Raw genomic sequence first — 536797 nt, 5'->3', positions numbered from 1 at the left:
GTCAGAAAATAAGTGTTGTTTGGAATTGAAACCTGATCGTGTTTGTTGTTTAATGGTGATCCATGTAATTCCTTTACCTGATATTTTTATCATTCATCTTAGCATTTCTCCTTTTTTTAACTGGTCAGTACAATCATCGGGTGTTCTTAAAATGGGTGCAGGATATTCCTCACTTCATATTGAAAGACTCTGGTTGACCGTAATAATTTTAGGGTGTTGGAAGTCTGAAGTTTGGGGTCATTTTCGATTATTTTGACCAGTGATCGGGGAATCGACTTTCCGACCTCGACGATTAAATTTGCTGGGTTAAAGGTTGGCCAAGCTAATTGTGCACATTGTGCTCTGCGACGTCATCTATCTTTTGGACAACTTTCATCTATGATTGATCCATAATTGTAGAGAAAAGTTCGTGTTACCTCTCCCGAAGTCACCCGCTCAACACTTTCCGGGAACGTCGAGATGCTCGAGCACCACAACCTCTACATCCGGGGTCTACTTAATCAGCATTCAAAATGGCATCAGGGCAAGTGACCATTTTAGGGCGCAATGACCCCTGGGTAAACGAGGTTGCTCGAGCACTGCAGTTTGATCTTTTTTAAACTAATGACGTCATGATGTCATAATAAGCAATCACTGGAGGGCACACACTAGTAATAAAATGCTAAAGCATTAACCAGTTAATTTGGCGACATCTAGCGGCTCATAACTTTTTCTCATAGCTCCGATGAAAGTAATACCCGGAGGTCTAATAGACCTATGCCAGTTCTTCAAACCATATATTTTTTGTGAGTTGCTATCAGAGATATTTTAACATGCCTTGTAGATTGTTTTGCCATGTGTTCGACCAATCGGTTCCTATGCTGGTACCAAAATTACTTTGTACGATAGATCACGGTTCGTTAGTACGAGGAGCTGTCTTAACCTGTCGACCGCCAAGGACGTCTATTTTCGACTTTGGCGGTATAAGAAAGGTCAAGATGGGACCTGAGTGCAGGATAATGTTGATCACTCGATCACAAACAAATTGTCGCAAGGCGGTGGAGGAAAGTTGCCATTTGCCTTTTTCAGAGGTAGAAAACAGCACCTCGTAGGGATCCAGCACAATTGCTAGGCCTGCAGTGTAAGGGGGGGGTGGACAATGGGCCCAGGCAATGTTTTAAACTAGGTTTATGTACACGAATTACATACAAAACAATTATTTCATTATCAACTGGTTGCTGAAATGTCAAAATGCTATTGCCTCCCAAAAGTGTTAAGAAGACTTGAGAACATATAAAATTTGAAGAAATCAGCCCTGCAGTTTTTTCGCCGTAGCCCAAAAAGACAGTAACATTCTCGTATAGCGCGAAATGTCATCCTTCTGTCGAGGAAGGGGAGCTCTTTAAGGGTTCTAGACTCGATTTATTTTCGACGGCATTTAAACACCACTCCAAAGGCACGTCTAAACCGCCGACCCGTTGCGTAATAGATAAAGAAATTGACAAAACTGTTTCAATTGATTAGAAAGTATCCAATAGCGAGAGCATTTCATATGCACAAAAGTCAATGGTGAGACCTGAGAATGATCGAAGAACTGCAGGTATTTGGCAAAGACCACCAGGGAGCTCTAGTATTATAAATACAACCACCACAATGACTACTCGAAGTGTAACCATATCCATGTGCTTGGCTCGCCGTGTGTCATTCCTGCCGAGATGAGAAGTGGTCGCCTGCTTGAGGCTAGACGCAAGGGCCCAACGCGCCGCGTAGCGGCAAAAAAGCGAAGCTGGCGAAACATTTATAACGGGTCACCGTCACTTATTATTGGACTTATAGCGCATTTACGGGGTTGCAACTATTTTGCTTTATAGTGTCACCAGGAAAGAAAAGCATGCGACCTAACGCCGATCTATTTGTATAAAGTGATAATTGGAAGGTATTTAGTAGGAAATATCAATAAAATAATCATTCCATGTCGTCTTTTGAGGGCATTTTTGATTGTAAAAAATATATGTGTACGTCACCGTAGTCTCTGCAATGATAATTTTATCAGAGCAGTCTCGCGCAAGTAGAAGTTCTTTACCTGCTAGTTCTTCACTTATTAGTCTCAACGTCTGGCGCAAAGCCAGACGTTTTCCATTACGATTTCACTACGATGTTTGACAATAAGGAGCAGTGCGCGAGATATGCTAATGAGCAGACTTCCCTCGCTTGAGTTTCTGAAGAATGTTCCATATCGCGCTAAGCTCATCACTGCTGATTATGACAGGCGTGCAGTGGTAGGTATCTGCTCCCCAACTTCCACCCTAATACGGTACAATAAGTTACCATTTGATGAGAATGGGACAATGCCCTCACTGTGTATGGAGTCATAGGGATAAGAAGACATTATTCATTAGTGTTGGTACAAGTGATTTTGCCCAAAAAGCATGCGCATTCAAAAAACAAAATATGCAAGGTATCACGTACATGACCATGACGACGTGCAGAAAGTGCACTGGCCAGTGCATACCCTATGGCTATGTACTAGTAAACATGGTAAACATGAACAACATCATTATTCATTGGCAGTTCATTTTACTCCGAGCTTTTCCTGAAACATATTGCCATGATGATTAGGCCTACCATGTACCATGACCAATAACGGCACTAGATCATAGATGTCAACAAGTTCACATGAACCGTATAATCCCGCATGGCGCATGTGGGGCATGCATCTAAACCAAAGCCCCAAAATCACTTGTTTTGGTCTATTTCACTTGTGTTTCCCCCGTCTCCCAGTCCATAATACATTTACAGTTTACAATCCCCGATCATGGCCCAACAAAAGGTCATCGGTTGACTAAAGCCAAGGAACACAACTGTTCAATGGATTTATAGTTGAATGCGATCAAACTACGTCTTTTCAATCGTGGATTGTAAATTTAACCCCATGGGCCTAGGGAAGGCCCTATAACAATACTTTCGACACAGTTATTATCTCCGCTGCCTCCACCATGTTACACACAGTGCTCACTGCTGATTCTAAAATGCGCCACCTAGTCAAAACAGGACATATGTTCTTCTAGGAATAGATCTCTTTCCAATATTTTGTCATTCCACTATCGTCATCACCTCATCATACTTTCATTGACATTACAGGCACACATCCACAGAGCACTCTTCAAATCATCTACACAGTGGTTATCAAACTAGGATTATAAAGGTAATTTCTTAGCCCCGCACAGTGGGTTTCAGTCTTGATAAAGGGGCACTATTGCTAGCAGCTAGGTAGGCAAGATAAAGTTAGCCGAAGTAGCCGATAGGGGTCTCTCACCCCTCAAAGTCCGTCACAACTATTCAAGCTTGTACAAGGAATACATGCAGCGCTGACTCTAACAAGACCCAATTGGAATGTCGCACAGTCATCTGTCAAAAACAAGACCTATGTTGTAGTATGATCTCTTGCCAATATTTAATAATTGCACTATCGTCATCACCTCATCATACTTCATTGACATTACAGGCACACATTGACATAGACCACTGTTGCAATCAACGACACAGTCGCTATCCAAGTAGCATTTATAGAGGTAATTATCATTATCATACCTCATTAGCATGTGAACCAATCGCGTCGCGTCCTTTGCGATCACGGCAAAGCCTCATGGAATAATGTCTTTCAACGTTGAATAATTTTTCATATTCCATGCCTACAACTTCAATTTCTTCATAATCCATGGCTAGAAGTTCAATACTAATATAATATCCAAGATAAAGTTACAAGAAGTAGTCAATAGGGGTCTCTCACCTCTCACTGTATATCCACACTATTCACGCTTGTACGAGGAATACATTCAATGCTGAATCTAACAACACCCTGTGCCCTTACTCTGTATATTAGTCACTGGAAGATGGCCCATTTCACTCCTTGCTTCTACTTCACCTATAGTCTCATTGCAAACGCCTCAGTTCTATGATATCACATTCACTTTCAGTTGTCATGCAACGCAACAACTGTGCTATCTGCCATCGCACATCAACGAAGAAGTGCAGCCGCCCACATTCCACCTCACGTCTGTCCGACCAGCTGCAATCCTCGAGGACGCCCCACTGTACCACGATTTCACTACGATGTTTGACAAGAAGGAGCAGTGCGCGAGATAGGCTAATGAGCAGACTTCCCTCGCTTGAGTTTCGGAAGAATGTTCCATATCGCGCTAAGCTGACCACTGCTGACCATGACAGGCGTGCATTGGACTGGTACAGGTTGGAACTGAACATTGAATATGCTGGTGGTGACGCTTTCTGATGAGAAGTTGGTCGTGACTGATGCAGTATCCTTGGACTTGTCCACAGCATCGTTCAATCAGTGCTCTCTGAGCTGCCTTGATTCTGCCTTGATTCTGTACCCAAATACTAAGACCAAATGCCTGTTGACTGTGCTTTAAGAGAGACTGGCGCCATGCCTAGAGATATGACTGACCCCTATTGGCAAATTTGTATGACTTTATCTTGCCTACCTAGCTGCTGCCTATAGTCTCCCTTTAACTGCGGAACACTTCAAAGTCGATAAAATGCCATGTTCCACCTTTTAATGTGTTCAGACTGCCATTTTCAAAATAATCAAGTCAGGACACTGCCTTCTACTCTCATAATAAATTTTGCTTTCCTCAGTATATAATAACATTTCTTCTTCTTCAATGCTTTCATCATTCCAAACTTCTCCTCCTCTGACTTTTACAGGGGTACAGTCATGGCAATCAAAACCCAAATACTGAGACCAAATGCCTGTTGACTGTGCTTTAAGAGAGACTGGCGCCATGCCTAGTCTCTCTTAAAGCACAGTCAACAGACACCAACCCCCTCAGACTCAGAAACCACAAACGCCCAACCCTTCCTGCTACCCTAATACTTCTGGATAATATTAAGTACGTGAGGATTGTCAGGCTAATTATTGGTATTACTGAATTGATAGAGATGTAGACGCTTGTAAGATAGATGATGTCAAAATAAAAGTTAAAGTACATATCCGAAAGATACCACCTGGGCAGGATCATTCGTGAGCAAGGGTCGTACCGGTATTTTACCTATTGCGTGAAAAACAGTGGGATTCGATACAAGAAAGCCCCAAAACAGATTGTGAATAATGAAATGTAAGCGTTTCTCTTTGTGCAAACAGTCGCAGCCCGCAGTGGCCTGCAGACAGCAATATATCGCTCCGTAGCTACACAAAGCGTGATGAAGATGGATGCTGTCTTTAAAAAGTACTGTGCTGTGTAAATGTAACGGTACGCATGCGTGATAAACAATATGTACTCGAACCATAAACCCGTGTAGTAGTACTGGACCTGCAGTGATGTTCCCAATACTTGCGAAATTAAGACTAGACTATCGGTCACTGCTAGACCTTGTAGCAAAACAGAAGTTGATGTGTAAGGTCGCTTATATCCTATACCAATAATCGCAAGTATATTTGCAGGCAACCCAATGACTGCTATGATAAAAGTTAATGGTACAGTAAAGATTACTTTGATCCAAGTGTAGTAACCAACCACCGGATACACTTGATGTAAGCAACGTCCTCGCTCTGTGAACATAATGAAAGTAGTATTATCGTCTGTTGCCGCCATCGTATAGCTGTTTAACCATCACAGTACGTCAAAGCTATTCACGCTTGTACAATAAATGTTTCAAGAGCTGAATCCAACATGACCCAGTGCCCTTTATTACTGTGCATATTAGTCACCCGAAGATGGCCAATCGAACCTGGCTGCTCCTGTTTTAGGGAAATTAGGGAAACTAGTTTTTTTTCTAAAAATTCTGAAAAGTATTAGGGGTATTTATCTTCAACAGATAGACGTGTTGTTTGCACCAACCACATGGTTTTTCAAGTTGTCGCGTTGTATCGTTGTCCACTGAAGCGTGCAATCATCCATCACAATTACTGCCACGACATGAGGAATGCGTGAACGATTCTGCAGAAAAGGATGAGTAAGATAGCCTGAATCTATCTTGATGTTTCGATTCTTTTGTGTAATCATAATCAATTGAAATTGAAATTTTACGAAGTTCTCTCTCGTCGAACAATTATCATGTCGCATCATATATATGTAGTTAACCATAGCTGGTTAACGGTTCTTGGACAATCCTCCCCCCCCCCCCGACAATCCCCCCCCCCCCCCCAGAAAATTGCCCCCAGTCAAATAACTCATTCATTTCAATTGATTGTTCTTTTGAGTTGCTATTGGTCTCGAGGCAAGTCAGACCCTTTTATTCGTGTGTGTGATTCACCACGTGGTCAACTAAACTCGAAAATTGCCCCCAGCCAAATTGCCCCCCCCCCCCGTGAAATTGCCCCCCCCCCCCGTAAATATTTCCCTCAGAAAAATATCATGAGATTGTCCTTTAATGAATTATACATTTCATGGTGGTGAAAGATGAGTTTCTTCCCAACGATTCAAGGAATCTTAGAGTTTCACCGAATCCATCATATAATGTTTCAAGATACCTTGTAGTCATAGCCATAGACAATTTTGAAACGACTGGTCGAAAGCATCTCTTAAATGGATTTTCAAAGGACTTGGCTGGAGGGAGTGAGTTTTAAAGGTGGCAGTACAAATCGAATGCAGTCTTATTGAAGAGATAGCTTAAACACGAAATAAAGAATAGTTTACGAGTCTACTGCTTGCTATCTTAAGTACAATTTATGCATGTCGAAGACCCATTGCCTAATATCAGACCAATTAAACGATTATATGCAAGCAACAGCATGGATCGAGCGTCTAGGTATCCTGAGGTCCAGCACATGAGGTTTATATGAACGACTGGGAACATGAGCAGCTTTTTAACCCGTGTCCTGAGTGCCTCTGCAGATACCTGAAATATTGACAGTTTTTGAGACAAACCAGGTCACCTTCATTGAATAAATCAAGGGCGAGCTATGGCTAACCTTGGCTAACACAGCACATTATTCTAGGCACAACAACTCTATATTCAGGGTTTATTTTCTCCAGTACATTCTGGACTAAAATGGTATATGCTTACTAATCCCTACCGTGGTATGTACAATTATAGGACCACTATTAGTGTGTGTTCTGTACCTGGAAGCGCGGATGTACACTTCGATAATAGGTCACCCGAATGCCCGGCAGCGAATTTTTTTATTCCCACGAGAGTTCCGGACACCAATCCTAGCTGATTTGCATACAGCCAATCAGCTGTCGCTGACATCGATTGCGCATTGTTCAAGATGGCGAGCAACCTCGTATTGTGCTCGCATTCACATAACAATAGTATCGATTCTGAGCAAAAACTTGGGCTGGCGGTAAGTTTAGCAATCGACAAAGCTGGTAACCATCTGCCAACCTAATAAGCAGTTACTGCTCTTCAGTCAGCGTGCTTTCCTGAAAGTGGACATTTCTCTAAAATATCCTAAAACTACCGAGATATACCACTTAAAGGGGTCAGAGCCAAAACAACCTATGTCAGTTTTCGTGGTTTTGAGAAAAAGGCAATAACCTTGTAAGTTTTGGCTCTCAACATTTTGAAACTTCCTTTTTACTCAAAATAATGACTTCATGCTCGTTTTCACTATCCTCTCGTAAAGAAGATCACTTACCCATTAATCGAATGTGCTTATCGATGGTATCATAAGGCCGGACTGAGCAAAATTCACCCCGGAAAGATTAATTTTTTGCACATAGGCTGTTTGGCTCTCAGCTGAAGATTTATCTTGGGTAAAAGCACCCTCTAAAACGATTCCAGCGACAAGTCAGTTCCACCTATTGACAGGCACGTATAAGTTCTCATGTTGGTGTATCAGTTCCAAAACAACCTAAGTGGCACATAAGTTCTGCTGGCTCCGATCTCTTCATTTATGAGACCCTTAAGGACACTCTTAGATATTATCCACGCGTAAGCCAAAGGTTGCAAACATTCACCGCATTGCCGAGGCCCCATTTTGAAACCCAATTCACCTTCTTTGTCGCGGCCTCAACGTCCATTATATTATAGATTCCTCATCCCTGCTCTGATTTCCATTGCATGTATAGAGCTTGGGTTGTATCATAAAACAATGTATGAATAATGGAATTATCAACACAAGAACGGGGAATGGTGAGAAAAACATTTGTAGACAGTCAACATCCGTTTCTATTCTTTTTGTTTTGACGGCAGGCTGGCGGGAATGTACAAACTTCTAAATTAGGGGTCAGCATAAACCTGGACCAATGCATGGCGTGATTCCAGATAACTGAGACCCTTAAATCAGCTGATGAAAACCTCGATTGATCTGAATTAATACTCGACAGAAATCCGGATGATGCCTTAGCATAACGTTTAATAATGTTTCGCCATAGAGTCGAATTTATCAGTGCCATTTTTGAACCAATCAGAACAGGACATTATTTTATTCATGGTAAGGCATAAATCGCACTTCCGTCGTCCATTACCGACGCATAACATGCTGTTCACTATAGATGGATATCTTTATTTACAAAATGACGTCATTCTGACGTCATTACCGTTGGCTGCGCGCGCATACTCGTATCTCAAAAGAGGGAATGGCGTGACGTAACAATTTCAACTTCCAGGATCGTTGTTGGTTTCACTGAGACAAGATGAGTTTTTCTCGCCTATCTCGTGAGTTGCATGATATTTTAGAATAAAACTTGGATACGATTTTGTCACAATAACAGCCGTACATCATCGGTTAAGCATCATTATGTTATCGAGAAAAATCTCAACAGGGCGATGGTTCGTAGCAATTTTTCTTCGTGAAAACCATTTTGAAGAGACACGCGCGCGCATGATGACTTCAAATTAGCCGTGTCGTCAGCAGATATCCATATGTAGGTTAGTTCCAAAAACACACTTTACGAACCTGAAGGTGATGAACTATTCTCTGGTGGAGATTCTTCAAACATGCTTAGTTTGTGTGAGGAACAATGCGAATAACACGGATGGGTTTTTCAGTGTCATACTCTTTATAAACATAATATCCTTTTGGGTCATGTACAAAGGACACCCAATGAGGAAAATATTGGATAACGGACGAGTTGATAAATACAGGTGCTACGACTCCATCGCAAGGTAACATCAAGGTCATCACAACGTAGTTTTTTCCACTGTCTTTTCCATGTACAAAGAGTTTGTGGGTGAGGCATTCCAAGGACATCACTTCGAGTGACTTAAATGTTTTCTGTATCGTCGCAGGCTGCCCGATTTTACGATAGGAGCCGTCTCTTAAGGATAATTGGTGTAGTTTTAGAGACTTTCGTCCGCGAAGTTCAAGAAAATAGATATCACGCTTAATAGTGCATGTATTGATGCAAGTGATGAAACGATATGCTGATTTAAATCGTCTGTCAGTTGGCAATTCAAAAATATCCTGTCGACGAGAGATAGTGAATCTTTGTTTCACAAAACCCGTATAACGTAATAAAATAACGACTACCACGCGTGTCCTTTCCCTTGATCTTTTCTTATCTTTGATAAACGCAACAATATGCCCACTATCTAAACCCGCCACATCCTCGTAAGCGCTCGCCAACACAGTTCGATCCGTCGGGCATGGCGGGTAAAGACAAAGAGCGTTGAGGTTCACCTTGTGGTTTCCCTTTGTACTGTACATCATCCAACCAATAGATTCGCCAATTAATAAATGTCCATGTAGCCTTATGTGGTGGATCATGGGTTTGATTACGAGTAGAAGCCGCACACGCCATATTTTTCCCAAGCCTCGTTGAATAAGCTTATAACCGAATAAGTAGTTCTTCCTATGAATATCAAGGCTCAGAACATACTCCTTCTCTATCTCGTTGAAATATATTTTATTCTCATGTTGGAGTCCTCCAGTAATGCTGCTAATATTTGGAGCTACTTCTTCTGGCAAAAAGGAGCCCGGTCGTTTACCTATAGTTAGGCATGAGCGACATTAGAAAATGAAGCCACCCACGAGGACCATTGGCATTATTAAGGGCAGTATCATCCAGCTGTCGGCTGCCCAGTCACCTCCTATTCTACATAAAATAGTTTCCATCAACGAATCGCCCCAAAATAGGATAAATTAAAAATCTGACTGAATTATCGCGCTTCTCCGATGTTGATTCCGATTTGACCCGAGTTAGCTCTCCATGCATCGACTCTTAGCGAGCAATATGGTTAGAGGGTATTTGTATACCGTCAATGAAAAAAACTTAGTCTGGAAACAGAAAACATCCACGCCATATCAAGTATTGATATTACCTTCGAATGCCTGCTCCAAGGTAAGTGCAACAAAAGAGAGTTGGTAAATTCGGCCGTTTTGGCGCTGACAATGTTTTCTCTCCATTTGTGTGTTGGTCATTGAAATCAAGGATGAATTCAACGCAGAGAGCAGAGTAATATTGCGCTTATTAAGCGAGGTGCTTCTTAAATGGCATTGTTTATTTCAGAATTCAAATTACATGTCTGTACATTGTATTCAATTCGTCGCGCGTTGGTTATTTTCTTCCTGGACTGTTCGAAAGGCATACCAGTTTCCTAATTTGAATCCTTGCCTTTGACTCTATATTGTTAAGAATATCTTTTGGTAGGCTGCTTTCAAAGTTACAATGTCAGGTTTTATCGAGAAGACGCCGCCAACAACTTGATTCAGGATTATACTTGCTAGGTAAAATAAACACAGTCTTACAGTTCTAGAAACACTGTGACTTATAACAGTCGAGATGCAAACCACGCTCATTCCCAACTCACCTTATTGACCATTATTTTGCTGCCGAATTCAAGCGGGGTCCGTGTCCCACAGCTCGATCGTACAAAAACGTGCATCAGACATTGGTCATGTTGGTTAGGAATTCTTTTGAATATGAAGGCAATGACACTTGTCATCGCACAAAGTAACGCACAGTCAATCTTTGATACACAGTGACCGGCGTGTCGTCGATAAAGGTTTTCGTCATAAGATCTCACATTCGACGACACATAGATTGGTTTCAATTGGCTGCTTCGTTGAATAAATTCACACGGAAGCGTACCAATGCCCAACACATTCGGGTGTTTACAAGAAGGGACCATTTTACATTTACTGAAATATCATTGGATTTGTTTAACCTCGAGTTATATTCGCCCCTGTCAAATGATCTGATTCGTTTAATGAATAGATATTGTATGCTTCGTCATATATAAATCCCTGAGAAGAACCAATAGAATCCAGTGCGAAGAGCGGCTGTTCCAACAACTTGACACACCCGTACGTGTGTTGTAAATTCGATGAGCAGCGGGGGACGTATAATTAACATAACGGCAATCGCCGATCGTAGAGTATTAAATCGCATACTCCTTTGAATATGCTTGAATATTATCGCTGCTTTGGAGAATGGTATAATCGTAGAACAGTCAGGATAACAACCAATGAAAAGCCGTGCTTCGATAACGAGGCTACAACATTTAATTGCTGCGCTCTGATTGGGCGCTTTTTCTACCACTCCAATCCGTCTGAAGGGCAGGATGTCAAAAACCGGGTATAGTGAGTTTTCATCGATTTGATTCATCATATTATGAACCAAGTTAAATCGACCCATGTGAAAAAGAATTAGTCAGCAATGAGGATGTGTCCCCCTTGTGGGATTTAATTGTATCAAAGTTTAAACAAATACACCAACACCTGTGTGAACATATCACATAGAACTTTGAACATATTGTCACCCTTCTAAGTAAGGAACAGAAACGACGATGGGTATGATGGTTTGAACTTCTCGTGACTACACTTTTAGAAAAAGTCGTGGCTCGGCCGAATTTGAAACCGAAAATTTCCCTGCATGTTGTCCATCATGCAACGTCAACAGTACATTTTCCAATCAGAATTCCAATCCTTCAGTCAAAGCGTATCATTGACAATATCATTACAAAAGTCAACGAAAAGGAATTCGAACGCGACAAGTGCTAAGCCAAAAATTTTTTTCCTGGCAAAGCCGGAAGACTTGGTCAAATCTGTCACAAGGGGAAATATACGTATGATTTCCGGTAGAATGTTGTTACCAATCGAAAACAAATTGAATTTATCACTCGAAGTATATGAAACAGAAACAGAGCTCTACGTTATCCGCTGAGTAGGCCTGCTTGTAGAATATGCCATGTTTACCTACATCATAACTGCATGTATTTATTTCCGAAAATGGTTATTGAAACACGGAATCAATAAAAAGACGTCATTGTATTTTCGCGAAATAATCGATTTCCAGTAGTATCGATTACTAAAAAAGGGCGACCAAAACAATGCAATGTTATAATCACCACTTTTAATGTACTCATTTAATATTATGTACAGTGCTTAGAAAATGTATGCACCATTATTTTAGCACTTTAAATCAAATAAATTATTATTATTATTATTATTATTATAATCCTTTTATGGATGGTTTCATTTACTTAATTTCTGTGATAATTTCTCGGTCATTATCGATAGCAGAACGTTTTATTGACCGGGCCTCACCTCACGTAAAGTATTTTTTTTTAAAAACCTCCCATGTTCCAAACTAATCCCAGGTTTAGCATTATCAACCCATCGCCAACATACACCACAACGTTAACACCTTGCGTACGTAAAAAAGTGACGATCGGCCTGGTTATTTTGTACGCGAAATAAGTGCTACAGTTCAAACCAAAGGAGATCACAGGCCACTGGAGGAACCGTCCCTTCAAATAAACACACAGGTACCTTCTCAAGTCCGCCCTGAATGGCACATGAAAAACACACGTTTCAATGTCAAATGTTACTAAATGGTCCCCAGGTTCAACCTGATTCAGCACAGTCATCATATCCTTATTTGTGAACGCCGACGGCCTACACCTCTGATTGACTACCCCCAGATCTGCAATCAACCGGAACTGATTTCTTTCCGTTTTGGCACCATATTAAATATTGGTTACACGTGTTTGGGTACAAAGTTACATACTTTCCATACACCATTGCGCAACAGTACCTGTATTTTTGTATCAATCCATTTGGTGACAGTAACTTTAAAATGTCTCTGCAAATCTGCCACATTTTGACATCAATTTCATCAGTAAACTATTTTTCTGGACGTGCTTGATGCTTCTCCAATTTTTTTCAGCTCTAAGGTAGTAGAAAAACGCGTTATTCGTTATTTTCGGCACGTGAGTGCACACGGAGACACCTCGCTATTAAGACGCAACAGCAATTCCATTTATCGTCGCAGTTGCGGGGTGATCAAGCGCCATCAGCATGACGTCAGAAAAATCGATATCAGCACCAAGACGTCAAGGGGTAGATCCTCGCTCTAAGAAACGCCTTACTGGTGCATCATTCCACGTGGAAAGAGTCGATGCGTGGAGAGCTAACTCGGGTCAAATCGGAGTCCACATCGGAAAAGCGCGATAATTCATGCAGTCCGATTTTAAATTTTCCCTTTTTTTGTGCAGTTTGTTGATGAAAACTACGTTACTGTAAAATAGGAGGTGACTGGGCAGCCGACACCTGGGTAATATATATCTTAATATTGCCAATGGTCCTTGAGTTCTGCCTTGTAATTAAGGATGCATCATTGCGAACAATAGTTGACGTTCTTTCACCAGTAGTGGCTGTAAGCTGAGCCAGATTTGTCTCATTTTATGCTCATTGGGGGCACAATCAAAGTGAATGTTTCCGTCTGAACTACATGTGTGACCCGCTCTACCAAAACTAGGCGCTTGTCGCATCTGAACTTGACAGGTTGATACGGACTTGTTGTTCATTTCCCTATTGTAGACCTTTTGTGAAATGTGACCAAATCAGTTTGTAATACGGACTTGTTGTTCATTTCCCTATTGTAGACCTTTTGTGAAATGTGACCAAATCAGTTTGTAATAGATTTCACAAAAGGTCTACAATAGGGAAATGAACAACAAGTCCGTATCAACCTGTCCAGTTCAGATGCGACAAGCGCCTAGTTTTGGTAGACCAAGTCACATGTACACATTACAGTATACACCTTTCCAGAAATGGGGCGCTGAGTGTCCGGAATAGTGATGTCATAAGGGGAAACTAGGCCTTATGGTGGAGGGACAAATGAGATAGTCATGGTTGACCAACACACTTGAATGCCTTTAATGACGGACAAGGGGGGAAAAGTTAGTTCCAATGCAAGCTACCTATTTCGGGAAGCATGTATACATTGCATTAGTTCATAGTGTCTCTTGTAGATGGCATCGCCTCTTGGTGTCTTCAAGACTTTTTTTTCCTTCAGGTTGTGACTTGGATGTGATTTGTCTTGGCGATATTTCACTGAATTGTAAGACTGTTTTGATCATTAAACTTTGCCGTTTCACCTGAGACAGGAGTTTTCACGTTATTAAATTTAAAAACACAAGGTAAACAAGTCTGAGTGTTATCGTCTTCTGTCAGACCCACAGAAGACAAGACGACTGTAGCAGATGTTACCGGGTAACATCCTTCTTTTGATCAACAATGCAATAGGTCACTTTCAGATCTTCTGGGTTTTTATATAAACCAGTGTTCGCCGCCGGGTTTAATGCTCCCTGAAATGAAGAGGGTTCCTTGTTCCTCTGGTTGATCTGGTTCCGTAGTCATCGGTATAGTGTTCCTCTAGTGTCTTACACAGTCTTTTAGCCAACAAAAAAACATTTTCCAACCAATGTTTTTGCACTTACCATTCGGCAACATTGGGTAACTAACAGAGTTCGGGAATGACCTCATACCAGGACAAATTGGCCCTTAATAGAATTCACTTATTCTGCATGGAAAAGGGGATGATTTCTTTTTTTCTTCTTTAAATCGTTTAAGAATTATGTATGTATTGGCTAATAATTTTGAAGCATTCAAACCGATGTTGCAACAACGGCTACATTGTTTGAGCAGTTACATTTTGAATGTATTCTTCGATTTATCCCACACCCGCCACTGTAACGGGCCAAACCTTCGAAAAAGAGATGCAACATTAGTTCAAAAAACCTGAACATTGGTCCTAGCTAGTCATTGTATGGCCTCACGACAATGATGAAGCTTTCAGTTTGAAGTACGATCCATACGAGGGCTTTGCTTAGAGATGCTCTTCAGTGGATGAATTTACTCGGAGAGGTGGGTGTCCATGTCTCGCAGAGTTTGGCGATGCTCGGAGAAATTGCAATTGATATTCCAGGGTGTTGGTCCGCCCTGGGTTGATTACTGGTGCAACTAAGGCTCTATCAAAGTATGCTTGATGTAGAGCTGAGCGGCAGTTACAGGGCTACACCGTAAATAAGGCTCTATCAAAGTATGCTTGATGTAGAGCTAAGCGGCAGTTGCAGGGCTACATCGTAAATAAGGCTGTATCAAAGTATGCTTGATGTAGAGCTAAGCGGCAGTTGCAGGGCTACATCGTAAATAAGGCTGTATCAAAGTATGCTTGATGTAGAGCTAAGCGGCAGTTGCAGGGCTACACCGTAAATAAGGCTCTATCAAAGTATGCTTGATGTAGAGCTAAGCGGCAGTTGCAGGGCTACACCGTAAATAAGGCTCTATCAAAGTATGCTTGATGTAGAGCTGAGCGGCAGTTGCAGGGCTACACCGTAAATAAGGCTCTATCAAAGTATGCTTGATGTAGAGCTGAGCGGCAGTTACAGGGCTACATCGTAAATAAGGCTGTATCAAAGTATGCTTGATGTAGAGCTAAGCGGCAGTTGCAGGGCTACACCGTAAATAAGGCTCTATCAAAGTATGCTTGATGTAGAGCTAAGCGGCAGTTGCAGGGCTACACCGTAAATAAGGCTCTATCAAAGTATGCTTGATGTAGAGCTGAGCGGCAGTTGCAGGGCTACACCGTAAATAAGGCTCTATCAAAGTATGCTTGATGTAGAGCTGAGCGGCAGTTACAGGGCTACATCGTAAATAAGGCTCTATCGAAGTATGCTTGATGTAGAGCTAAACGGCAGTTACAGGGCTACACCGTAAATAAGGCTCTATCAAAGTATGCTTGATGTAGAGCTAAGCGGCAGTTACAGGGCTACATCGTAAATAAGGCTCTATCAAAGTATGCTTGATGTAGAGCTAAGCGGCAGTTACAGGGCTACACCGTAAATAAGGCTCTTTCAAAGTATGCTTGATGTAGAGCTAAGCGGCAGTTACAGGGCTACACCTTAAATAAGGCTCTATCAAAGTATGCTTGATGTAGAGCTAAACGGCAGTTACAGGGCTACACCGTAAATAAGGCTCTATCAAAGTATGCTTGATGTAGAGCTAAGCGGCAGTTACAGGGCTACATCGTAAATAAGGCTCTATCAAAGTATGCTTGATGTAGAGCTAAGCGGCAGTTACAGGGCTCCACCGTAAATAAGGCTCTATCAAAGTATGCTTGATGTAGAGCTGAGCGGCAGTTGCAGGGCTACACCGTAAATAAGGCTCTATCAAAGTATGCTTAATGTACAGCTGAGCGGCAGTTGCAGGGCTACATCGTAAATACGGCTCTATCAAAGTATGCTTGATGTAGAGCTGAGCGGCAGTTGCAGGGCTACACCGTAAATAAGGCTCTATCAAAGTATGCTTGATGTAGAGCTGAGCGGCAGTTACAGGGCTACACCGTAAATAAGGCTCTATCAAAGTATGCTTGATGTAGAGCTGAGCGGCAGTTACAGGGCTACATCGTAAATAAGGCTCTATCGAAGTATGCTTGATGTAGAGCTAAGCGGCAGTTACAGGGCTACATCGTAAATAAGGCTCTATCAAAGTATGCTTGTTGTAGAGCTAAGCGGCAGTTGCAGGGCTACACCGTAAATAAGGCTCTATCAAAGTATGCTTGTTGTAGAGCTAAGCGGCAGTTGCAGGGCTACACCGTAAATAAGAAAATGCAAAGAAGTAGAAAACGATATCTTTTAAAAGCAGGCGGTGTTTTTTTTTTTCAAAGTAGTGATCATTAAACAAAACGTTTGAGAATAAATGATTGATAAAAATAAGTTATTCAAAAATAGAATTATCGAAAAACAGACCTATAACAATTTTAAGTAACACGGGCATACAATTTCTGTACAACATAACATCGGTAAAAATATCCCTTGCACTATCGCAAGGCATCTTTGACTGCATCATATCTGGTGATGTTGATCAAAAATCGACCATTATTACCACTTATGCCCAGGTTAATGTATGTCTGTTGGTACATTATTGTTACCTCATAGTATGCTGTTATCAAAGGTATTTTTTGTTAACGTAATACACAACCCAGTCCAGTATAACCATCTACAATAACTAAACTATCATGGCATTGCAAAATGTGACGTTCAAATGTAACGGTCAACCATGATTTAGCAAACTTAAAATCTACGGCAGGACTATACAGATACTTCTCACTACGATGTGAGATGGTACACAAAACACACTTTGTCGATGTAATTAGGTCAGGATGACCGGTGCCTACACATCAACAAGCCTATGTTCCATGTAACATACATATTGTATAACAGACCCGCTTCAACCGATAGATAATGCATTTTCTACTGAGTATAATTCTTTCACGGGCAATTATTAAAGAATATCCTATGTGACGAACGTACCATTATTTTACTGATTATTGATGCATTCATTCTGCTCGGAGATAACCTGTCTTCAAATTACGCAACGTACATGTACTCATAACTACTCACCAAGTTATACCCAGGCTAGTTTCAAATAATGAGCGAAGATAAAGATGGAGCGGCTGCATCAAAACGGTTGTCAAATCAGTTGAAGTAATGCATTCATTTATTAATTCTTGACGAAAGATTGGAACAGTTGTATTTTTCATCGTGACAATGCGTGTAGGCTCAACGTGAACCCATCTGTCCTAACATACTTCTACGAAAGCCCAGAAAGGCTCATTCCAAATCCGAAATTCCAAATTCGAAATTGGAATTAGGAACTTGGAATGAGTCTTCTGGGCTTTCGTAGACTTCAGTCCTAATGACGTCATATCATCAGTTAAAACAGAGTCGTAGCACATGATTACATCGTGAAGGTGAATCCACTATTTACGGAAGCTAGAGCCTTTGCACTCTATGAATTTAGCAGGCAGATTTGCTATAAATTATTTTGATATTTTGAAAATTGGTTGAAAAAGCCATTAAAATATAAACCGAAATACTGGTAGCCATTGCCCCTTCACCGAAACGATGATGCCTCCATCATTGTACCAAATGAATCATTATTTAAGAAAAACGCTCTTGGCCGTGATAGACGTGATATGGAGTTGATTAGATGTTTTGGATTAGAAACTCATCAAAACAAGCTTTAGATGTTCATGATCTGTAGGTGGGTTCACACAGTGAAATAGCACCATCTTATACAGCACGCTTTTGTGATAAAAACTAACCGTGGATATCGTTACAAGGCAGAAGTGGATGTTATTCGTCTCTATTCACTGACAAAATGAGTGACAATGAACGAAAATATCATCACGGCTAGTGACACAGCCTGCAGCCCTGAGACACTGTTACCACCCGCTGAAAGTAGAAGAATACAACGAGGTTAATCGGGGGTTCGAACTCCTGTAATCAAAGTATATGAAAACAGCGTCATAACAAAATACACCTTAAAAATGACGTCAAATATGTTTCACCGTAGCATTTGATTATTCATGATGTACTTTCCAGTGATTATGTGAATGTTACTCTTGGATACTGATCTTTTAAGCGCCATCGATGTTTTTTAACATTGAACACTGTGAAAGATAACTGGATTTAAAAAAAAATCATATCCATTGGCTGCTCTTGACCGTAGCCACTGATTGACATTGGAAAAGGAGAAAAGCAAAACTAAAGTATCTCCACCAAAACAGCTACTTACAAGTTTCAATCATGGCATAACTGGAGGCTGGTGTCTTTACGGTTGCACTGAAATGAACGCTGCACGTGACTTTTGTTTTTGCCATCATTGCCTTCACTTTCAGCTGTTTAAAGAGAAGAAAAAACGGTAAATCATAAGCGCCTTATTTCAGGTTCCCTAACTTCACAAGGAAAGGCAGTAGTACAAGTTTTAAGATTGTATGTCAAATAGGACGTAATATTTAAACATCACAACCAACACAACCCCCACCACCAACACACACCAATCGTCTGAAATAATGACTCTAATAATGTCATTTGACCAGAGATGAAATTCACAGAGGCATACCAACTACATGTGTGCCACGTTAGTTTTCTTCTAAGTCGATGATTTAGCGGCATCGCATCCATCTCTTAATTACAGTGGCCGGGAAAGGACATGGTGATTTTTTGAGATAAAAAATAAACGTCGTCATTGAAGAAGAAAAAAATCACCATGTCCTTTCCCAGCCACCGTACTTAACCCTACGAGCTAGGCGGACAAACATCATTGGCTGATGTGGCGCCATTGAAAAGTCCTCTAACGGTAGGGATAATGCTATGTGATTATCCACCTGTGAATGATGCATTGTATATTTCGAGCGAGAGGCACAAATATGCTACATACATATATACAGTGTCCCTAAAAAATATTTGACCACCTTGAAAAAGTGAATATTTCAAAAACTGCAGGGATGAATATTTATTGCTGCTGAATAAATATCATCTTGACCCGCAATGTTTTGAGATCGCTAAATCACTCACATAAACCCTTGATATTTTCCGCTTGTACGAGGAACATGCCAAATCTGATATGACCCAGGGCCCTTACATTGTATATTAGTCACCTGAAGATGGCTAAATTAGCTCTTCTGCTCCTGCCTATAGTCCCCATTTAACGAAAGGGGGCTCTATAGAAGAGTACCGCGAAAGAAGCCGCTGATCAGCAAAAACAACAAGATAAAACGTCTCAAATTGCAAGGAGCATGTTAATAAGCCTGCAAGCTTCTGGCAATCTATCTTATGGTCCGATGAGAGTAAATATAATGTTTGGTTCTGACGGACGTCAGTGGGTGTGGCGTACACCCAAGGAGGCCTTTTCACCCCAGTGCTTAAACCCTACCGTAAAGCATGGGGTGGCAATGGCAATGTCATGGTCTGGGGATGTATGACCGCCAAAGGAGTCGGACAGCTCTTTTTCATCGATGGAATCATGAATGCCGAGTTATACGAGGAGATACTTTCACAAAGGATGACCGCATCTTTTTTTGACAGGAAACATATCGAAGTTCTTGAATAAAGCTCCGATCTTAACCCAATTCAGCATCTTTGGGATGAAATCGAACGGAACCGCCCCTCACAGCTACCCAAGTATAAGGATGAGCTTAAGGCCATGAGGCAACACACTTGTGATAACTCAGCACCGGAAGTATGTGCTAATCTTATGCAAAGGAGGCTGCATGCAGTTATTCAGGCGAAAGAAGGCCCCACAAAGAACTAGAAATAACATTTGGAATGCAAAGACTAAAGTGGTCGAATAATTTTTGGGCCAGACAAATCCAGAGAATGGGTTTAAATATTGTTTTTGCAGTCATGCAGAGATGTCTGTAACAATGTCTTTTTTAACCAGATATCAAATATACTTTTTAAATATACACGTTTTTATATACTTTTTTCAAAGTGGTGAAATAATTTTTGGGGACATTATATCATATGCTGACAACACACAGACTATTTGTTATAATTGCCTCTTATGAGGTATATGATAGTGATCGACCGCTTAATTTTGTAGGTTACCATCCCGAAACAAGGCGTTAAGATAAATTTCATAATGATGAATTAAAAACAAGAATATTTACCCCATTCTTTAAGGTACCTTCAGTACCGTCCACACCCGGACGTGCATCCACCGAAAATGTGTACTTGGTCGGGGTATAGACCACGGTATTTTTGTTTGTGCAAGTACACATTGATTCTGCGTTCTTCGCCACTTTAGCAGGGGCGCATTTGATGTCAGGTTTCACTGGGTCTACAAAAAATAATAAACAATAAACATCAATCGAATCAAAACGTGTTAAACAGGGCTGCCAAAAAAGGTCCTCATTATTTCTACCACGCTGAGCTGAGAGGGAAGAGTCCCAACGAAATGTCGATATCCACAGCAAGATGTCACAGTGCACATTTATTGCTCTAGGAAGCGCCATTCAGTACACCGGTCCAGGTGGAGAGGATCGACCAATGGAGGGCTAACTCGGGTTAAAATCGGAATAGCATGCAAATTCAGATAATTGTTTTCCTTCTTTGTGCAATTTGTTGATGGAAACTATGCATGCAGAAAAGGTGACTGGACAGCCGACGGCTTGGTAACATCGCTCTAAATGATAGCATTGGTCTTTTAACTATTCCATTCTTCTCATTTATCTTAGCATCAAGTTTCCTGCAACTCATTTATAAGTTACCCTGCAGGTAACGAAGATTTTTTATCTTATTTTTAACCTCGTGTTTTCTGGCCCACAATATACATTGTGGATCATGAATGAACCTAAGTTGTTCATTGTCAAACACAATAATGGTCACGCGATGGAAATTGCGATATTTGGTTGTAAATTGTGATTTTTTCCAGTAAATATGCTCACCTTCGGCTTTTAAGATCACGGAAGCGGCGGCCGTATCTGGTGTAGATCCAACAGTAACGAGGCACGTAATCGTTTTGCCATTGTCACCCGCTACGATAACGTGCGTGTATACGGTACTGCCTGTCCCAGATGTCCCTGCTGTAACTGTAGCTCCGCCATATTGCCAAACTGTGGAAGCGGCTGTCCCAGAGGATGCCGCACAAGTACATACTACTTGCCTCCCCACCGGAAAGGTTGTAGATTCACTTGGAGTACAAGACATGGTTGATGCTGAAAAAGCAGATACAATCTATAGGAACACTTCCAAACAGATAAGGAGGTCGCAAGACCTTGACAGAGTGAAGAATTACCTCGTTAAATGTGCGCAGTTAGTATATACGACGATATATTAGATAAGATACATACATATTGCAGAAACAAGACACACAATACTGTGCAACACAGTTGATTAAAACGCCTGGGTCAAAAGTTTCACCATGCTCAACAGGAGGAGACCTCTGAGGGAGTCCACGATCCCGTCCGCCGCAGCAGGGACAACGAGCGAGTACAGCGAGCGGCTCCACGGAGAAAGAGCCAGTTTATTAGGCGAAAGGCCAACATAAATTATCGAGTCCAGCAGGTGCCCTGCACACAAACGCCACTATTGATCCATTTAGGTAAAAATAGCACAATTAAGAGACCTGGCGGGAGAATCCTGGACAAAAATTATGTTAAACAGTGAGCACCTTAAATACTTTTAACACAATGACAGTATTGGGAGTTATTTTCATGCGGTTGTAAATGTCTCATCATCAAACAGAAAAGGCAGGAAATGAGGTCACCGACCATTCCAAAATGCCTAAATAATTACGTGAGATTCGAAAGTGATTTTTTTTCTCAGCTGCTGGGTTTTGAAACAAAGTGGTTCGACCTGAAGAGAACTGATTTAATGAGAAATAGTGACAGTTGCGTTTAATCTCAACAAATTGGAAACCGTGTCGGGGAAGACAACTTACGTGCTGCGTCGGTCAGTGCAACAAGCAGCGACAAGGCTGCAACAAAGAATGTCAGCTTGTTCTCCATTTTGTCGAAGATCGAAAGATTGACGATGTTTCTTCGGGATGTTTTTCGAAAGTTAGAACTGATTATGCCTCACGAAGTGGTTTTATAATGTTATCGAACAATAACGCAATGACGTCTTAGTCATGTCGGCAGTCTATAGGCCAATATCTGGAAAAGGAGGTGTATTCATGAACCAGACAGCTGTCAATCAGCGCAGGTTCTGGCAACACCATCAGGAGCAACTTTGAAAAATCAAAGCATTTCCTATCAGGTTAAAAGCACATGCTGTACTTGATACATATGGACACAAGCATTTCCTCTCTTTCGAAGCCAAAACTCCGGATGCTAAAAAGCGTTTGCTTTGACCTGTAGCAAAAACCTAGATTTCCGAGCATCTTTTACGGTTTTATTCATACGAGTACTAGCAATTGCTTCAAAAACGAGATACAGCAAATGCTATTTATTATTCGTATGACAAAATTAAATACACTAGGAAATTAATACCAAACACACCATAGCCACTGATAGAAGTATTGGTGGTTAGGTCAGAAGTGATCAGTTCATTTCCAATGCCAACCACTGTCCATCAACGTACTGCAACCTGAAGACCAACAAGTGTGAGCCAACCTTGGCCTGTTCAATACACATCATAGGCCTACTATGGGCGGTCATTCTTCAAAGAAATGAACTAGTCTGATATCGATGAGTCTAGAGTAACAGTAGGCTTACTTGAGTTTGCTTTTAATTTAACATTCTGATAGGCCTTTCAAAAGTTTTACATATGACAATCCCGAGGGGGATCTATTTGAGAAACATGATTTGATGATTAAGTACTCCGATCAGTCACCTTTATGATTTTCTTTGTGGTTATTCTTCTTTGAATTCCCATCATACTGAACATGTTAAATCGCGATTGCCTTATAAAGCCGCACTGAGTAATGGTCAGGTGTCCTTGAAATATATCATGATTACAAAGGAATTTAACTATTATGCGCTGAGAGAACGGAACGACACCACCCAACATTCATATGCAGGACAAAGCTGCATTGAAAACCGGCCTTCCTTGAACTAAGACGTACAACAATGGCTTTTCGACAAACTAAACTCTCCGGCCTTAAATCGTTGATGCCTGACTATTTTCATGGGACGATTCTTAAGACGACCTCGGTCGTTGCGAATCATCAATTTTATGAATAAGCAAATACAAATTGTCAAAATAGCAGCAGTAACGATAATAACAGACGGGTTTTGTAAATCATTTCATGAGATATTTGGAATTTAGTTATATCTGTATTGACCTTTCTGCACTGACTAATAGTAAAAACGACGAGTAATCTGTACATGCTGTACCACTAGACGTACAAGCACATGTGATGATCTTTGATGAAGAATGCAGTCCGCTTGGTGGTGCAGATATTCAGTTTTCTGAAACACTGCGAGTAACGAGGTTTTTGCATTTTATGAGAACTGTCAAGTGATAAATATTTTCGTAGAAGTTTGCTTTAAATCATCTGACTCTATACTCATTAAAATACCGATTGTGAAGCGCATCTGACTAAACCTGCCAAAGATCGAGGAGTAATTGATTGCTGTTAGCAACAGTAGCAACAACGTGAAGGCCATATTGTATCGTCAGATCGAATGATTTTGTTTTCATATCTAAATTTCAATTAAGGCCATTCTTATGAAAACTCGTCCGAGATAAATGAATCATGCTAAACGCCGTGAGAATCAGCTCAAATGCAGCAAAGAAAACTAAATACATCAAGCGAGCGATTTTGAAAATGCGCCAACAAGATATACACAAAATAATACCCTTAAAACATGATTAGAACAAAAGGCAGTATCAAAACACGATAAAGTGACCTTTCATCAGGAAATTTCGTAAATTATATCATATTTTTAAAATTATGAGCGTATTTGATGAAGAGGCGAACGCCATCAAATATGGTTAATTATAACTGACTATATGGTCTATGATGACGGATTAAGGTAAAGTTCTATAAAGACCGAGTTGACAGTCTTCACCGCAGAGTTTTAAAAACACCAACATGATTTACAGAATCATTGTCCCGAGAAATCAATTTTCTCTAAAATTACAAACATCTTTTACACCCGTCTCGTATATAAAAATGATGACAACTTTGTTACGGCATTACGGCACGCAAGTCATACCGCTGGAACATAGTGGGTTAACGACTCGCGGTTTTCAACACAAAAAAGTGATAGCTCCTAAAACATTGTTTTCCTTGCAGTTCAGAGTCACTTAATGCGCCATTTTTCAGATAATTGACCACGGAGGCAGGACAACATTTTCGAAAATGAGCTGAAATATTCATCTATGCATATTGTGTTCCCTTAAAGGAATTGTCGGCTTTTTACTACATCATGTTTGTTCTTCTGGTTCATCAGTTAACTATTTTTCTGAACGTGTTTGCTGCTTTTCCAATTTTGTTTCAGCTCTTAAATAGACGGTAGAAAAACGCGATATTCGTCAGGTTATTTTCAGTACGCGCAAGTCCTTTCTCGCCAACGTCATTTCCATTTATCGCCGCAGTTGCGGGGTCATCAAGCGCCGTCAGTGTGACGTCGGAAAAATCGATATCCCAGGGGTTCTTCCTAGCATCAGGAAACGACTTACTAGTGCATCGTTCAACGTGGAAAGAATCAATGCGTGGAGAGCTCACTCAGGTCTAATCGGAGTAAACATCGGAAAAGCGTGATAATTCAGTCAGATTTTGACTTGTTTTGACAAATTTGTTGATGGAAACTAATTATGTAGAATATGAGGTGACTGGGCAGCCGACAGCTGGGTAATATTGTCCTTGATATTGCCAATTGATAATTTAATAGTTGGTATTTTGAAACGATAGTGTCGTAAATCTAAAGAGCTATAGAATTAGCTAAGGCAGACGTTACATAGAGCTTCACGCTTCACTCCTCACGCCTCATGCTTCACGGTTCACTCGTGAACCGAAGAATTTCCAAGGCATTTCAACTTTGGCCCTCATTTTTTCCTATGTAACAGGGCTCATTGAAATACCTTGTTAATTCTTCGGTTCACGAGTGAACCGTGAAGCATGAGGCGTGAGGAGTGAAGCGTGAAGCTCTTGTGGTAGATAATTTGTGAATATTCGGGTGCATATTTATAATTTGGTTATTCAAAACAAATTGTAAGGCTTGGTTGATAAATCGATTGTTATCAGGGTCACCAGTCATACCTATCTGAGATCAAGGTTGTCGTGTCATCAGTGTATCAACCGCACTGGGAAGATGAATGGAATGGATGCTCAGTCAGACATATTGCAGAGCTAGTATTGTCCTCCGACCCCGTAGTCCTCTATAGACAGTTGTCAGCGCGTGACGAGGATGACGGCCGAATGTGATATTGCGGGTTTATGAAAGCAGTCCGCACATGTTGATATGCATAGACGGTGGTCGTTTGATACAAAGCATTGCTTGAACATGATCATGATACAGCATATTATTATTATTACTAGCATTGTACTCGTGGCGCAGGCAGGTTCAAATGGGCTATACCTTGAATAGATTGAATTGCAATGAAAATCTAATGCAATATCAAATGAGCCATATCGAAGAGACAAATTAAACCAACCATTTGTCCACAGACTCGGACCTAGCTGTGGCGTGCTGTATGCGTGCATATAAAAGTATATCAGTTGATCATGATACAGCATATTATTATTATTACTAGCATTGTACTCGTGGCGCAGGCAGGTTCAAATGGGCTATACCTTGAATAGATTGAATTGCAATGAAAATCTAATGCAATATCAAATGAGCCATATCGAAGAGACAAATTAAACCAACCATTTGTCCACAGACTCGGACCTAGCTGTGGCGTGCTGTATGCGTGCATATAAAAGTATATCAGTTGGTCCGATAGAGATGATGAGGTAATGCCTCGTTTCTTAGTCAGCAATATGCGCCTTTTTATACGGAGAAGAAGGAGTACCCAGATAGGCCTTCACATGTCGGCCTCCAAATGGCTCGAACCAATTGCACTATCACTACTATAACTTTAAAATGCGTGCTCCTCCTACATGTAGCCAGGCAAGGCACTTACTCAACAGGCAAGCTAGACGTTCAGCACCGTGAGCAGCTCCTTGATAAGGCCATTTCAGGTTCAGCGCGCCTCTTCAGATCAAGTATTGAAAGCTGTGGTGAGCACATAAACAGACCATGGTAACCTTCATTTGAAAATCCCTTCATAATCAAGGGCTAGCTCTGGCTAACACAGCACCCATATACAATAGACTACCAATTTGACCATTTGACCCCAGCTCCTTACTGCGGGAAAACCCAAGTCCAGCAACCGAAAGTACCAAAAATACATTTTTGTTTACATTTGAACTGCACACATATGTTTGTTTACAATTTCTTTCCCCGCGAAATCTCGAACATCAGGTGACCTGCAATCGTGGATTGAAAATAACATTAACCTTAGTTCAGCAGGTCAACAGGTACAGGCTGTTCCAATCATCCCCCTACAGCCAGCTGTTCAACAGGTAATGTTAGCCACCCCACAGGGAGTGCAGGTAATTGATTAAGCCCCTGCATAGCTAAACAGCTATGACTTGGCATCTGTGAGTGGTAAGGAGAACTGACAGTGTCCGATTAAAAATCCCTCATTACTACTCCGCTGAAGTAAATTTCCGAAAATAAACATAACGTTGCATCAGGATAACATATCACCTGCAAACGTGCAAAATTTCGAGACGAAACACTACCCCCAAATGGTACTTTATCGAGCCGCCTTATAGTATTATGATATAGGTTATTCGCCTTCACCTCATACCGTCAATCCTGTTCGTCGGATGTACTCAGTCGTCCTCCGCAATTTCGCCCAGTCCTGAATGCCAGCATCATTTGGTCTGATTTCTTGTCTGTGGGCTGTGTGTAGAGGGCAGTCTGTAGCACTGCAGTCGCTGAGATCGGTCCCGTATTGAAGAGCATTGGTCGGTGTCTCCCATTCCGTATTATTGTGGAATAGGTGCAACCAAGAATATATAAATACAAGTCTTTATGAATTCTTCGTGATACCACATCCTGCTATGCCCGCTTCTAAGTCTGAAGATGGTGACTTGTTCTGTCCGTGTAATTATAGTATAGTACCTTAGATATTGAAAATGAAAAAGTGAACTATTGCCGAAAGATTACTTATTTTACCAACAGTATTGACCTGCTAATTAGAGTGTGTTGACATGAACCCTATGTTTTGCCGTACGAGAAAGCTCGACATAAGGTCATACTTGAAAAGAAAACATAATATGAAACATGATGACGACATGTTTTTTGAATGCAACACATGCATCTCGCGGAAAAAAACTTCCTGCTTCTAATACGACTGCGATTTTCGAAAATATTTTGGTTTTGGAATTAACGCTGTATGATATTCGTCCGCCCTGCCACCTGTTGGTATTCGGTGTGACTATTAATGCAAATAGATAGTGCTGTTTGTGCACTGGCGTTACGCTTTTAAAACGGACACAAGTACCCAAAACTAGCCATGCCACCTGTGCATATTTGATGTTACCTCGATATTCTAAGAGCGGTTTCGTCTGCCGCCACCTGCTGATCCGGACCATGATTAATAATGTGAACAAACTGATATTGAAACACAGTGGCAACCCCAACTGTAAGGCAAATGTTTGTCTACAAACAGATGTACTAAAATGCTGTACAAAAAGATGACTGGTGTATAAAAAGCTCACTTATTTGGTGTTAGGCAAACTCGACAGTATCGCGGAATCACTTAGGAGTTGAATAAATTAACACACAAATTAGAAGCATACCATGTTTTATTCACTCTCTACTTTACTATGCTATGGTATATGCTAACAGGAACATCAAACTAAACTAACGATTTTCTAAGGCGCGTTTCCCTAGGACTAAAACATTGGCATGTCTAGCCTTATCATATGACTGGCCATGAACCATTGTACAACTTAAGCTTCTATGCCGGAGAGGATGTTAAGACATCGTTTGACCTAAATTAACAGAGCAGCTGAAATGGTCAAACAGGGTGCCTAGACTTGATCGTTATTTGTTCCATCAAACTAAGTTTAGTGATGATCAAAATGCAGAGTTGTTCGGTCTTTTTAAATGCCCTGCAGTAAAGGTTTTCTTCCTCAGGAGTTATGCAGTGAATTCACACACGGAAAACGACAAATCAAATGTAATACTGTGGTGAGCACTGTCAGACAATTCCAGCTAGTGGGTTGAATTTAGTTTGAGATGATCTCGAAGCTTTTGTATAATAGTGTTGATGTGCTACATTATTTCGATTGGAAATTGTACGCATACAATATCCTTGTCGTTGTCGTCCTTCAGTTGCAATTGCATAACCAAACGAATCTGAAACGAGAAAGATCCAATCAATATCAATTCAGCGGCCTTTAGAAATATGTGGTTGTGGTGGTGGTGGTGGGGGGGGGGGGGGGGGGGTTGCGGGCAAGTCTGAGGGTCCCGGGGCGTTGAAAGGTGCATCATTCGACGCCAGCGACAAATGCCCTCCCGTGATATTGTGCTTGAAGATTTTTTTCCGCGCTTCGTGTAAGCGCTCAAAAATTCTGCGCTATCCGTCCGCGCTGTCCACGGGAGTGCATTCGTCGCGTAGCAGTGTACAAGCAGCCCGATGCCGCAACGAGCACAGATTAATGTGCACTCTTATTCGCGCTCCTTCTGAGGTTTTACGGGCTGCTGTCAAAAGCCGAGCGGAGCGAAGAGTGTGGATCAATTAGGGTCTCCACCATCGGGGAAGTCTGTTCGGGGCAAATAGCCTACTGAAGCATTCTGTTGCTATAACTGGGATGTTGTCAGTCTCTAGGCATTCCTTGTCATTGACTATGCATAGAAACTGCTCATCCTAGCTAATTGACGCGAATTGCCTCGACTTGTCGCCACATTTTAGGGGTCCCGTCTCCTCAATGTCCGTTTAGCTCCAAAGCAACGAGGTCTGTCTTCTTTGTCTCGCATGGTGGCCGGGTTCGTATAGCGCGGGAAGAGCAGGACAGGACAACTCTCCAATCCTAGTCTTTGATTGCTCATCCTAGCTAAAATTATGACGCGAATTGCCTCGACTCGTTGCCACATTTTAGGGGTCCCGTCTCCTCAATGTCCGTTTAGCTCCAAAGCAACGAGGTCTGTCCTCTTCGTCTCGCATGGTGACCGGGTTCGTATAGCGCGGGAAGAGGAGGACAGGACAACTCTCTTGCGCCACCCTTCTCCTGATGGAAGGGTGGATATTTTGACATGCACATGAAGAAAGAATAACTCATATACGACGTATTTGTGATATGAAAAAAACACTTTTATTTCTGTTGTCTTTTCACATCGTTTTGTTAGATTTTTCTTCATGCATAACATTTTTATATGCTTAAAGACCCAGGCGCGTCCGACCTCGTGACAAAAATGCAGTTTTAGACATGCTTATGCATTTTTATTCTGTTTCCCTGATTGGGTTTTTTGATGACGATAGCACATGTACATTGTATGTGTGACCGGGCTGACCGTTTGCTTGGCTCACTATATAGAGGAATACATCTTCTTCTTAATGCTCTTGGTCTACGTTCATGTTCACCGCTCGCGTTTACGCGTTTTATTACGCGTATTACGCGTTTTATTTTTATAAACGCCCTATAGAATGCTTAATATACTGTAGTTTCATGAAAATAACACCACTTCGGGATATCCATGGCCCGGCCTCTTCTCTCGAGTCTATTCACCAGAGGTAACCAATGAGTGACTTCGCTGGCCCTTGTGATGGCTCAGCCGAGCTGTCACGGTTACGCTAAACCACTTATTACCGCAGCCCTATTGATTCGAAGTGTTGTGGGCCTACTGGTCGATGAGTGCGCATGTGGAATGACGTAAATGGGAAGGCCACTCGCCGACCGTTTATACAGGTTTTCTCATAAAACTTAAGCACCTTTTAGATTGACCCAAACCCCCCAAAACAAAAAAAGTCCTTATTGAAACTCTGAAGAAAAATCTACAAATGCTTTATTAGTAAAGCAAAGTGATATTCAGGCAATGATAGTAGTCACGAAATTCCGAAGAAAAACGAGGAGCTCATCCTCTGTTTTTCTCCAACCCTCTTTTTTTATTTAGACTCCCTAGGCCTATGTGGGAGAAAACAGAATCGAAGTTTCTAGGATTTGTGGTTTTCTTGAGGAATTCTAGGGCCTCTTAGGCCTATAAATGAAGCCCCACTGAGGGTACCCACATTGCAGACAACCTGTGCGACAATGGATGCTGTAGAGCTGCTGAGAAAACGACGCCGGCGCTACACCGTGACATAAAAACTTGCCTACCTGAGAGACCAGAAGGAGGCACTAGTGAACGGTACGGTGCGCAGTATGAGAGAGTTCGCCGCCCACTATAACATCCCCTGGGAGACGTTTAGAAGGTGGAATCTCGAGGACCTCGAGCAGAAGCAAGAAGAAGGGCATGGCCGGAAGAAGACGGTGATGGAGCCCCGTGATCCGTTATGGCCACAGGTTGAGGACCAGCTTTACCAATGGCTGCAGCAGATGAGAGAGCATCGCCTCGCAGTCTCCGTTCTCGACATTCAAGATAAGGCGTTGGTAGTGTGGCAAAGCTAGTGGAATGAGTTAGCCCAAGATGTCAGAGAAGGGATTCAGCATTGTCGCCCTCAGCTATGGGATTTCAACGCATCCATAGGCTGGGTGGAGTGCTTGATGAAGAGACGCCACGTGTCCCTACGGAAGGTGACCAAGAATACAACGACCGTCCCCGCTGATGCTGCTGCAAGGATCCAGACCTTCCGAGATGCGGTTACTGGGAGCATCGATCGTCTTGATATACAGATGCGGTTCTTCTTTAACATGGACCAAACCTTTGTCCTGTTTCATATGAGAACCATGTACACGGCCAACACCACGGGGGAGAAGGCCATAGACGTCTGATCATCCAGGTCCAATACTAAGTTGGGATGCACCGTCACCCTCTGCATCGCAGCCTCTGGAGCAAAGTTGCCGGCGCACATCACCTTCCCCAGAAGAGGTTTCGTCCGGGTGTTTGCAACCCTCCAAGACAACCCACCAGCAGATGTAAAGATTACCCTGTCGGAAACTGGTTGGATGAGGGAGGAAACGGCGCACAAGTGGTTAGATGAAGTCCTATCACCCTACATCACCGACAACGAGACCGACCAGTTCCTGTTAATCGTCGATCATTATCAGGTCCACCGGACAGAGAACTTCCGGACGAGAGTCCGCGACATGAGAGGCAGCCTGGATTACGTACCTGCTGGTTGCACATCCCTCGTACAACCGTTAGACGTTGCAGTCATGAAGTCCTTCAAATGTCACGTACGGCGACAATGGAAATCGAGGAAGAAGGACCACACGGACGAAAGAGGAGACTGCCCTCACATCGGCCTGAGAGAGACGTGACCAACATCATCAGAGATGCCTGGGATGGTGTTGATGAGGACGTTATCGTCAACTGATTTGAAGCATCGTTTCAACCAAGGCCAATCGAAGCTGGACCACATGCTATCTTGGAGGAAGAAGAGGAGACTGCCGTGGATGGACCAGAGTTCGTGAATGTAGTCGAGGAGGACATTGTGATGGACTTGAATTGACTGTGGGTGTTGTGAATGATTGTGGGTACGATTCTGAAAGCTGGACAATCTAATAATGTGTATCTTTAGCTTTGAAAAAAAATTGAATCGGGATTTGCATCGTTCTTTTTTATTCCTTCACTGATCACTTCGGACAAGACTGTACATTTAGAGGGATGTTCGGTTTTGTCTCCAGATATGTGACGGACAACTTATAATTCTTACCAATTTCGCACTGCAAAGTATCTTTGAAAGCCCGAAGCTGGTAAGGGATGATAAGACCCGAAGACATGCTCCATTACCTCCCTGAGCAGTGCCTCACTTGAAAGGGCAGGTCAGTCCCTAAAACCAGCAGAAGCCAATATGTCAGTTGGACTTTTTTCATGGACACCCTGTACACTATCAGCCATTAGCACTGGGACACCCTTTACACTACCAATGACGATTACTTGAAAATGTTCTGGGACACTCAGTACAATGGCCGAAGACCCGATCCCATTATCCCATTCATAGGAGACCTACGAATCGGTTTCAACATCCCAAACAATAAGGATTGGACTCAAAACTGAAGCATATTGGATATGAGGCCTGGACAACCCTCTCTGGAATCCCAGCCAATGATCGGCCTTCTCTACAGCTCTGTTCGCCACCCTATGAGTTAGGGGCGGCGACACCATCTGTTAATGAAGTGGTGTTATTTTCATGAAACTACAGTATTCCGATTCTAAAATCAACACTCAATGGAAGATGCCTGCCGTACATGGCGCATTTTTTCTATGTTTTTCGGGAGAAGCTCACCCGCCATGAAAATAGTTGTCTCAAGTTGGCTATGCTTATAATATAAAGTTGGTCGGCATTTTCCATTGATCTTTGTTATACAAGAGTATACCTTTCTTATGAAGGTCTATAAGAGTATACAATGGCCTATATATATTTGCATTCAATATGTTTGTGTTTTAATAAGCACCATTATATTGAAACTGATGATGAAGCTACTGTTATTCTGAGTCTAGAATGCAGCAATGAAGGATGTCTGATGCGGCGTTGCTTTTTCCTAATACGCTCCGATGTTTTGCGGGAACAATCTCCCGATCTTTAGCGCGACAATTTTAGCGTCTGATCGACTGCATCCTTCACAACAGCAAAGGTAAGAAACATTTCATTTTCTTCATCGGTCTTACTCTTTTGACATTTACATAAGTTGCATAGTAAGCAATGAAACCTGTATCGGGGTTTCAGATGAGCTCTAAATAAACAGTTAAAAACTACGTGCGTGCAACTATCTAATTCGTTAATAATTTTTTTTAGGAACTTGCTAATGAGTTCGTGAGAAAAAAAAACTCAATTTAAAAATCTATACTTGCTCGCGTATGGTCTTCACATGCATTCAGCCAACAAGTTCTACAAATAATATTCATTTTACAAGAAGAGATACACATTATTAATGGATACATGGTGTGCTTGTTATATATGCTGTCAGTCTGCCCCATACAATATCTCTTTTAAGCTTTTTGCGATGTGGAAATGGAAAAAACTGGAATCGAACACTAGTTTATGATCAGCGGCAAATGTTTTTGTCACAAAATTGTTCACCATTTCATCGTTTTCGTTCAAACGATTCTTATCAAAACTGTCCACTTATCCCGCATAGTGTGGCTTCTACATTTTTGTAAAATATAGTAAATAACGTGTTGTCCACAAACTGTACTGAGTGGGTTTTGGATCATGCGTGTATTTCGCCTGTAATGTTTTCTTGTGCCTAGAAATCGTAGAATGTTGATACAGCTGGCAAAAAGCCGTACGGATCATAACATTCGGGTATTTGATTTGGAGAAATGTAAAAGCCAATCCAATGTTTGCCTGGACCGGAAGCGATGTCCGTATTCACAACGTATTGTTTTCTGTCTCTTGGCTCTAACGGCAGTGTATCAGCCGCGCAAACTTCAACGAAGGTTGTTCGTGTTTCCAAATGTCGTTTGAGAAGACGATCGATTTCCTTATTATTCATTGAAGGTGACTGTGCGATTGTTGTCAATTTCCACAATAGCGTCGAATTCCATATAAACTACAATAGTTATACTCTTATCGGCTGGTTCTTTCAAACGAATGTCAAGACTTATGTTTCCTTCACGTAGCAAGTTGAAATTGGAACCGTTTGAATCTGCTAACAGGTTGAAGACGTAGAGAGCGTATCCTTTCGGATAATCCTCGTTCGCGTTTATACTTATTCCCTGGTCAGTTCCCCAAACGTTAGTTCCGTGTAATACCGTGAAGTAACCGGGTAGGAACTGATCGTTGCCGTAATCGAGTTTAATCGTTTCAAACGGTACTGGCGTTCGGTTTTGTCGCAACGTAATACTCGACAAATTGAAGTGTTGAAAGTTGAACGGGTTCTTGTCCAGCGTTCCGTTGAAAGCGTCGGACTCCACCAATCCTACGACGATTCTTCCCGGTAAACGACCCTGTAACAAATTATTTTCTGACGAATCCGAACGGTTGGTGCCACGTGTATAAAACTTCATTTGAACCGATGTTACGGGATATTTGGCGGGTCCTTGCAAAAGACGTTCCTCCTGGCTAAGGCGAACATGTTCGGCAATAGTTTTGATATCGATTTTCAAAATCGCTTCCTCCAAACTAATCGTGTACTCCTGGGTGTTATCCTTGGCCATTAAGACAAAACTGGGGTCTTGTCTCACCAATCTTACCGTCAGTTTTACTTGACTCAGAATTAATTTTTTCTGCGCAAAGAATTCGTTGTGAATCTGCCCCAGGCATTCTACCGTTTTACTGCTGTCGACTCAGTATGATTTTGATTCGACAATGATAACCATCTCTCCTTTGGGAAATGAAATAACATGCGACCCCATATTTCTCTTCCAACGCCATGCAGATACCAACAGCTCTTGCTGCCCGCCCGATTAAAAGGTAGGCCTATTTGGTTACTCACAAGGACACACAAAAATACTGCCTCTACTAAACGAAAGGCTTTTATTTGTTTTTCAACTCATCATATCCTTTCTATTTAATTTTTCAGAATAACATCTCAACAAAATAGACAAGCGCTAATGCTGATTATTCATACAATGCGACAAGGATACGCTGTACTTAGCCTGTCTCATTACATCAATTCCTGATCATGTGAAGTAAAAAGCAAAGAGCACGTCGTTGGAACAAAAGCGTGTGATACATGATCGTAAGCGATATTCTCAGACAGCAAACTAACATCAACCCTCGTTTTTCTCTTCCCAGACAGCGCGACCTGATGTTTTCACAAAATCATTCAACAGATGAAGCATGAGTGTACAGGAATATTCAAAAGGGAATTACATGTAGGAGTATTTGTAAGTACATATATATTCATTCATAAAAAGTATAACAACAGCAACTGTATGCACGTGAACGCGGTACAATACTTAGTTCCTTAAAACAGGTTATATTTCACTATGACCTTATAGAGCCTTCATTTTTGAAAAATATTTCCAGACAGTAAAAGCGCTTATGTTACACGAGGTTTTACTGACATTTCCTACTGGGTTAGTAAAAAATTACACATTACTTTACATGATCGGAAGCGATATTCTCTGACAGCAAACTAACGTCAACCCTCGTTTTTCTCTTTCCAGACAGCTCGACCTGGTGTTTTCTCATACACACACAGTATAGCCTCAATATATCATTCAACGTTTGGAGCGTGACTGTGTACTACTACTGTTTCATTTACTAGTGTTTATGACTTCAGGAATTCTAAAGGGAATTACATGTAAGACTGAGTATTTGTAAGTACAGTATATAATCATTCATAAAAAGTATATGCAACAACAACTGTATGCCCGTGCACGCGCTAGAAAAAAACTTAAGTTTCTTCCATAACCCCCATAAAGCTGAATGAGTGATACAATAGTAAGTTCCATCAAACAGGTCATATTTCACTTTGACCTTATAGAGTCTTCATTTTTTGAAAAATGCAAGTTTGAAATCTATCACTTTTCCAAAAAATATTTCCAAACAGTTAAAGACGGTTATGTTACGCGACGTTTTACTGACATTTCCTACCGGGTTAGTAAGAAATCACACATTACTTTGCATCTGCGAAAAATATAGGCGCTTGGCTTGAAAGCGAAAATTTCAAGAAACTTTATGAACACATTTTGAAAGAAATACATTCGTGTTTGACACCACGGCCGCCAAGACGAAAGCTTAAATTCAAAGGGAGAATTATTATTATTCAAGGTAATTTTCCAAGCAGTGCGTCAACTTCTTGTTTGAGACAACGCGACGTACAGTCGCTACTATATTTTATCGATTCGTTTTTTGCACCCGAGGCAGACAGGGGTGAAAGACCGCTTGTTAAATTAGATTCGGAGGCAACGGAAAAGCCGTCCATGCGTGGTCTGAAATTCAGAGACGCAGGAGCTCATTTTCAGTTTTATACCTCTCGATGTACTTTTGTTTTTACTAAAATTGAGCTTTTGGCGGAGAAAACAAGAATTGTCTTCGAATTCTTGGAAGAAAATCTGGTTCATCATGAATTGAAATTGCCAACAGACGAGGTCTCTCGGATGATCACAGACAAATTCATTTGCTTTTGATGATGACAGAAACATCATGACAGAATTGATTGAGGATATCATTGCAAAAATAGTCGCGGCTATAGAGCCATCAGAAGAAAAGTTCATAAGATTTACAAAATGCATTCAAAAAACGCTCAAACAGTTTGACTCGTCAGAACGTCCTTCATGGATGAAGCTGATTAAGATCATCATCGATACTCTGGGCGATTTTACCATTCAAATATCATGTTATCATTTTGGAGGTTCGATTAGGGGAGGGGCTAGTCCTTTGAAAGCAGAGGCCAGTTTAAATATTTCTATTGCCCCAAATGATGTTGTGAAAGTCATGAAAACTAGTTTAGAATGCAGTAGTGATGAGTATGATAGCGAGGAAGAGAGTGTGATTGAAGCAATTGATGATGGCTTCAATAGAACTTCGAATCAGATTGAAAACATTCTTTCTGAGAACAAAAAACGAAAGGCAGATAGTTGTTTTATTGATGATACAGGCAATGCCATTGCGCACAAAAAAATATGTTCTATTGAAAATGAGAAAGAAGAACGCGGCGCTGTTAGCTTCGATGCCGATTTGAACTTGTCCAGTGACGGCGTGGAAACTGCTTCCGAAACCGAATCGGATGGAGTAGCAAGCCGGGGGGCCTCGGGTGCACATGCAGTCGAAAAATTATCCCTATCGAGTGGGTCTCTTTTTCCGAAAGCGTATAATGTAGAACAGGATGTTATCACTTTACGTAACCAGCTAAACAAACAACTTGCCTTCAATGATATAACCCCCCGACAAGCTGGAGCTTCCGCTCATGAATGTTGTTCAGGCGATGAAAAAGCCTTCGCACAAAAATATCTTCGTCCAATATTTGAGTCGAAAAAGAATAGATTAAAATATCATCACATTATTGAAGATTTTGTAAACATTTGTTCTGTCCACGAAAAACAAAAGGTCGCTTTGGAAAAGATAAAACCTTGGGCTGAAAAATGCGAAAAATACCACAAGGATTTAGTTTCACGAAAGGCCTCTGTAGACAAACTCATGGCGCGGGAAGAAAAAGCTGTCGAGACTTTTATTGCGGGCATGAAAAAAAATGAAGAAGCCATGACAAAATTTCACTGTTCCCTCGACCAAAAAACCACATCTTTGCAAAGTTGTAAGGGCTGTCTAATGCACTGTTTGCCTGTTTTGACAGAAGCTATCAAACCGTTTAGCGGAAAGCCATTTGGAAAAGGACGTGGGGGCAAGAAAAAAACAATGGCTTTTAACGAAAACAGGGAGGAGAAGGGCTCCTTTAAAAACATCTTGCAAGAAAAGCTCCATTCATGTCATCTACGATCCGCGTGAATACTGTATTCCTTTGAGCGCGAAAAAAAACCCCACAGCACATACCAGAAAGAATGACACTAGCACGGTATGAATTTTACCTTTACAAAAATATTTGGCATAGAAATACGCAAATAAGACAACCGCGCGCAGCTTAAAACAAACTAACTCTTCGATAAGAAAACAACATTTGCAACGAAACAGACTGTATCGCCCACTTAATTATCCTTCCGTGCGGTAACATGCATTGGACAGATATTCCTGCTTCCAATAATAGGCGATGCCGTAAATTTTAGAGGGTCACTGCCGGTGTGACAGCGGATATAGTCCCCCTGGAGTCATAGTCCGGTAGCATTGTATTTGACCAATTAAGCAGCATGATCTATTGTACCGCTAACCCTAACAAAAACATTTAGCAATGCGGGCTATTGTTACACGGACTATCAGCCCTAGGACTACTATCCCCGCCACACCGGGATCACTGTTGCTGTTGTTGTATATATTTTTTGTAAATGAATTATATAGCCTGTACTTTGAACATATGAATACTGGTATATGAGTGAAAAGCAATCGCTCCTGTTGTCTGTCTATTAGAAAGACACATGCTCTTGTTTGTATCATGTAGCAGAGAAAGGCAAGAGAGCAGTTGCCCAATGTCTTCGCTCATTAGAGATTGTTTTGTGAGCTGTCGAATCGTTTATTCTTTAAGATCTTTGACACAAAGATATCCCCAATCTTGACTTATGGGGCCATGAGGAGTTCACCTCAATTGAATGAGTACACTATTGTGCATGCAAGCGTTTTATGAATGTTTCAACAAAGGCCCATAATACTGCGGCTTTGGAGATTGCGGCCGCCGTAAGTATTTTCCTATTGCAAAGCCAAGATTCAGAAATACTGGTTACGATTGATACAAGATTTATATGTCTTGTATTTGCATTTGTACGACCAACCGTTCTATCATTATTTATCAATATCATGTCTACAAAACGTTATGAAATTTTACGAAATTTATCGGCCACGTATCTGCAAAAAGTAAAAGAGCAGAGGCGTTAGTGTATGTGTATTATTATGTACATAAGTATCATCGTGTCTTCCTATTGTATTATTCCGCTGTATGTGTCTATATTTTCATGCTGCAAAAAATGTGGCCTAAAAATCAGTTGAAATAAATTGAATTGAATTGTATTGATAGACAAACCACAAGGGTGCCGCTAAGTGAAGACACGTTTTGAAATTAAGAAAGTGTTCGCTGCTAAAATTCCCTTTTTCTCAGTTGTTTATAAGATCATGTTAGAGATTGCCACTGAGAGTTCCCACTCCAGAGAAGGAGCAACGAAATAAAAAGGGAAAACGAACATGCATGATGCGCTTCAATGTGTCATGTTCAATATTGCTCTGTCTCTATTTCTCTTCTAGATTTGAAAATGTGTACTTGGAAATTAGAAATAAAAGTGTTTTTCCATATCACAAATAACGTCGTATATGAGTTGTTCTTTCTTCATGTGCGTGTCAAAATATCCACCCTTCCATCAGGAAAAGGGTGGCGCAAGAGAGTTGTCCTGTCCTCCTCTTCCCGCGCTATACAAACCCGGCCACCATGCGAGACGAAGAGGACAGACCTTGTTGCTTTGGAGTTAAACGGACATTGAGGAAACGGGGCCCCTAAAATGTGGCGACGAGTCGAGGCAATTCGCGTCATAGTTTAAGCTCGGATGAGCAGTCTCTATGCATAGTCGATGACAAGGATTGCCTAGAGACTGGTAACATCCCAGTTATAGCAACATAATGCTTCAGTAAGCTATTTGCCCCGAACAGACTTCCCCGATGGTGGAGACCCTAATTGATCCACACTCTTCGCTCCGCTCGGCTTGTGACAGCAGCCCGTAAAACCTCAGGAGGAGCGCGAATAAGAGTGCACATTAATCTGTGCTCGTTGCGGCATCGGGCTGCTTGTACTCTGCTACGCGACGAATGCCCTCCCGTGGACAGCGCAGACGGTAGGCGCCGAAATTTTGAGTGCTCACACGAAGCGCGGAAAAAATTCTTCAAGCACAATATCACGGGAGGGCATTTGTCGCGGGCGTCGAAGGATGCACCTTTCAACGCCCCGGGACCCTCGGACTTCGGGCCTCGGATTTTGGGCGTTGTAAGGGACATTATACCTACTACTGATAAGTCTTAACATTAAAATGTTAGAAGACGATGAAGACTGACGACGGATACTGCGTTATCATAGAGACTCCCCTCCGACGAGCCAAAAAGAGACTAACATCTCGTTTACCTTTGATGAAAAAATCCACCCAGACTTATAAATCTAAATCTGCTTGATATCCATTGTACTTAAGCCCATTCAACGAGCTTCTGAACGTCCAATGGATGCCAAAGCACAAGAAGAAACACGTATCACCAAGTATGAATTAAAGAAGAATGGTTAACACTCTGTATCTATTGGCAGATAAACGAGCAACTAGTTCTAATTTTGAGAATAAATTCAACATCCGTTGAACTTATCGGATTGCTTCTGCCTAGTGAAGTATTTTATTGAAACCCCGTGCTAAGTATTCTTCGCAAACAAAATGTGTTAGTCAGGCTAAAAAAAAATAAATTGACGTGATCAATAAATAAGCATAGTTTAGCCCTTCACAAAAATCGAAGTTGCTCAGTTTTCTTAGCAAGTATATATGGCAAGCGGAGTGTCCAGTAATTAAAAAAACCTAAATTTATTCAAAAAACCTGGTTTTTTACCTAATAAACTAAGTTTATTTGGAAAAAATATAGGTTTTTTTAAACAACCTTGTTTATTAGCTAATAAACTGAGTTTCTTTAATAAAACCAAATTTTTACCTAATAAACCTTGTTTCTATCCACAAATGTCAAGTTTAACAAATAAACTTGATTTTATTCCCTAAAATGTAAGTTTTTCATCCAGTGGTAATAAACTTAGTTTTATAGGAAAGAATCTTGGTTTATTAACAATAACTGGACAAATGGCTAATAAAGCTACCTTTTTTACGTAAAAAACTTGGTTTTATACAAAACAATTTAGTTTGTTGCAATAAAACCTGGTTTTATTGTAAAAATGTAGGTTGTTTTGAATAACTGGACAAACGGCGTGCAAAAACCTACTTTCTATCGAGAAACTTGTATTTTCTACCTCGCCCCATGTACACAAATCCGCGATGTTATCGGGACGAGAATGGGCAACCTCGGCACCACGTGGTACTAATGCTGCACTGCACTGCACTCTGTAAGCTAGTTAGTGAGACCCTAACCTCATCCAGATAACTCAATGTAGGTAGGATCGAGGTTTTAAAATGTAAGTTTTCTAATAAACCTGGTTTTTAAAAAAAATTAGGTTTATCAGTAATAAACTTAGTTTTTTTGAATAAACTAGGTTGTTTTGGTAATAAACCTTGTTTTATTGAATAAATGGACATTTCTGTACAGAAACTTATATTTTATACGATTATGTGGTAAAAAAAACCAAGTTTTTTAGGTAATAAACAAGGTTTTTCAGCATAAATGTTAGTTTCTGTTAAAAAACCTACTTTATTAGGAAAGAAAGTAAAAAAACTTGGTTTTATTAAAGAAACTCGATTTATTAACTAACCAACAAGGTTGTTTTAAAAAAAACTATATTTTTTTCCAAATAAACTTAGTTTATTAGGCAAAAAACCTGTTTTTTTTAATAAATCTAGGTTTTTTTAATTACTGGACACTCCGCTTGCCATAAGTATAACGATGAGAGAGGTATCACTTTGTTCGTATAGGTCTTGCTAACACTTGTTAGATGTTTAATTTCAATCAATACTTGGTTTAATAGATGTTCTGCTTGGCACCTAATGCATATTGCAACTTGAATAGGATCAGTCATGTCCAGGCATCATGCGGAAGTGATCAACTACTATTGGTTTCACGCCGATGAAATGTTTGCGAGAGAAAAGCATTCCATTTGAACTGATTGCTAATATTGGATATGGGTTATTGCGAGCTGGGCACCGCACTTCGAAACCTGGAACTCTTGTCAAATGCATTAAATTGTTGTCCTCTCTAAATGACAACCTAAAAAGTGTAAAAGATCTATATTTCCCTTTATCCTTCCGTTCGAAAGATATTAATCCGCTGTTGACATGATCCCATGCCCCAAGATAGATTTTTCCCATATTAAACTTCGGCTTGTAAAGCAGTCTGTAGTAACCTTCTTTGTAGCGAAATACAATTACTGTTCTTTTCTTTATGAGATAAATCAAAATATTTGCATTCGACCACACTGCCCGATGAAGAGGGCGGAGCTGCCTTTTTTCACCTGGGAAGGACGTTATCAAATTTGGATGAGTAAATGCAATATCTTGTTCGGAGCGATGGTCAATTTTAAAAATAATCAGATCGTAATAAGGCTTGCCTTGTTTGGTTGTTCTGGTAAGATTTTGAGTCCAAACTATTACATGACTCATGTCATCTGACATCACTGGGCTGCATCTTAAACCACTTATGGTGCAGTTCACAGTAACATGAGATACAAACCTTCCGCTATAACTGTATAAATCTACATACAACTTACTGCGAGAGGAATGTAAACAGAACACAAGCAGATATGCTTTAAAATATGATACATCTGTGACCCGTTTTTGTAGGTTAAAAAGATGTTTTTGTGTAGGAATTGAGCCTGGGTAATATGCAATAAAAAAGGATGGAGGATTCATCATTCGAAAAATGCCACCACATGAATGTAAGAGAAAGAACTGTTGTTTAGGACAGTAAACAATACCCAGTATATGTCTCGGAGTAGTTTTCTTCAGTCGAAACCTTCGTTGTAGCCGAAACGTAGCATATCTATTCGGATCTGAGATGAGAAGAACGCGAAGTTTGGTAACTAGTGACCTTCAGCACTGTCAAAACGTACCAGTTATCCATATGGAAAATACGTACGTCGCATACGGATAAGTGGTACGTAAGTCGGTCATCAAATGAGCTTGAGCTTCGATAACTCAGCCGTACGCAATTTGTGAACAGCTCATCAGATAGGTAGCAATGAAAACGCCTCTGATTTCTCCAAAAAAACTTCACAAACGAAAGCATCTTCAACGAAAGCTACAATATTTCTCAACCGGATAGTAATATGATAGAAGACTAAATTTAGCTGCAAATGCGAGTCAAATCTTTCAATATCATGCGTATTGCATCACGTATTGAATACAGTTCTATACTTATGCGGTACCACGTGTCTTCCAAAGTACACAAACTGATGACGTCGTACGCAAAATCGATAGGGACACGTTATAAAGGCAGAGGACTCGACGGGCGGAAAGTCTCTTATATCGCGTATGGTTCCCCACTGGACTTTTGGGATGCTGCTCGCTTACACTTATATCCGTCAAAACCTGACTAATCGGTCATGACTTCAATGGTTATTTAGCCGTGTATTAATCTTTACGATTTCCAAACTGATAAATCGAATAGCATTGATATTGATAAGCTGTGTATGACGGGGGAGGTACAGAGAATAGAAGAGCAGTCGGTGGTAGTTTCCGTGGATTCCCTTTCCCGCCCACTCGTCCAAATTGCAACAAAAAACTAATAAGACACGTGTGTGTATTGCAGGAGACACGGACTGGACCCTCGTCAGTACGTAGAGGAAAACAGGTGTTGATAGTAATAACGTTAGTGTGATACCACAATCGGCGGCGCATAGTGTCAAGCAGGGGTATTTCCCTCCTGCTGGGTAAGTCCCACGTCCAAGTAAGTTAAGAGTATGTTCAAGGTAGGTTTATGGCCCTTGCACACTTGTGGCTCATGCGATGTAATTTTCCGATCCGAATGATGATATGATTTGACGCCGTGGATTCAAATACGAAAAGGTCTATTTGTCAGTAGGGTTTCCGAGGATATGATAACACTTTGATCATTACCTCTACCTACCCGCTCCATCCAGATGTCTGCTCCTTTTTTGTTTAATTTTGTACCTGTCGCATCCTCATGCTGTGATGAATGTATTGTGCAAGTGGTTTGCGCTTTGCACTCAACACTAAAACCTACCACATGTCTTCCCGATGGTAGAAAAATAGAGCACTGCAGTAGAGATCTCGTCAGAGATACCTCCTTCTCGGTGGGATAGCCTTCCCAATGCACTCGCTCAAAGATTCTCAAAGAAATGACCATATGGAATGACAATATAGAATACATAGCCATGTGTATGTATAATACACTGCTGAGCAGTGGAGAGACGTGATGAGCCATGGTCTAATGGAAGGGTTTTCATATGATTTCTCTGATTATTTCAAAATTGCTAAGGTTCAGAAAACCTCTAGATATTTCTTCACTTTTGACTCAGCAAAGTTACTTTAAAAAACTGACTTTGCGTTATTAAGTTGAGTATTGGACCAATATTAAAACATCTGATTTCGATTTTCTTTAATGAACACGGTGAATGTATTACTCCTTCAGTATTAAAGTATTACACGTTTTTCCTATTTTGTTTCGCATCGAACATCGTAAAAAACGCGTTGTCCGTTATTTTAGCCCTCTCAACTTGATCCTGGCCTAGGAAACTTTTCGCAGCCGAGGTTGGACTTAAAGGACCATTGGTATCATTAAGACCAATATTACCAAGCTGTGGGCTGCCCAGTCGCCTCTTATTCTACATAAAATTACATGTAGTTTCCATAAGAAATTGCACAAAACAATTAAGAAAAAAAAAATTAAAAATCTGACTAAATTATCACGCTATTCCGATGTTACTCCGATTTGACCCGAGTTAGCCTTCCGTGGGTCGATTCTCTACTAGCACTTGTAATGCGCTGCCTGTAGTCATTGATCTAAACAGTACTGTGACGTCTTGTTGTAGATATATATTTTCCTTGTTCTTAAGCAAATCGAGGGGAGCCCAATCAACATTGGTGGCGGATGACATTACTTGCTGTTTTTCGAACACTTGAATATACACTGTGCGCATTCGACTTCTTTTCCCAACGCGGCCTCGAAAAAAAGAGAAAAAAAGAGAAATGGGAAAGAATGAGTAATTTGCAAGGCTTAAGCCACCCAAATCTCGGTTAAAAACACTGCCTTCACTGGCATGAAAAAAGAGTCTAATGGTAACATACTTTATCATTAAGGGTAGACAAGTGCACATTTTAATGACAACATGGTGTAGACATAACAAAAACGTGCCCCACATAACAAAGAACTGACCAATGGACTCTTCTCCTGGCATTGTATACTGTCGTTTGTCCACATTGATCCATATCCCACATGCATTTCCACACTCTTGTAATAATCCTATTAAAAAGGCCAATCACACCTGACCGCAATATGTTTTTTTTTATTTTCCTGTTCTATGTGCTCAGCGAAGTAAGATAACATCATGCCTATAACCGAATAGACATTTAGCTGTAAAGTATCAAGCCCTGGTTTGTACTTTCTTCAGACGCTTGAAACTATTCATAGCATTGGTTTCTGCTATTTAAAATTAGTGCTGCAAAGTTCGATCGACATCCTGCCCACGGTGAGTGAGAAGTGTTGCATTTCCGTAGGTCTAGAGAGCAGCATATCATAGGCTTAAACATGTTAAAATAATTGAAAGAACCAATACCTGAATTGACCGATATCGATTGTACTGTACTCATAGTGAATTGCGATCAATACGATTATCACCGCCTATCTCTTTAAACACTGCACCGATCACGTTAATGAATGATGCTACTCGTATATACAGGGTGTTATCAATAATAGTTCAGGCAGCACGCATGTCCAGGCAGCATCCATGTCCAGGCAGCATCCATGTCCAGGCACCATGCTAGTCAAGGCGCATGTCTAGACAACATGCATGTCCAGGCACCACACATGTCCAGGCACCAATCATATCCAAGTACTATGCTTGAAAAGGCACCAAGCTTCTCAAGGCACCATGCAACTCCAGGTACCATGCATGTCCAGGCAGCACGCATGTCCAGGCAGCATCCATGTCCAGGCACCATGCTAGTCAAGGCGCATGTCTAGACAACATGCACGTCCAGGCACCACGCATGTCCAGGCACCAATCATGTCCAAGAACTATGCTTGATAAGGCACCAAACTTGTCAAGGCACCATGCAACTCCAGGTACCATGCATGTCCAGGCAGCACGCATGTCCAGGCAGCATCCATGTCCAGGCACCATGCTAGTCAAGGCGCATGTCTAGACAACATGCACGTCCAGGCACCACGCATGTCCAGGCACCAATCATGTCCAAGAACTATGCTTGATAAGGCACCAAACTTGTCAAGGCACCATGCAACTCCAGGAACCGTGCAGGTCCAGACAGCATGCATGTCCAGGGACCATGCATATTCAGGTGCAACGCATATGCAGGCATCAAGCATGTCCAAGCACCATGCTTGTCAAGGCACCAGTATGCCCAGGCACCATGCATGCCCAGAGGATATATTCTTGTCAAAGCAACACACATGTCCAGGCACCACGCATGTCAAGGCGCCATGCATGTCCAAGCAATATGTATGCCCTGGGACCATGCTTGTTCGGTCAGCAAGTGGAGTTGATAAATGATTGTTTGTTTACACCACATGAAGTATGAGCAAAGTATTCCAACTGCTTGTCTCTAACTGACACCCTCACATGTGAGAAGGATTTATGATTGCTTTACTTTTTGTTCCCAGCTGTAGTGGAAATGAATATCCAGTGTCGACACCGATTTGCATCATTGTTGACTCAGATTCCTAACTTCTGCGGACCAATTTTTAGTATATCTTGGTTTCCGTGGTATCTGATATTTCCTTTTATTGCATAGCCTTTCCGTGTCCAAGACATGCCAGAGACTGCTACGTTGCCAGGATACATCACATATCACACGGAGTTCTTAACTGGATGCGGAGGGGGGCAGGACTTTCATATGAAGGGTGGGAAATATTCATTTTCTTTCAAAACCTTTTCCCCGAAATGTTTACCTAAACCATGGGCGTTTCTTTGCCCTAGCATTCCTCATGACCAGGTTGGCTCCAAAATGCCCTTTTGTTACATCATAAATCATAAATACCTTATTCTCAGTTTTAAACGACAAGTTCAGCGTATAGTTTGTCCAGCCCCTTTTCAACAATGAGGCGGTCATAATAACGCTCATGCCAATCCGTAGCATAGGTCTGAGGTTTGCCGCTCATTCATGAAGGAATGGTGTCGATTACTAGTGATTGGTCAGAATACCAGAATGATAACCAGCCGGTTACGTCAAATCTGTCTATTCATTGCTGAACTAGCCAATCCAGACAGACATGCCTCCATTCATGAACGCGGCTATGCAGTATTGTAATCGTGGATTGGGGCATGGCCAACGGACTGGTAGTTTAAAACCAAGAATTAAGTATGCCTATTAAGATATCCTCCAAAGGTGTGATGAGAGACGAAAACTGAAACAAACCAGGTTCAACTCACCCCAGGAGAGCGAGGCCTACCGAGCAATCAACAAGGAGGTCAAAAAAGAAGTAGGCAAGGCCAAGGAGACCTGGATCCAACAGAAATGTGACAGCATCGAGTCTAGTCTGAGGGCAAACAACACTAAAGTAGCGTACGACACTGTAAAAGAGCTCACCCAGCAGAAGTCGAGCAGGATAAGTTGCATTGAAGACGCCAATGGGACCCTACTCTCCGAGAAGCCAGCCATTGCAAAGATATAGCACGAGTACTGCTCCGAGCTGTATAACTATCAGATATCGGCTGAGCAAGAAGTCCTCCAAGAGCTGAAGGACCAGACAGCGGACCAGGTTGAAGAGGACCCTGATATCCTGGAGAGCGAAGTGGAGGCTGCCCTTAAGAGTCTCAAACATGGCAAGTCCCCAGAAGAGAACAATATGGCAGAGTCGCGCGTCGAACTGGAGTCACCTTTGACGATATCGGGTCGAACGATCAGCGATCTGAGGTTCGCCGATGACATCGATCTCCTACACGGCTCAGCAAGTGACCAAATCCACCACTCACAGAAGGTTGACAAAACCAGTGGCAGATATGGCATGGAAATTAGCCTAGAGAAGACAAAGACAATGGCATCCAGCGGAGGTGAACCGATTGACGTGTGCCTCAGAGACTACCACCTGGAACAAGTGGCAGAGTTCATCTATCTTGGAGCCACACAAACAGAGGACGGTACGTTCGTCAAGGAGGTGAAGACACGCATAGCCAAAGCTGCAGCTGCCTTAGCCAGACTTAAGATAATTTGGCGCGACAGAAACATCGCAATGACGTCAAAACTCCACCTTCTAAGATCCTTGGTGATCTCAGTCTTCTTGTATGCGGCAGAATCCTGGACCATGAACAGCGAGATCGAGAAGCGGATCAACGCGTTTGAAATGAACTGTTACAGGAGACTGCTCGGCATACACTATACCACCCACACCACCAACATCCGAGTAAGAGAGCTGGTCATCCAGTACATCGGGCGCCATGATAGCATCCTAACCATTGCCAAGAAGAGAAAGCTGAGGTGGTTCGGCCACGTCACCAGAGCCAAGGGAACGCTAGCCAATACCATCCTGCAGGGCACAGTAGAGGGGAACCGTCGACGTGGCCGACCAAAGAGAATTTGGATGGACGATGTGAAGGACTGGACCGGAAGGAAGACCAGTGACCTGATCCGCCTCGCAGAAGACAGAACCATATGGTCCCGAATCGTCGATAAAACAGGGTCGCCCCAATGGCCGCATGGCTGCGGGATATGATGATGATGATGATGATCAAGATAGGAAAACAAATTATCTTTTGAGGGATGGGACATGTCCTCTTGAAGAAATCCTTGGATTTGTATTCTCCGACTTGGAAATGTAGGTTAAATCAGAAGTCTGTGCGATATGTGATGTATCCTTGCTATCCTTGTTCCTGACTCGTCTGAGGGCCCACATGAACCATAAACAGGTAGGGAAAACGACTCGCTTAAAAGCAACTTCAGGTTTTCCTTTTTGGCCACCCGTGGCGAGTTGTTCAGAATAACGTTAGCTTTAACGGGAGCGTTAAGTTTTGACGTTACATTTTAATGGGTTGAAATGACGTCATTAAGGATACTTACTAGGTAACTGTTTAGGAAAACGTGGTGGACAAGTCGGGATCAACTCAGATCGAAGTTCAGTGTCAAAGGTCACCCGACCTAGGGGGTCCTGAATACAAAGTTTCAAATTCATAGCCCTCTCGGGAAGTGCTACATTCGTCATCTTTTCCTAACCTGGCACCGAAAAATGGTGAAGTCGGAAAAAAATTGCGTAATTTGCAAGGCAGCAGCTTCCCAAGTCTCGGCAAAACAACACTGCCTTCACTGCCCTCAGTAACACTGTTGACATGCTATAAACTTTCCGAAGTATAGTGTGCGAATGAAATAGAAGACGAAAAAACCGATTGAACCAATTCCGAGAGTACGATGCTACGTCATTGCCAGTGTGTGTGTCTGGAATTGATGAATTACCTGTTGAGCTAGGAATTCCTGGGCTTCGCCTGACTGATCACCTGGCAATGCTTGAACGTGACAAAGGCATGGATTTTCCGGTTTGCAAATGTGCTCAGCGAAGTAAGATAAGCATCCTGCCTATAACCGAAAACAGTCTGAGCCGTGCGGTATAATGAGGCTCTGGTTTGTTCTTTTTTCAGACGCTTGGAGCCATTCATAGCATTGATTTTGCTATTCTAAATAAGTGCTGCGAAGCTGTATTTTTATATTCACAATCTGAATTGATCAATATCCATTGTACTATACTCATACATGAAGTGAATTTCGATCAATACGATTATCACTGCTTATTTCCTTTGAACTCTGAATCGATCGCGCTGATGAATGATGCTACTAGTATACAGAGTGTTAATAATAGTCCAGGCAGTATGCATGTCCAGCAACATGCATGTCCAGATACAATGCATGTCCTGGCACCATGCTGGCCAGGCACTATTCTTGCCAGGCACCTTTCAAGTTCAGGCACTATGCATGTCCGGGCACAATGCATGTCCAGGCACCATACTAGTCAAGGGCCCGAGCATGTCCAGGCACCACGCATGTCCAGGCACCAAGCATATCCACGCACCATGCTTGTCAAGGTACCATGCTTGTCAAGGCCCCATGCATGTACAAGCACCATGCATGTCCAAGCACCATGTTTGCTCAGGCACCATGCATGTCCAAGCAACATGCATGTCCAGGCTCCATGCATGTCCAGGCATCATGCATGTCCAAGCAACATGCATGTCCAGGCACATACTTGCCCGACACCACGCATGTCCAAGCACCATGCATATCCAGGCGCTCTGCTTGTCCAGGCACGAAGCATCGATCAAGGCACCAAGTGAAAGTGATAAATGATTGTTACGCCAAATGTAGTATGAGCGAGATAAAGTATTCCTGCTGTACTGAGTGTTAATATGTCTATAGAGTTGTTATTTCTCCGAAACTTGACCATTACGGCTATAAAATCTTGTCAACTTCATTGTTCTAACTGTCAGCCTCACATGTCTGAAGGATTTTTGAATTTATTTTTATTTGATCTCTGCTGTAGTAGAAATAGATAGCCAGTGTCAACAACGACTTGCATTATCGTTTATCGACTCAGGTTTCTTATTTCTGCCGACCTATTTGCAGTACGGTATTCTTGGTTTCCGTGGTATCCTTTAAGACCTGTTATTGCAGAGCTCTTCCTTGTACCCATGCATGCTGTAACTGCTAGCTAGCAAGGATACATCACATACCACACGGAGTTCTTAACTGGACACCTAGGGAGGCAGGACTTTCATCTTTTTCAAAAACATTTTTTCCGAAATTATTACCTATATCATGAGACATTTTCTGTACTCCTCGTTATCAAGTTGGTTGAAAAATGTCCCTTTGTTACACCACATTACATCAGTTTTGGAAACAAATTATCTTTTGAGGGGTGGGGCATGTCCTCTTGAAGAAAATCTGGGATTTGACTTCTCCGACTTGGAAAAGTAGGTCAGATCAGAATTCCGAGCGATATGTGATGTATCATTCCTGACGCGTCTGAGGACCCACATGAACCATAAAAACATATTGAGTCGCTTATAACCGACTTCAGGTTTTCACTGTTGGCCAGCTGGGTTGAGTTGCTCAGAATAACGTTAGCTTTAACGGGGGCGATAAGTCTTAACATTGAAATGTTAAAAGACGATGAAGACTGACGACGGACACTGCGGTATCACAGAGACTCCCCTCCGACGAGCCAAAAAGAGACTAACATCTCGTTTACCTTTGAGGAAAAAATCCACCCAGACTTATAAATCTATATCTGCTTGATATCCATTGTACTTAAGCCCATTCAACGAGCTTCTGAACGTCCAATGGATGCCAAAGCACAAGAAGAAACACGTATCACCAAGTATGAATTAAAGAAGAATGGTTAACACTCTGTATCTATTGGCAGATAAACGAGCAATTAGTTCTAATTTTGAGAATAAATTCAATATCCGTTGAACTTATCGGATTGCTTCTGCCTAGTGAAGTATTTTATTGAAACCCCGTGATAAGTATTCCCCGCAAACAAAATGTGTTAGTCAGGCTAATTAAAAATAAATTGACGTGATCAATTAAGAAAATAGAGAATAAAGTTAGCATAGTTTTGCCCTTCACAAAAATCGAAGTTGCTCAGTTTTCTTAGCAAGTATAACGATGAGAGAGGTATCACTTTGTTCGTATAGGTCTTGCCAACACTTGTTAGATGTTTAATTGCAATCAATACTTGGTTTAATGGATGTTCTGCTTGGCGCCTAATGCATATTGCAACTTGAATATGATCAGTCATGTCCAGGCATCATGCGGAAGTGATCAATGACTATTGGTTTCACGCCGATGAAATGTGTGCGAGAGAAAAGCATTCCATTTGAACTGATTGCTAATATTGGATATGGGTTATTGCGAGCTGGGCACCGCACTTCGAAACCTGGAACTCTTGTGAAATGCATTAAATTGTTGTCCTCTCTAAATGACAACCTAAAAAGTGTAAAAGATCTATATTTCCCTTTATTCTTCCGTTCGAAAAATTTTAATCCGCTGTTGACATGATCCCATGTCCCATGATAGATTTTTCCCATATATAACTTCGGCTTGTAAAGCAGTCTGTAGTAACCTTCTTTGTAGCGAAATACAACTACTGTCCTTTTCTTTATGAGATAAATCAAAATATTTGCATTCGACCACACTGCCCGATGAGGAGGGCGGACCTGCTTTTTTTCAGCTTGGACGGACGTTATCAAATTTGGATGAGTAAATGCAATATCTTGTTCGGAGCGATGGTCAATTTCAAAAAGAATTAGATCGTAATAAGGCTTGCGGCGTTTGGTTGTTTTGGTAAGATTTTGTGTCGAAACTATCACATGACTCATGTCATCTGACATCACTGGCCTGCATCTTAAACCAGTCATGGTGTAGTTCACAGTAACATGAGATACAAATCTTCCGCTATAACTGTATAAATCTACAGACAACTTACTGCGAGGGGAATGTAAACAGAACACAAGCAGGTATGCTTTAAAGCATAATACATCGGTGACCAGTTCTTGAAAGTCAAAAAGATGTTTTTGTGTAGGAACTGAGCTTGGGTAATATGCAATAAAAAAAGATGGAGGATTCATCCTTCGGGAAATGCCACCACATGAATGTAAGAGAAATAACTGTTGTTCCGGACAGTAAACAATACCCAGTATATGTCTCGGAGTAGTTTTCTTCAGTCGAAACGTTCGTTGTAGCCGAAACGTAGCGAATCTCTTCGGACCTAAGATGAGAAGAACGCGAAGTTTGGTAACTAGTGACCTTCAGCACTGTCAAAACGTACCAGTTATCCATATGGAAAATACGTACGTCGCATACGGGTAAGTGATACTTAAGTCAGACATAAAATGAGCTTGAGCTTCGATAACTCAGCCGTACGCAATTTGTGAACAGCCCATTAGATAGGTAGCAATGAAAACGCCTCTGATTTCTCCAAAAAAAACTTTACAAACGAAAGCATCTTAAACGAAAGCTCAAACCGGATAGTAATATGATAGAAGACTAAATTTAGCTGCAAATGCGAGTTAAATCGTTCAATATCATGCGTATTGCATCACGTATGGAATACAGTTCTTATACTTATGCGGTACCACGTGTCTTCCAAAGTACTCAAACTGATGACGTCGTACGCAAAATCGATAGGGACACGTTATACAGGCAGGAGATTCGACGGGCTGAAAGTCTCTTATATCGCATATGGTTCCCCACTGGACTTTTGGGATGCTGCTCGCTTACACTTATATCCGTCAAAACCTGACTAATCGGTCATGACTTCAATGGTTATTTAGCCGTGTATTAATCTTTACGATTTCCAAACTTATAAATCGAATAGCATTGATATTGATAAGCTTTGTTTGACGGGGGAGGTACAGAGAATAGAAGAGCAGTCGGTGGTAGTTTCCGTGGATTCCCTTTTCCGCCCACTCGTCCAAATTGCAACAACACCTATATGACACGTGTGTGTATTGCAGCAGACACGGACTGGGCCCTCCTCAGTACGTAGAGGAAAACAGGTGTTGATAGTAATAACGTTAGTGTGATACCACAATTGGCGGCGCATAGTGTCAAGCAGGGGTATTTCCCTCCTGCTGGGTAAGTCCCACGTCCAAGTAAGTTAAGAGTATGTTCAGGGTAGGTTTATGACCCTTGCACACTTGTGCCTCATGCGATGTAATTTTCCGATCCGAATGATGATATGATTTGACGCTGTGGATTCAAATACGAAAAGGTCTATTAGTCAGTAGGGTTTCCGAGGATATATGATAACACTTTGGTCATTACCTCTACCTACCCGCTCCATCCAGATGTCTGCTCCTTTTTTGTTTAATTTTGTACCTGTCCCATCTTCATGATGTGATGAATGTATTGTGCAAGTGGTTTGCGCTTTGCACTCAACACTAAAACCTACCACATGTCTTCCCGATGGTAGAAAAATAGAGCACTGCAGTAGAGATCTCGTCAGAGATACCTCCTTCTCGGTGGGATAGCCTTCCCAATGCACTCGCTCAAAGATTCTCAAAGAATTGACCATATGGAATGACAATATAGAATACATAGCCATGTGTATGTATAATACACTGCTGAGCAGTGGAGAGACATGATGAGCCATGGTCTAATGGAAGGGTTTTCATATGATTTATCGGATTATTTCAAAATTACTAAGGTTCAGAAAACCTCTAGATATTTCTTCACTTTTGACTCAGTAAAGTTACTTTAAAAAACTGACTTTGCGTTATTAAGTTGAGTATTGGACCAATATTAAAACATCTGATTTCGATTTCCTTTAATGAACACAGTGAATGTATTACTCCTTCAGTATTAAAGTATTGCACGTTTTTCCTATTTTGTTTCGCATCGAACATCGTAAAAAACGCGTTGTCCGTTATTTTAGCCCTCTCAACTTGATCCTGGCCTAGGAAACCTTTCGCAGCCGAGGTTGGACTTAAAGGACCATTGGTATCATTAAGACCAATATTACCAAGTTGTGGGCTGCCCAGTCACCTCTTATTCTACATAAAATTACATGTAGTTTCCATAAGAAATTGCACAAAACAATTAAGAAGAAAAAAATTAAAATCTGACTAAATTATAACGCTATTCCGATGTTACTCCGATCTGACCCGAGTTAGCCTTCCGTGGGTCGATTCTCTACTAGCACTTGTAATGCGCTGCCTGTAGTCATTGATCTAAACAGCACTGTGACGTCTTGTTGTGAATATATATTTTCCTTGTTGTTAAGCAAATCTAGGGGAGCCCAAATCAACATCGGTGGCGGATGACATTACTTCCTGCTTTTCGAACACTTGAATATACACTACGCACATTCGACTTCTTTTCCTAACGCGTCCTCGAAAAACAGAGAAACAAAGAGAAATGGGGAAGAATGAGTAATTTGCAAGGCTTTAGCCACCCAAATCTCGGTTAAAAACACTGCCTTCACTGCCCTCAGTGACCCTGCTGACGAGGTGAAATGTAAATTACGTCACAAAATTCCCCGGCATCTGGGAGCGGGAAAGAAATTCGGCCGCTAGAACAAGCGTAATTTGCAAGATACCACTAGAGATGGCCAACTCACACTCCCTCTCACAAATGTAAATGTAACCGACTAGAGGGGAGAACAACTTTTGTCTCTTTTTCACGAGTCACCCCTCACTTAAAAAAAGGATCCAGACAGCACCAAGGTAAGGAGACCATTACTTAAGGAATTGAACCCGAGGCGGAGGACCTTGGTTGAGTTACCAAGACACTCGAGGGTGGAGCTAAAATACAGTCCAAACCCGAGCCGACAGAATTTTTTTAGAATTGGTAATCACACTCTGTGATATTAAACTCAAGGTACATCAAATGATAAAAGACAAGTCCCGGTCTTCAAAAAGGCCGACTGGGATGAAGTCGGAGCAGAAATACGTGACCTACACCCCAGGAGGAGAGAAACGTGGATGAAAACTGGTCCGTCCTCAAAGCTGGAATACAAGGCGCGATCAATCGACACATCCCAATCAGATGATCAAGACCAATAACAGCTTTCCGTGGGTGAATGGTGAGACAAGAAGATCGATCAAGAAAAAGAACCGTCTTTTCAAGAAGTTGACGAAACACCCTACCGAAGTTAACAAGACGAAGTATAAGAATCAAAAGAAGAAAGCCAGGAAAGTCCTGTACCTAACTCATCGGAACTACTTGACAAAGTTTCTAAGTCTAAGCCTGGAGAACAACAACAGAAATGCCTTCCTTTGCTATGTCAAAACACAGAAATGTGATAGCACTGGTATCTCCCCCTAAACGAAAAGGCAAAATAGTGGTTTCAGCAGAAATCCTCAATGAACTATTCAAGTCATCACCCAAGAAGACAAGGCAGAGGATCTCCCCAAACCAGACGGCAACAGGAAACCGGACATATATCACAGCTCAACACCAGTGAAGAGGGCATTAAGAAACTGATCGAAAGCATCAACCCCGGCAAGGCCTGTGGCCCGGATGACATCCACAACCGGGTACTGAAGGAGGCGGCTGCAGAGATAGCGCCACCCCTAACGGCTATCTTCAGACAGTCACTGAACACTGGGCAGCTCTCCAATGACTTAGTTACACCAGTTTTCTAGAATGGCGACTGCTGTACGGAGCCATACATTCGATCGAGGACCAGCACACTCTGCAACAGCTCCTAAGAAACCTTGAGATTTGGGCAAAGAAATGGGGTATGCAGTTCAACGGACCAAAACCAAAAAGTGTGATATATCATTGAATTATTTTTGATAAAGTTAGTAAGGATGCATGAAATGTCTACTAAGTATCATACGGCGAGTATAATGGCCCCTGGCCGTTTCATTTTAAGTCAGAGAGAGCACAATACAACTGCATGTGTATTGTCAATACCTATGAATGTATATTGCTGTCATTACTGTATAACAATACTGTAATGTCATCTCTAAGTTATCCATCCTGCACCCAATAATGCAATAGTGCAATCTTAATGTCCATACGAACAATTCGGAGATTCCATCAAACGGTTGAGGCGATGGCAGACATGACGATACTTTTACCAGTTCTAATATTAATATATATATTTGATGATACATGTACTTTCTAAAGGCTACTCAAAATAATGTTCTTGTCAAAACACTAAATTTGCAAAGAAGACAATTACTTTGAGTCTGCCCGATCACGGAAGTATGTTAAATAATACTTCCATATCATATGATAAGAATTTAACTATAGTATGAATGAATGGGAGCAGGCGAAACTTTGGACAGTTCCTTTATAAACGTAGTTGTTAAATTAGAATTCAGTTACATTATAGAAACTCCATATTAACTACTACATTGAAGACATGCAAACAAAGTCTACCTGATTACAGTATCCTGTGCGCACCATACATGAATGCTTTCATTATCTCCTCAGCTCTAACACTAAAACTTATGAAATATGTTACTGTACTCTTAATAGGGCAACACTCTCTTGGAGGAAACATATACGTAGGCAAGGTAATTCCTTCAAGGCACACTGTTGTAATTAACGTTTTATAAAATATTGAATTTCACCTGAGATTGATAAATCCAGGTACATGCACTGTTGATTAAAAAAAAAAATCTTCTTTATCAGTCTTATTACTCAATACTTACCTTCAGTTATTTCAGATACTTGTAATTAATTGTCCATATGTTTCAGTCTGAAACTTGCAATCTGGATCAATAACCATTACCATAGCATCAGCTCTGGCATATTTCAAATACTGTGATCCACTTGTGGCAGATATAGACAAATATTACTGTAACAACATCACAATGGACCCCCCCCCCCCCCGCCCCAGCCCCCCCCCCCCCACCTCCCATGACGCCATTTCTACTGTACTATAGTATCGGTTGTAAGATGCCCCACCCATAACAAATGTGTCATGTCTAAACAGGGTTTACCACACCCTCCAATATCCATCACCCGTCAAAAATGACGGCAAACTACCTTCGTAATCCAAACTGTGGGCAATCATACAGTGCTATACCGCATGAAAAAAGAGTCTAATGGTAACATACTTTATCATTAAGGGTAGACAAGTGCACATTTTAATGACAACATGATCTAGACAATACAAAAACGTGCCCCACATAACAAAGAACTGACCAATGGACTCTTCTCCTGGCATTGTATACTGTCGTTTGTCCACATTGATCCATATCCCACATGCATTTCCACACTCTTGTAATAATCCTATTAAAAAGGCCAAACTAACATGACCGCAATATGTTTTTTTTTTATTTTCCTGTTCTATGTGCTCAGCGAAGTAAGATAACATCATGCCTATAACCGAATAGACATTTAGCTGTAAAGTATCAAGCCCTGATTTGTACTTACTTCAGACGCTTGAAACTATTCATAGCATTGGTTTCTGCTACTTAAAATTAGTGCTGCAAAGTTCGATCGACATCCTGCCCACGGTGAGTGAGAAGTATTGCATTCCCGTAGGTCTAGAGAGCAGCATATCATAGGCTTAAACATGTGAAAATAATTGAAAGAACCAATACCTGAATTGACCGATATCGATTGTACTGTACTCATAGTGAATTGCGAGCAATACGATTATCACCGCCTATCTCTTTAAACACTGAACCGATCACGTTAATGAATGATGCTATTCGTATATACAGGGTGTTAATAGTTCAGGCAGCACGCATGTCCAGGCAGCATCCATGTCCAGGCACCAAGCTAGTCAAGGCGCATGTCTAGACAACATGCACGTCCAGGCATCACACATGTCCAGGCACCAATCATGTCCTATTACCATGCTTGTCAAGGCACCGAGCTTGTCAAGGCACCATGCAACTCCAGGTACCATGCATGTCCAGGCAGCATGCATGTCCAGGGACCATGCATGTTCATGAGCCACGCATATGCAGGCATCAAGCATGTCCAAGCACCATGCTTGTCAAGGCACCATGTATGCCCAGGCACCATGCATGCCCAGGGTCATGCTTGTCAAAGCAACATACATGTCCAGGCACCACGCATGTCAAGACGCCATGCATGTCGAAGCAACATGTATGCTCTGGGACCATGCATGATCGGTCAGCAAGTGGAGGTGATAAATGATTGTTTGTTTACGCCACATGAAGTATGACCAAAGTATTCCATTTGCTTCGAGTGCATATAATATATTTCAATAATAATAATGATAATAATAATAATATTTAGATGATTTATAGTGCCAGAATCCACTCAGAGTGATCGGTGACACTTTACAAAAGAGAGACATATTAGGAGTGGTAGTGACCAACGAGATAGGATTTAAGATGCAATTTGAAGACTGAGATGCTGGCACATTCTCTCGCACTACGTGGAAGTTGATTACAGAGCCTTGGGGCTGCAGTGGAGAAGGCTCGGTCGCCAAACGTTATCAACCTACTCCTTGGTCGCACCAATGGAGTTGTTGTTTCTCACACTATGCCAAGAAAAATATTGTCAACTGCATGTCTCTAACTGACACCCTCACATGTGAGAAGGATTTATGATTGTTTTACTTTTTGTTCCCAGCTGTAGTGGAAATGAATATCCAGTGTCGACACCAATTTGCATCATCGTTGACTCAGATTCCTAACTTCTGCGGACCAATTTTTAGTATATCTTGGTTTCCGTGGTATCTGATATTTCCTTTTATTGCATGGCCTTTCCGTGTCCAAGACATGCCAGAGACTGCTAGGTTACCAGGATACATCACATATCACACGGAGTTCTTAACTGGATGCGGAGGGGGCAGGACTTTCATATGAAAGGTGGGAAATATTCATTTTCCTTCAAAAACTTTTCCCGAAATGTTTACCTAAACCATGGGTGTTTTTCTGCCCTAGCACTCCTCATGACCAGGTTGCCCTTTTGTTACATCATAAATCATAAATACCTTATTCTCGGGGTTCCCGAGTGACACTGTATAAGATACACGCGCATTTTCATTGTGCAGGCGTCTGCCATTTCCCGAGTTTCCGATCCCAAAATTGCGGCCGAGATACAGCGCTTGGTTCACGGAGACCGGCTCGAGATCGGGAAATCTATCACGAAAACTGAGGACGTCATACGCAGGAATGGGTTCTTTCTCGGTGGATTTCTCGACGCTACGGGAAGCGAAAACTCACTCAGAGGATTATCACGCAAACAACATTGGTCCAGTCTATTCGCTTAAATTCAAGAATTAGCTCTGCATGATTTCCCAGTCGAGGCTTATAATACGAGATGAATTCGGTACACAGATTAGGCACCCTTTTGGATTAACGAGAGATTACGATGCTGGACAGAATCCGATCGAAATACGAGAAAAAATACGAAAATACAATTACACCCCACACAACGGCTCATCGATATCAGATTATTTTTCTTGATCATTGAGACTGTCTCATCACGCTGCAAACAGGTGCTATATAATGCGTGCATGAGGTAGAACCAATAGGATCGATGGACGTGGCTTCTTCAAGAGGAAGTCTTCGGAAAACATCGGCAATAATCGGAAATGGTCGGGTCGTTTTTTAAAGACGGAATCCTAGCAAAGGGGGTTTCACGGTAACGTCACAGCATTTCTTCAAAATGGTGGCTCCCATGTAAACAAAAACACCTGTTGCATTCGACGTTTTTATCGATATAAAATCACATGATCAACTACCTAAATAAACAATCACGAACTAATACTTCAAAGTGTAATCCACTGGTAGATGATTGAATTCAATAAATGTTCACAACAGTAATGTTTAATTCAGAGTCTGTGATTAGTACTCCGACTTTTATCACGGTAGATGTTTGCAGCATATCCAAATGTTGACATGGAGTGACCTTCACATTATGCAGTTGTTCTTATTGATAGAAGCAGAAAAGGGAAATTCCCAATTATTTCCCCCAAAAATACGAACTACTGGGACAGAAACCACCATAGATCCCCTCGTTTTCTTAACTTTTGAGCCCTGTGAAGATGACCAATATTTTGCCTTCATAGGGATGGGTTGTGTACATGGTGTAGTGTAAGTTGCATTACGGTGATCAACTTGAACTTGGCGAGTGCCGCAACCTGAAGAACAAACCACTGGCGGAGATCAACTACGGCAAGGCATTTATCACAACCATGAGAGAAATGGACGGTGATAAACTAGGGCAAGGCAAGTGTCTCAACAAGAGGAAATGTACTTTATCCAAGGACCTAGATTAATATCTCTCAAGATTGTAGCCTATTTGCAGTATAGCCCGGTGGGTGGCACCGGACGGATCGGAGTACCTCTCAATTGCTCAGAATGCGTGTAGACTGGTAGAGAGAGGAGCATAGTCGACCTGGATCTGAGTGGCCCAGTGGAAACATCAGCGGCTGATGGGCCCTGGTTTCATTTTCGATTGGTCCCGGTATAGTAATGGGAGAGCGGGCTACTCTCATCGACACAGCGTAGCTTTGTATTGTTCATAATGTCCTAGTTTGTGAAGCTCAGCTCAAGTTAATATTTTTAGAAAGTGATATTAACACCGGTTGCAGGTTCAAAAAGTAGAGGCCACTGAATCGATGTCCGAAGCAGGCCGTGGGTTCATGGCAATGGGTGCCTTGCCCTAAGTGACACTACAAAATAAAGCACTCGATCTCCGACACCAGTGACAGCCGTGTGCTCCTCTCATCCTGGCACGTCGATTTCCTCCTTTGGTGAATCTTCTTCTTCTTCTTCTTCAGCGTTCGCTCTGCACTTGGAGGGGTCATTCTCCTAGGAGTAATCCTCCTCCAAGGCGGGATGAGCGTATCCTGCGTGCCACTACGGTAAGGCGCCAATTGGGTTTATTGGCCTAGTGGTCCGACTTTGGCGAGAGAGATAGAGTCCACGCAAGCTACTCATGTTTCTCACTTGGTGGGGTCTTAGCTTGCCCAGGCATAGACACCAGGTACAAGGAACCTCGGTTTTGAGTCTCATTCGAAGGACTGTGAATTTTAGTTCCTTGAAAGCCACGCCGGTTCATCCAGACATACGATCCTGGGTTCTCCCCGGGATCGAACCCGGGCCCTATTGCGTGGTGGCCAGCAGTGTAAACCACTAGGCCATGAGGCTCCTTTTTTGTGAATCAATACACTATACGATGTGTTCCCAGACCCTAATAATATATCCTATAGTTATCAATAAATTCCCCCTTTTTTCTGCCGTGTAGCGTTAGGGCGTCATGTTTTTTAGGGTACGCCTGGGGGGGGGGTACGTTCATTTGATAGAGGGCGACTCTCTTCGACAGCGCAGGTTTCCTCTAGGGTCACCAGCTTCCACCTGCATGTACTTACAGTACAATCATCCAATATCAGTCCTTGCTGACGCTCAGCTCTCAACTCAATATTTTAAATACATGTAGCCAAATCATCGAACTGCTCTCTGTGCATTTCTGGGTCTGTGATTGTTTATATCAATATTGTCATCTAGAAGTGGAAGGCTGATAGACGATTGAGACCTGGGCAACAACCTCTTAACCTCAATGTTACACTGGTATCAACTGGATTTAACCGGCTCGAGCGAGTTCAGGCGTGGGACATCAAAAATGATAAGAGTGTAATTTGTCTTATCATTTACAAATGCGCAAATCACTTAATTTTTTAAACATCACACCGGGACGGGCCCATTGCGGAGGAACCATGCCGAAAGTGAAAGGTTTGTGCTTTAAAACATTTGTAAAGTCAACTTTTGATCTGCGGAGATAACTTCAACCGATTTTCTCCACGTTGCCCTGGTTTGACCCAAACATTTTCCTCGTACAGAACATGTATTTACTGTTAGATGGTATGGAGCCACCTGTCAGCAACTTCATGAAACGTAATCTCACAGGCCTATCTTGCTCTTGTCGAAAGTCTCCCTTTAAATGTACATCGCCATGTAAAGTGTTTAAACTCTTATGAATGAAAGAATCCAACACTGTGACGTGTGGCAGATATTACAGCATGATCGTTTTTGGCACGACTTTCTGAGAAACGGACAATAGTTAGAGGTGGTGTTGGTGGTGGTGGTGGTGTTGGTGGTGGTGGTGGTGGTGTTGGTGGTGTTGGTGTTGGTGGTGGTGGTGTTGGTGGTGTTGGTGTTGGTGGTGGTGGTGGTGGTGGTGTTGGTGGTGGTGGTGGTGTTGGTGGTGGTGGTGGTGGTGTTGGTGGTGTTGGTGTTGGTAGTGGTGGTGTTGGTGGTGTTGGTGTTGGTGGTGGTGGTGGTGGTGGTGTTGGTGGTGGTGGTGGTGTTGTTGTTGGTGGTGGTGGTGGTGTTGGTGTTGGTGGTGGTGGTGGTGTTGTAATAATGTTGTGTAATAATGTTGTGTAATAATGTTGTGTAATCGTGTAGGCAAAAACTATTTCATGGACTATTGCAGGTCTATTGGAGCGTCTCAATGATGACGAATACGTCATTGTCGCGGAAGGCTACCTTTTCGAGTTTGAAAGAAGGGGCTATCTCACCGCCGGGCCTTACACGCCCGAGGTCGTGCTGGAACACCCCCATCTCGTCAAGAACATGCACGAGGAGTTTGTCCACGCCGGCAGCGATGTCGTTCTTGCTTTCACGGTAAGGAAGCTTTTCAAAAGACCTGGTGCTTCGAGCCTGAGTGCTTTCGTTTCCCTTGGTTTTAGGGCCTCCTATAAATATAACGTGCAGGTCAATACCCCAGCCTCTAGATTCCCAGACTCAGCCATCCTCGAAAACCCAATCGTATGCTCCTCCACTCGTACACATTACTGAGCTCAGTCGTTCGTGCCGAGAGTTGGCCTCAAGTTCAGGGTGTGGCTCATTCGACGTCAGATCAGTGATTTTCCGGACGTAAATTATTTTGAGAAACCGGGCTTTCTTCCATCTGATCGAATTGCCTGTCTTTACATTATTGTACCTGTAGAACCTTCATACCCATTTTTCAGTATTATGGAAACCGAGAGAAGATGCGTCTGATCGGTTGGCAAGATCGTGTAGAGGAGATGAACCGGGAAGCTTTACGCCTCGCCAAGGAGGTGGCTGACGAGACGGGTACTCTGATGGCTGGGAACATTTGTAACTCGACCTACTACAATCCGAATGATGAGTCGACATGGGAGGACATCCGCCAGGGAATGGAGGTGGGTGGAATGGAATAATGCTAAACTCTGCCACTGATTAATAAATAAGTCCCCAGTTAACAGGGTATTCCTGCCCTTTACTTCTGTATTTTTCTTTGACTTACATCTTATCAACTTCATACTTAAATAGCCATTATTTACAACACAGATCACTACCTTTAAACCCATGGTCCCCTTATTGCTATGCCCAATAATTCTCCCTTAAAGAGATATAACATCCGTCACATTCTTGCTTCCAGCAACAAGTTGAATGGGCTGTCGAAGCAGGTGCTGACTATATATTGGGGGAAACATTCTGTGAATACGGCGAAGCAAAGATGGCGCTGGAAGCTATCCTAAAGAATGGACAAGGTAATCATTTCTATTTCTTCTCCCCCTAATTTTGCTTCTTTCTCGCATTCACTCTAACGTTAGGTGTTAGGTGCTGGCCCTACCTGTCTGGTTTAATTAAACCATCAAATTCGCCCTAATGCCAAGACCTAAGGGTTCCTCAAACGCACGTTAACATCATTGATCGACTCCATTTCAGGGAAGCCAGCAGTTATGACCTGTGCACCGTCGGTTACCGATAACGTCCTGTCCCAGACCATGTCAATGGTCGAGGCTTGTCGCTTGTTGGAGGAGCAGGGGGCGGACGTGACCGGCCTCAACTGTGTTCGTGGACCCCAGTCAATTTTACCCATGATTAGAGAGGTCAGGAATGTCTGTAAGGTGGGTAATTGTTACTTGATTACTCCATATGATGGATGATGCATTGTGATTTATCTCAACAAGTGAGAGTCCTGAGCTCAAAAGATATACATTCTTCTGCTATGCTTTCTTAGCTGCAGTCCTATGAGACTTATAAACCTCAAGTCTATGGTTGATATACATGTACATGTACATTATGTTCAGTCTATCTAAAACTATAAAAGGACCGGGTCTACTGACCCCAAATATGTCATTTAAATTGATGAGTTAAACGAAGGGAACATGTATGGAGAAGGATGCGGACTAAACATGCCATGGACGTGCCAGGTACCTCTGAGTCGACATGATGAAGCTGATGGTGAGGCGTGACACGGAGAAAACTATCAAAGAACCGGGTCGAGGGTCCGAATGATGAGTAAGCGGAGGGGAGATGTAGGGAATTAACATTAGGTCGTTTTGATGCGACTTTACCAAGAACTAAATAACGTATAAGCTTTGAATTCTTACAGTGTTGTAGCAATGATCTTGTGTCTTCTTTCGCAGATTACTTGCATTATTTCTTTAAATGTTGACTGCAGGGCCACATTGCCTGTCTTCCAGTACCATACCGCTGTGATGCTGAGCACCCAACCATGCAGTCACTCAAAGGACATGACACAGGTAGTGCATTTTATTCAGTAAAGCTTATCGTTCCTGCAGGCGATAACTAGGGTAAGCACCCAAGGGCAATAGTTTGGGTAAGCATACAAGGGCAATAGCTTGGGTAAGCATACAAGGGCAATAGCTTGGGTAAGCATACAAGGGCAATAGCTTGGGTAAGCATACAAGGGCAATAGCTTGGGTAAGCATACAAGGGCAATAGCTTGGGTAAGCATACAAGGGCAATAGCTTGGGTAAGCATACAAGGGCAATAGTTTGGGTAAGCATACAAGGGCAATAGCTTGGGTAAGCATACAAGGGCAATAGCTTGGGTAAGCATACAAGGGCAATAGCTTGGGTAAGCATACGAGGGAAAGACAACAGCTCTCCAATAGAAGCGCAGTATCGTCAATCCGTAAAAGCATAAAGCGCCCCCCCCCCGCCCATTGCCAGAAATTAATGGTAGGCTCTTGTTTTGGAAATACGCTTGTCAGTACAGAGTGTCGACTCACCTATTCTTTGCTTTGATCTTAACTACGAGGTACGTTCTTTTTCAGGTACTCGGGCTTTTCCAATCGACCTTGACGAATGGTTTGTCGGGCGAACTGGGGTGGAGAACTTCACCAAGGAATGCATGGACATCGGTGTCAAGTACCTTGGTCTGTGCTGCGGGGGCTCCGCACACACTCTTCGGACCATGGCGGAGACAGTCGGGAAGAAACCAGCTGGAAGCAGGTACGCGCCCAAGATGGAACTGCATACTCACTTCGGTGATAAAAAGCGTGGAGTTGTCACGTACGATATGTCCATTAGGGATCAGATTGAAGGTGGCATGAACAAATAGTGAAAACGTCGGTGATCATAGACCAAGTCTTATCATATAGACGGTAGCTCAGATACTCCTGCACTAACATTTTTTTACAAATTGTGGTCCCAGAATTAGGTCAGATATACATGGACATTCAAGGGAAGAAAATTCTAATTTATTAACAACACGGACATATATAAATGCATGTGGAGGCCAATGGTTTCGGCAAATCTAGTCCGATCACACGACATTGTAAATGACAGAAGCCCGCTGTCAATAATCTACATTTGTTTGTCATCGTTCAGACGGCGACATGACAATTGTTCGTATGTAGAATGCACTTCTGTAAGCGATGTCCGTCACTTACTTCAATAGATGTAGTATATAATTCGCCATGCTCCTAAACAAATTGCCTGACTAAATTTTTGGAGAAAGTTAGATATCTGCCTATCTCAACTCCTAACCACGTGATACACCTTCTGTAAAAATGCCTATCTCATTGAAAAGTTCATACAAGTAGAGGTGACACTTAGTGGCATTAACAAGAACTAGATGTTCCTCGTAGTAAATGGAGGCGACGTCTAGCTGGGTTCCAGCTGAGAATTTGGTTGGACACAATATTATGATATCATCAGCATACCCAAAGGCACAGGCAAAAATTGTTCAAACAAAGCACTCCTGACCAGAGTCGACCAGAGCCGGAGTCTGACCAGAGCCGGAGATAGTATACCCCCTTGCTTCCTTTTATATATTTGCATAGGAGAGATCAAACAAACACATGTGTATAGTTCAAGCTTTATTTACGAACTGACTTGCACATAACATGGTAAACGTAAAATAGAACGAAACATACATGGGAAGGGATTAACCCTCTATTCACAATAATAGTCTTATTCATAACACACATCACCGCACATCATTGGAAGCAAACGAATGTGTTCTATATGGAATGTTAGCTTTCAAATGCATTTTCTGCATTTTCTGATATCTGACGGAGAAGTCAATTATAACTTAACCATTTAAACTCATAACATTGATACAATTATACGATTATCACTGCCTAATTTCTCTAAACTCTGCATCGACCACGTTGATGAATTGTACAGAAGAAGATGTTGACCCCAAGGTGTTTTTTTGGTCTGCAAAAACTTCTTTTTGTCACGAGTGACTGACATACGTATACCATCAGGATTTTAATATCCGATTGAACACAGCTCGGAGGGTTAAAAACACTTTCATTGTGTTATGTATAACCTGGACTGAATAAATACCGCCAGAGCTGTAGTTAACAGACACATGCAGAAAAAAACTTATCTTTGCTCACTACTCTAATTAAGGTGCCGTTTTTAAAGCAAAGCAAAATTATTTTTTGCACGAAATTTTATCAGTGTGATCTTCCGAACTCTAAACGTGGCGTCAGGAGAGCTGAACATCGTTTTAATAACTTCTGACGACATAAATTTAGCAGGAGTAAGTGTTCCTTGTCTCAATTTGCTTCCGGACAAGTGCTTTGAATAAATGCTGCTTCGTTTCCGGAATCATGAGACCTAAATATAATGACTTCTGGGAATGAACATTGAATCAACCTCCGTCTTTACGGTGTTATACTATTGCTATTACTAACGGTTTAGTAACCTTGGTGCTAACTTTAGACATGTGGATAAAGATTAGAGGTCTAGGATGGGACGTTGGGGTGGGGGTGGGGGGGGGGGGGGATTACAGTGATGTATGAACCGTTAAGCAATATACACAGAAGAGCTGCCTCGAACAATAATCGTTCGATTTCTCGCATTGTTCAGCATTCAACAAAACCGATATCACGTTCCGTATCACCGAAACAGAATACAACATCGATATTATAAAACAATTTCTCCAGGATATTTGTTTTCAAAGGTACGAATCTAGTGTGATTGAATTGAAACTTTTTGAATATGTTTGCAGAAATATATATGTTCTCTATTCACACTGTTGTCATTACGTGTCCCATTAACTGATAGGTTGACGAAGAGCGTTATGCTGCGTTTCTATCCATATTATGTGGTTCTCTGCAGTGGTAGTCCGATTGCTAAAAGGAGTTCGAGTTCACCATCATGGAGGTGTTTACGTCGATCAATATCATAAGATAAAGGAGGATATGGTCAAGTTGTTTCAGGTGATGCACAGACAGTCTCATTTTGACAGGATGTGAAAAATTTACAAAGAGTTTTGTTCGAACTGTCCAACAGGAATTGGAAATTGGCCAACTTAATGAAAAACGAATAGGCGGCTAAGAGAACTTCGTTAAGTGTTTATGTTGGTAGGAGGTTTAATATCTGGCAAATAATGATGCCTTGTTTTCGATGATAATCAATACATTGATGAAATCATTTCCTTGGGGTTTTCTTTTATTCAATCGCTCCAGTTTGTCAGCGATATATAAGCCTAAACACAAATGTTTACCGGACGCCGCATGAGAGTTGGGTATTTCATGCAACATTGAAAAACCAGTTTGAATAAGTCAGGTCTTTCTCATTCCATTCACCAAAAAAATCTGGATCATGACGTCACCTCGACAAGGCAGTGATACGCAGCATCGACCAGAAGATTAGTTTATCAATCTTGACTTGAACCGAGAGCTTCTTTATCCAGAGAGCTACCTGTCAAAATGCCTGATGGAAACAGCCAAAGCTAGTAGCAATTTTTCTATCAAAATGTGATGATTTGCTCTCTTTTCAGCACATCCATAAAGCGTGGACTATGTTTGTATTCGATACATCTCCTGATTTGTTTCTATAATTTGGTGTTATTCGCCGTTTATACACAACAGAGTGATACGCATGTCGCAGTAACGACCAGAATTGGTCTATCGTGTAACCAAGAGCTTCTTTATCCAGGGGTGCCAACTTAATATTTCATGCTCGTAGATTTGATGGATAAAACCAGCTGCGATGGCGGCAACTAACGAGGCCATTCCTTTCACCATATCCAGAGAGAATGGAATATGTTTTAATCAAATACTACCTTTGATTGGTTTCTATGATTGGGCGATTTTCACCGTTAATGTACCATTAACATTAATCATGGCAGTAATTGGCTTTCCAGCAAATATACTTGCGATTATTGGTATAGGACATGAGCGGCCATACACATCAACTTCTGTGCTGCTACAAGGTTTAGCGGTTACTGACAGCCTGGTCTTGGTTTCGGTATTATTTGGAAAATCACTGCAAAACTTGTACATCTACACTGGTTTTTGGTTCGAGTATATTTTGTTTCATGTGCAAGCATACAGTTATCTCCGCACACTGATATTCTTTTCAAAGACTGCATCCATCTGTGTCACTGTTTGTGTTGCCACAGAGCGATTCATTGCTGTCTGCAGACCTCTGTGGGCGGCAGCTATATGCACAAAAAGGAACGCCTACATTTCACTATTCGCGATCTGTTTCGGGGCGTTTTTGTATAGAATCCCCCTGTTCCTCTCATACGGAGTCGCATTCAGTTACGACCCTTGTTCGCGTATGATCTTGCCTTGGTGGCATTATACTGACTTGTACTTTGACTATTATTTCTTTACCATATACATAGTAAGCCTTCATATCATTATTAATTCATTGATACCAATAATTAGTCTCTCAATCCTCACCGGCTTGATATTATCTAGCCTCAAGCAGGCGACTATTTCTCATCTCACCAAGAATGACGTACAGCGAGACAAACAAATGAGGATGGTTACGTATCGGGTGGTGACCGTGGTGGTTATATTTATAATACTAGAGATGCCAGGCGGGCTTTCTCAAATAACTGGAGCAATTCAAGTATACTCAAGTCTCGATTTAGACTCTGATATCTATTCGGGTGTTCTCAATATTTCATACTTTCTGAGCAATTTAAACAGTTTTGTGAATTTCTTCATTTACTGTTCAACAGGCCAACGGTTCAGACAAGCCCTGCGGAAGGTATTTCAGTGTCGCCGAAGTTGATATTGCAATGATGACACGAATTCCCGATCTTCTTGTGAAATCTAGAGGGTGGCTCTTGTTTCTGCCTACAAAAAAGAAGCAAGAAGCGACTACATCGCCCTGTGGCAGTGGTTGAAACAAGATGATTTTGATCATGAGTCATATGAAACCCTTTGTTTTTATTAATGTCGAAAATAAAAGCATTCACCTCACTCTCCGGCCCCATCTTAAAGGAGTTGCCGGTTTTCTACTTCAATATGTTTGTTTTTCCCCTGTTTTATTAATATGTATTTTTTTGAAAGCGTTCGAAGTCTTTTTCTGATTGAGTTTCAACTCGTACAGTATAACTCATTATTCGTTATTCGTTATTAGTAGCGCGGGAAGCGTCTTCCAGCTGCCCAAGTGCCCCGAGGTGGACTTTCAGCTTCGTCCCCGTCATTGCATCTACGCATTTCATCATATAGGAATGCGATTTATTTTTACACACCTGACGACGCCGATTGGTTACCCATATTTTCGGCACTTATTCATAATTCATTCATGAGAATGACGTTATGGGAATTTCCTCCCTATGTAAACCATGTCTCTCATGTCTCAGTGTACGCAGGCCAAGATCCAACAGACGAACGAGGTTTACAATGATGATTAACACCAGGTACCTTGTTCACAGGAACTTTACCCACAGTTTGCACTGAATGACTTACCTCTTCTGGCTTGGTTCATTTGTTTTACGCGCGATTTGTCACGTTGTTAGTTTCTTGTTTTTCTGCTGGAGAAGACAATTACGGCACGTGCTAATTTATACCCAAACAATGGACCCAGTAAAGGTCTGGGACAAGGGTGTGGTCAAGGGCGTGGTTAAGCGTAGTCAGACACGTTAAGACACATCGAGTAAAGTTCTCAGTAGAAACCATGTTTTTTAGTTTGTGGACAGACTTGGTTTCGCCAGTATTTGTTGAATCGATGCCGGTCCTGTGCGACTACACGGGTTTTTGGTTCGAGTGTATTTGGTTTCATACGCACGCATACAGTTATCTCCGCACACTGATTTTCTTCTTAAAGTCTGCATCCATCTGTGTCACTGTTCGTGTTGCCACTGAGCGATTCATTGCTGTCTGCAGGCCTCTGTGGGCGGCAGCTTTTATGCACAAAAAGGAATTCCTGCATTTCTCCATTCGCGATCTGTTTTGGGGCGATTTTGTAAAGAATCCCCCTATACACACAAGAACTGCCTCCAACAGTAAACTTAAACATTAAATACCGGTATCATGATCCGTATCACCGAAACAGAATACAACATCGATATTATAAAACAATTTCTCAAGTTGCGAGGTGGATATTTCTTTTCAAAGGTACACATCTAGTGTGATTGAATAGAAACACGTTTAAGAGGTTTGCAGAAATATATGTTCTCTATTCACACTGTTCTCATTACGTGTCCCATTAACTGATAGGTTGACGAAGAGCGTTATGCTGCGTTTCTATCCATATTATGTGGTTCTCTGCAGTGGTAGTCCGATTGCTAAAAGGAGTTCGAGTTCACCATCATGGAGGTGTTTACGTCGATCAATATCATAAGATAAAGGAGGATATTGTCAAGTAATTTCAGATGATGCACAGACAGTCTCATTTGGACAGGATGTGAGAAATTTACAAAGATATCATAAGATAAAGTAATTTCAGATGATGCACAGACAGTCTAATTGGGTTCGGATGTGAGAAAGTTACAGAGAGAGTTCTGTTCGAACTGTCCAACAGGAATTGGAAATTGGCCAACTTAATGAAAAACGAATAGGCGGCTAAGAGAACTTCGTTAAGTGTTTATGTTGGTAGGAGGTTTAATATCTGGCAAATAATGATGCCTTGTTTTCGATGATAATCAATACATTGATGAAATCATTTCCTTGGGGTTTTCTTTTATTCAATCGCTCCAGTTTGTCAGCGATATATAAGCCTAAACACAAATGTTTACCGGACTCCGCATGAGAGTTGGGTATTTCATGCAACATTGAAAAACCAGTTTGAATAAGTCAGGTCTTTCTCATTCCATTCACCAAATAAATCTGGATCATGACGTCACCTCGACAAGGCAGTGATACGCAGCATCGACCAGAAGATTAGTTTATCAATCTTGACTTGAACCGAGAGCTTCTTTATCCAGAGAGCTACCTGTCAAAATGCCTGATGGAAACAGCCAAAGCTAGTAGCAATTTTTCTATAAAAATGTGATGATTTGCTCGTAGAATTTTAGGTAGAAACATCTACAATGGTGAGAACTGGCGAGGCCACTCTTTTCAGCACATCCATAAAGCGTGGACTATGTTTGTATCCGATACATCTCCTGATTTGTTTCTATAATTTGGTGTTATTCGCTGTTTATACACAACAGAGTGATACGCATGTCGCAGTAACGACCAGAATTGGTCTATCGTGTAACCAAGAGCTTCTTCATCCAGGGGTGCCAACTTAATATTTCATGCTCGTAGATTTGATGGTTAAAACCAGCTGCGATGGCGGCAACTAACGAGGCCATTCCTTTCACCATATCCAGAGAGAATGGAATATGTTTGTATCCGATTTATCCCTTGCTTGGTTTCTATGATTTTGCGGTTTTCACCGTTAATGTACCATTAACATTAATCATGGCAGTAATTGGCTTTCCAGCAAATATACTTGCGATTATTGGTATAGGACATGAGCGGCCATACACATCAACTTCTGTGCTGCTACAAGGTTTAGCGGTTACTGACAGCCTGGTCTTGGTTTCGGTATTATTTGGAAAATCACTGCAAAACTTGTACATCTACACTGGTTTTTGGTTCGAGTATATTTTGGTTCATGCGCAAGCATACAGTTATCTCCGCACACTGATATTCTTTTCAAAGACTGCATCCATCTGTGTCACTGTTTGTGTTGCCACAGAGCGATTCATTGCTGTCTGCAGACCTCTGTGGGCGGCAGCTATATGCACAAAAAAGAACGCCTACATTTCACTATTCGCGATCTGTTTCGGGGCGTTTTTGTATAGAATCCCCCTGTTCCTCTCATACGGAGTCGCATTCAGTTACGACCCTTGTTCGCGTATGATCTTGCCTTGGTGGCATTATACTGACTTGTACTTTGACTATTATTTCTTTACCATATACATAATAAGCCTTCATATCATTATTAATTCATTGATACCGATAATTAGTCTCACAATCCTCACCGGCTTGATATTATCTAGCCTAAAGCAGGCGGCTACTTCTCATCTCACCAAGAATGACGTACAGCGAGACAAACAAATGAGGATGGTTACGTATCGTGTGGTGACCGTGGTGGTTATATTTATAATACTAGAGATGCCAGGCGGGCTTTCTCAAATAATTGCAGCAATTCAACTATACTCAAGTTTCGATTTAGACTTTCATATCTTTTTTTGTGCTCTCGAAATTTCATACTTTCTGAGCAATTTAAACAGTTTTGTGAATTTCTTCATCTACTGTTCAACGGGCCAACGGTTCAGACAAGCCCTGCGGAGAGTATTTAAGTGTCACCGAAGTTAATTAATATTGCCAGATTACACGAGTTTCTGATCTTGTGCTGAAATCTAGGTGGTGACTTTCTTTCTGCCTGCAACAACGAAAATAGAAGCGACTACATCGCACAGTAGCAGTGATTGAAACAAGCTGATTTTGAGTCATATGAAACCTTTTGTTTTTATTGACGTCGAAAATAAATGCATTCCCTCGCTCTTGGAGCCCCATCTTAAAGGAGTTGGCGGTTTTCTACTTCAATATGTTTGTTTTTTTCCAAGTTTTATCAGTACCTAATTTTCTGAAAGCCTTCGAAGTTTTTTTATATTTAGTTTCAACTCATCCAGTATAACTCATTATTCGTTATTTGTAGCCCGGGAAGCGTCTTGCAGCTGCCCGAGTGCCCCGATGTCGACTTTCAGCTTCGTCCCCGTCATTGCATCTACGCATTTCATCATATAGGAAAAATACAACGTCATAACATCTCTGTGAAGCGACGCGGCTTTTAAAATATCTACATGTATTTCATGGTCACTGTGAAGTGCCATGGCCTCTCCCTGTAATAAAAAAATTATATTATTTTAGCGTCCCTATGTCGCAACGCGGCCCCTCTTTGAAATATGGCAGGATCACTGTGAAGCAACACGGCTCCTCTGTATCGTATCGGGTTGTCAAAGTGGTATTGATTTTACATCTCCCAGGCGAGACGTCACAAATACGTTGACTAATTCCATCATATTTAAGTCTCGATATAGACTATGCCAATTTTGGTATTCTTAATATTTCATTCTTTCTGAGCAATTTAAACAGCTTTGTCAATTTTTTCATCTACTGCGCAACGGGCCGGCGGTTTAGACAAGCATTGGAGAAGGTGTTTTAATGCAATCAAAAATAAAATGTGGCAGTGAAATGTCCGTAAATACCCCCTAGCTCACATCATTAGCCTATATAACTGCCGGAGTCAAAGTACGTTGATAAATCAGAGGAGAAAAATAAATTTCATAAAGTGGCATAACTCAAGTGTAAAATTGCTTGTTAGCTAGACTTGGTACATTTAGTGATAACATCATTAGGCGACTGCGAACGTTTAATGGGATATATGATCACAGCGATGAATGAACCGGTTAGCAATATTCACAAGAACTGCATCTCACAGTAAACTTAAACATTAAAGCGATTTCTTCCATTGTTCAGCATTCAACAAAATTCCGTTTTCACCAACATCGAACACAACACCGATATCATGAAGTAATTTCTCCAGTTGCAAGGTGGATATTTGTTTTCAAAGGTACGCATCTTGTGGGATTGAATCGAAACTTTTTGGGTAGGTTTACAGAAATATACTTTATATTCTCTGTTCACACTCTTCCATTACATGTTCCATTGGCTGATAGGTTTACGAAGAGCGTTATGCTGCGTTTCTATCCGTATTCGCTGGTTCTCTGCAGTGGTAGTCCGATTGCTAAAAGGAGTTCGAGTTCACCATCATGGAGGTGTTGACGTCGATCAATATCATAAGTTAAAGGAGGATATTGTCAAGTAATTTCAGATGATGCACAGACAGTCTCATTTGGACAGGATGTGAGAAATTTACAAAGAGTTTTGTTCGAACTGTCCAACAGGAATTGGAAATTGGCCAACTTAATGAAAAACGAATAGGCGGCTAAGAGAACTTCGTTAGGTGTTAGTGTTGGAACAAAGTTTGATATCTGGCAAATAATGATGCCTTGTTTTCGATGATAATCAATACATTGATGAAATCATTTCCTTCGGGTTTTATTTTATTTTATCGCTCCAGTTAGTCGGCGATATTCAAGCCAAAACACAAATGTTTACCGGACGCCGCATGAAAGTTGGGTATTTCATGCAACATTGAAAAACCAGTTTAAATAAGTCAGGTCTTTCTCATTCCATTCACCAAATAAATCTGGATCATGACGTCACCTCGACAAGGCAGTGATACGCAGCATCGACCAGAAGATTAGTTCATCAATTTTGACCTTAACCGAGAGCTTCTTTATCCAGAGAGCCACCTGTCAAAATGCCTGATGGAAACTACAGCCAAAGCTAGTAGCATTTTTTTTTGTAAAAATGTAATGATTTGCTCGTAGATTTTAAGGTAAAAAACATCTACGATGATGACAACTGGCGAGTCCACTTTTTTCAGCACATCCATAAAGTGTGGACTATGTTTGTATCCCACACTTTGCTTGATTTGTTTCTATAATTTGGTGTTATTCGCCGTTTACACGCAACGGGGTGATACACATGTCGCAGTAACGACCAGAAAATTGGTCTATCGTGTAACCAAGAGCATCTTTATCCAGGGGTGCCAACTGGTGAACTGTATGTTATAAAAAAAGTAATATTTTATGCTTGTAGATTTGAAGGTTAAAACCAGCTGCGATGGCGACAACCAACGAGACCATTCCTTTCACCATATCCAGAGAGAATGGAATATGTTTCTATCCGATTTATCCCTTGCTTGGTTTCTATGATGTTGCGGTTTTCACCGTTAATGTACCATTAACATTAATCATGGCAGTAACTGGCTTTCCAGCAAATATACTTGCTATTATTGGTATAGGATATGAGCGGCCATACACATCAACGTCAGTGCTGCTACAAGGTTTAGCAGTAACCGATAGTTTAGTCTTGATTTCGCAAGTATTTGGTGAATCAATGCCGGCCCTGTATAACTTTACGGGGTTTTGGTTCGAGTATATTTTGTTGCATGCGCACGCATACAGTTATCTCCGCACAATGATTTTCTTTTCAAAGACTTCATCCATCTATATCACTATTTGTGTTGCCACTGAGCGAATCATTGCAGTCTGCAGGCCACTGTTGGCGGCAGCTTTATGCACTAAGAGGAATGCCTACATTTCGCTATCAGCAATCTGTTTTGGCGCCTTCTTGTATCGAATACCCCTGTTCCTCTCGTACGAGGTGTCATTTCGTTACGACCCTTGCTCACGTATGATCCTACCCTGGTGGAAGGTAACAGCATTGTACTATAACTATTACTTTCACATCACCTACATTAGAGTCATTCATATCATTATTAATTCATTGATACCAATAACGAGCCTTATAATCTTCACTCGCTTGATATCATTGAGCCTAAATCAGGCGACTACTAGACATCTCACCAAGAAAGACGCAGAGCGAGCCAAACTGATTAAGATGGTTACGCATAGAGTGGTCACAGTGGTGGTGATATTTATAATTCTAGAACTCCCGGGCGGGCTTTCCCAAGTACTTGGATTAATTCAATCATATTCAGGTCTCGATATCGACTTTGATGCCTATTTGGGCGTTCTCGATATTTCCTATTTTTTGAGCAATTTGAACAGTTTTGTTAATTTCTTCATCTACTGTGCATTGGGACGACGGTTTAGACAAGCCTTGGGAAAGGTATTCAAATGTAACCAAAACTGATATTTGGTTTGGGAGTAGAATGTCAGAAAACAAATGCTTTTCTCTCACAATTTAGCCATAGCATGTGGTATCTGGACAAAAGAATATTATATACCATTATTAATTACAATTTCCCGCCATTAGAAAAATAAAACGTCATAACATATTCTCTGTGAAACGACACGGTTCCTCAATGATATATATGTACGTCATGGTCACTGTGAAGTGCCACGGCCTCTCCTTGTAATGTGTTAGCGTCTCTGTGTTGTGACGCGGCCCCTCATTGAAATATGGCAGGATCACTGTGAAGCAACACGGCTCCTCTGTATCGTATCAGGTTGTCACAGTGGTATTGATTTTACATCTCCCAGGCGAGACGTCACAAATATGGGGACTAATTCCATCATATTCAAGTCTCGATATAGACTATGCCAATTTTGGTATTCTCAATGTTTCATACTTTTGAGCAATTTAAACATCTTTGTAATTTTTTTCAACTACTCTGCAACTGGCCGTCAATTTAGACAGGCATTGGAGAAGGTGTTTTAATGCAATCAAAAATAAAATGTGGCAGTGAAATGTCCGTAAATACCCCCTAGCTCACATCATTAGACCTATATAACTGCCGGAGTCAAAGTACGTTGATAAATTAGAAGAGAATAACAGAGTTCAATAAGTGGCATAATTGAAGTGTAAAATTGCTTGTTAGCTAGACTTGATAGATTTGTTGAGAACATCATCAGGCGACTGCGAATGTATAATGGGGGATATGATTACAGTGATGTATGAAGCGTTTAGCAATATTCACAAGAACTGCATCTCACAGTAAACTTAAACATTAAACCGATTTCTTCCATTGTTCAGCATTCAACAAAATTCCGTTTTCACCAAAATCGAAAACAACACCGATATCATGAAGTAATTTCTCCAGTTGCAAGGTGGATATTTGTTTTCAAAGGTACGCATCTTGTGGGATTGAATCGAAACTTTTTGGGTAGGTTTACAGAAATATACTTTATATTCTCTATTCACACTCTTCCATTACATGTTCCATTGGCTGATTGGTTTACGAAGAGCGTTATGCTGCGTTTCTATCCATATTCGCTGGTTCTCTGCAGTGGTAGTCCGATTGCTAAAAGGAGTTCGAGTTCACCATCATGGAAGTGTTTACGTCGATCAATATCATAAGTTAAAGGAGGATATTGTCAAGTAATTTCAGATGATGCACAGACAGTCTCATTTGGACAGGATGTGAGAAATTTACAAAGATTTTTGTTCGAATTGTCCAACAGGAATTGGAAATTGGCCAACTTAATGAAAAACGAATAGGCGGCTAAGAGAACTTCGTTAGGTGTTAGTGTTGGAACAAAGTTTAATATCTGGCAAATAATGATGCCTTTTTTTCGATGATAATCAATACATTGATGAAATCATTTCCTTCGGGTTTTCTTTTATTTTATCGCTCCAGTTAGTCGGCGATATTCAAGCCAAAACACAAATGTTTACCGGACGCCGCATGAAAGTTGGGTATTTCATGCAACATTGAAAAACCAGTTTAAATAAGTCAGGTCTTTCTCATTCCATTCACCAAATAAATCTGGATCATGACGTCACCTCGACAAGGCAGTGATACGCAGCATCGACCAGAAGATTAGTTCATCAATTTTGACTTGTACCGAGAGCTTCTTTATCCAGACAGCCATCTGTCAAAATGCCTGATGGAAACTACAGCCAAAGCTAGTAGCAATTTTTCAATAAATTTGTGATGATTCGCTCGTAGATTTTAAGGTAAAAAACATCTACGATGATGACAACTGGCGAGGCCACTTTTTTCAGCACATCCATGAAGCGTGGACTATGTTTGTATCCCACACATCTCTTGATTTGGTTCTATAATTTGGTGTTATTCGCCGTTTACACACGTCGGGGTGATACGCATGTCGCAGTAACGACCAGAAAATTGGTCTATCGTGTAACCAAGAGCTTCTTTATCCAGGGGTGCCAACTGGTGAACTAGATGTTATAAAAATTAATATTTCATGCTCGTAGATTTGACGGTTAAAACCAGCTGCGATGGCGACAACTAACGAGGCCATTCCTTTCACCATATCCAGAGAGAATGGTACATGTTTGTATCCAATATATCCCTTGATTGGTTTCTATGGTTTGGCGGTTTTCACCGTTAATGTACCATTAACATTAATCATGGCAGTAATTGGCTTTCCAGCAAATATACTTGCAATTATTGGTGTAGGATATGAGCGGCCATACACATCAACGTCGCTGCTGCTACAAGGTTTAGCCGTTGCTGACAGTCTGGTCTTGGTTTCGGTAGTATTTGGCAAATCATTACAAGACTTGTACAACTACAGGGGTTTTTGGTTCGAGTATATTTTGTTTCATGCGCACGCATACAGTTATCTCCGCACACTGATTTTCTTTTCAAAGACTACATCCATTTATATCACCATTTGTGTTGCCACAGAGCGATTCATTGCTGTCTGCAGGCCTCTGTGGGCGGCAGCTATATGCACAAAAAGGAACGCCTACATTTCTCTATTCGCGATCTGTTTTGGGGCGTTCTTGTATAGAATCCCCCTGTTCCTCTCATATGGAGTCGAATTCCATTACGACCCTTGCTCGCCTATGATCTTGCCTTGGTGGCATAATACTGACTTGTACTTTGACTATTATTTATTTACCATATACATAGTAAGCCTTCATATCCTTATCAATTCATTGATACCGATAATTAGTCTCACAATCCTCACCGGCTTGATATTATCTACCCTCAAGCAGGCGACTACTTCTCATCTCACCAAGAATGACGTACAGCGAGACAAACAAATGAGGTTGGTTACGTATCGGGTGGTGACCGTGGTGGTTATATTTATAACACTGGAGATGCCAGGCGGGCTTTCAGCACTGCTTGGAGCAATTCAATCATACTCAAGTCTCGATTTAGACTTTGATATCTATTCGGGTGTTCGCAATATTTCATACTTTCTGAGCAATTTAAACAGTTTTGTTAATTTCTTCATTTACTGTTCAACAGGCCAACGGTTCAGACAAGCCCTGCGGAAGGTATTTCAGTGTCGCCGAAGTTGATATTGCAATGATGACACGAATTCCCGATCTTCTTGTGAAATCTAGAGGATGGCTCTTGTTTCTGCCTACAAAAAAGAATCAAGAAGCGACTACATCGCCCTGTGGCAGTGGTTGAAACAAGCTGATTTTGATCATGAGTCATATGAAACCCTTTGTTTTTATCAATGTCGAAAAAATAAAGCATTCACCTCACTCTCCGGGCCCCATCTTAAAGGAGTTGCCGGTTTTCTACTTCAATATGTTTGTTTTTCCCCTGTTTTATTAATATCTATTTTTTCTGAAAGTGTTCGAAGTTTTTTTCTGATTGAGTTTCAAATCGTACAGTATAACTCATTGTTCGTTATTCGTTATTAGTAGCGCGGGAAGCGTCTTCCAGCTGCCCGAGTGCCCCGAGGTCGACTTTCAGCTTCGTCCCCGTCATTGCATCTACGCATTTCATCATATAGGAATGCGATTTATTTTTACACACCTGACGACGCCGATTGGTTACCCATATTTTCGGCACTTATTCATAATTCATTCATGAGAATGACGTAATGGGAATTTCCTCCCTATGTAAACCATGTCTCTCATGTCTCAGTGTACGCAGGCCGAGATGCAACAGGCGAACGAGGTTTACAATGATGATAAACACCAGGTACCTTGTTCACAGGAACTTTACCCAGAGTTTCACTGAATGACTTACCTCTTCTGGCTTGGTTCATTTGTTTTACGCGCGATTTGTCACGTTGTTAGTTTCTTGTTTTTCTGCCGGTGAAGACAATTACGGCACGTGCTAATTTATACGCAAACAATGGACCCAGTCAAAGTCTGGGACAGGGGTGTGGTCAAGGGCGTGGTTAAGCGTAGTCAGACACGTTAAGACACATCGAGTGAAGTTCTGAGTAGAAACCATGTTTTTTAGTGTGTGGACAGACTTGGTTCCGCCAGTATTTGTTGAATCGATGCCGGTCCTGTGCGACTACACGGGTTTTTGGTTCGAGTATACTTGGTTTCATACGCACGCATACAGTTATCTCCGCACACTGATTTTCTTCTTAAAGTCTGCATCCATCTGTGTCACTGTTTGTGTTGCCACAGAGCGATTCATTGCTGTCTGCAGGTCACTGTGGGCGGAAGCTTTTATGCACAAAAAGGAACGCCTACATTTCACTATTCGCGATCTGTTTCGGGGCGTTTTTGTGAAGAATCCCCCTATACACACAAGAACTGCTTCCAACTGTAAATATTAAATACCGGTATCATGATCCGTATCACCGAAACAGAATACAACATCGATATTATAAAACAATTTCTCAAGTTGCGAGGTGGATATTTCTTTTCAAAGGTACGCATCTAGTGTGATTGACTAGAAACACGTTTAAGAGGTTTGCAGAAATATATAATCTCTATTCACACTGTTCTCATTACGTGTCCCATTGACTGATAGGTTGACGAAGAGGGTTATGCTGCGTTTCTATCCATATTCGGTGGTTCTCTGCAGTGGTAGTCCGATAGCTAAAAGGAGTTCGAGTTCACCATCATGGAGGTGTTTACGTCGATCATTGTCATAAGATAAAGGAGGATATGGTCAAGTTGTTTTAGGTGATGCAATGACCGTCTCATTGGGAAAGGATGTGTGAAATTTGTTTGAACTGCCACACAGAAATCGGAAATTGGCCAACCATGAAAGAAAAATGAATAGACGGCTGAGAGAACTTTTTTAAGTGTTAATGTTGGTAGGAGGTTTAATATTTGGCAAATAATGATGCCTTGTTTTCGATGATAATCAATACATTGATGAAATCATTTCCTTGGGGTTTTCTCTTTTTATCGCTCTAGTTTGTCCGCGATATATAAGCCAAAACACAAATGTTTACCGGACGCCGCATGAAAGTTGGGTATTTCAAGCAACATTGAAAAACCAGTTTGAATAAGTCAGGTCTTTCTCATTCCATTCACCAAATAAATCTGGATCATGACGTCACCTCGACAAGGCAGTGGATACGCAGCATCGACTAGAAGATTAGTTTACCAATCTTTACATGAACCGAGAGCTTCTTTATCCAGAGCGCCACCTGTCAAAATGCCTGATGGAAACAGCCAAAGCTAGTAGCAATTTTTCTATAAAAATGTGATGATTTGCTCGTAGATTTTAAGGTAAAAAACATCTACGATGATGACAACTGGCGAGGCCACTTTTTTCAGCACATCCATGAAGCGTGGACTATGTTTGTATCCCACACATCTCTTGATTTGTTTCTATAATTTGGTGTTATTCGCCGTTTACACACATCGGGGTAATACGCATGTCGCAGTAACGACTAGAAAATAGGTCTATCGTGTAACCAAGAGCTTCTTTATCCAGGGGTGCCAACTGGTGAACTAGATGTTATAAAAATTAATATTTCATGCTCGTAGATTTGACGGTTAAAACCAGCTGCGATGGCGACAACTAACGAGGCCATTCCTTTCACCATATCCAGAGAGAATGGTACATGTTTGTATCCAATATATCCCTTGATTGGTTTCTATGGTTTGGCGGTTTTCACCGTTAATGTACCATTAACATTAATCATGGCAGTAATTGGCTTTCCAGCAAATATACTTGCAATTATTGGTGTAGGATATGAGCGGCCATACACATCAACGTCGCTGCTGCTGCAAGGTTTAGCCGTTGCTGACAGTCTGGTCTTGGTTTCGGTAGTATTTGGCAAATCATTGCAAAATTTGTACATCTCCACAGGTTTTTGGTTCGAGTATATTTTGTTTCATGCGCAAGCATACAGTTATCTCCGCACACTGATATTCTTTTCAAAGACTGCATCCATCTGTGTCACTGTTTGTGTTGCCACAGAGCGATTCATTGCTGTCTGCAGACATCTGTGGGCGGCAGCTATATGCACAAAAAAGAACGCCTACATTTCACTATTCGCGATCTGTTTCGGGGCGTTTTTGTATAGAATCCCCATGTTCCTCTCATACGGAGTCGCATTCAGTTACGACCCTTGTTCGCGTATGATCTTGCCTTGGTGGCATTATACTGACTTGTACTTTGACTATTATTTCTTTACCATATACATAGTAAGCCTTCATATCATTATTAATTCATTGATACCGATAATTAGTCTCACAATCCTCACCGGCTTGATATTATCTAGCCTAAAGCAGGCGGCTACTTCTCATCTCACCAAGAATGACGTACAGCGAGACAAACAAATGAGGATGGTTACGTATCGTGTGGTGACCGTGGTGGTTATATTTATAATACTAGAGATACCAGGCGGGCTTTCTCAAATAATTGCAGCAATTCAACTATACTCAAGTTTCGATTTAGACTTTCATATCTTTTTTTGTGTTCTCGAAATTTCATACTTTCTGAGCAATTTAAACAGTTTTGTGAATTTCTTCATCTACTGTTCAACGGGCCAACGGTTCAGACAAGCCCTGCGGAGAGTGTTTAAGTGTCACCGAAGTTAATTAATATTGCCAGATTACACGAGTTTCTGATCTTGTGCTGAAATCTAGGTGGTGACTTTCTTTCTGCCTGCAACAACGAAAATAGAAGCGACTACATCGCACATTAGCAGTGATTGAAACAAGCTGATTTTGAGTCATATGAAACCTTTTGTTTTTATTGACGTCGAAAATAAATGCATTCACCTCGCTCTTGGAGCCCCATCTTAAAGGAGTTGGCGCTTTTCTACTTCAATATGTTAGTTTTTTTCCAAGTTTTATCAGTACCTAATTTTCTGAAAGCGTTCGAAGTTTTTTTTATATTTAGTTTCAACTCATCCAGTATAACTCATTATTCGTTATTTGTAGCCCGGAAAGCGTCTTCCAGCTGCCCGAGTGCCCCGAGGTCGACTTTCAGCTTCGTCCCCGTCATTGCATCTACGCATTTCATCATTAGGAAAAATACAACGTCATAACATCTCTGTGAAGCGACGCGGCTTTTAAATAATCTACATGTATTTCATGGTCACTGTGAAGTGCCACGGCCTCTCCCTGTAATAAAAAATATTATCACTTTAGCGTCCCTATGTTGCGACGCGGCCCCTCTTTGAAATATGGCAGGATCACTGTGAAGCAACACGGCTCCTCTGCATTGTATATGGTTGTCAAAGTGGTACTGATTTTACTTCTCCCAGGCGAGACGTCACAAATATCGGGACTAATTCCATCATATTCAAGTCTCGATATAGACTATGCCAATTTTGGTATTCTTAATATTTCATTCTTTTCGAGCAATTTAAAGAGCTTTGTCATGTTTTTCATCTACTGTGCATCGGGCCGGCGGTTTAGACAAGCATTGGAGAAGGTGTTTTAATGCAATCAAAAATAAAATGTGGCAGTGAAATGTCCGTAAATACCCCCTAGCTCACATCATTAGCCTATATAACTGCCGGAGTCAAAGTACGTTGATAAATCAGAGGAGAAAAATAAATTTCATAAAGTGGCATAACTCAAGTGTAAAATTGCTTGTTAGCTAGACTTGGTACATTTAGTGATAACATCATTAGGCGACTGCGAACGTTTAATGGGATATATGATCACAGCGATGTATGAAGCGTTTAGCAATATTCACAAGAGCTGCATCTCACAGTAAACTTAAACATTAAAGCGATTTCTTCCATTGTTCAGCATTCAACAAAATTCCGTTTTCACCAACATCGAACACAACACCGATATCATGAAGTAATTTCTCCAGTTGCAAGGTGGATATTTGTTTTCAAAGGTACACATCTTGTGGGATTGAATCGAAACTTTTTGGGTAGGTTTACAGAAATATACTTTATATTCTCTATTCACACTCTTCCATTACATGTTCCATTGGCTGATAGGTTTACGAAGAGCGTTATGCTGCGTTTCTATCCATATTCGCTGGTTCTCTGCAGTGGTAGTCCGATTGCTAAAAGGAGTTCGAGTTCACCATCATGGAGGTCTTTACGTCGATCAATATCATAAGTTAAAGAATGATATTGTCAAGTAATTTCAGATGATGCACAGACAGTCTCATTTGGACAGAATGTGAGAAATTTACAAAGAGTTTTGTTCGAACTGTCCAACAGGAATTGGAAATTGGCCAACTTAATGAAAAACGAATAGGCGGCTAAGAGAACTTCGTTAGGTGTTAGTGTTGGAACAAAGTTTAATATCTGGCAAATAATGATGCCTTGTTTTCGATGATAATCAATACCTTTATGAAACATTTCCTTTGGGTTTTGTTTTATTTAATCGCTCCAGTTAGTCGGCAATATATAAGCCAAAACACAAATGTTTACCGGACGCCGCATGAAAGTTGGGTATTTCATGCAACATTGAAAAACCAGTTTGAATAAGTCAGGTCTTTCTCATTCCATTCACCAAATAAATCTGGATCATGACGTCACCTTGACAAGGCAGTGATACGCAGCATCGACCAGAAGATTAGTTCATCAATTTTGACTTTAACCGATAGCTTCTTTATCCAGACAGCCACCTGTCAAAATGCCTGATGGAAACTACAGCCAAAGCTAGTAGCATTTTTTTTGTAAAAATGTGATGATTTGCTCGTAGATTTTAAGGTAAAAAACATCTACAATGATGACAACTGGCGAGTCCACTTTTTTCAGCACATCCATAAAGTGTGGACTATGTTTGTATCCCACACTTGATTTGTTTGATTTGTTTCTATAATTTGGTGTTATTCGCCGTTTACACGCAACGGGGTGATACGCATGTCGCAGTAACGACCAGAAAATTGGTCTATCGTGTAACCAAGAGCTTCTTTATCCAGGGGTGCCAACTTGTGAACTGTATGTTATAAAAAAAGTAATATTTTATGCTCGTAGATTTGAAGGTTAAAACCAGCTGCGATGGCGACAACCAACGAGACCATTCCTTTCACCATATCCAGAGAGAATGGAATATGTTTGTATCCGATTTATCCCTTGCTTGGTTTCTATGATTTTGCGGTTTTCACCGTTAATGTACCATTAACATTAATCATGGCAGTAATTGGCTTTCCAGCAAATATACTTGCTATTATTGGTATAGGATATGAGCGGCCATACACATCAACTTCAGTGCTGCTACAAGGTTTAGCAGTAACCGATAGTTTAGTCTTGATTTCGCAAGTATTTGGTGAATCAATGCAGGCCCTGTATAACTATACGGGGTTTTGGTTCGAGTATATTATGTTGCATGCGCACGCATACAGTTATCTCCGCACAATGATTTTCTTTTCAAAGACTTCATCCATCTATATCACTATTTGTGTTGCCACTGAGCGATTCATTGCAGTCTGCAGGCCACTGTTGGCGGCAGCTTTATGCACTAAGAGGAATGCCTACATTTCGCTATCCGCAATCTGTTTTGGCGCCTTCTTGTATCGAATACCCCTGTTCCTCTCGTACGAGGTGTCATTTCGTTACGACCCTTGCTCACGTATGATCCTACCCTGGTGGAAGTACACAGCTTTGTACTTTAACTATTACTTCCACATCACCTACATAAGTGTCATTCATATCATTATTAATTCATTGATACCAATAACGAGCCTTATAATCTTAACTCGCTTGATATCATTGAGCCTAAATCAGGCGACTACTAGACATCTCACCAAGAAAGACGCAGAGCGAGCCAAACTGATTAAGATGGTTACGCATAGAGTGGTCACAGTGGTGGTGATATTTATAATTCTAGAACTCCCGGGCGGGCTTTCCCAAGTACTTGGATTAATTCAATCCTATTCAGGTCTCGATATCGACAGTAATGCTTATTCTGGCGTTCTCGATATTTCCTACTTTTTGAGCAATTTGAACAGTGTTGTCAATTTCTTCATCTACTGTGCATTGGGACGACGGTTTAGACAAGCCTTGGGAAAGGTATTCAAATGTAACCAAAACTGATATTTGGTTTGGGAGTAGAATGTCAGAAAACAAATGGTTTTCTCTCACAATTTAGCCATAGCATGTGGTATCTGGGCAATACGAATATTATATACCATTATCAATTACAATTTCCCGGCATTAGAAAAATAAAACGTCATAACATATTCTCTGTGAAACGACACGGTTCCTCAATGATCGACATGTACGTCGTGACACGGCCTCTACTTGTAATATGTTAGCGTCCCTGTGTTGCGACGCGGCCCCTCATTGAAATACGGTAGGATCACTGTGAAGCAACACGGCTCCTCTGTATCGTATCCGGTTGTCAAAGTGGTATTGATTTTACATCTCCCAGGCGAGATGTCACAAATACGTTGACTAATTCCATCATATTCAGGTCTCGATATAGACTGGACCAATTTTGGTATTCTTAATATTTCATTCTTTCTGAGCAATTTAAACAGCTTTGTCATTTTTTTTATCTACTGTGCATCGGGCCGTCGATTAAGACAGGCATTGGAGAAGATGTTTTAATGCAATCAAAAATAAAATGTGGCAGTAAATACCCCCTAGCTCACATCATTAGCCTATATAACTGCCGGAGTCAAACTACGTTGATAAATTAGAAGAGAATGATAGAGTTCAATAAGTGGCATAATTGAAGTGTAAAATTGCTTGTTAGCTAGACTTGGTATATTCAGTGAGAACATCATTAGGCGACTGCGAATGTATAATGGGGGAGATATGATCACAGCGATGTATGAACCGTTTAGCAATATTCACAAGAACTGCATCTCACAGTAAACTTAAACATTAAACCGATTTCTTCCATTGTTCAGCATTCAACAGTATTCCGTTTTCACCAAAACCGAACACAACACCGTTCTTATAAAGTAATTTCTCCAGTTGCAAGGTTTGAACATTTGTTTTCAAAATTACGCATCTAGTGTGATTGAATCGAAACTTTTTGGAAATATACAGAAATATACTTTATATTCTCTATTCACACTGTTCTGTTTTTGTGCCCCATTGACTGATAGGTTGACAAAGAGCGTTATGCTGCGTTTCTATCCATATTCGGTGGTTCTCTGCAGTGGTAGTCCGATTGCTAAAAGGAGTTCGAGTTCACCATCATGGAGGTGTTTACGTTGATCAATATCACAAGATAAAGGAGGATATTGTGAAGTAATTGGATGTGATTCACGGCCAGTCTCATTTGGAAACCGATGTGAGAAAAAACAGAGAGTTTTGTTCGAATCACACCATAGGAATAGGAAATTGGCTGTATGAAAAATGAATTGACGGCTTAGAGAACTTCGTTATAAGTTAGTGGTGGTGGTTGAACGTCTGGCAATTTAACGCGTTGTTTCCGACGATAATCAACACATTGATGAAATCAGTCCATTGGGGTTTGTGTTCTTTAATCACTCCTGTTTGGCGGCAAGATACATGTGACTGATATGTTGTCAGCAAGCCAAAATACAAATGTTCGCCGCATGAAAGCCATTGGATCATCAAGTCAACATGGTCAAGTTTTTGTCACTCAACAAATAATTCAACAAAATCAACGAATAAAACTTGATCATGACGTCACCTCGACACGGGTTTTATATGCAACAATGACTTGCACATTAGTGCATCGATCTTGACTTGAGGTATAACCGAGAGCTTCTTTATCCAGAGAGCAAACTGATGGAAGCTACAATCAAAGCTAGTAGACATTGATTTGCTCGTTGATTTTGAGGTAACACACATCGACGATGGTGACAACTTGCAAGGCCGCTCTTTTTACCACATCTATATTGATGCGTGGACTATGTTTGTATCCGACACATCACTTGATTTGTTTCTATGATTTGGTGTTATTCGCCGTTTATTCACAACAGAGTGATACGCATGCACCAGAAAATTGGTCTTTCGTCACCAAGAGCTGCTGTATCCAGGGGTGCCAACTGGTGAACTAGATGTTACAAAAATATCAACTTTATGCTCGTAGATTTGAAACCAGCTGCGATGGCGACAACTAAAGAGACCATTCCTTTCACCATATCCAGAGAGAATGGAACATGTTTGTATTCAACACAGCCTTTGATTGGTTTCTATGATTTGGCGATTTTCACCGTTAATGTACCATTAACATTAATCATGGCAGTAATTGGCTTTCCAGCAAATATACTTGCGATTATTGGCATAGGATATGAGCGGCCATACACATCAACTTCTGTGCTGCTACAAGGTTTAGCCGTTGCTGACAGTCTGGTCTTGGTTTCGGTATTATTTGGAAAATCATTGCAAAACTTGTACATCTACAGGGGTTTTTGGTTCGAGTATATTTTGTTTCATACGCACGCATACAGTTATCTCCGCACTTTGATTTTCTTTTCAAAGACTGCATCCATCTGTGTCACTGTTTGTGTTGCCACAGAGGCATTCACTGCTGTCTGCAGGCCTCTGTGGGCGGCAGCTATAATGCACAAAAAGGAACGTCTACATTTCACTATTCGCGATCTGTTTCGGGGCGTTTTTGTATAGAACCCCCCTGTTCCTCTCATATGGAGTCGAATTCCATAACGACCCTTGCTCGCGTATGATCTTGCCATGGTGGCATAATACTGACTTGTACTTTGACTATTATTTTGATCTGATATACATAGTAAGCCTTCATATCATTATCAATTCATTGATACCAATAATTAGTCTCTCAATCCTCACCGGCTTGATATTATCTATCCTAAAGCAGGCGGCTACTTCTCGTCTCACCAAGAATGACGTACAGCGAGACAAACAAATGAGGATGGTTACGTATCGGGTGGTGACCGTGGTGGTTATATTTATAATACTAGAGATGCCAGGCGGGCTTTCTCAAATAATTGGAGCAAGTCAATCATACTCTAGTCTCGATTTAGACATTTATATCAGCTGGAGTGTTCTCGAAATTTCATACTTTCTGAGCAATTTAAACAGTTTTGTTAATTTCTTCATTTACTGTTCAACAGGCCAACGGTTCAGACAAGCCCTGCGGAAGGTATTTCAGTGTCGCCGAAGTTGATATTGCAATGATGTCACGAATTCCCGATCTTCTTGTGAAATCTAGAGGGTGGCTCTTGTTTCTGCCTACAAAAAAGAAGCAAGAAGCGACTACATCGCCCTGTGGCAGTGGTTGAAACCAGCTGATTTTGATCATGAGTCATATGAAACCCTTTGTTTTTATTAATGTCGAAAAACAAAGCATTCACCTCACTCTCCGGCCCCATCTTAAAGGAGTTGGCGGTTTTCTACTTCAATATGTTTGTTTTCCCCTGTTTTATTAATATCTTTCTTTTCTGAAAGTGTCCGAAGTCTTTTTCTGATTGTCTTTCAAATCGTACAGTATAACTCATTGTTCGTTATTCGTTATTAGTAGCGCGGGAAGCGTCTTCCAGCTGCCCGAATGCCCCGAGGTGGACTTTCAGCTTCGTCCCCGTCATTGCATCTACGCATTTCATCATATAGGAATGCGATTTATTTTTACACACCTGACGACGCCGATTGGTTTATACCCATATTTTCGGCACTTATTCAGAATTCATTCATGAGAATGACGTAATGGGAATTTCCTCCCTATGTACATCATGTCTCTCATGTCTCAGTGTACGCAGGCCAAGATGCAACAGGCGAACGAGGTTTACAATGATGATTAACACCAGGTACCTTGTTCACAGGAACTTTACCCACAGTTTGCACTGAATGACTTACCTCTTCTGGCTTGGTTCATTTGTTTTACGCGCGATTTGTCACGTTGTTAGTTTCTTGTTTTTCTGCTGGTGAAGACAATTACGACCCGTGCTAATTTATACGCAAACAATGGACCCAGTTAAGGTCTGGGACAAGGGTGTGGTCAAGGGCGTGGTTAAGCGTAGTCAGACACGTTAAGACACATCGAGTGAAGTTCTGAGTAGAAACCATGTTTTTTAGTTTGTGGACAGACTTGGTTTCGCCAGTATTTGTTGAATCGATGCCGGTCCTGTGCGACTACACGGGTTTTTGGTTCGAGTGTATTTGGTTTCATACGTACGCATACAGTTATCTCCGCACACTGATTTTCTTCTTAAAGTCTGCATCCATCTGTGTCACTGTTTGTGTTGCCACTGAGCGATTCATTGATGTCTGCAGGTCACTGTGGGCGGCAGCTTTTTATGCACAAAAAGGAATGCCTGCATTTCTCCATTCGCGATCTGTTTCGGGGCATTTTTGTAAAGAATCCCCCTACAAACCCAAGAACTGCCTCAAACAGTAAACTTAAACATTAGATACTGGTATCATGATCCGTATCACCGAAACAGAATACAACATCGATATTATAAAACAATTTCTCAAGTTGCGAGGTGGATGTTTCTTTTCAAAGGTACGCATCTAGTGTGATTGAATAGAAACACGTTTAATAGGTTTGCAGAAATATATGATCTCTATTCACACTGTTGTCATTACGTGTCCCTATGACTGATAGGTTGACGAAGAGGGTTATGCTGCGTTTCTATCCATATTCGGTGGTTCTCTGCAGTGGTAGTCCGATTGCTAAAAGGAGTTCGAGTTCACCATCATGGAGGTGTTTACGTCGATCATTATCATAAGATAAAGGAGGATATGGTCAAGTTGTTTCAGGTGATGCAATGACCGTCTCATTGGGAAAGGATGCGTGAAATTTGTTCGAACTGCCGCACAGGAATCGGAAATTGGCCAACCATGAATGAAAAATAAATAGACGGCTGAGAGAACTTTGTTAAGTGTTAATGTTGGTAGGAGGTTTAATATTTGGCAAATAATGATGCCTTGTTTTCGATGATAATCAATACATTGATGAAATCATTTCCTTGGGGTTTTTCATTTATTAAATCGCTCCAGTTTGTCGGCGATATATAAGCCAAAACACAAATGTTAACCGGACGCCGCAAGAAAGTTGGGTATTTCATGCAACATTGAAAAACCAGTTTAAATAAGTCAGGTCTTTCTCATTCCATTCACCAAATAAATCTGGATCATGACGTCACCTCGACAAGGCAGTGATACGCAGCATCGACCGGAAGATTAGTTCAGCAATTTTGACTTGAACCGAGAGCTTCTTTATCCAGACAGCCACCTGTCAAAGTGCCTGATGGAAACAGCCAAAGCTAGTAGCAATTTTTCTATAAAAATGTGATGATTCGCTCGTAGAATTTTAGATAGAAACATTTACAATGGTGAGAACTGGCGAGGCCACTCTTTTTAGCACATTGATAAAGCTTGGACTATGTTTGTATCCGATATAACGCTTGATTTGGTTCTATAACTTGGTGTTATTCGCCGTTTATACACAACAGAGTGATAAGCATGTCGCAGTAACGACCAGAAAATTGGTCTATCGTGTAACAAAGAGCTTCTTTATCCAGGGATGCCAACTGGTGAACTAGATGTTACAAAATTATCTATTTCATGCTCGTAGATTTGACGGTTAAACCAGCTGCGATGGCGACAACAAACGCGACCATTACTTTCACTAGATACAGAGAGAATGGAACATGTTTGTATCCAATACTGCCTTTGATTGGTTTCTATGATTTTGCGGTTTTCACCGTTAATGTACCATTGGCATTAATCATGGCAGTAATTGGCTTTCCAGCAAATATACTTGCAATTATTGGTATAGCACATGAGCGGCCATACACATCAACTTCAGTGCTGCTACAAGGTTTAGCAGTAACCGATAGTTCAGTCTTGATTTCGCAAGTATTTGGTGAATCAATGCAGGCCCTGTATAACTATACGGGGTTTTGGTTCGAGTATATTTTGTTGCATGCGCACGCATACAGTTATCTCCGCACACTGATATTCTTTTCAAAGACTGCATCCATCTATATCACTTTTTGTGTTGCCACTGAGCGATTCATTGCAGTCTGCAGGCCACTGTTGGCGGCAGCTTTATGCACAAAGAGGAGTGCCTACATTTCGCTATCCGCAATCTGTTTTGGCGCCTTCTTGTATCGAATACCCCTGTTCCTACGAGGTGACATTTCTTTACGACCCTTGCTCACGTATGATCCTACCCTGGTGGAAGTACACAGCTTTGTACTTTAACTATTACTTCGACATCACCTACATTGGAGTCATTCATATCATTATTAATTCATTGATACCAATAACGAGCCTTATAATCTTCACTCGCTTGATATCATTGAGCCTAAATCAGGCGACTACTAGACATCTCACCAAGAAAGACGCAGAGCGAGACAAACTGATTAAGATGGTTACGCATAGAGTGGTCACAGTGGTGGTGATATTTATAATTCTAGAACTCCCGGGCGGGCTTTCCCAAGTATTTGGATTAATTCAATCCTATTCAGGTCTCGATATTGACAGTAATGCTTATTTTGGCGTTCTCGATATTTGCTACTTTCTGAGCAATTTGAACAGTTTTCTCAATTTCTTCATCTACTGTGCATTGGGACGACGGTTTAGACAAGCCTTGCGAAAGGTATTCAAATGTAACCAAAACTAATATTTGGTTTGGGAGTAGAATGTCAGAAAACAAATGCTTTTCTCTCACAATTTAGCCATAGCATGTGGTATCTGGACAATAAGAATAAAATAGACCATCATCAATACAATTTCCCGGTATTAGAAAAATAAAACGTCATAACATCTCTGTGAAGCAACACGACTCCTCAGTGGTATACATGTAAGCAATCCGGCTGTCACAGTGGTATTGATTTTACATCTCCCAGGCGAGATGTCATAAATACGTTGCCTAATTCCATCGTCTTCAAGTCTCGATATCGACTAGACCAATTTTGATATTCTCAATATTTCATACTTTTTGAGCAATTTAAACAGCTTTGTCATGTTTTTCATCTACATGAACTGTGCAACGGGCCGTCGGTTTAGACAGGCATTGGAGAAGGTGTTTGAATGCAACAAAAAATAAATATAGCATTGAAATGTCACTAAATACCCCCTAGCTCACATCATTAGACCTACATGTATATAGCTGCCGGCGTCAAAGCACGTTGATAAATTAGAAGAGAATAATAGAGTTCATTAGGTGGCCTAATTGAAGTGTGAAATGGCTTGTCACCAAAACCGAACAAAAGACCGATATAGTAATTTCTCCAGTTGCAAGGTGGATATTTGCTTTTAAAGCTACGCATCTGGTGTGATTGAATCGAAACTTTTCGAATTGGTTTGCAGAAATAATGTTCTCTTTTCACACTGTTCTTATCTCGTGTTCCATTGACTAATAGGATGACGAAGAGGGTTATGCTGCGTTTCTATCCATATTCGGTGGTTCTCTGCAGTGGTAGTCCGATTGCGAAAAGGAGTTCGAGTTCACCATCATGGAGGTGTTGACGTCGATCATTATTGTATAAGGGGGAAAATTGTGACGTAATTTGGAGGTGTTTCACGGAGAGTCTCATTTGGAAACCGATGTGAGAAAATTACAGAGAGTTTTGTTTGGAATAGGAAATTGGCCGACTGGATGAAAAATGAATAGACGGCTGAGAGAACTTCGGTATAAGTAAGTGGTGGTGGTTTAACGCGCTGTTTCCAATGATAATCAACACGTTGATGAAGTCGGTTCCATTGGGGTTTGTGTTCTTTACTCACTTCTATTTGTCAGCAAGATATATGCGACTGATATGTTGTCAGCAAGACATAATACAAATGTTCGCCGCATGAAAGCCAGGTATTTCATCCCACATACTATTACAATTTGGATCATCAAGTTAACATCAAGTATTTCTCACTCGACAAATAAATTCAAGAAAATCAACGAATAAAACTTTGTGTGTGCGGAGGCTTGGAGGCTGTTGGCTCGGGGGGGGGGGGGGGGGCATATTACACAATTTCATTGTCCCACGTTAAACATGGATGCGCAGTAGTTCAACGTGCATAGCTGTTGAGCACATGCAAGCATACCGTAGTTTCCAAGTGAGAATTGTCGGTCGACAAGACTGTTCGGCTCATTTATTCACGGGGTTATCGTCCCTCGAATAGCACCATTTCACAGTCTAGTATAAGTGCATTGCGCCGATATTTGATTTCAATGAAGGGCTAAAATACTATGAAGTCATTCATTTGCGTTATATAATACTCTGTAATTTCACTGATTTTTAGCGTTTGACATTTTCAGTTTCCGCTTTATACTATTTATTATCCATTTCGCTGTGTGTAGTAATAATGATTCTAATAATTTAAGGTTATTTATTTTACCAACAGTATTGTCCTGCTAATTAGAGTGTGTTGACATGAACCCTATGTTTTGCCGTACGAGAAAGCTCGACATAAGGTCATACTTGAAAAGAAAACATAATATGAAACATGATGACAACATGTTTTTGAATGCAAGACATGCATCTCGCGGAAAAAATTGTTCTCCCTCTATTATACGACGGCGATTTTCGAAAATGTTTTGGCGCATCAGATATTCGTCCGCCCTGCCACCTGTTGGTATTCGGTGTGACTATTAATGCAAATAGATAGTGCTGTTTATGCACTGGCGTTACGCTTTTAAAACGGACACAAGTACCCAAAACTAGCCATGCCACCTGTGCATATTTGATGTTACCTCGATATTCTAAGAGCGGTTTCGTCTGCCGCCACCTGCTGATCCGGACCATGATTAATAATGTGAACAAACTGATATTGAAACACAGTGGCAACCCCAACTGTAAGGCAAATGTTTGCCTACAAACAGATGTATTAAAATGCTGTACAAAAAGATGACTGGTGTATAAAAGCTCACTTATTTGGTATTAGGCAAACTCGACAGTATCGCGGAATCACTTAGGAGTTGAATAAATTAACACACATATTAGAAGCATACCATGTTTTATTCACTCTCTACTTTACTATGCTATGGTATATGCTAACAGGAACATCAAACTAAACTAACGATTTTCTAAGGCGCCGTTTCCCTAGGACTAAAACATTGGCATGTCTAGCCTTATCATATGACTGGCCATGAACCATTGTACAATTTAAGCTTCTATGCCGGAGAGGATGTTAAGACATCGTTTGACCTAAATTAACAGAGCAGCTGAAATGTTCAAACAGGGTGCCTAAACTTGATTGTTATTTGTTCCATCAAACTCAGTTTAGTGATGATCAAAATGCAGAGTTTTTCGATCTATTTAAATGCCCTGCAGTAAAGGTTTTCTTCCTCAGGAGTTATGCAGTGAATTCACAAACGGAAAACGACAAATCAAATGTAATATTGTGGTGAGCACTGTCAGACAATTCCAGCTGGTGGGTTGAATTTAGTTTGAGATGATCTCGAAGCTTTTGTATAATAGTGTTGATGTGCTACATTATTTCGCTTGGAAATTGTACGCATACAATATCCTTGTCGTTGTCGTCCTTCAGTTGCAATTGCATAACCAAACGAATCTGAAACGAGAAAGATCCAATCAATATCAATTTAGCGGCCTTTAGAAATATGTGGTTGTGGTGGTGGTGGTGGGGGGGGGGGGGGGGGGGGGTTGCGGGCACTTTTCCAACACCTTAACAGTATATCAACTCATTGAAACTAAATCTTAATTAAGCAAAACCAAAAACTGTAGTAGCGTCAGTAGTAGGTATTATGTCCCTTTCAACGCCCGAAATCCAAGGCCCAAAGTCTGAGGGTCCCGGGGCGTTGAAAGGTGCATCATTCGACGCCAGCGACAAATGCCCTCCCGTGATATTGTGCTTGAAGATTTTTTTCCGCGCTTCGTGTAAGCGCTCAAAAATTCGGCGCTATCCGTCCGCGCTGTCCACGGGAGTGCATTCGTCGCGTAGCAGTGTACAAGCAGCCCGATGCCGCAACGAGCACAGATTAATGTGCACTCTTAATCGCGCTCCTTCTGAGGTTTTACGGGCTGCTGTCAAAAGCCGAGCGGAGCGAAGAGTGTGGATCAATTAGGGTATCCACCATCGGGGAAGTCTGTTCGGGGCAAATAGCCTACTGAAGCATTCTGTTGCTATAACTGGGATGTTGTCAGTCTCTAGGCATTCCTTGTCATTGACTATGCATAGAAACTGCTCATCCTAGCTAAATTATGACGCGAATTGCCTCGACTTGTCGCCACATTTTAGGGGTCCCGTCTCCTCAATGTCCGTTTAGCTCCAAAGCAACGAGGTCTGTCTTCTTTGTCTCGCATGGTGGCCGGGTTCGTATAGCGCGGGAAGAGCAGGACAGGACAACTATCCAATCCTAGTCTTTGATTGCTCATCTTAGCTAGAGTTATGACGCGAATTGCCTCGACTCGTTGCCACATTTTAGGGTCCCGTCTCCTCAATGTCTGTTTAGCTCCAAAGCAACGAAGTCTGTCCTCTTCGTTTCGCATGGTGACCGGGTTTGTATAGCGCGGGAAGAGGAGGACAGGACAACTCTCTTGCGCCACCCTTTTCCTGATGGAAGGGTGGATATTTTGACATGCACATGAAGAAAGAATAACTCATATACGACGTATTTGTGATATGAAAAAAACACTTTTATTTCTGTTGTCTTTTCACATCGTTTTGTTAGATTTTTCTTCATGCATAACATTTTTATATGCTTAAAGACCCAGGCGCGTCCGACCTCGTGACAAAAATGCAGTTTTAGACATGCTTATGCATTTTTATTCTGTTTCCCTGATTGGGTTTTTGATGAAGATAGCACATGTACATTGTATGTGTGCCCGGGCTGAGCGTTTGCTTGGCTCACTATATAGAGGAATACATCTTCTTCTAAATGCTCTTGGTCTACGTGCATGTTCACCGCTCGCGTTTACGCGTTTTATTACGCGTATTACGCGTTTTATTTTTATAAACGCCCTATAGAATGCTTAATATATTCCGATTCTAAAATCAACACTCAATGGAAGATGCCTGCCGTACATGGCGCATTTTCTATGTTTTTCGGGAGAAGCTCACCCGCCATGAAAATAGTTGTCTCAAGTTGGCTATGCTTATAATATAAAGTTGGTCGGCATTTTCCATTGATCTTTGTTATACAAGAGTATACCTTTCTTATGAAGGTCTATAAGAGTATACAATGGCCTATATATATTTGCATTCAATATTTTTGTGTTTTAATAAGCACCATTATATTGAAACTGATGATGAAGCTACTGTTATTCTGAGTCTAGAATGCAGCAATGACGGATGTCTGATGCGGCGTTGCTTTTTCCTAATACGCTCCGATGTTTTGCGGGAACAATCTCCCGATCTTTAGCGCGACAGTTTTAGCGTCTGATCGACTGCATCCTTCACAACAGAAAAGGTAAGAAACATTTCATTTTCTTCATTGGTCTTACTCTTTTGACATTTACATAAGTTGCAGAGTAAGCAATGAAACCTATATCGGGGTTTCAGATGAGCTCTAAATAAACAGTTAAAAACCACGTGCGTGCAACTATCTAATTCGTTAATAATTTTTTTAGGAAATTGCTAATGAGTTCGTCAGAAAAAAAAACTCAATTTAAAAATATATACTTGCTCGCGTATGGTCTTTACATGCATTCAGCCAACAAGTTCTACAAATAATATTCATTTTACAAGAAGAGATACACATTATTAATGGATACATAATGCACTTGTTATATATGCTGTCAGTCTGCCCCATACAATATCTCTTTTAAGCTTTTTGCGATATGGAAATGGAGAAAACTGGAATCGAACACTAGTTTATGATCAGCGGCAAATGTTTTTGTCACAAAATTGTTCACCATTTCATCGTTTTCGTTCAAACGATTCTTATCAAAACTGTTCACTTATCCCGCATGGTGTGGCTTCTACATTTTTGTAAAATATAGTAAATAACGTGTTGTCCACAAACTGTACTGAGTGGGTTTTGGATCATGCATGTATTTCGCCTGTAATGTTTTCTTGTGCCTAGAAATCGTAGAATGTTGATACAGCTGGCAAAAAGCCGTACGGATCATAATATTCGGGTAGTTGATTTGGAGAAAAGTAAAAACCAATCCAATGTTTGCCTGGACCGGAAGCGATGTCCGTATTCACAACGTATTGTTTTCTGTCTCTTGGCTCTAACGGCAGTGTATCAGCCGCGCAAACTTCAACGAAGGTTGTTCGTGTTTCCAAATGTCGTTTGAGAAGACGATCGATTTCCTTATTATTCATTGAAGGTGACTGTGCGAGTGTTGTCAATTTCCACAATAGCGTCGAATTCCATATAAACTACAATAGTTATACTCTTATCGGCTGGTTCTTTCAAACGAATGTCAAGACTTATGTTTCCTTCACGTACCAAGTTGAAATTGGAACCGTTTGAATCATCTGCTAACAGGTTGAAGACGTAGAGAGCGTATCCTTTCGGATAATCCTCGTTCGCGTTTATACCTATTCCCTGGTCAGTTCCCCAAACGTTAGTTCCGTGTAATACCGTGAAGTAACCGGGTAGGAACTGATCGTTGCCGTAATCGAATTTAATCGTTTCAAACGGTACTGGCGTTCGGTTTTGTAGCAACGTAATACTCGACACATTGAAGTGTTGAAAGTTGAACGGGTTCTTGTCCAGCGTTCCGTTGAAAGCGTCGGACTCGACCAATCCTACGACGATTCTTCCCGGTAAACGACCCTGTAACAAATTATTTTCTGACGAATCCGAACGGTTGGCGCCACGTGTATAAAACTTCATTTGAACCGATGTTACGGGATATTTGGCGGGTCCTTGCAAAAGACGTTCCTCATGGCTAAGGCGAACATGTTCGGCAATAGTTTTGATATCGATTTTCAAAATCGCTTCCTCCAAACTAATCGTGTACTCCTGGGTGTTATCCTTGGCCATTAAGACAAAACTGGGGTCTTGTCTCACCAATCTTACCGTCAGTTTTACTTGACTCAGAATTAATTTTTTCTGCGCAAAGAATTCGTTGTGAATCTGCCCCAGGCATTCTACCGTTTTACTGCTGTCGACTCAGTATGATTTTGATTCGACAATGATAACCATCTCTCCTTTGGGAAATGAAATAACATGCGACCCCATATTTCTCTTCCAACGCCATGCAGATACCAACAGCTCTTGCTGCCCGCCCGATTAAAAGGTAGGCCTATTTGGTTACTCACAAGGACACACAAAAATACTGCCTCTACTAAACGAAAGGCTTGTATTTGTTTTTCAACTCATCATATCCTTTCTATTTAATTTTCCAGAATAACATCTCAACAAAATAGACAAGCGCTAGGCTGATTATTTAAACAATGCGACAAGGACACGCTGTACTTAGTCTGTCTCATTACATCAATTCCTGATCATGTGAAGTAAAAAGCAAAGAGCACGTCGTTGGAACAAAAGCGTGTGATACATGATCGTAAGCGATATTCTCAGACAGCAAACTAACATCAACCCTCGTTTTTCTCTTCCCAGACAGCGCGACCTGATGTTTTCACAAAATCATTAAACAGATGAAGCATGAGTGTACAGGAATATTCAAAAGGGAATTACATGTAGGAGTATTTGTAAGTACATATATATTCATTCATAAAAAGTATAACAACAGCAACTGTATGCACGTGAACGCGGTACAATACTTAGTTCCTTAAAACAGGTTATATTTCACTTTGACCTTATAGAGCCTTAATTTTTGAAAAATATTTCCAGACAGTAAAAGCGCTTATGTTACACGAGGTTTTACTGACATTTCCTACTGGGTTAGTAAAAAATTACACATTACTTCACATGATCGTAAGCGATATTTTCTGACAGCAAACTAACGTCAACCCTCGTTTTCTCTTTCAAGACAGCTCGACCTGATATTTCTCATACACATACAGTATAGCCTCAATATATCATTCAACGTTTGGAGCGTGACTGTGTACTACAACTGTTTCATTCACTAGTGTTTATGACTTCAGGAATTCTAAAGGGAATTACATGTAAGACTGAGTATTTGTAAGTACAGTATATAATCATTCATAAAAAGTATATGCAACAACAACTGTATGCCCGTGCACGCGCTAGAAAAAAAAATTAAGTTTCTTCCATAACCCCCATAAAGCTGAATGAGTGATACAATAGTAAGTTCCATCAAACAGGTCATATTTCACTTTGACCTTATAGAGTCTTCATTTTTTGAAAAATGCAAGTTTGAAATCTATCACTTTTCCAAAAAATATTTCCAAACAGTTAAAGACGGTTATGTTACGCGACGTTTTACTGACATTTCCTACCGGGTTAGTAAGAAATTACACATTACTTTGCATCTGCGAAAAATATAGGCGCTTGGCTTGAAAGCGAAATTTTCAAGAAACTTTATGAACACATTTTGAAAGAAATACATTCTTGTTTGACACCACGGCCGCCAAGACGTAAGCTTAAATTCAAAGGGAGAATTATTATTATTCAAGGTAATTTTCCAAGCAGTGCGTTAACTTCTTGTTTTAGACAACGCGACGTACAGTCGCTACTATATTTTATCGATTCGTTTTTTGCACCCGAGGCAGACAGGGGTGAAAGACCGCTTGTTAAATTAGATTCGGAGGCAACGGAAAAGCCGTCCATGCGTGGTCTGAAATTCAGAGACGCAGGAGCTCATTTTCAGTTTTATACCTCTCGATGTACTTTTGTTTTTACTAAAATTGAGCATTTTGCGGAGAAAACAAGAATTGTCTTCGAATTCTTGGAAGAAAATCTGGTTCATCATGAATTGAAATTGCCAACAGACGGGGTCTCACTGATGATCACAGACAAATTCATTTGCTTTTGATGATGACAGAAACATCATGACAGAATTGATTGAGGATATCATTGCAAAAAAAGTCGCGGCTATAGAGCCATCAGAAGAAAAGTTCATAAGATTTACAAAATGCATTCGAAAAACGCTCAAACACTTTGACTCGTCAGATCGTCCTTCATGGATGAAACTGATTAAAATCATCATCGATACTCTGGGCGATTTTACCATTCAAATATCATGTTATCATTTTGAATGAATGAATGAATGAATATAAGAATTTCTATAGCGCCTGAATTAAAAGAAAAACTTAAATTCTCAGGCGCTTTACAAAGCAAAACACTCCCTGAAAAGGTGTTGCTTCAGGAGAGTTTTGAAAATGTCTATGGAACCAGCAAGCCTGATGTTGGAAGGTAGCTGGTTCCATAGAACCGGTGATGACTTGTAAAAAGAACGGTCACCAAAGGTTTTGCACTTAGTACGAGGGACCACCAAAGTTGGAGCAATAACAGAGCGGAGATGGTAGGTGGAATGGTGCTTCAGTCTGACCATATCACACAGGTACGCAGGTGCAACTCCATGTATTGCCTTATATGTAAATAAAAGCACTTTGAAAACAATCCTGTGTTTAACAGGAAGCCAATGGAGTCGCATGAGAACCGGTGTGATGCGATCAAACCGCGGCACCAGACACACAACGTGAGCTGCAGCATTAAGTGCACGCTGCAGTCTGGAGAGTTGATGTGTAGAAATGCCATATAGAAGGGAATTACAATAATCAATGTGAGAAGTGACAAAGGCATGAACAAGAGTGGTGGTTGACTCAGGACTGAGGAACCGTCGAATTTGGCGGATCTTATAAAGACCCAGGAAAGCCTTGGCGGTTCGATTAGGGGAGGGGCTAGTCCTTTGAAAGCAGAGGCCAGTTTAAGTATTTCTATTGCCCCAAATGATGTTGTGAAAGTCATGAAAACTAGTTTAGAATGCAGTAGTGATGAGTATGATAGCGAGGAAGAGAGTGTGATTGAAGCAATTGATGATGGCTTAAATAGAACTTCGAATCAGATTGAAAACATACTTTCTGAGAACAAAAAACGAAAGGCAGATAGTTGTTTTATTGATGATACAGGCAATGCCATTGCGCACAAAAAATATGTTCTATTGAAAATGAGAAAGAAGAACGCGACGCTGTTAGCTTGGATGCCGATTTGAACTTGTCCAGTGACGGCGTGGAAACTGCTTCCGAAACCGAATCGGATGGAGTAGCAAGCCGGGGGGCCGCGGGTGCACATGCAGTCGAAAAAATATCCCTGTCGAGTGGGTCTCTTTTTCCGAAAGCGTATAATGTAGAACAGGATGTTATCACTTTACGTAACCAGCTAAACGAACAACTTGCCTTCAATGATATAACCCCCCAACAAGCTGGAGCTTCCGCTCATGAATGTTGTTCAGGCGATGAAAAAGCCTTCGCACAAAAATATCTTCGTCCAATATTTGAGTCGAAAAAGAATAGATTAAAATATCATCACATTATTGAAGATTTTGTAAACATTTGTTCTGTCCACGAAAAACAAAAGGTCGCTTTGGAAAAGATAAAACCTTGGGCTGAAAAATGCGAAAAATACCACAATGATTTTGTTTCACGAAAGGCCTCTGTAGACAAACTCATGGCGCGGGAAGAAAAAGCTGTCGAGACTTTTATTGCGGGCATGAAAAAAAATGAAGAAGCCATGACAAAATTTCACTGTTCCCTCGACCAAAAAACCACAGCTTTGCAAAGTTGTAAGGGCTGTCTAATGCACTGTTTGCCTGTTTTGACAGAAGCTATCAAACCGTTTAGCGGAAAGCCATGTGGAAAAGGACGTGGGGGCAAGAAAAAAACAATGGCTTTTAACGAAAACAGGGAGGAGAAGGGCTCCTTTAAAAACATCTTGCAAGAAAAGCGCCATTCATGTCATCTACGATCCGCGTGAATACTGTATTCCTTTGAGCGCGAAAAAAAACCCCACAGCACATACCAGAAAGAATGACACTAGCACGGTATGAATTTTACCTTTACAAAAATATTTGGCATAGAAATACGCAAATAAGACAACCGCGCGCAGCTTAAAACAAACTAACTCTTCGATAAGAAAACAACATTTGTGACGAAACAGACTGTATCGCCCACTTAATTATCCTTCCGTGCGGTAACATGCATTGGACAGATATTCCTGCTTCCAATAATAGGCGATGCCGTAAATTTTAGAGGGTCACTGCCGGTGTGACAGCGGATATAGTCCCCCTGGAGTCATAGTCCGGTAGCATTGTATTTGACCAATTAAGCAGCATGATCTATTGTACCGCTAACCCTAACCAAAACATTTAGCAATGCGGGCTATTGTTACACGGACTATCAGCCCTAGGACTACTATCCCCGCCACACCGGGATCACTGTTGCTGTTGTTGTATATATTTTTTGTAAATGAATTATATAGCCTGTACTTTGAACATATGAATACTGGTATATGAGTGAAAAGCAATCGCTCCTGTTGTCTGTCTATTAGAAAGGTACATGCTCTTGTTTGTATCATGTAGCAGAGAAAGGCAAGATAGCAGTTGCCCAATGTCTTCGCTCATTAGAGATTGTTTTGTGAGCTGTCGAATCGTTTATTCTTTAAGATCTTTGACACAAAGATATCCCCAATCTTGACTTATGGGGCCATGAGGAGTTCACCTCAATTGAATGAGTACACTATTGTGCATGCAAGCGTTTTATGAATGTTTTAACAAAGGCCCATAATACTGCGGCTTTGGGAGATTGCGGCCGCCGTAAGTATTTTCCTATTGCAAAGCCAAGATTCAGAAATACTGGTTACGATTGATACAAGATTTATATGTCTTGTATTTGCATTTGTACGACCAACCGTTTATCATTATTTATCAATATCATGTCTACAAACGTTATGAAATTTTACGAAATTTATCGGCCACGTATCTGCAAAAAGTAAAAGAGCAGAGGCGTTAGTGTATGTGTATTATTATGTACATAAGTATCATCGTGTCTTCCTATTGTATTATTCCGCTGTATGTGTCTATATTTTCATGCTGCAAAAAATGTGGCCTAAAAATCAGTTGAAATAAATTGAATTGAATTGTATTGATAGACAAACCACAAGGGTGCCGCTAAGTGAAGACACGTTTTGAAATTAAGAAAGTGTTCGCTGCTAAAATTCCCTTTTTCTCAGTTGTTTATAAGATCACGTTAGAGATTGCCACTGAGAGTTCCCACTCCAGAGAAGGAGCAACGAAATAAAAAGGGAAAACGAACATGCATGATGCGCTTCAATGTGTCATGTTCAATATTGCTCTGTCTCTATTTCTCTTCTAGATTTGAAAATGTGTACTTGGAAATTAGAAATAAAAGTGTTTTTCCATATCACAAATAACGTCGTATATGAGTTGTTCTTTCTTCATGTGCGTGTCAAAATATCCACCCTTCCATCAGGAAAAGGGTGGCGCAAGAGAGTTGTCCTGTCCTCCTCTTCCCGCGCTATACAAACCCGGCCACCATGCGAGACGAAGAGGACAGACCTTGTTGCTTTGGAGTTAAACGGACATTGAGGAAACGGGGCCCCTAAAATGTGGCGACGAGTCGAGGCAATTCGCGTCATAGTTTAAGCTCGGATGAGCAGTCTCTATGCATAGTCGATGACAAGGATTGCCTAGAGACTGACAACATCCCAGTTATAGCAACATAATGCTTCAGTAAGCTATTTGCCCCGAACAGACTTCCCCGATGGTGGAGACCCTAATTGATCCACACTCTTCGCTCCGCTCGGCTTGTGACAGCAGCCCGTAAAACCTCAGGAGGAGCGCGAATAAGAGTGCACATTAATCTGTGCTCGTTGCGGCATCGGGCTGCTTGTACTCTGCTACGCGACGAATGCCCTCCCGTGGACAGCGCAGACGGTAGGCGCCGAAATTTTGAGTGCTCACACGAAGCGCGGAAAAAATTCTTCAATCACAATATCACGGGAGGGCATTTGTCGCGGGCGTCGAAGGATGCACCTTTCAACGCCCCGGGACCCTCGGACTTCGGGCCTCGGATTTTGGGCGTTGTAAGGGACATTATACCTACTACTGATAAGTCTTAACATTAAAATGTTAGAAGACGATGAAGACTGACGACGGATACTGCGTTATCATAGAGACTCCCCTCCGACGAGCCAAAAAGAGACTAACATCTCGTTTACCTTTGATGAAAAAATCCACCCAGACTTATAAATCTAAATCTGCTTGATATCCATTGTACTTAAGCCCATTCAACGAGCTTCTGAACGTCCAATGGATGCCAAAGCACAAGAAGAAACACGTATCACCAAGTATGAATTAAAGAAGAATGGTTAACACTCTGTATCTATTGGCAGATAAACGAGCAATTAGTTCTAATTTTGAGAATAAATTCAATATCCGTTGAACTTATCGGATTGCTTCTGCCTAGTGAAGTATTTTATTGAAACCCCGTGCTAAGTATTCCCCGCAAACAAAATGTGTTAGTCAGGCTAAAAAAAATAAATTGACGTGATCAATAAATAAGCATAGTTTAGCCCTTCACAAAAATCGAAGTTGCTCAGTTTTCTTAGCAAGTATATATGGCAAGCGGAGTGTCCAGTAATTAAAAAAACCTAAATTTATTCAAAAAACCTGGTTTTTTACCTAATAAACTAAGTTTATTTGGAAAAAATATAGGTTTTTTTAAACAACCTTGTTTATTAGCTAATAAACTGAGTTTCTTTAATAAAACCAAATTTTTACCTAATAAACCTTGTTTCTATCCACAAATGTCAAGTTTAACAAATAAACTTGATTTTATTCCCTAAAATGTAAGTTTTTCATCCAGTGGTAATAAACTTAGTTTTATAGGAAAGAATCTTGGTTTATTAACAATAACTGGACAAATGGCTAATAAAGCTACCTTTTTTACGTAAAAAACTTGGTTTTATACAAAACAATTTAGTTTTTTGCAATAAAACCTGGTTTTATTGTAAAAATGTAGGTTGTTTTGAATAACTGGACAAACGGCGTGCAAAAACCTACTTTCTATCGAGAAACTTGTATTTTCTACCTCGCCCCATGTACACAAATCCGCGATGTTATCGGGACGAGAATGGGCAACCTCGGCACCACGTGGTACTAATGCTGCACTGCACTGCACTCTGTAAGCTAGTTAGTGAGACCCTAACCTCATCCAGATAACTCAATGTAGGTAGGATCGAGGTTTTAAAATGTAAGTTTTCTAATAAACCAGGTTTTTAAAAAAAATTAGGTTTATCAGTAATAAACTTAGTTTTTTTGAATAAACTAGGTTGTTTTGGTAATAAACCTTGTTTTATTGAATAAATGGACATTTCTGTACAGAAACTTATATTTTATACGATTATGTGGTAAAAAAAAACAAGTTTTTTAGGTAATAAACAAGGTTTTTCAGCATAAATGTTAGTTTCTGTTAAAAAACCTACTTTATTAGGAAAGAAAGTAAAAAAACTTGGTTTTAATAAAGAAACTCGATTTATTAACTAACCAACAAGGTTGTTTTAAAAAAAACTATATTTTTTTCCAAATAAACTTAGTTTATTAGGCAAAAAACCTGTTTTTTTTTAATAAATCTAGGTTTTTTTAATTACTGGACACTCCGCTTGCCATAAGTATAACGATGAGAGAGGTATCACTTTGTTCGTATAGGTCTTGCTAACACTTGTTAGATGTTTAATTTCAATCAATACTTGGTTTAATAGATGTTCTGCTTGGCACCTAATGCATATTGCAACTTGAATAGGATCAGTCATGTCCAGGCATCATGCGGAAGTGATCAACTACTATTGGTTTCACGCCGATGAAATGTTTGCGAGAGAAAAGCATTCCATTTGAACTGATTGCTAATATTGGATATATGTGACAGCGAGCTGGGCACCGCACTTCGAAACCTGGAACTCTTGTCAAATGCATCGACTTGTTGTCTTCTCTAAATGACAACCTAAAAAGTGTATAGGATCTATATTTCCCTTTATCCTTCCGTTCGAAAGATATTAATCCGCTGTTGACATGATCCCATGTCCCATGATAGATTTTTCCCATATTAAACTTCGGCTTGTAAAGCAGTCTGTAGTAACCTTCTTTGTAGCGAAATACAATTACTGTTCTTTTCTTTATGAGATAAATCAAAATATTTGCATTCGACCACACTGCCCGATGAAGAGGGCGGACCTGCCTTTTTTCACCTGGGAAGGACGTTATCAAATTTGGATGAGTAAATGCAATATCTTGTTCGGAGCGATGGTCAATTTCAAAAATAATCAGATCGTAATAAGGCTTGCCTTGTTTGGTTGTTCTGGTAAGATTTTGAGTCGAAACTATCACATGACTCATGTCATCTGACAACATTGGGCTGCATCTTAAACCACTTATGGTGTAGTTCAGAGTAACATGAGATACAAACCTTCCGCTATAACTGTATAAATCTACATACAACTTACTGCGAGAGGAATGTAAACAGAACACAAGCAGATATGCTTTAAAATATAATACATCTGTGACCCGTTTTTGTAGGTTAAAGAGATGTTTTTGTGTAGGAATTGAGCCTGGGTAATATGCAATAAAAAAGGATGGAGGATTCATCATTTGAAAAATGCCACCACATGAATGTAAGAGAAAGAACTGTTGTTTAGGACAGTAAACAATACCCAGTATATGTCTCGGAGTAGTTTTCTTCAGTCGAAACCTTCGTTGTAGCCGAAACGTAGCGAATCTATTCGGATCTGAGATGAGAAGAACGCGAAGTTTGGTAACTAGTGACCTTCAGCACTGTCAAAACGTACCAGTTATCCATATGGAAAATACGTACGTCGCATACGGATAAGTGGTACGTAAGTCGGTCATAAAATGAGCTTGAGCTTCGATAACTCAGCCGTGCGCAATTTGTGAACAGCTCATAGCAGACTAAATTTAGCTGCAAATGCGAGTTAAATCGTTCAATATCATGCGTATTGCATCACGTATGGAATACAGTTCTTATACTTATGCGGTACCACGTGTCTTCCAAAGTACACAAACTGATGACGTCGTACGCAAAATCGATAGGGACACGTTATAAAGGCAGGCGACTCGACGGGCTGAAAGTCTCTTATATCGCATATGGTTCCCCACTGGACTTTTGGGATGCTGCTCGCTTACACTTATATCCGTCAAAACCTGACTAATCGGTCATGACTTCAATGGTTATTTAGCCGTGCATTAATCTTTACGATGTCCAAACTGATAAATCGAATAGCATTGATATTGATAAGCTGTGCATGACGGGGGAGGTACAGAGAATAAAAGAGCAGTCGGTGGTAGTTTCCGTGGATTCTCTTTCCCGCCCACTCGTCCAAATTGCAACAAAAAACTAATAAGGCACGTGTGTGTATTGCAGGAGACACGGACTGGACCCTCGTCAGTACGTAGAGGAAAACAGGTGTTGATAGTAATAACATTAGTGTGATACCACAATTGGCGGCGCATAGTGTCACGCAGGGGTATTTCCCTCCTGTTGGGTAAGTCCCACGTCCAAGTAGGTTAAGAGTATGTTCATGGTAGGTTTATGACCCTTGCACACTTGTGCCTCATGCGATGTAATTTTCCGATCCGAATGATGATATGATTAGACGCTGTGGATTCAAATACGAAAAGGTCTATTTGTCAGTAGGGTTTCCGAGGATATGATAACACTTTGGTCATTACCTCTACCTACCCGCTCCATCCAGATGTCTGCTCCTTTTTTGTTTAATTTTGTACCTGTCCCATCTTCATGCTGTGATGAATGTATTGTGCAAGTGGTTTGCGCTTTGCACTCAACACTAAAACCTACCACATGTCTTCCCGATGGTAGAAAAATAGAGCACTGCAGTAGAGATCTCGTCAGAGATACCTCCTTCTCGGTGGGATAGCCTTCCCAATGCACTCGCTCAAAGATTCTCAAAGAAATGACCATATGGAATGACAATATAGAATACATAGCCATGTGTATGTATAATACACTGCTGAGCAGTGGAGAGACATGATGAGCCATGGTCTAATGGAAGGGTTTTCATGTGATTTCTCTGATTATTTCAAAATTGCTAAGGTTCAGAAAACCTCTAGATATTTCTTCACTTTTGACTCAGTAAAGTTACTTTAAAAAACTGACTTTGCGTTATTAAGTTGAGTAATGGACCAATATTGAAACATCTGATTTCGATATCCTTTAATGAACACGGTGAATGCATTACTCCTTCAGTATTAAAGTATTAAACATTTTTCCTATTTTGTTTCGCATCGAACATCGTAAAAAATGCGTTGTCCGTTATTTCTAGCCCTTTTCACTTGATCCTGGCCTAGGAAACTTTTCGCAGCCGAGGTTGGACTTAAAGGACCATTGGTATCACTAAGACCAATATTACCCAGCTGTGGGCTGCCCAGGCACCTCTTATTCTACATTAAATTACATGTAGTTTCCATAAAAAAATTGCACAAAACAATTAAGAAGAAAAAAAATTAAAAATCTGACTAAATTATCACGCTATTCCGATGTTACTCCGATTTGACCCGAGTTAGCCTTCCGTGGGTCGATTCTCTACTAGCACTTGTAATGCGCTGCCTGTAGTCATTGATCTAAAAAGTACTGTGACGTCTTGCTGTAGATATGTATTTTCCTTGTTGTTAAGCAAATCGAGGGGAGCCCAAATCAACATCGGTGGCGGGTGATATTACTTGCTGTTTTTCGAACACTTGAATATACACTGCGCACATTCGACTTCTTTTCCTAACGTGGCCTCGAAAGAAAGAGAAATGGGAAAGAATGAGTAACTTGTAAGGCTTAAGCCACCCAAATCTCGGTTAAAAAACACTGCCTTCACTGCCCTTAGTGACCCTGCTGACGAGGAGAAATGTAAATTACGTCACGGAATTCCCCGGCATCTGGGAGCGGGAAAGAAATTCTGGCGCTAGAACAAGCGTAATTTGCAAGAGACCACTAGAGATGGCCAACTCACACTCCCTCTCACAAATGTAAATGGAACCGACTGGAGGAGAGAACAACTTTTGTCTCTTTTTCACGAGTCACCCCTCACTTAAAAAAATAATCCAGACAGCACCAAGGTAAGGAGACCATTACTTGGTAATCACACTCTGTGATATTAAACTCAAGGTACATCAAATAATAAAAGACAAGTCCCGGTCTTCAAAAAGGCCGACTGGGATGAAGTCAGAGCAGAAATACGTGACCTACACCCCAACTTCGTGAAACATCAAGAGGAGAGAAACGTGGATGAAAACTGGTCCGTGCTCAAAGCTGGAATACAAGGCGCGATCAATCGACACATCCCAATCAGATGATCAAGACCAATAACAGCTTTCCGTGGGTGAATGGTGAGACAAGAAGATCGATCAAGAAAAAGAACCGTCTTTTCAAGAAGTTGACGAAACACCCTACCGAAGCTAACAAGACGAAGTATAAGAATCAAAAGAAGAAAGCCAGGAAAGTCCTGTACCTAACTCATCGGAACTACTTGACAAAGTTTCTAAGTCTAAGCCTGGAGAACAACAACAGAAATGCCTTCCTTTGCTATGACAAAACACAGAAATATGATAGCACTGGTATCTCCCCCTAAACGAAAAGGCAAAATAGTAGTTGCAGCAGAAATCCTCAATGAACTATTCAAGTCATCACCCAAGAAGACAAGGCAGAGGATCTCCCCAAACCAGACGGCAACAGGAAACCGGACATATATCACAGCTCAACACCAGTGAAGAGGGCATTAAGAAACTGCTCGAAAGCGGCAAGGCCTGTGGCCCGGATGACATCCACAACCGGGTACTGAAGGAGGCGGCTGCAAAGATAGCGCCACCCCTAACGGCTATCTTTAGACAGTCACTGAACACTGGGCAGCTCTCCAAGGACTGGAAGAAGGCTTAGTCACACCAGTTTTCAAGAAGTGTGACTGCTGTACAGAGCCACACATTCGATCGAGGACCAGCACACTCTGCAACAGGACCTAAGAAACCTTGAGATTTGGGCAAAGAAATGGGGTATGCAGTTCAACGCAAGCAAATGTCATATACTTACCTGATTATAAGGGCGTTAATACTACCCATGAGGTCAATTTCTTATACTTGTACATACCAATGTTCAAAACTGACAACTGCCACTGCTGAGCAGCACATGTACTAATTTGCCATGTTTTTGCTTTAGCACTTACTTGCATTATATGACTTGTTGGCGTCATCCTGCGTCTTGTTGGTCCGTGTCGTCGTCCGTATCCTGTTGTAGAAACAGTGACACGTTTCTTAACCGCTAAAGTCATAAACTTGAAACTTGGTACAGGTGACACCATACATGACTTCTGTCACTAAATTTTGGTCCGGTCTGAGTTTTGACTTGGTCACCAGGGGGCCAAAACCAAAAAAGTGTGATATATTACTGAATTATTTTTGATAAAGTTAGTAAGGATGCATGAAATGTCTATTAAGTATCATACAGCGAGTATAATGGCCCCTGGGGCCGGTTGCACAAAAGTTATGGTGATAAAAGTATGTTAGTTTATCTTTTTATGTTAAAGTCCCTAACTAAGCGTTAGCTAACATAACGCTAAAATTGAGTTCACAAATCAATGTTAGGCCCAATGTTAACTAACGCTACTTTTAAGTAAATCAATGTTAGTTGCTAGGGACATTTCCCATAATGCATTTGGTCCTCCTATCGAAAGCAAGACATGCAAGATGGCTGCCCCCATTGAGAATCATTCATCTCAAAAGCAGAAAAGGGAGAGAAAACCAAATTTTTCACACTCAGAGACCCAAGTTTTAGTTGATGTTGTGATAAATGAACTTGGGATCTTGCGATCAAAGTTTTCGTCAGATGTGACAAACAAAATGAAAAAAACCCAAATGGGATGAAATTGCCCTAATGGTTAGTTCCTTGGGAGTCGCCACAAGGACCGGGAACAACTGCAGGGAAAATTGGAACCAGCAGCTTTCAAAGGCGAAAGAGATCCATTCCCTGCAGCAAAAACACCAGAGAGGGACTGGCGGAGGGGGAAAGATGCCACAGGCCGACCCTACACTGCAGAGAATAATAGAAACATTTGAAAACACTTGTGACGCAGAAGGCCACAACACGTACTCAAGAAGTACTTCAGAAAGATGCTGGCCTTCGAATAGAAAAGCTACAGCTGGAGATTGCTCTTCTGAAGGAAAATGAGTTCTTGGGTCTGTCTGGCATTGTAATGTAAATTTATGTGTAAATGGTATCTATGTATATAGGATTTGAATTTTTTAAATATTAAATATATTAAATAGTAAATATATAGTAAATATCAAGTTATTTAAAACACAAAGGGAATGTATCAAAATTAGAAGCTACAGTGTCAGTGACATGATGAAAATGTTATGGTCTATTTCTTACGCGAGTGTCGATTATGCAATACATATAGTTATACAATTACTTTGAGTCTGCCCGATCATGGAAGTATGTTAAATGATACATCCATGGCCTATGATAAGAATTCAGCTATAGTATGAATGAATGGGAGCAGGCGACACTGTGTACATTTCCTATAAACGTAGTTGTTAAATTAGAATTCAGTTACATTATAGAAACTCAATATTAACTACTACACTAAGACATACAAACAAAGTCTACCTGATTACAGGTATACGGTAAAAAAGGTACAGGAAAAAAGGTACAGGAAATTAAAGTACAGGAAATAAAAGTACTGGAAATAAAAGTACCGGAAAAAAGGTACCGGAAAAAAGGGTACACAAAATGGCATAAATAGGTAAAAAAGGTACACAATCTTTTTTCAGAATATTATTCTCTTCAACTGGTTCAGACTCGGCCTATGTCTTAATCTTTTCTTGCCCATTTTTCTTCTACTGTGACTAAGGTGGTGCCTTAAAATAGTTTAATACATTGCGGACAATTTTGTTACGGAATGAATTTGAGGAAAATTCATGGAAGAGGTTGCCCAACAGGGGAGCTGACGTTTTTTGGGGTAATAACGACATGTACATTCATGTTCTTTTAAATTTTTGAATAATTGAGTCGTATTCTTATTAGGAGCGGATCCAGGATCTTGGGAAAGGGGGTGGGGGCGCACCTGGCATCCTACCTAACAGTTCACATTAAGATTCTCGTCATTTTCCCGAAAAGCTTGTGTTTGGTCTGAAATCTAATAATTTGTCTGTTAAGACCTAATTGGCCAGGCACATTGTCAATTGGGTCCAGCTCTATGATGAATGTTTATTGATTAATTGCAATTTAACTTGAACATTGGTGCATTTATCGGTTAACCCTTTTGCAGTGGGAATTGTCTTAGAATCTCTACAATCATCATGATCTTGATAGCCGTGTTTTCACTCTGGAAAACCATAACGGTATACTGGAAATTTGATATACCTATTTCTAAGGCCTATGCAATGCCTACGCCACAAATAAAGTTAAAGTTATGAATAGAAAAAGAGAGAATTCAAATGATTTCTTTTTTAATTGTGTACCTTTTTTACCTATTTATGCCATTTTGTGTACCTATTTTTCCAGTACCTTTTTTTCCGGTACCTTTATTTCCGGTACTTTATTTCCTGTACCTTTATTTCCTGTACCTTTATTTCCGTACCTTTTTTCCTGTACCTTTTTTTCCTGTACCTTTATTACCTAGATTCCTTATTACAGTATCCTGTGCATACCATACATGTATATTTTCATTATCTCCCCAGCTCTAACATTAAAACTTATGAAATATGTTACTGTACTCTTAATATGGCAATTATACACTCTTTTGGAGGAAACTTATACGTGGACAAGGTAATTCCTTCAAGGCACACTGTTGTAATTAACGTTTTATAAAATATTGAATTTCACCTGAGATTGATAAATCCAGGTACATGCACTGTTGATTAAAAAAAATACATTTAATTCTTCTATATCAGTCTTATTACTCAATACTTACCTTCAGTTATTTCAGATACTTGTAATTAATTGTCCATATGTTTCAGTCTGAGACTTGCAATCTGTATCAATAACCAAAGCATCAGCTCTGGCATATTTCAAATACTGTGATCCACTTTTGGCAGATATAGACAAATATTACTGTAATAACATCACAATGGACCCCACCTCCCATGACACCATTTCTACTGTACTGTAGTATCGGTTGTGAGATGCCCCACCCATAGCAAATATGTCATGTCTAAACACGATTTACCACACCCTCGAATATCCATCACCCGTCAAAAATGCATGTCCAGGCACCACACATGTCCAGGCACCAATCATGTCCAAGTACTATGCTTGAAAAGGCACCAAGCTTCTCAAGGCACCATGCAACTCCAGGTACCATGCAGGTCCAGACAGCATGCATGTCCAGGGACCATGCATATTTAGGTGCAACGCATATGCAGGCATCAAGCATGTCCAAGCACCATGCTTGTCAAGGCACCAGTATGCCCAGGCACCATGCATGCCCAGAGGATATATTCTTGTCAAAGCAACATACATGTCCAGGCACCACGCATGTCAAGGCGCCATGCATGTCCAAGCAATATGTATGCCCTGGGACCATGCTTGTTCGGTCAGCAAGTGGAGCTGATAAATGATTGTTAGTTTACACCACATGAAGTATGAGCAAAGTATTCCAACTGCATGTCTGCATGTCTCTAACTGACACCCTCACATGTGAGAAGGATTTATGATTGTTTTACTTTCTGTTCCCAGCTGTAGTGGAAATGAATATCCAGTGTCGACACCGATTTGCATCATCGTTGACTCAGATTCCTAACTTCTGTGGACCAATTTTTAGTATATCTTGGTTTCCGTGGTATCTGATATTTCCCTTTATTGCATGGCCTTTCCGTGTCCAAGACATGCCAGAGACTGCTACATTACCAGGATACATCACATATCACACGGAGTTCTTAACTGGATGCGGAGGGGGGCAGGACTTTCATCTGAAGGGTGGGAAATATTCATTTTCTTTCAAAACCTTTTCCCCGAAATGTTTATCTAAACCATGGGCGTTTCTTTGCCCTAGCACTCCTCATGACCAGGTTGGCTCCAAAATGCCCTTTTGTTACATCATAAATCATAAATACCTTATTCTCAGTTTTAAACGACAAGTTCAGCGTATAGTTTGTCCAGCCCCTTTTCAACAATGAGGCGGTCATAATAACGCTCATGCCAATCCGTAGCATAGGTCTGAGGTTTGCCGCTCATTCATGAAGGAATGGTGTCGATTACTGGTGATTGGTCAGAATACCAGAATGATAACCAGCCGGTTACGTCAAATCTGTCTATTCATTGCTGAACTAGCCAATCCAGACAGACATGCCTCCATTCATGAACGTGGCTATGCAGTATTGTAATCGTGGATTGGGGCATGGCCAACGGACTGGTAGTTTAAAACCAAGAATTAAGTATGCCTGTTTTGAGGGATGGGACATGTCCTCTTGAAGAAACCCTTGGATTTGTATTCTCCGACTTGGAAATGTAGGTCAAATCAGAAGTCTGTGCGATATGTGATGTATCCTTGCTATCCTTGTTCCTGACTCGTCTGAGGACCCACATAAACCATAAAAAGGTAGGGAAAACGACTCGCTTAAAAGCAACTTCAGGTTTTCCTTTTTGGCCACCCGTGGCGAGTTGTTCAGAATAACGTTAGCTTTAACGGGAGCGTTAAGTTTTGACGTTACATTTTAATGGGTTGAAATGACGTCATTAAGGATACTTACTAGGTAACTGTTTAGGAAAACCTGGTGGACAAGTCGGGATCAACTCAGATCGAAGTTCAGTGTCAAAGGTCACCCGACCTAGGGGGTCCTGAATACAAAGTTTCAAATTCATAGCCCTCTCGGGAAGTGCTACATTCGTCATCTTTTCCTAACCTGGCACCGAAAAATGGTGAAGTCGGAAAAAAATTGCGTAATTTGCAAGGCAGCAGCTTCCCAAATCTCGGCAAAACAACACTGCCTTCACTGCCCTCAGTAACACTGTTGACATGCTATAAACTTTCCGAAGTATAGTGTGCGAATGAAATAGAAGACGAATAAACCGATTGAACCAATTCCGAGAGTACGATGCTACGTCATTGCCAGTGTGTGTGTCTGGAATTGATGAATTACCTGTTGAGCTAGGAATTCCTGGGCTTCGCCTGACTGATCACCTGGCAATGCTTGAACGTGACAAAGGCATGGATTTTCCGGTTTGCAAATGTGCTCAGCGAAGTTAGATAAGCATCCTGCCTATAACCGAAAACAGTCTGAGCCGTGCGGTATAATGAGGCTCTGGTTTGTTCTTTTTTCAGACGCTTGGAGCCATTCATAGCATTGATTTTGCTATTCTAAATAAGTGCTGCGAAGCTGTATTTTTTTATTCACAATCTGAATTGATCAATATCCATTGTACTATACTCATACATGAAGTGAATTTCGATCAATACGATTATCACTGCTTATTTCCTTTGAACTCTGAATCGATCGCGCTGATGAATGATGCTACTAGTATACAGAGTGTTAATAATAGTCCAGGCAGTATGCATGTCCAGCAACATGCATGTCCAGATACAATGCATGTCCTGGCACCATGCTGGCCAGGCACTATTCTTGCCAGGCACCTTTCAAGTTCAGGCACTATGCATGTCCGGGCACAATGCATGTCCAGGCACCATACTAGTCAAGGGCCCGAGCATGTCCAGGCACCACGCATGTCCAGGCACCAAGCATATCCACGCACCATGCTTGTCAAGGTACCATGCTTGTCAAGGCCCCATGCATGTACAAGCACCATGCATGTCCAAGCACCATGTTTGCTCAGGCACCATGCATGTCCAAGCAACATGCATGTCCAGGCTCCATGCATGTCCAAGCAACATGCATGTCCAGGCACATACTTGCCCGACACCACGCATGTCCAAGCACCATGCATATCCAGGCGCTCTGCTTGTCCAGGCACGAAGCATCGATCAAGGCACCAAGTGAAAGTGATAAATGATTGTTACGCCAAATGTAGTATGAGCGAGATAAAGTATTCCTGCTGTACTGAGTGTTAATATGTCTATAGAGTTGTTATTTCTCCGAAACTTGACCACTACGGCTATAAAATCTTGTCAACTTCATTGTTCTAACTGTCAGCCTCACATGTCTGAAGGATTTTTGAATTTATTTTTATTTGCTCTCTGCTGTAGTAGAAATAGATAGCCAGTGTCAACAACGACTTGCATTATCGTTTATCGACTCAGATTTCTTATTTCTGCCGACCTATTTGTAGTACGATATTCTTGGTTTCCGTGGTATCCTTTAAGACCTGTTATGGCAGAGCTCTTCCTTGTACCCAATCATGCTGAAACTGCTAGCTAGCAAGGATACATCACATATCACACGGAGTTCTTAACTGGACACATGGGGAGGCAGGACTTTCATCTTTGGGAGGAAAACATTTTCCATTTTTTCAAAAACATTTTTCCCGAAATTATTACCTATATCATGAGACATTTTCTGTACTCCTCGTTATCAAGTTGGTTGAAAAATGTCCCTTTGTTACACCACATTACATCAGTTTTGGAAACAAATTATCTTTCGAGGGGTGGGGCATGTCCTCTTGAAGAAAATCTGAGATTTGACTTCTCCAACTTGGAAAAGTAGGTCAAATCATAATTCCGAGCGATATGTGATGTATCATTCCTGACGCGTCTGAAGACCCACATGAACCATAAAAACATATCGAGTCACTTATAACCGACTTCAGGTTTTCACTGTTGGCCAGCTGGGTTGAGTTGCTCAGAATAACGTTAGCTTTAATGGGGGCGATAAGTCTTAACATTGAAATGTTAAAAGACGATGAAGACTGACGACGGACACTGCGGTATCATAGAGACTCCCCTCCGACGAGCCAAAAAGAGACTAACATCTCGTTTACCTTTGAGGAAAAAATCCACCCAGACTTATAAATCTAAATCTGCTTGATATCCATTGTACTTAAGCCCATTCAACGAGCTTCTGAACGTCCAATGGATGCCAAAGCACAAGAAGAAACACGTATCACCAAGTATGAATTAAAGAAGAATGGTTAACACTCTGTATCTATTGGCAGATAGACGAGCAATTAGTTCTAATTTTGAGAATAAATTCAATATCCGTTGAACTTATCGGATTGCTTCTGCCTAGTGAAGTATTTTATTGAAACCCCGTGCTAAGTATTCCCCGCAAACAAAATGTGTTAGTCAGGCTAATTAAAAATAAATTGACGTGATCAATTAAGAAAATAGAGAATAAAATTAGCATAGTTTTGCGCTTCACAAAAATAGAAGTTGCTCAGTTTTCTTAGCAAGTATAACGATGCAGAGCATGCTCCGCACAAAACAGTGAACTCTTCACTGTCTCCATTTTCCACTTACACAGTAGACAGTTCACAGTTGGCCAGATGCTTTCGCCGTCTATTATCCGCTTCTTGAATTAACAATGAGTGGGCCCATACGTGAGACAAAAAGTTACCAGATTGTGTCTCGTGGCTGTGAATGATAGGACCCCGACCCCTGATCACTGCCAAACTTTATATGTGAGACAAAAAAAATCCTGATTGTGACTTACGGCTTGGAATGATTGGACCCCGACCCATGACCACTGCCAAACTTTATATGTGAGACAAAAAGTTACCAGATTGTGACTCGTGGCTGTGAATGATAGGACCCCGACCCATGATCACTGCCAAACTTCATACGTGAGACAAAAAGTTACCAGATTGTGACTCGTGGCTGGGAATGATAGGACTCCGACCCCTGATCACTGCCAAACTTTATATGTGAAACAAAAAGTTACCTGATTGTGACTTACGGCTGGGAATGATGGGACCCCGACCCATGATCACTGCCAAACTTCATACGTGAGACAAAAAGTTACCAGATTGTGACTCGTGGCTGGGAATGATAGGAGCCCGACCCCTGATCACTGCCAAACTTCATACGTGAGACAAAAAGTTACCAGATTGTGACTCGCGGCTGTGAATGATAGGACCCCGACCCATGATCACTGCCAAACTTTATATGTGAGACAAAAAGTTCCCAGATTGTGTCTCGTGGCTGTGAATGATAGGACCCCGACCCATGATCACCCTGTCAAACTTCATACGTGAGACAAAAAGTTACCAGATTGTGACTCGTGGCTGGAATGATAGGACCTAACCACCCCAACCCCTCATACTCCTGGCACATAGGGGAAAAAGGTCTCTTATTGTGACATGTTGTTGGAAATGATACCGCCTGTAGCCGCCCATCCTCACTGCTAAAATGAAATAAAAGAGTCAAAATTTCAAATTCAAATTGATTTATTGATTTATCATCTATTCGGCTACAGTCAAAAACTATATATATAGTACAAATTAAAAACACGTGGTCATTTAACAATATTCCAGATTATCATACCTCATTAGTATGTGAGCCAATCACGTCGCGTCATTCACGACCACGTGCCATGCGATAATTTTGACTAGCTATTCCACGGCATTGTTCCACGGCTGACGTCATCGATGACGCGATATTGCAAATGGCGGCCATTAAGATTTCGACGAAATCGACGATAAAAAACCGCATATTTACGGCGTTTTAAGCCAGGAAGTTGCACAGAGATACTGTCAGGGTCTTGAATTACACCCACAAAGTAGGTAGGTTGCATTGGGTGGGACTGTTACATCCACGAACAGAAAGTACAAGGCATTCAAGTTGGGCCTGGACTCGCTTCAAACAAACATCGTCTGCTAATGTAAACACACACTGTCTACAGTACATAATGTACACGTCTTGGCTCCATACATGATTTGCGTATCCGCCGATTAAAAAACACTTTGACAGTGGTTTGGGTCGCTGTGCAAAACCTGCTGGGCCGATTTCTTCAAGGTTTGGTTTAAAGCCTCGTGAAATAATTTTTGACCTGACAAATAATTTCGACTATTGATTCTATGGCTTGACATGCAATATTTATATAATATTCAATGGTATTCTTCGTTGCGCAGAGAATGTGCGCAAAAGCAAACACACAGTAGAATGTTCACTGTTTATTGCGATATCGACAACAGTGAAATGCTCTACTGTGGTATAGTAGAGAGTACCAGTCAGTTGGCCGCGCCCCCGTTCGCAGCGCCAAAAGAGCGTTTCTCTCTGCGTTGCGCTGCTACTGTCACCTATCGGTAAAAATTTGATACTAATTCGCGCCATATTTGTGGCAGAGACTAAAACCTCTGTAGCATGCACGACTGTTCGGGGAGAGCGATTGATCAAAGATGGCGAAATTGTTAGTTATTGAAAGAAAAAATTGGTGTTTATTTCATCAAATTCCAAGCAAAATCAACCGAGTTTGATCAATTTTTCGAAATATGATATTTTCGCAATCTTCGCTGAACATACCTCACTCAAAGATATTTTCCAGCTTTGCGGCGATATTTGGTAAATTGATTTTTTGCGAAGTGGTTGACCAATCCTAAATGAATTCATATCTTTTAAAACATTTGAGCACCCGGTTTCCTAAATATTTCTTTTTTGGCACTTAATTTGGTGATTTTTCGAAGAAATCTCATTAATATTTATGACGTTTTGGATCACGTGATGTTAATCAAGCCGTTTTTCGCGGCAATTGCGTGCACGACGCGATATTGTAAAAATATTTTAATGCACAGCGTGTCTCAAAAAAATTGTGGTTAAAAGTGAGAATGGCATGATGGTAGCCTGTTTGAGTTCTGTTGATAAATATGCTTAGTCTGACTATAATTTCTACAACTTGTGGCCAAATGACCAGATGATTTTGAGCCTTTTGATAAAGCTACTGGTGGAATAGTCGTCAGAAATGTCAGAGCGACAGTGACTGAGTGAGTGTTATGTTATTGTTATGTTATGAGACTGGAGGTATGTCATGTGTTCCACCATATCGTCATTGATATTGACCAGGAATACTATCGATTTGTGTGGATGTGCTCAAACAGTAAAGCATGAGCCATGATTCTTCACTTCCGAAAAGATCCAGGTGACTGAGATGTCTACTACTACTGTTGGGCAATCCGGCTGATTCTTCAGAAATTTCTCTGTATATCCTCTGTGAAAATAAACTTTCTCATAATGATATATCTTTTGTTTGTTTGGTAATTTTAGTTGCCTATGTTTAGGCACTTTTTTGCCAGATTTGCCTGTAAAAGGCTGCCATAGTTCAGGAAAAGAAATCATATACTCATTACAATGTGGATCTTCACGGTCCAAAACACCAGGGCCTACTAGGTGACATGGCTCAATAATAGGCATTGTCTGGTAATTTTGGACGACCTTTGGATGGATAGTTTATTTTCCCTGACCCTGGCCTGGGTCTGAACGGGCTTCCAAGCCATCAATGATGCTTATAAAGCCGGGAATAGCCTCATCAGTACCCCCACAAGAGTTATTTTGTGCCAGACATCGCGCACAGAACTTGCCATCATCTCATTTTTAGAGTTGCTGTATCAGTAAAAGATAATACCAAAAAGCTGATAAAGTATGTAATTTGAGCAGCATGACCAATGCCAGTGTTAAAGGTGTAAACTTAACCTATTACAGGACATCTTCCTGCAAGATTGTGATTGGTTTAACTTGAAGTTTGTCATCAATTTGACTGTTGTAATTGTACATCCAGGCTGTTGTCATTCAGGAAAAATCTGCTTTATCTTTCAGCTAATACTTTCACTTCTCCAGTCAATCGGGTTTAATGAACATGTCAAGCTGTTGAATGGTGTAAACAATCATTAGCAAATAACGTCACGAATGAAAATAAGTTTGATTCCTTCCACTTGAAAAGTTCAGCAGCACCACTTGCAAGAATTTGAATTTGGCATTGTGTTTTACACCCTTCAACAATTGACTGTCTGTTTGTTATTGGTGTTCTTGTTTCAATGTTAGCGTTTCACTGTTAAAGAGTTTCAAGATGCAGAAGAGAGGATTAGTTATCTTTAATGTTAAGTTTCTTCTTTGCATCATTTTGTCATTAAATTTGGGCAATGGTGGTCTCATGAAAGGAGGGATGGGACGGCAGGATGGGCTATTGGACAAGTTTTCATAATCAGTATTCTAGAATACGTTTTGTAGCGATGGTGGCGATCCTAGTGTTCGGGCCTCTTCGGCTCAACTTCGGGTGTGGTCGGAACCTAAATCCGGCTGCAACATTTTCTGACAAAAATCAGAGGCAACTTAAACGTATTTTCTAGCCGTGCGGCAGAAATAATCATTTTTACTATCGTGTTATTCAGTCAAAGATACATATAACAATAAATATCAGTCATTACTTCTGAGCACGCGCGATGTTTTTGATGAGTTAGGTGCATTTATTCAACAAAATTACGTGAAAAAATTGCAAATTTTCGGGCGACGACCGCTGTTCAAAGTCACGTAAACAGCAAACCTCAGGACTTTTTACACTTTTTTCTTAATGAAACTACTAATTAATGTTTCATCTAGAATAATATGTTCCGTTTACATGTCATTCAGAAAGATTTTGGCAAGTTTAGGATCGATTTCCGACTTCATATTTTTCACGCCTAAATGTACGCGATAATGAGCTCGTAATGATATGCAGTGACGTCATAGCGCAGAGAGAATTACGCGGAAATGGGGCCGCGGCCAACTGACTGGTACGTTGAACGATGAGAGAGGTATCACTTTGTTCGTATAGGTCTTGCCAACACTTGTTAGATGTTTAATTGCAATCAATACTTGGTTTAAGGATGTTCTGCTTGGCGCCTAATGCATATTGCAACTTGAATATGATCAGTCATGTCCAGGCATCATGCGGAAGTGATCAATGACTATTGGTTTCACGCCGATGAAATGTGTGCGAGGGAAAAGCATTCCATTTGAACTGATTGCTAATATTGGATATGGGTTATTGCGAGCTGGGCACCGCACTTCGAAACCTGGAACTCTTGTCAAATGCATTAAATTGTTGTCCTCTCTAAATGACAACCTAAAAAGTGTAAAAGATCTATATTTCCCTTTATTCTTCCGTTCGAAAAATATTAATCCGCTGTTGACATGATCCCATGTCCCATGATAGATTTTTCCCATATATAACTTCGGCTTGTAAAGCAGTCTGTAGTAACCTTCTTTGTAGCGAAATACAACTACTGTCCTTTTCTTTATGAGATAAATCAAAATATTTGCATTCGACCACACTGCCCGATGAGGAGGGCGGACCTGCTTTTTTTCAGCTTGGACGGACGTTATCAAATTTGGATGAGTAAATGCAATATCTTGTTCAGAGCGATGGTCAATTTCAAAAAGAATTAGATCGTAATAGGGCTTGCAGCGTTTGGTTGTTTTGGTAAGATTTTGAGTCGAAACTATCACATGACTCATGTCATCTGACATCACTGGCCTGCATCTTAAACCAGTCATGCTGTAGTTCACAGTAACATGAGATACAAACCTTCCGCTATAACTGTATAAATCTACAGACAACCTACCGCGAGGGGAATGTAAACAGAACACAAGCAGGTATGCTTTAAAGCATAATACATCAGTGACCTGTTCCTGAAGGTCAAAAAGATGTTTTTGTGTAGGAATTGATCCTGGGTAATATGCAATAAAAAAGGATGGTGGATTCATCCATCGGAAATTGCCACCACATGAATGTAAGAGAAAGAACTGTTGTTTAGGACAGTAAACAATACACAGTATATGATTCGGAGTAGTTTTCTTCAGTCGAAAAGTTCTTTGTAGCCGAAACGTAGCGAATCTCTTCGGACCTATGGTGAGAAGAACGCGAAGTTTGGTAACTAGTGACCTTCCGCACTGTCAAAACGTACCAGTTATCCATATGGAAAATACGTACGTCGCATACGGGTAAGTGATACTTTAGTCAGACATAAAATGAGCTTGAGCTTCGATAACTCAGCCGTACGCAATTTGTGAACAGCTCATTAGATAGGTAGCAATGAAAACGCCTCTGATTTCTCCAAAAAAAACTTTACAAACGAAAGCATCTTCAACAAAAGCTACAATATTTCTCAAACCGGATAGTAATATGATAGAAGACTAAATTTAGCTGCAAATGCGAGTCAAATCGTTCAATATCATGCGTATTGCATCACGTATTGAATACAGTTCTTATACTTATGCGGTACCACGTGTCTTCCAAAGTACACAAACTGATGACGTCGTACGCAAAATCGACAGGGACACGTTATACAGGCAGGAGATTCGACGGGCTGAAAGTATCTTATATCGCATATGGTTGGTTCCCCACTGGACTTTTGGGATGCTGCTCGCTTACACTTATATCCGTCAACACCTGACTATTTGGTCATGATTTCAATGGTTATTTAGCCGTGTATTAATCTTTACGATTTCCAAACTTATAAATCGAATAGCATTGATATTGATAAGCTTTGTATGACGGGGGAGGTACAGAGAATAGAAGAGCAGTCGGTGGTAGTTTCCGTGGATTCCCTTTTCCGCCCACTCGTCCAAATTGCAACAGCACCTATATGACACGTACGTGTGTGTATTGCAGCAGACACGGACTGGGCCCTCCTCAGTACGTAGAGGAAAACAGGTGTTGATAGTAATAACGTTAGTGTGATACCACAATTGGCGGCGCATAGTGTCAAGCAGGGGTATTTCCCTCCTGCTGGGTAAGTCCCACGTCCAAGTAAGTTAAGAGTATGTTCAGGGTAGGTTTATGACCCTTGCACACTTGTGCCTCATGCGATGTAATTTTCCGATCCGAATGATGATATGATTTGACGCTGTGGATTCAAATACGAAAAGGTCTATTAGTCAGTAGGGTTTCCGAGGATATATGATAACACTTTGGTCATTACCTCTACCTACCCGCTCCATCCAGATGTCTGCTCCTTTTTTGTTTAATTTTGTACCTGTCCCATCCTCATGCTGTGATGAATGTATTGTGCAAGTGGTTTGCGCTTTGCACTCAACACTAAAACCTACCACATGTCTTCCCGATGGTAGAAAAATAGAGCACTGCAGTAGAGATCTCGTCAGAGATACCTCCTTCTCGGTGGTATAGCCTTCCCAATGCACTCGCTCAAAGATTCTCAAAGAATTGACCATATGGAATGACAATATAGAATACATAGCCATGTGTATGTATAATACACTGCTGAGCAGTGGAGAGACATGATGAGCCATGGTCTAATGGAAGGGTTTTCATATGATTTATCGGATTATTTCAAAATTACTAAGGTTCAGAAAACCTCTAGATATTTCTTCACTTTTGACTCAGTAAAGTTACTTTAAAAAACTGACTTTGCGTTATTAAGTTGAGTATTGGACCAATATTGAAACATCTGATTTCGATTTCCTTTAATGAACACGGTGAATGTATTACTCCTTCAGTATTAAAGTATTGCACGTTTTTCCTATTTTGTTTCGCATCGAACATCGTAAAAAACGCGTTGTCCGTTATTTTAGCCCTCTCAACTTGATCCTGGCCTAGGAAACCTTTCGCAGCCGAGGTTGGACTTAAAGGACCATTGGTATCATTAAGACCAATATTACCAAGCTGTGGGCTGCCCAGTCACCTCTTATTCTACATAAAATTACATGTAGTTTCCATAAGAAATTGCACAAAAGAATTAAGAAGAAAAAAATTAAAATCTGACTAAATTATCACGCTATTCCGATGTTACTCCGATCTGACCCGAGTTAGCCTTCCGTGGGTCGATTCTCTACTAGCACTTGTAATGCGCTGCCTGTAGTCATTGATCTAAACAGCACTGTGACGTCTTGTTGTAGATATATATTTTCCTTGTTGTTAAGCAAATCTGGGGGAGCCCAAATCAACATCGGTGGCGGATGACATTACTTGCTGTTTTTCGAACACTTGAATATACACTGCGCACATTCGACTTCTTTTCCTAACGCGTCCTCGAAAAACAGAGAAACAAAGAGAAATGGGGAAGAATGAGTAATTTGCAAGGCTTTAGCCACCCAAATCTCGGTTAAAAACACTGCCTTCACTGCCCTCAGTGACCCTGCTGACGAGGTGAAATGTAAATTACGTCACAAAATTCCCCGGCATCTGGGAGCGGGAAAGAAATTCGGCCGCTAGAACAAGCGTAATTTGCAAGATACCACTAGAGATGGCCAACTCACACTACCTCTCACAAATGTAAATGGAACCGACTAGAGGGGAGAACAACTTTTGTCTCTTTTTCACGAGTCACCCCTCACTTAAAAAAAGGATCCAGACAGCACCAAGGTAAGGAGACCATTACTTAAGGAACCCGAGGCGGAGGACCTTGGTTGAGTTACCAAGACACTCGAGGGTGGAGCTAAAATACAGTCCAAACCCGAGCCGACAGGCTATGTTTGGACGAAATTTTAGCTCCACCCGAGAGTGTCTTGGTAACTCAACCAAGGTCCGAAGCCGAGGGTTCAATTTCTATTCTAAAATACCTCAAACTTAAAAAGATAGGCCACGAAAATAACTTGAATATGTGCGAATTTGGCAAATTCCATCCATCGCCGGCCCGGCCGGAGCGCCGGTAGCGCCGTTGTTTACATTATGTTACGGCAACGTTACAGAAAATGAGACATGTACATTTTGTACAGCGCGCATAGGAAGTCCGCATCGGCTCGCTCAAGTGATGCTAAAATCCGCGCAAATGGGCTATTTGGAGCGTTTTTCTCGGCAAATATGTGTAGTGCTCATTAAAAAACTTAGGGTGATTGATGCTTCCTTGACTGATTTGTGTTTGAAGCAGTGTTTTGAGAGCCACAAACTTCTGAAGTGAGCTGAAATTCCATTGACTTGACGTGTGCATGGTTTCCACATTTTAGTGCAACCCGAGGGAACTTTGGTAGAGCATCTTGGTTGCGTGTCCAAAACACTCCGCTCTCAGAACGAGGCTTATGCATTTTCCATTTAAAAGTTGACTTTACGGTACCAAGGTATTTTAGAATTGGTAATCACACTCTGTGATATTAAACTCAAGGTACATCAAATGATAAAAGACAAGTCCCGGTCTTCAAAAAGGCCGACTGGGATGAAGTCGGAGCAGAAATACGTGACCTACACCCCAGGAGGAGAGAAACGTGGATGAAAACTGGTCCGTCCTCAAAGCTGGAATACAAGGCGCGATCAATCGACACCCTAAACGAAAAGGCAAAATAGTAGTTTCAGCAGAAATCCTCAATGAACTATTCAAGTCATCACCCAAGAAGACAAGGCAGAGGATCTCCCCAAACCAGACGGCAACAGGAAACCGGACATATATCACAGCTCAACACCAGTGAAGAGGGCATTAAGAAACTGATCGAAAGCATCAACCCCGGCAAGGCCTGTGGCCCGGATGACATCCACAACCGGGTACTGAAGGAGGCGGCTGCAGAGATAGCGCCACCCCTAACGGCTATCTTCAGACAGTCACTGAACACTGGGCAGCTCTCCAAGGACTTAGTCACACCAGTTTTCTAGAATAGCGACTGCTGTACGGAGCCATACATTCGATCGAGGACCAGCACACTTTGCAACAGCTCCTAAGAAACCTTGAGATTTGGGCAAAGAAATGGCGTATGCAGTTCAACGGACCAAAACCAAAAAGTGTGATATATCACTGAATTATTTTTGATAAAGTTAGTAAGGATGCATGAAATGTCTGCTAAGTATCATACGGCGAGTATAATGGCCCCTGGCCGTTTCATTTTAAGTCAAAGAGAGCACAATACAACTGCATGTGTATTGTCAATACCTATGAATGCATATTGCTGTCATTACTGTATAACAATACTGTAATGTCATCTCTAAATTATCCATCCTGCACCCAATAATAAGTGCAATCTTAATGTCCATACGAACAATTCGGAGATTCCATCAAACGGTTGAGGCGATGGCAGACATGACGATACTTTTACCAGTTCTAATATTAATATATATATTTGATGATACATGTACTTTCTAAAGGCTACTCAAAATAATGTTCTTGTCAAAACACTAAATTTGCAAAGAAGACAATTACTTTGAGTCTGCCCGATCACGGAAGTATGTTAAATAATACTTCCATAGCCTATGATAAGAATTAATTAGATCAAGCTGAGAAGCAAGAGGACGGAACGGAAATATACAAGTACTTCCGTGGCATATGCTAAGAATTCAGCTATAGTATGAATGAATGGGAGCAGGCGAAACTTTGGACAGTTCCTTTATAAACATAGTTGTTAAATTAGAATTCAGTTACATTATAGAAACTCCATATTAACTACTACATTGAAGACATGCAAACAAAGTCTACCTGATTACAGTATTCTGTGCACACCATACATGAATGCTTTCATTATCTCCTCAGCTCTAACACTAAAACTTATGAAATAGGTTACTGTACTCTTAATAGGGCAACACTCTCTTGGAGGAAACATATACGTAGACAAGGTAATTCCTTCAAGGCACACTGTTGTAATTAACGTTTTATAAAATATTGAATTTCACCTGAGATTGATAAATCCAGGTACATGCACTGTTGATTAAAAAAATGCATTTAATTCTTCTATATCAGTCTTATTACTCAGTACTTACCTTCAGTTATTTCAGATACTTGTAATCAATTGTCCATATGTTTCAGTCTGAAACTTGCAATCTGGATCAATAGCCATAGCATCAGCTCTGGCATATTTCAAATACTGTGATCCACTTGTGGCAGATATAGACAAATATTACTGTAATAACATCACAATGGACCCCCGCCCCCAGCCCCCCCCCCCCACCTCCCATGACGCCATTTCTACTGTACTATAGTATCGGTTGTAAGATGCCCTACCCATAACAAATGTGTCATGTCTAAACACGGTTTACCACACCCTCCAATATCAATCACCCGTCAAAAATGACGGCAAACTACCTTCCTAATCCAAACTGTGGGCAATCATACAGTGCTATACCGCATGAAAAAAGAGTCTAATGGTAACATACTTTACATTAAGGGTAGACAAGTGCACATTTTAATGACAACATGGTCTAGACAATACAAAAACGTGCCCCACATAACAAAGAACTGACCAATGGACTCTTCTCCTGGCATTGTATACTGTCGTTTGTCCACATTGATCCATATCCCACATGCATTTCCACACTCTTGTAATAATCCTATTAAAAAGGCCAAACTAACATGACCGCAATATGTTTTTTTTTTATTTTCCTGTTCTATGTGCTCAGCGAAGTAAGATAACATCATGCCTATAACCGAATAGACATTTAGCTGTAAAGTATCAAGCCCTGATTTGTACTTACTTCAGACGCTTGAAACTATTCATAGCATTGGTTTCTGCTACTTAAAATTAGTGCTGCAAAGTTCGATCGACATCCTGCCCACGGTGAGTGAGAAGTATTGCATTCCCGTAGGTCTAGAGAGCAGCATATCATAGGTTTAAACATGTGAAAATAATTGAAAGAACCAATACCTGAATTGACCGATATCGATTGTACTGTACTCATAGTGAATTGCGAGCAATACGATTATCACCGCCTATCTCTTTAAACACTGAACCGATCACGTTAATGAATGATGCTACTCGTATATACAGGGTGTTATCAATAATAGTTCAGGCAGCACGCATGTCCAGGCAGCATCCATGTCCAGGCACCATGCTAGTCAAGGCGCATGTCTAGACAACATGCACGTCCAGGCACCATGCATGTCCAGGTACCATGCATGTGCAGGCATCAAGCATGTCCAAGCACCATGCTTGTCAAGGCACCATGTATGCCCAGGCACCATGCATGCCCAGGGTCATGCTTGTCAAAGCAACATACATGTCCAGGCACCACGCATGTCAAGACGCCATGCATGTCGAAGCAACATGTATGCTCTGGGACCATGCATGATCGGTCAGCAAGTGGAGGTGATAAATGATTGTTTGTTTACGCCACATGAAGTATGACCAAAGTATTCCATCTGCTTCGAGTGCATATAATATATTTTAATAATAATAATAATAATGATAATAATATTTAGATGATTTATAGTGCCAGAATCCACTCAGAGTGATCGGTGACACTTTACAAAAGAGAGACATATTAGGAGTGGTAGCGACCAAAGAGATAGGATTTAAGATGCAATTTGAAGACTGAGATGCTGGCACATTCTCTCGCACTGCGTGGAAGTTGATTACAGAGCCTTGGGGCTGCAGTGGAGAAGGCTCGGTCGCCAAACGTTATCAACCTACTCCTTAGTCGCACCAATGGAGTTGTTGTTTCTCACACTATGCCAAGAAAAATATTGTCAACTGCATGTCTCTAACTGACACCCTCACATGTGAGAAGGATTTATGATTGTTTTACTTTTTGTTCCCAGCTGTAGTGGAAATGAATATCCAGTGTCGACACCAATTTGCATCATCGTTGACTCAGATTCCTAACTTCTGCGGACCAATTTTTAGTATATCTTGGTTTCCGTGGTATCTGATATTTCCTTTTATTGCATGGCCTTTCCGTGTCCAAGACATGCCAGAGACTGCTAGGTTACCAGGATACATCACATATCACACGGAGTTCTTAACTGGATGCGGAGGGGGCAGGACTTTCATATGAAAGGTGGGAAATATTCATTTTCCTTCAAAAACTTTTCCCGAAATGTTTACCTAAACCATGGGTGTTTTTCTGCCCTAGCACTCCTCATGACCAGGTTGCCCTTTTGTTACATCATAAATCATAAATACCTTATTCTCGGGGTTCCCGAGTGACACTGTATAAGATACACGCGCATTTTCATTGTGCAGGCGTCTGCCATTTCCCGAGTTTCCGATCCCAAAATTGCGGCCGAGATACAGCGCTTGGTTCACGGAGACCGGCTCGAGATCGGGAAATCTATCACGAAAACTGAGGACGTCATACGCAGGAATGGGTTCTTTCTCGGTGGATTTCTCGACGTTACGGGAAGCGAAAACTCACTCAGAGGATTATCACGCAAACAACATTGGTCCAGTCTATTCGCTTAAATTCAAGAATTAGCTCTGCATGATTTCCCAGTCGAGGCTTATAATACGAGATGAATTCGGTACACAGATTAGGCACCCTTTTGGATTAACGAGAGATTACGATGCTGGACAGAATCCGATCGAAATACGAGAAAAAATACGAAAATACAATTACACCCCACACAACGGCTCATCGATATCAGATTATTTTTCTTGATCATTGAGACTGTCTCATCACGCTGCAAACAGGTGCTATATAATGCGTGCATGAGGTAGAACCAATAGGATCGATGGACGTGGCTTCTTCAAGAGGAAGTCTTCGGAAAACATCGACAATAATCGGAAATGGTCGGGTCGTTTTTTAAAGACGGAATCCTAGCAAAGGGGGTTTCACGGTAACGTCACAGCATTTCTTCAAAATGGTGGCTCCCATGTAAACAAAAACACCTGTTGCATTCGACGTTTTTATCGATATAAAATCACATGATCAACTACCTAAATAAACAATCACGAACTAATACTTCAAAGTGTAATCCACTGGTAGATGATTGAATTCAATAAATGTTCACAACAGTAATGTTTAATTCAGAGTCTGTGATTAGTACTCCGACTTTTATCACGGTAGATGTTTGCAGCATATCCAAATGTTGACATGGAGTGACCTTCACATTATGCAGTTGTTCTTATTGATAGAAGCAGAAAAGGGAAATTCCCAATTATTTCCCCCAAAAATACGAACTACTGGGACAGAAACCACCATAGATCCCCTCGTTTTCTTAACTTTTGAGCCCTGTGAAGATGACCAATATTTTGCCTTCATAGGGATGGGTTGTGTACATGGTGTAGTGTAAGATGCATTACGGTGATCAACTGGAACTTGACGAGTGCCGCAACCTGAAGAACAAACCACTGGCGGAGATCAACTACGGCAAGGCATTTATCACAACCATGAGAGAAATGGACGGTGATAAACTAGGGCAAGGCAAGTGTCTCAACAAGAGGAAATGTACTTTATCCAAGGACCTAGATTAATATCTCTCAAGATTGTAGCCTATTTGCAGTATAGCCCGGTGGGTGGCACCGGACGGATCGGAGTACCTCTCAATTGCTCAGAATGCGTGTAGACTGGTAGAGAGAGGAGCATAGTCGACCTGGATCTGAGTGGCCCAGTGGAAACATCAGCGGCTGATGGGCCCTGGTTCCATTTTCGATTGGTCCCGGTATAGTAATGGGAGAGCGGGCTACTCTCATCGACACAGCGTAGCTTTGTATTGTTCATAATGTCCTAGTTTGTGAAGCTCAGCTCAAGTTAATATTTTTAGAAAGTGATATTAACACCGGTTGCAGGTTCAAAAAGTAGAGGCCACCGAATCGATGTCCGAACCAGGCCGTGGGTTCATGGCAATGGGTGCCTTGCCCTAAGTGACACTACAAAATAAAGCACTCGATCTCCGACACCAGTGACAGCCGTGTGCTCCTCTCATCCTGGCACGTCGATTTCCTCCTTTGGTGAATCTTCTTCTTCTTCTTCTTCAGCGTTCGCTCTGCACTTGGAGGGGTCATTCTCCTAGGAGTAATCCTCCTCCAAGGCGGGATGAGCGTATCCTGCGTGCCACTACGGTAAGGCGCCAATTGGGTTTATTGGCCTAGTGGTCCGACTTTGGCGAGAGAGATAGAGTCCACGCAAGCTACTCATGTTTCTCACTTGGTGGGGTCTTAGCTTGCCCTGGCATAGACACCAGGTACAAGGAACCTCGGTTTTGAGTCTCATTCGAAGGACTGTGAATTTTAGTTCCTTGAAAGCCACGCCGGTTCATCCAGACATACGATCCTGGGTTCTCCCCGGGATCGAACCCGGGCCCTATTGCGTGGTGGCCAGCAGTGTAAACCACTAGGCCATGAGGCTCCTTTTTTGTGAATCAATACACTATACGATGTGTTCCCAGACCCTAATAATATATCCTATAGTTATCAATAAATTCCCCCTTTTTTCTGCCGTGTAGCGTTAGGGCGTCATGTTTTTTAGGGTACGCCGGGGGGGGGGGGGTACGTTCATTTGATAGAGGGCGACTCTCTTCGACAGCGCAGGTTTCCTCTAGGGTCACCAGCTTCCACCTGCATGTACTTACAGTACAATCATCCAATATCAGTCCTTGCTGACGCTCAGCTCTCAACTCAATATTTTAAATACATGTAGCCAAATCATCGAACTGCTCTCTGTGCATTTCTGGGTCTGTGATTATTTATATCAATATTGTCATCTAGAAGTGGAAGGCTGATAGACGATTGAGACCTGGGCAACAACCTCTTAACCTCAATGTTACACTGGTATCAACTGGATTTAACCGGCTCGAGCGAGTTCAGGAGTGGGACATAAAAAATGATAAGAGTGTAATTTGTCTTATCATTTACAAATGCGCAAATCACTTAATTTCAAACATCACACCAGGACGGGCCCATTGCGGAGGAACCATGCCGAAAGTGAAAGGTTTGTGCTTTAAAACATTTGTAAAGTCAACTTTTGATCTGACGGAGAGAACTTCAACCGATTTTCTCCACGTGGCCCTGGTTTGACCCAAACATTTTCCTCGTACAGAACATGTATTTACTGTAAGATGGTATGAAGCCACCTGTCAGCAACTTCATGAAACGTAATCTCACAGGCCTATCTTGCTCTTGTCGAAAGTCTCCCTTTAAATGTACATCGCCATGTAAAGTGTAACTCTAATGAATGAAAGAATCCAACACTGTGACGTGTGGCAGATATTACAGCATGATCGTTTTTGGCACGACTTTCTGAGAAACGGACAATAGTTAGAGGTGGTGGTGGTGGTGGTGGTGGTGTTGGTGGTGTTGGTGGTGTTGGTGGTGGTGGTGTTGGTGGTGGTGGTGGTGGTGGTGTTGGTGGTGTTGGTGGTGGTGGTGGTGTTGGTGGTGTTTGTGGTGGTGGTGTTGGTGGTGGTGGTGGTGGTGGTGTTGGTGTTGGTGGTGTTGGTGGTGGTGGTGGTGTTGGTGTTGGTGGTGGTGGTGGTGTTGGTGTTGGTGGTGGTGGTGGTGGTGTTGGTGTTGGTGGTGGTGGTGGTGTTGGTGGTGTTGGCGTTGGTGGTGGTGGTGGCGGGGGGGGGGGGGGTATATTCAATTTAAGGAGTCTTTTGAAACCTGCAAACTCCCTTAATAATGTTGTGTAATCGTGTAGGCATAAACTATTTCATGGACTATTGCAGGTCTATTGGAGCGTCTCAATGATGGCGAATACGTCATTGTCGCGGAAGGCTACCTTTTCGAGTTTGAAAGAAGGGGCTATCTCACCGCCGGGCCTTACACGCCCGAGGTCGTGCTGGAACACCCCCATCTCGTCAAGAACATGCACGAGGAGTTTGTCCACGCCGGCAGCGATGTCGTTCTTGCTTTCACGGTAAGGAAGCTTTTCAAAAGACCTGGTGCTTCGAGCCTGAGTGCTTTCGTTTCCCTTGGTTTTAGGGCCTCCTATAAATATAACGTGCAGGTCAATACCCCAGCCTCTAGATTCCCAGACTCAGCCATCATCGAAAACTCAATCGTATGCTCCTCCACTCGTACACATTACTGAGCTCAGTCGTTCGTGCCGAGAGTTGGCCTCAAGTTCAGGGTGTGGCTCAGTCGACGTCAGATCAGTGATTTTCCGGACGTAAATTATTTTGAGAAACCGGGCTTTCTTCCATCTGATCGAATTGCTTGTCTTTACATTATTGTACCTGTAGAACCTTCATACACATTTTTCAGTATTATGGAAACCGAGAGAAGATGCGTCTGATCGGTTGGCAAGATCGTGTAGAGGAGATGAACCGGGAAGCTTTACGCCTCGCCAAGGAGGTGGCTGACGAGACGGGTACTATGATGGCTGGGAACATTTGTAACTCGACCTACTACAATCCGAATGATGAGTCGACATGGGAGGACATCCGCCAGGGAATGGAGGTGGGTGGAATGGAACAATGCTAAACTCTGCCACTGATTAATAAATAAGTCCCCAGTTAACAGGGTATTCCTGCCCTCTACTTCTGTATGTTTCTTTGACTTGCATCTTATCAACTTCATACTTAAAGAGCCATTATTTACAACACAGATCACTGCCTTTAAACCCATGGTCCCCTTATTGCTATGCCCAATAATTCTCCCTTAAAGAGATATTACATCCGTCACATTCTTGCTTCCAGCAACAAGTTGAATGGGCTGTCGAAGCAGGTGCTGACTATATATTGGGGGAAACATTCTGTGAATACGGCGAAGCAAAGATGGCGCTGGAAGCTATCATAAAGAATGGACAAGGTAATCATTTCTATTTCTTCTCCTCCTAATTTTGCTTCTTTCTCGCATTCACTCTAACGTTAGGTGTTAGGTGCTGGCCCTACCTGTCTGGTTTAATTAAACCATCCAATTCGCCCTAATGCCAAGACCTAAGGGTTCCTCAAACGCACGTTAACATCATTGATCGACTCAATTTCAGGGAAGCCAGCAGTTATGACCTGTGCACCGTCGGTTACCGATAACGTCGTGTCCCAGTCCATGTCAATGGTCGAGGCTTGTCGCTTGTTGGAGGAGCAGGGGGCGGACGTGATCGGCCTCAACTGTGTTCGTGGACCCCAGTCAATTTTGCCCATGATTAGAGAGGTCAGGAATGTCTGCAAGGTGGGTTATTGTTACTTGATTACTCCATATGAGGGATGATGCATTATGTCTTATCTCAACAAGCGAGAGTCCTGAGCTCAAAAGATATACATTCTTCTGCTATGCTTTCTCAGCTGCAGTCCTATTAGACTTATAAACCTCAAGTCTATGGTAGATATACATGTACATTATATTCAGTCTATCTAAAACTATAAAAGGACCGGGTCTACTGACCCCAAAAATGTCATTTAAATTGATGAGTTAAAAGAAGGGAACCTGTATGGAGAAGGATGCGGACTAAAAATGCCATGGACGTGCCAGCTACCTCTGAGTCGACATGATGAAGCTGATGGTGAGGCGTGACACGGAGAAAACTATCAAAGAACCGGGTCGAGGGTCCGAATGATGAGTAAGCGGAGGGGAGATGAAGGGAATTAACATTAGGTCGTTTTGATGCGACTTTACCAAGAACTAAATAACGTATAAGCTTTGAATTGTTACAGTGTTGTAGCAATGATCTTGTGTCTTCTTTCGCAGATTACTTGCATTATTTCTTTAAATGTTGACTGCAGGGCCACATTGCCTGTCTTCCAGTACCATACCGATGTGATGCTGAGCACCCAACCATGCAGTCACTCAAAGGACATGACACAGGTAGTGCATTTTATTCAGTAAAGCTTATCGTTCCTGCAGGCGATAACTAGGGTAAGCACACAAGGGCAATAGTTTGGGTAAGCACACAAGGGCAATAGTTTGGGTAAGCATACAAAGGGAATAGCTTGGGTAAGCATACAAGGGCAATAGCTTGGGTAAGCATACAAGGGGAATAGCTTGGGTAAGCACACAAGGGCAATAGCTTGGGTAAGCATACAAGGGCAATAGCTTGGGTAAGCATACAAGGGCAATAGCTTGGGTAAGCATACAAGGGCAATAGCTTGGGTAAGCATACAAGGGCAATAGATTGGGTAAGCATACAAGGGCAATAGCTTGGGTAAGCATACAAGGGCAATAGCTTGGGTAAGCATACAAGGGCAATAGCTTGGGTAAGCATACAAGGGCAATAGCTTGGGTAAGCATACAAGGGCAATAGCTTGGGTAAGCATACGAGGGAAAGACAACAGCTCTCCAATAGAAGCGCAGTATCGTCAATCCGTAAAAGCATAAAGCGCCCCCCCCCCGCCCATTGCCAGAAATTAATGGTAGGCTCTTGTTTTGGAAATACGCTTGTCAGTACAGTGTGTCGACTCACCTATTCTTTGGTTTGATCTTAACTACGAGGTACGTTCTTTTTCAGGTACTCGGGCTTTTCCAATCGACCTTGACGAATGGTTTGTCGGGCGAACTGGGGTGGAGAACTTCACCAAGGAATGCATGGACATCGGTGTCAAGTACCTTGGTCTGTGCTGCGGGGGCTCCGCACACACTCTTCGGACCATGGCGGAGACAGTCGGGAAGAAACCAGCTGGAAGCAGGTACGCGCCCAAGATGGAACTGCATACTCACTTCGGTGATAAAAAGCGTGGAGTTGTCACGTACGATATGTCCATTAGGGATCAGATTGAAGGTGGCATGAACAAATAGTGAAAACGTCGGTGATCATAGACCAAGTCTTATCATATAGACGGTAGCTCAGATACTCCTGCACTAACATTTTTTTACAAATTGTGGTCCCAGAATTAGGTCAGATATACATGGACATTCAAGGGAAGAAAATTCTAATTTATTAACAACACGGACATATATAAATGCATGTGGAGGCCAATGGTTTCGGCAAATCTAGTCCGATCACACGACATTGTAAATGACAGAAGCCCGCTGTCAATAATCTACATTTGTTTGTCATCGTTCAGACGGCGACATGACAATTGTTCGTATGTAGAATGCACTTCTGTAAGCGATGTCCGTCACTTACTTCAATAGATGTAGTATATAATTCGCCATGCTCCTAAACAAATTGCCTGACTAAATTTTTGGAGAAAGTTAGATATCTGCCTATCTCAACTCCTAACCACGTGATACACCTTCTGTAAAAATGCCTATCTCATTGAAAAGTTCATACAAGTAGAGGTGACACTTAGTGGCATTAACAAGAACTAGATGTTCCTCGTAGTAAATGGAGGCGACGTCTAGCTGGGTTCCAGCTGAGAATTTGGTTGGACACAATATTATGATATCATCAGCATACCAAAAGGCACAGGCAAAAATTGTTCAAACAAAGCACTCCTGACCAGAGTCGACCAGAGCCGGAGTCTGACCAGAGCCGGAGATAGTATACCCCCTTGCTTCCTTTTATATATTTGCATAGGAGAGATCAAACAAACACATGTGTATAGTTCAAGCTTTATTTACGAACTGACTTGCACATAACATGGTAAACGTAAAATAGAACGAAACATACATGGGAAGGGATTAACCCTCTATTCACAATAATAGTCTTATTCATAACACACATCACCGCACATCATTGGAAGCAAACGAATGTGTTCTATATGGAATGTTAGCTTTCAAATGCGTTTTCTGCATTTTCTGATATCTGACGGAGAAGTCAATTATAACTTAACCATATAAACTCATAACATTGATACAATTATACGATTATCACTGCCTAATTTCTCTAAACTCTGCATCGACCACGTTGATGAATTGTACAGAAGAAGATGTTGACCCCAAGGTGTTTCCCCAAGGTGTTTTTTTGGTCTGCAAAAACTTCTTTTTGTCACGAGTGACTGACATACGTATACCATCAGGATTTTAATATCCGATTGAACACAGCTCGGAGGGTTAAAAACACTTTCATTGTGTTATCACCTAAACATTTGAATACTGTTGGTGCAGCCTGTATGCGCGAAGTTCGCCTAATTGATATTGATAACAATGCGGGAACGTATTATGTATAACCTGGACTGAATAAATACCGCCAGAGCTGTAGTTGACAGACACATGCAGAAAAAAACTTATCTTTGCTCACTACTCTAATTAAGGTGCCGTTTTTAAAGCAAAATTATTTTTTGCACGAAATTTTATCAGTGTGATCTTCCGAACTCCAAACGTGGCGTCAGGAGAGCTGAACATCGTTTTAATAACTTCTGACGACATAAATTTAGCAGGAGTAAGTGTTCCTTGTCTCAATTTGCTTCCGGACAAGTGCTTTGAATAAATGCTGCTTCGTTTCCGGAATCATGAGACCTAAATATAATGACTTCTGGGAATGAACATTGAATCAACCTCCGTCTTTACGGTGTTATACTATTGCTATTACTAACGGTTTAGTAACCTTGGTGCTAACTTTAGACATGTGGATAAAGATTAGAGGTCTAGGATGGGACGTTGGGGTGGGGGTGGGGGGGGGGGGGGGTGATTACAGTGATGTATGAACCGTTAAGCAATATACACAGAAGAGCTGCCTCGAACAATAATCGTTCGATTTCTCGCATTGTTCAGCATTCAACAAAACCGATATCACGTTCCGTATCACCGAAACAGAATACAACATCGATATTATAAAACAATTTCTCCAGGATATTTGTTTTCAAAGGTACGAATCTAGTGTGATTGAATTGAAACTTTTTGAATATGTTTGCAGAAATATATATGTTCTCTATTCACACTGTTCTCATTACGTGTCCCATTGACTGATAGGTTGATGAAGAGCGTTATGCTACGTTTCTATCCATATTATGTGGTTCTCTGCAGTGGTAGTCCGATTGCTAAAAGGAGTTCGAGTTCACCATCATGGAGGTGTTTACGTTGATCAATATCACAAGTTAAAGGAGGATATTGTCAAGTAATTTCAGATGATGCACAGACAGTCTCATTTTGACAGGATGTGAAAAATTTACAAAGAGTTTTGTTCGAACTGTCCAACAGGAATTGGAAATTGGCCAACTTAATGAAAAACGAATAGGCGGCTAAGAGAACTTCGTTAAGTGTTTATGTTGGTAGGAGGTTTAATATCTGGCAAATAATGATGCCTTGTTTTCGATGATAATCAATACATTGATGAAATCATTTCCTTGGGGTTTTCTTTTATTCAATCGCTCCAGTTTGTCAGCGATATATAAGCCTAAACACAAATGTTTACCGGACGCCGCATGAGAGTTGGGTATTTCATGCAACATTGAAAAACCAGTTTGAATAAGTCAGGTCTTTTTCATTCCATTCACCAAATAAATCTGGATCATGACGTCACCTCGACAAGGCAGTGATACGCAGCATCGACCAGAAGATTAGTTTATCAATCTTGAACTTGACTTGAACCGAGAGCTTCTTTATCCAGAGAGCTACTTGTCAAAATGCCTGATGGAAACAGCCAAAGCTAGTAGCAATTTTTCTATAAAAATGTGATGATTTGCTCTCTTTTCAGCACATCCATAAAGCGTGGACTATGTTTGTATCCGATACATCTCCTGATTTGTTTCTATAATTTGGTGTTATTCGCCGTTTATACACAACAGAGTGATACGCATGTCGCAGTAACGACCAGAATTGGTCTATCGTGTAACCAAGAGCTTCTTTATCCAGGGGTGCCAACTTAATATTTCATGCTCGTAGATTTGATGGTTAAAACCAGCTGCGATGGCGGCAACTAACGAGGCCATTCCTTTCACCATATCCAGAGAGAATGGAATATGTTTTAATCAAATACTACCTTTGATTGGTTTCTATGATTGGGCGATTTTCACCGTTAATGTACCATTAACATTAATCATGGCAGTAATTGGCTTTCCAGCAAATATACTTGCGATTATTGGTATAGGACATGAGCGGCCATACACATCAACTTCTGTGCTGCTACAAGGTTTAGCGGTTACTGACAGCCTGGTCTTGGTTTCGGTATTATTTGGAAAATCACTGCAAAACTTGTACATCTACACTGGTTTTTGGTTCGAGTATATTTTGTTTCATGTGCAAGCATACAGTTATCTCCGCACACTGATATTCTTTTCAAAGACTGCATCCATCTGTGTCACTGTTTGTGTTGCCACAGAGCGATTCATTGCTGTCTGCAGACCTCTGTGGGCGGCAGCTATATGCACAAAAAGGAACGCCTACATTTCACTATTCGCGATCTGTTTCGGGGCGTTTTTGTATAGAATCCCCCTGTTCCTCTCATACGGAGTCGCATTCAGTTACGACCCTTGTTCGCGTATGATCTTGCCTTGGTGGCATTATACTGACTTGTACTTTGACTATTATTTCTTTACCATATACATAGTAAGCCTTCATATCATTATTAATTCATTGATACCAATAATTAGTCTCTCAATCCTCACCGGCTTGATATTATCTAGCCTCAAGCAACTTCCTCAAGCAACTTCCAACTGTAAATATTAAATACCGGTATCATGATCCGTATCACCGAAACAGAATACAACATCGATATTATAAAACAATTTCTCAAGTTGCGAGGTGGATATTTCTTTTCAAAGGTACGCATCTAGTGTGATTGAATACATTTAATAGGTTTGCAGAAATATATAATCTCTATTTACACTGTTCTCATTACGTGTCCCATTGACTGATAGGTTGACGAAGAGCGTTATGCTGCGTTTCTATCCATATTCGGTGGTTCTCTGCAGTGGTAGTCCGATTGCTAAAAGGAGTTCGAGTTCACCATCATGGAGGTGTTTACGTCGATCAATATCATAAGTTAAAGGAGGATATTGTCAAGTAATTTCAGATGATGCACAGACAGTCTCATTTGGACAGGATGTGAGAAATTTACAGAGAATTTTGTTCGAACTGTCCAACAGGAATTGGAAATTGGCCAACTTAATGAAAAACGAATAGGCGGCTAAGAGAACTTCGTTAAGTGTTAGTGTTGGAACAAATTTTAATATTTGGCCAATAATGATGCCTTGTTTTCGATGATAATCAATACATTGATGAAATCATTTCCTTCGGGTTTTCTTTTATTTTATCGCTCCAGTTAGTCGGCGATATATAAGCCAAAACACAAATGTTTACCGGACGCTGAAAGAAAGTTCGGTTTTTCATGCAACATTGAAAAACCAGTTTAAATAAGTCAGGTCTTTCTCATTCCATTCACCAAATAAATCTGGATCATGACGTCACCTCGACAAGGCAGTGATACGCAGCATCGACCAGAAGATTAGTTTACCAATCTTGACTTGAACCGAGAGCTTCTTTATCCAGAGAGCCACCTGTCAAAATGCCTGATGGAAACTACAGCCAAAGCTAGTAGCATTTTTTCTATAAAAATGTGATGATTCGCTCGTAGACTTTTAGGTAGAAACATATACAATAGTGAGAACTGGCGAGGCCACTTTTTTCAGCACATCCATAAAGCGTGGACTATGTTTGTATACGACACATCTCTTGATTTGTTTCTATAATTTGGTGTAATTCGCCGTTTATACACAACAGAGTGATAAGCATGCAGCAGTAACGACCAGAATTGGTCTATCGTGTAACCAAGAGCTTCTTTATCCAGGGGTGACAACTGGTGAACTGAATGTTACAAAAATATTTATTTCATGCTCGTAGTTTTGACGGTTAAAACCAGTTGCGATGGCGACGACAAACGACGCCATTCCTTTCACCATATCCAGGGAGAAGGGAACATGTTTGTATCCAATTAATCCCTTGATTGGTTTCTATGATTTGGCGGTTTTCACCATTAATGTACAATTAACATTAATCATGACAGTAATTGGCTTTCCAGCAAATATACTTGCAATTATTGGTATAGGACATGAGCGGCCATACACATCGACTTCGGTGCTGCTGCAAGGTTTAGCAGTAACCGATAGTTTAGTCTTGGTTTCGCAAGTATTGGGTGAATCAATGCAGTTCTTGTACAACCATACGGGGTTTTGGTTCAAATATATTTTGTTTCATGCGCACGCATACAATTATCTCCTTACACTGAATTTCTTTTCAAAGACTGCATCCATCTATATCACTATTTGTGTGGCCACAGAGCGATTCATTGCTGTCTGCAGGCCACTGTTGGCGGCAGCTTTATGCACAAAGAGGAATGCCTACATTTCGCTATCCGCAATCTGTTTTGGCGCTCTCTTGTATCGAATCCCTCTGTTCCTCTCAATCGGAGTCACATTCCGTTACGACCCTTGTTCGCGTATGATCCTACCCCGGTGGAAGATCACATCTTTGTACTTTAACTATTACTTCCACATCACCTACATTATAGTCATTCATATCATTATTAATTCATTGATACCAATAACGAGCCTTATAATCTTCACTCGCTTGATATCATTGAGCCTAAATCAGGCGACTACTATACATCTAACCAAGAAAGACGCAGAGCGAGCCAAACTGATTAAGGTGGTTACGCATAGAGTGGTCACAGTGGTGGTGATATTTATTATTCTAGAACTCCCGGGCGGGCTTTCCCAAGTACTTGGAGTAATTAAATCCTATTCAGGTCTCGATATCGACCGTGATGCCTATTATTTTGTTCTCAATATTTCCTACTTTTTGAGCAATTTGAACAGTTTTGTCAATTTCTTTATCTACTGTGCATTGGGACGACGGTTTAGACAAGCCTTGGGAAAGGTATTCAAATGTAACCAAGGCTGATATTTGGTTTGGGAGTAGAATGTCAGAAAACAAATGCTTTTCTCTCACAATTTCGCCCTAGCATGTGGTATCTGGACAATACGAATATTATATACCATCATCAATTACAATTTCCCGGCATTCGAAAAATAAAACGTCATAACATATTCTCTGTGACACGACACGGTTCCTCAATGATATACATGTACGTCATGGTCACTGTGAAGTGCCACGGCCTCTCCTCGTAATATGTTAGCGTCTCTGTGTTGCGACGCGGCCCCTCATTGAAATATGGCAGTATCACTGTGAAGCAACACGGCTCCTCTGTATCGTATCGGGTTGTCACAGTGGTATTGATTTTACATCTCCCAGGCGAGACGTCTCAAATATGGGGACTAATTCCATCATATTCAAGTCTCGATATAGACTATGCCAATTTTGGTATTCTCAATATTTCATACTTTTTGAGCAATTTAAACAGCTTTGTAATTTTTTTATCTACTGTGCAACTGGCCGTCCATTTAGAAAGGCATTGGAGAAGGTGTTTGAATGCAACCAAAAATAAAATGTGGCAGTGAAATGTCCGTAAATACCCCCTAGCTCACATCATTAGACCTATATAGCTGCCGGCGTCAAAGCACGTTGATCAATTAGAAGAGAATAATAGTGTTCATTAAGTGGCATAATTGAAGTGTAAAATGGCTTCTTTGCTAGACTTGGTAGATTTATTGAGAACATCATCAGGCGACTGCGAATGTATCATGGGTATTGGGGGGATATGATCACAGTGATGTATGAACCGTTAAGTAGTATTACGAAGAACTGCATCTTACAGTTAACTTAAACATTAAACCGATTTCTTCCATTGTTCAGCATTCAACAATTTTCCCTATTCATAAAAACCGAACACAGCGCCGATAATATAAAGTTATTTCTCCAGTTGCAAGGTGGACATTTGTTTTCAAAATTACGCATCTTGTGCTGATAGGTTGACGAAGAGCGTTATGCTGCGTTTCTATCCATATTCGGTTGTTCTCTGCAGTGGTAGTCCGATTGCTAAAAGGAGTTCGAGTTCACAATCATGGAGGTGTTTACGTCGATCAATATCATAAGATAAAGGAGGATATTGTTAAGTAATTTCATGTGATTCACGAAGAGTCTCACTTTGAAACGGATGTTTGCAAATTACAGAGTTTCGTTCGAAGTACACCATAGGAATAGGAAATTGACCAACTGAATGAAAAACGAATAGACGACTGAGAGAACTTCGGTATCAGTTAGTGGTGGTAGTTTAACGATTTGCAATTTGACGCGCTGTTTCCGATGATAATCAACACATTGATGAAATCAGTCCATTGGGGTTTGTGTTCTTTAATCACTCCTGTTGGTCGGCAAGATACATGTGACTGATATGTTGTCAGCAAGACATAATACAAATGTTCGCCGCATGAAAGCCAGGTATTTCATCCAACATAGTTTGGATCATCAAGTCAACATGGTCAAGTATTTCTCATTCAACAAATGATTCAACAAAATCAGCGAATAAAACTTGATCATGACTTCACCTCGACACGGGATTTAATATGCAGCAATGACTTGCACATCAGTGCATCGATCTTTACTTGAGGTATAACCGAGAGCTTCTTTATCCAGAGAGCAAACTGATGGAAGCTACAGTCAAAGCTAGTAGACATTGATTTGCTCGTTGATTTTGAGGTAAAACACATCGACGATGGTGACAACTGACGAGGTCATTCTTTTCAGCTCACCCATAAAGCATGGACTATGTTTGTATCCGATACTCTTGATTTGTTTCTATAATTTGGTGTTATTCGCCGTTTATACACAACAGAGTGATACGCATGCAGCAGTAACGACCAGAATTGGTCTATCGTGTAACCAAGAGCTTCTTTATCCAGGGGTGCCAACTGGTGAACTAGATGTTACGAAAAAATTTCTTTTAAGCTCGTAGATTTGAAGGTAAAAACCAGCTGCGATGGCGACAACTAACGAGACCATTCCTTTCACCATATCCAGAGAGAATGGTACATGTTTGTATCCAATACTACCTTTGATTGGTTTCTTTAGTTTGGTGGTTTTCACCGTTAATGTACCACTAACATTAATCATGGCAGTAATTGGCTTTCCAGCAAATATACTTGCGATTATTGGCATAGGATATGAGCGGCCATACACATCTACTTCTGTGCTGCTACAAGGTTTAGCAGTAACCGATAGTTTAGTCTTGGTTTCGCAAGTATTGGGTGAATCAATGCGGGTCTTGTACGACTATACGGGGTTTTGGTTAGAGTATGTTATGTTTCATGCGCACGCATACAGTTATCTCCGCACAATGATTTTCTTTTCAAAGACTGCATCCATTTATATTACAATTTGTGTTGCCACTGAGCGATTCATTGCTGTCTGTAGGCCTCTGTTGGCGGCAGCTTTATGCACAAAGAGGAATGCCTACATTTCGCTATCCGCAATCTGTTTTGGCGCCTTCTTGTATCGAATACCCTTGTTCCTCTCGTACGGAGTCAAATTCCGTTATAACCCTTGCTCGCGTATGATCTTTCCTACGTGGTATTTAACTGACTTGCTTCATGACTATTATTTCTATATCATATACATGGTAAGCCTTCATATAATTATCAATTCATTGATACCAATAATTAGTCTCTCAATCCTCACCGGCTTGATATTATCTAGCCACAAGCAGGCGACTACTTCTCATCTCACAAGAGTGACGTACATCGAGAAAAACAAATGAGGATGGTTACGTATCGGGTGGTGACCGTGGTGGTTATATTTATAATACTAGAGATGCCAGGCGGGCTTTCTCAAATAAGTGGAGCAATTCAAGTATACTCAAGTCTCCATTTAGACATTTTTATCTATTGGAGTGTTCTCGATATTTCATACTTTCTGAGAAATTTAAACAGTTTTGTTAATTTCTTCATCTACTGTTCAACGGGCCAACGGTTTAGACAAGCCCTGCGGAAGGTATTTAAGTGTCAACGAAGATTGCCATGATGTCACGAATTCCCGATCTTCTAAAATGTAGAGGGTCAGTTTTGTTTCTGCCTACAAAAAAGGAAACAAGAAGCGACTACATCGCCCTGTGGCAGTGGTTGAAACAAGCTCATTTCGATCATGAGTCATATGAAACCCTTTGTTTTTATTAATGTCGAAAATAAAGATTTTCGTCTCGCTCTCAGGGGGCCCCATCTTAAAGGAGTTGGCGGTTTTCTACTTCAATATGTTTGTTGTTCCCCTGTTTTATCAGTACCTCATTTTCTGAAAATGTTCGAAGTTTTTTTCTAATTTAGTTTCAACTCGTACAGTATAACTCATTATTCGTAGCGCAGGAAGCGTCTTCCAGCTGCCCGAGTGCCCCGTGGTCGACTTTCAACTTCGTCCCCGTCATTGCATCTACGCATTTCATCATATAGAAATGCGATTTATGATTTCACACCAGGCGACGCCATTTTGTTTCCCATATTTTGCGCACTGTTCCACAATTTAATCATAGAAATGACGTTATGGAAATTCCCTTCCTATGTATATCATGTCTCGCATGCCTCTGTGTGCGCGGGCCGAGTTGCAACAGGCGAACGAGGTTTACAATGAAGATTAACACCAGATACCTTGTTCACAGGAACTTTTCCAGAGTTTGCACTGAATGACTTACCTCTTCTGGCGCGGTTCATTTATTTAAGCGTGCGAGTTGTCGCGTTGTTAGTTTCTTGTTTTTCTGCCGCTGAAGACCATCACAGCACGTGCTAATTTATACGCAAACAACGGTCCAGTTCCTGTTAAGGTTTGGGTCTGGAACAAGGGTGTGGTCAAGGGCGTGGTTAAGCGTAGTCAGACACGTTAAGACACCTGGAGTGAAGTTCTGAGTGGAGAACATGTTTTTTAGTTTGTGGACAGTTTTGGTTTCGCCAGTATTTGTTGAATCAATGCAGGTCCTATACGATAACGCGGGTTTTTGGTTCGAATATATTTGGTTTCATGCACACGTTATCCCCGCACACTGATATTCTTGTGAAAGTCTGCATCAATCTGAGTCATTGTTTGTGTTGACACAGAACGATTCATTACTATTCATTTGCTATCCGAAATCTCTTTGGCGCTTTCTTGTCTAGAATCCCTCTGTTCCTCTCGTACCAGCTGTCATTTCGTTTCTACCCTTGCTCACGTATGATATTACACAGCATTATTCTTTAACTGTTATTTCTCTCTCAGCTACGTCATTATAAACTCATTGATACCGATAATTAGCCTCACAATCCTCACCTCGCTTGATATCATCTAACCTCAAGCAGGCGACCACTGCTCATCTCACCAAGAATGTCGTATAATATTTACTAGAGAAGGCAAAGGAGGTCGCAGTTGGTCTAATGATGGATCTAAGGGAACGATTCCAGCTTGTAAGATGGTACAGCTCAGAACCAGAGATTTTGAAGTCACTGCCAGAATCAGCTGAAGTTAAGTCGTCGGTGAATCGGAGTGAAGGTATAGCAATTAGAGACACAGAATCAACTCCTGGAATGGTTTGGAGGATACAACTAGTTACAGAAACCCTGACCTGAACAAAGCGAACACAAGAAGAGGAGCGTTGGCTGTAGGTTGCTCAATATTCTATCCCCTCGGACTCATCTCACCGATGGTTTTAAGAGGCAGGATGCTAATGCAAGAAATGGTGAAGGAGAAGCTTGAACGGGACACCAAACTCCACAGAGCCTGCTGAAATGTTGGAAGAATTGGAAACAAGAAGTGGATAACGTCAGTAGCTGGGAAATAGACTAATGTACAAATCGACTCTTGGGAATAGTGAACAGCCGTCAGTTGCATGTCTTCAGCGACTCCAGTGGATCAAGATATGGCGTTACCAGAAGTGCGTTCATTGATGATACTTGTACAGAAGGAGCCTTCTCATCCATGAGGTCTTCTGCAGTGTAGGGACAAGAGATTAAAATCATTTTTGGGTGCGTATTTATGCTATCTAGGTGTGATATAAAGAGGGCTCAATGTTCTCTGGGTCCTATCGAAATATTCGAAGCATTCCCATGATTCTATGTTCTCCCTTCCTGAGCGTCAGGGCATTTCACTCTACCAGCTGCGATAGGAGCACACGACTGACCCTGGTTATCTACAGGGTGGCCCAGAATTATTTTCCCCGGTACACAATTGAATTCCATTGTGTATCCATTGTGTGAAGTAATAGTGATGATGTTCCCCGATCGAGTCCGATATTGACCCCGCGGTGTTTTTTTGGTCTGCAAAAACTTCTTTTTGTCACGAGTGACTGACATACGTATACCATCAGGATTTTAATTTCCGATTGAACACAGCTCGGAGGGTTAAAATCACTTTCATTGTGTTATGTACCTAAACATTTGAATACTGTTGGTGCAGCCTGTATGCGCGAAGTTCGCCTAATTGATATTGATAACAATTCAGGAACGTATTATGTATAACCTGGACTGAATAAATACCGCCAGAGCTGTAGTTAACAGACGCATGAAAAACGACACTTATCTTCGCTCACTACTCTAATTAAGCTGCCGTTTTTAATGCAAAGCAAAATTATTTTTTTCACGAAATTTTATCAGTGTGATCTTTCGAACACCGAACGTGGCGTCATGATCAGGAGAGCTGAACATCATTTTAATAACTTCTGACGACATAAATTTAGTAGGAGCAAGTGTTCCTTGTCTCAATTTGCTTCAGGACAAGTGCTTTAGATACTTAAAGAAATGGTGCCTCGTTTCCGGAATCATGAGACCTGAAGGTAATGACTTCTGGGAATGAACATTGAATCAACCTCCGTCTTAACGGTGTTATACTATTTCTATTACTAACGGTTTAGTAACCTTGGTGCTAACTTTAGACATGTGGATAAAGATTAGAGGTCTAGGATGGGACGGTGGGGTGCTGGGGGGGGGGGGGGGGGGTTACAGTGATGTATGAACCGTTTAGCAATATACACAGAAGAGCTGCCTCCAACAATAATTGTTCGATTTCTGGCGTTGTTCAGCATTTAACAAAACCGATCACCGAAACAGAATACAACATCGATATTATAAAACAATTTCTCCAGTTGCAAGGTGGATATTTGTTTTCAAAGGTACGCATCTATTGTGATTGAATTGAAACTTTTTGAATAGGTTTGCAGAAATACTAGTATATATGTTCTCTATTCACACTGTTCTCAGTTCGTGTTCCATCGACTGATAGGTTGACGAAGAGCGTTATGCTAATTTCTATCCATATTCGTGGTTCTCTGCAGTGGTAGTCCGATTGTTAAAAGGAGTTCGAGTTCACCATCATGGAGGTGCTTACGTCGATCAATATCATAAGATAAAGGAGGATATTGTCAATAAATTTTAGCTGATGCACAGACAGTCTAATTGGGTTCGGATGTGAGAAAGTTACAGAGAGTTTTGTTCGAACTGTCCAACAGGAATTGGAAATTGGCCAACTGAATGAAAAACGAATAGGCAGCGAAGAGAGCTTCGTTGTTAGTGTTGGTAGGAGGTTTAATATTTGGCAAATAATGATGCCTTGTTTTTGATGATAATCAATACATCGATGAAATCATTTCCTTTGGGTTTCGTTTTCTTCAATCGCTCCAGTTTGTCGGCAATATATAAGCCAAAACACAAATGTTTACCGGACGCCGCATGAAAGTTCGGTTTTTCATGCAACATTGAAAAACCAGTTTGAATAAGTCAGGTCTTTCTCATTCCATTCACCAAATAAATCTGGATCATGACGTCACCTCGACAAGGCAGTGATACGCAGCATCGACCAGAAGATTAGTTTATCAATTTAGACTTGAACCGAGAGCTTCTTTATCCAGAGAGGAGCCTTACAAAATGCCTCATAGTAGCATTTTTTTCTATAAAATTTTGATGATTTCCTCGTAAATTTTAAGGTAAACACATCTACGATGGTGACATCTGGCGAGGCCACTTTTTTCAGCACATCCATAAAGCGTGGACTATGTTTGTATCCCACACATCGCTTGATTTGTTTCTATAATTTAGTGTTATTCGCCGTTTACACACAACGGAGTGATGTGCATGTCGCAGTAACGACCAGAAAATTGGTCTATCGTGTAACCAAGAGCTTCTTTATCCAGGGATGCCAACTGGTGAACTAGCTGTTACAAAAATATATATTTTATATTCGCAGATTTGACAGTTAAAACCAGCTGCGATGGCGACAACTAACGACACCATTGCTTTCACCACGTCCAGAGAGAATGGAACATGTTTGTATCCAATATATCCTTTGATTGGTTTCTATGATTTGGCGGTTTTCACCGTTAACGTACCATTAACATTAATCATTGCAGTAATTGGCTTTCCAGCAAATATACTTGCAATTATTGGCATAGGATATGAGCGGCCATACACATCAACTTCGGTGCTGCTACAAGGTTTAGCCGTTGCTGACAGTCTGGTATTGGTTTCGGTAGTATTTGGCAAATCATTGCAAGACTTGTACAACTACACTGGTTTTTGGTTCGAGTATATTTTGTTTCATACGCACACATACAGTTATCTCCGCACACTCATATTCTTTTCAAAGACTGCATCCATCTGTGTCACTGTTTGTGTTGCCACTGAGCGATTCATTGCTGTCTGCAGACCTCTGTGGGCGGCAGCTCTATGCACAAAAAGGAACGCCTACATTTCTCTATTCGCGATCTGTTTCGGGGCGTTGTTGTATAGAATCCCCCTGTTCCTCTCATATGGAGTCGAATTCCATTACGACCCTTGCTCGCGTATGATTTTGCCTTGGTGGCATTATACTGACTTGTACTTTGACTATTATTTTGATCTGATATACATAGTAAGCCTTCATATCATTATCAATTCATTGATACCAATAATTAGTCTCTCAATCCTCACCGGCTTGATATTATCTAGCCTAAAGCAGGCGGTTACTTCTCGTCTCACCAAGAATGACGTACAGCGAGACAAACAAATGAGGATGGTTACGTATCGAGTGGTGACCGTGGTGGTTATATTTATAACACTGGAGATGCCAGGCAGGCTTTCTCAAATAAGTGGAGCAATTCAATCATACTCAAGTCTCGCTTTAGACATTTATATCTATTGGAGTGTTCTCGAAATTTCATACTTTCTGAGCAATTTAAACAGTTTTGTTAATTTCTTCATTTACTGTTCAACAGGCCAACGGTTCAGACAAGCCCTGCGAAAGGTATTTCAGTGTCGCCGAAGTTGATATTGCAATGATAACACGAATTCCCGATCTTCTTGTGAAATCTAGAGGTTGGCTCTTGTTTCTGCCAAAAAGAAGCAAGAAGCGACTACATCGCCCTGTGGCAGTGGTTGAAACAAGATGATTTTGATCATGAGTCATATGAAACCCTTTGTTTTGATTAATGTCGAAAATAAAAGCATTCACCTCACTCTCCGGGCCCCATCTTAAAGGAGTTGCCGGTTTTCTACTTCAATATGTTTGTTTTTCCCTGTTTTATCAATATCTATTTTTTCTGAAAGTGTTCGAAGTCTTTTTCTGATTGAGTTTCAAATCGTACAGTAAAACTCATTGTTCGTTATTCGTTATTAGTAGCGCGGGAAGCGTCTTCCAGCTGCCCGAATGCCCCGAGGTCGACTTTCAGCTTCGGCCCCGTCATTGCATCTACGCATTTCATCATATAGGAATGCGATTTATTTTTACACACCTGACGACGCCGATTGGTTACCCATATTTTCGGCACTTATTCATAATTCATTCATGAGAACTAGTATTGGGCAATTCGCCTAACAGCAAATTGCAGACCATATCCCTGGTGAAAGTATTTTGTCATGTTGAGAAATTAGGTTTGCACCAGGATATAACCAGATAAATCAGAGGCAAATAACCCTGAATAACCAGCTGAATTAGGTTGTGACAGTAGGTGCATCATAAATACTAGAAATAGCGATGGTTCTGGGACTGCAACAACTCAGCATATGGATGGTCAGAATCCAGCAGACAACATGTAATCTGAATCTCAACATCTTTCGTATCTTTTGACGAGTTTTCTGGTCGAGTGAGGGAAACCAGTTGGCCCTCTGATATGGCTGGTGGGGATGAAAGCTCCCAATGTTGGGACGACCAATAAATGAGAGTTGAACATTGAATTCCTTTGAAGTGTAGGTTGTGACGAGTCAGGCCAGTTTGTGCACGATTACAACATAGGGGTAACTAGTTGCAACAATCCTTTTTCAGTGTAGATTGTGAAGGAATAGTCTTGATCTTTCAATGAATTCCTTTGGTATGGTGCAACAAACCAGTCCAGTAGATATATACATGGTCATAGCATACGGCATCGAGACAACCAGTATGCAAGGTTACGGCCAGGCCCAAGGGGTATGACCGATCAGCACTAAGAGTAAAAACGTAACATGCAATAATATCTTTTTAAACTAACTGCCACAGTAGGTTTATTTATTCAGTCTTTTTGAAGTAAAAGTATTACAGTGAAAAAGAACGAAATACGCCTGGAATATTATACTGGTTTGTCTTCGGACGGCAAATTCAGCACTGCACCGATGTCAAAGTTAAGACGGTTATACGACTTTGCCTCATCAGCTCCTCGTGGTCAAGGCTCCTATATCCGTGACTGATGCGGTCGCAGAACAGAACAGATGCTGATCATCCCCGTCAGGCTGTAAAACAGAGCGAGGAAATATTTTAACTTCACCAGAAGTTTTATCATTCATTATTCAGACCAACAGACACTGTTACCTGCTAATAGTCTATGAATTTCATTGTCATAATTCAGAACAAACACTTATCACCTTTGCTGACAATATTTTCAGAAGGTGTGTATACATTCGTGTGTCCATTTACACTGCACGTGTATACGTGCTTTACTGTACATTTCTATAGGAGTGAGCAGGATGTACAGAAAAACGATCTCCAAAACTGTTGCTTTCGCGACACGTTAAGCGAGGTTTCAGCAATTATTTTCAGTGAAGGTATATCTCATGTGTAGAGTCTGGGTGATTTTGAGACATTCTTAGGTGTTTAAGGCGCACAGTTTGATGAAACTTGCCCGAATTCGTAATTTTTTTGATGAATGTATATCCGCCATTGCGGGGATCTGGAAACTTTTGGATGACAAGTTTGCCTCAAAAGATGGACGTGCTCCCTATAATCACCCAAACTAACAGCCAATATATATTCTTAAGATCCTTTTCTTGACCTCTGATGAGTTAATTTTGTCTGATGCAGTGTTTCAACACAAATTTGAGGGCGATTACAATCACGAAAAATTCACACTCACCCAGTCTAGAATGAGTAGACGAAATGTCTGTTGGCTCTTCCATGTAGCGGGTATCCTCCCACCTGTTCAGGTCGGGACAGATCAACGTTGAGCAACTTGCGTAATCGGTAAAAACGCGGGAGGCAGTGCTATTACCGGAACGGGTCAGAACCGGCGATTTTCATCAAAAATCACCCGAAAACTAAAAAAGTAAGCAACGGCTGCAAAAATAAAGTACACGTTGTTCGTTAGCAGGTTATGAAACGTAACCTAACCAAATTTCAGGTCGTTCCGTGCGGCAGTTTCGGAGATACGTGTCGAAAACCACATCTCTCGGGTCCTGGCGATCGGCTCAGTAAAAACAATAGACCATATCCACGGAGTTGTGGATATGGTCTAATGACGTTATGGGAATTTCCTCCCTATGTAAACCATGTCTCTCATGTCTCAGTGTACGCAGGCCAAGATGCAACAGGCGAACGATGTTTACAATGATGATAAACACCAGGTACCTTGTTCACAGGAACTTTACCCACAGTTTGCACTGAATGACTTACCTCTTCTGGCTTGGTTCATTTGTTTTACGCGCGATTTGTCACGTTGTTAGTTTCTTGTTTTTCTGCCGGTGAAGACAATTACGGCACGTGCTAATTTATACGCAAACAATGGACCCAGTTAAGGTCTGGGACAAGGGTGTGGTCAAGGGCGTGGTTAAGCGTAGTCAGACACGTTAATACACATCGAGTGAAGTTCTGAGTAGAATACATATTTTTTTAGTTTGTGGACAGAATTGGTTTCGCCAGTATTTGTTGAATCGATGCCGGTCCTGTGCGACTACACGGGTTTTTGGTTCGAGTGTATTTGGTTTCATACGCACGCATACAGTTATCTCCGCACACTGATTTTTTTCTTAAAGTCTGCATCATTTTGTGTCACTCTTTGTGTTGCCACAGAGCGATTCATTGCTGTCTGCAGGTCACTGTGGGCGGCAGCTTTTATGCACAAAAAGGAATGCCTGCATTTCTCCATTCGCGATCTGTTTTGGGGCGATTTTGTAAAGAATCCCTCTATACACACAAGAACTGCCTCCAACAGTAAACTTAAACATTAAATACCGGTATCATGATCCGTATCACCGAAACAGAATACAACATCGATATTAAAAAACAATTTCTCAAGTTGCGAGGTGGATATTTCTTTTCAAAGGTACGCATCTAGTGTGATTGAATTGAAACACGTTTAATAGGTTTGCAGAAATATATAATCTCTATGCACACTGTTCTCATTACGTGTCCCATTGACTGATAGGTTGACGAAGAGCGTTATGCTGCGTTTCTATCCATATTCGGTGGTTCTCTGCAGTGGCAGTCCGATTGCTAAAAGGAGTTCGAGTTCACCAACATGGAGGTGTTACGTCATTCAATATCATAAGTTAAAGGAGAATATTGTCAAGTAATTTCAGATGATGCACAGACAGTCTCATTTGGACAGGATGTGAGAAATTTACAGAGAGTTTTGTTCGAACTGTCCAACAGGAATTGGAAATTGTCCAACAGAATGAAAAACGAATTGGCGGCTAAGTGAACTTCGTTAGGTGTTGATGTTGGAACGAAGTTTAATATCTGGCAAATAATGATGCCTTGTTTTCGATGATAATCAATACATTGATGAAATCATTTCCTTTGGGTTTTCTTTTATTTAATCGCTCCAGTTAGTCGGCGATATATAAGCCTAAACAGAAATGTTTACCGGACGCCGCATGAAAGTTGGGTAATTCATGCAACATTGAAAAACCAGTTTGAATAAGTCAGGTCTTTCTCATTCCATTCACCAAATAAATCTGGATCATGACGTCACCTCGACAAGGCAGTGATACGCAGCATCGACCAGAAGATTAGTTCATCAATTTTGACTTTAACCGAGAGCTTCTTTATCCAGACAGCCACCTGTCAAAATGCCTGATGGAAACAGCCAAAGTTAGTAGGAATTTTTCGATAAAATGTGATGATTCGCTCGTAGAATTTTAGGTAGAAACATTTACAATGGTGAGAACTGGCGAGGCCACTCTTTTTAGCACATTGATAAAGCTTGGACTATGTTTGTATCCGATATAACGCTTGATTGGGTTCTATAATTTGGTGTTATTCGCCGTTTATACACAACAGAGTGATAAGCATGCAGCAGTAACGACCAGAAAATTGGTCTATCGTGTAACCAAGAGCTTCTTTATTCAGGGATGCCAACTGGTGAACTAGATGTTACAAAATTATCTATTTCATGCTCGTAGATTTGACGGTTAAACCAACTGCGATGGCGACAACAAACGCTACCATTACCTTTACTATATACAGAGAGAATAGAACATGTTTGTATCCAATACTGCCTTTGATTGGTTTCTATGATTTTGCGGTTTTTACCGTTAATGTACCATTGGCATTAATCATGGCAGTAATTGGCTTTCCAGCAAATATACTTGCAATTATTGGTATAGGACATGAGCGGCCATACACATCAACTTCGGTGCTGCTACAAGGTTTAGCAGTAACCGATAGTTTAGTCTTGATTTCGCAAGTATTTGGTGAATCAATGCAGGCCCTGTATAACTATACGGGATTTTGGTTCGAGTATATTTTGTTGCATGCGCACGCATACAGTTATCTCCGCACACTGATATTCTTTTCAAAGACTGCATCCATCTATATCACTTTTTGTGTTGCCACTGAGCGATTCATTGCAGTCTGCAGGCCACTGTTGGCGGCAGCTTTATGCACAAAGAGGAATGCCTACATTTCGCTATCCGCAATCTGTTTTGGCGCCTTCTTGTATCGAATACCCCTGTTCCTCTCGTACGAGGTGACATTTCGTTACGACCCTTGCTCACGTATGATCCTACCCTGGTGGAAGTACACAACTTTGTACTTTAACTATTACTTCGACATCACCTACATTAGAGTCATTCATATCATTATTAATTCATTGATACCAATAACGAGCCTTATAATCTTCACTCGCTTGATATCATTGAGCCTAAATCAGGCGACTACTAGACATCTCACCAAGAAAGACGCAGAGCGAGCCAAATTGATTAAGATGGTTACGCATAGAGTGGTGACAGTGGTGGTGATATTTATAATTCTAGAACTCCCGGGCGGGCTTTCCCAAGTACTTGGATTAATTCAATTCTATTCAGGTCTCGATATCGACAGTAATGCTTATTTTGGCGTTCTCGATATTTGCTACTTTCTGAGCAATTTGAACAGTTTTGTCAATTTCTTCATCTACTGTGCATTGGGACGACGGTTTAGACAAGCCTTGGGAAAGGTATTCAAATGTAACCAAAACTGATACTTGGTTTGGGAGTAGAGTGTCAGAAAACAAATGCTTTTCTCACACAATTTAGCCCTAGCATGTGGTATCTGGACAATAAGGATAAAATAGACCATCATCAATACAATCTCCCGGTATTAGAAAAATAAAACGTCATAACATCTCTGTGAAGCAACACGGCTCCTCAGTGATATACATGTAAGTAACCCGGCTGTCACAGGGGTATTGATTTTACATCTCCCAGGCGAGATGTCACAAATACGTTGACTAATTCCATCCTCTTCAAGACTCGATATCGACTAGACCAATTTTTGTATTCTCAATATTTCATACTTTTTGAGCAATTTAAACAGCTTTGTCATGTTTTTCATCTACATGAACTGTGCAACGGGCCGTCGGTTTAGACAGGCATTGGAGAAGGTGTTTGAATGCAACAAAACATAAATATGGCATTGAAATGTCCGTAAATACCCCCTAGCTCACATCATTAAGACCTATATAGCTGCCGGCGTCAAAGCACGTTGATAAACTAGAAGAGAATAACAGAGAATGACTTCGGTATAAGTAAGTGGTGGTGGTTTAACGCGCTGTTTCCAATGATAATCAACACGTTGATGAAGTCGGTTCCATTGGGGTTTGTGTTCTTTACTCACTTCTATTTGTCATCAAGATATATGCGACTGATATGTTGTCAGAAAGACATAATACAAATGTTAGCCGCATGAAAGCCAGGTATTTCATCCCACATACTATTACAATTTGGATCATCAAGTTAACATCAAGTATTTCTCACTCGACAAATAAATTCATCAAAATCAACGAATAAAACTTTGTGTGTGGGGAGGCTTGGAGGCTGTTGGCTCGGGGGGGGGGGGGGCATATTACACAATTTCATTGTCCCACGTTAAACATGGATGCGCAGTAGTTCAACGTGCATAGCTGTTGAGCACATGCAAGCATACCGTAGTTTCCAAGTGAGAATTGTCGGTCGACAAGACTGTTCGGCTCATTTATTCACGGGGTTATCGTCCCTCGAATAGCACCATTTCACAGTCTAGTATAAGTGCATTGCGCCGATATTTGATTTCAATGAAGGGCTAAAATACTATGAAGTCATTCATTTGCGTTATATAATACTCTGTAATTTCACTGATTTTTAGCGTTTGACATTTTCAGTTTCCGCTTTATACTATTTATTATCCATTTCGCTGTGTGTAGTAATAATGATTCTAATAATTTAAGGTTATTTATTTTACCAACAGTATTGTCCTGCTAATTAGAGTGTGTTGACATAAACCCTATGTTTTGCCGTACGAGAAAGCTCGACATAAGGTCATACTTGAAAAGAAAACATAATATGAAACATGATGACAACATGTTTTTGAATGCAAGACATGCATCTCGCGGAAAAAAATTGTTCTCCCTCTATTATACGACGGCGATTTTCGAAAATGTTTTGGCGCAGTATGATATTCGTCCGCCCTGCCACCTGTTGGTATTCGGTGTGACTATTAATGCAAATAGATAGTGCTGTTTATGCACTGGCGTTACGCTTTTAAAACGGACACAAGTACCCAAAACTAGCCATGCCACCTGTGCATATTTGATGTTACCTCGATATTCTAAGAGCGGTTTCGTCTGCAGCCACCTGCTGATCCGGACCATGATTAATAATGTGAACAAACTGATATTGAAACACAGTGGCAACCCCAACTGTAAGGCAAATGTTTGTCTACAAACAGATGTATTAAAATGCTGTACAAAAAGATGACTGGTGTATAAAAAGCTCACTTATTTGGTGTTAGGCAAACTCGACAGTATCGCGGAATCACTTAGGAGTTGAATAAATTAACACACATATTAGAAGCATACCATGTTTTATTCACTCTCTACTTTACTATGCTATGGTATATGCTAACAGGAACATCAAACTAAACTTAACGATTTTCTAAGGCGCCGTTTCCCTAGGACTAAAACATTGGCATGTCTAGCCTTATCATATGACTGGCCATGAACCATTGTACAATTTAAGCTTCTATGCCGGAGAGGATGTTAAGACATCGTTTGACCTAAATTAACAGAGCAGCTGAAATGTTCAAACAGGGTGCCTGGACTGGATTGTTATTTGTTCCATCAAAGATCAAAATGCAGAGTTTTTCGATCTATTTAAATGCCCTGCAGTAAAGGTTTTCTTCCTCAGGAGTTATGCAGTGAATTCACACATGGAAAACGACAAATCAAATGTAATACTGTGGTGAGCACTGTCAGACAATTCCAGCTAGTGGGTTGAATTTAGTTTGAGATGATCTCGAAGCTTTTGTATAATAGAGTTGATGTGCTACATTATTTCGCTTGGAAATCGTACGCATATAATATCCTTGTAGTTGTCGTCCTTCAGTTGCAATTGAAACTCCACACGAATCTGAAACGAGAAAGATCCAATCAATATCAATTCAGCGGCCTTTAGAAATATGTGGTTGTGGTTTGGGGGGGGGGGGGGGGGTTGCGGGCACTTTTCTAACACCTTAACAGTATATCAATTCATTGGAACTAAATCTTAAATATGCAAAACCCAAAACTGTAGCAGCGTCAATCATATCGTTCTACCGAGTCAAATAACGATTAGAGCTATTGGGTGATATGAATAAAGACTAGCAAATGCTTTTATCTAAATCTCCATGTACATTTACACTAGGCCTTTCTGTACAAAACCGGAGTAAAAGCATTTGCTAGTCTTTATTCATATCACCCAATGTTATAAACCTGAATATTTTCGCGCTTAATTTATTTTCGCATTTCGCGATGAAATCGACCATTGCAACGCATCAGATAGTCAGTTTTATTGATATCAGCATGTCTTATTAATAAAATTTAATGCTTTGAAATTGCTAACGGACACAGGTCACACCAGCTGATGTTGTTGAGCCCTTCGGAGTTGGACAAGGCTTACATTGATGGGTGCTGGACTAGCTCTTGAATCTGGGGAGTAGAGACCACCGTTGATTGGATCAAGTGAATGATCGGAGAAGATTAAATCGAAGTCTGTTATCTCTTTGAAAACTCTGCTGCACATACCATATAGGTGATACAAGGAGTCCACATTTGTTGAGTCGCCTCTGGTGTTGGATGGAGGGACACGCTGTTAAAATGGCCGACTAGTTGGATTGCATGTGATCAGCCACCTCGATTGTCATTGGCCAGCATCGATTCGCTGGTCCATCAGACCCCAAGGAGGTGGCGACCCTAGACTTCCAAAAGTCATCGTTCCACAACGTGTCCCTTTTCATAACTGTTAATCTGCACCCTCGTGATATCGACCGTCATGCTACAATTTACCTTTTTCAATTACAATTTACATTTTTCAATTTAGGTAACTTCATTTTGGGATACAAGTTTTCAATACTAATTCAATACTAATTCGTGAATGTACATAAAATAATTTCAAAACTGCCATGCTAGCTGTGTGCAGACAAATGATAGTGGTTTAGTATGCTTTTTTAGAACTTTGAATTTATTTGAAAATGATTCAGATATACTTTATGTCGCTATGCCCTGATGTTTTTGTCAGATGCTTAAAAACTTACAGGTGGATACTCCTGATATATGTTTACTGATGTCTTAAAGGTGTATCTTGTTCCTTTCGACATTGGACATGTAACTCCTTGTGTGCATGCGTCCGGATTAGGGAGGGTGAAAAGTACCCAGACGGACACATTTCCCTTCAATATTCCAACAGCAGTCTTGCTCTGGCTGTCTGAAAATGAATATTAAAAACAATAAAACCGCTGTAGAACATGCGACAAGTTGAAACTGGCAACATTCGTTTTAAGGTCCATCGTAGCCATCATCATTGCGTGACACAATTCGATAACGCATGTACAGTCTTGCTCAAATCGATATCAACACCTATGACTTTCAGGAAAGATTCCACCAAAAAATCACTAGAGTTGTAGAACAGCAAGAACTAAGACTTTCTGGGGTGTTTTCATGTTGATATCTTATCTTGGTTTCGAGCTATCCTGCTTTTTCTGCAAGATGTCAACATGCAATGGATACTAGGCCTATTTCTATTTACCTTTGAAATGTGCCAAAACTTTTACCACCTCAACATGCAGTGTGCCATGTACCACAATATGTAGAGTCATGTGTTAACAAGAAAAGACAAGTTTTAATAGGTTATACCTTTTAGTATTCCAATTATTGCACAACAATTATTCAAACCTCATTCATTGAAGGAGGGACATAATTATCCCATTCATGTGCATACTTTTATTAGGGTTATTGACACCGTTATGAACTGGACAACTGGTCACTTATTACACTTCCACGGCTGTTGAATAGATGTGTTTTAGCACAAATCATAAAGAACACTCTTTGTTAAATCTTGCTGGTTGTGTATAATTATGTTATGTTATGTGGATACAATTGTGTGTGACCAGTTCCTTAGGAGGGTAGCCATGTTCTTAGCTTACAGTGTAGTGAAACAGTTTCAGAAGTCACCACAATGAATTATCCAAGGTTGATATTCAATCACAAAAAGTCTGCTATTTCTGAACTAGTGTAAGATATCAACATGAAAACACACCAGGAAGTCTTCTTATTTGCTGTACTACAACACCATTGCTTTTTTGTGTTTTTTTTCAAGAAATAAAAAAGTATTTTTTGGACCTTTTGTAAATTGGCGATTAAATAATGAAGACAATAATGCACTTAATTGTAATCATCATGATCATACAGACAACACCATTTGCGACAACCTTGTGCAAATCGCATTGAAAACGATTGAATAGTTAAGAAGATATCATAAGTTGTAGGTTTTGAGCTACACTGTTCAGCCAACCTCGTCTACCAGTTGTCATTGCCAGCTCCTAAGTTCGATTACATCGACCTCTGGTAATATCTAAAAATAAAAGCTCTCTGACTAGGTAATAAAAATTTGCATACACATCGATGACGTCACTTGATATCGCACGTAATTCAATCATAAAATAATAAACACCAGGACTTCAATTTTGCCTCGGGATATCGTACAGACCTCAATCCAAGCCTTCCCTGGGTTGCTGTCTCGCTGTCGATATCAGTCATATGTCATCGTGTATAAAAATTTGATTGCGAAAATAAGCTATAAATGACATTAATTTGTCTGTGTACAAGTTTTAGCAGGTGTCAAAATATCATGTCAAAATTCACGACAAGGAATTTATTTGTGTGTGTTTGTAACAGGTATACGGTATCTCCAAAATGCTAAGAAAGGTTCTCAAACTTATAACTAGTTGGTGGGCCTAAAAATGTTTTAAATTTATAGAAACAAAAGTGACACGTGACTGGCAAAGAGACGTGTCATAAGTCATACGATCGCCCATAAGACCGCCGGATTAACCCTTAAACGGTCAAATTTCCCCAGGTAAAATTAAAAAGTTCGGAAGGTAATTTGAAAAAAGAGAAAAATCCTTTCTAATGGTCCTAAAAGGTTATAATGTATATGAAAGTTGGGGAGTTTTGCATGAAAATTCTATTTCTGCAAAGAAAACCCCATATAACCTTGTAAATAAATATTTGACACTTTTCGGCAAAAAAAACTGTCCGCAAAATTTTCATTAATTTTGTCAAATGTAAATTCATAAAAAACAATAATTCAGATGATATTTCTGTAATAAATGTTCATATTCAATTGTATGTAACAGAGAATAAATCGATGTTTCTGTTTTCAGGGCCTATGGCATGGCTTATTTGGATAGGAATTAAAGAGTCCCCAATGTAGATGTTGATGCACAGTGGACCGGCCCCATTTTAGTGGAGGCAGCAAAGATATTCTTAATGGTGAAACGCAATAGAAGATGTGGGCCTTATGGCATTGTGTCGGTGAATAATAGACAACACAGGAATCAACGCGACGTCATCGTGAATAGCACCAATACATAAAAAGGGTGGTGCCAAGAAACCACCCATCGCAGTCGAGGCAAATAGCCGGTGAATTTCTTGATGATGGCGTTTCTACTATACTTACACGAAGTGAACACAACCGTTAGAGTTGCTTTTTCTCCTCGCACAAGAAACCCTTGGCGGCCGCCGGGTGTTGCGATGTCTACTGATTCAACCTTACCAGCCTTTGACCCTGAAATAAACCAGGGAAGGTTTTTGTTAATGTCAATTGATTTCAGGAAGATGTTACGTTATTGCAATAATTCCTACGCAACGTTATCCAAATTGATGACGTGTATGGGTTAAAGAATCGCAATATACTGCAATCAAGCTAAAAATCATAACTTTACATCACACCTAGAGTATTAGAAATGTACTGGCAGACACCATGGCGCCTGTACAAAAGCTAGGTGTAACAGGCCTATGCAAAACAGACGCATCAAAACCGGCTTAATGGCGTCCTCAGAGTAGGCCTATATCATAATCAAAAAGGGAGATAAAAAGTAGGGAGACGACAAAATCCGTGTTTTTGTAATTGTATGCCGAATTATTGGCACTTTTTGCGCTTATTTTTACCATAATTGCCTAAGTTGTGGAGATTATTGCACGGGCTGTGTTGTGTAGCATGTACACCAGAATAGTAGATGTGATAACACGCTCTTGGCTTAAAGTGTTCTATAAAGTGACTTAAAATGCAAAAATATACGGCAGACTGTCCGCTATGGTTACCTCTGTGCACCTGTGTGACTGTCCGCTATGGTTACAGTATGCACTTAGCGGACAGTTATAACTGTACGTGTCCACGTGTAACCAAAGCGGACAGTATGTCTCCTATAACTGCATTTTAAGTCACTTTATGAAACACTTCATGTGATATGAATATAATGTCATTTCACCAAGCTGTTCATATCTGTTTATTGCCATGTTGGCTGTTAATTCCTGGAACTAGCATACACATGTGTAGGCCTATGCCCATGTCTGTACATAGGCCTTCAGTGCAAGGTTGATTCCAAACTCGTTCCTTTCAAATCCTCATGAGTATGGATTGGCCATACGCACCACCATTAAAGGTTAGAAACAATTAAAAGTCCTTCAAAATGAAGTGAATACCGATTCAAAACCTCAGAGGCTGTTCTCTTGAAAGCAAGCAACCGACTCCAACCCTTGAAATTCCTTTTAGATTTCAAGTTCTAGCCAAAATGGTGGTGCCTATGGTCAACCCTTAGGCCCATTGGAAAAGTTTGCCCTAGCAATGACCCTTATTCACGCATTGATAAGGTTTTCGGCAGAGAATAATCAGCTGGTTGGCTTCCTTGCTAGCAAAAAATGCTTTTGTTTCTCATATTAGGGCTAAACATTACATGGCAAGATCAACAAGGTTCCAAATGTACCAAGCATGATGCTACAGTTATCAACTTATCATGTGATAAACAATAGCTGATACTTGATGTATGTAGCTCTTCAATAATCCTTCATTATTTTTGGCATAACCAGAAATGCGTTCCCAGATGATACTTGTACAGAAGAAGCCTCCTCATCCATGAGGTCTTCTGCAGGGTATAATCATTTTTGGGTGCTTGTTTATGTTATCCAGAAGTATTATACTATTAAGGTAGCAGGAAGGGTTGGTCGTTTGTGGTTTCTGAGTCTGAGGGGTTTGGTGTCTGTTGACTGTCTGGTGTCTGAGACTAGACATGGCGCCAGTCTCTCTTAAAGCACAGTCAACAGACATTTGGTCTCAGTATTTGGGTAAGTACAGAATCAAGCCAGCTCAGAGAGCAATGATTGAACGATGCTGTGGACAAGTCCAAGGATACTGCATCAGTCACGACCAACTTCTCATCAGAAAGCGTCACCACCAGCATATTCAATGTTCAGTTCCAACCTGTACCAGTCCAATGCACGCCTGTCATGGTCAGCAGTGGTCAGCTTAGCGCGATATGGAACATTCTTCCGAAACTCAAGCGAGGGAAGTCTGCTCATTAGCATATCTCGCGCACTGCTCCTTCTGGTCAAACATCGTAGTGAAATCGTAATGGAAAACGTCTGGCTTTGCGCCAGACTAATAAGTGAAGAACTAATAGGTAAAGAACTTCTACTTGCGCGAGACTGATGTGATAAAATTATCATTGCAGAGACTCCGGTGACGTACACATATATTTTTTACAATCAAAAATGCCCTCAAAAGACGACATGGAATGATTATTTTATTGATATTTCCTACTATATACCTTCCAATTATCACTTTATACAAATAGATCGGCGTTAGGTCGCATGCTTTTCTTTCCTGGTGACACTATAAAGCAAAATAGTTGCAACCCCGTAAATGCGCTATAAGTCCAATAATAAGTGACGGTGACCCATTATAAATGTTTCGCCAGCTTCGCTTTTTTGCCGCTACGCCCTTGCGTCCAGGTCTGATATAAAGAGGGTTCAATGTTCCTCGGGACCTATTCGAAATATTCGAAGCATTCCCATGATTCTACGTTCTCTCTTCCTGAGCGTCAGGGCATTTCACTCTACCAGCTGCGAAAGGAGCATACGACTGACCCTGGTTATCTACAGGGTGGCCCAGAATTATTTTCCTCGTTACACAATAGAATTCCATTGTGTACCAATTGTGTGGGGAAAAATAATTCTGGGCCACCCTGTAGATGATGATCTTCCCGGATCGAGTCCGATATTGACCCTGCGGTGTTTTTTTGGTCTGCAAATACTTCTTTTTGTCACGATGGACTGACATACGTATACCATCAGGTATTTAATTTCCGATTGAACACAGCTCGGAGGATTAAAATCACTTTCATTGTGTTATGTACCTAAATATTTGAATACTGTTGGTGCAGCCTGTATGCGTGAAGTTCGCCTAATTGATATTGATAACAATTCAGAAATGTATTATGTGTAACCTGGACTGAATAAATACCGCCAGAGCTGTAGTTAACAGACGCATGCAGAAAAAAACTTATCTTCCCTCACTACTCCAATTAAGCTGCCGTTTTTAAAGTGAAGCAAAATTATTTTTTTCACGAAAGTTTGTCAGTGTGATCTTCCGAACACCAAACGTGGCGTCAGGAGAGCTGAACATCATTTTAAAACTTCTGACGACACAAATTTAGTAGGAGTAAGTGTTCCTTGTCTCAATTTGCTTCAGGACAAGTGCTTTAGATACTTAAAGATATGGTGCTTCGTTTCCGGAATCATGAGACCTAAAGGTAATGACTTCTGGGAATGAACATTGAATCAACCTCCGTCTTTACGGTGTTATACTATTGCTGTTACTAACGGTTTAGTAACCTTGGTGCTAACTTTAGACATGTGGATAAAGATTAGAGGTCTAGGATGGGACGGTGGGGTGGGGGAGGGGTGGGGGTGTGTGTGGGGGGGGGGGGGGGGGTGATTACAGTGATGTATGAACCGTTAAGCAATATACACAGAAGAGCTGCCTCCAACAATAATCGTTCGATTTCTGGCGTTGTTCAACATTCAACAAAACCGATATCATGTTCCGTATCACTGAAACAGAATACAACATCGATATTATAAAACAATTTCTCCAGTTGCAAGGGGGATATTTGTTTTCAAAGGTACGCATCTATTGTGATTGAATTGAAACTTTTTGAATAGGTTTGCAGAAATATATATGTTCTCTATTCACACTGTTGTCATTACGTGTTCTATTGACTGATAGGTTGACGAAGAGCGTTATGCTAAGTTTCTATCCATATTCGGTGGTTCTCTGCAGTGGTAGTCCGATTGCTAAAAGGAGTTCGAGTTCACCATCATGGAGATGTTTACGTCGATCAATATCATGAGATAAAGGAGGATATTGTCAATTAATTTCAGCTGATGCACAGACAGTCTCATTGGGTTCGGATGTGAGAAAGTTACAGAGAGTTTTGTTCGAACTGTCCAACAGGAATTGGAAATTTGCCAACGAATAGACGGCTAAGAGAACTTCGTTAGGTGTTAGTGTTGGAACAAAGTTTAATATCTGGCAAATAATGATGCCTTGTTTTCCAAGATAATCAATACATTGATGAAATCATTTCCTTTGGGTTTTCTTTTCTTCAATCGCTCCAGTTTGTCGCCAATATATAAGCCTAAACAGAAATGCTTACCGGACGCCGCATGAAAGTTGGGTATTTCAAGCAACATTGAAAAACCAGTTTGAATAAGTCAGGTCTTTCTCATTCCATTCACCAAATAAATCTGGATCATGACGTCACCTCGACAATGCAGTGATACGCAGCATCAACCAGAAGATTAGTTTATCAATCTTGACTTGAACCGAGAGCTTCTTTATCCAGAGAGCCACCTGTCAAAATGCCTGATGGAAACTACAGCCAAAGCTAGTAGCAATTTTTCTATAAAATTGTGATGATTTGCTCGTAGATTTTAAGGTAAAAACATCTACGATGGTGACAACTGGCGAGGCCACTATTTCAGCACATCCATAAAGCGTGGACTATGTTTGTATCCCACACATCGCTTGATTTGTTTCTATAATTTGGTGTTATTCGCCGTTTATACACAACAGAATGTTACGCATGCAGCATTAACAACCAGAAAATTGGTCTATCGTGTAACCAAGAGCTTCTTTATCCAGGGGTGCAAACTGGTGAACTAGATGTTATAAAAATTAATATTTCATGCACGTAGATTTGACGGTTAAAACCAGCTGCGATGGCGACAACTAACGAGGCCATTCCTTTCACCATATCCAGAGAGAATGGAACATGTTTGTATCCAATATATCCCTTGATTGGTTTCTATGGTTTGGCGGTTTTCACCGTTAATGTACAATTAACATTAATCATAGCAGTAATTGGCTTTCCAGCAAATATACTTGCTATTATTGGTATAGGACATGAGCGGCCATACACATCAACTTCTGTGCTGCTACAAGGTTTAGCAGTAACCGATAGTTTAGTCTTGATTTCGCAAGTATTTGGTGAATCAATGCAGGTCTTGTATTACTATACGGGATTTTGGTTCGAGTATATTTTGTTTCATGCGCACGCATACAGTTATCTCCGCACAATGATTTTCTTTTCAAAGACTGCATCCATCTATACCACTTTTTGTGTTGCCACTGAGCGATTCATTGCAGTCTGCAGGCCACTGTTGGCGGCAGCTTTATGCACAAAGAGGAATGCCTACATTTCGCTATCCGCAATCTGTTTTGGCGCCTTCTTGTATCGAATACCCCTGTTCCTCTCGTACGAGGTGACATTTCGTTACGACCCTTGCTCACGTATGATCCTACCCTGGTGGAAGTACACAGCTTTGTACTATAACTATTACTTCCGCAACACCTACATTAGAGTCATTCATGTCATTATTAATTCATTGATACCAATAACGAGCCTTATAATCTTCACTCGCTTGATATCATTGAGCCTAAATCAGGCGACTACTAGACACCTAACCAAGAAAGACGCAGAGCGAGCCAAACTGATTAAGATGGTTACGCATAGAGTGGTAACAGTGGTGGTGATATTTATTATTCTAGAACTGCCGGGCGGGCTTTCCCAAGTACTTGGATTAATTCAATCATATTCAGGTCTCGATATCGACTCTGATGCCTATTTTGGCGTTCTCGATATTTCCTATTTTTTGAGCAATTTGAACAGTTTTGTTAATTTCTTCCTCTACTGTGCGTTGGGACGACGGTTTAGACAAGCCTTGGGAAAGGTATTCAAATGTAACCAAAACTGATATCTGGTTTGGGAGTAGAATGTCAGAAAACAAATGCTTTTCTCTCACAATTAAGCCATAGCATGTGGTATCTGGACAATAAGAATAAAATAGACCATCATCAATACAATTTTTCCGGTATTAGAAAAATAAAACGTCATAACATCTCTATGAAGGAACACGGCTCCTCAGTGATCTACATGTAAGCAACGCGGCTGTCACAGTGGTATTGATTTTACATCTCCCAGGCGAGATGTCACAAATACGTTGACTAATTCCATCGTCTTCAAGTCTCGATATCGACTAGACCAATTTTGGTATTCTAAATATTTCATAATTTTTGAGCAATTTAAACAGCTTTGTCATGTTTTTCATCTACATGTACTGTGCAACGGGCCGTCGGTTTAGACAGGCATTGGAGAAGGTGTTTGAATGCAACAAAAAATAAATATGGCATTGAAATGTCCGTAAATACCCCCTAGCTCACATCATTAGACCTATATAGCTGCCGGCGTCAAAGCACGTTGATAAATTAGAAGAGAATAATAGAGTTCATTAGGTGGCCTAATTGAAGTGTGAAATGGCTTGTCACCAAAACCGAACAACAGACCGATAATAAAGTAATTTCTCCAGTTGCAAGGTGGATATTTGCTTTTAAAGCTACGCATCTGGTGTGATTGAATCGAAACTTTTTGAATAGGTTTGCAGAAATAATGTTCTCATTTCACACTGTTCTCATCTCGTGTTCCATTGACTGATAGGATGACGAAGAGGGTTATCCTGCGTTTCAATCCATATTCTGTGGTTATCTGCAGTGGTAGTCCGATTGCTAAAAGGAGTTCGAGTTCACCATCATGGAGGTGTTGACGTCGATCATTATTGAATAAGGGGGAAAATTGTGACGTAATTTGAGGTGTTTCACGGAGAGTCTCATTTGGAAACCGATGTGAGAAAATTACAGAGAGTTTTGTTTGGAATAGGAAATTGGCCGACTGGATGAAAAATGAATAGACGGCTGAGAGAACTTCGGTATAAGTAAGTGGTGGTGGTTCAACGCGCTGTTTCCAATGATAATCAACACGTTGATGAAGTCAGAATATATGTATTGTGGTGGTAGGAATCTAGGTAATTCTAAGCTATTTTAACTAAAGCCCTTACAGGCCTTTTTGTCTCAAATTAGCTTAGAAACCCCTAAGAACCAGACACCACAATACATATATTCTATCATTCATTAGATTCACAGTGAAGCGTTGCAATGAAATGGTAAGGGAAATGGTAAGGGAATACTAGAGTTCAATGGGTTAATGTAATCATGACTTACTGTATTCCAACAGAAAGTACACGTCAATAGCTTTTTTCCGTGCATTTTACCTGATATATGATGTTGGCACTGTTCACTGCATGTACATAATTTTACTAGTAAATATATAGAAAATGGCAACAGGATATTTATTAAATACCGAAAGGGCACATAAGATTCCACTTGGTTTGAAAGCTGAGAGGCAGCATCATATCATTACTCATAACCCATCATCTGCTAACCCCAAAGAAACACTGTATGTTAGAATACCTGCATTGCGAGAGAATACATTCTTTGTACCTAAATCTCTTTATCTGTCTGCTGATGTAACCATTTCTGGTGATTCTAAAAATAGTGTTGTAAATAATCTTGGTAGAAACCTGATTTCAAAGATGGTGGTTAAGTGGGGAACAGAGCAGATATTTGACCTTGACGAATACAGTCATTATTCTACATTTAAAGATCTGTGGTTTACAGAAGAAGAAAGAAATGATAGAGTTTTTCAGGGTATTCAGTCAAAAAATCTTAGAGAATTAAGATCAGGAGTCGCTGAAGCTGATGTCACTGGAGAAACAGCTAATGAAAAGACTTTAAAGAAAGTGTTTGACAAGAAGTACAAAATACCATTAGATTTTGAACTATTCCATCATCATGCTCCATTTTACAAGTTTCCAATTCAAGAAGATGTTATCATTGAAATAACTTTAGCACCAAAGGAGGAAATCATAGTCACCACAACCACAGCTAGCATGGGCTACAAACTAGAGAATATTTGTTTTGAATATGATACCGTAACCAACAAAATGATTGCTAGTCAATTGAGTAACAAGTACAATTCTGGATTCTCAATATTTTATGATTGGGTAGACCATTTTAAGACAGTCAATGTTACTGCTAATGAAACACTAATTAATGAGAACATCAACTTTCCAAGAATGTCTATTAAAGGATTATTATTACTATTTGTGTCTGACTATGTAGATGGAGCTAGAGATTCAGAGAAGTTTGAAAACCCTAACATAAGTAAAGTGCAGATCACAATAGAGGGTGTTGCCAATCAGGTGTTCCCAGAAGGAATGAGAATGATGGATCAATGGGAGGAGATCAAGAAACATTTTATGTCTGAAGATTTGAAGAAAACTCATGATTGTAACATGACCATGGAGAAATACTATGGTGATTCTAATCACTATGGTTTATGGTTGGACCTGAGAACTTCTGAAGATAATCGCCTTCACGGATCAGGAAAGAAGCTCCAGAACACAAAAGATGGTATTCAATTATCTATTACAAATAAATCTGGAAAAGGACCATACAAAATGCACATATTCGTGGTTTCTGACGCCCAGGTAAACATCCAGAATTCTCAGATTGCTTCACTCCAGCACTGAGGTGCTGCAAGAACAAAGTTCGCTCCAGCACTGAATACTAGATAAATGAGTTTTACTAGTGATTTTCTAAGTAATTAAATGGATACACCAGGAAAGAAAGATATCATAAATACACTGTATCAAAGTTTACTGTTGGCATCAACAACAATTGGTTACTCTATGTTACTGAAAAGGTTCTTGAGAATCAATATTGGTCCCCCAAGTCAGGCCGACCTAGAGGAAATTCTTAAACTGGGAGGAACTGTAGCTATTAGTAATGGAACATTAGAGTACCTTTACGATCAAGGAATCCTACCCAGAAATATTATGAAGTAAGAATAATTTACTTATTTGATAAAAGCTAAATTTGAAAACGAAAATTTGCTTAAGTAAATGGTTACTGTAATGAACATAGATTCAAGTGACTATCCAGATCAGAGTTCAAGTGATTTAACAGTCAATCTCAAGACTGAAATTCAGGATGCATGTAGCATCACTTTAACTTTTGCAGTAATACCTTGTACATTCTACAACATAAGTGCAGCCAGGGAGAATAACCGAATCAAAGTTAAGGGGTTTGATGTGGCAGAGATTACGCTACCAGATGGTCTCTATGACCTACAGAGCTTTTCAAAAGTATTTGCGGATAAGTTGAAAGAAAATAGTATGAGTAGAGGTGCTGTCAGATTTGACCTTGAAGAACCAACAGGTAAGGCCATCTTACACTTCCTAAAGAGAAAAAATGAGGCGCATTATCAGATCTATTTTATTGGTAAAAGTAATGAATTATTTGGCATGAAATCAGAATGGCCTTACCCTTTAGACAATAAAAGTAAGGATGATGTTGTAAGCGAGAAACCCATCAATTTTAGACCAATTAACCATTTTGTTTTTCACTGTGACATAATCGAATCTAATAGTGTATTAAGTAATGGTGAAGCATCTGATGTGCTAACCACAAGACCAATAAAGGAAGCTAATTTTGGGGATTTAATAGCATACACATTTGAGAAACCAATAGCAATTCCCTGTAAACCAAGATTCAATAAGCTGAATATTCGCTTAACTGATGAAAAAGGTGAAATCATCGATCTTAATGGTCATAATGTACAGTACCAATTGGTATTAACTCGAGCTATGCTCTCAGGGACACATCATTGAAATTAAAATTCATTGGAATTAAATGGCTGGCATTGGCATGTTATTTGGATCTGCAATAATCAATGGATTAGCATTCACTGGATCCGGTTACCTTTTTAAAAAACTAGACAAGAATGGCTATGAGACTGAAGTGAAAAGACATGATTTGGCTCAAGAGCAATTACAAAAAGCTTCAACCGAATGGGAGGAGCATAGGAAAAGTACCATTGACTTCGTTAATCTTGAATTAAAGAGAGAAAGAGACGCTTCTATTGATTTTAACAATACTGATTCAGCACTTACTGTTTACAATCATTTACATCCAGAAAGAACTATTGTACTACCTCAGCGACCACAATTAAGTGATTACTACCAACCTAGTGATGAAATGAAGAAATACGAGTACCTATGGATTATCCTAGGACTTAGTGGTTTAGGGTTAATTATTTATTATTTTACTAGGGTTAGAAAGACTAAGACCACTGATGAGAAGCGGGACTAAGATTTTTGATGGGAAAGAGTAAATCCAAATGGATGTTGTAGTCTAATGATCAGTTTTGATCCTTTTTTCATCTTAAGTTCTTCTATGTAGTACTGTCTTTTCTCCTTAGGAATAACACTGTTTTCTTCTAAGGCATATTTCATGGCTGATTCATCCTTATTAAAAAATAATACTAAAATTCTTATGTTCTCTCTGTAGTCCTTAACAACTGAATTGTACTTCTGAACTAGTAACCAAACAGTGAGATTGTAGTGCCTGCCGGAAAAGGCAAGATTACATAACTCGGACACCTTCTTTTTTGTGTCTCTCAAATTAGCACAGTCATCAATGAGGAATAATGTGTTAGAACCAGCAAAGGTCAGAGTAGCAAACTGAAGCACAAGGTCCAAATTACTGGCCACAGCTTCGGGATTAACTATGTAGACGTTCTTGTCTTGGTAAATCCATTTCCTTTCATATGTCTTATTGTTGAAATATGTTGGACAGAAAATTACTATGTTCTGGAACTTGTGCCGATACTCCTTTTCTAAGAGGTCAAGGGCAAAATATGTCTTACCACAATTGGTAACACCAGAAATTAACATATTGTGTGGCTCGTAAATAACTTACAGGCTTACAGTTCTTTGAGTAAAATCTGGAAACAGGTCAAGGAAGATATGACTTCGTCACGAGAGCAGAGCACAACTTCGTTGTTAGGGACAAAGTCCCGCTCAGGAAAACTTATTAAAAAAAAAGAAGTGAAAGAATTTCTAGAAACACTACCAACTCACCAACTACACAAACCGGCCATTAAGAAATTCACCTTCAGGAAGACAATGGTATCGTACATCGATCAACAATGGCAAGCAGATCTGGTTGACATGCAAAAATTTGAGAAACAGAATAAGGGTTTCAGATTCATTTTAACAGTCATAGATCTATTTAGTCGTTTTTCTTGGGCTCTAGCAGTTAAGAGTAAGAGGGGAGAAGAAATCAGAGATGCATTTAAAGTGATATTTGAGGAAGCAAAACCAACGAAAATCCAGTTTGATGACGGTAAAGAATTTTACAACAAACACTTCAAGGAACTCTTAACAGAAAATGACATAGAATGGTTCTCCACAAAATCTGATAAGAAGGCAGCAGTAGTAGAGAGATTCAATAGAACCCTTAAAGAAAAAATGTGGCGTTATTTCACCGCTAAGGAGACTGACAAGTGGATTGACGTTCTGGATGACCTGGTCAGCGGCTACAATAACACATTTCACTCATCAATAGGTATGAAACCTGTAGACGCCAGAAAGATGGAAAACGAAGGAACAGTGTGGTACAATCTTTACGGTCTTCACCTCAAAGAGACATTTGGTGATCCAAAGTACAAAGTAGGTGACAGTGTAAGAATTTCAAAGTACAAGTCCATTTTCGGTAAAGGTTACATGCCCAACTACACTGAGGAGGTGTTCCAAATCAAACAGATCATATTTACTCACCCTATCGTCTACCAGCTTGAGGATTACCACAAAGAAGAAATTCAAGGATATTTCTATGAAGAGGAATTGAGCTATGTTCCTAATCCTGACCAGCTAGAGTACAAGATCGAGAAAATCCTAAGGTACAAGACCAGTAAAGGCAAGAAATACGGATTAGTGAAGTGGAAGGGTTACAGTGATAAGTTCAATGAATGGTTACCAGTTTCTGATATCAAATCATTGAAATGAAATAAAGTCTCTAAAGTGACTTAAGTCACAAGAACAAGTTCGAAAAACGTAATTTAAAAAAAAAATGTCCTACTAAATAAAGAAAGAAATGGATGGAGCAATATTTGATAATCAGAATGATATGATGAATCAAAATGGTATGATGAATCAAAATGATATGATGAATCAGAATAATATGATGAATCATGATAATATGATGAATCAAAATATTCAGAAGTTTTTGTATTATTTGCATCAAAATAATATGTTAAATCAAAATATGATAAATCAGATTATGTTAAATCAAAATATGATAAATCAGTTTATCTTAAATCAAAACATGGAAAATCAAAATATGATAAATCAGAATAATATTATGAATAAAAACATGGAAAATCAAAATATGATAAATCAGAATAATATGATGAATCAAAACATGGAAAATCAACCTACAATATATTGTGTTAAGTGCTGTGAAAAGAAACCTGAAATTAATTTTGAAAAGAACAGGCGTAATAAACTACTTGATTACTGTAAAGAATGTGGTTCAAGTAAAATCAAGGGATGTAATAAATGTTATGAAAATAAATTACTAAGTGATGGTGAATTTGGTAAAGACGGAAATAGAGGTAACTGCAGATCATGTTTTAATTCATATTACAAAAAGGATTACCTTGACCAAAATGGTAATAGAGACAGACACAAAATTAGAGTTGGTCTAAACCGCATTTCTAAGGGAGAGTGTACTCGAGCTATGCTCTCAGGACGAAGTCCGACTAGGACAAGGTCCAGAGAACAAAGTTCGACCGGTAATTCATCATTCAATCTAGGATGTACAGACAGTTTCTTCTCACAGTGGTTAGAGTACCAGAGGAGTCTATCTACAATAGGACAAAGTCCCGAGAACAGAGTTCGAATAGTAGAAGAAGAGTTGGATCATGTCTTACCAATCAAGCAATTCAAAGATAAACCTGAACTGTGCTTTGCTTGGTTTAACATTAGACCAATGTCTAAAACACAAAACAGACAGAAGAGTGCTAAAGTAGACTACACACTATTTAAGGATCAATTGGATAGGTCAATGGATTTCATGGTAAAAATGAGAAGTGAAAACTGGTTTGTCTTTCGAGACCAGGATGTAATACCAAATTGGAAAATAGTGATATCGCAGCATTTCGGGGATTATCTTCGTGATGAAAATATGATTCTGCTTGATAGATTATCGAATTTAAATAATAACATGAGAATGAACCAGAACATTAACATATGTAGTCAGACAGAAATCATAAACGAGATGATTAAGTTGAATAATAGACTTGAAAGAAATTTACTCTTTGCAGTGAATTGATTTTATTTTACTTAATTAAATGAATAGAACTTGGGGTTACACAAAACGACCACGTAATTGGAAAGAAAGATTAGAACGATTTCATAGAGAATTAGAGGCAGAAGTAGAGTCAAAGTTGGAGCCTGGTCCCGAAAAACCTTTAAAACCTGCTGTGCCTGCTGGGACAGAAAAACCTGTTGGGTCAGAAAAACCTTTAAAATTTAATGTACTTCAAAAACCTGTAGTGTCTGTAGGATCAACACTAAACACTAGAAATGACAGAACAACTGATTCTAGTTATTCCCACTAATTAAATGGATGGAGACAATAAGGTTTATCCAGATTACTAAGTAATTTAATCTCTGAAAGTCATTTGAACTATGAAAGGTCTGAAAAGCATACAGAAAGTAACCCTCAGGCTTTCAGACTACAACAAATATGTGAGGTTAAGAGTTTCTTAGAAAGCGAGATTGAATTTAGAAGAAAGATATTTTCAAAGTACAAAAAAGCATTTAGCGTAATTACTGGCATTAGCCATTTCCTTAATTTTGCCAGCGTTGCAGCCGGATCTGTTGGTGTTTCCGCTCTAGCTGGTGTCATCACGGCACCGATAGGCTTAGCTTTGGGTGGCGTAACAATAGGTAGTGCCATTATTTCATCAGCCTTAGGCTGGGAGAAAAAGAATATTCTTAAGAAAATTGAAAAGCATGAGAATATCAGAATGTTGGCAATTTCAAAACTGAACACAATCAATGATTTGGTTAGTAAAGCCTTAACCGATTCTCACATATCTACAGATGAGTTTACTTTGATTCTCAAGGAGAAGGAGAAATACATTTCGATGAAAAATGCCATTAGGAAAAAACAAAGGGAGGCAAGTTCAGCTGTTGATGTAGAGTCTTTAAAGAAGACTTTTTTAGAAGAAGGAAAAAAACTAGCACAGACAGAGATGCTAGAAAAACTAAAAGTTCAGTAAATCAAACAGGACCCGGACTACGTCCTAATCCTAATGTGGTGTATCACTATCACTATTATCATGACTTCGGTGTTAGGGATGAATTTCACCAAGTAACACTACCATCAGCACCACCCTATTCATTAGTTTAATCTAGCTATGCTCTCAGGACGAAGTCCTAATCGAACTTTGTTCTCTGGACGTAGTCGTACTCAAGCGAAGTTTGAATCGCTGTAATCTATGTAGCCTTCATAATACATTCCAAATGGTTAGGTGCTTATTCCATCTTCAAGTATGAACCTCTTGTCATCAAAAGGACTGAGGCTTTTTTTGTTAACTTCTTCCAAATAGATTTGGTGTTTATCTGATCTTAAGTGTCTCATCTTGTGGTAAAATGACCTACTCTTTTCAAGACAATCAACATAGTCATCAAATGAGATATTTCTCCTTACTACATTCTTGGCAATACCCTTCAATTTCTTAGAATCGTAATCTTTTGTCAAACTCTGTTCTCGGGACGTAGTCCCAGTCGAGCCTTGCTCTCCAGACATAGTCTTGGTCCTGTAAGCGTACATCTTACTTCTCAGGGCAATGAATTCAGTCATCTCTACTCCTCCTAGCTCATCCTTAAAGTAGCCTGGTACCTTCTTCTTACTGGTATCATAGAGTGGATGATCTTTTGGATAATTACTGAAGTCAAAATAGTGTCTCAACTCCTTTAAGTCTTTAGTTAAGTCATCAGTATTAATGTTAAGTACAAAGGAATCTGTATCTAGATACAGCAGTTCAATATTTTTCTCACCAAAGTACGGTTGAAGAACTTCATAATAGAATTCATACATTAATAATTTAGACAATTCAAGTACTGAAGCTCCTATGTAGATTGGTTTGTTGAATTTCATTGATGTTTTCCTCATGCTAATAGCAGCATTATGTTCGTCAAATACGCATATCGATGAAAACCTGGGATTGGCCATTAAATTCCTGGCTCTCTCCCCGTCCGATACAAATTCAATTTCAACCCTGTTCCTTACATTCTCACAAGTTTTTCCATAGAACGCATTGTTCATCAGTTTAAAATAGTCTTTCTCAAAATCAGTCTTAGAATCCATACGTCTTTTAGTGTTAAAATCAATGTATGGTGCTAACCACTTTGATTGTTTAAAGCTTATCACTGAATGAACCCTCTTAAGTACCATTCCGTGCTTTAGGTAAAATTGTAGCATTCTGTAATGCACTATGTAATTAGTTTTATCCTTTTGTGTTAGTATTAGTTTCTCTACATTTGATCTTTTATCATCACCCAGTAACTCTCTCTGGTAAGGACTTAATTCATCATCTTCAATAAAGAGAGATTCGGGACAGAATGGAAAGTTCCTTGACTTAAATTTAATATTTCCTGGATACTCCAAATCAACCTCTAAGAAGTAGCCTACTTCACTATCACTTGGAATTGCCATAATCTGCTCTTTACTGATAACATTCATGTTAAGTCGAACCTTGTCCTGAGAGCATAGCTCGAGTGGATCAATATCTATCATTTCAAAACTACCATAGGGTTGAGGTTCCATCATGGACCAGCCGTAGAGATTATTTGCGTCTATGTAGAGTAGTTTGTGGTGTTCATCTGCCTTGACATGTCTTGTTCCCATAACACCCGAAATTCCACCTCGTATTGCTTTCTCAAAAGTAAGTAAAATGTTGGTATCAGTCAGTAGTTCTAGGTTTATTCCTGTGTACTTCAAACCAGCTTGCCAGGTTAGGCCTGGTGCCGAGTAACAGTGACAGGGATCTATCTGAAAGTAGTTCAAATTGACATCCCTGAATTTCTCAAATAAATCAGCTAAAAGGATCACATCAGTTTTGAGGTAGAGGTCAATGAACTCACCGTGATTCCTGATCTTGAAATGATCCCATATTACCTTAGCCTCATCATAGGCAGAATCAGGTGCCATTTCATTTTTCAATTCGTCAAAAAACATAGACTTTTCTAGGTAAGTAACATTGTAGCTTTCATGTGATGTGTAAAAAGAGTAAGGTACTGAACCCTTCTTCCTCAATAGCTTAAAGTCAGTGGTATTTGGGAACAGCTGTCTGGTGATTTTAAAATCATCATCCAACATTGATTTGGTTATGTTGTCTAAACTGGACTGCAGGAATCTGTACGAGTCCAAAAACCTGAAACAACCGAACTGAAATGAAATGTATTCCTCTGATGTTTTGGCAAGTATTTTCAGTTTCTTGTACTTCGGTAGCTTATTCATTAATTCTTTAATAAATAAGTGAGAATCGTAATTACTGAGATTGTGAAAAAACACTGGAACAAACATAGCTTTCTTTTCATTCAAATTACACGAGTTGTGAGCAGCACCTCGATATCTACCACAGTAGTGATCATGATCCTTGACCTTGTCATATCCCAAAGGTTGATTACAATAGTAACAATGTGTTTCTAATTGATATTTATGCCAGTCTTCATCTGTCATTGTTAGAGGAAAGTTACAGCTCAATAAATTAGAGAATTGTTCTTCCATCCTGATTAACCAATTACAGAACACATCTACAACATCAGCACCCCTGTGAGACACATACTGGCTACTGTAAAGGTGTGTGTAGTCTGAGTGAACATAAACACCAACAGCTGATGCATTTTGTTTAAAAAGTTTTTTTGAACTCGGTTCTTTCATCATAGGTGGCTCTACTGATACTACTGGTATGTTGCCTTCGGCAGAAGAACAATGTTCGCTTATCGCTTCGAAATCAGCATAGATCACAAACGGAACTCTATTTTTGAATGAGTGTTTTTCAAATTTAATTTGTGACCATTTACTGTTAGGTGGAGGCAAAGTAATCTTACAGTAATCGTGTTCTCCACATTTCTTTTTATGTTTATCTAGTGTTGACTTCCTGTAAAAGTAATTCATGCATCTCCTGCAAAGATAAACTCTATGAGCTAGTGTCCTGAAGAAAAGATTGATGTCTCTTATGTACATGAAATGGTCCTTGAAATACAACAGATCGATGACATCATCATCATCATAATTCTTGGACAGGTAGAGAGGTTCTAGTTTTGCCTCACAGGTGCTCTTAGCCCATTCGTTCTCTAACTTGAACACATTAATCTTGAGATTATTATCACTCTCTATCTTAGGGATATCCTTTTGAATACATACAGGAAATGATTTGATTTTGATATCGGTAGTGATATTGAATGTACTCTCGAGCTCTGCTCTCAGGACAAAGTCCGTCTCTGGATTTTCTTTCAGATATTTAGCGGCCAATAAAGACCAGAGAAAACATTTATTGTCATTTGATTCCACATTTATTACTGCTTTTGTTTTAAATGGTAATTTAGTGTAATGACCACCTTTACACCTCTTGTAAGAACAGATGGTCATGTTACAAGACTCTATTTTATTTAAAGTAAGTCCAGAACCTTGAAAGTACCTTTCCTCAATCTGTGTCTTAATGTAGTTTAACTGGTTGGTTATGGCATAAATTGCCTGGTTCCTTGAAATTATGCTTTCCATTGGAGACTGTATGGGGTGTGTTACACTTTCACCCTGACGATCAAACTGAGCAAATACTGATATGCTAATTTTGTGATGGTAATCATTGAGTTGAAATAATACCTCCTCTAATTTATCTCTGTATTCATACACTTGTTTAGCTTCTCTGTCAATCTTCAAACTAATGGTGACTACAGGCTTGCCAAATTGTTTTACTATTTCTATTCCACTCACTTTCTTTATGCCATCTAGCTCATTTTCCTCAAATGCAAGTTTCTTATCCATAGTTTTAGGGATCAGTGATGGGGCTCGGGGTTGAGCAAGAGGCACATAATCCGGATTTAATTTACTTAAGTGACCTTTGGTTCTCCTGTGAATAGCCATATTATTGTAGGATATGTACTTGTCACATGTAGTGCAAAGTATTTTCTGATTCTTATCAGTCATTCTATTTATTAGATTAAAATTTATTAAATTCAATAAATATCTTGAATTAAATAGAAATGGACTTCATAATCAATGAACAAGAATGTAATGAAGCCAAATTTGAGTACTACTTAACAGACCAATTAGACATAAAATCCATTACTTTGAAATCGATAACCTTTTACAATTCATGGTGGACAGGTGATTTTCTACCAGAGGGAGTAAGGATTTTCTCATTTCTAGTCGAAATAACCAGAATTACAACACATGAGCCCTTAGATAAACAATTATGGTGTAGGACATTATTTGCTCCTGGACTTGAAACAGATACACTTGAAAAGGAAGTCATGAAAATTTGCGAACGGCATTTGGAAAATGATTCTACCACAACTAAAGACACCATTACTCAATACACATTTCCATACTCTCGACATTTTAGTTTAAGTGAGTTTTGTGAGGTATGGCAAAAATACATAAAAGAAATTGGAATAAGCCATGTGAAAATTTACTGTGATAACAATAATTACATAACACTTGAACTTACAGAGGATAAAGAGTACCCTCTGAAAGTAGACAAGTTAGATAAAAATGAAAAAATCAAGATTGAGAGAAACACAGAAGGTTTTCAAATAAGCAAAACCATAAGAGAGGTGATAGAAAAACAGCTCACAGTGGTGAATGAGTGGTTTGGCTTTAAGCAAACTAAATTCACCAAGAAAGGAAAATACTACTCCACAAGACCACTCAACTTTTACAGGAAATATCTATTCCTGCAAGCTAATTTGGTTGACAAAGCTAATACCCTCTACAACAATAAACCATCTAACATTTTCTGCACCATACCTGTAGAAGATGGTGACCAAATAAAAATGCAGCGATACGAACCGAATTGTAAGAAAACGATAAATAAGTGTACTAATCACATAAAATTCGAAATCACTGATGAGAATGGTAAGCTAGTTAATTTCAGAGGAACAGAGGTTTCTTTAGAGTTAAGAATCGAGCTTTGCTCTCAAGACGAAGTCTGACTGAGACAAGGTCCAGAGAGCAAAGCTTGACCACCTGATGAGATCATTCCATTAAAGGAATAGTACATTTCTTCTCTTTAACTACAGGTTTAACAAGAGGGTTAATTGATCCCTTCATGACTGCTTCATTCGGACTACGTCCAGAGAAAAAAGTTTGATTCAAGCCTGATCGCTGCTCTTTACTTACTTTTTTAGGAAGTTTCTTAAACATAATGAATGTTGCTAAAATAACGGCACCTAAACCTAGTACATAGACATAAGTATTACTACTAGATTCACGCAGTGATACATCAGTATTTTGAGATTGTGGTTCTTCTTCCTCTAATTCTTCTTCCTCCTTTTCCACAACTCTGTTGTTTGGTGAGGAGTCCTGTACTTTAAATGTCGTCTTATCCTTTTTTATCCTCTTAAATTCCTTAGATCTTCTACCCAGTTCTCTAGACCATGCTAATTGTTTCTCTGATCGAGGTTTCTTAGACACTGAAACTTTAGTAGTATCAGTTACAGTTTCAAGTTCCATTTATCTTGGCCGAATTTAATTCGAACTATGTTCTCATAACCATGTTAATTTAGTCTTCTTTATCATCACTACCTGTGATATCTAGACTTTCATCTATTGATTTGTCACATTCAGAGACAGTCATATTTGGTTTATTCATATTTGATGCAGTCATACTCGATGCAGTCATAGATGATTCCTCATGACAATGACCTAAAGTAATAAGTGTTGTTGAGGCAAGTGCAGTTAATGGTCACATTCTCAAACTCAACCATCCAAGCCATTTATCCAACTCGTTAGTTATCAAATAATCATTTCTAAGATCATGATAAAGATTATCTTCATCATCTATTGGTAATAACCACCTTGATAATTTAGTGTAAGCTTTAATTACTGTCTTACCCAAAGAATCATTAAGTCTGGCAGCCATCTTTGTTTCATACATTCTATGGTGTTTTAAGATTTCTTTTTCAGTCATTTTATCCAAGTCATTAAAAGTTATTTGTTTATTAAGGAAATCCTTGCTTTTACCAGTTGCAACTAGAATCTCTAAGTCTTGTTTGGCTTTAAGGCCACTATCAGTCAAATAGTTCAAATTTTGTTGATTGCTAGTCGGACTTTGTCCTGAGAGCGTAGCTCGAGTTGATCCTAGTTGGCAACTAGAATTGACTATTCCTTGACTGGGATTAACTATTCCTTGACTAGGATTAACAAAATTTGAACTATTCAACTGCTTGTTTGAAACTTGTTGATTTGTAGAGCAGTTCTGTTGAAAGTTAGTTCTGTTTTGTTGGTAACTACCAGTGTTCTGTTGGTTAGAAGCCCCAACTCGAGCTAAGCTCTCAGGACTCATAACACCAATCTGTTTCATCTGTTGTTCAATCACTGCAGATGTCTGACTATTCATTTGCTGATTATTCATTTAAAATTATGGAAAAATGACTGTTAAGTGCAAAATGCTGTTTTCACAACTTTATTGCATCTTAACACTAGCTCGAGCTATGCTCTCAGGACGAAGTCCGGCTCGAGCTGTGCTCTCAGGACGAAGTCTGGCTCGAGCTGTGCTCTCAGGACGAAGTCCGGCTGGTGTAAACTTAATATTACTGATGCAGTTAATGTCTCGATCTGCACTGGCACTCAGTAAAACGTCAAACTGCTTGTCAATATCCTGGTCATATTCCTTCTCAACCTTGTAATTCTGGAAGAAAATACTTTGAGTGAAATCATACCATAATATCTCCAAATCATTTACTCGCTCCTTGTTGGTTAAAAAAGGTGTAAATATTACATAATCGATTTTCAGCGTTTTAAAGGCTTGGTGTAAAAATACCTTGTAGTTAATGGTGACCTTGACACCACAGTAATGCAGAAATCTAAGGAAAGCATAGTACACTAGTCTAAGGTCAGTGATATTCTCATCGGTTAATTGCGGTTTACCAATTGCCCTGTTAATAAATTCAATGGCAAGAAACCAATCATATTCCCCACAGTGAAATTTAAAAAGCATGGCTTCACCATGTAACCCTTGGTTACAAAACTTAGAGGGGAGAGTGTTAATACCCATTTTTAGGGCTGACTGAAGAGTACTTTCATATCTCTGCTTACTAAGACATTTTCTGTGACTTGAAAAGTAGCAATGTAAATACCCTTCCACAAAGTCCTTTAAATACTTAACTGCCGATTCGGACAGCCGACTCCATCCAAGTTTCCTTAGAATACTGTCAAAGTAACGTGTCTTGTTGTCAATATTGATCTCAAGAGTTTTAAAATCATCGTCGTAAGTAGTCGAATTGCAATTGGTGCAGAATTGATACTTCACAGTTTTAGCTGCGTACCTTGCTGAATTCAAGTTTTTTTGATACTCAAAAAGTGTCCACCTTTTACAATTACGGCAGAATTGAGCATTAGTGTTGGTACTGACGTCATATTCTTTCATTCTTGGCAGGACTACTTTGATTGTCTCAGTCGGACTTCGTCCTGAGAGCTCTGCTCGAGTCAAGCTTTGCTCTCGGGACCTTGTCCTAGTCCGACTTCGTCCTGAGAGATCTGCTCGATCCATAACCCTAGGACGAATGTATCCTTTAAGATTCTCATTGTTCCACTCGAGCTCTGCTCTCAGGACGAAGTCCGACTCACTAGAATAATAGTCTTTTAATGAGATGTATTTATTCATATTTACATAATAATTATTTTTTAAACATTGTTTTGATAGAAGGTAACCTAAGACCTTTTACGTGATTTTACTGTTTTACGTGATTTTAAGGCTTTAACACCCCCAATTAAACCATAAATTATGGAGCTCACAATAGCAATAACTGCTATGATCAGATGTTCAGCTAGAAAGCCAACAACTGCACCAATTGTTTTCAGGAGAAATGATACGATAGAACCGATGATTCCCGGTAAAGCCGCAGCTGATTTCTTGGCTAGTTCTTTTAGCCATTCAGCAAACTTCTTGAGACCTTTTTTTACTTTATCTGGTATTGATGGTTTTGGTCCTGGTTCTGGTGTAGGTCCTGGAGTTGGGTCTGGTCCTGGAGATGGTCCTGGTCCTGGAGTTGGTTTTACAGATTTAGTGGCACCACTTAAAGCACTACTGATACTAAGACCTAGAGTTGTAAATGTCATTACAACAGCTGTTATTATGGCGCTAATAGTTACACCATACGTCTTAAAAAGTAACTTTATTCTGTCCTTCAGAGGAATAGTTGAATCTGGTTTCTTTAGAACATCAACAATTAAACGTTTAATTCTTCTAGTTTGTGACTCCCTGTCATTGTCTAACCTCCATACCTTTGACTGTTCCTCATGCAATTTGTCATTTAGTTCATCTATTTGCTTTTTCAACTCCCCCGTGTCTTTAGAATCTTCTTCTACAGACTTTACATAGTCTCTTGTTAAATTATGAAGTTGATTTTCTAGTTCTTGTATTTGCATGTCCTTATCCCTCTTTACTGCAGCTAGTTTATCACCAGCCTGTTTTAACCCTCTAAGTTCTCTCAAGGCATATTCAGTAAAACCCAGTGATTTAAGTTCATCATCATTAGAATCTATCAGTTTATCTATTGGTTTGTTTGAACTGTTTACCTCATTAATTACTGCCTGTGTTTCAGGGGTTACTAATGTAGGTTCCCTTACTGGTGGGTCAGGTGCAATCATACCTCTAATCATGTCAACAAATCTAGTACCAAACTTAGTCTTTAATGTGCCTTCAGCATAGAAGATTCCATTATCCTTAGTTAAAGGAATTAACTTTATCTTTTCTCCATTTTTATCAGAATATTCAAATAAATTTTTGTTTCCTCGTTTATCTTTTATCAAATCAAATTCAGAATTTCTCGGATTGTAATAAAGTTTGTTTCCATTGTAACTAATGTGTGGTGAAAGATTACTCAATTTTTTCTTGTCATAATTCCAGATTGATCCTCCCAATGCTTTATCAAGTTTATCCTCTATTGTATCGTAACTTAACTCCTTTTCCATCAATTCAGGGACAATACCTCTTACTCTTTCTGGTGTACTGAATGAAGTTTCAGTAGTAAGATTTCCACCTCCTGTGTTGTATGTTGTGCCGTCATCTTGAAAAGTTCTATTGATTTCACCTGTATTAGGATCTATCTCATCCATTTGGATATATTCACCTCCTGTGTTGTATGTTGTGCCGTCATCTTGAAAAGTTCTATTGATTTCACCTGTGTTGTATCTTGCGTGAATATATTGATTAATTAAATCATCCTTTCTCATTTCTAGAATTTGTTCAAAAGTTCCTGATGATGATGATGATGATTGTGAATCGTAATCATCCATTTCATAATTTTCACCTCCTTCAGCCATAATTACTTATTTATCTAACCATAAAAACAATCAATGTACCAACAACTGAGTAAAGCATGAATTTAATTGTTTCATGAGTATCATCCTCCTTCTCAACTTTGGTGTCAAGTTTAGTAGTAATAGGAATATTCTTTGAGGTTTCAGTTGTTTTTGGTGTATCAACATTACTCTTTGGTTTATGACTGGTCTCGAGCTTTGCTCTCGGGACTTTGTCCGTCATTGATGTACCAACACTACTCTTAACTCTTATTTTCTTAGAACTATTTCCTTCCATCAGTGGTGGTGGTAAGGTCTTTTTGTGGTTAATGTCATTCTTACCGGGTTTAGCATTTTTTGGCGCTATTAAAATGTTATTATTGTAGTTATCCAGCTTACCAATAACGAGTACCATATTTGATCCTATGACATACAATCCTGGTGATATTACATAATCTAGTCTTGTATGAGTGTCACTCACTGCTTTTTGATATCTTTGAATTGAAGTGGGAATATCAGGATGTTGATTAATCGAATCCTTTAATAGTTTGTTAAATTCCTTCTGTGCATCCAATTCTGTACCCGGTACTCCAATTATTGGTGTTCTGGTCAACGCCTGAGCACCCAGAATACAGTAAACATATGTTCTTATTGTATCATTCAACCTCTCTATTCCAGGATTAGAGAAACCATTTGATTTAAATATCATGAATTGTTGATAGGTTTGACATTCATTTTGTGTAATTACATCAAATACATTCTTGTGTCTCCTGACATGATCCTTGATGAAAATATCTGGATATTTGAAATTAGCCATTCCAGCATCCCAGTCTTTACTGAACATCGGTGGCATTCTATTTTCATGAACTTGCATGAGGAAGAAATTGATTTTAGAATCATTGATGTAATATCCGGGATCAGTTATGTTCGGGTTGTAATCCGGTACACTCCATGACCTCCAACCACCGTTATTTTCAAACACCGAGAAATCGTACTCGTCTTTTAAACCAAATTCACTCAATAACCCTCCTAGTTTCCTACGGTTAATGTTATTGTTTGTCTCATTAAAATCACTTTCACCTGGAATTGGTATCTCTAGATTCTTCATGATCTTCAATATTTGATAGTAAACATGAAACCTGTAAATTGACCTTAACAATGGGTCACTGTGATTCAAGTGATCGTCTATTGAAATACCACAACCTGTTGTAGCAAACCAAACAGCCATGTTAAATTGGTTCTGGTAAAACGATAATGGATTCTTTTCCAGTAGAAGACAGTTTTTCTTATTTTTCAGGCTCAAAAACCCAGGTGTTATCTTAGTTTCTTGTAGTCTGAAGAAGTTATTAGTATTAACAGTTACTTCTAAATTAAAGAAGTCATAGGTGAATTTACTTTTATGTTGATTTGCTATTGGATAATACATTTAATTTACTTGAATTTTGGTTAATAACATTTGCCTTTAAACCATAGTGATATTAAGTTGTACAATGGCCATATCAGATGTTGCAGTAATTAATTATTTGTGCTTGCAAATTACAATGGCCATATCAGATGTTGCAATCATTAATTATTTTTGCTTGTCAAAGACATGAAAAGGCCTATTGTGTCTTAATGCGTTTATCCGACAGAATTTTAGAAAATATTTTCAGCGCTGAAAATTTTTTTTGCGGTCGTTAAAATAATGTCTGGAAATTCTGTCGGATAAACGCATTAACGAACAATAGACTTTTGTAATACTTTGGGACGTGAGTATTGTTTGGTAACATATGTTACCATGTACATGCAGACACTGTCAACATTATTTTAAATAGATTCAAGCAACAATGATTAATCACTGTAACAGCTGTATTGTAGGCCTACAGCATTTATTGGAATACGCTGGGACTATCAAGATGTGCGAACTTCAATGGTTCATTTCTCTGCCATTTCTCAATGTATATTTGCAATGATGTATCCTTGGAAAGCTATTGACGTGTACTTTCTGTTGGAATACAGTAAGTCATGATTACATTAACCCATTGAACTCTAGTATTCCCTTACCATTTCACTGCAACGCTTCACTGACCATTTCATGAATGATAGAATATATGTATTGTGGTGTCTGGTTCTTAGGGGTTTCTAAGCTAATTTGAGACAAAAAGGCCTGTAAGGGCTTTTGTTAAAATAGCTTAGAATTACCTAGATTCCTACCACCACAATACATATATTCTGAAGTCGGTTCCATTGGGGTTTGTGTTCTTTACTCACTTCTATTTGTCAGCAAGATATATGCGACTGATATGTTGTCAGCAAGACATAATACAAATGTTCGCCGCATGAAAGCTAGGTATTTCATCCCACATACTATTACAATTAGGATCATCAAGTTGAAATCAAGTATTTTTCACTCGACAAATAAATTCAACAAAATCAACGAATAAAACTTTGTGTGTGCGGAGGCTTGGAGGCTGTTGGCTCGGGGGGGGGGGGGGCATATTACACAATTTCATTGTCCCACGTTAAACATGGATGCGCAGTAGTTCAACGTGCATAGCTGTTGAGCACATGCAAGCATACCGTAGTTTCGAAGTGAGAATTGTCGGTCGACAAGACTGTTCGGCTCATTTATTCACGGGGTTATCGTCCCTCGAATAGCACTATTTCACAGTCTAGTATAAGTGCATTGCGCCGATATTTGATTTCAATGAAGGGCTAAAATACTATGACGTCATTCATTTGCGTTATATAATACTCTGTAATTTCACTGATTTTTAGCGTTTGACATTTTCAGTTTCCGCTTTCTACTATTTATTATCCATTTCGCTGTGTGTAGTAATAATGATTCTAATAATTTAAGGTTACTTATTTTACCAACAGTATTGTTCTGCTAATTAGAGTGTGTTGACATGAACCCTATGTTTTGCCGTACGAGAAAGCTCGACATAAGGTCATACTTGAAAAGAAAACATAATATGAAACATGATGACAACATGTTTTTGAATGCAAGACATGCATCTCGCGGAAAAAAATTGTTCTCCCTCTATCATACGACGGCGATTTTCGAAAATGTTTTGGCGCAGTATGATATTCGTCCGCCCTGCCACCTGTTGGTATTCGGTGTGACTATTAATGCAAATAGATAGTGCTGTTTATGCACTGGCGTTACGCTTTTAAAACGGACACAAGTACCCAAAACTAGCCATGCCACCTGTGCATATTTGATGTTACCTCGATATTCTAAGAGCGGTTTCGTCTGCCGCCACCTGCTGATCCGGACCATGATTAATAATGTGAACAAACTGATATTGAAACACAGTGGCAACCCCAACTGTAAGGCAAATGTTTGTCTACAAACAGATGTATTAAAATGCTGTACAAAAAGATGACTGGTGTATAAAAAGCTCACTTATTTGGTGTTAGGCAAACTCGACAGTATCGCGGAATCACTTAGGAGTTGAATAAATTAACACACATATTAGAAGCATACCATGTTTTATTCACTCTCTACTTTACTATGCTATGGTATATGCTAACAGGAACATCAAACTAAACTAACGATTTTCTAAGGCGCCGTTTCCCTAGGACTAAAACATTGGCATGTCTAGCCTTATCATATGACTGGCCATGAACCATTGTACAATTTAGGCTTCTATGCCGGAGAGGATGTTAAGACATCGTTTGACCTAAATTAACAGAGCAGCTGAAATGTTCAAACAGGGTGCCTAGACTTGATTGTTATTTGTTCCATCAAAGATCAAAATGCAGAGTTTTTCGATCTATTTAAATGCCCTGCAGTAAAGGTTTTCTTCCTCAGGAGTTATGCAGTGAATCCCCCCCCCCCCCCCCCCGCGAAACGACAAATCAAATGTAATATTGTGGCGAGCACTGTCAGACAATTCCAGCTGGTGGGTTGAATTTAGTTTGAGATGATCTCGAAGCTTTTGTATAATAGTGTTGATGTGCTACATTATTTCGTTTGGAAATTGTACGCATACAATATCCTTGTCGTTGTCGTCCTTCAGTTGCAATTGCATAACCAAACGTATCTGAAACGAGAAAGATCCAATCAATATCAATTTAGCGGCCTTTAGAAATATGTGGTTGTGGTGGTGGTGGTTGTGGTGCTGGTGGGGGGGGGGGGGGGGTAATTATGCAAAACCCAAAACTGTAGCAGCGTCAATCATATCGTTCTACCGAGTCAAATAACGATTAGAGCTATTGTTATAAACCTGAATATTTTCGCACTTAATTTATTTTCGCATTTCGCGATGAAATCGACCATTGCAACGCATCAGATAGTCAGTTTTATTGATATCAGCATGTCTTATTAATAAAATGTAATGCTTTGAAATTGCTAACGGACACCGGTCACACCAGCACAGATACTGATGTTGTTGAGCCCTTCGGAGTTGGACAAGGCTTACACTGATGGGTGCTGGACTAGCTCTTGAATGTGGGGACTAACGAGAGTAGAGACCACCGTTGATTGGATCAAGTGAATGATCGGAGAAGATTAAATCGAAGTCTGTTATCTCTTTGAAAACTCTGCTGCACATACCATATAGGTGATACAAGGAGTCCACATTTGTTGAGTCGCCTCTGGTGTTGGCTGGAGGGACACGCCGTTAAAATGGCCGATTAGTTGGATTGCATGTGATCAGCCACCTCGATTGTCATTGGCCAGCATCGATTCGCTGGTCCATCAGACCTCAAGGAGGTGGCGACCCTAGACTTCCAAAAAGTCATCGTTCCACAACGTGTCCCTTTTCATAACTGTTAATCTGCACCCTCGTGATATCGACCGTCATGCTACAATTTACCTTTTTCAATTACAATTTACATTTTTCAATTTAGGTAACTTCATTTTGGGATACAAGTTTTCAATACTAATTCGTGAATGTACATAAAATAATTTCAAAACTGCCATGCAAGCTGTGTGCAGACAAATGATAGTGGTTTAGTATGCTTTTTTAGAACTTTGAATTTATTTGAAAATGATTCAGATATACTTTATGTCGCTATGCCCTGATGTTTTTGTCAGATGCTTAAAAACTTACAGCTGGATCCTCCTGAAGTATGTCAAAGGATGTCTTAAAGGTGTATCTTGCTCCCTTCGACATTGGACATGTAACTCCTTGTGTGCATGCGTCCTTATTAGGAAGCTTGAAAGGTACCCAGACGACCACATCTCCCTTCATTATTCCAGTTGCAGTCTTGCTCTGGCTGTCTGGAAATGAATATTAAAAACAATAAAACCGCTGTAGAACATGCGACAAGTTGAAACTGGCAACATTCGTTTTAAGGTCCATCGTAGCCACCATCATTGCGTGACACAATTCGATATAAACGCATGAACAGTCTTGCTCAAATCAATATCAACACCTATTTTTAAAGATTCTACCAAAAAATCGCGACGTCATCGCGAATAGCACCAATACATAAAAAGGGTGGTGCCAAGAAACCACCCATCGCAGTCGAGGCAAATAGCCGGTGAATTTCTTGATGATGGCGTTTCTACTATACTTACACGAAGTGAACACAACCGTTAGAGTTGCTTTTTTTCCTCGCACAAGAAACCCTTGGCGGCCGCCGGGTGTTGCGATGTCTACTGATTCAACCTTACCAGCATTTGACCCTGAAAATAAACAAGGGAAGGTTTTTGTTAATGTCAATTGATTTCAGGAAGATATTACGTTATTGCAATAATTCCTACGCAACGGTATCCAAATTGATTACGTGTATGGGTTAAAGAATCGCAATATACTGCAATCAAGCTAAAAATCATCACTCTACATCACACCTAGAGTATTAGAAATATGCTGGCAGACACCATGGCGCCTGTACAAAAGCTAGGTGTAACAGGCCTATGCAAAACAGACGCATCAAAACCGGCTTAATGGCGTCCTCAGAGTAGGCCTATATCATAATCAAAAAGGGAGATAAAAAGTAGGGAGACGACAAAATCCGTGTTTTTGTAATTGTACGCCGAATTATTGGCACTTTTTACGCTTATTTTTACCATAATTGCCTAAGTTGTGGAGATTATTGCACGGGCTGACAGTGTTGTGTAGCATGTACACCAGAATAGTAAGATGTGGCTTAAAGTGTTCTATAAAGTGACTTAAAATGCAAAAATATACGGCAGACTGTCCGCTATGGTTACAACCTTGCACTGAAGGCCTATGTACAGACATGGGCATAGGCCCACAAATGTGTATGCTAGTTCCAGGAATTAACAGCCAACATGGCAAGAAACAGATATGAACAGCTTGGTGAAATGACATTATATTCATATCACAGGAAGTGTTTCATAAAGTGACTTAAAATGCAGTGATAGGAGACATACTGTCCGCTTTGGTTACACGTGGACACGTACAGTTATGACTGTCCGCTCAGTGCATACTGTAACCATAGCGGACAGTCACACAGGTGCACAGAGGATTCCAAACTCGTTCCTTTCAAATCCTCATGAGTATGGATTGGCCATACGCACCACCATTAAAGGTTAGAAACAATTAAAAGTCCTTCAAAATGAAGTGAATGCCGATTCAAAACCTCAGAGGCTGTTCTCTTGAAAGCAAACAACCGACTCCCACCCTTGAAATTCCTTTTAGATTTCAAGTTCTAGCCAAAATGGTGGTGCCTATGGTCAACCCTTAGGCCCATTGGAAAAGTTTGCTCTAGCAATGACCCTTATTCACGCATTGATAAGGTTTTCGGCAGAGAACAATCAGCTGGTTGGCTTCCTTGCTAGCAAAAAATGCTTTTGTTTCTCATATTGGGAAGATTTATGGACATGAAAGACTGTTTCATTTATTCAATATTTGTTACCGACCCCAAATACATCTTTGATATAAGTAAGCAAGCAACATTCTTCACTTTATTTCATGTTTTAGCTTTCGGACTTGTAAAAATTGCAGCAAAATTCACCCAGTATGTCTTTGCCTATTAAAACAAACGTGTTCTTCCTTATGGGTTGACCGTAAGCACCACGTGCTCTTGCTTGAACTTGAAACCCTAAAGCAGATAGAACTCATTTAAACTGAAGAGATTGCTAATTTCATGGGTCGGAGACTGTTCTTTGTCTTCCAGCGACCAGCCTCCCACATCTTAAATGTGCATTCACTTCACTTTGAAGGAGCTTTTATTGCTTCATGATTTCAACTTCTAGCAATAATGTCGGCTCCTATGGTCAACCCTCAAAATAAGTGTGAAGGATTTTTGCTCACCGCAGTCCTTGAATGGCGTTGACATGCCGGAATCAAACGCCACGAGGGCAAGGAGAACGGGGATTAGCGCTTTCATAGTGTGGAATTAAACGAAGGAGACCAACAGAAGTCTTTCTGACCGCTTGAATGACGAGTTAGTTCAAAGCTAGGCTTTATACATCCTCATATGATGTAATATATGATAAGCGTGGCGTTTGGCGCACCTTGGTTGGCCATTATTTCAATACCATTAATATGGAGGAGAAAGGTTGCGTAATTGCATTGCCAATGAGTATGTTCAGTTGGCAGGTGCATGGCGAACATCATGATTATTATACTCTGGATCTACTTACGTAAGACTGGGCTGGGAGTAGAAAGTCGTCCTGGAAAATGCGTTCAGCCCTGTATTGTTCTGACGGATCATGGTTAAGAATTGGACACTAAATATATATTTTGAAATCTAAACTTGCATCATGCAAACTTGCCCCACTATGCAGGATATCTTTTCCTGTGACATAAGGGCTAAACATTACATGGCAAGATCAACAAGGTTCCAAATGTACCAAGCATGATGCTACAGTTATCAACTTATCATGTGATAAACAATAGCTGATACTTGATGTATGTAGCTATTCAATAATCCTTCATAACCAGAAATGTGTTCCTGAAATGATACTTGTACAAAAGGAGCCTCCCCATCCATGAGGTCTTCTGCAGTGTTGGGACAAGAGATTATAATCATTTTTGGGTGCGTATTTATGTTATCCAGGTCTGATATAAAGAGGGTGCTATGTTCCTCGGGTCCTATTCGATATATTCTCCCTTCCTGAGCGTCAGGGCATTTCACTCTACCAGCTGCGAAGGGAGCACACGTCTGACCCTGCATGGTTGCTAGAGGATGATGTTCCCCGATCGAGTCCGATGTTGACCCCAAGGTGTTTTTTTAGTCTTCAAAAACTTCTTTTTGTCAGGAGTGACTGACATACGTATACCATCAGGATTTTAATTTCCGATTGAACACAGCTCGGAGGGTTAAAATCACTTTCATTGTGTTATGTACCTAAACATTTGAATACTGTTGGTGCAGCCTGTATGCGCGATGTTCGCCTAATTGACATTGATAACAATTCAGGAACGTATTATGTATAACCTGGACTGAATAAATACCGCCAGAGCTGTAGTTAACAGACGCATGCAGAAAAAAACTTATCTTCGCTCACTACTCTAATTAAGCTGCCGTTTTTAAAGCAAAGCAAAATTATTTTTTTCACGACATTTTATCAGTGTGATCTTCTGAACACCAAACGTGGCGTCAGGAGAGCTCAACATCATTTTAAAACTTCTGACGACACAAATTTAGTAGGAGTAAGTGTTCCTTGTCTCAATTTGCTTCAGGACAAGTGCTTTAGATACTTAAAGAAATGGTGCTTCGTTTCCGGAATCATGAGACCTAAAGGTAATGACTTCTGGGAATGAACATTGAATCAACCTCCGTCTTTACGGTGTTATACTATTGCTATTACTAACGGTTTAGTAACCTTGGTGCTAACTTTAGACATGTGGATAAAGATTAGAGGTCTAGAATGGGACGGTGGGGTGGGGGTGTGGGGGAGGGGGGGGGGGGTGATTACAGTGATGTATGAACCGTTCAGCAATATACACAGAAGAGCTGCCTCCAACAATAATCGTTCGATTTCTCGCGTTGTTCAGCATTCAACAAACCGATATCATGTTCCGTATCACCGAAACAGAATACAACATCGATATTATAAAACAATTTCTCCAGTTGCAAGGTGGATATTTATTTTCAAAGGTACGCATCCAGTGTGATTGAATTGAAACTTTCGTAATAGGTTTGCAGAAATATATATTCTCTATTCACATTGTTCTCATTACGTGTCCCATTGACTGATCGGTTGACGAAGAGGGTTATGCTGCGTTTCTATCCATATTCGGTGGTTCTCTGCAGTGGTAGTCCAATTGCTAAAAAGAGTTCGAGTTCACCATCATGGAGGTGTTTACGTCGATCAATATCATAAGTTAAAGGAGGATATTGTGAAGTAATTTCAGATGATGCACAGACAGTCTCATTTGGACAGGATGTGAGAAATTTACAGAGAATTTTGTTCGAACTGTCCAACAGGAATTGGAAATTGGCCAACTTAATGAAAAACGAATAGGCGGCTAAGAGAACTTCGTTAAGTGTTAGTGTTGGAACAAATTTAAATATTTGGCCAACAGAAAATTGGTCTATCGTGTAACCAAGAGCTTCTTTATCCAGGGGTGCCAACTGGTGAACTAGATGTTATAAAAATTAATATTTCATGCTCGTAGATTTGACGGTTAAAACCAGCTGCGATGGCGACAACTAACGAGGCCATTCCTTTCACCATATCCAGAGAGAATGGTACATGTTTGTATCCAATATATCCCTTGATTGGTTTCTATGGTTTGGCGGTTTTCACCGTTAATGTACCATTAACATTAATCATGGCAGTAATTGGCTTTCCAGCAAATATACTTGCAATTATTGGTGTAGGATATGAGCGGCCATACACATCAACGTCGCTGCTGCTACAAGGTTTAGCCGTTGCTGACAGTCTGGTCTTGGTTTCGGTAGTATTTGGCAAATCATTACAAGACTTGTACAACTACACGGGTTTTGGGTTCGAGTATATTTTGTTTCATGCGCACGCATACAGTTATCTCCGCACACTGATTTTCTTTTCAAAGACTACATCCATTTATATCACCATTTGTGTTGCCACTGAGCGATTCATTGTCGATTCACTGTCTGCAGGCCTCTGTGGGCGGCAGCTATATGCACAAAAAGGAATGCCTACATTTCTCTATTCGCGATTTGTTTCGGGGCGTTCTTGTATAGAATCCCCCTGTTCCTCTCATACGGAGTCGCATTCCGTTACAGCCCTTGTTCGCGTACGATCTTGCCTTGGTGGCATTATACTGACTTGTACTTTGACTATTATTTCTTTACCATATACATAGTAAGCCTTCATATCCTTATCAATTCATTGATACCGATAATTAGTCTCACAATCCTCACTGGCTTGATATTATCTAGCCTAAAGCAAGCGGCTACTTCTCATCTCACCAAGAATGACGTACAGCGAGACAATCAAATGAGGATGGTTACGTTTCGGGTGGTGACCGTGGTGGTTATATTTATAACACTGGAGATGCCAGGCGGGCTTTCCGCACTGCTAGGAGCAATTCAATCATACTCAAGTCTCGCTTTAGACATTTATATATATTGGGGAGTTCTCGAAATTTCATACTTTCTGAGCAATTTAAACAGTTTGGTGAATTTCTTTATCTACTGTTCAACGGGCCAACGGTTCAGACAAGCCCTGCGGAGAGTATTTCAGTGTCACCGATGTTAATTAATAATGCCAGATTACACGAGTTTCCGATCTTCTTCTGAAATCTAGGTGGTGACTTTTCTTGCTGCCGACAACAACGAAAATAGAAGCGACTACATCGCACAGTAGCAGTGATTGAAACAAGCTGATTTTGAGTCATATGAAACCTTTTGTTTTTATTGACGTCGAAAATAAAAGCATTCACCTCGCTCTTGGAGCCCCATCTTAAAGGAGTTGGCGGTTTTCTACTTCAACATATTTGCGGTTTTTTTCCAAGTTTTATCAGTACCTAATTTTCTGAAAGCGTTCGAAGTTTTTTTTATATTTAGTTTCAACTCATCCAGTATAACTCATTATTCGTTATTCGAAGCGCGGGAAGCGTCTTCCAGCTGCCCGAGTGCCCCGATGTCGACTTTCAGCTTCGTCCCCGTCATTGCATCTACGCATTTCATCATATAGGAAAGATACAACGTCATAACATCTCTGTGAAGCGACGCGGCTTTTAAAATATCTACATGTATTTCATGGTCACTGTGAAGTGCCACGGCCTCTCCCTGTAATAAAAAAATTGTATTATTTTAGCGTCCCTAAGTTGCGACGCGGCCCCTCTTTGAAATATGGCAGGATCACTGTGAAGCAACACGGCTCCTCTGTATCGTATCGGGTTGTCAAAGTAGTATTGATTTTACATCTCCCAGGCGAGACGTGACAAATACGTTGACTAATTCCATCATATTCAAGTCTCGATATAGACTATGCCAATTTTGGTATTCTTAATATTTCATTCTTTCTGAGCAATTTAAACAGCTTTGTCAATTTTTTCATCTACTGCGCAACGGGCCGGCGGTTTAGACAAGCATTGGAGAAGGTGTTTTAATGCAATCAAAAATAAAATGTGGCAGTGAAATGTCCGTAAATACCCCCTAGCCCACATCATTAGCCTATATAACTGCCGGAGTCAAAGTACGTTGATAAATCAGAGGAGAAAAATAAATTTCATAAAGTGGCATAACTCAAGTGTAAAATTGCTTGTTAGCTAGACTTGGTAGATTTAGTGATAACATCATTAGGCGACTGCGAACGTTTAATGGGATATATGATCACTGCGATGAATGAACCGGTTAGCAATATTCACAAGAACTGCATCTCACAGTAAACTTAAACATTAAAGCGATTTCTTCCATTGTTTAGCATTCAACAAAATTCCGTTTTCACCAAAATCGAACACAACACCGATATCATGAAGTAATTTCTCCAGTTGCAAGGTGGATATTTGTTTTCAAAGGTACACATCTTGTGGGATTGAATCGAAACTTTTTGGGTAGGTTTACAGAAATATACTTTATATTCTCTATTCACACTCTTCCATTACATGTTCCATTGGCTGATAGGTTTACGAAGAGCGTTATGCTGCGTTTCTATCCATATTCGCTGGTTCTCTGCAGTGGTAGTCCGATTGCTAAAAGGAGTTCGAGTTCACCATCATGGAAGTGTTTACGTCGATCAATATCATAAGTTAAAGGAGGATATTGTCAAGTAATTTCAGATGATGCACAGACAGTCTCATTTGGACAGGATGTGAGAAATTTACAAAGAGTTTTGTTCGAACTGTCCAACAGGAATTGGAAATTGGCCAACTTAATGAAAAACGAATAGGCGGCTAAGAGAACTTCGTTAGGTGTTGGTGTTGGAACAAAGTTTAATATCTGGCAAATAATGATGCCTTGTTTTCGATGATAATCAATACCTTGATGAAATCATTTTCTTTGGGTTTTGTTTTATTTAATCGCTCCAGTTAGTCGGCAATATATAAGCCAAAACACAAATGTTTACTGGACGCCGCATGAAAGTTGGGTATTTCATGCAACATTGAAAAACCAGTTTGAATAAGTCAGGTCTTTCTCATTCCATTCACCAAATAAATCTGGATCATGACGTCACCTCGACAAGGCAGTGATACGCAGCATCGACCAGAAGATTAGTTCATCAATTTTGACCTTAACCGAGAGCTTCTTTATCCAGAGAGCCACCTGTCAAAATGCCTGATGGAAACTACAGCCAAAGCTAGTAGCATTGTTTTTGTAAAAATGTGATGATTTGCTCGTAGATTTTAAGGTAAAAAACATCTACGATGATGACAACTGGCGAGTCCACTTTTTTCAGCACATCCATAAAGTGTGGACTATGTTTGTATCCCACACTTTGCTTGATTTGTTTCTATAATTTGGTGTTATTCGCCGTTTACACGCAACGGGGTGATACACATATCGCAGTAACGACCAGAAAATTGGTCTGTCGTGTAACCAAGAGCTTCTTTATCCAGGGATGCCAACTGGTGAACTAGATGTTATAAAAAAAGTAATATTTTATGCTCGTAGATTTGAAGGTTAAAACCAGCTGCGATGGCGACAACCACCGAGACCATTCCTTTCACCATATCCAGAGAGAATGGAATATGTTTGTATCCGATTTATCCCTTGCTTGGTTACTATGATTTTGCGGTTTTCACCGTTAATGTACCATTAACATTAATCATGGCAGTAATTGGCTTTCCAGCAAATATACTTGCAATTATTGGTATAGGATATGAGCGGCCATACACATCAACTTCAGTGCTGCTACAAGGTTTAGCAGTAACCGATAGTTTAGTCTTGATTTCGCAAGTATTTGGTGAATCAATGCAGGCCCTGTATACGGGGTTTTGGTTCGAGTATATTTTGTTGCATGCGCACGCATACAGTTATCTCCGCACAATGATTTTCTTTTCAAAGACTTCATCCATCTATATCACTATTTGTGTTGCCACTGAGCGATTCATTGCAGTCTGCAGGCCACTGTTGGCGGCAGCTTTATGCACTAAGAGGAATGCCTACATTTCGCTATCCGCAATCTTTTTTTGCGCCTTCTTGTATCGAATACCCCTGTTCCTCTCGTACGAGGTGTCATTTCGTTACGACCCTTGCTCACGTATGATCCTACCCTGGTGGAAGTACACAGCTTTGTTCTTTAACTATTACTTCCGCAACACCTACATTAGAGTCATTCATATCATTATTAATTCATTGATACCAATAACGAGCCTTATAATCTTCACTCGCTTGATATCATTGAGCCTAAATCAGGCGACTACTAGACACCTAACCAAGAAAGACGCAGAGCGAGCCAAACTGATTAAGATGGTTACGCATAGAGTGGTCACAGTGGTGGTGATATTTATAATTCTAGAACTCCCGGGCGGGCTTTCCCAAGTACTTGGATTAATTCAATCATATTCAGGTCTCGATATCGACTTTGATGCCTATCTGGGCGTTCTCGATATTTCCTACTTTCTGAGCAATTTGAACAGTTTTGTCAATTTCTTCATCTACTGTGCATTGGGACGACGGTTTAGACAAGCCTTGGGAAATGTATTCAAATGTAACCAAAACTGATATTTGGTTTGGGAGTAGAATGTCAGAAAACAAATGATTTTCTCTCACAATATAGCCATAGCATGTGGTATCTGGACAATAAGAATAAAATAGACCATCATCAATACAATTTCCCGGTATTAGAAAAATAAAACATCATAACATCTCTATGAAGCAACACGGCTCCTCAATGATATACATGTAAGCAACCCGGCTGTCACAGAGGCATTGATTTTTCATCTCCCAGGCGAGATATCACAAATACGTTGACTAATTCCATCCTCTTCAAGTCTCGATATCGACTAGACCAATTTTGGTATTCTCAATATTTCATACTTTTTGAGCAATTTAAACAGCTTTGTCATGTTTTTCATCTACATGTACTGTGCAACGGGCCGTCGGTTTAGACAGGCATTGGAGAAGGTGTTTGAATGCAACAAAAAATAAATATGGCATTGAAATGTCCGTAAATACCCCCTAGCTCACATCGTTAGACCTATTTAGCTGCCGGCGTCAAAGCACGTTGATAAATTAGAAGAGAATAATAGAGTTCATTAGGTGGCCTAATTGAAGTGTGAAATGGCTTGTCACCAAAACCGAACAAAAGACCGATATAGTAATTTCTCCAGTTGCAAGGTGGATATTTGCTTTTAAAGCTACGCATCTAGTGTGATTGAATCGAAACTTTTTGAATAGGTTTGCAGAAATAATGTTCTCTTTTCACACTGTTCTTATCTCGTGTTCCATTGACTGATAGGATGACGAAGAGGGTTATGCTGCGTTTCAATCCATATTCTGTGGTTATCTGCAGTGGTAGTCCGATTGCTAAAAGGAGTTCGAGTTCACCATCATGGAGGTGTTGACGTCGATCATTATTGAATAAGGGGGAAAATTGTGACGTAATTTGAGGTGATTCACGGAGAGTCTCATTTGGAAACCGATGTGAGAAAATTACAGAGAGTTTTGTTTGGAATAGGAAATTGGCCGACTGGATGAAAAATGAATAGACGGCTGAGAGAACTTCGGTATAAGTAAGTGGTGGTGGTTTAACGCGCTGTTTCCAATGTAATCAACACTTTGATGAAGTCGGTTCCATTGGGGTTTGTGTTCTTTACTCACTTCTATTTGTCAGCAAGATATATGCGACTGATATGTTGTCAGCAAGACATAATACAAATGTTCGCCGCATGAAAGCCAGGTATTTCATCCCACATACTATTACAATTAGGATCATCAAGTTGAAATCAAGTATTTTTCACTCGACAAATAAATTCAACAAAATCAACGAATAAAACTTTGTGTGTGCGGAGGCTTGGAGGCTGTTGGCTCGGGGGGGGGGGCATATTACACAATTTCATTGTCCCACGTTAAACATGGATGCGCAGTAGTTCAACGTGCATAGCTGTTGAGCACATGCAAGCATACCGTAGTTTCGAAGTGAGAATTGTCGGTCGACAAGACTGTTCGGCTCATTTAATCATGGGGTTATCGTCCCTCGAATAGCATCATTTCACAGTCTAGTATAAGTGCATTGCGCCGATATTTGATTTCAATGATTGAAGGGCTAAAATACTATGCAGTCATTAATCTGCGTTATATAATACTCTGTAATTTCACTGATTTTTAGCGTTTGGCATTTTCAGTTTCCGCTTTCTACTATTTATTATTCATTTTGCTGTGTGTAGTAATAATGATTCCAATAATTTAAGGTTGCTTATTTTACCAACAGTATTGTTCTGCTAATTAGAGTGTGTTGACATGAACCCTATGTTTTGCCGTACGAGAAAGCTCGACATAAGGTCATACTTGAAAAGAAAACATAATATGAAACATGATGACAACATGTTTTTGAATGCAAGACATGCATCTCGCGGAAAAAAATTTTTCTCCCTCTATTATACGACGGCGATTTTCGAAAATGTTTTGGCGCAGTATGATATTCGTCCGCCCTGCCACCTGTTGGTATTCGGTGTGACTATTACTGCAAATAGATAGTGCTGTTTGTGCACTGGCGTTACGCTTTTAAAAAGGACACAAGTACCCAAAACTAGCCATGCCGCCTGTGCATATTTGATGTTACCTCGATATTCTAAGAGCGGTTTCGTCTGCCGCCACCTGCTGATCCGGACCATAATTAATAATGTAAACAAACTGATAGGGAAACACAGTGGCAACCCCAACTGTAAGGCAAATGTTTGTCTACAAACAGATGTATTAAAATGCTGTACAAAAAGATGACTGGTGTATAAAAAGCTCACTTATTTGGTGTTAGGCAAACTCGACAGTATCGCGGAATCACTTAGGAGTTGAATAAATTAACACACATATTAGAAGCATACCATGTTTTATTCACTCTCTACTTTACTATGCTATGGTATATGCTAACATGAACATCAAACTAAACTAACGATTTTCTAAGGCGCCGTTTCCCTAGGACTAAAACATTGGCATGTCTAGCCTTATCATATGACTGGCCATGAACCATTGTACAATTTAAGCTTCTATGCCGGAGAGGATGTTAAGACATTGTTTGACCTAAATTAACAGAGCAGCTGAAATGTTCAAACAGGGTGCCTAGACTGGATTGTTATTTGTTCCATCAAACTCAGTTTAGTGATGATCAAAATGCAGAGTTTTTCGATCTATTTAAATGCCCTGCAGTAAAGGATTTCTTCCTCAGGAGTTATGCAGTGAATTCACACATGGCAAACGACAAATCAAATGTAATACTGTGGTGAGCACTGTCAGACAATTCCAGCTAGTGGGTTGAATTTAGTTTGAGATGATCTCGAAGCTTTTGTATAATAGTGTTGATGTGCTACATTATTTCGCTTGGAAATCGTACGCATATAATATCCTTGTAGTTGTCGTCCTTCAGTTGCAATTGAAACTCCACACGAATCTGAAACGAGAAAGATCCAATCAATATCAATTCAGCGGCCTTTAGAAATATGTGGTTGTGGTGGGGGGGGGGGGGGTGCGGGCACTTTTCTAACACCTTAACAGTATATCAATTCATTGAAACTAAATCTTAATTATGCAAAACCCAAAACTGTAGCAGCGTCAATCATATCGTTCTACCGAGTCAAATAACGATTAGAGCTATTGGGTGATATGAATAAAGACTAGCAAATGCTTTTATCTAAATCTCCTTGTACATTTACACTAGGCCTTTCTGTACAAAACCGGAGTAAAAGCATTTGCTAGTCTTTATTCATATCACCCAATGTTATAAACCTGAATATTTTCGCACTTAATTTATTTTCGCATTTCGCGATGAAATCGACCATTGCAACGCATCAGATAGTCAGTTTTATTGATATCAGCATGTCTTATTAATAAAATTTAATGCTTTGAAATTGCTAACGGACACAGGTCATACCAGCACAGATACTGATGTTGTTGAGCCCTTCGGAGTTGGACAAGGCTTACATTGATGGGTGCTGGACTAGCTCTTGAATCTGGGGAGTAGAGACCACCGTTGATTGGATCAAGTGAATGATCGGAGAAGATTAAATCGAAGTCTGTTATCTCTTTGAAAACTCCGCTGCACATACCATATAGGTGATACAAGGAGTCCACATTTGTTGAGTCGCCTCTGGTGTTGGATGGAGGGACACGCTGTTAAAAGGGCCGACTAGTTGGATTGCATGTGATCAGCCACCTCGATTGTCATTGGCCAGCATCGATTCGCTGGTCCATCAGACCCCAAGGAGGTGGCGACCCTAGACTTCCAAAAGTCATCGTTCCACAACGTGTCCCTTTTCATAACTGTTAATCTGCACCCTCGTGATATCGACCGTCATGCTACAATTTACCTTTTTCAATTACAATTTACATTTTTCAATTTAGGTAACTTTATTTTGGGATACAAGTTTTCAATACTAATTCAATACTAATTCGTGAATGTACATAAAATAATTTCAAAACTGCCATGCTAGCTGTGTGCAGACAAATGATAGTGGTTTAGTATGCTTTTTTAGAACTTTGAATTTATTTGAAAATGATTCAGATATACTTTATGTCGCTATGCCCTGATGTTTTTGTCAGATGCTTAAAAACTTACAGGTGGATATTCCTGATATATGTTTACTGATGTCTTAAAGGTGTATCTTGTTCCTTTCGACATTGGACATGTAACTCCTTGTGTGCATGCGTCCGGATTAGAAAGGGTGAAAAGTACCCAGACGGACACATTTCCCTTCAATATTCCAACAGCAGTCTTGCTCTGGCTGTCTGAAAATGAATATTAAAAACAATAAAACCGCTGTAGAACATGCGACAAGTTGAAACTGGCAACATTCGTTTTAAGGTCCATCGTAGCCATCATCATTGCGTGACACAATTCGATAACGCATGTACAGTCTTGCTCAAATCAATATCAACACCTATGACTTTCAGGAAAGATTCCACCAAAAAATCACTAGAGTTGTAGAACAGCAAGAACTAAGACTTTCTGGGCTGTTTTCATGTTGATATCTTATCTTGGTTTCGAGCTATCCTGCTTTTTCTGCAAGATGTCAACATGCAATGGATACTAGGCCTATTTCTATTTACCTTTGAAATGTGCCAAAACTTTTACCACCTCAACATGCAGTGTGCCATGTACCACAATATGTAGAGTCATGTGTTAACAAGAAAAGACAAGTTTTAATAGGTTATACCTTTTAGTATTCCAATTATTGCACAACAATTATTCAAACCTCATTCATTGAAGGAGGGACATAATTATCCCATTCATGGGCATACTTTTATTAGGGTTATTGACACCGTTATGAACTGGACAACTGGTCACTTATTACACTTCCACGGCTGTTGAATAGATGTGTTTTAGCACAAATCATAAAGAACACTCTTTGTTAAATCTTGCTGGTAGTGTATAATTATGTTATGTTATGTGGATACAATTGTGTGTGACCAGTTCCTTAGGAGGGTAGCCATGTTCTTAGCTTACAGTGTAGTGAAACAGTTTCAGAAGTCACCACAATGAATTATCCAAGGTTGATATTCAGCCAGAAAAAGTCTGCTATTTCAGAACTAGTGTCAGATATCAACATGAAAACACACCAGGAAGTCTTCTTATTTGCTGTACTACAACACCATTGTTTTTTTGTGGGTTTTTTCAAGAAATAAAAAAGTATTTTTTGGACCTTTTGTAAATTGGCGATTAAATAATGAAGACAATAATGCACTAAATTGTAATCATCATGATCATACAGACAACACCATTTGCGACAACCTTGTGCAAATCGCATTGAAAACGATTGAATAGTTAAGAAGATATCATAAGTTGTAGGTTTTGAGCTACACTGTTCAGTCAACCTCGTCTACCAGTTGTCATTGCCAGCTCCTAAGTTCGATTACATCGACCTCTGGTAATATCTAAAAATAAAAGCTCTCTGACTAGGTAATAAAAATTTGCATACACATCGATGACGTCACTTGATATCGCACGTAATTCAATCATAAAATAATAAACACCAGGACTTCAATTTTGCCTCGGGATATCGTACAGACCTCAATCCAAGCCTTCCCTGGGTTGCTGTCTCGCTGTCGATATCAGTCATATGTCATCGTGTATAAAAATTTGATTGCGAAAATAAGCTATAAATGACATTAATTTGTCTGTGTACAAGTTTTAGCAGGTGTCAAAATATCATGTCAAAATTCACGACAAGGAATTTATTTGTGTGTGTTTGTAACAGGTATACGGTGTCTCCAAAATGCTAAGAAAGGTTCTCAAACTTATAACTAGTTGGTGGGCCTAAAAATGTTTTAAATGTATAGAACCAAAAGTGACACGTGACTGGCAAAGAGACGTGTCATAAATCATACGATCGCCCATAAGACCGCCGGATTAACCCTTAAACGGTCAAATTTCCCCAGGTAAAATTAAAACGTTCGGAAGGTAATTTTGAAAAAGAAAAAAATCATTTCTAATGGTCCTAAAAGGTTACAATGTATATAAAAGTTGGGGAATTTTGCATGAAGTTTCTATTTCTGCAAAGAAAACCTCATATAACCTTGTAAATAAATATTTTGACCCTTTTCGGCCAAAAAAAGTGTCCGCAAAATTTTCATTAATTTTGTCAAATGTAAATTCATGAAAAACAATAATTCAGATGATATTTCTGTAATAAATGTTCATATTCAATTGTATGTAACAGAGAATAAATCGATGTTTCTGTTTTCAGGGCCTATGGCATGGCTTATTTGGATAGGAATTAAAGAGTCCCCAATGTAGATGTTGATGCACAGTGGACCGGCCCCATTTTAGTGGAGGCAGCAAAGATATTCTTAATGGTGAAACGCAATAGAAGATGTGGGCCTTATGGCATTGTGTCGGTGAATAATAGACAACACAGGAATCAACGCGACGTCATCGTGAATAGCACCAATACATAAAAAGGGTGGTGCCAAGAAACCACCATCGCAGTCGAGGCAAATAGCCGGTGAATTTCTTGATGATGGCGTTTCTACTATACTTACACGAAGTGAACACAACCGTTAGAGTTGCTTTTTCTCCTCGCACAAGAAACCCTTGGCGGCCGCCGGGTGTTGCGATGTCTACTGATTCAACCTTACCAGCCTGTGACCCTGAAAATAAACAAGGGAAGGTTTTTGTTAATGTCAATTGATTTCAGGAAGATGTTACGTTATTGCAATAATTCCTACGCAACGTTATCCAAATTGATTACGAGTATGGGTTAAAGAATCGCAATATACTGCAATCAAGCTATAAATCATCACTCTGCATCACACCTAGAGTATTAGAAATATACTGGCAGACACCATGGCGCCTGTACAAAAGCTAGGTGTAACAGGCCTATGCAAAACAGACGCATCAAAACCGGCTTAATGGCGTCCTCAGAGTAGGCCTATATCATAATCAAAAAGGGAGATAAAAAGTAGGGAGACGACAAAATCCGTGTTTTTGTAATTGTATGCCGAATTATTGGCACTTTTTGCGCTTATTTTTACCATAATTGCCTAAGTTGTGGAGATCATTGCACGGGCTGTGTTGTGTAGCATGTACACCAGAATAGTAAGATGTGATAACACGCTCTTGGCTTAAAGTGTTCTATAAAGTGACTTAAAATGCAAAAATATACGGCAGACTGTCCGCTATGGTTACCTGCGTACCTGTGTGATATGGTCAGACTGAGGCACCATTCCACCTACCATCTCCGCTCTGTTATTGCTCCAACTTTGGTGGTCCCTCGCACTAAGTGCAAAACCTTTGGTGACCGTTCTTTTTACAAGTCATCACCGGTTCTATAGAACCAGCTACCTTCTGACATCAGGCTTGCTGGTTCCATAGACATTTCAAAACTCTCCTGAAACAACATCTTTTGAGGGAGTGTTTTGCTTTGTAAAGCGCCTGAGAATTTAAGTTTTTCTTTTAATTCAGCCGCTATAGAAATTCTTATATTCATTCATTCATTCATTACCTCTGTGCACCTGTGTCACCGTCCGCTATGGTTACAGTATGCACTTAGCGGACAGTCATAACTGTACGTGTCCACGTGTAACCAAAGCGGACAGTATGTCTCCTATAACTGCATTTTAAGTCACTTTATGAAACACTTCATGTGATATGAATATAATGTCATTTCACCAAGCTGTTCATATCTGTTTCTTGCCATGTTGGCTGTTAATTCCTGGAATTAGCATACACATTTGTGGGCCTATGCCCATGTCTGTACATAGGCCTTCAGTGCAAGGTTGATTCCAAACTCGTTCCTTTCAAATCCTCATGAGTATGGAATGGCCATACGCACCACCATTAAAGGTTAGACACAATTAAAAGTCCTTCAAAATGAAGTGAATGCCGATTCAAAACCTCAGAGGCTGTTCTCTTGAAAGCAAACAACCGACTCCCACCCTTGAAATTGCTTTTAGATTTCAAGTTCTAGCCAAAATGGTGGTGCCTATGGTCAACCTTTCGGCCCATTGGAAAAGTTTGCCCAAGCAATGACCCTTATTCACGCATTGATAAGGTTTTCGGCAGAGAACAATCAGCTGGTTGGCTTCCTTGCTAGCAAAAAATGCTTTTGTTTCTCATATTGGGAAGATTTATGGACATGAAAGACTGTTTCATTTATTCAATATTTGTTACCGACCCCAAATACATCTTTGATATAAGTAAGGAAGCAACATTCTTCATTTTATTTCATGTTTTAGCTTTCGGACTTGTAAAAATTGCAGGAAAATTCACCCAGTATGTCTTTGCCTATTAAAACAAACGTGTTCTTCCTTATGGGTTGACCGTAAGCACCACGTGTTCTTGCTTGAACTTGAAACCCTAAAGCAGATAGAACTCATTTAAAATGAAGAGATTGCTAATTTCATGGGTCGGAGACTGTTCTTTGTCTTCCAGCGACCAGCCTCCCACATCTTAAATGTGCATTCACTTCACTTTGAAGGAGCTTTTATTGCTTCATGATTTCAACTTCTAGCAATAATGTCGGCTCCTATGGTCAACCCTCAAAATAAGTGTGAAGGATTTTTACTCACCGCAGTCCATGAATGGCGTTGACATGCCGGAATCAAACGCCACGAGGGCAAGGAGAACGGGGATTAGCGCTTTCATGGTGTGGAATTAAACGAAGGAGACCAATAGAAGTCTTTCTGACCGCTTGAATGACGAGTTAGTTCAAAGCTAGGCTTTATACATCCTCATATGATGTAATATATGATAAGCGTGGCGTTTGGAGCACCTTGGTTGGCCATTATTTCAATACCATTAATATGGAGGAGAAAGGTTGCGTAGTTGCATTGCCAATGAGTATGTTCAGTTGGCAGGTGCATGGCGAACATCATGATTATTATACTCTGGATCTACTTACGTAAGACTGGGCTGGGAGTAGAAAGTCGTCCTGGAAAATGCGTTCAGCCCTGTATTGTTCTGACGGATCATGGTTAAGAATTGGACACTAAATATATATTTTGAAATCTAAACTTGCATCATGCAAACTTGCCCCACTTGCATGCAGGATATCTTTTCCTGTGACATAAGGGCTAAACATTACATGGCAAGATTAACAAGGTTCAAAATGTACCAAGCATGATGCTACAGTTATCAACTTATCATGTGATAAACAATAGCTGATACTTGATGTATGTAGCTATTCAATAATCCTTCATTATTTTTGGCATTACCAGAAATGCGTTCCCAGATGATACTTGTACAGAAGAAGCCTCCTCATCCATGAGGTCTTCTGCAGGGTATAATCATTTTTGGGTGCTTGTTTATGTTATCCAGGTCTGATATAAAGAAGGTTCAATGTTCCTAGGAACCTATTCGAAATATTCGAAGCAGTCTCATGATTCTACGTTCTCTCTTCCTGACTGACCGTCAGGGCATTTCACTCTACCAGCTGCGAAGGGAGCTTACGACTGACCCTGGTTATCTACAGGGTGGCCCAGAATTATTTTCCTCGTTACACAATAGAATTCCATTGTGTACCAATTGCGTGAGGAAAAATAATTCTTGGCTACCCTGTAGATGTTGATGTTCCCCGATCGAGTCCGATATTGACCCCGCTGTGTTTTTTTGGTCTGCAAAAACTTCTTTTTGTCACGAGTGACTGACATACGTATACCATCAGGATTTTAATTTCCGATTGAACACAGCTCGGAGGGTTAAAATCACTTTCATTGTGTTATGTACCTAAACATTTGAATACTGTTGGTGCAGCCTGTATGCGCGAAGTTCGCCTAATTGATATTGATAACAATTCATGAACGTATTATGTATAACCTGGACTGAATAAATACCGCCAGAGCTGTAGTTAACAGACGCATGCAGAAAAAAACTTATCTTCGCTCACTACTCTAATTAAGCTGCTGTTTTTAAAGCAAAGCAAAATTATTTTTTTCACGAAATTTTATCAGTGTGATCTTCCGAACACCAAACGTGGCGTCAGGAGAGCTGAACATCGTTTTAATAACTTCTGACGACATAAATTTAGCAGGAGTAAGTGTTTCTTGTCTCAATTTGCTTCTGGACAAGTGCTTTAGATATTTAAAGAAGTGGTGCTTCGTCTGCGGAAACATGAGACCTAAAGGTAATGACTTCCGGAAATGAACATTGAATCAGCCGCCGTCTTTACGGTGTTATACTATTGCTATTACTAACGGTTTAGTAACCTTGGTGCTAACTTTAGACATGTGGATAAAGATTAGAGGTCTAGGATGGGACGGTGGGTCGTGGGGGGGGGGGGGGGGGGGGGTGATTACAGTGATGTATAGACCGTTCAGCAATATACACAGAAGACCTGCCTCCAACAATAATCGTTCGATTTCTCGCGTTGTTCAGCATTCAAAAAAACCGATCACCGAAACAGAATACAACATCGATATTATAAAACAATTTCTCCAGTTGCAAGGTGGACATTTGTTTTCAAAGGTACGCATCTAGTGTGATTGAATTGCAACTTTTTGAATAGGTTTGCAGAAATACTAGTACATGTATATTTGTTCTCTATTCACACTGTTCTCAGTTCGTGTTCCATTGACTGATAGGTTGACGAAGAGCGTTATGCTAATTTCTATCCATATTCGTGGTTCTCTGCAGTGGTAGTCCGATTGTTAAAAGGAGTTCGAGTTCACCACCATGGAGGTGTTTACGTCGATCAATATCATAAGATCAAGGAGGATATTGTCAATTAATTTTAGCTGATGCACGGACAGTCTCATTTGGACAGGATATGAGAAAGTTACAGAGAGTTTTGTTCAAACTGTCCAGCAGGAATTGGAAATTTGCCAACTTAATGAAAAACGAATAGGCGGCTAAGAGAACTTCGTTAGGTGTTAGTGTTGGAACAAAGTTTAATATCTGGCAAATAATGATGCCTTGTTTTCGATGATAATCAAGACATTGATGAAATCATTTCCTTGGGGTTTTCTTTTATTTAATCGCTCCAGTTTGTCGGCGATATATAAGCCAAAACACAAATGTTCACCGGACGCCGCATGAAAGTTCGGTTTTTCATGCAACATTGAACAACCAGTTTGAATAAGTCAGGTCTTTCTCATTCCATTCACCAAATAAATCTGGATCATGACGTCACCTCGACAAGGCAGTGATACGCAGCATCGACCAGAAGATTAGAGTCAATTTGGACTTGAACCGAGAGCCTCTTTATCCAGAGAGCAGCCTTACAAAATGCCTCATAGTAGCATTTTTTTCTATAAAATTTTGATGATTTGCTCGTAAATTTTAAGGTAAACACATCTACGATGGTGACAACTGGCGAGGCCACTTTTTTCAGCACATCCATAAAGCGTGGACTATGTTTGTATCCCACACATCGCTTGATTTGTTTCTATAATTTAGTGTTATTCGCCGTTTACACACAACGGAGTGATACGCATGTCGCAGTAACGACCAGAAAATTGGTCTATCGTGTAACCAAGAGCTTCTTTATCCAGGGATGCCAACTGGTGAACTAGATGTTACAAAATTATCTATTTCATGCTCGTAGATTTGACGGTTAAACCAGCTGCGATGGCGACAACAAACGCGACCATTACTTTCACTATATACAGAGAGAATGGAACATGTTTGTATCCAATATTGCCTTTGATTGGTTTCTATGATTTTGCGGCTTTCACCGTTAATGTACCATTGGCATTAATCATGGCAGTAATTGGCTTTCCAGCAAATATACTTGCTATTATTGGTATAGGACATGAGCGGCCATACACATCAACTTCGGTGCTGCTACAAGGTTTAGCAGTAACCGATAGTTTAGTCTTGATTTCGCAAGTATTTGGTGAATCAATGCAGGCCCTGTATAACTATACGGGGTTTTGGTTCGAGTATATTTTGTTGCATGCGCACGCATACAGTTATCTCCGCACAATGATTTTCTTTTCAAAGACTGCATCCATCTATATCACTTTTTGTGTTGCCACTGAGCGATTCATTGCAGTCTGCAGGCCACTGTTGGCGGCAGCTTTATGCACAAAGAGGAATGCCTACATTTCGCTATCCGCAATCTGTTTTGGCGCCTTCTTGTATCGAATACCCCTGTTCCTCTCGTACGAGGTGACACTTCGTTACGACCCTTGCTCACGTATGATCCTACCCTGGTGGAAGTACACAGCTTTGTACTATAACTATAACTTCCGCAACACCTACATTAGAGTCATGCATGTCATTATTAATTCATTGATACCAATAACGAGCCTTATAATCTTCACTCGCTTGATATCATTGAGCCTAAATCAGGCGACTACTAGACACCTAACCAAGAAAGACGCAGAGCGAGCCAAACTGATTAAGATGGTTACGCATAGAGTGGTCACAGTGGTGGTGATATTTATTATTCTAGAACTGCCGGGCGGGCTTTCCCAAGTACTTGGATTAATTCAATCATATTCAGGTCTCGATATCGACTCTGATGCCTATTTTGGCGTTCTCGATATTTCCTATTTTTTGAGCAATTTGAACAGTTTTGTCAATTTTTTCCTCTACTGTGCGTTGGGACGACGGTTTAGACAAGCCTTGGGAAAGGTATTCAAATGTAACCAAAACTGATATTTGGTTTGGGAGTAGAATGTCAGAAAACAAATGCTTTTCTCTCACAATTTAGCCATAGCATGTGGTATCTGGACAATAAGAATAAAATAGACCATCATCAATACAATTTTTCCGGTATTAGAAAAATAAAACGTCATAACATCTCTATGAAGGAACACGGCTCCTCAGTGATCTACATGTAAGCAACCCGGCTGTCACAGTGGTATTGATTTTACATCTCCCAGGCGAGATGTCACAAATACGTTGACTAATTCCATCGTCTTCAAGTCTCGATATCGACTAGACCAATTTTGGTATTCTCAATATTTCATACTTTTTGAGCAATTTAAACAGCTTTGTCATGTTTTTCACCTACATGAACCGTGCAACGGGCCGTCGGTTTAGACAGGCATTGGAGAAGGTGTTTGAATGCAACAAAAAATAAATATGGCATTGAAATGTCCGTAAATACCCCCTAGCTCACATCATTAGACCCATATAGCTGCCGGCGTCAAAGCACGTTGATAAATTAGAAGAGAATAATAAAGTTCATTAGGTGGCCTAATTGAAGTGTGAAATGGCTTGTCACCAAAACCGAACAAAAGACCGATGATAAAGTAATTTCTCCAGTTGCAAGGTGGATATTTGCTTTTAAAGCTACGCATCTGGTGTGATTGAATCGAAACTTTTTGAATTGGTTTGCAGAAATAATGTTCTCTTTTCACACTGTTCTTATCTTGTGTTCCATTGACTGATAGGTTGACGAAGAGGGTTATGCTGCGTTTCAATCCATATTCTGTGGTTCTCTGCAGTGGTAGTCCGATTGCTAAAAGGAGTTCGAGTTCACCATCATGGAGGTGTTGACGTCGATCATTATTGAATAAGGGGGAAAATTGTGACGTAATTTGAGGTGATTCACGGAGAGTCTCATTTGGAAACCGATGTGAGAAAATTACAGAGAGTTTTGTTTGGAATAGGAAATTGGCCGACTGGATGAAAAATTAATAGACGGCTGAGAGAACTTCGGTAAAGTAAGTGGTGGTGGTTTAACGCGCTGTTTCCAATGATAATCAACACATTGATGAAGTCGGTTCCATTGGGGTTCGTGTTCTTTACTCACTTCTATTTGTCAGCAAGATATATGCGACTGATATGTTGTCAGCAAGACATAATACAAATATTCGCCGCATGAAAGCCAGGTATTTCATCCCACATACTATAACAATTTGGATCATCAAGTTGAAATCAAGTATTTCTCACTCGACAAATAAATTCAACAAAATCAACGAATAAAACTTTGTGTGTGCGGAGGCTTGGAGGCTGTTGGCTCGGGGGGGGGGGGGGGATATTACACAATTTCATTGTCCCACGTTAAACATGGATGCGCAGTAGTTCAACGTGCATAGCTGTTGAGCACATCCAAGCATACCGTAGTTTCCAAGTGAGAATTGTCGGTCGACAAGACTGTTCGGCTCATTTATTCACGGGGTTATCGTCCCTCGAATAGCACCATTTCACAGTCTAGTATAAGTGCATTGCGCCGATATTTGATTTCAATGAAGGGCTAAAATACTATGAAGTCATTCATTTGCGTTATATAATACTCTGTAATTTCACTGATTTTTAGCGTTTGACATTTTCAGTTTCCGCTTTATACTATTTATTATCCATTTCGCTGTGTGTAGTAATAATGATTCTAATAATTTAAGGTTACTTATTTTACCAACAGTATTGTCCTGCTAATTAGAGTGTGTTGACATGAACCCTATGTTTTGCCGTACGAGAAAGCTCGACATAAGGTCATACTTGAAAAGAAAACATAATATGAAACATGATGACAACATGTTTTTGAATGCAAGACATGCATCTCGCGGAAAAAAATTGTTCTCCCTCTATTATACGACGGCGATTTTCGAAAATGTTTTGGCGCAGTATGATATTCGTCCGCCCTGCCACCTGTTGGTATTCGGTGTGACTATTAATGCAAATAGATAGTGCTGTTTATGCACTGGCGTAACGCTTTTAAAACGGACACAAGTACCCAAAACTAGCCATGCCACCTGTGCATATTTGATGTTACCTCGATATTCTAAGAGCGGTTTCGTCTGCCGCCACCTGCTGATCCGGACCATGATTAATAATGTGAACAAACTGATATTGAAACACAGTGGCAACCCCAACTGTAAGGCAAATGTTTGTCTACAAACAGATGTATTAAAATGCTGTACAAAAAGATGACTGGTGTATAAAAAGCTCACTTATTTGGTGTTAGGCAAACTCGACAGTATCGCGGAATCAAAAGCTCACTTATTTGGTGTTAGGCAAACTCGACAGTATCGCGGAATCACTTAGGAGTTGAATAAATTAACACACATATTAGAAGCATACCATTATTTATTCACTCTCTACTTTACTATGCTATGGTATATGCTAACAGGAACATCAAACTAAACTAACGATTTTCTAAGGCGCCGTTTCCCTAGGACTAAAACATTGGCATGTCTAGCCTTATCATATGACTGGCCATGAACCATTGTACAATTTAAGCTTCTATGCCGGAGAGGATGTTAAGACATCGTTTGACCTAAATTAACAGAGCAGCTGAAATGTTCAAACAGAGTGCCTAGACTGGATTGTTATTTGTTCCATCAAAGATCAAAATGCAGAGTTTTTCGATCTATTTAAATGCCCTGCAGTAAAGGTTTTCTTCCTCAGGAGTTATGCAGTGAATTCACACACGGAAAACGACAAATCAAATGTAATACTGTGGCGAGCACTGTCAGACAATTCCAGCTGGTGGGTTGAATTTAGTTTGAGATGATCTCGAAGCTTTTGTATAATAGTGTTGATGTGCTACATTATTTCGCTTGGAAATTGTACGCATACAATATCCTTGTCGTTGTCGTCCTTCAGTTGCAATTGCATAACCAAACGAATCTGAAACGAGAAAGATCCAATCAATATCAATTTAGCGGCCTTTAGAAATATGTGGTTGTGGTGGTGGTGGTTGTGGTGCTGGTGGGGGGGGGGGGGGTTAATTATGCAAAACCCAAAACTGTAGCAGCGTCAATCATATCGTTCTACCGAGTCAAATAACGATTAGAGATATTGTTATATACCTGAATATTTTCGCGCTTAATTTATTTTCGCATTTCGCGATGAAATCGACCATTGCAACGCATCAGATAGTCAGTTTTATTGATATCAGCATGTCTTATTAATAAAATGTAATGCTTTGAAATTGCTAACAGACACCGGTCACATCAGCACAGATACTGATGTTGTTGAGCCCTTCGGAGTTGGACAAGGCTTACACTGATGGGTGCTGGACTAGCTCTTGAATGTGGGGACTAACGAGAGTAGAGACCACCGTTGATTGGATCAAGTGAATGATCGGAGAAGATTAAATCGAAGTCTGTTATCTCTTTGAAAACTCTGCTGCACATACCATATAGGTGATACAAGGAGTCCACATTTGTTGAGTCGCCTCTGGTGTTGGATGGAGGGACACGCTGTTAAAAGGGCCGACTAGTTGGATTGCATGTGATCAGCCACCTCGATTGTCATTGGCCAGCATCGATTCGCTGGTCCATCAGACCCCAAGGAGGTGGCGACCCTACTTCCAAAAAGTCATCCGTTCCACAACGTGTCCCTTTTCATAACTGTTAATCTGCACCCTCGTGATATCGACCGTCATGCTACAATTTACCTTTTTCAATTACAATTTACATTTTTCAATTTAGGTAACTTCATTTTGGGATACAAGTTTTCAATACTAATTCGTGAATGTACATAAAATAATTTCAAAACTGCCATGCAAGCTGTGTGCAGACAAATGATAGTGGTTTAGTATGCTTTTTTAGAACTTTGAATTTATTTGAAAATGATTCAGATATACTTTATGTCGCTATGCCCTGATGTTTTTGTCAGATGCTTAAAAACTTACAGCTGGATACTCCTGAAGTATGTCAAAGGATGTCTTAAAGGTGTATCTTGCTCCTTTCGACATTGGACATGTAACTCCTTGTGTGCATGCGTCCTTATTAGGAAGCTTGAAAGGTACCCAGACGACCACATCTCCCTTCATTATTCCAGTAGCAGTCTTGCTCTGGCTGTCTGGAAATGAATATTAAAAACAATAAAACCGCTGTAGAACATGCGACAAGTTGAAACTGGCAACATTCGTTTTAAGGTCCATCGTAGCCATCATCATTGCGTGACACAATTCGATATAAACGCATGTACAGTCTTGCTCAAATCAATATCAACACCTATTTTTAAAGATTCTACCAAAAAATCGCGACGTCATCGCGAATAGCACCAATGCATAAAAAGGGTGGTGCCAAGAAACCACCCATCGCAGTCGAGGCAAATAGCCGGTGAATTTCTTGATGATGGCGTTTCTACTATACTTACACGAAGTGAACACAACCGTTAGAGTTGCTTTTTTTCCTCGCACAAGAAACCCTTGGCGGCCACCGGGTGTTGCGATGTCTACTGATTCAACCTTACCAGCCTTTGACCCTGAAAATAAACAAGGGAAGGTTTTTGTTAATGTCAATTGATTTCAGGAAGATGTTACGTTATTGCAATAATTCCTACGCAACGTTATCCAAATTGATTACGTGTATGGGTTAAAGAATCGCAATATACTGCAATCAAGCTATAAATCATCACTCTACATCACACCTAGAGTATTAGAAATATACTGGCAGACACCATGGCGCCTGTACAAAAGCTAGGTGTAACAGGCCTATGCAAAACAGACGCATCAAAACCGGCTTAATGGCGTCCTCAGAGTAGGCCTATATCATAATCAAAAAGGGAGATAAAAAGTAGGGAGACGACAAAATCCGTGTTTTTGTAATTGTATGCCGAATTATTGGCACTTTTTGCGCTTATTTTTTCCATAATTGCTTAAGTTGTGGAGATTATTGCACGGGCTGACAGTGTTGTGTAGCATGTACACCAGAATAGTAAGATGTGGCTTAAAGTGTTCTATAAAGTGACTTAAAATGCAAAAATATACGGCAGACTGTCCGCTATGGTTACAACCTTGCACTGAAGGCCTATGTACAGACATGGGCATAGGCCTACACATGTGTATGCTAGTTCCAGGAATTAACAGCCAACATGGCAAGAAACAGATATGAACAGCTTGGTGAAATGACATTATATTCATATCACAGGAAGTGTTTCATAAAGTGACTTAAAATGCAGTGATAGGAGACATACTGTCCGCTTTGGTTACACGTGGACACGTACAGTTATGACTGTCCGCTAAGTGCATACTGTAACCATAGCGGCGCTTTGGTTACACGTGGACACGTACAGTTATGACTGTCCGCTAAGTGCATACTGTAACCATAGCGGACAGTCACACAGGTGCACAGAGGATTCCAAACTCGTTCCTTTCAAATCCTCATGAGTATGGATTGGCCATACGCACCACCATTAAAGGTTAGAAACAATTACAACTCCTTCAAAATGAAGTGAATGCCGATTCAAAACCTCAGAGGCTGTTCTCTTGAAAGCAAACAACCGACTCCCACCCTTGAAATTGCTTTTAGATTTCAAGTTCTAGCCAAAATGGTGGTGCCTATGGTCAACCCTTAGGCCCATTGGAAAAGTTTGCCCTAGCAATGACCCTTATTCACGCATTGATAAGGTTTTCGGCAGAGAACAATCAGCTGGTTGGCTTCCTTGCTAGCAAAAAATGCTTTTGTTTCTCATTTTGGGAAGATTTATGGACATGAAAGACTGTTTCATTTATTCAATATTTGTTACCGACCCCAAATACATCTTTGATATAAGTAAGCAAGCAACATTCTTCACTTTATTTCATGTTTTAGCTTTCGGACTTGTAAAAATTGCAGCAAAATTCACCCAGTATGTCTTTGCCTATTAAACAAACGTGTTCTTCCTTATGGGTTGACCGTAAGCACCACGTGTTCTTGCTTGAACTTGAAACCCTAAAGCAGATAGAACTCATTTAAAATGAAGAGATTGCTAATTTCATGGGTCGGAGACTGTTCTTTATCTTCCAGCGACCAGCCTCCCACATCTTAAATGTGCATTCACTTCACTTTGAAGGAGCTTTTATTGCTTCATGATTTCAACTTCTAGCAATAATGTCGGCTCCTATGGTCAACCCTCAAAATAAGTGTGAAGGATTTTTACTCACCGCAGTCCATGAATGGCGTTGACATGCCGGAATCAAACGCCACGAGGGCAAGGAGAACGGGGATTAGCGCTTTCATGGTGTGGAATTAAACGAAGGAGACCAATAGAAGTCTTTCTGACCGCTTGAATGACGAGTTAGTTCAAAGCTAGGCTTTATACATCCTCATATGATGTAATATATGATAAGCGTGGCGTTTGGAGCACCTTGGCTGGCCATTATTTCAATACCATTAATATGGAGGAGAAAGGTTGCGTAGTTGCATTGCCAATGAGTATGTTCAGTTGGCAGGTGCATGGCGAACATCATGATTATTATACTCTGGATCTACTTACGTAAGACTGGGCTGGGAGTAGAAAGTCGTCCTGGAAAATGCGTTCAGCCCTGTATTGTTCTGACGGATCATGGTTAAGAATTGGACACTAAATGTATCTTTTGAAATCTAAACTTGCATCATGCAAACTTGCCCCACTATGCAGGATATCCTTTCCTGTGACATAAGGGCTAAACATTACATGGCAAGATTAACAAGGTTCCAAATGTACCAAGCATGATGCTACAGTTATCAACTTATCATGTGATAAACAATAGCTGATACAGTAGATATTCAATAATCCTTCATTATTTTGGGCATTACCAGAAATGCGTTCATTGATGATACTTGTAAAGAAGGACCCTGCCCATCCATGAGGTTTTCTGCAGGGTAGGGACAAGAGATTATAATCATTTTTAGATGCGTATTAGAATATATGTATTGTGGTGGTAGGAATCTAGGTAATTCTAAGCTATTTTAACAAAAGCCCTTACAGGCCTTTTTGTCTCAAATTAGCTTAGAAACCCCTAAGAACCAGACACCACAATACATATATTCTATCATTCTTCAGTGAAGCGTTGCAGTGAAATGGTGAGGGAATACTAGAGTTCAATGGGTTATTCCATTAAAATAAATGGCCTTTTTACTGTCTTCATTAACCAAAATTCAAGGAAAAAATTCAAGTAAATTAAATGTATTATCCAATAGCAAATCAACATAAAAGTAAATTCACCTATGACTACTTTAATTTAGAAGTAACTGTTAATACTAATAACTTCTTCAGACTACAAGAAACTAAGATAACACCTGGGTTTTTGAGCCTGAAAAATAAGAAAGACTGTCTGCTACTGGAAAAGAATCCATTATCGTTTTACCAGAACCAATTTAACATGGCTGTTTGGTTTGCTACAACAGGTTGTGGTATTTCAATAGACGATCACTTGAATCACAGTGACCCATTGTTAAGGTCAATTTACAGGTTTCATGTTTACTATCAAATATTGAAGATCATGAAGAATCTAGAGATACCAATTCCAGGTGAAAGTGATTTTAATGAGACAAACAATAACATTAACCGTAGGAAACTAGGAGGGTTATTGAGTGAATTTGGTTTAAAAGACGAGTACGATTTCTCGGTGTTTGAAAATAACGGTGGTTGGAGGTCATGGAATGTACCGGATTACAACCCGAACATAACTGATCCCGGATATTACATCAATGATTCTAAAATCAATTTCTTCCTCATGCAAGTTCATGAAAATAGAATGCCACCGATGTTCAGTAAAGACTGGGATGCTGGAATGGCTAATTTCAAATATCCAGATATTTTCATCAAAGATCATGTCAGGAGACACAAGAATGTATTTGATGTAATTACACAAAATGAATGTCAAACCTATCAACAATTCATGATATTTAAATCAAATGGTTTCTCTAATCCTGGAATAGAGAGGTTAAATGATACAATAAGAACATATGTTTACTGTATTCTGGGTGCTCAGGCGTTGACCAGAACACCAATAATTGGAGTACCGGGTACAGAATTGGATGCACAGAAGGAATTTAACAAACTATTAAAGGATTCGATTAATCAACATCCTGATATTCCCACTTCAATTCAAAGATATCAAAAAGCAGTGAGTGACACTCATACAAGACTAGATTATGTAATATCACCAGGATTGTATGTCATAGGATCAAATATGGTACTCGTTATTGGTAAGCTGGATAACTACAATAATAACATTTTAATAGCGCCAAAAAATGCTAAACCCGGTAAGAATGACATTAACCACAAAAAGACCTTACCACCACCACTGATGGAAGGAAATAGTTCTAAGAAAATAAGAGTTAAGAGTAGTGTTGGTACATCAATGACGGACAAAGTCCCGAGAGCAAAGCTCGAGACCAGTCATAAACCAAAGAGTAATGTTGATACACCAAAAACAACTGAAACCTCAAAGAATATTCCTATTACTACTAAACTTGACACCAAAGTTGAGAAGGAGGATGATACTCATGAAACAATTAAATTCATGCTTTACTCAGTTGTTGGTACATTGATTGTTTTTATGGTTAGATAAATAAGTAATTATGGCTGAAGGAGGTGAAAATTATGAAATGGATGATTACGATTCACAATCATCATCATCATCATCAGGAACTTTTGAACAAATTCTAGAAATGAGAAAGGATGATTTAATTAATCAATATATTCACGCAAGATACAACACAGGTGAAACCAATAGAACTTTTCAAGATGACGGCACAACATACAACACAGGAGGTGAATATATCCAAATGGATGAGATAGATCCTAATACAGGTGAAATCAATAGAACTTTTCAAGATGACGGCACAACATACAACACAGGAGGTGGAAATCTTACTACTGAAACTTCATTCAGTACACCAGAAAGAGTAAGAGGTATTGTCCCTGAATTGATGGAAAAGGAGTTAAGTTACGATACAATAGAGGATAAACTTGATAAAGCATTGGGAGGATCAATCTGGAATTATGACAAGAAAAAATTGAGTAATCTTTCACCACACATTAGTTACAATGGAAACAAACTTTATTACAATCCGAGAAATTCTGAATTTGATTTGATAAAAGATAAACGAGGAAACAAAAATTTATTTGAATATTCTGATAAAAATGGAGAAAAGATAAAGTTAATTCCTTTAACTAAGGATAATGGAATCTTCTATGCTGAAGGCACATTAAAGACTAAGTTTGGTACTAGATTTGTTGACATGATTAGAGGTATGATTGCACCTGACCCACCAGTAAGGGAACCTACATTAGTAACCCCTGAAACACAGGCAGTAATTAATGAGGTAAACAGTTCAAACCAACCAATAGATAAATTAATTGATTCTAATGATGATGAACTTAAATCACTGGGTTTTACTGAAAATGCCTTGAGAGAACTTAGAGGGTTAAAACAGGCTGGTGATGATCTAGCTGCAGTAAAGAGGGATAAGGACATGCAAATACAAGAACTAGAAAATCAACTTCATAATTTAACAAGAGACTATGTAAAGTCTGTAGAAGAAGATACTGAAGACACGGGGGAGTTGAAAAAGCAAATAGATGAACTAAATGACAAATTGCATGAGGAACAGTCAAAGGTATGGAGGTTAGACAATGACAGGGAGTCACAAACTAGAAGAATTAAACGTTTAATTGTTGATGTTCTAAAGAAACCAGATTCAACTATTCCTCTGAAGGACAGAATAAAGTTACTTTTTAAGACATATGGTGTAACCATTAGCGCCATAATAACAGCTGTTGTAATGACATTTACAACTCTAGGTCTTAGTATCAGTAGTGCTTTAAGTGGTGCCACTAAATCTGTAAAACCAACTCCAGGACCAGACCCAACTCCAGGACCAGACCCAACTCCAGGACCTACACCAGAACCAGGACCAAAACCATCAATACCAGATAAAGTAAAAGAAGGTCTCAAGAAGTTTGCTGAATGGCTAAAAGAACTAGCCAAGAAATCAGCTGCGGCTTTACCGGGAATCATCGGTTCTATCGTATCATTTCTCCTGAAAACAATTGGTGCAGTTGTTGGCTTTCTAGCTGAACATCTGATCATAGCAGTTATTGCTATTGTTAGTTCCATAATTTATGGTTTAATTGGGGGTGTTAAAGCCTTAAAATCACGTAAAACAGTAAAATCACGTAAAAGGTCTTAGGTGACCTTCTATCAAAACAATGTTTAAAAAAATAATTATTATGTAAATATGAATAAATACATCTCATTAAAAGACTATTATTCTAGTGAGCCGGACTTCGTCCTGAGAGCAGAGCTCGAGTGGAACAATGAGAATCTTAAAGGATACATTCGTCCTAGGGTTATGGATCGAGCTATGCTCTCAGGACTGCGTCCGACTAGAAATTTTAGTGAAGAAAATGTCAGCAAGAATTATGACAGTGGGAAATTTGATAAGCCTACTCGAGCTATGCTCTCAGGACGAAGTCTGACTAGGACAAAGTCCCGAGAGCTCTGCTCGACTGAGACACACAAAGTAGTCCTGCCAAGAATGAAAGAATATGACGTCAGTACCAACACTAATGCTCAATTCTGCCGTAATTGTAAAAGGTGGACACTTTTTGAGTATCAAAAAAACTTGAATTCAGCAAGGTACGCAGCTAAAACTGTGAAGTATCAATTCTGCACCAATTGCAATTCGACTACTTACGACGATGATTTTAAAACTCTTGAGATCAATATTGACAACAAGACACGTTACTTTGACAGTATTCTAAGGAAACTTGGATGGAGTCGGCTGTCCGAATCGGCAGTTAAGTATTTAAAGGACTTTGTGGAAGGGTATTTACATTGCTACTTTTCAAGTCACAGAAAATGTCTTAGTAAGCAGAGATATGAAAGTACTCTTCAGTCAGCCCTAAAAATGGGTATTAACACTCTCCCCTCTAAGTTTTGTAACCAAGGGTTACATGGTGAAGCCATGCTTTTTAAATTTCACTGTGGGGAATATGATTGGTTTCTTGCCATTGAATTTATTAACAGGGCAATTGGTAAACCGCAATTAACCGATGAGAATATCACTGACCTTAGACTAGTGTACTATGCTTTCCTTAGATTTCTGCTATACTGTGGTGTGAAGGTCACCATTAACTACAAGGTATTTTTACACCAAGCCTTTAAAACGCTGAAAATTGATTATGTAATATTTACACCTTTTTTAACCAACAAGGAGCGAGTAAATGATTTGGATATATTATGGTATGATTTCACTCAAAGTATTTTCTTCCAGAATTACAAGGTTGAGAAGGAATATGACCAGGATATTGACAAGCAGTTTGACGTTTTACTGAGTGCCAGTGCAGGTCGAGACATTAACTGCATCAGTAATATTAAGTTTACACCAGCCGGACTTCGTCCTGAGAGCACAGCTCGAGCCGGACTTCGTCCTGAGAGCACAGCTCGAGCTAGTGTTAAGATGCAATAAAGTTGTGAAAACAGCATTTTTCATTTAACAGTCATTTTTCCATAATTTTAAATGAATAATCAGCAAATGAATAGTCAGACATCTGCAGTGATTGAACAACAGATGAAACAGATTGGTGTTATGAGTCCTGAGAGCTTAGCTCGAGTTGGGGCTTCTAACCAACAGAACACTGGTAGTTACCAACAAAACAGAACTAACTTTCAACAGAACTGCTCTACAAATCAACAAGTTTCAAACAAGCAGTTGAATAGTTCAAATTTTGTTAATCCTAGTCAAGGAATAGTTAATCCCAGTCAAGGAATAGTCAATTCTAGTTGCCAACTAGGATCAACTCGAGCTACGCTCTCAGGACAAAGTCCGACTAGCAATCAACAAAATTTGAACTATTTGACTGATAGTGGCCTTAAAGCCAAACAAGACTTAGAGATTCTAGTTGCAACTGGTAAAAGCAAGGATTTCCTTAATAAACAAATAACTTTTAATGACTTAGATAATATGACTGAAAAAGAAATCTTAAAACACCATAGAATGTATGAAACAAAGATGGCTGCCAGACTTAATGATTCTTTGGGTAAGACAGTAATTAAAGCTTACACTAAATTATCAAGGTGGTTATTACCAATAGATGATGAAGATAATCTTTACCATGATCTTAGAAATGATTATTTGATAACTAACGAATTGGATAAATGGCTTGGATGGTTGAGTTTGAGAATGGGACCATTAACTGCACTTGCCTCAACAACACTTATTACTTTAGGTCATTGTCATGAGGAATCATCTATGAATACATCGAGTATGACTGCATCAAATATGAATACACCAAATATGACTGTCTCTGAATGTGACAAATCAATAGATGAAAGTCTAGATATCACAGGTAGTGATGATAAAGAAGACTAAATTAACCTGGTTATGAGAACATAGTTCGAATTAAATTCGGCCAAGATAAATGGAACTTGAAACTGTAACTGATACTACTCAAGATATGCTCTCAGGACAAAGTCCGACTAAAGTTTCAGTGTCTAAGAAACCTCGATCAGAGAAACAATTAGCATGGTCTAGAGAACTGGGTAGAAGATCTAAGGAATTTAAGACGATAAAAAAGGATAAGACGACATTTAAAGTACAGGACTCCTCACCAAACAACAGAGTTGTGGAAAAGGAGGAAGAAGAATTAGAGGAAGAAGAACCACAATCTCAAAATACTGATGTATCACTGCGTGAATCTAGTAGTAATACTTATGTCTTTGTACTAGGTTTAGGTGCAATTATTTTAGCAGCATTCATTATGTTTAAGAAACTTCCTAAAAAAGTAAGTAAAGAGCAGCGATCAGGCTCAACTCGAGCTACGCTCTCAGGACAAAGTCCTAATGAAGCAGTCATGAAGGGATCAATTAACCCTCTTGTTAAACCTGTAGTTAAAGAGAAGAAATGTACTATTCCTTTAATGGAATGATCTAATCAGGTGGTCCGACTTCGTCTTGAGAGCTCTGCTCGAGTCAAGCTTTGTTCTCTGGACCTTGTCTCAGTCAGACTTCGTCTTGAGAGCAAAGCTCGATTCTTAACTCTAAAGAAACCTCTGTTCCTCTGAAATTAACTAGCTTACCATTCTCATCAGTGATTTCGAATTTTATGTGATTAGTACACTTATTTATCGTTTTCTTACAATTCGGTTCGTATCGCTGCATTTTTATTTGGTCACCATCTTCTACAGGTATGATGCAGAAAATGTTAGATGGTTTATTGTTGTAGAGGGTCTTAGCTTTGTCAACCAAATTAGCTTGCAGGAATAGATATTTCCTGTAAAAGTTGAGTGGTCTTGTGGAGTAGTATTTTCCTTTCTTGGTGAATTTAGTTTGCTTAAAGCCAAACCACTCATTCACCACTGTGAGCTGTTTTTCTATCACCTCTCTTATGGTTTTGCTTATTTGAAAACCTTCTGTGTTTCTCTCAATCTTGATTTTTTCATTTTTATCTAACTTGTCTACTTTCAGAGGGTACTCTTTATCCTCTGTAAGTTCAAGGGTTATGTAATTATTGTTATCACAGTAAATTTTCACATGGCTTATTCCAATTTCTTTTATGTATTTTTGCCATACCTCACAAAACTCACTTAAACTAAAATGTCGAGAGTATGGAAATGTGTATTGAGTAATGGTGTCTTTAGTTGTGGTAGAATCATTTTCCAAATGCCGTTCGCAAATTTTCATGACTTCCTTTTCAAGTGTATCTGTTTCAAGTCCAGGAGCAAATAATGTCCTACACCATAATTGTTTATCTAAGGGCTCATGTTTTGTAATTCTGGTTATTTCGACTAGAAATGAGAAAATCCTTACTCCCTCTGGTAGAAAATCACCTGTCCACCATGAATTGTAAAAGGTTATCGATTTCAAAGTAATGGATTTTATGTCTAATTGGTCTGTTAAGTAGTACTCAAATTTGGCTTCATTACATTCTTGTTCATTGATTATGAAGTCCATTTCTATTTAATTCAAGAGATTTATTGAATTTAATAAATTTTAATCTAATAAATAGAATGACTGATAAGAATCAGAAAATACTTTGCACTACATGTGACAAGTACATATCCTACAATAATATGGCTATTCACAGGAGAACCAAAGGTCACTTAAGTAAATTAAATCCGGATTATGTCCCTATTGCTCAACCCCGAGCCCCATCACCGATCCCTAAAACTATGGATAAGAAACTTGCATTTGAGGAAAATGAGCTAGATGGCATAAAGAAAGTGAGTGGAATAGAAATAGTAAAACAATTTGGCAAGCCTGTAGTCACCATTAGTTTGAAGATTGACAGAGAAGCTAAACAAGTGTATGAATACAGAGATAAATTAGAGGAGGTATTATTTCAACTCAATGATTACCATCACAAAATTAGCATATCAGTATTTGCTCAGTTTGATCGTCAGGGTGAAAGTGTAACACACCCCATACAGTCTCCAATGGAAAGCATAATTTCAAGGAACCAGGCAATTTATGCCATAACCAACCAGTTAAACTACATTAAGACACAGATTGAGGAAAGGTACTTTCAAGGTTCTGGACTTACTTTAAATAAAATAGAGTCTTGTAACATGACCATCTGTTCTTACAAGAGGTGTAAAGGTGGTCATTACACTAAATTACCATTTAAAACAAAAGCAGTAATAAATGTGGAATCAAATGACAATAAATGTTTTCTCTGGTCTTTATTGGCCGCTAAATATCTGAAAGAAAATCCAGAGACGGACTTTGTCCTGAGAGCAGAGCTCGAGAGTACATTCAATATCACTACCGATATCAAAATCAAATCATTTCCTGTATGTATTCAAAAGGATATCCCTAAGATAGAGAGTGATAATAATCTCAAGATTAATGTGTTCAAGTTAGAGAACGAATGGGCTAAGAGCACCTGTGAGGCAAAACTAGAACCTCTCTACCTGTCCAAGAATTATGATGATGATGATGTCATCGATCTGTTGTATTTCAAGGACCATTTCATGTACATAAGAGACATCAATCTTTTCTTCAGGACACTAGCTCATAGAGTGTATCTTTGCAGGAGATGCATGAATTACTTTTACAGGAAGTCAACACTAGATAAACATAAAAAGAAATGTGGAGAACACGATTACTGTAAGATTACTTTGCCTACACCTAACAGTAAATGGTCACAAATTAAATTTGAAAAACACTCATTCAAAAATAGAGTTCTGTTTGTGATCTATGCTGATTTCGAAGCGATAAGCGAACCTTATTCTTCTGCCGAAGGCAACATACCAGTAGTATCAGTAGAGTCACCTATGATGAAAGAACCGAGTTCAAAGAAACTTTTTAAACAAAATGCATCAGCTGTTGGTGTTTATGTTCACTCAGACTACACACACCTTTACAGTAGCCAGTATGTGTCTCACAGGGGTGCTGATGTTGTAGATGTGTTCTGTAATTGGTTAATCAGGGTGGAAGAACAATTCTCTAATTTATTGAGCTGTAACTTTCCTCTAACAATGACAGATGAAGACTCGAGCTCTGCTCTCAGGACGAAGTCCGACTGGCATAAATATCAATTAGAAACACATTGTTACTATTGTAATCAACCTTTGGGATATGACAAGGTCAAGGATCATGATCACTACTGTGGTAGATATCGAGGTGCTGCTCACAACTCGTGTAATTTGAATGAAAAGAAAGCTATGTTTGTTCCAGTGTTTTTTCACAATCTCAGTAATTACGATTCTCACTTATTTATTAAAGAATTAATGAATAAGCTACCGAAGTACAAGAAACTGAAAATACTTGCCAAAACATCAGAGGAATACATTTCATTTCAGTTCGGTTGTTTCAGGTTTTTGGACTCGTACAGATTCCTGCAGTCCAGTTTAGACAACATAACCAAATCAATGTTGGATGATGATTTTAAAATTACCAGACAGCTGTTCCCAAATACCACTGACTTTAAGCTATTGAGGAAGAAGGGTTCAGTACCTTACTCTTTTTACACATCACATGAAAGCTACAATGTTACTTACCTAGAAAAGTCTATGTTTTTTGACGAATTGAAAAATGAAATGGCACCTGATTCTGTCTATGATGAGGCTAAGGTAATATGGGATCATTTCAAGATCAGGAATCACGGTGAGTTCATTGACCTCTACCTCAAAACTGATGTGATCCTTTTAGCTGATTTATTTGAGAAATTCAGGGATGTCAATTTGAACTACTTTCAGATAGATCCATGTCACTGTTACTCGGCACCAGGCCTAACCTGGCAAGCTGGTTTGAAGTACACAGGAATAAACCTAGAACTACTGACTGATACCAACATCTTACTTACTTTTGAGAAAGCAATACGAGGTGGAATTTCGGGTGTTATGGGAACAAGACATGTCAAGGCAGATGAACACCACAAACTACTCTACGTAGACGCAAATAATCTCTACGGCTGGTCCATGATGGAACCTCAACCCTATGGTAGTTTTGAAATGATAGATATTGATCCACTCGAGCTATGCTCTCAGGACAAAGTCCGACTAGGACAAGGTCCCGAGAGCAAAGCTAGACTTAACATGAATTTTATCAGTAAAGAGCAGATTATGGCAATTCCAAGTGATAGTGAAGTAGGCTACTTTTTAGAGGTTGATTTGGAGTATCCAGGAAATATTAAATTTAAGTCAAGGAACTTTCCATTATGTCCCGAATCTCTCTTTATTGAAGATGATGAATTAAGTCCTTACCAGAGAGAGTTACTGGGCGATGATAAAAGATCAAATGTAGAGAAACTAATACTAACACAAAAGGATAAAACTAATTACATAGTGCATTACAGAATGCTACAATTTTACCTAAAGCACGGAATGGTACTTAAGAGGGTTCATTCAGTGATAAGCTTTAAACAATCAAAGTGGTTAGCACCATACATTGATTTTAACACTAAAAGACGTATGGATTCTAAGACTGATTTTGAGAAAGACTATTTTAAACTGATGAACAATGCGTTCTATGGAAAAACTTGTGAGAATGTAAGGAACAGGGTTGAAATTGAATTTGTATCGGACGGGGAGAGAGCCAGGAATGTAATGGCCAATCCCAGGTTTTCATCGATATGCGTATTTGACGAACATAATGCTGCTATTAGCATGAGGAAAACATCAATGAAATTCAACAAACCAATCTACATAGGAGCTTCAGTACTTGAATTGTCTAAATTATTAATGTATGAATTCTATTATGAAGTTCTTCAACCGTACTTTGGTGAGAAAAGTATTGAACTACTGTATCTAGATACAGATTCCTTTGTACTTAACATTAATACTGATGACTTAACTAAAGACTTAAAGGAGTTGAAACACTATTTTGACTTCAGTAATTATCCAAAAGATCATCCACTCTATGACGCCAGTAAGAAGAAGGTACCAGGCTACTTTAAGGATGAGCTAGGAGGAGTAGAGATGACTGAATTCATTGCCCTGAGAAGCAAGATGTACGCTTACAGAGCAAAATATTACGATTCTAAGAAATTGAAGGGTATTGCCAAGAATGTAGTAAGGAGAAATATCTCATTTGATGACTATGTTGATTGTCTTGAAAAGAGTAGGTCATTTTACCACAAGATGAGACACTTAAGATCAGATAAACACCAAATCTATTTGGAAGAAGTTGACAAAAAAAGCCTCAGTCCTTTTGATGACAAGAGGTTCATACTTGAAGATGGAATAAGCACCTTACCATTTGGAATGTATTATGAAGGCTACATAGATTACAGCGATTCAAACTTCGCTTGAGTCCGACTTCGTCTTGAGAACAAAGTTCGATTAAACTAATGAATAGGGTGGTGCTGATGGTAGTGTTACTTGGTGAAATTCATCCCTAACACCGAAGTCATGATAATAGTGATAGTGATACACCACATTAGGATTAGGACGTAGTCCGGGTCCGACTTCGTCTTGAGAGCATAGCTCGAGTCCTGTTTGATTTACTGAACTTTTAGTTTTTCTAGCATCTCTGTCTGTGCTAGTTTTTTTCCTTCTTCTAAAAAAGTCTTCTTTAAAGACTCTACATCAACAGCTGAACTTGCCTCCCTTTGTTTTTTCCTAATGGCATTTTTCATCGAAATGTATTTCTCCTTCTCCTTGAGAATCAAAGTAAACTCATCTGTAGATATGTGAGAATCGGTTAAGGCTTTACTAACCAAATCATTGATTGTGTTCAGTTTTGAAATTGCCAACATTCTGATATTCTCATGCTTTTCAATTTTCTTAAGAATATTCTTTTTCTCCCAGCCTGAGGCTGATGAAATAATGGCACTACCTATTGTTACGCCACCCAGAGCTAAGCCTATCGGTGCCGTGATGACACCAGCTAGAGCGGAAACACCAACAGATCCGGCTGCAACGCTGGCAAAATTAAGGAAATGGCTAATGCCAGTAATTACGCTAAATGCTTTTTTGTACTTTGAAAATATCTTTCTTCTAAATTCAATCTCGCTTTCTAAGAAACTCTTAACCTCACATATTTGTTGTAGTCTGAAAGCCTGAGGGTTACTTTCTGTATGCTTTTCAGACCTTTCATAGTTCAAATGACTTTCAGAGTTTAAATTACTTAAATCTGGATAAACCTTATTGTCTCCATCCATTTAATTAGTGGGAATAACTAGAATCAGTTGTTCTGTCATTTCTAGTGTTTAGTGTTGATCCTACAGACACTACAGGTTTTTGAAGTACATTAAATTTTAAAGGTTTTTCTGACCCAACAGGTTTTTCTGACCCAACAGGTTTTTCTGTCCCAACAGGCACAGCAGGTTTTAAAGGTTTTTCGGGACCAGGCTCCAACTTTGACTCTACTTCTGCCTCTAATTCTCTATGAAATCGTTCTAATCTTTCTTTCCAATTACGTGGTCGTTTTGTGTAACCCCAAGTTCTATTCATTTAATTAAGTAAAATAAAATCAATTCACTGCAAAGAGTAAATTTCTTTCAAGTCTATTATTCAACTTAATCATCTCGTTTATGATTTCTGTCTGACTACATATGTTAATGTTCTGGTTCATTCTCATGTTATTATTTAAATTCGATAATCTATCAAGCAGAATCATATTTTCATCACGAAGATAATCCCCGAAATGCTGTGATATCACTATTTTCCAATTTGGTATTACATCCTGGTCTCGAAAGACAAACCAGTTTTCACTTCTCATTTTTACCATGAAATCCATTGACCTATCCAATTGATCCTTAAATAGTGTGTAGTCTACTTTAGCACTCTTCTGTCTGTTTTCTGTCTTTTCCATTGGTCTAATGTTAAACCAAGCAAAGCACAGTTCAGGTTTATCTTTGAATTCCTTGATTGGTAAGACATGATCCAACTCTTCTTCTACTATTCGAACTCTGTTCTCGGGACTTTGTCCTATTGGAGATAGACTCCTCTGGTACTTTAACCACTGTGAGAAGAAACTGTCTGTACATCCTAGATTGAATGATGAATTACCGGTCGGACTTCGTCCTGAGAGCAGAGCTCGAGTACACTCTCCCTTAGAAATGCGGTTTAGACCAACTCTAATTTTGTGTCTGTCTCTATTACCATTTTGGTCAAGGTAATCCTTTTTGTAATATGAATTAAAACATGATCTGCAGTTACCTCTATTTCCGTCTTTACCAAATTCACCATCACTTAGTAATTTATTTTCATAACATTTATTACATCCCTTGATTTTACTTGAACCACATTCTTTACAGTAATCAAGTAGTTTATTACGCCTGTTCTTTTCAAAATTAATTTCAGGTTTCTTTTCACAGCACTTAACACAATAAATTGTAGGTTGATTTTCCATGTTTTGATTCATCATATTATTCTGATTTTCCATATTTTGATTCATCATATTATTCTGATTTATCATATTTTGATTTTCCATGTTTTGATTTAAGATAAACTGATTTATCATATTTTGATTTAACATAATCTGATTTATCAGATTTTGATTTAACATATTATTTTGATGCAAATAATACAAAAACTTCTGAATATTCTGATTCATCATATTATCATGATTCATCATATTATTCTGATTCATCATACCATTTTGATTTATCATACCATTTTGATTATCAAATATTGCTCCATCCATTTCTTTCTTTATTTAGTAGGACATTTTTGTTTTAAATTACGTTTTTCGAACTTGTTCTTGTGACTTAAGTCACTTTAGAGACTTTATTTCATTTCAATGATTTGATATCAGAAACTGGTAACCATTCATTGAACTTATCACTGTAACCCTTCCACTTCACTAATCCGTATTTCTTGCCTTTACTGGTCTTGTACCTTAGGATTTTCTCGATCTTGTACTCTAGCTGGTCAGGATTAGGAACATAGCTCAATTCCTCTTCATAGAAATATCCTTGAATTTCTTCTTTGTGGTAATCCTCAAGCTGGTAGACGATAGGGTGAGTAAATATGATCTGTTTGATTTGGAACACCTCCTCAGTGTAGTTGGGCATGTAACCTTTACCGAAAATGGACTTGTACTTTGAAATTCTTACACTGTCACCTACTTTGTACTTTGGATCACCAAATGTCTCTTTGAGGTGAAGACCGTAAAGATTGTACCACACTGTTCCTTCGTTTTCCATCTTTCTGGCGTCTACAGGTTTCATACCTATTGATGAGTGAAATGTGTTATTGTAGCCGCTGACCAGGTCATCCAGAACGTCAATCCACTTGTCAGTCTCCTTAGCGGTGAAATAACGCCACATTTTTTCTTTAAGGGTTCTATTGAATCTCTCTACTACTGCTGCCTTCTTATCAGATTTTGTGGAGAACCATTCTATGTCATTTTCTGTTAAGAGTTCCTTGAAGTGTTTGTTGTAAAATTCTTTACCGTCATCAAACTGGATTTTCGTTGGTTTTGCTTCCTCTAGAGCTTTGCTCCTTGGACGAAGTCCTGAAAATATCACTTTAAATGCATCTCTGATTTCTTCTCCCCTCTTACTCTTAACTGCTAGAGCCCAAGAAAAACGACTAAATAGATCTATGACTGTTAAAATGAATCTGTTGCCTTTATTCTTACTCTCGAATTTCTGCATGTCAACCAGATCAGCTTGCCATTGTTGATCGATGTACGATACCATTGTCTTCCTGAAGGTGAATTTCTTAATGGCCGGTTTGTGTAGTTGGTGAGTTGGTAGTGTTTCTAGAAATTCTTTCACTTCTTTTTTTTTAATAAGTTTACCATCTTCCTTGACCTGTTTCCACATCTTACTCAAAGAACTGTAAGCCACGGGACTCTCGGGGTTGTAGTACAAATCCCTTAGATATTGCTGTGTGTCATCCTTTACATTCATTTAAATGAGTGAAGTATTTATTTACGAGCCACACAATATGTTAATTTCTGGTGTTACCAATTGTGGTAAGACATATTTTGCCCTTGACCTCTTAGAAAAGGAGTATCGGCACAAGTTCCAGAACATAGTAATTTTCTGTCCAACATATTTCAACAATAAGACATATGAAAGGAAATGGATTTACCAAGACAAGAACGTCTACATAGTTAATCCCGAAGCTGTGGCCAGTAATTTGGACCTTGTGCTTCAGTTTGCTACTCTGACCTTTGCTGGTTCTAACACATTATTCCTCATTGATGACTGTGCTAATTTGAGAGACACAAAAAAGAAGGTGTCCGAGTTATGTAATCTTGCCTTTTCCGGCAGGCACTACAATCTCACTGTTTGGTTACTAGTTCAGAAGTACAATTCAGTTGTCAAGGACTACAGAGAGAACATAAGAATTTTAGTATTATTTTTTAATAAGGATGAATCAGCCATGAAAGATGCCTTAGAAGAAAACAGTGTTATTCCTAAGGAGAAAAGACAGTACTACATAGAAGAACTTAAGATGAAAAAAGGATCAAAACTGATCATTAGACTACAACATCCATTTGGATTTACTCTTTCCCATCAAAAATCTTAGTCCCGCTTCTGATTGAGCTATGCTCTCAGGACTGTGTCCGATCAGTTGTCTTAGTCTTTCTAACCCTAGTGAAATAATAAATTATTAACCCTAAACCACTAAGTCCTAGGATAATCCATAGGTACTCGTATTTCTTCATTTCATCACTAGGTTGGTAGTAATCACTTAATTGTGGTCGCTGAGGTAGTACAATAGTTCTTTCTGGATGTAAATGATTGTAAACAGTAAGTGCTGAATCAGTATTGTTAAAATCAATAGAAGCGTCTCTTTCTCTCTTTAATTCAAGATTAACGAAGTCAATGGTACTTTTCCTATGCTCCTCCCATTCGGTTGAAGCTTTTTGTAATTGCTCCTGAGCCAAATCATGTCTTTTCACTTCAGTCTCATAGCCATTCTTGTCTAGTTTTTTAAAAAGGTAACCGGATCCAGTGAATGCTAATCCATTGATTATTGCAGATCCAAATAACATGCCAATGCCAGCCATTTAATTCCAATGAATTTTAATTTCAATGATGTGTCCCTGAGAGCATAGCTCGAGTTAATACCAATTGGTACTGTACATTATGACCATTAAGATCGATGATTTCACCTTTTTCATCAGTTAAGCGAATATTCAGCTTATTGAATCTTGGTTTACAGGGAATTGCTATTGGTTTCTCAAATGTGTATGCTATTAAATCCCCAAAATTAGCTTCCTTTATTGGTCTTGTGGTTAGCACATCAGATGCTTCACCATTACTTAATACACTATTAGATTCGATTATGTCACAGTGAAAAACAAAATGGTTAATTGGTCTAAAATTGATGGGTTTCTCGCTTACAACATCATCCTTACTTTTATTGTCTAAAGGGTAAGGCCATTCTGATTTCATGCCAAATAATTCATTACTTTTACCAAGAAAATAGATCTGATAATGCGCCTCATTTTTTCTCTTTAGGAAGTGTAAGATGGCCTTACCTGTTGGTTCTTCAAGGTCAAATCTGACAGCACCTCTACTCATACTATTTTCTTTCAACTTATCCGCAAATACTTTTGAAAAGCTCTGTAGGTCATAAAGACCATCTGGTAGCGTAATCTCTGCCACATCAAACCCCTTAACTTTGATTCGGTTATTCTCCCTGGCTGCACTTATGTTGTAGAATGTACAAGGTATTACTGCAAAAGTTAAAGTGATGCTACATGCATCTTGAATTTCAGTCTTGAGATTGACTGTTAAATCACTTGAACTCTGATCTGGATAGTCACTTGAATCTATGTTCATTACAGTAATCATTTACTTAAGCAAATTTTCGTTTTCAAATTTAGCTTTTATCAAATAAGTAAATTATTCTTACTTCATAATATTTCTGGGTAGGATTCCTTGATCGTAAAGGTACTCTAATGTTCCATTACTAATAGCTACAGTTCCTCCCAGTTTAAGAATTTCCTCTAGGTCGGCCTGACTTGGGGGACCAATATTGATTCTCAAGAACCTTTTCAGTAACATAGAGTAACCAATTGTTGTTGATGCCAACAGTAAACTTTGATACAGTGTATTTATGATATCTTTCTTTCCTGGTGTATCCATTTAATTACTTAGAAAATCACTAGTAAAACTCATTTATCTAGTATTCAGTGCTGGAGCGAACTTTGTTCTTGCAGCACCTCAGTGCTGGAGTGAAGCAATCTGAGAATTCTGAATGTTAACCTGGGCGTCAGAAACCACGAATATGTGCATTTTGTATGGTCCTTTTCCAGATTTCTTTGTAATAGATAATTGAATACCATCTTTTGTGTTCTGGAGCTTCTTTCCTGATCCGTGAAGGCGATTATCCTCAGAAGTTCTCAGGTCCAACCATAAACCATAGTGATTAGAATCACCATAGTATTTCTCCATGGTCATGTTACAGTCATGAGTTTTCTTCAAATCTTCAGACATAAAATGTTTCTTGATCTCCTCCCATTGATCCATCATTCTCATTCCTTCTGGGAACACCTGATTGGCAACACCCTCTATTGTGATCTGCACTTTACTTATGTTAGGGTTTTCAAACTTCTCTGAATCTCTAGCTCCATCTACATAGTCAGACACAAATAGTAATAATAATCCTTTAATAGACATTCTTGGAAAGTTGATGTTCTCATTAATTAGTGTTTCATTAGCAGTAACATTGACTGTCTTAAAATGGTCTACCCAATCATAAAATATTGAGAATCCAGAATTGTACTTGTTACTCAATTGACTAGCAATCATCTTATTAGTAACCGTGTCGTATTCAAAACAAATATTCTCTAGTTTGTAGCCCATGCTAGCTGTGTTTGTGGTGACTATGATTTCCTCCTTTGGTGCTAAAGTTATTTCAATAATCACATCTTCTTGAATTGGAAACTTGTAAAATGGAGCATGATGATGGAATAGTTCAAAATCTAATGGTATTTTGTACTTCTTGTCAAACACTTTCTTTAAAGTCTTTTCATTAGCTGTTTCTCCAGTGACATCAGCTTCAGCGACTCCTGATCTTAATTCTCTAAGATTTTCTGATTGAATACCCTGAAAAACTCTATCATTTCTTTCTTCTTCTGTAAACCACAGATCTTTAAATGTAGAATAATGACTGTATTCGTCAAGGTCAAATATCTGCTCTGTTCCCCACTTAACCACCATCTTTGAAATCAGGTTTCTACCAAGATTATTTACAACACTATTTTTAGAATCACCAGAAATGGTTACATCAGCAGACAGATAAAGAGATTTAGGTACAAAGAATGTATTCTCTCGCAATGCCGGTATTCTAACATACAGTGTTTCTTTGGGGTTAGCAGATGAGGGGTTATGAGTAATGATATGATGCTGCCTCTCAGCTTTTAAACCAAGTGGAATCTTATGTGCCCTTTCGGTATTTAATAAATATCCTGTTGCCATTTCTATTTATTTACTAGTAAAATTATGTACATGCAGTGAACAGTGCCAACATCATATATCAGGTAAAATGCACGGAAAAAAGCTATTGACGTGTACTTTCTGTTGGAATACAGTAAGTCATGATTACATTAACCCATTGAACTCTAGTATTCCCTTACCATTTCACTGCAACGCTTCACTGACCATTTCATTGCAACGCTTCACTGGGAATCTAATGAATGAATTTCATTGCAACGCTTCATTGAAGAATGATAGAATATATGTATTGTGGTGTCTGGTTCTTAGGGGTTTCTAAGCTAATTTGAGACAAAAAGGCCTGTAAGGGCTTTTGTTAAAATAGCTTAGAATTACCTAGATTCCTACCACCACAATACATATATTCTCGTATTTATGTTATCCATGTCTGATATAAAGAGGGTTCAATGTTCCCTGGGTCCTATTCGTAATATTCAAGGCATTCCCCTGATTCTATGTTCTCCCTTCATGAGCGTCAGGGCATTTCACTCTACCAGCTGCGAAAGGAGCTTACGACTGACCCTGGTTATCTACAGGGTGGCCCAGAATTATTTTCCCCGTTACACAATAGAATTCCATTGTGTACCAATTGTGTGAGGAAAAATAATTCTGGGCCACCCTGTAGATGATGATGTTCCCCGATCGAGTCCGATATTGACCCCGCTGTGTTTTTTTGGTCTGCAAAAACTTCTTTTTGTCACGAGTGACTGACATACGTATACCATCAGGTATTTAATTTCCGATTGAACACAGCTCGGAGGGTTAAAATCACTTTCATTGTGTTATGTACTTAAACATTTGAATACTGTTGGTGCAGCCTGTATGCGCGAAGTTCGCCTAATTGATATTGATAACAATTCAGGAACGTATTATGTATAACCTGGACTGAATACATTACGCCAGAGCTGTAGTTGACAGACGCATGCAGAAAAAAACTTATCTTCGCTCACTACTCTAATTAAGCTGCCGTTTTTAAAGCAAAGCAAAATTATTTTTTTCACGAAATTTTATCAGTGTGATCTTCCGAACACCAAACGTGGCGTCAGGAGAGCTGAACATCATTTTAAAACTTCTGACGACATAAATTTAGTAGGAGCAAGTGTTCCTTGTCTCAAGTTGCTTCAGGACAATTGCTTCAGATACTTAAAGAAATGGTGCTTCGTTTCCGGAATCATGAGACCTAAAGGTAATGACTTTTGGGAATGCACATTGAATCAACCTCCGTCTTTACGGTGTTATACTATTGCTGTTACTAACGGTTTAGTAACCTTGGTGCTAACTTTAGACATGTGGATAAAGATTAGAGGTCTAGAATGGGACGGTGGGGTGGGGGTGTGGGGGGGGGGGGGTGATTACAGTGATGCATAAACCGTTTAGCAATATACACGGAAGAGCTGCCTCCAACAATAATCGTTCGATTTCTCGCGTTGTTCAGCATTCAACAAAACCGATATCATGTTCCGTATCACCGAAACAGAATACAACATCGATATTATGAAACAATTTCTCCAGTTGCAAGGTTGATATTTGTTTTCAAAGGTACGCATCTATTGTGATTGAATTGAAACTTTTTGAATAGGTTTGCAGAAATATATATGTTCTCTATTCACACTGTTGTCATTAAGTGTTCCATTGACTGATAGGTTGACGAAGAGCGTTATGCTAAGTTTCTATCCATATTCGGTGGTTCTCTGCAGTGGTAGTCCGATTGCTAAAAGGAGTTCGAGTTCACCATCATGGAGATGTTTACGTTGATCAATATCATGAGATAAAGGAGGATATAGTCAATTAATTTCAGCTGATGCACAGACAGTCTCATTGGGTTCGGATGTGAGAAAGTTACAGAGAGTTTTGTTCGAACTGTCCAACAGGAAATGGAAATTTGCCAACCTAATGAAAAACGAATAGACGGCTAAGAGAACTTCGTTAGGTGTTAGTGTTGGAACAAAGTTTAATATCTGGCAAATAATAATGCCTTGTTTTCCATGATAATCAATACATTGATGAAATCATTTCCTTTGGGTTTTGTTTTCTTCAATCGCTCCAGTTTGTCGGCAATATATAAGCCTAAACAGAAATGCTTACCGGACGCCGCATGAAAGTTGGGTATTTCAAGCAACATTGAAAAACCAGTTTGAATAAGTCAGGTCTTTCTCATTTCATTCACCAAATAAATCTGGATCATGACGTCACCTCGACAAGGCAGTGATACGCAGCATCAACCAGAAGATTAGTTTACCAATCTTGACTTGAACCGAGAGCTTCTTTATCCAGAGAGCCACCTGTCAAAATGCCTGATGGAAACTACAGCCAAAGCTAGTAGCAATTTTACTATAAAATTGTGATGATTTGCTCGTAGATTTTAAGGTAAAAACATCTACGATGGTGACAACTGGCGAGGCCACTTTTTTCAGCACATCCATAAAGCGTGGACTATGTTTGTATCCCACATATCGCTTGATTTGTTTCTATAATTTGGTGTTATTCGCCGTTTATACACAACAGAGTGTTACGCATGCAGCATTAACAACCAGAAAATTGGTCTATCGTGTAACCAAGAACTTCTTTATCCAGGGGTGCCAACTGGTGAACTAGATGTTATAAAAGTTAATATTTCATGCACGTAGATTTGACGGTTAAAACCAGCTGCGATGGCGACAACTAACGAGGCCATTCCTTTCACCATATCCAGAGAGAATGGATCATGTTTGTATCCAATATATCCCTTGATTGGTTTCTATGGTTTGGCGGTTTTCACCGTTAATGTACCATTAACATTAATCATGGCAGTAATTGGCTTTCCAGCAAATATACTTGCTATTATTGGTATAGGATATGAGCGGCCATACACATCAACTTCAGTGCTGCTACAAGGTTTAGCAGTAACCGATAGTTTAGTCTTGATTTCGCAAGTATTTGGTGAATCAATGCAGGCCCTGTATAACTATACGGGGTTTTGGTTCGAGTATATTTTGTTGCATGCGCACGCATACAGTTATCTCCGCACAATGATTTTCTTTTCAAAGACTTCATCCATCTATATCACTATTTGTGTTGCCACTGAGCGATTCATTGCAGTCTGCAGGCCACTGTTGGCGGCAGCTTTATGCACTAAGATGAATGCCTACATTTCGCTATCCGCAATCTGTTTTGGCGCCTTCTTGTATCGAATACCCCTGTTCCTCTCGTACGAGGTGTCATTTCGTTACGACCCTTGCTCACGTATGATCCTACCCTGGTGGAAGTACACAGCATTGTACTGTAACTATTACTTTCACATCACCTACATTAGAGTCATTCATATCATTATTAATTCATTGATACCAATAACGAGCCTTATAATCTTCACTCGCTTGATATCATTGAGCCTAAATCAGGCGACTACTAGACATCTCACCAAGAAAGACGCAGAGCGAGCCAAACTGATTAAGATGGTTACGCATAGAGTGGTCACAGTGGTGGTGATATTTATAATTCTAGAACTCCCGGGCGGGCTTTCCCAAGTACTTGGATTAATTCAATCATATTCAGGTCTCGATATCGACTTTGGTGCCTATTTGGGCGTTCTCGATATTTCCTATTTTTTGAGCAATTTGAACAGTTTTGTTAATTTCTTCATCTACTGTGCATTGGGACGACGGTTTAGACAAGCCTTGGGAAAGGTATTCAAATGTAACCAAAACTGATATTTGGTTTGGGAGTAGAATATCAGAAAACAAATGCTTTTCTCTCACAATTTCGCCCTAGCATGTGGTGTCTGGACAATAAGAATATTATATACCATTATCAATTACAATTTCCCGCCATTAGAAAAATAAAACGTCATAACATATTCTCTGTGAAACGACACGGTTCCTCATTGATATATATGTACGTCATGGTCACTGTGAAGTGCCACGGCCTCTCCTTGTAATATGTTAGCGTCTCTGTGTTGCGACGCGGCCCCTCATTGAAATATGGCAGGATCACTGTGAAGCAACACGGCTCCTCTGTATCGTATCAGGTTGTCACAGTGGTATTGATTTTACATCTCCAAGGCGAAACGTCACAAATATGGGGACTAATTCCATCATATTCAAGTCTCGATATAGACTATGCCAATTTTGGTATTCTCAATGTTTCATACTTTTGAGCAATTTAAACAGCTTTGTAATTTTTTTCAACTACTCTGCAACTGGCCGTCAATTTAGACAGGCATTGGAGAAGGTGTTTTAATGCAATCAAAAATAAAATGTGGCAGTGAAATGTCCGTAAATACCCCCTAGCTCACATCATTAGACCTATATAACTGCCGGAGTCAAAGTACGTTGATAAATTAGAAGAGAATAACAGAGTTCAATAAGTGGCATAATTGAAGTGTAAAATTGCTTGTTAGCTAGACTTGATAGATTTGTTGAGAACATCATCAGGCGACTGCGAATGTATAATGGGGGATATGATCACAGCGATGTATGAACCGGTTAGCAATATTCACAAGAACTGCATCTCACAGTAAACTTAAACATTAAACCGATTTCTTCCATTGTTCAGCATTCAACAAAATTCTGTTTTCACCAAAATCGAAAACAACACCGATATCATGAAGTAATTTCTCCAGTTGCAAGGTGGATATTTGTTTTCAAAGGTACGCATCTTGTGGGATTGAATCGAAACTTTTTGGGTAGGTTTACAGAAATATACTTTATATTCTCTATTCGCACTCTTCCATTACATGTTCCATTGGCTGATTGGTTTACGAAGAGCGTTATGCTGCGTTTCTATCCATATTCGCTGGTTCTCTGCAGTGGTAGTCCGATTGCTAAAAGGAGTTCGAGTTCACCATCATGGAAGTGTTTACGTCGATCAATATCATAAGTTAAAGGAGGATATTGTCAAGTAATTTCAGATGATGCACAGACAGTCTCATTTGGACAGGATGTGAGAAATTTACAAAGATTTTTGTTCGAATTGTCCAACAGGAATTGGAAATTGGCCAACTTAATGAAAAAAGAATAGGCGGCTAAGAGAACTTCGTTAGGTGTTAGTGTTGGAACAAAGTTTAATATCTGGCAAATAATGATGCCTTTTTTTCGATGATAATCAATACATTGATGAAATCATTTCCTTCGGGTTTTCTTTTATTTTATCGCTCCAGTTAGTCGGCGATATTCAAGCCAAAACACAAATGTTTACCGGACGCCGCATGAAAGTCGTGTTTTTCATGCAACATTGAAAAACCAGTTTAAATAAGTCAGGTCTTCCTCATTTCATTCACCAAATAAATCTGGATCATGACGTCACCTCGACAAGGCAGTGATACGCAGCATCGACAAGAAGATTAGTTCATCAATTTTGACTTTAACCGAGAGCTTCTTTATCCAGACAGCCACCTGTCAAAATGCCTGATGGAAACTACAGCCAAAGCTAGTAGCATTTTTTTTGTAAAAATGTGATGATTTGCTCGTAGATTTTAAGGTAAAAAACATCTACGATGATGACAACTGGCGAGTCCACTTTTTTCAGCACATCCATAAAGTGTGGACTATGTTTGTATCCCACACTTGATTTGTTTGATTTGTTTCTATAATTTGGTGTTATTCGCCGTTTACACACAACGGGGTGATACGCATGTCGCAGTAACGACCAGAAAATTGGTCTATCGTGTAACCAAGAGCTTCTTTATCCAGGGTTGCCAACTTGTGAACTGTATGTTATAAAAAAAGTAATATTTTATGCTCGTAGATTTGAAGGTTAAAACCAGCTGCGATGGCGACAACCAACGAGACCATTCCTTTCACCATATCCAGAGAGAATGGAATATGTTTGTATCCGATTTATCCCTTGCTTGGTTTCTATGATTTTGCGGTTTTCACCGTTAATGTACCATTAACATTAATCATGGCAGTAATTGGCTTTCCAGCAAATATACTTGCTATTATTGGTATAGGATATGAGCGGCCATACACATCAACTTCAGTGCTGCTACAAGGTTTAGCAGTAACCGATAGTTTAGTCTTGATTTCGCAAGTATTTGGTGAATCAATGCAGGCCCTGTATAACTATACGGGGTTTTGGTTCGAGTATATTTTGTTGCATGCGCACGCATACAGTTATCTCCGCACAATGATTTTCTTTTCAAAGACTTCATCCATCTATATCACTATTTGCGTTGCCACTGAGCGATTCATTGCAGTCTGCAGGCCACTGTTGGCGGCAGCTTTATGCACTAAGAGGAATGCCTACATTTCGCTATCCGCAATCTGTTTTGGCGCCTTCTTGTATCGAATACCCCTGTTCCTCTCGTACGAGGTGACATTTCGTTACGACCCTTGCTCACGTATGATCCTACCCTGGTGGAAGTACACAGCTTTGTTCTTTAACTATTACTTCCTCAACACCTACATTAGAGTCATTCATATCATTATTAATTCATTGATACCAATAACGAGCCTTATAATCTTCACTCGCTTGATATCATTGAGCCTAAATCAGGCGACTACTAGACATCTCACCAAGAAAGACGCAGAGCGAGCCAAACTGATTAAGATGGTTACGCATAGAGTGGTCACAGTGGTGGTGATATTTATAATTCTAGAACTCCCGGGCGGGCTTTCCCAAGTACTTGGATTAATTCAATCCTATTCAGGTCTCGATATCGACAGTAATGCTTATTCTGGCGTTCTCGATATTTCCTACTTTCTGAGCAATTTGAACAGTTTTGTCAATTTCTTCATCTACTGTGCATTGGGACGACGGTTTAGACAAGCCTTGGGAAAGGTATTCAAATGTAACCAAAACTGATATTTGGTTTGGGAGTAGAATGTCAGAAAACAAATGGTTTTCTCTCACAATTTAGCCATAGCATGTGGTATCTGGGCAATACGAATATTATATACCATTATCAATTACAATTTCCCGGCATTAGAAAAATAAAACGTCATAACATATTCTCTGTGAAACGACACGGTTCCTCAATGATATATATGTACGTCATGGTCACTGTGAAGTACCACGGCCTCTCCTTGTAATATGTTAGCGTCTCTGTGTTGCGACGCGGCCCCTCATTGAAATATGGCAGGATCACTGTGAAGCAACACGGCTCCTCTGTATCGTATCCGGTTGTCAAAGTGGTATTGATTTTACATCTCCCAGGCGAGATGTCACAAATACGTTGACTAATTCCATCATATTCAGGTCTCAATATAGACTGGACCAATTTTGGTATTCTTAATATTTCATTCTTTCTGAGCAATTTAAACAGCTTTGTCATTTTTTTTATCTACTGTGCATTGGGCCGTCGATTAAGACAGGCATTGGAGAAGATGTTTTAATGCAATCAAAAATAAAATGTGGCAGTAAATACCCCCTAGCCCACATCATTAGCCTATATAACTGCCGGAGTCAAACTACGTTGATAAATTAGAAGAGAATGATAGAGTTCAATAAGTGGCATAATTGAAGTGTAAAATTGCTTGTTAGCTAGACTTGGTATATTCAGTGAGAACATCATTAGGCGACTGCGAATGTATAATGGGGGAGATATGATCACAGCGATGTATGAACCGTTTAGCAATATTCACAAGAACTGCATCTCACAGTAAACTTAAACATTAAAGCGATTTCTTCCATTGTTCAGCATTCAACAGTATTCTGTTTTCACCAAAACCGAACACAACACCGTTATTATAAAGTAATTTCTCCAGTTGCAAGGTTTGAACATTTCTTTTCAAAATTACGCATCTAGTGTGATTGAATCGAAACTTTTTGGAAATATACAGAAATATACTTTATATTCTCTATTCACACTGTTCTGTTTTTGTGCCCCATTGACTGATAGGTTGACAAAGAGCGTTATGCTGCGTTTCTATCCATATTCGGTGGTTCTCTGCAGTGGTAGTCCGATTGCTAAAAGGAGTTCGAGTTCACCATCATGGAGGTGTTTACGTCGATCAATATCACAAGATAAAGGAGGATATTGTGAAGTAATTGGATGTGATTCACGGCGAGTCTCATTTGGAAACCGATGTGAGAAAAAACAGAGCGTTTTGTTCTAATCACACCATAGGAATAGGAAATTGGCTGGATGAAAAATGAATTGACGGCTGAGAGAACTTCGTTTTAAGTTAGTGGTGGTGGTTGAACGTTTTGCAATTTAACGCGTTGTTTCCGACGATAATCAACACATTGATGAAATCAGTCCATTGGGGTTTGTGTTCTTTAATCACTCCTGTTGGTCGGCAAGATACATGTGACTGATATGTTGTCAGCAAGCCAAAATACAAATGTTCGCCGCATGAAAGCCATTGGATCATCAAGTCAACATGGTCAAGTTTTTGTCACTCAACAAATAATTCAACAAAATCAACGAATAAAACTTGATCATGACGTCACCTCGACACGGGTTTTATATGCAACAATGACTTGCACATTAGTGCATCGATCTTGACTTGAGGTATAACCGAGAGCTTCTTTATCCAGAGAGCAAACTGATGGAAGCTACAGTCAAAGCTAGTAGACATTGATTTGCTCGTTGATTTGAGGTAACACACATCGACGATGGTGACAACTTGCAAGGCCGCTCTTTTTACCACATCTATATTGATGCGTGGACTATGTTTGTATCCGACACATCACTTGATTTGTTTCTATGATTTGGTGTTATTCGCCGTTTATTCACAACAGAGTGATACGCATGCACCAGAAAATTGGTCTATCGCTAACCAAGAGCTGCTTTATCCAGGGGTGCCAACTGGTGAACTAGATGTTACAAAAATATCAACTTTATGCTCGTAGATTTGAAACCAGCTGCGATGGCGACAACTAACGAGACCATTCCTTTCACCATATCCAGAGAGAATGGAACATGTTTGTATTCAATACTGCCTTTGATTGGTTTCTATGATTTGGCGATGTTCACCGTTAATGTACCATTAACATTAATCATGGCAGTAATTGGCTTTCCAGCAAATATACTTGCGATTATTGGCATAGGATATGAGCGGCCATACACATCAACTTCTGTGCTGCTACAAGGTTTAGCCGTTGCTGACAGTCTGGTCTTGGTTTCGGTATTATTTGGAAAATGATTGCAAAACTTGTACATCTACAGGGGTTTTTGGTTCGAGTATATGTTGTTTCATACGCACGCATACAGTTATCTCCGCACACTGATTTTCTTTTCAAAGACTGCATCCATCTGTGTCACTGTTTGTGTTGCCACAGAGGTATTCATTGCTGTCTGCAGGCCTCTGTGGGCGGCAGCTATATGCACAAAAAGGAACGCCTACATTTCACTATTCGCGATCTGTTTCGGGGCGTTTTTGTATAGAATCCCCCTGTTCCTCTCATATGGAGTCGAATTCCATTACGACCCTTGCTCGCGTATGATCGTGCCTTGGTGGCATTATACTGACTTGTACTTTGACTATTATTTTGATCTGACATACGTAGTAAGCCTTCATATCATTTTCAATTCATTGATACCAATAATTAGTCTCACAATCCTCACCGGCTTGATATTATCTAGCCTAAAGCAGGCGGCTACTTCTCATCTCACCAAGAATGACGTACAGCGAGACAAACAAATGAGGATGGTTACGTATCGGGTGGTGACCGTGGTGGTTATATTTATAACACTGGAGATGCCAGGCGGGCTTTCCGCACTGCTTGGACAATTCAATCATACTCAAGTCTCGCTTTAGACATTTATTTAAATTGGAGTGTTCTCGAAATTTCATACTTTCTGAGCAATTTAAACAGTTTTGTGAATTTCTTCATCTACTGTTCAACAGGGCAACGGTTCAGACAAGCCCTGCGGAGAGTATTTCAGTGTCACCGATGTTAATTAATAATGCCAGATTACACGAGTTTCCGATCTTCTTCTGAAATCTAGGTGGTGACTTTTCTTTCTGCCGACAACAACGAAAATAGAAGCGACTACATCGCACAGTAGCAGTGATTGAAACAAGCTGATTTTGAGTCATATGAAACCTTTTGTTTTTATTGACGTCGAAAATAAAAGCATTCACCTCGCTCTTGGAGCCCCATCTTAAAGGAGTTGGCGGTTTTCTACTTCAATATGTTTGTTTTTTTCCAAGTTTTATCAGTACCTAATTTTCTGAAAGCGTTCGAAGTTTTTTTTATATTTAGTTTCAACTCATCCAGTATAACTCATTATTCGTTATTTGTAGCCCGGGAAGCGTCTTCCAGCTGCCCGAGTGCCCCGATGTCGACTTTCAGCTTCGTCCCCATCATTGCATCTACGCATTTCATCATATAGGAAAGATACAACGTCATAACATCTCTGTGAAGAGACGCGGCTCCTCAATGATCTACATGTATTTCATGGTCACTGTGAAGTGCCACGGCCTCTCCCTGTAACAAAAAAATATTAGTATTTTAGCGTCCCTATGTTGCGACGCGGCCCCTCTTTGAAATATGGCAGGATCACTGTGAAGCAACACGGCTCCTCTGTATCGTATCGGATTGTCAAAGTGGTATTGATTTTATATCTCCCAGGCGAGACGTCACAAATACGTTGACTAATTCCATCATATTCAAGTCTCGATATAGACTATGCCAATTTTGGTATTCTTAATATTTCATTCTTTCTGAGCAATTTAAACAGCTTTGTCAATTTTTTCATCTACTGTGCAACGGGCCGGCGGTTTAGACAAGCATTGGAGAAGGTGTTTTAATGCAATCAAAAATAAAATGTGGCAGTGAAATGTCCGTAAATACCCCCTAGCTCACATCATTAGCCTATATAACTGCCGGAGTCAAAGTACGTTGATAAATCAGAGGAGAAAAATAAATTTCATAAAGTGGCATAACTCAAGTGTAAAATTGCTTGTTAGCTGGACTTGGTAGATTTAGTGATAACATCATTAGGCGACTGCGAACGTTTAATGGGATATATGATCACAGCGATGAATGAACCGGTTAGCAATATTCACAAGAACTGCATCTCACAGTAAACATAAACATTTAACCGATTTCTTCCATTGTTCAGCATTCAACAGTATTCCGTTTTCACCAAAATCGAACACAACACCGATATCATGAAGTAATTTCTCCAGTTGCAAGGTGGATATTTGTTTTCAAAGGTACACATCTTGTGGGATTGAATCGAAACTTTTTGGGTAGGTTTACAGAAATATACTTTATATTCTCTATTCACACTCTTCCATTACATGTTCCATTGGCTGATAGGTTTACGAAGAGCGTTATGCTGCGTTTCTATCCATATTCGCTAGTTCTCTGCAGTGGTAGTCCGATTGCTAAAAGGAGTTCGAGTTCACCATCATGGAGGTGTTTACGTCGATCAATATCATAAGTTAAAGGAGGATATTGTCAAGTAATTTCAGATGATGCACACACAGTCTCATTTGGACAGGATGTGAGAAATTTACAAAGAGTTTTGTTCGAACTGTCCAACAGGAATTGGAAATTGGCCAACTTAATGAAAAACGAATAGGCGGCTAAGAGAACTTCGTTAGGTGTTAGTGTTGGAACAAAGTTTAATATCTGGCAAATAATGATGCCTTGTTTTCGATGATAATCAATACCTTGATGAAATCATTTCCTTTGGGTTTTGTTTTATTTAATCGCTCCAGTTAGTCGGCAATATATAAGCCAAAACACAAATGTTTACCGGACGCCGCATGAAAGTTGGGTATTTCATGCAACATTGAAAAACCAGTTTGAATAAGTCAGGTCTTTCTTATTCCATTCACCAAATAAATCTGGATCATGACGTCACCTCGAGAAGGCAGTGATACGCAGCATCGACCAGAAGATTAGTTCATCAATTTTGACCTTAACCGAGAGCTTCTTTATCCAGAGAGCCATGTATCAAAATGCCTGATGGAAACTACAGCCAAAGCTAGTAGCATTTTTTTTGTAAAAATGTGATGATTTGCTCGTAGATTTTAAGGTAAAAAACATCTACGATGATGACAACTGGCGAGTCCACTTTTTTCAGCACATCCATAAAGTGTGGACTATGTTTGTATCCCACACTTTGCTTGATTTGTTTCTATAATTTGGTGTTATTCGCCGTTTACACGCAACGGGGTGATACACATGTCGCAGTAACGACCAGAAAATTGGTCTATCGTGTAACCAAGAGCTTCTTTATCCAGGGGTGCCAACTGGTGAACTGTATGTTATAAAAAAAGTAATATTTTATGCTTGTAGATTTGAAGGTTAAAACCAGCTGCGATGGCGACAACCACCGAGACCATTCCTTTCACCATATCCAGAGAGAATGGAATATGTTTGTATCCGATTTATCCCTTGCTTGGTTTCTATGATTTTGCGGTTTTCACCGTTAATGTACCATTAACATTAATCATGGCAGTAATTGGCTTTCCAGCAAATATACTTGCTATTATTGGTATAGGACATGAGCGGCCATACACATCAACTTCTGTGCTGCTACAAGGTTTAGCAGTAACCGATAGTTTAGTCTTGATTTCGCAAGTATTTGGTGAATCAATGCAGGTCTTGTATTACTATACGGGATTTTGGTTCGAGTATATTTTGTTGCATGCGCACGCATACAGTTATCTCCGCACAATGATTTTCTTTTCAAAGACTTCATCCATCTATATCACTTTTTGTGTTGCCACTGAGCGATTCATTGCAGTCTGCAGGCCACTGTTGGCGGCAGCTTTATGCACAAAGAGGAATGCCTACATTTCGCTATCCGCAATCTGTTTTGGCGCCTTCTTGTATCGAATACCTCTGTTCCTCTCGTACGAGGTGACATTTCGTTACGACCCTTGCTCACGTATGATCCTGCCCTGGTGGAAGTACACAGCTTTGTACGTTAACCATTACTTCGACATCACCTACATTAGTGTCATTCATATCATTATTAATTCATTGATACCAATAACGAGCCTTATAATCTTCACTCGCTTGATATCATTGAGCCTAAATCAGGCGACTACTAGACATCTCACCAAGAAAGACGCAGAGCGAGCCAAACTGATTAAGATGGTTACGCATAGAGTGGTCACAGTGGTGGTGATATTTATAATTCTAGAACTCCCGGGCGGGCTTTCCCAAGTACTTGGATTAATTCAATCCTATTCAGGTCTCGATATCGACAGGTATGCTTATTTTGGCGTTATCGATACTTCCTACTTTCTGAGCAATTTGAACAGTTTTGTCAATTTCTTCATCTACTGTGCGTTGGGACGACGGTTTAGACAAGCCTTGGGAAAGGTATTCAAATGTAACCAAAACTGATATTTGGTTTGGGAGTAGAATGTCAGAAAACAAATGCTTTTCTCTCACAATTTAGCCCTAGAATGTGGTATCTGGACAATAAAAATAAAATAGACCATCATCAATACAATTTCCCGGTATTAGAAAAATAAAACATCATAACATCTCCATGAAGCAACACGGCTCCTCAATGATATACATCTAAGCAACCCGGCTGTCACAGAGGCATTGATTTTTCATCTTCCAGGCGAGATGTCACAAATACGTTGACTAATTCCATTCTCTTCAAGTCTCGATATCGACTAGACCAATTTTAGTATTCTCAATATTTCATACTTTTGAGCATTTTAAACAGCTTTGTCATGTTTTTCATCTACATGTACTGTGCAACGGGCCGTCGGTTTAGACAGGCATTGGAGAAGGTGTTTGAATGCAACAAAAAATAAATATGGCATTGAAATGTCCGTAAATACCCCCTAGCTCACATCATTAGACCTATATAGCTGCCGGCGTCAAAGCACGTTGATAAATTAGAAGAGAATAATAGAGTTCATTAGGTGGCCTAATTGAAGTGTGAAATGGCTTGTCACCAAAACCGAACAAAACATCGATAATAAAGTAATTTCTCCAGTTGCAAGGTGGATATTTGCTTTTAAAGCTACGCATCTGGTGTGATTGAATCGAAACTTTTTGAATAGGTTTGCAGAAATAATGTTCTCTTCTCACACTGTTCTTATCTCGTGTTCCATTGACTGATAGGTTGATGAAGAGCGTTATGCTGCGTTTCAATCCATATTCTGTGGTTCTCTGCAGTGGTAGTCCGATTGCTAAAAGGAGTTCAAGTTAACCATCATGGAGGTGTTGACGTCGATCATTATTGAATAAGGGGGAAAATTGTGACGTAATTTGAGGTGATTCACGGAGAGTCTCATTTGGAAACCGATGTGAGAAAATTACAGAGAGTTTTGTTTGGAATAGGAAATTGGCCGACTGGATGAAAAATGAATAGACGGCTGAGAGAACTTCGGTATAAGTAAGTGGTGGTGGTTTAACTCGCTGTTTCCAATGATAATCAACACGTTGATGAAGTCGGTTCCATTGGGGTTTGTGTTCTTTACTCACTTCTATTTGTCAGCAAGATATATGCTACTGATATGTTGTCAGCAAGACATAATACAAATGTTCGCCGTATGAAAGCCATGTATTTCATCCCACATACTATTACAATTTGGATCATCAAGTTAACATCAAGTATTTCTCACTCGACAAATAAATTCAACAAAATCAACGTATAAAACTTTGTGTGTGCGGTGGCTTGGAGGCTGTTGGCTCGGGGGGGGGGGGGGCATATTACACAATTTCATTGTCCCACGTTAAACATGGATGCGCAGTAGTTCAACGTGCATAGCTGTTGAGCACATGCAAGCATACCGTAGTTTCCAAGTGAGAATTGTCGGTCGACAAGACTGTTCGGCTCATTTAATCATGGGGTTATCGTCCCTCGAATAGCATCTTTCACAGTCTAGTATAAGTGCATTGCGCCGATATTTGATTTCAATGATTGAAGGGCTAAAATACTATGCAGTCATTAATCTGCGTTATATAATACTCTGTAATTTCACTGATTTTTAGCGTTTGGCATTTTCAGTTTCCGCTTTATACTATTTATTATTCATTTTGCTGTGTGTAGTAATAATGATTCCAATAATTTAAGGTTGCTTATTTTACCAACAGTATTGTTCTGCTAATTAGAGTGTGTTGACATGAACCCTATGTTTTGCCGTACGAGAAAGCTCGACATAAGGTCATACTTGAAAAGAAAACATAATATGAAACATGATGACAACATGTTTTTGAATGCAAGACATGCATCTCGCGGAAAAAAATTTTCTCCCTCTATTATACGACGGCGATTTTCGAAAATGTTTTGGCGCAGTATGAGTAGTGTAATAATGGGTATTCTAACTCAGAGTCAAATCCCAGTCAAAATCTCCAAGTCAAATCCCAGTCAACACGTTTCAAAACTTATCTCAGTCAAATCCTAGTCTAAATAGTTTCCAGTCAAACTTCAGTCAAGTCACTAAATCATCCAAATCATCCAAAATTTCAAAAAATTTCAAATTTTCAAAATTTTCAAAAATTTCAAAAAATTTCTAAATTTTCAAAAATTTCAAAAAATTTCAAAATTTTCAAAAATTTTAAAAATTTAAAAATTTCAAAAATTTCAAAACGTCTATTTAACTAAAATTATTTTCTTGTAAATAAAATGAACTTTCCGTCAAACGAAGAACTTGAATCAAGAGTCACAGAGTCAACAGATTATTTAAAATTTAAAGATCTTCCAGTGAACACATGGTATAGAATTAACTCATTCAGAAATATAAGTACAAAGATAGGCGAATCAACCATCCTTGAACTTGTTGACTCAGAATCGAAAGAAGTCACCGTGTGGGCGACGAGTGTCATCAAACAAAAAATAAATCGTGATCACAATTATATAAGATTCACAGGAGTCAAGGAAACAAAACAAGGTAAAAAGTTTTATGGATTTAATCTCTTGGAATAATTTTATACTCATCTTATATTTAATACAAATTATTTTCTTGTAAATGGAGTCCCTTGTTAGAGAGTGTAAAAATTGTTCTCAAGAGAAATTACTGAATGATTTTAAAAAAGATAAAAAATGTAAATATGGTAGAAGTTATAAATGTAAACCATGTACGAACAAATATGACACAAACTATAACACTGACAAAAGGTCAACCGACGAATCTTTTAAAAAATCAAGTTATCTTTCATCAATATTATCCAAATGTCTTCATGAAAAACAGGAAAAATCTAAACTTGAAGATGTTATTGGTTGTCTTCTAGATGGTCTGTACAAGTGGATTGAATATCAATTTGATGAAAATATGACATGGGAAAACTATGGTGATTATTGGCATATTGATCACATTTTACCTAAGTCACATTTTGACCATACTGTTGAAGAAGAACTTATGCTATGCTGGAACTGGCGTAACTTGAGACATGTTTCAAAAGAAGAAAACAGGACAAAGGGAAAGAAAATTGACTATGAACTATACTATCAAAATGTATCACTAGCATCAGAATTTTTAGAAGATGAATTTTAAAAAAACTTTTCCTATAATAAATATGACCACCTCATGATGATTTTCACAAATTCTCATGGGCGTGGTGAGCCCTAAGTTCTAGATTTTCGCTCAAGTGAGGATTAACTAGAATTTTAAATTTCACTAGAGTTCTTTCAATTTCTCAATCTTGGGAAAATTGAAAAGTGACCAAGAGCCTTTACTTTTGTGATATAGTTTTTATTTGTATTTGACTATGTATACATGTCTCTATTTGGAATCTTATAATCAAAAACTTGATTATAAAATGACTTATTGAAACTGAAACTAAAAAAAGGGGAATCCCCCCATGCTTATATCTAATAACAAACTTTTTCATAATATAAATGGAGAGAACGAAAAATAAAAAATATTTTTCTATAAATAAAGACATGTCTACATCGTCAAATACGAGTACAAATGTTCCAACAGGCCTGGCTTTTCCAGCTGAGGGATTGTCGACTGACGAATTAAAAATTCTCGCCTACAGAAACAAGGTGAAGAATTATGGAAGTCTTAGTAGAGAAAAGTTACTTGAAGGACTTCAACAAATTCCGAATAGTTTCAACGACATCGTAGTGAAAATTGACAAGCCAGTTTCTGACTTGTCACAACTTGAAAAAAGAGTTCTAGCTCAACGACTAGGTATAAATCCTAGAAAATTCAAAAAAGGGCAGCTGGATACAATTTTAGAGGACAAAATTTCACAGGAAAATTTGGTTGACATTAAACCTAAACCTGTAAAGCCAAAAATTTCTATTAGAAAACCTCTTTTAGAAAAAGTCAAGGCTCTTGGTCATAAAAATTTTCAGAATCTCAATATTGAGAAATTGAAAGAACTCTTGACCAAAGAACCAGTGAAAAGACTATTGAAATCAGATCTTTTCAAACAAGCGAAGGAACTTGACATCAATGTTAAAAGTTCCATGACAAAGAGAGTCATCCAGGAGTTGATTGAAAAACATGTGGAGTTAAGAGAGTTCAAAACATTCGACTCCGCTTTCAGAGGATATGTTAATCATTTTCAAATGGAAGGTTTGCCTCATATTGACATTGAAAACTATCTCAATAAAATTAAGTCAGTTTTGCAAGATAAAATTAATGAGGAAAATAAAGAATTAAATTAATTAAAGATTAAAAATTTCAATCATTCTACATATTCTAATGCAAAGGAAGAATGACGTTAAAGAGTTTCAACTTCGTTCTAGACACATCATTTATGTGGGTCAAGAACTTAATTATGACACTCTCATCGAAGACTTCCTTAATGAACTGGAAAATTTAGTTCAGGAAGGTTCTGGTTGGAAATTTTTAGAAGTCATCAAGATTGAATTACACACAATCAAATATACGCCACTTTCAGGATCAAGCTATATTCCTTTACCAGATAAGATTCAAAATAAAAAAGCAGTGATTAATGTACAAAATTCTGATCAAAAATGCTTCAGATATTCTGTTGAAGCCGCATTATTAAATATTCCAAAGAACACAGAGCGAGTGTCAAATTACAACAAATCTGAATTTGACCACATGTTCAAAGATTTAGAATATCCAGTCAAAATCAAGGATATTGAGAAATTTGAGAAGAATAATCCTGACTTAGCAGTCAATGTATTTACATTTATCCCTAGACAGAAAGTATGCTTTGGAAATGAAACTACAGTTTACCCAATTTCCCCAGTTAGAATATCTGAGAGAATTCTAGCAGAAGACAAGTATATTAATCTTCTGCACTACAAAGATGAGAACGATTTTCCAGAAGGTGAAAAGGTTGAAAATGTCAAAGATAATGCAAATTATCACTATGCTTGGATCAAGAACTTTTCTAGGCTGGTTTCTAAAGATCATTCTAAACATAAAGGAGCAGTAAAAGTATGCTTCAGATGTATGAAAATTACTTCAGCTCCAGCGAAAGAGGAATGTGAAAGAAGATACAATCAACATTTTGAGAACTGTAAGCAGTTTGAATGTGTCAGAGTTAGCATGCCTAAGGATCATGAAAAAATCCTGGAATTTAAACATAAAAAATTGGAACAAAAACATCCTGTCTTTATCGTCGCTGATTTTGAATCATCTTTGAAGACTATCGACAAACAATTAGGTGAAAAGACTGTTCAAATTCAAGAACATATTCCTAACTCATTCAGCTTCTATACTTGTTTTGACAAGAATCAAATCAAGGCTGAAAATCTCTTAGTAGAATATAGTGTCAACGATCCTAATGAAAATATCGGAGAAAGATTCTGTGAAGAGATTGAAAAAGCTGTCTATAACATTCATGACAAGCATTTTAGTAAACCTAAAGCTATGTTAGCCTTAACACAAGTACAACAGGTTAAGCACAAGACAGCTGAAAAATGTTATGTCTGTGACAAGGAATTTACAGAAAAAAATTATAAAGTTCGTGATCACAACCATTTTAATGGAAAATACAGAGGAGCAGCCTGTAATAATTGTAACCTTCAATTACAAGCACCTGATTTCATACCTGTTTATTTTCATAATCTTTCAGGTTATGATGCTCATCTGTTTGTGAAAAATTTGAAAGGTAGACTGAATGTCATCGCGAAAAATAGTGAAAACTATATTTCATTCAGCAAGACGTTACAGGTTGACGAGCATAAGACTCTATCGATCAGATTTCTTGACTCATATAGACTCATGCAGTCATCTCTAGCAAATCTTGCAAATAATTTACCTAACACAGAGAAAAAGAATCTGTCAAAATTTTTCAAAGGCGATGCCTTTGACCTTGTGACAAGAAAAGGAGTCTATCCTTATGAATGGGTAGATTCTTATGAAAAATTTCAGAGTCAACAATTACCTCCCATTGAAGCATTTGACTCAGAGTTTAATGCTACAAAAATTTCACAAGAAGACTATTCTCATGCAAAGAATGTATGGGAAAAATTTGGATGCAAAACATTTAGAGATTACCATGAAATTTATTTGAGAACTGATGTTCTTCTACTAGCTGATATTATGGATAATTTCAGACAGACATGCATGGAGATTTATAATTTAGATCCAGTCTGGGCTTATTCGGCCTCAGGATTGTCTTGGCAAGCCATGTTGAAAAAGACTGACGTTAAAATTGAACTTTTAACAGATGTAGACCATTACAACTTCTTTGAATGTGGCATTCGAGGAGGAATCTGTCGAGCAAGTCACAGATATGCAAAAGCAAATAATCCCTATTTGAAAGATTTTGACAAGGGTCAACCTACAAGTTATATTTCTTATCTCGATGCGAATAATTTGTATGGATTATCCATGAGTGAAAAATTACCACATTCTAATTTTAAATGGATGACTCAATCAGAATTATTAAAGTGGCAAAGCATTCCATGTACTTTAGAAGTGGACTTAGAATATCCTCAAGAATTACATGACCTACATAATGCCTATCCACTTGCCCCTGGACATTTGAATGATAAGTTGATCCCAAATTTACAAGACAAGAAAAAATATATTGTGCATCACAAGGCTTTGAAGTTCTATTTGAGTCAAGGTTTAAAATTGACTATGATTCATAGAGGAATTTCCTACACAGAATCATACTTTTTGAAAGAGTACATTGACTTGAACACAAGTCAACGAGCCAAAGCGAAAAATGACTTTGAAAAGGACTTCTTCAAATTGATGAACAATTCATGCTTTGGAAAGACAATGGAATCAGTCAGATATAGAAAAAATATAAAATTGGCTACAAATGTCCCTCAGCTTCGAAAATTAGTCAATTCGAACAACTATAAAGATCACAAAATTTTCAGTGAAGATCTTGTCATGGTTGAATCTCAAAAAGTAGAAGTTTGTCTCAATAAACCAATATTTATGGGTCAAGCGATTCTAGACCTGTCAAAAATACACATGTATGATTTCCATTATAATCATATGATGAAAAAGTACTCCTGCGACAAAGCACAACTGTTGTACACTGATACTGACTCATTAGTCTATCACATTCAAACTGATGATATCCTCAAAGACATGCAGAAAGATGCTGAATTATTTGACTTTTCAAATTTTCCAAAAGACACTCCATTGTTTGATGAAACAAACAAGAAAGTCATTGGAAAATTTAAAGACGAAGAAGCTGGTCATGTCATCACTGAGTTCATCGCTTTACGTTCTAAATTATATGCCTATACAACTGATAAAGATGAAGAGGTTAAGAAATGTAAAGGTGTCAAGAAGAACGTAGTCAAAAATGACATCACTATTGAAGATTACAAGTCTGTGCTCTTGGAAAAAATTCCAATCGAAAAAAGGATGAATGTGTTTAGGTCAAGACATCATCAAATTTACACTGAACAAGTGACTAAATGTGCATTGAATGCGAATGATGATAAAGGTACAATATTGGAAGATGGAATAAGTACTTTAGCTCTTGGATTTAAAAAATAAACAAGGCCTACTCGCTACGCTCGCAGGTATACCAAATTGGTAGCCCTGATTAAAAAAAAATAAAAATAAAAATAAATGGACTTTCCAAAGTATTTAAAATATAATGCTAATGTAAACTATCCTGTCACTTATAAGAATAATTCTTTAACCAAGAATCCTTTCATTCATCAAAAAATTCATGTCACACCAAATGAATTTTTTTATTTCAATACAATTGATATTTTTCCTGCTAAGGTGAATCCACGAAAATTTACCACTTATTCTCAAGTACAAGATTATATTAAAAATGCAAGTATGAATAACTGGGAAAACCAATTTAAATTTGCACTATACTGCGCAACATCAGGTTCAGGTGTAAGCTGGCATAATCATATTAATCATGCTGATCCTTTAGTACAAAGTATTTTTAGATTCCACGTGTACTTCACCATCAGAAAGATATTACACCAGCTAAAAATTCCATTACCAGGAAATCCTGACTTTAATTTATCAAAAAATCCTTACAATAAACAAGCCTATGAAAATTTGAAACTTGAATTTGGTTCTGTTGACTTCAACTATTTTCACAAAGGGAAAATACAAGCGCTAGACATTGTCATGGACAATGGCAACTATTATTTGAATGATCCTAGTAAGTTTCCATTTAATGCAGATAAAAAAGGATATGTCTATGCAGACCATCATAGACTTTATATTGATAATTTATCGTTCATTTACTCAGACGATTGGACAAATTTTATCACCTTAGACAGTCAAGGATTGACTAAAGCGGGCATGAGTAGAATCAATGAATCGATTAGAACCTATGTTTATTGTATTCTAGGTTCACAAACCATGATTCGACAGGATATTCTTGATTCATTGGACACACAGATACAATTTGGAATTTTAGTGGAAGATGCGATTCAAGGTCAAACATTAGTTGATTCCATCAAAACATTTCAGTCGGCGAGCGTACTCATTCACTCAAAACAAGCGCTTGCATATGCTTTAGAAAAAGCAGGTTCACGATTAGATTTTGCCGTTGGATTAGGATTACAACTTGTTCCTAGTCATATGCGATTACATATTGGTATAATTGAAGGGTATAATAACTCTCTGTTGACCGCTACAGAAAATACAACTTTTGGCATCAATTCACATATCAATGTCAGAAAAAAGCGACAAGTGACTCGCTCATCAAATTTGATGAGCGAACAACCACAAACTAATTCATCAAATTTGATGAATGAACAAACTACTTCTACGAGCGAAGCAAGTAGTGAAACAAGCGTCAGCGAAGCGAGTCATTTACCTTTTACAATGGGATTAATTTTTGTAGGTCTTTTAGTTCAAACTATTCTCTAAATAAAAGAATTTAAGATGTTTTCAAATTTGAAAACAAAAATTCATAAATATTCTTTAAAATAAATGCAAGAAGCATATGCAAGTTACAAATATCCTTCTGCTTTAAAATGTTATAAAATCATGAAAAAGAAGGATCCTAGTATAAAATTTGATGACATTGACCAATTTGTAAAATCTCAGAAAAGCTATCAGCTTCACAAAAAGCAGTCCAATAAAATCCAAGGTCACATTATTGCTTATCGTGAAAATGCTCTTTGGTTCATGGATCTTTTGGACATGAGTAATTACTCAAGGCAAAATAAAGGGTATAAATGGATTTTACTTGCTATTGATACTTTCACAAGAAAAGCTTATGCTGAAGCATTAAAAAATAAAACTAAGTTTGAAGTGAAAAATGGCTTTGAAAAAATTTATAATGATACTGGAAGTATTACACTTATTATTACAGATTCAGGCAATGAATTTTTAAACAAACCACTACAAGATTTATTCAAAGAGTTAAACATTAGACATGGAACAGTGGATATTGGTGATCATCATGCATTAGGCTTAATTGATAGACTATCTAGAACTATTAAAGAAATGGTCTTCAAAGATTTCACAGAGAAAAATACAGTCAAATGGGTTGATCATTTGCAAGATTACATTAGTGCATACAATAAAAGACCTCATTCTGGCATTTTAGACTATAGTCCAAATGAAGCTAACCTTCATGCTACTGAATTAGTTGAATTAAATGCAGAAAAATCTATGCCCGTTGTACACAAGTTTAACATTGGAGAATTAGTTAGAAAAAAATTGAAGAGACCTATATTTACAAAGGGTTACAAACAGATTTGGAGCAATAGAACTTACACTATCAAAAATATTGAAGGTGTTCATGCTATCTTAAATAATGACGAAAGAGTTAGACTTGATGCTTTGCAGCAAGTGCTAGCTACAATTGATGAAGAAGCTGATTCTTCTGAGGTTGAGAAAGCAGATAAAGAAGCTAAAATTGAGTCAACAATTAAACACAAAGAAGGACTTGATAAAGAAAATATTATTGAATCACGGTTGAGAAAGAAGTAACATGTTTATAATGTCTTCAAATTATAAACATGTTACTCGCTACTCACTAAGCTCGTAAGCTTACTCAATTTGCAATGAAGGAAGTTCTTTCAGCTCCTTGGGTACATTTTTCCATCTTCTACGGGTGAACATATAGTCTAAATAAGTTCCAACGATAGTCCACCATCTTTCTAATTTGGTGAAACTGTCATTCACTGATATCTCAAGTTGATCCACTTTAGTATTGACTTTACTCGCTGTTATAACACCAGCATCCAACTGACTGTTTTTTATTTTTTGAATGTCCTCTTTTAGTTCCTCAATAGCTGCTGGGTAAAAGTATTTAATCCCACACATGTTAGGCATTTATTTAAACATTTTATTTGAATGTGCCATTTTTGGCACATTGATTTTTTTTAAAAAATTTTTACTATAAATAAATGGACACATCGTTTGGTAAATATCTTGATCCTTATAGATCAAACAAAATAGCCAAGGGGCTCAAAGCTAAAAGAAATTATGAAGTCATTACTCACAATCCTAATTCTGTGAATCCTGGAGAAACACTTTATGTGAAAATTCCTCAGCTTGAAAAAGGACAAGTGATTGTTCCTAAAAGTTTGAAACTTACATTTAAACTTTCTACCTCATCAAAAGCAAGTAATGCAGCCAATGCTGCAGCAGCTGGATTTGTGGCGAATGTAGGTCGAAATATTGTAGAAAGAATTACTACTAAATTGGGTGGAAAAACAATGAGTGAAGTGGACAAATCTTACATCTATAATACGTTCAAGGATTTTTGGTTGACAGAAAAACAAAGGAAAAATCGTGTTCAGCAAGGTATTGACAAGGAGCAACGAAAAGATGCTATTAAAACAGCATTTGGTGACAGATATTGTATTCCTATTGAGTCAGAAATATTTGATGATCATCTACCTTTTTACCCATCAGCTATTTTAGAATCCATTGAATATAACATCAAATTTAATGACGCAAAATATGTTGTGACAGGAACTGCAACGTCAAAAACATGTGCTGTGAAAGATATTCAACTTGAGTATGAAACAGTCTTTTCCACAGAACTTAGTGAGGAAATCGAAGCAATTTATGCTGATACTAGATTTCGATATGAAGACGTGCATCTTTTGAGGACAGATTCAATTGGAAAGAATAAACGCATGAATATCAATGTAGATGTCAATCGCGCTTCTACAAAGGGTATTCTGATATTTTTCCAGAAAAAATACGCTGAGTATGATGCCGAAAATACAAGTTTTCAAAATCCAGACATCACTAATGTGACCATTACTTCAGAAGGAATTTCTCACTGTATATACAAGTCAGGAATGAAAGCCTATAATCAATTTGATGAAATAAAACGACTTTATATGTCAGAAGATCTTAAGCAAACTGAAGACTGCATGATGGATGTCGAGAAATTCTATGAAAATCATAAATATGCTCTGTGGATTGATCTGAGAAGTACAGAGGACAACTATTTACATGGATCTGGAACTGCCATGAGCAATATTAAACATGGTTTACAACTTGAACTTACCAGAAGTACTGAAACAGAATATGACATGCTTGTCTATATTGTAGCTGATGGGCTAGTAGGACTTGAGAATAAACGAGTAAAGGGCATTGTACACTAACCACAAAATATTTCGCATAGCGAGAGTGTTGACTTTCTCTCGGTTGTCAAATTTGACAACCGAGTTGTTAAAATAAATGAGTATGACGAGTGAATTATATTGTGATCCACCGTTCAATATGTTAATTGTCGGAATGACTGATTGTGGCAAGACCTACTTTATACTAGATTTACTTGAAAAAGAATTTCGTAAAAAATTCGATGACATTGTGATATTTTGTCCTACGATTGACATGAATAAAACTTACCAAGATAGAGCATGGATTACACAAGATAAAGGTGTAATTGTTTATCCTCCAAAATTAGTACTTACAGATTTAAATATATGCTTAGAAGATGCGATTGAAAATTTAAAAAGTCAAGATCACCAAACATTATTTATCATTGATGATTGTGCTAATTTGTGGGAATCAAAGAATAAGTGTACAAAATTGACTGAACTAGCTTTCTCAGGAAGACATTATGGCATTTCTGTGTGGCTTTTGACACAAAAATATAATGCAGTTGTAAAAGATTTTAGAGAAAATTGTAAACACATGGTGATTCATACAATGAATGATCAATTATCTATGGATCAAATTTTCAAAGAAAATCGCTGTATTCCACAAAGCGAAAAAGACACAGTTCTTGTGCAGATTGATGCAGGAAAGAAGCTTATACTGCGCAGAAAGATGCCTTTTGATTATTTTTTATCATAAATAAATGGAAACTATTGTTGAAGACGAGTGTGACATGCGAAGTGAATTACTTTCACACTATCAATCAGGATTACTAAATAAACTAGGAATAAAATCATCTGAGGCTACGATTAAAAAAGCGTCACAAAAAAATATTGAAAAATTACATAATGAGTATAACATCAAATATAATACTCAGATTGCTGATGATTTAGTATCTAATTTACTATTTGGATATACTCAAGCAGTAAAAATGGTATTTCCAAATTTGGATCAAAAAAAATTACATGAAAAATTAAATGACAATATCATAGTAAACCATGAAATAAAAAAACAACTGGGTCAATATATGAATCCAACACTTTTAGCTGCAGGTACAATTGTAGTCAATACTGCTGAAACTGCAATGACGCGTGAAGCAGAGGACACATGCGAGGATTCCTAAATTTTATAGAGTCTGACTTTATAAAATCTAAGGCCAATTTAATGTTTTAAAATCTTCATACACCTTTTCTAAAGAAGATGTTAATACACTCGCTGATGCAGCTGCTTTTGCGTCCAATTTTTTCAATTCTTTTCTCGTCGCTGCGCTGATACTTGCTGGTGCTAAAAGATAGTGTTCATTTAATTTTTGAAATATATGTTTGTTAAAAAAGAAGGACTTTCTGTTTAGTTTATCCTTATTCTGTTCAAACAGGTCTTCTAACCTTTTCACATCCTTGGCAATTAAATGATAGTCCACTCTCTTGAACAATAGTTCGTCTTTATAGTGTTCTTTAAATTTTGAAAATTTAGATATCACATACTTATGAGTTTTTTCCATGCCATAGTGTGATCCACAAATATACGTTTTTTGAATAGAATTTGTCCACAAATCTGGTGAAGTACGAGAGTATGAATCAAAAGCATTGTCTACAGTGCCACAATCATTACAAACGACTTCATTCTCTAGTATAGTACAATCTGTTGAATAACAATCTTGACAAATCCAATGATTACAATATAAATTTACATATTTTCCAGCTATTTTAAGCTGCTCTCGCAAATAATAACGATTGTATGAAACAAGTGACATGTCATATTGATAGTGTCTTGCGTCATTTTCTAATGCTTCAACAACTTTTCCATATATGTCTTCAAAGTTGTCAAATCTAACATCTGTCTTCATTTCATTTATGACAACCTAATTTTTATTAAAATTAATCATCACCACATTTAAAATCACAAAAATAAACTATCATCACACAAAAAATCAACTATCATCACACAAAAAATCAACATGATTTAATAGTCGCTAATAATGACTTTAATAATGACTTTAATAGTCGCTAATAATGACTTTAATAGTCGCTAATATTTTTTCATAAAATAAACAGATATGGACGGAGAAAACACAACAACTGAAATTACAACAACAGAAAAGCCAAAGAATCCTAAAAGAGTTGAATGGGGTAAAAAATTAGGTCAGTTGAATAAAGGAAAGAAAAAAGTTAAAACAGATGATGACATTAAGCAAAGTTATTATTTGTCTACAAACTGCTATCCTTTAATATTGATAAGTGGCATCACCTTAGCAGGTTTTGTTTGGTTCTATTCCAAAAATTCATCACCTATTGATCCTAGTGAAGAAAAATTACATAATGATGTTAAAAAACTTAAAGCTAAACAAAAATCTGAAAATATGATCTTATAAATTTAAAAAAAAAATTTTACTATAAATAAATGAGCACAATGATCGACACGAAAAATATTGGAAACACAATTTACCATTCTGCAGTTTTAGCAGCACTTGTTGTTGGCTATGGAATGGCTGCTAAAAAGCTACTCAAGTCAAACATTGGTGATCCTAGTAAACCTGACTTGATGGAAGCATTGAAGCTAACTGGTGCTGTGTCACTAGCTATTATTACGAAAGGATATCTGGAAAAGCAAGGTTTGCCAAAGAACATCACTAATTAAACAGGGCTAGCAAATTGTTAGCCCTTGTTGAAGAAATTTTTTAAAAAAAAATCAATATGCCATTTTCGGCATATTGAACGAACATTTTTATAAAATAAATGGCTGGCATGATTTTAACTACAATTTTTGGAGCAGTAGCTAATGCGACTGCTTTTGTTGGGGGCAATGCCATTGTAACATTTTCGGCAAATGTCGGGTTTCAAAATTATGTGTCCCTTAAACTATCTTATACATAGTTTCACATTGTCTTTCCCTCCATCTTGAATACCCCTCTTTCACGACACCTTTCTTTCAAAGTAAGTTATACTACTTATTTTATCTTAAATCCCCTATTTGCCCAACCAGATTGGTACCCACTTGAGTTTAACAGGTTTAAGATTTTGTCAAGCATCTCCCTCAATATCCTGTGTATTTTGGACTTCTATCATGGACTGATAAATTTATCTTTCAAATCTGCCGCCAGTTTTGTTTTTAGCATTGACATTGCACAATTTGAGTGTAATGCAGCACAGAGACGCTGTGACTCATCTTCACGTATAGTATTACATGTATCATGTACAGTGTACATTTTGTACACAATCAGCTGTTTGTAAAACTGTCTATCGTTTGTGAGTGGAGTCGAGATTTTCGGGTCAGAATCTAACAAAGTCGCTCGTTAAAATCAACCATATTTCACCTAAAACAGTTCCAGAGACACTGTTCTCTGAACTACCTATCTTCCTTCTCCAAGTTGACATCCTTGGGGAATCCAATTTAATACTTTATAGCGGTTCGCCCACTTTATAATTGGGCGCCGCCATCTTGTCAAAATGGGTTTTGTGGGTTTCGCACCAAGTTGGATTCGTACCTTCTTTATCTCGATTTTTGCTCATTGGAATTTCCTATAACTTCATATTACGATGGTTGAGACATTTGGCCGCATGCTTGACCAAATTTTGTGTATGAAACTCATACGCCATTGTCAAAATTCACATCGTTTGTCACCACTGTCATTTCACCTGTCGACTGGTGTCTGGATCTCGTGGTACGATCACGCATCTGTCCATTTCGTGGAAAGCTTTATAGCCAGAATTTTCCTCGTTAGAATCCGTTATAAGTTTGTACTACGATAGTCATAGCATTTATCTATAGCCTGAACCAGATTTAGCCGTGCAGTCCGAGTACTTTCGTCAAAATTGGCAATATTGTCGACCTCACCGTTTTACTTGTCGTCTGCTATATTCGGCCATTGTGCACGTGCATGAGGCCGCTCGCACTTCCTTTCTCCACTTCTCGGAGAAACGTCATGATTTAAAATTGCCTCGTACGAATTTATTATTACTTTACAAATTGATATTCGAGTATTTGACGAACTTCATCATATCTATAAATATTATTTCGGTTGTGGGAAAGTTGGTGTATTTTGGCGATATTTTCGGGACACCCTCTCGCCTGTTGTCATGGCAAGGCCTGAAACATGGCGCGCCATGCGGGATCTTTTGTTTCACCAATACCGCGCGTAACTTCAAATATCTTAAAAACTACTCGTTGAATTTTCGTCAAATCTCGTTTACTCGATCTTGCATACCATATCTCTCTTGTAATATATTCAATTCCGCGACGGATTAGCCAGTTACTGAATTATTTAGCATCTATTTCGACCTTTAGGTGGTTTTCGTCGTCATTTTGTAAAGGCCAATGGCTGACGTCACGTCGTAGAATTTACCCTCCCGATGTGCGGAAAAGTCTACATATTTTCTTCTGTCGAATCGATTTCGATCAAATTGTATGAGTATTGTGTTTGATACTATGAACATGGCTTGTTTAAGTTTCAGCAATTTTGTACGAGCCGTTTTTGTAATATTAGTAAGTTCGTTCAGCGCAACATGGGAGAAAGCGTCATTGTTGTATCGCTTTACGCATTGACGCCGTATTTGAAATTGTCTCCGGCTGGTGTGCGGAAATGTGTGTAAATATTTATCTAGCGAGGCGATTTTGCCCAAATTCTGGAAATATGTTCTTCTTTATCATCAAGACATATTGTCAAAGTTTAAGTAAAATCCTACGAGCCGTTTTCATAACTTTTGCGGATTAGTCGGTGGGAAAGTCGTAACTCCGTCAATCTTGCTACTGTGAAATGGCTTAGGAGCCGTTTCTCAAAAAACCTTGGGGATCTAACTTCAAACTTTATTAACTTTGGAACCGCTCGTTAGATTTTTCTCTTTTACGGCTAGTGTGTTCCTTACCGGTAAAAGAAACTTTTGTACGAGACGATTTTTGATATTCATTTTCTAACTGTAGTTTTAGAGTGAGTTTTGTCAGAATTTCTTACAAAAATTCCCGTTTCTGCCAAATCGCGACGCGAATCCGCGACGCTGATTGGCTGGGGACTGCGTCATTTTGCTATAAAAGACGTGCTTTTTCCAGTATTATCAGTCTTGATCGTGTGGTCAATCCGACAACATCGACTCAAACCCAGGTACGCACCAAACCTGTCGCGCCTCCCCAGCCGGGGTCCGGCGGCGACCGTAGCCTTTCCATTCCGGCTACCCGGCGTATTCCACCTCCGCCATGGGTTCCAATAGTTCTGATCAGACTCACTCCATCCATACCATGACCACACTATGCTTGCATGTACATTGAGTGTTCAGTCCATTGAACATTTCGCGCGTAATCAGCGCGTGTTACTTAGGCCAGCAGGGCCTGTCGGTCGTCAGCCATGAGCGTAAACTTGTTAGACATAGGCTAGAACTTAGTCAAATTTCATCTCATCGTAAATATAAACATGCCATAAGTGATCATCTGTGAATATTTCGTCGAGGACGTGGATAAGATACTTATCCTATCATTTGAAGTTTAAATAATATGTTATTAGTTATCTTATGACTTTGTCGGCCATTATTTAAAACGAATCCCACATTGTAGCAACGCCTTTTCGATGAGCTGTACGGATCTTTCTCTGAGGTCTGTTTCTGAGGCACATGTCTATTAGTTAGTTTTTAAAAGAACTTCTCCATTTTTAATGATTACGCTGAGTCCGAATATACCTTACCAAGGCCAGCTTCCATGGCGTTTCCGTAACCGACCCAAAGAGCCAGCGACCATGGCGCCCATAGGCTAGTTTCCATAGCAACCAAAGGCCCGCGCCGTACCAGGTTCCTTGCGTAATCATTTATTTAGAGTTCTTTGTCCTGTCATAAACCGTTGGTTGTTACAATCTAAAAATGCCTCAGAGACATATCTTTATTCACAGCTGGGCCTCGGATCAAATCAGTGATAGACATTTTTCAAGTTAAGACTTTCGACTTGACGGAGGTACGTGTGCGTGTAAGGTATTTAAGTAACGTATTCCCAAACCATGACTGAGACGGTCATACCGACCGAGGCCAGCCACTTCGACCCAGGCGTCCCAAGCCGAGGCCAACCTGAGCCTGTTACGTTACCTGCATGCACATTGATTTGCGTTTTGTTGAATGTCTTTTTCCCAACCCCCCAATTGTCGTCCGAAATGCTATAAGGAATAGCAGGAGGCAATTCGCCCTGTCTGGAGACATGGTGTCTTCACGTCACAATCACAACTGGAGACCAGACAAACTGTCCCTCTATAGTTTCTAGTCTATAGTACTTGGTCTCAATAAGTATATTGCGGGTGACGGTGGGAATCCAAACCGCTATGCGGCCGGGACAATCTCCATGTCGTCCAACTGCCAACCACCACATGTCCTAACTCCTCTGGACATACTCACATGGGCCGTCACAACCAGCCAAACCTATTCCCGTCCCCGCATTTACTGATACATTGAGCCAGTTACCTTTATCTACGTCATTAGTTTAGTAATCTAGATCGTGTTGTGACATAAACGCTAAATCTAAGTTGCGAAAATAACCACAATCAAGACAAAACTCGTGGTGTATCAAATGCTAGATTTATATCGTAATATGTCCGGTCCTACCGTCTCGCCAAATCACCACGACGTGACGTCACCCATGACGTCATTGGCTGTGACGACCGTTGCTCTGGAGTCCGCGCAGTCCGTTACCAGGACTGCTTACCAACCAGGACTCTGTGACGTACGCCAAGCTGTGAAGCCGGTCATGATCCGTTAGTTTAGTGTAACCCCCCATCGTCCCGTTTCTAAGAATCGCTACAATTTGGTGACAGCGGTGGGATTCATACAAGACACATACTGCGTGTTGTGGATCTCCTTCAGGGAGAGCTTATGCCTGTCAAACCAATGGCTGTAGTCAAGATGCTGACGAATCAACGTGTGCGGTTGCACGGTGAAGTACATGTCGACCTCTGGCATGTTCATGTCGTCAATGAAGTAGATGAGGCGTTTGGTTCCGGGCGGGCCAAAGTTACGTCCAGCTTTCTTTTCCAACGGTTTCTCAAGGATGCGCTGTAACATCTCGGATGTGGTGTAGAAATTGAATGGAACATTTGCAACCATCCAGTCCTCTGATAAGCTGTTCAGTTTGTCTTGGAGGAGGACAGTCTTGCCCACACCGGCATTACCAACCAACATGCAAGGGCGACGTTTTTCGATCAACATGTCCAGGAAGTATCGTACTCGCATCGTCTCGGAAGTGTGAACCAGAGCAGCCTGCAATGGAAGGTCTGGATCAAGTTCGAACTTGGCAATCCTCTTGGTCCAGGGTTCAAATTTCTTTGACTCCTCGTCAATGAAGTAGTCAAACACTGTGCCCTGGTGCGGGAATTTGATCGTCTTGAACTCAGTGATCCACCACTTTGTGAACTCCACCCTGTAGTCGATCAACTGATCCTGGAACATGGCACCACCGAAGGCCCAGACGCAAGCGAAAGCAAAGTACAGCTCGTACAGCTCCTTCGAGCAGTCAGGAGGGGTGTTTTCTGGTGTCAACAAGCACTCGAGCAGGTTGCACAACATCTGGATCTGACTGACTTCAGCGATTGGTGTGATCTTCTTGAAACGTGTTCGCAGGACATCCAAGCAAGTTGGCACGTACTTGTCGAAGAGGATGGTGAGGTTGGCCCTCTCAGATTGGACTTCCCTAGTATCAATCCAGCTGGTCACGTACGGATTCCAACCCAAATCGGAAGGATTTACATAGAGGATACCAGCTCTGGACACAGTAGCAGGAGTAGCGGTCTTCAAGTGACTGATCTCGAACAGCAGACGCATCATTGGAGTGAGGGCGATACGCTCATTACTGGCCAACGTCAACACTTTGTTGTCGTCCATGACAGTGTTGAGGGACTCGATCCACATAGGATCAATGTCACCATCAAGGACAATCCAGCGAGCTCCTGGTCCGTCCTGGGCACCGATGTTTGCCATGTCCCTCATGATGGTTGAGAAAAGACCATCTTTCCACTCTCTGGTTGATGGATTGATGACACCAAACAATTCATCGTTAGTGACAGCCTTGGGGTTCAGATCGACGGCTGTTGGTTTCACCTTCATGTTCTGGTACGTCCTGATCAAGGACCTCCACACCTGACTTTTACCAGAACCCGCATTTCCAATGACGAAGACGGAGTGACGTACTTCAAACAATTCCTTGAGCTGGACAATCTTGATGATGAAGCTGTCCTCAGGTTGAAGTTTGAGGTCAACCGCTGCTTTTCTGATATCTTTTTCAAAGTCCATGTCCCTCTTCCTCGGTACATCAAGAGCCGGGAACAGGTCGCCGATAAGACCCATGAAGATGGGCAAATCATCTGTGACGATCTTTGGTGTGTTGAAATCACGCAGAGCTCTCATCAAGACTTGGTCCTCTGGACGGCCACGATCACTCCTCTTGAGCGCACCAGCCACGACAAGTACAGACTTGATGGCCCTAAGACCCCAATCGTAATGGTCCTGTTTGGAGAGCAACTCCTTACACAGGGTGTGAGCAGGTTTTCGGAAACAAGAAGATGGCAATGCGACATGCCATAGAAGAACACAGCCGGCCGGTACCCAAGGACAGAATGATCAAAGTGCGCGCGCCAATGAGCCAACCGAAGCCGGAAGCACAGCAGATGGAGGAAGAGATCCTCACCCTGGAGGACATGCACCCGGATGCATCACGTCCCTGCATCGGCGATGTCGGATTCCGGGTTCTCGGTCCAAAAACGCTCCACCGTGTGCGCCGCCAGCCCCTGCCAAGCGGAGTGGTCAGAATCACAGAGGAAACTTGGGAATTTTACTAACCAAGTTTTCTTTTGCCTCTCGTTTCAGAACCAACCATCAATACCGACACTCCCCAAAATGAAAACCATCTACAAACCCGCTTCAAACCCGACGGTCCCTACCATGAGGTCTAAGATAGTAAAACCAACGAGAAGAGGTAAACCGGCCGAGTTGTTCGAGTGTCGTTTCTGCCAAGCTGTATTCACCAACCGGTTAAAGTTTCTGGGCCACAGAGCCGGCTGCCGCAGAGCACCACTACCACCGCCGCCGAAAGATAGCCATGATAAGGAAGAAGAAAAAAGTGACGACTCGTGCGATGATTGGGAGTCTGTATGCTCCGAGGCGGACGAGGTGTCCGTCGCGGCTCCATCATCGCCACCATGCGAGTTAGAAGCCCGCCTCATGAAAGAATGCTTTGGGGATGAGTCCCCGACCCAAACACCCTCAGGAAAGCGAGTGTCGTCGGCCACCAAGCGCCACGGGCCCGCCAACCCAATGAAAACTAAGTCGTCCTCGGAAGGTGAGCCTGACGCCCATGTCAGATTGTTCAAACCCAGCTCCACGAAGGCAGCACGCAGAGCGACAGTGGAGGCCAGATTCCATGAGGCTGCCGAGAAACAAATTAGCAGGGCTGAGGCGTCACGCATTGAACCCCCCGCCAAAGAGACGGATCCCGAGCCAGATTACCCGTTCGAGGACCGCGCCGACTCCAATGAAATGATGATAAGTGCGTTCGACACGCCGACGCAGGACCCATTCCGTGAAGCCATGGCGGACCCGGACTTAGGGAGGTATAGTCCTGCTGCCAGCTCTACCGGCAGCCCGGCAGCAAGCCCCAGCCGGCCAGCAAGCCCCACCGTGACTGTGGACCGATCGGTCGTGGAGAGCCCCGACAGTCCAGTTGGTCTGACCATAAATCAGCTGTCTAACACCCATAGTAGCCCCTGCCGCCTGTCCGGTCCGACTCTGGACACGCCAGACCAGGTTCCACCGTGCCAGCAGATCGATAGTGTTCCACCATGCTCGGCCGAGGTTGGTCCAATTGCTAAACCGCCAAGGCCTGAACTACCGATTGAGGCCTCCGCCACATCCGGAAATCAGCAGCCAGAGGCAACTCGCCTTGAGAAGGTTGTGGTGGTGTCCCCGACCAAGCGGGTGGGCCAAGGAAATCTTAGAACAGACCTGTCCATGCCACAGGACATGGCCGCGTTTAGACCCCCCTGTCCACCTTTTCTGAAACCACGGGTACCGAAGGTGAAGCCAGCAACCAAATACCTACCGAAGAACGTGTTTGACGGAGTCATCCCCAGAAGATACACGAGGAAAGTTACGGAGATCCTGCCTAACGGCACTCAGAAGACGACGGAGGAGTGTTGGGAGTTTCCCATGTAGACGCGTTTTTTTATTGAGAGCTTGACATAATTTTTCACATGTTAAATTCGACTGGGTTCGAATTTTGGTTGGGGGCTGTGTAACATTTTCGGCAAATGTCGGGTTTCAAAATTATGTGTCCCTTAAACTATCTTATACATAGTTTCACATTGTCTTTCCCTCCATCTTGAATACCCCTCTTTCACGACACCTTTCTTTCAAAGTAAGTTATACTACTTATTTTATCTTAAATCCCCTATTTGCCCAACCAGATTGGTACCCACTTGAGTTTAACAGGTTTAAGATTTTGTCAAGCATCTCCCTCAATATCCTGTGTATTTTGGACTTCTATCATGGACTGATAAATTTATCTTTCAAATCTGCCGCCAGTTTTGTTTTTAGCATTGACATTGCACAATTTGAGTGTAATGCAGCACAGAGACGCTGTGACTCATCTTCACGTATAGTATTACATGTATCATGTACAGTGTACATTTTGTACACAATCAGCTGTTTGTAAAACTGTCTATCGTTTGTGAGTGGAGTCGAGATTTTCGGGTCAGAATCTAACAAAGTCGCTCGTTAAAATCAACCATATTTCACCTAAAACAGTTCCAGAGACACTGTTCTCTGAACTACCTATCTTCCTTCTCCAAGTTGACATCCTTGGGGAATCCAATTTAATACTTTATAGCGGTTCGCCCACTTTATAATTGGGCGCCGCCATCTTGTCAAAATGGGTTTTGTGGGTTTCGCACCAAGTTGGATTCGTACCTTCTTTATCTCGATTTTTGCTCATTGGAATTTCCTATAACTTCATATTACGATGGTTGAGACATTTGGCCGCATGCTTGACCAAATTTTGTGTATGAAACTCATACGCCATTGTCAAAATTCACATCGTTTGTCACCACTGTCATTTCACCTGTCGACTGGTGTCTGGATCTCGTGGTACGATCACGCATCTGTCCATTTCGTGGAAAGCTTTATAGCCAGAATTTTCCTCGTTAGAATCCGTTATAAGTTTGTACTACGATAGTCATAGCATTTATCTATAGCCTGAACCAGATTTAGCCGTGCAGTCCGAGTACTTTCGTCAAAATTGGCAATATTGTCGACCTCACCGTTTTACTTGTCGTCTGCTATATTCGGCCATTGTGCACGTGCATGAGGCCGCTCGCACTTCCTTTCTCCACTTCTCGGAGAAACGTCATGATTTAAAATTGCCTCGTACGAATTTATTATTACTTTACAAATTGATATTCGAGTATTTGACGAACTTCATCATATCTATAAATATTATTTCGGTTGTGGGAAAGTTGGTGTATTTTGGCGATATTTTCGGGACACCCTCTCGCCTGTTGTCATGGCAAGGCCTGAAACATGGCGCGCCATGCGGGATCTTTTGTTTCACCAATACCGCGCGTAACTTCAAATATCTTAAAAACTACTCGTTGAATTTTCGTCAAATCTCGTTTACTCGATCTTGCATACCATATCTCTCTTGTAATATATTCAATTCCGCGACGGATTAGCCAGTTACTGAATTATTTAGCATCTATTTCGACCTTTAGGTGGTTTTCGTCGTCATTTTGTAAAGGCCAATGGCTGACGTCACGTCGTAGAATTTACCCTCCCGATGTGCGGAAAAGTCTACATATTTTCTTCTGTCGAATCGATTTCGATCAAATTGTATGAGTATTGTGTTTGATACTATGAACATGGCTTGTTTAAGTTTCAGCAATTTTGTACGAGCCGTTTTTGTAATATTAGTAAGTTCGTTCAGCGCAACATGGGAGAAAGCGTCATTGTTGTATCGCTTTACGCATTGACGCCGTATTTGAAATTGTCTCCGGCTGGTGTGCGGAAATGTGTGTAAATATTTATCTAGCGAGGCGATTTTGCCCAAATTCTGGAAATATGTTCTTCTTTATCATCAAGACATATTGTCAAAGTTTAAGTAAAATCCTACGAGCCGTTTTCATAACTTTTGCGGATTAGTCGGTGGGAAAGTCGTAACTCCGTCAATCTTGCTACTGTGAAATGGCTTAGGAGCCGTTTCTCAAAAAACCTTGGGGATCTAACTTCAAACTTTATTAACTTTGGAACCGCTCGTTAGATTTTTCTCTTTTACGGCTAGTGTGTTCCTTACCGGTAAAAGAAACTTTTGTACGAGACGATTTTTGATATTCATTTTCTAACTGTAGTTTTAGAGTGAGTTTTGTCAGAATTTCTTACAAAAATTCCCGTTTCTGCCAAATCGCGACGCGAATCCGCGACGCTGATTGGCTGGGGACTGCGTCATTTTGCTATAAAAGACGTGCTTTTTCCAGTATTATCAGTCTTGATCGTGTGGTCAATCCGACAACATCGACTCAAACCCAGGTACGCACCAAACCTGTCGCGCCTCCCCAGCCGGGGTCCGGCGGCGACCGTAGCCTTTCCATTCCGGCTACCCGGCGTATTCCACCTCCGCCATGGGTTCCAATAGTTCTGATCAGACTCACTCCATCCATACCATGACCACACTATGCTTGCATGTACATTGAGTGTTCAGTCCATTGAACATTTCGCGCGTAATCAGCGCGTGTTACTTAGGCCAGCAGGGCCTGTCGGTCGTCAGCCATGAGCGTAAACTTGTTAGACATAGGCTAGAACTTAGTCAAATTTCATCTCATCGTAAATATAAACATGCCATAAGTGATCATCTGTGAATATTTCGTCGAGGACGTGGATAAGATACTTATCCTATCATTTGAAGTTTAAATAATATGTTATTAGTTATCTTATGACTTTGTCGGCCATTATTTAAAACGAATCCCACATTGTAGCAACGCCTTTTCGATGAGCTGTACGGATCTTTCTCTGAGGTCTGTTTCTGAGGCACATGTCTATTAGTTAGTTTTTAAAAGAACTTCTCCATTTTTAATGATTACGCTGAGTCCGAATATACCTTACCAAGGCCAGCTTCCATGGCGTTTCCGTAACCGACCCAAAGAGCCAGCGACCATGGCGCCCATAGGCTAGTTTCCATAGCAACCAAAGGCCCGCGCCGTACCAGGTTCCTTGCGTAATCATTTATTTAGAGTTCTTTGTCCTGTCATAAACCGTTGGTTGTTACAATCTAAAAATGCCTCAGAGACATATCTTTATTCACAGCTGGGCCTCGGATCAAATCAGTGATAGACATTTTTCAAGTTAAGACTTTCGACTTGACGGAGGTACGTGTGCGTGTAAGGTATTTAAGTAACGTATTCCCAAACCATGACTGAGACGGTCATACCGACCGAGGCCAGCCACTTCGACCCAGGCGTCCCAAGCCGAGGCCAACCTGAGCCTGTTACGTTACCTGCATGCACATTGATTTGCGTTTTGTTGAATGTCTTTTTCCCAACCCCCCAATTGTCGTCCGAAATGCTATAAGGAATAGCAGGAGGCAATTCGCCCTGTCTGGAGACATGGTGTCTTCACGTCACAATCACAACTGGAGACCAGACAAACTGTCCCTCTATAGTTTCTAGTCTATAGTACTTGGTCTCAATAAGTATATTGCGGGTGACGGTGGGAATCCAAACCGCTATGCGGCCGGGACAATCTCCATGTCGTCCAACTGCCAACCACCACATGTCCTAACTCCTCTGGACATACTCACATGGGCCGTCACAACCAGCCAAACCTATTCCCGTCCCCGCATTTACTGATACATTGAGCCAGTTACCTTTATCTACGTCATTAGTTTAGTAATCTAGATCGTGTTGTGACATAAACGCTAAATCTAAGTTGCGAAAATAACCACAATCAAGACAAAACTCGTGGTGTATCAAATGCTAGATTTATATCGTAATATGTCCGGTCCTACCGTCTCGCCAAATCACCACGACGTGACGTCACCCATGACGTCATTGGCTGTGACGACCGTTGCTCTGGAGTCCGCGCAGTCCGTTACCAGGACTGCTTACCAACCAGGACTCTGTGACGTACGCCAAGCTGTGAAGCCGGTCATGATCCGTTAGTTTAGTGTAACCCCCCATCGTCCCGTTTCTAAGAATCGCTACACCATGTTCCACGCATTTGATGCTAAGAATGCTGCAGAAGAGCGTAAAAGACACGATTTAGCAAGCGAAAAATTACAAAAGGAGTCAGCAACATGGTCGCACAATAGAATTAAACATCTTGATTTCCTTGCAGAACAACGACAGAAAAAACATCAAGCACAATCAGACATTTTAGACATGAAAGATTCTATTCGACAGTATGACAGCATCCATCCTGAACCAACTTTGTCTCATTATTATAAACCTAGTTCTTCTCAGAAAAATTATGAACAAGCCTATATTGCAGCAAGTGTTATTGGATCAGCTGCACTATCAAAATTTTTATATAATAAATGGAGAATGTCATGGAAATTGAAAATCCAGCCTATGAAGAAGATGCTACAGATGACATAAATGAAAATTATGATCAACAAGCAGCGGATAATGATAATATTATGAATGAATTGACTGGAGATGTTCCACAACCCGTTGACAATGATTTAATGGAGAAAATGAGAATCATTGATGCAAAGGATGATTTTACAAGAGATTTTATGGAAAAAAGTCACTTAATTTTTAAGAAGGGGAAGACAATGGAACTATTTCGTAACAGACTGACAATGAATGAAAACGATGAAATATTTTTTCACAAATCAAGCGGGGAGAGCATTAGGCTAACACAAAAATATACTAGAAATCCTTATTCAATCAATTCTCTAACAGGAATAAGTGAACTTATGACATTTTTTACGAAAATTAATGTGGGAGAAACTCCAATACTTGAAAATGTTGAAGAAAAAACAGCTAGAAGACAATTGAATTACGAAGATGGAGCAGGATCTAGTGCAGCGGAAAATATTGAAATGTCTACATTTAAAACCAAGTCAAATGTAGTGCAAGAATCAGATGATATAATAGAAACTCATGTTGATGCTAACATTTCACCTGAAAGAAAAGAAGAGTTAGAAGTACTCATTAATAAATTAGAAAGTAACACTGATGACTCTTGGGAATCTTGGTATTTTAAATCATATGAAAAGAATATGCAAAAAATGAAAGAATTCGTTGATGAAGCTATTCATGAAGCTAGGGAAAAAGCAGGTAATGAATATTCTGTCAATCAGATTAAAAAAGCAAGAGATCAGATGGCTATAGCAAGAACAAGAGAAGCAGCCTTAAAAATACAAGTAGAACATTATGATAAAAAAATGAAAGAGTCTCAAAAAGGACTTGATAATGCAGAACAACAAGGTGATAGAGAAGACATAACATTTTGGAAAAATCAATTTGAGCATAATGATAGGATGTATAAAAATAGTGTTGAATCCTATAAAGAAATGTATAGATCTCAAGTAGCAAAAATAAAGAGCTTATTTTTTAGAGAAGATATGACTTTAGGTGAAAAATTAAGAGAATTATTTAAAGAGAAAGGACTTACGATCGCAAGTATTATTTCAGCAGTTATTTTAACTATTTCTGCGATTGGAGGAACTGTGGCTGCAATATTTAAACCAAAAAAATCAAGTAAACCACCTGGAAAACCTGATAAACCTAGCAAACCTGATGGTCCGAGTAAGCCAGGAATTCCTGGTAAAATTCATGATGGTTTGATCAAATTTAAAAATTGGTTACTTACTTTAGGTGGCTTTGCCTGGAATTTTAGGATCTATTGTGTCTACTATCTTAAAAGCAGCTGCTGGTGTTGTAGGATTTTTAGCAGAACATTTGATTATTATGATCGCTGTCACTATTTTAGTTATTGTTCAAGTATTATCAACCAATATAGGAAGTATTAAACAAAAAGCACATAAAATTTCTTCTAAAATAAATGAACGTTAGATTTCATGATGTATTAAGGATTCTACTTCCAGTGAGTATTCAGTCGTATGAAACTGTACAGGTTGAAAAGGCTATTATTCCTATGACTTACTATAATTTTTCAAGGGAATTACATAATCACTATTTACGATTTGCGACTGTTGTTGATGGGGCCTATACAAATCAAGACTTGATCACTATTCCCAACGGATTTTATACACCAGTTACCTACAATAAAGCAGTACAGGAAGCGTTGAGTGAAAAAGGACATGCTGATAAATTTGAGTTAACTTATTTACCCAGTGAAGGTAAAATTAAAATTAAAGTCGAGCCACCATTTGCTGTAGTTCTCCATAAAGAACTAGGTGAAATATTTGGAATGACTTTTGAAGACAATACCTTTATAAGATCAGAAATTACTGGTAATAAACCTTGTAAACTCCTACCCTATCATGAGTATAGAATTTCTTGTAGTATTGTTGATACACATAAAAATTTAGTGAATGGAAAGCGCAGTGATCTTATTACTTCATTTGTTCCCAAAGGTAAATATTATGGAGATATTCATGAATATACCTCCCTTCAAAAAGTAATAATCGCAAAGCACGATCATACTAGTATTGAACTACAGGTCAAGGATCAGAATGATGACCCTATTGAATTTTTAACTCCAGTTTCAATTGATTTACGATTAGAATAAATGGATGATGCTGAACAATTTAGACTTGAAAAAATTAAAGAAAAAATTACTGAATTAGAGCTGAATATTGAAAAAAGAAAAAAATTACATAAAAATTATAAAAAAGCTAGTCAAATCTTACACGGTTGTGAAATTGGTATGTATATTACCAGTGTCACAGTCGCATCAATTGGAGCTGCGACAGTGATTGGAAATGTCATCAGTATTACAATTTCCGCTATCTGTACACTCCTAGGATTGGTTGGAAAAATTGTAGTTCCTAAATTAAGGAAAAAGGAGAAAAAACATTTAGATATTTTAATTAAGAAAAAAGCATGCTTACGGAGTGTCGATAATTTACTTTCCAGATTCATGGATAATGGCACTATTTCTGCGAGTGAATTTGAGCTCATCCTAGAATCCGAAATGACATGACTTTCATCTGAGATAATCAGTTTGGGCTAAATTTAAGCTTACGAGCTTAATGAGTAGCGAGTCAAACAAAAGTAGTGTGGGGTGAGTAAATTTATAAGCTTACGAGCATAGCGAGTAGGCTTTTTAGCTTATAAATTTACATCAGTCAGATTTACAACTCCATCTTTGTAATATCTTAAGTCTATTATAGAAACATCGAGCCATGGATTATAACAAACATGTCCATAAATGTGATTTTTAATCAACTTTCTTTTGTGCTCCATTAGACAAGTGTAATTCATTGGAAAGTCTGTGACATTCACAAGCGGAGCGAGAGTATTTCGAGGTACAAAATTAATTCCTGTCAAAATGACATTTCCAGTCATTGACAAGCATAGTACGCCAATGAGAGCTTTCACAGTTTTGTTCATTTATTTATAATTTATTTTCTTTAAATATAGGATGAGTAGAAAATTAGTCCAAAAGATTAAATCCATAGAATTTCTTACCTTGTTTTGTTTCCTTGACTCCTGTGAATCTTATATAATTGTGATCACGATTTATTTTTTGCTTGATGACACTCGTCGCCCACACGGTGACTTCTTTCGATTCTGAGTCAACAAGTTCAAGCAGTGTTGATTCGCCTATCTTTGTACTTATATTTCTGAATGAGTTAATTCTATACCATGTGTTCACTGGAAGATCTTTAAATTTTAGATAATCTGTTGACTCTGTGACTCTTGATTCAAGTTCTTCGTTTGACGGAAAGTTCATTTTATTTACAAGAAAATAATTTATGTTAAGTAGACGTTTTGTTATTTTTGAAATTTTTGAAAATTTTGAAATTTTTGAAATTTTGAAATTTTTGAAAATTTGAAATTTTTGATAATTTCAAAATTTTTGAAAATTTTGGATGATTTGGATGATTTAGTGACTTGACTGAAGTTTGACTGGAAACTATTTAGACTAGGATTTGACTGAGATAAGTTTTGAAACGTGTTGACTGGGATTTGACTTGGAGATTTTGACTGGGATTTGACTCTGAGTTAGAATACCCATTATTACACTACTAGTATGATATTCGTCCGCCCTGCCACCTGTTGGTATTCGGTGTGACTATTAATGCAAATAGATAGTGCTGTTTGTGCACTGACGTTACGCTTTTCAAAAGGACACAAGTACCCAAAACTAGCCATGCCACCTGTGCATATTTGATGTTACCTCGATATTCTAAGAGCGGTTTCGTCTGCCGCCACCTGCTGATCCGGACCATGATTAATAATGTGAACAAACTGATAGGGAAACACAGTAGCAACCCCAACTGTAAGGCAAATGTTTGTCTACAAACAGATGTATTAAAATGATGTACAAAAAGATGACTGGTGTATAAAAAGCTCACTTATTTGGTGTTAGGCAAACTCGACAGTATCGCGGAATCACTTAGGAGTTGAATAAATTAACACACATATTAGAAGCATACCATGTTTTATTCACTCTCTACTTTACTATGCTATGGTATATGCTAACAGGAACATTAAACTAAACTAACGATTTTCAAAGGCGCGTTTCCCTAGGACTAAAACATTGGCATGTCTAGCCTTATCATATGACTGGCCATGAACCATTGTACAATTTAAGCTTCTATGCCGGAGAGGATGTTAAGACATCGTTTGACCTAAATTAACAGAGCAGCTGAAATGTTCAAACAGGGTGCCTAGACTGGATTGTTATTTGTTCCATCAAACACAGTTTAGTGATGATCAAAATGCAGAGTTTTTCGATCTATTTAAATGCCCTGCAGTAAAGGTTTTCTTCCTCAGGAGTTATGCAGTGAATTCACACACGGAAAACGACAAATCAAATGTAATACTGTGGTGAGCACTGTCAGACAATTCCAGCTGGTGGGTTGAATTTAGTTTGAGATGATCTCGAAGCTTTTGTATAATAGTGTTGATGTGCTACATTATTTCGCTTGGAAATCGTACGCATATAATATCCTTGTAGTTGTCGTCCATCAGTTGCAATTGAAACTCCACACGAATCTGAAACGAGAAAGATCCAATCAATATCAATTCAGCGGCCTTTAGAAATATGTGGTTGTGGTGGTGGGGGGGGGGGGGGGGGGTTGCGGGCACTTTTCTAACACCTTAACAGTATATCAATTCATTGGAACTAAATCTTAATTATGCAAAACCCAAAACTGTAGCAGCGTCAATCATATCGTTCTACCGAGTCAAATAACGATTAGAGATATTGTTATAAACCTGAATATTTTCGCGCTTAATTTATTTTCGCATTTCGCGATGAAATCGACCATTGCAACGCATCAGATAGTCAGTTTTATTGATATCAGCATGTCTTATTAATAAAATGTAATGCTTTGAAATTGCTAACGGACACCGGTCACACCAGCACAGATACTGATGTTGTTGAGCCCTTCGGAGTTGGACAAGGCTTACACTGATGGGTGCTGGACTAGCTCTTGAATGTGGGGACTAACGAGAGTAGAGACCACCGTTGATTGGATCAAGTGAATGATCGGAGAAGATTAAATCGAAGTCTGTTATCTCTTTGAAAACTCTGCTGCACATACCATATAGGTGATACAAGGAGTCCACATTTGTTGAGTCGCCTCTGGTGTTGGCTGGAGGGACACGCCGTTAAAATGGCCGACTAGTTGGATTGCATGTGATCAGCCACCTCGATTGTCATTGGCCAGCATCGATTCGCTGGTCCATCAGACCTCAAGGAGGTGGCGACCCTAGACTTCCAAAAAGTCATCGTTCCACAACGTGTCCCTTTTCATAACTGTTAATCTGCACCCTCGTGATATCGACCGTCATGCTACAATTTACCTTTTTCAATTACAATTTACATTTTTCAATTTAGGTAACTTCATTTTGGGATACAAGTTTTCAATACTAATTCGTGAATGTACATAAAATAATTTCAAAACTGCCATGCTAGCTGTGTGCAAACAAATGATAGTGGTTTAGTATGCTTTTTTTAGAACTTTGAATTTATTTGAAAATGATTCAGATATACTTTATGTCGCTATGCCCTGATGTTTTTGTCAGATGCTTAAAAACTTACAGCTGAATACTCCTGAAGTATGTCAAAGGATGTCTTAAAGGTGTATCTTGCTCCTTTCGACATTGGACATGTAACTCCTTGTGTGCATGCGTCCTTATTAGGAAGCTTGAAAGGTACCCAGACGACCACATCTCCCTTCATTATTCCAGTAGCAGTCTTGCTCTGGCTGTCTGGAAATGAATATTAAAAACAATAAAACCGCTGTAGAACATGCGACAAGTTGAAACTGGCAACACTCGTTTTAAGGTCCATCGTAGCCATCATCATTGCGTGACACAATTCGATATAAACGCATGTACAGTCTTGCTCAAATCAATATCAACACCTATTTTTAAAGATTCTACCAAAAAATCGCGTCGTCATCGCGAATAGCACCAATACATAAAAAGGGTGGTGCCAAGAAACCACCCATCGCAGTCGAGGCAAATAGCCGGTGAATTTCTTGATGATGGCGTTTCTACTATACTTACACGAAGTGAACACAACCGTTAGAGTTGCTTTTTTTCCTCGCACAAGAAACCCTTGGCGGCCGCCGGGTGTTGCGATGTCTACTGATTCAACCTTACCAGCCTTTGACCCTGAAAATAAACAAGGGAAGGTTTTTGTTAATGTCAATTGATTTCAGGAAGATGTTACGTTATTGCAATAATTCCTACGCAACGTTATCCAAATTGATTACGTGTATGGGTTAAAGAATCGCAATATACTGCAATCAAGCTAAAAATCATCACTCTACATCACACCTAGAGTATTAGAAATATACTGGCAGACACCATGGCGCCTGTACAAAAGCTAGGTGTAACAGGCCTATGCAAAACAGACGCATCAAAACCGGCTTAATGGCGTCCTCAGAGTAGGCCTATATCATAATCAAAAAGGGAGATAAAAAGTAGGGAGACGACAAAATCCGTGTTTTTGTAATTGTATGCCGAATTATTGGCACTTTTTGCGCTTATTTTTACCATAATTGCCTAAGTTGTGGAGATTATTGCACGGGCTGTGTTGTGTAGCATGTACACCAGAATAGTAAGATGTGGCTTAAAGTGTTCTATAAAGTGACTTAAAATGCAAAAATATACGGCAGACTGTCCGCTATGGTTACAACCTTGCACTGAAGGCCTATGTACAGACATGGGCATAGGCCCACAAATGTGTATGCTAGTTCCAGGAATTAACAGCCAACATGGCAAGAAACAGATATGAACAGCTTGGTGAAATGACATTATATTCATATCACAGGAAGTGTTTCATAAAGTGACTTAAAATGCAGTTATAGGAGACATACTGTCCGCTTTGGTTACACGTGGACACGTACAGTTATGACTGTCCGCTAAGTGCATACTGTAACCATAGCGGACAGTCACACAGGTGCACAGAGGATTCCAAACTCGTTCCTTTCAAATCCTCATGAGTATGGATTGGCCATACGCACCACCATTAAAGGTTAGAAACAATTAAAAGTCCTTCAAAATGAAGTGAATGCCGATTCAAAACCTCAGAGGCTGTTCTCTTGAAAGCAAACAACCGACTCCCACCATTGAAATTCCTTTTAGATTTCAAGTTCTAGCCAAAATGGTGGTGCCTATGGTCAACCCTTCGGCCCATTGGAAAAGTTTGCCCTAGCAATGACCCTTATTCACGCATTGATAAGGTTTTCGGCAGAGAACAATCAGCTGGTTGGCTTCCTTGCTAGCAAAAAATGCTTTTGTTTCTCATATTGGGAAGATTTATGGACATGAAAGACTGTTTCATTTATTCAATATTTGTTACCGACCCCAAATACATCTTTGATATAAGTAAGGAAGCAACATTCTTCATTTTATTTCATGTTTTAGCTTTCGGACTTGTAAAAATTGCAGCAAAATTCACCCAGTATGTCTTTGCCTATTAAAACAAACGTGTTCTTCCTTATGGGTTGACCGTAAGCACCACGTGTTCTTGCTTGAACTTGAAACCCTAAAGCAGATAGAACTCATTTAAAATGAAGAGATTGCTAATTTCATGGGTCGGAGACTGTTCTTTGTCTTCCAGCGACCAGCCTCCCACATCTTAAATGTGCATTCACTTCACTTTGAAGGAGCTTTTATTGCTTCATGATTTCAACTTCTAGCAATAATGTCGGATCCTATGGTCAACCCTCAAAATAAGTGTGAAGGATTTTTACTCACCGCAGTCCATGAATGGCGTTGACATGCCGGAATCAAACGCCACGAGGGCAAGGAGAACGGGGATTAGCGCTTTCATGGTGTGGAATTAAACGAAGGAGACCAATAGAAGTCTTTCTGACCGCTTGAATGACGAGTTAGTTCAAAGCTAGGCTTTATACATCCTCATATGATGTAATATATGATAAGCGTGGCGTTTGGAGCACCTTGGTTGGCCATTATTTCAATACCATTAATATGGAGGAGAAAGGTTGCGTAATTGCATTGCCAATGAGTATGTTCAGTTGGCAGGTGCATGGCGAACATCATGATTATTATACTCTGGATCTACTTACGTAAGACTGGGCTGGGAGTAGAAAGTCGTCCTGGAAAATGCGTTCAGCCCTGTATTGTTCTGACGGATCATGGTTAAGAATTGGACACTAAATGTATCTTTTGAAATCTAAACTTGCATCATGCAAACTTGCCCCACTATGCAGGATATCCTTTCCTGTGACATAAGGGCTAAACATTACATGGCAAGATTAACAAGGTTCCAAATGTACCAAGCATGATGCTACAGTTATCAACTTATCATGTGATAAACAATAGCTGATACAGTAGATATTCAATAATCCTTCATTATTTTGGGCATTACCAGAAATGCGTTCATTGATGATACTTGTAAAGAAGGACCCTGCCCATCCATGAGGTTTTCTGCAGGGTAGGGACAAGAGATTATAATCATTTTTAGATGCGTATTTATGTTATCCATGTCTGATATAAAGAGGGTTCAATGTTCCCTAGGTCCTATTCGTAATATTCAAGGCATTCCCCTGATTCTATGTTCTCCCTTCCTGAGCGTCAGGGCATTTCACTCTACCAGCTGCGAAGGGAGCTTACGACTGACCCTGGTTATCTACAGGGTGGCCCAGAATTATTTTCCCCGTTACACAATAGAATTCCATTGTGTACCAATTATGTGAGGAAAAATAATTCTGGGCCACCCTGTAGATGATGATGTTCCCCGATCGAGTCCGATATTGACCCCGCTGTGTTTTTTTGGTCTGAAAAAACTTCTTTTTGTCACGAGTGACTGACATACGTATACCATCAGGTATTTAATTTCCGATTGAACACAGCTCGGAGGGTTAAAATCACTTTCATTGTGTTATGTACTTAAACATTTGAATACTGTTGGTGCAGCCTGTATGCGCGAAGTTCGCCTAATTGATATTGATAACAATTCAGGAACGTATTATGTATAACCTGGACTGAATACATTACGCCAGAGCTGTAGTTGACAGACGCATGCAGAAAAAAACTTATCTTCGCTCACTACTCTAATTAAGCTGCCGTTTTTAAAGCAAAGCAAAATTATTTTTTTCACGAAATTTTATCAGTGTGATCTTCCGAACACCAAACGTGGCGTCAGGAGAGCTGAACATGATTTTAAAACTTCTGACGACATAAATTTAGTAGGAGCAAGTGTTCCTTGTCTCAAGTTGCTTCAGGACAATTGCTTCAGATACTTAAAGAAATGGTGCTTCGTTTCCGGAATCATGAGACCTAAAGGTAATGACTTCTGGGAATGCACATTGAATCAACCTCCGTCTTTACGGTGTTATACTATTGCTGTTACTAACGGTTTAGTAACCTTGGTGCTAACTTTAGACATGTGGATAAAGATTAGAGGTCTAGAATGGGACGGTGGGGTGGGGGTGTGGGGGGGGGGTGATTACAGTGATGCATAAACCGTTTAGCAATATACACGGAAGAGCTGCCTCCAACAATAATCGTTCGATTTCTCGCGTTGTTCAGCATTCAACAAAACCGATATCATGTTCCGTATCACCGAAACAGAATACAACATCGATATTATGAAACAATTTCTCCAGTTGCAAGGTTGATATTTGTTTTCAAAGGTACGCATCTATTGTGATTGAATTGAAACTTTTTGAATAGGTTTGCAGAAATATATATGTTCTCTATTCACACTGTTGTCATTACGTGTTCCATTGACTGATAGGTTGACGAAGAGCGTTATGCTAAGTTTCTATCCATATTCGCTGGTTCTCTGCAGTGGTAGTCCGATTGCTAAAAGGAGTTCGAGTTCACCATCATGGAGATGTTTACGTTGATCAATATCATGAGATAAAGGAGGATATTGTCAATTAATTTCAGCTGATGCACAGACAGTCTCATTGGGTTCGGATGTGAGAAAGTTACAGAGAGTTTTGTTCGAACTGTCCAACAGGAATTGGAAATTTGCCAACCCAATGAAAAACGAATAGACGGCTAAGAGAACTTCGTTAGGTGTTAGTGTTGGAACAAAGTTTAATATCTGGCAAATAATGATGCCTTGTTTTCCATGATAATCAATACATTGATGAAATCATTTCCTTTGGGTTTTGTTTTCTTCAATCGCTCCAGTTTGTCGGCAATATATAAGCCTAAACAGAAATGCTTACCGGACGCCGCATGAAAGTTGGGTATTTCAAGCAACATTGAAAAACCAGTTTGAATAAGTCAGGTCTTTCTCATTTCATTCACCAAATAAATCTGGATCATGACGTCACCTCGACAAGGCAGTGATACGCAGCATCAACCAGAAGATTAGTTTACCAATCTTGACATGAACCGAGAGATTCTTCATCCAGAGAGCCACCTGTCAAAATGCCTGATGGAAACTACAGCCAAAGCTAGTAGCAATTTTACTATAAAATTGTGATGATTTGCTCGTAGATTTTAAGGTAAAAACATCTACGATGGTGACAACTGGCGAGGCCACTTTTTTCAGCACATCCATAAAGCGTGGACTATGTTTGTATCCCACATATCGCTTGATTTGTTTCTATAATTTGGTGTTATTCGCCGTTTATACACAACAGAGTGTTACGCATGCAGCATTAACAACCAGAAAATTGGTCTATCGTGTAACCAAGAGCTTCTTTATCCAGGGGTGCCAACTGGTGAACTAGATGTTATAAAAGTTAATATTTCATGCACGTAGATTTGACGGTTAAAACCAGCTGCGATGGCGACAACTAACGAGGCCATTCCTTTCACCATATCCAGAGAGAATGGATCATGTTTGTATCCAATATATCCCTTGATTGGTTTCTATGGTTTGGCGGTTTTCACCGTTAATGTACCATTAACATTAATCATGGCAGTAATTGGCTTTCCAGCAAATATACTTGCTATTATTGGTATAGGATATGAGCGGCCATACACATCAACTTCAGTGCTGCTACAAGGTTTAGCAGTAACCGATAGTTTAGTCTTGATTTCGCAAGTATTTGGTGAATCAATGCAGGCCCTGTATAACTATACGGGGTTTTGGTTCGAGTATATTTTGTTGCATGCGCACGCATACAGTTATGTCCGCACAATGATTTTCTTTTCAAAGACTTCATCCATCTATATCACTATTTGTGTTGCCACTGAGCGATTCATTGCAGTCTGCAGGCCACTGTTGGCGGCAGCTTTATGCACTAAGATGAATGCCTACATTTCGCTATCCGCAATCTGTTTTGGCGCCTTCTTGTATCGAATACCCCTGTTCCTCTCGTACGAGGTGACATTTCGTTACGACCCTTGCTCACGTATGATCCTACCCTGGTGGAAGTACACAGCATTGTACTATAACTATTACTTTCACATCACCTACATTAGAGTCATTCATATCATTATTAATTCATTGATACCAATAACGAGCCTTATAATCTTCACTCGCTTGATATCATTGAGCCTAAATCAGGCGACTACTAGACATCTCACCAAGAAAGACGCAGAGCGAGCCAAACTGATTAAGATGGTTACGCATAGAGTGGTCACAGTGGTGGTGATATTTATAATTCTAGAACTCCCGGGCGGGCTTTCCCAAGTACTTGGATTAATTCAATCATATTCAGGTCTCGATATCGACTTTGGTGCCTATTTGGGCGTTCTCGATATTTCCTATTTTTTGAGCAATTTGAACAGTTTTGTTAATTTCTTCATCTACTGTGCATTGGGACGACGGTTTAGACAAGCCTTGGGAAAGGTATTCAAATGTAACCAAAACTGATATTTGGTTTGGGAGTAGAATATCAGAAAACAAATGCTTTTCTCTCACAATTTCGCCCTAGCATGTGGTATCTGGACAAAAGAATATTATATACCATTATCAATTACAATTTCCCGCCATTAGAAAAATAAAACGTCATAACATATTCTCTGTGAAACGACACGGTTCCTCAATGATATATATGTACGTCATGGTCACTGTGAAGTGCCACGGCCTCTCCTTGTAATATGTTAGCGTCTCTGTGTTGCGACGCGGCCCCTCATTGAAATATGGCAGGATCACTGTGAAGCAACACGGCTCCTCTGTATCGTATCAGGTTGTCACAGTGGTATTGATTTTACATCTCCAAGGCGAAACGTCACAAATATGGGGACTAATTCCATCATATTCAAGTCTCGATATAGACTATGCCAATTTTGGTATTCTCAATGTTTCATACTTTTGAGCAATTTAAACAGCTTTGTAATTTTTTTCAACTACTCTGCAACTGGCCGTCAATTTAGACAGGCATTGGAGAAGGTGTTTTAATGCAATCAAAAATAAAATGTGGCAGTGAAATGTCCGTAAATACCCCCTAGCTCACATCATTAGACCTATATAACTGCCGGAGTCAAAGTACGTTGATAAATTAGAAGAGAATAACAGAGTTCAATAAGTGGCATAATTGAAGTGTAAAATTGCTTGTTAGCTAGACTTGATAGATTTGTTGAGAACATCATCAGGCGACTGCGAATGTATAATGGGGGATATGATCACAGCGATGTATGAACCGGTTAGCAATATTCACAAGAACTGCATCTCACAGTAAACTTAAACATTAAACCGATTTCTTCCATTGTTCAGCATTCAACAAAATTCCGTTTTCACCAAAATCGAAAACAACACCGATATCATGAAGTAATTTCTCCAGTTGCAAGGTGGATATTTGTTTACAAAGGTACGCATCTTGTGGGATTGAATCGAAACTTTTTGGGTAGGTTTACAGAAATATACTTTATATTCTCTATTCGCACTCTTCCATTACATGTTCCATTGGCTGATTGGTTTACGAAGAGCGTTATGCTGCGTTTCTATCCATATTCGCTGGTTCTCTGCAGTGGTAGTCCGATTGCTAAAAGGAGTTAGAGTTCACCATCATGGAAGTGTTTACGTCGATCAATATCATAAGTTAAAGGAGGATATTGTCAAGTAATTTCAGATGATGCACAGACAGTCTCATTTGGACAGGATGTGAGAAATTTACAAAGATTTTTGTTCGAATTGTCCAACAGGAATTGGAAATTGGCCAACTTAATGAAAAACGAATAGGCGGCTAAGAGAACTTCGTTAGGTGTTAGTGTTGGAACAAAGTTTAATATCTGGCAAATAATGATGCCTTTTTTTCGATGATAATCAATACATTGATGAAATCATTTCCTTCGGGTTTTCTTTTATTTTATCGCTCCAGTTAGTCGGCGATATTCAAGCCAAAACACAAATGTTTACCGGACGCCGCATGAAAGTTGGGTATTTCATGCAACATGGAAAAACCAGTTTGAATAAGTCAGGTCTTTCTCATTTCATTCACCAAATAAATCTAGATCATGACGTCACCTCGACAAGGCAGTGATACGCAGCATTGACCAGAAGATTAGTTTACCAATCTTGACATGAACCGAGAGCTTCTTTATCCAGAGAGCCACCTGTCAAAATGCCTGATGGAAACAGCCAAAGCTAGTAGCAATTTTTCTATAAAAATGTGATGATTTGCTCGTAGATTTTAAGGTAAAAAACATCTACGATGATGACAACTGGCGAGGCCACTTTTTTCAGCACATCCATGAAGCGTGGACTATGTTTGTATCCCACACATCTCTTGATTTGGTTCTATAATTTGGTGTTATTCGCCGTTTACACACATCGGGGTAATACGCATGTCGCAGTAACGACTAGAAAATTGGTCTATCGTGTAACCAAGAGCTTCTTTATCCAGGGGTGCCAACTGGTGAACTAGATGTTATAAAAATTAATATTTCATGCTCGTAGATTTGACGGTTAAAACCAGCTGCGATGGCGACAACTAACGAGGCCATTCCTTTCACCATATCCAGAGAGAATGGTACATGTTTGTATCCAATATATCCCTTGATTGGTTTCTATGGTTTGGCGGTTTTCACCGTTAATGTACCATTAACATTAATCATGGCAGTAATTGGCTTTCCAGCAAATATACTTGCAATTATTGGTGTAGGATATGAGCGGCCATACACATCAACGTCGCTGCTGCTACAAGGTTTAGCCGTTGCTGACAGTCTGGTCTTGGTTTCGGTAGTATTTGGCAAATCATTACAAGACTTGTACAACTACACGGGTTTTTGGTTCGAGTATATTTTGTTTCATGCGCACGCATACAGTTATCTCCGCACAATGATTTTCTTTTCAAAGACTACATCCATTTATATCACCATTTGTGTTGCCACCGAGCGATTCATTGCTGTCTGCAGGCCTCTGTGGGCGGCAGCTATATGCACAAAAAGGAACGCCTACATTTCTCTATTCGCGATCTGTTTTGGGGCGTTCTTGTATAGAATCCCCCTGTTCCTCTCATATGGAGTCGAATTCCATTACGACCCTTGCTCGCGTATGATCTTGCCTTGGTGGCATAATACTGACTTGTACTTTGACTATTATTTATTTACCATATACATAGTAAGCCTTCATATCCTTATCAATTCATTGATACCGATAATTAGTCTCACAATCCTCACCGGCTTGATATTATCTACCCTCAAGCAGGCGACTACTTCTCATCTCACCAAGAATGACGTACAGCGAGACAAACAAATGAGGTTGGTTACGTATCGGGTGGTGACCGTGGTGGTTATATTTATAACACTGGAGATGCCAGGCGGGCTTTCAGCACTGCTTGGAGCAATTCAATCATACTCAAGTCTCGATTTAGACTTTGATATCTATTCGGGTGTTCGCAATATTTCATACTTTCTGAGCAATTTAAACAGTTTTGTTAATTTCTTCATTTACTGTTCAACAGGCCAACGGTTCAGACAAGCCCTGCGGAAGGTATTTCAGTGTCGCCGAAGTTGATATTGCAATGATGACACGAATTCCCGATCTTCTTGTGAAATCTAGAGGGTGGCTCTTGTTTCTGCCTACAAAAAAGAAGCAAGAAGCGACTACATCGCCCTGTGGCAGTGGTTGAAACAAGCTGATTTTGATCATGAGTCATATGAAACCCTTTGTTTTTATTAATGTCGAAAAAATAAAGCATTCACCTCACTCTCCGGGCCCATCTTAAAGGAGTTGCCGGTTTTCTACTTCAATATGTTTGTTTTTCCCCAGTTTTATTAATATCTATTTTTTCTGAAAGTGTTCGAAGTTTTTTTCTGATTGAGTTTCAAATCGTACAGTATAACTCATTGTTCGTTATTCGTTATTAGTAGCGCGGGAAGCGTCTTCCAGCTGCCCGAGTGCCCCGAGGTCGACTTTCAGCTTCGTCCCCGTCATTGCATCTACGCATTTCATCATATAGGAATGCGATTTATTTCTACACACCTGACGACGCCGATTGGTTACCCATATTTTCGGCACTTATTCATAATTCATTCATGAGAATGACGTAATGGGAATTTCCTCCCTTTGTAAACCATGTCTCTCATGTCTCAGTGTACGCAGGCCGAGATGCAACAGGCGAACGAGGTTTACAATGATGATAAACACCAGGTGCCTTGTTCACAGGAACTTTACCCAGAGTTTCACTGAATGACTTACCTTTTCTGGCTTGGTTCATTTGTTTTACGCGCGATTTGTCACGTTGTTAGTTTCTTGTTTTTCTGCCGGTGAAGACAATTACGGCACGTGCTAATTTATACGCAAACAATGGACCCAGTCAAAGTCTGGGACAAGGGTGTGGTCAAGGGCGTGGTTAAGCGTAGTCAGACACGTTAAGACACATCGAGTGAAGTTCTGAGTAGAAACCATGTTTTTTAGTGTGTGGACAGACTTGGTTTCGCCAGTATTTGTTGAATCGATGCCGGTCCTGTGCGACTACACGGGTTTTTGGTTCGAGTATACTTGGTTTCATACGCACGCATACAGTTATCTCCGCACACTGATTTTCTTCTTAAAGTCTGCATCCATCTGTGTCACTGTTTGTGTTGCCACAGAGCGATTCATTGCTGTCTGCAGGTCACTGTGGGCGGAAGCTTTTATGCACAAAAAGGAACGCCTACATTTCACTATTCGCGATCTGTTTCGGGGCGTTTTTGTGAAGAATCCCCCTATACACACAAGAACTGCTTCCAACTGTAAATATTAAATACCGGTATCATGATCCGTATCACCGAAACAGAATACAACATCGATATTATAAAACAATTTCTCAAGTTGCGAGGTGGATATTTCTTTTCAAAGGTACGCATCTAGTGTGATTGACTAGAAACACGTTTAAGAGGTTTGCAGAAATATATAATCTCTATTCACACTGTTCTCATTACGTGTCCCATTGACTGATAGGTTGACGAAGAGGGTTATGCTGCGTTTCTATCCATATTCGGTGGTTCTCTGCAGTGGTATTCCCATAGCTAAAAGGAGTTCGAGTTCACCATCATGGAGGTGTTTACGTCGATCATTATCATAAGATAAAGGAGGACATGGTCAAGTTGTTTCAGGTGATGCAATGACCGTCTCATTGGGACAGGATGTGTGAAATTTATTGCCGCACAGGAATCGGAAATTGGTCAACCATGAATGAAAAATAAATAGACGGCTGAGAGAACTTTGTTAAGTGTTAATGTTGGTAGGAGGTTTAATATTTGGCAAATAATGATGCCTTGTTTTCGATGATAATCAATACATTGATGAAATCATTTCCTTGGGGTTTTCATTTATTTAATCGCTCCAGTTTGTCGGCGATATATAAGCCAAAACACAAATGTTAACCGAACGCCGCAAGTTGGGTATTTCATGCAACATTGAAAAACCAGTTTGAATAAGTCAGGTCTTTCTCATTCCATTCACCAAATAAATCTGGACGCAAGGGCCCAACGCGCCGCGTAGCGGCAAAAAAGCGAAGCTGGCGAAACATTTATAACGGGTCACCGTCACTTTATATTGGACTTATAGCGCATTTACGGGGTTGCAACTATTTTGCTTTATAGTGTCACCAGGAAAGAAAAGCATGCGACCTAACGCCGATCTATTTGTATAAAGTGATAATTGGAAGGTATATAGTAGGAAATATCAATAAAATAATCATTCCATGTCGTCTTTTGAGGGCATTTTTGATTGTAAAAAATATATGTGTACGTCACCGTAGTCTCTGCAATGATAATTTTATCAGAGCAGTCTCGCGCAAGTAGAAGTTCTTTACCTATTAGGTCTTCACTTATTAGTCTCAACGTCTGGCGCAAAGCCAGACGTTTTCCATTACGATTTCACTACGATGTTTGACAAGAAGGAGCAGTGCGCGAGATATGCTAATGAGCAGACTTCCCTCGCTTGAGTTTCTGAAGAATGTTCCATATCGCGCTAAGCTCATCACTGCTGATTATGACAGGCGTGCAACGGTAGGTATCTGCTCCCCAACTTCCACCCTAATACGGTACAATAAGTTACCATTTGATGGGAATGGGACAATGCCCTCACTGTGTATGGAGTCATAGGGATAAGAAGACATTATTCATTAGTGTTGGTACAAGTGATTTTGCCCAAAAAGCATGCGCAATCAAAAAACAAAATATGCAAGGTATCACGTACATGGCCATGACGACGTGCAGAAAGTGCACTGGCCAGTGCATACCCTATGGCTATGTACTAGTAAACATGGTAGGCCTAAACATGAACAACATCATTATTCATCGGCAGTTCATTTTACTCCGAGCTTTTCCTGAAACATATAGCCATGATGATTAGGCCTACCATGTACCATGACCAATAACAGCACTAGATCATGTGGATGTCAACAAGTTCACATGAACCGTATAATCCCGCATAGCGCATGTGGGGCATGCGTCTAAACCAAAGCCCCAAAATCACTTGTTTTGGTCTATTTCAGTTTCACTTGTGTTTCCCCCGTCTCCCAGTCCATAATACATTTACAGTTTACAATCCCCGATCATGGCCCAACAAAAGGTCATCGGTTGACTAAAGGAACACAACTGTTCAATGGATTTATAGTTGAATGCGATCAAACTACGTCTTTTCAATCGTGGATTGTAAATTTAACCCCATGGGCCTAGGGAAGGCCCTATAACAATACTTTCGACACAGTTATTATCTCCGCTGCCTCCACCATGTTACACACAGTGCTCACTGCTGATTCTAAAATGCGCCACCTAGTCAAAACAGGACATATGTTCTTCTAGGAATAGATCTCTTTCCAATATTTCGTCATTCCACTATCATCATCACCTCATCATACTTTCATTGACATTACAGGCACACATCCACAGAGCACTCTTCAAATCATCTACACAGTGGTTATCCAACTAGGATTATAAAGGTAATTTCTTAGCCCCGCACAGTGGGTTTCAGTCTTGATAAAGGGGCACTATTGCTAGCAGCTAGGTAGGCAAGATAAAGTTAGACGAAGTAGCCGATAGGGGTCTCTCACCCCTCAAAGTCCGTCACAACTATTCAAGCTTGTACAAGGAATACATGCAGCGCTGACTCTAACAAGACCCAATGGGAATGTCGCACAGTCATCTGTCAAAAACAAGACCTATGTTGCAGTATGATCTCTTGCCAATATTTAATAATTGCACTATCGTCATCACCTCATCATACTTCATTGACATTACAGGCACACATTGACATTGACCACTGTTGCAGTCAATGACACAGTCGCTATCCAAGTAGCATTATAGAGGTAATTATCATTATCATACCTCATTAGCATGTGAACCAATCACGTCGCGTCCTTTGCGATCACGGCAAAGCCTCATGGAATAATGTCTTTCACCGTTGAATAATTTTTCATATTCCATGCCTACAAGTACAACTTCAATTTCTTCATATTCCATGGCTAGAAGTTCAATACTAATATAATATCCAAGATAAAGTTACAAGAAGTAGTCAATACTGACAATAGGGGTCTCTCACCTCTCACTGTATGTCCACACTATTCACGCTTGTACGAGGAATACATTCAATGCTGAATCTAACAACACCCAGTGCCCTTACTCTGTATATTAGTCACTGGAAGATGGCCCATTTCACTCCTTGCTTCTACTTCGCCTATAGTCTCATTGCAAACGCCTCAGTTCTATGATATCACATTCACTTTCAGCTGTCATGCAACGCAACAACTGTGCTATCTGCCATCGCACATCAACGAAGAAGTGCAGCCGCCCACATTCCACCTCACGTCTGTCCGACCAGCTGCAATCCTCGAGGACGCCCCACTGTACCACGATTTCACTACGATGTTTGACAAGAAGGAGCAGTGCGCGAGATAGGCTAATGAGCAGACTTCCCTCGCTTGAGTTTCGGAAGAATGTTCCATATCGCGCTAAGCTGACCACTGCTGACCATGACAGGCGTGCATTGGACTGGTACAGGTTGGAACTAAACATTGAATATGCTGGTGGTGACGCTTTCTGATGAGAAGTTGGTCGTGACTGATGCAGTATCCTTGGACTTGTCCACAGCATCGTTCAATCATTGCTCTCTGAGCTGCCTTGATTCTGTACTTACCCAAATACTAAGACCAAATGCCTGTTGACTGTGCTTTAAGAGAGACTGGCGCCATGCCTAGAGATATGACTGACCCCTATTGGCAAATTTGTATGACTTTATCTTGCCTACCTAGCTGCTGCCTATAGTCTCCCTTTAACTGCGGAACACTTCAAAGTCGATAAAATGCCATGTTCCACCTTTTAATGTGTTCAGACCGCCATTTTCAAAATAATCAAGTCAGGACACTGCCTTCTAGTCTCATAATAAATTTTGCTTTCCTCAATAATAACATTTCTTCTTCTTCAATGCTTTCATCATTCCAAACTTCTCCTCCTCTGACTTTTACAGGGGTACAGTCATGGCAATCAAAACCCAAATACTGAGACCAAATGCCTGTTGACTGTGCTTTAAGAGAGACTGGCGCCATGCCTAGTCTCTCTTAAAGCACAGTCAACAGACGCCAACCCCCTCAGACTCAGAAACCACAAACGCCCAACCCTTCCTGCTACCTTAATACTTCTGGATCAAGACGTCACCTCGACAAGGCAGTGATACGCAGCATCGACCAGAAGATTAGTTCATCAATTTTGACTTGAACCGAGAGCTTCTTTATCCAGACAGCCACCTGTCAAAATGCCTGATGGAAACAGCCAAAGCTAGTAGCAATTTTTCGATAAAAATGTGATGATTCGCTCGTAGAATTTTAGGTAGAAACATTTACAATGGTGAGAACTGGCGAGGCCACTCTTTTTAGCACATTGATAAAGCTTGGACTATGTTTGTATCCGATATAACGCTTGATTTGGTTCTATAACTTGGTGTTATTCGCCGTTTATACACAACAGAGTGATAAGCATGTCGCAGTAACGACCAGAAAATTGGTCTATCGTGTAACAAAGAGCTTCGTTATCCAGGGATGCCAACTGGTGAACTAGATGTTACAAAATTATCTATTTCATGCTCGTAGATTTGACGGTTAAACCAACTGCGATGGCGACAACAAACGCGACCATTATTTTCACTATATACTGAGAGAATGGAACCTGTTTGTATCGAATACTGCCTTTGATTGGTTTCTATGATTTTGCGGTTTTCACAGTTAATGTGCCATTGGCATTAATCATGGCAGTAATTGGCTTTCCAGCAAATATACTTGCAATTATTGGTATAGGACATGAGCGGCCATACACATCAACTTCGGTGCTGCTACAAGGTTTAGCAGTAACCGATGGTTTAGTCTTGATTTCGCAAGTATTTGGTGAATCAATGCAGGCCCTGTATAACTATACGGGTTTTTGGTTCGAGTATATTTTGTTGCATGCGCACGCATACAGTTATCTCCGCACACTGATATTCTTTTCAAAGACTGCATCCATCTATATCACTTTTTGTGTTGCCACTGATCGATTCATTGCAGTCTGCAGGCCACTGTTGGCGGCAGCTTTATGCACAAAGAGGAGTGCCTACATTTCGCTATCCGCAATCTGTTTTGGCGCCTTCTTGTATCGAATACCCCTGTTCCTCTCGTACGAGGTGACATTTCTTTACGACCCTTGCTCACGTATGATCCTACCCTGGTGGAAGTACACAGCTTTGTACTTTAACTATTACTTCCACATCACCTACATAAGTGTCATTCATATCATTATTAATTCATTGATACCAATAACGAGCCTTATAATCTTAACTCGTTTGATATCATTGAGCCTAAATCAGGCGACTACTAGACATCTCACCAAGAAAGACGCAGAGCGAGACAAACTGATTAAGATGGTTACGCATAGAGTGGTCACAGTGGTGGTGATATTTATAATTCTAGAACTCCCGGGCGGGCTTTCCCAAGTACTTGGATTAATTAAATCCTATTCAGGTCTCGATATATGATAATAATAATAATAATATATGAGTTCTTATATAGCGCATTTCCAGGTTCCCTGCTCAATGCGCTTTTGGGACTACATTATTATCATCCCGGTCTCCACAGAAATCAATCTGGGGTTTCAATGAGCAGCTACTGAGCGCTCAATTGAACTCGACCAGTAGAAAGTTTCTAAGTGGCGACTCAGCCGGGAATCGAACCCAAGACCTTCCGGTTATGAGACCGGCTCTCTGCCATTGCGCCACCGCGCTTCCCTGCCACTATCGACAGTAATGCTTATTTTGGCGTTATGAATATTTCCTACTTTCTGAGCAATTTGAACAGTTTTTTCAATTTCTTCATCTACTGTGCATTGGGACGACGGTTTAGACAAGCCTTGGGAAAGGTATTCAAATGTAACCAAAACTGATATTTGGTTTGGGAGTAGAATGTCAGAAAACAAATGCTTTTCTCTCACAATTTAGCCATAGCATGTGGTATCTGGACAATAAGAATAAAATAGACCATCATCAATACAATTTCCCGGTATTAGAAAAATAAAACATCATAACATCTCTATGAAGCAACACGGCTCCTCAATGATATACATGTAAGCAACCCGGCTGTCACAGAGGCATTGATTTTTCATCTCCCAGGCGAGATGTCACAAATACGTGGACTAATTCCATCCTCTTCAAGTCTCGATATCGACTAGACCAATTTTGGTATTCTCAATATTTCATACTTTTTGAGCAATTGAAACAGCTTTGTCATGTTTTTCATCTACATGTACTGTGCAACGGGTCGTCGGTTTATAAGGCATTGGAGAAGGTGTTTGAATGCAACCAAAAATAAATATGGCATTGAAATGTCCGTAAATACCCCCTAGCTCACATCATTAGACCTATATAGCTGCCGGCGTCAAAGCACGTTGATAAATTAGAAGAGAATAATAGAGTTCATTAGGTGGCCTAATTGAAGTGTGAAATGGCTTGTCACCAAAACCGAACAAAAGACCGATAATAAAGTAATTTCTCCAGTTGCAAGGTGGATATTTGCTTTTAAAGCTACGCATCTGGTGTGATTGAATCGAAACTTTTTGAATAGGTTTGCAGAAATAATGTTCTCTTTTCACACTGTTCTTATCTTGTGTTCCATTGACTGATAGGTTGACGAAGAGCGTTATGCTGCGTTTCAATCCATATTCTGTGGTTCTCTGCAGTGGTAGTCCGATTGCTAAAATGAGTTCGAGTTCACCATCATGGAGGTGTTGACGTCGATCATTATTGAATAAGGGGGAAAATTGTGACGTAATTTGAGGTGATTCACGGAGAGTCTCATTTGGAAACCGATGTGAGAAAATTACAGAGAGTTTTGTTTGGAATAGGAAATTGGCCGACTGGATGAAAAATGAATAGACGGCTGAGAGAACTTCGGTATAAGTAAGTGGTGGTGGTTTAACGCGCTGTTTCCAATGATAATCAACACGTTGATGAAGTCGGTTCCATTGGGGTTTGTGTTCTTTACTCACTTCTATTTGTCAGCAAGATATATGCGACTGATATGTTGTCAGCAAGACATAATACAAATGTTCGCCGCATGAAAGCCAGGTATGTCATCCCACATACTAATACAATTTGGATCATCAAGTTAACATCAAGTATTTCTCACTCGACAAATAAATTCAACGAAATCAACGAATAAAACTTTGTGTGTGCGGAGGCTTGGAGGCTGTTGGCTCGGGGGGGAGGGCATATTACACAATTTCATTGTCCCACGTTAAACATGGATGCGCAGTAGTTCAACGTGCATAGCTGTTGTGCACATGCAAGCATACCGTAGTTTCCAAGTGAGAATTGTCGGTCGACAAGACTGTTCGGCTCATTTAATCATGGGGTTATCGTCCCTCGAATAGCATCATTTCACAGTCTAGTATAAGTGCATTGCGCCGATATTTGATTTCAATGATTGAAGGGCTAAAATACTATGCAGTCATTAATCTGCGTTATATAATACTCTGTAATTTCACTGATTTTTAGCGTTTGGCATTTTCAGTTTCCGCTTTCTACTATTTATTATCCATTTCGCTGTGTGTAGTAATAATGATTCTAATAATTTAAGGTTACTTATTTTACCAACAGTATTGTCCTGCTAATTAGAGTGTGTTGACATGAACCCTATGTTATGCCGTACGAGAAAGCTCGACATAAGGTCATACTTGAAAAGAAAACATAATATGAAACATGATGACAACATGTTTTTGAATGCAAGACATGCATCTCGCGGAAAAAAATTTTCTCCCTCTATTATACGACGGCGATTTTCGAAAATGTTTTGGCGCAGTATGATATTCGTCCGCCCTGCCACCTGTTGGTATTCGGTGTGACTATTAATGCAAATAGATAGTGCTGTTTGTGCACTGGCGTTACGCTTTTAAAACGGACACAAGTACCCAAAACAAGCCATGCCACCTGTGCATATTTGATGTTACCTCGATATTCTAAGAGCGGTTTCGTCTGCCGCCACCTGCTGATCAGGACCATGATTAATAATGTGAACAAACTGATATTGAAACACAGTGGGAACCCAAACTGTAAGGCAAATGTTTGTCTACAAACAGATGTATTAAAATGTTGTACAAAAAGATGACTGGTGTATAAAAAGCTCACTTATTTGGTGTTAGGCAAACTCGACAGTATCGCGGAATCACTTAGGAGTTGAATAAATTAACACACAAATTAGAAGCATACCATGTTTTATTCACTATCTTCTTTACTATGCTATGGTATATGCTAACAGGAACATCAAACTAAACTAACGATTTTCTAAGGCGCCGTTTCCCTAGGACTAAAACATTGGCATGTCTAGCCTTATCATATGACTGGCCATGAACCATTGTACAACTTAAGCTTCTATGCCGGAAAGGATGTTAAGACATCGTTTGACCTAAATTAACAGAGCAGCTGAAATGTTCAAACAGGGTGCCAAGACTGGATTGTTAATTGTTCCATCAAACTCAGTTTAGTGATAATCAAAATGCAGAGTTTTTCGATCTATTTAAATGCCTTGCAGTAAAGGTTTTCTTCCTCAGGAGTTATGCAGTGAATTCACACACGGAAAACGACAAATCAAATGTAATATTGTGGTGAGCACTGTCAGACAATTCCAGCTAGTGGGTTGAATTTAGTTTGAGATGATCTCGAAGCTTTTGTATAATAGTGTTGATGTGCTACATTATTTCGCTTGGAAATCGTACGCATATAATATCCTTGTAGCTGTCGTCCTTCAGTTGCAATTGAAACTCCACACGAATCTGAAACGAGAAAGATCCAATCAATATCAATTCAGCGGCCTTTAGAAATATGTGGTTGTGGTGGGGGGGGGGGGGGGGGGGTGCGGGCACTTTTCTAACACCTTAACAGTATATCAATTCATTGAAACTAAATCTTAATTATGCATAACCCAAAACTGTAGCAGCGTCAATCATATCGTTCTTCCGAGTCAAATAACGATTAGAGCTATTGGGTGATATGAATAAAGACTAGCAAATGCTTTTATCTAAATCTCCATGTACATTTACACTAGGCCTTTCTGTACAAAACCGGAGTAAAAGCATTTGCTAGTCTTTATTCATATTACCCCATGTTATAAACCTGAATATTTTCGCGCTTAATTTATTTTCGCATTTCGCGATGAAATCGACCATTGCAACGCATCAGATAGTCAGTTTTATTAATATCAGCAGGTCTTATTAATAAAATTTAATGCTTTGAAATTGCTAACGGACACAGGTCACACCAGCACAGATACTGATGTTGTTGAGCCCTTCGGAGTTGGACAAGGCTTACATTGATGGGTGCTGGACTAGCTCTTGAATCTGGTGAGTAGAGACCACCGTTGATTGGATCAAGTGAATGATCGGAGAAGATTAAATCGAAGTCTGTTATCTCTTTGAAAACTCCGCTGCACATACCATATAGGTGATACAAGGAGTCCACATTTGTTGAGTCGCCTCTGGTGTTGGATGGAGGGACACGCTGTTAAAAGGGCCGACTAGTTGGATTGCATGTGATCAGCCACCTCGATTGTCATTGGCCAGCATCGATTCGCTGGTCCATCAGACCCCAAGGAGGTGGCGACCCTAGACTTCCAAAAGTCATCGTTCCACAACGTGTCCCTTTTCATAACTGTTAATCTGCACCCTCGTGATATCGACCGTCATGCTACAATTTACCTTTTTCAATTACAATTTACATTTTTCAATTTAGGTAACTTCATTTTGGGATACAAGTTTTCAATACTAATTCAATACTAATTCGTGAATGTACATAAAATAATTTCAAAACTGCCATGCTAGATGATAGATAGATGATAGTGGTTTAGTATGCTTTTTTAGAACTTTGAATTTATTTGAAAATGATTCAGATATACTTTATGTCGCTATGCCCTGATGTTTTTGTGCGATGCTTAAAAACTTACAGGTGGATACTCCTGATATATGTTTACTGATGTCTTAAAGGTGTATCTTGTTCCTTTCGACATTGGACATGTAACTCCTTGTGTGCATGCGTCCGGATTAGGGAGGGTGAAAAGTACCCAGACGGACACATTTCCCTTCAATATTCCAACAGCAGTCTTGCTCTGGCTGTCTGAAAATGAATATTAAAAACAATAAAACCGCTGTAGAACATGCGACAAGTTGAAACTGGCAACATTCGTTTTAAGGTCCATCGTATCCATCATCATTGCGTGACACAATTCGATAACGCATGTACAGTCTTGCTCATATCAATATCAACACCTATGACTTTCAGGAAAGATTCCACCAAAAAATCACTAGAGTTGTAGAACAGCAAGAACTAAGACTTTCTGGGCTGTTTTCATGTTGATATCTTATCTTGGTTTCGAGCTATCCTGCATTTTCTGCAAGATGTCAACATGCAATGGATACTACGCCTATTTCTATTTACCTTTGAAATGAGCCAAAACTTTTACCACCTCAACATGCAGTGTGCCATGTACTACAATATGTAGAGTCATGTGTTAACAAGCAAAGACAAGTTTTAATAGGTTATACCTTTTAGTATTCCAATTATTGCACAACAATTATTCAAACCTCATTCATTGAAGGAGGGACATAATTATCCCATTCATGGGCATACTTTTATTAGGGTTATTGATACCGTGATGAACTGGACAACTGGTCACTTATTACACTTCCACGGCTGTTGAATAGATGTGTTTTAGCACAAATCATAAAGAACAGTCTTTGTTAAATCTTGCTGGTAGTGTATAATTATGTTATGTTATGTGGATACAATTGTGTGTGACCAGTTCCTTAGGAGGGTAGCCATGTTCTCAGCTTACAGTGTAGTGGGACAGTGTCAGAAGTCACCACAATGAATTATCCAAGGTTGATATTCAGCCAGAAAAAGTCTGCTATTTCAGAACTAGTGTCAGATATCAACATGAAAACACACCAGGAAGTCTTCTTATTTGCTGTACTACAACACCATTGCTTTTTTGTGGGGTTTTTCAAGAAATAAAAAAGTATTTTTTGGACCTTTTGTAAATTGGCGATTAAATAATGAAGACAATAATGCACTTAATTGTAATCATCATGATCATACAGACAACACCATTTGCGACAACCTTGTGCAAATCGCATTGAAAACGATTGAATAGTTAAGAAGATATCATAAGTTGTAGGTTTTGAGCTACACTGTTCAGTCAACCTCGTCTACCAGTTGTCATTGCCAGCTCCTAAGTTCGATTACATCGACCTCTGGTAATATCTAAAAATAAAAGCTCTCTGACTAGGTAATAAAAATTTGCATACACATCGATGACGTCACTTGATATCGCACGTAATTCAATCATAACATAATAAACACCAGGACTTCAATTTTGCCTCGGGATATCGTACAGACCTCAATCCAAGCCTTCCCTGGGTTGCTGTCTCGCTGTCGATATCAGTCATATGTCATCGTGTATAAAAATTTGATTGCGAAAATAAGCTATAAATGACATTAATTTGTCTGTGTACAAGTTTTAGCAGGTGTCAAAATATCATGTCAAAATTCACGACAAGGAATTTATTTGTGTGTGTTTGTAACAGGTATACGGTATCTCCAAAATGCTAAGAAAGGTTCTCAAACTTATAACTAGTTGGTGGGCCTAAAAATGTTTTAAATGTATAGAACCAAAAGTGACACGTGACTGGCAAAGAGACGTGTCATAAGTCATACGATCGCCCATAAGACCGCCGGATTAACCCTTAAACGGTCAAATTTCCCCAGGTAAAATTAAAACGTTCGGAAGGTAATTTTAAAAAAGAAAAAAATCATTTCTAATGGTCCTAAAAGGTTACAATGTATATAAAAGTTGGGGAATTTTGCATGAAGTTTCTATTTCTGCAAAGAAAACCTCATATAACCTTGTAAATAAATATTTTGACCCTTTTCGGCCAAAAAAAGTGTCCGCAAAATTTTCATTAATTTTGTCAAATGTAAATTCATGAAAAACAATAATTCAGATGATATTTCTGTAATAAATGTTCATATTCAATTGTATGTAACAGAGAATAAATCGATGTTTCTGTTTTCAGGGCCTATGGCATGGCTTATTTGGATAGGAATTAAAGAGTCCCCAATGTAGATGTTGATGCACAGTGGACCGGCCCCATTTTAGTGGAGGCAGCAAAGATATTCTTAATGGTGAAACGCAATAGAAGATGTGGGCCTTATGGCATTGTGTCGGTGAATAATAGACAACACAGGAATCAACGCGACGTCATCGTGAATAGCACCAATACATAAAAAGGGTGGTGCCAAGAAACCACCATCGCAGTCGAGGCAAATAGCCGGTGAATTTCTTGATGATGGCGTTTCTACTATACTTACACGAAGTGAACACAACCGTTAGAGTTGCTTTTTCTCCTCGCACAAGAAACCCTTGGCGGCCGCCGGGTGTTGCGATGTCTACTGATTCAACCTTACCAGCCTGTGACCCTGAAAATAAACAAGGGAAGGTTTTTGTTAATGTCAATTGATTTCAGGAAGATGTTACGTTATTGCAATAATTCCTACGCAACGTTATCCAAATTGATTACGAGTATGGGTTAAAGAATCGCAATATACTGCAATCAAGCTAAAAATCATAACTTTACATCACACCTAGAGTATTAGAAATATACTGGCAGACACCATGGCGCCTGTACAAAAGCTAGGTGTAACAGGGCTATGCAAAACAGACGCATCAAAACCGGCTTAATGGCGTCCTCAGAGTAGGCCTATATCATAATCAAAAAGGGAGATAAAAAGTAGGGAGACGACAAAATCCGTGTTTTTGTAATTGTATGCCGAATTATTGGCACTTTTTGCGCTTATTTTTACCATAATTGCCTAAGTTGTGGAGATTATTGCACGGGCTGTGTTGTGTAGCATGTACACCAGAATAGTAGATGTGATAACACGCTATTGGCTTAAAGGCCATATATCAAGGTTTTTTGCCATTTTCTGCTGTAAGACGATTTCAAAAGTGTACCTAACACTTTATACAATACAGAAAACCAAATGCAATTAGCTCCATCCATTTTGAAGATAAAGCCAATTATGTGTTTGACAACTTGATTACCTAATCAGGCTAGCAACTGGCTTGTTAGAGCCAGGCGGCGGGTTCAGCAAAAGTTGTGATGTAGATCAGGTTATCTGTACATGTCATGCAATCATAAAAGCAGGAGGGCCTTAATTAATTATGCACACCTGGAAGTAATGTGTTTCATTCACTATGGTGTATTGTGTGGCTCCGAATTGTGTCAAGGATAGCACAAAGAACAATCGAATGACGGATGGGACCCATTTTCATGAATTTCCAAAGTCAGTTGAACGAGAGAGGAGGAAGCTGTGGATTCGGAGGTGCAAACGTTTGGAGTGTTGGAAGCCTGGGCCTTCGGCCAAACTTTGCAGTGATCACTTTATCAATACGGATTATCACATGAAGCCGGATATCTGCATCCAACTGAATATTAAATGCCACTTGTTAAAAACAGCTGTTCCAACCATGTCAATTGCATTTAATGCCCGAGGCTGCTGAGGTCGGTTGTTATACATAATGTGTAGGCCCTATTGGGGCCTGTGATACCGCATAGTGTCTTCTTGTGTTCCAGCCATAGCAAGGTGACAGCGACACAGGTCAGTGTCAGTGACAGCCACTGTCAATGACAGATTATTGTCATCTGACATCTAGGCCTATCTAACGTTGCACGGCATTATATCGTCACGTCAAGATGATTGTGCATAATACCGTCACTTTTCAATAGTAGTTCAGCGTCATGACATAACTGGCGATACAACACTGACGAGGCGAAACAATATTGTGCAACATTAGTCTGTTCAAAAATCATACAGCCATGTTATGCATCTGCAACCGTCTATCAATGTCTTCTTTGCTATATCGGCAGGTCTGCCATGCAAATTGATTAACCACAAATTCTAATCACTTTCGTCCGAATGATCACTCTCATTATGATCTAGTGATATTAATGGCTCGAACATGTACGGCTCAACGTTTAAATATCCTTCTGTATCGACCAAAACATCCTCAAATTCACTGCTCTCACTCTCTGAACTGTATGCGGAAGCCATCTTGCTTTGTTCTGACTGACCTGATCTACGTCATCAAAAAATCCCTAGCGGCCACATGTGGAACTAATCTAAAGTTGTGTGTGGTGGGAAATTCAAATAGTTTAAAATTGAAAATTGAAATAACTAAATAATGTTTATTATTAGAATTTTTTTAATGTCTGGGATCTTGTTTTTTTAACCCTCAACATATTTCATAAGTATCAAGCATGTTTTCAAACCTTGATATATGGCCTTTAATGGCGTCCTCAGAGTAGGCCTATATCATAATCAAAAAGGGAGATAAAAAGTAGGGAGACGACAAAATCCGTGTTTTTGTAATTGTATGCCGAATTATTGGCACTTTTTGCGCTTATTTTTACCATAATTGCCTAAGTTGTGGAGATTATTGCACGGGCTGTGTTGTGTAGCATGTACACACGAATAGTAGATGTGATAACACGCTCTTGGCTTAAAGTGTTCTATAAAGTGACTTAAAATGCAAAAATATACGGCAGACTGTCCGCTATGGTTACCTCTGTGCACCTGTGTGACTGTCCGCTATGGTTACAGTATGCACTTCGCGGACAGTCATAACTGTACGTGTCCACGTGTAACCAAAGCGGACAGTATGTCTCCTATAACTGCATTTTAAGTCACTTTATGAAACACTTCATGTGATATGAATATAATGTCATTTCACCAAGCTGTTCATATCTGTTTCTTGCCATGTTGGCTGTTAATTCCTGGAACTAGCATACACATTTGTGGGCCTATGCCCATGTCTGTACATAGGCCTTCAGTGCAAGGTTGATTCCAAACTCGTTCCTTTCAAATCATCATGAGTATGGATTGGCCATACGCACCACCATTAAAGGTTAGAAACAATTAAAAGTCCTTCAAAATGAAGTGAATACCGATTCAAAACCTCAGAGGCTGTTCTCTTGAAAGCAAACAACCGACTCCCACCCTTGAAATTGCTTTTAGATTTCAAGTTCTAGCCAAAATGGTGGTGCCTATGGTCAACCCTTAGGCCCATTGGAAAAGTTTGCCCTAGCAATGACCCTTATTCACGCATTGATAAGGTTTTCGGCAGAGAACAATCAGCTGGTTGGCTTCCTTGCTAGCAAAAAATGCTTTTGTTTCTCATATTGGGAAGATTTATGGACATGAAAGACTGTTTCATTTATTCAATATTTGTTACCGACCCCAAATACATCTTTGATATAAGTAAGCAAGCAACATTCTTCATTTTATTTCATGTTTTAGCTTTCGGACTTGTAAAAATTGCAGCAAAATTCACCCAGTATGTATTTGCCTATTAAAACAAACGTGTTTTTCCTTATGGGTTGACCGTAAGCACCACGTGTTCTTGCTTGCACTTGAAACCCTAAAGCAGATAGAACTCATTTAAAATGAAGAGATTGCTAATTTCATGGGTCGGAGACTGTTCTTTGTCTTCCAGCGACCAGCCTCCCACATCTTAAATGTGCATTCACTTCACTTTGAAGGAGCTTTTATTGCTTCATGATTTCAACTTCTAGCAATAATGTCGGCTCCTATGGTCAACCCTCAAAATAAGTGTGAAGGATTTTTACTCACCGCAGTCGATGAATGGCGTTGACATGCCGGAATCAAACGCCACGAGGGCAAGGAGAACGGGGATTAGCGCTTTCATGGTGTGGAATTAAACGAAGGAGACCAATAGAAGTCTTTCTGACCGCTTGAATGACGAGTTAGTTCAAAGCTAGGCTTTATACATCCTCATATGATGTAATATATGATAAGCGTGGCGTTTGGAGCACCTTGGCTGGCCATTATTTCAATACCATTAATATGGAGGAGAAAGGTTGCGTAGGTGCATTGCCAATGAGTATGTTCAGTTGGCAGGTGCATGGCGAACATCATGATTATTATACTCTGGATCTACTTACGTAAGACTGGGCTGGGAGTAGAAAGTCGTCCTGGAAAATGCGTTCAGCCCTGTATTATTCTGACGGATCATGGTTAAGACTTGGACACTAAACGTATCTTTTGAAATCTAAACTTGCATCATGCAAACTTGCCCCACTATGCAGGATATCTTTTCCTGTGACATAAGGGCTAAACATTACATGGCAAGATCAACAAGGTTCCAAATGTACCAAGCATGATGCTACAGTTATCAACTTATCATGTGATAAACAATAGCTGATACTTGATGTATGTAGCTCTTCAATAATCCTTCATTATTTTTAGCATTACCAGAAATGCGTTCCCAGATGATACTTGTACAGAAGAAGCCTCCTCATCCATGAGGTCTTCTGCAGGGTATAATCATTTTTGGGTGCTTGTTTATGTTATCCAGAAGTATTAAGGTAGCAGGAAGGGTTGGGCGTTTGTGGTTTCTGAGTCTGAGGGGGTTGGTGTCTGTTGACTGTGCTTTAAGAGAGACTAGGCATGGCGCCAGTCTCTCTTAAAGCACAGTCAACAGACATTTGGTCTCAGTATTTGGGTAAGTACAGAATCAAGCCAGCTCAGAGAGCAATGATTGAACGATGCTGTGGACAAGTCCAAGGATACTGCATCAGTCACGACCAACTTCTCATCAGAAAGCGTCACCACCAGCATATTCAATGTTCAGTTCCAACCTGTACCAGTCCAGTGCACGCCTGTCATGGTCAGCAGTGGTCAGCTTAGCGCGATATGGAACATTCTTCCGAAACCCAAGCGAGGGAAGTCTGCTCATTAGCATATCTCGCGCACTGCTCCTTCTGGTCAAACATCGTAGTGAAATCGTAATGGAAAACGTCTGGCTTTGCGCCAGACTAATAAGTGAAGAACTAATAGGTAAAGAACTTCTACTTGCGAGAGACTGCTGTGATAAAATTATCATTGCAGAGACTCCGGTGACGTACACATATATTTTTTACAATCAAAAATGCCCTCAAAAGACGACATGGAATGATTATTTTATTGATATTTCCTACTATATACCTTCCAATTATCACTTTATACAAATAGATCGGCGTTAGGTCGCATGCTTTTCTTTCCTGGTGACACTATAAAGCAAAATAGTTGCAACCCCGTAAATGCGCTATAAGTCCAATAATAAGTGACGGTGACCCATTATAAATGTTTCGCCAGCTTCGCTTTTTTGCCGCTACGCCCTTGCGTCCAGGTCTGATATAAAGAGGGTTCAATGTTCCTCGGGACCTATTCGAAATATTCGAAGCATTCCCATGATTTTACCTTCTCTCTTCCTGAGCGTCAGGGCATTTCACTCTACCAGCTGCGATAGGAGCATACGACTGACCCTGGTTATCTGCAGGGTGGCGCAGAATTATTTTCCTCGTTACACAATAGAATTCCATTGTGTACCAATTGTGTGAGGAAAAATAATTCTGGGCCACCCTGTAGATGATGATCTTCCCGGATCGAGTCCGATATTGACCCCGCGGTGTTTTTTTGGTCTGCAAATACTTCTTTTTGTCACGAGTGACTGACATACGTATACCGTCAGGTATTTAATTTCCGATTGAACACAGCTCGGAGGGTTAAAATCACTTTCATTTTGTTATGTACCTAAATATTTGAATACTGTTGGTGCAGCCTGTATGCGTGAAGTTCGCCTAATTGATATTGATAACAATTCAGAAATGTATTATGTATAACCTGGACTGAATAAATACCGCCAGAGCTGTAGTTAACAGACGCATGCAGAAAAAAACTTATCTTCGCTCACTACTCTAATTAAGCTGCCGTTTTTAAAGCAAAGCAAAATTATTTTTTCCACTAAAGTTTGTCAGTGTGATCTTCCGAACACCAAACGTGGCGTCAGGAGAGCTGAACATCATTTTAAAACTTCTGACGACACAAATTTAGTAGGAGTAAGTGTTCCTTGTCCCCATTTGCTTCAGGACAAGTGCTTTAGATACTTAAAGAAATGGTGCTTCGTTTCCGGAATCATGAGACCTAAAGGTAATGACTTCTGGGAATGCACATTGAATCAACCTCCGTCTTTACGGTGTTATACTATTGCTGTTACTAACGGTTTAGTAACCTTGGTGCTAACTTTAGACATGTGGATAAAGATTAGAGGTCTAGAATGGGACGGTGGGGTGGGGGTGTGGGGGGGGGGGGGGGGGTGATTACAGTGATGCATGAGCCGTTTAGCAATATACACGGAAGAGCTGCCTCCAACAATAATCGTTCGATTTCTCGCGTTGTTCAGCATTCAACAAAACCGATATCATGTTCCGTATCACCGAAACAGAATACAACATCGATATTATGAAACAATTTCTCCAGTTGCAAGGTGGATATTTGTTTTCAAAGGTACGCATCTAGTGTGATTGAATTGAAACTTTTTGAGTAGGTTTCCAGAAATATATATGTTCTTTATTCACACTGTTCTCATTACGTGTTCCATTGACTGATAGGTTGACGAAGAGCGTTATGCTACGTTTCTATCCATATTCGGTGGTTCTCTGCAGTGGTAGTCCGATTGCTAAAAGGAGTTCGAGTTCACCATCATGGAGGTGTTTACGTTGATCAATATCATAAGTTAAAGGAGGATATTGTGAAGTAATTTCAGATGATGCACAGACAGTCTCATTTGGACAGGATGTGAGAAATTTACAGAGAATTTTGTTCGAACTGTCCAACAGGAATTGGAAATTGGCCAACTTAATGAAAAACGAATAGGCGGCTAAGAGAACTTCGTTAAGTGTTAGTGTTGGAACAAATTTTATTATTTGGCCAATAATGATTCCTTGTTTTCGATGATAATCAATACATTGATGAAATCATTTCCTTGGGGTTATCTTTTTTTATCGCTCCAGTTTGTCGGCGATATATAAGCCAAAACACAAATGTTTACCGGACGCCGCATGAAAGTTCGGTTTTTCATGCAACATTGAAAAACCAGTTTAAAAAATTCAGGTCTTTCTCATTCCCTTCACCAAATAAATCTGGATCATGACGTCACCTCGACAAGGCAGTGATACGCAGCATCGACCAGAATATTAGTTTACCAATCTTGACATGAACCGAGAGCTTCTTTATCCAGAGAGCCACCTGTCAAAATGCCTGATGGAAACAGCCAAAGCTAGTAGCAATTTTTCTATAAAAATGTGATGATTTGCTCGTAGATTTTAAGGTAAAAAACATCTACGATGATGACAACTGGCGAGTCCACTTTTTTCAGCACATCCATGAAGCGTGGACTATGTTTGTATCCCACACATCTCTTGATTTGGTTCTATAATTTGGTGTTATTCGCCGTTTACACACATCGGGGTAATACGCATGTCGCAGTAACGACTAGAAAATTGGTCTATCGTGTAACCAAGAGCTTCTTTATCCAGGGGTGCCAACTGGTGAACTAGATGTTATAAAAATTAATATTTCATGCTCGTAGATTTGACGGTTAAAACCAGCTGCGATGGCGACAACTAACGAGGCCATTCCTTTCACCATATCCAGAGAGAATGGTACATGTTTGTATCCAATATATCCCTTGATTGGTTTCTATGGTTTGGCGGTTTTCACCGTTAATGTACCATTAACATTAATCATGGCAGTAATTGGCTTTCCAGCAAATATACTTGCAATTATTGGTGTAGGATATGAGCGGCCATACACATCAACGTCGCTGCTGCTACAAGGTTTAGCCGTTGCTGACAGTCTGGTCTTGGTTTCGGTAGTATTTTGCAAATCATTACAAGACTTGTACATCTACACGGGTTTTTGGTTCGAGTATATTTTGTTTCATGCGCACGCATACAGTTATCTCCGCACACTGATTTTCTTTTCAAAGACTGCATCCATTTATATCACCATTTGCGTTGCCACAGAGCGATTCATTGCTGTCTGCAGGCCTCTGTGGGCGGCAGCTATATGCACAAAAAGGAACGCCTACATTTCTCTATTCGCAATCTGTTTTGGGGCGTTCTTGTATAGAATCCCCCTGTTCCTCTCATATGGAGTCGAATTCCATTACGACCCTTGCTCGCGTATGATCTTGCCTTGGTGGAACTATACTGACTTGTACTTTGACTATTATTTCTTTACCATATACATAGTAAGCCTTCATATCCTTATCAATTCATTGATACCGATAATTAGTCTCACAACCCTCACCGGCTTGATATTATCTACCCTCAAGCAGGCGACTATTTCTCATCTCACCAAGAATGACGTACAGCGAGACAAACAAATGAGGATGGTTACGTATCGGGTGGTGACCGTGGTGGTTATATTTATAACACTGGAGATGCCAGGCGGGCTTTCCGCACTGCTTGGAGCAATTCAATCATACTCAAGTCTCGATTTAGACTTTGATATCTATTCGGGTGTTCTCAATATTTCATACTTTCTGAGCAATTTAAACAGTTTTGTTAATTTCTTCATTTACTGTTCAACAGGCCAACGGTTCAGACAAGCCCTGCGGAAGGTATTTCAGTGTCGCCGAAGTTGATATTGCAATGATGACACGAATTCCCGATCTTTTTGTGAAATCTGGAGGTTGGCTCTTGTTTCTGCCTACAAAAAGGAAGCAAGAAGCAACTACATCGCCCTGTGGCAGTGGTTGAAACAAGCTGATTTGGATCATGAGTCATATGAAACCCTTTGTTTTTATTAATGTCGAAAACAAAAGCATTCACCTCACTCTCCGGGCCCCATCTTAAAGGAGTTGCAAGTTTTCTACTTCAATATGTTTGTGTTTCCCCTGTTTTATTAATATCTATTTTTTCTGAAAATGTTCGAAGTCTATTTCTGATTGAGTTTCAAATCGTACAGTAAAACTCATTGTTCGTTATTCGTTATTAGTAGCGCGGGAAGCGTCTTCCAGCTGCCCGATTGCCCCGAGGTCGACTTTCAGCTTCGGCCCCGTCATTGCATCTACGCATTTCATCATATAGGAATGCGATTTATTTTTACACACCTGACGACGCCGATTGGTTACCCATATTTTCGGCACTTATTCATAATTCATTCATGAGAATGACGTTATGGGAATTTCCTCCCTATGTAAACCATGTCTCTCATGTCTCAGTGTACGCAGGCCAAGATGCAACAGGCGAACGAGGTTTACAATGATGATTAACACCAGGTACCTTGTTCACAGGAACTTTACCCAGAGTTTCACTGAATGACTTACCTCTTCTGGCTTGGTTCATTTGTTTTACGCGCGATTTGTCACGTTGTTAGTTTCTTGTTTTTCTGCCGGTGAAGACAATTACGGCACGTGCTAATTTATACGCAAACAATGGACCCAGTTAAGGTCTGGGACAAGGGTGTGGTCAAGGGCGTGGTTAAGCGTAGTCAGACACGTTAAGACACATCGAGTGAAGTTCTGAGTAGAAACCATGTTTTTTAGTTTGTGGACAGACTTGGTTTCGCCAGTATTTGTTGAATCGATGCCGGTCCTGTGCGACTACACGGGATTTTGGTTCGAGTGTATTTGGTTTCATACGCACGCATTCAGTTATCTCCGCACACTGATTTTCTTCTTAAAGTCTGCATCATTTTGTGTCACTCTTTGTGTTGCCACAGAGCGATTCATTGCTGTCTGCAGGTCACTGTCGGCGGCAGCTTTTATGCACAAAAAGGAATGCCTGCATTTCTCCATCGCGATCTGTTTTGGGGCGATTTTGTAAAGAATCCCTCTTTACACACAAGAACTGCCTCCAACAGTAAACTTAAACATTAAATACCGGTATCATGATCCGTATCACCGAAACAGAATACAACATCGATATTATAAAACAATTTCTCAAGTTGCGAGGTGGATATTTCTTTTCAAAGGTACGCATCTAGTGTGATTGAATAAAAACACGTTTAATAGGTTTGCAGAAATATATGATCTCTATTCACACTGTTCTCATTACGTGTCCCATTGACTATTAGGTTGACGAAGAGGGTTATGCTGCGTTTCTATCCATATTCGGTGGTTCTCTGCAGTGGTAGTCCGATTGCTAGAAGGAGTTCGAGTTCACCATCATGGAGGTGTTTACGTCGATCAATATCATAAGATAAAGGAGGATATTGTCAATTAATTTTAGCTGATGCACAGACAGTCTCATTGGGTCCTAATGTGAGAAAGTTACAGAGAGTTTTGTTCGAACTGTCCAACAGGAATTGGAAATTGGCCAACTAAATGAAAAACGAATAGGCGGCTAAGAGAGCTTCGTTAAGTGTTAGTGTTGGAACGAGGTTTAATATTTGGCAAATAATGATGCCTTGTTTTCGATGATAATCAATACATTGATGAAATCATTTCCTTTAGGTTTTCTTTTATTTAATCGCTCCAGTTGGTCGGCAATATATAAGCCTAAACAGAAATGATTACCGGACGCCGCATGAAAGTTCGGTATTTCATGCAACATTGAAAAACCAGTTTGAATAAGTCAGGTCTTTCTCATTCCATTCACCAAATAAATCTGGATCATGACGTCACATCGACAAGGCAGTGATACGCAGCATCGACCAGAAGATTAGTTCATCAATTTTGACTTGTACCGAGAGCTTTTTTATCCAGACAGCCACCTGTCAAAATGCCTGATGGAAACTACAGCCAAAGCTAGTAGCATTTTTGGTTGTAAAAATGTGATGATTTGCTCGTAGATTTTAAGGTAAAAAACATCTACGATGATGACAACTGGCGAGTCCACTTTTTTCAGCACATCCATAAAGTGTGGACTATGTTTGTATCCCACACTTTGCTTGATTTGTTTCTATAATTTGATGTTATTCGCTTTTTATACAACAGAATGATACGCATGCAGCAGTAACGACCAGAAAATTGGTCTATCGTGTAACCAAGAGCTTCTTTATCCAGGGGTGCCAACTGGTGAACTAGATGTTACAAAATTATATATTTCATGCTCGTAGATTTGAAGGTTAAATCCACCTGCGATGGCGACAACTAATGAGGCCATTCCTTTCGCCATATCCAAAGAGAATGGAACATGTTTGTATCCAATTTATCCCTTGATTGGTTTCTATAATTTGGCGGTCTCCACCGTTAATGTACCATTAACATTAATTATGGCAATAATTGGCTTTCAAACAAATATACTTGCTATTATTGGTATAGGATACGAGCGGCCATACACATCAACTTCGGTGCTGCTACAAGGTTTAGCAGTAACCGATAGTTTAGTCTTGGTTTCGCAAGTATTGGGTGAATCAATGCAGGCCCTGTACAACTATACGGGGTTTTGGTTCGAGTATATTTTGTTTCATGCGCACGCCTACAGTTATCTCCGCACACTGATATTCTTTTCAAAGACTGCATCCATCTATATCACCATTTGTGTTGCCACTGAGCGATTCATTGCAGTCTGCAGGCCACTGTTGGCGGCAACTTTATGCACTAAGAGGAATGCCTACATTTCGCTATCCGCAATCTGTTTTGGTGCCTTCTTGTATCGAATACCCCTGTTCCTCTCGTGCGAGGTTACATTTCGTTACGACCCTTGCTCACGTATGATCCTGCCCTGGTGGAATTTTACAGCTTTGTACTATAACTATTACTTTCACATCACCTACATTAGAGTCATTCATATCATTATTAATTCATTGATACCAATAACGAGCCTTATAATCTTCACTCGCTTGATATCATTGAGCCTAAATCGGGCGACTACCAGACACCTAACTAAGAAAGACGCAGAGCGACCCAAATTGATTAAGATGGTTACGCATAGAGTGGTCACAGTGGTGGTGATATTCATTATTCTAGAACTGCCGGGCGGGTTTTCCCAAGTACTTGGATTAATTCAATCATATTCAGGTCTCGATATCGACTTTGATGCCTCTTTGGGCGTTCTCAATATTTCCTATTTTTTGAGCAATTTGAACAGTTTTGTTAATTTCTTCATCTACTGTGCATTGGGACGACGGTTTAGACAAGCCTTGGGAAAGGTATTCAAATGTAACCAAAACTGATATTTGGTTTGGGAGTCGAATGTCAGAAAACAAATGCTTTTCTCACAATTTCGCCCTAGCATGTGGTATCTGGACAAAAGAATATTATATACCATTATCAATTACAATTTCCCGCCATTAGAAAAATAAAAGGTCATAACATATTCTCTGTGAAACGACACGGTTCCTCAATGATATATATGTACGTCATGGTCACTGTGAAGTGCCACGGCCTCTCCTTGTAATATGTTAGCGTCTCTGTGTTGCGACGCGGCCCCTCTATGAAATATGGTAGGATCACTGTGAAGCAACACGGCTCCTCTGCATCGTATCTGGTTGTCAAAGTGGTACTGATTTTACTTCTCCCAGGCGAGACGTCACAAATACGTTGACTAATTCCATCGTCTTCAAGTCTCGATATAGACCATGCCAATTTTGGTATTCTCAATGTTTCATACTTTTGAGCAATTTAAACAGCTTTGTAATTTTTTTCAACTACTCTGCAACTGGCCGTCAATTTAGACAGGCATTGGAAAAGGTGTTTTAATGCAACCAAAAATAAAATGTGGCAGTGAAATGTCCGTAAATACCCACTAGCTCACATCATTAGCCTATATAACTGCCGGAGTCAAAGTACGTTGATAAATCAGAGGAGAAAAATAAATTTCATAAAGTGGCATAACTCAAGTGTAAAATTGCTTGTTAGCTGGACTTGGTAGATTTAGTGATAACATCATTAGGCGACTGCGAACGTTTAATGGGATATATGATCACAGCGATGAATGAACCGGTTAGCAATATTCACAAGAACTGCATCTCACAGTAAACATAAACATTTAACCGATTTCTTCCATTGTTCAGCATTCAACAAAATTCCGTTTTCACCAAAATCGAACACAACACCGATATCATGAAGTAATTTCTCCAGTTGCAAGGTGGATATTTGTTTTCAAAGGTACACATCTTGTGGGATTGAATCGAAACTTTTTGGGTAGGTTTACAGAAATATACTTTATATTCTCTATTCACACTCTTCCATTACATGTTCCATTGGCTGATAGGTTTACGAAGAGCGTTATGATGCGTTTCTATCCATATTCGCTGGTTCTCTGCAGTGGTAGTCCGATTGCTAAAAGGAGTTCGAGTTCACCATCATGGAGGTGTTTACGTCGATCAATATCATAAGATAAAGGAGGATATTGTCAAGTAATTTCAAATGATGCACAGACAGTCTCATTTGGACAGGATGTGAGAAATTTAAAAAGAGTTTTGTTCGAACTGTCCAACAGGAATTGGAAATTGGCCAACTTAATGAAAAACGAATAGGCGGCTAAGAGAACTTCGTTAGGTGTTAGTGTTGGAACAAAGTTTAATATCTGGCAAATAATGATGCCTTGTTTTCGATGATAATCAAGACATTGATGAAATCATTTCCTTTGGGTTTTGTTTTATTTAATCGCTCCAGTTAGTCGGCAATATATAAGCCAAAACACAAATGTTTACCGGACGCCGCATGAAAGTTGGGTATTTCATGCAACATTGAAAAACCAGTTTGAATAAGTCAGGTCTTTCTCATTCCAATCACCAAATAAATCTGGATCATGACGTCACCTCGACAAGGCCGTGATACGCATCATTGACCAGAAGATTAGTTCATCAATTTTGACTTTAACCGAGAGCTTCTTTATCCAGAGAGCCACCTGTCAAAATGCCTGATGGAAACTACAGCCAAAGCTAGTAGCATTTTTTTTGTAAAAATGTGATGATTTGCTCGTAGATTTTAAGGTAAAAAACATCTACGATGATGACAACTGGCGAGTCCACTTTTTTCAGCACATCCATAAAGTGTGGACTATGTTTGTATCCCACACTTGATTTGTTTGATTTGTTTCTATAATTTGGTGTTATTCGCCGTTTACACGCAACGGGGTGATACGCATGTCGCAGTAACGACCAGAAAATTGGTCTATCGTGTAACCAAGAGCTTCTTTATCCAGGGGTGCCAACTTGTGAACTGTATGTTATAAAAAAAGTAATATTTTATGCTCGTAGATTTGAAGGTTAAAACCAGCTGCGATGGCGACAACCAAAGAGACCATTCCTTTCACCATATCCAGAGAGAATGGAATATGTTTGTATCCGATTTATCCCTTGCTTGGTTTCTATGATTTTGCGGTTTTCACCGTTAATGTACCATTAACATTAATCATGGCAGTAATTGGCTTTCCAGCAAATATACTTGCTATTATTGGTATAGGATATGAGCGGCCATACACATCAACTTCAGTGCTGCTACAAGGTTTAGCAGTAACCGATAGTTTAGTCTTGATTTCGCAAGTATTTGGTAAATCAATGCAGGCCCTGTATAACTATACGGGGTTTTGGTTCGAGTATATTTTGTTGCATGCGCACGCATACAGTTATCTCCGCACAATGATTTTCTTTTCAAAGACTTCATCCATCTATATCACTATTTGTGTTGCCACTGAGCGATTCATTGCAGTCTGCAGGCCACTGTTGGCGGCAGCTTTATGCACTAAGAGGAATGCCTACATTTCGCTATCCGCAATCTGTTTTGGCGCCTTCTTGTATCGAATACCCCTGTTCCTCTCGTACGAGGTTCATTTCGTTACGACCCTTGCTCACGTATGATCCTACCCTGGTGGAATTTTACAGCTTTGTACTATAACTATTACTTTCGCATCACCTACATTAGAGTCATTCATATCATTATTAATTCATTGATACCAATAACGAGCCTTATAATCTTCACTCGCTTGATATCATTGAGCCTAAATCAGGCGACTACTAGACATCTCACCAAGAAAGACGCAGAGCGAGCCAAACTGATTAAGATGGTTACGCATAGAGTGGTCACAGTGGTGGTGATATTTATAATTCTAGAACTCCCGGGCGGGCTTTCCCAAGTACTTGGATTAATTCAATCCTATTCAGGTCTCGATATCGACAGTAATGCTTATTCTGGCGTTCTCGATATTTCCTACTTTCTGAGCAATTTGAACAGTTTTGTCAATTTCTTCATCTACTGTGCATTGGGACGACGGTTTAGACAAGCCTTGGGAAAGGTATTCAAATGTAACCAAAACTGATATTTGGTTTGGGAGTAGAATGTCAGAAAACAAATGGTTTTCTCTCACAATTTAGCCAAAGCATGTGGTATCTGGGCAATACGAATATTATATACCATTATCAATTACAATTTCCCGGCATTAGAAAAATAAAACGTCATAACATATTCTCTGTGAAACGACACGGTTCCTCAATGATCTACATGTACGTCGTGACACGGCCTCTACTTGTAATATGTTAGCGTCCCTGTGTTGCGACGCGGCCCCTCATTGAAATACGGTAGGATCACTGTGAAGCAACACGGCTCCTCTGTATCGTATCCGGTTGTCAAAGTGGTATTGATTTTACATCTCCCAGGCGAGATGTCACAAATACGTTGACTAATTCCATCATATTCAGGTCTCGATATAGACTGGACCAATTTTGGTATTCTTAATATTTCATTCTTTCTGAGCAATTTAAACAGCTTTGTCATTTTTTTTATCTACTGTGCATCGGGCCGTCGATTAAGACAGGCATTGGAGAAGATGTTTTAATGCAATCAAAAATAAAATGTGGCAGTAAATACCCCCTAGCTCACATCATTAGCCTATATAACTGCCGGAGTCAAACTACGTTGATAAATTAGAAGAGAATGATAGAGTTCAATAAGTGGCATAATTGAAGTGTAAAATTGCTTGTTAGCTAGACTTGGTATATTCAGTGAGAACATCATTAGGCGACTGCGAATGTATAATGGGGGAGATATGATCACAGCGATGTATGAACCGTTTAGCAATATTCACAAGAACTGCATCTCACAGTAAACTTAAACATTAAACCGATTTCTTCCATTGTTCAGCATTCAACAGTATTCCGTTTTCACCAAAACCGAACACAACACCGTTATTATAAAGTAATTTCTCCAGTTGCAAGGTTTGAACATTTGTTTTCAAAATTACGCATCTAGTGTGATTGAATCAAAACTTTTTGGAAATATACAGAAATATACTTTATATTCTCTATTCACACTGTTCTGTTTTTGTGCCCCATTGACTGATAGGTTGACAAAGAGCGTTATGCTGCGTTTCTATCCATATTCGCTGGTTCTCTGCAGTGGTAGTCCGATTGCTAAAAGGAGTTCGAGTTCACCATCATGGAGGTGTTTACGTCGATCAATATCACAAGATAAAGGAGGATATTGTGAAGTAATTGGATGTGATTCACGGCGAGTCTCATTTGGAAATCGATGTGAGAAAAAACAGAGCGTTTTGTTCGAATCACACCATAGGAATAGGAAATTGGCTGGATGAAAAATGAATTGACGGCTGAGAGAACTTCGTTATAAGTTAGTGGTGGTGGTTGAACGTCTGGCAATTTAACGCGTTGTTTCCGACGATAATCAACACATTGATGAAATCAGTCCATTGGGGTTTGTGTTCTTTAATCACTCCTGTTTGGCGGCAAGATACATGTGACTGATATGTTGTCAGCAAGCCAAAATACAAATGTTCGCCGCATGAAAGCCATTGGATCATCAAGTCAACATGGTCAAGTTTTTGTCACTCAACAAATAATTCAACAAAATCAACGAATAAAACTTGATCATGACGTCACCTCGACACGGGTTTTATATGCAACAATGACTTGCACATTAGTGCATCGATCTTGACTTGAGGTATAACCGAGAGCTTCTTTATCCAGAGAGCAAACTGATGGAAGCTACAGTCAAAGCTAGTAGACATTGATTTGCTCGTTGATTTTGAGGTAACACCCATCGACGATGGTGACAACTTGCAAGGCCGCTCTTTTTACCACATCGATATTGATGCGTGGACTATGTTTGTATCCGACACATCACTTGATTTGTTTCTATGATTTGGTGTTATTCGCCGTTTAAACACAACAGAGTGATACGCATGCACCAAAAAATTGGTCTATCGTTAACCAAGAGCTGCTTTATCCAGGGGTGCCAACTGGTGAACTAGATGTTACAAAAATATCAACTTTATGCTCGTAGATTTGAAACCAGCTGCGATGGCGACAACTAACGAGACCATTCCTTTCACCATATCCAGAGAGAATGGAACATGTTTGTATTCAATACTGCCTTTGATTGGTTTCTATGATTTGGCGATTTTCACCGTTAATGTACCATTAACATTAATCATGGCAGTAATTGGCTTTCCAGCAAATATACTTGCGATTATTGGCATAGGATATGAGCGGCCATACACATCAACTTCTGTGCTGCTACAAGGTTTAGCCGCTGCTGACAGTCTGGTCTTGGTTTCGGTATTATTTGGAAAATGATTGCAAAACTTGTACATCTACAGGGGTTTTTGGTTCGAGTATATGTTGTTTCATACGCACGCATACAGTTATCTCCGCACACTGATTTTTTTTTTAAAGACTGCATCCATCTGTGTCACTGTTTGTGTTGCCACAGAGGTATTCATTGCTGTCTGCAGGCCTCTGTGGGCGGCAGCTATATGCACAAAAAGGAACGCCTACATTTCACTATTCGCGATCTGTTTCGGGGCGTTTTTGTATAGAATCCCCCTGTTCCTCTCATATGGAGTCGAATTCCATTACGACCCTTGCTCGCGTATGATCGTGCCTTGGTGGCATTATACGGACTTGTACTTTGACTATTATTTTGATCTGACATACGTAGTAAGCCTTCATATCATTTTCAATTCATTGATACCAATAATTAGTCTCACAATCCTCACCGGCTTGATATTATCTAGCCTAAAGCAGGCGGCTACTTCTCATCTCACCAAGAATGACGTACAGCAAGACAAACAAATGAGGATGGTTACGTATCGGGTGGTGACCGTGGTGGTTATATTTATAACACTGGAGATGCCAGGCGGGCTTTCCGCACTGCTTGGACAATTCAATCATACTCAAGTCTCGCTTTAGACATTTATTTAAATTGGAGTGTTCTCGAAATTTCATACTTTCTGAGCAATTTAAACAGTTTTGTGAATTTCTTCATCTACTGTTCAACAGGGCAACGGTTCAGACAAGCCCTGCGGAGAGTATTTCAGTGTCACCGATGTTAATTAATAATGCCAGATTACACGAGTTTCCGATCTTCTTCTGAAATCTAGGTGGTGACTTTTCTTTCTGCCGACAACAACGAAAATAGAAGCGACTACATCGCACAGTAGCAGTGATTGAAACAAGCTGATTTTGAGTCATATGAAACCTTTTGTTTTTATTGACGTCGAAAATAAAAGCATTCACCTCGCTCTTGGAGCCCCATCTTAAAGGAGTTGGCGGTTTTCTACTTCAATATATTTGTTTTTTTCCAAGTTTTATCAGTACCTAATTTTCTGAGAGCGTTCGAAGTTTTTTTTATATTTAGTTTCAACTCATCCAGTATAACTCATTATTCGTTATTTGTAGCCCGGGAAGCGTCTTCCAGCTGCCCGAGTGCCCCGATGTCGACTTTCAGCTTCGTCCCCGTCATTGCATCTACGCATTTCATCATATAGGAAAAATACAACGTCATAACATCTATGTGAAGCGACGCGGCTTTTAAAATATCTACATGTATTTCATGGTCACTGTGAAGTGCCATGGCCTCTCCCTGTAATAAAAAAATTATATTATTTTAGCGTCCCTATGTTGCGACGCGGCCCCTCTTTGAAATATGGCAGGATCACTGTGAAGCAACACGGCTCCTCTGTATCGTATCAGGTTGTCAAAGTGGTATTGATTTTACATCTCCCAGGCGAGACGTCACAAATACGTTGACTAATTCCATCATATTCAAGTCTCGATATAGACTATGCCAATTTTGGTATTCTTAATATTTCATTCTTTCTGAGCAATTTAAACAGCTTTGTCAATTTTTTCATCTACTGCGCATTGGGCCGGCTGTTTAGACAAGCATTGGAGAAGGTGTTTTAATGCAATCAAAAATAAAATGTGGCAGTGAAATGTCCGTAAATACCCCCTAGCTCACATCATTAGCCTATATAACTGCCGGAGTCAAAGTACGTTGATAAATCAGAGGAGAAAAATAAATTTCATAAAGTGGCATAACTCAAGTGTAAAATTGCTTGTTAGCTAGACTTGGTAGATTTAGTGATAACATCATTAGGCGACTGCGAACGTTTAATGGGATATATGATCACAGCGATGAATGAACCGGTTAGCAATATTCACAAGAACTGCATCTCACAGTAAACTTAAACATTAAAGCGATTTCTTCCATTGTTCAGCATTCAACAAAATTCCGTTTTCACCAACATCGAACACAACACCGATATCATGAAGTAATTTCTCCAGTTGCAAGGTGGATATTTGTTTTCAAAGGTACACATCTTGTGGGATTGTATCGAAACTTTTTGGGTAGGTTTACAGAAATATACTTTATATTCTCTATTCACACTCTTCCATTACATGTTCCATTGGCTGATAGGTTTACGAAGAGCGTTATGCTGCGTTTCTATCCGTATTCGGTGGTTCTCTGCAGTGGTAGTCCAATTGCTAAAAAGAGTTCGAGTTCACCATCATGAAGGTGTTTACGTCGATCAATATCATAAGTTAATGGAGGATATTGTCAAGTAATTTCAGATGATGCACAGACAGTCTCATTTGGACAGGATGTGAGAAATTTACAAAGAGTTTTGTTCGAACTGTCCAACAGGAATTGGAAATTGGCCAACTTAATGAAAAACGAATAGGCGGCTAAGAGAACTTCGTTAGGTGTTAGTGTTGGAACAAAGTTTAATATCTGGCAAATAATGATGCCTTGTTTTCGATGATAATCAATACATTGATGAAATCATTTCCTTTGGGTTTTGTTTTATTTAATCGCTCCAGTTAGTCGGCAATATATAAGCCAAAACACAAATGTTTACCGGACGCCGCATGAAAGTTGGGTATTTCATGCAACATTGAAAAACCAGTTTGAATAAGTCAGGTCTTTCTCATTCCATTCACCAAATAAATCTGGATCATGACGTCACCTCGACAAGGCAGTGATACGCAGCATCGACCAGAAGATTAGTTCATCAATTTTGACCTTAACCGAGAGCTTCTTTATCCAGAGAGCCACCTGTCAACATGCCTGATGGAAACTACAGCCAAAGCTAGTAGCATTTTTTTTGTAAAAATGTGATGATTTGCTCGTAGATTTTAAGGTAAAAAACATCCACTTTTTTCAGCACATCCATAAAGTGTGGACTATGTTTGTATCCCACACTTTGCTTGATTTGTTTCTATAATTTGGTGTTATTCGCCGTTTACACGCAACGGGGTGATACGCATGTCGCAGTAACGACCAGAAAATTGGTCTATCGTGTAACCAAGAGCTTCTTTATCCAGGGGTGCCAACTGGTGAACTGTATGTTATAAAAAAGGTAATATTTTATGCTCGTAGATTTGAAGGTTAAAACTAGCTGCGATGGCGACAATCAACGAGACCATTCCTTTCACCATATCCAGAGAGAATGGAATATGTTTGTATCCGATTTATCCCTTGCTTGGTTTCTATGATTTTGCAGTTTTCACCGTTAATGTACCATTAACATTAATCATGGCAGTAATTGGCTTTCACCATCATGGAGGTGTTGACGTCGATCATTATTGAATAAGGGGGAAAATTGTGACGTAATTTGAGGTGATTCACGGAGAGTCTCATTTGGAAACCGATGTGAGAAAATTACAGAGAGTTTTGTTTGGAATAGGAAATTGGCCGACTGGATGAAAAATGAATAGACGGCTGAGAGAACTTCGGTATAAGTAAGTGGTGGTGGTTTAACGCGCTGTTTCCAATGATAATCAACACGTTGATGAAGTCGGTTCCATTGGGGTTTGTGTTCTTTACTCACTTCTATTTGTCAGCAAGATATATGCGACTGATATGTTGTCAGCAAGACATAATACAAATGTTCGCCGCATGAAAGCCAGGTATTTCATCCCACATACTAATACAATTTGGATCATCACGTTAACATCAAGTAGTTCTCACTCGACAAATAATTCAACAAAATCAACGAATAAAACTTTGTGTGTGCGGAGACTTGGAGGCTGTTGTCTTGGGGGCGGGGGGACACATTACACAATTTCATTGTCCCACGTTAAACATGGATTAAGAAATTGAACTCGAGGCGGATGACCTTGGTTGAGTTACCAAGACACTCGAGGGTGGAGCTAAAATACAGTCCAAACCCGAGCCGATAGGCGAGGGTTTGGACGAAATTTTCGCTCCACCCGAGAGTGTCTTGGTAACTCAACCAAGGTCCGAAGCCGAGGGTTAAATTTCTATTCTAAAATACCTCAAACTTAAAAAGATAGGCCACGAAAATAACTTGAATATGTACGAATTTGGCAAATTCCATCCATCGCCTGCCCGGAGCGCCGGTAGCGCCGTTGTTTACATTATGTTACGGCAGCGCGCATAGGAAGTCCGCATCGGCTCGCTCAAGTGATGCTAAAATCCGCGCAAATGGGCTATTTGGAGCGTTTTTCTCAGCAAATATGTGTAGTGCTCATTAAAAAACTTAGGGTGGTTGATGCTTCCTTGGCTGATTTGTGTTTGAAGCAGTGTTTTGAGAGCCTCAAACTTCTGAAGTGAGCTGTGTGCATGGTTTCCACATTTTAGTGCAACCCGAGGGAACTTTGGTAGAGCATCTTGGTTGCGTGTCCAAAACACTCCACTATCAGAACGAGGCTTATGCATTTTCCATTTAAAAGTTGACTTTACGGTACCAAGGTAATTTAGAATGCGCAGTAGTTCAACGTGCATAGCTGTTGAGCACATGCAAGCATACCGTAGTTTCCAAGTGAGAATTGTCGGTCGACAAGACTGTTCGGCTCATTTAATCATGGGGTTATCGTCCTTCGAATAGCATCATTTCACAGTCTAGTATAAGTGCATTGCGCCGATATTTGATTTCAATGATTGAAGGGCTAAAATACTATGCAGTCATTAATCTGCGTTATATAATACTCTGTAATTTCACTGATTTTTAGCGTTTGGCATTTTCAGTTTCCGCTTTATACTATTTAATATCCATTTCGCTGTGTGTAGTAATAATTATTTTACTAATTTAAGGTTAATTATTTTACCAACAGTATTGACCTGCTAATTAGTGTGTGTTGACATGAACCCTATGTTTTGCCGTACGAGAAAGCTCGACATGAGGTCATACTTGAAAGAAAACATAATATGAAACAGGATGACGACAGGTTTTTGAATGCAAGACATGCATCTCGCGGAAAAAATCTTTCTCCCTCTAATACGACGGCGATTTTCGAAAATGTTTTGGCGCAGTATGATATTCGTCCGCCCTGCCACCTGTTGGTATTCGGTGTGACTATTAATGCAAATAGATTGTGCTGTTTGTGCACTGGCGTTACGCTTTTAAAACGGACACAAGTACCCAAAACTAGCCATGCCATCTGTGCATATTTGATGTTACCTCGATATTCTAAGAGCGGTTTCGTCTGCCGCCACCTGCTGATCCGGACCATGATTAATAATGTGAACAAACTGATAGGGAAACACAGTGGCAACCCCAACTGTAAGGCAAATGTTTGTCTACAAACAGATGTATTAAAATGCTGTACAAAAAGATGACTGGTGTATAAAAAGCTCACTTATTTGGTGTTAGGCAAACTCGACAGTATCGCGGAATCACTTAGGAGTTGAATAAATTAACACACATATTAGAAGCATACCATGTTTTATTCACTCTCTACTTTACTATGCTATGGTATATGCTAACAGGAACATCAAACTAAACTAACGATTTTCTAAGGCGCCGTTTCCCTAGGACTAAAACATTGGCATGTCTAGCCTTATCATATGACTGGCCATGAACCATTGTACAATTTAAGCTTCTATGCCGGAGAGGATGTTAAGACATTGTTTGACCTAAATTAACAGAGCAGCTGAAATGTTCAAACAGGGTGCCTAGACTGGATTGTTAATTGTTCCATCAAACTCAGTTTAGTGATGATCAAAATGCAGAGTTTTTCGATCTATTTAAATGCCCTGCAGTAAAGGTTTTCTTCCTCAGGAGTTATGCAGTGAATTCACACACGGAAAACGACAAATCAAATGTAATATTGTGGTGAGCACTGTCAGACAATTCCAGCTAGTGGGTTGAATTTAGTTTGAGATGATCTCGAAGCTTTTGTATAATAGTGTTGATGTGCTACATTATTTCGCTTGGAAATTGTACGCATACAATATCCTTGTCGTTGTCGTCCTTCAGTTGCAATTGCATAACCAAACGAATCTGAAACGAGAAAGATCCAATCAATATCAATTTAGCGGCCTTTAGAAATATGTGGTTGTGGTGGTGGTGGTTGTGGTGGTGGTGGGGGGGGGGGGGGTAATTATGCAAAACCCAAAACTGTAGCAGCGTCAATCATATCGTTCTACCGAGTCAAATAACGATTAGAGATATTGTTATAAACCTGAATATTTTCGCGCTTAATTTATTTTCGCATTTCGCGATGAAATCGACCATTGCAACGCATCAGATAGTCAGTTTTATTGATATCAGCATGTCTTATTAATAAAATGTAATGCTTTGAAATTGCTTACGGACACCGGTCACACCAGCACAGATACTGATGTTGTTGAGCCCTTCGGAGTTGGACAAGGCTTACACTGAAGATTAAATCGAAGTCTGTTATCTCTTTGAAAACTCTGCTGCACATACCATATAGGTGATACAAGGAGTCCACATTTGTTGAGTCGCCTCTGGTGTTGGCTGGAGGGACACGCTGTTAAAAGGGCCGACTTGTTGGATTGCATGTGATCAGCCACCTCGATTGTCATTGGCCAGCATCGATTCGCTGGTCCATCAGACCCCAAGGAGGTGGCGACCCTGCTTCCAAAAAGTCATCCGTTCCACAACGTGTCCCTTTTCATAACTGTTAATCTGCACCCTCGTGATATCGACCGTCATGCTACAATTTACCTTTTTCAATTACAATTTACATTTTTCAATTTAGGTAACTTCATTTTGGGATACAAGTTTTCAATACTAATTCGAGAATGTACATAAAATAATTTCAAAACTGTGTACATCGCACAGTAGCAGTGATTGAAACAAGCTGATTTTGAGTCATATGAAACCTTTTGTTTTTATTGACGTCGAAAATAAATGCATTCACCTCGCTCTTGGAGCCCCATCTTAAAGGAGTTGGCGGTTTTCTACTTCAATATGTTAGTTTTTTTCCAAGTTTCATCAGTACCTAATTTTCTGAAAGCGTTCGAAGTTTTTTTTATATTTAGTTTCAACTCATCCAGTATAACTCATTATTCGTTATTTGTAGCCCGGGAAGCGTCTTCCAGCTGCCCGAGTGCCCCGAGGTCGACTTTCAGCTTCGTCCCCGTCATTGCATCTACGCATTTCATCATTAGGAAAAATACAACGTCATAACATCTCTGTGAAGCGACGCGGCTTTTAAATTATCTACATGTATTTCATGGTCACTGTGAAGTGCCACGGCCTCTCCCTGTAATAAAAAATATTATTACTTTAGCGTCCCTATGTTGCGACGAGGCCCCTCTTTGAAATATGGCAGGATCACTGTGAAGCAACACGGCTCCTTTGCATTGTATCTGGTTGTCAAAGTGGTACTGATTTTACTTCTCCCAGGCGAGACGTCACAAATATCGGGACTAATTCCATCATATTCAAGTCTCGATATAGACTATGCCAATTTTGGTATTCTTAATATTTCATTCTTTTCGAGCAATTTAAACAGCTTTGTCATGTTTTTCATCTACTGTGCATCGGGCCGGCGATTTAGACAAGCATTGGAGAAGGTGTTTTAATGCAATCAAAAATAAAATGTGGCAGTGAAATGTCCGTAAATACCCCCTAGCTCACATCATTAGCCTATATAACTGCCGGAGTCAAAGTACGTTGATAAATCAGAGGAGAAAAATAAATTTCATAAAGTGGCATAACTCAAGTGTAAAATTGCTTGTTAGCTAGACTTGGTAGATTTAGTGATAACATCATTAGGCGACTGCGAATGTTTAATGGGATACATGATCACAGCGATGAATGAACCGGTTAGCAATATTCACAAGAACTGCATCTCACAGTAAACTTAAACATTAAAGCGATTTCTTCCATTGTTCAGCATTCAATAAAATTCCGTTTTCACCAACATCGAACACAACACCGATATCATGAAGTAATTTCTCCAGTTGCAAGGTGGATATTTGTTTTCAAAGTTACACATCTTGTGGGATTGAATCGAAACTTTTTGGGTAGGTTTACAGAAATATACTTTATATTCTCTATTCACACTCTTCCATTACATGTTCCATTGGCTGATAGGTTTACGAAGAGCGTTATGCTGCGTTTCTATCCATATTCGCTGGTTCTCTGCAGTGGTAGTCCGATTGCTAAAAGGAGTTCGAGTTCACCATCATGGAGGTGTTTACGTCGATCAATATCATAAGTTAAAGGAGGATATTGTCAAGTAATTTCAGATGATGCACAGACAGTCTCATTTGGACAGGATGTGAGAAATTTACAAAGAGTTTTGTTCGAACTGTCCAACAGGAATTGGAACTTGGCCAACTTAATGAAAAACGAATAGGCGGCTAAGAGAACTTCGTTAGGTGTTAGTGTTGGAACAAAGTTTAATATCTGGCAAATAATGATGCCTTGTTTTCGATGATAATCAATACCTTTATGAAACATTTCCTTTGGGTTTTGTTTTATTTAATCGCTCCAGTTAGTCGGCAATATATAAGCCAAAACACGAATGTTTACCGGACGCCGCATGAAAGTTGGGTATTTCATGCAACATTGAAAAACCAGTTTGAATAAGTCAGGTCTTTCTCATTCCATTCACCAAATAAATCTGGATCATGACGTCACCTCGACAAGGCAGTGATACGCAGCATCGACCAGAAGATTAGTTCATCAATTTTGACCTTAACCGATAGCTTCTTTATCCAGACAGCCACCTGTCAAAATGCCTGATGGAAACTACAGCCAAAGCTAGTAGCATTTTTTTTGTAAAAATGTGATGATTTGCTTGTAGATTTTAAGGTAAAAAACATCTACGATGATGACAACTGGCGAGTCCACTTTTTTCAGCACATCCATAAAGTGTGGACTATGTTTGTATCCCACACTTGATTTGTTTGATTTGTTTCTATAATTTGGTGTTATTCGCCGTTTACATGCAACGGGGTGATACGCATGTCGCAGTAACGACCAGAAAATTGGTCTATCGTGTAACCAAGAGCTTCTTTATCCAGGGGTGCCAACTTGTGAACTGTATGTTATAAAAAAAGTAATATTTTATGCTCGTAGATTTGAAGGTTAAAACCAGCTGCGATGGCGACAACCAACGAGACCATTCCTTTCACCATATCCAGAGAGAATGGAATATGTTTGTATCCGATTTATCCCTTGCTTGGTTTCTATGATTTTGCGGTTTTCACCGTTAATGTACCATTAACATTAATCATGGCAGTAATTGGCTTTCCAGCAAATATACTTGCTATTATTGGTATAGGATATGAGCGGCCATACACATCAACTTCAGTGCTGCTACAAGGTTTAGCAGTAACCGATAGTTTAGTCTTGATTTCGCAAGTATTTGGTAAATCAATGCAGGCCCTGTATAACTATACGGGGTTTTGGTTCGAGTATATTTTGTTGCATGCGCACGCATACAGTTATCTCCGCACGATGATTTTCTTTTCAAAGACTTCATCCATCTATATCACTATTTGTGTTGCCACTGAGCGATTCATTGCAGTCTGCAGGCCACTGTTGGCGGCAGCTTTATGCACTAAGAGGAATGCCTACATTTCGCTATCCGCAATCTGTTTTGGCGCCTTCTTGTATCGAATACCCCTGTTCCTCTCGTACGAGGTGTCATTTCGTTACGACCCTTGCTCACGTATGATCCTACCCTGGTGGAATTTTACAGCTTTGTACTCTAACTATTACTTTAGCATCACCTACATTAGAGTCATTCATATCATTATTAATTCATTGATACCAATAACGAGCCTTATAATCTTCACTCGCTTGATATCATTGAGCCTAAATCAGGCGACTACTAGACATCTCACCAAGAAAGACGCAGAGCGAGCCAAACTGATTAAGATGGTTACGCATAGAGTGGTCACAGTGGTGGTGATATTTATAATTCTAGAACTCCCGGGCGGGCTTTCCCAAGTACTTGGATTAATTCAATCCTATTCAGGTCTCGATATCGACAGTAATGCTTATTCTGGCGTTCTCGATATTTCCTACTTTCTGAGCAATTTGAACAGTTTTGTCAATTTCTTCATCTACTGTGCATTGGGACGACGGTTTAGACAAGCCTTGGGAAAGGTATTCAAATGTAACCAAAACTGATATTTGGTTTGGGAGTAGAATGTCAGAAAACAAATGGTTTTCTCTCACAATTTAGCCATAGCATGTGGTATCTGGGCAATACGAATATTATATACCATTATCAATTACAATTTCCCGGCATTAGAAAAATAAAACGTCATAACATATTCTCTGTGAAACGACACGGTTCCTCAATGATCTACATGTACGTCGTGACACGGCCTCTACTTGTAATATGTTAGCGTCCCTGTGTTGCGACGCGGCCCCTCATTGAAATACGGTAGGATCACTGTGAAGCAACACGGCTCCTCTGTATCGTATCCGGTTGTCAAAGTGGTATTGATTTTACATCTCCCAGGCGAGATGTCACAAATACGTTGACTAATTCTATCATATTCAAGTCTCGGTATAGACTGGACCAATTTTGGTATTCTTAATATTTCATTCTTTCTGAGCAATTTAAACAGCTTTGTCATTTTTTTTATCTACTGTGCATCGGGCCGTCGATTAAGACAGGCATTGGAGAAGATGTTTTAATGCAATCAAAAATAAAATGTGGCAGTAAATACCCCCTAGCTCACATCATTAGCCTATATAACTGCCGGAGTCAAACTACGTTGATAAATTAGAAGAGAATGATAGAGTTCAATAAGTGGCATAATTGAAGTGTAAAATTGCTTGTTAGCTAGACTTGGTATATTCAGTGAGAACATCATTAGGCGACTGCGAATGTATAATGGGGGAGATATGATCACAGCGATGTATGAACCGTTTAGCAATATTCACAAGAACTGCATCTCACAGTAAACTTAAACATTAAACCGATTTCTTCCATTGTTCAGCATTCAACAGTATTCCGTTTTCACCAAAACCGAACACAACACCGTTCTTATAAAGTAATTTCTCCAGTTGCAAGGTTTGAACATTTGTTTTCAAAATTACGCATCTAGTGTGATTGAATCGAAACTTTTTGGAAATATACAGAAATATACTTTATATTCTCTATTCACACTGTTCTGTTTTTGTGCCCCATTGACTGATAGGTTGACAAAGAGCGTTATGCTGCGTTTCTATCCATATTCGGTGGTTCTCTGCAGTGGTAGTCCGATTGCTAAAAGGAGTTCGAGTTCACCATCATGGAGGTGTTTACGTTGATCAATATCACAAGATAAAGGAGGATATTGTGAAGTAATTGGATGTGATTCACGGCCAGTCTCATTTGGAAACCGATGTGAGAAAAAACAGAGAGTTTTGTTCGAATCACACCATAGGAATAGGAAATTGGCTGGATGAAAAATGAATTGACGGCTTAGAGAACTTCGTTATAAGTTAGTGGTGGTGGTTGAACGTCTGGCAATTTAACGCGTTGTTTCCGACGATAATCAACACATTGATGAAATCAGTCCATTGGGGTTTGTGTTCTTTAATCACTCCTGTTTGGCGGCAAGATACATGTGACTGATATGTTGTCAGCAAGCCAAAATACAAATGTTCGCCGCATGAAAGCCATTGGATCATCAAGTCAACATGGTCAAGTTTTTGTCACTCAACAAATAATTCAACAAAATCAACGAATAAAACTTGATCATGACGTCACCTCGACACGGGTTTTATATGCAACAATGACTTGCACATTAGTGCATCGATCTTGACTTGAGGTATAACCGAGAGCTTCTTTATCCAGAGAGCAAACTGATGGAAGCTACAGTCAAAGCTAGTAGACATTGATTTGCTCGTTGATTTGAGGTAACACACATCGACGATGGTGACAACTTGCAAGGCCGCTCTTTTTACCACATCTATATTGATGCGTGGACTATGTTTGTATCCGACACATCACTTGATTTGTTTCTATGATTTGGTGTTATTCGCCGTTTATTCACAACAGAGTGATACGCATGCACCAGAAAATTGGTCTATCGCTAACCAAGAGCTGCTTTATCCAGGGGTGCCAACTGGTGAACTAGATGTTACAAAAATATCAACTTTATGCTCGTAGATTTGAAACCAGCTGCGATGGCGACAACTAACGAGACCATTCCTTTCACCATATCCAGAGAGAATGGAACATGTTTGTATTCAATACTGCCTTTGATTGGTTTCTATGATTTGGCGATTTTCACCGTTAATGTACCATTAACATTAATCATGGCAGTAATTGGCTTTCCAGCAAATATACTTGCGATTATTGGCATAGGATATGAGCGGCCATACACATCAACTTCTGTGCTGCTACAAGGTTTAGCCGTTGCTGACAGTCTGGTCTTGGTTTCGGTATTATTTGGAAAATGATTGCAAAACTTGTACATCTACAGGGGTTTTTGGTTCGAGTATATGTTGTTTCATACGCACGCATACAGTTATCTCCGCACACTGATTTTCTTTTCAAAGACTGCATCCATCTGTGTCACTGCTTGTGTTGCCACAGAGCGATTCATTGCTGTCTGCAGACCTCTGTGGGCGGCAGCTATATGCACAAAAAGGAACGCCTACATTTCACTATTCGCGATCTGTTTCGGGGCGTTTTTGTATAGAATCCCCCTGTTCCTCTCATACGGAGTCGCATTCAGTTACGACCCTTGTTCGCGTATGATCTTGCCTTGGTGGCATTATACTGACTTGTACTTTGACTATTATTTCTTTACCATATACATAGTAAGCCTTCATATCATTATTAATTCATTGATACCAATAATTAGTCTCTCAATCCTCACCGGCTTGATATTATCTAGCCTCAAGCAGGCGACTATTTCTCATCTCATCAAGAATGACGTACAGCGAGACAAACAAATGAGGATGGTTACGTATCGGGTGGTGACCGTGGTGGTTATATTTATAATACTAGAGATGCCAGGCGGGCTTTCTCAAATAACTGGAGCAATTCAAGTATACTCAAGTCTCGATTTAGACTCTGATATCTATTCGGGTGTTCTCAATATTTCATACTTTCTGAGCAATTTAAACAGTTTTTGTAATTTCTTCATTTACTGTTCAACAGGCCAACGGTTCAGACAAGCCCTGCGGAAGGTATTTCAGTGTCGCCGAAGTTGATATTGCAATGATGACACGAATTCCCGATCTTCTTGTGAAACCTAGAGGGTGGCTCTTGTTTCTGCCTACAAAAAAGAAGCAAGAAGCGACTACATCGCCCTGTTGCAGTGGTTGAAACAAGATGATTTTGATCATGAGTCATATGAAACCCTTTGTTTTTATTAATGTCGAAAATAAAAGCATTCACCTCACTCTCCGGCCCCATCTTAAAGGAGTTGCCGGTTTTCTACTTCAATATGTTTGTTTTTCCCCTGTTTTATTAATATGTATTTTTTTTGAAAGCGTTCGAAGTCTTTTTCTGATTGAGTTTCAATTCGTACAGTATAACTCATTATTCGTTATTCGTTATTAGTAGCGCGGGAAGCGTCTTCCAGCTGCCCGATTGCCCCGAGGTGGACTTTCAGCTTCGTCCCCGTCATTGCATCTACGCATTTCGTCATATAGGATTTTTACACACCTGACGACGCCGATTGGTTACCCATATTTTCGGCACTTATTCATAATTCATTCATGAGAATGACGTTATGGGAATTTCCTCCCTATGTAAACCATGTCTCTCATGTCTCAGTGTACGCAGGCCAAGATGCAACAGGCGAACGAGGTTTACAATGATGATTAACACCAGGTACCTTGTTCACAGGAACTTTACCCACAGTTTGCACTGAATGACTTCCCTCTTCTTGCTTGGTTCATTTGTTTTACGCGCGATTTGTCACGTTGTTAGTTTCTTGTTTTTCTGCCGGTGAAGACAATTACGGCACGTGCTAATTTATACGCAAACAATGGACCCAGTTAAGGTCTGGGACAAGGGTGTGGTCAAGGGCGTGGTTAAGCGTAGTCAGACACGTTAAGACACATCGAGTGAAGTTCTGAGTAGAATACATGTTTTTTTTAGTTTGTGGACAGAATTGGTTTCGCCAGTATTTGTTGAATCGATGCCGGTCCTGTGCGACTACACGGGTTTTTGGTTCGAGAATATTTTGTTTCATACGCACGCATACAGTTATCACCGCACACTTATATTCTTTTCAAAGACAGCATCCATCTGTGTCACTGTTCGTGTTGCCACAGAGCGATTCATTGCTGTCTGCAGGTCACTGTGGGCGGAAGCTTTTATGCACAAAAAGGAACGCCTACATTTCACTATTCGCGATCTGTTTCGGGGCGTTTTTGTGAAGAATCCCCCTATACACACAAGAACTGCTTCCAACTGTAAATATTAAATACCGGTATCATGATCCGTATCACCGAAACAGAATACAACATCGATATTATAAAACAATTTCTCAAGTTGCGAGGTGGATATTTCTTTTCAAACGTACGCATCTAGTGTGATTGAATACATTTAATAGGTTTGCAGAAATATATAATCTCTATTTACACTGTTCTCATTACGTGTCCCATTGACTGATAGGTTGACGAAGAGCGTTATGCTGCGTTTCTATCCATATTCGGTGGTTCTCTGCAGTGGTAGTCCGATTGCTAAAAGGAGTTCGAGTTCACCATCATGGAGGTGTTTACGTCGATCAATATCATAAGTTAAAGGAGGATATTGTCAAGTAATTTCAGATGATGCACAGACAGTCTCATTTGGACAGGATGTGAGAAATTTACAGAGAATTTTGTTCGAACTGTCCAACAGGAATTGGAAATTGGCCAACTTAATGAAAAACGAATAGGCGGCTAAGAGAACTTCGTTAAGTGTTAGTGTTGGAACAAATTTTAATATTTGGCCAATAATGATGCCTTGTTTTCGATGATAATCAATACATTGATGAAATCATTTCCTTCGGGTTTTCTTTTATTTTATCGCTCCAGTTAGTCGGCGATATATAAGCCAAAACACAAATGTTTACCGGACGCTGAAAGAAAGTTCGGTTTTTCATGCAACATTGAAAAACCAGTTTAAATAAGTCAGGTCTTTCTCATTCCATTCACCAAATAAATCTGGATCATGACGTCACCTCGACAAGGCAGTGATACGCAGCATCGACCAGAAGATTAGTTTACCAATCTTGACATGAACCGAGAGCTTCTTTATCCAGAGAGCCACCTGACAAAATGCCTGATGGAAACTACAGCCAAAGCTAGTAGCATTTTTTCTATAAAAATGTGATGATTCGCTCGTAGACTTTTAGGTAGAAACATTCACAATGGTGAGAACTGGCGAGGCCACTCTTTTCAGCACATCCATAAAGCGTGGACTATGTTTGTATACGACACATCTCTTGATTTGTTTCTATAATTTGGTGTAATTCGCCGTTTATACACAACAGAGTGATAAGCATGCAGCAGTAACGACCAGAATTGGTCTATCGTGTAACCAAGAGCTTCTTTATCCAGGGGTGACAACTGGTGAACTGAATGTTACAAAAATATTTATTTCATGCTCGTAGTTTTGACGGTTAAAACCAGTTGCGATGGCGACGACAAACGACGCCATTCCTTTCACCATATCCAGGGAGAAGGGAACATGTTTGTATCCAATTAATCCCTTGATTGGTTTCTATGATTTGGCGGTTTTCACCATTAATGTACAATTAACATTAATCATGACAGTAATTGGCTTTCCAGCAAATATACTTGCAATTATTGGTATAGGACATGAGCGGCCATACACATCGACTTCGGTGCTGCTGCAAGGTTTAGCAGTAACCGATAGTTTAGTCTTGGTTTCGCAAGTATTGGGTGAATCAATGCAGTTCTTGTACAACCATACGGGGTTTTGGTTCAAATATATTTTGTTTCATGCGCACGCATACAATTATCTCCTTACACTGAATTTCTTTTCAAAGACTGCATCCATCTATATCACTATTTGTGTGGCCACAGAGCGATTCATTGCTGTCTGCAGGCCACTGTTGGCGGCAGCTTTATGCACAAAGAGGAATGCCTACATTTCGCTATCCGCAATCTGTTTTGGCGCTCTCTTGTATCGAATCCCTCTGTTCCTCTCAATCGGAGTCACATTCCGTTACGACCCTTGTTCGCGTATGATCCTACCCCGGTGGAAGATCACATCTTTGTACTTTAACTATTACTTCCACATCACCTACATTATAGTCATTCATATCATTATTAATTCATTGATACCAATAACGAGCCTTATAATCTTCACTCGCTTGATATCATTGAGCCTAAATCAGGCGACTACTATACATCTAACCAAGAAAGACGCAGAGCGAGCCAAACTGATTAAGGTGGTTACGCATAGAGTGGTCACAGTGGTGGTGATATTTATTATTCTAGAACTCCCGGGCGGGCTTTCCCAAGTACTTGGAGTAATTAAATCCTATTCAGGTCTCGATATCGACCGTGATGCCTATTATTTTGTTCTCAATATTTCCTACTTTTTGAGCAATTTGAACAGTTTTGTCAATTTCTTTATCTACTGTGCATTGGGACGACGGTTTAGACAAGCCTTGGGAAAGGTATTCAAATGTAACCAAGGCTGATATTTGGTTTGGGAGTAGAATGTCAGAAAACAAATGCTTTTCTCTCACAATTTCGCCCTAGCATGTGGTATCTGGACAATACGAATATTATATACCATCATCAATTACAATTTCCCGGCATTCGAAAAATAAAACGTCATAACATATTCTCTGTGACACGACACGGTTCCTCAATGATATACATGTACGTCATGGTCACTGTGAAGTGCCACGGCCTCTCCTCGTAATATGTTAGCGTCTCTGTGTTGCGACGCGGCCCCTCATTGAAATATGGCAGTATCACTGTGAAGCAACACGGCTCCTCTGTATCGTATCGGGTTGTCACAGTGGTATTGATTTTACATCTCCCAGGCGAGACGTCTCAAATATGGGGACTAATTCCATCATATTCAAGTCTCGATATAGACTATGCCAATTTTGGTATTCTCAATATTTCATACTTTTTGAGCAATTTAAACAGCTTTGTAATTTTTTTATCTACTGTGCAACTGGCCGTCCATTTAGAAAGGCATTGGAGAAGGTGTTTGAATGCAACCAAAAATAAAATGTGGCAGTGAAATGTCCGTAAATACCCCCTAGCTCACATCATTAGACCTATATAGCTGCCGGCGTCAAAGCACGTTGATCAATTAGAAGAGAATAATAGTGTTCATTAAGTGGCATAATTGAAGTGTAAAATGGCTTCTTTGCTAGACTTGGTAGATTTATTGAGAACATCATCAGGCGACTGCGAATGTATCATGGGTATTGGGGGGATATGATCACAGTGATGTATGAACCGTTAAGTAGTATTACGAAGAACTGCATCTTACAGTTAACTTAAACATTAAACCGATTTCTTCCATTGTTCAGCATTCAACAATTTTCCCTATTCATAAAAACCGAACACAGCGCCGATAATATAAAGTTATTTCTCCAGTTGCAAGGTGGACATTTGTTTTCAAAATTACGCATCTTGTGCTGATAGGTTGACGAAGAGCGTTATGCTGCGTTTCTATCCATATTCGGTTGTTCTCTGCAGTGGTAGTCCGATTGCTAAAAGGAGTTCGAGTTCACAATCATGGAGGTGTTTACGTCGATCAATATCATAAGATAAAGGAGGATATTGTTAAGTAATTTCATGTGATTCACGAAGAGTCTCACTTTGAAACGGATGTTTGCAAATTACAGAGAGTTTCGTTCGAAGTACACCATAGGAATAGGAAATTGACCAACTGAATGAAAAACGAATAGACGACTGAGAGAACTTCGGTATCAGTTAGTGGTGGTAGTTTAACGATTTGCAATTTGACGCGCTGTTTCCGATGATAATCAACACATTGATGAAATCAGTCCATTGGGGTTTGTGTTCTTTAATCACTCCTGTTGGTCGGCAAGATACATGTGACTGATATGTTGTCAGCAAGCCAAAATACAAATGTTCGCCGCATGAAAGCCAGGTATTTCATCCAACATAGTTTGGATCATCAAGTCAACATGGTCAAGTATTTCTCATTCAACAAATGATTCAACAAAATCAGCGAATAAAACTTGATCATGACTTCACCTCGACACGGGATTTAATATGCAGCAATGACTTGCACATCAGTGCATCGATCTTTACTTGAGGTATAACCGAGAGCTTCTTTATCCAGAGAGCAAACTGATGGAAGCTACAGTCAAAGCTAGCAGACATTGATTTGCTCGTTGATTTTGAGGTAAAACACATCGACGATGGTGACAACTGACGAGGTCACTCCTTTCAGCACACCCATAAAGCGTGGACTATGTTTGTATCCGATACTCTTAATTTGTTTCTATAATTTGGTGTTATTCGCCGTTTATACACAACATAGTAATACGCATGCAGCAGTAACGACCAGAATTGGTCTATCGTGTAACCAAGAGCTTCTTTATCCAGGGGTGCCAACTGGTGAACTAGATGTTACGAAAAAATTTCTATTAAGCTCGTAGATTTGAAGGTTAAAACCAGCTGCGATGGCGACAACTAACGAGACCATTCCTTTCACCACGTCCAGAGAGAACGGAACATGTTTGTATCCAATACTACCTTTGATTGGTTTCTTTAGTTTGGTGGTTTTCACCGTTAATGTACCACTAACATTAATCATGGCAGTAATTGGCTTTCCAGCAAATATACTTGCGATTATTGGCATAGGATATGAGCGGCCATACACATCTACTTCTGTGCTGCTACAAGGTTTAGCAGTAACCGATAGTTTAGTCTTGGTTTCGCAAGTATTGGGTGAATCAATGCGGGTCTTGGACGACTATACGGGGTTTTGGTTAGAATATGTTATGTTTCATGCGCACGCATACAGTTATCTCCGCACAATGATTTTCTTTTCAAAGACTGTATCCATTTATATTACACTTTGTGTTGCCACTGAGCGATTCATTGCTGTCTGTAGGCCACTGTTGGCGGCAGCTTTATGCACAAAGAAGAATGCCTACATTTCGCTATCCGCAATCTGTTTTGGCGCCTTCTTGTATCGAATACCCTTGTTCCTCTCGTACGGAGTCACATCCCGTTACGACCCTTGCTCGCGTATGATCTTTCCTACGTGGTATTTAACTGACTTGCTTCATGACTATTATTTCTATATCATATACATAGTAAGCCTTCATATAATTATCAATTCATTGATACCAATAATTAGTCTCTCAAGCCTCACCGGCTTGATATTATCTAGCCACAAGCAGGCGACTACTTCTCATCTCACCAAGAATGACGTACATCGAGACAAACAAATGAGGATGGTTACGTATCAGGTGGTGACCGTGGTGGTTATATTTATAATACTAGAGATGCCAGGCGGGCTTTCTCAAATAAGTGGAGCAATTCAAGTATACTCAAGTCTCCATTTAGACATTTATATCTATTGGAGTGTTCTCGATATTTCATACTTTCTGAGAAATTTAAACAGTTTTGTGAATTTCTTCATCTACTGTTCAACGGGCCAACGGTTTAGACAAGCCCTGCGGAAGGTATTTAAGTGTCAACGAAGATTGCCATGATGTCACGAATTCCCGATCTTCTAAAATGTAGAGGGTCAGTTTTGTTTCTGCCTACAAAAAAGGAAACAAGAAGCGACTACATCGCCCTGTGGCAGTGGTTGAAACAAGCTCATTTCGATCATGAGTCATATGAAACCCTTTGTTTTTATTAATGTCGAAAATAAAGATTTTCGCCTCGCTCTCCGGGCCCCATCTTAAAGGAGTTGGCGTTTTTTTACTTTGATATGTTTGCTTTTTCCCTATTTTATTCATACCTTTTTTTCTGAATGCGTTCGAAGTTTTTTTCTAATTTAGTTTCAACTCGTACAGTATAACTCATTATTCGATACTCTTTATTCGTAGCACAGGAAGCGTCTTCCAGCTGTCCGATTGCCCCGAGGTCGAGCTTCGTCCCCGTCATTGCATCTACGCATTTCATCATATAGAAATGCGATTGATGATTAAACACCAGGCGACGCCATTTGGTTATCAATATTTTGCGCACTGCTCCAAAATTTATTCATGACGTTATGGGAATTGCCTCCCTATGTACATCATGTCTCTCATGTCTCAGTGTGCGCGGGCCGAGATGCAACAGGCGAACGAGGTTTACAATGACGATTAACACCAGGTACCTTGTTCACAGGAACTTTACCAGAGATAGCACTGAATGACTTACCTCTTCTGGCGTGGTTCATTTGTTTTAAAGCGCGAGTTGTCGCGAGTTGTCGCGTTGGTATATAGTTTCTTGTTTTTCTGCCGCCGGAGACAATCACAACACGTCCTAATTTATACGCAAACAATGGATTTTGGTCCGGGCCAAGGGTGTGGTCAAGGGCGTGGTTAAGCGTAGTCAGACACGTTAAGCCACATGGAGTGAAGTTCTGAGAGGAATACATGTTTTTTAGTTTGTGGACAGTTTTGGTTTCGCCACTATTCGTTGAATCAATGCATGTCCTGTACGACAACGCGGGTTTTTGGTTCGAGTATATTTGGTTTCATGCACACGTTATCTCCGCACACTGATGTTCTTGTGAAAGTCTGCATCAATCTGAGTCATTGTTTGTGTTGCCACAGAGCGACTCATTGCTGTTTGCAGGCCTCTGTGGGCGGCAGCAATTTGCACAAAGAGGAATGCCTTCAATTGTCTATTCGAAATCTGTTTGGTGCTTCCCTCTGTTCCTTTCGTACGAGGTGACATTTCGTTACGACCCTTGCTCACGTATTATATTACACAGCATTGTGCTTTAACTTTTATTTCTCTCTCAGCTACGTCATTATAAACTCATTGATACCGATAATTAGCCTCACAATCCTCACCTCGCTTGATATCATCCAACCTCATGCAGGCGACCACTGCTCATCTCACCAAGAATGTCGTATAATATTAACTAGAGAAGGCAAAGGAGGTCGCAGTTGGTCTAATGATGGATCTAAGGGAACGATTCCAGCTTGTAGGATGGTATAGCTCAGAACCAGAGATTTTGAAGTCACTGCCAGAATCAGCTAAAAGTCGTCGGTGAATCGGAGTGAAGGTACAGCAGTTAGAGACACAGAATCAACTCCCGGAATAGTTTGGAGGATACATTTAGTTACAGTTGCTCAATCTTCTCTCCCCTCGGACTCATCTCACCGATGGTTTTAAGAGGCAAGATGCTAATGCAAGAAATGGTGAAGGAGAAACTTGATCGGGACACCAAACTCCACAGACCCTGCTGAAATGTTGGAAGAATTGGAAAAAAGAAGTGGATAACGTCAGTAGCTGGGAAATAGACCAATGTACAAATCGACTCAGAGTTCTCAGCACTGAAAATGTGATCGCAATCAACACTGAGATTGGGATAATGGCACCTATGATTATCGCAAGGGCTTTCCTGTAGAGAGTAGAATAAATTAGATTGGATTGCAGATCGGAGTAACCCTTCCTTGGAGCATCCTTCTAATACACGGGTCGTAATGATACTCGACAGCGTAGTTAAAAAGTACGGGGATACGGTAGATGAATGAACCGATTACAACACACATGACAACGATGTACGCATTTCGTTTGTAGCGGTCGGCAGACTACTATGAACCGCTCTATACCGATACAAACGGTGCGGTAAATCGACATTCCGCAAATATATGCATAGCCTGTCTGAAAGAATTCCATATAATCATTCCACAAAGAAACATAATAATGAAATCATCTGCTGGCATTGCGCAACACTTCCGCTACTAATAAGAGGCTGTCAGCTACAGCCAGAGCTCGGAGGAGAATTGAAGTTGATGTATAAGGTTGCTCACGCCGCTTTGTTTATGGGCTTTGATACAGGGTGTCCCAAAAATAAGCGCACATTTGCAGTGTATCTTTCTTATTGTACATCGGAGGTCATTGAAGGGTGAATATTAGATAATGGATGAATCTTGACCCTTAAGCAGTATACCGAAAGACATTCCACAGCAGCAGGTACTGCTGTCACTAGGTAAACGTCATCGCCGCATTAAGTTCCATTTTATATTGTGAATCACTTTGATTGAAGTCTACCGATGACGGTCTCAATGTTCTAGTAACCCTGAAAGGATAAATATCATCATGGTTACCCCTGATCTCAACCTAGGATAAATGTCGTGTGACAGAGATATGCCCTTGGTACACTACATTCAAGCAACCACCTCACTGACCTGTGACGAAATCGAGGCAATAGTCCTATGTTGATCGGCATATCTGGTGGTATTGTGAAGACAACGCACGCACAAATCTCGGTGGTAAGAATCTTCTCATCAAAAAGCCTTAAAGACCAGTGAATTCGCTCGACGACTTGATGATGGTGATGACGCTAAAAGCTCTGTAATAAAATCGTGTGGTGCTACATTCGTGTAGTATGTTCGAAATCCGAAATCCAATGCAGCGTACACGTGTAAAAACCTCGGTTTCTTTCTTATAAATGTATAATTTGAAAACTAGTAAAACTGCAATCTCACCTCGAAAGTCAACGTTGCAAGCGGGACTCTGATAGGCTTGGTGAGATTATATTATGGACTGAACCGAATTATGTAATCTTCTCTGATTGGCTAAGCAGGCTAGCAACGTTGTAGTTCATCCAGTAGGCCTATTAAACTAATAAAACACATGTCAACATGACAGCACATTTTTCATTAGGGGTGATAAAAAACCACAAACATGACAAATAATTAACATTGTAATATGATTAACGAGGATTCATGACTGCCGTGGCGAGACAGATTTGTACCATCTATGACGGATCTTGTCAAATCCTCTATAATTGTTACCAGGATTTCCTGACGGGGAGGTCGGTCGCTTTCCAAAAAAAGTAGCAAATAATAATTTACGGTCGATAAATTTCGTAAATTAAATTCTGCGCAGTGACTTTTCCCAGTAAAATAAATAAAAAAAGCGCTCATCAACCCCAACCCAACCTCCTGGGTACATCTATGACCTAGCATTTAGTACAAGAATGGAATTCTTCCTGTTAATAAAGCCACCTTGGCCAGTCCCAAGAGTGTCAATTATTTCATGTCTCCCATGCTTTGTACCGACATTTCATTCGTCAAAACCCTCTTATAACGCTGTCGCGGGTAGCGACCAACGCCATCTGCTAGAAGATGTTGTAATTACTATTCTCTTTCAAGTGAGGTATTTTAGGCTAGGGTTCACCTATGACACATCTAGTGTGCGCTTCCAACAAAAATATCCATAACATATTACTCACAAAAGGGTATCTATTTATTTCATTGCACGTTTTAGTTCCAACCTTTATCTTCCCATTTGCATGATAAAATATCAATTTTGACAGATTAGAATAGAGTTCATCAACTTTTAATCAGAGGTCATAATTTGAGATTTGAACGATCCTACAGACTTCACGATACGACATATTCGTTTCAGATATGGACTCACACATCGAGGCGTGGTGCGTGCAGGTGCTAACGATCCATTTTTTCGTGCCGGTGTGGCGGGGATAGTCGTCCTAGGGCTGATAGTCCGTGTAACAATAGCCCGCATTGCTAAATGTTTTGGTTAGGGTTAGCGGTACAATAGATCATGCTGCTTAATTGGTCAAATACAATGCTACCGGACTATGACTCCAGGGGGACTATATCCGCTGTCACACCGGACCGCCAGTTACAACTTTGTTATTGTAATTCACGTCATTCCCGCCACTGCCTACAGCTGTTCGGATATTCTGTGGTCAATTGCGTTAACTTGTAGTCAATTGCAAACCATATCAGATCAACCAACCATTAAAGCCGAAAACGGCATTGAAATACATTTTTGAAAAGACCATTATTTGCGCGGCGAAGGGAATTAAAAATCTGCGTGTAAATTGTTTGAAGTAAGCATTAGCTGAGAGGACCGCTTGCCGTAGGTGAACCCCAACCTTAAATATTAGATTTTGCCGCAACCGACAAAATACATCTACTCCTAAATGTAAGAAACATTATCTAAAGCAATTGCTATTACGTATTCCTGTTTTAGGGTTTTACTGATGAGATAAAACCTTCGGAACCGATCGGCAATTTCCGTGCAATGTGCGGGTTTCACAAATTTCTTTGTGGAGTTCGTTTCTGGCTTTTACAAAGATTGATGCCAACAGCTCACACATGTAAAGCAGCTATATTTGTAAAACACACCAGATACATTACGTTATTTTGCCGCTTACCTCGAAGTTAAAAGAATTCAGGCCTAGCCCAGTACTCGGTGTGTTGTCTTGCTCAAACCTAGACATGAATTCCCTTTGTTCTATTTTCATTCTAAAGGATAGGGGTCAACTGTCCTAAACCGACAATGCAATTAAACGTAAAGCATCAGAAGTTACTTTGAATTGTTGGAAATCGAGTTGTCAAAATCACCAACAGTGTACCAGTCCTACGATGCTCATTATCATGATTATGCTGGTAACCTTCAACATTCAATGCGCGTTCCTCGGTCGCCAATTTGTTCTGGAGGTAAATTAATTTACGCGTAGGGAGTTTTCTCGGTCAAAATAAAACAACAAATAACAATGAGATCATTCACCCGACCCGACCCGACACCACGTTTACCAGTATGGAGTCCACTCTGTTGACGACAAATCATTATTATGGCCACCTCGGCCGGTCCCAAGAGTGTCAATTATGCATGTCACCCATGATGATCCTACACCAGGTCTCCTCTACCATTCAATCGTCAAAACCCTCCTTGAAGCTGACATGCATGCATAAAAAACCTAACGGCCCAGTTAGAAAACAAAAACGCCCGACCACCAAACGAAAAACTGCACTTGAAACAGGATAGACACTCAGCGACTGGTCACACCTGACTGCACAAACAACAAGTTCATTGACGATACAGGTCACACAGAGACGTTCTCGTGTAAAGAAAGGAAAAGAAAAAAATCCCTCGACCGGGTTCGAACGCGGAACCCTCGCCACTTGATCCGTGCCGTCTTACCCACTATGCCTTGAAGCCGTTGTTGATTTCACGCACGAGCTCGACAGAATGGCGTCTTTTGTGCCATCTGTACCATTTTACTGTCACAGGTGACTGAGCACGAAGCAGTTCAATCAACCATGTCCGGTCTGGTCTTGCACAAAATTTACCGCAGCGGAACTCAGCCAAAAAACGAAGACCAGTGTGTCCTTAGCAAAATTTTATTCAATTATTTAACATCTGGGTGCTCATTCCTGTCTCAACCTAACTCCAGTGTCCTTCGACATCCCCTCATTCCTTTCAACACAAACTTCAGCTCTGGTTCTCATTGCTCTCAATGCATTCTTGATTACATTCTCTGTCCGCTTAAGGTATCAACTGCACCGACGATTCTGGCGCGTAGGTCATTGATATATCTCGTGGAGGCGACTTGTTAACTGGATTCTCAAGATATCACCACAAAAAAATCACAGGATGTGAGGTCAGGGGAACTTGGTGGCCATTTAATCCCACGGTTGATCGCTCCAAATGCATCTGCTACTTGCTGGATACTTCCAGTCCTCAACCACTCGTTTACCTCAAACACACGCTGCTTTGTTGTAAGTTGCATTTTGCTGGTCTGAGAAAATGAGCAACCTTTCCAACATTTAAGGAGTGTGCAATGAATAAAACATGTGGAGGATTGCATAATTTAGAGGCCCAACAAAAGCCCTGCACTGGGCAAACAAGGTCTATTGCCAAAACGTCTATCTGGTGCAAGACCAGTTTTGCCATGGTTGATTGAACTGTTTCGTGTTCAATCATCTGTGACAGTAAAATGGATTTTTTGGTGTCACAAAAAAGAGGAAAAGAGGACATCTTTGGGCAGAAAATGGTGGTTGCCAATTTCCATAATTGGCCATGTCCAGGAAATTAATAATTTAATCTCGATTTCCTTTTTTTTGAAACACCATGTAGTAAGATATATGTACTGATGGTCATATTCTGTGCTCCAAATCCAATGCTCTGTCGATGAATACGGTAGCGCCTTTGCGGCCTGGTGGTAGTCTATCATATCTGAGGGCGTTTGAAACATGGCGGTCCGGTCGTTCAATACATGGCGGACGGGCGTTAGTATTTTCTAACTTGGCTGTTAGGGTTTTTATGCATGCATGTCAGCTTTAAATGCCATCAAAAACTGCGACCAACACCATCTGCCAGACAATATTAATTGCTTCTACTATATTAGAGCGAGTCTTTTTTATATAGATTATATTTTGCCTCAAGTCTATAGAATGTGCTCATGTAAGAAATAGTACCACTAAAATGTGTGCATTTTACGTATTCCTGTGTTAGCGTTTTACAGAATGTGCGAATTCTACAAACCTCTTAGTGGCGATGGATGCAGCCTGTTGCAAATATTGATGCCAGCAGGCCCCTCATGTGCAGCAACTATCGTTGAAAATACCAATTGACGCCAGGTATTAGAAGTTAATTGATTAGAAATTGAGATGTCAAAATCACCAGATGAGTCCTACATTACGCGCACTTCTGTCGCCAATAGGGTATTGAAGTAAAGAACAATTGACACCCCAATGTACAGCATCAATTGCCAAACATGATAAATTATTATTGCTACACACAGCGAAATGGATAATAAATAGTAACCGGAAACTGAACATGTCAAACGCTGAAAATAAGTGAAATTACAGAGAGTATTATATAAAGCAGATTAATGAGTGCACAGTATTTTAGCACTTCAATATTGTATTTAAATATCAGCGTAGTGCACTTATATGGCAAGCCGTTCGTCCAATAATTAAGAAAACCTAGTTTTATTGAAAAAAAACTGGTTTTCTTCTTAAAAAACTTAGTTTCATGGAAGAAAACCATGTTTTGTGACGTTTTATTTTTCTAATACCGGAAAATTGTAATTGATAATGGTATATAATATTCTTATTGTCCAGATACCACATGCTAGGGCTAAATTGTGAGAGAAAATCATTTGTTTTCTGACATTCTACTCCCAAACCAAATATCAGTTTTGGTTACATTTGAATACCTTTCCCAAGGCTTGTCTAAACCGTCGTCCCAATGCACAGTAGATGAAGAAATTGACAAAACTGTTCAAATTGCTCAAAAAGTAGGAAATAGTGAGAACGACCAAATAGGCATCATAGTCGATATCAAAACCTGAATAGGATTGAATTAATGAAAGTACTTGGGAAAGCCCGCCCGGGAGTTCTAGAATTATAAATATCACCACCACTGTGACCACTCTATGCGTAACCATCTTAATCAGTTTGGCTCGCTCTGCGTCTTTCTTGGTGAGATGTCTAGTAGTCGCCTGATTTAGGCTCAATGATATCAAGCGAGTGAAGATTATAAGGCTCGTTATTGGTATCAATGAATTAATAATAACGGGAAATTGTATTGATGATGGTCTATTTTATTCTTATTGTCCAGATACCACATGCTATGGCCAAATTGTGAGAGAAAATCATTTGTTTTCTGACATTCTACTCCCAAACCAAATATCAGTTTTGGTTACATTTGAATACCTTTCCAAAGGCTTGTCTAAACCGTCGTCCCAATGCACAGTAGATGAAGAAATTAACAAAACTGTTCAAATTGCTCAAAAAGTAGGAAATAGTGAGAACACCCGAATAGGCATCAGAGTCGATATCAAGACCTGAATAGGATTGAATTAATGAAAGTACTTGGGAAAGCCCGCCCGGGAGTTCTAGAATTATAAATATCACCACCACTGTGACCACTCTATGCGTAACCATCTTAATCAGTTTGGCTCGCTCTGCGTCTTTCTTGGTGAGATGTCTAGTAGTCGCCTGATTTAGGCTCAATGATATCAAGCGACTGAAGATTATAAGGCTTGTTATTGGTATCAATGAATTAATAATGATATGAATGACATTTATGTAGGTGATCTGGAAGTAATAATTCAAGTACAAAGGTGTTTTCTTCCACCAGGGTAGGATCATACGTGAGCAAGGGTCGTAATGAAATGTCACCTCGCACGAGAGGAACAGGGGTATTCGATACAAGAAGGCGCCAAAACAGATTGCGGATAGCGAAATGCAGGCATTCCTCTTTGTGCATAAAGCTGCCGCCAACAGCGGCCTGCAGACAGCAATGAATCGCTCAGTGGCAACACAAATAGTGATATAAATGGATGCAGTCTTTGAAATGAATATCAGTGTAAGGAGATAACGGTATGCGTGCGCATGAAACAAAATATACTTGAACCAAAACCCCGTATAGTCGTACAAGTCCTCCATTGATTCACCCAATACTTGCGAAATCAAGACTAAACTATCGGTTACTGCTAAACCTTGCAGCACCGAAGTTGATGTGTATGGCCGCTCATATCCTATACCAATAACTGCAACTATATTTGCTGGAAAGCCAATTACTGCCATGATTAATGTTAATGGTACATTAACGGTGAAAGCCGCAAAATCATAGAAACCAATAAAAGGATATATTGAATACAAACATGTTCCATTCTCTCTGGATATGGTGAAAGGAATGGTCTCGTTAGTTGTCGCCATCGCAGCTGGTTTTAACCGTCAAAACTACAAGCATGAAATAAATATTTTTGCAACATCTAGTTCATCAGTTGGCACCACTAGATAAAGAAGCTCTTGGTTACACGATAAACCAATTTTCTGGTCGTTACTGCTGCATACGTATCACTCTGTTAGCAATCGGACTACCACTGCAGAGAACTACCGAATATGGATAGAAACGTAGCATAACGCTCTTCGTCAACCTATCAGTCAATGGAACACGAACTGAGAACAGTGTGAATAGAGAACATATATTTCTGCAAACCTATCAAAAAGTTTCGATTCAATCACACCAGATGCGTTCCTTTGAAAACAGATATCCACCTTGCAACTGGAGAAATAACTTTGCTATCGATGTTGTATTCTGTTTCGGTGATACGGAACATGTTCTTGTGTATATTGCTAAACGGTTCATACATCACTGTGATCCCCCCCCCCCCCCACCCCCACCTGCCCACGCCAAATGCAATGCCTCTAGTCATTTTTGCATTCAACTGATTATCAGCGCGCAGCAGAGAAAGCCGAAGGCTTTTCTGCGAAGCGCTACTATGGTTAACGTGCATACGACGTATCCAATGTAAACAATGTTTCTCAAGTCCATGGATTCGTTTCAAATGGCTTAAATTTGACTTAAAATGGCCGCCAGAAGAGATAAACGCGCGAATGAAGCAACTCGACTATTCTGAGCTCCGAGAGAGAACCACATGAATATTCACACTGGTTTTTAATCACACTTCAATTTCAGGGGGTTTACCCCCCCGACATATGTGTTTTGATTTTTGAAACTTTAGTAATAATATCCCAAAGATGCTTAAAATGGATATAATCCCGAATTAATGAAGCAAAAGACGGGCAGGCGTTTGGGCAGAGACCTGTATTCATCCACGACCGGAAGTCACATAGAGCTTATCAAAATGTCAAGCTGTGGTAAATACATGGCTGGGATGGACCAAAGTGGAATTAATTCTCAATCTGTGGTTGATTCTTAATCTACAGAGTCAGGCCATCACAGAAATATGCTTTTTGATAATATATTTAAGAAAATGTGGTCTCACTGGTCAGTTTAGAACTTGTACTTTGACAGAGCCATATCAATGCGCCAGTGACGTTTTGATGGATATGGTGTACGGAAATCTATTTTTCTCAGGCAATCGGTATTGGAATGTTTTTAAACTTTATTATGCTATTGACAAAGGGTTCTTCTTGACACATATAAAATTTTGTGCAGATTGATTGGTCCAATGTGTACTTTTTTTACCAAAACTTATGCACAACAATGTACACGTAATGTACACAGGTTTTAATAGAGGTCTCTGGCCGTTTCGAGAAAAAAATTTTATTTTGAGATTTCAATAAACCTTTTGAATGAATTCCACATGGGCCGTGGTGGGATCCGAAGACACCTCAAGGAGGAATGTATGTTTTTATGGGGTACCATTGGTTTTGCAGATTTGTTTTTTTCTAAAGAATAATCAATATTCGCTAGCAGGCTTTTTATGCTCCCAGGTATGAAGAAGGTTCTATGTTCCTCAGGTTCTTTGTTCATCAGTCTGGTGTTCCTCAAGAGTAAAGTGTCTTCAAGTCTCTTGGTCGGCAAAAACCCTTTCCAACCAATTTTTTATGCATTAACCATTCGGCAACATGTTGGTGGGGGAAAAACCTGATCCCGAGATCCCTGACCCCTTGAATTGGTTGCCCAGGTACGACCACAAGCAATTGTCTCAAGGAAGCCACCAGTACGACCTCTTGGGAGTCTTGCCAATATCATGCCAGTAAAAAGGAAGGGTAATGATGGTTGAGGGTTGCAGTTAGGGTACCATCAAAGGAGTACCTCTTCCACGCTCTGGGTTAAACGTGTCAAAGGATTGCACCATCATGAAGGTTTGGGGGGTAGTCCCAGACTACGATAGTTTGGACACCTTTCGGGGGGGGACATTTTCCATTTCTTTGCCGGCTGTTATGACGATGGAGTTGAGTTACTGCTAATGCAATACACGGAGAAAACTGTCTTATCAAAACAAAAAATTGGCGGAAGGAACTATAGCAGGGTCCCAACCAGGGGGTTTGGGGGGTTTCCCCCCAACCTAAAGGCGCTGCGCGCTTACTAGGGCACTGCACTCATAATATTACTAGTGTCAGCGGATATTCCGCAAACTTGCATAATTCACAGAGCTAGGTCGTATGTACACTGATATCGCCTTTAATAGGTTGAAATGAAGCTTTGTGTTCGATCAGCTTTCTGATTAGGCAAGTCGTCCTTACAGGCACCAAGTTTTGGGCGAGGTCAAATTTCAACAGGGTGTTTGTGTTCGTGTATTTAGAAAAAAGCCTGCCAGAAAAAAAACCTGCCATAGGAGAATGCAGAGCTCAGGTGGAATCATTTGCTGACAGAGATACGGTAGCACTCAGTAATCATTTTACCTCCTTTTGCCGCCTTATTCTTAATCCTTTGGGCAATAATGGCAGTGACTTTGCATTGCTTTAGTATTCAACAGACAGCCAATATCTTACTTGATAAGGTTCTTCTCGTGATTTTATTGTGATTTTAAGTGTAACTTGTGCCGTTTTGGTGCTCAGTGGTTTCATATGAGATTGATAATGGTAGGCCGATAATACTATGTTCTGACTCTTCAATGTGTTCTGATGACGAGTGCTCGGGCTCGAGTATGTAAGAAAAGGGGGATTTCGTGACATTTTCACGGCCAGATATTTTTTGGGTGACATTTGAATACCTTCATAAAAGTTTGTCTGAACCGCCGTTCAGTAGCACAGTAGACAAAAAAAATGAAAAAAAGTTGAAAATGCTTAGAAAGTATGAAAATTTAGAAAGCCCCGACATATATAAAGGTCAAAATCGAGACTGGCGTCTGATTCAATTGCTCCACTTATTTGAGAAAGCCCGCCTGGTATCTCTAGTATTATAAATATAACCACCATGGTCACCACCCGATACGTAACCATCCTCATTTGTTTGTCTCGATGTACGTCATTCTTGGTGAGATGAGAAGTAGTCGCCTGCTTTAGGCTAGATAATATCAAGCCAGTGAGGATTGAGAGTCTAATTATTGGTATCAATGAATTGATAATGATATGAAGGCTTACTATGTATATGGTATAGAAATAATAGTCATGAAGCAAGTCAGTTAAATACCACAAAGGCAAGGATCGTAACGGAATGTGACTTCGTATGAGAGAAACAGGGGGATTCTATACAAAAACAAACCGAGTTCGAAACAGATCGGGAATAGAGAAATGTAGGCTTTCCTTTTTGTCCACGAAAAGCTACTGCCAACAAGAGGCGTGCTGGCAGCAATGAATCGCTCAGTGGCAACACAAACAATGATTCAGATTGATGCAGAGTTTAACAAGAATATCAGTGTGCAGAGATAACGTGTGCATGAAACCAAATATATTCGAACCAAAAACCCGCGTTGTCGTACAGAACCTGCATTGATTCAACAAATACTGGCGAAACCAAAACTGTCCACAAACTAAACACGCAGTCCTTAAAAATAACTGAAGGGGTGGTTCGAATTGTGGGCAGGGCAGGGACTGAGGTTTTTGCGCATATGATGGGGGCAATCTGGGCAGGAGTTGTTGAAATGTGATGTGGAATCATCAGAGGAACCTGTCATAGATGTTTTCATTGTAAATCTATATAGGTAGCAGCGTTCAGGAGAAATTACCGACACACATACTGTATGCATTGAATTAGCTGGCCACCACCAGGAGGTCAAAATAGGCCTATATTCATCATTATACATGTTCTAGGATGACTGGGGAAATAGACGCATGATCAGTCCCATAGGAATTTGTTCGCATTCAGTAGGCCTATGAAGCTTAGGAATGCAATTGCGAATTGATCTATGATGGCTTATTGCTAGAACATGTATAATGATAAATATAGCCCTATTTTGAACTCCTGGTGGTGGCCAGCTAAATGCATACAGTACTGTATTTACCGTAATTCAACTGGGTGGCGCACCAAATCAGGTGATTCGAAATTCCCGCCACGCTTACTCGCGAACTCAACTGGCTATCGATAGGCGGCAGCACCAACAATTTAGACGGCGCGGATTTTTTGGCAGTGTTGAATATCTGCAAGAATCAAGTTGCTAATCCACTAAATCAGGGTGAAAGGCGAATATCACTGTTAATGCGATGCTGCTGTGAAAGAGTGTAACATTTGATGGCGCCAGCAAGCTAAAATGTGTACATTCACATCGCGTATTGACATCTTGACCTCCACAAGCAGACAAACCGACTCAATATAAGATTACTACGCTATACATCGGCGATGTATGGAATAAAAAGCGTATTGAATAAATCGTTTATTCAGCAGGTTTTAGCGGTTATTAGTAAATTCAATAGGGCGAATCAAGCTGAGATTAATCTGAGCGATCTAGGCAGAATAGCATTGTCTTTTTAGACGTTACAAACATGAGAACTAATTTGTTCACGCAGATGCATACATGGGACTATAGAGGAGTAAAAACGAATAACCAAGCACAGATGGTGGTTCGCAATCGAACCACCTAAAAACTTGTACTCCTCTCAGAACTTCACTCCATGTGTCTTAACGTGTCTGACTACGCTTAACCACGCCCTTGACCACACCCTTGTCCCAGACCCAAACCTTAACAGGAACTGGACCGTTGTTTGCGTATGAATTAGCACGTGCTGTGATGGTCTTCAACGGCAGAAAAACAAGAAACTAACAACGCGACAACTCGCGCGTAAACCAAATGAACCGCGCCAGAAGAGGTAAGTCATTCAGTGCAATCTCTGGTAAAGTTCCTGTGAACAAGGTACCTGGTGTTAATCGTCATTGTAAACCTCGTTCGCCTGTTGCATCTCGGCCCACGCACACTGAGACATGAGAGACATGATGTACAAAGAGAGGGAATTCCCCTAGCGTCATTCCTTATGAATAAGTTACGAAGCAGTGCGTAAAATATGGAAACAAAATGTCGTCGTCAGGTGTATAAAAATAAATCGCATTTCTATATGATGAAATGCGTAGATGCAATGACGGGGACGAAGTTGAAAGTCGACCTCGGGGCAATCGGGCAGCTGGAAGAAGCTTCCCGCGCTACGAATAACGAATAACGAATAATGAGTTATACTGCACGAGTTGAAACTAAATTAGAAAAAAACTGCGAACACTTTCAGAAAAAAAGGTACTAATAAAACAGGGAAAACACAAACATATTGAAGTAGAAAACCGCCAACTCCTTTAAGATGGGGCCCCCTGAGAGCGAGGTGAATATTTTTATTTTCTACGTCAATAAAACAAAGGGTTTCATATGACTCATGATCAAAATCAGCTTGTTTCAACCACTGCCACAGGGCGATGTAGTCGCTTCTTGTTTCCTTCTTTGTAGGCAGAAAGAGCCACCCCCAGCTTTCAGAAGAAGATCGGGAATTCGTATAAACTGGCAATATTAATTAACGTCGGTGACACTGAAATACTTTCCGCAGTGCTTGTCTGAAGCGTTGGCCCGTTGAACAGTAGATGAAGAAATTAACAAAACTGTTTAAATTGCTCAGAAAGTATGAAATATCGAGAACGCCCCAATAGATATAAATGTCTAAATCGAGACTAGAGTATAATTGAATTGCTCCAATCAGTGCGGAAAGCCCGCCTGGCATCTCTAGTATTATAAATATAACCACCACGGTCACCACCCGATACGTAACCATCCTCATTTGTTTGTCTCGCTGTACGTCATTCTTGGTGAGATGAGAAGTAGTCGCCTGCTTGAGGCTAGATAATATCAAGCCGGTGAGGACTGAGAGACTAATTATTGGTATCAATGAATTGATAATGATATGAAGGCTTACTATATATATGATAAAGAAATAATAGTCATGAAGCAAGTCAGTTAAATACCACGTCGGCAAGATCATACGCGAACAAGGGTCGTAACGGAATGTGACTCCGTACGAGAGGAACAGGGGTATTCGATACAAGAAGGCGCCAAAACAGATTGCGGATAGCGAAATGTAGGCATTCTTCTTTGTGCATATAGCTGCCGCCAACAGTGGCCTACAGACAGCAATGAATCGCTCAGTGGCAACACAAAGTGTAATATAAATGGATGCAGTCTTTGAAAAGAAAATCAGTGTGCGGAGATAACTGTATGCGTGCGCATGAAACAAAACATACTCGAACCGGAACCCCGTATAGTTGTACAGGACCTGCATTGATTCACCCAATACTTGCGAAACCAAGACTAAACTATCGGTTACTGCTAAACCTTGTAGCAGCACCGAAGTAGATGTGTATGGCCGCTCATATCCTACGCCAATAATTGCAAGTATATTTGCTGGAAAGCCAATGGCTGCCATGATTAATGTTAATGGTACATTAACGGTGAAAGCCGCCAAATCATAGAAACCAATCAAAGGCAGTATTTGGTACAAACATGTACCATTCTCCCTGGATATGGTCAAAGGAATGGCCTCGTTAGTCGTCGCCATCGCAACTGGTTTTAACCGTCAAATCTACGAGCATGAAATAGATATGTTTGTAACATCTAGTTCACCAGTTGGCATCCCTAGATAAAGAAGCTCTTGGTTACACGATAGACCAATTTTCTGGTCGTTACTGCTGCATGCGTATCATTCTGTTGTGTATAAACAGCGAATAACACCAAACTATAGAAACAAATCAAGCGATGTGTGGGATACAAACATAGTCCACGCTTTATGGATGTGCTGAAAAGAGTGGCCTCGCCCTTTCTCACCATCGTAGATGTTTTTACCTTAAAATCTACTGCGAGTAAATCATCACAATTTTATAGAAAAATTGCTACTTGCTTTGGCTGTAGTTTCCATCAAGCATTTTGTCAGATGGCTGTCTGGATAAAGAAGTCAAAATTAATAAACTAATCTTCTGGTCGATGCTGCGTATCACTGCCTTGTCGAGGTGACGTCATGATCCAGCTTTATTTGCTGAATGGAATGAGAAAAACCTGACAAACTGGAGCGATAAAAGAAAACGAAACCCCAAGGAACTGATTTCATCAATGTATTGATTATCATCGAAAACAAGGCATCATTATTTGCCAAATATTAAACTTCGTTCCAACACTTACACAAAAACGAAGCTCTATTAGCCGTCTACTTGTTTTTCATTCAGTTGGCCAATTTGAAATTCCTGTTGGACAGTTCGAACAAAAATCTCTGTAAATTTCACACATCCTGTCCCAATGAGACTGTCTTCGCATCAGCTGAAATTACTTGACAATATCCTCCTTTATTTTATGATATTGATCGACGTAAACACCTCCATGAAGGTGATCACGAACTCATTTGAGCAATCGGACTGCAGAGAACCAGCGAATATGAATAGAAACGCAGCATAACGCTCTTCGTCAACCTATCAGTCAATGGAACACGAACTAATAACAGTGTGGATAGAGAACATATATTTCTGCAAACCTATCAAAGAAGTGTCAATTCAATCACACTAGTTGCGTTCCTTTGAAAACAAATATCCACCTTGCAACTGGAGAAATTGTTTTATAATATCGATGTTGTATTCTGTTTCGGTGATACGGAACATGATATCGGTTTTGTTGAATGCTGAACAACGCGAGAAATCGAACGATTATTGTTGGAGGCAGCTCTTCTGTGTATATTGCTAAACGGTTCATACATCACTGTAATCACCCCCCCCCCCCCCCCCCCCCCCCACCCCCACCCCACCGTCCCATCCTAGACCTCTAATCTTTATCCACATGTCTAAAGTTAACACCAAGGTTACTAAACCGTTAGTAATAGGAATAGTATAACACCGTAAAGACGGCGGCTGATTCAATGTTCATTCCCAGAAGTCATTATCTTTAGGTCTCAGTGATTCCGGAAACGAAGCACCATTTCTTTAAGTATCTGAACACTTGTCCTGAAGCAAATTGAGACAAGGAACACTTACTCCTACTAAATTTATGTCGCCAGAAGTTATTAAAATGATGTTCAGCTCTCCTGACGCCACGTTTGGAGTTCGGAAGATCACACTGACAAACTTTCGTGAAAAAAATGATTCTGCTTTGCTATAAAAACGGCACCTTAATTAGAGTAGTGAGCGAAGATAAGTGTCGTTCTTCATGCGTCCGTTAACTACAGCTCTGGCTCCAGGTTATACATAATACGTTCCCGCATTGTTATCAATATCAATTAGGCGAACTTCGCGCATACAGGCTGCACCAACAGTATTCAAATGTTTAGGTACATAACACAATGAAAGTGATTTTAACCCTCCGAGCTGTGTTCAATCGGAAATTAAAATCCTGATGGTATACGTATGTCAGTCACTCGTGACAAAAAGAAGTTTTTGCAGACCAAAAAAACACCGCGGGGTCAATATCGGACTCGATCGGGGAACATCATCACTATTACTTCACACAATGGATACACAATGGAATTCAATTGTGTACTGGGGAAAATAATTCTGGGCCACCCTGTAGATAACCAGGGTCAGTCGTGTGCTCCTATCGCAGCTGGTAGAGTGAAATGCCCTGACGCTCAGGAAGGGAGAACATAGAATCATGGGAATGCTTCGAATATTTCGATAGGACCCAGAGAACATTGAGCCCTCTTTATATCAGACCTAGATAGCATAAATACGCACCCAAAAATGATTTTAATCTCTTGTCCCTACACTTCAGAAGACCTCATGGATGAGGAGGCTCCTTCTGTACAAGTATCATCAATGAACGCACTTCTGGTAACGCCATATCCTGATATCATCTAACCTCAAGCAGGCGACCACTGCTCATCTCACCAAGATTGTCGTTGCGCGAAGTTCGCCTAATTGATATTGATAACAATGCGGGAACGAATTGTGTATAACCTGGACTGGGTAAATACCGCCAGAGCTGTAGTTAACGGACGCATGAAGAACGACACTTATCTTCGCTCACTACTCTAATTAAGCTGCCGTTTTTAATGCAAAGCAAAATTATTTTTTTCACGACATTTTATCAGTGTGATCTTCTGTACACCAAACTTTCACATCACCTACATTAGAGTCATTCATATCATTATTAATTCATTGATACCAATAACGAGCCTTATAATCTTCACTCGCTTGATATCATTGAGCCTAAATCAGGCGACTACCAGACATCTCACCAAGAAAGACGCAGAGCGAGCCAAACTGATTAAGATGGTTACGCATAAAGTGGTCACAGTGGTGGTGATATTTATAATTCTAGAACTCCCGGGCGGGCTTTCCCAAGTACTTGGATTAATTCAATCATATTCAGGTCTAGATATCGACTTTGGTGCCTATTTGGGCGTTCTCGATATTTCCTATTTTTTGAGCAATTTGAACAGTTTTGTTAATTTCTTCATCTACTGTGCATTGGGACGACGGTTTAGACAAGCCTTGGGAAAGGTATTCAAATGTAACCAAAACTGATATTTGGTTTGGGAGTAGAATGTCAGAAAACAAATGCTTTTCTCTCACAATTTCGCCATAGCATGTGGTATCTGGACAAAAGAATATTATATACCATTATCAATTACAATTTCCCGCCATTAGAAAAATAAAACGTCATAACATATTCTCTGTGAAACGACACGGTTCCTCAATGATATATATGTACGTCATGGTCATTATGAAGTGCCACGGCCTCTCCTTGTAATATGTTAGCGTCTCTGTGTTGCGACGCGGCCCCTCATTGAAATATGGCAGGATCACTGTGAAGCAACACGGCTCCTCTGTATCGTATCGGGTTGTCAAAGTGGTACTGATTTTACATCTTCCAGGCGAGATGTCACAAATACATGGACTTATTCCATCCTCTTCAAGTCTCGATATCGACTATTATACGGATTTTGGTATTCTCAATGTTTCATACTTTTGAGCAATTTAAACAGCTTTGTAATTTTTTTCAACTACTGTGCAACTGGCCGTCAATTTAGACAGGCATTGGAGAAGGTGTTTTAATGCAACCAAAAATATAATGTGGCAGTGAAATGTCCGTAAATACCCCCTAGCTCACATCATTAGACCTATATAACTGCCGGAGTCAAAGTACGTTGAAAAATTAGAAGAGAATAATAGAGTTCAATAAGTGGCATAATTGAAGTGTAAAATTGCTTGTTAGCTAGACTTTGTAGATTTGTTGAGAACATCATCAGGCGACTGCGAATGTATAATGGGGGATATGATTACAGTGATGTATGAAGCGTTTAGCAGTATTTACAAGAACTGCATCTTACAGTAAACTTAAACATTAAACCGATTTCTTCCATTGTTCAGCATTCAACAGTATTCCGTTTTCACCAAAACCGAACACAACACCGATATTATAAAGTAATTTCTCCAGTTGCAAGGTGGACATTTGTTTTCAAAATTACGCATCTAGTGTGATTGAATCGAAACTTTTTGGAAATATACAGAAATATACTTTATATTCTCTATTCACACTGTTCTGTTTTTGTACCCATTGACTGATAGGTTGACAAAGAGCGTTATGCTGCGTTTCTATCCATATTCGCTGGTTCTCTGCAGTGGTAGTCCGATTGCTAAAAGGAGTTCGAGTTCACCATCATGGAGGTGTTTACTTCGATCAATATCACAAGATAAAGGAGGATATTATGAAGTAATTGGGTGTGATTCACGGCGAGTCTCATTTCGAAACCGATGTGAGAAAAAACAGAGAGTTTTGTTCGAATCACACCATAGGAATAGGAAATTGGCTGGATGAAAAATGAATTGACGGCTGAGAGAACTTCGTTTTAAGTTAGTGGTGGTGGTTGAACGTTTTGCAATTTAACGCGTTGTTTCCGACGATAATCAACACATTGATGAAATCAGTCCATTGGGGTTTGTGTTCTTTAATCACTCCTGTTGGTCGGCAAGATACATGTGACTGATATGTTGTCAGCAAGCCAAAATACAAATGTTCGCCGCATGAAAGCCATTGGATCATCAAGTCAACATGGTCAAGTTTTTGTCACTCAACAAATAATTCAACAAAATCAACGAATAAAACTTGATCATGACGTCACCTCGACACGGGTTTTATATGCAACAATGACTTGCACATTAGTGCATCGATCTTGACTTGAGGTATAACCGAGAGCTTCTTTATCCAGAGAGCAAACTGATGGAAGCTACAGTCAAAGCTAGTAGACATTGATTTGCTCGTTGATTTTGAGGAAAAACACATCGACGATGGTGACAACTGACGAGGCCACTCTTTTCAGCACACCCATAAAGCGTGGACTATGTTTGTATCCGATACTCTTGATTTGTTTCTATAATTTGGTGTTATTCGCCGTTTATACACAACATAGTGATACGCACGCAGCAGTAACAACCAGAATTGGTCTATCGTGTAACTAAGAGCTTCTTTATCCAGGGGTGCCAACTGGTGAACTAGATGTTACGAAAAAATTTCTTTTAAGCTCGTAGATTTGAAGGTTAAAACCAGCTGCGATGGCGACAACTAACGAGACCATTCCTTTCACCATATCCAGAGAGAACGGAACATGTTTGTATCCAATACTACCTTTGATTGGTTTCTTTAGTTTGGTGGTTTTCACCGTTAATGTACCACTAACATTAATCATGGCAGTAATTGGCTTTCCAGCAAATATACTTGCGATTATTGGCATAGGATATGAGCGGCCATACACATCTACTTCTGTGCTGCTACAAGGTTTAGCAGTAACCGATAGTTTAGTCTTGGTTTCGCAAGTATTGGGTGAATCAATGCGGGTCTTGTACGACTATACGGGGTTTTGGTTAGAATATGTTATGTTTCATGCGCACGCATACAGTTATCTCCGCACAATGATTTTCTTTTCAAAGACTGCATCCATTTATATTACACTTTGTGTTACCACTGAGCGATTCATTGCTGTCTGTAGGCCTCTGTTGGCGGCAGCTTTATGCACAAAGAAGAATGCCGACATTTCGCTATCCGCAATCTGTTTTGGCGCCTTCTTGTATCGAATACCCTTGTTCCTCTCGTACGGAGTCACATTCCGTTACGACCCTTGCTCGCGTATGATCTTTCCTACGTGGTATTTAACTGACTTGCTTCATGACTATTATTTCTATATCATATACATAGTAAGCCTTCATATAATTATCAATTCATTGATACCAATAATTAGTCTCTCAATCCTCACCGGCTTGATATTATCTAGCCACAAGCAGGCGACTACTTCTCATCTCACCAAGAATGACGTACATCGAGACAAACAAATGAGGATGGTTACGTATCGGGTGGTGACCGTGGTGGCTATATTTATAATACTAGAGATGCCAGGCGGGCTTTCTCAAATAAGTGGAGCAATTCAAGTATACTCAAGTCTCCATTTAGACATTTATATCTATTGGAGTGTTCTCGATATTTCATACTTTCTGAGAAATTTAAACAGTTTTGTGAATTTCTTCATCTACTGATCAACGGGCCAACGGTTTAGACAAGCCCTGCGGAAGGTATTTAAGTGTCACCGAAGATTGCCATGGTGTCACGAATTCCCGATCTTCTAAAATGTAGAGGGTCAGTTTTGTTTCTGCCTACAAAAAAGGAAACAAGAAGCGACTACATTGCCATGTGGCAGTGGTTGAAACAAGCTCATTTCGATCATGAGTCATATGAAACCCTTTGTTTTTATTAATGTCGAAAATAAAGATTTTCGCCTCGCTCTCAGGGGGCCCCATCTTAAAGGAGTTGGCGGTTTTCTACTTCAATATGTTTGTTGTTCCCCTGTTTTGTCAGTACCTCATTTTCTGAAAGTGTTCGAAGTTTTTTTCTAATTTAGTTTCAACTCGTACAGTATAACTCATTATTCATAGCGCGGGAAGCGTCTTCCAGCTGCCCGAGTGCCCCGTGGTCGACTTTCAATTACTTCGTCCCCGTCATTGCATCTACGCATTTCATCATATAGAAATGCGATTTATGATTTCACACCAGGCGACGCCATTTTGTTTCCCATATTTTGCGTACTGCTCCACAATTTAATCATAGAAATGACGTTATGGAAATTCCCTTCCTATGTATATCATGTCTCGCATGCCTCTGTGTGCGCGGGCCGAGTTGCAACAGGCGAACAAGGTTTACAATGAAGATTAACACCAGGTACCTTGTTCACAGGAACTTTACCAGAGTTTGCACTGAATGACTTACCTCTTCTGGCGCGGTTCATTTATTTAAGTGTGCGAGTTGTCGCGTTGTTAGTTTCTTGTTTTTCTGCCGTTGAAGACCATCACAGCACGTGCTAATTTATACGCAAACAACGGTCCAGTTCCTGTTAAGGTTTGGGTCTGGGTCAAGGGTGTGGTCTAGGGCGTGGTTAAGCGTAGTCAGACACGTTAAGACACCTGGAGTGAAGTTCTGAGTGGAGAACATGTTTTTTAGTTTGTGGACAGTTTTGGTTTCGCCAGTATTTGTTGAATCAATGCAGGTCCTATACGATAACGCGGGTTTTTGGTTCGAATATATTTGGTTTCATGCACACGTTATCCCCGCACACTGATATTCTTGTGAAAGTCTGCATCAATCTGAGTCATTGTTTGTGTTGACACAGAACGATTCATTACTATTCATTTGCTATCCGAAATCTCTTTGGCGCTTTCTTGTCTAGAATCCCTCTGTTCCTCTCGTACCAGCTGACATTTCGTTTCTACCCTTGCTCACGTATGATATTACACAGCATTATTCTTTAACTGTTATTTCTCTCTCAGCTACGTCATTATAAACTCATTGATACCGATAATTAGCCTCACAATCCTCACCTCGCTTGATATCATCTAACCTCAAGCAGGCGACCACTGCTCATCTCACCAAGAATGTCGTATAATATTAACTAGAGAAGGCAAAGGAGGTCGCAGTTGGTCTAATGATGGATCTAAGGGAACGATTCCAGCTTGTAAGATGGTACAGCTCAGAACCAGAGATTTTGAAGTCACTGCCAGAATCAGCTGAAGTTAAGTCGTCGGTGAATCGGAGTGAAGGTACAGCAGTTAGAGACACAGAATCAACTCCCGGAATGGTTTGGAGGATACAACTAGTTACAGAAACCCTGACCTGAACAAAGCGAACACAAGAAGAGGAGCGTTGGCTGTAGGTTGCTCAATCTTCTATCCCCTCGGACTCATCTCACCGATGGTTTTAAGAGGCAGGATGCTAATGCAAGAAATGGTGAAGGAGAAGCTTGAACGGGACACCAAACTCCACAGAGCCTGCTGAAATGTTGGAAGAATTGGAAACAAGAAGTGGATAGCGTCAGTAGCTGGGAAATAGACTAATGTACAAATCGACTCTTGGGAATAGTGAACAGCCGTCAGTTGCATGTCTTCAGCGACTCCAGTGGATCAGGTATGGCGTTACCAGAAGTGCGTTCATTGATGATACTTGTACAGAAGGAGCCTTCTCATCCATGAGGTCTTCTGCAGTGTAGGGACAAGAGATTAAAATCATTTTGGGTGCGTATTTATGCTATCTAGGTCTGATATAAAGAGGGCTCAATGTTCTCTGGGTCCTATCGAAATATTCGAAGCATTCCCATGATTCTATGTTCTCCCTTCCTGAGCGTCAGGGCATTTCACTCTACCAGCTGCGATAGGAGCACACGACTGACCCTGGTTATCTACAGGGTGGCCCATAGTGTCCCCGGTACACAATTGAATTCCATTGTGTATCCATTGTGTGAAGGAATAGTGATGATGTTCCCCGATCGAGTCCGATATTGACCCCGCGGTGTTTTTTTGGTCTGCAAAAACTTCTTTTTGTCACGAGTGACTGACATACGTATACCATCAGGATTTTAATTTCCGATTGAACACAGCTCGGAGGGTTAAAATCACTTTCATTGTGTTATGTACCTAAACATTTGAATACTGTTGGTGCAGCCTGTATGCGCGAAGTTCGCCTAATTGATATTGATAACAATGCGGGAACGTATTGTGTATAACCTGGACTGGGTAAATACCGCCAGAGCTGTAGTTAACGGACGCATGAAGAACGACACTTATCTTCGCTCACTACTCTAATTAAGCTGCCGTTTTTAATGCAAAGCAAAATTATTTTTTTCACGAAATTTTATCAGTGTGATCTTTCGAACACCGAACGTGGCGTCATGATCAGGAGAGCTGAACATCATTTTAATAACTTCTGACGACATAAATTTAGTAGGAGCAAGTGTTCCTTGTCTCAATTTGCTTCAGGACAAGTGCTTTAGATACTTAAAGAAATGGTGCCTCGTTTCCGGAATCATGAGACCTGAAGGTAATGACTTCTGGGAATGAACATTGAATCAACCTCCGTCTTTACGGTGTTATACTATTTCTATTACTAACGGTTTAGTAACCTTGGTGCTAACTTTAGACATGTGGATAAAGATTAGAGGTCTAGGATGGGACGGTGGGGTGTTGGGCGGGGGGGGGGGGTGATTACAGTGATGTATGAACCGTTTAGCAATTTACACAGAAGAGCTGCCTCCAATAATAATCGTTCGATTTCTGGCGTTGTTCAGCATTCAACAAAACCGATCACCGAAACAGAATACAACATCGATATTATAAAACAATTTCTCCAGTTGCAAGGTGGATATTTGTTTTCAAAGGTACGCATCTGGTGTGATTGAATTGTAACTTTTTGAATAGGCTTGCAGAAATACTAGTATATATGTTCTCTATTCACACTGTTCTCAGTTCGTGTTCCATCGACTGATAGGTTGACGAAGAGCGTTATGCTAATTTCTATCCATATTCGTGGTTCTCTGCAGTGGTAGTCCGATTGTTAAAAGGAGTTCGAGTTCACCATCATGGAGGTGCTTACGTCGATCAATATCATAAGATAAAGGAGGATATTGTCAATTAATTTTAGCTGATGCACAGACAGTCTAATTGGGTTCGGATGTGAGAAAGTTACAGAGAGTTTTGTTCGAACTGTCCAACAGGAATTGGAAATTGGCCAACTGAATGAAAAACGAATAGGAAGCGAAGAGAGCTTCGTTGTTAGTGTTGGAAGGAGGTTTAATATTTGGCAAATAATGATGCCTTGTTTTTGATGATAATCAATACATCGATGAAATCATTTCCTTTGGGTTTCGTTTTCTTCAATCGCTCCAGTTTGTCGGCAATATATAAGCCAAAACACAAATGTTTACCGGACGCCGCATGAAAGTTCGGTTTTTCATGCAACATTGAAAAACCAGTTTAAATAAGTCAGGTCTTTCTCATTCCATTCACCAAATAAATCTGGATCATGACGTCACCTCGACAAGGCAGTGATACGCAGCATCCACCAGAAGATTAGTTTATCAATTTGGACTTGAACCGAGAGCCTCATAGTAGCATTTTTTTCTATAAAATTTTGATGATTTGCTCGTAAATTTTAAGGTAAACACATCTACGATTGTGACAACTGGCGAGGCCACTTTTTTCAGCACATCCATGAAGCGTAGACTATGTTTGTATCCCACACATCGCTTGATTTGTTTCTATAATTTAGTGTTATTCGCCGTTTACACACAACGGAGTGATACGCATGTCGCAGTAACGACCAGAAAATTGGTCTATCATGTAACCAAGAGCTTCTTTATCCAGGGATGCCAACTGGTGAACTAGCTGTTACAAAAATATATATTTTATATTCGCAGATTTGACAGTTAAAACCAGCTGCGATGGCGACAACTAGCGACACCATTGCTTTCACCACGTCCAGAGAGAATGGAACATGTTTGTATCCAATACTATCTTTGATTGGTTTCTATGATTTTGTGGCTTTCACCGTTAATGTACTATTGGCATTAATCATTGCAGTAATTGGCTTTCCAGCAAATATACTTGCTATTATTGGTATAGGACATGAGCGGCCATACACATCAACTTCTGTGCTGCTACAAGGTTTAGCAGTAACCGATAGTTTAGTCTTGATTTCGCAAGTATTTGGTGAATCAATGCAGGTCCTGTATTACTATACGGGATTTTGGTTCGAGTATATTTTGTTTCATGCGCACGCATACAGTTATCTCCGCACAATGATTTTCTTTTCAAAGACTGCATCCATCTATATCACTTTTTGTGTTGCCACTGAGCGATTCATTGCAGTCTGCAGGCCACTGTTGGCGGCAGCTTTATGCACAAAGAGGAATGCCTACATTTCGCTATCCGCAATCTGTTTTGGCGCCTTCTTGTATCGAATACCTCTGTTCCTCTCGTACGAGGTGACATTTCGTTACGACCCTTGCTCACGTATGATCCTACCCTGGTGGAAGTACACAGCTTTGTACTATAACTATAACTTCCGCAACACCTACATTAGAGTCATTCATGTCATTATTAATTCATTGATACCAATAACGAGCCTTATAATCTTCACTCGCTTGATATCATTGAGCCTAAATCAGGCGACTACTAGACATCTCACCAAGAAAGACGCAGAGCGAGCCAAACTGATTAAGATGGTTACGCATAGAGTGGTGACAGTGGTGGTGATATTTATAATTCTAGAACTCCCAGGCGGGCTTTCCCAAGTACTTGGATTAATTCAATCCTATTCAGGTCTCGATATCGACAGTAATGCTTATTTTGGCGTTATCGATACTTCCTACTTTCTGAGCAATTTGAACAGTTTTGTCAATTTCTTCATCTACTGTGCGTTGGGACGACGGTTTAGACAAGCCTTGGGAAAGGTATTCAAATGTAACCAAAACTGATATTTGGTTTGGGAGTAGAATGTCAGAAAACAAATGCTTTTCTCTCACAATTTAGCCATAGCATGTGGTATCTGGACAATAAGAATAAAATAGACCATCATCAATACAATTTTTCCGGTATTAGAAAAATAAAACGTCATAACATCTCTATGAAGCAACACGGCTCCTCAGTGATCTACATGTAAGCAACCCGGCTGTCACAGTGGTATTGATTTTACATCTCCCAGGCGAGATGTCACAAATACGTTGACTAATTCCATCGTCTTCAAGTCTCGATATCGACTAGACCAATTTTGGTATTCTCAATATTTCATACTTTTTGAGCAATTTAAACAGCTTTGTCATGTTTTTCATCGACATGTACTATGCAACGGGCCGTCGGTTTAGACAGGCATTGGAGAAGGTGTTTGAATGCAACAAAAAATAAATATGGCATTGAAATGTCCGTAAATACCCCCTAGCTCACATCATTAGACCGATATAGCTGCCGGCGTCAAAGCACGTTGATAAATTAGAAGAGAATAATAGAGTTTATTAAGTGGCCCAATTGAAGTGTGAAATGGCTTGTCACCAAAACCGAACAAAAGACCGATAATAAAGTAATTTCTCCAGTTGCAAGGTGGATATTTGCTTTTAAAGCTACGCATCTGGTGTGATTGAATCGAAACTTTTTGAATAGGTTTGCAGAAATAATGTTCTCTTTTCACACTGTTCTTATCTTGTGTTCCATTGACTGATAGGTTGATGAAGAGGGTTATGCTGCGTTTCAATCCATATTCTGTGGTTCTCTGCAGTGGAAGTCCGATTGCTAAAAGGAGTTCGAGTTCACCATCATGGAGGTGTTGACGTCGATCATTATTGAATAAGGGGGAAAATTGTGACGTAATTTGAGGTGATTCACGGAGAGTCTCATTTGGAAACCGATGTGAGAAAATTACAGAGAGTTTTGTTTGGAATAGGAGATTGGCCGACTGGATGAAAAATGAATAGACGGCTGAGAGAACTTCGGTATAAGTAAGTGGTGGTGGTTCAACGCGCTGTTTCCAATGATAATCAACACGTTAATGAAGTCGGTTCCATTGGGGTTTGTGTTCTTTACTCACTTCTATTTGTCAGCAAGATATATGCGACTGATATGTTGTCAGCAAGACATAATACAAATGTTCGCCGCATGAAAGCCAGGTATTTCATCCCACATACTAATACAATTTGGATCATCAAGTTAACATCAAGTATTTCTCACTCGACAAATAATTCAACAAAATCAACGAATAAAACTTTGTGTGTGCGGAGGCTTGGAGGCTGTTGTCTCGGGGGCGGGGGGGACACATTACACAATTTCATTGTCCCACGTTAAACATGGATTAAGAAATTGAACTCGAGGCGGATGACCTTGGTTGAGTTACCAAGACACTCGAGGGTGGAGCTAAAATACAGTCCAAACCCGAGCCGATAGGAGAGGGTTTGGACGAAATTTTAGCTCCACCCGAGAGTGTCTTGGTAACTCAACCAAGGTCCGAAGCCGAGGGTTCAATTTCTATTCTAAAATACCTCAAACTTAAAAAGATAGGCCACGAAAATAACTTGAATATGTACGAATTTGGCAAATTCCATCCATCGCCTGCCCGGAGCGCCGGTAGCGCCGTTGTTTACATTATGTTACGGCAGCGCGCATGGGAAGTCCGCATCGGCTCGCTCAAGTGATGCTAAAATCCGCGCAAATGGGCTATTTGGAGCGTTTTTCTCAGCAAATATGTGTAGTGCTTATTAAAAAACTTAGGGTGGTTGATGCTTCCTTGGCTGATTTGTGTTTGAAGCAGTGTTTTGAGAGCCTCAAACTTCTGAAGTGAGCTGTGTGCATGGTTTCCACATTTTAGTGCAACCCGAGGGAACTTTGGTAGAGCATCTTGGTTGCGTGTCCAAAACACTCCACTATCAGAACGAGGCTTATGCATTTTCCATTTAAAAGTTGACTTTACGGTACCAAGGTAATTTAGAATGCGCAGTAGTTCAACGTGCATAGCTGTTGAGCACATGCAAGCATACCGTAGTTTCCAAGTGAGAATTGTCGGTCGACAAGACTGTTCGGCTCATTTAATCATGGGGTTATCGTCCCTCGAATAGCATCATTTCAAAGCATAGTATAAGTGCATTGCGCCGATATTTGATTTCAATGATTGAAGGGCTAAAATACTATGCAGTCATTAATCTGCGTTATATAATACTCTGTAATTTCACTGATTTTTAGCGTTTGGCATTTTCAGTTTCCGCTTTATACTATTTAATATCCATTTCGCTGTGTGTAGTAATAATTATTTTACTAATTTAAGGTTAATTATTTTACCAACAGTATTGACCTGCTAATTAGTGTGTGTTGACATGAACCCTATGTTTTGCCGTACGAGAAAGCTCGGCATAAGGTCATACTTGAAAAGAAAACATAATATGAAACAGGATGACAACATGTTTTTGAATGCAAGACATGCATCTCGCGGAAAATTTTTTTCTCCCTCTATTATACGACGGCGATTTTCGAAAATGTTTTGGCGCAGTAGGATATTCGTCCGCCCTGCCACCTGTTGGTATTCGGTGTGACTATTAATGCAAATAAACTGTAGATAGTGCTGTTTGTGCACTGGCGTTACGCTTTTAAAACGGACACAAGTACCCAAAACTAGCCATGCCACCTGTGCATATTTGATGTTACCTCGATATTCTAAGAGCGGTTTCGTCTGCCGCCACCTGCTGATCCGGACCATAATTAATAATGTAAACAAACTGATAGGGAAACAGAGTGGCAACCCCAACTGTAAGGCAAATGTTTGTCTACAAACAGATGTATTAAAATGCTGTACAAAAAGATGACTGGTGTATAAAAAGCTCACTTATTTGGTGTTAGGCAAACTCGACAGTATCGCGGAATCACTTAGGAGTTGAATAAATTAACACACATATTAGAAGCATACCATGTTTTATTCACTCTCTACTTTACTATGCTATGGTACATGTATATGCTAACAGGAACATCAAACTAAACTAACGATTTTCTAAGGCGCCGTTTCCCTAGGACTAAAACATTGGCATGTCTAGCCTTATCATATGACTGGCCATGAACCATTGTACAATTTAAGCTTCTATGCCGGAGAGGATGTTAAGACATCGTTTGACCTAAATTAACAGAGCAGCTGAAATGTTCAAACAGGGTGCCTAAACTTGATTGTTATTTGTTCCATCAAACTCAGTTTAGTGATGATCAAAATGCAGAGTTTTTCGATCTCTTTAAATGCCCTGCAGTAAAGGTTTTCTTCCTCAGGAGTTATGCAGTGAATTCACACACGGAAAACGACAAATCAAATGTAATAATGTGGTGAGCACTGTCAGACAATTCCAGCTGGTGGGTTGAATTTAGTTTGAGATGATCTCGAAGCTTTTGTATAATAGTGTTGATGTGCTACATTATTTCGCTTGGAAATTGTACGCATATAATATCCTTGTCGTTGTCGTCCTTCAGTTGCAATTGCATAACCAAACGAATCTGAAACGAGAAAGATCCAATCAATATCAATTTAGCGGCCTTTAGAAATATGTGGTTGTGGTGGTGGTTGTGGTGCTGGTGGGGGGGGGGGGGGGTAATTATGCAAAACCCAAAACTGTAGCAGCGTCAATCATATCGTTCTACCGAGTCAAATAACGATTAGAGATATTGTTATAAACCTGAATATTTTCGCGCATAATTTATTTTCGGATTTCGCGATGAAATCGACCATTGCAACGCATCAGATAGTCAGTTTTATTGATATCAGCATGTCTTATTAATAAAATGTAATGCTTTGAAATTGCTAACGGACACCGGTCACACCAGCACAGATACTGATGTTGTTGAGCCCTTCGGAGTTGGACAAGGCTTACACTGATGGGTGCTGGACTAGCTCTTGAATGTGGGGACTAACGAGAGTAGAGACCACCGTTGATTGGATCAAGTGAATGATCGGAGAAGATTAAATCGAAGTCTGTTATCTCTTTGAAAACTCTGCTGCACATACCATATAGGTGATACAAGGAGTCCACATTTGTTGAGTCGCCTCTGGTGTTGGCTGGAGGGACACGCCGTTAAAATGGCCGACTAGTTGGATTGCATGTGATCAGCCACCTCGATTGTCATTGGCCAGCATCGATTCGCTGGTCCATCAGACCTCAAGGAGGTGGCGACCCTAGACTTCCAAAAAGTCATCGTTCCACAACGTGTCCCTTTTCATAACTGTTAATCTGCACCCTCGTGATATCGACCGTCATGCTACAATTTACCTTTTTCAATTACAATTTACATTTTTCAATTTAGGTAACTTCATTTTGGGATACAAGTTTTCAATTCTAATTCGTGAATGTACATAAAATAATTTCAAAACTGCCATGCAAGCTGTGTGCAGACAAATGATAGTGGTTTAGTACGCTTTTTTAGAACTTTGAATTTATTTGAAAATGATTCAGATATACTTTATGTCGCTATGCCCTGATGTTTTTGTCAGATGCTTAAAAACTTACAGCTGGATCCTCCTGAAGTATATCAAAGGATGTCTTAAAGGTGTATCTTGCTCCTTTCGACATTGGACATGTAACTCCTTGTGTGCATGCGTCCTTATTAGGAAGCTTGAAAGGTACCCAGACGACCACATCTCCCTTCATTATTCCAGTAGCAGTATTGCTCTGGCTGTCTGGAAATGAATATTAAAAACAATAAAACCGCTGTAGAACATGCGACAAGTTGAAACTGGCAACATTCGTTTTAAGGTCCATCGTAGCCATCATCATTGCGTGACACAATTCGATATAAACGCATGTACAGTCTTGCTCAAATCAATATCAACACCTATTTTTAAAGATTCTACCAAAAAATCGCGTCGTCATCGCGAATAGCACCAATACATAAAAAGGGTGGTGCCAAGAAACCACCCATCGCAGTCGAGGCAAATAGCCGGTGAATTTCTTGATGATGGCGTTTCTACTATACTTACACGAAGTGAACACAACCGTTAGAGTTGCTTTTTTTCCTCGCACAAGAAACCCTTGGCGGCCGCCGGGTGTTGCGATGTCTACTGATTCAACCTTACCAGCCTTTGACCCTGAAAATAAACAAGGGAAGGTTTTTGTTAATGTCAATTGATTTCAGGAAGATGTTACGTTATTGCAATAATTCCTACGCAACGTTATCCAAATTGATTACGTGTATGGGTTAAAGAATCGCAATATACTGCAATCAAGCTAAAAATCATCACTCTACATCACACTATTAGAAATATACTGGCAGACACCATGGCGCCTGTACAAAAGCTAGGTGTAACAGGCCTATGCAAAACAGACGCATCAAAACCGGCTTAATGGCGTCCTCAGAGTAGGCCTATATCATAATCAAAAAGGGAGATAAAAAGTAGGGAGACGACAAAATCCGTGTTTTTGTAATTGTATGCCGAATTATTGGCACTTTTTGCGCTTATTTTTACCATAATTGCCTAAGTTGTGGAGATTATTGCACGGGCTGTGTTGTGTAGCATGTACACCAGAATAGTAAGATGTGGCTTAAAGTGTTCTATAAAGTGACTTAAAATGCAAAAATATACGGCAGACTGTCCGCTATGGTTACAACCTTGCACTGAAGGCCTATGTACAGACATGGGCATAGGCCCACAAATGTGTATGCTAGTTCCAGGAATTAACAGCCAACATGGCAAGAAACAGATATGAACAGCTTGGTGAAATGACATTATATTCATATCACAGGAAGTGTTTCATAAAGTGACTAAAAATGCAGTGATAGGAGACATACTGTCCGCTTTGGTTACACGTGGACACGTACAGTTATGACTGTCCGCTAAGTGCATACTGTAACCATAGCGGACAGTCACACAGGTGCACAGAGGATTCCAAACTCGTTCCTTTCAAATCCTCATGAGTATGGATTGGCCATACGCACCACCATTAAAGGTTAGAAACAATTAAAAGTCCTTCAAAATGAAGTGAATGCCGATTCAAAACCTCAGAGGCTGTTCTCTTGAAAGCAAACAACCGACTCCCACCCTTGAAATTCCTTTTAGATTTCAAGTTCTAGCCAAAATGGTGGTGCCTATGGTCAACCCTTAGGCCCATTGGAAAAGTTTGCCCTAGCAATGACCCTTATTCACGCATTGATAAGGTTTTCGGCAGAGAACAATCAGCTGGTTGGCTTCCTTGCTAGCAATAAATGCTTTTGTTTCTCATATTGCGAAGATTTATGGACATGAAATACTGTTTCATTTATTCAATATTTGTTACCGACCCCAAATACATCTTTGATATAAGTAAGCAAGCAACATTCTTCACTTTATTTCATGTTTTAGCTTTCGGACTTGTAAAAATTGCAGCAAAATTCACACAGTATGTATTTGCCTATTAAAACAAACGTGTTCTTCCTTATGGGTTGACCGTAAGCACCACGTGTTCTTGCTTGAACTTGAAACCCTAAAGCAGATAGAACTTATTTAAAATGAAGAGATTGCTAATTTCATGGGTCGGAGACTGTTCTTTGTCTTACAGCGACCAGCCTCCCACATCTTAAATGTGCATTCACTTCACTTTGAAGGAGCTTTTATTGCTTCATGATTTCAACTTCTAGCAATAATGTCGGCTCCTATGGTCAACCCTCAAAATAAGTGTGAAGGATTTTTACTCACCGCAGTCCTTGAATGGCGTTGACATGCCGGAATCAAACGCCACGAGGGCAAGGAGAACGTGGATTAGCGCTTTCATAGTGTGGAATTAAACGAAGGAGACCAATAGAAGTCTTTCTGACCGCTTGAATGACGAGTTAGTTCAAAGCTAGGCTTTATACATCCTCATATGATGTAATATATGATAAGCGTGGCGTTTGGAGCACCTTGGTTGGCCATTATTTCCATACCATTAATATGGAGGAGAAAGGTTGCGTAATTGCATTGCCAATGAGTATGTTCAGTTGGCAGGTGCATGGCGAACATCATGATTATTATACTCTGGATCTACTTACGTAAGACTGGGCTGGGAGTAGAAAGTCGTCCTGGAAAATGCGTTCAGCCCTGTATTGTTCTGACGGATCATGGTTAAGACTTGGACACTTAATATATCTTTTGAAATCTAAACTTGCATCATGCAAACTTGCCCCACTTGCAGGATATCTTTTCCTTTGACATAAGGGCTAAACATTACATGGCAAGATTAACAAGGTTCCAAATGTACCAAGCATGATGCTACAGTTATCAACTTATCATGTGATAAACAATAGCTGATACTTGATGTATGTAGCTCTTCAATAATCCTTCATTATTTTTGGCATTACCAGAAATGCGTTCCCAGATGATACTTGTACAGAAGAAGCCTCCTCATCCATGAGGTCTTTTGCAGGGTATAATAATTTTTGGGTGCTTGTTTATGTTATCCAGAAGTATTATACTATTGAGGTAGCAGGAAGGGTTGGGCGTTTGTGGTTTCTGAGTCTGAGGGGTTTGGTGTCTGTTGACTGTCTGGTGTCTGAGACTAGGCATGGCGCCAGTCTCTCTTAAAGCACAGTCAACAGACATTTGGTCTCAGTATTTGGGTAAGTACAGAATCCAGAAGTATTAAGGTAGCAGGAAGGGTTGGGCGTTTGTGGTTTCTGAGTCTGAGGGGGTTGGTGTCTGTTGACTGTGCTTTAAGAGAGACTAGGCATGGCGCCAGTCTCTCTTAAAGCACAGTCAACAGGCATTTGGTCTTGGGTAAGTACAGAATCAAGGCAGCTCAGAGAGCAATGATTGAACGATGCTGTGGACAAGTCCAAGGATACTGCATCAGTCACGACCAACTTGAGACAAGACCACTAATGAATATTCATAGGTTGGAGACGAGTGCATGTTTTTTACTCTCAAGTACATATTTGGAGAGGTATTGAAAAAATATTTGCTGTGGCAAGTCTACAGATATAAATAAATTGTTTGGTAAAAAAATAATTTTGAATTTTGACAACCTGGCCATAGGGGGTGGTTCAAATTTGGAGTGAAAATGGCCGAAATGGGTAAAAATGTCCACTTGTGTCAAACTTGTCAATTTAAAAAAAAAATTCCGTGGTCAATCACCAATTTAAATCGCACCAGTTACTCGCAAGACTAACCCATATATCATATCCGAATTTCAGTTTGACTACTTGACGCATTCTTTGATGGCGGGCATTTGAAATAACTGGAAATGGCTTGGAAAATCAATTGTGGTCTTGTCTCACTTCTCATCAGAAAGCGTCACCACCAGCATATTCAATGTTCAGTTCCAATCTGTACCAGTCCAATGCACGCCTGTCATGGTCAGCAGTGGTCAGCTTAGCGCGATATGGAACATTCTTCCGAAACTCAAGCGAGGGAAGTCTGCTCATTAGCATATCTCGCGCACTGCTACTTCTTGTCAAACATCGTAGTGAAATCGTAATGGAAAACGTCTGGCTTTGCGCCAGACATTGAGACTAATAAGTGAAGAACTAATAGGTAAAGAACTTCTACTTGCGCGAGACTGCTGTGATAAAATTATCATTGCAGAGACTCCGGTGACGTACACATATATTTTTTACAATCAAAAATGCCCTCAAAAGACGACATGGAATGATTATTTTATTGATATTTCCTACTATATACCTTCCAATTATCACTTTATACAAATAGATCGGCGTTAGGTCGCATGATTTTCTTTCCTGGTGACACTATAAAGCAAAATAGTTGCAACCCCGTAAATGCGCTATAAGTCCAATAATAAGTGACGGTGACCCGTTATAAATGTTTCGCCAGCTTCGCTTTTTTGCCGCTACGCGGCGCTTTGGGCCCTTGCGTCAAGCCAGCTCAGAGAGCAATGATTGAACGATGCTGTGGACAAGTCCAAGGATACTGCATCAGTCACGACCAACTTCTCATCAGAAAGCGTCACCACCAGCATATTCAATGTTCAGTTCCAACCTGTACCAGTCCAATGCACGCCTGTAATGGTCAGCAGTGGTCAGCTTAGCGCGATATGGAACATTCTTCCGAAACTCAAGCGAGGGAAGTCTGCTCATTAGCATATCTCGCGCACTGCTCCTTCTGGTCAAACATCGTAGTGAAATCGTAATGGAAAACGTCTGGCTTTGCGCCAGACTAATAAGTGAAGAACTAATAGGTAAAGAACTTCTACTTGCGCGAGACTGCTGTGATAAAATTATCATTGCAGAGACTCCGGTGACGTACACATATATTTTTTACAATCAAAAATGCCCTCAAAAGACGACATGGAATGATTATTTTATTGATATTTCCTACTATATACCTTCCAATTATCACTTTATACAAATAGATCGGCGTTAGGTCGCATGCTTTTCTTTCCTGGTGACACTATAAAGCAAAATAGTTGCAACCCCGTAAATGCGCTATAAGTCCAATAATAAGTGACGGTGACCCGTTATAAATGTTTCGCTAGCTTCGCTTTTTTGCCGCTACGCCCTTGCGTCCAGGTCTGATATAAAGAGGGTTCAATGTTCCTCGGGACCTATTCGATATATTAGAAGCATTCCCATGATTCTACGTTCTCTCTTCCTGAGCGTCAGGGCATTTCACTCTACCAGCTGCGAAGGGAGCTTACGACTGACCCTGGTTATCTACAGGGTGGCCCAGAATTATTTTCCTCGTTACACAATAGAATTCCATTGTGTACCAATTGTGTGAGAAAAAATAATTCTTGGCCACCCTGTAGATGATAATGTTCCCCGATCGAGTCCGATATTGACCCCGCGGTGTTTTTTTGGTCTGCAAAAACTTCTTTTTGTCACGAGTGACTGACATACGTATACCATCAGGTATTTAATTTCCGATTGAACAAAGCTCGGAGGGTTAAAATCACTTTCACTGGGTGAGGTCAAGTCTCGAGTAAAGTAAAGGTAACCCTGAGATTTTTACCCTAGGGTAAAGATAACCCCCAGTATACCCGATATTTGACTTCTCAACCGGGGTAATGTTTACTTCAGGTTTACCTAGAGTAAACTCTGGATTTGTGCAAAGTTTTACTCAAATTATACCCCAGGGTTTACTCAACCCAAGCAGAGCCGCCATCTTTGATAAAACTGAATTGAATAATGCATTAGGGTAAACTTAAACTCCTAGGAGTTAACTCTGAGTTTACTTGGGAAGAAGTCAAGTCTTGAGTAAAGTTCTGTAGGGTGAAAAGTTGTCAGCCATGTTTTTTATGCCTGTCCTAGTAGCTCTTGCCGACCAAGAAAGACGAGAAAACTTCACCAGGAGGCCGGCTTTTAGCGACATCATTGAAAAAGTCAATAAGTGTCTGGTGCCTCTTCGCTAGCTTGAACTTGTTATGGTTCTCCCTGAGGTAATTCAAACTGGACAGCATCTTCTCTTCAGTCCAACGAAATCTCGTTTTCCCCTTATCCATCTTCAAATAAATCTATTGAGTATTGTAGACAGCTCTGTGTGAAGCATGAAACTGGTATACTGCATGTAGCCTACTAATACATAGATTCTCAGATTCAGGATTCATGGAATCTGTTCCTGGTAAGGCAATTACTGGGAATTACTCCAGGGTTATATCAGGGTTAACTTTGAGTATACTCTGGGTTAACTTTGAGTATACTCCGAGTTTACTCAGAGTTAACCTGAACCTGGGGTAAAGACTTCATGTTAAAGGAGATTGCTCGTCAATCCACGTAACTATCAGAGACACCTGCAGTGAAAATATTCAACAACTTCGGTTTCCATATAAGGGATAGTCATTAGCATATTTCTACTACAATGTTTACTATGAGTCTAAGCACGTGGGTCACCCAGGTGGCTCCGCAAGCGAGGTAACTTAACGAGGCATGGTGTTATACTATAATAGTACCTTACGAATCCGCATGGAGCGCGTTATCGATAATGGTCGCAAATAATGTCAAAAACATAAAAAGTTATCGTAAATATTGTAATATTTCTGGATATTGGAGTATGTAAATGATAAGGAGACCTAAACCAATGACAGACCAGTATCCTATGAACCTTACTAGTGATTTGGGGTTCTTGAAACTCCTTAGATTTATCAATGAAAGCTTATTCCCGCCTTAGGTTTTTACCGGGCCATTCATAGCACACCAATTTCTTAAGCGTTTTAACGAGAACTGTCCTTTAACTAAAAGTAAACTCAACTTTTACTCAATCCAATTTGACTCGAGACTTGACCTCACCTATTGTGTTATGTACCTAAACATTTGAATACTGTCGGTGCAGCCTGTATGCGCGAAGTTCGCCTAATTGATATTGATAACAATTCAGGAACGTATTATGTATAACCTGGACTGAATAAATACCGCCAGAGCTGTAGTTAACAGACGCATGCAGAAAAAAACTTAGCTTCGCTCACTACTCTAATTAAGCTGCCGTTTTTAAAGCAAAGCAAAATTATTTTTTCCACGAAATTTTATCAGTGTGATCTTCCGAACACCAAACGTGGCGTCAGGAGAGCTGAACAACCTTTTAATAACTTCTGACGACATAAATTTAGTAGGAGCAAGTGTTCCTTATCTTAATTTGCTTCAGGACAAGTGCTTCAGATACTTAAAGAAATGGTGCTTCGTTTCCGGAATCATGAGACCTAAAGATAATGACTTCTGGGAATGAACACTGAATCAACCTCCGTCTTTACGGTGTTATACTATTGCTATTACTAACGGTTTAGTAACCTTGGTGCTAACTTTAGACATGTGGATAAAGATTAGAGGTCTAGGATGGGACGGTGGGGTGGGGGTGTGTTGGGGGGGGGGGGGGTGATTACAGTGATGTATGAACCGTTAAGCAATATACACAGAAGAGCTGCATCCAACAATAATCGTTCGATTTCTCGCTTTGTTCAGCATTCAACAAAACCGATATCATGTTCCGTATCACCGAAACAGAAAACAACATCGATATTATAAAACATTTTCTCCAGTTGCAAGGTGGATATTTGTTTTCAAAGGTACGCATCTAGTGTGATTGAATTGAAACTTTTTGAGTAGGTTTCCAGAAATATATATGTTCTCTATTCACACTGTTGTCATTACGTGTCCCATTGACTGATAGGTTGACGAAGAGCGTTATGCTAAGTTTCTATCCATATTCGGTGGTTCTCTGCAGTGGTAGTCCGATTGCTAAAAGGAGTTCGAGTTCACCATCATGGAGGTGTTTACGTCGATCAATATCATAAGTTAAAGGAGGATATTGTCAAGTAATTTCAGATGATGCACAGACAGTCTCATTTGGACAGGATGTGAGAAATTTACAAAGAGTTTTGTTCGAACTGCCCAACAGGAATTGGAAATTGGCCAACTTAATGAAAAACGAATAGGCGGCTAAGAGAACTTCGTTAGGTGTTAGTGTTGGAACAAAGTTTAATATCTGGCAAATAATGATGCCTTGTTTTCGATGATAATCAATACATTGATGAAATCATTTCCTTTGGGTTTTGTTTTATTTAATCGCTCCAGTTAGTTGGCAATATATAAGCCAAAACACAAATGTTTACTGGACGCCGCATGAAAGTTGGGTATTTCATGCAACATTGAAAAACCAGTTTGAATAAGTCAGGTCTTTCTCATTTCATTCACCAAATAAATCTGGATCATGACGTCACCTCGACAAGGCAGTGATACGCAGCATTGACCAGAAGAATAGTTCATCAATTTTGACTTTAACCAAGAGCTTCTTTATCCAGAGAGCCACCTGTCAAAATGCCTGATGGAAACTACAGCCAAAGCTAGTAGCATTTTTTTGTAAAAATGTGATGATTTGCTCGTAGATTATAAGGTAAAAAACATCTACGATGATGACAACTGGCGAGTCCACTTTTTTCAGCACATCCATAAAGTGTGGACTATGTTTGTATCCCACACTTTGCTTGATTTGTTTCTATAATTTGGTGTTATTCGCCGTTTACACGCAACGGGGTGATACACATGTCGCAGTAACGACCAGAAAATTGGTCTATCGTGTAACCAAGAGCTTCTTTATCCAGGGGTGCCAACTGGTGAACTGTATGTTATAAAAAAAGTAATATTTTATGCTTGTAGATTTGAAGGTTAAAACCAGCTGCGATGGCGACAACCACCGAGACCATTCCTTTCACCATATCCAGAGAGAATGGAATATGTTTGTATCCGATTTATCCCTTGCTTGGTTTCTATGATTTTGCGGTTTTCACCGTTAATGTACCATTAACATTAATCATGGCAGTAATTGGCTTTCCAGCAAATATACTTGCTATTATTGGTATAGGACATGAGCGGCCATACACATCAACTTCTGTGCTGCTACAAGGTTTAGCAGTAACCGATAGTTTAGTCTTGATTTCGCAAGTATTTGGTGAATCAATGCAGGTCTTGTATTACTATACGGGATTTTGGTTCGAGTATATTTTGTTGCATGCGCACGCATACAGTTATCTCCGCACAATGATTTTCTTTTCAAAGACTGCATCCATCTATATCACTTTTTGTGTTGCCACTGAGCGATTCATTGCAGTCTGCAGGCCACTGTTGGCGGCAGCTTTATGCACAAAGAGGAATGCCTACATTTCGCTATCCGCAATCTGTTTTGGCGCCTTCTTGTATCGAATACCTCTGTTCCTCTCGTACGAGGTGACATTTCGTTACGACCCTTGCTCACGTATGATCCTGCCCTGGTGGAAGTACACAGCTTTGTACGTTAACCATTACTTCGACATCACCTACATTAGTGTCATTCATATCATTATTAATTCATTGATACCAATAACGAGCCTTATAATCTTCACTCGCTTGATATCATTGAGCCTAAATCAGGCGACTACTAGACATCTCACCAAGAAAGACGCAGAGCGAGCCAAACTGATTAAGATGGTTACGCATAGAGTGGTCACAGTGGTGGTGATATTTATAATTCTAGAACTCCCGGGCGGGCTTTCCCAAGTACTTGGATTAATTCAATCCTATTCAGGTCTCGATATCGACAGGTATGCTTATTTTGGCGTTATCGATACTTCCTACTTTCTGAGCAATTTGAACAGTTTTGTCAATTTCTTCATCTACTGTGCGTTGGGACGACGGTTTAGACAAGCCTTGGGAAAGGTATTCAAATGTAACCAAAACTGATATTTGGTTTGGGAGTAGAATGTCAGAAAACAAATGCTTTTCTCTCACAATTTAGCCCTAGAATGTGGTATCTGGACAATAAAAATAAAATAGACCATCATCAATACAATTTCCCGGTATTAGAAAAATAAAACATCATAACATCTCCATGAAGCAACACGGCTCCTCAATGATATACATCTAAGCAACCCGGCTGTCACAGAGGCATTGATTTTTCATCTTCCAGGCGAGATGTCACAAATACGTTGACTAATTCCATTCTCTTCAAGTCTCGATATCGACTAGACCAATTTTAGTATTCTCAATATTTCATACTTTTTGAGCATTTTTAACAGCTTTGTCATGTTTTTCATCTACATGTACTGTGCAACGGGCCGTCGGTTTAGACAGGCATTGGAGAAGGTGTTTGAATGCAACAAAAAATAAATATGGCATTGAAATGTCCGTAAATACCCCCTAGCTCACATCATTAGACCTATATAGCTGCCGGCGTCAAAGCACGTTGATAAATTAGAAGAGAATAATAGAGTTCATTAGGTGGCCTAATTGAAGTGTGAAATGGCTTGTCACCAAAACCGAACAAAACATCGATAATAAAGTAATTTCTCCAGTTGCAAGGTGGATATTTGCTTTTAAAGCTACGCATCTGGTGTGATTGAATCGAAACTTTTTGAATAGGTTTGCAGAAATAATGTTCTCTTTTCACACTGTTCTTATCTCGTGTTCCATTGACTGATAGGTTGATGAAGAGCGTTATGCTGCGTTTCAATCCATATTCTGTGGTTCTCTGCAGTGGTAGTCCGATTGCTAAAAGGAGTTCGAGTTAACCATCATGGAGGTGTTGACGTCGATCATTATTGAATAAGGGGGAAAATTGTGACGTAATTTGAGGTGATTCACGGAGAGTCTCAATTGGAAACCGATGTGAGAAAATTACAGAGAGTTTTGTTTGGAATAGGAAATTGGCCGACTGGATGAAAAATGAATAGACGGCTGAGAGAACTTCGGTATAAGTAAGTGGTGGTGGTTTAACTCGCTGTTTCCAATGATAATCAACACGTTGATGAAGTCGGTTCCATTGGGGTTTGTGTTCTTTACTCACTTCTATTTGTCAGCAAGATATATGCTACTGATATGTTGTCAGCAAGACATAATACAAATGTTCGCCGTATGAAAGCCAGGTATTTCATCCCACATACTATTACAATTTGGATCATCAAGTTAACATCAAGTATTTCTCACTCGACAAATAAATTCAACAAAATCAACGAATAAAACTTTGTGTGTGCGGAGGCTTGGAGGCTGTTGGCTCGGGGGGGGGGGGCATATTACACAATTTCATTGTCCCACGTTAAACATGGATGCGCAGTAGTTCAACGTGCATAGCTGTTGAGCACATGCAAGCATACCGTAGTTTCCAAGTGAGAATTGTCGGTCGACAAGACTGTTCGGCTCATTTAATCATGGGGTTATCGTCCCTCGAATAGCATCTTTCACAGTCTAGTATAAGTGCATTGCGCCGATATTTGATTTCAATGATTGAAGGGCTAAAATACTATGCAGTCATTAATCTGCGTTATATAATACTCTGTAATTTCACTGATTTTTAGCGTTTGGCATTTTCAGTTTCCGCTTTATACTATTTATTATTCATTTTGCTGTGTGTAGTAATAATGATTCCAATAATTTAAGGTTGCTTATTTTACCAACAGTATTGTTCTGCTAATTAGAGTGTGTTGACATGAACCCTATGTTTTGCCGTACGAGAAAGCTCGACATAAGGTCATACTTGAAAAGAAAACATAATATGAAACATGATGACAACATGTTTTTGAATGCAAGACATGAATCTCGCGGAAAAAAATTTTCTCCCTCTATTATACGACGGCGATTTTCGAAAATGTTTTGGCGCAGTATGAGTAGTGTAATAATGGGTATTCTAACTCAGAGTCAAATCCCAGTCAAAATCTCCAAGTCAAATCCCAGTCAACACGTTTCAAAACTTATCTCAGTCAAATCCTAGTCTAAATAGTTTCCAGTCAAACTTCAGTCAAGTCACTAAATCATCCAAATCATCCAAAATTTCAAAAAATTTCAAATTTTCAAAATTTTCAAAAATTTCAAAAAATTTCTAAATTTTCAAAAATTTTAAAAATTTCAAAATTTTCAAAAATTTCAAAACGTCTATTTAACTAAAATTATTTTCTTGTAAATAAAATGAACTTTCCGTCAAACGAAGAACTTGGATCAAGAGTCACAGAGTCAACAGATTATTTAAAATTTAAAGATCTTCCAGTGAACACATGGTATAGAATTAACTCATTCAGAAATATAAGTACAAAGATAGGCGAATCAACCATCCTTGAACTTGTTGACTCAGAATCGAAAGAAGTCACCGTGTGGGCGACGAGTGTCATCAAACAAAAAATAAATCGTGATCACAATTATATAAGATTCACAGGAGTCAAGGAAACAAAACAAGGTAAAAAGTTTTATGGATTTAATCTCTTGGAATAATTTTATACTCATCTTATATTTAATACAAATTATTTTCTTGTAAATGGAGTCCCTTGTTAGAGAGTGTAAAAATTGTTCTCAAGAGAAATTACTGAATGATTTTAAAAAAGATAAAAAATGTAAATATGGTAGAAGTTATAAATGTAAACCATGTACAAACAAATATGACACAAACTATAACACTGACAAAAGGTCAACCGACGAATCTTTTAAAAAATCAAGTTATCTTTCATCAATATTATCCAAATGTCTTCATGAAAAACAGGAAAAATCTAAACTTGAAGATGTTATTGGTTGTCTTCTAGATGGTCTGTACAAGTGGATTGAATATCAATTTGATGAAAATATGACATGGGAAAACTATGGTGATTATTGGCATATTGATCACATTTTACCTAAGTCACATTTTGACCATACTGTTGAAGAAGAACTTATGCTATGCTGGAACTGGCGTAACTTGAGACATGTTTCAAAAGAAGAAAACAGGACAAAGGGAAAGAAAATTGACTATGAACTATACTATCAAAATGTATCACTAGCATCAGAATTTTTAGAAGATGAATTTTAAAAAAACTTTTCCTATAATAAATATGACCACCTCATGATGATTTTCACAAATTCTCATGGGCGTGGTGAGCCCTAAGTTCTAGATTTTCGCTCAAGTGAGGATGAACTAGAATTTTAAATTTCACTAGAGTTCTTTCAATTTCTCTATCTTGGGAAAATTGAAAAGTGACCAAGAGCCTTTACTTTTGTGATATAGTTTTTATTTGTATTTGACTATGTATACATGTCTCTATTTGGAATCTTATAATCAAAAACTTGATTATAAAATGACTTATTGAAACTGAAACTAAAAAAAGGGGAATCCCCCCATGCTTATATCTAATAACAAACTTTTTCATAATATAAATGGAGAGAACGAAAAATAAAAAATATTTTTCTATAAATAAAGACATGTCTACATCGTCAAATACGAGTACAAATGTTCCAACAGGCCTGGCTTTTCCAGCTGAGGGATTGTCGACTGACGAATTAAAAATTCTCGCCTACAGAAACAAGGTGAAGAATTATGGAAGTCTTAGTAGAGAAAAGTTACTTGAAGGACTTCAACAAATTCCGAATAGTTTCAACGACATCGAAGTGAAAATTGACAAGCCAGTTTCTGACTTGTCACAACTTGAAAAAAGAGTTCTAGCTCAACGACTAGGTATAAATCCTAGAAAATTCAAAAAAGGGCAGCTGGATACAATTTTAGAGGACAAAATTTCACAGGAAAATTTGATTGACATTAAACCTAAACCTGTAAAGCCAAAAATTTCTATTAGAAAACCTCTTTTAGAAAAAGTCAAGGCTCTTGGTCATAAAAATTTTCAGAATCTCAATATTGAGAAATTGAAAGAACTCTTGACCAAAGAACCAGTGAAAAGACTATTGAAATCAGATCTTTTCAAACAAGCGAAGGAACTTGACATCAATGTTAAAAGTTCCATGACAAAGAGAGTCATCCAGGAGTTGATTGAAAAACATGTGGAGTTAAGAGAGTTCAAAACATTCGACTCCGCTTTCAGAGGATATGTTAATCATTTTCAAATGGAAGGTTTGCCTCATATTGACATTGAAAACTATCTCAATAAAATTAAGTCAGTTTTGCAAGATAAAATTAATGAGGAAAATAAAGAAGGATTAAAAATTTCAATCATTCTACATATTCTAATGCAAAGGAAGAATGACGTTAAAGAGTTTCAACTTCGTTCTAGACACATCATTTATGTGGGTCAAGAACTTAATTATGACACTCTCATCGAAGACTTCCTTAATGAACTGGAAAATTTAGTTCAGGAAGGTTCTGGTTGGAAATTTTTAGAAGTCATCAAGATTGAATTACACACAATCAAATATACGCCACTTTCAGGATCAAGCTATATTCCTTTACCAGATAAGATTCAAAATAAAAAAGCAGTGATTAATGTACAAAATTCTGATCAAAAATGCTTCAGATATTCTGTTGAAGCCGCATTATTAAATATTCCAAAGAACACAGAGCGAGTGTCAAATTACAACAAATCTGAATTTGACCACATGTTCAAAGATTTAGAATATCCAGTCAAAATCAAGGATATTGAGAAATTTGAGAAGAATAATCCTGACTTAGCAGTCAATGTATTTACATTTATCCCTACACAGAAAGTATGCTTTGGAAATGAAACTACAGTTTACCCAATTTCCCCAGTTAGAATATCTGAGAGAATTCTAGCAGAAGACAAGTATATTAATCTTCTGCACTACAAAGATGAGAACGATTTTCCAGAAGGTGAAAAGGTTGAAAATGTCAAAGATAATGCAAATTATCACTATGCTTGGATCAAGAACTTTTCTAGGCTGGTTTCTAAAGATCATTCTAAACATAAAGGAGCAGTAAAAGTATGCTTCAGATGTATGAAAATTACTTCAGCTCCAGCGAAAGAGGAATGTGAAAGAAGATACAATCAACATTTTGAGAACTGTAAGCAGTTTGAATGTGTCAGAGTTAGCATGCCTAAGGATCATGAAAAAATCCTGGAATTTAAACATAAAAAATTGGAACAAAAACATCCTGTCTTTATCGTCGCTGATTTTGAATCATCTTTGAAGACTATCGACAAACAATTAGGTGAAAAGACTGTTCAAATTCAAGAACATATTCCTAACTCATTCAGCTTCTATACTTGTTTTGACAAGAATCAAATCAAGGCTGAAAATCTCTTAGTAGAATATAGTGTCAACGATCCCAATGAAAATATCGGAGAAAGATTCTGTGAAGAGATTGAAAAAGCTGTCTATAACATTCATGACAAGCATTTTAGTAAACCTAAAGCTATGTTAGCCTTAACACAAGTACAACAGGTTAAGCACAAGACAGCTGAAAAATGTTATGTCTGTGACAAGGAATTTACAGAAAAAAATTATAAAGTTCGTGATCACAACCATTTTAATGGAAAATACAGAGGAGCAGCCTGTAATAATTGTAACCTTCAATTACAAGCACCTGATTTCATACCTGTTTATTTTCATAATCTTTCAGGTTATGATGCTCATCTGTTTGTGAAAAATTTGAAAGGTAGACTGAATGTCATCGCGAAAAATAGTGAAAACTATATTTCATTCAGCAAGACGTTACAGGTTGACGAGCATAAGACTCTATCGATCAGATTTCTTGACTCATATAGACTCATGCAGTCATCTCTAGCAAATCTTGCAAATAATTTACCTAACACAGAGAAAAAGAATCTGTCAAAATTTTTCAAAGGCGATGCCTTTGACCTTGTGACAAGAAAAGGAGTCTATCCTTATGAATGGGTAGATTCTTATGAAAAATTTCAGAGTCAACAATTACCTCCCATTGAAGCATTTGACTCAGAGTTTAATGCTACAAAAATTTCACAAGAAGACTATTCTCATGCAAAGAATGTATGGGAAAAATTTGGATGCAAAACATTTAGAGATTACCATGAAATTTATTTGAGAACTGATGTTCTTCTACTAGCTGATATTATGGAAAATTTCAGACAGACATGCATGGAGATTTATAATTTAGATCCAGTCTGGGCTTATTCGGCCTCAGGATTGTCTTGGCAAGCCATGTTGAAAAAGACTGACGTTAAAATTGAACTTTTAACAGATGTAGACCATTACAACTTCTTTGAATGTGGCATTCGAGGAGGAATCTGTCGAGCAAGTCACAGATATGCAAAAGCAAATAATCCCTATTTGAAAGATTTTGACAAGGGTCAACCTACAAGTTATATTTCTTATCTCGATGCGAATAATTTGTATGGATTATCCATGAGTGAAAAATTACCACATTCTAATTTTAAATGGATGACTCAATCAGAATTATTAAAGTGGCAAAGCATTCCATGTACTTTAGAAGTGGACTTAGAATATCCTCAAGAATTACATGACCTACATAATGCCTATCCACTTGCCCCTGGACATTTGAATGATAAGTTGATCCCAAATTTACAAGACAAGAAAAAATATATTGTGCATCACAAGGCTTTGAAGTTCTATTTGAGTCAAGGTTTAAAATTGACTAAGATTCATAGAGGAATTTCCTACACAGAATCATACTTTTTGAAAGAGTACATTGACTTGAACACAAGTCAACGAGCCAAAGCGAAAAATGACTTTGAAAAGGACTTCTTCAAATTAATGAACAATTCATGCTTTGGAAAGACAATGGAATCAGTCAGATATAGAAAAAATATAAAATTGGCTACAAATGTCCCTCAGCTTCGAAAATTAGTCAATTCGAACAACTATAAAGATCACAAAATTTTCAGTGAAGATCTTGTCATGGTTGAATCTCAAAAAGTAGAAGTTTGTCTCAATAAACCAATATTTATGGGTCAAGCGATTCTAGACCTGTCAAAAATACACATGTATGATTTCCATTATAATCATATGATGAAAAAGTACTCCTGCGACAAAGCACAACTGTTGTACACTGATACTGACTCATTAGTCTATCACATTCAAACTGATGATATCCTCAAAGACATGCAGAAAGATGCTGAATTATTTGACTTTTCAAATTTTCCAAAAGACACTCCATTGTTTGATGAAACAAACAAGAAAGTCATTGGAAAATTTAAAGACGAAGAAGCTGGTCATGTCATCACTGAGTTCATCGCTTTACGTTCTAAATTATATGCCTATACAACTGATAAAGATGAAGAGGTTAAGAAATGTAAAGGTGTCAAGAAGAACGTAGTCAAAAATGACATCACTATTGAAGATTACAAGTCTGTGCTCTTGGAAAAAATTCCAATCGAAAAAAGGATGAATGTGTTTAGGTCAAGACATCATCAAATTTACACTGAACAAGTGACTAAATGTGCGTTGAATGCGAATGATGATAAAGGTACAATATTGGAAGATGGAATAAGTACTTTAGCTCTTGGATTTAAAAAATAAACAAGGCCTACTCGCTACGCTCGCAGGTATACCAAATTGGTAGCCCTGATTAAAAAAAAATAAAAATAAAAATAAATGGACTTTCCAAAGTATTTAAAATATAATGCTAATGTAAACTATCCTGTCACTTATAAGAATAATTCTTTAACCAAGAATCCTTTCATTCATCAAAAAATTCATGTCACACCAAATGAATTTTTTTATTTCAATACAATTGATATTTTTCCTGCTAAGGTGAATCCACGAAAATTTACCACTTATTCTCAAGTACAAGATTATATTAAAAATGCAAGTATGAATAACTGGGAAAACCAATTTAAATTTGCACTATACTGCGCAACATCAGGTTCAGGTGTAAGCTGGCATAATCATATTAATCATGCTGATCCTTTAGTACAAAGTATTTTTAGATTCCACGTGTACTTCACCATCAGAAAGATATTACACCAGCTAAAAATTCCATTACCAGGAAATCCTGACTTTAATTTATCAAAAAATCCTTACAATAAACAAGCCTATGAAAATTTGAAACTTGAATTTGGTTCTGTTGACTTCAACTATTTTCACAAAGGGAAAATACAAGCGCTAGACATTGTCATGGACAATGGCAACTATTATTTGAATGATCCTAGTAAGTTTCCATTTAATGCAGATAAAAAAGGATATGTCTATGCAGACCATCATAGACTTTATATTGATAATTTATCGTTCATTTACTCAGACGATTGGACAAATTTTATCACCTTAGACAGTCAAGGATTGACTAAAGCGGGCATGAGTAGAATCAATGAATCGATTAGAACCTATGTTTATTGTATTCTAGGTTCACAAACCATGATTCGACAGGATATTCTTGATTCATTGGACACACAGATACAATTTGGAATTTTAGTGGAAGATGCGATTCAAGGTCAAACATTAGTTGATTCCATCAAAACATTTCAGTCGGCGAGCGTACTCATTCACTCAAAACAAGCGCTTGCATATGCTTTAGAAAAAGCAGGTTCACGATTAGATTTTGCCGTTGGATTAGGATTACAACTTGTTCCTAGTCATATGCGATTACATATTGGTATAATTGAAGGGTATAATAACTCTCTGTTGACCGCTACAGAAAATACAACTTTTGGCATCAATTCACATATCAATGTCAGAAAAAAGCGACAAGTGACTCGCTCATCAAATTTGATGAGCGAACAACCACAAACTAATTCATCAAATTTGATGAATGAACAAACTACTTCTACGAGCGAAGCAAGTAGTGAAACAAGCGTCAGCGAAGCGAGTCATTTACCTTTTACAATGGGATTAATTTTTGTAGGTCTTTTAGTTCAAACTATTCTCTAAATAAAAGAATTTAAGATGTTTTCAAATTTGAAAACAAAAATTCATAAATATTCTTTAAAATAAATGCAAGAAGCATATGCAAGTTACAAATATCCTTCTGCTTTAAAATGTTATAAAATCATGAAAAAGAAGGATCCTAGTATAAAATTTGATGACATTGACCAATTTGTAAAATCTCAGAAAAGCTATCCGCTTCACAAAAAGCAGTCCAATAAAATCCAAGGTCACATTATTGCTTATCGTGAAAATGCTCTTTGGTTCATGGATCTTTTGGACATGAGTAATTACTCAAGGCAAAATAAAGGGTATAAATGGATTTTACTTGCTATTGATACTTTCACTAGAAAAGCTTATGCTGAAGCATTAAAAAATAAAACTAAGTTTGAAGTGAAAAATGGCTTTGAAAAAATTTATAATGATACTGGAAGTATTACACTTATTATTACAGATTCAGGCAATGAATTTTTAAACAAACCACTACAAGATTTATTCAAAGAGTTAAACATTAGACATGGAACAGTGGATATTGGTGATCATCATGCATTAGGCTTAATTGATAGACTATCTAGAACTATTAAAGAAATGGTCTTCAAAGATTTCACAGAGAAAAATACAGTCAAATGGGTTGATCATTTGCAAGATTACATTAGTGCATACAATAAAAGACCTCATTCTGGCATTTTAGACTATAGTCCAAATGAAGCTAACCTTCATGCTACTGAATTAGTTGAATTAAATGCAGAAAAATCTATGCCCGTTGTACACAAGTTTAACATTGGAGAATTAGTTAGAAAAAAATTGAAGAGACCTATATTTACAAAGGGTTACAAACAGATTTGGAGCAATAGAACTTACAATATCAAAAATATTGAAGGTGTTCATGCTATCTTAAATAATGACGAAAGAGTTAGACTTGATGCTTTGCAGCAAGTGCTAGCTACAATTGATGAAGAAGCTGATTCTTCTGAGGTTGAGAAAGCAGATAAAGAAGCTAAAATTGAGTCAACAATTAAACACAAAGAAGGACTTGATAAAGAAAATATTATTGAATCACGGTTGAGAAAGAAGTAACATGTTTATAATGTCTTCAAATTATAAACATGTTACTCGCTACTCACTAAGCTCGTAAGCTTACTCAATTTGCAATGAAGGAAGTTCTTTCAGCTCCTTGGGTACATTTTTCCATCTTCTACGGGTGAACATATAGTCTAAATAAGTTCCAACGATAGTCCACCATCTTTCTAATTTGGTGAAACTGTCATTCACTGATATCTCAAGTTGATCCACTTTAGTATTGACTTTACTCGCTGTTATAACACCAGCATCCAACTGACTGTTTTTTATTTTTTGAATGTCCTCTTTTAGTTCCTCAATAGCTGCTGGGTAAAAGTATTTAATCCCACACATGTTAGGCATTTATTTAAACATTTTATTTGAATGTGCCATTTTTGGCACATTGATTTTTTTTAAAAAAATTTTACTATAAATAAATGGACACATCGTTTGGTAAATATCTTGATCCTTATAGATCAAACAAAATAGCCAAGGGGCTCAAAGCTAAAAGAAATTATGAAGTCATTACTCACAATCCTAATTCTGTGAATCCTGGAGAAACACTTTATGTGAAAATTCCTCAGCTTGAAAAAGGACAAGTGATTGTTCCTAAAAGTTTGAAACTTACATTTAAACTTTCTACCTCATCAAAAGCAAGTAATGCAGCCAATGCTGCAGCAGCTGGATTTGTGGCGAATGTAGGTCGAAATATTGTAGAAAGAATTACTACTAAATTGGGTGGAAAAACAATGAGTGAAGTGGACAAATCTTACATCTATAATACGTTCAAGGATTTTTGGTTGACAGAAAAACAAAGGAAAAATCGTGTTCAGCAAGGTATTGACAAGGAGCAACGAAAAGATGCTATTAAAACAGCATTTGGTGACAGATATTGTATTCCTATTGAGTCAGAAATATTTGATGATCATCTACCTTTTTACCCATCAGCTATTTTAGAATCCATTGAATATAACATCAAATTTAATGACGCAAAATATGTTGTGACAGGAACTGCAACGTCAAAAACATATGCTGTGAAAGATATTCAACTTGAGTATGAAACAGTCTTTTCCACAGAACTTAGTGAGGAAATCGAAGCAATTTATGCTGATACTAGATTTCGATATGAAGACGTGCATCTTTTGAGGACAGATTCAATTGGAAAGAATAAACGCATGAATATCAATGTAGATGTCAATCGCGCTTCTACAAAGGGTATTCTGATATTTTTCCAGAAAAATTACGCTGAGTATGATGCCGAAAATACAAGTTTTCAAAATCCAGACATCACTAATGTGACCATTACTTCAGAAGGAATTTCTCACTGTATATACAAGTCAGGAATGAAAGCCTATAATCAATTTGACGAAGTAAAACGACTTTATATGTCAGAAGATCTTAAGCAAACTGAAGACTGCATGATGGATGTCGAGAAATTCTATGAAAATCATAAATATGCTCTGTGGATTGATCTGAGAAGTACAGAGGACAACTATTTACATGGATCTGGAACTGCCATGAGCAATATTAAACATGGTTTACAACTTGAACTTACCAGAAGTACTGAAACAGAATATGACATGCTTGTCTATATTGTAGCTGATGGGCTAGTAGGACTTGAGAATAAACGAGTAAAGGGCATTGTACACTAACCACAAAATATTTCGCATAGCGAGAGTGTTGACTTTCTCTCGGTTGTCAAATTTGACAACCGAGTTGTTAAAATAAATGAGTATGACAAGTGAATTTTATTGTGATCCACCGTTCAATATGTTAATTGTCGGAATGACTGATTGTGGCAAGACCTACTTTATACTAGATTTACTTGAAAAAGAATTTCGTAAAAAATTCGATGACATTGTGATATTTTGTCCTACGATTGACATGAATAAAACTTACCAAGATAGAGCATGGATTACACAAGATAAAGGTGTAATTGTTTATCCTCCAAAATTAGTACTTACAGATTTAAATATATGCTTAGAAGATGCGATTGAAAATTTAAAAAGTCAAGATCACCAAACATTATTTATCATTGATGATTGTGCTAATTTGTGGGAATCAAAGAATAAGTGTACAAAATTGACTGAACTAGCTTTCTCAGGAAGACATTATGGCATTTCTGTGTGGCTTTTGACACAAAAATATAATGCAGTTGTAAAAGATTTTAGAGAAAATTGTAAACACATGGTGATTCATACAATGAATGATCAATTATCTATGGATCAAATTTTCAAAGAAAATCGCTGTATTCCACAAAGCGAAAAAGACACAGTTCTTGTGCAGATTGATGCAGAAAAGAAGCTTATACTGCGCAGAAAGATGCCTTTTGATTATTTTTTATCATAAATAAATGGAAACTATTGTTGAAGACGAGTGTGACATGCGAAGTGAATTACTTTCACACTATCAATCAGGATTACTAAATAAACTAGGAATAAAATCATCTGAGGCTACGATTAAAAAAGCGTCACAAAAAAATATTGAAAAATTACATAATGAGTATAACATCAAATATAATACTCAGATTGCTGATGATTTAGTATCTAATTTACTATTTGGATATACTCAAGCAGTAAAAATGGTATTTCCAAATTTGGATAAAAAAAAATTACATGAAAAATTAAATGACAATATCATAGTAAACCATGAAATAAAAAAACAACTGGGTCAATATATGAATCCAACACTTTTAGCTGCAGGTACAATTGTAGTCAATACTGCTGAAACTGCAATGACGCGTGAAGCAGAGGACACATGCGAGGATTCCTAAATTTTATAGAGTCTGACTTTATAAAATCTAAGGCCAATTTAATGTTTTAAAATCTTCATACACCTTTTCTAAAGAAGATGTTAATACACTCGCTGATGCAGCTGCTTTTGCGTCCAATTTTTTCAATTCTTTTCTCGTCGCTGCGCTAATACTTGCTGGTGCTAAAAGATAGTGTTCATTTAATTTTTGAAATATATGTTTGTTAAAAAAGAAGGACTTTCTGTTTAGTTTATCCTTATTCTGTTCAAACAGGTCTTCTAACCTTTTCACATCCTTGGCAATTAAATGATAGTCCACTCTCTTGAACAATAGTTCGTCTTTATAGTGTTCTTTAAATTTTGAAAATTTAGATATCACATACTTATGAGTTTTTTCCATGCCATAGTGTGATCCACAAATATACGTTTTTTGAATAGAATTTGTCCACAAATCTGGTGAAGTACGAGAGTATGAATCAAAAGCATTGTCTACAGTGCCACAATCATTACAAACGACTTCATTCTCTAGTATAGTACAATCTGTTGAATAACAATCTTGACAAATCCAATGATTACAATATAAATTTACATATTTTCCAGCTATTTTAAGCTGCTCTCGCAAATAATAACGATTGTATGAAACAAGTGACATGTCATATTGATAGTGTCTTGCGTCATTTTCTAATGCTTCAACAACTTTTCCATATATGTCTTCAAAGTTGTCAAATCTAACATCTGTCTTCATTTTATTTATGACAACCTAATTTTTATTAAAATTAATCATCACCACATTTAAAATCACAAAAATAAACTATCATCACACAAAAAATCAACTATCATCACACAAAAAATCAACATGACTTTAATAGTCGCTAATAATGACTTTAATAATGACTTTAATAGTCGCTAATAATGACTTTAATAGTCGCTAATATTTTTTCATAAAATAAACAGATATGGACGGAGAAAACACAACAACTGAAATTACAACAACAGAAAAGCCAAAGAATCCTAAAAGAGTTGAATGGGGTAAAAAATTAGGTCAGTTGAATAAAGGAAAGAAAAAAGTTAAAACAGATGATGACATTAAGCAAAGTTATTATTTGTCTACAAACTACTATCCTTTAATATTGATAAGTGGCATCACCTTAGCAGGTTTTGTTTGGTTCTATTCCAAAAATTCATCACCTATTGATCCTAGTGAAGAAAAATTACATAATGATGTTAAAAAACTTAAAGCTAAACAAAAATCTGAAAATATGATCTTATAAATTTAAAAAAAAAATTTTACTATAAATTAATGAGCACAATGATCGACACGAAAAATATTGGAAACACAATTTACCATTCTGCAGTTTTAGCAGCACTTGTTGTTGGCTATGGAATGGCTGCTAAAAACCTACTCAAGTCAAACATTGGTGATCCTAGTAAACCTGACTTGATGGAAGCATTGAAGCTAACTGGTGCTGTGTCACTAGCTATTATTACGAAAGGATATCTGGAAAAGCAAGGTTTGCCAAAGAACATCACTAATTAAACAGGGCTAGCAAATTGTTAGCCCTTGTTGAAGAAATTTTTAAAAAAAAAATCAATATGCCATTTTCGGCATATTGAACGAAAATTTTTATAAAATAAATGGCTGGCATGATTTTAACTACAATTTTTGGAGCAGTAGCTAATGCGACTGCTTTTGTTGGGGGCAATGCCATGTTCCACGCATTTGATGCTAAGAATGCTGCAGAAGAGCGTAAAAGACACGATTTAGCAAGCGAAAAATTACAAAAGGAGTCAGCAACATGGTCGCACAATAGAATTAAACATCTTGATTTCCTTGCAGAACAACGACAGAAAAAACATCAAGCACAATCAGACATTTTAGACATGAAAGATTCTATTCGACAGTATGACAGCATCCATCCTGAACCAACTTTGTCTCATTATTATAAACCTAGTTCTTCTCAGAAAAATTATGAACAAGCCTATATTGCAGCAAGTGTTATTGGATCAGCTGCACTATCAAAATTTTTATAAAATAAATGGAGAATGTCATGGAAATTGAAAATCCAGCCTATGAAGAAGATGCTACAGATGACATAAATGAAAATTATGATCAACAAGCAGCGGATAATGATAATATTATGAATGAATTGACTGGAGATGTTCCACAACCCGTTGACAATGATTTAATGGAGAAAATGAGAATCATTGATGCAAAGGATGATTTTACAAGAGATTTTATGGAAAAAAGTCACTTAATTTTTAAGAAGGGGAAGACAATGGAACTATTTCGTAACAGACTGACAATGAATGAAAACGATGAAATATTTTTTCACAAATCAAGCGGGGAGAGCATTAGGCTAACACAAAAATATACTAGAAATCCTTATTCAATCAATTCTCTAACAGGAATAAGTGAACTTATGACATTTTTTACGAAAATTAATGTGGGAGAAACTCCAATACTTGAAAATGTTGAAGAAAAAACAGCTAGAAGACAATTGAATTACGAAGATGGAGCAGGATCTAGTGCAGCGGAAAATATTGAAATGTCTACATTTAAAACCAAGTCAAATGTAGTGCAAGAATCAGATGATATAATAGAAACTCATGTTGATGCTAACATTTCACCTGAAAGAAAAGAAGAGTTAGAAGTACTCATTAATAAATTAGAAAGTAACACTGATGACTCTTGGGAATCTTGGTATTTTAAATCATATGAAAAGAATATGCAAAAAATGAAAGAATTCGTTGATGAAGCTATTCATGAAGCTAGGGAAAAAGCAGGTAATGAATATTCTGTCAATCAGATTAAAAAAGCAAGAGATCAGATGGCTATAGCAAGAACAAGAGAAGCAGCCTTAAAAATACAAGTAGAACATTATGATAAAAAAATTAAAGAGTCTCAAAAAGGACTTGATAATGCAGAACAACAAGGTGATAGAGAAGACATAACATTTTGGAAAAATCAATTTGAGCATAATGATAGGATGTATAAAAATAGTGTTGAATCCTATAAAGAAATTTATAGATCTCAAGTAGCAAAAATAAAGAGCTTATTTTTTAGAGAAGATATGACTTTAGGTGAAAAATTAAGAGAATTATTTAAAGAGAAAGGACTTACGATCGCAAGTATTATTTCAGCAGTTATTTTAACTATTTCTGCGATTGGAGGAACTGTGGCTGCAATATTTAAACCAAAAAAATCAAGTAAACCACCTGGAAAACCTGATAAACCTAGCAAACCTGATGGTCCGAGTAAGCCAGGAATTCCTGGTAAAATTCATGATGGTTTGATCAAATTTAAAAATTGGTTACTTTCTTTAGGTAAAAAAGCTTTAGTAGCTTTGCCTGGAATTTTAGGATCTATTGTGTCTACTATCTTAAAAGCAGCTGCTGGTGTTGTAGGATTTTTAGCAGAGCATTTGATTATTATGATCGCTGTCACTATTTTAGTTATTGTTCAAGTATTATCAACCAATATAGGAAGTATTAAACAAAAAGCACATAAAATTTCTTCTAAAATAAATGAACGTTAGATTTCATGATGTATTAAGGATTCTACTTCCAGTGAGTATTCAGTCGTATGAAACTGTACAGGTTGAAAAGGCTATTATTCCTATGACTTACTATAATTTTTCAAGGGAATTACATAATCACTATTTACGATTTGCGACTGTTGTTGATGGGGCCTATACAAATCAAGACTTGATCACTATTCCCAACGGATTTTATACGCCAGTTACCTACAATAAAGCAGTACAGGAAGCGTTGAGTGAAAAAGGACATGCTGATAAATTTGAGTTAACTTATTTACCCAGTGAAGGTAAAATTAAAATTAAAGTCGAGCCACCATTTGCTGTAGTTCTCCATAAAGAACTAGGTGAAATATTTGGAATGACTTTTGAAGACAATACCTTTATAAGATCAGAAATTACTGGTAATAAACCTTGTAAACTCCTACCCTATCATGAGTATAGAATTTCTTGTAGTATTGTTGATACACATAAAAATTTAGTGAATGGAAAGCGCAGTGATCTTATTACTTCATTTGTTCCCAAAGGTAAATATTATGGAGATATTCATGAATATACCTCCCTTCAAAAAGTAAAGATCGCAAAGCACGATCATACTAGTATTGAACTACAGGTCAAGGATCAGAATGATAACCCTATTGAATTTTTAACTCCAGTTTCAATTGATTTACGATTAGAATAAATGGATGATGCTGAACAATTTAGACTTGAAAAAATTAAAGAAAAAATTACTGAATTAGAGCTGAATATTGAAAAAAGAAAAAAATTACATAAAAATTATAAAAAAGCTAGTCAAATCTTACACGGTTGTGAAATTGGTATGTATATTACCAGTGTCACAGTCGCATCAATTGGAGCTGCGACAGTGATTGGAAATGTCATCAGTATTCCAATTTCCGCTATCTGTACACTCCTAGGATTGGTTGGAAAAATTGTAGTTCCTAAATTAAGGAAAAAGGAGAAAAAACATTTAGATATTTTAATTAAGAAAAAAGCATGCTTACGGAGTGTCGATAATTTACTTTCCAGATTCATGGATAATGGAACTATTTCTGCGAGTGAATTTGAGCTCATCCTAGAATCCGAAATGACATGACTTTCATCTGAGATAATCAGTTTGGGCTAAATTTAAGCTTACGAGCTTAGTGAGTAGCGAGTCAAACAAAAGTAGTGTGGGGTGAGTAAATTTATAAGCTTACGAGCATAGCGAGTAGGCTTTTTAGCTTATAAATTTACATCAGTCAGATTTACAACTCCATCTTTGTAATATCTTAAGTCTATTATAGAAACATCGAGCCATGGATTATAACAAACATGTCCATAAATGTGATTTTTAATCAACTTTCTTTTGTGCTCCATTAGACAAGTGTAAATCATTGGAAAGTCTGTGACATTCACAAGCGGAGCGAGAGTATTTCGAGGTACAAAATTAATTCCTGTCAAAATGACATTTCCAGTCATTGACAAGCATAGTACGCCAATGAGAGCTTTCACAGTTTTGTTCATTTATTTATAATTTATTTTCTTTAAATATAGGATGAGTAGAAAATTAGTCCAAAAGATTAAATCCATAGAATTTCTTACCTTGTTTTGTTTCCTTGACTCCTGTGAATCTTATATAATTGTGATCACGATTTATTTTTTGTTTGATGACACTCGTCGCCCACACGGTGACTTCTTTCGATTCTGAGTCAACAAGTTCAAGCAGTGTTGATTCGCCTATCTTTGTACTTATATTTCTGAATGAGTTAATTCTATACCATGTGTTCACTGGAAGATCTTTAAATTTTAGATAATCTGTTGACTCTGTGACTCTTGATTCAAGTTCTTCGTTTGACGGAAAGTTCATTTTATTTACAAGAAAATAATTTATGTTAAGTAGACGTTTTGTTATTTTTGAAATTTTTGAAAATTTTGAAATTTTTGAAATTTTGAAATTTTTGAAAATTTGAAATTTTTGAAAATTTGAAATTTTTGATAATTTCAAAATTTTGGAAAATTTTGGATGATTTGGATGATTTAGTGACTTGACTGAAGTTTGACTGGAAACTATTTAGACTAGGATTTGACTGAGATAAGTTTTGAAACGTGTTGACTGGGATTTGACTTGGAGATTTTGACTGGGATTTGACTCTGAGTTAGAATACCCATTATTACACTACTAGTATGATATTCGTCCGCCCTGCCACCTGTTGGTATTCGGTGTGACTATTAATGCAAATAGATAGTGCTGTTTGTGCACTGGCGTTACGCTTTTCAAAAGGACACAAGTACCCAAAACTAGCCATGCCACCTGTGCATATTTGATGTTACCTCGATATTCTAAGAGCGGTTTCGTCTGCCGCCACCTGCTGATCCGGACCATGATTAATAATGTGAACAAACTGATATTGAAACACAGTGGCAACCCCAACTGTAAGGCAAATGTTTGTCTACAAACAGATGTATTAAAATGCTGTACAAAAAGATGACTGGTGTATAAAAAGCTCACTTATTTGGTGTTAGGCAAACTCGACAGTATCGCGGAATCACTTAGGAGTTGAATAAATTAACAAACATATTAGAAGCATACCATGTTTTATTCACTCTCTACTTTACTATGCTATGGTATATGCTAACAGGAACATCAAACTAAACTAACGATTTTCTAAGGCGCCGTTTCCCTAGGACTAAAACATTGGTATGTCTAGCCTTATCAAATGACTGGCCATGAACCATTGTACAATTTAAGCTTCTATGCCGGAAAGGATGTTAAGACATTGTTTGACCTAAATTAACAGAGCAGCTGAAATGTTCAAACAGGGTGCCTAGACTGGATTGTTAATTGTTCCATCAAACTCAGTTTAGTGATAATCAAAATGCAGAGTTTTTCGATCTATTCAAATGCCCTGCAGTAAAGGTTTTCTTCCTCAGGAGTTATGCAGTGAATTCACACACGGAAAACGACAAATCAAATGTAATACTGTGGTGAGCACTGTCAGACAATTCCAGCTGGTGGGTTGAATTTAGTTTGAGATGATCTCGAAGCTTTTGTATAATAGTGTTGATGTGCTACACTATTTCGCTTGGAAATCGTACGCATATAATATCCTTGTAGTTGTCGTCCATCAGTTGCAATTGAAACTCCACACGAATCTGAAACGAGAAAGATCCAATCAATATCAATTTAGCGGCCTTTAGAAATATGTGGTTGTGGTGGTGGTGGTTGTGGTGCTGGTGGGGGGGGGTTAATTATGCAAAACCCAAAACTGTAGCAGCGTCAATCATATCGTTCTACCGAGTCAAATAACGATTAGAGATATTGTTATAAACCTGAATATTTTCGCGCTTAATTTATTTTCGCATTTCGCGATGAAATCGACCATTGCAACGCATCAGATAGTCAGTTTTATTGATATCAGCATGTCTTATTAATAAAATGTAATGCTTTGAAATTGCTTACGGACACCGGTCACACCAGCACAGATACTGATGTTGTTGAGCCCTTCGGAGTTGGACAAGGCTTACACTGATGGGTGCTGGACTAGCTCTTGAATGTGGGGACTAACGAGAGTAGAGACCACCGTTGATTGGATCAAGTGAATGATCGGAGAAGATTAAATCGAAGTCTGTTATCTCTTTGAAAACTCTGCTGCACATACCATATAGGTGATACAAGGAGTCCACATTTGTTGAGTCGCCTCTGGTGTTGGCTGGAGGGACACGCTGTTAAAAGGGCCGACTTGTTGGATTGCATGTGATCAGCCACCTCGATTGTCATTGGCCAGCATCGATTCGCTGGTCCATCAGACCCCAAGGAGGTGGCGACCCTGCTTCCAAAAAGTCATCCGTTCCACAACGTGTCCCTTTTCATAACTGTTAATCTGCACCCTCGTGATATCGACCGTCATGCTACAATTTACCTTTTTCAATTACAATTTACATTTTTCAATTTAGGTAACTTCATTTTGGGATACAAGTTTTCAATACTAATTCGAGAATGTACATAAAATAATTTCAAAACTGTGTACATCGCACAGTAGCAGTGATTGAAACAAGCTGATTTTGAGTCATATGAAACCTTTTGTTTTTATTGACGTCGAAAATAAATGCATTCACCTCGCTCTTGGAGCCCCATCTTAAAGGAGTTGGCGGTTTTCTACTTCAATATGTTAGTTTTTTTCCAAGTTTTATCAGTACCTAATTTTCTGAAAGCGTTCGAAGTTTTTTTTTATATTTAGTTTCAACTCATCCAGTATAACTCATTATTCGTTATTTGTAGCCCGGGAAGCGTCTTCCAGCTGCCCGAGTGCCCCGAGGTCGACTTTCAGCTTCGTCCCCGTCATTGCATCTACGCATTTCATCATTAGGAAAAATACAACGTCATAACATCTCTGTGAAGCGACGCGGCTTTTAAATTATCTACATGTATTTCATGGTCACTGTGAAGTGCCACGGCCTCTCCCTGTAATAAAAAATATTATTACTTTAGCGTCCCTATGTTGCGACGCGGCCCCTCTTTGAAATATGGCAGGATCACTGTGAAGCAACACGGCTCCTCTGCATTGTATCTGGTTGTCAAAGTGGTACTGATTTTACTTCTCCCAGGCGAGACGTCACAAATATCGGGACTAATTCCATCATATTCAAGTCTCGATATAGACTATGCCAATTTTGGTATTCTTAATATTTCATTCTTTTCGAGCAATTTAAACAGCTTTGTCATGTTTTTCATCTACTGTGCATCGGGCCGGCGGTTTAGACAAGCATTGGAGAAGGTGTTTTAATGCAATCAAAAATAAAATGTGGCAGTGAAATGTCCGTAAATACCCCCTAGCTCACATCATTAGCCTATATAACTGCCGGAGTCAAAGTACGTTGATAAATCAGAGGAGAAAAATAAATTTCATAAAGTGGCATAACTCAAGTGTAAAATTGCTTGTTAGCTAGACTTGGTAGATTTAGTGATAACATCATTAGGCGACTGCGAATGTTTAATGGGATATATGATCACAGCGATGAATGAACCGGTTAGCAATATTCACAAAAACTGCATCTCACAGTAAACTTAAACATTAAAGCGATTTCTTCCATTGTTCAGCATTCAATAAAATTCCGTTTTCACCAACATCGAACACAACACCGATATCATGAAGTAATTTCTCCAGTTGCAAGGTGGATATTTGTTTTCAAAGGTACACATCTTGTGGGATTGAATCGAAACTTTTTGGGTAGGTTTACAGAAATATACTTTATATTCTCTATTCACACTCTTCCATTACATGTTCCATTGGCTGATAGGTTTACGAAGAGCGTTATGCTGCGTTTCTATCCATATTCGCTGGTTCTCTGCAGTGGTAGTCCGATTGCTAAAAGGAGTTCGAGTTCACCATCATGGAGGTGTTTACGTCGATCAATATCATAAGTTAAAGGAGGATATTGTCAAGTAATTTCAGATGATGCACAGACAGTCTCATTTGGAGAGGATGTGAGAAATTTACAAAGAGTTTTGTTCGAACTGTCCAACAGGAATTGGAACTTGGCCAACTTAATGAAAAACGAATAGGCGGCTAAGAGAACTTCGTTAGGTGTTAGTGTTGGAACAAAGTTTAATATCTGGCAAATAATGATGCCTTGTTTTCGATGATAATCAATACCTTTATGAAACATTTCCTTTGGGTTTTGTTTTATTTAATCGCTCCAGTTAGTCAGCAATATATAAGCCAAAACACAAATGTTTACCGGACGCCGCATGAAAGTTGGGTATTTCATGCAACATTGAAAAACCAGTTTGAATAAGTCAGGTCTTTCTCATTCCATTCACCAAATAAATCTGGATCATGACGTCACCTCGACAAGGCAGTGATACGCAGCATCGACCAGAAGATTAGTTCATCAATTTTGACCTTAACCGAGAGCTTCTTTATCCAGAGAGCCACCTGTCAAAATGCCTGATGGAAACTACAGCCAAAGCTAGTAGCATTTTTTTTGTAAAAATGTGATGATTTGCTCGTAGATTTTAAGGTAAAAAACATCTACGATGATGACAACTGGCGAGTCCACTTTTTTCAGCACATCCATAAAGTGTGGACTATGTTTGTATCCCACAATTAATTTGTTTGATTTGTTTCTATAATTTGGTGTTATTCGCCGTTTACACGCAACGGGGTGATACGCATGTCGCAGTAACGACCAGAAAATTGGTCTATCGTGTAACCAAGAGCTTCTTTATCCAGGGGTGCCAACTGGTGAACTAGATGTTATAAAAAAAGTAATATTTTATGCTCGTAGATTTGAAGGTTAAAACCAGCTGCGATGGCGACAACCAACGAGACCATTCCTTTCACCATATCCAGAGAGAATGGAATATGTTTGTATCCGATTTATCCCTTGATTGGTTTCTATGGTTTGGCGGTTTTCACCGTTAATGTACCATTAACATTAATCATGGCAGTAATTGGCTTTCTAGCAAATATACTTGCTATTATTGGTATAGGACATGAGCGGCCATACACATCAACTTCAGTGCTGCTACAAGGTTTAGCAGTAACCGATAGTTTAGTCTTGATTTCGCAAGTATTTGGTGAATCAATGCAGGCCCTGTATAACTATACGGGGTTTTGGTTCGAGTATATTTTGTTGCATGCGCACGCATACAGTTATCTCCGCACAATGATTTTCTTTTCAAAGACTGCATCCATCTATATCACTATTTGTGTTGCCACTGAGCGATTCATTGCAGTCTGCAGGCCACTGTTGGCGGCAGCTTTATGCACAAAGAGGAGTGCCTACATTTCGCTATCCGCAATCTGTTTTGGCGCCTTCTTGTATCGAATACCCCTGTTCCTCTCTTACGAGTTGACTTTTCGTTACGACCCTTGCTCACGTATGATCCTACCCTGGTGGAAGTACACAGCTTTGTACTATAACTATTACTTCCGCAACACCTACATTAGAGTCATTCATGTCATTATTAATTCATTGACACCAATAACGAGCCTTATAATCTTCACTCGCTTGATATCATTGAGCCTAAATCAGGCGACTACTAGAGATCTCACTAAGAAAGACGCAGAGCGAGCCAAACTGATTAAGATGGTTACGCATAGAGTGGTCACAGTGGTGGTGATATTTATAATTCTAGAACTCCCGGGCGGGCTTTCCCAAGTACTTTGATTAATTCAATCCTATTCAGGTCTCGATATCGACAGTAATGCTTATTTTGGCGTTATCAATATTTCCTACTTTCTGAGCAATTTGAACAGTTTTGTCAATTTCTTCATCTACTGTGCATTGGGACGACGGTTTAGACAAGCCTTGGGAGAGGTATTCAAATGTAACCAAAACTGATATTTGGTTTGGGAGTAGAATGTCAGAAAACAAATGCTTTTCTCTCACAATGTAGCCCTAGAATGTGGTATCTGGACAATAAGAATAAAATAGACCATCATCAATACAATTTCCCGGTATTAGAAAAATAAAACATCATAACATCTCCATGAAGCAACACGGCTCCTCAATGATATACATCTAAGCAACCCGGCTGTCACAGAGGCATTGATTTTTCATCTCCCAGGCGAGATGTCACAAATACGTTGACTAATTCCATCCTCTTCAAGTCTCGATATCGACTAGACCAATTTTGGTATTTCCAATATTTCATACTTTTTGAGCAATTTAAACAGCTTTGTCATGTTTTTCATCTACATGTACTGTGCAACGGGCCGTCGGTTTAGACAGGCATTGGAGAAGGTGTTTGAATGCAACAAAAAATAAATATGGCATTGAAATGTCCGTAAATACCCCCTAGCTCACATCATTAGACCGATATAGCTGCCGGCGTCAAAGCACGTTGATAAATTAGAAGAGAATAATAAAGTTCATTAGGTGGCCTAATTGAAGTGTGTAATGGCTTGTCACCAAAACCGAACAAAAGACCGATAATAAAGTAATTTCTCCAGTTGCAAGGTGGATATTTGCTTTTAAAGCTACGCATCTGGTGTGATTGAATCGAAACTTTTTGAATAGGTTTGCAGAAATAATGTTCTCTTTTCACACTGTTCTTATCTCGTGTTCCATTGACTGATAGGTTGATGAAGAGCGTTATGCTGCGTTTCAATCCATATTCTGTGGTTCTCTGCAGTAGTAGTCCGATTGCTAAAAGGAGTTCGAGTTCACCATCATGGAGGTGTTGACGTCGATCATTATTGAATAAGGGGGAAAATTGTGACGTAATTTGAGGTGATTCACGGAGAGTCTCATTTGGAAACCGATGTGAGAAAATTACAGAGAGTTTTGTTTGGAATAGGAAATTGGCCGACTGGATGAAAAATGAATAGACGGCTGAGAGAACTTCGGTATAAGTAAGTGGTGGTGGTTTAACTCGCTGTTTCCAATGATAATCAACACGTTGATGAAGTCGGTTCCATTGGGGTTTCTGTTCTTTACTCACTTCTATTTGTCAGCAAGATATATGCGACTGATATGTTGTCAGCAAGACATAATACAAATGTTCGCCGCATGAAAGCCAGGTATTTCATCCCACATACTAATACAATTTGGATCATCAAGTTAACATCAAGTATTTCTCACTCGACAAATAATTCAACAAAATCAACGTATAAAACTTTGTGTGTGCGGAGGCTTGGAGGCTGTTGTCTCGGGGGCGGGGGGACACATTACACAATTTCATTGTCCCACGTTAAACATGGATTAAGAAATTGAACTCGAGGCGGATGACCTTGGTTGAGTTACCAAGACACTCGAGGGTGGAGCTAAAATACAGTCCAAACCCGAGCCGATAGGAGAGGGTTTGGACGAAATTTTAGCTCCACCCGAGAGTGTCTTGGTAACTCAACCAAGGTCCGAAGCCGAGGGTTCAATTTCTATTCTAAAATACCTCAAACTTAAAAAGATAGGCCACGAAAATAACTTGAATATGTACGAATTTGGCAAATTCCATCCATCGCCTGCCCGGAGCGACGGTAGCGCCGTTGTTTACATTATGTTACGGCAGCGCGCATGGGAAGTCCGCATCGGCTCGCTCAAGTGATGCTAAAATCCGCACAAATGGGCTATTTGGAGCGTTTTTCTCAGCAAATATGTGTAGTGCTCATTAAAAAACTTAGGGTGGTTGATGCTTCCTTGGCTGATTTGTGTTTGAAGCAGTCTTTTGAGAGCCTCAAACTTCTGAAGTGAGCTGTGTGCATGGTTTCCACATTTTAGTGCAACCCGAGGGAACTTTGGTAGAGCATCTTGGTTGCGTGTCCAAAACACTCCACTATCAGAACGAGGCTTATGCATTTTCCATTAAAAAGTTGACTTTACGGTACCAAGGTAATTTAGAATGCGCAGTAGTTCAACGTGCATAGCTGTTGAGCACATGCAAGCATACCGTAGTTTCCAAGTGAGAATTGTCGGTCGACAAGACTGTTCGGCTCATTTAATCATGGGGTTATCGTCCCTCGAATAGCATCATTTCAAAGTATAGTATAAGTGCATTGCGCCGATATTTGATTTCAGTGATTGAAGGGCTAAAATACTATGCAGTCATTAATCTGCGTTATATAATACTCTGTAATTTCACTGATTTTTAGCGTTTGGCATTTTCAGTTTCCGCTTTATACTATTTAATATCCATTTCGCTGTGTGTAGTAATAATTATTTTACTAATTTAAGGTTAATTATTTTACCAACAGTATTGACCTGCTAATTAGTGTGTGTTGACATGAACCCTATGTTTTGCCGTACGAGAAAGCTCGACATGAGGTCATACTTGAAAGAAAACATAATATGAAACAGGATGACGACATGTTTTTGAATGTAAGACATGCATCTCGCGGAAAAAATCTTTCTCCCTCTAATACGACGGCGATTTTCGAAAATGTTTTGGCGCAGTATGATATTCGTCCGCCCTGCCACCTGTTGGTATTCGGTGTGACTATTAATGCAAATAGATTGTGCTGTTTGTGCACTGGCGTTACGCTTTTAAAACGGACACAAGTACCCAAAACTAGCCATGCCACCCGTGCATATTTGATGTTACCTCGATATTCTAAGAGCGGTTTCGTCTGCCGCCACCTGCTGATCCATGATTAATAATGTGAACAAACTGATAGGGAAACACAGTGGCAACCCCAACTGTAAGGCAAATGTTTGTCTACAAACAGATGTATTAAAATGCTGTACAAAAAGATGACTGGTGTATAAAAAGCTCACTTATTTGGTGTTAGGCAAACTCGACAGTATCGCGGAATCACTTAGGAGTTGAATAAATTAACACACAAATTAGAAGCATACCATATTTTATTCACTCTCTACTTTACTATGCTATGGTATATGCTAACAGGAACATCAAACTAAACTAACGATTTTCTAAGGCGCGTTTCCCTAGGACTAAAACATTGGCATGTCTAGCCTTATCAAATGACTGGCCATGAACCATTGTACAATTTAAGCTTCTATGCCGGAGAGGATGTTAAGACATTGTTTGACCTAAATTAACAGAGCAGCTGAAATGCTCAAACAGGGTGCCTAGACTGGATTGTTATTTGTTCCATCAAACTCAGTTTAGTGATGATCAAAATGCAGAGTTTTTCGATCTATTTAAATGCCCTGCAGTAAAGGATTTCTTCCTCAGGAGTTATGCAGTGAATTCACACACGGAAAACGACAAATCAAATGTAATATTGTGGTGAGCACTGTCAGACAATTCCAGCTAGTGGGTTGAATTTAGTTTGAGATGATCTCGAAGCTTTTGTATAATAGTGTTGATGTGCTACATTATTTCGCTTGGAAATCGTACGCATATAATATCCTTGTAGTTGTCGTCCTTCAGTTGCAATTGAAACTCCACACGAATCTGAAACGAGAAAGATCCAATCAATATCAATTCAGCTGCCTTTAGAAATATGTGGTTGTGGTGGGGGGGGGGGGGGGGGGGGGCGTTGCGGGCACTTTTCTAACACCTTAACAGTATATCAATTCATTGGAACTAAATCTTAATTATGCAAAACCCAAAACTGTAGCAGCGTCAATCATATCGTTCTACCGAGTCAAATAACGATTAGAGATATTGTTATAAACCTGAATATTTTCGCGCTTAATTTATTTTTGCATTTCGCGATGAAATCGACCATTGCAACGCATCAGATAGTCAGTTTTATTGATATCAACATGTTTTATTAATAAAATTTAATGCTTTGAAATTCCTAACGGACACAGGTCACACCAGCACAGATACTGATGTTGTTGAGCCCTTCGGAGTTGGACAAGAGTCGGAGAAGATTAAATCGAAGTCTGTTATCTCTTTGAAAACTCTGCTGCACATACCATATAGGTGATACAAGGAGTCCACATTTGTTGAGTCGCCTCTGGTGTTGGCTGGAGGGACACGCCGTTAAAATGGCCGACTAGTTGGATTGCATGTGATCAGCCACCTCGATTGTCATTGGCCAGCATCGATTCGCTGGTCCATCAGACCCCAAGGAGGTGGCGACCCTAGACTTCCAAAAAGTCATCGTTCCACAACGTGTCCCTTTTCATAACTGTTAATCTGCACCCTCGTGATATCGACCGTCATGCTACAACTTACCTTTTTCAATTACAATTTACATTTTTCAATTTAGGTAACTTCATTTTGGGATACAAGTTTTCAATACTAATTCAATACTAATTCGTGAATGTACATAAAATAATTTCAAAACTGCCATGCTAGCTGTGTGCAGACAAATGATAGTGCTTTTTTAGAACTTTGAATTTATTTGAAAATGATTCAGATATACTTTATGTCGCTATGACCTGATGTTTTTGTCAGATGCTTAAAAACTTACAGGTGGATACTCCTGATATATGTTTACTGATGTCTTAAAGGTGTATCTTGTTCCTTTCGACATTGGACATGTAACTCCTTGTGTGCATGCGTCCGGATTAGGGAGGGTGAAAAGTACCCAGACGGACACATTTCCCTTCAATATTCCAACAGCAGTCTTGCTCTGGCTGTCTGAAAATGAATATTAAAAACAATAAAACCGCTGTAGAACATGCGACAAGTTGAAACTGGCAACATTCGTTTTAAGGTCCATCGTAGCCATCATCATTGCGTGGCTCAAATCAATATCAACACCTATGACTTTCAGGAAAGATTCCACCAAAAAATCACTGGAGTTGTAGAACAGCAAGAACTAAGACTTTCTGGGGTGTTTTCATGTTGATATCTTATCTTGGTTTCGAGCTATCCTGCTTTTTCTGCAAGATGTCAACATGCAATAGATACTAGGCCTATTTCTATTGACATTTGAAATGTGCCAAAACTTCGACCACCTCAACATGCAGTGTGCCATGTACTACAATATGTAGAGTGATGTGTTAACAAGTAAAGACAAGTTTTAATAGGTTATACCTTTTAGTATTCCAATTATTGCACAACAATTATTCAAACCTCATTCATTGAAGGAGGGACATAATTATCCCATTCATGGGCATACTTTTATTAGGGTTATTGATACCGTGATGAACTGGACAACTGGTCACTTATTACACTTCCACGGCTGTTGAATAGATGTGTTTTAGCACAAATCATAAAGAACACTATTTGTTAAATATTGCTGGTAGTGTATAATTATGTTATGTTATGTGGAAACAATTGTGTGTAACCAGTTCCTTAGGAGGGTAGCCATGTTCTTAGCTTACAGTGTAGTGAAACAGTGTCAGAAGTCACCACAATGAATTATCCAAGGTTGATATTCAACCAGAAAAAGTCTGCTATTTCAGAACTAGTGTAAGATATCAACATGAAAACACGCCAGGAAGTCTTCTTATATGCTGTACTACAACACCATTGCTTTTTTGTGGGTTTTTTCAAGAAATAAAAAAGTATTTTTTGGACCTTTTGTAAATTGGCGATTAAATAATGAAGACAATAATGCACTTGATTGTAATCATCATGTTCATACAGACAACACCATTTGCGACAACCTTGTGCAAATCGCATTGAAAACGATTGAATAGTTAAGAAGATATCATAAGTTGTATGTTTTGAGCTACACTGTTCAGTCAACCTTGTCTACCAGTTGTCATTGCCAGCTCCTAAGTTCGATTCCATCGACCTCTGGTAATATCTAAAAATAAAAGCTCTCTGACTAGGTAATAAAAACTTGCATACACATCGATGACGTCACTTGATATTGCACGTAATTCAATCATAAAATAATAAACACGAGGACTTCAATTTTGCCTCGGGATATCGTATTGACCTCAGTCCAAGCCTTCCATGGGTTGCTGTCTCGCTGTCGATATCAGTCATATGTCATCGTGTATTAAAATTTAATTGCGTAAATAAGCTATTAATGACATTAATTTGTTTGTGTACAAGTTTTAGCAGGTGTCAAAATATCAAGTCAAAATTCACGACAAGGAATTTATTTGTGTGTGTTTGTAACAGGTATACGGTATCTCCAAAATGCTAAGAAAGGTTCTCAAACTTATAACTAGTTGGTGGGCCTAAAAATGTTTTAAATTTATAGAAACAAAAGTGACACGTGACTGGCAAAGAGACGTATCATAAGTCATACGATCGCCCATAAGACCGCCGGATTAACCCTTAAACGGTCAAATTTCCCCAGGTAAAATAAAAAAGTTCGGAAGGTAATTTTAAAAAAGAAAAAAATCATTTCTAATGGTCCTAAAAGGTTACAATGTATATGAAAGTTGGGGAGTTTTGCATGAAGTTTCTATTTCTGCAAAGAAAACCTCATATAACCTTGTAAATAAATATTTTGACCCTTTTCGGCCAAAAAAAATGTCCGCAAAATTTTCATTAATTTTGTCAAATGTAAATTCATGAAAAACAATAATTCAGATGATATTTCTGTAATAAATGTTCATATTCAATTGTATGTAACAGAGAATAAATCGATGTTTCTGTTTTCAGGGCCTATGGCATGGCTTATTTGGATAGGAATTAAAGAGTCCCCAATGTAGATGTTGATGCACAGTAGACCGGTCCCATTTTAGTGGAGGCAGCAAAGATATTCTTAATGGTGAAACGCAATAGAAGATGTGGGCCTTATGGCATTGTGTCGGTGAATAATAGACAACATAGGAATCAACGCGACGTCATCGTGAATAGCACCAATACATAAAAAGGGTGGTGCCAAGAAACCACCCATCGCAGTCGAGGCAAATAGCCGGTGAATTTCTTGATGATGGCGTTTCTATACTTACACGAAGTGAACACAACCGTTAGAGTTGCTTTTTCTCCTCGCACAAGAAACCCTTGGCGGCCGCCGGGTGTTGCGATGTCTACTGATTCAACCTTACCAGCCTTTGACCCTGAAAATAAACAAGGGAAAGTTTTTGTTAATGTCAATTGATTTCAGGAAAATGTTACGTTATTGCAATAATTCCTACGCAACGTTATCCAAATTGATTACGAGTATGGGTTAAAGAATCGCAATATACTGCAATCAAGCTATAAATCATCACTCTACATCACACCTAGAGTATTAGAAATATACTGGCAGACACCATGGCGCCTGTACAAAAGCTAGGTGTAACAGGCCTATGCAAAACAGACGCATCAAAACCGGCTTAATGGCGTCCTCAGAGTAGGCCTATATCATAATCAAAAAGGGAGATAAAAAGTAGGGAGACGACAAAATCCGTGTTTTTGTAATTGTATGCCGAATTATTGGCACTTTTTGCGCTTATTTTTACCATAATTGCCTAAGTTGTGGAGATCATTGCACGGGCTGTGTTGTGTAGCATGTACACCAGAATAGTAAGATGTGATAACACGCTCTTGGCTTAAAGTGTTCTATAAAGTGACTTAAAATGCAAAAATATACGGCAGACTGTCCGCTATGGTTACCTGCGTACCTGTGTGATATGGTCAGACTGAGGCACCATTCCACCTACCATCTCCGCTCTGTTATTGCTCCAACTTTGGTGGTCCCTCGCACTAAGTGCAAAACCTTTGGTGACCGTTCTTTTTACAAGTCATCACCGGTTCTATAGAACCAGCTACCTTCTGACATCAGGCTTGCTGGTTCCATAGACATTTTCAAAACTCTCCTGAAACAACACCTTTTGAGGGAGTGTTTTGCTTTGTAAAGCGCCTGAGAATTTAAGTTTTTCTTTTAATTCAGGCGCTATAGAAATTCTTATATTCATTCATTCATTCATTACCTCTGTGCACCTGTGTCACTGTCCGCTATGGTTACAGTATGCACTTAGCGGACAGTCATAACTGTACGTGTCCACGTGTAACCAAAGCGGACAGTATGTCTCCTATAACTGCATTTTGTGTCATTCAAACTTACCTATGGAACACTTTTGCATGTTACTCCATTTGGGCTCAAACACAAGAGTATCCCTTTAATTTTCTAAAGGGAGAACTGAGTTAACAGCTCGGCCGCCAGGCGGCGCCCTGACCGATCCCGCGAGATCGCGCCGATCTCATGCCGCCATATTCAGTCTTTACTCTTGTGCTTCTACGAAGCACATCGTTTTTTCAAAGCTGCCGTGAATTCGATTTAAAACCAAATTCAACCAGCCAAGTCTAGACGATTTTTGGGTTCATTCACCTACGGAGTAGACCGCCAAACTAATCTTGGCATTAGTATTGTCCAGTCTATTTAATTATAGACATTTTCTTAGCTAGCTTAGTCGACCCGGCTCCATTATTTTGATCTTGGTAGGGTAGAGTTAAGTAGGCTATTCTCCGCTCTATTGTAATAAACAAGACTCAGATCGATTGCAATAGTGTTTAATTCAAGTAGGCATGTTTTCCTTTCCATTAATTATTGCGTCCTTTCTGGCCTACTTGGGGTTCCCAGTGTTTTTATTGTCATTGGTACCATTTTTTATATGGCGTACCTCTCCGACGGCATCCTTTGTCTCACCACAAAGGAATGCGTCTGGTGGCGGGAAACGGGCCGCGAAGACGCCTAAACCCTCTTCCGGTCCCGTTTCCGGGCATATAACCCGGAGGTCTAGCAAACCTCCCGCCACCACCCCTTCCGTCAGCCGAGTTCCGGTTCCGGCCGCGGCTGCGAAGGATGCGGGATCTGACATTATTAATGTATGTGGTCCCAAGGGAGACTTACATCCAATAAGTCTCCAAGGGTTTAATATACCCCGGACCTCAGGGAACCTTCCGGTTCCCCTGTCGTCCGCTCCCCCGAGTACAAGCCCTTTGTACCCGCGGGAGCACCCTGCTTCCGGTCCGCCGATTGCAGTTCCGGTTACTGACGCGGGTTCCCGTTTTTCAGTAACCGCAGACTCTACTGGGGGTTTTTCTCAGTCTTTACTGCGAAATAACCCCAGTCCTCACGGACACAGTAGAGTAGGGCCGGACCTTATAACGCCACCTCCGAAACGCCATGCGTCTTCGGTAACAGCGTTTCCGCCCTCCGTACCTCCTTCTAAAAGGGCTTCCGGTAGCTCCATACCGGCGAAGGAGTTACGGGCATTTCCGGTTTCGGACTTCGTCCTACCGGAAATGCAGGCACCTTCCTACGTTGGCCAACCTCTTGGGTGGAACCAACCGGAAGTGCCACCCCCTCCTCGTAGCAGAGGCGTCGTTCCCATGGAACGAGCTACGCAGAGAGGACATCTGAACTCTGGTTCAGAATATGGGCAACTTCCGCTTCCGGAAGACCCATTCGCCCGCACATACGGCTTCCAGGGTTCGCTTATGCGCTCACCCTCGCCTCAACCGCCCGTCGTTGAGAGAAGCCGCACGTCGGGTCCGGAACCCGAGTCGGGACAGCAACTGTCCCAGCTCATCCAGATGGTAGCAGGTCTTTCTGATAGACTCAGCCATCTGGAGCAGGGTTCCGGTTCCTCTGGTGCGCCTGGTCCCATCGGATACCCACCATCCGACTCCTCTATTTTAGAGGAATTTTCTGAGAACGAGAGTTCTCAGCCAGGCTACCGCTCCCCCAATCAGGAGGAGCTGTCACCAGAGGAGGCCAGTATCCTGTCGGATATGAGGACACTCAGATCCTTGATCAGAGCGTACCTCCCGCAGGATCTGTGCCCTACCCCGCCGGAACTGCCAGCCTTGTCAACACCGACCTTTTCACTCTGGGGACAGGAAGTGGATCCCAATCCACAGGTTTCTCAAGGCTCCACTCGGGCACTTGAATTCCTTCCTCCCTCCCCGTCGGTGTTAGCAGTCTCTGAACTTTTGGAGCGTACAATCAGAGACTCACAAGGCGCCCACCAACGTACTTCCATCCCTGTCCTTCCGGCAGTCGGACCGGAAGCTTGGTGTAAACCGGGGAAGTTGTTCACGGCACAACTTCCTCCCGTTAGGCAGTACCGCGCTGACTATTATCGAGTCAGCTCGGCCGGCTGTCCAGCTGCAGCATCGACTTCCATATTAAAGGACGATGTACAGCTGGACCAACTCGTGCCTAGGGTGACCTCCTCCTCGGCTTACCGAGACCTTAGAGCACAAGAGGGTCTGGCCAAAAACACGTTAGCGGTGCTCTCCTACGCAGAGCACACTAACCTGGCCCTAGCCAGATCCCTAAAAGATAAGGAGTCACTATCTGATGACACAAAATCGCTTGTGACATCCTTGTCACATTCGATTAGGCACGCTATTGCGCTGTCCGCCAAGACCGCAGCAAATAGCGTCCTACTCCGTAGAGACGCCGCACTGGGCTCTCTCAATGTCATCAGATCCCTCCAGCTGGAAGGGGCCTTAAGAACCGCTCCTATGGACGGTTCTTTCCTGTTCGCAGATTCTGTACAAGAGGCGGCTCAAGCACAGAAAGATTGGGACAAATTATATGCCCCCACTGCGACACAGAGGGCCAAGACCTCTCTACCTAACGCTAGAAAGATAGAGAGGCCCCAGCAGGCATCGGGTTCAATCCCGTACGCCAGGCAGGTCCTGCCTAGGCCTACCCCGCCTAGTCAGCCTGCTCCTGCTGGATCCTTCCGACGGGAAGCGGAGGGTCGCCGGACTGGAAAGAGGAAAAATACTTCCTCTAACCAGGGTGGATCCGGTCCGACTAAGCACTCCTTTCGCCCAAGGGGTGCTGGCCGGAAGAGGTGACTCCCCCCTCCTTTCTCCTCCCGGACGCAAAAAGGAGCCGACTCCGGTAGTCGGGGGCCGTCTGCAAAAATTTGCAGACATTTGGGACGATTGGTGCCCAAAGGGGTCCCCAGTCCCAAACATGTTGAGGTACGGAGTGAAACTAGATTTCAACCGTACCCCCCCCGACTACCATATATCCAACCCCAGTTCAGCCACCGAAGGACCCAGTCAAGGCCTCTGCCCTCCAAGCAGAGGTCGCGACATTACTGGAGAAGCAAGCTATCCAGGTCCTTCAAGATCCATGCTCCCCCGGCTTTTACAGCCACGTTTTCTTGGTTCCCAAGAAAGCAGGGACATGGAGGCTGATCATAGACCTTTCCAGGTTAAACACCTTCTTGAATGTTCCTCATTTCAAGATGGAAACCACCAGGTCTATAGCAACGGCGATACAGCCCAACGATTGGGCGGTATCGATGGATTTAATGGATGCGTACTTACATGTACCGATCCATCCAGACTATCAACACTTCCTTCGATTCCATTACGAAGGAAAGACGTATCAATTCAGGGCCCTGCCGTTCGGTCTGGCATCGGCACCCCTAATTTTTACGATGATAGTCACAGCCTTCGTCGCTCCCTTTCACGTGATGGGGTTCAAGCTCCATCACTACCTAGACGATTGGCTACTCCGTTGCAAATCGCGGGAACTACTACTGCAACAACTTCAGGTTCTAAAGCAAAAAGTAGTTTCCGCAGGTTGGATTATCAACGAAACAAAGTCAGAATTCATACCATCCCAAGACTTCGTTTACGTTGGAGTTCGGTTCCTTACGGCCATAGGGAAAATGCTGCCACCCCTAGACAGGATAAAGAAAATTCTTCATCTCGTCTCAGAATTCAGAGGAAGGACTCAAGCTCCCGCAAGGCGATGCTTGAGCCTTTTGGGACTTCTGAATTCGGCAGCAGACCAAATCCCCCTTGGCCGTCTATATATGCGTCCCATCCAGATGTTTCTAATGTCTCTATGGAAACCCCACAGGGACCCATTAGACAAGTTGGTATTGATACCTCAATACCTACTCAAGAACGTCTGGAACTTCTGGGAGTCGGAGACTCGTCTCCAAAGCGGTGTAGATCTTGCTCCACCGCCCCCAGAAGTGTCCCTGTTCACAGATGCTTCCCTACTAGGGTGGGGAGCACATCTGAACAACGGGGACATGTCCATAAGAGGTCTATGGACAAGGGAGGAGACCATTCTTCCAATAAATATATTGGAAATGAAGGCTGTCCTTCTTGCCGTGAGGGCTCTTTCTCTTCGCCTGAAGAATCGGAGAGTAACCCTGTTCTCCGACAATTCTACAGTAGTAGCATATGTCAGGAGACAGGGAGGCACAAAGTCCGGCATTCTTTGCCAGCTAACTTGGGAGCTTTACCATCTTTGTGCCGACCTTGGAGTATCGATATGTGCCAGACACATACCGGGCAATCGCAACATCCTTGCCGACGCCCTGTCCCGTCAGAACAAGCTAGTTCAGACAGAGTGGACACTCCATCAGGAGATTGTAGACGACCTTTGTCGCCTTTGGCAATCTCCGAAGGTAGATCTGTTCGCCACCAGGCTGAACAATCGCCTTCCCATCTATTACTCTCCACTTCCGGACGAAGAGGCCCTGGAAGTCGACAGCCTTACAGCCTCTTGGGTCGGGCTGAACGCATATGCGTTTCCACCCCTCCCTCTCATCCAACCAGTCCTGAACAAGATCTTGACCAGCCATCCGGTGAGAATAACTCTCATCGCACCTTGCTGGCCAAATCAGGCCTGGTTCCCAGCCTTGCTGGAGCTCCTGATAGATCACCCCAGGAGTCTTCCTACTTGGAAGCACCTCCTGTGGCACCCCCTGGGGAGATGCTACCACCAGAACCCTGGATTTTTCAAGTTTCACGCCTGGAACTTATCCAGTTGCATCTCCACCAGAGAGGCTTTTCGGACATCGCTGTCAAGCGCATGTCCGCACCTCAAAGGGGGTCTACCCTTGATGTGTATCAAGGAAAGTGGTCTACCTTCACTTCCTGGTGCAGGGAGAACGGAGTTAATCCGATCTCTCCCTCTATATACAGATTAGTTGATTTCCTTATTGAATTATTCACGGAAAGACAACTATCTGTCACGGCTATAAAAGGGTACAAGTCCGCCATCGCTTCTACCCTCCGTGTTTTAAGCACCTGGGATCTTCGTTGGGAGGACCAAATAACCCCTCTTTTCAGAGGAATGTTATTAGAGCGTCCTAGACCGGTTCACAACACCCCTAAATGGGACCTCTCTGTTGTCCTTAAGGTGCTCATGAGGCATCCTTTTGAACCCATGTCTATTTCATCCATGAAATATCTGACACTCAAAACGGTCTTTCTAGTAGCCTTGGCTACCGCCCAACGGAGATCAGAGCTCCATGCACTTTCTTTTAAGAAGCTGGCTTTTAGAGAGGGAGGGGAGGTTATCCTGGCTTTTATACCAGGATTTCTGGCGAAGAACCAGGGACCGGCCGCCTCTCGGCCCCCGGTTACTATTCCCTCTCTGTCAGGAACGATCTCTTATGATCTTCCTGACAGAACTTTATGTCCCGTCAGGGCCCTAAAGTTCTACATAAATAGGACAAAACCTCCCGGTATCCGCCAGGGGAGAGAGCGTTTGTTTTTGTCCTATAAGGAGGGAAATAAACGAGAGATAGCGGCCGCCACTATTTCAAGGTGGATTGTGGAGACTATTCGTCTTTCCTACAACACCTTGAAGACTTCCTCTGATCTTCGTGCGCTAGCTAACATCTCAGCGCACGAAGTTAGAGCACTAGCCACCTCCTGGGCTAACTACCGAGGAGTTGCTCTTCAAGAAGTCGTTTCCGCTGCATGTTGGAGTAATCACTCCACATTCTCTCGTTTCTACCTACGAGACGTTTCTTCCCTCGTAGATGGCATGCACACAATCGGCCCGATTGTGTCTGCGGGGCATGTTGTTTGATCCTGGCTAGATCAAAAAAGGGGGGGGAAGCCCGATTGAAGAGTCAAACGCGCATCTTGCGCCATTTTTGATATGCCCTATCTTCAACATCCAGGCAACCCCTAGTAGACTAGAAAGGACGCAATTTCTTATTGTTGTTTAGCAATAACTCATTCTACACCCTTCAACATGCCTTACTTGCTCTAAGCTCTGTTGCCGGAAAGAAGATGGTTTTATTACGCAATTCTAGCGCTTTCCGGAGAATGGGTCTATTACTCTCTATAATATGATTGTAATACCGAGATCAAAATACCGGTCCTCCGGTTCTCCCCATTTCTTTCCCCTGGCGGTCCTCCTTAGCTAATATGCCGGTGGTGCCTCCTGGATGGAACAACAGCTCAGCCTTAGGTAAGTCCTCGTTTCCCACCTCCAATAGGTTGCTGGGATTCGATGCAAAAGTGTTCCATAGGTAAGTTTGAATGACACAAAATGCCCATTTCCTTACAAGAAATGGCCATTTTGTTAGTTCATACTTACCTATGGAACACGGCCCTCCCGCCGTCCCCACAAACGGGACATACTCTTTATTAACGCTCAAGAGTAAAGACTAAATATGGCGGCATGAGATCGGCGCGATCTCGCGGGATCGGTCAGGGCGCCGCCTGGCGGCCGAGCTGTTAACTCAGTTCTCCCTTTAGAAAATTAAAGGGATACTCTTGTGTTTGAGCCCAAATGGAGTAACATGCAAAAGTGTTCCATAGGTAAGTATGAACTAACAAAATGGCCATTTCTTGTAAGGAAATGGGCATTTTGTGTCATTCAAACTTACCTATGGAACACTTTTGCATGTTACTCCATTTGGGCTCAAACACAAGAGTATCCCTTTAATTTTCTAAAGGGAGAACTGAGTTAACAGCTCGGCCGCCAGGCGGCGCCCTGACCGATCCCGCGAGATCGCGCCGATCTCATGCCGCCATATTCAGTCTTTACTCTTGTGCTTCTACGAAGCACATCGTTTTTTCAAAGCTGCCGTGAATTCGATTTAAAACCAAATTCAACCAGCCAAGTCTAGACGATTTTTGGGTTCATTCACCTACGGAGTAGACCGCCAAACTAATCTTGGCATTAGTATTGTCCAGTCTATTTAATTATAGACATTTTCTTAGCTAGCTTAGTCGACCCGGCTCCATTATTTTGATCTTGGTAGGGTAGAGTTAAGTAGGCTATTCTCCGCTCTATTGTAATGAACAAGACTCAGATCCATTGCAATAGTGTTTAATTCAAGTAGGCATGTTTTCCTTTCCATTAATTATTGCGTCCTTTCTGGCCTACTTGGGGTTCCCAGTGTTTTTATTGTCATTGGTACCATTTTTTATATGGCGTACCCCTCCGACGGCATCCTTTGTCTCACCACAAAGGAATGCGTCTGGTGGCGGGAAACGGGCCGCGAAGACGCCTAAACCCTCTTCCGGTTCCGTTTCCGGGCATATAACCCGGAGGTCTAGCAAACCTCCCGCCACCACCCCTTCCGTCAGCCGAGTTCCGGTTCCGGCCGCGGCTGCGAAGGATGCGGGATCTGACATTATTAATGTCTGTGGTCCCAAGGGAGACTTACATCCAATAAGTCTCCAAGGGTTTAATATACCCCGGACCTCAGGGAACCTTCCGGTTCCCCTGTCGTCCGCTCCCCCGAGTACAAGCCCTTTGTACCCGCGGGAGCACCCTGCTTCCGGTCCGCCGATTGCAGTTCCGGTTACTGACGCGGGTTCCCGTTTTTCAGTAACCGAAGACTCTACTGGGGGTTTTTCTCAGTCTTTACTGCGAAATAACCCCAGTCCTCACGGACACAGTAGAGTAGGGCCGGACCTTATAACGCCACCTCCGAAACGCCATGCGTCTTCGGTAACAGCGTTTCCGCCCTCCGTACCTCCTTCTAAAAGGGCTTCCGGTAGCTCCATACCGGCGAAGGAGTTACGGGCATTTCCGGTTTCGGACTTCGTCCTACCGGAAATGCAGGCACCTTCCTACGTTGGCCAACCTCTTGGGTGGAACCAACCGGAAGTGCCACCCCCTCCTCGTAGCAGAGGCGTCGTTCCCATGGAACGAGCTACGCAGAGAGGACATCTGAACTCTAGTTCAGAATATGGGCAACTTCCGCTTCCGGAAGACCCATTCGCCCGCACATACGGCTTCCAGGGTTCGCTTATGCGCTCACCCTCGCCTCAACCGCCCGTCGTTGAGAGAAGCCGCACGTCGGGTCCGGAACCCGAGTCGGGACAGCAACTGTCCCAGCTCATCCAGATGGTAGCAGGTCTTTCTGATAGACTCAGCCATCTGGAGCAGGGTTCCGGTTCCTCTGGTGCGCCTGGTCCCATCGGATACCCACCATCCGACTCCTCTATTTTAGAGGAATTTTCTGAGAACGAGAGTTCTCAGCCAGGCTACCGCTCCCCCAATCAGGAGGAGCTGTCACCAGAGGAGGCCAGTATCCTGTCGGATATGAGGACACTCAGATCCTTGATCAGAGCGTACCTCCCGCAGGATCTGTGCCCTACCCCGCCGGAACTGCCAGCCTTGTCAACACCGACCTTTTCACTCTGGGGACAGGAAGTGGATCGCAATCCACAGGTTTCTCAAGGCTCCACTCGGGCACTTGAATTCCTTCCTCCCTCCCCGTCGGTGTTAGCAGTCTCTGAACTTTTGGAGCGTACAATCAGAGACTCACAAGGCGCCCACCAACGTACTTCCATCCCTGTCCTTCCGGCAGTCGGACCGGAAGCTTGGTGTAAACCGGGGAAGTTGTTCACGGCACAACTTCCTCCCGTTAGGCAGTACCGCGCTGACTATTATCGAGTCAGCTCGGCCGGCTGTCCAGCTGCAGCATCGACTTCCATATTAAAGGACGATGTACAGCTGGACCAACTCGTGCCTAGGGTGACCTCCTCCTCGGCTTACCGAGACCTTAGAGCACAAGAGGGTCTGGCCAAAAACACGTTAGCGGTGCTCTCCTACGCAGAGCACACTAACCTGGCCCTAGCCAGATCCCTAAAAGATAATGAGTCACTATCTGATGACACAAAATCGCTTGTGACATCCTTGTCACATTCGATTAGGCACGCTATTGCGCTGTCCGCCAAGACCGCAGCAAATAGCGTCCTACTCCGTAGAGACGCCGCACTGGGCTCTCTCAATGTCATCAGATCCCTCCAGCTGGAAGGGGCCTTAAGAACCGCTCCTATGGACGGTTCTTTCCTGTTCGCAGATTCTGTACAAGAGGCGGCTCAAGCACAGAAAGATTGGGACAAATTATATGCCCCCACTGCGACACAGAGGGCCAAGACCTCTCTACCTAACGCTAGAAAGATAGAGAGGCCCCAGCAGGCATCGGGTTCAATCCCGTACGCCAGGCAGGTCCTGCCTAGGCCTACCCCGCCTAGTCAGCCTGCTCCTGCTGGATCCTTCCGACGGGAAGCGGAGGGTCGCCGGACTGGAAAGAGGAAAAATACTTCCTCTAACCAGGGTGGATCCGGTCCGACTAAGCACTCCTTTCGCCCAAGGGGTGCTGGCCGGAAGAGGTGACTCCCCCCTCCTTTCTCCTCCCGGACGCAAAAAGGAGCCGACTCCGGTAGTCGGGGGCCGTCTGCAAAAATTTGCAGACATTTGGGACGATTGGTGCCCAAAGGGGTCCCCAGTCCCAAACATGTTGAGGTACGGAGTGAAACTAGATTTCAACCGTACCCCCCCGACTACTATATATCCAACCCCAGTTCAGCCACCGAAGGACCCAGTCAAGGCCTCTGCCCTCCAAGCAGAGGTCGCGACATTACTGGAGAAGCAAGCTATCCAGGTCCTTCAAGATCCATGCTCCCCCGGCTTTTACAGCCACGTTTTCTTGGTTCCCAAGAAAGCAGGGACATGGAGGCTGATCATAGACCTTTCCAGGTTAAACACCTTCTTGAATGTTCCTCATTTCAAGATGGAAACCACCAGGTCTATAGCAACGGCGATACAGCCCAACGATTGGGCGGTATCGATGGATTTAATGGATGCGTACTTACATGTACCGATCCATCCAGACTATCAACACTTCCTTCGATTCCATTACGAAGGAAAGACGTATCAATTCAGGGCCCTGCCGTTCGGTCTGGCATCGGCACCCCTAATTTTTACGATGATAGTCACAGCCTTCGTCGCTCCCTTTCACGTGATGGGGTTCAAGCTCCATCACTACCTAGACGATTGGCTACTCCGTTGCAAATCGCGGGAACTACTACTGCAACAACTTCAGGTTCTAAAGCAAAAAGTAGTTTCCGCAGGTTGGATTATCAACGAAACAAAGTCAGAATTCATACCATCCCAAGACTTCGTTTACGTTGGAGTTCGGTTCCTTACGGCCATAGGGAAAATGCTGCCCCCCCCTAGACAGGATAAAGAAAATTCTTCATCTCGTCGCAGAATTCAGAGGAAGGACTCAAGCTCCCGCAAGGCGATGCTTGAGCCTTTTGGGACTTCTGAATTCGGCAGCAGACCAAATCCCCCTTGGCCGTCTATATATGCGTCCCATCCAGATGTTTCTAATGTCTCTATGGAAACCCCACAGGGACCCATTAGACAAGTTGGTATTGATACCTCAATACCTACTCAAGAACGTCTGGAACTTCTGGGAGTCGGAGACTCGTCTCCAAAGCGGTGTAGATCTTGCTCCACCGCCCCCAGAAGTGTCCCTGTTCACAGATGCTTCCCTACTAGGGTGGGGAGCACATCTGAACAACGGGGACATGTCCATAAGAGGTCTATGGACAAGGGAGGAGACCATTCTTCCAATAAATATATTGGAAATGAAGGCTGTCCTTCTTGCCGTGAGGGCTCTTTCCCTTCGCCTGAAGAATCGGAGAGTAACCCTGTTCTCCGACAATTCTACAGTAGTAGCATATGTCAGGAGACAGGGAGGCACAAAGTCCGGCATTCTTTGCCAGCTAACTTGGGAGCTTTACCATCTTTGTGCCGACCTTGGAGTATCGATATGTGCCAGACACATACCGGGCAATCGCAACATCCTTGCCGACGCCCTGTCCCGTCAGAACAAGCTAGTTCAGACAGAGTGGACACTCCATCAGGAGATTGTAGACGACCTTTGTCGCCTTTGGCAATCTCCGAAGGTAGATCTGTTCGCCACCAGGCTGAACAATCGCCTTCCCATCTATTACTCTCCACTTCCGGACGAAGAGGCCCTGGAAGTCGACAGCCTTACAGCCTCTTGGGTCGGGCTGAACGCATATGCGTTTCCACCCCTCCCTCTCATCCAACCAGTCCTGAACAAGATCTTGACCAGCCATCCGGTGAGAATAACTCTCATCGCACCTTGCTGGCCAAATCAGGCCTGGTTCCCAGCCTTGCTGGAGCTCCTGATAGATCACCCCAGGAGTCTTCCTACTTGGAAGCACCTCCTGTGGCACCCCCTGGGGAGATGCTACCACCAGAACCCTGGATTTTTCAAGTTTCACGCCTGGAACTTATCCAGTTGCATCTCCACCAGAGAGGCTTTTCGGACATCGCTGTCAAGCGCATGTCCGCACCTCAAAGGGGGTCTACCCTTGATGTGTATCAAGGAAAGTGGTCTACCTTCACTTCCTGGTGCAGGGAGAACGGAGTTAATCCGATCTCTCCCTCTATATACAGATTAGTTGATTTCCTTATTGAATTATTCACGGAAAGACAACTATCTGTCACGGCTATAAAAGGGTACAAGTCCGCCATCGCTTCTACCCTCCGTGTTTTAAGCACCTGGGATCTTCGTTGGGAGGACCAAATAACCCCTCTTTTCAGAGGAATGTTATTAGAGCGTCCTAGACCGGTTCACAACACCCCTAAATGGGACCTTTCTGTTGTCCTTAAGGTGCTCATGAGGCATCCTTTTGAACCCATGTCTATTTCATCCATGAAATATCTGACACTCAAAACGGTCTTTCTAGTAGCCTTGGCTACCGCCCAACGGAGATCAGAGCTCCATGCACTTTCTTTTAAGAAGCTGGCTTTTAGAGAGGGAGGGGAGGTTATCCTGGCTTTTATACCAGGATTTCTGGCGAAGAACCAGGGACCGGCCGCCTCTCGGCCCCCGGTTACTATTCCCTCTCTGTCAGGAACGATCTCTTATGATCTTCCTGACAGAACTTTATGTCCCGTCAGGGCCCTAAAGTTCTACATAAATAGGACAAAACCTCCCGGTATCCGCCAGGGGAGAGAGCGTTTGTTTTTGTCCTATAAGGAGGGAAATAAACGAGAGATAGCGGCCGCCACTATTTCAAGGTGGATTGTGGAGACTATTCGTCTTTCCTACAACACCTTGAAGACTTCCTCTGATCTTCGTGCGCTAGCTAACATCTCAGCGCACGAAGTTAGAGCACTAGCCACCTCCTGGGCTAACTACCGAGGAGTTGCTCTTCAAGAAGTCGTTTCCGCTGCATGTTGGAGTAATCACTCCACATTCTCTCGTTTCTACCTACGAGACGTTTCTTCCCTCGTAGATGGCATGCACACAATCGGCCCGATTGTGTCTGCGGGGCATGTTGTTTGATCCTGGCTAGATCAAAAAAGGGGGGGGGGAAGCCCGATTGAAGAGTCAAACGCGCATCTTGCGCCATTTTTGATATGCCCTATCTTCAACATCCAGGCAACCCCTAGTAGACTAGAAAGGACGCAATTTCTTATTGTTGTTTAGCAATAATTCATTCTACACCCTTCAACATGCCTTACTTGCTCTAAGCTCTGTTGCCGGAAAGAAGATGGTTTTATTACGCAATTCTAGCGCTTTCCGGAGAATGGGTCTATTACTCTCTATAATATGATTGTAATACCGAGATCAAAATACCGGTCCTCCGGTTCTCCCCATTTCTTTCCCCTGGCGGTCCTCCTTAGCTAATATGCCGGTGGTGCCTCCTGGATGGAACAACAGCTCAGCCTTAGGTAAGTCCTCGTTTCCCACCTCCAATAGGTTGCTGGGATTCGATGCAAAAGTGTTCCATAGGTAAGTTTGAATGACACAAAATGCCCATTTCCTTACAAGAAATGGCCATTTTGTTAGTTCATACTTACCTATGGAACACGGCCATCCCGCCGTCCCCACAAACGGGACATACTCTTTATTAACGCTCAAGAGTAAAGACTAAATATGGCGGCATGAGATCGGCGCGATCTCGCGGGATCGGTCAGGGCGCCGCCTGGCGGCCGAGCTGTTAACTCAGTTCTCCCTTTAGAAAATTAAAGGGATACTCTTGTGTTTGAGCCCAAATGGAGTAACATGCAAAAGTGTTCCATAGGTAAGTATGAACTAACAAAATGGCCATTTCTTGTAAGGAAATGGGCATTTTAAGTCACTTTATGAAACACTTCATGTGATATGAATATAATGTCATTTCACCAAGCTGTTCATATCTGTTTCTTGCCATGTTGGCTGTTAATTCCTGGAATTAGCATACACATTTGTGGGCCTATGCCCATGTCTGTACATAGGCCTTCAGTGCAAGGTTGATTCCAAACTTGTTCCTTTCAAATCCTCATGAGTATGGAATGGCCATACGCACCACCATTAAAGGTTAGACACAATTAAAAGTCCTTCAAAATGAAGTGAATGCCGATTCAAAACCTCAGAGGCTGTTCTCTTGAAAGCAAACAACCGACTCCCACCCTTGAAATTGCTTTTAGATTTCAAGTTCTAGCCAAAATGGTGGTGCCTATGGTCAACCCTTAGGCCCATTGGAAAAGTTTGCCCTAGCAATGACCCTTATTCACGCATTGATAAGGTTTTCGGCAGAGAACAATCAGCTGGTTGGCTTCCTTGCTAGCAAAAAATGTTTTTGTTTCTCATATTGGGAAGATTTATGGACTTGGAAGACTTTTTCATTTATTCAATATTTGTTACCGACCCCAAATACATCTTTGATATAAGTAAGGAAGCAACATTCTTCATTTTATTTCATGTTTTAGCTTTCGGACTTGTAAAAATTGCAGGAAAATTCACCCAGTATGTCTTTGCCTATTAAAACAAACGTGTTCTTCCTTATGGGTTGACCGTAAGCACCACGTGTTCTTGCTTGAACTTGAAACCCTAAAGCAGATAGAACTCATTTAAAATGAAGAGATTGCTAATTTCATGGGTCGGAGACTGTTCTTTGTCTTCCAGCGACCAGCCTCCCACATCTTAAATGTGCATTCACTTCATTTTGAAGGAGCTTTTATTGCTTTATGATTTCAACTTCTGGCAATAATGTCGGCTCCTATGGTCAACCCTCAAAATAAGTGTGAAGGATTTTTACTCACCGCAGTCCATGAATGGCGTTGACATGCCGGAATCAAACGCCACGAGGGCAAGGAGAACGGGGATTAGCGCTTTCATGGTGTGGAATTAAACGAAGGAGACCAATAGAAGTCTTTCTGACCGCTTGAATGACGAGTTAGTTCAAAGCTAGGCTTTATACATCCTCATATGATGTAATATATGATAAGCGTGGCGTTTGAAGCACCTTGGCTGGCCATTATTTCAATACCATTAATATGGAGGAGAAAGGTTGCGTAGGTGCATTGCCAATGAGTATGTTCAGTTGGCAGGTGCATGGCGAACATCATGATTATTATACTCTGGATCTACTTACGTAAGACTGGGCTGGGAGGAGAAAGTCGTCCTGGAAAATGCGTTCAGCCCTGTATTGTTCTGACGGATCATGGTTAAGACTTGGACACTAAATATATATTTTGAAATCTAAACTTGCATCATGCAAACTTGCCCCACTTGCATGCATGATATCTTTTCCTGTGACATAAGGGCTAAACATTACATGGCAAGATCAACAAGGTTCCAAATGTACCAAGCATGATGCTACAGTTATCAACTTATCATGTGATAAACAATAGCTGATACTTGATGTATGTAGCTCTTCAATAATCCTTCATTATTTTTGGCATTACCAGAAATGCGTTCCCAGATGATACTTGTACAGAAGAAGCCTCCTCATCCATGAGGTCTTCTGCAGGGTATAATCATTTTTGGGTGCTTGTTTATGTTATCCAGGTCTGATATAAAGAGGGTTCAATGTTCCTAAGAACCTATTCGAAATATTCGAAGCAGTCTCATGATTCTACGTTCTCTCTTCCTGACTGACCGTCAGGGCATTTCACTCTACCAGCTGCGAAGGGAGCTTACGACTGACCCTGGTTATCTACAGGGTGGCCCAGAATTATTTTCCTCGTTACACAATAGAATTCCATTGTGTACCAATTGTGTGAGGAAAAATAATTCTTGGCTACCCTGTAGATGTTGATGTTCCCCGATCGAGTCCGATATTGACCCCGCGGTGTTTTTTTGGTCTGCAAAAACTTCTTTTTGTCACGAGTGACTGACATACGTATACCATCAGGTATTTAATTTCCGATTGAACACAGCTCGGAGGGTTAAAATCACTTTCATTGTGTTATGTACCTAAACATTTGAATACTGTTGGTGCAGCCTGTATGCGCGAAGTTCGCCTAATTGATATTGATAACAATTCATGAACGTATTATGTATAACCTGGATTGAATAAATACCGCCAGAGCTGTAGTTAACAGACGCATGCAGAAAAAAACTTATCTTCGCTCACTACTCTAATTAAGCTGCCGTTTTTAAAGCAAAGCAAAATTATTTTTTTCACGAAATTTTATCAGTGTGATCTTCCGAACACCAAACGTGGCGTCAGGAGAGCTGAAAATCGTTTTAATAACTTCTGACGACATAAATTTAGCAGGAGTAAGTGTTTCTTGTCTCAATTTGCTTCCAGACAAGTGCTTTAGATATTTAAAGAAGTGGTGCTTCGTCTGCGGAAACATGAGACCTAAAGGTAATGACTTCCGGAAATGAACATTGAATCAGCCGCCGTCTTTACGGTGTTATACTATTGCTATTACTAACGGTTTAGTAACCTTGGTGCTAACTTTAGACATGTGGATAAAGATTAGAGGTCTAGGATGGGACGGTGGGGTGTGGGGGGGGGGGGGTGATTACAGTGATGCCTCCAACAATAATCGTTCGATTTCTCGCGTTGTTCAGCATTCAAAAAACCGATCACCGAAACAGAATACAACATCGATATTATAAAACAATTTCTCCAGTTGCAAGGTGGACATTTGTTTTCAAAGGTACGCATCTAGTGTGATTGAATTGCAACTTTTTGAATTGGTTTGCAGAAATACTAGTACATGTATATTTGTTCTCTATTCACACTGTTCTCAGTTCGTGTTCCATTGACTGATAGGTTGACGAAGAGCGTTATGCTAATTTCTATCCATATTCGTGGTTCTCTGCAGTGGTAGTCCGATTGTTAAAAGGAGTCCGAGTTCACCATCATGGAGGTGTTTACGTCGATCAATATCATAAGATCAAGGAGGATATTGTCAATTAATTTTAGCTGATGCACGGACAGTCTCATTTGGACAGGATATGAGAAAGTTACAGAGAGTTTTGTTCGAACTGTCCAGCAGGAATTGGAAATTTGCCAACTTAATGAAAAACGAATAGGCGGCTAAGAGAACTTCGTTAGGTGTTAGTGTTGGAACAAAGTTTAATATCTGGCAAATAATGATGCCTTGTTTTCGATGATAATCAAGACATTGATGAAATCATTTCCTTGGGGTTTTCTTTTATTTAATCGCTCCAGTTTATCGGCGATATATAAGCCTAAACACAAATGTTTACCGGACGCCTCATGAGAGTTGGGTATTTCAAGCAACATTGAACAACCAGTTTGAATAAGTCAGGTCTTTCTCATTCCATTCAGCAAATAAATCTGGATCATGACGTCACCTCGACAAGGCAGTGATACGCAGCATCGACCAGAAGATTAGAGTCAATTTGGACTTGAACCGAGAGCTTCTTTATCCAGAGAGCAGCCTTACAAAATGCCTCATAGTAGCATTTTTTTCTATAAAATTTTGATGATTTGCTCGTAAATTTTAAGGTAAACACATCTAAGATGGTGACAACTGGCGAGGCCACTTTTTTCAGCACATCCATAAAGCGTGGACTATGTTTGTATCCCACACATCGCTTGATTTGTTTCTATAATTTAGTGTTATTCGCCGTTTACACACAACGGAGTGATACGCATGTCGCAGTAACGACCAGAAAATTGGTCTATCGTGTAACCAAGAGCTTCTTTATCCAGGGATGCCAACTGGTGAACTAGATGTTACAAAATTATTTATTTCATGCTCGTAGATTTGACGGTTAAACCAGCTGCGATGGCGACAACAAACGCGACCATTACTTTCACTATATACAGAGAGAATGGAACATGTTTGTATCCAATATTGCCTTTGATTGGTTTCTATGATTTTGCGGCTTTCACCGTTAATGTACCATTGGCATTAATCATGGCAGTAATTGGCTTTCCAGCAAATATACTTGCTATTATTGGTATAGGACATGAGCGGCCATACACATCAACTTCGGTGCTGCTACAAGGTTTAGCAGTAACCGATAGTTTAGTCTTGATTTCGCAAGTATTTGGTGAATCAATGCAGGCCCTGTATAACTATACGGGGTTTTGGTTCGAGTATATTTTGTTGCATGCGCACGCATACAGTTATCTCCGCACAATGATTTTCTTTTCAAAGACTGCATCCATCTATATCACTTTTTGTGTTGCCACTGAGCGATTCATTGCAGTCTGCAGGCCACTGTTGGCGGCAGCTTTATGCACAAAGAGGAATGCCTACATTTCGCTATCCGCAATCTGTTTTGGCGCCTTCTTGTATCGAATACCCCTGTTCCTCTCGTACGAGGTGACATTTCGTTACGACCCTTGCTCACGTATGATCCTACCCTGGTGGAAGTACACAGCTTTGTACTATAACTATTACTTCCGCAACACCTACATTAGAGTCATTCATGTCATTATTAATTCATTGATACCAATAACGAGCCTTATAATCTTCACTCGCTTGATATCATTGAGCCTAAATCAGGCGACTACTAGACACCTCACCAAGAAAGACGCAGAGCGAGCCAAACTGATTAAGATGGTTACGCATAGAGTGGTCACAGTGGTGGTGATATTTATTATTCTAGAACTGCCGGGCGGGCTTCCCCAAGTACTTGGATTAATTCAATCATATTTAGGTCTCGATATCGACTCTGATGCCTATTTTGGCGTTCTCGATATTTCCTATTTTTTGAGCAATTTGAACAGTTTTGTCAATTTCTTCCTCTACTGTGCGTTGGGACGACGGTTTAGACAAGCCTTGGGAAAGGTATTCAAATGTAACCAAAACTGATATTTGGTTTGGGAGTAGAATGTCAGAAAACAAATGCTTTTCTCTCACAATTTAGCCATAGCATGTGGTATCTGGACAATAAGAATAAAATAGACCATCATCAATACAATTTTTCCGGTATTAGAAAAATAAAACGTCATAACATCTCTATGAAGGAACACGGCTCGTCAGTGATCTACATGTAAGCAACCCGGCTGTCACAGTGGTATTGATTTTACATCTCCCAGGCGAGATGTCACAAATACGTTGACTAATTCCATTCTCTTCAAGTCTCGATATCGACTAGACCAATTTTGGTATTCTAAATATTTCATACTTTTTGAGCAATTTAAACAGCTTTGTCATGTTTTTCATCTACATGTATTGTGCAACGGGCCGTCGGTTTAGACAGGCATTGGAGAAGGTGTTTGAATGCAACAAAAAATAAATATGGCATTGAAATGTCCGTAAATACCCCCTAGCTCACATCATTAGACCTATATAGCTGCCGGCGTCAAAGCACGTTGATAAATTAGAAGAGAATAATAGAGTTCATTAAGTGGCCTAATTGAAGTGTGAAATGGCTTGTCACCAAAACCGAACAAAAGACCGATATAGTAATTTCTCCAGTTGCGAGGTGGATATTTGCTTTTAAAGCTACGCATCTGGTGTGATTGAATCGAAACTTTTTGAATAGGTTTGCAGAAATAATGTTCTCTTTTCACACTGTTCTTATCTCGTGTTCCATTGACTGATAGGTTGATGAAGAGCGTTATGCTGCGTTTCAATCCATATTCTGTGGTTCTCTGCAGTGGTAGTCCGATTGCTAAAAGGAGTTCAAGTTCACCATCATGGAGGTGTTGACGTCGATCATTATTGAATAAGGGGGAAAATTGTGACGTAATTTGAGGTGTCTCACGGAGAGTCTCATTTGGAAACCGATGTGAGAAAATTACAGAGAGTTTTGTTTGGAATAGGAAATTGGCCGACTGGATGAAAAATGAATAGACGGCTGAGAGAACTTCGGTATAAGTAAGTGGTGGTGGTTTAACGCGCTGTTTCCAATGATAATCAACACGTTGATGAAGTCGGTTCCATTGGGGTTTGTGTTCTTTACTCACTTCTATTTGTCAGCAAGATATATGCGACTGATATGTTGTCAGCAAGACATAATACAAATGTTCGCCGTATGAAAGCCAGGTATTTCATCCCACATACTATTACAATTTGGATCATCAAGTTAACATCAAGTATTTCTCACTCGACAAATAAATTCAAGAAAATCAACGAATAAAACTTTGTGTGTGCGGAGGCTTGGAGGCTGTTGGCTCGGGGGGGGGGGGGGGGCATATTACACAATTTCATTGTCCCACGTTAAACATGGATGCGCAGTAGTTCAACGTGCATAGCTGTTGAGCACATGCAAGCATACCGTAGTTTCCAAGTGAGAATTGTCGGTCGACAAGACTGTTCGGCTCATTTAATCATGGGGTTATCGTCCCTCGAATAGCACCATTTCAGAGTCCAGTATAAGTGCATTGCGCCGATATTTGATTTCAATGAAGGGCTAAAATACTATGAAGTCATTCATTTGCGTTATATAATACTCTGTAATTTCACTGATTTTTAGCGTTTGACATTTTCAGTTTCCGCTTTATACTATTTATTATCCATTTCGCTGTGTGTAGTAATAATGATTCTAATAATTTAAGGTTATTTATTTTACCAACAGTATTGTCCTGCTAATTAGAGTGTGTTGACATGAACCCTATGTTTTGCCGTACGAGAAAGCTCGACATAAGGTCATACTTGAAAAGAAAACATAATATGAAACATGATGACAACATGTTTTTGAATGCAAGACATGCATCTCGCGGAAAAAAATTGTTCTCCCTCTATTATACGACGGCGATTTTCGAAAATGTTTTGGCGCAGTATGATATTCGTCCGCCCTGCCACCTGTTGGTATTCGGTGTGACTATTAATGCAAATAGATAGTGCTGTTTATGCACTGGCGTTACGCTTTTAAAACGGACACAAGTACCCAAAACTAGCCATGCCACCTGTGCATATTTGATGTTACCTCGATATTCTAAGAGCGGTTTCGTCTGCCGCCACCTGCTGATCCGGACCATGATTAATAATGTGAACAAACTGATATTGAAACACAGTGGCAACCCCAACTGTAAGGCAAATGTTTGTCTACAAACAGATGTATTAAAATGCTGTACAAAAAGATGACTGGTGTATAAAAAGCTCACTTATTTGGTGTTAGGCAAACTCGACAGTATCGCGGAATCACTTAGGAGTTGAATAAATTAACACACATATTAGAAGCATACCATGTTTTATTCACTCTCTACTTTACTATGCTATGGTATATGCTAACAGGAACATCAAACTAAACTTAACGATTTTCTAAGGCGCCGTTTCCCTAGGACTAAAACATTGGCATGTCTAGCCTTATCATATGACTGGCCATGAACCATTGTACAATTTAAGCTTCTATGCCGGAGAGGATGTTAAGACATCGTTTGACCTAAATTAACAGAGCAGCTGAAATGTTCAAACAGGGTGCCTAGACTGGATTGTTATTTGTTCCATCAAAGATCAAAATGCAGAGTTTTTCGATCTATTTAAATGCCCTGCAGTAAAGGTTTTCTTCCTCAGGAGTTATGCAGTGAATTCACACACGGAAAACGACAAATCAAATGTAATACTGTGGTGAGCACTGTCAGACAATTCCAGCTAGTGGGTTGAATTTAGTTTGAGATGATCTCGAAGCTTTTGTATAATAGTGTTAATGTGCTACATTATTTCGCTTGGAAATTGTATGCATACAATATCCTTGTCGTTGTCGTCCTTCAGTTGCAATTGCATAACCAAACGAATCTGAAACGAGAAAGATCCAATCAATATCAATTTAGCGGCCTTTAGAAATATGTGGTTGTGGTGGTGGTTGTGGTGCTGGTGGGGGGGGGGTTAATTTTGCAAAACCCAAAACTGTAGCAGCGTCAATCATATCGTTCTACCGAGTCAAATAACGATTAGAGATATTGTTATAAACCTGAATATTTTCGCGCTTAATTTATTTTCGCATTTCGCGATGAAATCGACCATTGCAACGCATCAGATAGTCAGTTTTATTGATATCAGCATGTCTTATTAATAAAATGTAATGTTTTGAAATTGCTAACGGACACCGGTCACACCAGCACAGATACTGATGTTGTTGAGCCCTTCGGAGTTGGACAAGGCTTACACTGATGGGTGCTGTACTAGCTCTTGAATGTGGGGACTAACGAGAGTAGAGACCACCGTTGATTGGATCAAGTGAATGATCGGAGAAGATTAAATCGAAGTCTGTTATCTCTTTGAAAACTCTGCTGCACATACCATATAGGTGATACAAGGAGTCCACATTTGTTGAGTCGCCTCTGGTGTTGGCTGGAGGGACACGCCGTTAAAATGGCCGACTAGTTGGATTGCATGTGATCAGCCACCTCGATTGTCATTGGCCAGCATCGATTCGCTGGTCCATCAGACCTCAAGGAGGTGGCGACCCTAGACTTCCAAAAAGTCATCGTTCCACAACGTGTCCCTTTTCATAACTGTTAATCTGCACCCTCGTGATATCGACCGTCATGCTACAATTTACCTTTTTCAATTACAATTTACATTTTTCAATTTAGGTAACTTCATTTTGGGATACAAGTTTTCAATACTAATTCGTGAATGTACATAAAATAATTTCAAAACTGCCATGCAAGCTGTGTGCAGACAAATGATAGTGGTTTAGTATGCTTTTTTAGAACTTTGAATTTATTTGAAAATGATTCAGATATACTTTATGTCGCTATGCCCTGATGTTTTTGTCAGATGCTTAAAAACTTACAGCTGGATACTCCTGAAGTATGTCAAAGGATGTCTTAAAGGTGTATCTTGCTCCTTTCGACATTGGACATGTAACTCCTTGTGTGCATGCGTCCTTATTAGGAAGCTTGAAAGGTACCCAGACGACCACATCTCCCTTCATTATTCCAGTAGCAGTCTTGCTCTGGCTGTCTGGAAATGAATATTAAAAACAATAAAACCGCTGTAGAACATGCGACAAGTTGAAACTGGCAACATTCGTTTTAAGGTCCATCGTAGCCATCATCATTGCGTGACACAATTCGATGTAAACGCATGTACAGTCTTGCTCAAATCAATATCAACACCTATTTTTAAAGATTCTACCAAAAAATCGCGACGTCATCGCGAATAGCACCAATACATAAAAAGGGTGGTGCCAAGAAACCACCCATCGCAGTCGAGGCAAATAGCCGGTGAATTTCTTGATGATGGCGTTTCTACTATACTTACACGAAGTGAACACAACCGTTAGAGTTGCTTTTTTTCCTCGCACAAGAAACCCTTGGCGGCCGCCGGGTGTTGCGATGTCTACTGATTCAATCTTACCAGCCTTTGACCCTGAAAATAAACAAGGGAAGGTTTTTGTTAATGTCAATTGATTTCAGGAAGATGTTACGTTATTGCAATAATTCCTACGCAACGTTATCCAAATTGATTACGTGTATGGGTTAAAGAATCGCAATATACTGCCATCAAGCTAAAAATCATAACTTTACATCACACCTAGAGTATTAGAAATATACTGGCAGACACCATGGCGCCTGTACAAAAGCTAGGTGTAACAGGCCTATGCAAAACAGACGCATCAAAACCGGCTTAATGGCGTCCTCAGAGTAGGCCTATATCACAATCAAAAAGGGAGATAAAAAGTAGGGAGACGACAAAATCCGTGTTTTTGTAATTGTATGCCGAATTATTGGCACTTTTTGCGCTTATTTTTACCATAATTGCCTAAGTTGTGGAGATTATTGCACGGGCTGACAGTGTTGTGTAGCATGTACACCAGAATAGTAAGATGTGGCTTAAAGTGTTCTATAAAGTGACTTAAAATGCAAAAATATACGGCAGACTGTCCGCTATGGTTACAACCTTGCACTGAAGGCCTATGTACAGACATGGGCATAGGCCCACAAATGTGTATGCTAGTTCCAGGAATTAACAGCCAACATGGCAAGAAACAGATATGAACAGCTTGGTGAAATGACATTATATTCATATCACAGGAAGTGTTTCATAAAGTGACTTAAAATGCAGTGATAGGAGACATACTGTCCGCTTTGGTTACACGTGGACACGTACAGTTATGACTGTCCGCTAAGTGCATACTGTAACCATAGCGGACAGTCACACAGGTGCACAGAGGATTCCAAACTCGTTCCTTTCAAATCCTCATGAGTATGGATTGGCCATACGCACCACCATTAAAGGTTAGAAACAATTAAAAGTCCTTCAAAATGAAGTGAATGCCGATTCAAAACCTCAGAGGCTGTTCTCTTGAAAGCAAACAACCGACTCCCACCCTTGAAATTCCTTTTAGATTTCAAGTTGTAGCCAAAATGGTGGTGCCTATGGTCAACCCTTAGGCCCATTGGAAAAGTTTGCCCTAGCAATGACCCTTATTCACGCATTGATAAGGTTTTCGGCAGAGAACAATCAGCTGGTTGGCTTCCTTGCTAGCAAAAAATGCTTTTGTTTCTCATATTGGGAAGATTTATGGACATGAAAGACTGTTTCATTTATTCAATATTTGTTACCGACCCCAAATACATCTTTGATATAAGTAAGCAAGCAACATTCTTCACTTTATTTCATGTTTTAGCTTTCGGACTTGTAAAAATTGCAGCAAAATTCACCCAGTATGTCTTTGCCTATTAAAACAAACGTGTTCTTCCTTATGGGTTGACCGTAAGCACCACGTGTTCTTGCTTGAACTTGAAACCCTAAAGCAGATAGAACTCATTTAAAATGAAGAGATTGCTAATTTCATGGGTCGGAGACTGTTCTTTGTCTTCCAGCGACCAGCCTCCCACATCTTAAATGTGCATTCACTTCACTTTGAAGGAGCTTTTATTGCTTCATGATTTCAACTTCTAGCAATAATGTCGGCTCCTATGGTCAACCCTCAAAATAAGTGTGAAGGATTTTTACTCACCGCAGTCCTTGAATGGCGTTGACATGCCGGAATCAAACGCCACGAGGGCAAGGAGAACGGGGATTAGGGCTTTCATAGTGTGGAATTACGAAGGAGACCAATAGAAGTCTTTCTGACCGCTTGAATGACGAGTTAGTTCAAAGCTAGGCTTTATACATCCTCATATGATGTAATATATGATAAGCGTGGCGTTTGGCGCACCTTGGTTGGCCATTATTTCAATACCATTAATATGGAGGAGAAAGGTTGCGTAATTGCATTGCCAATGAGTATGTTCAGTTGGCAGGTGCATGGCGAACATCATGATTATTATACCCTGGATCTACTTACGTAAGACTGGGCTGGGAGTAGAAAGTCGTCCTGGAAAATGCGTTCAGCCCTGTATTGTTCTGACGGATCATGGTTAAGAATTGGACACTAAATGTATCTTTTGAAATCTAAACTTGCATCATGCAAACTTGCCCCACTATGCAGGATATCTTTTCCTGTGACATAAGGGCTAAACATTACATGGCAGATTAACAAGGTTCCAAATGTACCAAGCATGATGCTACAGTTATCAACTTATCATGTGATAAACAATAGCTGATACAGTAGATATTCAATAATCCTTCATTATTTTGGGCATTACCAGAAATGCGTTCATTGATGATACTTGTAAAGAAGGACCCTGCCCATCCATGAGGTTTTCTGCAGGGTAGGGACAAGAGATTATAATCATTTTTAGATGCGTATTTATGTTATCCATGTCTGATATAAAGAGGGTTCAATGTTCCCTGGGTCCTATTCGTAATATTCAAGGCATTCCCCTGATTCTATGTTCTCCCTTCCTGAGCGTCAGGGCATTTCACTCTACCAGCTGCGAAGGGAGCTTACGACTGACCCTGGTTATCTACAGGGTGGCCCAGAATTATTTTCCCCGTTACACAATAGAATTCCATTGTGTACCAATTGTGTGAGGAAAAATAATTCTGGGCAACCCTGTAGATGATGATGTTCCCCGATCGAGTCCGATATTGACCCCGCTGTGTTTTTTTGGTCTGCAAAAACTTCTTTTTGTCACGAGTGACTGACATACGTATACCATCAGGTATTTAATTTCCGATTGAACACAGCTCGGAGGGTTAAAATTACTTTCATTGTGTTATGTACTTAAGCATTTGAATACTGTTGGTGCAGCCTGTATGCGCGAAGTTCGCCTAATTGATATTGATAACAATTCAGGAACGTATTATGTATAACCTGGACTGAATACATTACGCCAGAGCTGTAGTTGACAGACGCATGCAGAAAAAAACTTATCTTCGCTCACTACTCTAATTAAGCTGCCGTTTTTAAAGCAAAGCAAAATTATTTTTTTCACGAAATTTTATCAGTGTGATCTTCCGAACACCAAACGTGGCGTCAGGAGAGCTGAACATCATTTTAAAACTTCTGACGACATAAATTTAGTAGGAGCAAGTGTTCCTTGTCTCAAGTTGCTTCAGGACAATTGCTTCAGATACTTAAAGAAATGGTGCTTCGTTTCCGGAATCATGATACCTAAAGGTAATGACTTCTGGGAATGCACATTGAATCAACCTCCGTCTTTACGGTGTTATACTATTGCTGTTACTAACGGTTTAGTAACCTTGGTGCTAACTTTAGACATGTGGATAAAGATTAGAGGTCTAGAATGGGACGGTGGGGTGGGGGTGTGGGGGGGGGGGGGGTGATTACAGTGATGCATAAACCGTTTAGCAATATACACAGAAGAGCTGCCTCCAACAATAATCGTTCGATTTCTCGCGTTGTTCAGCATTCAACAAAACCGATATCATGTTCCGTATCACCGAAACAGAATACAACATCGATATTATGAAACAATTTCTCCAGTTGCAAGGTGGATATTTGTTTTCAAAGGTACGCATCTATTGTGATTGACTAGAAACACGTTTAAGAGGTTTGCAGAAATATATAATCTCTATTCACACTGTTCTCATTACGTGTCCCATTGACTGATAGGTTGACGAAGAGGGTTATGCTGCGTTTCTATCCATATTCGGTGGTTCTCTGCAGTGGTATTCCCATAGCTAAAAGGAGTTCGAGTTCACCATCATGGAGGTGTTTACCTCGATCATTATCATAAGATAAAGGAGGATATGGTCAAGTTGTTTCAGGTGATGCAATGACCGTCTCATTGGGAAAGGATGTGTGAAATGTATTGCCGCACAGGAATCGGAAATTGGCCAACCATGAATGAAAAATAAATAGACGGCTGAGAGAACTTTGTTAAGTGTTAATGTTGGTAGGAGGTTTAATATTTGGCAAATAATGATGCCTTGTTTTCGATGATAATCAATACATTGATGAAATCATTTCCTTGGGGTTTTCTCTTTTTATCGCTCCAGTTAGTCCGCGATATATAAGCCAAAACACAAATGTTTACCGGACGCCGCATGAAAGTTGGGTATTTCATGCAACATTGAAAAACCAGTTTGAATAAGTCAGGTCTTTCTCATTTCATTCACCAAATAAATCTGGATCATGACGTCACCTCGACAAGGCAGTGATACGCAGCATCGACCAGAAGATTAGTTCATCAATTTTGACCTTAACCGAGAGCTTCTTTATCCAGAGAGCCACCTGTCAAAATGCCTGATGGAAACTACAGCCAAAGCTAGTAGCATTTTTTTTGTAAAAATGTGATGATTTGCTCGTAGATTTTAAGGTAAAAAATATCTACGATGATGACAACTGGCGAGTCCACTTTTTTCAGCACATCCATAAAGTGTGGACTATGTTTGTATCCCACACTTTGCTTGATTTTTTTCTATAATTTGGTGTTATTCGCCGTTTACACGCAACGGGGTGTTACGCATGTCGCAGTAACGACCAGAAAATTGGTCTATCGTGTAACCAAGAGCTTCTTTATCCAGGGGTGCCAACTGGTGAACTAGATGTTATAAAAAAGTAATATTTTATGCTCGTAGATTTGAAGGTTAAAACCAGCTGCGATGGCGACAACCAACGAGACCATTCCTTTCACCATATCCAGAGAGAATGGTACATGTTTGTATCCAATATATCCCTTGATTGGTTTCTATGATTTGGCGGTTTTCACCGTTAATGTACCATTAACATTAATCATGGCAGTAATTGGCTTTCTAGCAAATATACTTGCTATTATTGGTATAGGATATGAGCGGCCATACACATCAACTTCAGTGCTGCTACAAGGTTTAGCAGTAACCGATAGTTTAGTCTTGATTTCGCAAGTATTTGGTGAATCAATGCAGGCCCTGTATAACTATACGGGGTTTTGGTTCGAGTATATTTTGTTGCATGCGCACGCATACAGTTATCTCCGCACAATGATTTTCTTTTCAAAGACTTCATCCATCTATATCACTATTTGTGTTGCCACTGAGCGATTCATTGCAGTCTGCAGGCCACTGTTGGCGGCAGCTTTATGCACAAAGAGGAGTGCCTACATTTCGCTATCCGCAATCTGTTTTGGCGCCTTCTTGTATCGAATACCCCTGTTCCTCTCTTTAGAGGTGACTTTTCGTTACGACCCTTGCTCACGTATGATCCTACCCTGGTGGAAGTGCACAGCTTTGTACTATAACTATTACTTCCGCAACACCTACATTAGAGTCATTCATGTCATTATTAATTCATTGATACCAATAACGAGCCTTATAATCTTCAGTCGCTTGATATCATTGAGCCTAAATCAGGCGACTACTAGACATCTCACCAAGAAAGACGCAGAGCGAGCCAAACTGATTAAGATGGTTACGCATAGAGTGGTCACAGTGGTGGTGATATTTATAATTCTAGAACTCCCGGGCGGGCTTTCCCAAGTACTTGGATTAATTCAATCCTATTCAGGTCTCGATATCGACCGTAATGCTTATTCTGGCGTTCTCGATATTTCCTACTTTCTGAGCAATTTGAACAGTTTTGTCAATTTTTTCATCTACTGTGCATTGGGACGACGGTTTAGACAAGCCTTGGGAAAGGTATTCAAATGTAACCAAAACTGATATTTGGTTTGGGAGTAGAATGACAGAAAACAAATGCTTTTCTCTCACAATTTAGCCCTAGAATGTGGTATCTGGACAATAAGAATAAAATAGACCATCATCAATACAATTTCCCGGTATTAGAAAAATAAAACATCATAACATCTCCATGAAGCAACACGGCTCCTCAATGATATACATCTAAGCAACCCGGCTGTCACAGAGGCATTGATTTTTCATCTTCCAGGCGAGATGTCACAAATACATTGACTAATTCCATCCTCTTCAAGTCTCGATATCGACTAGACCAATTTTGGTATTCTCAATATTTCATACTTTTTGAGCAATTTAAACAGCTTTGTCATGTTTTTCATCTACATGTACTGTGCAACGGGCCGTCGGTTTAGACAGGCATTGGAGAAGGTGTTTGAATGCAACAAAAAATAAATATGGCATTGAAATGTCCGTAAATACCCCCTAGCTCACATCATTAGACCTATATAGCTGCCGGCGTCAAAGCACGTTGATAAATTAGAAGAGAATAATAGAGTTCATTAGGTGGCCTAATTGAAGTGTGAAATGGCTTGTCACCAAATCCGAACAAAACATCGATAATAAAGTAATTTCTCCAGTTGCAAGGTGGATATTTGCTTTTAAAGCTACGCATCTGGTGTGATTGAATCGAAACTTTTTGAATAGGTTTGCAGAAATAATGTTCTCTTTTCACACTGTTCTTATCTCGTGTTCCATTGACTGATAGGTTGACGAAGAGCGTTATGCTGCGTTTCAATCCATATTCTGTGGTTCTCTGCAGTGGTAGTCCGATTGCTAAAAGGAGTTCGAGTTCACCATCATGGAGGTGTTGACGTCGATCATTATTGAATAAGGGGGAAAATTGTGACGTAATTTGAGGTGATTCACGGAGAGTCTCATTTGGAAACCGATGTGAGAAAATTACAGAGAGTTTTGTTTGGAATAGGAAATTGGCCGACTGGATGAAAAATGAATAGACGGCTGAGAGAACTTCGGTATAAGTAAGTTGTGGTGGTTTAACGCGCTGTTTCCAATGATAATCAACACGTTGATGAAGTCGGTTCCATTGGGGTTTGTGTTCTTTACTCACTTCTATTTGTCAGCAAGATATATGCGACTGATATGTTGTCAGCAAGACATAATACAAATGTTCGCCGCATGAAAGCCAGGTATTTCATCCCACATACTAATACAATTTGGATCATCAAGTTAACATCAAGTATTTCTCACTCGACAAATAAATTCAACAAAATCAACGAATAAAACTTTGTGTGTGCGGAGGCTTGGAGGCTGTTGGCTCGGGGGGGGGGGGGGGGAGGGCATATTACACAATTTCATTGTCCCACGTTAAACATGGATGCGCAGTAGTTCAACGTGCATAGCTGTTGAGCACATGCAAGCATACCGTAGTTTCGAAGTGAGAATTGTCGGTCGACAAGACTGTTCGGCTCATTTATTCACGGGGTTATCGTCCCTCGAATAGCACCATTTCACAGTCTAGTATAAGTGCATTGCGCCGATATTTGATTTCAATGAAGGGCTAAAATACTATGAAGTCATTCATTTGCGTTATATAATACTCTGTAATTTCACTGATTTTTAGCGTTTGACATTTTCAGTTTCACTGATTTTTAGCGTTTGACATTTTCAGTTTCCGCTTTATACTATTTATTATCCATTTCGCTGTGTGTAGTAATAATGATTCTAATAATTTAAGGTTACTTATTTTACCAACAGTATTGTCCTGCTAATTAGAGTGTGTTGACATGAACCCTATGTTTTGCCGTACGAGAAAGCTCGACATAAGGTCATACTTGAAAAGAAAACATAATATGAAACATGATGACAACATGTTTTTGAATGCAAGACATGCATCTCGCGGAAAAAAATTGTTCTCCCTCTATTATACGACGGCGATTTTCGAAAATGTTTTGGCGCAGTAGGATATTCGTCCGCCCTGCCACCTGTTGGTATTCGGTGTGACTATTAATGCAAATAGATAGTGCTGTTTATGCACTGGCGTTACGCTTTTAAAACGGACACAAGTACCCAAAACTAGCCATGCCACCTGTGCATATTTGATGTTACCTCGATATTCTAAGAGCGGTTTCGTCTGCCGCCACCTGCTGATCCGGACCATGATTAATAATGTGAACAAACTGATATTGAAACACAGTGGCAACCCCAACTGTAAGGCAAATGTTTGTCTACAAACAGATGTATTAAAATGCTGTACAAAAAGATGACTGGTGTATAAAAAGCTCACTTATTTGGTGTTAGGCAAACTCGACAGTATCGCGGAATCACTTAGGAGTTGAATAAATTAACACACATATTAGAAGCATACCATGTTTTATTCACTCTCTACTTTACTATGCTATGGTATATGCTAACAGGAACATCAAACTAAACTAACGATTTTCTAAGGCGCCGTTTCCCTAGGACTAAAACATTGGCATGTCTAGCCTTATCATATGACTGGCCATGCACCATTGTACAATTTAAGCTTCTATGCCGGAGAGGATGTTAAGACATCGTTTGACCTAAATTAACAGAGCAGCTGAAATGTTCAAACAGGGTGCCTAGACTGGATTGTTATTTGTTCCATCAAAGATCAAAATGCAGAGTTTTTCGATCTATTTAAATGCCCTGCAGTAAAGGTTTTCTTCCTCAGGAGTTATGCAGTGAATTCACACACGGAAAACGACAAATCAAATGTAATATTGTGGCGAGCACTGTCAGACAATTCCAGCTGGTGGGTTGAATTTAGTTTGAGATGATCTCGAAGCTTTTGTATAATAGTGTTGATGTGCTACATTATTTCGCTTGGAAATTGTACGCATACAATATTCTTGTCGTTGTCGTCCATCAGTTGCAATTGCATAACCAAACGATTCTGAAACGAGAAAGATCCAATCAATATCAATTTAGCGGCCTTTAGAAATATGTGGTTGTGGTGGTGGTGGTTGTGGTGCTGGTGGGGGGGGGGGGGGGTTAATTATGCAAAACCCAAAACTTTAGCAGCGTCAATCATATCGTTCTACCGAGTCAAATAACGATTAGAGATATTGTTATAAACCTGAATATTTTCGCGCTTAATTTATTTTCGCATTTCGCGATGAAATCGACCATTGCAACGCATCAGATAGTCAGTTTTATTGATATCAGCATGTCTTATTAATAAAATGTAATGCTTTGAAATTGCTAACGGACACCGGTCACACCAGCACAGATACTGATGTTGTTGAGCCCTTCGGAGTTGGACAAGGCTTACACTGATGGGTGCTGGACTAGCTCTTGAATGTGGGGACTAACGAGAGTAGAGATCACCGTTGATTGGATCAAGTGAATGATCGGAGAAGATTAAATCGAAGTCTGTTATCTCTTTGAAAACTCTGCTGCACATACCATATAGGTGATACAAGGAGTCCACATTTGTTGAGTCGCCTCTGGTGTTGGCTGGAGGGACACGCCGTTAAAATGGCCGACTAGTTGGATTGCATGTGATCAGCCACCTCGATTGTCATTGGCCAGCATCGATTCGCTGGTCCATCAGACCTCAAGGAGGTGGCGACCCTAGACTTCCAAAAAGTCATCGTTCCACAACGTGTCCCTTTTCATAACTGTTAATCTGCACCCTCGTGATATCGACCGTCATGCTACAATTTACCTTTTTCAATTACAATTTACATTTTTCAATTTAGGTAACTTCATTTTGGGATACAAGTTTTCAATACTAATTCGTGAATGTACATAAAATAATTTCAAAACTGCCATGCAAGCTGTGTGCAGACAAATGATAGTGGTTTAGTATGCTTTTTTAGAACTTTGAATTTATTTGAAAATGATTCAGATATACTTTATGTCGCTATGCCCTGATGTTTTTGTCAGATGCTTAAAAACTTACAGCTGGATACTCCTGAAGTATGTCAAAGGATGTCTTAAAGGTGTATCTTGCTCCTTTCGACATTGGACATGTAACTCCTTGTGTGCATGCGTCCTTATTAGGAAGCTTGAAAGGTACCCAGACGACCACATCTCCCTTCATTATTCCAGTAGCAGTCTTGCTCTGGCTGTCTGGAAATGAATATTAAAAACAATAAAACCGCTGTAGAACATGCGACAAGTTGAAACTGGCAACATTCGTTTTAAGGTCCATCGTAGCCATCATCATTGCGTGACACAATTCGATGTAAACGCATGTACAGTCTTGCTCAAATCAATATCAACACCTATTTTTAAAGATTCTACCAAAAAATCGCGACGTCATCGCGAATAGCACCAATACATAAAAAGGGTGGTGCCAAGAAACCACCCATCGCAGTCGAGGCAAATAGCCGGTGAATTTCTTGATGATGGCGTTTCTACTATACTTACACGAAGTGAACACAACCGTTAGAGTTGCTTTTTTTCCTCGCACAAGAAACCCTTGGCGGCCGCCGGGTGTTGCGATGTCTACTGATTCAATCTTACCAGCCTTTGACCCTGAAAATAAACAAGGGAAGGTTTTTGTTAATGTCAATTGATTTCAGGAAGATGTTACGTTATTGCAATAATTCCTACGCAACGTTATCCAAATTGATTACGTGTATGGGTTAAAGAATCGCAATATACTGCCATCAAGCTAAAAATCATAACTTTACATCACACCTAGAGTATTAGAAATATACTGGCAGACACCATGGCGCCTGTACAAAAGCTAGGTGTAACAGGCCTATGCAAAACAGACGCATCAAAACCGGCTTAATGGCGTCCTCAGAGTAGGCCTATATCACAATCAAAAAGGGAGATAAAAAGTAGGGAGACGACAAAATCCGTGTTTTTGTAATTGTATGCCGAATTATTGGCACTTTTTGCGCTTATTTTTACCATAATTGCCTAAGTTGTGGAGATTATTGCACGGGCTGACAGTGTTGTGTAGCATGTACACCAGAATAGTAAGATGTGGCTTAAAGTGTTCTATAAAGTGACTTAAAATGCAAAAATATACGGCAGACTGTCCGCTATGGTTACAACCTTGCACTGAAGGCCTATGTACAGACATGGGCATAGGCCCACAAATGTGTATGCTAGTTCCAGGAAATAACAGCCAACATGGCAAGAAACAGATATGAACAGCTTGGTGAAATGACATTATATTCATATCACAGGAAGTGTTTCATAAAGTGACTTAAAATGCAGTGATAGGAGACATACTGTCCGCTTTGGTTACACGTGGACACGTACAGTTATGACTGTCCGCTAAGTGCATACTGTAACCATAGCGGACAGTCACACAGGTGCACAGAGGATTCCAAACTCGTTCCTTTCAAATCCTCATGAGTATGGATTGGCCATACGCACCACCATTAAAGGTTAGAAACAATTAAAAGTCCTTCAAAATGAAGTGAATGCCGATTCAAAACCTCAGAGGCTGTTCTCTTGAAAGCAAACAACCGACTCCCACCCTTGAAATTCCTTTTAGATTTCAAGTTGTAGCCAAAATGGTGGTGCCTATGGTCAACCCTTAGGCCCATTGGAAAAGTTTGCCCTAGCAATGACCCTTATTCACGCATTGATAAGGTTTTCGGCAGAGAACAATCAGCTGGTTGGCTTCCTTGCTAGCAAAAAATGCTTTTGTTTCTCATATTGGGAAGATTTATGGACATGAAAGACTGTTTCATTTATTCAATATTTGTTACCGACCCCAAATACATCTTTGATATAAGTAAGCAAGCAACATTCTTCACTTTATTTCATGTTTTAGCTTTCGGACTTGTAAAAATTGCAGCAAAATTCACCCAGTATGTCTTTGCCTATTAAAACAAACGTGTTCTTCCTTATGGGTTGACCGTAAGCACCACGTGTTCTTGCTTGAACTTGAAACCCTAAAGCAGATAGAACTCATTTAAAATGAAGAGATTGCTAATTTCATGGGTCGGAGACTGTTCTTTGTCTTCCAGCGACCAGCCTCCCACATCTTAAATGTGCATTCACTTCACTTTGAAGGAGCTTTTATTGCTTCATGATTTCAACTTCTAGCAATAATGTCGGCTCCTATGGTCAACCCTCAAAATAAGTGTGAAGGATTTTTACTCACCGCAGTCCTTGAATGGCGTTGACATGATGGAATCAAACGCCACGAGGGCAAGGAGAACGGGGATTAGGGCTTTCATAGTGTGGAATTACGAAGGAGACCAATAGAAGTCTTTCTGACCGCTTGAATGACGAGTTAGTTCAAAGCTAGGCTTTATACATCCTCATATGATGTAATATATGATAAGCGTGGCGTTTGGCGCACCTTGGTTGGCCATTATTTCAATACCATTAATATGGAGGAGAAAGGTTGCGTAATTGCATTGCCAATGAGTATGTTCAGTTGGCAGGTGCATGGCGAACATCATGATTATTATACATGTACTCTGGATCTACTTACGTAAGACTGGGCTGGGAGTAGAAAGTCGTCCTGGAAACTGCGTTCAGCCCTGTATTGTTCTGACGGATCATGGTTAAGAATTGGACACTAAATTTATCTTTTGAAATCTAAACTTGCATCATGCAAACTTGCCCCACTATGCAGGATATCTTTTCCTGTGACATAAGGGCTAAACATTACATGGCAAGATCAACAAGGTTCCAAATGTACCAAGCATGATGCTACAGTTATCAACTTATCATGTGATAAACAATAGCTGATACTTGATGTATGTAGCTATTCAATAATCCTTCATAACCAGAAATGTGTTCCTGAAATGATACTTGTACAAAAGGAGCCTCCCCATCCATGAGGTCTTCTGCAGTGTTGGGACAAGAGATTATAATCATTTTTGGGTGCGTATTTATGTTATCCAGGTCTGATATAAAGAGGGTGCTATGTTCCTCGGGTCCTATTCGAAATATTCTCCCTTCCTGAGCGTCAGGGCATTTCACTCTACCAGCTGCGAAGGGAGCACACGTCTGACCCTGCATGGTTGCTGGAGGATGATGTTCCCCGATCGAGTCCGATGTTGACCCCAAGGTGTTTTTTTAGTCTTCAAAAACTTCTTTTTGTCAGGAGTGACTGACATACGTATACCATCAGGATTTTAATTTCCGATTGAACACAGCTCGGAGGGTTAAAATCACTTTCATTGTGTTATGTACCTAAACATTTGAATACTGTTGGTGCAGCCTGTATGCGCGATGTTCGCCTAATTGACATTGATAACAATTCAGGAACGTATTATGTATAACCTGGACTGAATAAATACCGCCAGAGCTGTAGTTAACAGACGCATGCAGAAAAAAACTTATCTTCCCTCACTACTCCAATTAAGCTGCCGTTTTTAAAGCGAAGCAAAATTATTTTTTTCACGAAAGTTTGTCAGTGTGATCTTCCGAACACCAAACGTGGCGTCACGAGAGCTGAACATCATTTTAAAACTTCTGACGACACAAATTTAGTAGGAGTAAGTGTTCCTTGTCTCAATTTGCTTCAGGACAAGTGCTTTAGATACTTAAAGATATGGTGCTTCGTTTCCGGAATCATGAGACCTAAAGGTAATGACTTCTGGGAATGCACATTGAATCAACCTCCGTCTTTAGGGTGTTATACTATTGCTGTTACTAACGGTTTAGTAACCTTGGTGCTAACTTTAGACATGTGTATAAAGATTAGAGGTCTAGAATAGGACGGTGGGGTGGGTGTGTGTGGGGGGGGGGGGGTGATTACAGTGATGCATGAGCCGTTTAGCAATATACACGGAAGAGCTGCCTCCAACAATAATCGTTCGATTTCTCGCGTTGTTCAGCATTCAACAAAACCGATATCATGTTCCGTATCACCGAAACAGAATACAACATCGATATTATAAAACAATTTCTCCAGTTGCAAGGGGGATATTTGTTTTCAAAGGTACGCATCTAGTGTGATTGAATTGAAACTTTTTGAGTAGGTTTCCAGAAATATATATGTTCTTTATTCACACTGTTCTCATTACGTGTTCCATTGACTGATAGGTTGACGAAGAGCGTTATGCTACGTTTCTATCCATATTCGGTGGTTCTCTGCAGTGGTAGTCCGATTGCTAAAAGGAGTTCGAGTTCACCATCATGGAGGTGTTTACGTTGATCAATATCATAAGTTAAAGGAGGATATTGTGAAGTAATTTCAGATGATGCACAGACAGTCTCATTTGGACAGGATGTGAGAAATTTACAGAGAATTTTGTTCGAACTGTCCAACAGGAATTGGAAATTGGCCAAATTAATGAAAAACGAATAGGCGGCTAAGAGAACTTCGTTAAGTGTTAGTGTTGGAACAAATTTTATTATTTGGCCAATAATGATGCCTTGTTTTTGATGAAATCATTTCCTTGGGGTTTTCTTTTTTTATCGCTCCAGTTTGTCGGCGATATATAAGCCAAAACACAAATGTTTACCGGACGCCGCATGAAAGTTCGGTTTTTCATGCAACATTGAAAAACCAGTTTAAATAAGTCAGGTCTTTCTCATTCCCTTCACCAAATAAATCTGGATCATGACGTCACCTCGACAAGGCAGTGATACGCAGCATCGACCAGAAGATTAGTTTACCAATCTTGACATGAACCGAGAGCTTCTTTATCCAGAGAGCCACCTGTCAAAATGCCTGATGGAAACAGCCAAAGCTAGTAGCAATTTTTCTATAAAAATGTGATGATTTGCTCGTAGATTTTAAGGTAAAAAACATCTACGATGATGACAACTGGCGAGGCCACTTTTTTCAGCACATCCATGAAGCGTGGACTATGTTTGTATCCCACACATCTCTTGATTTGGTTCTATAATTTGGTGCTATTCGCCGTTTACACACATCGGGGTAATACGCATGTCGCAGTAACGACTAGAAAATTGGTCTATCGTGTAACCAAGAGCTTCTTTATCCAGGGGTGCCAACTGGTGAACTAGATGTTATAAAAATTAATATTTCATGCTCGTAGATTTGACGGTTAAAACCAGCTGCGATGGCGACAACTAACGAGGCCATTCCTTTCACCATATTCAGAGAGAATGGTACATGTTTGTATCCAATATATCCCTTGATTGGTTTCTATGGTTTGGCGGTTTTCCCCGTTAATGTACCATCAACATTAATCATGGCAGTAATTGGCTTTCCAGCAAATATACTTGCAATTATTGGTGTAGGATATGAGCGGCCATACACATCAACGTCGCTGCTGCTACAAGGTTTAGCCGTTGCTGACAGTCTGGTCTTGGTTTCGGTAGTATTTGGCAAATCATTACAAGACTTGTACATCTACACGGGTTTTTGGTTCGAGTATATTTTGTTTCATGCGCACGCATACAGTTATCTCCGCACACTGATTTTCTTTTCAAAGACTGCATCCATTTATATCACCATTTGCGTTGCCACAGAGCGATTCATTGCTGTCTGCAGGCCTCTGTGGGCGGCAGCTATATGCACAAAAAGGAACGCCTACATTTCTCTATTCGCGATCTGTTTTGGGGCGTTCTTGTATAGAATCCCCCTGTTCCTCTCATATGGAGTCGAATTCCATTACGACCCTTGCTCGCGTATGATCTTGCCTTGGTGGAACTATACTGACTTGTACTTTGACTATTATTTCTTTACCATATACATAGTAAGCCTTCATATCCTTATCAATTCATTGATACCGATAATTAGTCTCACAACCCTCACCGGCTTGGTATTATCTACCCTCAAGCAGGCGACTATTTCTCATCTCACCAAGAATGACGTACAGCGGGACAAACAAATGAGGATGGTTACGTATCGGGTGGTGACCGTGGTGGTTATATTTATAACACTGGAGATGCCAGGCGGGCTTTCCGCACTGCTTGGAGCAATTCAATCATACTCAAGTCTCGATTTAGACTTTGATATCTATTCGGGTGTTCTCAATATTTCATACTTTCTGAGCAATTTAAACAGTTTTGTTAATTTCTTCATTTACTGTTCAACAGGCCAACGGTTCAGACAAGCCCTGCGGAAGGTATTTCAGTGTCGCCGAAGTTGATATTGCAATGATGACACGAATTCCCGATCTTCTTGTGAAATCTAGAGGTTGGCTCTTGTTTCTGCCTACAAAAAGGAAGCAAGAAGCGACTACATCGCCCTGTGGCAGTGGTTGAAACAAGATGATTTTGATCATGAGTCATATGAAACCCTTTGTTTTTATTAATGTCGAAAACAAAAGCATTCACCTCACTCTCCGGGCCCCATCTTAAAAGAGTTGCCAGTTTTCGACTTCAATATGTTTGTTTTTCCCCTGTTTTATTAATATCTTTTTTTTCTGTAAATGTTCGAAGTCTATTTCTGATTGAGTTTCAAATCGTACAGTAAAACTCATTGTTCGTTATTCGTTATTAGTAGCGCGGGAAGCGTCTTCCAGCTGCCCGATTGCCCCGAGGTCGACTTTCAGCTTCGGCCCCGTCATTGCATCTACGCATTTCATCATATAGGAATGCGATTTATTTTTACACACCTGACGACGCCGATTGGTTACCCATATTTTCGGCACTTGTTCATAATTCATTCATGAGAATGACGTTATGGGAATTTCCTCCCTATGTAAACCATGTCTCTCATGTCTCAGTGTACGCAGGCCAAGATGCAACAGGCGAACGAGGTTTACAATGATGATTAACACCAGGTACCTTGTTCACAGGAACTTTACCCAGAGTTTCACTGAATGACTCACCTCTTCTGGCTTGGTTCATTTGTTTTACGCGCGATTTGTCACGTTGTTAGTTTCTTGTTTTTCTGCCGGTGAAGACAATTACGGCACGTGCTAATTTATACGCAAACAATGGACCCAGTTAAGGTCTGGGACAAGGGTGTGGTCAAGGGCGTGGTTAAGCGTAGTCAGACACGTTAAGACACATCGAGTGAAGTTCTGAGTAGAAACCATGTTTTTTAGTTTGTGGACAGACTTGGTTTCGCCAGTATTTGTTGAATCGATGCCGGTCCTGTGCGACTACACGGGTTTTTGGTTCGAGTGTATTTGGTTTCATACGCACGCATACAGTTATCTCCGCACACTGATTTTCTTCCTAAAGTCTGCATCCATCTGTGTCACTGTTCGTGTTGCCACTGAGCGATTCATTGCTGTCTGCAGGCCTCTGTGGGCGGCAGCTTTTATGCACAAAAAGGAACGCCTACATTTCTCCATTCGCGATCTGTTTTGGGGCGTTTTTGTAAAGAATCCCTCTATACACACAAGAACTGCCTCCAACAGTAAACTTAAACATTAAATACCGGTATCATGATCCGTATCACCGAAACAGAATACAACAACGATATTATAAAACAATTTCTCAAGTTGCGAGGTGGATATTTCTTTTCAAAGGTACGCATCTAGTGTGATTGAATAGAAACACGTTTAATCGGTTTGCAGAAATATATGATCTCTATTCACACTGTTCTCATTACGTGTCCCATTGACTGATAGGTTGATGAAGAGCGTTATGCTGCGTTTCTATCCATATTCGGTGGTTCTCTGCAGTGGTAGTCCGATTGCTAAAAGGAGTTCGAGTTCACCATCATGGAGGTGTTTACGTCGATCATTATCATAAGATAAAGGAGGATATGGTCAAGTTGTTTCAGGTGATGCAATGACCGTCTCATTGGGAAAGGATGCGTGAAATTTGTTCGAACTGCCGCACAGGAATCGGAAATTGGCCAACCATGAATGAAAAATAAATAGACGGCTGAGAGAACTTTGTTAAGTGTTAATGTTGGTAGGAGGTTTAATATTTGGCAAATAATGATGCCTTGTTTTCGATGATAATCAATACATTGATGAAATCATTTCCTTGGGGTTTTCATTTATTAAATCGCTCCAGTTTGTCGGCGATATATAAGCCAAAACACAAATGTTAACCGGACGCCGCATGAAAGTTGGGTATTTCATGCAACATTGAAAAACCAGTTTAAATAAGTCAGGTCTTTCTCATTCCATTCACCAAATAAATCTGGATCATGACGTCACCTCGACAAGGCAGTGATACGCAGCATCGACCAGAAGATTAGTTCAGCAATTTTGACTTGAACCGAGAGCTTCTTTATCCAGACAGCCACCTGTCAAAGTGCCTGATGGAAACAGCCAAAGCTAGTAGCAATTTTTCTATAAAAATGTGATGATTCGCTCGTAGAATTTTAGATAGAAACATTTACAATGGTGAGAACTGGCGAGACCACTCTTTTTAGCACATTGATAAAGCTTGGACTATGTTTGTATCCGATATAACGCTTGATTTGGTTCTATAACTTGGTGTTATTCGCCGTTTATACACAACAGAGTGATAAGCATGTCGCAGTAACGACCAGAAAATTGGTCTATCGTGTAACAAAGAGCTTCTTTATCCAGGGATGCCAACTGGTGAACTAGATGTTACAAAATTATCTATTTCATGCTCGTAGATTTGACGGTTAAACCAGCTGCGATGGCAACAACAAACGTGACCATTATTTTCACTATATACAGAGAGAATGGAACCTGTTTGTATCGAATACTGCCTTTGATTGGTTTCTATGATTTTGCGGCTTTCACCGTTAATGTACCATTGGCATTAATTATGGCAGTAATTGGCTTTCCAGCAAACATACTTGCTATTATTGGTATAGGACATGAGCGGCCATACACATCAACTTCGGTGCTGCTACAAGGTTTAGCAGCAACCGATAGTCTAGTCTTGATTTTGCAAGTATTCGGTGAATCAATGCAGGCCCTGTATTACTATACGGGATTTTGGTTCGAGTATATTTTGTTTCATGCGCACGCATACAGTTATCTCCGCACTATGACTTTCTTTTCAAAGACTGCATCCATCTATATCACTTTTTGTGTTGCCACTGAGCGATTCATTGCAGTCTGCAGGCCACTGTTGGCGGCAGCTTTATGCACAAAGAGGAATGCCTACATTTCGCTATCCGCAATCTGTTTTGGCGCCTTCTTGTATCGAATACCCCTGTTCCTCTCGTACGAGGTGACATTTCTTTACGACCCTTGCTCACGTATGATCCTACCCTGGTGGAAGTACACAGCTTTGTACTTTAACTATTACTTCCACATCACCTACATAAGTGTCATTCATATCATTATTAATTCATTGATACCAATAACGAGCCTTATAATCTTAACTCGCTTGATATCATTGAGCCTAAATCAGGCGACTACTAGACATCTCACCAAGAAAGACGCAGAGCGAGACAAACTGATTAAGATGGTTACGCATAGAGTGGTCACAGTGGTGGTGATATTTATAATTCTAGAACTCGCGGGCGGGCTTTCCCAAGTACTTGGATTAATTAAATCCTATTCAGGTCTCGATATCGACAGTAATGCTTATTTTGGCGTTATCAATATTTCCTACTTTCTGAGCAATTTGAACAGTTTTGTCAATTTCTTCATCTACTGTGCATTGGGACGACGGTTTAGACAAGCCTTGGGAAAGGTATTCAAATGTAACCAAAACTGATATTTGATTTGGGAGTAGAATGTCAGAAAACAAATGCTTTTCTCTCACAATTTAGCCATAGCATGTGGTATCTGGACAATAAGAATAAAATAGACCATCATCAATACAATTTCCCGGTATTAGAAAAATAAAACATCATAACATCTCTATGAAGCAACACGGCTCCTCAATGATATACATGTAAGCAACTCGGCTGTCACAGAGGCATTGATTTTTCATCTCCCAGGCGAGATGTCACAAATACGTTGACTAATTCCATCCTCTTCAAGTCTCGATATCTCAATATTTCATACTTTTTGAGCAATTTAAACAGCTTTGTCATGTTTTTCATCTACATGAACTGTGCAACGGGCCGTCGGTTTAGACAGGCATTGAAGAAGGTGTTTGAATGCAACAAAACATAAATATGGCATTGAAATGTCCGTAAATACCCCCTAGCTCACATCATTAGAGCTATATAGCTGCCGGCGTCAAAGCACGTTGATAAATTAGAAGAGAATAATAGAGAATAACTTCGGTATAAGTAAGTTGTGGTGGTTTAACGCGCTGTTTCCAATGATAATCAACACGTTGATGAAGTCGGTTCCATTGGGGTTTGTGTTTTTTACTCACTTCTATTTGTCAGAAAGATATATGCGACTGATATGTTGTCAACAAGACATAATACAAATGTTCGCCGCATGAAAGCCAGGTATTTCATCCCACATACTAATACAATTTGGATCATCAAGTTAACATCAAGTATTTCTCACTCAACAAATAAATTCAACAAAATCAACGAATAAAACTTTGTGTGTGCGGAGGCTTTGAGGCTGTTGGCTCGGGGGGGGGGGCATATTACACAATTTCATTGTCCCACGTTAAACATGGATGCGCAGTAGTTCAACGTGCATAGCTGTTGAGCACATGCAAGCATACCGTAGTTTCCAAGTGAGAATTGTCGGTCGACAAGACTGTTCGGCTCATTTATTCATGGGGTTATCGTCCCTCGAATAGCATCATTTCACAGTCTAGTATAAGTGCATTGCGCCGATATTTGATTTCAATGAAGGGCTAAAATACTATGCAGTCATTAATCTGCGTTATATAATACTTTGTAATTTACGCATATAATATCCTTGTCGTTGTCGTCCTTCAGTTGCAATTGCATAACCAAACGAATCTGAAACGAGAAAGATCCAATCAATATCAATTCAGCGGCCTTTAGAAATATGTGGTTGTGGTGGTGGTGGTTGTGGTGCTGGTGGGGGGGGGGGGGGGGTTGCGGACACTTTTCTAACACCTTAACAGTATATCAATTCATTGAAACTAAATCTTAATTATGCAAAACCCAAAACTGTAGCAGCGTCAATCATATCGTTCCACCGGGACAAATAACGATTAGAGATATTGTTATAAACCTGAATATTTTCGTGCTTAATTTATTTTTGCATTTCGCGATGAAATCGACCATTGCAACGCATCAGGTAGTCAGTTTTATTGATATCAACATGTCTTATTAATAAAATTTAATGCTTTGAAATTGCTAACGGACACCGGTCACACCAGCACAGATACTGATGTTGTTGAGCCATTCGGAGTTGGACAAGGCTTACACTGATGGGTGCTGGACTAGCTCTTGAATGTGCACAACAGTCAATGATAATGCAACTCGGACAGAGTTTAGAGAGCAGTGCTCAAGTAATACTGATACTACTAAAAAACTATTCAAACAGATTGCGTCAGCAGTTGGAGTTTACGTTCACTCTGACTATCCACAAATCTACGCCAGTGAGTATCTCTGTCACAGGGGTGCTGATGTAGTTGACGTTTTCTGTAACTGGTTACTCAGAATGGAAGAGACGTTCTCAACTCTACTGAACTGCAACATTCCTCTCATCATGACAGACGAAGATTTGGTGAGACATTCCCAAGAAACAAACTGTTACTACTGCAATAAATTGTTAGGTGAGGACAGAGTTCAAGATCACAATCACTACAATGGAGAATACAGAGGTGCTGCTCACAAAGCTTGCAACTTGAACGAGAAGAAAGCCATGTTTGTCCCAGTGTTTTTTCACAATCTCAGTAATTATGATGCTTACCTCTTCATCAGAGATTTGATGTCTAGATCACACAAGAAACTGAAGCTTCTTGCTGAAAACGCAGAAGAGTACATTTCATTTGAGTTCGGTTGTTTTAAATTTTTAGGCTCTTACAGATTCTTACAGTCTGGCTTGGACAACATCACCAAATCGATGGAAGATGGTGACTTTAAGATAACAAAACAGTCTTACCCCAATCCTGACGATTTTAAACTATTGAGGAAGAAAGGATCTGTGCCTTATTCATTTTACACGTCACATGAAAGTTACAGTGTTACTCACTTAGAGAAGTCTATGTTCTTTGATGAATTGAAGAATGAAATGTCGGATGATTCAGTTTACCTAAAAGCCAAAGACATATGGGATCATTTCAAGATCAGAAATCATGGAGAGTTCATCGACCTGTACCTCAAAACAGACGTTCTTTTGTCAGCTGATTTATTCGAGAAATTCAGGGACGTTAATTTAAACAATTTTCAGATCGATCCTTGTCACTGCTATTCAGCACCTGGCTTGACCTGGTTGGCCGGATTGAAACACAAAGACATAAATCTCGAACTTCTTACCGATACCAATATTCTACTTACTTTGAAAAGGCAATAAGAGGTGGAATTTCAGGTGTGATGGGAACAAGACATGTCAAGGCAGATGTACACCACAAACTACTCTACATCGACGCAAACAATCTCTATGGCTGGGCTATGATGGAAAGTCAGCCTTACGGCAGTTTTCAAATGTTTCACGGTAATAATAGTTTGAACAAAGAGAAGGTCATGTCAATTCCTAAAGACAGTAAAGTAGGATATCTTTTCGAAGTGGATTTGGCTTATCCAGAGGAAATCAAGTTCAAGTCAAAGAACTTTCCATTCTGTCCAGAATCGCTTTTCATAGACGACGACGAATTAAGCCCTTACCAGAAAGGGTTACTTGGTGACGAGAAGAGGTCAAGGGTAGAAAAATTGATCCTCACACAGAAGGACAAGACCAACTACATCGTGCATTACAGACTTTTACAGTTTTACTTAAAGCAAGGAATGACACTAAAAAAGGTCCATTCTGTCATCAGTTTCAAACAATCAAAGTGGTTGAAATCATACATCGACTTCAACACTAAAAAGAGGATGGCTTCTACTACTGATTTCGAGAAAGATTACTTCAAATTAATGAACAATGCTTTCTACGGAAAGACATGTGAAAACGTAAGGAACAGGGTAGAAATTGAACTGGTGACAGATGGAGAAAGTGCCAAGAACTTCATGGCAAGTCCCAGGTTTTCATCGATTAACATCTTTGACGAAAGTAGCGCTGCAATTTGCATGAGACTCACAACCATGAAGTTCAATAAGCCAATCTACATAGGAGCTGCAGTACTGGAGTTGTCCAAGCTGCTGATGTATGAATTCTACTACAACATACTTCAACCTTACTTTGGTGAGAAAAACCTAGAACTTCTTTATTTGGACACATCCTCTTTACGACACTAGCAAGAAGAAAGTGCCAGGCCACTTTAAGGATGAGCTGGGAGGAGACAAAATGCTAGAATTTATTGCACTTAGGAGTAAGATGTATGCGTACAGAAATTAAAAATTCAGAATCAAAGAAATTGAAGGGAATCGCTAATAATGTACTGAAGAAGTATATTACATTTGATGACTACGTTGATTGTCTTGAAAACACTAAGACTTTTAATCACAAAATGCGTCATCTGAGGTCAGAAAAGAATCAAATGTATCTGGAAGAGATTGATAAGAAAAGCTTAAGCCCTTTCGATGACAAGCGTTTCATCTTAGAGGATGGCATCTCTACATTGCCTTTCGGTATGTACTATTAAAAATACATTGATTACAGTGATTTAATGAATGTTTAACCTTAATTAGATAACTGTAATTAAATCACTGTAATTAAATCACTTGAATTAAATCACTTTAATTAAATCACTGTAATTAAATCACTGTAATTAAATCACTTTAATTAAATCACTTTAATTAAATAGAAAATGGACTTCATAATTTTTGAGTATGAATGCGATGAAGCCATATTTGAGCTTAACTTAACAGACCCATTGAACATAAAATCGATCACTTTGAAAACGGTAGCGTTTTACAATTCGTGGTGGTCAAGCGATATGCTACCAGCGCATGTCCAAATATTCATGTTTCTTTACGAAGAGTTTAGATTTAATAAATCACTGAATGCAACCATAATAGATAAGTGCATTGAAGACTTTAAACATAAACCCGGTATGACGCCAGATGAACTTTGTTTGAATTTTTTAAATAACCCCTCTATTAGAACAATAATCAAAAAACAGTCAATCTACATTTCCACACTCTCGACATTTTAGTTTAAGTTCGTTTTGTGAGGTATGGCAATCATACATAAAAGAAAACGGAATAAGCCATGTGAAAATTTACTGTGACAAAAATTGCCTAGTCCTTGAACTTACAGAGGACAAATACTTTTACCTTAATAACTTATTTCATGGTATTGTAAATGATACACCAGCTGGCAAAACATTCTCCTCACACTTTGCCTATGTGGTAAATGAATGGTTCGGCGTTAAACAAGATGTGTTCAACAAAAAAGGAAAATACTACTCCACCAAGCCACTTAACTTTTACAGAAAAGAAGTATTCATAAGATCAAATTTGGTTGACAAAACTAAGACCCTCTACAACAATAAACCTTCTGACATTTTATGTAATTTTCCTGTTGAAGATGGTGATCAGGTACAATACCAGAGATATGAACTCAATTGTAAGAAAATAGTGAACAAAAAATGTACAAATCATATCAAATTTGAAATCACTGATGAGAGTGGTAAAGTAATTAATTTCAGAGGGAGCACAGTTACTTTAAATTTTTCACTTGAAACTAAGAATAGTGTGTTTGAATAATTCTACTCCATTAAACTAAGATTACATGTTTTAGGAGTTATGTCATGGTTATGTTTGCCTTCTGGTTTACTTCCTTCTGGTTTGCTTACTTCTGGTTTACTACCTACTTGAAGCCTGTCTCGTACTTTCTTGTTGGTTAGAATCTTAGGATAGTAGTAAATGATGACTGCAAAACCAAATGCAGCTAAAATGACATACAGTGCTGTACTCCCGGAACTTCCAGTATTTTCAGGCTCTGGTCCGGGTTGAGTTGAACTTTGTTCGGGTTCATCGTCTTTCCTGGGTTCATCGTATTTCCTAGTAAACCTCTCCTTTTTTGACTTCTTGAATTCCTGAGATCTTTTACCTAATTCTCGAGACCATGCAATTTGTTTTTCTGATCTTGCTGTCTTAAGGGGCTTTTCACTGTCCGTCACTCGAGCTATGCTCTCTAGCTCTGCTCTCTGGATTTTGTCCTGCTCCACTTCCATTTAATCTTCTGAAATTTTCATGTTCACTAGCAGATTTTGGTTCGTGACAATGTCCTAAAGTGATCAGTGTTGATGAGGCAAGAGCAGTTAGTGCACCCATTCTCAAACTAAACCATCCTAACCATTTGTCCAATTCATTGGTAACAATGTAATCATTTCTTAGGTCTTCGTACAGCTGGTCTTCATCATCAACAGGCAAGAACAGTTTTGTTAATTTAGTGTAAGTTTTTAAGACTGTCTTACCCAATGAATCGTTAAGTCTGGCAGCCATCTTTGTCATGTAAATTCTATGGTGTTTCAATACTTCCTTCTCATTCATTGCGTCTAAGTCATTAAATGTAAGCTGTTTATTTAGGAAATCCTTGCTTTTACCTGTTGCAACAAGCACCTCAAGGTCTAGTTTAGCTTTAAGGCCATTTTCGGTTAAATTTTGTTGACAGTTAGTCGGACTTTGTCCTGAGAGCGTAGCTCCAGTTGACCCTAGTTGACAGTTAGTTAAATTTTGTTGAGAGCTAGTTGACCCTAGTTGGTCACTAGAACTGACTAAATTTGAACTATTTAACGCCTTGTTAGAAGCTTGTTGATTTGTAGTGTAATTCTGGTTGTAATTAGCAGTGTTCTGTTGGTTTGTAGTGTAATTCTGTTGGTAATTAGTACCTTTCAGTTGCTGATTAGCAGTGTTCAGTTGCTGATTTGTACCAACTGAATTTGAGGCTGTATTAACTGGGATCACTCCGATTTGTTTCATTTGTTGTTCAATGACAGATGCTTCCTGATTAATCATTTATTTGAAAGGAAAATCACTTCCAGGAAAATCACTTCCAGGAAAATCCCTTCCAGGAAAAGTCCTAAGAGCATATCTCGATCTGGTAAGTTCTAGACTACATGGTAAAGGGTAACATTTACTGATATCTTGCACCTCTAATGCCTTCAATAGAATTTCACTTTGATTATCGATTGCTTGTTCATTTTCATATTCAAGCCTGTAATTTTTGAAGAAAATGCTTCCTAAAAAACCAGACCATAGAGAGCTCAAATCATCCAGTCGGGCCTTATCAGTTGGATTCGGTTTCAATACTACATAATCAATTTTCAATGCCTTAAATGCTTGGTGTAAAAACAGCTTGTAATTTATGTTAATTTTAACTCCCCTGTAATGAAGATATTTGAGGAATGCCAAGAAAACCATTCTGAGATCTGTGAAATTGTCTTTGGTCAACTGAGGTTTACCAATTGCTCTGTTAATGAATTCAATTTCTAAATAAGTGTCACACTCTAGGCCAGGTAAGACATCATTGGGTTTGAGTTTAACAATACCAAATCACAAGGCATTCAGGACTGTTTTTTCATAGCTGGTCGCACAGAGCGATTTTGTTGGACTTGAGAAGTAAACCTTAATCCTATTTTCAACAAAATGTTTCAAATCATTTACGAATAAATCTGACAGATGTGTCTGACCAAGGCCTCTGATGATGTAGTCAAAGTAACGTGTTTTGTTCTCAATCGTTATTTCTGGATTCTTAAAGTAATCACTGTAAGTGGTCGAATTGCAATTCCTGCATTACGTGTAAAGTTGCTTGGCCGGTCTGTCAAAATTCAGTTTTTTCTGGCATTCAAAAAGTGTCCATCGTTTGCAGTTACGGCACAATTGAGCATCACTTCCTGTGAATGTATCATACTGTTTCATAGGTGTTACCTGTTTCATAGGTGTTACCTGTTTCATAGGTGTTACCTGTTTCATAGGTGTTACTGTAAGATCGAGCTCTGCTCTGTGCACTTTGTCCGGATCTTCTTCAGGGCTTGTCAATAATGGTTCACCCCTTGGTCTAATGTAACCATTTTGTTTCATAGGTGTTACCTGTTTCATTGGATTGAAATACTGCATTTGACTGAAAACGAAGTTTTCATCACTATTTCTGGAAATTTGACTGAAAACGAAGTTTTCATCACTAATTTGACTGAAATACTTCTCTAAAGGGACATAACTGTACATCCTTTCACTCATGATTTAGAATAAAAAAATTATTAAGCAGTAAACTTGCTTTTATCTTTGTGACATTTCGCGCACTTGACCAGTAGATATCTGTGTCCATTTGAAGTGATGTGATGAGTTAACTTACCCGAATTACCTGTAATTTCCTTACATCTAAGGCAGTAAATCTTTTTCATATTTAATTAGCAGAGGATATTTGAACCAACTTAAGTCAGTAATAGGGAAACTTGTCGGTTTTATCTATGTTACGTTTTTGGTAGGTTTTGGCATGAAAACGAAGTTTTTTTGACAAATTTCCAGAAAGTAGATAGTCGTACATGCGTTTCCCTATTACTCAAGTTCGTGTACCACAGGGCGGCCAAGAATTATTTTTTTCCCTCACACAATGGATACACAATATAATTCTATTATGCAAGGGAAAGCCTTTCTGGGCCACCCTGTAGAGTTTCGTGTCATTAGCCTCAGGGAGGCAAATAATTTTGACAGGACCTCAGCTGGCGCCATCTGAGCTAAAACAGTGGAACTACGCGATTACTTAAGATTAAAAATTATCCCGACTTGAGGTGGAAATTTCCCCCCTTTTTGAGCAATCCTCAACCCGCGTTCATATTTTGAAACCAGTTTTGTGGAACCAATGATGTCAGCAGTGGCGGATTTGCCCTAAAGTTAGAGTCGATTCGGAGCGAAAGTGAAAAACGAGGACATTTCTGTTTTCCACCGCAACGGGCCTGTGTATTGTATCGTCGCTCTATTATCTGTGTAATGTACCGCCGCTCTATATTGTTACCTGCAGAAATGACTCTCGGTTAATGAGACAGTGGAATTTAATGACTGTCATTTGACATTTTCATAGTAAAATGCATTTTGATGTTGACTCTGATGATCTCACTTTGACAGAAGATCCGCCATCTTGGATCAACAAAATAGGTTGAGGGCGGACAACTATTTTGGCCTAAGACTCGATGATACTTTCATTGTCATTCAAACGAAAAAAAAATTGTGAACGAATATGACTTGGACTTGTCAGAAATATCAAATTTGGAACAAATACGCTGATAATCTTTAAGTACTAGGACCCCTCAACAGAATTTCTAAAAGCCGATCGGCGCATCTCAAAAACCTCAAAAAATGGCCTCCACTCTTTGATCAAAATCACCCATTCATATGAAATATTTTCTATTTTCCTTTTTACCACCTCACTAGATGACTCTAAAATATAACATAGCGAATTTGATTGAAAAACATTAAAAAAACAAACAAATATCAAGCCACCGAAGTTAGAGGACCCCAATCAACATTTTCATCAATAATTAAATCAACAGTTTACACCTTCCCGAGACTAGTGTTATATTCCATCGAGTGAGTGTCTCCTGCGAAAGATTGTTAGAAAATCCACGTGATGATCAGCAGTTGAACCAGAACACAGGTCGCCATGTTATATTCCATCGAGTGAGTGTCTCCTGCGAAAGATTGTTAGAACATCCACGTGATGATCAGCAGTTGAACCAGAACACAGATATGTCTTTTATACGTTTATTTCTCCATTACGTGTTACATCGTCTAGGGTATGCCAGCTGGCATACAGAGGATAAATGTTTCAGTACTTGATTTACGACATGGCTAAAGGTTCAAGAAAACGAACCCCTGACTTGGGGAACTCTGAAGGATAGCACAGAAAATCAACAAGTTGTTACCATCCGCTTGTGTCCCAGGCAAGTGATTTTTAGAAGCCCCGCACCTCAAAAGTGGGGCGTCACCACGTGACCAAGCTACTCTGTGATTGGTGGATTATGAAAGAAAGTAGTCCCTGGCCAATCACAAGGCAAACTATTAATTGATTAAATTATGATTGAATGGATGGTGCACTTGCGTTGTCATAGAAACGACCTCAATGGCCTCAATGACAAAGGTTCAAGAATAACAAGAAAAGGCGGGAGATCACTAAGTGCAAAGTTGGTAAATACACATTAGAGAGGTTACGCAAATTTGTAAGATGTAGACCAGATAACTATTATACAACACTAGGGTCTCACTCCAATTAATTACAAATTACAAAAGTTTATTGAATCCGTATAAAATTTACATTTTACATGGGACGAAAATACAATAAACAGAAGTGCAGTGTAGATAGAGAGTCAGAAGAAAAGAGAGCAATAAGTAATAAAAGTAATCAAATAAGTATGTGTACACTGAACTTGGGATGTGCGTCGGCCCCGTGTTGAAATGCCGTCCAGTGCCAGTTGGTGCGTTTTTCGCTGATTTGTGCAAAATTCAACATATCTCAAAAGTTCAATGATTGACCCTCAATTTTTTTTTTTGATTTTTGTGTACCGTTAGCAACTGTCTTTCATGGGAGAATGGTCACTGTAAGAATTATTCAGGAAGAAATGTATAATATTTGGGGTTTTTCGTGATTGTCCGGCCCAATTGGCAATATTGCCATTTGGGATGGTGAACATAGCTAGGAGCAAATGCGACGCTTATTATTTATTTAAAGAAATAAAATGCCCGATTTGACATCCTGCAGAATTAGGGGAATCGGGCGTTTCCAGTGATATACGACACAAATGGGTTGTCCTCATGCATTCACTTTGGAAACGCATTTTAAAATAGATGTTACGTCCTGTTAATGGGGCACGTGCGATTTATTTTTTCACACCAGGTGCGGCCATTTTGTTTTCCATATATGGCAAACTCGTCATAATTCATTCATTTATTCATACGAATGAATTGACGTTTTTGGTTTTGGAAATCCCCATTGAGTTCGCGCGCCGGTCACCGCACTGAATGACCTACCTTTTGTTTTAGCGCGCGATAATTAGTTCGCTTAGCTCTCGCAAGGATCCCAATTTTTTTCTCGAAAAACGTACATTCTACATGCAATGACGATGCTGCATAAATTATGCCATATATGGAAAACAAAATGGCCGCACCTGGTGTGAAAAAATAAATCGCGGGGCACGTCATCATCGCGTACATTTGGGAAAAACTCCCTAACGAGACCTTAGGGATGGCCACTTTTGGCTGATTTTGAAACTGTGGAGTGAGACCTATAATTTATGGTCTCATTAGGGAGTTTTTTTTGTTATTCATGCGCGGCCAACCCCTAACCGTAGTTCCTAAAATCATTGATTTCTCGGTCCTTACAGTATGTCAGCGTTGATTCAGCAGGTGTTTTGGCAAAGACATGTTTTTTTGGAGTTTCTGAAACCTAGAGCGCTATTCAATAGGCGACTAACAAGAAACTACGCATTTATACTGTTGTTGCCGACGTATGTGTACACTGAACTTGGGATGTGCGTCGGCCCCGTGTTGAAATGCCGTCCATTGCCAGTTGGTGCGTTTTTCGCTGATTTGTGCAAAATTCAACATATCTCAAAAGTTCAATGGTTGACCCTCGATTTTTTTTGGATTTTTGTATAGCGTAAGCAACTGTCTTTCATGGGAGAATGGTCTCTGTAAGAATTATTCAGGAAGAAATGTATAATATTTGGGGTTTTTCGTGATTGTCCGGCCCAATTGGCAATATTGCCATTTGGGATGGTGAACAGAGCTAGGAGCAAATGCGACGCTTATGATTTATTTAAAGAAATAAAATGCCCGATTTAACATCCTGCAGAATCAGGGGAATCGGGCGTTTCCAGTGATATACGACACAAATGGGTTGTCCTCATGCATTCACTTTGGAAACGCATTTTAAAATAGATGTTACGTCCTGTTAATGGGGCACGTCATCATCGCGTACATTTGGGAAAAACTCCCTAACGAGACCTATGCGTGCCCGACATGGTTTGGGTCAGTTTAAGTTATTTTCCAATTTGTGGGCCCATACTGCGGAAGTTAAATTTTGTAAATCCATGAAATCGTCAAAATAAACCAAAATAAAAGCAACACTTGACCCCTTTGAGTGGTGTGCTCATTTATTTAGAGAGTATGGAAGGTCCATGTCAATATCGGCACACGAAGAAAGCTCTAACAGAGCTGGAAGATCTGCTTTTGTGCAAGATTTGGTGCGTTTCCACTCGACTCCACAGACCACACGTCACCGACTTGACCATCCATGCATGTTTGATGTTATGTTGACAGTGACAGTGCAGTTGCTGTACTGTAACTGTCTGTACAGTTAACCATTGACATTCTACTGTACCACAAATACCATGTGTACTGATTATTATAGTTAGGTTCAACATCGTCAGAAATGTTGCAAATCGCTCCCTTTGCTTTATCACTCAGTAATCACTTCAAATTTAATCAAACATACGACGTCAAATTATAATGCCATTATGTCCCAGCACAAAAAACATGATTTTAAGTAACTGCTACATCCTGTTCCAGAAAATGATGAGCCCCTACATATTCTGATATTGATGGCTATGCTGAATCAAATGCATGTGTAAAACATGGCGGGTCATGATGACGCTACTTGCAACAGGGAGTCGGGAGCTTGTGCAACATCTTTAGGCCATTGGAATTATTAATCCTGTTTACCGTCCACCTCCCGCATGGGTTCTGAGCGAACATGAAATATTTTCATTATTTTTTTAAAAATCTATTTATTTTATTGTTGCCATCATTTTTTTATTTAAATAATCTTTCCTTCCAGTGGTTCATCTTTACCTTAAATGATTGAAAAACACAATAAAAATTTCGCAGGGTAGGCTCTTCATCATAATAATGACATTTTTTCAATGCCTCATGTTGATGACCGACCTGATTTTCATTTACTGGAACTTGCTGAATCGCGTGTTTTGACCAGTAAATCAGACTGTAGTGTAAACCGATAATGAATAATGACAAATGAAAAAAAGCCTCATCATCTTTTTAAATCATTCAGACGGTAAACAGGATTAATCATTCCTATGGCCTTATCGTGACATTTCAATACAACACTCAAGATTGACAAGAAGTTAGCCTGGTATGTTTTGAGTATAGCCTCGCGCGTACCGAATATGACCTGTTAAGCATATCAAATACAAAGAAAACACTGTGTTGCGCTCGCGTCCAAATCGTGCATATTTGGCGGGATCGTTAATTTATTCACAGCATGATTATAGGCTCGAAACGTACCGCTGCAACTTCCACTTCCAGGCCAACTTCTTAAGTGTTGTATAGCGCGAAATCCCTGTGCAAATGATGTGTAGTCAAATTTCCTATGCTGTAACATGTCATAGGCCATTTTTCTTGAGAGGTACAGGTTTGATAAAAATCCAAGAGCAATTGTGAAAATGAGAGCGATATGCAGCATTTCTGAACATCTTGAACCAAACTAGAGTGCATGCCATGAGCCATGGACTTGACAATTGTCACAATGACAATGTCATGCATTTGTTTATCATCCATGCATCATCATCATATCCACTGACTTGGTGGTAATCAATGATTGATATGGCCAAGGGCCAATTTGCCAAAATGTTGTTAGAAGCGAGTTCTTTTTGACAAATTAGTTGGCCTACCACTACCGGGCAATGGGAAAACGTTTTTAGGTAATAATACGGCACTAAGAGGGAACTTTAGTCCTGGATATGCCAATGGTACAGTTGGCGCATAACTGACCAATCAGCTAAGAGGGCCAGTAAATGAAATAAATCATGCATAATCAGCGGGTGTGCAACGTTATTTGCCGGCTCTGTCTGTTTTTGGCCCCCTTGATGAACCCTGCATCCCCAGGGAAGGTCAAAACGGGCAAAAGTGGTACCTTTGTCCCCCGTCCCACAAGCCTTTGTGGGCATAATGTGAATAAAAACTTCTCAATTCGACAGTACTCATAGGCCTATAGACCTTCACGATGATGCCTATGAAGACACTTTCGGGGTAAGGGTTGTTGAGATAATAATTTTGACACCCTTTAGTTTTAGACCCATGTAATTTTGTTTTTTGCTTTAATTCGAACCCCAGCATACCTAAATACTCCTAAAGCCATGGTCCATTCTGTCCGCATTGGGCGATGCTTGAGCATGAGAAAGGAGAGAGATGTCAGTAACTCCTGCTCCGTTGGGCTATCCAGTTAAGGGACTCTTAACGTCTCTGTAGCTGAGATTCCGAGCCTCAACACCACAGCTGCTCCTCAGTATCATCAGGACATCAACAGGCTACGTGTAATATGATCACTCCGCCTCTTGAAATCATCAATAATGGATTTTAGGAAAAATGATCAAATGCTGCACAACGTAATCCATGAAATTTCTTTTCTTCAATATAATTTCTCAAAGCAATGCATGTTTTTTACTTCCAGTCACATGATTCTCCGTGACCCCTGCACTCTCAAATCATGTCAGCATATTTTCTGCCGGTAAGTTTAGCAAAAGCTCAGCTTAATCTTGACTTGAGGCAACTATCCATTGGAGTTCTGTGAGAAAAAGAAATGTTGCTAAGGGTAGACGGTGATGTAATCTTTGCTTTGTAAGGAATGAGGAACCGGCGTTAAGATAAATGCCAGTGGCGGCGCCACAATCGATCGTACCTTCTGACGCCATGACGTCATTTTCTGGTCTGTTGACGTCGCATGAGGTCAATCACGGGAAACCATTGCGTACATTTTTGCCCAGGATTTCAACAACAGAAACATGCCCAATAACTGGCATCGCGCATATTTTCCACAAAATTATCTTAAGAAACTGATAGCTCAATAGATTTAAAACAGGAAGATGCAATCGTCGCCGAAATCGGTCGAAAATAAGCGATCGTTTTCGGGCTCAGAAATAACATGATAATGCATTGGAAATGGAGAGTTTTGGTATGATCGATTGCAGTGCCACGCGGCGGATAAATCGCACCGGTTCCTCATTGATAGTGATAGGGAGACCAGTTGGCTAACCAAACTCGCAAAGGCCCGTGTTCGAAAGCTAAAACTTGAAAAATTAGACTCAAATCATGACAGAGGCGGCTGCAGGGTTTTTGACAAAATGACAGCTCCCCTGTGTGGTGTCTGGTGAGACAACCAATACTAAGAGTGAAGTATCCGTTTCCATTCTAAAAACACCATGAACTCTACCTGGAATGGGATTATGTAGTTTTCTTCATTACTTCATGAAAGGGCTACACTGATGGGAGCCCCTGCTCTGGCTTGTTCATCATCTTGTGGTAGGTCCAACCATGACAGACAGGCCAGGCTGTTAAACAAGGGCTACACTGATGGGAGCCCCTGCTCTGGTTGGGGTACATCATCTTGTGGTAGGTCCAACCATGACAGACAGGCCTGGCTGTTAAACAAGGGCTACACTGATGGGAGCCCCTGCTCTGGCTTGTACATCATCTTGTGGTAGGTCCAACAAGGTTCTCAAGCTAAGATCAATCCAAGCATTGATGAGGTTTTGAAAAGGCAGCCCCAGTACGGCTACAGGCCAACAAACCATTTTGTTGCTTTGATTTGTGTACGTTATATATGTAAATTCTTTTGATGGTAAGTTTGCAAGTGTTAGCAACTGATTATGGATGGACTTTGTGTTCATGTCATATTATGATGGCTGTGATTTTGTCTCATAACCGATGTTCTCATTACAGCGATTGCGCTGAGGAATACGCAGGGACTGTGTGCCCGGTCTGCAACTTTCCCTCCCACATGAAGGACCTGGAAGTCAACCGCAACATGAAGAACATCATCAAGCTTGCCAAGTATCTCAACACGCTGCTGTACAAGGGAGACCAAGATGGTAGGTTCCATGGCTATGCGGGAACATGACATCGTTTTGGACGTCAGGTTCACGTCAACCCATGTTGAGCACCTTGTCATCAGCGCTACAGTCGCAGTGGTGAGATGAACTGAGACGTTATTTACAAGTACAGTGTTTTCCCCTCAGTTTTTCCTCTGTCAGGTGGTAAGCTCAGATTTTGTTGAGGTTGAAGTTCTTCAGGTCAGGTGACCTCTGACACTGAATTTCGGTCCGATCTGATTCTTGACTTGACCACCAGGGGGCCAGAAGCGGAAACCTATAAAGTGTGATATCTCTGTTATGAGTCACTTGTTTTCGATAAAATTTTTATGGTAGGTTCTCCTAGCAAGGATACATCACATATCATACAGTATTTTGATTTGACCTAGTTTTCAAGGTCACAGAGGTCAAATGGCTTAAATTTTCCATTTGAACGTAACTATGGCACGTTTCTTAACCGATGAAACTATGAACGTGAAATTTGATACACATGACTCCCTTCGTCATGTAACCTCGGACACCGAATTTCGATCTGATCTAATTCTCGACTTGGTTACAAGAAGGCCAAAACTAAAAAAGGTTAAAGTGCAATATCTCGCTTAATAGTGACTTGTTTTCTATGATATTTTTATGGTAGGTACTCCAAGCAACGATACATCACATGTCGTACCGACTTTGGCTAGACCTATATGCTATACGGTGAGCACAATGGCCCCTGGCCGTTTCATTTGATAGAAAAACCATTACAGCTTCAGAGAAAAAGGTCTTTAATTTTGGTCTGGTGGCAGCAGAGAACACTGCTTCTTACTCTAAAGGAAGAAACAGTGTCGTTTCTTCCTCCAAACCAAAGAAAGGCTCTCCCTTCTTTCTTTAATTAAACCAAAGAAACAGTGTCATTTCTTCCTCCAAACCAAAGAAAGGCTCTCCCTTCTTTCTTTAATTAAACCAAAGAAACAGTGTCGTTTCTTCCTCCAAACCAAAGAAAGGCTCTCCCTTCTTTCTTTAATTAAACCAAAGAAACAGTGTCATTTCTTCCTCCAAACCAAAGAAAGGCTCTCCCTTCTTCCTCTTAACTAAAGAAATACCATCATTTCTTCCTGAATGCCAGTGAATGGCTGTCCCTTCAAAGTGTCGCTCAATGACTTGTTAACAATGTCATGTCAAGGAGTAGAACACAGGTGACATCTAGGGCTAGGGGCTAGAAACGGTGGGGAAGTGCCTGGTTGTCGGCCTATTAGGAAACTGACAAGAGATGCTGGCCAGACTTTGCACTGCACATTTCAATGTTTCTACATTCAGTTGGGAATTCAGGCCTTTCGATTACATCATTTTCACACCGCTATACGGTGTAGGAAATTTGGCACGTCCCCAAATTAGGCCCTGAAAAAATGTCCCCAAAATAGAAAAAAAAACATTTTTTTTAAAATTTTTTTTAAGGGGTAATTTGACCCCCTGAAGCGTTTTTTGACACCTTAAATGACCAAATCTCATCCTAAATGGCCTAATTTGATACTTTTCATCCTAAAATTATGAGTTTTCAGGTGCATGTGGCAATGTCAGCCAATAAGGACGTCGATGTTCAGGCAAATTGGCATGACGAAATGTCCCCAAATTAAGCTAAAAAGCAAAAGTACATGTCCCCAAAATAGGCTAAAAAAAATACAGGGTGTAGAGGTCTCCATGTAATTGAAAGGCCTGGGGATTCCTGCATGTAAGAAGTTATTGCATGCTCCCAGCACTTAACATTACGCCTGCAATGAGCTTTATATTTTCATGCAATTCTTTTCAGCAATGTCAGAATCTGAATCTGCGAGTAATGCTTCTGCTCTGGACCATGCTGGGAACGTGCAGCCCACCGAGGGCCCAGCTCGGGACATACAGCAAGCTCCGGATCCTGCAGGGGAGATGGAGGACCCCGTCCAGGAAGACGAGGGGTCAGATCACACTGAAGATATGGAGGTTGACTGCCAGGATGATGATATGGAGAGTAAGGAGGGCCCAGAGCCAGGACCAGGTAACTATCATTTGAAGCCGATATGATGGATCAGTTTCATGGAACCGTACTTATTACAGAGATAAGTGGAACACATTCCACTCACTCAGCTGAATTTTCTGTTATCAATCAATTGATGATTGTGGCGTCTTAGTAAGTCCACTGTCAGTTACACTTCTACAGCCTGTGATTTATGTGGTATCTTGTACCCTTGTTCCTAAAATCTTCTCTGCCGGTACATTCGAAGAAACAGTTCCGTGCTCATTGGTGTGGCATTAAAGATACTAGATCTGCTCGATTTGTGAACGAACTAGCATGGATGTGGCAGTGAAACTATCCAATGATACTTTATAACCGTTATCATGCCACTTCTGAGATGCCACTTGGTAAACTAAGCTCAGTAGTCAAGTGCGGGATGCCACCAACTACAGGCTTGTCCAGTGGAACCTCCCTTGGCGGACATCTCTCTATTAAGGACAACCTCTCAATTAAGGACACTAGGTTTGGTCCCATATTGGTTATTTACATTCAATTTGACCTCTCTAATCAGGACACCTCTCTATTAAGGACAGCACTTGTCAGTCCCGAGGGTGTCCTTAATAGAGAGGTTCTACTGTACATAAAAGTTCTGCACTTCAGCTTGCTGGGATGAGTACAGTGAGAATCAAGGTGACTCTGGCATTCGAAGCTTGCCTGGCGAGATAACGGCAACGTAAGAGTCTGCCATTTAGCATCTTACAGAATCTGGTTTTGTATTTTTGACAGAAACTGAGAGGACTCCTTCCAAGGCCGCGGAGCCCTCATCCGTCTATGATTTCATTGCGTCGCCCCAGGCTGCAAATGACAAGAAAGGAAAGTCGGTTCGCAAGAAGAAAGGAAAAGCTGCTCCTTTGAACGAGGATAGCAGTGGCAGGCAGACACTGGGGAGTAGCAGTGGCAGGCAGACACTGGGGAGTAGCAGTGGCAGGCAGACACTGGGGAGTAGCAGTGGCAGGCAGACACTGGGGAGTAGCAGTGGCAGGCAGACACTGGGGACTAGCAGTGGTTGGCAGACTGGGCGCAGCAGCCGCAGTAGGACCACCAAGGAGAAGAAGACGAAACGTCTGCAGGATATAAACAAGTCGTGGCGAGCTTTGTCCAAGTGTGACAGTTGTATTGCTAAGAAAGGAGTGAAAAAGACTGTGCGTGTTGTTTTGCCGCTGAGCCAGGAGGATGTGAGGAAGAAGGAGCATTCGGATGTCAAGGATGATGGGGATAATCTAGAGTGTGGGGACTGTGGTATCCAGCAGGAGTTGGGGGAACTCACAGATCAGCAGGAACCGAAGGATTTGCCACCGAGTCACTATGATGATGATGTTGATGGAAGAACTCGAAGATGCGGTAAAGAGTACCGTCACCTGGATGAGGCTGAGCCATACGTGAGTTTGGAGAAGTTGGATAAATCAGATTTGTTGCCGAGTGGTTTTACCAAGATAAACCAACCTATGCATGAGAGTGTTGGAAGCCGTGATGATGAGCAGAGTGGCACATCTGAAACACCTGTTACTGAACCAAGTGATGATAAGATTGCCAAGGCCTTGTCAGGCAGGATGGAGAAGACACCTGAAAACCGCAAAAAGAGGCTGCCACTGGAATCCGATCATGTTGCAGCTACAAAAAAGAGTCACAAGTCGTTTGACGAAACTGCGAATGCTGCAACTTGTACCAAGCTAGAAAGTACTTCATCTGATGTTTTGGCTGCTCCAGAATCCAACCAGGAACGCACTGGACGTCAGAAGGAGGCATCAAATGTGGCCAAATTCATTTCCAAGGCTCCTGCATCGACTGGGAAATCCGGCCGAAAATCTGCAGGAAATGAAAGGAAAAGTTCAGCAGCTGAGAAAAGGGCTTGTCTAAAAATATCTCCCGACTGTTCTGCTGCTGTGGTAGAAAGTGTTTCACCTGATTCCTTCACTACACCAGTCTCGAGCAAGATAGGCAGACGAAGGTCAACTGGAGGTCAAAAGAAGTTATCAAGTTTGAACAGTTTTGTTTGCGCATCTGGTAAGGAGGAAACACGAATGTCCACCAGCGGTGAGCAGAAGATGTTAGAACCCACGACCCCTTCAACTGGTGGTGGTTTCCCCTGTTCCGCATCAAGTGGGAAAACTCACCGGAAATCTGCAGGGAGTGATCAGGATGTTGGTATTGTGACGCCTGGTCGAAAGTCTTCCGCAAGGTTGTCCACGAGCAGTCCCGCCAGTCAGTTACAAAAGAAGAACGCTCGAGGTGAGACTCCGTTACACGTGGTTGCAATTAAAGGTGACGTGGTGAAAGTCCGGGCGATGCTGGTAGAGGGCGCTAATCCAAACACGAAGGACAATGCTGGATGGACACCACTGGTGAGTGTTGAGCTGCAGTAGTGTGATATCAGTAGGTAGCAATGCAGACTATGTAATGTTGTAAGGATCCAGGTCTCAAACTCAAACAACCAACTCTAGTATCTTTATCACAGCAGGTTTATTTCAAACTCGGAAAAACTGAAACACATAAAGTAAATGAATTACAATTTACCAAACATACAAATTACACAGGATATACATGCATACACATTCACTACAATTACTAACTTTGGCATCTTCGCATTATACTACTTCAGAGGACGTATCAAAACCGGGGTATCAAACTTCAACCACACACCAAGACTCAATTTGTCTCTAAACTCAACATCAATAAAGTCTATCCACAAGCTAACCTTATCAAATAATCTAATTCATCAAATTCATCAAAGTCTACATCAAAATATAACTTACCCCACAGCAAATACCAGTCAGTCCTCTCACTCTCACCAACCTCAAGCTTCAACTCACTCCAATCACACCTTCCATACAAGCAAACCCTACACCAAACCTCCACCCAATTATATAACAACAAAGAAAGAGTCAACTCGAGGATTAAAACATGAATGTGTTTATTTTCAAGTGAATTACGCATAACACACAATGAGTGGCCTCGGTAAGGATCAATGATTAAAACATGAATGGCACGAGTAGTGGAAATTGTTACAAATGTTCATAAAGCTAAATGATGCCACTGCCCTAAAATGTCGAAGCTGATGGAAGTTTTCTCAGCCGCTATTATAAAATCTAGCTTTAGCTTTGTGGAATAGCATCCCGCGAAGTTACTATTTATAGCTCACAAGGTCATTTGCATAAGATATTGATGACGTTTTAGTCACATGACAGTCGGACATCGACACTTATTTCTACGCATTTGAGCTTATTTCAAAGTCAATTATCTTTGACCCTGCATTGTTTTTAGCATGAATGATACCATAGAGTCAGAGAGAGTAATATTCAGAACAATTATGTAGTATTTTCAACACTCGGACATGTGCCAGATTGAATCTAACTGCCCCAGTAAGAAAGACTGAATCCATTACGAAACCGCATGTTTGTCCGACATTGCCTGTAATTCAGCGATGGGAAAATAGAGGGCAGCAGCTGCAGTGACGTCATCTTCGCGGAATGCTATTGTTGTGAACTGACCATGTCTCGGGCCTCTTGGACAAGGGGGGATCTCACCGTTTTTCAGTTTTTGGCTGGAGTGGTATTGGTAGTTTTACCACCAGATAATTGATTCAGCGAAAAGGTCAACTACTTGATGAGGAGACTGATAGAAAGATAGATTGTTGTGTTTGTCTTTTCAGCATGAAGCGGCCAACCACGGATTCACTGAGATCGTCAAGGCATTACTCGATCATGGCGCATTCATCAATGCTCCAGCCATGGACAATGACTCTCCTCTTCTCGATGCTGTACAGAATAACAGGCTGGAGACTGTCAAGCTTCTTGTCTCGAGAGGAGCTGATGTCAGTCAGAGGTGAGTGTATGATAAGCCTGATGTATTCATCGAAATGCTCCAGACAGAGACAACAACCTTCCAAGCTATTCAAAGCTGTGAGAACCTCCAGGCCGGAGACTGTCAAGCTTCTTGTCTCAAGAGGAGATTTGATTAGTTTTTTCTCGGGAGGGCAAAGCCATCTATCACAAGAGGACCGACAGAGAATCAAATCCATGATCTCAGTGATGGCTGATACCATGACCTTAAATTTGAAAACCAGTTGGTATTGTGCAGTGTACCACATCAAAGAGATAGGCCCAAGGTTCCACAGCATTCATAAGACAGAATCAACTAATCTTCATCTTTGACACATTTTATCTCCAGTCTGAGATCTCCTGACTTGATTTGCTGCTTCTTCAAATCTTTCTCGAGTTATTGGGGCCAAAGTGGCCTGGCCTTGACTTGTCAAGCTCGCATTCGAAGTGATTTATTAAGAAGACCATTTTTCCTGCAGTATATCTATAGATCCATGCACTTGATTGGGATCAACGTTTACGAAAACGTCGCGTCTCGTCACGTTACAGTAATGTAAAATGCATAGTGACGTGACGACGGCCAACACTACGTCATGTAAACGTTGTTCCCAATCAAGTGCATGAATCTATAGTTATCAAAGTGGATGTCACAGACAGTGAAACTCCATCTGAGATCGGACGTCATACTCTTCACATTGCTGTCTAAAATGAGGAACTGGGTTTAAAAGGGCCTTCTGGTAGTTACTTTGTCTATATTTGAACCAGTTTGAATTGTCACATTCAAATCATTTTGAAATTCAAATCATCATTCCTCCTTCAATCTTTCCTCTGTATCATCATTGCAGGAACTCCTCCGGCCAGACTCCGATGGATTGCGCTCAGACTCGAGAGATGATGGATGCCCTTAGTACCCCTGTGGACCAGGTGGAGGCGCCGGTTGTATTGCCATCGGTAAGAAAGATAAATATCAATATAACCTCTGACGAATCCCAGTTTCCGGTGTGCAAGGGATAGTAGTCCTAGGGCTGATAGTCCGTGTAACAATAGCCCGCATTGCTAAATGTTTTGGTTAGGGTTAGCGGTACAATAGATCATGCTGCTTAATTGATCAAATACAATGCTACCGGACTATGACTCCAGGGGGACTATATCCGCTGTCACACCGGCATGGTCTGGAGACACAACATTCCAATAATGTGGCATCAGGTACATCCGGCGAATAGTCGTGAATAACACCCAAAATGTCGTCGCTGCATGGAGCTGAATATGGAACATGTCTAAGGTTCGATGTTCGTCAACAGAGTTTCATATTCCGCTGTACAGCTCTTGTCTTTTTGCTGAAACTTTCTGAACCAACCAGCTTCACAAGGTTGTTTTCCTCTGGACTGACTCAAAGCAACTGTAACGATTGGAAGTCCAACAGAGTGACAATGTGCGTGATGCCAGAGAGAAGTTATATTATACTCACCTGTTGTTTTCTGAATTTCAGACCCCCACCGAGTTCACCAGACCAGAGCGGGTTGTCCTCCTCTGTACCGGCCTGAAGCGCCCAGAGCAGATGAAGGTCCAGAAGTGTGCCAGCATGCTTCATGGAAGGATAGTCACTGAATTCTCACCTGAAGGTATGCTGTAGACTAGCGTAAACAGTGCAAGTGATTACAGTTAATCTTGCACAGGATTGTGAAGCCATCAACCTTCAAGGTCCAGTGGCATTATCACCAAGCTGTCGGCTGCCCAGTCACCTTCCATTCAACAGTAGCAGTTCCCATCGTCAAACAGAACATAAAAATATCACGCTATTCCCACTACAATCTTGACTGGGCCTGAGTGAATACACCTTGTTGCGTTCAGTTTTTGGCAGATCGATGCATTGTTAATGCATTGCGCATAGGCATGGATTATCACTGACTGAGCTTGAAACCAACTTTGTAAGATTTCTACATGTACACCAGGGATTTCAAGTTTGAAATGATCTGCAGGCCTTACTGCTTGTGTTTGTAATGGTTAAAATATTCAAAGTGGCTATTCTTACGTGACCGTAACAATAAAAATGTCAGCGATTTTAGGGATTAAACTGAAGATTAGGGGACAAGGATTAGTGTTAGGGAAGGGTTAAGGAGGGGTTAGTGTTAGGAGTAAGGGACAGGGTCTAGGTCAGGTTTGGAGTAGGATTAAGGCTCAAAAGTGAAAATGACCGCCGTAAGAATAGCCAGTTGTTCGCATGTAAAATGAATTAGAGACTGCCGTAATAATAGCCACAGTCTAAAATATTTCACCCTTGATTTCATATTTTTGCAGTGAGTCATGTGATAACCGGTGTGAACAGTGAAGGAATGTGCGCACGAACACTCAAGTACCTGAACGCAGTCCTCCTGGGAAAATGGATCCTGAACTTTGAGTGTGAGTGATTGAATCAGAATGCAGTGATGGAGATTGGGAGAAGTTAAGAATGCAACATTCCTTCCCCAGGATCCTTTTGATCTTCCTCGGTTCCTGCAAACACCTCACTAGAATTGGAATCTCTCCTCGCACCGCGGCATCATTATAGACCACACATTCAACAAATGTGGGGTCTATATTGAGATTACTAGGAGAATGTACTAGGCTTCTGCATTCTTCCCAGGTTATATGATGGAGGTAGTCCAGCAAAACTGCTATTTCAACTGAAAAACTGTCACCCTGTCCCATCAAACTAAACTCGATTTTGTGCACCTGGCAAAGATTTTTTCGAAATTCGGATAATTTTGATGACTTTGAAGTGTTTTTATGCGCCGATTTTCTGATTTGCTTTCAAATCTCCGACGCGATTCTGTCAATCACACGTACATTAGCATAAGCTCCGCCCCGTAATGGTGACATCATATGGCGGCGGTATCTCTTTGCCGAAGTGGCGAGCTGTCAAGTATTTTGAGCAAAGAACAACGGTTGAATGTAGGAATAAAATAAAGGAATAGCCTTAAATGCTTATCGATGATCCATCCTGCCCATCTGAAAAGGTTAGGGTGCTGTTTAAATGTTATTGAGCGTGTGATTTTGAGAAAGCGCGAGCGTGTTTTTGTCCGGAAATAGATCATCCGCGAAACGGAATAGACTTCACTCCTCCATACGTGTACTGTGTGGGCCCGTGGGGGCTATCAAATTTGCTGACAAGCAAATTTCAAATTTCTAGTTGTTAAATGGTTTCGTGAGTTCATCGCTAAGAGCATAATCCCTGAACAAGCAGGGAAGTATTCCTTCCTGTAGCGACCAAAGCTGCCCTATCTCTCTTGGGGAATTTATTGGTGGTTTTGTGCGTTCATCCCTCAGAGCAAAATCCCTGAACTGGTGGTGGAGCAGGTGTTAATAAGTGTCCAGCCCAGCATGTTGGAATGAGCAGAGCATGAAATAGGGAATGGTAAACCTTGCATCTCAAGATGGCTGTGGGGCTTCAGTGACATGGAGTCCACTCGGAATGCTTTAACTCCCATATTTCTGTTTCCTAGGGGTAGAGTCGTGCCTTCAGTTCAGTGACAGGGTGTGTGAGGAAGGATTTGAAGTGCCCGGGTCCAGCACTCACCCTGAATCCAACACACCTTGTAAGGGACGAGAGAATGCTGAGAAACAAGTAAGTGTGTTGGCTAAAGAACAGTAAAACCTGCTGATTCCAGACTTGCATACCAGATACTTGCGTATAATGGACCAGTCTTCCCATTCTGAACTTTCAGTGGTAGAAATACGTGTCATTTTTCTGTATATCACGCGCGAACCAAGTTGACATCGTCGTTGGGGGGAAATCAATCCCATGTTTCAATGAGCCAATTAGGAGCCTCATGGCCTAGTGGTTTACACTGCTGGCCACCACGCAATAGGGCCCGGGGAGAACCCAGGATCGTATGTCTGGATGAACCGGCGTGGCTTTCAAGGAACTAAAATTCCTGGCTCTTCACAGTCCTTCGAATGAGACTCAAAACCAAGGTTCCTTGTACCTGGTGTCTATGCCAGGACAAGCTAAGACCCCACCAAGTGAGAAACATGAGCAGCTTGCGTGGACTCTATCTCTCTCGCCAAAGTCGGACCACTAGGCCAATAAACCCAATTGGCGCCTAACCGTAGTGTCACGCAGGATACGCTCATCCCGCCTTGGAGGAGGATTACTCCTAGGAGAATGACCCCTCCAAGTGCAGAGCGAACGCTGAAGAAGAAGAAGAAGAATGAGGCAATTGACATTTTCCTGGTTACCAACCAACCTCGTCACCAGGGTGTATTTGCATATTGATTGACACATTTGTTTCGTTGCAGCTGCCTCGTCTGTTCGATGGATGCAAAATCTACTTCTCGGGATCCTTTCGCGCGCCTACACCTGAAAAAAAGGAGCTAGTACAGTTGGCAAAGAGTGGGGGCGCCACTGTACTGAATCGTGAACCAAAACTTGAAAATGTTATCCCAAATGACATAACTGTTCCTTATCATGCCAAATCAGGCTCGTACCTGGCTGATTGTTGTTACTTCATCATTCACGATCCAAACGTTAAGATTAAGATGCAGCGTCACTTCCGTGTGTGTACAGCCCCCACAACTTGGTTCATGGAATGCATCACTGGGTTTGAACTGCTTGATCTGCCAGAAGGTAACGCAGACTGAACTTGTGAGCTGCACCATCGCAGACATCATATTGGATTGATGTTTGTGATATATAATGTGTACAATAGCCATTTTCTAACAAATTATATTCTACAATCTTAAAGCATGTATTGTTTCACTCACTACCAATATTATTTTTCCTGTAGGCCAGAGTCCTCTATTACATGTAAAACATGTGTACATTATGTGTACATTGTTGTGCATAAGTTTTGGTAAAAAAAGTACTCATTGGACCAATCAATCTGCACAAAATTTTATATGTGTCAAGAAGAACCCTTTGCCAATAGCATAATAAAGTTTAAAAACATTCCAATACCGATTGCCTGAGAAAAAAAGATTTCCGTACACCATATCCATCGAAACGTCACTGGCGCATTGATATGGCCCTGTCAAAATACAAGTTCTAAACTGACCAGTGAGACCACAGTCATTTTCTTAAATATATTATCAAAAAGCATATTTCTGTGATGGCCTGACTCTGTAGATTAAGAATCAACCACAGATTGAGAATTAATTCCACTTTGGTCCATCCCAGCCATGTATTTACCACAACTTGACATTTTGATAAGCTCTATGTGACTGTGCCACACTTCCGGTCGTGGATGAATACATGTCTCTGCCCTGCATGTCATATTGTTTTTGTTTTATTTTATTGCTGCATGTCCAGTCCCAGTGACTATTGACATAACCGTTGCTCTGCGTAAAGCCCGTTACACACGAGGGACTTCTCAACAACTTAGTTGGAATTTTAATTCATAACAGGAATCCAGACCAGGTAACTGATACTTTGCTCGATTGGTTGGAGTTGCTGGCTGTACTACCGACTTGTTCTATTTCTCGACGACATCTTTTGTTTATATAAGGATTTTTTTGTTTATATACGGAGTGTGGGGGAGAAATTTCCCCGTGTGATTCAGTCAACAACATAGTTGGGCCATATTTTGACTCTTTTGGCCTAAATAGTGCAGGACCTAAATATTGCTGGGATTATGTCTTTCGTGTGAGTGGGTGAACGACTCTCAACTTCCAGTCACCTGTGCACCTCTCCTTAATTCTAAAACCAACTAAGTTGGTGAGAAATCCCTCGTGTGTAGCGGGCTTAAGGTGTGCATAAACTCTCACCTGGTGCAGCTTAAACATGTGTTGTGTGCATATCGCTCACGTATCAAAAGCAGACCTTGCTGTACTAACGGGAAGAACATTCCAATGGCCCAATTGTTGGTTGTATTGGGTGGACAAGTGCAGATTTACATGCCACCCGTACAACAGATTGAAAGACATACACAATTTGCACTGAAATACCCTGCATAACAAAAGAAGATGATGCATCGAGTCATTGATCAGATCCTTGGATGTATTGGGAAGGACATCTGTGGAGGAGACAGAGCGTGCACCAGATCAGATCCTTGGATGTATTGAGAAGGACATCTGTGGAGGAGACAGGGCATGCACCAGATCAGATCCTTGGATGTATTGGGAAGGACATCTGTGGAGGAGACAGGGCATGCACCAGATCAGATCCTTCGATGTATTGAGAAGGACATCTGTGGAGGAGACGGGGCATGCACCAGATCAGATCCTTGGATGTATTGGGAAGGACATCTGTGTAGGAGACAGAGCGTGCACCAGATCAGATCCTTGGATGTATTGGGAAGGACATCTGTGGAGGAGACAGAGCGTGCACCAGATCAGATCCTTGGATGTATTGGGAAGGACATCTGTGGAGGAGTCAGGGCGTGCACCAGATCAGATCCTTGGATGTATTGGGAAGGACATCTGTGGAGGAGACAGGGCATGCACCAGGTCAGATCCTTGGGTGTATTGGGAAGGACATCTGTGGAGGAGACAGGCCATGTACCAGATCAGATCCTTGGATGTATTGGGAAGGACATCTGTGGAGGAGACAGGGCGTGCACCAGATCAGATCCTTGGATGTATTGAGAAGGACATCTGTGGAGGAGACAGGGCGTGCACCAGATCAGATCCTTGGATGTATTGGGAAGGACATCTGTGGAGGAGACAGGGCGTGCACCAGATCAGATCCTTGGATGTATTGAGAAGGACATCTTGGAGGAGACAGGGCATGCACCAGATCAGATCCTTGGATGTATTGGGAAGGACAGATTCTGTGGAGGAGACAGGGCGTGCACCAGATCAGATCCTTGGATGTATTGAGAAGGACATCAGTGGAGGAGACAGAGCGTGCACCAGATCAGATCCTTGGATGTATTGGGAAGGACATCTGTGGAGGAGACAGGGCGTGCACCAGATCAGATCCTTGGATGTATTGAGAAGGATATCTGTGGAGGAGACCGGGCATGCACCAGATCAGATCCTTGGATGTATTGAGAAGGACATCTGTGGAGGAGACAGGGCGTGCACCAGATCAGATCCTTCGATGTATTGGGAAGGACATCTGTGGAGGAGACAGGGCATGCACCAGATCAGATCCTTGGATGTATTGAGAAGGACATCTGTGGAGGAGACAGGGCATGCACCAGGTCAGATCCTTGGATGTATTGAGAAGGATATCTGTGGAGGAGACCGGGCATGCACCAGATCAGATCCTTGGGTGTATTGGGAAGAACATCTGTGGAGGAGACAGCTCTAGCCATTGCCGATCGTTTGTCCATCTTGGGGCCGACCCAGCCCACAGTAACATGTGCGATAATGGCAACCCGCCAGTACTGAGACTAGCAAATCAACGAACGATTCAACGAACCCTTGACCGGAGACTCCATGGCAACGAAGCGAGCGGGAAACTAGCTGATAATGGATGCGCAAGGCGACCAGCAGCGCCACCAAAATCACTGTAGCAGCAACGGGTAGAACTACAATGCAGACGATAGCAACCACGTGTGATAGCGCGGCCCGCAAATATGATAAAGTTTGACTGACTAACGATCGTTCCTTGGTGCATTTGGTGTGGAAGTAGATCTTTTTGATAAACTGACCAATTTTTGCACAACACTATTACTCTCTCGCCAAATCATGGCAATTCAAATTGAATTCGCAAAATTTTTAGCCAGACATTGTTTTACATTCGCCACTCATGTGCAGCATTCGCAAGTGGCGAAAATGCGAACGGGCGCGCCAATCCTGCTGATTTTCTCATAGATGAGACAAATAAAGGGAAACATGCCGTTATCAAATAATTATTCTTTTGTAGCAAATGTACAGGTTAAAACATCATGAATACATGATAAAGTACAGTAACAGTGTCCTACACCAAATGACATACATGTACATGAAGTATTATAATCGTGTATTGATACAGGTTAACCAACTAATCAAAGTTGAGAGTATTGTTGAGAAAATGAGCATGAAAAAAAATGCACTTGGGGAAACAACAAAACAAGTTATGGTCAAACAAAACTGAATAGAAAATAGGCAATAATTATATAGAATAGAAATTTGGCAAGCCGCTCGCCGAACAGGCATCTTTTTTTTGTCCTGATTGGAGAGCCGCTTGCCAAACAGCACTAAAAAGCCACCCTCTTCGGCCAGCCGGGCTTGCCAAACAGAGAAAAATCTACCCTGTTTGGCGAGCTGGAGACTTTACTTTAATATTAATGAGTTCGGCTCTCCATTCAGGACAAGAAAAAGTCGCTGTTTGGTAAGCCGGGCTTGCGGTTGTAATTCGAGAAAAAAAAAACGCATTGTAAAAAGAAAAATGTTCTATTATATTGAAAATAAACGCATGTCCTCTATGGGCCACCGTACTTGTCCCTCTCCTCATGCCTATCGATATCATAACAACACTTTATACACTTTGAATGGGAGCAAAGCCTGAATGAATTGAGACCAAGTCTGAGTTCATAGCCTTTCCCCTTTTTAAAGGGAAAACAAGTCAAAATAACAAAACAACAATGGCCCGAGAACATCCAGGTTTTAAAGGCAAACTTTCTCATATCAATTATCGAACTTTCCCTTTTAAAGGGCCAATGTCAACCTTTCTCATCATACAAACTCCTGCTTCCCTTTACAAGGGACAACAGTGTCGTACTTTCTCAGACCTAGTCTGAACTTTCCCTTTCAAAGGGACAATTATATCATACCACACATGAAAACGTTTCCTTATATACTTTCCGTTTCAATGAACTAGGCCTACATTGCTCAACTCTTTATTTCATGGCACCTTTTCTTTTAGGCCATAAGAATTATTAATCCTGTTTACCGTCCACCTCCCGCATGGGTTCTGAGCGAACATGAAATATTTTCATTATTTTTTAAAAAATCTATTTATTTTATTGTTGCCATCATTTTTTTATTTCAATAATCTTTCCAGTGGTTCATCTTTACCTTAAATGATTGAAAAACACAATAAAAACTTGGCAGGGTAGGCTCTTCATCATAATAATGACATTTTTTCAATGCCTCATGTTGATGACCGACCTGATTTCCATTTACTGGAACTTGCTGAATCGCGTGTTTTGACCAGTAAATCAGACTGTAAACCGATAATGAATAATGAAAAATTAAAAAAAGCCTCATCATCTTTTTAAATCACTCGGACGGTAAACAGGATTAATCATTCCTATGGCCTTACATGGGCAAATGATCTCATTTGAGTTTTTCTAAAGAGAACACTCCAATTTGATCATGATTGAGATTCATTACTCTCATCAACCGAATCTACACCTTTCTGCCTGTCACTGCGCATATGCTCAAACACCTTCCCACAAGCCTCGTCGATGGGTTCTGGGCCTGCTCGACGATAATCCTGGTTACTCTCAGCAGAACTTGTCCAATGACCACTGTGACTATCATACGAGTCAGCACTTCCTTGCAAATTACTCCGATAAAGATGGTTTGGTGTTGTGTTCGAATTTGAACAGCCCTGCGAGGTGGATTCTGCAGTATGACCTGTGTTTGAACCACTTGATGAGCTAGATGGATCATTGGCAGTCATGAGCCTATCGAAGAGTGTTGGTGCAACATTTTTATTTCTATCGCCAGAATTGTCACTATTGCCATTTTCAATGTCAGAATCACTTGTCGTGTCCATGCCGGATTGCACACAACTGTCAGACATCAAGAGATCATCCTTGACAACGTCTATTCCAACCAAACCTTTTGAAGTCTTATCAACACAAAGATCTGATGCAGTTTGCTTTGATTGGTGCTCAGGAATATATAAATTGTCCTGCAAAACTAGCAACACTTGTCCCAGGGGAGGTGTAAGTTTGTCATAAAGATTCCTCACACGTTTGACGTCTTGAAGTTTCTCGTAGCCGGGCACACTTCTGCCACCATTGGCATTGCTATCCAAGTTCAATATGGCTGCAGCAGAAGACTTATTGTCTATGTTCAATATGACATCATCAGCTGGTTCTCTGTCGTCTGTAAGAGTTATCTTTGCATAGCTCACGTCTGAGCCTGAGGTATCATAAGACTGTGATGTGCCCAATCCCGAAGAGTCATCTTTACTGGTTGAAATAGCTGAAGGAACATCATCGCTCAGCGATGTCTCTGCAGTGGATACGTTCGAGTTGGATAAATGATGTTCTTTCGTCACTGCACGTATGAGTTCTGTGTTTGCATCTGACGTATTGGCGATGTTGTCACCACTTTCTATCTCATCATAGACTGGTTCTTGCTCATTACTTTGATTCTCCTGAAAAGATAGCACAAATTAATGTTATCCATAATGTCTTTTTTGATAGACATCAATCAGGTTGTTGATAAAGATGCGATGAAAGAAATGTTCTAAGTCAACAATATGAAAAAAGGTAGTAAGACTGTGAGTCCAGGTTTTAAGGTTTCCTTAAAGGGTAACTCGTGTCAAATTTCACCATATTATGTTTTAGCTGTTTTTGACAAATGACTACGTCACTTTCTCATAAATCGGTAAGGTTTTCGAATCAAAATGCACATTTTCTCGAAATTGATGGTTTAATCCCGCCCGGACGGCTCGCTTCGATGCCGTTTTCGTTGATGACGTCACAACATGAACATTTTCGCGGTCGCGGTGGTTTATATTCAGCGATTTTATAATAAATCTAATCAAAAATGGAAAATTTGAGCTTTACATTTGTGATCAACAATTAAAAACGGACGTATTTCCGCAAAGTTGTAAATCACATCATAGTATCACTTTAACAGTTGTAACAGGAGAGACTGCAGGTTGTGTTCTGGGAACTTCTGAAAAGGTTAACATTAACAATTCAAAGGCACCCATTAGCAGGCACTGAACATGAGGAAACCAGCCCTGTAAAAATTATCTCCTAACCATCCCCCACCAACTAATGGAAAATGCCTTAGATGCCGGGGGGGGGGGGGGGGGTGGATATTTGATGAGGGGAGAGTTTCTGAGGAATAGTTTATTGACATTAGCTCTCAGCTTATCTGAGCCAGGTAACCTCCTGCTGAGTTGCCCGACCAAAGGCTGAGGTCGACATATGTTGTTACATAACCGATCTTGCTATCACATCCTGGTTGCCTTGTAGTCGACCAAATTACTTCTAATTTTGCCTCATCAGCCCGAGTGTTATGACTGGTTACGCTGGCCATTAGGTAGATAACGTAAATATACCGATCATCACTGTGTGTAGTATCAGCGGGGTACTTGAAGTTGGAGGGCGACTAAATATTTTACAGGGCTGGTTTCCTCATGAACTGACTTTAAATTAGCACTCTTGAAAAACTAAACACGTTTTTGGTACTAATTCTGACTTGAACACCCCATTTCTGATTTTGGTCACTTACCAGGTAATCAAATTTGCCCACAACTTCTGGCACTTTCACAGATAATGTCTTGCCAACAACTTTGTAGTAATAGCGTTTCACTATTAAGCTGAAAAAAGGCGAAAAACAAATCGTTCGAATGTAATTTTTGAACAGACTACAATTTATAGTTTATAATTACTTCTTCATGTTCAAGCAAATTACCCATTCTATCAGCAGGTTGAGATCGGCTTAACATCGAATTCTGTGCACTGATAAATGGGTTTCTTTGGAGATCAGTGGAGTAGTAGTTTGAGCCCTAGGCTGATCATCAGGAGGCTGTGGGTTCCACTTTTGAAAAGATCACCACCGTTTTGTCTTGGCGTCTTTGAGCCAGGCACTTAACCTAAACTGAACTTTAACTGGACTGGATGCAAAAAACTACCTTCCAAAATTCATCAAAGAGCAATCATGGAAATGTTGAAGAATATTTAGTCTTTTGAAAAATTACTAAAACTTTAAAATTGCAAGCTGATAAATGTTGAGAAGCTTCATCTGTGATACTTACCATATGACCAATATGACAAGGAGTACTCCAGGAATCAACATTAAGTACATGTAGTCGTGCAGAGAATCGGAACCTAGAAAGAGGAAACAATGAAAATATGATGGGAGATCAGTGGCAGAGCGGTTGGAGTACCAGGCTCATAATAAAGATGCTGTGGTTTTAACTCTAGGGAGTATCACAATACCAATATGATGGGAGATCAGTGGCAGAGCGGTTGGAGTACCAGGCTCATAATAAAGATGCTGTGGTTTTAACTCTAGGGAGTATCACAAAGCCAATATGATGGGAGATCAGTAGCAGAGCGATTGGAGTACCAGGCTCATAATAAAGATGCTGTGGTTTTAACTCTAGGGAGTATCACAATACCAATATGATGGGAGATCAGTGGCAGAGCGGTTAGTTAGAGTACCAGGCTCATAATAAAGATGCTGTGGTTTCAACTCTAGGGAGTATCACAAAGCCAATATGATGGGAGATCAGTGGCAGAGCGGTTAGTTAGAGTACCAGGCTCATAATAAAGATGCTGTGGTTTCAACTCTAGGGAGTATCACAAAGCCAATATGATGGGAGATCAGTGGCAGAGCGGTTGGAGTACCAGGCTCATAATAAAGATGCTTTGGTTTCAACTCTAGGGAGTATCGCAAAGCCAATATGATGGGAGATCAGTGGCAGAGCGGTTGGAGTACCAGGCTCATAATAAAGAATCTGTGGTTTCAACTCTAGGGAGTATCGCAATGCCAATATGATGGGAGATCAGTGGCAGAGCGGTTGGAGTACCAGGCTTATAATAAAGATGCTGTGGTTTCAACTCTAGGGAGTATCGCAATGCCAATATGATGGGAGATCAGTGGCAGAGCGGTTGGAGTACCAGGCTTATAATAAAGATGCTGTGGTTTCAACTCTAGGGAGTATCACAATGCCAATATGATGGGAGATCAGTGGCAGAGCGGTTGGAGTACCAGGCTCATAATAAAGATGCTGTGGTTTCAACTCTAGGGAGTATCACAATGCCAATATGATGGGAGATTAGAGGCAGAGCGGTTGGAGTACCAGGCTCATAATAAAGATGCTGTGGTTTCAACTCTAGGGAGTATCACAATGCCAATATGATGGGAGATCAGTGGCAGAGCAGTTGGAGTACCAGGCTCATAATAAAGATGCTGTGGTTTCAACTCTAGGGAGTATCACAATGCCAATATGATGGGAGATCAGTAGCAGAGCGGTTAGTTAGAGTACCAGGCTCATAATAAAGATGCTGTGGTTTTAACTCTAGGGAGTATCACAATGCCAATATGATGGGAGATCAGTGGCAGAGCGGTTAGAGTACCAGGCTCATAATAAAGATGGTGTGGTTTCAACTCTAGGGAGTATCACTGTTGCTTCATCTTTGGGTCCTTCAGCATGACACGTCACCTGACAAACTAAGACTTGATAAACTTACCTTGCGGTTGTTGCATACTGATAGTGTCTGTGCCCCAATTTTTTTCTCCTCCATCTGATTTGGCCACGACACTCACAAGATACTTCTTGTTAAACCTTTCAACTGGTACCATAAATGTGGCTTCTCTATGCAGGTAATAAGCAGGCATTGGCGCGGTTAGGGTTCTTTGCTGATCTGGAACAATGAGGAAGTGGTGTCAGATGATTTGTCTGTTTGGTGTTAGTCAAAAATGTACATCATCAATGAGGTCTGTCCAGACTGACGCATTGAACTACAAATCAGTGCATAGCACCTCAAGTCATACGACACAGCTAAACCTGCCAGTGGTTTGAAGTTCAGCAGCATTGAGCATGATCACGTATTGAACCTGAGCATACATGTACAATCAGCACTTGTGTGCAATGCTTTGCCTGCACACATTCTGTCACCAATGCTGGTTGACTGGTTTGCAACTCTGCATGACCCATTTAATAGCAATAACTTCATACAATTGACCAATTTCATATCTACTTTGACATCAAGACACACTATCAGAACAATGTTCTTTCAATTTGTTATAAAGTATTTTGTTCAGGTACAACAGATCAGGTTCAAGGAATCTGGCCAGATGGTATGGAAACTGCAGTCGTACTTCCACCTATCAAATCCCGTGTCTTTTGAGCTTACACCTATGAATTGCCGTGTTTAAATAGACCCGTGTGTCAAATCCCCGTGTCTATTAGCCCCATCGAGCTCGATGGGGCTAATCGGGGGCTAATTTAGACCCATGTTCCACACGGGTTTTTGATAGGAGGAATCTGAATAGACAAGGCAATTGCAAGTTCTACGATCCGGCGACAGATGGCGCGGTGTAGTTGCCTCGGTATTGCGCATGCAAAATTCCCCTCCAACGGGAAAGAAACACAGGAGAGCTCCCTACCTACAACGCACCTGTCGCCGGGGCTATTAACCATTATCTAACACCACTGATAGGTGTAAGTGCGCCCTGGGTTTTTTGACACACGGCGAAGACACAGGTCTTGAAAAAATATGGGGTTTTATGATAGGTGGAACTACGACTATAGTGGACTTGGGGCAGACGACAGAGTACATCTGACAAACAGGATTGACTGTATGAGGTGAACATGAAGAAGTACAGCAGATATAAGTTTTGATCCCAAATAGCTATGTTGGGGTTAGTTGGTTTGATATAACAAATGAATATTGCACTCAGTTACCTTTACAACTTCCATCTTCTTTACTTTCACAGACGTTAAAATTCAAAGTTTGGACAATTCCCGTATTTTCCCTGCAGTAATAACCGTCAAGCTTGTATTCAATATCAGGTCCACTTTGTTGAAATCTGCCTTGAGGGCCTTCACTTGGCTCTGAAAAGCAAACATGAATTATATCAAATGCAGATTGGTTTTGACATAATGAGACCAGTTGGTCAATAATATGAAAGTTCTGGGCCAAAATCAGTGTCCTTATTAGAGAGGGCGTTTACTTTTTATTGGCTTTTAAGAAGAACCTGGGTTATCTTCAGCAACAAGCGTTGCTATTTCAAAGAAAATGAGTGGTCTAGTTGTTCAGACTCTCGACTAACAGTCAATAGGTTCCTGGTTCGAACCCCACTGGCAGCATGAGACTCTAGGCAAGTGTCTCTCTTATTTCATATACTCCACCCAGGTGTAGTGTATAAACGGTTACTGGTTAGATTCAGAAATTACACCTACCTGCACCTTGCTGGAAGAGACACGGACTCCACACCATCCGACTTGAGTTCCCAACAATATTTGCTACACCAATCCGATACTGATCATTGCCTGGTAGGTCGGCCATGACTTGTGACATATTTGAAGGAATTAATCTCCAACGTAGTGGACCCTACAAAGTACAATACAAATACATGTACATGTAAGCAGTCATGAAGAGCACAAAGGAATGTTAACGTTCGTGTCCAATAGCATTCCGCGAAGATGACGTCACTGCAGCTGCTGCCCTCTATTTCCCCATCGCTTAATTACAGGCAATGTCGGACAAACATGCCGTTTCGTAATGGATTCAGGCTTTCTAACTAGGGCAGTTAGATTCAATCTGGCACATGTCCGAGTGTTGGAAATACAACATAATTGTTCTGAATATTTCTCTCTCTGACTCTATGGTATCATTCATGCTAAAAACAATGCAGGGTCAAAGATTATTGACTTTGAAATAAGCTCAAATGCGTAGAAATAAGTGTCGATGTCCGACTGTCACGTGACTAAAACGTCATCAATATCTTATTCAAATGACCTTGTGAGCTATAAATAGTAACTTCGCGGGATGCTATTTGGTAGTACGAGTGTTGTGACTCTCTTTCTGGGCAACTTTTACTCTTCATTCAGTGTTTGTTCTGTACCTGGAGAAGTCATGCTCTCGAGATTGGTACTGCTCTAAGGTAGCATGAGCATTTCTGCGTGCCACTATGTTCACAACCCAGGCACGAAGACAAAGCAAAGCACCTTGCTCAGGGTTGCAAACGAGTGTGACAGTGCTGGGAATCAAAGCAACAACCATTCAATCATAAATGCCAGTCTACAGACTACGGCAGCAGATTAGTGCCATAAAAAATAAAATATTATCTCGTTATTACGAGATCTTTTCTCGTTATTACGCGATGTTATCACGAGATGCGAAAGTGCACCTAACATCGAGGATTAAAGCTCAGGATCAAGCGCAGGAAAGGTCCGTACTTTATAGACCCATATACATCGTGCAATAACGAGAAAAACATCGCGTAATAACGAGAGAACATCTCGTAACAATGAGAAAAGATCTCGTAATAACGAGAAAAGATCTCGTAATAACGAGATAACATCGCGTAATAACGAGAAAAGATCTCGTAATAACGAGAAAAGATCTCGTAATAACGAGATAACATCGCGTTATAACGAGAAAAGATCTCGTAATAACGAGAAAAGATCTCGTAATAACGAGATAATATTTTATTTTTTATGGCACTAATCTGCTGCCGTAACAGACTTATACGGTAATAACCTGCATTAAAAATGAAATCTCACCACACATTCCTTTTCATCTCGTTTCTTCTGGCACATGTAAAGAACATTTTGATTGATAGGTTGGTTAGAGTCACAGTTCTCCCAAGACACATTCACACGTTGGGCGCCTTGGACATGGACAGCTACAACATTTGTCACAACACACAGGTCACCTGAAGCAGAAAGAAATGCAGAAATAACAAGATAACTGGACCATACCGAGACTGAAAGCATTGTGAATTATTAATAGGCAACGGTCAGAATGGAATAATTTCAATTATTGGTCATAGTTTATAGTCGTACTTCCACCTATCAAATCCCTGTGTCTTTTGCGCTTACACCTATGAATTGCCGTGTCTAAATAGACCCGTGTGTCAAATCCCCGTGTCTATTAGCCCCATCGAGCTCGATGGGGCTAATCGGGGGCTAATTTAGACCCGTGTTCAACACGGGTTTTTTGATAGGTGGAATCTGAATAGCCCCGGCAATTGCAAGTTCTAAGACCCGGCGACAGATGGCGCGGTGTAGTTGCCTCGGTATTGCGCACGCGAAATTCCCCTCCAACGGGAAAGAATCACAGGAGAGCTCCCTACCTACAGCGCACCTGTCGCCGGGGCTATTAACCATTATCTAACACCACTGATAGGTGTAAGTGCGCCCCGGGTTTTTTGACACACGGCGAAGACACGGGTCTTGAAATGAAATGGCCAGGGCCATTGTGCTCACCTCATGTGGAGGAAAGATGTATAAAGAGCATGGTATTGTGTCATGTAGTGTTAGGTTTGATGTAGGTCCAAGCAATTACAATTTCCCCAAAATGGCAAATTTACAGTACATTCGACCTATGTGACCTTGAAAAGTAGGTCAAATCAAAGAAGACCCGGGTGACACATTGAATGGTTGTTAGAATTAGATGTACCTATGATATAAAATTGGTGCCAATCGGGCAAGTCATTACTAGGAATAATGGCATTTTGAAGAATTTAGGATTTGGCCCCCTCCCTGGAGGCCAAACGGCAAATCAGATCGCATCAAACTTCGGTACCTAAAATCACCTGACCAAGGGGTACATGTGTACTTAATTTGTGATCAATAGTCATTGCAGTTAAGAAACGTGCCATAGTTACGGCCTGACGGCGAATTTACGCCATTTGACCTCTGTGACCTTGACAAGAAGGTCAAATTAAAAACCTGTGTGACATATACTGTATGGTGGTTAGATGTACCCATGATATCAAATTGGTGGCAATCGGGCAAGAAGTTAAGGAATAATCACATTTTTAAGGTTTTTGGATTTTGCCCCCTGGTGGTCAAGTGGTGAATCATATTGGACCAAACTTCGGTCCCTGAGATCACCTGACTAAGGGGTAAATGTGTACCAAATTTGGTATCAATAGTCATTGCAGTTTAGAAACGTGCCATCGTTACATCCTAACGGCCAATTTACACCATTTGACCTCTGTGACCTTGAAAAGGAGGTCAAATCAAAAACCCGGAGGATATATGATGCACCTTTGCTAGAAGAACCTACCATATTTTTTTCAAAATTTCCCGACTACTATTAAGGGAGATATTGCATATTTTCACTTTTAACGTTTGGCCCCCTGGTGGCCAAACCATGAAACGAATCGGACCGAAACTTGGTCTCCAAGGTGTCATTACATAAGGGTACATGTGTACCAAGTTTCAACTCAATAGCTCTAACAGTTACGAAACGTGCCCTGCTAACGGACGACGGACGACGACGACGACGACGACGACGACAACGACGACGACGACGACGGACGACGGACGCCACGGTATGGGATAAGCTCACCTCTGCTAAGAGGTGAGCTAAAAACACGGGGTTTTATGATAGGTGGAACTACGACTTATGTTACACGTTGTACCAAATCTGTCCTTCACAATCACAGTATAGTAAATCAGACTGACCCAGGGGTGAAAGTGATGTTTCAAATTAAAGCCACCTCTTTGGTGATAAGTAAAACTCAAAGCAGGGACTTCCATGCGAGAGAAAGGTAAATATTTGATAAAGTTACAGCATAGATTTCTTCCGGGCAACTGGTTTCCTCCTACATTCCATATCTAGTAAAAATTGCTTGGTGATCATAGAGCTAATATTGAACGCAGAGTCAATACTTCTTCTCAACACAAAGTTTTATGAACAGAGTTCCAGGGAGAAGATGCATTTACCATCTGTTTTGCCTTTGATTTGTAGAACTGAGGGTTGAAGTGTTGTATTAGTCCCATTCTGAGTTGCAGCTGACAACGTTATTGTGTAGTCTTCTCCACTCTTCAAACTGAGTTTCGCCATCAGTTGATCAGGTTCCACTTCCTTGGCCTCCCCATTGGCCGTACTTCCCTGATGGACCTCGAGGTATAAACTGGTAATCTTTCCGTTTCTATTCTTTTCTGGAATTTCCTGAGAAAAGAAAGCACCTGATGATTTCCTTTAGTCAGACTGCACACATCACAGGTTCTCTTCAACAGGATTACGTGTTGATGACTTGTTTATATTCAACCCAAGCGGGGCAAATCAAGGTGTCAACTCGGTAATTCTACGCATGTCCCTCAACATGAGCGGTACGGTCTTCAAACTAAATCCATGGAATTATGTTACCCTCTTTTGCGATTGGAATGAACTGACTTGCCAAGGAATCTGTATAAAATGTAGTTCAAAGAGTAACCGGCAAATCAAAAGAATTAGTATGACACACCCTGTAGGAAAGTTGCTTCACAAATTAAAGAGAAGCGGCACAGAAATTGAAATGATCTTAAAAGTTTTGCTGGCCAAATGTAACCCTACCTGCCAGTAGACCTGAACATCTTGCTTCCCATCTACCTCTTTGTAATATTCTCTTGCGCCAGGAATGAAGGCCGGGTTAGCAGCAGGCACTAGTACAAGAAAACCATCATTATTATTGTTGAAAACGAGTGCTCATTCCCAGGATCAAACTAGCCCCGTCTGACCGTAACATGCCCTTCACACTTCAGAGGATACAATTTCCCTTATGATTGGCTTATTCAATGACAATTAATAAAGCCCAAGGACAGACATTCAACACACTGGGCCTTTTCCTCCCAAACCCTGTTTTCTCACACGGTCAACTCTACGTCGCGTTCTCTAGATGCAGATCATTCAACAACATCCACATTCAAGTTCTTCAGACTGCACATCAAGGACGATTCTCAAACCAGACTCTCACTCCAAACATAGTATTCAAGGAAATCCTCTAAAAGACTCGCACCATCTGTAACCGTGCTCACCACCGTACCCGTGCTCGCCACGGGTTATGGCTAGTCATTATTATTGTTGATGAGGACCATACGTTTTAATAAATCCAGATCTATACCACTCTTCTTCGTCTCAAGTTCAGGCAATGGGGTACTAAGATCATGAACTTATAACTGTGATTTCATATTATGCCACATAGACAAGAGTGAACCAACTCGGTCAATTTTATTTTGAAGTTTTAGTCCACAGCAGGTTACACTATGAGTGGGATCTTCAGCTTGTCCTGGTACAGATACTTGGGTAAGAATAGCTCAGTTTTAAAACAAATACACTGCAACAGGTCTGTATTTCAATTCAGAGCATCATGACTTACACAACGATTTTATCTTAATTTCAATATGACCACCAACCATGACTTTTAGTGACTCGTCTCATATCTGTATAAAACTAAGATATTTCAACATGTGGCCTGAGCTCACACTCTTTTGCAAATATCGAACTCACCATCTTCCCAAAGACGGACAATTTCTTCGTTGCTGACATTACTACTGAGTCCACCACTTTCTGGGCGAGTTGTCACCAGAATGGTATAAACCCCATGAGGGTACAAGCCACTCTTGGTGATGAAAAAAGGGTTCGAAGGTGATGACTCAGTGAAGGAAATCTGAAATAAGTTGAGAGAGGGATTAGTGTTGCATTTGAAAAAAATATTAGCAGTGCCCAGTTGCTCTATCAGCATGAGGTAGAACACTGGCGTTAGCTAATGACAATTTCCTGAAAGAGATAAGGTTTAGTTAGCTTATAATGCATTTGTCTCAAACTGGGCTCAAGACTCTCCGTGCTGCACAGGCAATCTTTGAAACATGTACCAGGCCTTTCAATTACATGGAGACCTCTACACCCTGTATTTTTTTAGCCTATTTTGGGGACATGTTATTTTTGCTTTTAGCTCAATTTGGGGACATTTCGTCGTGCCAATTTGCCTGAACATCGACGTCCTTATTGACTGACATTGTCACATGCACCTGAAAACTCATAATTTTTAGGATGAAAAGTATCAAATTAGGTGAGATTTGGTCATTTAATGTGTCAATAAACGCTTCAGGGGGTCGAATTACCCCTTAAAAAAAAAAAAAAAATTTTTTTTTTTTTTTTTTTTTTCTAGTTTGGGGACATATTTTCAGGGCCTAATTTGGGGACATGCCAAATTTCCTACACCGTATAACGGTGTGAAAATGATATAATCAAAAGGCCTGTGTACTGACCCACAGAGGCCACCATTAACATCGTGTGTCATCAAAAGATGGTATATTACGTCATAATGACCTCTATTGTGCCGAGGTGTGTCATTTTGGAAAGTTCCAGACCTGCCCGTGACACGAGGATGTCTTTCTTGGATATTACATTGTTGGTATGACGTCATTTTCACCAACATCGCTGAAGTATGTTTTAGCGACAAGATGTTTGCCCTTGAACGGCCAATTAAAATGCCCCACACATTACTGTGGAATTCTTTACCTCAGTCGTGTGATTTATCTTGTAGGTGTCTCACAAGAAAACTGCATTTAAACAATTTTGAGTGCAATCCCAGTTCGGCAAACGTCAAAATTCGGCAGCGATGCCGTTCGAGGAATCCTCCATTGCTGTTAACGGCAACGGTTGCTTTATACGGCCTCACGCGGCATCCCTCAGCTTCGGGATAACTTCAGGGCCGAGCGCTGCCGATCGGGGGTTCCATTATAGATTAATAAGGGGCAGCTGGTATTGATCTAAATATTTACCCAAGGAAATGTAAGTCTATCCACGCATTTTTGAAAATTCTCAATTTTCAGAATGGCCTCCACTGAAATGTGCGAACGATGCTTACATGATTTTCAATGCTGTGGTGTCAATTTTCACCGGAAGTGTCACTTTACGGCAACGGTTGCCTCAGACGGCATCGCCGCCGAATTTTGGCGTTTGCCGAACTGATCCACTGACTCTTTGATACCACCAGGCTAAAAGCTGACAAAAACTTTTAAAAAAACAAAAATAAGCTTTGCCCACCGAAACAATAGAAGACTAAGTGGAGACAACTGGCTTTGATTGAAATCTTACCTCATGTTCCAGGTTTGTGGCTCTGAGAGTGATGTTATACAAGCAAACCATATCCAGGCATTTGCTGGTTTGTTTCAGTTCAACCTTGATTGATGTACTGTTGAGCACACTAACACTGACAATCTCCACAGGGTGTGGTTTGACTGAAGAAGAAAATCATGTGACCTTGAGAACTACTTTCGTCCAGACCACATTTGTGACCCGCTCTACCAAAACTAGGCGCTTGTCGCATCTGAACTTGACAGGTTGATACAGACTTGTTGTTCATTTCCCTATTGTAGACCTTTTGTGAAATGTGACCAAATCAGTTTGTAATAGATTTCACAAAAGGTCTACAATAGGGAAATGAACAACAAGTCCGTATCAACCTGTCAAGTTCAGATGCGACAAGCGCCTAGTTTTGGTAAAGCGAGTCACATTTGAAGAATATGGCAGTTTTATGGTCTTGGCACTCATCTTTCTTTTCTGATGAACCTGACTCAACCTTGAGTTATCAAGTTCTGACAATATGGTTGTATTTACAATTACATGATTCAAACATTTTGTCTTCATGTATATTTCAGGATTAAATATTTGCAATTAAATCACAAATTTCCTTCTTTTGATCAAGTAGACTAAATTTAGAATTTGCAACCAAAATATATAAATGGTTAATGCAATAGAGTTGAAGTTTCTGTGACACTGCATTTGTTGAAATCATGAAGGAAAACACACTTGTGAAAATGCATGTTTAATGGCATAAATCCAGCCCAAACTTACTGGCGTCTACTGTCGTCATATTAAACAGAGCACAGCTTCTTCCAAAGACGTTGCTGTACTCCACAAAGAAGTACCAGAAATCAGTAGAATGACGTTTATAATCATCCGTTTTACATTCTTGAACAGCATCTACATGTACATTGCAGTTATGCCAGTTTGAGTATTGCAAATTCCTAACATCAGTACATTCGTTTCCGCTGAAATCAGAATAAGAGAGTTCACTGAGGCTGCATATAGTGCATGGCTTTTAGCAGAACATTTCTTGACATAACTCTACCAAAATCTTCAGTTGACAACATCAAATAATCTATTATAAATTGTAAAGCGCTTAGAAGTTTTAACAACGTTAAGCGCTATAAAAATGTTTTTAATAATAAATTAATAATAATAAAAAATAAGCCTATTGAACAATGTTCATAGTGAAACGATTTTCTGATGGACTCTTCCTCAAGGATCACACAATACATGAGGTATTTTATTTTAAAAGGAAGTTGCTCCCTGACGAAGAAAAGCGAGAAATACTACTATTTCTTAATTCCCAAGGTCCAAAACAAGATAGTAGTCATGTATCTTAATCATGACATCACTAGGACTCCTTGAAATAATGTCTACACCACATGCCAAGTCCGCTAAGCGTCTAGAGCTGTTGATGTGTTTGTCCTGCCGATTGCATCAACAGGATTTTATCCCTCAACATACATGAGGATGATGATGAAAATGGTTATGATGATGATGATGATGATGAAATGAATGTTGTTTAAAGCAACTAAAAGCTCAAGATGCAATCTACCACAAGGTCATTATAAAAGCACTACCCCATCCATGGCCACATTGACACAGTACATAGACAACAGCAATTTTCACAACAACATGCAGTTATAAATCATTATTTTTTGAAGGCAAAGATCCACTTATGCAAGCAAATAACACACAACACCCTGAAATTGTTTAGGGGTATTACATGTACCATCTTTTTGAATTCTCTTATTCCGATTTCAACCGAAAACACACAAGAATCATGAATACACCTTCTGCCCTGATGAGAATGTACAGCAACTTCACGACAAGCACAATTGGTAACACCATCAGTTCATTTAAGCCCGCTACACACGAGGGATTTCTCACCAACTTAGTTGGCTTTAAAATTAAGAAGAGGTGCACAGGTGACTGGAAGTTGAGAGTCGTTCACCCACTCACACGAAAGACATAATCCCAGCAGTCCTGCACTACATTTAGGCCAAAACCTTGGTCAAGGCTGAGTGCAAATATCTATTACTTCTGGCGGGGAAATCTTAGATCTAGAAACATGGCTGCCAATGATTTTGTTGTGTACAATGAGAGGAAGAAAAAGACGATTTTATCTATTATTATTGTAAAAAGTATCAGTGAAAAGAGGAAAAGGAGAAATCGATGGGATAATAGGAGGTTTTGGGCAAAATCGTGGATTATGAGAAGGTACAGCCTTGGCGCCTATAAAGATAAAGAGTCAAAATATGGCCCAACTATGTTGTTGACTGAATCACACGGGGAAATTTCTACCCCACACTCCTTATATAAACAAAAAAATCCTTATATAAACAAAAGATGTCGTCGAGAAATAGAACAAGTCGGTAGTGCAGCCAGCAACTCCAACCAATCAAAGTATCAGTTACCTGGTCTGGATACCTGTTATGAATTAAAATTCCAACTAAGTTGGTGAGAAGTCCCTCGTGTGTAACGGGCTTAACGGGCTTTATGCAACACAAAAGATAAGAATAAGAAATGCACTGCCTTATGCCCTCAAATGAACTGGTATCTTGTTGGTGTCTTTCGTGCTGTCATTTCCTCTTCAGGAAAGTACAATTTTTTAAAGGCACACCGATACATTTAGCCAACTTCAATTTCTTGAAATTCGAAGGCATGGATCTGTTGATTGGCCACAGTGAGGCACTGCAGTAATATAATATTAGCTGCCAGTGCTGACAAGCTGATGGTAAGTGGTGAGGTGCCAATGAATACTCTCGGCTGGGCAAAAGGCTTTTAGAACGCAATGAAATGGTGAGGTTTCTCCTCAAGGCTATAGCTCGTTGACTTACTGGCATTTGCTTTCTTTAGATGAAACGTCTCACAATGACTTCCAAAGTCATTTTTGTATCTTACAAAGAAATATATCGCCTTATTTCCACTGTCAATATAATCATTAGCTACAATTGTACATCGCAGTTGCCAATTCACCAGATTGGAGCAGGCCCGCCATGTTGTGATGTCCAAATCGCTACATTTTTCACTGAAATAATAGGAGATTTCAACAACAGACAGTATGAATGATTAACAACCTAGGACTTAGAGCAAGACCAGTTCAATCAATGCATTATTAAACAATATAGTCTCCCAGTACCACCCCGAATTCACCAAACCCTGCCATCAAGCCACTCAAATGCATGCTGGGGACTACAGTAGCCCTTTCTTCACACCCCTCATCTCATGAATTTCCATGTTTTCAATCCAGTGAGTGCCCACACTGATTACAATGGGAAGACATTGCATGTTATATGAATTATAAAACGAGATCCAGCCATGCAATTCACTGCAAACTTAAAAGCGCAAGAAGCATGTATGTACAATCCATGACCACCACCACTTATTACATGCACAAGCAATACATTGTTAAAACTTACCATTCACTGCAATTCAAAAAGCTGTAACGGATGGTGATGTTCGGGTAGAATTTGTTACCAGTGGTATCAATGATCTTTTGTTGAGTTGGGCCCAAATTGAGCTCAACTTTTTCCCAATTATGGATGACGAATTTTTCAACCACTGGTTCTGGTGGTGGAGCTTAAAGGAAAGACAAAAAAATACAGGAAAACGATGCTAATGGAATGCAATTGAAAATGGATTATATGAGTGGGAGTGGGATGCTGCAGGCCAGTGTAATGTATAGGAGTGCAGTGATGTACACTGCAGTTGTGGTTTTGTTGCTGAACCTGTGATCAAATGGTCATTGGGATGAATACCTCCCAATGAGGAACCGGCGTTAAGATAAATGCCAGTGGCGCCACCACAATCGATGTACCTTCTGACGCCATGACGTCATTTTCTGGTCTGTTGACGTCGCATGAGGTCAATCACGGGAAACCATTGCGTACATTTTTGCACAGGATTTCAATGACAGAAAACGTGCCCAATAACTGGCATCGCGCATATTTTCCGCAAAACTATCTTAAGAAACTGATAGCTCAATAGATTTAAAACAGGAAGATGCAAACATCGCCGAAATCGGTCGAAAATAAGCGATCGTTTTCGGGCTCAGAAATAACATGATAATGCATTGGAAATGGAGAGTTTTGGTATGATCGATTGCAGCGCCTCGCGGCGGATAAATCGCGCCGGTTCCTCATTCACTTTGTTCTTTCCACATTTGAGTTCTAATCTGTTGACTGGGATGTGAAGGTCAGATGCTTCCAACTGTCCACCAGAAAACAGAGATCAGAAGAGGCTGTAGTCTCACCAACAGGGACAAGGGATTGAAATCTCACCTCCATATGATATGTTGATGTCTGCCAACATTGTAAAGTTGTACCAACAACTATAGAATGCTGGACTCTCAAACGTGACATTTTCTTCAAACCCAATGCTGACATCAGATAGAATTTTGACACCATCCTAGAGTAAAAGGGAAACAATGAATTATTTCGGATGCATAGTCTTGAAGATGCAAGATGCTCATTTTAGCCAAATTTATAACTGAATGGATTGTCTCAACTACATTTCATCAATAACAGTTAACACTACAACAAGAGTGTGAAGTTGTTTCATACCACCACCTCCATTGTATTTCAAGATTTCCAAACAGAAAACATCTCACAAAGTCATAACAACTTGATGAGTTTCATCGCTAAACAAGATACACATTTTTCCCATTTTGAGAAAAATGCTTTTGAAATTTAGATATTTGCTTCAAAGTCAATTACTAAATGAACCTATCATCGTCCCACTGTTTAAAGTTTATAACTCACACAACGTAGTGAGTGTAATGGTTACGTATGTATACACTGTATGTAAAGTGTAAGACATACAGTTGTGTGAGTTCACTAGAGCTTGCTCTTTACATATTATCTAAGGCTCTCTCAGGGAACTATAAAGTATATTACTGTAGAGATAGTCACCATCTTTTTCCCATCCGCCTGAAGAAACATCCTCTTTACATTAAATTCCTGAGTATTGGCGACCTCCTTTGATGCTGTACAGTTCATCTTCAGGACCTTGCCCACTCTTACATTGGGGCCATTGTAATTTATAGAAATACCTGAAGTGAAAGAAGAACAGGTCAATCATTCTGCAATACGAAAAAGTGGTAGACTTTCCAATCAAAATTAAGGCAGAATGTTACAATACATCTCCTATGAGGCAATGAGAAAGCTCTATTACATTTGTACAGCGGTGGGGGGGGGGGGGTCTATTATATGTCCATGAAAATTGCTGAGGGGAGTGCGAGAGGTATTTAAATCTAGAACGCTAAAGATGCCAATTCCCAGCATTCAGCTGTAAACATCACTCGCTAAATAGAACATATCCTGTACTAAACCTACATCCTGTACAAGCAGGGGGTAGCCTAACAGACCACCTGGACCCGTCTGTGTACAGAGTAGTTAAAAAAAGATAGGCCCAACTTTTAAAATTGTACTTACTTCCATTCCATGATGTTGACGATGATCCAAGAGCAACTTGGGCAATAACGGTTAAAAGCAGAATCCATTGAATCAAACACATTGTTAATGTTAACCCTAAAACAGATACAAGTTAGGACCGGTACAAAGAGTATAGGCTTTTTGGGACGGGCTGCCTTTTGGGACACCCTGACTAGTTATGGCCGTCGCGAATCTCGCTTGACACTTCCTGCTTCTACGGATCTCAACTGAAACTGTGTATACATTTTCTGAAACTGTGCACAACTGAAACTGTGTATACAGTTTTATACAGGGACCACTCCATAAGTGCCTACCAAGGGACACATCATATGATCACAAACAAAATTATAACTCCACAACGTAGTGAGTATATAATGGTTACGTATGCACTGTATGTACAGTGTAAAGCAAATGCATCCATCAGGGCAGAGACATGTATTCATCCACAGGCGGAAGTGACACATAGTCCGTCCTGAACTGTGAAGCTGTGGTAAATACATGACGGTGATGGGTGAAAATGGATTTATTCTTCAATCTTCGGTAGATTCTTAATCTACAGAGCCAGGCCATAACAGGGATATATTTTTTGATAATTAATTTAAGGAAATATTGTCTCACTGGCCAGTTTAGAACTTGTATTCTATAGGCCCATATCAGTCCGCGAGTGACGATTTGATGGCAATGCTGTACACAAATCAATTTTTCTCAGGCAATGGTATTGGAATGTTTTGAATTTTTACTATTATTTCCATAAAAGCCTCTTCATAACACATATAAAATTTGGTGGGAATTAAAGCACCCTTGGTGTACTTCTTTCACCAACCTATATTCACTAAAATGTACACAGAATCTACACGCTGGCTAATAACTCACACAACGTAGTGAGTGTAATGGTTACGTATGTGTAACTCACAACGTAGTGAGTGTAATGGTTACGTATGTGTATAAAGTGTAAACAAAATTCATATATCCATCATGTCCATCGAATCTGAAAAAATTTGTGCCCATGACAGTTCCGGTTCCGGTACAGTTTGTTGCATTCCATACGGGCCGCGCTTGCCGATCCTGCTTTCACGACGCACCGCAACCACAGTTACCATGATTCCCATTGTTTCCTTCCTCGTGACGCAATTATTTCATGACGTCATGAGCCATTGACCATTCACGCAAGTAGATTTATTCACACCGGCGCCACTGAAGTGCGGGTGTGGGACATCATGATTTTAAAAATCGTCTGCTAGGACATATGTACAGCACAACGTCGGCGGAGACAGTTGTGATTTCATTGCAGACAAAGCAAACGTCCTCGTCTTCTCGATTTGCGTACTTTTCTTCAAAAAGTCAGTTTTAACACTACTGCACAGATATACAGTGGTCTTAAAGTTCCATTTGGATAGAGATTTGACGGACTGATTTGGAAATTCATTCCAACCATGCAACTGTTTCAGAAATGAGAAAAACTCCAGGGTGTCATGACATGCATGATTGATGTGTATTGCCTCTGCACTTTCGTACTCAGAGGGTTTTCAACTTTCATATCATTGGAGAAATAATTCATTCCAATCTAATATGTAAAGAGCAAGCTCTAGTGAACTCACACAACTGTTTGACATGGGGGAGCCCCCCCCCCCCCATTGGACTCTAAAAATAGAATTCCTTGGAGTCACTGAACCATAAGGCCCCATAAAGTAATAGTCCCCGCCCGCCCGTTTGGCGCCAAAAGCAAGAATGGCAAATTTACAATCTTGACACTAGAGGCGCTGATGTCGTTCCGGCACGGTAAATGCTAAATCGGATAGTATGTACATGTATTATGTATGTATGTATGTATATACCATATTTAAATTTAAGCGCCCTTTTCAGATTAAATCCGTTCAAAGGCGCATTTACAATATTTATAACAAAATTACAATCGAAAAAAGATGGGTCTTGAGCATCGTTAGAAATGATGCAAGGGTACCTCAAAAGTTAGGCGGTACGGGAACTCCTGCACCCTGACCACGTGACCTACATCAGGGAATTCCTCGATTTCAAAGTTCGGACACTGGGTCGAGTTTGGCAGAGTTACTAGAAATCACGTGAAGCCCCCCTGTGGGTGCGGCGCGTCATGAATGCAGGATCGGCCAACGCGCGGCCCATAAGGAATGCGACAAAACTGTACCGGAACCAGAATTGTCATGGGTCTGCACACATCCTTTCAGATGGATATAATATGAATTTTGTTTACACTTTTATACATACAGTGTATACATACATAACCATTACACTCACTACGTTGTGTGAGTGATCAATCACATCATTTATTCAAAAATCCTGTGCTAGGACATGCAGGACAACGTCGGTGGAGACAGTTGTGACTTTTTATTGCAGACAAAGCAAACGTCCTCTTCTCGATTTAGCCTAGGCCCCTACGTATACTTCAAAAAAATCAGTTTTAACACTACTGCACAGATATAGGCTAGTGTGGTCTTAAAGTCGATTTGGATAGAGTTTTGATGGACTGATTTGGAAAAACATTTCCAATCATGCAACTGTTTCAGAAATGAGAAAAAGCTCCAGGGTGTCATGAGTGACATGCATGATTGGATGATTGATGTGTCTTGCCTCTGCATTTTCGTACTCAGAGGGGTTTCAACTTTCATATCATTGAAGAAATAATTCATTCCGATCTACAAGTATTTCCAACCACAACTGCTCTGGAAAAAGGTCAGGCCCACTTTATTATGCATTTTATATAATTGGGGGTCAAATGCTGCACACAATCATCATCCTCTGTATACTGTAGCAGTTATGGTTGGATTGGAATGAACTTTTTGAATAGATGAAAACGAAACTATATAGGCCTAGTAAGAGCCTAACACTAACAGTGTTTTTAAATTCCATTATTTCCATTCAAACAGATTGAGATTCAACAACAAGATAATGAACGAAAATACTCCTAACATGATGGATCATTCCTATTCTCGTCATCCAACACCTGCATTATCGCCAAATTGTCAAATTAAGACGCCTGAACATGAAACATGTTCCAACTTTGATCACTGGGACCAGCAGTGTGCTCAAAGAAAAAGACAAAGTCATATGGAACAGACAGCGACAAAGACTCAAACAAAGGACAATCGATTATCAATACCTTCTGATAAACTCTCCCTTGGTACGGAAGTCTTCAATGTGCAAAATGTCCCTGGGGATGGGAACTGCCTTTTTCATTGTCTCAGCCTTGCAATCCATGGAGACACTTCCCATCATGGACTGTATCGCCAACTCATTTGTTGCCACATTGAACAAAACTGGGATCATTTCGAACAAGCTATATCAGTTTGCCATGAGCTGCCCCAACTTACCCCTGAATGCTATCGAGAAGTGATGATTGCTGGTAGCGGATATGCTACTGTCTGTGAAGTTAATACTGCAACCAACATTCTCAAGTTTGACATAAGAGTCTGGTTACAAGGGCTCTCCAGTGACAACACAATTCGATACTACCTTGAAGAGTTCACCACTGATGATCCATTGAGAACAGTCACTCTTTTACTAAGACACCAGCATTTCTTGTTACTGGTAAATGATACACCACCAAATCCACCTGTTCAACATAAAACAATTAACCTCCAGTTTAAGAAAGATCTGCCACCAGTTGATAAAAGTAACACAAGGGACAGACCAACCCAAAAAAGGAGAAAACAATCTGATAAGGCAAAGGCAAGGGCAAATCAATTAAGAAAGACCAGCAAGAAGAAAGAAAGTAAAGATCACAAGCACTCAAAAAGACAAAAAAAACCTAATTCAGCACTGCAGGCCAGGGCCCTGTATTAAAACCTGTGTACATTATGTGTACATTGTTGTGCATAAGGTTTGGTAAAAAAAGTACACCTTGGACAATCAATCTGCACAAAATTGTATATGTGTCAAGAAGAACCCTTTGCCAATAGCATAATAAAGTTTAAAAACATTCCAATACCGATTGCCTGAGAAAAAAAGATTTCCGTACACCATATCCATCAAAACGTCACTGGCGCATTGATATGGCCCTGTCAAAATACAAGTTCTAAACTTACCAGCGAGACCACATTTTCTTAAATATATTATCAAAAAGCATATTTATGTGATGGCCTGACTCTGTAGATTAAGAATCAACCACAGATTGAGAATTAATTCCACTTTGGTCCATCCCAGCCATGTATTTACCACAACTTGACATTTTGATAAGCTCTATGTGACTTCCGGTCGTGGATGAATACATGTCTCTGCCCTAGTAGAGAGCCAATGTTGGCCCCAGGTCAAATGTTCTGCTGTTCAGATTCCCCTAGATGTCCACATTACTGTGCAGAAGGAATTTTTGAATTACATTGAAATGTAAAATTTTTATTCGAGTTCATCTTCTTGCTATGTCCTGCCTCAAATTCTATGTTGAAGTGATGGCATGGCAAATTCTTAAATACCCAACATGTAATATTTCTGTTAAAAATTATTAAATCCTACTAAGCACTGTTAGTTTGAAATAAAGGATATATACATTGTTAGAAATAAGAGTTTTTGAGTTCATATGGTCATTGTTGGATGTCTCAGGGCCAGGTTTCTAAGTTTGGGCAGTTACCATGACAACGGATTATAGAAATTGTTGAACTCAACAACACTCAGTCTGAATTTTAAAAAAGTCACAATTCCAGATTATTTTCAATTCACAGTTGCCTACCTATCAAGTTTAAACTTCATATGGCCAGCAAAGAGCATGTATGGCCAATTCAAAGTGAACCCCTTTGACCCTGAGAAACCTCCTTTTCTCACATTTTCAACTTGAAAGATCGAAGAACACGTGTACCTCATGTTTGTTTTTCATTAGGATATGACTTTTGTTATGGCTAAGGTATTTGTTTATCTTAGCAGCTCAGCAGTACAGAGAAGCACAATGATGAACCATCCCAATATCCTCAAGCTTCAACTCGGTATGCTCTGGGGTAACCGGAAAAACGCCGACCGACCGACCGACCGACTGACCTGCCAACTTACCGTCATATGCAGTATCCTTTTCGCTTCTCTATAGCACATGTATCTGTGTAGTGCCCAGCGCAATTCACGTGATGGGGTCCGACGTGTCTGACAGCTGCATCTCCAGTCAATTATACCGGGAAAACGAGCCCACGCGGTAAGGAACTGATAACGATACTCTAAAGATATGCTTTGTCTACATGGTCGGTGGATATAAAAACATGATTTGGGCCTAATCTATGCACTGTAGTTTTTCTACTCGAGTGTCTCGACCGATGCAATGCATGAACTGCAACGCGCAACATGCATTTGTTGTCATTTGACCAGCGCACGTGTGCTTGTTTACAATTTCATTTTGCATGACCTGCTATCATGGATTGGATATATCACATTGACTTATGAGACCTGTGACTCAACTACGAAACTCCTTGGGTTGGTAGGTCGGAAGGTCGGTCGGTCAGCGTTTTTCGGCAGGTCGGTCGGTCGGTCGGCGTTTTTTCCGGTTACCATGCTCTGGGGGTCACTTTACATGTGGACTCCACAGAGTAAACTTCAACTCAAGATGCCTAACTTAGCAAAAAGCCAAGCCGTGGATTTCAAGTTGGTCACTCTTACCACTCGCCCTACAGCAGGACAATGCCTCCAGAGAAAACCGATGGTAGCTGGTCTCGTTTCACTTCAGTAATGAGGATTACAGCAATGTTGTGCGTGAGCGATCGGATGGCATCATCATCTATGCACCGACGGTCGAGAACACAGTCAGCCCACTGAGGATACTTCGCCGGAGGGGACAGGATGCTGCAAAGGACAATACGGATGTTATACTAACTGAGGATACTAACATTGTTGACTATACCCAGTCCATAATATACAGTTTACACTGGACTAGGCCCAGATCAGGTTCGCTGTTCTGGTTTATTTTCAGTTTTAAGGTCTGAATCCATGATTGCGGCTGAAAAGGGTTAATATGTACAATAATGCCAAAGATATTGGTTCAACTACAAGAAAAAGGAATGAAAAGGACGTGCAGAATAGAGAAAATAAGATAAAATGTGCGTGCAAGTGTCAAATTTTTCATACTTGGTCAACCATTTTGACTACTAGGCCAGAGCCCTCTATTAAAACCTGTGTACATTACGTGTACATTGTTGTGCATAAGTTTTGGTAAAAAAAGTACACCTTGGACCAATCAATCTGTCCAAAATTTTATATGTGTCAAGAAAAACCCTTTGCCAATAGCATAATAAAGTTTAAAAACATTCCAATACCGATTGCTTGAGAAAAAAAGATTTCCGTACACCATACTACAATCAAGATGTACAGACCGGGGGAGCTGGCTGTACGTACCCATAAGTCTTTGCGGTAGTCTCGCGCGTACCGGATATAACCCATCAAGCTTTTCTCCTTCAGAGAAATACTGCGTTGCGCTCAAGTGCCTTATAAGGCTGTGAACAAAATTAACGTTCGACCAATGAGAAAGCCACATTACCCTGCATACGAGGTTGGACGCGTGATCACTAAATGACAAGTAAAAATAGAATCAGACCACATGTTTCTATATGTCAGAATGCTGCCGTTTGCGCTGTAGTACACGTGTGTTGTCCAAATTTTCGATTTCAAGCAAGTTTAAGGCCAACCTCGTGTCCACCAGACTAATGCATAATTGGCAGTTGAGCGCAACGCAGTATTTCTCTGAAGGAGAAAAGCTTGATAGGTTATATCCGGTACGCGCGAGACTACCGCAAAGACTTATGGGTACGTACAGCCAGCTCCCCCGGTCTGTACATCTTGATTGTCGTATATATCCATCAAAACGTCACTGGCGCATTGATATGGCCCTGTCAAAATACAAGTTCTAAACTGACCAGTGAGACGACATTTTCTTAAATATATTATCAAAAAAGCATATTTCTGTGATGGCCTGACTCTGTAGATTAAAAATCAACCACAGATTGAGAATTAATTCCGCTTTGGTACATCCCAGATGTATTTACCACAACTTGACATTTTGATAAAAGCTCTATGCCACACTTCCGGTCGTGGATGAAGGCTTACTTTGCGCAATCATTACGCTTAGCGCAATGAATGGGGGAAAACCCAAAATGTGGTACCGCTCTGCCTATTGAGAAACACGATGAAATGCATGTAATTGGACATAGGACACGAGATCAACTACTTCTGCTTAGGGAGTGTTCATTATTTGGTTTAATACATTTAGGCCTACCCACACATGATGATTTACTATGGATAAACGTTCGAGGACGGACCTGTAGCTCCGATATTTTCGATGTATACTAACGCTACTAATCCAATAACAAAAAACTGAAGTACGGGTACTGTTAGGTCGACGACTTTCGCGAGTGTGAGTTTGTGTTTACCTTTGTGAGAAGGATGGATAAAGTTGTTTAAAGGTTATAATCTCAGTTCACCTTAGAGTTAGCATTTGAAACAGATCTCGGTCACACAGCGGCTCTTCAAAGGAATGAAATGATTATTTAAGGTATACGTATTTAGAAATTGGAAGTAAACAACAGTGTTGTTCAAGGGAATAAAATGATTAGGGTCTGTGAAGCTCCCAGTTCCCAGTTCCCAGTTCGTTATTCGTACCCATTTTGAAACATGGTGTGTTTGGGTACGAAATGGGCTAAGCATTTATTCCCAGTTCCCAATTCAAATTTCTTTCAAATATTAACCCTCCACAGTCCGATAACTCAACTTGGTGGTTTTAACCCTTTCCTACCAAGCTCTCGATTCAACTATCAGTGACTTTAACCCTTTCTGACCCATTTCCCGGTTCAAAATACCAGCTCCTTATTCGTCTTAACTCGTTTTAACCCTTTATAACTCCATTTCCCGATTCATTTACAGTCACTTTAACCCTTTCTGACTCCATTTCATTCATTTGCAAGTCTCTTTAACCCTTTCTGACTCCATTTCCCAGCCGGTTCAAAGTGCCGTGGATCGAGTTTGTTAACAATATGCAGCGCCATCTTGGAAAAGCTGTGACGTCACCGCGGTATCGTCCTTGATTTGCAAGTCACTTTAACCCTTTTTTACTCCATTTCCCGGTTCAAAATGCCAGCTCCTTATTCGTCTTAGCTCATTTTAACCCTATATAACTCCATTTCCCTATTCAAATACTGGCTCCCAATTCAGCTATAAGTCACTTTAACCCTTTCTGACTCCATTTCCAAGTTCAAAATGCCAGTTCCTTATTCGTCTTAACTCATTTTAACCCTCTATAAGTCCATTTCCCTATTCAAATACTGGCTCCCGATTCAGCTACAAGTCACTTTAACCCTTTCTGACTCCATTTCATTCATTTGCAAGTCTCTTTAACCCTTTTTGACTCCATTTCCCAGTTCAAAATGCCAGTTCCTTATTCGTCTTAACTCATTTTAACCCTCTATAAGTCCATTTCCCTATTCAAATACTGGCTCCCGATTCAGCTACAAGTCACTTTAACCCTTTCTGACTCCATTTCATTCATTTGCAAGTCTCTTTAACCCTTTTTGACTCCATTTCCCAGTTCAAAATGCCAGTTCCTTATTCGTCGTAACTCATTTTAACCCTCTATAAGTCCATTTCCCTATTCAAATACTGGCTCCCGATTCAGCTACAAGTCACTTTAACCCTTTCTGACTCCATTTCATTCATTTGCAAGTCTCTTTAACCCTTTTTGACTCCATTTCCCAGTTCAAAATGCCAGTTCCTTATTCGTCTTAACTCATTTCAACCCTCTATCAGTCCATTTCCCTATTCAAATGCTGGCTCCCGATTCAGCTACAAGTCACTGCTCAGCTAAGTCTGAAGTTTCTCGTACAATCAGGTGATAGGCGGATGACTGCAGTTGCTATATTTAGTATGGCCACTACGAAGGTGGCACTATTTTGAGACGGGTATCCCTGGTTTATCTTGTGTTATTGTGTACTGGCTGTCGCCGCCAACTAATTATGTATGTAGCCATGCTTGTTTATACCACTTGCAGCTTGCCGCTAAGCTCCTCTCTCTTGCAGTCTATCATGAGACGACTTAATTACCATTCCTGATTTTAATCCCTTTCTCTGAACCAATCAGAGTGACTTGCAAATCAAGGACGATACCGCGGTGACGTCACGGCTTTTCCAAGATGGCACTGCATATTGTAAACAAACCCGATTCACGGCATTTTGAACTGGGAAATGGAGTCAGAAAGGGTTAAAGAGACTTGCAAATGAATGAAATGGAGTCAGAAAGGGTTAAAGTGACTTGTAGCTGAATTGAGAGCCAGCATTTGAATAGGGAAATGGACTTATAGAGGATTGAAATGAGTTAAGACGAATAAGGAGCTGGCATTTTGAACCGGGAAATGGAGTCAGAAAGGGTTAAAGAGACTTGCAAATGAATGAAATGGAGTCAGAAAGGGTTAAAGTGACTTGTAGCTGAATCGGGAGCCAGCATTTGAATAGGGAAATGGAGTTATATAGGGTTAAAATGAGCTAAGACGAATAAGGAGCTGGCATTTTGAACCGGGAACTGGAGTAAAAAAGGGTTAAAGTGACTTGCAAATCAAGGACGATACCGCGGTGACGTCACAGCTTTTCCAAGATGGCGCTGCATATTGTAAACAAACTCGATCCACGGCACTTTGAACTGGGAAATGGAGTCAGAAAGGGTTAAAGAGACTTGCAAATGAATGAAATGGAGTCAGAAAGGGTTAAAGTGACTGTAAACATGGAGGTATTAATACCTCCATGCTGTAAATGAATCGGGAAATGGAGTTATAAAGGGTTAAAACGAGTTAAGACGAATAAGGAGCTGGTATTTTGAACCGGGAAATGGGTCAGAAAGGGTTAAAGTCACTGATAGTTGAATCGAGAGCTTGGTAGGAAAGGGTTAAAACCACCAAGTTGAGTTATCGGACTGTGGAGGGTTAATATTTGAAAGAAATTTGAATTGGGAACTGGGAATAAATGCTTAGCCCATTTCGTACCCAAACACACCATGTTTCAAAATGGGTACGAATAACGAACTGGGAACTGGGAACTGGGAACTGGGAGCCAACTTCACAGACCCAAATGATTACTTAAAATGCATGTTCAAAAATTAAAGATAAACAATTTAGGAGAAACTTGGCCGAAGTGTTGTGACCAAACTAAAGTAAACCACTGGTCGAACTAAACCAACACATTGTATACTTTTTGGCTTGGAATTATTTATGATAGGCCTACGTGAGGTTATCAAGTTGGTTCTTTTCATCCAGAGGGAGGCGATGTTGATTCACACGCCAAATGATGCAAGATGACGGAGCATACACCAAGCTAACCCCGTATCATGGGACCGCTTCGTCACTCGTATCAGGTGGTAAATGTCACCATCGCCTTAGTAACATATGTAACAAACATATGAAATGTATAAAAGTTGGGAGATCCGTTCTCAGGGAGAACCCAGCAAGTGAGAACAGAGGCTGTACTATAAGATCTATGGGAGAAATAAAGAGCAGAAACTTGGAATAATTGTTGAAGTCATTGAAGTCCCCCCCCCCCCCCCCAAGGCAGAGCCTTACAACACCTTGGTTCCATAATCGTCATATGATGGCAGGGTGGTAGGTAGACTTAGTTCCCCGACCAGCCAACCGGCACCCGTCCCGAACTGTACAGTACACAGGGTGGTATATCGTACGTTAACGTTATAGTTTTGATTTTTTTTCTGCATTCAGTGGTGTAAGTAGATTTTGACCTGATAAAGCTGATATTATGTGTCATCCCCGGAATGATTTGGATATGTTTGATAGGCGATTTTCTTCCGTGAAAGACACACTTTCGTGCTAGCTGTTCAATCAATGTCAATGAGTTCAGTCACTCGCATGGCAGCATGTCATGCATGTCGGCGTGTCAGTGTTCCAGCCCGGCGGTACAGTGCCAGTGGGAAGACGCTATACATGATCATGATGATGTACAATGTAGGCCTAGTGTAATGTGTTGCATGGTTGCATGCAAACTGTTTAGCAGCCATTGCCACTGCAATGCCACTGGCCGACCGGGTGTAGAAGTAGAAAATGTCCCCTGACATTGGCCATCTTCAGGCGACTTTTGCACAGTGAGGGCGCTGGGCCATGTCCGATTCAGCACTAAATATATTCCTTACACAAGCGTGAGATGTGAGAGAACCCTTTTGGCGACTTTGTGTAACTTTATCTTGCTGCCTCTATTGTCTCTTTAAGGTAATCTTTATTATCCCAAAGCAAAACAGACATGATATTCAAGCTTATAGGTCACCGCCACCACACCATGTACTACTACTAGTATATAATAGTAGATCAATAGGCGCGCCATCTATGAGATGATACGATAACTGACATCTACCCTTGTTCCATTGTATTTTTTAGTGTCAGAAAATAATGATTGCTCCCGAGGCGTAAGGCGTAATATTGCGCTAAATACAGTAAGCCGTGGATGAACACATGTCTCTGCCTTGCAATGAAGACAATATTACAGAACCTGAACCTGAACCCACATCATCCAAGCATTTTAACCAAGCAAAGTTAGATTCAATTCGCAACTTTGAGATAGAGCAGATGGCCTACCAGTTCAAATTCTGCAACATTTGCAATGAAAGAAGACTCGGAATGAATATTTCAAAGGATCCCACAGTCTGCCAACGATGCTTCAAAGAAAAGACAGCATAAAACTATTTTCCTCACAAAACACCATGGATCCAGGAGTCGTTCCACCAGACCTTCAGAATTCAACTGTCATAGAGCAGCAATTAATTTCTCGAATTTCACCATCAATTAATGTCCACATGCTTAATCATGGTGGAATTGCAGCAAATGGACACTGTGTCACCTTTCCACAAGCCATTGGAGAGATGGCCAAATATTTCCTAGACTTCCATCAGAAATTAACATAATCAGAGTTCGCAGGCAGGGCTAAAATGAAACAACCAAGGAATTCAATGTCCGGAGAAACGTTGTTGAAAAGGCTTTGAATTGGTTAAAGAATAACAACCCTGCATATGGGGATATAACCTTATGCCCTGAAAGGCTTAGCCAGTTTCCAATTGATGGGGAGGTAGACAACTTGCCAACAGCAGAGTACGATTCAACAACAGTGCATAGAGATGACAGAGGACCTGCCCCAGACCAAACAGATCCTGGAGAGACGAATGATGGGGAAACTGTTTCAGGTGTCCTCCTGCCAGATCCAGCAGTTGATCTGAGGCAAAACGTCGAAAATGTTGTAAAGGGTGAAAAACATGGAGAGGTTACAGCCACCGAAAGGGGAACTGTCACCATCCCATGGCCAACCTGAGGTGATAAACCACTGTCAGAGTTCACCACCAGGAATTTCTTTACCTTTGCATTTCCATGTTTATTTCCACATGGTACAGGGGACTTTTTTACTAATCGCAAAAAAACTTGCACTTCTTTGGTCGACTGGGCAGATCACCTCATGTGGTACCAGGATGGACGATTTGCTCACCACCAGTATTTTAAGTTCATTCTCCACAACATGATAATGAGGAAGAGAGCCCTTGAAAACTCTACGTATATAATCCTTCAGAGGTTAGGTGACCAACACCTCACTGTTGAAGAACTGAAAGAAAAGATTCAAAATGGTGACAAATCTATTGCAAACAAGATACTCAACTTCAGTGCCAGCCTCAGAGGAACCTCTCAGTATCGGTCGCAAAGATTGAAAGAGGTCCAGTCTCTCATTCACTACCAAATTATGAAAGGAAAGGGTCTCCCTTCACTTTTTCTACCGGAAGTTGCGCAGAATATTATTTTAAACCATTGAGGAGACTTCTAGAACTATAATATCAATCAGACAACAGGAGAGGCCATTGACTTAGAAAACAAAAGCAAACTTTTCATCGCATTACAGGAACATTCTCACATTGTTGGTCATTATTTTGATCTTCGTACTAAATGCCACTTCGAAAAAGTGATGAGGCCGGCCTTTGGAGTGGAAGCCTATTGGTATAGGCAAGAATTTGCCAAAGGCAATGATTCACTGGCATGGCCTTTGCTGGCGCGGTGATTGAGAACCACACAATTTCCTGTATCAAGCCTTTGAAGGTGATATTGATGAAAAACAAATCGCTGAACTTCTATCAAACTGGGCTCAAGATGAGGTTGGGTTGACAGCACTCCATCCAGCTGGTTTCAATGAAGATGGAACCTCTCGCAAAGATCTTTGGCCACCACCGGAAGGAACAGGACCAACACCACCTGATGAAAATAATCCACGCCTGAAGCTTTTAACTGATTTGAGTTCGAGTCAGGTCACTTCACTTGAAGACCATCTTCTTCTGACCAACCGCATCAACCTCGACCGTTGCTCTGCTGAATACTGCTTAAGGGCACCTAAAGGCAAAGCCAAAGAAAATAGAGATAGTCATGAAAAATGCTGCAGAATGGATTTCGGTACAACTTCAAATCCTGGAAAGGAATTGAGAGCGGAACCTGCCATTGTCTTTGATCGAAACAAATCAATGAGATTGGAAATGGAGAGAGATCATTGTTGAGAAGTAGGGTGAAGGCAAGACGTTTAGGTCATTATCCTATAATCAGGTGGCAGCACCATACGGTGTCTGGGTATTACTACTGTGTCAACTTCTGTTTAGGGTTTAATTTTATTGGTAAAAACACCTAACTACTGGTACATGTTTTTAGGGGAATTTTGAGTTGTGCTAACAATTGTTACTTTCTGTTGAGATGATTTGTAAATTTGCTGCGGTCCTCGCTCGGGACGACGGCGCGACGATCTTGAAGACCTGAAAATTTTAAAGAAGAAATCTAACCTGATTTATGAACTTTCCCGTCCTTTCTTAACAACAATCATCATATGCTTGTGCAGCATTCTAGATACCACACACAGGGATGGCGAGCAAATGGAGACGTCTCCAACATTCTCTCTAAAAGTAATCCAGATAATCCATCCGTTGCAGACATCATTGCAGCAGAGAGGTATATTACTGGTTATGCATGCAAAGGCAACGAGGAGCCACAGCAGACCTTTTCCGTGACATGGTCAATTCAACAACAGATGACAGCGCAACCCCCAATTCACTTTGCACCAAACTACTCATGAGCACGATCAAAAGAGATATTTCAGCCACTGAAGCAGCTTACGAGTTATCATCCTTACCTCTTTATCGTTGTAGCCACCAATTCCAGAATGTCAGTATGTCAGGTGCCAGGAAACTGGAAAAATCCGGTACTACCCTAACAAGGTCGACTCCTTTAGACAAATACCTCTCTCGAGATGAAAAGGATAAATCATCGTGGTATGACTTCACCAGTCGAGGTGGAAGAGTTCCAGTAATAGCTGGTGGTCATGTCAAAGCAACCTGGCCACTCTCAGAGGAATACTCCAAAACAATGTTACTCCTGCACTGGCCAAACTGGAGGGCAATTAGTGACATCAAGCCTGCAACACCTCCTGGCAGGATCAAATGGCACTATTCCTTTCAATGGATAGTTGTCCATATTTCATCACAGCTGATTTAGAACGTGCCAAATCTGGATAAGAAAATGGAACAAGCGATCACGAAGAGAGCTACGATGATGATGCAATTGATGGCCAAAATCCTGATGAGCCAGAATGGATGGACCTGGTTAGACCAAATCATGAACATGTCGTTCCCAGCACAGACTTCATTTACGATGATGGTGGTCCAGAGCACAACTGTAGTGCCTCATCTAGAATATATCCAGCAGATCTTGGTGTATCCTGGCTCTATGATCTAAAAAAAGCCCAAACAGAACCAGATCACCTAATCTTACCAGAGGTATCTATGACATCGATGAACAATGAGCAAAAATTTGCATTCAGTTTGGTACTGAACACACTGATAGAGTACAAAAAATGCCCATCAAATTATCCGGAGTCAAATTACTTACGTCTCCTCATAGCTGGGACAGCAGGATCCGGAAAATCTTTCCTGATTAACTGCCTTTTGAAAGCTATCAGGACATTATTTCAGAGCAATAAGTCAGCTCAGGTGCTAGGTCCAACAGGCGGCAGTGCTAACCTAGTTTTAGGAAGAACTATTCACGACTTCCTGAAGATACCTGCTGGACCCAAAGCACACGGCGAGATGACACACCCAGCAGGAAATGTTGGTCTGTCCCTTCAAGCCAACTGTAAAGAATTGGTTGCGCTTTTGGTTGATGAACGCTCGCTCATTGGACCCACTACCCTTGGATGGATGGAACACAACTGCTCCTGTGGAGTAAAGAATGGTGGCACAAAGTCCATGGGGTGGTTTACCTGTAGTAGTTTTTCTTGGGGACGATGTCCAACTTCCTCCTGTCTGTGATACCCCAGTATTCAATACAGGCAAAGACAGGAAGAATAAACTATGCACAGCAGCCCTCCACGGAGCTACTGTATGTAAGACATTCAACCATGCTGTTGTTCTCCAAACAATCATCAGGCAGGACAATAGTCAAAGACAATTAAAAGAGGTACTCATGGCAATGAGAAATTATGAAACAACGCCACAGCAAGCTAGTTGGTTGCAAAGTTTTCAGTGGGACAATTTGCGTCAATCACATGGAGACACCCTGCTGAAGATAATGCTGGAAAAAGGCTAATTTGTTTTTCCAACACATGCCGAAGAGTGGAATCATAACAAGGCTCAACTGTTGGAAACAAACAATTTTCCCATTGCCAGTATCAAAGCCATATCCACGGGCACCCACGTAAAACTTGCCCAGTGACAAGGCAATGGGATTGGAGAGACATCTGTATTTGTGTCGAGAAGCCAAGGTCATGCTGACGAGCAACATCAATACATCAGTGGGACTCTTCAACGATTCCATGATCAATGGGACTCGTGCATGACATAATCTACCAAGATAACAAAACCCCCACCACTGACTTACCAGATGTCGTAATGGTTGAGTTTCCCAAATATACAGGACCAGCATTCATTCCATCTACTAATATGGTTCCAATAGTAAGAGCTATGGATTGTCACTGCCATCACTGTAAGAGACGCCAGCTTCCTCTCAGGCTAGGATGGGGTACCACTATTCACCGGTGCCAGGGCATGACAATTGGTCAAGGCGAGATGAACCGCTACATAGTCCTCAATCCGGGAACAAGAGCTTTCGAATCACGAAATCCAGGGGCACTCTTTGTTGCCTTGTCTCGAGCAAAAACAGCTGTCTGCTCACGTCAAGATCCAGATTTTGCATGGCACCCGAAAGTGTTCGTAAATGAAGACAGACTTTGTCATGTTGTCAAGACACCAACCCAAAGAGCAAGGATCAGAAAGTTATCTACAACTACAGAGCAAGACTTCACCTCCTTGTTCAATGATGACAGTATCGTTCAATTTGTTGAAAGTCTTCTACAACGATACACAGAGGAATAAAATATCGTTAACCATGTATATTCGGATTGGTGGGTGATGACGAATATCGCTAACCATTTAGGTTCAGTGTGGTGGGTGATGACAAATATCGTTAACCATATAGGTTCAGTGTGGTGGGTGATGACAAATATCGTTAACCATATAGGTTCAGTGTGGTGGGTGATGACAAATATCGTTAACCATTTAGGTTCAGTGTGGTGGGTGATGACAAATATCGTTAACCATATAGGTTCAGTGTGGTGGGTGATGACAAATATCGTTAACCATATAGGTTCAGTGTGGTGGGTGATGACAAATATCGTTAACCATTTAGGTTCAGTGTGGTGGGTGATGACAAATATCGCTAACCATAAAGGTTCAGTGTGGTGGGTGATGACAAATATCGTTAACCATTTAGGTTCAGTGTGGTGGGTGATGACAAATATCGTTAACCATTTAGGTTCAGTGTGGTGGGTGATGACAAATATCGCTAACCATATAGGTTCAGTGTGGTGGGTGTTGATAGATAGATAGATAGATAGATAGATAGATAGATAGATAGATAGATAGATAGATAGAATTAGCATTTCTATAGCGCCCCATATCACTGTCGCAATGTTCTGTGGCGCTCCCCACCTAGTTTGAATCACACCCCGAAATAGTCTCGAAATAGAAATGTCTTTAGAGAACTTTTGAATGTGGCCAATGAGGTCTCTTGCCGCAGTGTGGCGTCCAAAGTGTTCCACATTTGGGGAGCAAGAATCTCGAATGCTCTCCCACCAAACGTTTTGAGTCTATATGTTGGCTGAGTTATAATATCCTGCGACCCTGATCTTAGTGGCCGGGTTGGCACGTAGGGAGTGATGAGGCTGCAAAGGTACCCGGGGGCTGTGCCATGTATCGCTCCGTAGACCAGGACCAACAACTTGTAAATCATTCTTTGCTCCACCGGCAGCCAGTGCAATTCCTTCAGGACAGGCGTGTTGACAAATATCGCTAACCATGTAGATTCGGTGTGGTGGGTGATGACAAATATCGCTAACCATAAAGGTTCAGTGTGGTGGGTGATGACAAATATCGTTAACCATGTAGATTCGGTGTGGTGGGTGATGACAAATATCGCTAACCATAAAGGTTCAGTGTGGTGGGTGTTGACAAATATCGCTAACCATTTAGGTTCAGTGTGGTGGGTGATGACAAATATCGCTAACCATGTAGATTCGGAGTGGTGGGTGATGACAAATATCGCTAACCATGTATATTCGGAGTGGTGCTTGATGACAAATATCGCTAACCATATAGGTTCAGTGTGGTGGGTGATGACAAATATCGCTAACCATGTAGATTCGGAGTGGTGGGTGATGACAAATATCGCTAACCATGTAGATTCGGAGTGGTGCTTGATGACAAATATCGCTAACCATGTAGATTCGGAGTGGTGCTTGATGACAAATATCGCTAACCATGTAGATTCGGAGTGGTGGGTGATGACAAATATCGCTAACCATGTAGATTCGGAGTGGTGCTTGATGACAAATATCGCTAACCATATAGGTTCAGTGTGGTGGGTGATGACAAATATCGCTAACCATATAGGTTCGGTGTGGTGGGTGATGACAAATATCGCTAACCATGTAGATTCAGTGTGGTGGGTGATGACAAATATCGCTAACCATATAAATTCGGATTGGTGGGTGATGACAAATATCGCTAACCATGTAGATTCGGAGTGGTGGGTGATGACAAATATCGCTAACCATGTAGATTCGGTGTGGTGGGTGATGACAAATATCGCTAACCATGTAGATTCGGTGTGGTGGGTGATGACAAATATCGCTAACCATGTAGATTCGGTGTGGTGGGTGATGACAAATATCGCTAACCATGTAGATTCGGTGTGGTGGGTGATGACAAATATCGCTAACCATATAAATTCGGATTGGTGGGTGATGACAAATATCGCTAACCATGTAGATTCGGAGTGGTGGGTGATGACAAATATCGCTAACCATGTAGATTCGGTGTGGTGGGTGATGACAAATATCGCTAACCATGTAGATTCGGTGTGGTGGGTGATGACAAATATCGCTAACCATGTAGATTCGGTGTGGTGGGTGATGACAAATATCGCTAACCATGTAGATTCGGTGTGGTGGGTGATGACAAATATCGTTAACCAGGTAGATTCGGAGTGGTGGGTGATGACAAATATCGCTAACCATGTAGATTCGGAGTGGTGGGCGATGACAAATATCGCTAACCATGTAGATTCAGTGTGGTGGGTGATGACAAATATCGCTAACCATATAAATTCGGATTGGTGGGTGATGACAAATATCGCTAACCATGTAGATTCGGAGTGGTGGGTGATGACAAATATCGCTAACCATGTAGATTCGGAGTGGTGGGTGATGACAAATATCGCTAACCATGTAGATTCGGTGTGGTGGGTGATGACAAATATCGCTAACCATGTAGATTCGGAGTGGTGGGTGATGACAAATATCGTTAACCATGTAGATTCGGTGTGGTGGGTGATGACAAATATCGTTAACCAGGTAGATTCGGAGTGGTGGGTGATGACAAATATCGCTAACCATGTAGATTCGGAGTGGTGGGCGATGACAAATATCGCTAACCATGTAGATTCGGAGTGGTGGGTGTTGACAAATATCGCTAACCATGTAGATTCGGAGTGGTGGGTGATGACAAATATCGCTAACCATGTAGATTCGGTGTGGTGGGTGATGACAAATATCGTTAACCAGGTAGATTCGGAGTGGTGCTTGATGACAAATATCGCTAACCATGTAGATTCGGTGTGGTGGGTGATGACAAATATCGCTAACCATGTAGATTCGGAGTGGTGGGTGATGACAAATATCGCTAACCAAGTAGATTCGGAGCGGTGGGTGATGACAAATATCGCTAACCATGTAGATTCAGTGTGGTGGGTGATGACAAATATCGCTAACCATGTAGATTCGGTGTGGTGGGTGTTGACAAATATCGTTAACCATGTAGATTCGGTGTGGTGGGTGTTGACAAATATCGCTAACCATGAAGATTCGGTGTGGTGGGTGATGACAAATATCGCTAACCATGTAGATTCGGTGTGGTGGGTGATGACAAATATCGCTAACCATGTAGATTCGGTGTGGTGGGTGATGACAAATATCGTTAACCATGTAGATTCGGTGTGGTGGGTGTTGACAAATATCGCTAACCATTTAGGTTCAGTGTGGTGGGTGATGACAAATATCGCTAACCATGTGGATTTCAATATTGGTGGGTGATGATAAATATCACCAAGACACCATCTAAATTATTGGATAATAAGAATTATCTCGAGGCTGTCAGCTTCATAATAGCTTACAATCAAATGAGGAATCTTTCGACATTTAAGTGCACACAATCAGTATAGGAGGTGGCAAAGTTTCGGTCCTTCAATATGAAGGAGCATCGTTGGTGAGGGAAATTCAGCGGCAGCATCCAGAAGACCAGATTCATGTCGTTTTGTCCGCTGGCATCTATACGGTGGCCCATAGAGGACATGCGTTTATTTTCAATATAATAGAAAATTTTTCTTTTTCCAAGCGTTTTTTTTCTCTCGAATTACAACCGCCGTCGGATTTATTTCTCACCGCCGAAAAAATAATTCCCACCGCCGGGTAAAAAAAAAAATACCCACCACCGCGGTGGAAATAATATCCACCCGGTGTCAATAACGAATTAGCTCCCGCGGTGGATATAATTTCCACCGCGGTTGTGGGAATTATTATTTTTTACCCGGCGGTGGAAATTATTTTTTCGGCGGTGGGAAATAAATCCGACGGCGGTTGTAATTCGAGAGAAAAAAAACGCTTTGTAAAAATTTTTTTTTCTATTATATTGAAAATAAACGCATGTCCTCTATGGGCCACCGTACATCTATGATCTAACTGAAATGGAAAAAAGGCCCCATGGTCATGATGGTGGGGGATTTGAAGTGAAGTATGTTTCTGGCACTAGGCACGGAGACCTCATCCAAGACATTCATCGATTCAATTATTATTTCACCACAAAGAGCTGCTCCTGTCAGATGGCCACAATATATCCAGTAGACCTTGTCAAATATAATAATCACCGTGTGGCGACCGGACGATTAGACCATAGAACGTATTCCAACTTTACAATGAAATCTCAATCAGAAATTCTTCAGGCCGATATTAGATCAGTAAACGCCAAAATAAAGATAATCAATGAAAACAATGAACAACTTGGCATTAGATTGGATCGAACAACAAACAAAACAACCATTCGCAGGAACTATAGATTATCTGAATTCACGAGCAGACACCTATACGACGGCTGCCATCCAGATATCAGGCTCGTCAACGTTTGGACCTCCCTATATACCAGAAGGCAGAAAACAATAAGCTGGATAGAGGTGGACGATAGATACTATCAAGGTAAATATCAATTTAAAAAAATCTCTATTTCTAATGTACCATGCAGTAATAGTATTTCTATGCGTCAAGAGTCACTTTAACAAACTTTATCATTATTGATTATTACAAGACTTACCTTCTTGGTTTCAGGTGAAACTGTACATACTGATATTGTGAAGTTACCGGGCGTCTAGATGTGCAAATGCTTTTATTTAGGAGAGGTGGTGAGTACATATTTGAACTAGAAACAAAAAATTCTCAAACCAAAAACACTGAATATTATTACAAGACTTACCTTTATGTTTTCAGGTGAAACTGTACATACTGATATTGTGAAGTTACTGGGCGTCGAGATGTGCAAATGCTTTTATTTAGGAGAGGTGGTGAGTACATATTTCAACTAGAAACAAAAAATTCTCAAACCAACAACACTGATCTATTATTACAAGACTTACTTTTATGTTTTCAGGTGAAGCTGTACATACTGATATTGTTAAGTTACTTGGCGTCGAGATGTGCAAATGCTTTTATTTAGGAGAGTAGGTGAGTACCATTTCAACCTAGAATACAATAAATGACTATTTGACTCTCAAATAAGCCAATAAACATACAAGATTGACAATAATTAGCGCAAATACAGGCGCACAATATCCAGACTCCTCAACCATGTGTATTACTCAGCGATGGGCGTAGCCATCTTGGTTCAGGTCAAGTAACAAATTACCGTCACTTAAACATTGTATTTTACATGAATTGACATCATGACATAGGCCCAAAACCGCCCACTTTGACCGCAAAATCGCCCTACGTCAACCTACAAAATGCATATATCCATATGTCATGAGCCATTGACCATTCACACAAGTAGATTTATTCACACCGGCGCCTCTGAAGTGCGGGTGTGGGACATCATGTATCTAAAAATCGTCTGCTAGGACATACAGTTGTGTGAGTTCACTAGAGCTTGCTCTTTACATATTAACTCACAAAACGTAGTGAGTGTAATGGTTACGTATACACTGTATGTAAAGTGTAAACAAAATGCATATATCCATCAGGGCAGAGACATGTATTCATCCACGACCGGAAGTCACATAGAGCTTATCAAAATGTCAAGTTGTGGTAAATACATGGCTGGGATGGACCAAAGTGGAATTAATTCTCAATCTGTGGTTGATTCTTAATCTACAGAGTCAGGCCATCACAGAAATATGCTTTTTGATAATATATCTAAGAAAATGTGGTCTCACTGGTCAGTTTAGAACTTGTATTTTGACAGGGCCATATCAATGCGCCAGTGACGTTTCGATGGATATGGTGTACGGAAATCTTTTTTTCTCAGGCAATCGGTATTGGAATGTTTTTAAACTTTATTATGCTATTGGCAAATGGTTCTTCTTGACACATATAAAATTTTGTGCAGATTGATTGGTCCAAGGTGTACTTTTTTTACCAAAACTTATGCACAACAATGTGCACGTAATGTACACAGGTTTTAATAGAGGGCTCTGGCCTAGTAGTCAAAATGGTTGACCAAGTATGAAAAATTTGACACTTGCACGCACATTTTATCTTATTTTCTCTATTCTGCACGACCTTTTCATTCCTTTTTCTTATGCGGTACCTGCTACTTGGCGTCCATGCAACACAACGCAAAATTGATAGGGATACGTTATGCGAGTAGGAGATTCGACGCTGCTGAAAGTCTCTTATTGCATATGGTTCCCCGCGGGACTTTGGGGATGCTGCAACCCATCATATTATGGCGACTTACCGGTGGCAATGACTTTGCTCGGCACAAGGTAATTTTTAGAGAGTTTTTATCTCAGAAACTGGCAACCATTCATCGAATTTGTCACTGTAACTCTTCCACTTCCCTAATCCTTAATTCTTGCCTTTACTGGTCATGTACCTTAAGATCTTCTCGATCGGGTACTCTAGTTGGTCAGGATGAGGAACATAACTCAATTCCTGCTCGTAGAAGTATCCTTGAATTTCCTCTTTGTGGTAATCTTCAAGCTTGTACACGATAGGATGAGTGAATATATGATCTGTTTGATTATAAAGACTTCCTCAGTGAAGTTTCGAAGGTACATGACTGTAACCTTTATCGAAAATAGACTTGTGCTTTGAATCTTACACCGTCACCTACTTTGTACTTTTGGATCACCGAAAGTTTCTTTGAGGTGAAGTCCATAACGATTGTACCATACCGTTCTTTCGTTTTCCATCTTTCGTGCATCTACTGGTATCACACATATTATTGACTGAAAGGACCTCTCGACGGGAAATTGGTGGGCAGGTCCCATCCTCTTCTGTATTGCCCACTTTTCAGGCTTTCCATATTGCCCTTAACCTGCATTTGAATGCATACATGATTGTCAGGTCAAGGGGTTGCACGAGCGATGTACAACCCCCTGGCACATAGTCCATACGTCCACCAAGGTCCCCAACAGCCTCCTGGAAGCGTTCATTTAGGTGGGCCGGGTATCTATCCACAATAAGGAGGAATTCTTCTTCATCATTAACAAATTCAGCCAGTACAGTTTCTGTCCATTGAATCAATGAATCAATGAATCAATTCGTGCCCATCCATTTGGACTTGAAGATACCTGGAATGAAATTGAAACTTTTTATAACCCAACGCTTGCGATGAAGAATGGGAGAAAGTAAAACAAGTTTTTGTGCTCAGTGCGGGTATAGGTCGTTACAATTGTGAACAATAATGCGTCAGCTATTGTTTACACGATATTCGTTGGACATCATGTAAGGAATACGATATTAATCACAAAGCATTCGTCATTTTGACATGGTAGTCCAAGCCACACTCACCCGTACATTCCCCGGTGTATGTTCCCCAAGTTCAGCTACGACTGCCCCATGTTCAACCAGTCGAGGTAGGTTCACTTCAGTTAGGCCTTTGCTCCCATCAGCCGCAATTAAAAGGGTGACTGTGCATCCTTCCTTCGTGTTTCTTTGATTAGGGGGGAAATCATATCGCACAAATGTCTGGTTCATGTTAAAAAGACGTCGTTTAGAATAGTTCCTCTCTTCCACTCTTCGTTGAATAACATCCCGAAAGTCGGCTACCAGCTGAGCAGCGTTTTCAGGAATTTCCTTAGAATCCCTTGTACATCTTCTATAGCTGATACGATGTCTGAAATATGAAATGATCAGTTTCAAAGAAAAAAGGAAATGCGATGTGGGAGTAGTTTTAGGTGCTCTAGAAGAAGCCGCATAATGAATACCATTGATTATCGATTTGTCCATCACTAGTCATACTAATGGTTAACGTATGGCTACGCGGTAGAATAATGATGAATCAGTGAGGTTTTTGTTTTCAATTACACCCATGCGTAGAAGTAAAATGTAACATTGCACTGTTTATTCACATTTCAGTCAGTGGTGTACTTGATGTTCATTTTCTTGACATTTCCCCTCACCTTCTCATAAAACGTTCAAGCCAGTGCGGAGAGGTTCTGAAATCCAAACACCGAGGTCGAGACATTTCCAATTGCGCCCACTCATCTCCGGGGATATTGTCCACCCATCGTCGGAAATCCCTACCGGCTTGGCCTTTTAAGTCTTGTACAGAGACTGGCAACCCAAAGTCTCTCCTTCCACGATACCATCCAACTGTGGAATCTTCCATTTCTGGCCAAATACCTATAAAATGATAAAAGCTTCTGTACCACCATACATGAATGCTGTAGGGCAACACATTTTATCAAGCAGTTCACATTCACCTAACCCGACCTCCCCCCCCCCCCAAAAAAAACCCCAACAAAATTCAGAGTTCAATCCATGCTGTATACTGTGTACGCATCCACCTGCAAAATTAGGCCGAGGCCCAGGCGAGTACAATACATGGAAGGTAAACAATAACTTGGGACCATTTCATTGAATTAACTGTCGGCTGACTTTCGAAAGTGGTCTATTACGAGCGCATACAGTTCAAACCCAGAGCTTCGGCTCCAAAGTATGGTTCCACTGCAAACTGAGTTGATGCCAAACTCGGTAGGTCTACATGCAGTGGACAGTGACATCCCTGTAAGTCTAGAGCGTTAGATTCAATAAAAAAGGCGTTCGACGCTCACCGTTCCCCCAATTGACGGTACCGTCTCATCCGTCTTCGCCGTTAACATTCTTCATGCGCACCCGTGATGTCATCCTCGTTACGAATCCAGTGGCGGAATGTATTAACTCGAATGTTACGAAACCTGGCAAAGTCAGCGGGAGTACGCCCTTGGTTGTGTCCTTCAAGATGAGCCAGCCAGTACTCGTCCATATACCGGTTCTTTTGCTCCAACGAATAGGCATGGAGTCGGCGCCTTGGAGGCGCAGGATCCACATTCATCGCCATGCACGTACATGTGCAGTGCCAGGTGACGAATAAAAAGAAAAATAGAATTTCGCCTTGCATTTGGAATTTTAGTCTTCAAACTGTTGAACGCAACTTTCGGAAACTCAGGCAATGCCATGAATGCGACAATGCCCGCCGTTCACGATCAAATTTTTTGGTCAAATCTGTTGGTCAAACTTTTGTGTCAAATTTTCTAGTTCAGCCGCCCGTCGTGCACGATGGATTTATTTCATCAAATCTTTTCCAATATGGCTCCCGTGCAGTCAAGACTGATTGCGGCAGCTGCTGCATGTGCAGCCATAACTGCAATTGTTGCGAGCCCTATACTCTTCGATCAACAGCATTTTGTGTCCAAACCATCTTGGTACAAGCCTGCGTTTCGACCGAGTGTGCAGGTATTGTGCGAGTTGCTTGTATAAAGTGTACCTGAATTATTTCTTGGCGCATAATACTCATTATTATAACTATTAACTGTCTTTGTCGCTGTCCCGGCTCACAAAGGATCGGTACAGTATATGAATAGGCCTACCTATTTGGACAGCTCGGATAGTGAAAGACCATGCTTTAATTGTTACTAAAAACGCCAATGCGCGTCACACCTGAAAAAAAAAACAACTTATTGATGTGTTCATTGATTGATGGCCCGATAATATTGAAATGGCTACTTTGACTCAAACGGTTAATCGTACAGAAAAAATCCAATCCCGCCGCTCACGATCCAATATTTCCGAATCGTACTAAATAAATAGGACCGGTTCTATCCACAACAATTTTTATCCTAGGAACATATTTCATCCAATTTCCCGTCGTTCACGATCAAACTTTTTGGTCATATTTTTTTGGTCAAATTAAATTTGATCGTGAACGGCGGGCATTAGGCCTCTCGATGCGATGTCGTAATGATCGTTAATTGGAAACGCCGTAGAAAGAATACCCTGTGTTGGAGAAAGACCCATTTATGTAAGACTATTTACAATGGCTATTCTATTAAAATAACTATGACCCTTGCACCGGTCTATAGAACTTAGAAAATTTCGAACGGGTTGAGGCCGAGGTAAGTGGGATTTTCCGGTATGTTCAAGACCAAAATATGTTCAACCCTGAATCAAATATTGTCAACCTTGAATCAAATATTGTTAACCTTGAATCAAATATGTCCAACCCTTGAACATTCTCAAAACATGAATACAAAAAGTTGTAAAATCTCATTTATGAAAATTTATTGCATTCTTGAATACTTTTGTTCAACCTTGAATCAAATATTGTCAACCTTGAATGAAATATATTCAAGACTCACGTGACCATATCCAAGACGCACGTGACCACGAAATTGATGACGTAGACCCATGGTACTTCTGATGTGTTGCGGAGCTCGAATTCTTCGCACGGGGTTTAACGAGTTTTACAAAACTAAACAGACACGACTGACAGTGACAGAAGAAGAATCCTTATAATGGACAAGGAGAAGCTAAATTTACTGGCTCATGCCAGTAATTTCGAAGAATTCAAGAATGCATTAAATTTTTATATATGAGATTTTACAACTTTTTGTGTTCATGTTTTGAAAATGTTCAATGGTTGGACATATTTGATTCAAGGTTTACAATATTTGATTCAAGGTTGACAATATGTCATTCAGGATTGAACATATTTTGGTCTTATATATTTAACTTCGTGATCAGTAATTCAACAGTCTTGAATAAATTCCGCTTTGGCTTGCCATAGATGGCAGTGTTTGAACCACTATTTTGGGAGGCTGAAGCCCTTGCAAATTACTCGTTCTTTCCCATTTCTCTTTCTTTCGAGGCCACGTTAGGAAAAGAAGTCGAATGTATGCAGTGTATATTCAAGTGTTCGAAAAACAGAAAGTAATATCATCCGCCACCGAAGTTTGATTTGGGCTCCCCTCGATTTGCTTAACAACAAGGAAAATATATATCTACAGCAAGACGTCACAGTACTGTTTAGATCAATGACCCCAGGCAGCGCCATAAGGTACATCCATCTACTAGTAGGATCGACCCATGAAGAGCTAACTCGGATCAAATCGGAGTCAACATCGGAATAGCGTGATAATTTAATGATAATATAGAATAGGAGGTGACTGGGCAGTCGACAGCTTGGTAATATTGCCCTTAATAATACCAATGGTTCTTGAAGTCCAAGGCCAGGATCAAGTTGAGAGCGCTAAAAATAACGAACAACGCGTTTTTTACGATGTTCGATGCGAAACAAAATTGGAAAAAAACGTGTAATACCTTAATATTGAAGGAATAATGCGCCTTGTTCTTTAAAGGATATCGAAATCAGATGTTTCAATATTGGTCCAATACTTAACTTAATAACGCAAGTTCAGGTTTTTTCGCTGAGTCAAAAATGAAGAAATATATGGAGCTTTTCTTAACCTTAGCAATTTTGAAATAATCAGAGAAATCATGTGACAACCCTTCCATTAGACCATGGCTCATCACGTGTCTCCACTGCTCAGCAGAGCATTTTACATACACATAGTTATGTATTGTATATTGTTATTCCATATGGTCAATTCTTTGAGAATCTTTGAGCGAGTGCGTTGGGAAGGTTGTCCCACCGAGAAGGACGTATCTCTGACGAGATCTCTACTGCAGTGCTCTATTTTTCTACGATCGGGAAAACATGTGGTAGGTTTTAGTGTTGAATTCAAAGCACAAACCACTTGCATAATACATTCATCACAGTATGATGATACGGCGGGTACAAAAGTAAACAAAAAAGGAACTGACATCTGGATTGAAAGGGTAGGTAGAGGTAAGGAACAAAAAGTTATCATTATGTCCTCGGTGAACATACTGACTATACCTTTTCGTATTTGAATCCGAAGCGTCAAATCGTATCATCATTCAGATCGAAAATTGCATCGCATGAGGCACAAGTGTGCAAGGGCAGTGCATTCTTCGCAGGCAATAGTGGCATATCTACGATTGGTATTTGTCGCTTAAAACATACATATCCCACGATCCAAATCAGGCTGGCCCAGCTGGTCGCTAAACATAAAACCAGTATCCATTGCGCGCACTGTGGGATAATGAAGAACTACCGTGTTTGGTATTGACAGGTTATCTGCAACCTTAGTTTCGTATTCAACCTGGGTTTCGGCGTGACGGCTCCGAACACCGTTGTAAGGCTGCCTCCCTTTAGAGGCGACCGCGACTCCCTTAATTCGCTTAGTATTGTTTGGTCACGTGAATGTTGCGAGAATTCTTTTCAAAATGTTGCCATGTTTTTTTCAAGGGTTGCCCCAAATGTCCAACGGGGAGCCATATGCGATATTAGAGACTTTCAGCCCGTCGAATCCGTATCCCTATCAATTTTGCATACGACGTCATCAGTTTGTGTACTTTGGACGACAAGCGGTACCGCATAAGTATAAGAACTGTATTCCATACGGGAGGCAGTACGTATGATATTGAACGATTTAATTTGCATTTGCCGCTAAATTGAGTCTTCTATCATATTTCCATCTGATCTGTGAAATAGTATCGTTGATCATGAAGATGCTTTCGATTGTGAAGATTTTTTGGGAGAAATTAGAGGCGTTTTCATTGCCACCTATCTATTGTGCTGTTCATAAATTGCGCACAGCTGAGTCATCGAAGCTGAAGTATTTTCCATACGGATAACTGATACGTTTTGACAGTGCTGATGAAGGTCACTTGTTACCAAACTTCGCGTTCTTCTCATCTTAGGTCCGAAGAGATTCGCTACGTTTCGGCTACAACGAACGTTTCGACTGAAGAAAACTACTCCGAGACATAAACTGTGTATTGTTTACTGTCCTGAACAACAGTTCTTTCTCTTACATTCATGTGGTGGCATTTTTCGAAGGATGAATCCTCCACCTTTTTTTATTGCATATTACCCAAGCTCAGTTCCTACACAAAAACAACTTTTTAACCTACAAAAACGGGTCACTGATGTATTATGCTTTAAAGCATATCTGCTTGTGTTCTGTTTACATTCCAATCGCAGTAAGTTGTACGTAGATTTATACAGTTATAGTGGAAGGTTTGTATCTCATGTTACTGTGAACTACACAATGACTGGTTCAAGATGCAGCCCAGTGATGTCAGATGACATGAGTCATATCGTAGTTTGGACTCAAAATCTTACCAGAACAACCAAACGAGGCAAGCCTTATTACGATCTAATTCTTTTTGAAATTGACCATCGCTCCGAACAAGATATTGCATTTACTCATCCAAATTTAATAATGTCATCCCCGGGAGAAAAAAATCGGGTCCGGCCTCCTCATCAGGCAGTGTGGTCGAATGGAAACATTTTTATTTATTTTTTAAGGAAAACGTCAGTATTTGTATTTCAGTACAAAGAAGGTTTCTACAAACGTATTCACAAACGGAGGTTAAATATAGAACACATCTATTATGGGACATGGGATCATGTCAACAACGGATTAATATTTTTCGAACGGAAGAATAAAGGGAAATATCGATCCTTTTCACTTTTTTCGAAGTGCGGTGTCCACCTTTTCATAACCCATATCCAATATTAGCAATCAGTACAAATGCAATACTTTTCTCTCGCACATATTACATCGGCGACGAACCTTCAGTCATTGTTCACTTCCGCATGGTGCTTGGACGTGACAGACCGTTTTCAAATTGCAAGATGCGTTAATTAGCCTCAAAGCGAGAGATCCATTATACAAAGTATTGATCAGAGAGGAATGGACAACTTGAAATAAGCCCATAAATAAGAGTTTTTAATCGCATGGTGCTCACTTGCAATTGACTCTGACCATTTGCAAGGGTTGGTAAGACCTGAATGAACAAAATACACTGCTCTCAATTTATGCTTGCTAAAACAAACTGAGCTCCTTCGATTTTTGTGATAGGGCAAAACTATGCACATTTTATTCTCTATTTTCTTAATTGATCACGTAAATTCATTTTTAATTAGCCTGATTAACACGTTTTGTTTGCGGGGAATACCTAGTACGGAGTTGTAATAAAATAATTCACTGGGCAGAAGCAATCCGATAAGTGCAACGGTTAATGGATTAGCGCTAAGTTAGTTAAAAAAAGCCTCCTATATTCAAAATAAGAACTAATTGCTCGTCCATCTAGCCAATAGCTACATGTAGCTAACCATTCTTCTTTAATCCATACTGTATTGATGATACGTGTTTCTTCCTGTGCTTCGGCATCCATTGGCCGTTCCAAACTATGTGAAATGGGCTTCAGCCAGGAGTCCGACGGATATCCAGACGGTATTATATTTCAAGTCTGGGTGGATATTTCATCGAAGGTAACCGAGATGTTAGTCTCTTTTTGGCTAGTCGGAGGGGAGTCTGTACGATTCCGCAATGTCGGTCGTTGGTCGTCGGCGTCTGTATCATATTTCAAAAAACGGTTTCAAGTTCACTAACCGAGAGGGCATTGAACTTGAAACTTTACACTTATGACCCCCTAGGTCAGGTGACCTTAGACACTGAATTTCAGTTTCATTTGATTCACGACTTGCCCCTCATCAGGGCCTGGTTGTTCAAAAGCACAGAAGTCACGTTATCCTTGACGGTTCCCGTATGTATACTTAAGGACGCCAGTTCTTTCAACCAATAACGTTAAGACTTAACGCTCCCGTTAAAGTTAACGTTATCCTGAAAAACTCAGCCCGGGTGGCAAAAAGTGAAAACCTGATGTCGCTTACAAGCGACTCGTTTTTACCCCTCAGCCCATAAAGGCTAGAGGGGTATTGTCGAGGCGTTCGCCGTCTGTCTGTCCGCCTGTCCGTCTGTCCGTCCGTCCGTTGATCTCGTTTCCGGAGCATATATCCGTAACCCTAAATGCTGGCTATTTCATCTCTGGGTGGTTTGAAGGTCTTATGGTACCATTGTGCCTTTTGGCAGTTTTGACGGTTTTCGACCTACACTTGGCCCCAGAGGGCGCTTCATGCAAAAAACTACTTTTGGCTATATCTCATGAATTATGCTAGCTAGAATCATGATATTTTTACTCAGGACAGTACTCATGAGACTACATCACATAATTCCCGGGTTTTTGATTTGACCTACTTTTCAAGGTCACAGCGGTCAAATAGCATAAATTGACCATCAGTGGTTTCCAGAGTATATATCCGTAACCATAAATGCTGGGCATTTCATCTCTGGGTGGTTTGAAGGTCTTATGGTACCATTGTGCGTTTTGGCAGTTTCGACGGTTTTCAACCTACACTTGGCCCCAGGGGGCGCTTCATGCGAAAAACTACTTTCGACCATATCTCATGAATTATGCTTGCTAAAATCATGATTTTTTTTGGTATGTGCGTTGGGGATGACTAGAGGAAGGTTCCTTTTGAAAACCAGCTCGTTCTGATTGTCAATATGCTAACAGGGCGGCGTGCTTGAAATCGGTTTCCGTCAATTTCGAGGAGAACCGTCTGATTAAATTCATTTTTGGTATGTACGTTGAGAGTGACTAGAGCGAGGCTCCTTTCGAAAACGGGCGCGTTCCGATTATCAATATGGCCACTAGGGCGGCTTGCTTGAAATCGGTTTCCGTCAATTTCGTGGCGAACCGTTTGTCCGATCAAATTCATTTTTGGTATGTACGTTGGGGGTGACTAGAGCGAGGTTCCTTTCGAAAACAGGCTCGTTCTGATTCTCAATATGGTCACCAGGGCAACGTGCTTGAAATCGGTTTCCGTCAATTTCGAGAACGGCTTGGAGGATGGAATCAATTTTTAGTGAGTGTAGGCCTAATGCAGTTTTGTAAGGGGAAGGTTCCTTTTGAAAATCAGCGCGATTCGAAATTCAATATGGCCGCCACGCTCACATCCTCAAAATAGGTTTCCACAATTTTAATTTCCATATGCAAACTAGCCACTCCACTAAGCCAACTTCACCATTATCTCACCTTCAACCTTAATAGGCTGAGGGGTTATGCTCGCTTTGCGATGCTATTTTCGATATCTTGTCATGGTTCATGTGGGTCCTCAGACGAGTCAGGAACAAGGATAGCAAGGATACATCATATATCGCACGGAATTCTGATTTGACCTTACTTTGCAAGTCGGAGAAGTCAAATCCCAGGGTTTCTTCAAGAAGACATGCCCCCCCCCCCAAATGATGTTTGTTTTTCAATCTTGATATACATATTTATGATTTGTGATGTAACAAAAGGCCATTTTGGAGCCAAACAGGTCATGAGCAATGCTATATTACGTTTCTCTGCTCTGATGATTTTTCCGTACGACCCCCCGTTTTAGCCCTTTTGGTGGGTCCATTTTATCAAGATTGCCTAGGAATTATGAGGGATTAGCCGTTCAGTTTGTGTATCTCGGGAATATTTTCTCCCCACTAAAGAAATAAAAGATGTAATATTGTACAGCGTCGCTTTTGAGAACGAGACAGTTCGCCGGCAATATAATAGCATAACTACACCATGCTTACACACCCACTCAACCAAAGAAAAGGCAGTATTCAACAAATGGCATGCCTTGCCCTTATTAACTTCCATGAATTTCACACTACGATGCAAACTCGATAACATCTACCAGAAATAGCACCATAACATCACGTTGACCCTGATCACTGCACATGTAACATATATTGGCACTAATCTACCGCCTTCTCGCACATATCAAGACGAACCTATACAGTCCTTCTCGACTGTTTATTTTAGACTTTTGGCCTCCTCGCCATCTCTCCAGCCTTGCTCGCTGAGAGTATATTTATAGTCCTTCTCGACTTTTATTTTATAGTCCTTCTCGACTGTTTATTTTATAGTCCTTCTCGACTGTTTATTTTATAGTCCTTCTCGACTTTAAATCGGTGTATAATTACGTTCAACTTAGGAGCCCTCTAAACACGTCCGCCCGGTAGTGGCGTCCAACACAAAATGGCAGAGCATAGTTCATCACGTCGTGTCGCTTGTGATGATCTCCTAACATGGTCTCCTGGTGGGGTCACAACTCCACTTTCAGGAAATGAAAAGATGTGACCGTCTTTCAGGAACAGTCAGCAGTCATGCTATCGTTTTACTGAAAATATCATGTCGGGGTCACAACTCCATAGTAAATAGATGTGACGGTC

General features: G+C 40.2%; 15 protein-coding genes and 1 long non-coding RNA gene across 23 annotated transcripts; 3 read left to right on the top strand and 13 right to left on the bottom strand.

Moving 5' to 3' along the window:
• Nucleotides 1-16804: 16804 nt before the first annotated feature.
• On the bottom strand, nucleotides 16805-22537 carry LOC135498367 (uncharacterized). The gene is made up of 5 exons (XM_064788624.1): nucleotides 22400-22537; nucleotides 21405-21674; nucleotides 20628-20797; nucleotides 18752-18854; nucleotides 16805-18408 (listed from the first exon to the last, which is right to left on the bottom strand). The coding sequence occupies exons 1-5, from the start codon at nucleotides 22464-22466 to the stop codon at nucleotides 18320-18322; spliced, it is 699 nt and encodes a 232-aa protein (XP_064644694.1). The 5' UTR covers nucleotides 22467-22537; the 3' UTR covers nucleotides 16805-18319.
• An 11518-nt stretch (nucleotides 22538-34055) lies between these two features.
• Nucleotides 34056-34727, bottom strand: LOC135497710 (uncharacterized protein F54H12.2-like). Its single transcript, XM_064787544.1, has one exon. It carries the CDS (start codon nucleotides 34725-34727, stop codon nucleotides 34056-34058), a length of 672 nt encoding a protein of 223 aa, XP_064643614.1.
• Nucleotides 34728-61959: 27232 nt separating this feature from the next.
• LOC135498145 (betaine--homocysteine S-methyltransferase 1-like) lies at nucleotides 61960-67357 on the top strand. Its single transcript, XM_064788320.1, has 7 exons — nucleotides 61960-62098; nucleotides 62802-62992; nucleotides 63340-63534; nucleotides 63774-63885; nucleotides 64064-64245; nucleotides 64803-64884; nucleotides 65421-67357. The coding sequence occupies exons 1-7, from the start codon at nucleotides 62023-62025 to the stop codon at nucleotides 65705-65707; spliced, it is 1125 nt and encodes a 374-aa protein (XP_064644390.1). The 5' UTR covers nucleotides 61960-62022; the 3' UTR covers nucleotides 65708-67357.
• Nucleotides 67358-95333: 27976 nt separating this feature from the next.
• On the bottom strand, nucleotides 95334-193462 carry LOC135498016 (NPC intracellular cholesterol transporter 2-like). 3 transcript variants are annotated; one of them, XM_064788129.1, is made up of 4 exons: nucleotides 193348-193462; nucleotides 191646-191753; nucleotides 191176-191345; nucleotides 95334-95908 (listed from the first exon to the last, which is right to left on the bottom strand). In XM_064788129.1, the coding sequence occupies exons 1-4, from the start codon at nucleotides 193421-193423 to the stop codon at nucleotides 95825-95827; spliced, it is 438 nt and encodes a 145-aa protein (XP_064644199.1). In that variant the 5' UTR covers nucleotides 193424-193462; the 3' UTR covers nucleotides 95334-95824. The 3 variants fall into 3 exon arrangements, with proteins under 3 accessions (XP_064644199.1, XP_064644200.1, XP_064644198.1); XM_064788130.1 differs by lacking the exons at nucleotides 95334-95908; nucleotides 191176-191345; nucleotides 191646-191753 and adding exons at nucleotides 158818-159394; nucleotides 160557-160726; nucleotides 162980-163087 and having other exon boundaries at nucleotides 193348-193456; XM_064788128.1 differs by lacking the exon at nucleotides 95334-95908 and adding an exon at nucleotides 189961-190164.
• Nucleotides 108561-116426, bottom strand: LOC135498040 (uncharacterized). The gene is made up of 3 exons (XR_010448993.1): nucleotides 116347-116426; nucleotides 111432-111493; nucleotides 108561-110006 (listed from the first exon to the last, which is right to left on the bottom strand). It is a non-coding gene; the product is annotated as an uncharacterized LOC135498040 (long non-coding RNA).
• On the top strand, nucleotides 133530-139130 carry LOC135498158 (betaine--homocysteine S-methyltransferase 1-like). The gene is made up of 7 exons (XM_064788335.1): nucleotides 133530-133644; nucleotides 134381-134571; nucleotides 134919-135113; nucleotides 135353-135464; nucleotides 135643-135824; nucleotides 136376-136457; nucleotides 137098-139130. Exons 1-7 carry the CDS (start codon nucleotides 133629-133631, stop codon nucleotides 137382-137384), a joined length of 1065 nt encoding a protein of 354 aa, XP_064644405.1. The 5' UTR covers nucleotides 133530-133628; the 3' UTR covers nucleotides 137385-139130.
• LOC135498015 (BRCA1-associated RING domain protein 1-like) lies at nucleotides 188024-481738 on the top strand. Of its 3 annotated transcripts, none has more exons than XM_064788126.1 (11): nucleotides 188024-188133; nucleotides 469235-469291; nucleotides 470503-470651; nucleotides 472441-472665; nucleotides 473410-475025; nucleotides 476333-476505; nucleotides 477347-477452; nucleotides 477991-478123; nucleotides 478800-478901; nucleotides 479984-480105; nucleotides 480780-481738. In XM_064788126.1, the coding sequence occupies exons 2-11, from the start codon at nucleotides 469239-469241 to the stop codon at nucleotides 481119-481121; spliced, it is 3021 nt and encodes a 1006-aa protein (XP_064644196.1). In that variant the 5' UTR covers nucleotides 188024-188133; nucleotides 469235-469238; the 3' UTR covers nucleotides 481122-481738. The 3 variants fall into 3 exon arrangements, with proteins under 3 accessions (XP_064644196.1, XP_064644197.1, XP_064644195.1); XM_064788127.1 differs by lacking the exon at nucleotides 188024-188133 and adding an exon at nucleotides 466781-466797; XM_064788125.1 differs by lacking the exon at nucleotides 188024-188133 and adding an exon at nucleotides 466833-467012.
• On the bottom strand, nucleotides 202444-208778 carry LOC135498350 (NPC intracellular cholesterol transporter 2-like). Its single transcript, XM_064788606.1, has 4 exons — nucleotides 208634-208778; nucleotides 206606-206713; nucleotides 204183-204352; nucleotides 202444-203018 (listed from the first exon to the last, which is right to left on the bottom strand). Exons 1-4 carry the CDS (start codon nucleotides 208707-208709, stop codon nucleotides 202935-202937), a joined length of 438 nt encoding a protein of 145 aa, XP_064644676.1. The 5' UTR covers nucleotides 208710-208778; the 3' UTR covers nucleotides 202444-202934.
• LOC135498214 (NPC intracellular cholesterol transporter 2-like) lies at nucleotides 215049-218963 on the bottom strand. The gene is made up of 4 exons (XM_064788418.1): nucleotides 218830-218963; nucleotides 217062-217169; nucleotides 216592-216761; nucleotides 215049-215582 (listed from the first exon to the last, which is right to left on the bottom strand). Exons 1-4 carry the CDS (start codon nucleotides 218903-218905, stop codon nucleotides 215499-215501), a joined length of 438 nt encoding a protein of 145 aa, XP_064644488.1. The 5' UTR covers nucleotides 218906-218963; the 3' UTR covers nucleotides 215049-215498.
• On the bottom strand, nucleotides 280876-284804 carry LOC135498213 (NPC intracellular cholesterol transporter 2-like). The gene is made up of 4 exons (XM_064788417.1): nucleotides 284660-284804; nucleotides 282962-283069; nucleotides 282492-282661; nucleotides 280876-281440 (listed from the first exon to the last, which is right to left on the bottom strand). The coding sequence occupies exons 1-4, from the start codon at nucleotides 284733-284735 to the stop codon at nucleotides 281357-281359; spliced, it is 438 nt and encodes a 145-aa protein (XP_064644487.1). The 5' UTR covers nucleotides 284736-284804; the 3' UTR covers nucleotides 280876-281356.
• On the bottom strand, nucleotides 301016-308607 carry LOC135498492 (NPC intracellular cholesterol transporter 2-like). Its single transcript, XM_064788796.1, has 4 exons — nucleotides 308463-308607; nucleotides 305142-305249; nucleotides 302719-302888; nucleotides 301016-301552 (listed from the first exon to the last, which is right to left on the bottom strand). The coding sequence occupies exons 1-4, from the start codon at nucleotides 308536-308538 to the stop codon at nucleotides 301469-301471; spliced, it is 438 nt and encodes a 145-aa protein (XP_064644866.1). The 5' UTR covers nucleotides 308539-308607; the 3' UTR covers nucleotides 301016-301468.
• LOC135498215 (NPC intracellular cholesterol transporter 2-like) lies at nucleotides 371363-375219 on the bottom strand. The gene is made up of 4 exons (XM_064788419.1): nucleotides 375084-375219; nucleotides 373392-373499; nucleotides 372922-373091; nucleotides 371363-371914 (listed from the first exon to the last, which is right to left on the bottom strand). The coding sequence occupies exons 1-4, from the start codon at nucleotides 375157-375159 to the stop codon at nucleotides 371831-371833; spliced, it is 438 nt and encodes a 145-aa protein (XP_064644489.1). The 5' UTR covers nucleotides 375160-375219; the 3' UTR covers nucleotides 371363-371830.
• On the bottom strand, nucleotides 408981-428166 carry LOC135498417 (NPC intracellular cholesterol transporter 2-like). The gene is made up of 4 exons (XM_064788671.1): nucleotides 428022-428166; nucleotides 412885-412992; nucleotides 410493-410662; nucleotides 408981-409522 (listed from the first exon to the last, which is right to left on the bottom strand). The coding sequence occupies exons 1-4, from the start codon at nucleotides 428095-428097 to the stop codon at nucleotides 409439-409441; spliced, it is 438 nt and encodes a 145-aa protein (XP_064644741.1). The 5' UTR covers nucleotides 428098-428166; the 3' UTR covers nucleotides 408981-409438.
• On the bottom strand, nucleotides 434084-438168 carry LOC135498181 (NPC intracellular cholesterol transporter 2-like). Its single transcript, XM_064788382.1, has 4 exons — nucleotides 438055-438168; nucleotides 436353-436460; nucleotides 435883-436052; nucleotides 434084-434879 (listed from the first exon to the last, which is right to left on the bottom strand). Exons 1-4 carry the CDS (start codon nucleotides 438128-438130, stop codon nucleotides 434796-434798), a joined length of 438 nt encoding a protein of 145 aa, XP_064644452.1. The 5' UTR covers nucleotides 438131-438168; the 3' UTR covers nucleotides 434084-434795.
• On the bottom strand, nucleotides 444433-448289 carry LOC135498208 (NPC intracellular cholesterol transporter 2-like). Its single transcript, XM_064788413.1, has 4 exons — nucleotides 448177-448289; nucleotides 446475-446582; nucleotides 446005-446174; nucleotides 444433-444993 (listed from the first exon to the last, which is right to left on the bottom strand). The coding sequence occupies exons 1-4, from the start codon at nucleotides 448250-448252 to the stop codon at nucleotides 444910-444912; spliced, it is 438 nt and encodes a 145-aa protein (XP_064644483.1). The 5' UTR covers nucleotides 448253-448289; the 3' UTR covers nucleotides 444433-444909.
• A 2527-nt stretch (nucleotides 481739-484265) lies between the features above and the next one.
• LOC135497612 (uncharacterized) lies at nucleotides 484266-515975 on the bottom strand. 4 transcript variants are annotated; one of them, XM_064787408.1, is made up of 18 exons: nucleotides 515903-515975; nucleotides 509182-509364; nucleotides 503578-503804; nucleotides 503056-503195; nucleotides 502426-502552; nucleotides 501565-501724; nucleotides 498908-499104; nucleotides 498149-498291; nucleotides 496556-496715; nucleotides 495623-495711; nucleotides 495010-495238; nucleotides 492838-492989; nucleotides 491512-491662; nucleotides 491014-491163; nucleotides 489797-489970; nucleotides 488356-488428; nucleotides 487830-487917; nucleotides 484266-486738 (listed from the first exon to the last, which is right to left on the bottom strand). In XM_064787408.1, exons 3-18 carry the CDS (start codon nucleotides 503657-503659, stop codon nucleotides 485722-485724), a joined length of 3132 nt encoding a protein of 1043 aa, XP_064643478.1. In that variant the 5' UTR covers nucleotides 503660-503804; nucleotides 509182-509364; nucleotides 515903-515975; the 3' UTR covers nucleotides 484266-485721. The 4 variants fall into 4 exon arrangements, with proteins under 4 accessions (XP_064643478.1, XP_064643479.1, XP_064643480.1 ...); XM_064787409.1 differs by lacking the exons at nucleotides 509182-509364; nucleotides 515903-515975 and adding an exon at nucleotides 503892-504094 and having other exon boundaries at nucleotides 503578-503673; XM_064787410.1 differs by lacking the exons at nucleotides 498908-499104; nucleotides 509182-509364; nucleotides 515903-515975 and adding an exon at nucleotides 500983-501173 and having other exon boundaries at nucleotides 503578-504094.
• Nucleotides 515976-536797: the final 20822 nt, after the last annotated feature.

The sequence above is a fragment of the Lineus longissimus genome, chromosome 13 (assembly GCF_910592395.1).
Source record: "Lineus longissimus chromosome 13, tnLinLong1.2, whole genome shotgun sequence".
In the NCBI taxonomy this organism is placed as follows: Eukaryota; Metazoa; Nemertea; class Pilidiophora; order Heteronemertea; family Lineidae; genus Lineus; species Lineus longissimus.
The sequence above is the reverse complement of the archived record's forward strand: the minus strand, read 5'-3'. Positions and strand labels throughout refer to the sequence as shown.

What these genes read in the sequence shown, in the direction of transcription:
- LOC135498145 (XM_064788320.1), top strand. Translation starts at nt 62,023, where the DNA reads ATGCGCAAATCACTTAATTTTTTAAACATCACACCGGGACGGGCCCAT. An exon ending in ACATCCGCCAGGGAATGGAG is followed by an intron (nt 63,535 to 63,773) that starts GTGGGTGGAATG and finishes TCTTGCTTCCAG; the next exon opens with CAACAAGTTGAATGGGCTGT. An exon ending in ACTCAAAGGACATGACACAG is followed by an intron (nt 64,885 to 65,420) that starts GTAGTGCATTTT and finishes GTTCTTTTTCAG; the next exon opens with GTACTCGGGCTTTTCCAATC.
- LOC135498367 (XM_064788624.1), bottom strand. Translation starts at nt 22,466, where the DNA reads ATGGAGAACAAGCTGACATTCTTTGTTGCAGCCTTGTCGCTGCTTGTT. An exon ending in TGCACTGACCGACGCAGCAC is followed by an intron (nt 21,675 to 22,399) that starts GTAAGTTGTCTT and finishes CTGCTTTTTCAG; the next exon opens with CATCAACCATGTCTTGTACT. An exon ending in AAGGTACCTTAAAGAATGGG is followed by an intron (nt 18,855 to 20,627) that starts GTAAATATTCTT and finishes CTCTTTAAACAG; the next exon opens with CTGAAAGTGAAGGCAATGAT.
- LOC135498016 (XM_064788129.1), bottom strand. Translation starts at nt 193,423, where the DNA reads ATGAAAGCGCTAATCCCCGTTCTCCTTGCCCTCGTGGCGTTTGATTCC. An exon ending in AACGCCATTCAAGGACTGCG is followed by an intron (nt 191,754 to 193,347) that starts GTGAGCAAAAAT and finishes GTTTATTTTCAG; the next exon opens with GGTCAAATGCTGGTAAGGTT. An exon ending in TACTTCAGGAGGATCCAGCT is followed by an intron (nt 95,909 to 191,175) that starts GTAAGTTTTTAA and finishes TTCTCGTTTCAG; the next exon opens with ATTCGTTTGGTTATGCAATT.
- LOC135498214 (XM_064788418.1), bottom strand. Translation starts at nt 218,905, where the DNA reads ATGAAAGCGCTAATCCCCGTTCTCCTTGCCCTCGTGGCGTTTGATTCC. An exon ending in AACGCCATTCATGGACTGCG is followed by an intron (nt 217,170 to 218,829) that starts GTGAGTAAAAAT and finishes GTTTATTTTCAG; the next exon opens with GGTCAAAGGCTGGTAAGGTT. An exon ending in AACGGTTGTGTTCACTTCGT is followed by an intron (nt 216,762 to 217,061) that starts GTAAGTATAGTA and finishes ATTCATTTCCAG; the next exon opens with ACAGCCAGAGCAAGACTGCT.
- LOC135498417 (XM_064788671.1), bottom strand. Translation starts at nt 428,097, where the DNA reads ATGAAAGCGCTAATCCCCGTTCTCCTTGCCCTCGTGGCGTTTGATTCC. An exon ending in AACGCCATTCATGGACTGCG is followed by an intron (nt 412,993 to 428,021) that starts GTGAGTAAAAAT and finishes GTTTATTTTCAG; the next exon opens with GGTCAAAGGCTGGTAAGGTT. An exon ending in AACGGTTGTGTTCACTTCGT is followed by an intron (nt 410,663 to 412,884) that starts GTAAGTATAGAA and finishes ATTCATTTTCAG; the next exon opens with ACAGCCAGAGCAAGACTGCT.
- LOC135498015 (XM_064788125.1), top strand. Translation starts at nt 466,936, where the DNA reads ATGGAAGGTCCATGTCAATATCGGCACACGAAGAAAGCTCTAACAGAG. An exon ending in GTACAAGGGAGACCAAGATG is followed by an intron (nt 470,652 to 472,440) that starts GTAGGTTCCATG and finishes AATTCTTTTCAG; the next exon opens with CAATGTCAGAATCTGAATCT. An exon ending in ATGGATCCTGAACTTTGAGT is followed by an intron (nt 478,902 to 479,983) that starts GTGAGTGATTGA and finishes TCTGTTTCCTAG; the next exon opens with GGGTAGAGTCGTGCCTTCAG.
- LOC135497710 (XM_064787544.1), bottom strand. Translation starts at nt 34,727, where the DNA reads ATGGCCAAGGATAACACCCAGGAGTACACGATTAGTTTGGAGGAAGCG.
- LOC135498350 (XM_064788606.1), bottom strand. Translation starts at nt 208,709, where the DNA reads ATGAAAGCGCTAATCCCCGTTCTCCTTGCCCTCGTGGCGTTTGATTCC. An exon ending in AACGCCATTCATGGACTGCG is followed by an intron (nt 206,714 to 208,633) that starts GTGAGTAAAAAT and finishes GTTTATTTTCAG; the next exon opens with GGTCACAGGCTGGTAAGGTT. An exon ending in AACGGTTGTGTTCACTTCGT is followed by an intron (nt 204,353 to 206,605) that starts GTAAGTATAGTA and finishes ATTCATTTTCAG; the next exon opens with ACAGCCAGAGCAAGACTGCT.
- LOC135498208 (XM_064788413.1), bottom strand. Translation starts at nt 448,252, where the DNA reads ATGAAAGCCCTAATCCCCGTTCTCCTTGCCCTCGTGGCGTTTGATTCC. An exon ending in AACGGTTGTGTTCACTTCGT is followed by an intron (nt 446,175 to 446,474) that starts GTAAGTATAGTA and finishes ATTCATTTCCAG; the next exon opens with ACAGCCAGAGCAAGACTGCT. An exon ending in TACTTCAGGAGTATCCAGCT is followed by an intron (nt 444,994 to 446,004) that starts GTAAGTTTTTAA and finishes TTCTCGTTTCAG; the next exon opens with AATCGTTTGGTTATGCAATT.
- LOC135498213 (XM_064788417.1), bottom strand. Translation starts at nt 284,735, where the DNA reads ATGAAAGCGCTAATCCCCGTTCTCCTTGCCCTCGTGGCGTTTGATTCC. An exon ending in AACGCCATTCATGGACTGCG is followed by an intron (nt 283,070 to 284,659) that starts GTGAGTAAAAAT and finishes GTTTATTTTCAG; the next exon opens with GGTCAAAGGCTGGTAAGGTT. An exon ending in AACGGTTGTGTTCACTTCGT is followed by an intron (nt 282,662 to 282,961) that starts GTAAGTATAGTA and finishes ATTCATTTCCAG; the next exon opens with ACAGCCAGAGCAAGACTGCT.
- LOC135497612 (XM_064787408.1), bottom strand. Translation starts at nt 503,659, where the DNA reads ATGTGTTTGATTCAATGGATTCTGCTTTTAACCGTTATTGCCCAAGTT. An exon ending in AATCAAAGGCAAAACAGATG is followed by an intron (nt 492,990 to 495,009) that starts GTAAATGCATCT and finishes TTTCTGCTTCAG; the next exon opens with GTGACCTGTGTGTTGTGACA. An exon ending in CAGTATGCAACAACCGCAAG is followed by an intron (nt 488,429 to 489,796) that starts GTAAGTTTATCA and finishes TCCTCTTTCTAG; the next exon opens with GTTCCGATTCTCTGCACGAC.
- LOC135498215 (XM_064788419.1), bottom strand. Translation starts at nt 375,159, where the DNA reads ATGAAAGCGCTAATCCACGTTCTCCTTGCCCTCGTGGCGTTTGATTCC. An exon ending in AACGGTTGTGTTCACTTCGT is followed by an intron (nt 373,092 to 373,391) that starts GTAAGTATAGTA and finishes ATTCATTTCCAG; the next exon opens with ACAGCCAGAGCAATACTGCT. An exon ending in TACTTCAGGAGGATCCAGCT is followed by an intron (nt 371,915 to 372,921) that starts GTAAGTTTTTAA and finishes TTCTCGTTTCAG; the next exon opens with ATTCGTTTGGTTATGCAATT.
- LOC135498181 (XM_064788382.1), bottom strand. Translation starts at nt 438,130, where the DNA reads ATGAAAGCCCTAATCCCCGTTCTCCTTGCCCTCGTGGCGTTTGATTCC. An exon ending in AACGCCATTCAAGGACTGCG is followed by an intron (nt 436,461 to 438,054) that starts GTGAGTAAAAAT and finishes GTTTATTTTCAG; the next exon opens with GGTCAAAGGCTGGTAAGATT. An exon ending in AACGGTTGTGTTCACTTCGT is followed by an intron (nt 436,053 to 436,352) that starts GTAAGTATAGTA and finishes ATTCATTTCCAG; the next exon opens with ACAGCCAGAGCAAGACTGCT.
- LOC135498492 (XM_064788796.1), bottom strand. Translation starts at nt 308,538, where the DNA reads ATGAAAGCGCTAATCCCCGTTCTCCTTGCCCTCGTGGCGTTTGATTCC. An exon ending in AACGCCATTCATCGACTGCG is followed by an intron (nt 305,250 to 308,462) that starts GTGAGTAAAAAT and finishes GTTTATTTTCAG; the next exon opens with GGTCACAGGCTGGTAAGGTT. An exon ending in TATATCAGGAGTATCCACCT is followed by an intron (nt 301,553 to 302,718) that starts GTAAGTTTTTAA and finishes TTCTCGTTTCAG; the next exon opens with ATTCGTGTGGAGTTTCAATT.
- LOC135498158 (XM_064788335.1), top strand. An exon ending in AGGTCAGGAATGTCTGCAAG is followed by an intron (nt 135,825 to 136,375) that starts GTGGGTTATTGT and finishes TGTTGACTGCAG; the next exon opens with GGCCACATTGCCTGTCTTCC. An exon ending in ACTCAAAGGACATGACACAG is followed by an intron (nt 136,458 to 137,097) that starts GTAGTGCATTTT and finishes GTTCTTTTTCAG; the next exon opens with GTACTCGGGCTTTTCCAATC.